Source organism: Accipiter gentilis, chromosome 10, assembly GCF_929443795.1.
Source record: "Accipiter gentilis chromosome 10, bAccGen1.1, whole genome shotgun sequence".
Classification (NCBI taxonomy): Eukaryota; Metazoa; Chordata; class Aves; order Accipitriformes; family Accipitridae; genus Astur; species Astur gentilis.
In genome coordinates, this window is record NC_064889.1 from 23,254,067 (window position 1) to 23,798,269 (window position 544,203).

The window sequence follows — 544,203 nt, forward strand, 5'->3', positions numbered from 1 at the left end:
AACTGACCTCCGCATCAGCCTGCTCTGTTCCCTCATCCTGCTCTGCTTGTTGCCAGAGCCCTGGGGAATGAGGCAGCTCGTGTCTGGCAGCGACCTAGTCCCTTGGGTAAGGAAGAACCGATTAACTGATTATTCACTTCTGGAAAGAAACGTTATCTCCTCTCAGCAGCACTGAAGGGAGAAAAAAATCAAGATAGTGACTGCAAAGGAGATCAGGCCGTGGGTTATGCTCACTAATGGCTTAAACTCACCTTCTGGGGAATTCAATTATTGGTCCCCAAAACCAGAGCGATAGCTGTGAGTTTGTGAAGTTCAGCTTCTTGCCTGGCCCTGAAGCTGTGATGAGCTTTGCCTGGCTGCCCGGTCTCAGGGCAGAGCCAGAGAGCAGCTGTACTGTGCCTGCCTTTTGCAGGGAGCCCTAGCAAGGGGCCAGTCTTTATGATATTTGAAAGGTTCCTGGCTTTTCAGGTCTAGCTTCTCACCTTGCACGTTGTGCTGTTTTGGGGGTTGCACCTTCTGCAGCTTCACTCTTGTACCTTGATTCACCAGCTGAGCCCATCTGACCGATGAAGAAGCTGCACTACCTTCAAATACTCCTTTTCCCTGTAACGTACTCTGGGAAGCTGCAGACAGTACATTGCTTGTCCCAGGATTTAATCAGATTAATTAAGCTGCACTTGTATTAATTTAAATTACAAGTATCTGAGGGCTCAGCCAAATCAAGCAATTTATGGGCCATATCAATCTAATTAATACCACCAACTCTTAAAATAAAAACCTAATAAATGAGTTTATTATACAGATGTAAGATCGACTTATTAGCTTTGGGTCTCTAGTGACATGGCCGATTTGATAGAATTTTTATACCCTTGTTGGGAAAAGGTCTTCTTTTTTCCTTCCCACTTGCTGTATTTTTTAAAAGTATCTTCTACAGGGCAGGGGGAGGGAGAAACAACACAAGCTCAGTTATCAAAACACTAGCCAAGGCAAGAGGTCCCCAAAGTCTTGCTGTATACAAATTGTGTGGGTTTTATAACTGCAAGTGCTCACAGGAGAATAGTTTATCTGGCTTCTTGCAGGCAGAATCTGCCCTGGTCTGCATGCTTACTGTTAAGCAGTCTGAAAGAGTAGTTAGGCAGGGGATGGGAATGGAAAAGGAATAAGAAGAGAATTAAAAGCTTCTTAGGAGCAAATCTGCGGCAGAGCATGCCGTTTGCAGGAAGGAGCCGGGCTGGTGTAGAAGTCGCCTCTGAGCTGCTCAGCAAGGTGACTTTGTCGGGCTGAGCGATGGGTGCCATCTGCAGCCGCTGGAAAGCCAAAGTGCCCTAAAATGTGGCTTGCACAGGGACAACTTAAAGATGCAAAAGCTTCCCGTTGTCATTGTGGTGTGGGATTTCAAAATTTATTGTGGAAAGAAAAAAAGTGTTTTTCTGCAGAGAAGCCAAATGCCACGGTGAAGCTAATTGCACAGAGTACAGGAGACGCCTCTAATCCGCAGCCCAGGTGAAACGAAATGACGAGCTAAAGCACGAGGGAGATCCACATTCGCCCGTGCTGTTACCCGTCCCCCCTAGCCCACCGGCTGCTCTCCCCATCATCGTCCTTGGCAGCTCGGCTCTGTGTTGACTGGCTTTTCAGCGAGATGCTTTTGCTTCAGTCCTGGAGTTCACGCTCGATTTCCTGAGCTGTAAGATTGTTTCCCTTGCTTTGCAAATCCCCCCTTGGAGCAAACAGCCGTGCGAGAAACACACGATGGAAAAAGGAGCGGGCTCCATCTCTTTACCCTTTGCTTACAAAATAAGTTCTTCAAATGCATTTGTCTTATTGTGTTCAGGATAACAACCTTCTCCAACAAAGAAAAAGGAAGGAACTGGGAGGGCTTTCTGGGGGAGAAAATGGGGCGATTTATGGAATAATTACATAAAGACAATACCATCCTGCGTGTCTGTCACTGATTTATTATAGTTACACAGAAAATTGGCTGATTGGAACATAAAAGACAGCTGCAGGCAAACCTGAACCCCTTTGCTTTCCTGTTCACCACTACACACACACACAAGCCAATGAATTAACTCAGCAACGTTTGTAACGCTCTTGGAGAAATGACCCATCCTTGCTATTTGAAAAGAGGTGCCAGAGAAAAGGTACTGTAAGGAGCAGTTTATCCACCACGGCCACATTTACCATTCCCGCCGCAAAGCTGTGGGCTGGCTGCTTACATGGGAAACCACTGCAAACCCCACCGCCACCTTTGCTGATGTACATCAGGGTCTAGGGGTACTTTATTCCATTCCACCCAGCGTTAGTGAGATCACTCTGAAGATTTTTTTACAGCAACCCCTGCCTCCCCTCTGGCTGTTACACTTTCTATGTGTCCCCACTATTATACACCCCCTCTCTGTTCACTGCCCCCAATTATCATTTTGCATTCGTCTATATCCAGCTGCATTTTCCATTTACCAGCTCACTTGGCCAAAACATCCCAATCCTTTTTGTATCAGATCAGGTGGCTTCTACTGCTTTCCACACACCACTCTCATTTAAGTAATTTATATTTATGCTAAAAAAGAAAAGCATTTAGCAACCAAAGTCACTGTTAGCTGAAGCAGAGGGGACTCTGGTTAGGAGGGGACCAGACAGGAGGAAACCTAAACTTCCAGCTCTAAGGGGGACAGGATTTGGGCATTTTCATTCCTCTTCAGCGCTTAGGACTGTAGGTCATCCAGGGTTAGGAATTCATTCCTTCCAGAGATGTCTCATCATGGGAAAAACTTCCCCATGGTTTCTTTTTGCAACTACTGTTCAACAGCTCTGCCAGCTCTATACCACCGCTTACCAACATCTTTTTTTAGCAGCTCCCTGCTCATATCAAAACAGCCTCTCTGGTCCAACAGCGTGTCTCCAGAGGAAGCTATGAGCTCACATCTTCCATCATTCAAATCCTCAGCAACAGCTTGTAAAATCTTATTTCTTTGGTCTGTGGGCAACCCCTGGTGTATCCCATCCACACAGCCCCAGAGCAGCCTCTGTTCAAAGGATGGGGCACAGAGCGGCACGACAGTATGGAAGGCGAGGGGCTACCATGGGATTTGGGAAAGAGGGTTGATCCTTAGCTCTACCGCAGCCCACCATGGAGCCGGGTGAGTCTGAAGGTCCCCATGTCCTTTGACTTCCCGCTGGCCAGGGGCAGGTGACACAGGGTGAAGTCCCTCAGGTTTGTGCGGGTCGTGTATCACAGCAGTACCTGGAACAGGCAGGCTAAAAATAAGCTGGAAGGCAAAACAGCAACAGCGTATGGAAAAAACAAGCCGCAGGATGATTTACAGATGAGCAAACTCCCTGCGAAGCCTGGCAGGGAGGGTTATAGCTTACACTTTCTAAAACACAAACTCCTCTCCAATAATTCCTGCTCACCAGTCACTAACCTGCTGCTAATCTTGCTGTAAGCGATATTAGTTGTTGCTTCAGGCCATGGGTTGAATATCACCAGCTTCTACTAATAAAAAGAGTAGAAGAAACATTTCTTTTAGCTAAAATAGGAAAACTCATTGTTATCCTTCCCGTCAGAGGAAAGTTTCTCGTGGCCGCCGTGTGCAGAACAGCAGGCAGAACTCAGTGACCATAATTTGTAACCATATGGCAGAATTTCTTGTTTTATTTAAAAATGCATGAGCTGGAAGAGGAAAGAATTTGAGGTACAAATAGATTTTATTAAAAATAATTACATGCAGGAAGAGTGGGGATAGGATTTATCACAGCTGTGGTTCCAGGCAGCATTTCTGCGTGTGGGCAGGGTCATTATAGCAGGTCTCTTGTAAAGCTATGTCTGCTGAATGTGTGGCCAGTTATTGCAGAGAAATTTTCAAATGAAAGCCTGAGCTAATCCAGGAACAGTGTTAAAAGGTGTAAAATGGCTGAATGACATGGAAACATTTATATCTGTCCTTTGCTAAATGTTAAGGGAGAAACTCTGCGTAATACAACCAACCTCCTGCAGAAGAATCAGGTCTGGCCAGTAAAAGGATGAGAAATGAAAAATAGTTGTCTATAAAGATAAATAATAACTTTTACTTCAGTGCAGCTTCAAGCTGCATTGGAAATAGTTGGGTTTCCTTCTTGGACATCTATTAAAAAAAAAGACAAAACATATCAATTTAGTACAAAGTCATAGTCTGGCTACAAAGAAAACTAAACCTTGGTGTACATACAATGATGAAATTAGGATCATTGAAAACAATAATCATGAAAATCACATCTGAAAGCAAAAACAGCCCAAGGAACCAGTGCTCTCACAATGACACAGAACAGGTTTCCGTAGCAAATTGTCCCCCCGGGGTGTTTTGCACCCTGGTTTTTAGGGTCTGCAGTGATCTCAGGTATGTTTTCACATGCTCATGGGCATGAAGCTGCTCCAGCCGGAACAGATGAGACAACCCAAGATGGAAAGGACACGGGGCTGGGACCCTTCCAGGGCTGGAGACGATGCCCTGCTGGGACGGAAAGGCCCCGGGAATGGGTTTATAGCCCAGGACCAGCAGCGGGGCCAGTGCTGCCTTTCCCAGTCCTGACTGATGCAATACCCAGCTGGAGCCCGCGGACAGCTGCGGCACGGGAGTGGAAATTCCTCCCGACCCAGAGAGCGCACAGCGGGGAAGAGCATAATCTCCGTGATTTACAGGCTGTGGCTCTAGTTTAAAATACATTAGACTCCAACTATTTAATTACTGGGCACTACCAAATCACAGAGACAGAGGAGTCAGTCACGTCTGCTAATGCCAACATTTATCATCCTATTTATCTACTCCAGCTTCTGAGACCCGTATCGAATCACTTTCCTGTATTAGCTAATAACGTATGAGTTTATTCCTTGTACCTCTGGGCGGCCCTCAATGGATATTATAGCATTGCTGGCAGCACACATCCACCTAGGGATAGATAAACTGGTTTAGAGCATATAAAGAATTTTAATCATCAACCAAAACTCAGATCCAAATCAAAGCCTTTTTCTCTGCTCTCTCCTGCCCCCAGATACTAATTCTCACCGGAGAGTAAATGCAAACAGTGCTCAGGCTCACTGTCCAACTGAAAGGCTGTAAGCCTCCTGATATTTCTGAGAAATCATTAAATACCTACATTTTACAGTTGTAGAAGGGCATAGAAAAATTAAGTGGCTGGTCTGAGAGCTGGGGAGCAGGACAGGGTGCTTGGGTCTAGCTCCGGGCAGCAGTTCGCATCCCTCCAGCAATGTGCCCCTGTCCTGCTCACTCGTCCAGAGAGGGAAAAAATGACCTGGTACAGGCATGGAGATAACACCGGCTCTCGCAGGACTGCTAGATACCAAATCGGCCGCTAAAGAAGTTCAGCAGGTGAAGCAAATTTTTCTGTGGAAACATATTGTGTGTGCAAGAAACGTCGAGGGGAGAGTGAGAAACTGTCAGGCAATGGGCGAAGCCGCTCCTTGTGCTCAGCCTCTTCCCAGTAAAGTCCCAACAAACCCAGCATGATCTTCCTCTGCCTGCTTTTCCCACTGAAAATGGTATGCCTTTCATTTTGCTTCCTTACGCTGCTTTCCATAAGGAAAACAAGTTTTAATTGTTCTATTTGGAAATTTTCAAGCAGGTTAGTTTTCAGAAGAAATACTGTGCATCTCCTTGGCTTTGCACATGTGTCTGTCCTCAAGCTAGGCATTAAGAAGGGGGAAAAAAAAGAGGCTTTCCCTCCTCCCAGAGATTCCCAAAAGAACACAATAAAGCAAATGTCCTTCTATTACATTGCTGGTGCCTTTTACTTCCATCACTGATGGTTATCTCATTATTGTTTATATATTACAGCCCGCCATATATATATATAATCTGGTGGTTTATTATTAACCCCTATCACCCTCTATCTAATTCTATTTGCCAAGCAGATGATCCTGCCTTTGAGACTAGTAACGCTTAGAAAACCCTAACACCCTGAGCTCTGACCGAACAGTCGTTACTGAAAAGGCAGCTCAGTAACTAACAGAGCGTTTCAGGGAAATTATCTCTGGATCTTTGCAAAGTCCTCTGGAAGAGTTCAGACATGAAGCTCTCTTAATTGATAGTGTGGCCACTTAGGGGAGCAGTATCCATAGAAACTCAGGGGCCTTGACAAGATGACAAACAGTGCTGCGAGAGCCTAATAATAGCAGAAATAATGAGGTGTGGCCAAAAAACCCCAACAACAACAAGCGAGGCACCTCGCAGTATCAAATGGGTGGGCCCAGCCTAATGAAAGCCTGGCAGATAACAGTGACGGCTGGAGGAAGGCAAAGCACAACTGGAGGATGGAAAAAAAAGAGTCGCCAAAGCCAGATGGGATTTCTGCCCCAAGGAAAAGGCTTGCAGCAGTTGGTGCTGTTGGGGACACAGCTACGAGGCTCTGCTCTCTGTACACAGCCATAAATCAGGAGCAACATCACTGGGAACATCTCAGGAGCATGGCAATGCAGGAACCTGGTCAGCTTGCGGAAGAGTCACCCCATAGAATGATAGAGTCGTAGAATGGTTTGGGTGGGAAGGGACCTTTAAAGGTCATCTAGTGCAACCCCCCTGCAACGAGCAGGGACATCCTCAACTAGATCAGGTTGCTCAGAGCCCCATCCAACCTGACCTCAAATGTTTCCAGGGATGGGGCATCTACCACCTCTCTGGACAACCTGTCCCAGTGTTTCACCACCCTCATTGTTAAAAATTTCTTCCTTATATCTAGCCTAAATCTACCCTCTTTTAGTTTAAATCCATTACCCCTTGTCCTGTTGCTACAGGCCCTGCTAAAAGGTCTGTCCCCACCTTTCTTATAAGCCCCCTTTAAGTACTGAAAGGCTGCAACAAGATCTCCCCGGAGCCTCCTCTTCTCCAGGCTAAACAACCCCAACTCTCTCAGCCATAGCATGGACTTGGGGACAGCGCTTTTGCCGACGGGGATGTCCAGCCAGACTGGGACCCAGGGAGCCCTTGGGAACCGCAGCGGGTGGTCTTAGCCCCTTTTCAGAGCCTCTCGTCTGGCTTTAATCACCTCTTGACCCAACTACGGCTCTTTCTGCTCGGTGTGGGCAGAGCAATGCCACTCGCGGCACAACTTTCCCACGCGCTGCGGCATGCGAGCCCATTGCCCACCAATTTGGGGCTATGTTGCACGCTGCTCCCTGGGCTCATTGTAGCACTGTAACTCATTGTTCGGGGAGACCTGACCTTTTTCTTAATTAGCTTAAAACTGCACAATAAAAAAAAAAAGGGGGGGGGGGGGGGAGAGAAAAAAAGAAAAAAAACCTCCGTAAAAGCCAGTTGAGAATCAAAAGAGGCAACAGCGAGAGCAAGCAATGTGTCACCACAAGTGTCCGAGTCAATGGAAACCTTGTTAGGTGGGGAACAAGGGTCTCCGCTAACAAGCTCTTATCTGTGTTTTTGTTTTCTATTGAAGGTGCATGTCATTAGGAGGAGTGTTAACAAGAGCTCTCAATAGCTTCATATGGCCAATGGCCTCTGAATATTCATGAAGGTGTGAACAGAATGTGGGAAAGCAGCGGAAGAAAAGGCAAGAAAAGCGGCAAGAGGGCTGATTGTGCCGGGAAGAAAGGACCCAGGGCTCTGTGGGAAAAAGGGATCCTGAATCCCTCAAACAAGAGCGTATTCCCCAGGCAAAACCTGTCCTTCAGGTTGTGTGGATGGTATTGATGGAGCGAAAGATGTGGGATTTTTCTGAGCAGCGCTGGCAGGGCACCAGCTTCCATCATTTTCCGTGACAGTGGCCAGGTTTGGGTTTTTTTAAACTAAAATCACAGCAGCCAGTGGAGAGAGGTCTCCCTAAACCTGGAGACCCGAGTGTGAACAATGTCAAACCCAGACATACTTTCCAGCCCTACTTCTGTCTGTACAGCAATGCAAAGCACCTTTTATCCCACATGTCCCAACAGTCCTCCCAGGGATGAGCATCAGCTCCCTGAGACCTGCTGCAGCCTCGACCGTGGACATCGCAACCTTGTGGGTGTTGCAACCTCATCATCCAGCATTACCTTCAATATTAATGCACAAAACCCAGCAACCAGGCTGGCGGGGATGTGGACCCTGAAGATGCCCATTGCTTCTTACTGGGGATGAGGCACACACCTATTTTTGGAGACGTGCTACCCTCCTTCCAGGCTTATGGGTCCCAGGAGGGATCCCAAGGGTCATTTTTTACTGGATGCCCTATACTGAAGTGGGTATGTGCTCACAGAGGATGGAGAAGACAGGAGGTCAAGGAGCATGGCCAGATGCTGCTCTGGCACCACTGTGCTCACCACGCGGAGGGGAACGGCTCATCTGCACCCACATACCTGCTGCCCAGCACCTGCCTCCCCACCCACACCTCCCGTCATCCCCACCCCTACAGAAACTCCAAATTTACCTCTGGCAAGAACTCAGCAGGGCCGCCCGGAGGGGCCAGGCAGGGAAAAGAAAGATGCCTTTCCTATAAAACATCTCTGTAGTTTTTGCAGCCGCTGCTTCTGCGCAATTACGGGGCCAGGGATTTCGGCAGGGCTGTTTTAACGTGGAGCTCTTGCTCTGCTCATTTTGGAGGAAAATTATACAGCAGAGTTGCCTCTTTGCTCTCCAATCTCGCGTGTCAGTCCCAGATAAATAGTTTTCATTCAACAAATCAATGAATAGAAACAAAGTACGGCAAAATAATGTCAAGTCATTTCACTGATAACGACAGCTGCTGGGCTGCACAGGAGAAAGGGAGAAGCAGGAGGGGGGTGCGGGGGAATAGATTAAAAAATGTAAAAAGCAGTGAATCACAGCTGGGGGGGAAATCATAAAACCACAAGCCACCGCAGCTCCCACACAAACGTACATGGTATTTACTCATCTATTTCTAACGAAATTTGAAGTAGAATAGAAAAGGAAAAGGGAGGGGAGGGACGGTGTAAGTGAATTGTCAAACAATCCTTGTTAGAAAAGCAAAAGCACTTTTTTTCTGGTGCGAAGACCTGATGCAGAACCCAAAGCAGTGAGTGCCGAGTGAGTGGGATGCTGCCCTGGCTCCAAGCCCCAGCCCCATACCACCGCCCTTCCCTCCATTTTGTCCATGGGGAAAAAGCTGGGAAAAAAACCCAGGCTGATAGGGGGTTTGCAAGCAGGGAGGAAGAAGGAGTTTTTCCTGCCCCAGGGCTGGGAGGATGGCAGGGACAAAGCAAATGGAGTTTTTGCTCAGGTGCAGATGAGGTGCTGCCAAACATTCACTTCACAACATACCCACGAGGCCGCAAACGTGGAAGAAATTTCCTCGGGCTCAACATCTACCCTGGAAATCACCTCACCCCTTCCACAGGCAACACAGTGGCATTAAGGGCCACAGGGTGACGTCTCCCATGTCTCACTCGGGGTCGGCCACAGCCCCTCAGCCGAGCCCTGCTGCTGCCAAACTGCCCCAAAATAACCCAGATTCCTTTCCCACAGGGAGATGGGGCACACACTTAAGACGATGCCCTGCAAAGCCTGCCTTTTAAATCGCAAGCCACAGCTGCTCTTCGTTTGCTGCATGAAGTCTCCCTCCCAGGCCAGCGCTTCACACCCTGCCCCAGCTGGGCACCTTCCTCAACCCTCAAGTTTCTGCAAGCTTTTGTTTGGTTTTTAAGTTATGTTTTTCAGGAAAAAGCAGCCTGAAGTTAATAAACGGCTCCTTGCAGCTCCTGGAAGGGCTTCTCATGGACACAGCAATAAAACAGCCCTTGATGAAAACATGGACACTGCTGAGCAGAGCGATGAGAGACGAGTCCAACACAAAATGCTGGTTCGAGGGGTTTTTTTGGCCTCTTTCCCTCACCAAGAATGTGTTAGGCAGCTCAGAGCCCCCACACCTCCTATCAGACCGCAAATGTGCTGACTAGCCCCAGCAGCATTTTGCATGGGGCAGGATTTGTCACTGGAGGGTTGTGGGGTTTACTTGGGGTGGGGGGGAATCATATGCCTGAGGGTCCTGCAGGACAAGAGACCCGGCATGGCACTGGGGGAATGCTGCCCACTGCCCGTCCTGCTGCAGGCACCCAGCACTGAGCCGATGTGCAGCATTGCTATCCAGCCTTTCTGAAAGCATCCCTGAGAAAAATACCTTTGCTTCAAGAAACGCAACCGTTTGAGAAAGCCACCTCCAAATATGAGAAACCTTGGGAAGATGAGAAATACCAGAAATTCTGTGACTGCCAGGAGTAGTGTTGAGCAGGGGGGAAGCACCGGGAAGATGGTGCTGGGGTTGGGATCTTACCTGGCAGCTCCACGCCGTCCTTCCCAGGAGGCTGACCCAGTGCTGCTGCGGCAAGATGGGACCTGAGCCCGGCACCTCCTGGGATGGAGCTACCCCGCAGAAGAAGACACTGAGTCTGCACATGGGAGTTCAACTGTAACCTGGGTCAAGTTGTATGAAAACGTGTCTATTTAGACAAAATTTTGGCAGGAAGACAACCTGGAAAGGCTTCCAGAGGCTCAAACTGCTCCATTTCTGCAAGTTTGACTTTCCATTTAAAGCAAGCTTTAAGTTTCAATTAAAATGCTGTCAAACACCACTGTAAAAGGGTTAATTCAAAGCACAACATCTCAACTTTTCCTCTCACCAGGATTTCGCCTGCCAGAGCAGTCCTTTGGTGTTTGCTTTTAGAGAGGAAATCCTGAAATTGGGAATTCCCTTGGAAATGCATAGCCTGGCTGGGGCCAGCCTGGCAGTGCTGCACGGGGAGTGAGTGGGGAAAGCTCACAGAGTGAACATGCGACAGCTTGCGCCTGGTCCTGGGGAGCTCGAGTTAAACGGCACCGGTTCTTCATAGGTCTGTTGGTGGGGGGAGCCTGGAGGATGCTTATCCTGAGAAAAGACTTGATGCTGCAGAGCAAAACACAGCCCTTTAATCTCAGCTATGACTTGCAATTTCATTATTAGGTGAAGGTGAAGAGAGAGTTTATTTTGCCCAGGCCATAAGTTCTTTCAGGAAAAATTTTCCCCTTACCCTGATGACAAACATTAAAAATAAACCACGACTTCAATTCTGAAAGGACTTTGCTAAATCTTCACTCCTTTCTTTCAGGTCTCAGAAACCTCCACGTGTGCAAGCACTAAGGATTAGAAACTGTGAACCTCGTGTAGGAACAGGGCTTGGGCTGGACCACACAGGGCGTGATGCTGAAAGCAGTCACCCAGGGGGAGCAGCTTTTCCAGAGCAAATAGCTTAACATCACGAACCCCAAACCAGGACTCTTTGTGCTCTTACGTAGGAGGATTCAACTTGTGCCACCCAGAGCGAGTGAAGGTGCCTTCTTGGATCACCAATTTTGAGCATCACTTCATGGACCAGATACGACAGCAGCACATCTGCAGCCGCTGGTACAGGATTTCAGGGTTGCTGCTGAGCCGTAGCCACATGAAGCTCAAGAGCAGCGTGGGGAAAGCCCCACTGTGCCCAAGGCCGGCACGGTGCAGAGCAGAGGCGAGTGCTTTCCCCGACACCTAGGGTATTTTCTAGCTCCCTCCAACAGCAAGCAACAGAAAGCACACATGCCCGTTGGCTCGCTGAATTGCAAATAAAAACCCCCTTTTAAAACGTGGAAAACATGTTTTGTTGCCACCTGAAAAGGCTGTGAAGTGCTCCAGCTCCAGAGTCTCCATGGGAACCATGTGCTTGTTCATCTCAAAGAGGCAAGCAAGCGGCTTCATGAGGTGCCACGGCTGACATCTCACCAGGGATGGGGAGCAAACCGGCGCGGAAAAGCCCAGCGGGGTGGCAGGTGCTCACAGCTGAAGGGCGACTTGTGATGCCACGGCCACTTGCTCCTGCGGTTCCTCGCCCGGCGGCCGAGGTGAGGCTGGGACCAGGTCTGAGCAGGGGCCCTGCTGCTGCCCTGCCCACAGCTGCCATCGCTGCTGGTGAATGGAGGTGCACAGGGAAGGGCAGGATCCTGCACCCCAACAGCATCGCCAGGCACTGACCCAGCCAGGGTGATGGGAACCAGATTTTCCTCTTCTAAGAAATAGGAAAAAAATTTAAAAGATCACTAGTATTTCAGAGGAAAGGATATGAAGTGAGGAAAGGGCTCTGCTGGCATCCTTGACCCCAGTGTTCACAGCAGGGCCGTTGCTGCTGTAGCCAGAGTGCGAGCATACGCCAGGACAAACCCTTCCCTGCTACACCCCCTGCACAGATGCACAGGCCCTCCCTGGCACTTTGGAGTATTTTAGGTGCCATGGGCAGGTCAAGTGGCCTGAAAACAATGCCCGTTAAAGCTAGGATGGGTCTTTCTACCTGGAGCGTGGGGACATCTCCCCATCAATATGCCAGCGTGACATCGTTGTCATGTGTGCGCTGCAGGCACGTGAAGTGGGTACGAGCACCTATCATGCCTGGCCAGACACCGCTGCCCCACACCAGCCTCATGACAGGTCCCAAAACAAAGCACGTGGGCACTGACATCATTTACACCTGTATTTAGGGGGACAAAGGCAGGACAAGCAGAACTCAGCCAGAAAAGTCTGGAATTTAATTTAAAACCTCCTGGGCTGGTACATCCAAAGGGATTTTCGCTCTTTTCCCACTGAACTCCTTTTCCAAACACCAACGAGATCCCAGCGATGCTGAACGTCTTCCTGTAGGCCTGAAAACACTGTGGGGAGGGCACTCAGATGGCTCCCTTGGTGTGGGATGGGACATGACGGTGGCTTTCATGTCCATTCCATCCCATCCCGTCCCCGACCCCACAAAATTAATTAGCATGGCACTAAGCCACACACCTTCCCCAAAGACCATGGCTGCCTTTTGGTTTAACCAGGACCTTTCCTGTGGTTTAAAAATCAAAGCATGAGGGTTTTAATGGGTGTTTGTTCCCGTGCAAGGGGCGGCTGCAGAGACAGGGAGCTGCAGAGCTCAGTAGGAGCCATTCAACGCACCTGCTGAAATACCCTGAGAGTGGTCAAGCTCACCCAGGCCCTGGCATCGGGATTCTCTCAGGAATTTAGACTTTTATATAAAGCTGGAGTCTGAGCACCATCTCTTAGCTCATCAGAAGAAAACAATCACCTTCTGTTTCAGTACCGTGTGTTGCAAAGGAGGCTGGGTGCTGCAGCTTGTGTTTCTTTTGATTGGAGCATTTCGGACTCCAGGAACACCATTTCACATCCCTTGCGAGCCTGGAGAGAAGTGATGGGGAGGGCAAGAAGGGCTGGGTCCCTGCAGCAGCTCTGCTGAGCACAGGGTTGCGCCGCTCCAAATGCCTCTATCAGCAAGGTACCCAAACCCAGAGCTCGCTGGGGCTGGTGGCAACGGGTCACATGCAGCTCTGCCCAAATACTGGGGGTGGGTTGGGCAGGGAAATACTGCTGAGAAACCATTAAAAAGCAAATTGCGTTTTCTGGGGGGACTGATGGGATTTATTACTGCCCTTCAGCTTGCTGGGATGGGAACAGGAGACAACCACCGCATTAAGGCAGGCAAAGCCATGGTGGCCAGGATCAGCTCATCCCTCCCAGCTGGATCCCCTCTCCCCCAGCTCCTTCTGCTGCTGGATCCCTCCGTGCAGATCCAGCACTGCCCTTGCAGAGCATCCAACATGGCGCTCAGCCTCCTGCGTGCTTGGCAGAATCATAATTGGAAAATAATTGCCACCCAAATGAGGGTACTCAGCCGTAGCAGGTGGCTTTAGGTGCCTCACCTTATGCAAAGCCCGCACTGGTCTCCAGAGCGTAAGAAATGGACAGCTGCATTAAGGCAGAGAGCAAGACAGCCTAACGGCTCACAGAATTGGTTCCCTCCTCTTCTGTGAACATGAGTTGATAAATCATTACTTAAAAGACGACAATTTGTTCTCCAAAGTCATTTAGAATTAGAGGGATGGCACAAAACTCGCTTGTCAGTGTGATGTGGAAAGGCAGCAAGCTGCTAAGTCGTCAAGCCCAACCTGAGGAATGTGCCCTTGCCCGCAGCGCCCGCACAGGAGCAGGAGCAGGAGCCATCCCCTCCGTGGGAGGGCTGCTTGCTCCTGAAGCTGCTCCCGGTCGGCACAGCCCGTGGGATAGACCACGCAGCTTCAGTCTTGCCACATCTCCAGCCCAGCCCAAGAGGGCTGTGCCAGTGTAGGCCAGGCTGCTCTCCGCTCTTGCAGAGCAGGAACATTTTATAAACCAGCAGGACAGCACAGATGGAAAAAGAGTTTGCAATATTAACATTTCCAGGATTAAGACCTGTTGGTGTTTCTAACTAGCATGAAGAACTGCCAGAGTTTATATTAAAAGATACTGCTGAAAGCTCACCTTGACTCCTCTGTCTCCAATGACCGTGGAAGGGGAGGGCTGCAGGGCCATTGTAGGTCTCTCTACTTATCCCACCCCACACGGCAGGACGTCGCGAGGCCTTAGGGCACCTGGAAGAGGACAGAAATGCTTTGCCATAACAAAATCCCCCAGATACAACAGCGTGTGGAAAAACCTCTCTCCCGGCTCCCTGGTGATGAAGACGCAGCTACACATTTAGCTCAAAGGCACCAGCAGGTCCCACCACCAGCTACAACCCAAAAGCCTAGGGCCAATTGCTGGTGTGACACTCGTGTCCCGGCTTGCCTTTCACAAGGGCTGCTGAAGGCTCCTGGGGAAGCTTTGCTGTGTTATGGTAGGGCCTACACAAACCCCAGAGGGAGACGCAATGCAGCATATCAACACACGGTTTGTTACCAGCACATTTCTGTGAAATTTCACATTTTTGGTGAAAACCACCAAAACAGGGGGTGCTTTCCCATGGATGAAAAGTCAGGAATGAATGAGTAAAAACGTGAATCATGACTGCCCTGAGCCCCCCACCAGCCCTTCTGGGGTACCTGCAAAGCCCAAACTGCTCACAAAGACACACATGAGACACCAAGCATGAGGCAACTGTGTGAAGAGACACCTCTTCTCTTGGCAGAGCCCATCCGCTACACACAGGTGCCTCGGTCCTTCTGCCTTAACGCCTGGGCCACCTCCTCCCCCCGTGGCGCTTGGCCCATCTTGGCCAGCGAAGCTGCAGATGTGCCATACCTGGTGCGACAGCTCCGGCTGGTGGCTGCCGAGGGCTGCTAACACCATTTACACGGAAACGTTGAAGAGGGGGAACGTAGTTATGCCAAGCAAATAGCCTGATCTTCCCGTTTGTATCAATCTACCTAACCACAAGGGACAGGAAAAATCACAGATGCTTTTGCTAAACACCCAACACATACATAAAATGCACGTGCACATTTTTCATCATTGCTGCTTTCCACAGTGCTGTGAGGGAAGAGATTTAATTACACACAAACTCTACTAAATCAAGATGAGAGACAGTTGAAAATAGGGCGGAAAAAAACCCATTTAATTCAATTTATTTAGCAGCATCTTTATTGCAACAAAGGTTTTGTAATAAAACGCAGCAAAACTAATGTCTCCACTTTACATGATTAAAAGCCATGTAGCTAGAAAGGTGGGGGAGGGAGGGAGACCAATAAACCCACTGAAGTGAAACATGCAATTTTGTTAACGCAAACAGCAGGCACTTCATGTTCTAAAATTAAACACCTGATCTTCTACTGTGCAGAACATCCAAGTAAAAACCGCATGAAGATGTCTCTTCCCCTTCCAAAGGAGTGGCCCAGTGAACCGTGAGGGGCGCACAAAAAGTCTTTACAGGGTTCTGGTACTCAAGTAAACAGGCAATTCAAGGCAGTGTCCTAATCTGGCTAATTATTTCATTTATTTATACTCTATTATTGCCTCGTCAAAAGTTAAGCGTCACACCAGCAGCAAAACAGCCTGCCTTACACACAGACACACACAGCAGAAACACAACCCACTCTTCCTGGTAGGGACTAAGGGTTGGGACCCCCAGGCTCAGAGTTTGTGAGTTCTCTGTAATTCACCACACAGGCTCTGACGTACAGTGCTCCAGGGTTAAAGCATTACTACACCATCCCGCTCAGAAAGTATTTCCATAGCCTATTCCCAAATGGCACTAGTAAGTAGGGAACGCATTTTACATTCTAATATAATAGTTGGTTTTCAAACCTTTACTTGGTGCTTTGAACTCATTATTTCATTAACAAACAAGTTAACTGAGTTTATAAAAATCAAGCAGTTCTGGGTAGATACTAATACTACTTTGTTCTGAATAAAAGGAGATAACTGAAAACAAACGGGTGGGGTAGGGTGTGCAACACCAATGCGAAGAGTGAAACCCAACAGCTTTGCACATTGCACACTCCAGAGAAATTACTGGAAGCTGCCTTAAAATGGGGAGAAAGAACATGCTTTCACCAGAAATAACCACAAAAAGAAACTGCTGGCATCAACACTCAACTTCAGTGTCTCATCGCTCAGATCCCCATATTTCACATATATTTTTAAAAATATATGAAATTAAAACATTCATCTCAAAGACACCTGTGCAAGTTGTTTCCACCATGCAATGAAGGCTCAATCCTGCTCCTGCTCAGAGCAGGTGTCCTGCTGGGCACAGAGGAGACCTCTGCTGAAGGCAGAAGATCCTCCAAAGGGACATACTAAGGTCTGGTTTGGGAGTCACAGCGGTGGTTCCTCCTCAAATGTTTTTGCTCCACAACCTCCCTTGCATATGCTCCCATCAGATCTCACTAGTTCTACTTAAAACTCACATTAAACAAGACAATTTTTTTAACACGCAGGAAGTGACAAAGCATAATCCCAAATTGCAGACAGGCTGGAAACCTCTTCTTGAGTGGCAATACCATCTCCTGGACTATAAGGTACAACCTCATCATGGAGCAGCCGACTCCAGCAGCACAGAGCAGGGCAAAGCCACCACTCCCCATGCCAGCTCTGGTCCAGTGCTGGACTAACACTTCATCACACAAGGTGCAGGACTACTGCTCCCCCCAAAAAACCTGATGCAACAGTCTTCAGCACTAACACCTTCCTACCTCTGCAGTCTCAATAGCAATGGGCTTTGCTCTTCTTCCCTTGTCACTGGGAATTTAGTCCTTGACTGGGTAGGGCTGGATCAGACCTCATATAAGGCATCTCACACCTTCACCTACAAGCAGGCATCTTTTGTAAGAACTACAAAACTCTGATGGTAAATCCTCCCAGCATTTCCACAGGATAGGAGAGCATGGGGGTCTTAAAGTGCTTAACTACTGCAAAAATAAAAAAAAAGTAGGAAAGAAATACATAATTTACATTGCAAAACAGAGTACTTACAGTACGTTGTACTTTAATAGCTTTTCGATATATATGTTTAAAACAATGGAAGGATGCATTATTAAAAAGTTTTGTCAGCACTTACAAATCACATCCTGTGCTAAATCAAAACCTAGCTTGGTTTACTTGCATAACATTTAGTTCTTCAGTTCCCAAAAAAGCACTGTTTGATGAAGGCCATTTTTGTTCTGTTTTTTAAACAAAAGGATCGATTTCATCTTAAAAATCATATACATTTACATTCAAGGGTAATCACCTCTAGAAAAGGAACAAAAACACCCCCAAAACCAAGTTAATTTAATACTGAACAAAATATAAACAACCTTGGAAAAGGTGGTACTATCCACGTGTAATTTTATACATATATGTATATATGAACAGATATAGATATATGTATATATAATACAGCATAAACACGTAAGGAACACAATGGAATTCCATAGTAACAGCTTATACTTGTCTCTACTCACTGCCGTGTTGTTCAAGTGCGTCAGCACACTTACCCATCTCTCAATACTGCCTATAGCACACTCCACAGGGATGCTGCGTTCACTTCAGTCACAATTAATTACTAAGAGAAGACATAGGAGCTGGGCTCCTTCCCTGCCACATCCTTCCCAAAATAAAACTGTAAGCCTGTTATTGACCTGCTAATGGTATCTGAACCGATCCACTTATAATCACTGTGATCTGAAAACCAGAAAACAGCCCAAACCAAACATCCCAACTTCAGAGGAGATTTGCATTTACTGCATGCCTGTTTGCTTTGGCTATCTTTCGTGTAACCCAAAAACCAGATCCTGTTCTCACCCTCACATTTTACAACCGTGTAACTGCACCAGCTCTGATAGCTCTGGTGCATACCACCAGCAGCCTAACTGAAAACCAATGCGGTTTGATACAATACAGCCAGATGGTGTTAAATTGTGGCGTTTCAGGATCAAGCTGAACAGTACAAAAGCAAGGAAAATACAAGGTTACAACATGTGGAGTACTAAGAGCGTAAACACTGAGAGTGATTCCAGATTTTTAGAAGATGAAAAGAAAATCATGTTCTGCTGCTCCCTAGCACCAAAACAGAAAGAAAAGGAAGTTCTTAGGTTTCTAAGAAAACCATTAAAACTTATAGGAGTCTCAGAGGCAAGCCCCAAGGGGAGAATTTCCTGGATTAAAGAGAATCATTTTGCTATGGATTTCAATCCTAAATGACCTGTTGCAAGTTAAAAGTGACTTCACACGCTTACAATGCTTTTTAGCCAAGTCTGCTGCTTAGTTCAAACCTCACTAGCAAAAACACAACTGGGATCACATACCCTTTAGGCTTAGCGGGGTTACCTTAAGCTCTACAGAAGGGGGCTTCTCAAATACAGCATCATAATCATGCTACACAGCGGTGCTAGAAAGGACGCAGGAATGGAGGACTGAACAGAGTACGAGCCTGGGAAATAGTCCCTCAAATAAAGCAAGAAATTCAATGAAACAGTTCACATTGCCTCACATATAGTGTTCATAAGGTCTCTCCTCACCAAGTCCTCTGTAGACCTTTCAATTAGAGTACTGAATATTAAAATCTTAACAGGATGCATATACCTATATCATGCTGATTTGACTGTAAGAAAACAGTATTGCAAAACCAGCTCAAGAATGAACATCAGGGTAAAATGTCAATGAGAAATGGGCTGCACTTCTAGGCTTGTTTTAAAATTTACAGAGTTTCAGCTCTTTGACTTAAGTTAGTTTGCATCTCAGAATAAAAGATTGTTATACCCATATCACAGCAAAATATCATTCTGCTTCCCCACTAAAATCAAATACAATCAGGATAGGATCTCAAGTTGCTGAAAGGAAAAAAAAAAAGTATGATTATGCTGGGGAGGGAAGAAATCATTGAAAAGAACCTGGTATCAACTGAACTGAATCCAAAATTTAAATTCTTTAGGAGGCAGCTTAAAAGTCTTTCTTCTTAAAAAACAATTAACATACAGACAGGTGATGTGGCTAACTTGTGACCAGCTTCTAAGGAGTGAGACACATCCCTTTCATGAAGCATAAAAGCTGTATGATAGCATTTAAAATGTAATACAACTCGTAACCACTTGGGTAAACTCTTGCTGCATAGTGAGTAAATTACCCAATATTATGTAATAAGATACCAAGGAACATACTGTAAAAATACATCAGTTATGTCATAATGCTTTTAAAAAGTGAAGATCTGGTGCTGTAGAAGTATGTTATTTTCAGTTTCAGCTCCTCCCCCAAGAGAACACCCATGGTACTGCATTATACCACAGACATTTGATTTTATTTACATCTTAAGCTTTAAAGTTATTAGGTCACCGTACTTTAATTTCCTGTATGGCACCAAATTTTAAAAAGTGTGTGTGTGTGTGTGTGTGTGTGTGTGTACATGTGGCAGGCACCAAAATGCAATGTTCCTTTCTATTTTTTCTAGTTTCCTACATCTCCTCGTTCGGTAAAGCAGCCAGTGGAGCAGAGTTCTGTAGAGGTCAGTCACATTGCCTTCAGAGCAGCAATATGAGAGCCCAGATTCTCTTGCAGGTAATACAGTAGATGGAGTTCATAGTGCTCTCCCGACTCAGGTACCCTTATACTGTGTCTCTCCTGAGGGTAGATCTAAAATATAAAATAAAGTCGTAAGTATCCACAAAAGTTGCAGGAACCAACATTTAAACTGCTCCCCAGAGCCACATTCAAAATCTTCATGGAATCTCCCTGCATTAACTCTGTACCTGAGCTAATAGACCCCATCCTCCATTGCTTGAACCCAGAGACAACCCACTGCACCCTATAATCCAGCTAGTGCTGTGCTGGAGGTGATCAGCCTGGCTGCACAGAGGCAGATCCTGTCCGGAGCCATCACGTAAATCAGCATGCTCCCAGTTCTGCAGCATGGCATGGGATACCTGGGCTACATCTGCACAGAACCAGCAGGGTTTAATTAAATGCATAACCCTGTTCCACACTGCACAAAAACTGCTGTACTGCCTCCAAATTGCAGATCTCCTTGGGAGCAGCCTTAACTGCTCTTAACTGAGCATTTGCCTGATTTTTTTTTTTGTTTACTCATAAAATCTTCCTTTTAAAAAAAAAGTTAGGCTCAACTACTACAGTTTTATCCTAAGAATTCTAAGCGGCCCAGCACAGCCATGTTACAAGTTCTAATTTTGGACTACTCAAAGACAGACACATTACCTTTACATCCTGGTTCTGGCCTTACCTGTAAGTCATATGGTTTCCCAGCTCTCACTAAAAAGCTGAGCAAAATACTAGTGTGTGCAAAGTGAACATTCTCATCCAAGAATCCATGTAGCAGCAGCAAACGGTTCGGTCTGAGAAAAGGAAAAGACAAACATTTCTAGACAGCATCCCAGAACCTGCCAGTCATTTCACAGTCCACATAAATCCGTTCAAAAACACCCAATAAAAAAAAAAATATTTGCATTGAAGACAGTGATTTCACTATTGTAAATTGTTCTGGATGGATGTATCTCTCAAACCTATTCTTTGTTCCTCTAAAAGTTCTTCCTGCATCTGCACATCATGGTCAGGCCTTTTATCTGTGTATCTTTGTTATTCTCAGAAGCATTTCCTAGCTTGGACAATACAACAGCTTAACACTTGCTCAGAATCACTGCCCATTTTCACCTCTTTGGCAAGAAAGCCCATGGTCTCAGCCGGCTCCATAGACAACTGTGTGCTGATGCAGCTTTAGGATATGCAGAAAGCATCCTGATCAACTAAATTTTGCCTAGCTTAATGTGGCTCTAAAGTGCTAATCATAATGGAAGATATGTTTGTCTTTTCTTTAGACATAAAAGGTAGTCTTTAATTACAGCCAGTATAAGAGGGATTACATGCAATGACCTGTAATTATGCAAATGTTCATCCAAGTATTAAGTTTATTAGTGCTGGGGTTTGGTCTTCTTTACAAATTATTATTTAATACTAGCATTTGCGATTCCAGAATTCAATTGCCAAGAACAGGGAGATAAAAACGTGTCCGTGGGGCTTGAACTTTCATGGTAGGAAAAGTAGAAGATAAGAGCCAGAACCAAACTTACTCAGAAGGAAACTTCTCAGCTTGCATGGCCACTGAACCTAGGTAATACCCCTGCTCATTGTGATCCGGGTGGCCCATGTAGCGCTCTGTGTAACCAGTGTCATAGAAAATCCACAGCGTGACAGGTGCTCCGGCAATTGCAACCTGCAAATTCAACAGGGCTCTCAGCATCGGGAGGGGAATGACAACACCTGCCCCCCTGATCTGGGGACGTCCGTCCCTCCCTCCCACAGCAACTATAATTGCCCAAAACACACTGCTAAGTTTACAATCCACCGCCTGCAGTGGAAAAAGAAAAGGAATTCTCACTCTCCTTCCCACAGTTCATACATATCAGCACAGTTCAGCTACGACCTACATGTGCTGAAAACAAGGCAGCTGCTGAAAACTAGGAAGGTCCTACAGACAAATCAGAAGCAACACTAAACATATCACCTGCAAGGCATACTGAGGGAAGTGGATTTTGTGCCAAATGCAGAGTACTCTGCTTCCGGGTTGCAAAATCTTTGTTCATTTGAATGTCTAACAGAAACTGGAATCGATAGCTCCCTAGGACTCAGCACACTACCTTGCATAGCTACCACCAGCTTCCAGAGAGGCTTGTGAAAAAAAGACCAATGAGGAAAAAAACCCAAAACAAACCCACCAAAACCCCCTTTGCAATGCAGGTATTTTTAAAAGCAAAAAATCTAACAATCCTTAAGGACTTGAGAAAAGTAATTATTAGGCCTCCCAGGAACATTCAGATTTGACTTAGACAAAGCAAGAGCAGCCACAAAGAACAAAACACATCCCCAGAGCAATATCCAGCTCTTACCACATCTCTCCTTTGAGACTTGCCCAACAGCAGTCTGTCCACTTATTGTAGTGGTCTAAAGTAATGAAATCACACAAACCTCTTTTCAGTACCTCTCCCCATCCCCAGGTTGCCCTCCTGGATGCTTCAGAACACACTACTATGAAGCAGCATGGGCAATTTGATCTGGGAATACATCAGTATGCAAAGAAACTATTCTCCCAGAGCAAGAAAGAGGAGAGGACGAAGAGAAGGAGGTGCCATTTTTCAGCAGGATCACTTCCCTTAGTTGGTTCACAGCACAAAGAGCTCAGCTGACACAAAGTGGGCAACAGCTGAGACTATGTAAGGTATTGTCCTGGTTTCAGCTAGGATAGAGTTAATTGTCTTCCTAGGAGCTGGTATAGTGCTACCTTTTGGGTTCAGTATGAGAAGAACGTTGATAACACACTGATGTTTTCAATTGTTGCTAAATAGTGTTTAGACTAAGTCAAGGATTTTTCAGCTTCTCATGCACAGCCAGGACACCTGACCCAAATTGGCCAGAGTGGTATTCCATACCATGTGACATGCCCAGTATATAAACTGGGGGGAGTGGGGCTGGGGGGAATCACTGGTTGGCAGGTGGTGAGCAATTGCATAGTGCATCACTTATATATTCCAATCCTTTTGTTATTATTATTGTCATATTATTATTATTATTATTAGTTTCTTCCTTTCTGTTCTATTAAACTGTTCTTATCTCAACCCATGAGTTTTACTTTTTTTCCCCCTGATTCTCTCCCCCATCCCACTTGATGCAGGTGGAGTGAGCAAGTAGCTGCATGGTTCTTAGCTGCTGGCTGCGGTTAAACCACAACAGGTACCTTCAGCATAGGTGACCTGAGATTGGTATAGCTACACCAGCACAGTTAAGTTATTGCACGCTCAACAGTGCAACAGTTTTAAACTCTGACAGTTCCAGAGGGGGAGTATCCTTCTGTGCTCAAATGAATGGGCTGAACAGTTTTTCCTCCTCATCCCAGCTCACCACAACAGGCTCTCAGATATTCCAGTAAAACTGGCCTGTCTGAACAGCCCCACGCTCCTCTTACATGCCAGGCTTCTTGGATGACAAGTGTGTTCTGCCCAAAAGCACTCTGCTTGCTTACTGCAGGAAGCCTCATGGACAACACCACACCTTCACATCAGATTGAGATTATGGCTGGCTCATTTGGAGCTGCGGGAAGCAAGCACAATGACGGTGCAGTCACACCATGATCTTTGGGGTGGTTACACTCAAATAAGACCACCACACTCTCCTGGGAAGAAAAGCTGCAAATTTGCATGGAGAGGTAGGAAAGAACAGCACTGAACTGCACAAATGCACTTTTCCGATTTGAGGTATCTCTGTTAGTATTAACTATTTGGGCCGTACTGGTATCACTGTCTCTGAAAAGCTGAATCCCATAGCTGTACCAGTACAGACTCAATGTGAATACCAGTCCCAGATACCTCTCAGAGCCTAACAGTGACAACAGGCTTACAGAGGAAAAGCATGTCATCCCCATGCTTCATACAGAAACACAAGTGGAGAGAACTGAGGAGACAACCCAAGGTCACACAACAACTTGTAACTATTCTTGCAATATCCACTGATTGCTGGTTTTAAGAGGTACTGTGGTTTGTTAGCAGGCACTAGCCTTAAAGACTGAATAGATTTTCAGACCTGTTGTCTGTGAAGTATCAAAAAAATAGCCAAAGCCAGGAAGCCCAATTAGAAATGCTGTGGAAGAACTGCTTGCTAGAAAAGCAACTTCTCTAAGTCTCCCAAACAGAAGAGTCTTGAAGAGAACAGCCAGAGCACTGTGTCCTCACCTGTCTAGAGCAAGCTCCGAAGTCTTTGTGCTGTGAACTTCCATGGGAGGTTACATGATTAAGGGAAAAATTCTGTCTGCACCGCCAGAATAAGTACTCAATGTATGAACATACCCTGAAAATATCTGACCTCTGCATTAAAGCCATAAGAGAGAGGTAGCCTCCATAGGACCAGCCATGAATGCCAACACGATCCAAATCAATGAAGTCATACTGGGATGCTAAATACTGCAGCCCTTCCACCTGGTCATCAATTTCTATTTGTCCCTGGGAGGGGAGAGAAAAAGGTAAGTTTTGTTAGTTCCAGACAAAAGTTACATTTTCAGGATTTCCAAAGGTAGCCACCTTCAGACCTTTGCTGCTTCTGTTTGTGCAGCACCCAACCACACGCCAGCACTCCACTGTGCTAGGCATGTTACAGAAAGATGACCCCTTTCCCCCATAAGACAATAAATACGTGCTAACCCACCTCTTAACTATCCTTTTCTTCATTAGTCTCCTTGCTTGGTGACAAGTAGTATTTTTCAGTATTTTCACTCTTTGCTATTACAAAAGCAAGGCTGCATTCTAGCTCTGTGCATAAAAATGCCATTCCCAATACATGGAGAGCTACACTGTAAAGCCAGCAGAGCCTGGCACAGGCCATCCCTGCCTGTACACACAGCCAAACATGCTCAAGCTCTCCAGCCTGATGCAGGAACTGCCCGAAATAGTAACCCACACTGTGAATGAAACTATCCTACTTCGTCTGAGCAGCAAAGCATTTCTGGTGGGAGTCAGAGACCACTGATGAACCACCTTGCATTATGCCTGCCAAGCTGGATTTGGTTCACAACCTCAAACCCTGACATTGTATCTTTCCACACTGAGTGTCTTTCCTCCCTCAAATCCACACTGCTAAACTATGCACAGTTCCCTTCCTAAACCTAGGCAGTATCACAGAGGCAATGCTCGGCATCTGAGCCAAATCAGTGCTTCAGCTCAGATAACACTGGGATTCAAACCCGTCTCTGGCTGAAAACAAAGATCCAGACTCAGCTCCACTTACCATTTTGTATTTAAAGGCCCCTTCAAACTTCAGCCCCCGGTGGCAGGACCCCCTGTTGTCAATGACAACAACAACATAGCCTAAAGAGGCCAATGTGTTCAAACGGAAATACTTGATTCCTTTAAACCGATTGTTCACCAGCTGTACCTGTAATAGAAGAACAGCAATGACACCACCACATACTTAACAGAATCCAGACGTCACCTCTTAATCCAATTTCAGATTTTATTTATATTTACGTTCCTTTAAATGTTTTGCACATTTTTATAATGTAAAGTTTTCAAGATCCCTACTCCCTGCTGCAGAATTCCCTCTCCCTTCTTGTGGTCTGCTATGAAATAAACTCTCTTCCTCCAGTAACAAGCCATTCTGTCTCACAGATATGAAGAGCTGAACTGAGCTCCACTGCAGCACCAATGGGCATGGAGCGAGAGGGGTGCTGCAGACTGCACAACCCAAGCCTGAGCCTGCAGCTCTGCTCTCCACTCTCTCTGTTCTTTCCCAGGAGAAAATCCTTCCCTTCACCAAGTCTCACTCCAGCTGCCTTGGACCGCAGCAGGGCACAGAAGAGTTGGGGGAACCAAAGCAGGGCTAAGAGGCTCACCTTCTATTCATCAGTGGGAGGATGACTGGGGAGCAAGCTCTTCTAAGCACACACTGGTAATGGTCAGCACTAAGAGAGCTCCCTTCACATACACATGGGGGAAGTGGAAACAAAGAACAGGAGCCTCTCAGAGGAGAGGGAGATAGAACAAGGACTATCTGTACTCCCCTTTCTCCCACTTCCAGCTCTACTGCTCCATACCTGTTCTCAGACAAGCGGCAGTCCCTCGATCCATGACCTGGAAATCATGACTGCTTACAGCACCTTCGGCCAAGCAGCTACTCACCAAACAGGCAAAACACTGTATGCTGTCCTCAGCATGGAGCAGGAACTGTTTATACAGGAGAGCAGTGGAGTGACCCAGGCTAGCCCATCCCACAACTCACCAACATACGGCACTCACCTGAGGACCTCCATAGATGAAAAGCACAGTGGGGTACTTCTTTCCAGGTTGCAGATTGTGAGGTTTGTACATCATCCCATAGAGCGTAAACCCCGTGGAGCTCTCAAAGGAGAACACTTCTGGTGGAATGTAATCAGGAAGAGGGCCTGCCACAGGAGAGAACAGAGACTGGTTTAACAGGGAATGGATGAACAATGCAGCTCTGCTCCAGCCCTGCCCCATCACCAATCTCACTGCAATCCCAAAGGAGCTCTCCCTCACTTTCCAGGGGATGTGGCTGGGACGAGGCAGAGACTGGGAATGCCCCAGCCCTAGGGGAGCTTTCTCAGGCCTATCACATTCCCAACCCTGCTCTCCTGTGAACAGTAGTAACTCTTCGACACTGACACAGCCATTACAAGTATCCCATCCCTTCCTAACACCACTTAGGACTCACTGCATTAATACACGGAAAGCATAGGACAGAGTATGCCTTAGGGAAGGAGAGATGAAACGGAACAGAAACAAAATGGAAAAATATAAGCCCAAGAGCTGTCCCAGAAAGACATGAGTAAGAAGCAGCACACAACTATTTAAGGGGTGTATGTCCCTCCCCAGAGACCCAGAAGCATTATATATGCTCATTAGCAGGCATATAGCACAGAGCAAATGACCGCACTTAAATGCCTCCCCTGATGCTAAAACTGGCTTTCTACAGCTTCTACTGGCTCTGGCAGCAGCACTTAGTAGTTTCCATTCTAAATCCTTCATGGCCAGTTTATACCCATTCACTGCTAAACTGAAAATATCACTGAGGTACGTCCAAGAACAACTCACGTAAGCACGAGTTTCAGAGACAAGTCTAGTCACCCACAACAGCAAATCTCAAGCAAGCATATTCTGGAATATCTTTCATTCTGTGATCCTGGTTGTCCTTTTCTAGTTCCTTATCCATAACATTACCTGCTGAATCTAAAATGGTAGCCCAGAATTCCTTTGTCCTATGAGCTGCACCATCTTCAGGTCCTGTCAGCCGGTAAAGTGACACACAGTGTGGGTTCTTCTGATTACTGTACTTGCTGATGAACATGTCACAATCCTAGGGAGAAAAAAACATTATCTTGGAACTCCTCAGTGTGGAGGCACAAGGAAAAGTCATCATTTTTTTTCTGCATTTAGATCTTGCAGAAGATCTTTATGGACAAAATTAAACCAGGAAGTCTGGGCTCTTTTGATAACAGCAGATAGACTCTGAGAAGCTACAGTCCTTAGCAAGACTCAGTCATTAATGCTCCAAAGCCAAAAATACACCTGCAAAACCAACAGTAGCATAAGGACCTTGTCACACATCCTCTTCTGGGTAAAGCATTCCCAGCTGAACAGGCTACTGTCTCGGATGCCTGGAACCCCACCCAATGCTGCCACAGGCTCATCTCCTCTGGTGATTGCTCTGTAGCCTAGTTCAGGCAAAAAGAGCCAGGCTCAAACAGTTTCAAACAATTCATCCTGGCTTCTTTTGCCTGAGATGAGCTGAAGAGCAACTGAACTGGGAGGTCAAATCTGGTTTCCAGGGTGGGTTTACGCACTCACTGTACAACATATAGAAGCGCACAACACAGTGTGAAATCTACTTTTGTTATATTTAAATACAGCCTTGTCTGCTGATTGATGAAGGACAAGACTGGCAATAAGCCACAGCACACTCAGCCAGCCCTGCTGGTACAGGGCCTCACAGGCAAAAAGTACCTGGCTGACACAGCAGGCATGAGAGTAACCACATTCTGTCAGCCGCTTTACTTCTCCAGGATTCTCGTAGTTAACAACATACAAGTGATGCTCTAAGGGTGAGTCTTTTGTGCCTTGAAAGTACACCAGTTTTTTGGCTTCATCAACATAGATCTGTCAAAAACAAAACAACACATTCCCTCAATACTGTTTCCTGCCAAAACAATACCCAGTTCTACCGCCTCCAAGTCTCCCCCCCATCCCACATCCATAAAGCTGAGTTATAGCCCAACAATCTGCAAGGAAAAAGCCAAATGACTGTTCTTACTGTCCACAACTCTGTCAGTTACGATTTGCACTTCACACCTTGTTGCTCAGCTCTCTCATGCAAGCCCTTTACTCTTCCCAGTCTCCACTATTGTTTGCTATGCTAAACAGAATCATAGAATGGTTTGGGTGGGAAGGGACCTTTAAAGGTCATCTACTGCAACCCCCCTGCAACGAGCAGGGACATCCTCAACTAGATCAGGTTGCTCAGAGCCCCATCCAACCTGACCTCAAATGTTTCCAGGGATGGGGCATCTACCACCTCTCTGGACAACCTGTCCCAGTGTTTCACCACCCTCATTGTTAAAAATTTCTTCCTTATATCTAGCCTAAATCTACCCTCTTTTAGTTTAAATCCATTACCCCTTGTCCTATCGCTACGGACCCTGCTGAAAAGTCTGTCCCCACCTTTCTTATAAGCCCCCTTTAAGTACTGAAAGGCTGCAATAAGGTCTCCCTGGAGCCTTCTCTTCCCCAGGCTAAACAACCCCAACTCTCTCAGCCTGTCCTCAAAGGAGAGATGCTCCATCCCTCTGATCATTTTTGTGGCCCTCCTCTGGACCTGCTCCAACAGGTCCATGTCCTTCCTGCGCTGAGCACTCCAGAGCTGGATGCAATACTCCAGGTGGGGTCTCACCAGAGCAGAGGGGCAGAATCCCCTCCCTCAACTTGCTGGCCATGCTTCTTTTGATGCAGCCCATGGTACAGTTGGCTTTCCAGGCTGCAAGTGCACATTGTTGGCTCATGCCCAGCTTTTCATCCACCAGTACCCCCAAGCCCTTCTCAGCAGGGTGGCTCTGAATCCCTTCATCCCCCAGTCTGTATTGATATCAGGGGTTGCCCTGATCCAGGTGCAGGACCTTGCACTTGGCCTTGTTGAACCTCATGAGGTTCACACGGGCCCACTTCGCAAGTTTGTCCAGGTCCCTCTGGATGGCATCCTGTCCCTCAAGCAACTCTGGCCCCCATTCTTTGTCATCTCCCCACTCTTCGGACCCTTTCCCAAATCATATATGATATAAACCACCCCAGAAGGAAATCAAGGCAGCAGTTGACTGTAAACCACTGCCATGTTAAATATTCCTCAGTTGTCCCTTCTTTTTGAGCAGGCAGCAGAACAGATTCAAACGGAGGTCAACTTGCACACTTCATTCCCTAACCCCATTTCTAATTACCATTTAGGAAGGATTTCAAGGACCTTTATGAAGTCCAAACCAGTCAAACAGTCTCCTTGAACTGCTGTTTGATTCAAATGATCAAAGGATTCATCCAGCTCAGATCTAGATGAGCAGCAGTTTGGGGAGCATTCCCTCCCTCCTTGTGCAAGCTCACAGGCTACATGGAACATAAACACTGTGTATTCTGGCTAAAAAGAGATGGGCTAGTGGATTTATGCTGATCCCTCTAACGAGTATGTCTTGATTCCAGAACAGCAGTTGGACACCATCGTGACATCTTGCTGCTCGCAGAACACGTGGAATTTCTTCACTGCTGCCTCACAGTATTCTTGCTCCCTTCTCTTCCTCTTAAGCCTTGAACTTAGTGGGGAAAATTCCTTGTTGACAAGGATCCACACAGGAACATGCAGGAAAAGAAAGCCAACTAATGTTGCCTGTGTTGCTTTCCCGCACTGACAAAATCAGAACCTCTAGTCCAGAATAGCATATCAGAGGTAGAGAAGGATAAAAGCCCACTCTAGACCAAAAAAACCCCACATGATACACATTCTCAAGCTCAATACCAGGTAGTGGCAAGGTCCACTCTTCTCAAGGAGCAGAGCCTCACTAATGCAACATGTACTGATTTGTGAGGCCCCAGAGACCATCTCCCTGTGTGCATTGCTTGCAGGATATCCATGCAGGAAGAGCAGAGACTTACATTGGATCCATGTCTGCCAAGCACTTCCCATTCTCCACTGGTAATCGCTATCTCCTCTTTGATGGGGCACTTGAAGTCACCTGCAAATAACCAACACACAAACAGAGATTTTACACTTTTACATCTTACAAAACACATGGTCACAATAATACTTCTTCCTTCCAAGCTTTTTCACTGGACTAAACCCCAGAGCAACCTGCTTTTGCAGAAGACCCATGCCTCTGCCAGCTGCCCAGAAAAATTTTAGGGCTGGTACTATTTAACATTCTGTGACATTTATGTTAAAAGATTCACAGTATTCAACCTGAGGCCTGGACAGCTTGCTTGCCTTTTTTTTTTTGGTTTGTTTTTTTTTTTTTTAAGTATTCTGTCACTTGCACAGAAATAGATGTTTTATACTGAAAAAATGGGTGTGCAAAGGAAATCTCAAGTGTAAAAATGCAGAATTTTGCAACAGGATGGGTAACAACTCTGCTTTTATAAGATGGCTTAATTCCCCTTAGAATTAGGGAGATTTAGCAAGAAAAAGAAGTTGGATGCATTCAGAGAAATCTGATCAACCCAGGATATAATACTTTGTGCAAAAAAACCCCCACCAAAACCAAGCTGCATGAAACTAGGACCTCTGGTAAAATTAGCTGTATTTTTTGTGCATGCAGAGCTCAGTAAGTGCCTTCAACACACACCAGATAAACTAAGTATCACAGCATGAAACTGTAAATTAAAGAATACATGCTGTGGAAAAACCACTCTGGGAGCTTTGCACACAGCTATATCACGCATCTGAGCAAGACCAAACTTTGACTGCAGCTCAGAATCACATGGTCCTTGAATTTTTTTGATTGAAATGACTCTTCCTGCATTTCCATTTGCAACAGCTGCCAGTAATTTTCTCCTGCTAACATCTCTGTCTATACAGCAATACCATGATTGTTTTTAAGAGCAGAGAGGAATTCTCTGAATAGTTGTCATATCATAGGTTTTGCTGCCAAGCACACATGTTCATTTTAAGAGGACTAACGTGTGGACCCACTCAGACAGGGAGGCCCTCTATGGACCTTTTTACAGTGTGTTCAAACCATGCTCTTTGTCAGCCTCTCTGCTACCAACCTGCCTGTAAAGGCTGACAAGGACTATGTTGGTTTTACTTGCAAAATCAAGTCCTGAACCAATGTGCATCTATTAGATATATTAGACCCTTTACATCAGAGGTAGCCATGTTATTACTATAATGATTAACCTCTGGCAAAGTCAACACACATACAGTCCCAACATTGACAAGGAAAAGCCAACTAAGTGCATTTCACAGTATTACAGGGAGCTTGTTTCCCATCTGATTTCTTGAAACTTTTCCCTCTAGTCCATGAGGAAGAATCAGGGTTAAAACTAAGGCATGCTGAATACAGAATAACCCCTGTACAATTTCAAGAGGAATCACTGTTCAGTGAAGTGCTTTCCTGGACAACAGCAGGAGTTTCCAATAAGACAGTAATTCCTGCCACCTAGAAGGACATTTATTTATTCACTAGTTGGCAGCAAATGCCCAATTAAAGCAAAAGAATAATTTCACTTACACGGAGCAGGGAGGCCTCCACACGACCGTTTATACTTGCTCTCCTTCAAAACTGAGGTGACTTTGTATAGGTGCCGGAATCCTGTTTTACACTCAGAGGCAAAAATGAACTCTATCTCATCTTCATGGGTTTGAGGGAAAACATAAAATATATCATGGATCTGTGGAGACAGAGCATTGGATCATTGTTATCAGCAGGACTTTGGCACTGAAGTCATACATAATAGGTTCCTCTTACTGCTCAACACAGACAAAACAGTTTACACTAGCAGGCTGCAGCACTGTCCCTTACTGGGAGAACTAGTTATGCTCATGAGTCGGGGGGTGTCTGCAGACAGTAGCCACATATGCTGCACAGCTCCAGGCTTTTTGCTAGTCTAACTGAATTCTAGCCAATGAACTAATTAAGTTTTTCTGCACCTGCTTTTCTAGCTTAGATACAGAGGTTGGTCCAGCTGTGCAGACAGCATATGAGAGCCACCCAAAGAAGCCAGAGTTCAGTGGCCTCCTCTGTCCAGTGCTGTCTAGAAGCCCAAAAATGAAGGGTTATTTAAAGAAGGATGAGCTGACATCATCTTCCCACTCATGAAGATGCCAACTCTTGCTTCAAGGGACAATCTTCTGAGGGACTCGGGAGCATTTATCTGCACAATATGAGCTGCCAGTCAAAACCCACTCCAGACAGTAAAAATAATGGAGAAAGGACAACTCACTGCACCATCCTGAAACCATGCACACTACTAATAAGGAGAAAACACAGTATCATAGAAAGCACTCGCTGCATAGGGACCATTCACTGGAAGGCTTTGTGCAAATGTTCTCTGCCAAAAGATCCAACTACCTGTCAGCAACTGATGTTCCCAGACCTTCCTGCACCCTTGCACACTTCCAATGGGATGTCATTTTAGAGACATCAATCTTTATCTGCTGAAGTGTGAACAACACTCATTTTTACAGCATTAGCCTAGCACACCGGTGTCTGGTCTCACAGCACAGGCCCTACACCACACCTCTGAGAACATTACACACGGATCTATTTCACCAGACCATATGTAGTTAAGGAGTGGTTTCAGTGACTGTTAGCAGACTCTTGGGACTTGTTCACCCAGTATCAACTACATACATCTTTGCTGGCTGAAGAATACTTCATCTGCTGGCACTGCTCTTGGTGAACAACTGGCACCAAGAAGCCAGAGGGTGTCTGGGTAACACTGTGGGCAAGGGGCTGCCCTGGAACGCCAGAGCCCTCTGCTCTGCTCCTAGCTCTGTCTGACCACTATGCAGCCTCAAGCAAAGTGGTCTGCTTTCAAATCCCAAATCTCTCTGCTCTCCACATACTGTTTTTTACAGCAGGAAGCACAGCATGTGCACAGAACTTGCACAATGGGAATATTCTCCTAGGCAGCACAGTAACACCAATGTGGCTCAAGTGCTACAAAAAGGGTCTCGAACAACAAACTGTCAGAGAAGGCTGAAATTCAAATTCTTACATTTATCCAGATGTCTGTTGTTTCTTCATAAATAATGAAAGGTGTAACAGAATCTGGTACGGCATCGACAAGTTTCTGTCTTTCCATTGCATCATCTTCTGTGGGGATGAATAATGCAGGAGGGATCAAGACTATCTGAAGTCGAGTTTGGGAGCGATCCAGTAAGATGGACCAGATGCTGTTGAGAAGACAGATATTAGAGAAAATAATATGCAACCATGAGTATTAGACAGGTCTGAAAATCTCAACTGACACTCATTAGCACTAGGCATTTTGAGGGAGTCAAGAATGTTCAATTACATATTAAGACCAAAGCCACATGTAAAATTTCACCCACATAAACAAATCTCTTCCATAACACAAGAACCTATTTCACTTCATTTCAATATTGCATAAGCACTGCGGGTTCAAAAGTTTAATTAATTCTATTCTCCCAGATTGGAATTGTGCTTTAAGGGAGAAAGAGAAGAGAAAAATCAGAGGGAATATTTAAGTAGAAAAATTTCAATTGAAATTTCAGGATACTTGTGAAAATACTGTTTTAAATCTATACCTGGCAGAGAATAATACTGGCACCTAAATGGACTGGCAGCAGACCCTGCCATACTTATGATGGCTTTGCATGTAGCTCTAACAACAATCCTGCAAAAAGCAAGACAATGTAGCAAATGTGTCCCTGCATTTCTTCCACATTTGGGGGGGGGCGCGGGGAGCAGGGATTAAAAAGGTGAAAGCCATCTTTAGATTCAAGAACTGGAGAAGTGCAATTCTGGAGAAGCTTCTGGTGAGTTAGAAACACTGTACTACATCATCTACAGGGTTAAAAATGACATGCAAATGTAAGTAGCACTTACAGCAGGTTTTCTGATCAGTAAGTCTGGTCAGGAAGGATGGTCCACTGGTTAGGGCGCTAGCCTAGGGCCTGGGGGACCTGGGCTCATTTCTCTCCTCAGCCACAGACTTCCTGTGTGACCATGGCAAGTCACTTAGCCTCTCTGGGCTTCAGTTCCCCATCTGTAAAATGGGGACAATAGCACTGCACTCTCTCTCACAGGGATGCTGAGAGGACACATACATCAAAGGCTGTGAGTGCCCAATACCAAAGCAATAGGGCCAGGTACCAGAGAAAGAGACAAGGAGAACTCTGGTTTGGTTTTGGAAAAATTGTCCTCCTTGCACAAACAAGTTCGTAGAAATGTAAAAATAAAAGCAGGCTTAAGCTTGAAGACGACAGAGACCACTACATTCTGCTTCTAACTGTATTGCCCCAAACCCTCTAAGCAGAGACAGGATTAACATACGCACTATTTTCCTTCTGGCGTCCACCCAGCTCTAGCAATGTACTCTACTCCTTCAAAGAGGATCTCGAACGGCTGAACTAGCTCTTTATCCACAACATCTGCAATCTGTTGACAAAGCAGCAATTCAGTGACACTGAGATGAACCCCCACAACCAGTTTTCATGCACGATGAGAGTGGGCACAGAAGACTTCTTCTGTGCAGCTCATGCAATTTAGATTGTTCAGCCTTTGCAACACGGGATTCAACCCTGCCTGTAGCCAGACACCAGCATAGTAGGAGAGATGCACACTAACAGCACAGGCAGGGCTGGGACTTGAGAAATCTGGATGCTGCTCACAAATCCACCACTCGTCTCAGGCCAGTCATTGAACACTCAGTTTCCCCATGTAAAGGGGAAGTGATTTGTACCGAGCTATTTTGTAAGGTGTTTTCATGGGTAGATTTTGAACATCCTGCATAACATCCAGTTATCAACGTGGTTCTGATTCATGATATGCAATTCTGCAGTCTGTCGCTGCTGGGAGTGGGAACAAGCCACAGTGGTACCCAAAGGGTTGTGACAGCTTTCCCTGCCTTTGCTGGCTGACGTCAGCATCACTATCCCAGCAGGTAGGTGACTGTTGGTGGCTGAAGTAGCTCAAGAGTAGAGAGGATCCCAATAATGTATGGCTGTTACTGTATCTGCCTAGTAAGATTAATTTCTCAACTGTCCGAAGATCTTGGAATGGGCTATGGAAATTTCTGCACCTCTTAAAAAATCCCAGGGCAAAAGCAAAGTTCATCTCCTTCCATATGTTCATGCTTTTGTAAGGTGATATATTGTCTTTGCAATCAAATTTTCCCAATATCTGCAGCCAATCAAGAGATCTGTCACATAAGGAGGTCTAACCATCCACACCTAAAATACTCTGCTCTGCAGCTGAGTTCACAAACCAGTGGTGGGGAAGGAAAGCACAGCCTTGAGAAATACTGCTGCATACACAGACACCAAGTATCTACATAGGAATGAGCCAAGTGCATTGCCTCCAGAGAAGCCATTAAGCTATCACAACCAAGAAAGTTTATTTGTACTGAACTGGAAAATTAATTTTACCAAAAAGAATCACAGAAATTATATTTGGAAAACAAGCAGAACATAGAACTTACTCTGCCTTCCGCATTGATTGTCACTTCAGATATCTTGAAAGTGACCTTTGGATTTGCTGTACCTATAAAAACAGATGTTAGCAGTCAGGCACCAATTGTTTGCTTCCAAGAGGGCAGACCTGAACTGTGGATTATTGTGGTGTTATTCATACAGAACTGGAAAAGGCAAACAGCAGAATGCTCTTTGATCAAATAGCCTACTTGCATGTGTGAGACAGCAGAACAAGGCAGGGAAAAAAAGACTGCAAACATGAGGCAAACTCAGTGAATGTAATCCTGCAAACAGATCTGATCAAGAGCCATGCTACTGTAACAGGCAGTCTTCTGTTCCACAGTCAAAGAATGCACGTACTAGTTGGAAGCAATGCTCAGGAGTGATCAGGATAGCAAAGCAAGCTTTGGTTTACTGTTTGGCTGTTATTCTTGAGGTCATGCATAAAAAGCAATCCAGTGCTAAAAAGCATCTTTGAAAATTAGAGCAACTCACTCTTAAAAACCTATTGCCATGACTAGTGCAGTTAAGATAATAAAGCTATGTATTTGTGTTGAGCACTGAAAATCTAAAGTTAACTCTTTACACAAAGCCTGCACAAAGCAGCAACTCATCCTGCTGTACAACATGCAGTGCTAAATGCTGGGACTTGCTCCACAGCGAGAAAAGAGGGACTATAAAGAATAAAGCCACTGCCAGCTGATCCACAAGAAGACACATGTGGCAAATTCCACATACTCTGAATACTGTCAATGCTGCTGTGAAGTACTCCCACTTCATCAACCTGTTTTATACACAAAACCTGATGCACTGAGGTGAAATTACTTGCCCTCGGCCACAGCGCTGGCCTATTTAAGCACTTACCTTCTCCCTGGGAAGAATTTTCTACACTACCTCAAGCTTTGCCCTCATAACAACCCACAGAAAAGGGCTATTGCCCCTGCAGCTCAGACTGGAAACTGCCCAGAGATTAAAACCTAGTTGTTTTATTTAAAGGGATTTGGGCTTTAATTGGCTCATTTTCCTAAACTGCTGAAACTTAGCACTGAACAAAGCTATGACAAAATACCCTCAGAAATCTGGGTGTACACAAGTGCTGAGAAAACACAAGGAGTGATCTCTCGCTTCCTAGGCTAACACTGAGCCTTTCTTCCTCCTTGAACCAAGTAGTAAATCAGGATCGTAAGCAGAAAACTTTTCCCAGTGGATCAGGGAATCTGCAAGATCTGAATGAATTCTGCAGTTTGGGAAGGTCAGCCAAACAGAAGATATTTCTCAAAAAAATTTAAAGATTTCAGGAGTGAGGAGAGTGAACCACTGTTCTCTGTGAGCAATGTGCCCTGCTGTAATAGCAAGGATATCTCAGAAGAACAAGGGTCAGACTGTTAAATTTGCCCCATACATCTGACACATGCCAGTGAATCAGCTCCCAGCAGGTCTGCTTAAGTCCTGCTTCCCTGCTTCCAATGGCACTCCACTTAATATGCTTCAAGCCTGCCCTCACTCTTTTACTGCTGAAGCCTCCAGATCATTTACTGTTTGAAAATATGACAACAGGGAGTTTTCCTCGTAGGCTGTAAGCATGCCGAGTTTGTTGTTCAAAGTCCAAGAGCAATCATGGAAACCAGAGTCCTTCAGAAATTGAACTACCAGGGCACTGCCAGCAGCTAAACAGAAGCCCTCCCAAAAAAGCAAAAGGCCACAAATTTGCAGCTATTTCCTCAGAGACACAGGGCTGTAATGAGAATCAACTCCTCAACAACTCAGATCTGCCAGGATCTGAGACAGCAGCTCCAAAGTAGTGACAATCAGATAGAGTTTCCACCAACTCCTGAGACACCCAGACTCGGAGCTCTTAGTAACCACATGGCTGGAGTTTCAGCACAGTCACCAGTGACTAACCTAACCTCCACAGCAGCAGTTTCCCCAAACACATTTCCACCACCTGAACACCAATTCAAAGACTATTCAACACCTCTCCAACAACCTCCTGCTCTAGGCTAGGAGAGTCACTGCTGTCAGGCACATGGAATAACATGTCTCACAGAAAAAGAGATGTAAGGTATCAGGGTCTCACGGTATCAGGGTCTCACCAGTTTTGGGGTACCGGAAGGAATCTGTTTTTCTTGTCTCCAGCATGGGCGATGTGACATGAATAATTTCCACCTCTGACTCATCATTTTCTTCATAAAGAATTCGAAGAACTTTACCCCCATTCAGTGCTGTAAATGAATTAACATTTGCTGGTCAGAACAGTTCTCATTATTGGTTATTGCAGGCATCAATATTCTCTCAGGACCACAAGCAGGTTGGAAGGATAAAGAAAAATCCAACAAAGTCTCTGATTTGTGTTTCATTTAGCAAAATACTCTGAGACTCTTAAAACTCCTACCACTGTTGTGAAAAGGAATGTCTCTTCCCCCCATAACGTGCTCACAAGGCCACTGTAACTTGCCTGCCGCTGTAGACAGTTCAAGAGGAGCTATAAGGTTCCTATCTTGCATAAAAACAAGTAACAGAAAAAAGTAACGCTGCACTGGACAGCACCGCAGAGGGGCCACTACCTGTGCCTGTCAGACACCCTGCATCCACCACACTTACTTGGCTGTGCCTTTGGGCTCCACCAGTAGCCGGTGTATCTATCAAACTCCTCCTGCAGCACAAAAGTAGCCACGCCAGCAGATTTTGGATCCTCCTCAACGTTGTCCAGTTCTAAAAAAAGACACAAAAGATTTAGTTCATGATGTACTGCAGAATGAAACCAGTTCTGCATTATCCCAAACATGGCCCAAGTTCACCCCTTGGGAACAATTACATGATAACAAATCTGACTTCTCAGCAGATTTGTGTCTTCTGCTTCCACCCTGCTCTGTTGATTTATTTAGGAAGGATCTAACCCTCTCTGACATGGCAGCTTCTTTTAGGAAAGGAAAGCCAAGCCATCCTCCCTTCTTACTTTTACCCAATTAGTCTCTCAGTTTTCTACGTACTAGTCAAAGAAAGAAAATGTTCTCTCTACCTGAGCTCAGTGAATTCGAACCACAACTTTTAAGACAATCAAAGAAAAAATAAACCGAAACAAACCCTTCTGAACAACTGAAACTGAAAATATCAACATTCAGAAAAATGAAAGCATCAGTATTTCATTCACTGTACAAACCAAAAGTAACAGACTTACATAACATCTCAACATGATGACATATCCATAGGGCTTCAATATTTTTCCTGTTACCCTGGAGGTAACTTAGCAGCGCTCCATAAATAATTATCATCTGAGAAGGAGTCATTGCTACAGTTTATTTTTAATGTACTTACATAATATTTTAATATTTAACATTTAAATAAGCTAAAGCATTATTATAAAGTGTCAAAAATATTAATTGAACTAAAATTTAAATGATCAAGTTTAAATACAAAGTATGATTTAAATACAAAACACAACCAATTTTTAAAAAGTGTTTTATCCACAATTTCCCATTTTCCTTCCTTCAGGATACCCATCTAAAACAGAGTTGGAGAGGATAAGAAGCAAGGACCTAAGTTACTGAGTATGAGGGGCCAGCAGAAGCCACAGTGTTATTCAGAAACTGTCTATATTGTTTCTAAAAGGCCCTGCAGCATTATTTCACTGACAGAAACTTTCCTCCAGCTCTATTCCACCCACAGCTCCTCCACACAAAAAAGGCAGTTCCAGTAAAAAGGAATGTGTGTTTCAGTAGTAGAGCCCTTCCATATGTATTCAACAAATAACTCATTCTGCCAGATTCCACAGTGCAGGGAAAAGAATCAGCCCACAATATCTGCACTAGAGGAAACACATAGAACATGACAAACAAGGTGGAATAAACAGTGGCCACTCCCCAGATTTCAGAAGAACCCCCAGTGCCATTGCTTAATTCAGTCTAGCAAAAAAAAGTGCAGAAGAGGTGTGGAGATTTTAATTGAGGATGCATTACCATTGTGCACAAATGTTAGCCTCCTTTCTTCTCTGGTTTCTATATTAGATATCCAGATGTCATTGCTATGGATAAATGCAATCCAATTTGGATCAGCTGGACAAAGCTTGGGATCCATACGGATATTTGGACAACTAGTCTCTACCAGAATGGGTCTTAAAGGCTGTTGCTGTTTCAAAGAAAAAAAAAAAAGCACAGTAAGCAATGGTAACACATGGACACTTATAGAAACTAACCTGGATTATCAGGTGGTCTCTAAGACCACAGTAGTGTGGACACCGACTTCAAATACACAGGTTTACAACAGAGGAATCTATCCATCTTAAACACAGAAAAATACTATGCAGGTATTTTATAGGGAAAGTTGTGCTTCTACCAAGGCTACACAGATCCCACCAGGGTTTCTTTCACCAGTGCAACTTGTCTAGAGAAGCCTGGCCCACTCTTAAAAACAGCACCCTAAAAAGGGGCTGGCAGAACATACAATCTCATCCTCCAAAAGCAACTCAGGGTACAGTAAATTCCCCTTGACAACAGGGTTAGACAGACATCAGGCATCTGTTACAATAACAAGAAATTATTTCAGCTTTGAAGTCCAGCTTCAGCACCAGCAGAGCAAAGGCTGCTTGTTCTGCAAGTTATACAGCCAAATCTTGTAACATATACAGCACTGGCTGCTGAACAGTGGCCTCTAAACCACAGCTTGGGAACCAAAGTTGTCTCTGGTGTGACTTCTGACTATGTGAAAGAACACAGAGCCTTTATGTTGCTTTTTATTGGCATTGCTACTTATGAAAAATCAACAAAATCTGGTGTCCTGCCTTGCTGCCATGGTTTCTACCATTTCTTGTAATTCTCCACCCGAGTTTCTACAACCATGGAAATGCATCCCTATGGAGGACTTCTCCACATTTCAAGGGTCATCAAGGCTACTTGCCATGCTAGTGCAGCAATAACTGATGATTGCACTCTGCTTTCACTCCAAACCAAAGGAGCTTCTAGACAGAGGAAAGTAGTACTGCAGAAAACAGGAGAGATGAGTAAACTCACAGTGAATCCGTGAGGGCCTCCATCTTTTACGTGATAAATTCCACTCCCAGCCTGAAACAGAAAGGTGCCGCTTTCTTGGTGGTAATCGTAAGAGGCAATCCCAATGGTGCCAATTCTCTTCCTCTCCCGTAGCAGTTCTTCTTCACGAGAGTACATCCCATAGTCTAGGATGGCCTAATATATGGGCAGAGAAGTACCATCAACCTCTGCTGTGCATGTCTTACTACATTGTCAGAGTATCTCTGCATGCCAAGCTTCCAGGAGCAGATGGCTGCGCAGACACCCTCCTCCTCCAGAATCCTGCTGGCGGCTAGAAGCCTGCTCCTGCTTGTGCCTCTGCCATCGGCACTTGTAGGTGCAGGCCATGATCAGATCCTACACAACTGTAAACCTGACAGCCAGTTCTCCCATACCAAGGCCAGCATTATTTCCAATATACACTTGCATAAGGAAGATCAGACTGAAGGTCTGTTATTTCTAGAACAAGCAGGAGAGTCTTTGCTAACTTTTGCAAAGACACACAGTGAGTGGTCTGGTGGGAGGAGAGCACAGAATGAGTTTTATGTCTGGCTGACAGCCTCAGGAAATAACATGGGAAAAAACACACCTAATTCCACATGGGGTTTGTCCCACCTCCTCCAACCTGCCACGGTGCATGGGGTGGGACTGGTGCAGGCTTGCTAAGTACAGAGGTGAAAAGCGGACACACGTTCCAGTGAGTGGGAAAGGGATCCTCTGCTCCAGCATGAGTCACGGAGCCACTGGTTGATCCTTAGGGGGACTCATCACTCCCCCCTGCAAGACAGGGATTATTGGAGACTACAGCTCCTTCAGCAATCCCCAGGATCTCACAGCAGAGAATTTGATGCAAATTAGTACTTGCAATCTCTGCCGGCAAAGGAGGAATCATCCAGCACATGCAGTTTTTATGACGCACAAAGGCTGTAACTCCAAACACTGGTGAGAAAGCTGTGCTTGTTTTTGAGATGGCTGCAGAGTTACCCAAGTACAAGGAGAATCTTAAAACGTTTGAGACAATGAACTCCAAATTTTAACAATGGCTTATAGGTGCAACCCTAAAGCCTGTGTACTTGCTACGCTGCCAGGAAGCACGGAAGAAATCAGGACCCACCGGAAAAAGATCCAAAAGAGGCTTCCAGGAAAGCAACAGGACAGCAGCTTTGTTTATGGTTTTGGGAATTTCAGAGTAGAAGAGCGTGTTCTCTCTGTTCTCCCCGGACATTGCTATTGTGAAAGTGAGGAGGGGAAAAAAAAAGTATATTAGCTTTCTGTTAAGAATCCAAACACTCTCAAAGGATACCAAGGAACAGTTTCACAGGCCCTTCCTACCAGAGAAAGTACTGACAGTCTCTGCACTGCAGCCTCACTCTGGGAATTCCCCGCTTCACAGAAATGCAAGTCATGGAGAAGGCAGAGAACAAGGAACTATACCCAGACTTACCCCATGCTGTCTGAAGCATATCTGTATCTTCTTGAAGGCTGGGGGCCCCCTTTATTTTGTAAGCTTTTAAGATCAAGGAGGACCTTTCTGCTGTTCTCCTGGCTGGAATACAGCATGATGCAGTTGGTGTTTCACAGATAACATGTCTTTAGGAAGATTTGAACATCCCTTTCCTGCTCCCCTCACTCAGTGCTATTCAGATTTCTGAAAGATCCTGCCCAGGCACATGGGGATCAGCCCCAAAGGAGCCAGGTGTGCCCCACGAAGACCAAGTCTGACCTACAGCTCAGGAAGTAGCACATAGGAAACCAGAGCTCATCTCAGCTGAGGTCAGCCTTAACCCACCCTCACAACATGCTTGAATTCAGCATCATTCAAGGACTATGACCCCCACCCTCTGAAAAGGGGAAAAAAGAGACAGATCAGCAGCTTTCCGACTATGTCACTGCACAGCACATGCAAAGACTCTGTGAATCACAAATCAGAGCTTAAGCAACCAGCCTGAGCAGCAAGCAATGGGGCTGGAACACAGTGCCGGCTCCTCAGCCTTTGTTCTGACCATTGCTTCTCCCCCAATCCAGTTTTTCATGGACTTATGTTGAGTTAGTGCAGCTTTTGACAAAAGCATTCCTCTACCATAAGGCCTGCTCCAAAAAGCCACAGAGAAGGTTGCTCACAGCATCATTTACAGTGCCAAATCACTTCAAACACAGCTGCAATTCAGAAACGCAGATATATCAAGTGAACACTAATTACTGAAATAATGCAGAAATGACGCACTGAGGCCAAGAACAATAAATTACATGAAGTTCTTCATTATCAAGACCAAAAATGTTGAGAAAAACATTTACTCTTTAAGCTGCCCCTGCCCTACACTGCTATTTATTCCCTCCAGAATCCCTGGAAAATCTACTCCATCAATGGCGGAAGCACAAAGAACTCTCAAAATTACATTTATACTCTCTGTTTGGAAGGAAACTTTGAAAGAAAAAAAGGTTCTACCCACTAGTTGCAATTAAGAGAAAGGAGATCAAACTGACACAGCTTTTGGAGAGGGAATATCATACATGGAGTGAGAGAAAACAGACCAAACAAACTTAACCCATCCTCCCAGCTAGGGAATATGTCCCAAAGGACGCTTCACAGTTCTTTTCCAGCTCCAGCAGGCCTAATGGGTCACCTCCAATCACACCATTTCTGTGGGAGGTTACATCACAAGTTTTAATGAGACATTACAATCATGATCATGACATTTGACCAGCCAATCTGGCCTGAAAATCATTCTGATTTAACTGCCGGAAACACCCAGCTCTCAAGAACAGTCAAACTTGAAGAGCCTCTGCAGTGATTTAGTCAAGACACAGGCTGTCGCAGCAAGCTTACCCAGATAGTAGATCCTATCGGAATGAGGTCCTTCAGGATCATTTTTCTTCACAAACATGAAGTCGTGAGGGGCTTTTGCCATCATGTACCCATGATACTTCCGTGTATCTGTGAGCAGTTTCCGAAGCTGGCTCCAGGAATGTCTCTCTACATAGAAAGGTTCCAGTTTTGGCTGCTCCTCTCTCTGGACCTGCTCCTCACGGCCCGCAGTTTCGAAGATTTCAAGGCTCGGCTGTTCAGTTTCCATGGCTGCTGCCATGTTGCATGTTTCTGGAAGAACAGAATAGCAGAGGTTCAGCATTGCCTTCCAGCAGCCCAGCAAATATTCACTTCAGAATCCCAAAACACACTACAGCAAAAGTGCTATAAGAAAACCACCAGTTCATTGGAGAAAAAAAAAACAGCAGAATGAAATAGACTAGGAAAGAGATTTCTGCTCTGGAAAACAGGCTGCCATCACTCAGCCTTTCAGAATGGGACTAAGAACTTCACAGAGCCACACAGATTTATTGTTGTTTGCCTTTGCCATCCCTCCCCCCCCCTCCCCCAACTACTAAATTCATGAATTGGATAAGTTCTTCCCTGTTAAGCTCCTACGTGCTTCTTCCTCCCTGTAAGCTGCATGAATATCACCTCACTACACTGATATTAGAACAGGGGACGATTAGGACTGTAGCAAGATCTGGAACAACCAACTGCTTAGAACAAACATTAGTAGTCAATTTGGAACCACCAGGCCACACACAATGGGCCTAGGCAACCGTGTGCCCTTATTCCCATTATTCTCCTATAATTTCTTGGGTTCATTTGCATCTCCTTTCAAACAAAGCTCAGAAGAGTCTAGCAATGATCATCACTGTTGTATCATCTCAGGGATATAATTACAAATACTGTATGGATTAAGACTCTTCCAGAAGTGTGAAGAGATACCAGAAGAAGGGGGACACAGTGAAAAAAGCATTTTCCAAACAGATTTATCTGCAGAATAAATCTTATCCTCCCAAACAGGTTGCTAATTTAGCAGATATCTCTTCCTGCACTCAGCTGTGCCTTACAAAAGATATATGAGCTGGAATTAACAGCCCAGATGTCTGGCAAGAGAAAGCCAAGTCCTTCCACTGTAAATCCCAGATCTGAGGGCAGCTCCAAAAGGATTCACGCTATAAACTCCTGCCACATAGTTCATTACTGGAGAGACCAAAGCGCAAGGATTGTCAGTTCTCAAAAGAAGAGAGTTTTACTACATATAGAATGGAAAGGCTGCAGAACTGTTCTGCACATTGCTAGGGCAGAGCTTGGTGGCCCGAGCCTGACAAAAACACTAATACAGACTAAATAAAGCATTCCCAATGAGCAGACAGGCACTAAAGGACCACCAAATCTCAGGGGATGGGCTTGGGCAGCACAGCTACCTGAGGCAAAGCTCCCTGACAGACTGGCTCTCCTGCTGCTCTACACAGCAGCTGAGATAACTCATCACAGATGAGTGAAAAAGAGACGACCTACACCTTGGAACAAACCCTCTTTAACATAAATTGCTAAAAGCAAAGCAGGACAAGTCTGGATTAAAAGTTTGGTTCCACCTTTGACAATACAAACGAAACAGACACAGGTCCTTCTTTTGTCCAAGCTATTTACAACACAAAGAGACAAAACAAGTTATTAAACAGCCCTGTAAAACTGGAAGGAGAGTTCAAGCCCATACACAGAACAGTGCTCTGCTCAGACAGCACTAGAAACCAAGAATAAGACTTCAAACCCTAATCAGAAAACTCGCATCTAATTTGCGGAATTCCAACAAAGAGAAATCTCCTTTTCCCACCTATACCCAGCTGCTAACATGTCTTAACCCGACCTACTTCTCACACTCCCCTCTCAAGAAAAGAGATAAATACCAAAGAGCAGTAGCCTTTAACGAGCAAACAAGAGTGAGAACAGCCACCGGGCAAGGTGAAGTTAGTCCAGCGTAACACGAGGATCTGCCTCCCAGGAGATCACTGCGGGATCTCTACCGCAGCCAGCTTCTGCCACGTGAAGCATTTTTTTCCACCTTCCTGCAGCCAACAAAGAGAGACCGCCCAGTCCTTCACACCAGCTCAGGGGACCCTCCAGCACTACATCACCGTAGGACGCCTCGTATCCGCAGGGTGCGACGGAGAGGCAGGTCGGGCCTGAGCGGGATGAACGGCCACCGCTCTGCCCTTGCCGCCGAGGTGGGAGGAAGCAGATAGATCCCGGGAGGGGTCCTCCGCGGCGGGGGGCAGCGGGCAGGCCTGGCCGGGGGCGAAAAGCCAGGCCGCCCCGGGGCAAGCCTCCCCCCGCCTTCTCCCCACCCCACGGGGTACCAGCAGCTCCCCCCAGGACGGAGGCCCCGCTCCCGGGAGGCCACCTCCCCCAGGCCCCACGAGGGCCCTCACCCACCCCGGTACTCACGGCTCTCCGCGGCGGCGATGCTGCCGAGCCGCCCCGCCGGGCCGCTTCCGCTTCCGCCAGGAGGAGCCGCCGGGCCGCGCTAGGCTGGGCGGCGCCCCCTACTGGATGGGAGGAAGCGGCACCAGCCCCGCCGACCACCGCGGGGCACGGGCGAGGGCGCCGCCTGCCGGCCGGGAGGACCGGGCTGCGGAGAGCCAAGGGACGGGACGCGCAACACTCCCCCCGTGCAGCAGGATACGCACGTTGCTCCGTGCAGCGGCAGCCGGGACACAGGCTTTACCCCTTGCACGGGGACCCGGGACACAGACACACACTACCTCATGCAAAGCCCCATGCACGGGGATCCTTCAGTTTCAAAAATCGGCTTTGTTTCCCCCCCAAAAGCCAGCACTTCCACACTGATGTGCTTCCTACAGCAAAAAAACCCCAAACCAACCAAAAACCCAGCTACTAATGACCAGCCCAGGGCACGCACAGGCCCCAGTGCAATGAGCCCCCAGCCAAATGTTTCTATACATTTGAATTTCCCTTCACAAAGCAAAGCCACTTTTTGTAAACCAAAGTCTTTTTTGATCCACTATAAACCAGAAAAAATATTTTTGGTGCAGGTGCCCCCTCCTAAATGTGTGTGCAAGCAGAAGCCCCAGGTCACACACAGACCCGACGGCTTTTTTTTCCTCATACCAGCTGCTCAGTGCTGCCTCCCACGTACTGCCCCGCGGCTTATTGGCCCGGGGGGTTTGCGTTCCAAAATAAAGCAGCCCGGCACCTATTTCTACAGCTCACCTGACCCTCCGCAGCAGTTTTGCAGCCCCACGGGCTGCCAGAGGTTGGAAATCCTCTGCTCAGAGGCAGACTGAGGCACAGAGCTGGTGCCTCCTACCCACGCAGAGATCTGCACAAAAAAACCTCTGGGGGAACATCAAAAAGTACCCTGAAGCTGGGAGGGAGAGGTCGCGCCAAGCTGGGATGGAGGGTAGGATGAACTTTGTCAGTGCAACATGGGAGGCCACGGGTGAGGCATCCTTGTGTGAACCACTACAGGAGCGAGGCGTGGCCTTTTTGCAAGTACCACCAAAATCAATGCTGCCCCTTTTTTAGCCTTATTGGCAGCAAGGTCTTGGGGCACAAAGTAATTCCAGTGTCAGAGTTTAAAAAGGTTGGGGTGTGTGGTTGCAGGGCAGGATACAGATGGCGCGGTATTTTCTAGATTTTTATCAGCCCCCCCGAGTCATGGCGGAGATGGCTCAAGAAGCTCTCTGTGCCCTTGCCAGAGGCTGCCCCTCTGTGAAGACGTGTGGCATGGAGGGAGGAGGACGGGGGTCAACACCACGGCACACTCCCTGCAGGTTCCAGAGGCAGCAGGGTACACTCGAGGGACTGGACGTCCCACACAGTGGAAAGCTGCCAACGGGGCCTGAAAGCCGACAGTGCCCGAAACGCGTCACAGTTCTGTTAAAATACCTGACGCGTTCTCTCACCGGGGTCACTGCCATCGCGGCCGACACCTCTGGACCCGGCACTGCGACGTGAGGGCACGGAGGAGGCCGCACATGGGACTGGATGAAACACGCAAGGCCCCCAGAGGCCGAAGGGGAGAGCGAGGGTGCACCGGACGACACCTGAGGCCAGAGAAGTTGCTCCGGGTGGCGGCGGAGCCCAGGGAGACCCGCGGAGGCGGGGAGCGCAGCTGACGCCTGCCGGCCGCGGCGGCCATTGCCGCTCCTTCCTTTCCCCGCTGCGCGCAGGCGCAGTAGGAACCGCCCACCTCCATTCCCGCGAGGGCGGTGGGCGCTGTGCGCAGGCGCGCGGGAACACCCCACCACCACCACCATCACCACCACCACCCCCACCCCCCCCCCCCCGCTGCCGCCTCGGGAGCGGCGCGGCGCGTGCCATGGCGGGTCCGAGCCTGCGGCCGCACGTGCACTGGGCGCAGCGGCACCGCGAGCTCTACCTGCGTGTGGAGCTGAGTGACGTGCAGGTACCGGAGGGGGGGCGGCTGGGGCGGCAGCGGGCAGCAGCGGGCAGCCCCGCCCCCCTACGGGTTGGGGGGGGGGGTGGTGGTGACCCACCCGCGGACCCCGGCTGCGAGACACCCACGCAGCCCCGTTCCCCACCGGCGGGTTTGCCAAGCGGGAGGGGCGCGGGAAGCTTAACGGCGGCGGGGTCTCGCCCCGGAGCGAGGGTGGGCTGTGCGCGGGGGTTTGGGGAAGCGCGGTGCTCGCTTGGGGCCAGCGAGACCCCCCGTCCCGTCCCGTCCGGTCCTGTCCCGTCCCCGCCGCTCGGCGTGGGTGCGTGAGCCGCCGCCTAACGCTTCCTCTCCTTCTGCAGCACCCGGACGTCGCCATCACCGACAACGTGCTGCATTTCAAAGGTAGGGGCTCCGTCCTTGCTGGGGGGGGGGGGGGGGCTGCGGGGGCGGGGGTGTCTCCTGCGAAGCCACCTCTGCTCCAGGCAGCTCCCGGCTGAGCCTGGCCCACCCGGGCGTGCGGGCGTCCCGGGAGGAGAGCCCGGGGTGCCGGCAGCCACCGCTCCCCATCGCCGCCCTTGGTGAGGGTGACCGAGCTGGGTGCCGGGTGCCGGGCCACGTACGGATATGTCGTGACACACACCCGCCTACAAACCGTTGTATTCTAGTAACGGTAGCAGGTTGTATCTTATCTAATCAGAAGAAAACCCCCCAACCCTCTCCCCATATTTAAATATCAGTGAGATTTCCATACGTCTTTGCTGTTGGGAACAACTCGGCAACTGAACCCCGGAGATAACTCGCACCAATTTTTCCTTTCACAAAGACCTTGTTTGCAACTGTTATCAAACCTCTGCATCAGGAACTAGTGCTCGATTTGAAAGGTAAAGCAGATCTCTTCCTAAAAGATGGTTTTGTTTCAGCCAGGCAGCTGCACGTTGCAGCACCGTGGAGCTTGTGCTGCCTGGCTCGTCCGGGTAGGGCTCAGGATATGCTGTAGCTGTTTTTATTTGGGGTTTCCCATTTATTTGGTGGCTTTCTTTAAGATGCGTTGTCTGGGAAATGCTGCCTCCCTGGTGAGCCACAGCCAGGGCCATTTGATAGGGTGTTGTTGCACATCGTGTTTTCACTTCAGGATCAGTTTACGGCTTGGAAGGGTGGAAATTAAACTCAGCATCCAGGTTGTTAGAGATCTTCTGGGGACAAGACCCACTTATATGGGAAATGAGAGATGAACTTGCCCTCCTGCTGTTGGGAGGGGACTCCCTCCATCACGTTCCTACGGACCCACCGGAGACCAGTCTCCCTGGGCGCTCGCTCGTCGGTGCGGAGGCTGGATCCCCCAAAGGCGGGGGATTTTCCGTGGGATTCGAGTTAGGCATGAGCAGCCTTTTGAGAATCTCACACGCTGCCTTCCTGCGAGCAAGGACCCTTTTGCAGCACCGTGCAGAGTTGCCATAGCTTTAGCTGCCGACTCCAGTGACCGCACCTCCGAGCAGCATTTTGGGCTGTTTGTGTCTTCCCTGTTATTGTGTGGTTTCCTCTTGCCTCCCAGCAAGGCAGGGGGAAGCACTGTAAGTAACTGCTGAATATTTCTATGTATAAAGCGTTCTTTGCAGGTGGGGTGCGTGAAACTAGCTAGGACCTTCATGCTGACCGTTAATTTTTGTCTTTTAGCTCAGGGTCATGGTGCCAAAGGGGACAACATCTACGAATTTCAGATCGAGTTCCTAGAACCGGTTGAGCCTAAAGTAGGTATTGTGACTTTTCTAACTCTTGCAAAGAGAAAGTAATTTTTTAAAAACTTGAAAGGAAAATGGCTGCACGTAAAGTTCACAATATGCTGTTTAGATTTCCCTGGTGACTCTGTAACTGCTGCAGGCTAAAAGCTGTCTGTGGCGGTCCTCTGTCCCGGTGTTCAGCCACCATCCTGCTTTAATGCAAATTGCCTCACTGGAGCTAGTGCTCGCGTGGGTCAGCTTTAATAGAAACAGGGCCTTGCATGTATCAGTTGTTTAATAGTAGTTGTCATTTTTTTAAAGGATTTAAAGCAGCAAAATAATGGGAGAATTTGGCAATGTGTTGTCTGACGCAACCTTGATTGGAGAGCAGGGAAACACTGTGCTGCAAAGTGTCAGCGTGATGTTTCCTGGCTTCTTTTGCAGCCCAACAAAAGAAAGCTGTGAGAACTCATGCTTCTGGCTTGTGCAGATTTCTTAGGTTGCCAATACAGATACGTTGTAGCTCCCAGTGCAAAAATCTTTTCTTAATTCCTGTTGTAGTCTGATAGGAGAGAGCTTGGCTGGAAGAGCAGACCCTCTGCCTTGCTCGCAGGTGGCTGCAAAGTCTGTCTTTACCTCTGAAAGCTGTTGGGGGCACAGGAAAACTCTGGGCTCTGCTCCCAGTGCAGGATTTGTGCTGCTTATTCCTGGCTGCCTGCTGGGGACAGCTGCAGTCAGACTGGGAGCCACCATTCACCTCTGCTGCTTCAGCAAGGGAGGAGACCGCCAGAGGGTGAATTTCTAGGGTCCATCAGCAGTGTGGCTCCTACCAGGTATTGAGTGGCAGACGATGAACACCTCTTGGTTCCAGGATCTGGTCACCAGTTTGTCACCTGGCCTGTAAAGTGGCAGCTGCCTGGTTGACAGTGTGGGGAGGGGTGCCCGCCACTGCCCGTGCTTGTCCTCTGTGCTGGCAGACACGGGCTCTGCTGTGAGCCAGGCCTGGAAGGCAAGCCCTTGCCTCTGCAGAGCAGCCTCCTTCCAAAAGTCTAGTCACTCTGAGTCACTGGAGGGACAAGAACAGACTCCGAGATCTGTGTAACTACAGATGGTCAGGACCAGGAAGTATTGCAGTCCAGGGTTTTTTCCTTTAGCTTTGCTGTGCACCATGAGTGCCTCTTGCTGGTGCCAGGCTGGCCACCAGTGGGAGATGGAGCTTCTGACAGGCAAGGACCAGGCGTTAGTAACTGTAAATTACAGCTGCAGCCTTCAGATGTCCTAGGAGCACCCAGAAAGCCTTGACAGAGCAGTGCTGGTGTAACGTGCTCAGTTAAGAATGCAGCTCATGGCTCTTCTGCATCAGTTTCAGCTGGTTTGAGAGGCAGTCCATGCAGAGCACCCTGGCACGGTGTGGAGGGATGCGATGGTGGTAGTAAGGGTGGGCACCCAAGGTGACATGTGAGGATGGAGAAGTTCTAGGCTGCCATTATGCAGCGTGTGGCCATGGTAGAGAGGCCTCATGGAGCGGCAGTGACCACACTGCCAGGTCCGTCAGCTCACGATTATCTCCAGATATTTCCTAAGGCTGTTAGCTCTTTGTCTCGCTGTAACAGATGTCACGTCGGGTCCTGTTTTGGACAGGGACCTGTGGCTGACGGTAGTGTTGTTTTTACCACTGGCTAGAGGAAGTGGGTGGCTCATGGAACCAAATGCGGAAGGTCTAAAGCCAAGATTATGGGTTCTGCCTAGGAAGGCTAGCGCCAGGTTCTGTGCTCGCTCTTTGTGGTGGGATGCAATGGTGCTGTGCGGTACGGGCAGGCTTTCAAGCTGCTTAGCAAGGCCTACAGCCATCACAGTTGCCATCTTCAACTGGGCTGCCTTTTGCTTCCATGCCTTGGGTGGCAGAGAAATGCTTGTGCTGCAGCAGTCCATATCATCGCTGCCTCCTTGATAAGGAGAGCTTGGGTATCAACTCAGCCTCAGAGCTTGTTTCTTAGGACTTGTGCTGATGTATGCTCCTGTGCCTGCCCTCAGCCTGTATGCAGGGTGACTCAAAGGCAGCTGAACATCACTGTGCAGAAAAAAGAGAGTAACTGGTGGGAGAGACTCACCAAGCAAGAGAAGCGCCCGCTCTTCCTAGCTCCTGACTTCGACCGCTGGTTAGATGAATCGGATGCTGAAATGGAACTGAAGGAGAAGGTCAGTCCTGTGGGCGTGTGTGGCTTGTGCTGTCAGCTACAAAGCAAGGATAGCTGTTCTCCTGTGCTGGAACTTCTGTTCTTCGTTTGCCTGGAGTTGTCTGGCATGCTGATTGTTACTGCTATTTCATACAGATCCCACGTAGAATTGGTTAAACAGTTCAAATTGTAAGCAGAAATAGGCACACTTCTGATTAGAAAGAGCAGCAGCATGAATCTGAACTGGTGGCTCTGTGCTAGCTCAGCACTGGCCAGGGTCTGCAGCCAAAGGCTTGCACCCCTTGCCTAATGCCTTTGCAGCCCTGTTTCTCGATCCATATGAGGATCATATCAATGTGCCATACGGAGCCCAGAGATGCCAGTCCTGGGCAGTGCTTGTCTGGAAAGCAGGGATTTCTAAGGCTTTCCTGAGCTGCTGGGCTGGCCCCGATGGTGCATTCCCACCATCTGGTAAGCTCGAGCAGCTTACTGCAGCAGGGAGGTGCAAGACCATCTTGGAAAAGACTTGAACAGACCACATTTCTGCAAATCTGTTTTACAACAAACGCTGCCCTGTTCCCCTCCACAGCCACTGAGCTTAGCGCGGAGGAGAAAGGGCCGCTGCAATGCCAGGAGCGAGAAAGCAGCGGTGAAGGGCAGGCAGAGAGCCTGGGCTGGATGTTCTCAGTTCCCTTCAGGTCACTGGTGGGTCATGAAATGTTTTAAGGAACAGCTCTAAGAATCAGTAATAATTGAGAATTAACACAGAAAACAGCAGGCTTTTTCAGCAAAAGCATCTAATTAATAGAATAAAATACATAGTGAAGGCAGGATAACTAGTTAACACCCTCTAGCTTTTGCTGTACCATAATTTCTGGATGATCAATGTGTTGTTTTATGCAGCTGAAAATTTAAACCCTCCCTCTAGCAACTGGCTGCTTAGCTCAGTTTTAAACCCACTAGCTTTGCAGTAGTATAGTTAACAAATCACTTGCTAATTACAGTAACAGTCTTTAAAACCTTATCCTTCATCTTAAGGAAGAAGAAAAGATTAACAAAATGAAAATAGAATCCAGAGTCCCAAAAGACCGTAAGTAACCATACCTTTTTAAGTGTGTAAGGTGGGGTTTAGAAAGCTGCTGTCACTCTTACATGCAAAACCTCAAGTCTGGTGGAGCAATTTTGACTGGCTTGGTGCATCTTGGAGGGGGACCTTTGTATTGTGAGCTATTTAGAAATTTAATACAAATGGACTGCAGTTTCCAAGGAATTTAAAAAAATCTGACTAGCAAGAACTGAATTCTAGCAGATGATGGTAAAAGCAGGCAGAACCACAGTGCACACAGCAACCCTTTCATCGCAATCAATAGCTTCCCTTTTTCTTGCAAGCTTTATTCTCATAGAAAGCCTGGTTTGCAGCTGTGCTCTTTGCGGAAGATTTACCATTCTACTCTGCTCACCTGATGTGTTTATTACTGATTTTAGCTTTCAAACACCTGAAGAAGGGATACTTAATCATGTATAATCTTGTACAGTTTTTGGGATTCTCTTGGATTTTTGTGAACATGACAGTACGACTGTTCATCTTGGGAAAAGGCAAGTAAAAAGCACTATTTTATTCACATGGGGGGGTGTGGGGTGGTGTTGGTTTTTTTAGTGTTGTTTTTAATACTTTCCGAAGAGCAAAATCTAAAGGAAGACATACTTAGGAAACAAAACTGTAAATGCATCACTGAAGCACACAACAAAACCCTCTCAAAAGCTATCACAGCATCAAGCATAGGAAAATACTGTCCTCTTGTAAATCACAACTGCATATTCTGATGAATGGTACTTGTACTCTGCCAAGATTACTTCTAAAGAAATCAGTTGGAGCAAAATGTTTTGCTCACTGCAATGTTAGTATTTCTGAAAATGAGCCGGGCAGAATATTTTGGTTTTGCAGCAAGAACAATTCATTCTATTGAGGTACAGCGCTATCGCTTTTTTGTAAAGTAATTACTGAAATAGCTCGTGATCCTTCTGTTTATGAAAAAGACCACTTGAGCAGTGTTTCTGGCCTAACTGCTGTAACTTCAAGATAAGGCCTATAAAGAAGTTACATAATTATGCATAATGGTTTTTTGAGATACAACTAGAATCCTGTTACTAAAAGCTATGCTGCTGGGCCAGCTTCCTGGACATGGAAATTCATTTGTTCTCTAAAATGGTTTCCTGTGTCTTACAGATTCCTTCTATGACACATTTCACACTGTTGCTGACATGATGTATTTCTGTCACACCCTGGCATTAATGGAGATCATGAATTCACTGATAGGACTAGTCAGATCACCGCTGATACCTGCTGTAGTGCAGGTAATATTTTAAGATTCTTCTCCTTGCTCTTCCCATGTTTAAAGTAAATCTCTATTTTACACAAGTGTTGAGACTCTCCTAAAGTAAGTGATAACAACCTCACTGGCACTGGACTAGAGAATATATTATTCAAGAGGCAGGAATCCATGTGTACCAGTCTTAGCTGTGGGAGGCTGTCTTCTTCCATCACCTAGGTAAGATACTTGAGGACAACAAAAGCAAGAAGCGGCTGATGAAAAGTACATGATTTTGATTTGGTGCCAGTGCCCTTTTTATCCTGGTTGTGGTTGTTGTGCATAAAAATGGGGATAGATGATTTAAGACTAGGTCCCTTGGATTGCACTTAAATACAGAGCAAAACACGTGCTTATAAGAAGCAGGTCACAGCTCAGCTGCAGAGTTAATTATGTGCTCAGCATATGTTTTAGACATGAAGAGTAGATAATCTGCATGTTTTTGACAGCAAGGACTTGCTTTCTTTTGATGAAGAGTGTGACTGTTCCTTAATTTGTTTTTCTTAAACAGATACTTGGAAGAAACTTTATTTTGTTTGTTATCCTCGGAAGCTTAGAGGAAATGCAGAGCAAACCTGTGGTGTTCTTTGTATTTTATTTCTGGAGTATCGTTGAGCTGTTCAGGTTTGTGGGATTTTTCTTCTAGCAGGTGTGTACAGAACAATGTGATTGTTCCCAAGAACTCTTTAAAGAAGATTTTGGTCTTTGTACCTTTTGGAAGAGTGGCACTAGTGCATTGGCCCCAGAGGGTAAAATCTCCTTTGGATGTGGACTATCACAGCCTGCCTAGGTTGCTCCATCTGCCAAAAGCTGGGACAAGGCTGGAGGCTGAAAATAATACTGCCCTGAACCTAGGGAAACCTGTTTTTTCCTTTTTTCCTTGAGGATTCTGTTTTGAATTTCCATTGTTGAGCTGCACTATGCTCTGTTTCTCTTTCAAAAGAAGTATTTTGAAAGGTTTATTAGGCAAGCCAGGCAGTTACATTCATCTGTACGGTCAGATTAAGAGCATTAGTTCTGTAAACTGCCAAGTAAGGGTGCATCCATCATGATCCACAGGAACAATTTTTTGAATTTTCTTGTGTAATTTGGGAATTATGTTGACTATACAGCGTATATATACAAGACTAATTCTAGTAGCAGCTTCCATTTTAAACAGCGTCTGTTTCTTCTCACACTGAATTGGTTTTAGGTATCCATATTACATGCTTTCATGCATCGGTATAGAATGGAAACCACTAACCTGGCTCCGTTACACTGTCTGGATCCCTCTCTACCCCTTAGGAGGCTTGGCAGAAGGTATGTCCAAAAACGGCAGTTTAATAAACAACGAAGTCAAGGTTGGGCAAATAACTCAATTTTTGGTTTGGCTGCTGGACTAAAAACAAAATAGAACAATAGATAAATAGATGTTTGCTTTGAGCTGAACCAAATGTAAGCATTTTTGTCTTGCTGAATCCAATATTTTTTTTCAATGTGATGTGAAAAGATGTCTTCCTTGTGGGCACTGGAGATGAAAGTAAAGGCAACAAAAGGTTACACGAACAGATTGACCAGGAACACACTGCAGTCCATGTGAGCAGCACAGGATGACTGCTTGCTTCCCTCTGCTTATCCAAAGCAGTGTATTTGCTTTTGTCTGCTAGACCTGACTTGGTCAGCCTGCCTTGGGTTCACACCAGCTCACAGGTCCTGACATCTTGTTAATCATTGCACAGGACCCGCAGGGGCCAGTTCTTCTCTGAAAGCAGCATAGCCTGTTCCGAGACAGGTGTGGTGCTTGCCAGATAGGGCTCTGCTCCCCTTCTGCTTGGAGAGTGACTGCTTTGTGGAAGAAGCAGTCACCCAGTCATCTTGCTGTAGCCCCTCTGGAGGTGGCGGGGGGTGGGGGTGGCTTTACAGTGACCTCTTCTGTCTTAACAGGTCTGGATTATTTTTAATTTTTGTTTGAGAAGCATATCACCACTCAGCTTCTAGCTGTAAGAAATGTGTTGTAATGATACCTGTCAGAACGTCTTTCTGTGAGCCAGTAGGTGTGGGCATTGCCTAACCCCAAGCACAGGAACGACCATGCCTCTTTCATTGCTGTGGGTACTTTTGCATGGTAAATACTGCTGGCATGGGCCCTGCAGGCTACAGTTGTGTATGAGAACAGTGTCTCACCAGGCAAGTTCACTGTGTTTAGCCTTTTGTAGCTGAACTGCTATACTGCCTCAGCTAGCTGTTTTCCATCATACTGCATGTTTAAAAAAACAGCTTTAAAATTGGTATAATTGATGAGAACTAGCAAATAGGAGGGGAATATCCTGAAAAAGTTGGCATGGGCTGGGCAATTGTATATTTAATCTGTGTTTGGTAATGATGGTGGCCTTCTGCTTTCAGCCGTCTGTATCATTCAATCCATTCCAATCTTCAGTGAAACAGGGAAATTTAGTCTGGGATTGCCAAATCCACTGAACGTCACAATCCAGTTTTCATTTTTCCTTCAAATATACCTTATAGCCTTGTTTTTAGGTAAGATATTTAATTGTATTTCTCACTATTGAAATAAAAAGGCCAGTTTCCTCTGAATAAGTATATTTTTCAAAGAAAATAAAATTCCTGCATCTTGGGGGATCATGGCAACACAGAACTGCTTGAGGTTAAGCATTATCCTTGTTGCTTGTTTATGTAAATTTCTCAGTGATGGAGGGGAACACACCTACAATTAGCACTGGTTAGCCCCTGCAAGGAGACCTTTGTAACAGGTTAGCAGCATTATCTACTGATCACTTGGGTTAAAAAAATAATTTTTACATGTATTTATAACCTCAGTATACTTAGTTTCCCCTTTTACATGGTATTTGAGCTTTGGAATGATTTAGTGGAAATCTAAACATAATTTCAAATTAAAGCAATGTTTAACTAAACTGCATTATAATGCACTAATGCAATGCAAAGCCATGTTTTTCCAGGAAGCAATACAGAAGGCTCTTCAAATACTAGTATATTTAAAGAAGAATGGTGCTTGATACATACTTGGTTTCTGGCATTATGTTTTTAAACCTAAGTTAACTTTGCAGTATGCACACTGCATGTATGGGTATCCAGTCAGTAGAATCTAACCTAGAATTTTAAACTGAACTTTCACTAGATTTTACCCTTTCACAGACATTGCTTAAAGAGTACCTTTAATCGCGTTTCACTCTGAAATGCTTGTTTGATCCTTCCCCAGCTCTGCACAGCCAGTGTGGCAACTTTCTCAAAGTGACAAACCAACCTTCTGAGCAGCCTGGTACCAAACAGCCTGTGCAGCAACTCCTACCTCACTCAGCAAGAAAAAACTTGCATTATCTTTCAATGCTATACACACCCTTAAACCATCACTTTTTTGTGTGGTGGGTGGTTTGTTTGGGTTTTGTTGGTTTTTAAAATTTGGTATAGCCATCTAGCATTAAAAAGATGCAATGAAGTTCTACCTTGAACACTTCATTCTTTTTCAGGGGTATTTGTAAACTCCCGTCATCTCTACAAGCAAAGGAAACAGCACCTCGGACCAAAGAAGAGAAAGATGAAGTAAAGGAGGACTGCAATGCTTTCTTACCTAATTTATCTCAATGACAAGATAAGCCTCTACTTCTTACGGTTTTACCCACTGTAATGTAAAGAATTTTGTAAATTTAAATGATCATGCTAGATTTCATGATTTCATAGTGAATTCAGGTAACACTCCCATATACTGTATTTTGTTCCCTTTCAATCACATATGCATGGCATTTACCATTGAACAGTAACGTTTAAACTTGTATTCTGTCAACTACCATATTAGAAAGAAATCCTATTATCTGCATATAATATGCTTACAAACAGTGGAGCAGCACTAAATAGAAACAGTGTTTATCTTTTAATTGGATATTTGCTCTTTCAATATTGCATGCAGATAGGGCTTCTGATGTTGGGATATACTACTACTTGACCCATGCTGTTCCTAGGGTGCATCTTGATGGCAGGAGGAGCACAGTCTTGAGACCACAGTGAACAGTGTTTGGGTGTTTATCAACTGTTGGGGTAAACTTGCTCAGCACATACCCCTGCCTTTTCTTCTGCAGCATCAGTATGCTGCATAATTAAAACTGGAAGTAGCTAATGCCAATTTAAATGCTACCAACTTGGTCTGTTTCTAATTCAGCCTTAACAGAATAGGAGCGCTGTGTGGATTCTAGAATTCCTGTAGGAACACATCCTTATCCAGTCACAAGGGAAGGGAAGCTGCCACTCTGTGACGTGGTCACAAACACCTTCCTGATTGCTAATGCAAGCCCTGAAACATAACAAAACCAGGAAACATAGGTACCAGCTTTCTCCTAACATGTGAACGAATGCCAGCAGAACACCATCCCACCCATGCAAAGGGAAAACGTGGAACTGTCATGGGAAACCAGGGCTCCTCTGATCATTCCTGGCAGTGCTGTAGCTCCTGTATTTATAGCCTTCAGAAAGGCAGTAAAGATTGCTTTTCTACTTAAACTTTGGGATGCAGCTGAAAATTTAGTGTATATGCTGCTTTGGCGGGTCCTTGGTGGGATGGAGTAGTGAGTCAAATCATGTATTATTTTGATAGTATGTATCAAAGCTCAGCAAGGGGGATCTCACACAGGGTTTGAAAGGACCCCTTCCTCTGTGCTTGCTTTAAACAACAGCAACAACAAAAGAGAAGCTCCTCCCACGTTCCAGGTCATCTGCTCTCTCACCTAGAAACCTTTGTTTCAGTTGACTTAATTTCAACATGGCCTTCTTCACACCTAGCCTCCCGTAGTTAATTCCAGATCCCTCTGGCCTCCTTAATCCAGTTTAGAAAATGTACAAAAAGTTTGCTCTAAACTGCACTGTGGTTATGAACAGGTTGCTTCACAACAACTGCCACTGCCCCCAGGGCAATGCAAAGCAATGCCAGCAATCCCAAACAGGCACTGAAGTTGAGATTAGCTTAGTGCCGGGTTACTATGTATCTTTTTCTACTGTAAACCAATATGAATCCTCCAGAAAATTATTTTCTATATTAAAGGTAACAAGCAGCTTACTGTTTGTGATATGGACCCAGTGAATGTTACTGTAAAGGAAAGGAAATAGTGTTATACAGAGATTTTAACAAAGAACCAGTACAAGCTCCACGCTGCATTTCACAAATTGTCTTCTGTCAACAAGAGGCACGATGCAACTTCTCTTTAGGGATATTCAAGACTCCCACTCAAAGGAGAGCGCAGCTTACTTTACTCAGGAGCGTTGAGCATTATTTACACACTATTTCACTTAGCACACACTGTACCTATGTTTGAAGTATGTCAAAGGATTGAATTAGCTGAGCAATGGAACAGCAAGGATCACTTTCATACTTTATCATTTCTCCACTGGGCATTTAAACTTCCGTTATGAAATCCATATGTATTCATACATTGTATTTCTCAGTGAAATTGTGGTACCTAGTGCAAGTTGTCATGGATCTTACACTACTGAATTTTAGTCCTTCAGAATGAATGTGTTTCTATTAATAAAGAAAGATTTACAACCAAATTTTGTTTTAGTTCAGTTGTTCTTTCCTGCAAGAAGTTGTTTAATTTATTATTTAACTCTTGTGATAAACAGCTGGGAGCCAAGCTTTCACCAGGTCAATGTTTTAGGCCACACAGGCTGGTTGCTATGAAAATGGAACAAATCCAACTGAAATTTTCATGAAGAATTACTCTTTATTAATATTACACAAATAAAAAACGTCTCACGAAATTTAAGTTACTTTCACAAGCATAAGCACTGCACTGCCAGTGATAACTCTCATTATGGTAGTACAGACTGGCTTTCAAGTTGGGCATAAAATTAGTAACACCACCCTGAAATTAGCTGTGTATCTGATCTTGCACAGTGATTCTCACGCATGTTTTCTTTGGACTAATGAAGTCAGTCTATGTAAGTATAGTAGCTGCCTTTTAGGATACTTTTACCAGTGAGTTCAGTTATGTAGTAACTGCATTTTGGGAAGGCCAAAGGCCATGAGCAGTCTGCTGCCTATAATGGCATTTTCTTTCTCTCCTCACATGTACTGAGTAACTTCCACCCATCATCCAACACCGTAATTGATTTTGGGACACCTTCCACAGTTTCCAGGTCCCACTAAAGCCACCACAAACTAGCTACGTTTATTTAGAGAGCACTGATGCAGGTAAGGGACCTTGTTTTGATACAAAGTTCTCCAAATAGTAATTAAAAACAGGCCCTAGAAAGTAAATAGGACAAGAAAATTTGATCCACTTGAGTCTTAATCTATAGAAGTTCCCAAAATGGAGACTTCACATTCTTTCAGTGCTGCTACTGGAAAAGTCTGTCTGCAGTGGAGCAATGTTATGATCATAGGCAGCATATTCAGATGCTCCAGTACTTGCCACTTTAAGCTGCTGAGCAGCATGCGTGAGCTGAAACGCTGCATCAGGATGAGCTGTGTCAGGAAGCAGGGTGCACTCCCGCTCCAGCATGTCTGCAACGCCTTTCAAGAGGTCCAAAAAGCCAAAGGCCAGAGCTGCCTTTCGTAAACGATTAAGTTCCTGCAAAGAAGGAAAACTTTTAAAGCCACTGTAAGCCTTTACATAAAAGGTGGTTTTCTTCTTTTTTTAAAGGCAAGCTTATTCACTTAGATAAGGATAGCTTGACTAATCAGTACAGCTGCTGGAAACTACCCAGCTGCTCATGAGATAAAAAATACTTCAGGGCTGAAGATAATAGTGGCACAACTAAACAGCTGGTTTTCCCTTGATCCCTTCCTATAAATCTCCACTTCTTCCTCTACCCTTTTGTGCATTCAGCCATTGTACCTGCCTGTTTAGTATGTGTCCCAGCTGGGGGTTGCCTCCAACTTAGGCTTCACTGACTACTGCCTTTAACCACAGTTAAAGATGTATATATATTGATTTTTCTTCACTATAAACTGATGAGTGCTTATGTGCATTTAGGCACGGTACTCATTCCTGAAGTCTCTGAGGGCTACAATAACAAACTGCTTCAGCACTAAGCTTACAAGAGGAACAACAATTACCTCCAGCTACAGTCTAGATTATGGATTATTACAATGTGGCCAAATGTGCCTGGAATTTTCTTTGCTTCAGTTGTAGAAAAAAACGCAGGAGACATTTTCACACTCAGAATGACATCTGTGTTCCTATTCCTCTTGTATCCCTCAGTTTATTTCTGCCTGGACAACAGCATAAATTGTGCAAAGAAGTTCACCATGGAAGTAGCAGGGATTGTGAGGGGCACCTATAAACATGACATGCCTATGCCACCCTGCCAGAGAATGTGGTGGCAGGGAAACCAGACCCCTTGTCTTACCTTAACTAGTCTGTAAAACAGACCCAGGATGTCTCTTTCTTTACAGAACCACGTATGTTTTTGCAGAGCCCTACAAGCCTGCACAGAACATACCGCAGACGCAGACAGTATGTGTTCCTCTGTCAAATGCACCACTATCACTATGGATCATACTTGGGCTGGCCTGAAATGTTACTCACTTTGTAGAAGGTTTGAGTTTTTTCAGGGAGTTTCCTTGCATTTCTCAAGATCTTCTGTACATCTGTCTGCAGAAAAGAAAAAAAAAATTAAAAATCTTGGCAACTGCTGGGGAAGCTGCAGAAAAAAATCCTCAACTACTTGTTGATAAATTATCCTGACCATTGACAAGACTGCAGCACACAAAAGCTGAAACATAAGCAGTAATTATACTAAATCCAATAAACTAAGCCAGATGCTACACTGGAGACACGGCTTTCATTAAACAAGCTATGCTTTCTGATTGCATTTTAATCATGACGTTTTAAAGAGGGAGTGTTTATAAAAACAAAAGAAAAGCAATAAAGCAATTATATTAAATGGACAAGACACACACAGACTCCACTTTGCTGGTAAGATGGCTACTGCTGATCAAAGTAAAGCATCAAGTGCAAACCCTGTATCATTACCTGGAGGCCACTTGGTTTAATCCACACAGTAACATTCTGTGCATAACTGCGCTTGTTCTTGGGTTGCAAGGGAAAAGGGCTCTTATTGTCATCTTCTCCATAAGGATTTTCTTTTGCATCTGGGAGAAAAAAGAAAATAAACAGACTTAACTAAGATTTGGCAAGGTCATTCACACAACTGAATATGCAAGAGTTATTCAAATGAACATCACCAGTACCTGAAATGGGTCCAAGCTGTGCCATCTTCCCTAGCCATGGAAGGGGCTCAGGGCCAGGTTCAAAGAGTGACATCATGAGGTTTGATTTCTTCTTGCTATCAGCTTGTGAATAGAGCATTCCGTACCACTCTGGCCTATTGAAAAGAGCAAATCCCAAAGGCTGAAATTATTCCATCCCTCTTTGCCTAGAATTTGCCTCCCTCCCACTGTGTAGAGGCTCACAATTTGCAATTTATACTGGCAGAAACATATCCACAATTAAAAATCCACAGCTTTCTCTAGCAGTGCAGAGTTCTGTACAGAATACAGATATAAATAAGTATAATATATAAATAAAACATAAATGAGCAAAGTAATAGATTTTTCAGGCAGACATCCAGCTCCATACCCCAACTGGACGACAGCCACCATGCCTTCCACTTTCAGGCTGCCATGTAATAAAACACAGAAGTTGGGGATTTTCCCAGCAATCTGATTAGCTGAATTCTCATCTTCAGTGTCATCTGTGATCCCAGGTCCTACCTCATCACCTTCTGGGGAAGAATAAAAGCAAACAAAGAGACAACATAAGGATAAATTTGAACATACTAGTTCCATTTCCATGACACCACCCTGTATTTTCTGCCATGCAAGAATTAATTAATAGTTTTGTAGAACGAACAGCTGCTAAATGAACTGTTTGGGTAAAGTGGCACTGTTATATAAATATTCCACTGCATCCTACTCACAAAACAGAGTTACCAAAAAACTGCAAATAAAACCTCAGCTTTGAAGAAAATAGAAATGAAATGGCACCAAGAATCTGGCAACAAATAGATGTCTGCTTCTGAACCAAAAGCATCCTGAATTTCAAGTCCTCCTCTCCTATGTAATTTATAGTCATTACGAGAAACTTACCATGTTTTAGCAGCTGGAATACAGCTGTGACATAACTGTTAATATCTTCTAAGGTGAAAGGCCTAGCAGGATAAGAGTGCTGATACAGAGATGAAAGCATATCTGGATCTTTCACTCTTCTTTACCAAGAGAAATCTCATTGTCTCTTTGCTCCACTCCATGACCATGACAAAAGGAAAGGGGAAGTCCTTCTTACCACAGGCTGATGCACTCAAGTAGCTGCAAGTCAGCAATAGGTTTAACCATCCTCAAAGCCTACACCAGTCATTTGTATAGACACATATATATCTGGCCCCAATGAGAAGCAATTAATGCTCAAGTACACCTGAGCAATCTAGTTGCGATTAAGATCAGATTTTTCACAACAACAAATCATTCAAAGAACCAATTAGATGCAGGCATTAAATATTCATCTTGCACCACATATTTCATGGCCCACAACTATTTTTAGCTTTAAGTTTAGCATGTTCTATTAATAATGATGCTATAAGGACACTGTTCCCTCCATTAACTTTCTAAAGAACACAGTATTCAAAAAAAGAAAGAGCTTGTGTTCAAGGTTTTAATTTTAATGTAACCACACAAACATGTCTTCAGAGACACTTGGCATTTTGATAAAGCATAAAACCTGTGCTTCTAATCTAAACCACCACAGACATTACACAGGAAGCTTAAAGCAGTTTTTGCTAAAATAAACAAAACTTGCTCACCTCTGTTAAGTGCAATGGGCAGTACCAAGTGTCTGGACAAGACAGGAGGGCTAGAAATGTCAGCTATATCTACAAACCCAACAATTTCTAGATCTGTGGGGAGACAAGAGGTTTAAGTCAGATTTGGAAATAGCTGAAATGTATTCAAAGTCAATTTAACATTACCACTTCTTACACCACTAAGTTTTCTGAAGCAGTGACTAGAGGTAGCACAACAGAGCCCCAGCCTTGACTGGGGTGTCTAGCTGTTAGTAAGATAAAAACATTCACACATAATACCATGACACTTTAAGATGAGAACATAACTTTCATCACACACATACTGCTGTCCATGAACTGTGCTGCTAGACAAATACAGAATTGTGCACATTGTTTTTTACACTGTACACAATCCATTGCCATTTTATAAATTCAAAAGAAGAGAAACCAAAGGACTAAACCAAATCTACTAACTTCAAACTGGCATCACAGAACCTGCAGGAATTCCCATCAACTCTCTGACAGGGTTAGCCCTGGTGGGACATGTTCCCAGGACTAGGAAGACTGAGTTGTGGTTCTTGAGTTTTATATGCCCACTGGAATTTTAAATACAGCTCCATCTCATACAGAGTTGTGGACATTCGCTGGTAAAAGATTGAGGCAGCCACATCCTTCATGCTCAGCCTTGTCCGATTTCCTTCTCACTTTTGGCTGCAGGAAATGTCATATTGGGTTCATGCCTCTCACTTGTGTAAAGGTTTTGGTGTGTGGCTTAGGACTAGCCTTTGACCAGCTCTACACTGACAGAGGTGTAGAGAGTACCTGCTTTGTGTACTCTTCTCTACACAAAGCATGGTGACACATGTTGTGCTCTAGCTATGGACACAGGTCCATATGTGTATGGCACAATTAGAAATTCAATGCATTTCCAACCTCTACTGCAGCTGGAACTGGGGAGCACAGACTTCTCCTTGACAGCCCAAGTAAAGGACCTGGCCCAAAGGCAATTCAATTGGTTTTTCTCATAGCTGAACAACAAGGACTTGATTAAAGCCATGGAGGAATTCAAGAGCTGAGCGCACCATACACTGTATTTTAATGCACACAGAACAAAATTTCCTTCATGCCAAATTCCCATCTTTGGAATGACAGGAGGAACTCTAAGACTGAATGCAACACAAAGCCTCCCTCATCAAGACACAGCGCGTACTCTTTTTCTTTGCTTTTGCTACTTTGGTACAGAGGCGCTCATTCCTATTTAAACAGTGTGCAGCTACAAATAACAAGTGATCAATCACACCCCAAATGAGAAATGTTTTTCCTCCTGCAGATTTAAAAAAATCCCAAACAAATCAAGGCAATCTTGGTGGCAGTAATTTACAGGTTGCAGCTCACTTCCTTGCAAAATTTTACCACTATTGTGTCCTTATTCACAAGCTGTGCACATTTTGTTGAAAAAAGGAAGTCTACAGGACAGATCCAGGAAATGAAATTGCCAGTAGAGCTAGAAACTCACAAAAAAGAAATTATCTGAAAGGACACCTGGGCATATGATCTAACCAAGTCACTCTCTTTGCACTTTCCAAACAGCATAAAGCCAGCAGGAACTCCCATCAGCTCCCTTGCAGAGTTAGCCACATTGAGGCGTCACTGAGGGTGCCAACCTTGAGCTCAAGAGCCACAGCACTTTACTGCCTGACTGGAAAGAACAACAAAATGCATGTGGCCAAGCGCACGGCTGAGGAGCTGAGAGCAATTTTGACGTTACAGTTCAAACTTAATTCTTAGAGGCAAAGCAATGAAGTTCAGCATATCCTCTCCAAGAAACATACCTAGCCATTTGCAAGTCACAGTCATGGACTATCTACAGACTACCTGCTGTTCGTGGGTGCAGTGTCCACTAACGGGAGGGCTGAGAAAGGTTTTCTTTTCACAGTTGTTTTTTAAAAATAACTTAGTATTGGTAAGAAGTGCCAGGATGACAGACAAACTATAAAGACAGAGATTTCATAAATCTCAATCTTTACTTGTGCTGCCTCACCAAATCTTCTGGACTCTACTCCTAGTGGATTCCTTGAAGAAACCTTGAGAAAGATGCTAGTTTGTCTCACCTGATAATACAGAGCCTTTCTGATAAAGGCAACTCTAATACAAAATGCAGCCCTTTCTTCAACACACCTCTCCTATCCTCCATGAAGCTTATGAGGATATTCATGGAAAGCAGCCCGTGGCTGTCTTCCACAGTCTCTGCCCCCCGAAATTGGCACCCTGAGCTTTGGAAGTGCCTCTTCCCTACTCCAGCCCTTTTACCAGGTACACACGGCTGAAAGAGGATGATGTTCTTGCCCCCTGGTGCCACATACACCAAAAAAAATTACACAGTCAGTGATCGATCCTTGCAAAGAGAAAGTGGATGAAACAGTAACTATATAGGGTAAGAGGTGGTAGTGAAAAAGTAAAAATCAAATGGATTTAAGTAAAAAAGCAACCAAAGATTCGTTACCTGTATTAATTGCTTTAGGGATGGGGTCTATTTCCTCATCTATAATGAAAGGTTCTGGTCTGGGAAATACTTGCACATCAGATGTTAAGTGGCCACACTTGAGAACAGCATGGAATGGTGTATAAGCCAGGTCTATTAGCTTTCTAGAACACGATCAGTTATTTTGGAGGAAAACATAACACATATCAAATGAAAATAGTTTGTCTAAAGCACACTAACTTAACTCCCCAAACTTTTTATTTTTTACTACAGTTAACTCAATACTTCTAGCAGTGCTAAATTACGAAACAAAGCAGCATATTATCACACTGATGGCAAACTAACAATAATTGTGGAAATTAGTATCTGCCAATCAGAAAGAGATGCTATGATTTGGGTACATAATGATTAAAATAAATATTGACCTTAACCAGTGAAGACCAGTCAAGATGAAAAATCAGTCAACAAGATCATAAACTAAAAGAAAACAAGTTTAATTAGAACATCTCATATCCTCAGATTTCTTATTATATTTGTTTTCCTTTACAGATACTAACTGGAAACCTTCACAAAGGCATATTATCTACAAGTCTACTAACCCAAACATTGACTGTACATTCTTCAGGCAAAGGGGTCCATCAATGGTGAAAATTTGCCCTTCCCCATTGTTTAAATCTATTAGCCGCTCCAGGCAGTCTAGGGAATCCGTGCTTTGAAGCTGTAAAAAAATAGAAGAGAAATGCTTTTGTTGAGTTTTCTTTTTATTCTCTTTTTATTAACCAGTACATTTTCAGAAAATATACACAACACAGCAAAAAGCATCTGATTGGATGCTATCATGATTTTTTGTTATCTCACTCCTTTCTGAATAAACCAACATTCTTGGTCTCCCAGGCAATGTACTCCTTAAGTTGCATTTATATTAGATCAGATGCAGCATTGGCCTAGTAACAAATAATCATAGAATATCTCCAGTTGGAAGGCACCCATAAGGATCAAGTTCAACTCCCAATCACGTTAGGTTCTGCTTCAAAAGCAGATTCAAGCAACCGAAAATCCCAGAAGCTCGCAGTCTTCAAGTTCACAGGAATGCCTTAACTAGCATAATATTTTATTGGTAATTAAGTCTCCAGCTCCTTCAGTATAATATAATTTTTAGGAGGGAGGGCAAATATAATTCTTTTTGATAAGTTCTTAGAGAATGCTTGTGAAATTACCTAAACTTATCAGTAATAGAAGATGTATTTTTAACATTTTCCCAGTTATTCTGATGTGTAAACAATGCTTCAATCCATCAGCTTAATCAAGAGGATCATCCTTGATAGAGACCTTGAAGCTGAAATATCTGTTGCATGCCTAAGTAGAAAATCCTTCTGTGACAGACGGAAGAATGTAGGTGTGAAGTCAAAAGCAATGCTATCAAGAAAACTTAATCTAAGGAACTTTAGTCTATATAGGCTTCTTTTTAAACATTTCTTATTCAACAGAATTCTAACTAATGTGAAGATTTTTAAAGCTGGTATTGAGATTTTCAAAGATACCGAAAGAGAAAGAAAGCAGTCTCCTTTCCTTCAAAACTAAGGGCAGCTGGTTTAAACACTGGCTTGGAGACTTTACAATTTTGCTCACTCACATTCCTACATAAAGCTATTGCTGTTTTAAGTGTCAAGCATCTTTGCAATAGAAATAATTTATTCAAGAATTTAATTGTAGATTAAGAAAAGCCCCCAAAAGCATTCAATGTAATTCATGCAGTAAAGGTAAAAATATAAACAGAGAAATAAAAATTGCATAATATTCTCCAGGGGGAAACTGACATGTTTTATAAAGATTGTTATAATAATGCAATAGTAGTAGATAATAATAGTGCAATAATAAACTTTAAAAAAGCTACTACAGTTACATTTCATCAAATAACTAACACTAAGTACCAGAATGTAAACTAAACTTTAAAACTAAGTACAAGAACATCAAAGTATGTTTTGTGCTGACCTGATCATTAGTTCAGAGAAGACCATTAATTACTGTCATGGTTTAACCCCAGCCAGCAACTAAGCACCACGCAGCCGCTCACTCACTCCCCCCCATCCAGTGGGATGGGGGAGAAAATCAGGAAAAGAAGTAAAACTTGAGGGTTGAGATAAGAACGGTTTAATAGAACAGAAAAGAAGAAACTAATAATGATAACGATAACACTAATAAAATGACAACAGTAGTAATAAAAGGATTGGAATGTACAAATGATGCGCAGGACAATTGCTCACCACCCGCCGACCGACACCCAGCTAGTCCCCGAGCAGCGATCTCCCACCCCAACTTCCCAGTTCCTATACTAGATGGGACGCCACATGGTATGGAATACACTGTTGGCCGGTTTGGGTCAGGTGCCCTGGCTGTGTCCTGGGCCAACTTCTTGTGCCCTTCCAGCTTTCTCGCTGGCTGGGCATGAGAAGCTGAAAAATCCTTGACTTTAGTCTAAACACTACTTAGCAACAACTGAAAACATCAGTGTTATCAACATTCTTCGCATGCTGAACTCAAAACATAGCACCGTACCAGCTACTAGGAAGACAGTTAACTATCCCAGCTGAAACCAGGACAATTACCCAATGCAACAAAGAAGAAGGTATGTGTTAAAGACATCACCTCTTCCAGATTTGCCATGCACATGACATACAACTTGGATGGGAACGGGAAAGGTAGTGGAAACCGGTTGCTTTCACTTCGCTGGTTGTGAGTAGCTAGTGAGTGCCGTAGGGAGCCTCTGCCGATCCCCAAGCAGCCATCAGTGACAAGAACAACCTTGAACGAAAGAGCATAGATTAGCGTTTCCAAGCCAAAACACGTTTCTATCTGCAGAGTGCAACTATCCACCAATACCTTTCGGTAGTCTTCCTAGTGGCATGTACTTCTATACTGAAAATCCCTGCTCACACAGGGATTTCCTCCACTGAGCTGGGGAAAGAATTGCGAGTAAAATTTCCAGAAACAGGTACATAAATGAGGAATTGAAGATTTAACCATTGCAATGTGAACTACGTGCATGGTAAATATACATCTTGTTGTCATTAGGCAATTGCACTAAAATTTAAATTTCATAGCCAGAAACACGCCATGCTGTGCATAAACATGGCTATTTTTAAGTGTACCCTAGAAGCACACTGACTATAAAGCCAAAAAAGCAGCCTGCTGCTGATGGACTCAAGAACTTCAGGTTTATTTTCAGATGAAAGATAAAGCCCATTTCTTCTGCAGAATCTGGAGGGCAGCCCAACTTCCACTACAAGTCACAGAACCCATACAAAAGGTAGTATTCTCTGCAAATAAATACAGCTGCAGTATGCTCCTATTTTGCAGCAGAACTATTAAAGAAAAAAATATGCATTTTTCCCATTCAGTTGCATGTCCAAAGTCACTCCTTGTGGAAACTTGCGCTAATAGGTTACGCTGAATAATGGAACTATTTATACTCAGCTGAGACCCAGTTATTTCCAGAGTAGTAAAATAGCTGGTCTTTCAACACTGCACAGCAACAGCAGGCATTATTTTTGGCTGAGGGGTAAGGAAAACCAAATCCAATTGAAACCCAATGTATAGCTGCTACATCCAGATTTGTATTCTCTCTTCATCCTCAATCTCTCTCTTTTGCAGCCTCTTCAGTTACCATCTGAACTGTTGCTCACGAGTAATGTTTTTCACTATTGCAAGATTCTGCACAGTACATTGCTCACTGCCTTTCATTGCTCCATCACCTGAAGTTCCAGTAAAATGAGCCATGACACAAATGAGAGACCAAATTGTTGACGTCTAATCTATGCTTGGTTTTTACATCTTCCTAGTTCTTTGCTTTGAATGCCTGCTTTTCCAAGGTGCCTTTTATCCTTGTTAGATTATGAAGCACTGCCTAACCAATAAACCTCTGTCCTTGTTCTCCTTAAGGAATATTGCTTGAGACATCTTCCTAGCTCACTGAGCTGCAAAATTACTGAACTTAAATACTAACCCAAAGACCAACAGGCTCTTAAGTGTGTCAGAAAACCAAGGGCTAAAAGCAGACTTTGCCTTAAGAGGCAGCAAATTGAGAAGGCTGAGAGCTGCAAGGGCTGAATGGAATGTGTGAGCAGATGCATGCCGAATGACTCATTAGGGAAAGAAGACAGATCAAAACACACTCAGCAGTAGTCCCATGCTGTTGCTTGAGACCTGGAGCTGTTACAAGCCCTAGAAACCATCAGGTACTGGAGGAGAAAGGTTACTACTGCATGTGTGACTATACCCTTTCCAAACCAACTGAGGCTCCTGGGACAGAAGACTGCATCCAGATCAAATGTCAAGCCTGCAAAATAGTACTCTTGGGCCAGATTTTATAATCCACTCCACTACAATAACACACTGGACAGAAGGCAGTCTAGGTTTTTTTTGCTGCTGAATATTTTAATAAAGACCACCTTCTGTTCATATTCCGGATATATCCAAAATACTAATTCTTTGTCTTCTTGTAGCACCAGCATGCCTGAGAGTATTCAAAGTTTTCAAATTACATTTACATTTCCATCTGCAACTTACAGGGAGTACTAAGCATATGCTAGAGCCTAAGTATAGTGAAATCAGTCATACCTGGCAAGGAATTGCTGCACCCCATTCCTGCTGGACAATATTGCAAACCCCCAGAAGCGCTGACTCTAAACAGGTTTTGTCATAATCGTCCATATTACTTAGGGCTTCCTATAAAGACAAACACCACTGTCATTGCTGGGTGAAATATCCCTAACAGGAAACATAAAAAAGTTATTCATGGTTCTGTGGTAAGTCAGTATATTTGCTTTGTATTATAACACAACTGCACTGTTACACAATGCAAAGTGCTATGTTCTTACATATGACCTGCAAAGTTAAAAAAAAAACAAACAGAAAGAAAGGTGCAAGAAATAATAAACGATATCATGAGACAACAATGACAGCTGACTTTGAAGGAACTGTAATGTTATAAACACAGCTCTTTAAGACAAAAAAAATCCTTTGCATGTCTCAAAGAAACAGTAAAGTCAAAATCTGAAGCAATGTCTAACATGAAACATTCAGCTTAGAAAATCCTCCCAGGGGTCAGAGCAACTTTAACTTCTTAGAGATTAAGAAAGTAGACCACAAGGAGCTTGTCTCACAAAAATTCTTTGGCAGAGAGAGTAAAAGAATCCAAAACCTCATATCTACATCCTGTTTCTATAATCATAAACCAACTTTTCTCCTTAAAATGAAAACTTCACACTTAGCACAGCATCCTAAGAAGGGTGCAGTTGTAAAACTAACATGCCAGAGGAGCTTGGCTGGATTCTTGGCTTTCAGAAATTCCTCAGATGAACTCTTACGGAGGCAAAAATAAATCAAAGGGAATGCACTAGCATTCATCTGCTAAAAAGCAAACATAACAGAGAATATATTTTAAAATCTGTATGTCCCACAAAGGACAAACCTAAAACATGGTGCCCTGTCACAGCAACGTGTCATTTTGCCCTGATATTACACATGATAACCAGATACATATGTACAAGTTTTAGGGGATTCAGAGACTTTCAGTGCCTTACTCCATTCATGTGAAATTTCCCTCTTGGACTTTCTCCTTTTCATTTTCTCCCAACTTCCCGTCATATCTGTGAGGCCTGAAATCATTTACTCTCATTCTCACCCTGCTTCAACTGCTACACAGTCTTAAAAGCACCTTCTCTCTACCAAATCACTTGGCTCAAAATCTTTCTAAATGGTCCTGTCTACTACATCATCTCTGAAGAGCAAATCAATAACTACAGACAAAAACATGAACATCACAGAACCACTTTAAGAGCTTCATCAGGCAGCCCTTTCCTCCATCCCCACTTCTAACTTAATTAGCCACACTCCAGTGGTTACCTGCAAAGGTATGATTTGTGAAGTAGCAAAATGTTTCAAATGCATTGATTTCACCTATCCTTAAAATAAGGATAAAACACTCAATGCAAGATGTTGTGCACAGGATGATATGAAATCACACAATTTCACCATGATTTGGAAACACGTGTGGGGTTTCGGTTTCGTTTTCGTTTCATGTTGATAGCTCACTGCTTTTGTGTTTCATGCACCCTACCTGGAGCGTGTTGTAATCTCTCGTAAAGGGCACCATCAGCTCCCAGAGCGACGAAAACACCACTAAGGCCGTGAACTCCAACTTGTAGTTGGTCGCCATGTGCTCAAACAGCATAGTCAGGCCATGGACAGCCAAGTGCTTCCGCTGGTACTCCTCAGATCCCTCCACTGACACCGGCCGTGTCATGGAGAGCGACACGTCCATCACCACCACCGTCGGCATGATGAACTGCTCCTCTCTGCTACCGTCGCCACGGAGAACAGCAATCCCCTGCGTGGAGGGGGAAGAAAAGGCCACACATGGTATCAAAGCCGCAGTTACATCTCGCCCTCTCACACGGACCCCACTGTGCGGTGGGGGAAGTGACAATTACCCTTTTGCGCCCGCCCCCGCAAACGCGAGATTTAACGCAGATCAAGTCAACAGATCTGCTCCTGAACCACACACGGCATAGCCAACCGGCTGTAAAGGCCTGGAAACGGCGAGCGCGGCCAGGGCTGAGCCTCGATGGCGGAAAGGGAGCAGCAGGGGCACTCCGAGGCCCGAGGACCCCCAGTAGGGACCCAGCCCTCCCTCCCAAGCCTTCCCCCCTCAGCGGGGGCTACCCCCGGAGCCCTCCCCCTGGGACAGCTCGGGGTGTTTCGGAAGGGAGCGAGGCGAGAGGGGGAAGGGAAATGGTGGCGCTCACCCCCAGCCCGCCGAGCCGCCATGGGTCCGTCGCAGAAACCGTCCCCCCCGGAACGCCGCGGCCGAGGCGGGAAGGGTCCGGGCCGCGCGCGCACAGCCCCGGACAGCCTTTCCCGCAGAAGGCCTCCCCGGGCCGGGGGGGGGGACGGGACGCCGCAGGGGGAAAACCGGGTTTTTCGTCATTAACAGCAGCAGAAGCGGGTGATAGTGGATACATTAGGGAAAGCAGTTCAGTTAGATGGCAGTACTGTGGAAAAGTACTGCCACGATACAAAAAAAAAGACTGCTATACACAGAGAAGGGTTTATGAAAAAGCATCCCCATCAGCTAGCGGGCCTCCTTCGCCCTGGTCTGCACATGGGGCAGTAGGGATGGGGACTTCAGTAAACTCGATTGCAAAGCTTGGCTGTACCCCTGCACAGCTGTCCGTTCAGACAGCAGTTTGCTTTAAAATCATCAAATCATAGTTTTTGTAGAATCATGGAACGGTTTGGGTTGGAACAGATCTTAAAGATCATCTGGTTCCAACCCCCCTGCCATGGGCAGGGACACCGTCCACTAGACCAGGTTGCTCAAAGCCCCATCCCACCTGGCCTTGGACACTGCCAGGGATAAATCTGCTTACTGGATTTTTATGACCATTAAATCTCTGACCAGGAACGTTGTTATTTCTTCCTTTGTGGAGGTGCACCATATCGGTGCCAGCTGGTACAAGAGTTACTGACACCATCCTCGGGTCGGTCTGCCAGCAAGGGACTGCCTGCCCACAGGGCCCTGCAGGTTCCTCCGCCTCCATCGTCGTGGTGCAGGAGCTGAGGGATTTTTCCAGAAGACAGCAAGTTTTCGACCTCCCTCTGGCACTGCAAAGTAGACTCATATTGTGGCAAAGGCCAGCAGAGCTGCTTCTCTGGCCTGTCACTGCTCCATGCAGAGGAGCAGTGTGATTTACCCTGGCTGCTTTCTTCCCCAGCTGCCGTGAGAATGATACATGTCTCACAGTTGGTGCTTTCATCTGGTAGTTTGTAATGGAGATAATTGCCTGCCCTCATACTGAGAATAACCTGTAGTAGCAGACAAAGATATTGGCTTCGGTGATAGACCCAAATCTATACAATACTATTTAATCTTCTTAGGGATTGCAGGTATTAAACGGGATTGGCCATTCCACCAGTAATATGTCCTTCACACCTGACCCTCTCTTGTATTAGAACTCCGCCAGCAGAGGCATCGTGAAAATGGGATCATTTTCATCTGCGTCTCTCTGCAACAGCATCTCCCATCTGGCTGTTAAGTATCAAAGAAGCTTCCAGCACTACATTCAACCCTTGGTACTCTTCTTCCTCTCGGACAGCATCTTTGGAAGGTAAGCTGTGGAGGTTTGTTTGATTGCTTCAGGTCTGTCATAACTGAGACAGTCCCACAAGTGAGGAGTTAATCAGGAGTTGACCTGTAAGAGAACTGCTAAACTTGCAAGACTAGAGCAACTGTTCTTTGCTGAGGCTGATGGTCAGGTATTGTGAAAGCCTGGAGAGCTCTTACAATGGATCCTAGCTTTGGATATGTTTCTGCAGGCAAAAGGTCTTTTAAGCAGCTCATTTTGGAAGGGAGAAGTAAAAAACAGCATTTAAATGGAGTGTGTGCATATATCTTCTGTTCTCTCTGTGTCATTCTTTTTACTCTTTTATCTTTGTTAGGAAGGGTTGTTTTCTAATAATGTGCAATTTGTTATACGTATTACGCAGTTCTGCCATATGCATGTTTATGGTTTTTTTTACATATAAAAAGCAAAGCTTATATCATCTATTTATCTAGGTACTCCCATGACCCTCTATTACTGTTGCCTTAGTGATCCTCCCAACTATTTAAAAGAAGATAATAATGCCTGTCTTGCAAGAAATTTAGGCTGATTACTTCACTGGGTGTTATGCAAGAGGGTAAGTGTGTGATAACTTGCATGAAGAGCTTATCTGAGAATGGCTTACAAAACTATGATTCACATCCAGCTCAAGAATAACATAATATTCGCACTTGGGGCGGGGAGGGGGGGGAATCCATGAAAAGAGATATCTAAGGTAAAACATTCAAGCAGTGCTGAAGGCTAAAACCTGTCCAGCCCCAAATCACTGTCTCCATACTGTCACAGCCACAGGCTCTGTCACTCTGGCATTTACAATTTCTCTCTCTTTCTAAATGCTGTTCAAATAATCATGCAAGATATGCTAATAATCCCCTAATAAAAGGTGTGATTACAATTCCACTTTGCCAGTTCTGATTTCTGCAGAAAGGCTTGAAAAGATGTAGTCATAGAAACAAATGGATGCTCAGTACCCTCAGTTTTACTAAGACCAAGTCTTCCTCATGCTCTCCTCAAACTGAAAGAAAAAAGCTCACCATTGCTTGGTTTGTATTCTGTGAGAACGCAAGGCTGGAGAGCCACGAAGCAGCATGGCTGGGAACTATCAAGCAGTTTTTGTTCTCCTGTTGAGGTTACTTAGGTGAATAACTGGTCTGTTAGGAGGGAGTTTTTAACAGCATGATCTTGTCCTCAGGGTGTCATCTTTTCTAGCAATTTAAAGTTGGTTCCTTGACAGAAGCCATATCCTCTCCTCCTGCAGAACACTGACCCAATTGTTAATATTACAGAACAACAACTGGACTCAAGTGAAGACACAAGCCTTAATAGCTCCTGGATGTGGCCATTAGGTGGAATCAGAATTCAGCTCAGATTGGACTATCATGGCCAACTCCTCTCTATTAAGACAAACCTTTTATTATTAATCAGCATAGCCTACTGTCATAAAAAAAAAGACTGAAACCTGAATCTAGATCTGCCTTTACTCATTTAAGTCCATTTCTTTTTTTTTGAAAAATAGAAAAAGCAGTCAGTGATGTTACCCAAATGGTGGAAAGTTGCAGTACTTTATTTTTTACACTAGATTTTCTTTTGCAGGCTTCTACACTTTGTGTCATGCAGTTTCACTCCTGATGCTTAAGATCAGCTAGAAACTCCAATGGTGAACATAAGTGCAAATTGCTGATCAAGGGAAGTCTTCAGTGGCTTCTGGACACAGCTCTGACTTTGGAACCTTTAGGAAATGCATTTACCACGGAGAAGGCGGCTACAACAGAACCGAATCTTTTTCTTGCTTGCCATAGTGTTGGTTCTCTCTCTTTATCAGCTCCAGTTCAGCCCCTCTGCCCTTCCAGCACCACACACAGCACCCCAACCCATGGACACTATCAAAGTGACCTCCAGGGACCGCTCCAGCAATAAGACTGCCGTAACAGGCAATGTCACAGCAGCACCCAAAATAAGGCACTGTGTATATGTGGATCCTGAGCCAACTGTGCCCATCACTACATCGGTGAATACAACACCACAGCAAGAAAATGTCAGTGAAAGCTACCCAGACGAAAAGCCACCATATGAGTCCAAAGGAGAATATCCTCAGGACCTATTCAGTGTGGAAGAACGCAGGCAAGGGTGGGTTGTACTTCACATCTTTGGCATGGTATATGTATTTGTGGCCTTGGCCATAGTGTGTGATGAGTATTTTGTCCCTGCTTTGGGAGTGATCACAGAGAAGTTGCAGATCTCTGAAGATGTGGCTGGAGCCACCTTCATGGCAGCAGGTGGATCAGCACCAGAACTCTTCACCTCCCTCATAGGTGTCTTCATCTCACACAGCAATGTGGGCATCGGTACCATTGTGGGCTCAGCAGTGTTTAATATCCTCTTTGTCATTGGCACCTGTGCCCTCTTCTCAAGGGAGATACTCTACCTGACATGGTGGCCCTTATTTAGAGACATCTCATTCTACATTGTAGACTTACTGATGCTCATCCTGTTTTTCCTAGACAGTGTCATTGATTGGTGGGAAAGCCTCCTTTTACTGACTGCCTATGCCACATACGTATTCACAATGAAACAGAACGTGTACCTAGAACAATGGGTGAAGCAGGAGCTGAACAAGAAGCTAAATGCTGTGCAGACAGCATCAGCAGAGCATACACGGAAGGTTGGTGTCCTTATTGTTCAGAGAGCAAGTTGGAAATAATTCATTCTAGTGTAAACCACAGAGGAAAACGGCATCTTCTTCTCAAAGTGCACAGTCAAACAAAACCTCAGAATACAGGTTATAAAATATGGGAAATGCAATCTTGATAGTAGAGAGTCTAAGAAATTAGAGAACACCACAAAAAGGGAGTTCTACCCTTCCAATTACTAAAGATACCAGCTGCAGTTGCTTACCTACTTTCAAAGACATGCATGGGATTTTGCTTATTTGGTTGTTGTAAAGGAGTTTCAATAAAGCCACAGGAAGACATTCTTAGTCTGCGAATAAGGTTGGACAACTTTGTGTTAAACAGGGGGAAAAAAGGCTTCTGTAAGAGGCACTGTCCAAGCCTCTTGCAGATGAGAGGTGTTGGAGGAAATTCTCTTTTCCCTTTCTGAAGCTAGGTGTGTTGCTAAGACACTGGTGGTATCACCTGTTACCTGATATGCAGCACAGAAAGGGATCTGGCAGCCATTGCCACGACTCTCAGTCAGCATGTGGCAACAAGATAGAAATGCCCAAATTCCATTTCCATGCACTGACCACAGCTCTGTGCGCTCAGAGATGATTCTGTATGCTGATGGTGCTCAGACAGGGAGTTTTGTGGCTGTAACTACATGCTCCAGATTTGAGACTAGGACCCTTCTTCACCCATTGTCTTTTGAAGGAGGAGTTGACTGCTTACACAAAGGCAGTATCTGAAGATGTCCCCAGAGCCAATTACCATTTCAGACTAGCAGGTCTAGCCAGGACATGGCCTCCAGGACAGTTGGGGCTTTGTCCTCCCAAATGTGCCTGCCCACTTGTTCCTTCTCTGTCCCTCCCCAACTCTCCTACTGCCTCTTTGTCCTCTTGACCTGTGCTACTGCCAACTGTCAAGCAGAAATCACTAGATTTCCAGTTGTCCTCTGGCTTTGGCATGCTTGGTTAGTCAGATGTGTGTCACTGGCACTCAAACATGCTTTGCCCCTTCTGATTTTGGCACTCCACATAATTTAAGGAAAGAAAGCAAGAGGGGTGAGGATAGTTGAGGTGGTGCAGAATCAAGAAAGTGCTTTTCTTTCCTCCTCCCAGTCTGTCTTTCAGCCAGCGCTCGTGGCTGGGAATCCTGAAAGCTCACGTGTTACATGTCAGTGGGATCCATGTGCAAGATACTGCAGCTATACACATACAACACTGTGGACATCACCAATCATCACAAATTGAATCCAACCCTTCAGGCTGAAGGAAAAAAAAAAACCAAACACACTTTAATTTTACAGAGAACTCTCACTAGTGTATAGTAGGATGACAGAGAGCTGCTGGACCTAACCGTTAGGAATAATAAATTACCTATATGGAAAGTAATACCTATCACTGGAAAAAACCACCCCTTTACACCTTCACTCTGCCTCTGCTGGAAAATAAGTAAGGATACAGATGCTTGGAAATGAAGTCTGGGGCTGTCTATATCTGCAGGAATCAGATGGTAAAGGCCATCTGAGTCCACCTCCGGGTACCTGCATCCTCACTGAGGAGCTGTAGGTAGAATCCTGTTTCTCTTGGAGGCCACATGGTTTCACAGAGAGCACATGGCTTCAGATCTTTCAGTAGCATCCGTGCGTAGTCATTTGTATTAGCTTTCTCACAGACAGTAGCCTGAAGAGCTATCATCCTGGAAAAACAGGGGAAGTGGTAGTGGTGTTTAATTATTTTTGGTTTTGCTTGCATGCAGAAAAGCAGTGGGGCAGTTGCAGATGATGGAACAAAGAAACCAACAGACGGGAGAAAGCTGCAGGTAGGTCTAAGCAACTTTACAGGGATCTGAAGTCGTTGTATTTTGAACCCCTCCCCATGTCAGGTTGTGAATAAGGTGTCAACTTCTGTGTCAGGAAACCTGGACCAAAACCTGCTTTGTGCAAAGAACCAGCCAGGCTTGGCACAATAGCCACAGCTTACTTAAGAGAACACCTGGCTGAGTTGTGTCCTCAAAGGAATTTTTATAAAAATTAAGAGACAGCTCAGGTTTCCTAAGTGGATTTGACTAGCAGAGTGCTATTCATTCTATGCTTTAAACAGGCATAGAGAAATTCAGAGCATGACTTTTCTTACCTGGTTTCATGGTCAATTTTCCTCCTGGGCTCCCAAAGCAGAGGTTGGTAAGGTCTGTCCTTGCCCGTAGCAAACACCTAAGAGCTCATTCCTCTGCTGCTGTTTAAATTGCTGACCCTTTGTCTTCCCCATGTAACCATTACACAGAGAGACCTAGCTGATGTAGTGGCTGCATACACAGATAACGTAACAGGTGTTAGCTACCTCACATGGATGCTGCTTGTTCCTCTATGCACTTAACCCACCTATTCTAACTAATATTCAGTCAAAAGCTCATTAGGACTCAGGTGCTGACTATAAGAACAGAGCACCAGAGCTATCAAGTTTAAGCCAGGACACCTGACATGACTGTAGCATTACCTTGTAACAGCATATAAATCTACACAGTTATTATCAAGTTTATGACTAAAAGTGCTGCATGCTTTGATTATTATAATTTATAATAATGTTGTATTGATGCTGAGTTCATGTGAGCCCATTGCATTTATCTAAGGACAGGTTGCCCTACTATCTCAAGACCATGTCTCTTGCTGTGAACAGTCAGTACTGACAACCACCCTGTGACCTTGAATGCAGAGGCTGTTTAAAATCCATACTGAGGCTGCTCCTTGTGTTGGGGTGATCAGACTCCATATAAATGCATCCTCAGGGCAGAGGTGAATGAATGGCGGAGATGTTTTGAGGAGGAATCTGCTATTAACTGCTGCATTGTACTTTTCCATAGCCTACATCAGCCTTACAGCGAGGCAGCAGCTCAGCCTCCCTACACAACTCTCAAATGCGCAGCACCATCTTCCAACTCATGATCCACACCCTGGACCCCCTAGCAGAAGGTGAGTGAATGCTCCATTTCTGAGGGACTTGGGTTTGCAGCCCTGAGCACAGAGCTGGGAATACAGCCTTTGCATGTCAGAGTATTGGGGATCAGCAGCTCATCCTTGAAATGCAGCTCTGAGTACCACAGATAGTGTTATGTGGGGGGAGCTCTGCAACAGTGGCTTGTACCCCTTCTGATTGCATGGCTAGCAAGGACGAACACCTCACATTTTGGCCTGCCATATCTACTTTGCCTGTGCCAAACTGGTTACTGCTGTGGTGGCAGCTGTTGCTTAAGGGGGGATGAAGGCACATGGAGCAGCTGCTGTTGCAGGCATCCCTGCAAACAGTGGCGGTCACTGCAGTCCCCCATTTTCTGTTCTCTTTCTGATAGCAGGGACAGCAAACATGAGTTGCAGGCTTACTCTGTCTCATGTCTCTGTCACACCTTCCTTCCTCTTCTTAGCTCAGACCTCACTCCAGCCTTGAAACAGCAGCATTCAGCGGTGACTATGTTTTCTAGAAAGAGCTGCTCAATCTATCAATCAGCCTCATTTATAATCGGAAAATGAACACAGGAAGAACTTGTTACCTATACACCCCCCAGCTGTGCACACAGCCCCTCACAAGGCATAAACCTGAAGAAGAGGTAAAAGAAGTTAAAACCTTGAAGAATTATCATTTTGATAGTGGTTAAAATCCCAGCTGAGGTCTAAAACACAGTATGTTTCAGTTATGATGGTTAAGCCAATCTGTACTTGATTTAGACCAACACTGAACACCTCTAAAAGTCCACCTGCAGCACTGTGGTATTACCACTGTCGTGGTAAGCTGTACCCACAGTACTTTGCAGGCAATGGGCCAAATCCCCATGGTCAAGGGCTGATCAGCTCAGGACTAAGAAGAGACACATTCTTTTAAACTGCCCAGAGTGCAGAGACGCCAGATCTCCAGACAGACCTGGGGTCTTTGTGCACAAACATTTAATGTGCTGCTTTGTATCAACTTAATACAATCAGTATGTGGAGGTTCATTTTCCAAGAAATGGTGAAGCATGTTAAAAAATACTTTTTTAGATATTCTTTCCAGCTCAGAACATGCCCTGCCCCTCCACTGCCCTACTTGTTCTAAAGAGATTATCTGTCTTCCATTCAAAGAGAGATTGAAGCTAAGCAGATCAACACCTCTCCTGTCTATCACAGAGGTTACAAAAAGGACTCTCCAGATCAAAATTGCAACTGCCCAAAGTGATCAAGGGAACAAAGGAGGCTTGATAAAGACAGCAAGACAGAGAAGTGTCTTATCTGATAGATTTTAGTGAAGGCACCCATCGTGTTACTCGCAGTAGCTTAACAAGAGCCAGACGCATCAGGGTTTGCTCTACTCCCCTTGCCTCCCATCCCCTGAAAAGGTGGTATCAACAGCACTGAAAACTTACAAGAGGACATGCTATTTATTTAGCATCAGAAAGTGCCAGACCTGAGGGACTGCTGTCCCTCAGAGACCCTTCAGCGCCATCTCATCCTTCCTGAACCTCTAAACGTCTTTGTGCAGCATCTGCCCACCCCAGGCCAGCACATGCTTGGCTTTCAGGTCCAGGCTGGTGCCCGGGTGAAACCCTGGGACCTCCGCAGTAGTTGTGGGGGCCTGAGGTTGCCGGTCCAGGCGAAGGAGAGTGCTTCAGTGCTGCCCCTGCCAGTTCAGCCCAGAATACACTGCTGGGAGGTTTCAATGCAGTTTTAAGCCACTGGCCTTGCTAAAGAAGCTGTTATTACCACGACTTGTGAATATTGAATAAACGGGACTGGAAGGTCAGTTTGGATCTTCTCTGAAAGACAACTTCCCCTCTGATCTCAGCTACGCAGTTTGAGTTACTGTCTCTGTATGCGGCCGCCACTAGATGGGAGTGTGACTATATGTACTTAAGCAAGTCTAATACAACAGGGACGATGTGAAGATGGGCTACAGTCTCTCCAAAAGGTAGTTATTTCTTAGACCCTTTACTATAATAATGCCATTGAGTTAAGGGCAAAACTTCTGCCCCACATACATGTCTGTTTCACTGAAAACTGCTAGAACAGAGACAGGTCCTTAGAAAAGATAATGATAAAGGAACTACTGATATTATAACGGCACAGCACTCAAAATCAAGGACCCCGTGTCCCAGGTCTTGTGTATCTTGTAGGAGACACTCCTTACCCTGATAAATTCATACCTAAAGAAAGGGAGTCTTGAGAAAAGGAGTAATTTATGAATAGAATGAGAAACTCAAGTGCCTTGAGGATCTTGGCCGAAAAGATGAAGTGACTTCCCCAGGATGATTCTGAAAAAGGATTTGAACCCACCAAGGCATATCAGGACTGCAAGCTCAGCCTTTGTGTTAATAGTACTGCAGCACTTTAGTACCCTCAGGACAGCTGGGCGCCTAGTTCCCACTGATCACCAACAAAGTCCTTGTCTCTGCAGTGTGTGCAGCACTGTCTGTACCAGACACATTTCTGTAATTAGGTTGTAACATAAAAGATGATCCCAAAGCAATTTATCTTTCCTCAAGGGTCCTTGTTCCTTCTTGCCAATGCCTGTAGCGTCAGCACTTAGAGGCCGTGGTAAAGAACACTCTACAAAAGAAAAAGGTTGCCAACTATTGCTCAGCAGTTCCTAACTTAACCTACTGAAATTGGGATCTCTGCAGGGTTTCCTTCTTTCTGCTGCAGTTGCATTTCATTTGGGCAGCACAGAGGCAGTTTCAGGGCAGCAAGGGTCCAAAATGTGGAAAACCTGCCAGCACTGGACCTCCAAAACCAACTTCCAGAGGCAGAGGTCTTAGAGATACAGTAGAAGTCTGAAATACAAACTTTGTTTCACTGTTCCTAGTGCAACACCCCTTGTGTGAAACAAAATTTCTCATTTGAACAGTGTTTTAAGTTCAGAATGTTTGTGGTTTTCTTTTTGTATTGGGAAGGGATCATTACTTAAGTCTCTGTCTACAGGAGACTAGGTGTTTTACTTTAGAAGTTCTAACATTGACATTGCATCCTGAATTACATTTTTAATAGAAACTTTTATTTTCAAAGTGCCTTTTTTTTTTTTTAATTTAATTGAGGAATTTCTAGCAGCTGTGGTCTTTTCCCCACTTTCTCTGAAAGTGTGTAGAAGCAGAGCGTGAGATCTCTTCAGCATCTTCCAGTTAGACACAAGAGGGAACTGTTGGGGAATTAAAGGGAGCAAGGATTTTGGAAAGACTGAGGAACCCTCTCATTTCTGAATCTCCAGTCTTACCATCAGATTATTCTTTAAACTCTAGCCATACATGGAAGAAGACAGAAGCCTGCTTTTACTTTTGAATGAAGAAAAAGGCTCCAGCAGCAAGGTTGTCAGAGCTGTCTACCTTCAGTATGCCTCAGTTAACAAGCTAATGATTTTGGAAATTAGACCAGAATAGAGCAGCAGGCAGTGTTGCAGGCTAGAGTTGAGCTAGAAGACTGAAGGCAGCTGTAGTTTCTCCTTGCTTCATTAGCATTCAATCATTTGTTTTAAGAGAATCATGATACAAAGGGACAAAAGGAATCATCAGGGTTTTATTTTTAGTTCCACTTTTAGACAGCAGAATCTCCAAATTCTCCAGGTTCATGCCAAATTTTAATGAAAAAAATCCTTCCTGCTGTTCATGTTCTAAGTTAGTCCTGCTAGATTAAATACTAGAGCCAAAGAATTAATTAAAGATAAGCGCCAAACTCAAGGCAGAAGCTCAGCTGCCACTTTAAAGCCAGCCTGAATGCTGTTAATCCCTAGGACAGGAATCTTCCTGAAGAGCATCTCGGGGCCCCTGGACACAGATAAGTCCTGTGTGACGGGCTCTCAGACCGGGGGCAGAGTTACCAGCAGCGAGTGCCCCAGGGGACTGCAGTCCCGCAGTGAGAGGGCAGCCCGATGCAGCACCGCACACCCCACAGGGCGAGCACTCTGGCCTGCTCAGCTAATCCCCAGCACTAGCACGGGCTGAGCTGACAGATATCCTTCCTCCCCATGCTGACCTGCAGATCTGGCCAGCTTACAGCCAGCTCTTCCTCCAATCTTGGTTCGTGCTGCATGAAATGTGTCAGAGGAATTAACACCTTTTTAAATGAGACTGATCTCATGAGAACTGGATAGTGGCCTGGACCTAATCTGTTTAGCCTGACAGAGAGATGCTCACAGGCTCTGCTTGGGTCAGTGCTCACAGCTTGCAGCCTAGGTGAGGGCAGGAAGCCAGGAGCTTGAATTTATATAATCTCCTTCAGGCTGAGCCTGACTGCCCTGACCCTGCTGACAGAAGCTTTTGCAACAGCTTCTAGGAAAAGCTGAACAGAAAGATGCATTGCGGGGTGGTTAGAGGAGGCTGGGAGCAAAAGGTCACCTCTTCATTGCCCTGCGCTGATGGGTATGCTTGTGCTTAGCATCAGCAGAGGGGGAACGAAACAAAGTGCTTCGCATCCCCTCTGGTAGGTTTCAATATTGACAAGGAGCATGGAAGACTCAGGTTCTTTAGTGCTAGCCATCTTTTCAAAGAAGAGCTCATAATTTCATCTCTGTCCAGCCATTCCAGTGTTCAGTGGAAATCCCAGTTGATAAAAAATGTTTCTGTCAGATGGTAACAGGAATCTCACCAGAATAGGACTCGTCCCCAGAGGCCTTAATGTTTGAGCCAGTCCCAGCTGTTGGACATATACTAGAGTCTACTGATTTTCACAAGGTTCAGCTCAGAACGGTAGATCTGCCTGCGTGGCTCATGGCCTTGGATCTGCTATTTCTGACTCAGTATCACGGTGATGAATAAAGTGGCAGGGCCCTGCCCTTGAGGCAAATGACAACAGCACATTCTGTCTGCATAGCCAACAGTACAGTAGATTAAAATCAGTGTGATAAAACTTTCAGAGGAAATTAATTTACAGCCCTGTCCACTAGCCAAGCATAGCATGGCCAATTTCTTGTGGCTACTGTCCATGTGCAAACCCTGTGACCCTCGGCTTAGTTGTTGGGTAGGCAGCTCAGCAGAGGATACAGGTTAGAGCAAAATGAGGCTTTTATTTGAGCCCATGGGTTGCTCACTTTCAGTGAGAGGAGGAGTTAAGATATTTGAGCACAATACCTAACTCTGGAGACACACACAGAGTTTTACAGTTCACTGTAAGACAATAATAAAGCAGCTCAGCTGAGCAGAGCATGGTTTACAGTGGAAGAAGTCCTCAGCAGTCCCAGAAATACAGTACTGGACACCGCACTGCTGAAGATGATCTCTTGGGTAGCCTGGGCCATGTTGAACCTGGATACCAGGAATTTAGATCAACTGCAGCAGAGGAGACACTCATGTATACTTAGAGAAATCAATCATTTTCTGGATAACTAGAACATAAAATGTTTTTATTTCTCCATACCATCAGGTCACCAGGCTGCAAGCAGCACAGTAAAGCCTCTTCAACAGCCACATGGCAGAAGGAAGGTGTCATTTTTAGCTTGCGCATCATCTAGCCTGAAAAAAATCAACAGTCCTTTGGGAACAAAATAATATTGCATTGAAACTCCTCCTCTGTTCTTTCTGCAGTTGCTTCCTATGAAGTACAGATATCCCCTCTGTTACTGACCTGGAAAAGATTGCTCTTCCCTCTGGCTTCTCTTTTAAATATGAAAGTATTGGTTACATGTCAAATTGCTGGCATAATTATCATAGTACTAAGCATTTAAATGTATTTAAATGCTTAGCTCTTATAAGAGCTATGATCAGCTAGCAGCAGCCAAAACCTAGGGCCACAGCCAGCAGGACAATTCACAAGTCAGTGTCGACTGCAATACATGCAAGAGGAAAGGGACGAGAGTGTGTGTGTGTCGGGGGGGAGGCAGGTAAAGGGAGCTTTGCATAGCTGACAGCTGCTGACAAAGGTATCCTTCTAATCCACAGCAAAATTTAAAGACAGGGTTGACATCCTGAGCAACATAGCCAAGGCCAAAGCAGAGACTCTAGCTGGACAAGGATCAAAACCAGAAGGTGAGTCCAAGAAGAGTTTGCCTTGTTTTGCACTGCAATCCCTCACCTTCCCAGCACTCAATACCCAAGGGCTGGCAAAGAAACACCATGGTCTAACACAAATTTTCTGTTATTACTGGTCACAGATAGCTTCTATAATAATGCAGCAGAAACCAATCAATATACGCTAACAGTGGGCAATAAAAGCCATCCCCACAGGAGTGTAGGAGTGGTTAGTGAGATAGCATCCAAACAGGAAGTGCTACAAGGATGTAGTGTAAATTGCCACCAGAAGGGTGGAAGAGGGGAAATCAGGCCATTACAGACAACAGTTGGGTGCTGCTATGCCTCTGATCTTTGGTAGACCCTGCAAATGAGGCGTTCATTAGAACAAAGAACCTTCATTTTAGCTTGGAAATTTGGCATGCTTGCAGAAGAGTATGAAAGATTCCTCCGGAGAGAAAAGCTGCACTGACTTTGTCTATAACAATTCTAAGGGTCTGTGCATCCTCCTTTTTAACAGGTTTTGGTTTTTCTATATCACTACTGACACACAGGCTTTCTGAGCTGATTCAGAAGCAGCAGCTAGCCTGTGCTACAACATGGGTCTGTGCTGTCAGTGATGCTGGAGATTCTGGAAAACAAGCAGACTTTTGTATGGGAGGTCCCACCTCCACAAGCACCCTGCTGCAGTACAGCAGTCACCCGAGCACTTCACAACATTGAGCCTCACCTATGTGAATGAGACCAGACTTGAGGAAAATACTGTTTAAGAAACAAGTAAATTCTTGGTGCAAGTTATCAACACCACATTGACTTCACTATGAATTTTCACCCCATGACGTGTTCCACAAACTTTGTTGGTGCATAGTTAGAGCTGTGCGCATTCCAAAAGCATTATCGCTCTGTCTCCCGCTTTGGGCTGAAGGTATCCCAGGTGAACTCTCCTATGGCGTGGTTTAAGAAATCCCAAAAGGCACTCACTGAAAACATGCATTTCTAAAAACCTCCCTTCTAGACTCGCTCCCTAGTGCAGCTGTGAGGCACTGTACTGGATCAGCTTACCCAGTTCAGGATAAGATACCCTGTAATACCCCATCCTGGTACAATTCATGGGATAACACAGTCCTACTGACTTGACAGGCTTGACTGTATGGAGGGGATCCCCTAACCTAAATTGCAGCATTCTGAAAAGGGCCCTTGCTATGACTAAGCAGAGAATCAGGCACTCCCTCTCACTTCTGCTCTGTTATCCGTATTTGTATGCTATTCTGTACAGAGTTTTCTGTGTTCCTCTTGGCTACACAGGTTAACACAGACAGGAACAGCACAGAGGACATTGCAGTTATTTCCCTGTATGTGTCAGCACTTTTCTATTTGCATTTGAATACCTACCGAATGATTAGGGATTAAAGTCTGGCAGCACCTAACAGTCATTTCTCAGAAGCCTCAAAGAACATCAGTTCCCTGGAGAACACCATGCTCTGCTAAGAAAAAAGGGGAAGCAAATCTTTACACCCTTTCTGGCTTTTAAGAATGGCTTTAATAAGATCTTCAGAATCCACACTGAAACCATGAAACACTCATCAACTGTAGATCAGATAATTAGCATTTCCCTGTTGTTATGCATGTGCCTCTTACAGCAGTTTCAGACAGAAGGTCATAGGAGCATCAAGGTATCATTCTATGCCAGGTGGGCCAGATTCTGCCCAGCTTTTACTAATCACAATCCACAGAAGACAGAAGGGACAAACAGAAAATCTAAGCAATCAGACTGCATTTAACATGAAATCTCACGCATTTTTGTAGGAAGCTCAAAACTTGCTGCTGAGCAAGGGGAAGGCTACCTGATACTAACATGACTGAAACCAGTATTCCTTCTTATCACTTTTAGCAGAAGAGGAAAAGGCAGCACCAAGCACCATTCAGGTAACTCCTGCCAGCGATTCTGAACCCAGCAAAGACAAACAGAAGGCAGATGTACCCCAAGGCGGAGAGGTATTTAAATAAGCATCATAGGCAATAAGCGCTCAGTCCAGGCCAAACTTCCCATGTACTTTCCTTCTTCCCTCTCCAGAGCTTTTGGGATAGGACCCAACCCATTTCCCATAGCTGGCAACTATAAATAGACTCTGTGTGTAGTAACGAGATATATTAAGGTGTTAGCTGAAGCCTTTTGGCTTACAAACACAAATCAGGTCCAAAATATGACACCAACTGGTACTGTAATTTGGCTGTTCTGATGAGGAAAGGTTTTCCAAGGACAGAAAATATATGTTTCATTTGTGTCAAAACCCTGTCTAACAGTTGGTTCTAGTTAATGGATATAAATTAGTTAACATAATACACAGGCACTGAGATAGAGCATGCCTGGATTTGTCCCACAATAGCAAGATGTGGGTTGTGGATGCCCTCAGCCATGTTACAAATGTGACCTCTGCCATGGCAAGGCCATGGTGAATAAACACTGTGCAGCTCGTTAGTGCGAAAACATACTGGGGTTTGGTTTTTTTTTTCTGCTCTACAGCCCTCTTCAGACAGTGATACGTCAGAAGACAGCAGCTCTGAGAGTGAGGAAGACAGTGATGATGACAGCACAGAAAATGATGAAAATGATGAGCCATTATCTCTTGAATGGCCAGAAACTAGGAAAAAACAAGCAATTTACCTTTTCCTCTTTCCCATTGTCTTTCCTCTCTGGAGCACTATGCCTGATGTTAGAAACCCAGTAAGAATCTGTCTTCCTTCTGCTACTGGATTTATTAACTGAACTATAGATTTCCTCTTGGCAAGAGCCCCCAGTTCTACTTTTCCATGTCTAGAGTCTTTGCATACTTAAAGTGCTGTTAATGCTGCAAGGAGTGGGACAGGTGCCCCACCTGCAGCATAACATAGTTCCAGAGACTTAATTTAATAAACCCCAAAAGACTAGCAACTACTGGTCATCTAATCAAGCTGACAAAAAAATACATAGAATTAAAGAGACCAGGGTCCATGTTAAAGCAATTGATTGCAGTGAAGTGTATCAGGTGAATAATTTTCACTGGGGATTGTTAACTTTCCTGAAACTTCTGCTTGTTTTTCTTTTCAAACTTGATTTTAACAGGACTCCAAAAAATTCTTTGTCTTCACATTTTTTGGATCCATCGTGTGGATTGCTGTATTCTCTTACCTCATGGTGTGGTGGGCTCACCAGGTGAGGGGTTTATTTTCTCTCTGCAAACAAGACCATTTCAGAACAAGTAGATGGAGAGAGAGGGAACAGTGTCACTGTGGCATTTTATCTGATGAATTACAGCTGCAGTCATCTATCAAAACAGTAGAAACTTTGTTTTGTTAGAACCCAAAAGGGAATTTCAATTTCATTCTTTTCAATTTGACAAAGAGTCATTCTTTTTTAAGAGCTTCCAAGGCAACTTGCACATCAGTGAAAGGAAAAGTGCCGTCAAGATTTATCTTAATGCTGCCTTTTCGTTGATGAATGCTTCTGTGCAGAACATAATTATCCCTTACCTAATTAAAATTCTAGGAAAATACAGGTTCTGATTCTGGAAGCTGCTAAATGATCGCAACTCCCATTGCCTTAATGTTCACCTGGTATTCTGGGAAATAATACTTGCATCTTGTAGAATGAGAATTTGTATTTAGTGATATATTGCACATTCACAGTATAGTTGATCATGCTGTAAATCTAAAGACTGTCATTTCCCAAAGCTCTCAGATCATACATAGCTGATGTTAAATTTGGAGAGGGAAAGGTAGAAAACATACAGAAGACATGAACTTAGGACAGAACAGTTGCATTGTAACTGCCTTGACCTTGCTTAGTCTGGGCAACACTATGATCAGATGCCCTCTACAGCATAGAACAAATCCGAGATCAACATACGCTATGAAATTTAGCTTTTTATCCTATAAAGCAGAAAAATACTACCATGTTTAAGGGGATTCAGAATATTTAACTCGAATACGGCACAAAGCCTAGAAGACTGCACAGAGTAATTAAATTCCATGTTCCAAAACTAACTGCCCTACCCAACTTCCTTTATGTGTAATTAGGTCGGTGAAACAATTGGGATATCAGAGGAAATTATGGGGTTAACCATACTGGCAGCAGGAACATCAATCCCTGACCTTATCACCAGTGTCATCGTTGCACGGAAAGGCTTAGGTGACATGGCCGTCTCCAGTTCCGTAGGCAGCAATATCTTTGATATCACTGTTGGGTGAGTATTAGTTCAATGCCAAAAGATGCATTTCTTCTGAAATACAAAGCTAGCTGGTTTTATTCCAAACACTGTCCTAATTAATTTCATTTTAGCTGTAATTAAATGAAGGCAACCAGTTACCCAGCCGGAAAAGACAGACTTTTATAACTTAGTCCACCATCTTCACCTGATTTTGAAACAACATAAAACTACTGATTTTTCCAAGACAAAAATGCAACAAATCTTTGGCTAACATCAAAGACTTACAGACAGCATACTTATCTAGTCACTCAGAGACATTCAGGTCCTACCCAATCAAGGCTCAGTATCTGTGCCTGAATCTTTCATCAATAAAGCATCAGGACTTACTTTATTATAGCATGCTGAAACACTTAATTCATAGGTATTACTTTAGAAACCCTTTTAGATTCTTGGATTGCGTTATGATAATGCAAGTATTATCCAAATGCAATTTTTGACATGAAGCTCATCAATTTTAGATTTATGCTGAGTTATACTGAATGCAATCATGCATCTTTTTTCTGTAGCAGCTTGGAAAAATTGCATAGTTATGATGCAGAAAATGAACTGCCTTAAAACATTCATTTCAATTACTTTTCTTTTACTTGCAGTTTGCCAGTTCCTTGGTTCCTTTATTCTGTCTTCAATGGACTCAGTCCAGTTGCAGTCAGTAGCAATGGTTTGTTTTGTGCAATTGTTCTCCTTTTTCTCATGCTTCTATTTGTGATTATCTCAATTGCTGTATGTAAATGGAAAATGAACAAACTACTGGGGTTCACTATGTTTGCTCTTTACTTTGTATTTTTGATCATCAGTGTCATGTTAGAAGACAAGATCATATCCTGCCCAGTATCTGTATGACATTTGGACACTTCATGATGTATGTACACATACATAAAAATTAAAAGGGGTTTAAGGTAGCAATTGTTCTACTGAAAAAAGCAACAGAATTATAACGTACTTACTGAAAATAAAATATCTTCACCATACTGGAAAAAAACCCCAAAACTCAAGTGGTATGTCAGCCTCTACTATTTTTGTTTAGGATCAGAAAAGATCAAATAATGAAGTGACCAACATCAAATAACATACATGTTTAGGCATTCATGGAAAAGCTGATAGGAGTTAGATGCATGAAGTTTTCAGTATGGCTGATCCCCTCAAGTTAATGGAGCTAATTTTCAGCACAGAATATTTTCAGAAACACACTCTTAGTAATCTGCTCAAACTCACTGAAATCAATGAGCTGTACTTCAGCGGGAACAGAATCAGACCTCTATGGCTTGCCTTTACAGAACTACTCTGCTTAAAATAATTGTGTGGACACACATTCTGCATCTCAGAAGCGAACTCCCTCAAATTGCATATAAGCAATGAGCACAGCGGTTCCTGAGGTTTGTGCTGCAGCTAGTTTGCCGTGACTTCCCTATGCAGAAGTAGTTTTCATCCTTTCAGTGAATGCCACTATAAAACATCTACAACCAGTCCTCTACACATACTTCTGAGAAAATGTGATGCACTTCAGAAAAAATGCTTTTTGCTGGCCCTCTTAAAACTGTGGGAAATGTAATACTAAGGTTTTTCAAGGAAAAAGCAAAGCAGTAAGAGTTATTTCTACATGCAGAACACAGGATTTGAGAGTCGCAGAGCAATCCTGAAAGCTATCCATATGGCTCCTTTTAAATCTGTATCTGATCTTGCAATACAATCCCTGAAATTTATGGTAAGTGCCAGCATACAAATGTCATTTCATATGGATTTACCTCTTACTGTAAGAAGAACTGGGGTTAGAATACCACATTACCACTAATAAAAACTAAAACCAGGAATCAGAAATACTGCAACAAGAGGTTGAACTGCTTGAGTTTTGTTTTCAGCCCGACACTAATCTCTGAAATTCTCAGATTGTATCCAGCACTAATTCTTGTTGTCTTTTACTTAATCACTATGAAATAATGCCACTGACATCAACTATCAACAAACCTGAAAGGTTTAATGTTAACAGTAACTCATGTGAGCAAACAATGTAGTTGAGTTGCAGACATTTCTGTCATTCTAATCCATCTAATAAAATGTTAATGAAAATAACCAGAAAGATTTTAAGCTTTTTATTGACTCACTGTAAAACTTCTTTTTTGGATGAGATGGAAAAAAACCAAAACAAACAACTTAACATTGTGAACACTGACTTGCGTATTTTAAAGGAACTACAAACCAAAGCAAACATCCAACATACTGTTTTTTGGTAAATAAAATTTAAACATTACATATTTACAAATCTACAACCATTCATTTAAAAAGTGCTGCTTGCAGACTAACAAAGTACCATTTTTAAATCCCAGTGAGATAATATCCAGACATACCCCTCTCTATTATTACTATTTGCATCTCCCATTTGTTATACCAAGATTTTTACATGCGGGAATTTTCTCTTTCTTGGGGTACAAATCATTTAACTTGCCAGTGGAAGTCTAATTCATCAGGCTGTAACTGTACCAACAGCAAACCTTCTCAAAATGGGAAACAGTTAGCAGTGTCAGAGAAACAGCACAATTTCTATTCACATTTCAGTATTTCATCTCCAATAATTACTCCAGTGGAACCATAAGTAAAGCAAAATATATATTGCACTGCAAATGTAAAACCTGCGTTTAAGGTTTTTGACATAAGCATTATTTAGTACACAAAAGGAGAAGATTCAGTTCATACAAAATTTTAAATTGAAAATATGTCTCATTTTTATTTATCCATCTTTGCAGTATTGGAAAATATACTCAAATTGCTTTTGTAAATAAAGGACAGCGAGATTTGAAAACTGTTTCAACACTGAATTGTATGATGCTTAAGAATTATCCACCTCAGGACCTACGTTTTGAACACCATGACTTAAATGAGGAAAATTTCCCGCTTAAAGCATATCACTATTCCACCTATATTTTATTATAGTATTTCTACAGTGGACTGACTTGCAACAGACTTTATAAAAATTCATTAAGTATACTGATTTCACTTGATGAACTACTACATGATATAGTAATTTAAAAGCACACCCAGTTGAACATCAGCAATGCTTCAGGAGTGCCACTCTGAGGATGCAAGAACACAGTAAGATTGTTTGACTGAAGGATGCATATACAATCCTTTTCATGGTACAGTATATACTCTTCTGATAATACTGGCAGGACTGTTGATATTTGAATGAAGTGGCAAACTTGGTTTTACAAGTCTGAAGACAGTTGAAGTACTTACAACTAAGCTGGGACTGGAATGGAGAAAGTGGGCCACATATTGCAAGTGTTGCATCTATTCCTGTGCCAGCACACACAGTTGCAGTGCTACATGTAAGTGAGAAGTGGTTAGGGACCAGGCTCAGTCACTTCTGCCAGACTCAAATAGGAAGCGTGAAGCTTACTTCATAGCTCCGTACCTCTAACACACCACGCAGCTCTGGAAAAAGCACTTGCCCTCCTTCATGGCTTGAAGGCCCTATAGAACAGTGGCTGCCCCAAGTGGTAAATGACATGGGAAACAGAACTGCAAAGAGCTAGGAACACTACCTTATACACAGCAGAAAGATGTAGGAGTTTATATACACAGCAACTATTGTATGTGACTTTAACTTGGTAAATACAGTGTACCTACTGTACAGAGCAAAGCATACATGCACACTAATAGGTACTTACAATGCACATGTTAAAAATAACCTGGTGTTTTTCAAAATAGTTCAGAAGTATGAAGGGGGTATGTACCTACCCTACAGTGATATACTGTTTGCCATATACCTTGGGTGAGAAAAGTAGTAGCTATATTTCATGCATGAGGAATACTTTACAAGCTTGGTGGTACAAAATAGAAAATCACATATTGTTAAAATAAATTAAACGTGAAAAATGTTGGTAAGTGTAGCATGACTAGCTCTACCTCAGGGTGGGGGGTTACTTTCAAAAAGGTCAGCTACATAATTAGCAGCAAATTAGAGAAGAGGTATTACCCAATGAAAGCTGTATCCAACAAGACTGCATCTTGTAACTATCATCAGCATACACCTGCAGCTCTTCAAATTTTAAATCCTTTCTCCTTAGGGCAGCATCTTCTTACTACTTTACAGAGGTCTGGGAGGAGGTTACATAGAGCTTCATAGCAGCATTAATTCTCATTTAAGCCTCTAAGAGGCTCACTCTATTTCATTTAATGAAGTATATGTGAGCTTTAAAGTTTATCTCCTTTTTGCCTAACTAAATATTGCTGTGTTATCACACTTGCAAACTAAAAGGATTTTAAAAAATACCTGCTGGTAGGCAGACCGAAATATAAAATCTAATGTAACAGCTAAATATTTAGAAGTATTACAACAGCAACAACTAAAAGAAATTAGAAATGGAAAACCATTAAGATTACTTAAAATAAGGCTATTTGTTAAAGCGTGGTTTAATTTGTTTAGGGTGCTTTATAAAATTCAATGTCTGTTTTCCCACCTCCATACAAGACTTCTGATATTTTCTCTGTAGCCTACCTTCTGGTGAGGAGTTGCTATGTGACTGAGAGCACAGAACATTTTTTTAAATCTCTAGAACATGAAAACATGAGTCAAAAGCCATGACTGCACCACAAGGATTGACAAAGTTATTTCTTCACAGGAAAAAAAAAATAAATAAAATTGCTTTGCCTGTGAAACAGAGACCAAACATTCCAACTACATTTAACTATGCACAATATGCCCCAATAAGTTACATTCCCTATATATTCCCTGTAGTAAGTTTGCTGTATGTACTTCAGTTAAAGGCTTTGGATTAGCATTATGTACATGTCATATTTAGTGTGTTTCAAACACGTCCACCAAGACTCTGAACACTGCATGTTTATGAAGAAGTTCTTGCCAGCTGTCATTTGCTTTGTATTACATCTGTAATGAGGTTACATTAACAAATGCCAACAGCTGAGATGGACTGATTCTGTAACATAATCTGTAGGACTCTTCGATATGCTTTCTCTTTACTAGGGAGTGAGGAGTGAAGGGAACAGGAAAGGAAGAGAAGGAGGTTTCTACAGAAGTGTTTTACAGAGACGTCAGTGTGTTCATAGTAGAGTTCTACAGAAGCTTAACATACCTTCCTTCTGATTGCTGTGGTATGTGTGCACGAGAGAAATCCTCTATCTAGAGTACTGTCTAGGTGAAGGTTAACATTTTCTGTTCTGCTTTAAAAACAAATCACTCTTCAAAAAGTAACTGAACAAGTTACTATAAATAGCAGTGTACTGCAAAAAAAATAAGCACTGTATTGCTTATGCAAGTCCATTTAAAATTCACTCCAGTAATTTAAAAAAATTAAAAAAATATCAACTTACTATAAACAATTTAAAATATGTATAATACAACTTTGTATGCTCTTCATAACATCATGAACATTTTATGTAAACAATAGATTTTGAAGAATTTACTTCGCTCACATTAGTTTCAGTGCATTGTTTCTGTCCACCTGTTACTTAATTTTCTTTAAGGGAACTGTAATATGTTGTCTCAAGTTAAAGACCTGATTTTGTTCAGAATCTTCCTTTCTACACACTGATTTGCAGAAAGGACAAGGGACAGGGAAATAATATTTGGCCCATTATTCACTCTGTCCATTCCACAACTGTAGATAGGCCTAATTTTTCCAAGGCCTTCTGCCACAGTACATTTGTACATACATTCTTGAACACTGAAGACTGAGATGTTCCTTGTGACTGAAGTGGTTATTTTACACAGGTATACATCATAGATATCACCTCTTTATCTAGGTATATTTAAAGATATGGTTCTCCAAAAATCTTTCTGCATTCCATCACTCCAGTACTTGGTGGTCTATCACAGTTATGAGTATTCTTCACTTGATTAGCTGTAAGACGATCGTAGGCCATTTTGTACTCTCTGTCAAAAGCATCTGCAGAAATAGAAAAACAGCTTCTATATACTGTGCTCAAAACCCTAACCCAAATACAAAGACAGCTAGTACACTTACCAGCGGAAAATGGCTGTAAAGTCCTTTTTATTCAGCACTTACCATAGAATGGCACACATCTAATCTACAGATTTTTTTTTTTCTTCTTTTTTTGGGAAGCTGAAAACCTAGTTTGCATACATTCGTCACCTATGTTTATTTGAATAATATAAAACTTACCTATATCAATGTTATCTCTTCCTAGGGCAACAAGTGAAAGAAATAGTATTTCTCTGTAAAGGCTCCTTAAATGATAAAAAGAAATGTCAATTTATATACTACAATAATATATCACAAAGCAATCTATATTAAAAATAGATTGAAGCATTTAAAGATAACTTATTTTTAAAAAGTGGCATTTTGAACATAATTCTCGACTGCCACCTCCAAAATGTTGTCATTTGACCTCTGGAGAATGCCCTGGACTCCCCACATATGGATATCACTCGTGGTAGGTCCTTAAGACATCCACTGATATGCTGGATGTTGCACCAAGTGCATGCAGAGTGGAAGCATGCACTTAAGGCACTCAACCAAATTCCACCAAATTTGGCAAACAAGTAAGGAGCTTGCTTTTCTGTATTTCTACATTATCTTGAAAAAGCAGGCAGACAAGCAAATAAACACCTTGTCAATGCTCCAGCTGTTGAAAAGACTGCTATATATTCTATTGTAAATAAGAATCAGTAAATCCAGGCAAGAAATAGAAATTTATAGGAAATAATTTTCACTAATTCCACTGCTAATAGAAAAAAACTTCCTAAATGAGACTTAACCTCTCTTCTCAGCTCCTCTTCTGCTCTCTATTGGAAACTTAAAAAAAACCAACCAAAAAATCCACCCATGCACCCTACGAACAAGTGTAGTTTTTTTTTATTTTTAAAAAAGCCATTAACATATAAATAACATTTAATAACAAAATATACACACCCCCTACTTGACTTCCCATCATTCAGAGGTAAGAAGAAAAAGAGGTGTCTGTAAAAAGGAAAGGGAGAATGTCCTGGTTTCAGCTAGGATAGAGTTAATTGTCTTCCTAGGAGCTGGTATAGTGCTATGTTTTGGGTTCAGTATGAGAAGAATGTTGATAACACACTGATGTTTTCAGCTGTTGCCAAGTAATTAAATGTTTAGACTAAGTCAAGGATTTTTCAGCTTCTCATGCCCACCCAGCAAGCAGGCTGGAGGGGCACAAGAAGTTGGGAGCAGACACAGCCAGGACACCCGACTCAACTGGCTAGAGGGGTATTCCATACCATGTGACATCATGCCCAGTATATAAACCGGGGGGAGTTGGCTGGGGGGCAGCGGGGAGTTTGGGAACTAACTGGGAACTGGTCAGCAGGTGGTGAGCAATTGCATTGTGCATCATTTGTTTTGTATATTCCAACCCTTTTATTCTTATTGTCATTTTATTACTGTTGTTATTATCATTATTAGTTTCTTCCTTTCTGTTCTACCAAACTGTTCTTATCTCAACCCATGAGTTTTATCTCCCCCCCTCGATCCTCTCCCCCATCCCACTAGTTGGGGGGGAGTGAGTGAGCAGCTGTGTGGTGCTTAGTTACTGCCTGGGGTTAAACCACGACAGAGAGAAAAAAGTGAAAAACATTTTAGAAAAAAAACCAAAAAAGGAGAAACTAAGTTTGTGGAAGTTATCACAAACCCAAGAATATTTACCAGACTGATAAATTTGAGAACGCTGCTGAAAACCAGTGCTTTTTTTCTCTAAAAAAAACCACTATGAAAATATAATTCATATTACAATAGCCTTATTGTTGTCCAACTTTGCTCCAGTTAGGCATGTTCATATTCTTACCGCTGTCTTTTAATATGTGGCCATTTGTTCAATCTCTCCAATATTTGACTCATTGGTCCGTAGACATCATTCATCTTAATGCTTTTCACCATACTTCTCAAGAGCTCCTGATTAAAAGAGTCATCATCTTTTTGTAATAAATGGACCATTGGGTACTTCTGGGCTGGAAAACATTAGAAATGCTGTAAGAATAAATATATTCTTTGTACAGCAAGTAGAGAGTAGTTAAAAAAAGGTAGGAAGCTATACAAACTGTGAAAACATTGACAAATATGTAGTGAACAAAGAACAATAAACATCAAATCAAAATAATATCGATGTAAGAAACACAAAAAACACATAGGAGAAAACTCAACAGCTGTAATGGGTCATGAGCTATATTCAGGCATATGATCCAACACTGGCAACAAAATTCTTAGTAAGCACATTCTAAAAATAAGAAAACAAGCTAAGTAGATGAACTATCAATATAAGTTCAGTGTATCACTGAAACTTATTCCCTCTTATTCCTCCCTTCCCAATTAAGAAAAAGCCACTGGAGATACTGGTCAATGATTTGAAACAGATATGCTGGAAAACTAAACTTGTTCAAGCAGTTTACCGCTAAACATACAACCACCCTCCCTCCCTCCCAAAACAAGTTACACAAACTTAGAATAGCAACACCAAACTGAACACTCACTCTCAAACAAAAGAGTGCGATTTTGACCTGCAAAACAAAAAGTAGTATGATCAAAAATCAGTTATGTATCTTGTGTGAACTATCCACAAAGCCATCTTTTTTCAAAACACATTCTTCAGTTGCTCAAAATGAAAACTGTTCTTTAAAACACCACCAAAAAACCACAAGAAACAAAGCTTACTCTGAGCATTCCACAAAATATACAGAGGCTGCCTTGGATCCTGATGCAATTTCATATTGTCCCATAGCATCTGAATAAGAACATATTTACTGTCCTCTGACATACAGTTTCGCGGAATCTGAACAGGAGAATGCATACATAAAGATATTTTATTAAAGTCATGACAGAGGACTTCTGTATTTAAAACATATCTTCACATCTATAAGCCTCATGGTAAAAAGCTTTAATCTTAGAACTGCTGCAAAACCAGAGAAAACTAAATCTGAACAGTATGTTGGTGACGTAGCAAATGAGTATTTTATGTATCTTCCCACAGTTTGAAAATCAGAACTTCCTCTTCCTTCTACTGCTTAACTAGTCGAACTGCAGTAAAACCAACTAGAAACTTATCTTCGTTATAACTGAGAATCATAAATTACAATGTGACTAGTATGAGCTAAACACTTACCCCACACAAGTACTGCTGAGCCCAAGAACTGGAGTTACGCATACTTTCCTTCAGTTGACACATTCTTTACTAATTCAGGACTGAGGCCAGAATATTGTAAGACACATTTCTATGAGTTACTGAATTATCTAATGATTTCCTATATGGGAAAACAAGCACTTCTCATATGACAGTATTTCCTAACTGATTCCATACCTTGGAGTTTTTATTACAGTGCTCAGAAGAAAGTATTAATCCTGGTAAGTTGCTGGGCAAGTCCAAGCGTCTGAAATACCACACCAAATTCCAGAACACAATAGGATGATGATCTACAAAGTCTGCCACTGTTATTGCATGATCCCCTTCATTTTCAAGTAAGCTTTCAAGCTCTTTCCATACCACTAGAGGACTGAGATAAGGAACTGTTATAGGATCAGGACTAGGTAAGCGCCATTCTAGGCCCAAGGAATCCTATGGTAAAAAAGAAAAAATGCCATTAGTCAGAACGTAACTATCTTTACAAAGTCTTATGAATGCTTTTGTTCTGTATGAGACCCACCAACATCTAAAAGCTACAAACTAATATTAGTTTAAATAATAAAACCTAGTATTTCTCATAATTCGGTATGGTTAATTCTATTCCCCTAATTAATGCTGTTTTTTCTCTAATCTATTGCACACTTTAAAAAAATTACATTTAAGGTAGAAAAACTACACACTGTTGGTCCTTGCAAAGTAGCAGGCAGGCTACCAGTAGGAATGATATGGCTGATCTTCTGGTTTTCCTTCTCATCTTCTTCCAGTGGACCAAAAGTACTGATACTCCTTGCTACAGGGTGACTTGTACATTCTGACCCAGAGGTATTTTGCCGTCTTCCTGAGGGGATCTGGATACTTCTGGCACACATATTGTCATGCTGCTTTGATTTGCTGGAGGGGGGGTGAGGGGAGGGGAAAAAAAAGGTTAAGAATCTCAGCTTTTTGTTTTCCTCCGAGTGCTCAAATATATTCACAGAGAGAAATAAACTGGAAATAATTGACCTGACACCTCAAATTTTACCTTGTTAGCCACCACACTCATTTATGTTACACTGCAAGTTTTATTTCCCCTTGCACTGATAATGAACACAAACATCCTAGAAAGAGTTCATAAAATTTGCAGAATTACAGATGCTTACTTGAATTTTTATATTAGGGATGAAATAGTAAACACCATGCTGAAAAAGCATGATATGGCCAACTTGGAGATATAGGAGAAGCACCAAGGAGATTCTCTCTCAAATTGATTTCTCCTCTTCAGAGAGTATCTTATTAAATTTATTTCTGTTGGTAAGGAATACATGCATATCCACAGAGAACCTGAGCAATTTCCATGCAGAGAATGCAGGTTTACCTGTTTGAATTTATATCTTCTTGAACAGACATTAGAGATGTAGCAAGGCCAACAGTAGCTGCAGTGTTACAGGACTTCCCACTCTGATTTGAAAAAAGTGATGGGAACTGCATGTTTTCTGTAGAAGGGCTGGACTTCAGAAAATAACTGCAGGGAAAGCAAAAGCTTAGTATTATCTAAAAATAAAATAAATAAAAGCAAACAAAAACCACTTCACAATTATGAGCATTCAAAATTGAGGAAAATTCAAATAACGTTATTACCGTCCAGGTCGCCGAAGATCTCTGATTTCTATGCTTAAAAAAGGCAGAAATAAATTGCCACAAAATGGACACGTGGTGTTGAGATTTGAATCATCTGCTGTCCACCCTGCCATGATTTCTTCATCATGAACCAAACAGTCACAAGTTCGACATCGTGAACAGCTTGAGATGAGGACCTGCATACAGCAGATAATAAAACTTCACTGTAACACATTCTCAAAACCACTACTCTTTTAGAAAGCAGTTAAAACTATAGCCAAAATCTTTGCCCTTAGAAGAATACTACTCACCACTTGCACACAAGTTCAGTCACATATCTGCTCCCAGGCTTTAGGTTGGAACATTTGGGTATAAACTTACATATTTCAGAACTATTAAATCTTAAATCCAAACTGCATTAACAGACAGCTGAGACGATAAATGGCTGGAATGAGCATTGTCTGAAAAATTCATTAAATGCAGGCCTTTGTTCTATTGTAGCAAGTAGACTGGGATCTGGAACTATGCTCGTGAAATAAATATACTTTAGCTAAGTGGGTTACATGATCCTTTTATGGCTTCCCACAGTGAAACCAGCCAGTTATTCAATAATATTTTTATTGACAATAACATCATTTGTAAGCTGTTTGCAAACATAACCATATAGGAATATTTATGCACCTATATAAATTATTCTTAGAATTTAAACACTCTTCTGTAGTAACTGCCAGTATAATAGAAATGAGGGGGAAAAAAAGATGAAAATGACCAGTCACTAATCCAAACCCACTGAAACAAAAAAAAAAAAAAAAAAAAAAAAAGAAAAAAGAGCCACCCAAACGCAGCGTAATACTGAAAAGCAAAATGATCTTACTAGAAGCTACAACAAGAAACTGCTAGTCATATATTCTGTATTTTTAAACGTATAGTGCTATTTAAAGACTTGATATTTTCACTTTAAGGAAAATTAGCTGCACAGTTCAGACACCTGAATTCAATGGCATCCAATTCTCAAACTTTTGAAAACTGCAGCTTTAAAGACCAAAAGATGTGACTACAATAAAGACATTTATAGAGCAGGATTTGAAAGGAAACCTACTCTGTCACAGAAATATTTATCTGTTTTTCACTGGATTAGTTTTAAGCTGTGAACTTTAACAAAGATTCGGACAGCATTTATATTTAAAGACATATGCTTTTAGCGTATCAATTAAAATCAATAAATCATCTTGTACCTCCATAGCGTAGTTCTGAAACACACTGGTACTACTTGTACTGCAAGAAGATACCAACTCTGATTTGTCAGGTAAAGGGAACTTTGAGAGAGAACCTGTTAACAGAAGAAACCCAAAGTATTAGTTATCAAAATATGCATTTTTAGTAAATTATTTTTCTGGTCAAACAACACTACAGTTATAAAATATGTGACAGAAGATGCAACAAATCAGATATACTCAACATAAAGAAACATGAAGCTGGACTGTGAGTCTGCCATCTGCCAAGCACCAACAATGGCAAAAATAAAATCTACCAACATAGAATTTCCGTATGTTCAGCTTTCTTCTTTTACAACAGTTGGTAGTTTGTTCGACGGGTGCACTCCACCCCCCCTTAACCAAACTAGCAGTCGTTTGGTACAGGCTCCAAAGGAGGTAAAGGCCTGAGCCGTAGCTGGGCCAAGAACTCCTCTAGGAAACCCACAAAGGAGCAGAGCAACACAGTGAGAACAAAGAAAGTTGTGGGTACAAGGAGTCTCGTGCATACCTCTGCCGTTGTGTGCAATTTGACTACGAGCCGACCACTTTATCCCATAAATATGACAGCCTAAGCGAGCCTTCTTTGAGCTCTCCCTGCTAGGCAGTGTGGCTGCATGGCAGTGATCTCCCCTTGAGCTGGAACACCTCTCAAGGTTGCTCCTTGAAGCAACGAGATCCTTTACCAATGACAGATCGCTGGATGAGTCCAATTTGAGTTCTCCCTCAATGGCAACTAGACTGCACTCCAGGCAACTCTCACTGAAGCAGGGATGCCTCTCAATTTTAAGAAGTATTAGTCGTTTAGCTTAAATAAGTAAGTTTTAAAATAGAATTAATCACTTAGAGTTATAATGTTGTGTGATTTAGTATGCTGTTTGCTTAGGCTTTACTTACTTCGCATGAGCAGCTAGATTTGCTGAATTTGTACTGAACATGTACCTACTTAGTCAAAACAGGGGCCTCCAAAGCCAGCGTATATCAGAAAATAAGGAGGTTTCAAGGCTACAACCATCAACAGCAGCTGCAACTCGACAAGATAACAGCCTGTCTGGAGACAGTGAAGGAATCCAATAAGGGGTCAGAAGATCTCAGACCAGAATCACTATTGGACCAAAGGGCGCATGGAAGGCGCGTGAAGAGAGTGTGAAGAGCGCGTGAGGGGCGGGTGAATAGTCTGTAAGGGTATAATTGCCCAGGGATTTCTTTGTTCGGGTCGGTCCCTCCCCAGAGGCACCCAGCTTGAGCGGATCCTGCTGCTGTACCACTCCATTAAACTCTTTATATGATTCAATGCCTGAGACTCTGTTTCGGGAAATCCAGAGTTCGAACTTTGAAGCAAACTAGCACTGGATGCCTGGACAGAAGGTAAGTGATTAACAGCATGCTAAACTTTGAATTCCTAACTAAGAGATCTAAAGGATTGATTGTGCACATATAATTCCATTAGCCATAAACCGTTGACCAAGTCTGGGACTAAGTCTGGATCCAGCCGCACCTAGACTCCTCTCCGAGAAGGAGTTTAGAAAGCAAGGGGGTCCACTCTGAACCTCGTGACTCAACGGGAGGGTCTCCCTTACTTTTTTGCATCTCCTGTCTCCGTGTAAATCATTCTAAATCAACTCCAACTTGATTTTCTTTTGTATGTCTCTTCTATACAGTAAGTAATAGAGTGAACCTTGCCATCAAACTCTGGTAAGTGGCACTTTTACAAATTCCTGTTAAAATCACTTTTGCCAATACCTTTGATGGTGATTTTAAATGATCTAAAAACACTCCTAAATCAGGATCCCTGACAAATTGGCATAGTCAGCAGTATGGCAAGTAGTGTTACTAATTATTTACAGAGGCATGGAATAAATCCGGCTCCCAGATTCTCAGAAGAATGGGCTCGTGATAATTGGCATGATTGGAAAGCTGTGGAAGAACAGCTAAAGGTGGCCGGGGGCCATATAAAGGATGGAAAAGGAAAAGAAATTATTTGTAAGATGTTAGGTACCTGCCTAGGAGCCGCTTGTCAGGACAGGAAAAACCTAAACAGAGAAAAACAAGATCTGAGAGGGGAAATCAGAGACAGAAAGGCAGCTGAGTTATTACTGTCCTTGAAAATTGAGCGGCTGCAGAAACAGTTACAGGAACAAAAGGAAAAAAAACAAAAATTGAAAGAAAAGGTTCAGATGATGCTTATGCAGAGTCCTCATCCCCCTGACATTTTACAGATTAGGAAGTTAATTGCATCCACTGCAAAACAGGATGGAAATATATGGGGTGACCATGATCATAGCAAACAAGGGAAGAACGATTCTGTGTTTCCCTCAAATCCCTCTGAATATGAAACCAGACCCATCATTAACATAAAACAGTCTCAAGAATCTCGGAGCGGTGTTCCGCGATGTACTGTGCGAGCTACTGCCTGGGATCCGTTACAACTGGCAAATATACGAGAAAAATTCAGCAGAAAGCCAGGTGAAACTGAAACTGAGTATTTGTGGCGAGTCTGCATAACTGGTGGTGACCAAATAAAACTGAGTGGAAATGAAGCAAATGGCTTTTGGGGTCCCAGAGTTTTCTTAAACTTAGGACCCAACCCAGCAAATGGATCCCACTCTATCACCAGCCGAGTAGCTTATTGGGCTGGAGGAACAGATGCTACGGAGCGAGGTGAACCCTCCATAATCCCCATAAGATCTCTTAACGAGCTCTCTACAGCCATTACAAAAGCTGCCTGCATACAAGCCATGCATAAAAGAGAATCCAATGATATCCCAATAACTGCCACAATTGATTATGTAATGTTAAAACCACTACTTAGAGGAGCCCCAGCAGTTCTTAAACCCTACTTAATTGCAAAACGGAATAAAATTAAAAGAGACACAGAATGCAAGAAGGGATTAGGTAACCATGACCCCTGCATCCAACTCCCTACCTGGGCAGAATTAATGTACAGCATTATAAACCGTGCCCGTGAAATGGGGTGGGATGATCTGTTAGCTGGAAAATCAGACCCAAGACCCCGAACAGGAGATCAAGTGAGACCAATAAAACAAACACCCTCCCAGGGAACAGGAACTAGACCAAGGGACAATATGCCTAAAGATCCAAAAGCAGAGCCTCGGGACTGGAGACATGAACTGTGGAAGAAAGCATTGGCACTAGGCATTCCCACACCTCTGATTCAGAGGCAGCCTGCTGGCATTATCCTGAGTCTGATTGAAGCATTCCAGAAACAAGGTAACGGTGAAAGGAAGGAGCATATTACAACTTCTCCAGTGCCAGTCCCTAGAAAGGGAGACAACACCTTAAGGAGGGATTGCAGGTCACGAGGCCAAAAAATGAGCAATGCCAGGACAGCGACTGGGCCTGCCTGTCCAGCAAGTGGAATCTTATCAATGGATAAATAGCAATGGCCCATATATTCTGATTCCAGTTGGTCCTCGATGACAATTGGTGAAATTGCTAATAGATATGGGAACACAAATTTCAATATTAACACAACAGGATGCTGAGAAGCTGCGTGTGCAACCTGGACAGCAAATAGTTAAAATTTCCAGAATGAACAGAGCAAGTGTTGTGTGCTCAACCGTGAAAATTAATTTATGGCTCCCAGGCAAGAAGTGCGTGCGGTCTATTCGCTTTGCAGTTAAAGATCACAATGAAAATATCTTGTGTTTCGACGTTTTGAATGGCTGAACCTGGTGACTGCCAGATGGCAGCGTGTGGTCCTTCAGTTCAAATGGCAACCCTAAACCTGATAAAAATCGGGAGGCTGTAGTGCTTGTACTCTGTGCAGCCCCTGCACTCCCCGATTCAAAGATTACCAATGTACCACACTAACTGGCAGGGCAACCCGTCATGGTGAATTTACCACAAATTAGAACTGTACCTATGACTAACTAAACCTTGTGGCCTGCTTGCCTGGGAAGCTACAGATAACAGTAGTGCAAAACAGAGTTAGCGCATGGTAGATTTTTCCTTCTTTCTAACGGGGTAACCTGTCCGGAAAACCCCACCGAGACCAGCCTATTTACCATTTTGTCTTGCAGCCTCCTCCAAGATGAAAGTAAGATACATCACCCTACTGCTGTTGAAGATTTCAGTAACATGTACTTATGGAGAACATAATTGGTGGGAAACTCTTCTTGGATGGTCACCAACAGCAACGGGAACTTTGAATTTAATGCTTCAACCAGTTGTGATTTTGTTAGCTCTAACAATATTATGCTTATTAATTATAATCATTTTATATGTAAGGGTTTGGTACATAACTAAGCGAATACTCCCTGTTCATCATAAGGAATACCCCAATGATTTAATTAATAGTAATATTTAATACTAAAAGCCATTAGATTACTGTGGAGCAGCAAGTGTGCCCACATAGTATATAAATAACATTAATTTCGCAGTTAAACCAAACAGTTTATCTAATAATTGGACTCTTACCACTGATCTGCAAAACGCCACATATTTATGACATAGAGGCAAGAGGTAACCGTACTACCACTCTATGAGTTGATAAGTGGATTGACTGTAGTCATGGGGTGGAGTGTGACGGGTGCACTCCACCCCCCCTTAACCAAACTAGCAGTCGTTTGGTACAGGCTCCAAAGGAGGTAAAGGCCTGAGCCGTAGCTGGGCCAAGAACTCCTCTAGGAAACCCACAAAGGAGCAGAGCAACACAGTGAGAACAAAGAAAGTTGTGGGTACAAGGAGTCTCGTGCATACCTCTGCCGTTGTGTGCAATTTGACTACGAGCCGACCACTTTATCCCATAAATATGACAGCCTAAGCGAGCCTTCTTTGAGCTCTCCCTGCTAGGCAGTGTGGCTGCATGGCAGTGATCTCCCCTTGAGCTGGAACACCTCTCAAGGTTGCTCCTTGAAGCAACGAGATCCTTTACCAATGACAGATCGCTGGATGAGTCCAATTTGAGTTCTCCCTCAATGGCAACTAGACTGCACTCCAGGCAACTCTCACTGAAGCAGGGATGCCTCTCAATTTTAAGAAGTATTAGTCGTTTAGCTTAAATAAGTAAGTTTTAAAATAGAATTAATCACTTAGAGTTATAATGTTGTGTGATTTAGTATGCTGTTTGCTTAGGCTTTACTTACTTCGCATGAGCAGCTAGATTTGCTGAATTTGTACTGAACATGTACCTACTTAGTCAAAACAGGGGCCTCCAAAGCCAGCGTATATCAGAAAATAAGGAGGTTTCAAGGCTACAACCATCAACAGCAGCTGCAACTCGACAAGATAACAGCCTGTCTGGAGACAGTGAAGGAATCCAATAAGGGGTCAGAAGATCTCAGACCAGAATCACTATTGGACCAAAGGGCGCATGGAAGGCGCGTGAAGAGAGTGTGAAGAGCGCGTGAGGGGCGGGTGAATAGTCTGTAAGGGTATAATTGCCCAGGGATTTCTTTGTTCGGGTCGGTCCCTCCCCAGAGGCACCCAGCTTGAGCGGATCCTGCTGCTGTACCACTCCATTAAACTCTTTATATGATTCAATGCCTGAGACTCTGTTTCGGGAAATCCAGAGTTCGAACTTTGAAGCAAACTAGCACTGGATGCCTGGACAGAAGGTAAGTGATTAACGGCATGCTAAACTTTGAATTCCTAACTAAGAGATCTAAAGGATTGATTGTGCACATATAATTCCATTAGCCATAAACCGTTGACCAAGTCTGGGACTAAGTCTGGATCCAGCCGCACCTAGACTCCTCTCCGAGAAGGAGTTTAGAAAGCAAGGGGGTCCACTCTGAACCTCGTGACTCAACGGGAGGGTCTCCCTTACTTTTTTGCATCTCCTGTCTCCGTGTAAATCATTCTAAATCAACTCCAACTTGATTTTCTTTTGTATGTCTCTTCTATACAGTAAGTAATAGAGTGAACCTTGCCATCAAACTCTGGTAAGCGGCACTTTTACAAATTCCTGTTAAAATCACTTTTGCCAATACCTTTGATGGTGATTTTAAATGATCTAAAACACTCCTAAATCAGGATCCCTGACAGGTTGGAAACAAATTTTAAGGATTAAGTAATTCATACCCACACTTTCTGACTGTGCAAAAACTGGGGAAGGATAAGAGGTGCTGCTTGTGACTGCAGATGTCCCTGACCCTTCTCTTTGCCACACTAAACAAGCCAGGCTCCCCGAGCCTCAGGGTGGCCCAATCCCCTGGCCATGATGGCAGTCTCCACTGCCCCTCTCCAGTTCCTCCACATCCCACAAACTGGGAAGCCAAAGCTGGGCATGCTCTTCTAGGTGCTAAGTGGAGGGATCTAAGTAGACAGATCTTCCTTTCAACCTGGTTCTGCTTAGGACAGTATGTACTCTCCATAAGGACAGTAGCACAGAGATTGATGACAGTCACTACCAACTATCCAGCGCAGATTAGGGGGGAAAAAAAAAAAGTCTGTCTCAATCATCTTCAACACTGGCTTATAGAAAATTATAACAATTTTCCAAAAAAGATTTCTACTATATTTAGAAAACAAAATCAGACTAAAAGTTACCATTTGAAAGTTTTTGTAGATGTTTTCTGGAGATTTGTAGCTTACACAAATAAGATGATTACATGAATACTGAAGGACCCAAAGGGCTCTTATTTGCATAGCTGTAACATCCAGAAATTTATTCGGGACAGGATGTTACTGTGCAAGTTATTCCACAAGAAGGAACACCGAAAACAAGGTTCTACAATAAAAATATCCGTAGGTATGGACATATCTGTATGAGTAATAGTTTTCAGGTAGGAAAAGAAAAATTTACTTCTTCCACAAAAAGGACTAATGACTAGGCTGATCCCAAACTGAGAATTATGAAAGAACAACTTCTAAAACTGGAAGATTTTTGTTCAGATTGATGAATGCAATGCAAAAGCTGTCTCTTACCACACTGGTCAAATTGTTTTGATGAGCCATCATGGGAAGCTGTGCTTTCTAGGCTTGTCCTGCTGAGGCCAATACCCTTAATTTCTGATGTGGTATTCTCCTGAGGAGAAGCACTTTCAAAATCATTGCAGACATCTTCATCAGTTAGAGAAGTAGATTCTGAGTCCAGAGCTCCAAGAGATGAAACACTTGCTCGATCTGAATTTTGATCCTGAGAGAAGAAAAAGAATTCTACTGGGAAAACGAAAAGGAAAGCAAAAATATTTCTGAAAATAAGAGGTAGCCTTCTTTGTCTCAAACTCAAGGCATGAACTTCCCTCCTTGGAAAAATCATTTAGCTCAGTGCTGTATTCAGAACTGATGTAAAACAAGGCAAGTTTCACTCAAGGTTAAGTAGCTACATGAGAATTCTTTTGAAAAGATTCTTCTAATAAAAATATCTACATGAAAACTTAAACATTTTAATCCTATAAATTTTTTCAAACATTGCTATAAAAGTTAGCAGCAGCCATAGGAATACGTTAGAATAGGCACAGCATCATTAACACTTTAATTAGTCTCAGATTGGTTTTAAGCATGTTAGGACAATACAACAACAGCAAACCGCATCTATTTTCATTCCCAAGGACTGGGAACAAAATGAGTTTTGGTTTGAGTTGGTAGCAGCAAAACTTTCTAACCAAATGACCTCAGTTCAAAATTGGCCTTAAATCACTTTGGTAATCAATACAAGCAGATTTCCCTTTTTTCATAAAAGCAGTAAAGAATTAAAAACATTTTTTATTTAAGTATTTTTTCCTTAGGTAAATAAGGGAAGGCAGAGCAGTCTTCTCTGCCCTGTCAACACACTGCAGTATACTTATATTTTCCCATTAAATACACTCTGAATCCATGCTATACCAAAATTTTGTCTGATTCAGGACAATAAAATTAGGATCCTGGCAATCCAAACATGATTAAAACAACTTAATGCACATAGTCTACCATGATGCATGTCATTCAAATGGGGGGGATTCATCACATAGGAGTAAGCGATTAAACTTTTACAAAGCTTTTTCCTTAATTTATAGTAACTTAGGGGTTTGGGTGTGGGGGAGTAATAATAAAAGTTTACCTTTGAGGATGCAGCATACATTGTAAATTTTGAGTACCACTTGCTAGCTTTCTCTGCAACCCCTTTTCCAGCAGAAAACATGCTGCTTTTTAGAACATCAAACTTAGGTGTTAACAGCATATCCAAGTTGAATGACGGTGAAGACACAAGTGTTAATGCACTATTTGCATCCTGTGGCTGTTCCTTTGCTGGACTGTTTGGGGAATAAGCTGGGGAAGACCACAGCCTGTCTCTTGGCCTTTCTTCATTTTTTGCGTGATAACTCTTGGATTTGGTAAGACTGGATGGCCTTGGGGAATTTGGGGGAAGGCTGGACCTCCTACAAGGTTGGATTACTGTTGGGCTCTTTTTATTAGCATTTCTGTCATCATAGGGTTTTTGCAACTCAATGCTTGGGGCACGACTTGACAAAGGGCTGCTCATATTGTTCATGTACATGACTATTTCTTCAGCTAAATCTCGTCTTGCGGATGGAGTAGAAACACTTCTATCATCCTCCTCATCATCATCCTCTTTCTGCTGTTCTGTCTCAGCAACGAGCAGAGACAGTGGATCAAATCCAGTTTCAACATCTGTCTTTTCAACTGGCTTTACTGGAAAGCTGCTCTTTCTTTGCAGCCTTCTAGATTTTTCACTGGAGGATTTCACTGCTGTAGATGTTTCAGGTTCTGCATCCAAGTCTTCCAGGTCAAAGATAACAGGAGATTCTGTTTTATCTGTAAAACTGCAATCAAAAGCTGCATCTTCATCACTAGATTCTTTCTCCAGGCTTTCTCTCTTAGAATCTAAAGAGGAAGTTCTGATATTAAGAGTTTTTGGCCTTATGCTTTTCTGTAATGCACTAGACAGGATTTTGGCATCAGCTCCTAGTTTTTCAACAATTTCTCCAGGGTTTGCTTCCTGATTGATTCTATTTATCATGAGTCCCACCAAGCCATCTCCACTCAGGTTACGGCTCCTGCGTTCCCATGGTATCTCCCTTAAGTCAGGTTCTACTGCGCTTTTATGTCTCTTCCTTAAGGATTTACTTTTTATAACTTCTGCTTCACTGGCATCCTCAAAAGATGATGTAAAGAGCAATCCTACAGAACTCTCTGAAAAACAGATGAAACAAGGTGCTTTATTTCTTGCTGTGCAAGAAAACTAAACAAAATTACAAAAGAATGCTAATTTGTCTCATCTTTCAAACAATTTACAACACACAGTTGGAATTCACTATGTTAATTGTGCCAGTGGTTCAAAAGTTGAGTTGACCATGCTCATGACTTTTAGGAAGGGTCAGACAATAAAACATTGAAGAAGGAGTCAAATCATATAACTCAAGAGTACTTTGAGAGACACCATCAGGATGGATTTGGTTTCCTCTTTTAAAGACCTACTCCATTTTTAAGAGGTTTGAAAGCTAGGGACAGCAAAGGTATCTAGGAAATGGTGAAAAAAGGCAACACTTTTGAACCTGATGAATTAGAAACAGAGCCAACAAAAGAAGTTATTGACAGAGAAATCTGTATTGTTTTGCCAGAGCATAAAGATGCAGTCTTTAAAGTATGATATTACAGTATTTTAAGCACAGCTGACAGTATTATAATAACCAGATTTGACATTACTAAAGACTTGTGAAAATGCCTGAAATTTTCTTTTAGTTGTACTGCATAGAAACCTCTTGTCCATCCTGAAGGAATTTATTAGTTTCTGGAAGTTATAAGAAAATCAAGACCTGGAATTTTGTAAGCAGGTGTTAACTGTAGCAAAAGAAAAAAAAGCAAACAAGAAAAACCAATCTGGAAATGCAGAATATTCAGACACATCTCCCTGACACAGCATATGCAGACTCTAGCCTAAACTCAGTCCCACAAAGTTGTTGCCACAAATTTCATTGGCCACTGCCACTACACCAATAAAATACTGTAAGTTTTATGGACAACAGAACTCAGGCACACGGCTTAAAGCTCTTGTTAGAAATAGAATATACATAGACAAAACCGCACAAGAATCAAAATCCATTTTCTCTTCTCAACTCACCCGTGCTAGCTTCTGCTACGGTATTGTCAACTGTACCATTGAGCCGCACTATGCTAGAAGCTGCTTTGGCATTACTTGAGTTCTGATAATTTAGTTTAGGTAGGCAGTCACCACTCCCTTTTGCACTTTCCACTTCAGACACTGTATGTAGAAAAGGACAGACAGTTCTTTAGAATCAAAGCAACTTAATTTAAATCTCGTTTCCATTACCTATTAGTTGTTTTATGCAGGATTAAGTGACGGAATGTTGTACACATCCCATGATGCATAGGCTGATATCTACTTGGGTAGATGTTTTCCAAGATGGAACAACTGAACTATGAATATTTAATTCCCAGCATTACTTTTATAACTGGAAGTTCTATAAGCTTCTGTACACAGAGTCCAAGTAACAAGTACTTGCATACCAAAATTTGTGGTGCTGTGGAGACTAATACCACCCTTGTTCACTTGCAAAGGATATACATAAGATTATTTTCTCCTGCCTTTGAAAGAGCTCAGGGCCAATTAACCTATATTCATACAGATCTCATTACCCCTAAGACCATGACTACACAAGAGAAGTGAAGCAAATGTTGCAGTATTTATATTCACTTCTTTTAGGTATGAAGGACAAGTTCTGTTGTCAGGTGGCTATCCAAACCAGACAACTACTTCTTTAAAGGAATTCAAGGAACTTAATATTCTCAAGTTGTCTTCAAAAGTACAAAACATTTTCAGCACATAATATTACTATACAGAGCCACAAACTTGTCTTAATTACGGCTAAAAATAATACAAGCTTTCTGCAGAATTCAGATTTCCTGCATCCTCAAAAGTTTCATTAAACCTAAATAACCTGCCTGCCATCTTACATGTATGTTCTTATGATGGGCAATGCACAAATTTTCAAGAAACTGAAGAAAAAAATACTAACGCTAGAAGGAAGACTGTGGTGAAAAGAAAACACTGAAGTAACTTTTCTGGTTCCATATTTTCTCATACTTTTACACCGCTTCTACTTAACAAGGGGACAGTTAACACAAATAGTAGGGGAAAGCACACTGAAAAATTTAAATAATTATAGTAAGAGAACATTTACTATGAAGAGTATTTTCAATGAATATATATGGGAATCTATAGTACTTATACATTTTTACTACACAATCTGATCTGCTATATGCTTGCATAAAGTCTATGCTGCTCAACTGCAGTTAAGGGAATCATGAGCAGCAGATGTAAAACCTGAAGGAAAAAAAAAAGGTCCACAGCAAATCCAAAGCCCTTCTTATTTCTGATACATATCCTAGATCTCTCTCAAAGACCTGCAAAAATTCAGCTGTTCTCCTCTTATGGGATGTATAAAGAAAACAGACTGGTAAAAAAGGCTTTCCTGTAGATTACGCCTATAAAACAATTTAATTTTTTTAAAAGACAAAACATTAAGCTGTAATTACCATTAAGCCTTTATATTATCATTATCGCTTATTTGAAACAGAGGAGGGAAAAAAGAGCTGTAATATTAAAAGTTAAACCATTAGACATCCAGAAAATTACATTTAGAGAAAAGAACTTAAGGCATGGGCATAAACTGGCATTATCACATACACTCACTGTAAAACAAACAAACAAACCACAACCAAAACAAAAAAAACCCACAACCACCAACCAAAAAACTCCCCATATCTGCCCCACTTAGCTTTTGCTGAAATCCCTATTTACCCACAGTGAACTAGCTATCTGTATTCACAAGATACATACGAGAACTGGAGTCACTCTCTCTCTTGTCCTCTTTTTGTTCTTGTATATCTTGAAGAAAAGTTTTCCCTTGCCTGGCTTCTTCTTTGAATGATGTGTTATTGCCAAAGTCTGAAAGTCCCCCTATCATAACAGGGCAATGACAGAATAAAGACAATTATGGTATTTAATAGCGTGACATTGTTGAACAGAATAAATTAAATAACCACAACAATTCAAAGGCCTCTTATCAAGTACATTCCAATTAACAGTGAACATTTTGCCACCAAAAAAGTGAGAAACATGACTGGCTTACTTTGACAGTATAAACATTGAAGCAATGCTCTACAGGGTGAAATTCAAGGAGTAATATGCAACATTTCTTTTAAAGTACTGTACTAAAGCACTGCTTGTCTGTGAATCTGTTGCCTGCTTTATTTGATCAAAATGTCACATCTTTTCAAGAACTCTAAAAGGCATCTAAACATGGTTTCATTTGAGTGTAGTATGTTCCTCCACAAGTCTGTTTGCAAAATAAGAATAAAATAAAAATAACCAACACAACCCAATCCCCCCCCAGCAAACATTCAAGCCACTATCCAGTCATTCTTAAGACATAACACTGCCCCAAGTGTAATTAATATAGTCTGATTGATTGATTTCAAGAACAAAATTTACTTAACACTAACATGGTTGTTCCTCCTCCAGGCTGTTATAAAGCATCAGCACCAAAATAAAGCAAATTAAAGCAGATAATAAAGCTTCTGTTCATTATAAATACTAAGTGATCACTTCAAGTCACATGCATTCCATGTCCTTTGCCCAGGTCAACCTGAAGTCTCCAGCAGTCCCATAGCATCTTTAGGGGGTTTGCTCTCATGCAGTTTAGGAGATAACAGTAAGCACCTGTCCAGGGTCAAGAGGGTACAACATGGCTGAAAGTCAGCTTCTTTCCCTCTTTTCCCTAAAGATGCTGCACTGAATCTCCACAGAGAGGGTAAAAACCTTGTTGCTATTGTAAAGATAACAAAATATTCTGGAATTTATGGAAAAATTTGGGGAGTGCCTGAAGAGTCAGCATGCATTTTAGCTATTTGCTTTCAGGCAAAGAAATCTCAAAAAATCAGATAATGTCCCAAGCAAATACCATTAGTTACATAAATGACAGTTACTTAGTAAAGGACTAATTACACTTCCTTAGTTTACATGGTCTGAGTTGCAACCAACGTTGCTAAGCTCTTATATACTGCTTTGCACAGATGGGCTTCAAAAAAGTGGTTTATCAGGAAGGTCAGCTACTTGAAGAACAGGCAGAAATAAAGCAGACTTGCTCAAGGTAATCCAGAAGGCTAGTAATAGAGCCAGAAGTAGGACTGTAGTCTCCTGAGTCTAGGAAAAATACTCTAGCCATAAGGTCATCATATCTATTCTGTTTGTCAGGGCAAAGATTTATTTGTACGTATTTGGAATCATAGAATAGCCCTGGTTGGAAGGGACCTGGAAAGATGGTTTGGATGGTCTTCATACATTTATACATACGTATTGTGAAGGTCTTCCAAGGTCAACTACAACTAAACTAACTATATTGCTGGTACTTTAAAATGTACTATCTTGCCTTACTAGTAGTAAGTTATAATTACTGTGGATAGCAGCACCTATGAAAAATATAAACTACAGGTAATCACCAGCACGGTAATATAGCCATTTGAACACATCATGTAAATCTTTACTGGAAAGAAAACCAAAATTTACAGCCTCAAATATTGTACTTATCTTCTACACAAAAATAAATACAGTCATTTCAGTTGGTATGCAGAACTGGCAAACAGTACTACAAGCTCAAGGACTAGTTCTAGTTGCTTCTTAATTAACGTCAAAAAGGGGGAAACCAAAAAAAAGGCAAGGCTGGACAGAAGTTTCTGCCAGTTATGAGACTGGCTATTGTATGAACTAGGATAATTATTGTATCGCTTTCAGGTTCATATCTTGTCTCCATGAAGAGCTGATACAATAAATAAAGAGCAGACTATTTTGGATTCACAGACAAATGAAAAAGCTGTTTTTAAAAAATTATGCAAGAACTTTTTTTTTCCGCTCTAAAATGGTTTTATCACCAAATTCACAACAGAAAGCTTTTTCAAATACTTTTCTTATCAGCATGAAAATAAAAAAAGAAAAGGATGTGAATACTCTACCAGGAATGGCTGTATGTGAGGTGCTTGCTGGTAGCTTTTTCAATGCTTTTTTAAACTGTGCTATTCCTAAAACAACATTTCGTATTTTCATCCATAGGAAATAGCCACCTCGATTGCTTGAAGGCCAGGTACTTTCCAAAACAGCCTATTTTGGAAATATCAGAGTCAAGTAAAGTCATCTTAAGGAACAGTCAGGTATGAAATCATTAACTTAAATTTCAAATTGGGTTACATTGGCAGTTATAAAGTAGACTTCCAAACCTACAAAAACAAAGACAACACAATTATTCTGTCTTGTATTTTTTTCAGTTACTAGAAATGACAGAATTAGATCTGAACTGCTCCCTTATTTTGCTTGCTTCTATTTGCATGGATAAAAATGCCTCTTTTTTCTTCCTCTTTCAAAAATACATACCTTATTGTAGTAGCCATAAGTAATGGCATTAGGGTCAACACCAGCTTTCTGCATTTCAAAAAGCACTCTCACTGCTAGCACAGGCTGACCATACTGTCCACACAGTTGCATGAGTACTCGGTAGCATACCTGAAAATACACACAAGTTAGCATTGTGCTTCTATAGTCAAACACGTACTCCATTCAATAAAACTCATGGGCTATTTCTGGAATTCTGGGGTTGACTTATTTTACCTCATCAGGTGGATCTATTTTTTTGGTATGCATTTTTTGTAGCACATCATACGCAGTTCTCAGAGCCCTGACTTTTGAATGGCACACTTTCACATACGCAGGAAGGCAGATAAACCAAAGACCGTAGCAGTGACGTAACAAACACCTGGACCACATCTGTGGTATGGATGAGTACTTCTTAGCAATTTTATGCGCAGATTTAATTTCCTGCAAAGAATCATAAAGATTATTTGTGTATATTTACACACACATTACACAAACCTAAATATTAAAAACTGAACATGTGTCATTATACCTACAGAAACTGCAACGTTAATATGAACAACATACTCAAAGTGGGAAATAAAATGAAAGCAGAATGAGTAATACCAAAAACAGTTGCTGTGTGATATTCCCCTCCTAAAAACTTGCATTTATTTAAATTTATGTCTATTACTTTTGGTCTACATTTTTTGTAAGAAACATTTGAAAGTTAGAGTCCCTCTTAAAGCCCTGGGCACTGAAAAGCAATCTAAAAGTGGTTGTGGAAGCCCAACAGTCTATGTTCATGGAGAATAGTGTGAAGAATGTGGAAGGTACAGGGACAGCACAGCAAATGGCAATCTGTACAGCAGCCCTGTATGATACGGTATAGGCAAGAAGCACAGTTAAACATCCAAAGAACAATTAGCGTGGCTACCCTATAGTTACTGTATCAGTGAAGAACCAGTAGTTAGGCTGCAGCCACTGCCAGTCAGTCTTTACAGTCAAACTCAAGATGTAGACAGCAAGCTGTCACTTTGCAAAGCGCCTCACACTACAAGAATACCTGCAAGTACCTGTTTAGTTCTTCTGAACATTGGTGATGGGCTGTTGGGACTACTGGCTTTTGAGGACAATTTATTATTTGGTGCTGTGAGAAATCCTTCAGGTCGCTCAAACAAATCTAGTTTTAATACTGGAAATCCATTATAGCTGTAAAAGAAATGCATCACTTAACTCCTGTAGGGCAGTCCCAAAGTAAACACGTCACATAATAGCAAATGAGATCAATTACAGAGTTGCACTAGAAGCTACACAGGAAACAGAAAACACAAAAGTAAACTTTAAAGACATCATTGACAAAGTGGTTTACTAATCCATCTGCATGATTTCATAAGACTGCACAGTCTCTTAACCTGTTATTTCAGTGTAAGCAGCTTAAATTGATAAATACATTTGCTTTCATAGCATTTTCTTTCTTTAATGTGTCAAATGCATTAGTATTGATTCTAGTCGATAAAAAAAAATAAAATCTGTGTGGCTTAGTCCCTAGTGAGCACCACAACAGAGGTGTATAAAAATCAATATGAACAACATCAAACTATCTAAAAGATTAAATTAGATTTAAAAATGCTTCTCAGAATTGATGAAGAAACCAATAGACAAACTCATTTGACATAATTACTAAATTAGTAACACCAGTTTTCAGTGATTCTTTGAAATGTACTCTCCCTTTCCAAAGAGCACCTGCAGCTTGTATCATTATCAGTAGTAGCAGCAGGCCAACAGACTGGATCCATTAATTTCAATTTTAACCTCAAAAAGTGTTAACAGCTAGCACAACATAATGTGAACACATAGCCACCTTTATGAATTATTATTGCTTCTGTGTACGTACACACACACAAAATCATTAAAACTTCAGAAGAGCCAGTACACTAGCCATTTTACATACACATTTTAACTTGAGCATCATTAAGGGACAGGAAAAAACCTGTGCTTCATGGCTATCACAAGAACCTAGAAACTAAACTCCACAAGGGCAGTTGTTAGGATTTTTGCTAGCATCCTACTGTATCCTTAGGCTACCTGTATTGTAGAGGGTGCTCTTCACCATTTGGCAGATGAGGGATCTCAGGTGGTGTTATGAAAACTGTATGCTCACTCTTGTATGACTCATCCAGCTCTATAAGTCGTGTTTCCCCAGTTCTGTCCATATCTACCTGGAGAAGTTATATTAAAAGAAAAAGTAGTTACTAGTGTTACCGTATTTTCTGCTGTTACGGCTATATGGTCAAGCAGGACAAAAATCTGTATCAGCATCAAAGGACTGCATCTTAAAAGTAAGGATGCCTTGCAAAGTTATAATGAGAATAGTAATTATTCTATTCAACGATAGTGTTGCATCGTTTTTGTAAACTTTACTGCAATACAACAATTGATGTTCAATGATATACTCCGAATTGACTGTTTTCAGCTAAATATTATAAGTAGTTTTACAAAGATGTTAATCTTTCTGAATATAACCATTTCTGGAACTGTGTGTCCAACTGCAGCAGTAACTTCAAATTTATTTTTAAATATGAAAATAGGAGCTATTTTTTCCCCCCCTCTATTTTAACCACTGTCCTGGTTTCAGCTGGGATAGAGTTAATTTTCTTTTGAAAGAATAGATAGTGCTGTATCTTGGATTCAGTATGAGAAGAATGTTGATAACACACTGATGTTTTCAGTTGTTGCCAAGTAATGAAATGTTTAGACTAAGTCAAGGATTTTTCAGCTTCTCATGCCCACCCAGCAAGCAGGCTAGAGGGGCACAAGAAGTTGGGAACAGACACAGCCAGGACACCTGACCCAAACTAGCCAGAAGGGTATTCCATACCATGTGACATCATGCCCAGTATATAAACTGGGGGGAGTTGGCTGGAATGGATCATTGCTCGGGAACTAACTTGGCATCGGTCAGTGAGTGGTGAGCAATTGCATTGTGCATCACTTGTTTTGTATATTCCAATCCTTTTATTCTTATTGTTATTATCATTATTAGTTTCTTCCTTTATGTTCTATTAAAATGTTCTTATCTCAACCCATGAATTTTACCTTTTTTCCCCAATTCTCTTCCCCATCCCACAAGGTGGGGGGGAGTGAGTGAGTGGCTGCGTGGTTCTTGGTTGGTGGCTAGGGTTAAACTATGACAATCACTGCAAACAATAAAAAACTTTATCCAATTGTCTGATGGATACAGAATCTATGAACAATGCTATCTAGCAATTTCAGTCACTTACATAGTCATTAAGGTCATGCTAGTTTGCAGAGACTGCAGAAATACACACACGTTCAAAGAGATAATGGAATGAAAATGTGTGACCTTACTAAAATTAAAGGGGGATAGAAGTTACTGTTTTCTTAGAAAAACAGTTATCTGAAAGGTGAAGGGTAGCTTCATGATTTTTTTTCTCTTTCAGATAACTTAACAGTTGTATGTGTGAAAATACAGCAATCCTGTCCTCTCATAGCTAAGAGACAGAAATTCAGTTCATGGATAACAAAGGCAACATGTAATAATACTATCATTAAACATAAATTATGGCTGCACTTGTTTTGTTTTGAGCTTTGTAACTGGCAATTTGAGCACAAATCTTTGCTTTGCTAGCCTTGCTGTTGCAGAGAGGAAGAGAAATTTACACTTCCCAACTTAATGCCCCTGCTTTAAAGACAGCAGCAGAGACGTACTTCAAGGCTCCAGGCAAATTTCAAAGCATCAAACGGCAGGATCAAGTGGGAGAAAACTGTCCAACAATTTTACTGAAAGAATTTAATTCCATTGCTTGAGATAAAAAATAAAGAACCAAAGCAAAATTCAGCCACCCCAGACAAGATATTGGGAAACTATGAATTGTCTCCGTTTGAGAAAAAGGGCAGACAAGCCTTTAACTTACAAGCTTCCTACTGCTACTCTTCGCATTACAGAAACCCCTAGGAACAGAGCAAATATAACATGTATTACATTCCATCTGAGAGCCTTTACTTGATATTTGTACTGATATTTGTACTACTTTGTCTCTGATCTTCCATCACCAATTGTGTCTCCTCCAATACCTCAGAAGCACTGCCTTTGCTTGTGGCATGAGACACATCTCCATCTCAAAGAGCTGGCTCTATCAAAAATTATTTACTTTGTAGCACACTGAATGTGCTTTTTATTCACATATTGATGGCCCCAGTGTTTAACTCAAATACAGTCACAGTTTACATTTATATCCATTATTTAAATGGTTTAAGTGGCAACCAAATTACCACCAAATGGTACGTTATTTCAAAGAAACGAATAAGCAACCTGTGGAACCCAAGGATGCATGTTCTTCACGCTTTAAGAGTTTAGCAACAGAATTAATGTACAAAAAGAAGCATATTCCACAGTTCTGTCCCTCCAGTGAGGTAGAAATGTATCAAGTAGTTTCTGTAGAATTCTTGAATATTTAAAATTTGATAAACATACAAAGAGGTGTTCTTAATTACACATTTTACTGCACGAGACAGATGGAAGTATTAGCAAATCGAACCAGCCAAGTAGGAAGAACATATGGATCCTGAAGAGTAGAAATAAACCAAACCTTACTTGGCAATTTAAATACTTCTGAAGATGTAAAAACCCCACAGTTACCAGTTTCACCAGTGAAATACAATAAAGCCAGTAGCTTAAAGTACAAGTGTTTTCTGTAAAGTTTATTCTCATGGCACTGTCATGAGCATTTTTTTTTATAGTGGAAAGAAGCTGCCCACAACATCAACTAGCAAAATAACTGGCATTAGAACAGATGAGTCTCTGCTTCGGCTGTCTGAGTGGCTACTTAACCTTTTAGAAAAGGTGAAAGCTCTAACAGCTCCACAGATTATGTGTAGTCTCACAGTAGCATCACCAACCTGAGCATTACTTTTTCAGAATTGCTTGAATTCCCAGGCAAGATAACTTTAGCTAGGGTATCAACTTCAGTGCCCTCATAAACCATTTTATAAAATGAAATGTACAGACAGAATTTGACACTTACATAGTCATCGCATTCTGAATAAAAATCCTATTTAACATTAGTCAGAGAACTAACCTGCAACACAATAGAAACTAAGTACTGCTCAATAGTGTTTAGTCACTGGGGTATGTAAATTCCTGTCTACAAGACCTCCCATTTTTAAACACTAACTGGCATACAACAAAGCAAGTGCTACATGTTGAAGGCTTTTTAAAGGAACTATAGGATAATCAAGTGAACATTACAGAAATGTTTGTAATTAAATCATTTTACAACCCACAAATAGCTGCAACTCATGCTGTAGAACTGTGAAGCACACTTTTGAGAACTATTAGTAATAAAATATTGAGACTAGCAAAAGCTATAAAGAGCATCAAATACCATTAGACCATGCTTTTGTATTTCTCTCAAACTTAACTGCTTTCGGATTTGTTTTCAAAACAACTCCTTCTAGCTCTTCTGCACTTTTATAGCAGAAATAGCCATTAATAGAAACTATAAATAGCAGTTTTCATAGTCTTCAGTATTAATCCCTGTGGAACTAACAGCAGGTGACCCACTTTACAGGAAATCCTAGACAACTGTGTATTACTTCAACATAAGTGTCCCAGAATAGTGTTACAGGTAGCCAGTAAGATGGCAAGTAGGTGTGGAATTTCTTATAATATTCACAAAAATTTCTTTCATGTTACAATAGAAGTGAACAGGGATATAAGATTGTGGGTTTCAGTTCTTCTGAAAACAAAAACTAATGCAAAACAAATTTCGAGCAGCCTCAAAACACTTTTGTAGACCCTCTTTGGAAATATAATGAGTTTTCAGAAGCTAATATACCTGTACTTTTTTAGAAAATTAGTTCATCACAGTGCTCAACACTATACTAATATGACCTTTCTTATAAATATCTTGGGATTTTTAAAAATCTGAGTGATACTTCGACAGAAGACTAAAAAAGAAATCCACTTTGAACTGGGAAATCCATCCTTCTATGAGCTCCAGTCCAGAAGTAGTCCTAAATTTATTTCAAGAAAAACACCAATTGTGATCATGTTGCATTTTTACACTCCTTGTCCCATAATCCTTAATAATTGCCTTTCTTTCTCATTACCAACCAAGAATAGCATAGCAACAGATAGCAAGGTATTCCTTTACTGCAACACAAACATGACAGTAGAGTAACAGAACCTACAAAAAAATGTCAACTTATGCAAAGCTTGTATGTGACACACCATAAGTCTTGCTTACTTTAAGAAACCCAAACATTTCATATTTATCAATATTTGATAACAAGGTCATTAGAAAATATTCTTATCCAAGAGAAGAGTATCAATACAAGCACTATATTTAAAATATTTACATCAGCAAGCTGGTTTTGAATTGGGGGAAGCGAGTGAGAGCAGTATGAATGAAAGGAGAATTGGTAAAGACTTGTTTTAATTATTTGCTCTTAGTACAAGCCTTCTAAAAGTTCTCCAAGAGTAACTAAAGCATTACTATTAGAAAGAACTGGCCAGCATATTGTTTAAAAAAAGGTCAAGGAACCCTCTATTTGTAATGATTAAAAAATAGCGAGACTGCCTTCTATCTTCTGGTGTGCTGCTCATCAACCCCATTCCTAAATGCTTGTAGTTTTATCCAAGGAATGTAATTCTCTGATAAAGAAGCTCAAAGTTACTACTTCACAGTCAGAATATTACACTTCTTACTATGGGCCATTATTTCAGAAGTTTACCTATATGTAAAAGTTAGCACTTCTAATTTGTTCTCATGATATTGTATTTACACTTTCAAGAATTTGAAGCAGAAAATGAAACAGAGCCCAACAAAAACAGAAAATGGAAAAGCTCCAGTGACTAGAAAAAAAGGAAGTAAAAGAAAATACAAATAAACTTGCACTTCAAGTATATTCTTGTACTGTATTGGATAATGTAAGCAAAAGCAGAAATTAAACCATATGCATATTAAGACATACTTACTTTATCTACACAGTCATCAAAAAATGCAAGGCTTGCATCCTTATCACTGACAAAAGAACACTCTTCAATGAAACGAATAAACATTTGAGTTTTGGTCATCAGTGTGTAGAACTTCTGATGTGAACGATCTCGACTTTTGAGGAAACCTATAAAGTGAAATCAGAAGCATATAAGAATGCCTAAAGCAAAAAAGCCCTCACCAAAAGTCAGCACACATTCTACTAATGAGCAATAACCTTTCTGTAATCTTTGCCACTAACTACGCAATTTTTTCTGCACTTACATTTCTACCATCATTCACAACACTAACAGTGCAAATGTTTTTATTCTTTAAATAAGAAAGAATCTAAAATAATACATTAATATGCATAAGACAAGTTTATGACTCTTCACCTTGTAGTTCAAACAGAGAACTTGCATCTGTGGCTGTTTCAGAGGGTGCCTCTGTTATTGGCCTGAGATAAGACCTGTAACCTTTTAGTATTGAGGCCATGAAACACAGGAATGCTTCCTGGATCTCCAAATCTAACAGATGCAATTTCTTCCCAGAATTAAAATCGTAGTCATTCATTGCTAATTCCATTAATGCATCTTCTCTTGGTCTCTGTTGCACTGTGAATAAACACAACATTATAATGTTTCACATAATTTCTCTTTTCCAATATTGGTAAAAAATAAATTCTCTTTATCCTACTAGATTCACTGATTACTGAGGTCCATTAAGTTTGGAACAGATTAAAATATATGCAATTAAATTCAATGATGACATGTGACAATGGATTCAGCTTGACCTTATACAACTTATGTATCTCTGGATAATAACAAAAGCAAGACACATTTACCTTTTCAACACATTAGTTACTACAGCAGTATGGACAGAGCTTAAAAAACCCTCATAGAAAGCTGTTTATAAAAACATGTGAAAATTTATACAAGAGCTGATTAAAGCAGCATATTTTATGGACAAACACATAAATGGGATGGGTGTGTTACTCTTTTTTCCCTTTTTTTTTACAGTGCCTTTCATTTCAAAGTGTTCCCCAAAAGTGGACTATACATATTAAGTACCTATATACACAGAAAAACACCACTCAGATGCTAAGTGGAGCCACCAAAACACAGCACAATGCAAAACACTGATACAGAGAGAAAGCAGGCATTTTTTAAAAAAATCTAGCAAAATCCTTATTCTTAAAGTAGATACTTGAATCAACATTTTAAAGCCATAAGAACTCTAGTTAAGACTTCACTGCCACACACACACAAAGAATGGTAACATTCTAATAACGTCTCAAAAAATTGAAAGGATGGTTTCATTACTGTCTTTCCACGTAATTTAATTATATCCAACCTTACACCGATATAATGTTAAATTCTTACTATGGAGTACCACTCTACTTTATAAAGCATAGAGAACAAAAGGTTTAGAAATTTTTCTAAAGAAATCCTTACAGGAAAATATATCAGAATTTTGAAGCAACAGACAATTTTTATCACACATCAGCTATACACATTTTTTTGTGCAGCACACACCACTAAACTTCTGTTTCTGTACATTCTAATTGGGGGACAATTAAATTCTAGCAACCTCAATAGCCAAGAAGGTATAAACAGCCTTTAACAAAAAAGTGCCCTAAATCCAGGTGACAATTACAATAATCTCATGCAATATACTTTCTAGGTATGTATTTCTCAAACATGCAGTGTTGATCAATCCCATCCTTTTCATACTCTGATTTAAGTCTTAACCACTTGCTGACTCTGCCACAGCAACCTGATTTTACAGTTGCATTATTGCTCCTCAGGGCTCCATCCAATGCCTATGGAAATCATCTTCTAAGCAGACAAGTATTGTCAGAATGCTGATGGACTTCACAAAGCCTGTTAGCTATGATGCCCAAGCACATCAGCTGGCCTTGACTACATTTATATTTCCAAACGTTTTGTTTTAAAGAATTTCACTAACATCATCCTGATCCATTTTTCTGCTTTCTCACACCAAGGTTCAACACACCTTGCTCTGCAATATTTGATCATTCTATGAACAACCAATTTTATCTTACAAATGTCCAGTAATTGTGCTATACATTTAAAACCACAATGTTTAAAAAAAAAAATTTGTTATTTCCATCTTAAAATTTTAGGTAAAGTACTATCAGCTTGAGTGTCAGAGTTATCTCAATCGTCAAGACATCAGCAGACTTGAGCAGGCTTTGAAGTTTATTAGGTCCTGGCCTACTCTTTGCTTTACTATTCCCTTCTCATAAAAGCTCTGCCTTTTTTTTTTTTTTTTTTTTTTTCTAGAAGGATAACATCAATACAAAGGGATATCTATTGAGCATCACCATATATATATGGAAGTCTCCTCTACCCCAAAAGCCCCTACATGGATTCTAATCTCTGGACTTAAAGCACAGATTTTCCCATTCTGTATGAAAACATTATGTTTAGTGTAAAGGGTGACTTAAGAACATACTTCATGAGCTATATTTATCTGTTAATGTGGCACACTATATCCAATGTAAATCTTACTATGTACTTTCCGACTCACATTCTGCCAGCTGGTGATATAAATTACTTAAAGTGTTCATCAGATTTTTACACGGTTTCTTTGGTAAGATCTTCCACGCAATAGCTTTCTTATCTCCAGTTCTGGAAGGAAAAAAAAACCACCAAAAACATATGAGTATACACTGGAATACGTGTGTATATAGGACTGTATTCAGAGGATTTTTCTATCCCACCAGAGAAATGGGAGAACATATACAATTTGCTCCAGTAAAACAGGACTGAAAGGACTGAAAAACAACCAACAAAGTCAAACTTGATTCACTATATGGAGATTTCATCACAGCCATCCAACCAATGCCCCATATTTCAGGATGATGACTATGCAGCCACACTCTTTAACACTGAAATCAATCCACTTAGGAACTCATGGAAGATTTATTAATAGTACTAAGCACCTGCACATTGCACAAGCAACCACCACACGTGCTATGTCCTGAGCTGTAACTACTTAAACTAGGATGGAGATAACAACTAGAATGCTTGTAGTAACCTGAAATCAATTTGGCAACTGCTTTCTGTTTAGTGCATATAGATTTGGACTTAACTATATCATTATCATGATGAAAAAAAAATAAATCACAACATTCTTTGTCAACAGAGGGCACCAGCAAGCCTCAAGACACTATCAGTTACAAAGTTGCAAAAATAGTAAGCATTTGTTTGACACATTTTTCCATAGATGAAATGGAATGAATCTGTTCTAAGAAAATGCAGAGAAAATCAGCTGAAAGTAGAATGAAAAGAGATAACCAGAAATAAATTATTTTCTATTAGTGACTATGTAGCTAATTAGACAAATACCAGAAGAAATGCACAAGTTCCTCTTAACCAAAAAGTAACAAAACCAAAGTTATCACAGCCTAGTTTGAACTAGTTCCCAAAACCTTCAGAGCAATATTGCTATACAAACTCGGTATCAGCATAAAATCCTTAATAAAATTTTCTATTTACAAATACTTAATATAGGCAACCTTCTCTAAATCCACATACAACTACTGAAGCAATAATAAACAGACCAATAAGAAAATTTAGGAAGAAAAAAGTTTTTAGTTAGGCATAGTAAGAAAGACTGCTACCAACAGGAGGATGATATAGAAGAACACTGACCAAAGACTTTGAGAAATCATACTAAGAATATACTGAGTATATTAAACATTATACTGAAATAAAAATTTAATTATGAAATACAAGTTTAATTAATTTTTCTGTTTTAGAACCTTGAATTAGAAGCCTTACCCTCTTCTATTTTTGTAATCACATAATCACAAGGAAATAAATAATTCTTTGTTTTGAATATCATAACAATATGGACTGTTTCCCAATGTTTTTAACAGTGCACAGCTGTCCCTTACTAGTATTTTAGATACAGGTGATTAGTATTACAGAAAAACATAGTAGTCTACACAGTTCCGAAGGAAAAATATTATAATACTGTTATTTCAGTTTGTTAATCATGGCATGATTTTAAGTCTTCATTAAGACTCTCACCCATGACAGTTCACATCTCTAATTCTCAACATGGAGTTCCTATACTTCATATTGATATGGAATATGATTTAATTTTTATAATTTTCAAGCAGATGCTCATATGAAGATGCTAGAATTTCTTAAGCACTAAGAAAGCTGATCATGAAAACAAAAAATGACTATTTTCCTCCAGGGACAATGAAGTGAGACACAATACGGTTAATCCAGGACACGTGCCAACGTGTGCAATAAGATTTTAATGTAATAGAATAAAAGGCAATAATGTTCCATGAGGACTGTACCTCCAATCTGCCGTGTTGAACAGGAGATATCATTTCTAGCATGCTCATTTCAAGAACAACAGAATTTTACAAAGAGCGGGCAGTGGTGTTTTAAACCTCTGAAAAGCTTTGCCAAAAATCTAGTTTTTGCCTTTGAAAACAGGAAGCAAAAAAATTAACACAGAAGAAAAACTGTTAATAAATACTTACTGAGAAATTGTATTGGTATCTAGGTCAACACAGCTAACATCTGGTGGAGGGTCATAGAGATCAAAGTATCTTGAATCAATTCCCACTATGAATGGGCATGGTGCACTTAACACATCTGCCAGTGCCAATGGACAGAGAGGAATATATGGGCAAGGCCAGTGGAAGGGAAATATCATCTTTGAAAATATGCAGAGACAAAAACATAGGTTAAACGTGTATAATAATATAGTCTATGCAAGTATAAACCACACTTCACTAACTTGCCACTTCAAAATTATTTAACATGGCAGATAATTATTACTGAAAATCTAGATGCAGATTATTACATAAAAAAATGCACTAATTTCTCTGAAATTCAATTTGTTTAATTTGTAGAAAAAAGCTCTTCAGTATAATAGACTGTATATAGCAGAGGTAGCAAAACAATGTTCAGTGTAGACAGGCAGGAAAATAACATGCATTTAAAATTCTGCAAGAGAGAATACAGTGCTACTTGGGCAAATCAGGAATTCTTATTTAGTGCATTGTGACGACCAAACAACATGCTTATTTACAATATTTACACACAAACAACCAATATCAGTTACCCTCTCTTCTGTCTTCATGCGATATCATTAGCAATGTGGATTTTTCACTCTAATGATCTTTATTTTTATTCTTATTTTTCAGTAACCTTTAAGCCTAACAGCACTACTACTAATTTTAGATTTTATGTAAAAAACATTTTTTTCCACTTACAGGTGTTTGATTAAAAAAAACATTACTTACAGAGACTAATGCCTCTGTCACACTAGTAAGGACAGAAGGTCGCAATGAATGGATGAGAATTTTATGTTCCGTCACAGCAAATACAAGTAGAGTTACTGCATTTTCAGGTCCTAAATTCTGAAGTAGTGTAGAGAACTTGCCTCCGCTGTTACAGAATATAAACACACTTGTGAGTTACAAGGGACCATAACAAAAAAGAAATGTTCAATAACTAAACAGAAAACAAGGCATTACAGTAGGATTTTGTAAACTTAAATCTGCAAATCTTTCTTCTGAAGAAGACTGCAAGGCAGACCACTTGGTACACTTCATTGTTCAGTGCAGAATGGTTACTTCCTAATAGTAACCATGATTACTTGAGACTCTTCAATCAGCCTAGACTATTTTCAGGATATGTGCATGATGATTTTTCTTTTTGAGAAGCAATTTACAGGGAGACAACATACATTTCTTTAATCATTCTCCTGCACAGAGACATGAAAGTTAAGACAGTCACAGAACTCCTTTAATTACCCTGCAATACAAAAGCTGCACTATCTTGGGAGCCCAGGTATCAACTCCTAGAAAGGGGATCTAACAATCTATATTCTGCCTCAAGAACCACTAAAATTATTTGAAAACACACAGATATTGTTCATTAAGTATGTATCTTTGTCAGGGTGCAGATATAATTACATAAATAAACTTCAGATACACTAGCTACAAAAGGTACCAGGCATGGTAAGTTAATTTGCACAATTACAACTCGAAGTACCATATCTTTTCTGCAACAGAGTCAGAATACATTTCACAATTCAACAGAAGATACTGCTACTTGCCTCAGTGGAAGGGGTGATGACACAGGTTGGCTAAGAATCAGGTTATCATGTGGAGATAGCTGGAAAAAGATTTCCAAATAAATTTTTTTTATTCTGAACTTCGGAAATATCTATTAGAAATTACACAACTATAACAAAGAACACCTAAAACCAAAATTTAAACTAAGCTGAACCTTATATAGCCCAGTTGTATAGCACTATAAGAAGTGGCATGCAATGCTATGCATCAATATCTTTTAGTAAAAAACAGGCAAAGCATGCTTTTCCTTTCTTAGTCAGAATTGAATACGTTGCATATTCATAAAGAGGAATTTAAACTAGCTAATACTAAAAAAATTGAATATATTAACTGCTGAAAAATGAAGCCTTCTGTATTTTAAGGGAAGCGAGGACCCATAGTTCATACACAGTTTTCAGGGGCTGGGAGGGATTCTTTTCGGATTTGGGGGGAAAGAGACAGATGAAATGCATGAAGGGGACAGATGGCAGGTTGCAATGTAAAGTAATATTTTCTTCAGAAGACATGAGAATTAGGCTTTTAGCTGGTAGAAATGGCACAGCTCAGCTTTGATAGAATCTTTAAAATTTGCATTAGTTGAAGATCCAAGACAAGGATCTTATTAATTCACATTTCTCTCTTCCAGTGATATGACATCAAGAGAAATCATTCATACAGTCAGCATGAATAGGAGTATTTAAATGAGTACAAAAATACAGATACACAATCAATTTATCAAAGCTCAGCTGACATTTTCAGACACAGTAAACCTAAGGTAACAAGATACCAGTTAGCTTAATCCTCCCTGCCCTGCTAAGTGGTCATGCATTTTTTTATCTGTTGTATAAAAGCACACATACAAGTAGCAGTAGTAATTCAGTAAGTCACAGTAACTTGTACAACTAAACTCCAAGTGCAGACAATTTTTAGTAACATTTCATTTTTGCGTATGTTTCACCTTAGACCCCACTGCAGATGACCAGACAATAGAAGTCAGAAGATCAGATGAATTAGTAATACAAATGCTGAAGCACTAAGTCACCAAACACTGTGCCTGGACAGACACACAAAACATAGAATGTTAACAAGAGTCTATGCAATACTGCTTCCTTGTGTATTTCACATAACAGAGCTTTTGAAGGCTGATGCTACATTTAGCTTCAATGACAAATGAGGATGGCCAAACCACTCTATATGCTAGATTTGTCTTCAAGTAAGTCACCTTGTGAAAACAACCACCATTAGCTTGTTCAGTGAAAGAATTCAGAGACCTCATTTTTTCAGCCTGAGGTAACCTTCATAAACTACCCTCAGAAAGGAAGCATCAGCCTAATGTCCTATGACTTTTGTGTTTCAGCAAAAGCAGATAAACAAAATCAAGCATTCAAAGTGCATGTCTCCCTTAGGCTGAAGGGGCACTTACTGCCCTCATTCTTCAGAGGGAGAAACATATTATTCGATATGCTCCTGAAGCCTGCAGCTTGTGAATACATCATTAGAACAGGAACATCTGTGTAACAAGGGGATGTAGAACATGGAGAACGGAGTCTAGCAGATTTCAGATCAGAAGCAACATGTCAACAATGGCAGCTGGAAACTGGCAATCAGGAACATTCCTGAATGTTTTACTAATAGCTATAATTTCTTTGAAACTTAAGTCAGACAGATGCCATGTTCTCTCTCACTTGTAACAGACACCAAGAAGGATCTAAGAACAGGTTACACATTCAGACCGGCATACATGCAGTTATTAAAACATATCAGGTCTCATTTTCAGAAAGCGTATAGGCACTTGTGAGACATTCTACAGCAACACATATTCAGAAGGATTTGCTATACTGATTATTTAGCAAAAGACAACCACATGTTAAATTAACAAGCTTCAGAGAGAAATTACTATTTCTTCAATGAAATGGAATCCTAAAAGCTTGCAATTTTCAAGAATACAAGCACTTCCCACACTATTTTTGGGAAAACATCTTAGATACAATCACCTATGATTTTATTCAGTGCAGTATCAAACATAACTCAAAAGTCCCTGAAAGCAGCTAGAAAGCAAGCTGGTACTTGCAGACCTCAACTACCACCGCCTACTTTAAAAGCAGGGTGTTCTCCATCTGTACTATCAGCTACTAAAGTTGTACTAACTTGATGCATAGAGCATTTTGAAAATAAGGTATAACAGACATAATTTCACATCACTTACATCTAGGTCCTCAGACTTTGTTTGGGATATATGCCTATATATACTTTGACAGAGTTCCCTAAAAATTCAGACTAAAAAAAGTAAATGTTTTTCTCTAAACTCACTTCTAGTTCTCTGTAAATTTGTGTTTAGTGTTTCCTAGCACAAATATTTTATTGACTGTGAATACAAAAAAACCTGCCAAGATGTAGAAAATACTGGGTTGTGAATTGAATTTTAAAATCATAATAGAAGTGAGAAGTTTCAGATACAGTTTCAGTATAACTGTTCTCCAACCCCTTTTCAGTAACAGTAATAAATGTCACTTCTTTAGACTATCCAAATACACTAAGGAGGATCTTTAATATTCAATACATTCTATAAAGACATAAGCCAAGATTGTATTTACTCTAAAAGACTTCACTAGCATATGGGCTATCACATTAAGACTGAAAACTGCACAGGGCTCGCCATATTTTATTTCATAAAAACAGTAACAGAGTAACATCATTTTGTAACAATTTGTTCAAAACCACAGGATTGGTAGAATAACTGCAACTGGAATAGAGCTGTCTTTTATCAGCAATAAAATTTAACATGTCTCTACCCATTTTGCCTCTTCAGTGGAAAAAAAAAAAAAAGGAAGATTAAATAACACTTCACTTAAGAAGTCTTTGAGATAGGATTTCCTCTCTCCTACCAACAGTGACATGGCTGAAATTTCAAATAACAGGTTACCTAATTCTGGCAATTATACCATTTCACTCACAGTAAAATATGCTACATCTTGCAGGTAGGACAGAATACGGGTCATATTTGATAAAGTGTGTCTCTGTTGAATGTGCATGGCTCTTGCAGTTTTCAGTAAGAGCTATCCATTATGTAGAGGACAGCACGAAACCCTTTGGGAAAACACGTAATCACCAATATACGCTTCACATCTGGTTTTAATTTTATTTATTTTACACTCAGCCTTCATACAGTAGCAAGAAGAAAACAGTTCAAAAGCTATTGCAAGTCAAGCCAGATGCCAACTTTGAGTAGTTTTTCATCAATTTCCATATACTCTGGAAAAAAAAATAATTAAGTTCTAAGCTCACTAAACAGTTTCTTGTAATATCCCATTCAAATCCTCACCTAAACTGGACACAGAACAGTGAGAGATCTGTAAAAATTAAGTGTATGAATTTAGGAAAAAATCCTGAACAAAAAAAATCTGAACATAAAAATTACATTTTCCATTTACTAACCTGTTCAACAGCTGTTTTGTCTTCACTTAAAACATAGCTATTAAGAAGAAATTTACACTTACCTGTACTAGAATTCTTGGCCTCTGAGGGGATGGAAAAGGAACTTTATGCATGAAATGGGAAATGTGTCTAGAGGAGAAGAAAAATACTGATTTAGTAGAAATTATAAGCTTTAACTGCCTTACCTCAAGACAAAATTATTGCCAGTAAGAGAAATTATTATATAAAAATGGCACATACTTATTCAGAAGACAGAGAGCAAAAAACCCAGCACCCAAGCCCTACAGGGATATTCTGACCTTTGAAACCTTTTTTTCTACTAATGGCAGGCCAGAATATCTTTCAGACTACAAGCTTAGTTTGTGAGATTGAAGAATTACATGGAGGTTTGGGGTTTTTTTTTAAATATTTGTAAAGTAGAAATATTGATGTTTGAGTATCAGAATACCATTTTACAATCATGCTTCTGAGACTGGCTTGAAATAGCACTATACCTCAGAGACTAGCACTGGTTATTAGCAAAAAAATATTCACAGCTGAGTGTCAAGGAGAGTCATTAAGTTCATCCATTTTCTTCACATCCATTTTCTTCACTTCCAAATACAAAATGTTATGTAAGATTTCTGATGAAAAAAGTGTTAAAGTTTTTTCCATATACTACAAATACAGAAAAATGTTTTTAAAATTTGATTAAGTTCTCAGTTTTATGAATTGATTAAACTTAGAAAAGTTCTAAAAGTGTAGGAGATCTACACAATACACACTTTCACATTAAAAGAAGCTACATGCAATCAGTAGAAACTCAGGAAGAAACAGGTAATCATGAACTGCATGCTACAGCACATACTTTACTATGATTTGTGCAACTCTCACCATTATTATGACGCAGACAACCAACCAAATTTTGAAGAAATTCAAACCCACAAATAAGCACTGATTTATAATAGAAGACTCATTTTACATGTTTCTGATTCAAAACTATATACTTCATACATATATTTCAATGTAGCTGCATATTACACCATTAGATGTATGCAAAAAAACCCAAACAAAACATTTTTTACTGTATTTTTAATTTGTGTACTTGTGCTATGCTTAACTTCTGGTTGTGGTTCTATAATCACATAACTGGCATTAATCAGAAGCAGTCTTGTGCCTCCTCTTTGCCACTCCTCAATTGACCTCCCTTGCGTGCAGCCCCATGGTAAATGAGAACAGGAAAGGAATCAGGCTGACAACAGATTTTGGGGGGGTTTTGCCTTTATTACCAGTGTATGAAGATGGTGGCAGAAATATGGAACATACAGCAAACATCAAGGGAAAGGCCTTGCAGAAGCAGGGCTGACTGAAAATGTTCAAATACGCATGTATGGCACAGACAACCTTAATCATTAAAACAGCTGAAGAAACTAGGCTAATACTATATTAACTTCATGCAAGACAGTGTAGCTATATTTAAATTATCCACAGTAAATTGACCAGTTTACAAATCAGAGAAATCAGAATAAGCAAATAAATCTGTAAAATCAAAATTAATAAAACATTTATCATATTTACCTCTCATTTTATTCATTCCCAAAACTCAAAACCCAAAAATAGTTCTCAGCTTAAAAAAAAAAATAAAAAATCTCTTCATTATTGGAAGTTCACACTATCAGAATTTTAAAGCAAATATAGTAGATACAAAGTAGAATAAAGAGGTGGATAAACAATCACAAAAAATGTTTAATCTACAAACTCAAAGTCTCATAAAAGTTAATACTGAAGTTTAATCAGAAAAAAGACTGGTGTGTAATAAAATAAAAAAGCAAATACTGTATTTGAAATCTGATGCATTAAAAAGTTACGTTAGCCTAGAAATGTTAAGCGGTGTTACATATCAATTACAGATATCAACCACTTCTTGGATGTGAGGATTTCCTCTGCATTTTAAAATGTGAAATCCTTTATATAAGAAAGAAATTAAGTTTATTTATCATGGAGGAGGATTTCTAGTGCAAAAAATTCGATCTGCTTTATTATCTCTCATCACACAACAAATAAGCATTTGAAAAATGCAAAACTACATATTTCATTCTTCTAACTTAATGTACGCAACATTAAGAAAGGATTTATAATCTTGCACCTCCTAAAGGGTGCAAAGCTAATTAAAAAAGGCTTTCACAGATATCCTTATGGGCACTTAAGTCACAAATAAAAATCTAGGCTTTTTCAGGAAGCAGGTAAAAATACACTTAATCAATGGAGAGAAGTGCTTAATCTAGTGTAACCATTATATTTAATGTTTGATGACTAGAGTCAAAAGGATATTATAGGAAACTTGTAAGTAAAAAATGAGCTCTCATCAACTGAAATTACTGTTACGGATTTTTGAAATTACTTACTTCTCAATGGGTAGGACATGTGGGCCAGAAATGGAGTAACGATACAGAAAGGTAAGAAACTTCTTGAAAGCATCAAAGAAAGGCCAGTGAGAGAGCAGACAGATGCATTTATTTGTTTGAACTGTTCTGCATGTGTCTGACTTTCCCTCAACAGCAGCTGCTAATCCCAGTTGAGATTTTTGTTTCTCTGTGAGATTCTCTTCAGGATACAGTTCATAAAACTGAATAGCAGCACCATATACCTGCAAACAACATAGTTGATTTGAAGTCAATAAATCTACCTCGATCTTCAAAGAAAACTAACAAACCCCAAACATGCAAGGAAAGTCAAGACTATGTTACATTAATGTATTGCCTACTGAAGCAATCTATTTTGGAATATTCTTATGGCTGTGAAAATCCAGATTGTCTACTATTTATTTAAAACACTTAATGTCATATGAGAAAGAGTAATTTATGAAATTATTTAAGTGAGAGAAAAAATAATGATTACACAGAGTACAACTACAGTCAACTGCTCCTACAATTGCCTTTAAAGCTATTTTAGGAATCCTTTATACGCAACTCAAAGCGGTATTCCTCTGACATCCAATTTACTTTTGAGAACAAGTATATACATGCAAGGTTGTTTCCACGCTTGCAATAAAAATAATATACTTGCATGTATACGCAGTCAGAATTTTTATAGCTCTGTAGTTTCAAAGGCTAACACGATTGGAAAGCAAAGGAGTACAGGTTTATATGATCAACAGTCCAGCAGCGAAATAAATGCAAGTCACCCTTTAAAGTAGTCTTTGAATTAAGCCCAAATGAATAGATTTAAGTTTGTCTACGAAACTATGCATCATCATGATCCTGAACAGTTAAACAACCAACTTTTTTAACTTAAACTATTAACAATGATTTTTTTTACATTTTCAAAATACCTTTTCTGCAGAAGCTCCAGTTAGTACAAACGTAGAAAAAACTGGGAGAGGGTATTTACTGTTAGATGGCCAACATTCAATTGTTGCACCCATGGGTAGACAAAAAAGAGGCACAGATTCTGGTAATGGGAATGATTCATAGTCTTCTTCAGGATATCTGCATATTAAACCTATAAAGGCAATTTGTAAAGAGGCAGTTATACAAGGAATAGCAGAAACATATTTCTAATAGCTCATTCCATAAAAAAATGCCCAGAAAAATCGTCTATGAGCATACACTAACTTCAGAAGATCAGTAAAGGAAAGTTGTAAATTATCAGGCATAGTGAATAGCTGGAAAGCAGCAGCACGCTTCCAAGGCCTGAGGAGAAATCACCTGACTAAAACATAGGACTGAAGTCCTACTATTCTAGGAACTATTCACAACTAATTTATCTTTTTCTGTTTGCACGTTGAGTGCATCTCGGCTATTATAATAGTTCGCATTCATCACTAGTACAAGTAAAGATTTAAAATTTAGTTAAAAAGAAATGGTAACCTGAATAACTGAGAAATAAGACTGAGGTTTTCAATTATGAAACCAATTAATTCTTGCCAACAAAAGTTTCCTGAAAAATCTGATATTAGATAGATTATTTTTTTAATATCCATAGAATCAAACCAATTAATTATGCTGATCCACCTCAGCTGAGGATTCAGCTAATGTGATATCACACTAATGTGTTTAGACTTAAACATAGCTGTAAAACATGAAGTTCTGAAGCAGAGGCTCTTAACATACAGGTCTTCAGTTACATCATACAGCTGTAGCAATCTATCCTTTCTTATTGCCAACCCAGGGGACTCCAAACTGAGAACGAATATTGTGTGAAGGGATTTAGGATTTCTCTGCATTAGAGAACACAATCATTACACATTCTTTTCTAATATACAGTGAAATATTAATAAGCAATAAAAACTAGTAATCAAGAAGGGCAGTGGGTTTTTTGCCCTCAAGAAGTAAGATTTTGTGCAAGCTATTACCAGATGTGGGGCCTTTTAAAATTTTTGTTTATTTACAAATTTATTGTCCAACTTTTAGTTAGTCCTAAACTACTGTTGCTTACAGAGAGCATCATCTCAAAGGGAATTAAAAAAGTGAATTAAAGCTTAAGTCTGAATCATGCTCATGACTTGCACTCCAATGAAATCAGGTTTTTTAAAAAAAACAAAACCACAAACCACAAACACGTTTCATCAGAGCCATAGCAAATCTTATACTGTCTTATAAATAAAACAAAACATAAAGATGACACACAATCCGAAAATACTTAAAAGAGCTCAATGCCACTGATGTTCAGGGCAGTGTGGAAGTCTGCAGTATTCTTCAAAGTTTTTCTTAAAGAAAGTAATCGTGAAAATGCATCAAATAATTTTTGCAGTATTTTCTTCTGCATTTATATATATATACACACACATCCTTAAGAGACAGCTATCAGCAGCAAAAACAGAGGTTGGAGACACACAGGTTTGTAGAAACCTATCAAAACCCAACTGAGCTTCCAATTAAAAGCAAATTTTAAAACAAAGTGGTCATGTTATATAATTCTAAGGCTTATTTTAGGACGTTATTTTAAAAGAATTTTTCAGGGAAAGATTCCTTTTTGGATAATGCCAAGACAGTGCCTTTGTCAAATAATTCTTTGACAAAAAATGTATTACATTACAAATAAGCCTGTACAACTTGAATTAAAGATAAAAAAAGCTAAATAGTAGTTACATACCAGCTTTATATGATATGGTGTTGGTTTTTGCCACAGACTTTTTATAACATAAATATACTGCTGAGCCCCACTGTAAAACAAAAGAAATTATTGGATTACATGATGAAGTATAACAAAGACGTAACAGAAAAAAAGTGGAGGAAAACCTCCTCATCCTTGTTTACAAAGAACCATAATCTACATGCAAAAGTACAAAGCATTAAGATATAGGAATTTTGGTCCTGCTACACTATCCTTTCTGACAATGGCCACAAACATATAACTGAAAGTACTGTGTTAGCCCTGAGCTAACCAATCCATGGCAGGCATCAGCCTGACCTCTAAAACAGAGCTGGTTTATAGACTGAAGCATGACATCCATAAATTCTTCTCCAAAACATTTGTTACCACAACTACAGAATTTTAAGTACGATTATCATCCATGTAAATATTCAAACCTTTCTCCACTTTGTTAAACTTATGGCTTAAAGGTATATATAGACAGATATATATATATATACATACAAGCACACATTTATGAATATACACACACAGAGTGCAATATTTCTGTTATTAACTACATTTGTGTGTTACTTTAATACTTAACAATTTTCTTTTGTGCCTGCATTTTTATTTTAATCATGCTAATCTTTAAGCCCATTCCCTTATTCTACCTGTGATTTCATAGTCTGCAGCATAACGTCATAGTTTTTGCAGCTTCTAAACAACAACATCCTTTCTGGCATTGTTAATGTTTTTAAATATTTTTGAAGTTCTCCATTTCTGGACATGAGAATAAAGAACATGGAAAGCCACAGAATGGAAAAGACCAGCAACCTTTAAGGGCACACAAAGCTTTTATTAATGGGAGAAAGATAATAATAATTTCCACAAGACAGCACTCCCATAACCCAGTCAATACAGAGACTGGTAGAACTGAAAAATCCATTTGTTAATGTCTACAGGCATTTATTTAAAAACAAATACAGATCAATTTCCATGATCTTTTTGCATGATACTACTCGCATACGTGGCCAGCATCCTCACCAGCATGCTGACTTTTGAGAACCCTGCAAGAGCCTGCATATAAGGCTGCAGACTCAACTAGGAGACACCTAAATATTAAGTTCTGCAAAACAAAGTGCTGTGACACCTGTGTATTTTAGCAGGTCTAGCTTTGGAGCCATGTTAAGCATTTAAACAGGCTTACAGTCAACAGCATCCAACACCATTCACATGCAACTTTCTTCAGAGAAAAAGTCTGTGAAACTACTGAGAATGATGTTTATAAAATAGCATTGTAAATAATGGGAGAGTTTAAAAACAAAACAGAAGCCAGCTGTTACATACAGAATTCCCTTCACAATAGTAAGATCAGTGTCAGAAACAGCCACATCTGTAAAACCTCCAGTTATACACATGGTGACACAACAGGTTCTTAAGGATTAATTCAAAGCTGCTGAAGTCAGCATTTCCAAGTCAGCACTAAAAAGACTTTTTGCTCCAAGACTTCCAAAAAGACATTGTTGCAAGCAGGAACAAAGAAATACAATCTTCCAACTCTTCAAGATTTGATATATCTTTGGAGACTGCTTATCAAAATTTTTCACCAGCTACTCTGAGAACTGTTACAAATACTCCACAAACATTACATCATTGAATATCAAGTATTCAAAATCCAGATTTTGAATCTTACCATACTATTATTAAGATTCTTGTCAACCTTGCAGAACGTATGTGGAGGGGTTTCTCCTTTACTTGGTATGATTATACATATATCCGTAACAGCCAACGTGTTTTGCGTCATGTTTTCGGATGCTCTTCGGTAAGTGATGTACACTCTTTGTGATGAGGCACTGCCACTAATATTAGCAGGCCGACCATATGGAGTAGTTTGAATTATTTCACAACCTTGCTTTACTCTTTCTTTCCCATCATATAAAACCCTAGTTAAAATGGGATGAACAAAAGTCAGAAGGCACATTTATTTTTTAAACACTTTCAATACTAATACTATACTAAGAATTGTAACTGAATAGTATTAATTTAACACCAGCTCTTGTCTCATCTCTGATCAAAACATTTTTACTGACAAGTTCACATCACATTACATCAAATTGCATTCTAATAGAAAAGCTTTGTGATGAAACCATACTAGTTTTCCTCATGTATAATTGCTTTTAAGTGTTTTCTTTACTGCAAAAGTGTTATTTTCAATTCTATTGAAGATTCATTGCCTGATCCTAAGAACGTCGTACAACTCACCTCTTTTCAATCTGTATTAAATAGGTTAAGCATCTTATCTCAACCCAAATATATACACTGAAAATTATAAATGGCTTTGAAAACTCCAAAACGTGAAGGATTACAGTTGTCATTAAAATCCACTCAGCATGCATTTTTCCTACCATACCAGGTTACAGTATGTTCAAGTCAACAAATATCTTCCTGTTTAGAGTTTTGTTTTATATTTTAAAAAGTATGGTATTTCAATAAACCTGCTTTATTTGCTCATCAGTCAAATAAAACTGCCGAAATCACCTACCAGAACAGAAACAACACTCACCCCAGATCAGTAAGCGGGGGCTTATCCCTTCCTCTGCGATAACAAAGGTATATTTGTGGTCCTACAAGACTGCCATTATTGAGATCTGCAGACAGTCCTGAGGGAGTAACATCTATGCATTTATATCCCTGGGGAACTTCCTCCCCCAGAGATTTATTAAGTACTGTTACATCTGTAATAGGTTCTTTTGGTTTAGCGATTTTATGGCAAGCATCATTGAAGTGGATTTCTTCCTCTAGTGGTTTGGAAATATCTGTTAATCCTGCGACAACAAAGTAGTCAGCAACACGAGCCCCTTTGTCTTCCATCTTCCATTACAAGACGTTATAACTGGTAAGAAAGAAATACATATCAGTATTTTTAAAGGCAATTATAAGATACCAGAAATAATAAAGTTATGTTTATTTTTAAAAACAGAAAATTTGCAATAATATAAGTGAAAACACAATAAAAGAATACAAAAGAAATAGAGAGATCCATCATCAGACCATGTAATATTTTTCAATTGTAATCACAATCTTTCCAATTTGGAATTCTGAGCCACAATCATGCAAGTTAATTGTTAACGCTTGGAATGGAAAACCAAGTAGCCTCTTTTTGCTAACTTACACACTAGGGTAGCTGAACCAACAGGTACAGTAACAGCAAAATACTGTGTAAAGTTTTAGAAATAGTTCACTACTTAAAGCTCATGGCTGAGCCAAAAAGTAGTTCTCATGTATTTTGCATACATCCTATTACTGCAGTCTGTTCACCATGACAATGAATCTTCTAAGGCATGATCTGCAGTTAATTTGCTTCCTGAATATTAAACATACATGCAAAGGCTGTCTTGATTATTCTAAAGATACAACTATAATATTTGCAGCCATCTCACCCTATAAGATTTTACATCAGATACCAAGGCCAGATCTTCTTCGAGTATTTTTGCAGGCTAAAAGTTGATACCCTTTTATTTTATAATGTTTTGGGGCTCAGATCCTTGATATACAACCCATCCACTGCCAGCAATATACCAGCTTTTACACAAAGCATTTAAACTGAATCAACTTCAACAGACTACAGACCACTGTGAAACAAACACATTCAAGACCACATGAAGATTTTCGTAATGAAAAGGAATACAGTCCTGCTGTTCCAGCCAAATTTTGTCGGGAAGTTACATTCTTTCTTCCTGGAACGTATTGATAAAAAAATTCTTTACATATGAATTCTTTCTGTATAGTGTTTTTTTTTTGCAGTTTGCTACCAATTCTGTAAGTTAAATTCAGCACAGGACAAAGTAACATCTGTAGGATGAAAAGATAGCCTTGCAAACAATGCAGGGCACTACCTATCAGGAGATTCAGTTTCCTCTTCGTCAGAGACTCTTGAATACCTTTGCAAGTCACTTAAACCCCATGTCTTATTTCATAGCTTGATTTTGCAAATAAAGAAAATACTTTCCGCTCTGTCATGGAATACGCATGAGAAATACGCTAAAAATGTTTATCTAAGTCACCCATATGTGCTGGAACCTTGCTAAGTAGCTTCAGGAAGTTTACTGTCATCAAGTTCCAGACTTTTTAAACCAAACAAGCTGTTTAAAACTCCCTTTTTTGTTTAGGTGTAAAATTTTATTGCAACAGAAACCGTTACAACACATTTCAAGAGCTTGCTAACATTCAGAAACTCAACACACAATTTAAAACAGTTTAAGTGATTGGTACAAGACTTCAGTTTTCATGCCACCTTTATTCCGGTTGCTTTATCTCCCTTTATTTTTTGCTCTAGGTAGCAAGTATTAAGCCTTATCAAACTTCATACCATCCTGATTCTTGGATTTTACCAACAAATCTTCATTAAAACAAGCAAAATAAATTTGGACATTTCTCACTGGTAATTAGGGAAATTATGTCCTAAATGGATACTGTGCATTTAATCAAATTGTTTCAAGCTGACCTCAGATTTCCAGCACCAACTCCTGCTCAGGAAGGAAGAATGTCAGCCTGTGCCTGACCACCATTATGAACCTCATCCACCAGTGCAAGAAACATAATTCCATCTTCCTGCTCTTATTTTGTAGGTTGTTTGTATTTTGCTGGAGTAACTGACTTGACTAGCTTCTAAAGTCACAAGGAAATGAATAACAGTTTTTATTTTAAGGTTACTTACATTATTCAAGAAAACACCAAGAAAACTCCCTAAACTATCCAACCTCTGTTTCTTTCTATATGGTTAATAAGCAATATGGGACACTTTATAACACATGATTACTGGGAAACAATCATCAACATACAGCAGGGTAACAGTTTGTAAATAACCGCTCAGCCTGTTTTCTGAGGGAAGAGAGAATGCAGTTAGAAAACTAAGCTTAATTTAACCTAAATTCAGTTATTTCAAAAACATCTGGAACATGTTACTCAACCAGCAGTATATGAGAGTAATATCTACAAACTCAAACTTTTCCTTGAATGATATATCCAAAGACACACAAATTCAACCACTGCATATGCTGCCTATTATTTCACTGTACATCTGGCTTCAGCTAATCCAGAATAGGCTAGCAACAAATGCATGGAGAGATAAAGAAGTTTCATAAAGCATCTTTAAACTCTAACATAAGACCAAACACTAACATCTTTTAGGTAACACAACTGAAGTTCTAAATATTTTGTAACATTAACAATTCTCTGTAAACTTAACTATAGTACACTACATTTTAACTATCATGAAAACTTTCTATCTTTATCAACCAGCACTCACTCTAAATCAATGGATAAGCTGTTAAAGTTTTTTTTAAAGCTACAATACACTGGGCAAGCATTTGCTCTTAAGTTAAAAAATAAATAAATACATACATCAGAGCATAAGCAGTTGCTTTTAAAAAGTATCATCTGAAAATGCATCAAGATGTATAGAAAGAAAAAAATTAATACTTCATAATATAGATCAGAAAAGAGCTATGGTCAAAGACTGCTCAGAAGGTAGAAGGGGATATATATGAACCACAAAATGTTCCTCAGAAACTGCTGAGGAAGAACGGACTGGCTAAGTAAAAGCTACCAACCAAGCAATTTAAACTCAACACTTACCCCATCATAAGCTCTGGTGAAAAAGTTTTCCATTAAAAGACTTGAGAGGAGAGAAGGTAAACTGAAAGCTGGCTAAGTCTTGCACTGTTGTGTATGAAAAATGTCCTATAACCACAGGGACAGTACAAAGCAGCAGAAACACTACAAAACTGAACTTTGCCTTAAAGATTCTGAGTTAGAAAAGTATTAAGTTTTGTTTTGTTCCTTTTCTCATTAGCATTATTGCACAAAACTACACCAATTTCTGGAGTGCTTCACAACACCTTTTAAGTTGAAAGGAAAACAATATTTTAGTAATCAAAAATTATACAAACTATAACTTAAAATTGCAAGTAAGCCTTATAACTTCAGTGTATTAGCAGCACGCTATTGCAGTTTAGTTAGGCAAGACACATTACAAATAAACAGAAAGATATATATACATTATACTGAAGAATCATACCTATCTCACAATTTAAGCCTCACTATTAATTATTTCATATTAAGTTTATATCAAAAGTCTTAAATTCAAACATTCATTTATCCCCAAAGGTACTTTCAAGAAAAACTGGGACAAGCTCTCCTCATTTAGACCCAGTTAAAATTAGAATCCCCTGCATAAAAACACCTGCTATCACACAAATTTGCTTCCTAAGGTTATATAGCAAGTAATATACAAGTCAGCAAGACTTTCATATTTTAATGCAGCTTTTACAGAAGGGAGAGAAAAAAAAGGCCTAGCTCATGATGCATGATCCCTTCAGATCTTTGCCTTCTGGTACAAAGGTTTACAGCTAAAACTGGGATAAAATGCAGAAGATATCAAAACAATTCAGTGGTATTTTATTCAAGCTGACTTAGACTTTACTCAAATTTTCAACATCTCTTTACTGTGAGAGGAGATTTATGCAAACTTTCTGTTAACAGACCCCAGAAAGAAGGTATATAATGTGAGCTAATCCAGTGACAAACAATCATTCTGTGAAAAGCAGTTTCACATAAACAGATGAATCTGAATAATTTCTGTAGAAACTCTTACCATGAAGGTATTCCAAAGCATGTTATAATTATACACATCACACAGTACTGCAAGTCAACTTCCAGGGAAAAACAAAACAAAACAAAAACAAAAAACAAACCACAACAGAAACAAAGTCACACTGACACAAGAGTGTTGCTTGAAGCAGCAGGTCCCAGGTAAAATTCAGCAACATTAATAATGCCACACTGAGAAGCAGCTACTATTGCCTCTCTACACTTCAGTCATCTGGGGACAAAAGGCTACACTTTGAAAAACAATGCCATGGGATCACAAACATAACCTCTTACAGAAGTCCCTAGAAACAAGTGCAATATATGGTCTTTGAGTCATCTCATAACAATCATTTTTAATGGACTGCATATAATTAATACCACTATAAATTAAACACCATAAACATCAGTAAGAAACAAAACACCCTTGCAAATAGCAAGCTGACTTGTAAGAACACATTAAAAACACACACAGACTTTGCAGATCATGACTATATAAATGTGGGACAAAAGAGGGCTTTTTGCCATTTCTAAAAATATGGGAACAGGGGAAACATAATTCTGCCACAGATCTACAAACTATTAGCTTAATTACTTTGCTGAAAGACAAAGGGTAAACTCAGTTTCATTGTTTATTAAATTAGTTTTTTAATATAATTGTATTTCTTCATAAACATTTAGGAAATACTTATTATTAGTTTTCACTGTCTAACTGTCACCGCTGTTGTAATTCATAAGTGCTAGCATTTTAGCAATTGTGCAGAAGAGATTAATCTGAAAAATTAACTTTGTGATCTAACACTATAGAACTATTGCTGCTGCGAAGTGCAAAACAATTTGCTATTAGAAGAAAGGTGATCAGGAGGTTGACAGGCGTTCCATGTAGCTGACCCTTTTGTGATAGAATATCGGTGACACTTAGACCCAACTCTGAATTAAAAAAGTGGAGCATATACACTAGCTTTTTCTATTTGCTATAAACTATCCACAACTCTCATATAGAAAGCAAATAAAAATTGAAAGGCATGATTTTATACCAGCTCACATATTTTCAGATAAAACAACTAAATCAGTGTCCAAGCTTTTTTAACAGATCACATTTTTTATTCAAATACTGTAAGAGGGAAGTATGCATCAGCTTCTTCCCCATCACATGACCAGAACTAATGTGCATGTGCTGTATATTCCATCTGTGCAGCAGCAACAGGCATGATGCTTCCCGAATTAGAGTTTACTATAGATGCACTACACCATTTCCAAGGAAAAAAAATAATGATATAACTCATACAACCTGCTCCTACCCACAGACTTTTGTAGAGGTAACTTGTAGGTGGGCTGCAGACCAGAAGAACTGCTCTAGCAGTGCCAGCTTCTTTCAAGGAGCCAGCTTTCCCAGATAGCAAAAAGGGTTTACTTGTACACTTGCATGTACAAGAGATATGTGACCTGGGAAAGATAGCATTAAGGACCATCTGACTTCATTAGAACAGTTTAGCCAGCCCATCTCTGGCAGACACAACTGCCTTGCAATCTTTTGATCTTCCTTGTCTTCATTCCCATTCCTTCCTGCATTTTCCTTTGGGAATATTAAATTGCTTATTAATTTCAGCTCCTTAAGTCCATTAGCTGTCTAAAGCAGGTGACATTTTACTTTGCTAGCCTGACTCCAAAGAGACATTCTGTTTGTAAATAAGGAACAAATGTCTCCTAGTGTAGGTTGGAAACCAGTGCAGCGCTCAGCAACACACCTTTTTTAAAACAGTTCAAAGCTTTATTAAAAATGGTGATTTTTTTTAAAGCATTGATCATATAATCACATTCCAAGAACTTCCTTCCTTTGAAGATGCATGAAAAGTAGATGAATAGACAAGACAAATCAGTGACCAATTTTTTTAAATTGTCAGTGAAGTTCTAACAGCCCCTAGCATTTCAGTCTCATTATGTGTACTGCTACATTACCCTGTTGAAGTATGCTGCCAACACACAGAAATGTGGCTAGTCATGCAAGAGCGAGATGAAGTTAACTGGATCAGTCAGTCCTGCTATGGCCACTCAGAACCATTTCTCAGCCGTGACACTGCACAAATCACATGAGAGCTCAACGGCCTAAAGAACATGTGAATAACTGCAGTTACCCAGGGAAAAACCTTCACCCCATCCCTGTTGCCTGGCAAAAGTGAGAGACAAGCCTTTTTTCCCCAGTATTTTCTTCATAGCAAGCAAACAGTCCTCGGAACAAAGCAGAAGGACCTCAAATATCACAGGAATTCTCTAAAGTCAGACAGAACACAAGCCTTTTGAAAACTCTTTCAATGTGTTCCCTACCTTTTCATCAGGGCATTGCTTCTACACTTTGCCTCTGTTGCTGTTAGCCAGGCTTTAACATAGACTTCTTGTTAAAGTTTCATTCCCTATAGAGACAATAAAAACAAAAATTAAACAATGTACATATTTGTTGAAACTTACTGCACACTCCACTGCACCAGCCACATTAAATGAACATTGTGAATTGTTGTAGGACTGGCTAAGACAAGGTTACGTCACAACTGTTAAAAAAGTGTATAAAACCAGATTTTAAACTTAAGAAACAAAATATCAAGTTTTATGTTGCATTGATATAAGAATGTAAACAACATAATACATTTAATGCTTTAAAGAAACAAAATCAAAGAATGGTTGAGCCAGCCACTTAAGATTATTTCAACTCTTCCAGTATTTTCTGATAATAAATACCTTCCACCTATTCATAGAAGGTGTTAGCCAGCTATGAAAGTGGCTTTTTAGCTCAATAACTTTTCAAAGTCCACTTTAAAACATTTTTCCTCTTTGCAAGATTCTGATAAAGCAGATCCTTCTCACTCCGCAATCAGCAATACACAGGTACTCTTCCATCTAGCCACCTTACTCCAATTCCCAATACCTGCAGTTGCAGTCTTCTTGCCATTTACTGTCACAGTTCACTGTTTTTCTTCAGATATGGTATACTTAGCTTGTAAATACTAGTATGACCACTTTTAAACATTGGTATGACCATAGGCAGCTTGAGCTTGTGTTTTACACTGAGGCATGTGCAAGCTAGGCAGCCTGTGCTACAGTTAAGCATTTTGAAGCAACAGCTTTCCACCATGTTTTTACCTCCCTGGAGACACTCTCAGACTTCAATCTCCCAGAATGACTCATTATCATCAGCAAGGCTGTAGTCAAAAATAAACTTTGCCTAAATGAGGCTTCTATTTGCCAAAACTTGGAGAACACTCTTAGAATATTACTGTGAGAAGACTTTAGAAAAAAAAGTGTAACACAAGCAAGGCTGGGAAGAAACACATCTTAGGAGGGTTTATGCAAACCATGCAAGATTTGCTTTCATTCCTGAAGTGGAAAAATTGGAGGAAAAAATTCTACACTAGATTATCAGAGTTATATTTTTTGGGACCACAAAGTTCAAGGTTCTGTTCATAACTGTGAACAGTTATTTCAGATCATGCAGAAGCAATCAGCACTGTTGGTTCATTACTCCTATAGCAAGGAATGAAGAGGTGACAGCCTAGAGAGCAAACCTGGCCCCTGGTGAAAGTCTTTCTAATCCATACAGCACTATGGACTAGTACCAGTTAAAGTCAGTCAATCTCTACTAACTGACTTTAAACATTTTTACACCAGACTACAAAGCAAGAGAGCTTGCAGCAGTAGCACTGCACTTTTTTGTTTATGACCTGAGCTGTAAAATAAAGTTTCCAGGAGCATCAGAAATTATAATTTCAGGGATTTACCTGCAGACCTCAAGCACAGCCGCAAAAAGTCTAAGAAATAAGCAGCATTAACACATGAATAATTTCCCCATGGACCCATCAAAAAACATCTTTCCTAGTCAACTATCTGGAAAGCCAATGAGAAGAGTTGAAGGAAAGAAAAAGAAAAATATACTTTTAAGCATCACAAGGAACACAGCCAGAACCACTGCCAGTGTACTTGCAGCTCTATTTCATAGTACTTGCAGCTTGTAGAATGTATTTACAAATAATTTGTTGTCCTCCATCTATCAAGTAAAAGATCTACTTGTTCAAGAAACAAGGTGCAAAGGACCTACATTATTACCCCAATACAACTGGGACTTCTCATAGAATTTTTATTTTTAATTAGGACATTGCTCATACTTCCTTTTCTTCTCATTTCCTATTACTACAGTTAAACAAATGACAGCAACAGAGAAAATTAATAACAAATAGAGTTAAAGTAATCAACTGCATTACTTTTTAGACACTATTGCACACATCTGCACTCAATAATGTTAGACAATGCAGTATTAACAAGGAGCCACTAGACTCCACTAAGGTCCCTTTGGTGCTGCATCAATAGTAGTACTAGTGCTAAGAAACATATTGGCATATAGAAAAACAAAACAAGAAAAACCCCAGCATTGTTCTGGCCCTGCATCACTGGGCTGGAATCCCTATCAAGCATTTTGCAGGCCCATTCACACTCATCTGTACCAACTCATGGTTAACATACTCTGATCCAAACAGCTGAGGAGATAATCAAGAGAGCTCAGAAAACCTGGCAACAAAGGATCTCTAAAGAGGTGCCTGGAAACAGCAAAGCACTGGATAAGAGCACAGGGACAGAAGACAAGACCATGAGTTTGGGAGCAGAAAATAGGAATGCAGGCCAAGAACTGAGGGACAAGCAGATTTGTTCAGCAATGACTAGGAAGAAAGAAAAATTAGGCTTAAATTCAGAGGCTAATCTAGATTCAGTGGGATTGCTACAGTCAGTGAGCAAGAACTAGCCATCTAGAGTATCAAAGCTTAGAGGAGGAAGCAGAATAACTGGCAGAGAGAAGGCAAGAAGGAACAGACTTCACTCCGAGAGAGAGATCAGGTGTTTTCTACATCTTCTATGCTTTCCACCGTCAGTCACCAAGTCTTCTATTTGTTTGTTCTTCATTGTCCTTTTCTGTCTCAATAAAATCAAAGCATTTACTGAGAGGGTCTAACAAGGCACAGGCTGTTTATGCATTCATTACAGTTGTGCCACAGCAAAATCCCACAATATTCAACCCTGTCTACAAAAATTCAAGAAAGTGATGTTCAAGTATCCCACAAGATTCATGACAGAGACAAATCTTAACAAGGCCAGTTTTAAAACTTACACTTTTCTTTCTAGATTACAGTATTTATGGCCAAAAAGCACAACCAAATAATGGAAACAATTTCTGAAGTACAACTGTGTTTGTAGGGAGGGGATGCAGACAACAACTTACAGCAAATAAGGGGGAGGGAAGCCAAGGTAAGCATTATAAAATGTAAATATTACTTCATCCAAAACACAGTTCAGGAGACCAACTAGTCCATGTTTTTTGTACAACTACTTATTATATAACAACTTTTTAAAAGGAGAAGTCCCCCAAACCGAATGTTCCATTTTCCTTGGCACAGTAGATAAAGGCAAATGAAAGCAGCAAATCTTCCAATACTGAGCTTCAAACCCCAAATCTGTCACTGAAAATGTCAAAGTGCATCAACCAGGAGTGACAGAAGTGGCCTGCTTCACCCAGACATGTTTGGACACACATGCCAACCTCAGGTTAGTTTTGAAGCCAGTCTCTATCCAAATTAATTTTTTTAATTCATGGTGTGGTAGAGGGAAAGACAGGTGGGAATTGTTTGTAACTTTTTTGGCTACATTTAAAAATACACTTTAACTGTAACTTAGAACATTTGACATGCTTTTTTTTCCCTCTGGCCAGCAAAAGTGTCCTGTAAGGTAAGAAAACTGGACCCAGCCATGCTGCAAGTTACAGACACTGAGTGGATGACATGCATAGACTGCAACTGCAGGGCTGTGGCTGCTGTTTGCAGGTGATCTACACCACACTGGAAAGGTTTAATGGAGAGATAACACTGACTAATACCTCCCTCATCTCGTAAATCTCCAGTTAGCAACATGTTCATCATCTACCCCACAGAAAAGTACGTGTGAATGTACTGCTACCAGTTCAGCTACAAATATATCTATCAACTAACATGTACTGCTGTGACAGTTTCCTAGCTAGGTTAGCTAGCAAGCAATATAAAGCAGCATTAGGGTATCTCCCCAATAATCACAGTAAATTAGCTGAAGTGCAACAATATGCTAAGGTAACTACTGCTTCAGGATTCCAAAGCCAGCTCAAAATAACTCTTTGTAACATAGAGCAGACATCTTAAAACCCCTTCCCCAACTTTTGGACTAAAATTATTAAATAACCACACCCTTAAAAGAAAGGCTGGAGTGTACCAAGTAAGGGAGAGTTACCTTAAGTGCTAAATATTACAAGAAAAGTACTCACAGAAGGGTTTACCTCTGGCACTCTACATAACGAAGTCTTCACTGTCCTGAATAGGAGATCAGCATACAAGATAACTACAAAGTTGTACAATTTGTTAGAACACTGCTCCTGTACCAGGATTTAACTGACAGCACTGTGCTGAGTCTGATTACTTTTGCACTTGCAGGATCTGGACAGAATCGCCTCTTTTACTGTAATTTTAATAGTCAAAATATCATGCAGACAAACTTGTTGACAGAAGCTACCGGAGCTGGACCAGATCCTGATCTTGGTTGTACACCTAAGAATAATTCCTTAAGGCCACAAGTTTCTTCTGAAGCTCAAGACAAAACCAACACTCAAGAGTCCAGCCCACAATGCCCTTCTCTTTGTTTGCATCATGCTTGCACACAGAAAAAAGTGGGAGTTTCCTCTTGGGACTTTTTCATTTGCATATATGTACATATAACTTACACAACACACTTACTGCTTGTCCACTTTTATTTCAGATGGCTAAATTGAAATAATTCAATTAATTAATACTAATGATTTTTTTCTGAGCCAAATTTTAAAAAGTCAAATTTTACAGTCAAAATTAAATAGCGAGGATATAATTGGCTAACTTACTTGTAACACCCCTCCTTACTCTTCACATCCTATTTTATACCATAGTTCCTCCTTCCCCCCCTCCCCCTTATTGCTTACTTCAATTTCACTGTATTTCAGCCTCTACAGTAACCCCGTATCTAACATATGAAAGTACAATTTGAAAAGGTAAAAATACGCCATTTAAAAGAGCAGGGCCAACACTTTCTGAAGTCTTTCGTTTCCACTTCTCTTCCACAATTTCCTCCTAGTACTGTTTCTGAGCTCTTTAGGGAACTACCAATAACTACTTCTGCATTATAGACTACTACTAAAATGACTGCTATAGATCATACCTCTCAGCATCACTGCCTCACATAGCCTTCACTGTACATTTTAATTTTGACTCTATAGTCTGTGGGGGCACTTTATAAACATATAGATATCAGCAGAGTGTTTCCAGATCAGTCATAGACCAAGCTTCCAGACCAGGCATAGACTAAGCCTGAACTGAAGGATTGGAGAAAATATCCAAGGCTTATTATGCAATATAGCAAAGAACTTCATTCACTTTAAGTAATTATTTGGTCAGTACCACTGCTAGAAATAGCTGATTTTAAATAGCTGAACAGTGGTGATGCATTCACTGTTTATACATATTCATCTCCTACCTGTTAGCTATTCTCAATTAAAGCAAGACATAACTGGCTTTAGCTTGCAGAGGATTTGCAAAGATTTGCTGCTTTCAGTATGGCATAAAATTTCTATCATGATTTGTGCTCAAAGTAACAAATGTTATTTATATACAAAATTGATATATAAGGGAATAGATGCAGGGCCTTTTCTGTGCTCTTGCCCAAGACCACCCAGTGAGGCTACAGCAGAAGGATGGGGGACAACTACAACTCAGCCCTCTAAACTACACCTTTACCCTTGCTTTTTGTGCAAGCTCAACCTAAACTTTTTTTCAAAGGTGATAAATCTTTACAGGGTTTGGTTTTGGGTAAGGATTGTGAAGGGGGGGCAGGCTGGTTTTTGGGGGTGGGGTAGGTTTGGGGTTTTTTTTTGGATAGTCAGCATAAAAAATGTTTGAAATTTCAATATACCACAGAAGCTTGATTTAAACACTGTAACAAACAAGAGAATCATACTGGAAATACAGCAAACCACATAAATTGCATCATATTTTGTTAAGGCACTTAAATAGAAATTATTTTGGTGTCTTTGTTCGGTCCTTTCCCTCTCCTTTTTAAAAGTGATAGAGTTCTTTCCAGGAAACTTCAGAACAAATATCTTAAACCCACGGCTACAGGTATATCAGAACTTGAGCTACTGGAACCCTCTGTCAGACAGCAAGATACTTGGAAGTCACCAATACCTCAAACATTATGTTTGAACAAGGTTACTAGGTTATATTAGTTGGTTGTGGGTTTTTTTAAAAAAAAAAGTCCATGTAAATTGTGCAACATTTTAGCCTCCAGATTTTTGGTCATGCCGACACCATATTTAAAAACTAAGGTCAAAGTTGAGTAAAGGACAATGGAATGAAGACTTCCTACAAGTCTTCATTTCGGGAGACATTTAAGATTGAGGAAGGTTTTGACTAAGTAGTTATTGTACTATGAACTTTCCACAACCTGCTGGTGTTTGACCACAAGTACAACTGTTTCTACAGCCACTGTTATAAAAAGCATTTCAACCTACTATGACTTGCAAAACCAACTCCAGTTGCTAGGAAGTATGATGGAAATCAAAAAGGGATGTTGAATATTTAAGTGACACTGCAAATTTCTTTTTCCAGTTTTAAAACCTCAAGATTAACAAATCCCATCGTCATTATTCAGCTTGGTTTAGATATCATCTTCCTCTTTTGAAGAGTCATAAGATAGTGTTCTCTAGCTATGACACACTACAGCAGGAATTTACCTAGAAATCAGTAAACCCTTCAATACAAAATCCTGTAGATTAGAAATTGCCAGACTGGCTTCTGAACAGTGGTGCCTACAATTCCTTTGTGAGACAGAACAGCAGTATTAGTCAGACACCTTCCTGAGACAACCTCATTCTCTTTAGAGCATCAGCTAGGTTCTACTCTCTACCTTGCTACTTCCCCTTTCGAACACATATCTTAAACAGGACCAGGTTATTGACATTGTTTCTAATGCTTGACCTAAATCAGCTAGGCTCACCTGAGCTGTATAGTATGTACCAGACTATGTCAATATTTACACTTTTACTAACTAATAATTAACTCTGGCTATGTAACTACAAAATTGCTAGTATTGCCATTAACACATACAGAAATCCTATTAAGCACGATACTGGTGTTATATCCAAGTAAAGCATACACAGAACAAGCCGTTCACCAGGAAACGCAGACCTGCAACCACACTGCTACAAAAAGTATGAAAACTCATGTGTATGAACATCCTTAATACTGGAAAAGCATTCCTAAGTAAACCTGCATTTTTAAAAAAATGGTCCTAGTGCCTTTTGGCTTACTGCTTGCAGAAACAGATCTTACGTTTTCTGCTACTTTCTAGTAAATTCACTGTTTAGAAGAGGCTATTGGCTAAAGCTTGTTCCAAAGGAGCAGAAGCTGCTCATAAACTTGAGGAAAAGTACCTCATCCAGCTGGACCCTTACTCTAGAAACATTATTTCTAGAATAAGTAAAACACGTACATCACACAAACTCTTAATGCTGTAGTGAAGCTTAATCTTTTTTGCCCTGTCTGTAAGGGCTCCATGCAATTTTCCCCTTCCCCAAAAGCTAACCACAAAAACTCTAAGGCTTTATTTTTGATAATTAAACAATTTCAATGCCAAGTCACAATTACCCCAGAAAACTTAGCTTCATTTACCAGAGATGCAGTTCCACTTTAATGTTCATTTTAAATGAGCTTACAGACTCCTCAATACTGTAAAAGCAAGACAGAGTTTCACTAATACTCCTAATGTATTAATTTTTTAAAAAGAAGAGAAAAACGAGAGACTCTTGCAAAGTAAGACTTGTATGCTAGACACACAAACCAGAAATAATCCATTTACTCCCCCTCGACCTTCCTTGGCTAGACTAACTCAATTAGTTTTCCTAAAGCACCACAGATACTTGCCAAGATTAAATATTTGTGTTTAATCATTCAGAAAGTGAAAGATTATGTACTGTAATGTAACGCTTTTTACGGAAACCTCTAGTTGAGCAACAGTTCCAGAAAAAATTGTGAAATGAAGCAAAAAGCTGTCTGGAACACCACGCTTCTACTCAGTTAATTCCAAAAAAATTAAACTTCAGAACTAAGTGCCAAGTCAAGACCTCCTTTTCAGCAAATCAACATTCTCAGAGGCAGCACATTTTTAAATGCAGCCCGTTTGAAATTACTCCAGAGTAACAACCATCACTAGGAAGTTATTCAATATTATCATCACCCGGCCAGCAACTTATGCTACATGCAGACATGGGGACGGAACAACGATAAAAACGTCAGGGCTAATTTTTATCATCGTGTCCAGTGCGTCGCATTAATCCAGGTATACAGTAACCCAGGCTGTGGGAGCCAAAGGCAAAGTCGCAATAAAGACAGGCGCGCACAAGGCTGAACACTACCCCTGCCATTCCAGCTGACGCAGCGCACGCTGCGTGGAAAAACTGCACATTTATCTGGGGAACACACACCTCGGCCGAGCAGCTCTCCAAGCCCTCCGGCACGCTCCTGACCTGCCTTTGTAACATGGCAGGTCAGCAGGCACCGCTCAGTCAAGGCTCTCCGCCCTGAGCAGCGCCTGCCTCGGCGGCCCCGCACGCCGGGCCGGGGCCGCGCTCCTCCCGGCCCGGCCATCGCCGCGGCGGGGGGGCTGGCGGGAAGCGTCGGGCCGACGGGGAAAAGGAGAAAGTTTTCCCCCCCTCCCACCGCGGCCCAGCGGAAAGTTACCGCCGCCCCTGCTCGTCTCTCAGCCCCTCGCCCGCCGGCGCCCGGCCTCCCTCGCCCCGGCCCGCTGCTGACAGCCAGGGCAGCCGCGGGCAGGCGGACGCCCCTTCCCCGCCGCCCCAGGGTCGCGATAGCGCCCGCCCCGCGGTATCTCCTCAGAGAACCACCTCCCCCCGCCCCCCACCGCGGTGACAGCTCGGCGCGCTCCCTCACCTCCGGCGGGGGCCGCGCTCCCCGGGGCAGGGGGAACGGCCGGCGGAGCCTCCTGTCCCCGGCGCCGAGGAGCGGGCGGGTGAAGGGGGGTAGGGGAGGGGAAGCGCACTCGGTCCCCGCGCCCTTATCTCATCCTAGCGGAGCCCGACTCGCCCCGGCCGCCTCCCCGCCGTGTGGGCGTCTCAGGCGGGATCCCCCCTCCCCTCCGCACCGCCTCTTCGCGCCGCCATCTTGGTTGTCACGGGGGGGTGGGGGAGGAAGGCGGGCGGGCGCCGACTCGTGATCGCGGCGGGCAGGGCGCCCGCCGGGTCCTGCTGCTCCGCGGCTGAAGGCGGTGGTCCCCTGCCGCGCCTGAGGCGGGCCCGCCGCCGCCACCGCGCTGCCTAACGTCCGCGTGCGTGCAGCCGCCCCGGCGCCCAGCTCGCCCCTGAGGTCTCCCCTCTGAGAGGGCGGGCCCGTCGACGGAGGGGTCTCGGTCCGGCGGCCCCCGACTCCCTCCTCCCCCCCCTCCCCCCTCAGAGAGCGGCGAGGCGCCGGCGGCTGTGAACCGTGAGGGAGGGGAGCGGGACGCCCTCAGTGAAACCCCCTCAGAACAGCCTAAAACACGACGCGCAGAGCGTGGGCTGGACTCTGACACCCCACCCCACACACAAACACACCGCACTACAGCGTCTCCCGCCCGCCCGGCAGTACCTTTAATTTAAAGAGAAATTAATCTCCGGCCCAAATATGCCAGTCTTTCGCTCACCTGCGGCGCCCGTCGCCAGGACCCGGAGGAGGTGCGGGCTGTCTGGAAAACAAGGGAAGAGAAAACGGGGGATTTTCTGCAGTCTTGATGTAACCCGCACCAGGTTGTTGCATCAAAGACTAGAAAAGAACCCGAGACAAAAATAATCTTTTAAGAGCGTGCGGCTGAGATTAGTGCAGCGTGTCAAGATGTTGCTGAGCACAACAAAATGGGTCCTCCTGCTTGTACCGACACACACAAATACTACTTTTCAGGCACCTTGTGTACTGCAACCCCGGCTTTCAAAATTTTATACCAATGTGCTATTTTTGAAGCGATGTTTAGGAATAGGCTCCAACCATACAATTTTGGCTTTGAATTCAAGCTTCCCTCAGTTCTGGGCGTTTGGCTCGAGGGCTTAGATGTGGCTCATTATAAAGACAGAAAATTCAGACCAAGTTCTGAATTTAGACTGTAAATGCTTACGTGTGTTCAAACCTGCTGTATTGGTTTACCTCATCCCTCTGAAAAATCTGTCCAAATAGGAGAATGTAAAAGCAAAAAGTACAAAATATGACTTTTTTTTCCCCCACATGCCTTTATTAATATGACTGTTTGTAGCAGAAATGCTGCTCCTCCTACCCCCCATGTAGGAAACAGCAGCTGACACAAGCCAGCCTCTACCCAGGCAGAAGCACCCATGTGCAAGCCTGCACATGCAGACACAGCTTTGTGCTGCCAGGTTTGATATTTGTGAGCTGAGTCTGCCTCTTTTTTTTTTTTTTTTTCTCAACAGACAGCATACTAAGGAATGTGTCAAACCCTTATCCCAGGCAGGGACTACAAGAGCAACATTGCCCATTTGTCTTATTTCTAGGTAAAATGTGTTTCTAGCCACACCCATAAAGATGTTTTCTCTCTCAGTAAGATACAGTGTAGTAAGTGAAAGATCAAGAACCCAGAACCTCAGTATTTTTTTGCAGCAAGCTGGTCTGCCTTCTGTAGTCAGTCCTTAAATTATTTAGGCTGCTGGTAGAAATTTTTCTAAACCCTTTGACAGTTTCTGGTATATTTTAATTCTGGAAATGTTTTTCAAATAAATAGCAATAATGAAGTCCATCTTCTGGCTTGTGTTAGTAATTTTGATATGCAAACTACTCTGTGCTCTCTGCCCTTGCTCGTTTTTCATGCAGGCATAATTTTTAGGCTTCAGCATTAACAGCCAAGATTAATGGGTCTGTTCCTACTTCTAAGAGTATTGTTTCAGCTGCATGTATACTGAGGCAAAATCACTACATTGATGTATGAATAGTTTTAAGTTCATAACCATTAAAATATTCTTGACCATTTCTAATGGAAACTAGTTTTACAGAAACATATTTCTTAAACATTCTGTAGCAGTTTTCATACTTTTCAGCTCATGTCATAAGTAAAACTTTGTGTCGACGTCTTTGATTTGCTGCTAATTTATAGCTCAACCTGTTTATTTCTCTCCACCATTTCTGTCCTTCAAGGATTTACCTGCATTTAATTACATATTGTGTCAATGTCAACAAATTGCGATCAGAGACTTGGATCTCACTGTGCAAGGCCCCATACAAACACCAAATGCAGTGCCCAATCTTACCATCACAGCTAACACAGTGCTTACCCCTGTCCTGTCTTTCTTGTTCTTACATCTCCCTCTCCTTCCCACCCTATTCCATCAAGCCTCTTCTGCTTTCTCTCCGTGACCTACCTGCTGCTCACTCTCTCTCTTGGCTGCGGCACGCTTTCTTCCCCACCAGCACATTTAATTGCAATGTTCCATTTCATTATTAGCTTGTCACCACCTTTATCCAGTCACCTTTCCTAACTTATATCTAGCAGCAAAGCTTTCCTGCATAGCTTGTCATCAATTTTCCACATTAAGGCTTGTCTAAAGCCCCATGCAAAAGGGTCTATGAAAAATAACGACTATAGTGCTGTGTTTATTTCTGAATAAAGAGTAGCATCAGTGAATAGTGTTACTGTACAGGCAGAGACAGATTTACTGTGTGCCCAGCTCCTGCAGGCTCATTGCACAGAAACGTGTCTATGTGTCAGTCAAACAAAGCCTTTCCCTTCATGGGGACTTCAGGGATCTCTAGGCAGTGGTCTCTGCACACATATGGAGACTGACCCCAAAATCATTAAGTCAACAGCAGTCTTCCTATTAATTCCAGTTAGTGTTGGATCAGATTCTTGTTGCGCATAGCAAGTTAATTAAACAAGTTAACTGCGGGTACTGCAGGTGGGCAGGCATCAAGCATGCTTAATGTGGTATTCTGCTGCCTCTCAAGTGCAGGGTGGAGCACTGTCAGCCAGATTTAGCCTCCGCAGGAGTGCAGCCAGGGAGACACACAGGGTTTCTATGGACTGGCAAGCACAGAACCATTTTTTTCCATATTGCAACCCCAAATTTCTAGCTTGTGGCACTGCAGTAATTTTCAAAGTACGGTTTAGCTTATTTTAAGTGCAATTGACACATGGCTAAACTCAAGCAAGGCAGAGGACAAGTGGCAGATGGTTAGTGACAGAGCCAGGAATGGAATGGAGAACTTCCCTGTCCCAGGACATGGTTTTAACAGACTTTGTCCCAGGATTGTAAGATGTGACTACTTATAATTCATAAGGCTTCAGCAGTGCTTAAAAAAAAAAAAAAAGAAAAGAAAAGAAGAAAAGAAAAAGCTATTACTATACACAGTAGTTAGTAGTTCCTGGCAGAGACTGGCTTCCATAGGCAAAACTATTTCAGTTTCTTAAGTATGCAATTTGGGGCTTGATCTGCTCACTTTCTTAGCAATTTTATTCCTTTTGAACTCTCTTGGCTGTGCTATGTGTACTGCTCATTTATGTCTAGGGGGGTAGAATGAGGCTCCAAAAGAACCCAGCAGAACACCTTTCAAAGAGACATGACATATCTGTAACCTTGGTAAAAATAACTATAAAGATAATGATAATGGATAATTATAAACCATGTAACTGGCAAAACAACGCTCTGCATTTCAGAGGATGAATTGCCTTACCCTGTCCAGTAACCCACTTTACAGTGCAGTAATGGATCTACATCCAGGAGGTTATGCAATGAAATGGAGTCTTTGGCAAGCTGGAATCACACTGAAAATGAAGCAACATCTTCATGGGGGTTTTCATATATGCATCTTTGAAAATCTGGAACTTATCCCTTTTGACATAAAGAGACCGTCCCTGCTTGGAATGCTTAAATTCTAGGACAAATTATGAAATGATGAAGTATTTCAATATTATGATGCAGCAGTACAACAGTGCAGTTACCCTTCCTTTTACTGCTTCAAGTATAGTATTTCTGAAAAGCTTTTTGCACTCCAGGGAAAGTACTGATTATAAATTATAAAAGAGGCAATAGAATATCATGCATGTAGGAAAAAAAAAAAAAAAAAAGAGGTTTCAGACACTTCTCTAGATGAAGAACTTACTGAAGCAGCTAAAAATATGGGGAAATGAAGCGAACACAGGGCCTGATCCAAAGACCAGTGAACTCAGCAGAAGCACTGCAGGGGGGTTCATTAGGTGTCAGAGTCATGTATGTCATGAATTACAATTCACAAAATGCAAATAAAGAATGTTATTGTATATATAGTAAGGATAAAGTCTAATTGCAGTGTCTAGGCATTCCGCTTGGATAAAATGAGCAGATTTTTCTCCAGCAGGTAGGCTTTCTCAGCAAGGATTTATTGCCAATATTTATGTGAGAGTTTGTAGTCCCAAAAGCACAGAAATGCTGGGAAACAAAAAGGAAAGGAAATGTATGCGAAGAGGAGACCCAAATGTTTCCAAGTAATTTCTATAAATAAAAATCCGATGCAAACACATTATCATTTCACTTTTCAGTGCTGATTTGCTTCCTCAGGATTGCAGAGTGTGCATCTGAGAATTTAGACTGTGCATCATAAAGTTTCCCTCAGCAAATGCTAAAACTATTCACAAGGCATTGTAGCATTGGAGCAACTATCAAATGTCGAATGATAACAGACCCACTGGACGGCCATTAGTATTAATCGGTGAGAAAACAGTGAACATCATTGTGCTTTGCTGTGTTACTGCAGGTAGGGGTATCAAGCAAGTGATGCCATTCCTCTTCTCCTGCTGTTAGTAGGCAAATAAGTATGTACAGCTGGAGCATATTTCTAGGATGGCTCTTCCCATAGACACTGGAAGCTCCGAAACAAATATTTGCAGCAAATTTTTTGAGAACAGGACAGCAGAAGGGTTGCTTGAAGATGGTACAAGTCCTAATGCACGTATCAAAACCAACCTGTTGTCTGTTCCAGCACTAACTCGCTTTAAGTATTGCTCTCGTCAGTAAAGCAAGATAAAAAAAGCTTCTCTTTGTGGAGTAATATCAGGAAGGAAATTATGCATGCAGATTCACCAGCAAAAATAACAGTCTTGGGCTGTAAATGTACACACTGATGCTGCTGTTTTGTTGCTATTTTCAGCAGTCCCTGTACCCTCAGGGGTGAGAGTAAGGACTTAATTGCTGTTGCTGCTGTTCATGCATCAGCCTTAAAGGTTCAGTTTGGACTTGTGCTCTTTGGCCCATCTGGAGGTGATTTCTGCAAATGGTAGTCTTTTCTCTGAATCAGTCCAATTCATCATCCAGAGTCACACCACGTGACACTGTGATGCTGTGGGCATCTTCTCCCACATCAGATATAAACCTACTTTCCTTTACTAGAGATCTCGGTTCCTTATTATTTGCACTTTTATTTATCTCCAAATCATGCCTAGGCCAAGTAATTGCATTCCACATATCTAGATGTTCCCCACAGTTTTGTCTGGCTAAGATACTTACTTCAGGCTCTGAACTCTTGTGTAGTGCTGCAGTTTAAAGTTTTTGTATTTTGTTCTAGAGATCACTTATATTGTGATGTGTTAAGTGAAGTATATCTATCCGTTAACCACTTCTCTGGAGTACTATTAGTCTTAATTAATGTCTGTAGAACACTACTGAGATTCTCAAGAGAAGCAGCTATAGGAGTGCAAAGGATTATAATTAATTTAAAACTATCTAATTTTTGAGTAAATGGCTAACAACACTTAAGCTGAGATTCTCCAAGTAAAGGTAATTTATTTGATTCTTTAACAAAAACATTATGAAGTCTGGGTTTCCATTTACTACTACCACTGTATGATGCATTTTGATTTTTATTGTCCTTCCATATGCTTTGATACATGCAGGCACATAACATAGCTTGATTTAGTTCAGGAAACACTGTCCAAAATACGCAAGTCAGGTTAAAATAAAACAAACCACCAAAATAAGTAAATTCATAAACTCAAAGGCAATCCACATCACCATTTGCCTTTAATATATTAAGTATTTGAACCATAAAGCCTGTAATTAATATTATAGAATAATTTCCGTATTTATTTATAAGGCATCTCATTTACATAAATAGTCATTATCTGGAAATAAAACCAGATCATTAAAATTCAGAAAACTGACAGGCCAGGTTGAGATCAGTCAAGATGTACCAAAGAGATTTGCTAGACTCCCTGTTTGAAACTGTTCTCAGAGAAAAATCTCTGCTCCCGAACAAGCTTAAACAGGACACTGCTTTAGAAATACAAGCAGTGCTTCATCCACATGACATCACTGAACAGAACAGTTATTTTGTACGGTGAGAAAACATTGGGTCACTCTTCTCACTAACTGTCATGGAGGGTTTCCAAGAAAATGCATCTGACACATCTGCACTGAAAATCTGACCCAGATTATAGCTGATGTTCTCATAACACAGCCTTTCTGCTTTTCTGAAACTCTACAGCATTTCAAAATACTTCTTTCTTTCAAAATACTTTCAATACTTACGGTACTTTCAATACTTCCAAAATGTTTCATCTAGTCAGAAAACACATTATGCAGAAAAGAAAAAGAAAAAAATGGCACTTCCATGTTTCTGTTTGCAAGCTAGATTCATCACTCTCAACTATTAGCTAGAGAATCACAGGTATTTAAAAATAGGTCCTGGTTGACTAAAAGAATGCATCTCAGGCCCTGCTGTCAGTGCTTTTGGCATTCAAGATCCAGAGCATTAATTACTAGAATTTTTTCTAGGTAAAAATAAACCCACCAGTTTTTAAAAAGCTACAGCTACAGAATATTCAAACCCATATTGCAATTACCCTGTTAAGTCACACCCGTGTCTATCCTTTTTCAGCATAAGATAATTCTTTGAAGTGTAAGCCCACCAGAGTAAGGCAATACACCACAGTCTACCCTGTTCAGATGATTTTCTTACTAATTCCTAGAGAATTGAGGTTGGCTCAAGTACTGAGTCATGAGGATTTCATCTCAGTACAGATATTTTTAGTATCTGTTATTTTATCTTGGGTACTTTTAAAATCTGTGTCACTGCCCAACTCCTCTCTTAATTATCTGAAATTCTTTTCTTCTGCAACTGCTTTGGAATGTTCCCTTATATTATTACAAATACTGGCCTTATTATATTGGGTCCTAATTATACTCATCTATTGACTGGGTTAGGTAAGAGTGTACTTGTTCAAAATGTGAGCAACTGCTGAGAAGCAGAGGCAAAACAAAGCAACAACATTAAATCTCACTGGTGAGTCACCCTGAATATAGGTCAGATCAAACTTCTGCCTTTTTCTGAGCTCTCTGAGGATTTGGTCCAGCTTACCTGAAGGAGCCCCTAACCTCAACAGACCCCTCATACAGTCAGAACTCAAACTTAGGTTTGTACTCCTTTGCCATAATGGCACTGCCACTTCAACACAGAAATTCAGAGGAGATGAGCACTTTCTTAGCAACTGCTCCACAACCTGGAGCTGACAAAGGAGATGAGAGTGAACACACACCAAGGCACCTTGAGAGTAAATACAAAACCTATTTGTTTAACCCAAGCTGCCCCAAATAATACTGTGGATCCACGCAATCTCATCTACTTAAGTCTCAAAATCAATGTGCTAATGGCAGAAGAGGGAGAGTGACAGATCTGATCTGATTCATACCTGGGGGAGGCCCTCTGCTGCAATGGTAAGGAGCTCTATATAATGAGGTGGGCAGGAAGAACTGTGGATTAATTAAACTGCTTGATCACCTCCTTGAAAAAAGTATGACCAAATCTTGATGCAATGGAAATAATTCACATAACCAAGTTTGAATTTGACTCATAACGACAGTACAAAACTATCTTAATATACGGCAATATATTTTTTTAAAATCACAGTCTGACTCTTAATACAAAAAAGAATACCTCCAGTTTAAATAATGAGATTGGAGGAAATGTCCTTGGCAAGTCAATTTGTTCCATGCTGCTGGTGGTTCCTGTTAGTGACAAGGATTTTTTTCAAGAAGGAAACAATGGAAAACAGATGCAAAAGCATTTACCAGAAGGCCAGGCAATGGCAGCTTTTCCAAAATGTCAAGTGTGCAGAGTAGAGTCAATTTAAAAGAGAATTAATTATTTAAACTGAATTAATTTGACTACAATGAAGCCCTGTTAAGCCATCTCATCTATCCTGCTTCCTACTGTGCTACCCCTTACAGTCTAAGTCTAAATACTGACCTCTATTTTCAATACTTCAACCAAAAAATCCCTAAGCCAATCATAGTATCAATATGTTGCTTTTTAAATATATTTACTGCATCCCTTCCAGGAACTCACCTAAAGAATTGTGCTCACCTCCTCCACATTCCCAATTCATACGAATTTAATCCCCGGGTCCCCTTTTCTCCCCTTTTCCTCTTCCAGCTTCACACTTCTTGTGGTGTTTTCCCAGGTGTTTCAGGCAATTTCCATCACTGAATTAATCAGATCCATCTTTTGCCTGCAAATCTGTCCTTTGCATAAAGTCTCTCATATCTTCAACAATTTTTCTCTTTTGCTTCATGTGTTGCCTTGTTGTTGCTTGCCTTTGGGGAAAGGAAGATGACCGAATTTTAGGTCTACGGCTTTCATATGGAAGCTCACTTTCTCAAAAGAATATCCATACCCACTTCCTCTGGAACTATTTGTCCCAAAGTGCTTCCTTTCCTTCGAGGATGTCGGTCTTAGTGTTGTAATACAACAAATTGTCGCCCGTGAAAGGACTACTGAAGGAACCACTGTGCCCACTATTTGCATTTTCCAGGTCAACACAGGTTTGCAATACTATCAACATTTTAAAAGTGGCAGTAATGGTTACCTAGTGCTCTTTTGCCTTGATAGCGTTATATGCAATGTGGCAAACACCAGCAGAGCCCCTGTTGCTCTGAAACCTTTTGTTTCCTACAGGAATATCTATAACCATGTCTACCAGTGAAAGGCCAAAGCTGTCACTTCTCGTTTCCAGTTTCAACATGGGCAGAGGAACATTCCAAAACCATCCTTTTCTGTTAGTGTTAAAAACTTAAAGCAAAAACATCTGTGCTAGAATTTAGGTGAATTCCTTTATTTCTTCTATTTCATGGAGGAAAAAGAACTCCTGTCTATTAAGCAATAAACTTAATTGCCCTGGGTCTTGCCTGTACTGGGAATGTATATCAATTTTAATGCATCAGTGTAAAAATCAGTCTCATTAAACTAGCTCAAAGCCCTAAAATATATTGAGTGCTGTTTTAACACTTGCATATAGTCACTCATATTAAAGTTATAATTTACAGGAGCTCATAATGAATATAAAGAGGAATTAAAACAGCTGAGGTGCAACAAAAAATGTTTAGTGTAACTGATTTTTAAATTGACAGTTAAGAACTCTCTTATGTAGCATATTCAAGGCCTTGGAGGAATACAGTTGGTTGGGATATACCACTCCTTATTTCACGGTGTACTAGAAACAACATGTAAAATGTGAACACACTGAGGCCAAACTAACATCTTCACTCTGCCCCATTATACAAAGGGATGTGAACTGAAGTCAGTGATGAATTCCACCACAAAAATGTAACGCAGCAGATGGTAATTCACTTTTTATTTTTTTAACCCAAAGCCTGCAACTAACATCAAGCACGGCCTGTAACTGTTGTTCAGTTGCTGTAACATAAATGCATTGCATGGACTCCACTCTGACAACAGCCCCAATTGAAAGGGCAGGTCAAACTGGAAAGGATCCTATGGAAGGTCCAATGAGCAACAATTCATTAATGCTATTTAAATTAATCTTTATAGACTTGCAGTAATGTAGTACTTCTTAAATTACTTTGTATGCTGTCATTTTCTTGTCACGCAAGGGGAATGACTAATGTACATATGGAAAAATTAGAGGGAGTTCTTAGAAACCATAATATTTTGCTTGATCGTTCATAACCAAATACGTAAAGAACTATTCACTGTATTGCTATTGCGCAGTTTGTATTAGATCTCCATAGTTACACTTGGCATAACAAGTACAAAAACGAAGTGTCTTTGCAGGGCTGATAAGCAGACAGGAAGCAAGTGAACATCTGCTACAGCTTTAGATGGTTTTGCCTTCAGCGACCGCTGAAAAACTTCAGGCTTTGCATTCCACATACTGCTTGCTTGGCCTTTGACACTAGCAGCTGTTGAACAGGAGATGTAAAATGTTATACCTACAGAAAAGGAGGTGAACTATTTTCTAAAGGAGTACTGGGATATTTAATGGTATTTTTTTCTTTCTGTTTTCTGATCACTAGAAATGTTGGATAGCAGACACTGCAGATGGAGTTATCTCCTGAAGGTCAACCACTTCCTATTTTACAATTATTTTTTTCTAATGTTCTGTTTTCCTTTCCAAAATTGCTTTGTTTTGTTTTATTTTGTTTTGTTCTGTTTTAAACACCAAAACAATTGCACCATATACTGAATAGTAATTATAATCATCATAATCACTGTAAGGAAACCATGTGCTTCCCTGAATCAGGGCTGGGGCTTCCAGTCCAGGCAATCTGTCTTCTTGTAGCATAACAGCATTTCTATAGCATGGGCAGCCAAGGAACAGAGTTATACAAAGTAGATATCAAACAGTTTGGAATGAACTATTTCTTTGTTTAAAGAAAGAGCTGTTGAACATTTAAAAAATGAGCTCAGCCATACAGTGCAGATTCTTTGCTTGTGCATGTGGAAAAAATCTCTGCTCCAGATAGTTCAGCAGTTCTCCACCTACACAGTATTTTTATTTGCATGGAAACCTACTATCAGAGAAGAACAGACAGCAGCATATTTCTTAGAGAATTGAGGCCTATGTACTGTAAATGCACCTTTATGTACTTCCTCTGAGGTTGTAAGTTTGCCTAGGAAATTACAACAGTTGTGATGAAATCGGATTTACCCCTATATGGTAGATCCTTTGGGTCTGACACAATGAAATTAAAATGGGTTTCAGAGTAACAATGAGAAAGATGAAGACACTACTCCAGAGTTATGTAAACGTAACTGAGAAGAGAATTTTGCCCAGAAATTCTATGTTCAGTGCTTTGGAGTCATATGCAGTTTTTTATATGTTCTATTCTTAAACTGCAGATGGATGCTGTTTTGCCAGAATATAAATGAAATACAACGATGACTTCAAACATTTGCAGGAGCCATGCTGACACTCAAAATAAAGAAACATCAAGTAACTTTCCTAGTGAGATCATAAAAGCAGAGACGTGGTGATCAAAGCGAGAAAATGCAACACTCTTACTCCATCCCTAATATAAGATGCTTTCTCTTTCTAGGACCAGGAGTTTACCTGGCACAGAGATATTCCAATAGTCTACAAATACAGTGGATGTGGTGGATACTTTGCCAGTATTTTGTTAGTTAAATATGGAAATATCCACAAAGATAGTAGATTTTAACCCTTGAGACTGGCAAATGACTAACTCAGGTTATTATTGTTTAATAATAGTAGTAGTAATAATGATAATAGTGATGGCAGTAACATATTCATTTTGGTAGAGCCCTACCGTAATCCTGAATACTCTCCACAAACACAGAACAGCAGATTGCATTTGCTCTGAAGACTGTACTCTCAAACAGGTAAGAAAAAACAAGATTAAAAATACTGAATGAATTTGCACTAGTGGCAAATATCTTCATAAATCTGTGATTTTGGAGGGGCTTGTATTAAGCCAAAAGATGTAGCTGGGCATGAAAATAGGCTATATAAAGCAGGAATGGCTGCATTATTTGCACAATCATAATGCTATTATCTTCTTGATTTCACAGGGAACTGAATTTTTTAAACTGTATTCATATTAGAATAATTAAATATCTGTCTTGAACAGTGTGCACATTGCATCTAACCAGCTTGGAAACAGGCCAAAACTTGAAGCAATTTTTAGGAGAATTGCAGAATCAATACATCAATTCCCATTAATTCAGTGTCAGAGGAAACAAATGTGTACCTGTCTGAAGCATGTGTGTTCCCTGCAGAGATGTACTAAAATAGGCATCTTCTGTCTGCCTGCCTTCCCTGTGCCCTCCAAACATCAGAAACCAGGGTCAGAATGGGGGAAACCTGGTCTTGCTCCAAAATCTAATGAAGCCAGTTTTAGTAACCCAGTATCCTGGCCAAGTTATACACAAACTGTTGGCCAAATCCAAGCCATCCCAAACTCTACCCCATCCACTGCACCAAGTTCCTTGTTGCTCCCCTGATGCTCCAGTCCCTCCAAAATACATCTCCACTCCAGGGCTGAGAACATCTACACAAGCTGAGATGGACCTCCTTTCAGTCTGTCTAAGCCATAAGCTGTAATTCTGCACAGTAGTGAGACAGTATCAATGACTAATCGGATTCAAGAGTGCACTTTAAACCAGCCAGAATTCTTGATCAATCCAAGCTCCATAAAATGTGGTGTGCTCCAAATATTTTGCGCATTTTGCTCACTGCACAGCTGGCTAGTGAGAAAAATTTTGTCCCAGAAGGTTTGCTCAAGCACACAAAATGCATTTTTAGCATCCCAAAGGTGTGTGTACTCACAGAGCTGAGAGCACAACCTGTCTGACAGCAGCTTTCCAGAGAAAGTAGCAGGCAAGAGGCAATGGGTGATGAGATTAGCCCTCACGGAAGGAGACTGCTGCTTGGAATACCAACACATCTTTTCAGTCTCTCTCATTGTGACTGTTTGTGCTCTTATCATATTTTCAGTTTGCTTCTTCAGCTACAGGACCAGATGGCTCCCATGCATAATGCACTGAATCATGGCAAGGCTTGAGGTATTTGTTATGTATAACAGCAAACACATGCGCTGGACCAGGTTAAACTCTTTCACAGTTAGCATATGGTGCATACTGCATATGGATGGTGCTACAGCAGGTATCTATATATACATACAGTCGGAAGATTGGAGTATCTTTTCTTCTTGCAGGTTGTCAGGAAAATGACTGTCATACCTTCAACACAAATAGCAAGAAATAGCGGCAGTGCAGTAACACATGGCACAGGACAGATGCTAGGCAATTCTCGTGATGGGCAATGCCTGATGGCAAGGCATCCTGGTGGGCCAAGGACAGGAGGCTCTTGCTCCCCCTCTGATTTCCCCTTGCACCTTGTGATTAAACTGGTGCTGACACCTTGCCCAGTGCCTGTTTGCACAGTCGATAGCCATGGGCAGTACTTCTGGCCATGAAGCACCTACCGAAAAAGGAGATAACTTCATTGTTTGAGAGCATCTTTGCCTCTGCCATTTTTTAAACAGAAAACAGACCGGATTTTCTCCTCACTTGCCTCATGTAGATCTGGGGTAAATTCAAGACGTGGCACCCCTGTGAAACTAGAGTGAATGGGAGGGGCGTTTGCAAATGCAACAGTCGCTGCTTGGTGGAGGGTAAGACTATAAGGTTTATACAGAATGTGATTTGTGCTTCAGTGACAAGACCATAAATATCATCCTGTATCAGTCCCTCGCTGATATATTGCAAATACCTATTTCTGAGCACTTAAAGACACTGGAATAATGAAAGATGCTTTTTAGATACCTAGGAGATTACTGTTTCAGAGAATTCGAGACTGCCATGCTGGGACTCAGTGCAAGTAACAGATCCCAAGGCCGTTCAGGGATGTCCCAAATAGCACAACTTGGTATGGTATGTGTGCTCTGGGTCGCACAATGAAGGAGCAGCCAAGCAGCTGGCTGTTTTTCAATGGCCGCACTCCACCCCAAGTATTTTTGGGGACGAGAAAATTATCCTTCGGCTATTTTTTAGCCTGCTTTTCTTAGTATGTATTTGACATGGCCTCTGTGTTCAGAGTGACACGACACCTCATGAGCGGGTGCTGTGCTGGCCTTTGCAGACAGGCGCGAGCGCTGGCAAGCAGCGGGATGGCCGTCAGGGTCTGGAACAGTGACCAGGAATGTCAAAATCGCAGCCCATTCGGAGCGGCTCTGATAAAGGTTAATGCATGTTGCCACCACCTTTGAGGTCAGCACTGGGCTCACTTTAGCAGTCCTATAAATAGATGCCCAAGGTTGACCGAGAAGACGGTTTGGCTCTGGTGGATCTTGTTTAGCATTCCCTAGAGAGGAAGCCAGATTCTTTTCCTTTTTCTCTTCCAGCCTCTAACCTTGAGTCAGTCTCTGTGGGAAACATTAGTGGCATTTGCTGAAAGAGCTGCCGCTGTGAGCCAGATGTCTTGCTGGGTTAAACCATACGTACATGTTTCTTCAACCTGCAAACCCAGACCTAATCCCACTAAAGACTCAAATTAATTCCTCACTGGCAAAACTAGGGAAAAAACCCAAACAAGCCTTGAGCCTAATTGCTTGAAAACAGTAGGACACCTAGTGGATTTATAGGGAATATCTCTGGGATTATGAGCAACATTCAGTCATTTTCTTGGCAAAACCAACTATGAATATATTTATAGCAAAATCATGGAAATATCAGGGTTTCTATTTAATGAATTAATCTTGTTATAGCTCTTACAGCCTCCAGTTTGTCTGAAGAAGTTATTGCACCCTATAAAAACTCAGTGAGTATTGTCTGAATGACTTGAAAAAAATATTATGGGGAACTGGGTGGTTCCCAAGGTCTGGGAATAGGAGGAAGGGTATTCTGCCAGATCAAAGCCATCCCAGTTGTTCCATCTGACAGCTCTCTAATGATCTTAATGAGCAAAGTTTTATAGTCTCAGCCTGGCTCCCTGGATAATTGTACAGCTTTACAACAAGCATTGCCATGCTAAGCACAGCCAGCCAGCTCCATTGGTTGTTTCAGCAGTGAATGAAATGGCCACAGAAATCAAACTGCCTTCTTCATTTCCCAGGGCTGATCTTTTGAATCCAAATTAGAAGATGATGGGACGTGTGATAATGCTTGCACTGCTGTTGTTGATATTGTATTTGTCTGGTAGCGACACCAACACCAAGCAGATTTTGACTAGATAGGAAATAAAACTCTGTGGCAGGGTGTAGTAAGAGGGAGAAGATTTTGAGCCATGTTTCGGAAATTATATCTTGGCCAGCAATTATCCTGGAGCTGCCAGTATTATCTTACTAATATGTCTCTGGAGGCAGCAGACACAGACAAGGAGATGTGTGTTGAGTCCAAAATGGATGCAGGAAACTGATGACTTCATTTTGACAGTCATCACAAGAAACACCATGTCATCGAGTCTGTTGCATTTGATTTCTGTTCCCAAAGCGTACTGAAAACTTTCCTTCCTTTCTGCTTACCATAATACTGTCCTAGTGAAAAAAATGTCTCCAGAATATGGTTAATTCTAGAGCTGCTCCCTTCCCACTCTTTCTTCAGTGCTGCAGAGAGCCCTACAGAACAGTAGAACCAGGATGAGGTTTGATTTTGGATAGGTCCCTGTTCAGATCCAGGTCCTTTTTTATTCCAACTCCAGGGTTAGGAAAGAGAAGGCTGATATAGAAAATAATTTTGATTTGGTCCATTTCTTCTTATATATATTCTTTTTTTTCCTAGAGCTGTAGAACTAGAAAAAGAATATAGCATATGCTGGAATTCAAGTGAGGTATCTACAGAAAAATTCCTATCGACTCCATGCATTTTCATTACTCCTACCTCTGGCATAGAATTACCTGAAAAATAGAACTCCTTGTACATCATAGACTCTTTATTTTGGTTCAGGGTTCTAAAAAGAGAGGGTTTGGGGTTGGTTTTTTTTTTTTTTGATGGATGGATATTATAGTTGCATGTCAAACTGGGGGTAGTAAGTGCTAAGAGTATGCTTTTCTCTAATTTAGCAGCTGGATTGGAAAGCTTGAACTATCTCTGCATAATTGCAATGATTCATGGATTGTTAGAAAATTGCAAAGTATTGATTGGATTTCCCCCTTAGGAAATATTTCTCTTCTGACAAAACAGAGTAGGTTCTGGGGCTTCGCTTTTGTCCTTCCTGCCTTCTGCCCCAGGGAAGTCAGTGGCTCCTTTCATCTGGGAAATGGGAATTTGGGTCAACCGCCATTCAAGGACAATTTTGAATTATTGCGATTTCCAATTCCAAATCTTTCCCTGAGCTTTGCAAAGTGATGGGCCTTGCAAACTGTGAACAGGGATTTCAGAGCCAGAAAAGTTGGGACCAGCAGCAAATACTGGCCATCCCTGTTTCACATTCTTCTATTTCCATGTCAAATACCACTGGTGTGTTCTGCAGAGAGACCTTGACCTTGTTGTGGGAATGCTACAGCCATCAAAGATGGTGGCAAATTTCCCCCTTTATTAGGCCAGGATTTCTCTCGGGGTTTCAGGAGTTGGTGGCAGGAGGGAAGTGGGAGAATAAAGTGAGAATCAAGTGTGGGGAGAGCCTGATGCACAGTGCCTGGGGCTGAGCAGCTCGGAGCTGATGACCTGACACACATCTGCACGTTAATGGTGCTGCCGAGGCAAAAGCTGGGGCCTTTTTGGCAGCTGCTGTATGAATTTCCAGAACAGAACCATAAATACGCAGTTATGAGTGTGACCTCTGCTTCTTTTCTTCGCTAAATTGAACATCCAAGGGCCAGCTGAGTATCGTTCCTTGTCTCTGCTCCAGTTGCTTGGAACATGCTGCCTCCACAAATGGTTGTGCCTAAGTACAAACTGAAGAATTACGAGAGTGCACTAATTCAAGGTTTGCAATGAATTTAGTGTTCCCGCAAGGATGACACTAATGGCAATTAATGCAGCAGAAATGCCAGTGCTGAATGACTGTTCTCACATTAAAAGCTGTCAGTCGAAAAGCGCACAGTTCTCTGTTATTTCAGGCCTGACCTCTGCTTTTTGGCCATGTTTCATACGCACGGGAAGTGTCCCAGGCCATCCTGTAACTACAGCAACATGCTCCGGGAGGGGACACAAAGAAAGAGCAGAGCAGCAAAAACCAGTCTGCGCTGACAGTTATGTTTCCTGAGGGTTTGTATATTCTCATCTGGGGCTTGCTTGAACAGGAACAAAATTAACCCAGGTCTGAACAGAATATAAGACTTTAATTTCTGCAGCTCCCTGCTAGTCCAATGCTATCCTCATGCCCTGCTGTCTGTTGATTCTTGTTTAGATGCAAAGTTCTTTCTGCTGTTTCAGATTTTTTCACCATGAAGAACCTGATTATAAATCATCAAATGCATTTAAACAGGCTTAGCTAGAAATAACCTCTGCTGCTGCTCATATACATGGCAATATGCAGAAATTTTCATGTTACAGTGCATGATTGGTAAAAATGCCTCTGCTTTGTAATGTCTTGAGCTCAACAAGTGATAGTGGTATAGCAATGTAGGGACCGTGATTTTTAGCTGAACCAGAAAAGACGATGTCCTCACTTTGTTCCCTAAAGTCTTGCGCAGAATAAGCCAGTTCCAGATGAAGAACATCTGCAATTTGGTGTAAGAGGAAGTAGTGCTTATGCATATGAAAAATGTAAATAAAGGGTGTTTCCAGGCTCACAAACAAAATGCAAAACACAAAAAGGAGAACAGCTCTTACAGAAGAATAACTAAAAATACTTCATTTGTGTTATTTTTATATTTTTAGAACTAATACCAATTCTGGAGGATGAAACCAGGCCTGAGAAACATCAAGTGAAAATTAATAGCTTTTTAACAACAAAGTTCAACGGAGAACTGCAAATAGGATGCGAGATGGAAACCTTAACTACAGAGTTATAAATATACCCCAGCCTCTACACATACAGGTATCTGTTACCAATTTTAAAGCACTACTCAGTGCAGTAGGATTGAGAAGGGTGAAAGGCGCAGGATGAGCATTTTCAGATGCCAGATTTTGGGTGTTCTGGGTTCATCTGGAGATTAAAAGGGTGAATCCAAAGACGACACAGACTTCTACAGACCTTGCCACTACACTACGGGAGTGCCTGCTGCTCCTGCAAGGTTCTGGCCTTACAACACCCTTCCGGAACTTGCGTATGAAATGAATCCCACAGAACATGTGGAAAACAGGGTCCTGGGGATGCAAAGCCCCAGACGCTCGGCGGGTTTTGTGCACCTGCAAGAAGCTGGAGGTGTACCATCTGCCAGGGCATGCCGGAGGCTGGTGGCAGGACGTGGAGTGAGCCCAGACACCGATGCTCCGACCTCACCCATGTGTCTGTGGAGAGCCCAGCGCCGTACTCCTCTGGTGTGACACGCTGTGGCCACACGTCGCGTGTCTTTGTTATTAGCACTTTGTTTTCCCCGCCCAGAAACTCCAAAGCAGCGTGAACTATTTATTTTTAAACGCAGAGGATCACGTTATGGTTTGTTATCATCCCAGCAGACAGTAACCGATGCACAGCATTGCTGCTGATGCCCGGGGGTTACTTTCCATGCGCAGCAACTGACTGCAGGGATGGCGAACATACTGCTGCTGCTAATGGCAAGCTGGTGGAAAAAAAAGCAGTTTTAAGGGCTTTGGTTTAATCATCTGGACACAAGCGCTATTTTTATCCTCTTCTATTTAGGTCTTGAGCCTGCGCCAAGGGAAGCTGATGACAAAGCTGGGGTCTCCCACAGCACAGGGGCAGATGAGGGGGCTTGCTTCTCCGGAGGGGAGAAGCAGGGTAGGCAGTGGCATGGCGGTGGGGAAGGGGCCCCCCGCTCACGGGCCCTTTGCACCTCATGAGGCAAAGGAGCTCGTTGGCACCTCCGAAGCCTCCACCACGAAGTCCGCCGGCTTCACACGCCCCTCTCAGCCCAGCTCTGTGAGACCTGGGGCGCTTCCTGCCGACCCACCCCAAGCTCCACCGTGGCTGCGGGCAGCTCTGGGGTGGAAGCCATCACCTGCCCGTGTAGGCAGGAGAAGGACACCCACACCCGTGGCTGGGGATAGGGCCGGTGGCCGCCAGCCAAGAGCAGGAGCGAGGTGTGGCTGTTACACCTCCGTGTGTGAAGGAGCCCGGGGAGCGCGGCGTGTGTCTGGCCATAATTGGGGCAGAGAAGGCCGGAAAAAAAGAAAAGAGGTAAGAAAAAGCTTCAGGTTCCACCGAGATTTGAACTCGGATCGCTGGATTCAGAGTCCAGAGTGCTAACCATTACACCATGGAACCGCTCTGCCATATTCTCTCCCGGCCGGCACTAGTCCCTTCTCCGGCGCCCCCCGCGCTGCCGCCGCACCCCATCCCCGCGGCTGTGGTTGTGACCGTGACCGTAACCGTGATCGTAGGTGAACGACAGGGGCGTGTCCGCGCAGGCTCTGCGGACCGCCCGTCCCGCTCCGCTCCGCCCTCGGCGCCGTCCCTTTAAGGTCGAGGTGGGCGGAGTGGCTGCTCTGTCCCGGAAGCAATTTAGCGCAGTCCCTGCGCTGCCCCGGAAGCGCCTGGCCGTGGGCGGACGGAGGGCGGAAGCGCTGCGGCGGCTGAAGGGAGGGGTCCGGCTCCCGCTCCCAGTCCTCGGTCTCGGCGCACCCCACCATGGGCACCCGCGATGACGAGTACGACTATCTCTTCAAAGGTAACGGCGGCGCCGCCTCGTCCCCAGGGCAGCCGCAGGGGTCACCTTCCGGAGGGGGTCCCGGCCTTGGCGGGGGGGCGGCGAGAGCGGCCTCCTCGCGACGCGACCCCGCGGCGGAGCGGGGAGCCGGGAGCCGCTCGCCGCCCCGGGGAGGGTGCCCGGTCCCACAGGCGGGTGCCGGTTGCCGCTCCCCTACGGCGGCCGAGGGGGCGGGCGGAGGACCCCCCGGCCAGCCCCGCGTGGGCCTCGCCCGGTGCGAGGCGGGGGGAGCTGCGCTTCCGCGGGCATCGCCAAGGCCGGCTGGGGTCTTTCTGGAGGCTGATCGCCGGGGATGTGCTGGGCGTCGGTGCCCGCCCCGGAGCGCCCTCAGCCCGGAATGTCAGATTCGGGCAGGTTTCCTTCGCGGTGGTCCGGCGCGTCTGCCTCTCGTCCGGGGGTCCCGCTCCGTCAGCGGGCTGAGGCGAGGGCTGGCCTGCTGGGAAGGCGAGCAAAGGTCGTGAGTGAGGATGCCCAGGGTCGATGAGGACTGCTTCCTTTTCCAGCTGTTAAATAAGACTGTAAAGTAAATGAGTTGGATGCTCTGCGTTGGTAGATGATGCAGCTAATTTAATAACGTGCTGTTACTTGCTGCCTTCTGTGTTCTGAGCCCTTCGCCAGGGTGAACGTAACCGCTGTTTCACACCCAGTGGTCTCTCCCGGCACCCAGCAGAGAAGGGCGGGAATAGCTGGTCTTCCAGGAGAGCTGCCCCTCCGGTCAGCCCTACAGCAGCAAGTTGGGTTAAAATGTTGCAGGTTTTTAGTTAACTACTCAGCTTTCGCTCCCTGCAGAGCAAAATAAGGGCCTGCTGTAAAGGCTCATAAAGCATGCTGTGAAACGTGTACAGAAGTGCTGATGTTTTGAAGTTGACTGTCCAATTTTTTAAATCCTACTGCAAAAGCAAGCAAAGTGTTGTAAAAAGTAGTTGTTTATTGTGATATAGTATTGTAAATTTGAATTTAGGATTTGGAGCATTGCTTGTTATGCTGTAACGGTGAGAGACCCAGTGTTTGTCATCATGAAACTTAGGTAAAGGAAAATGTCAGTGGCTTTTTTCTGTATCCTTAAGCTCCTGTAATAACTTTGAGGAATTATGTTTTTTCTTTTGTTGTCTCTTTTATCTGAGTGCCATGTGGGGAGTGGCATTACTTCTAACTATAAATCAGTCATCTGTACTGCTATTAAAATCAAATCGGGAAGTGCCCAGAAGGGGCCCTCTTCTCGGCTTGCAGCATTGGCAACGGCCTTGCTGGCCACTAGTTTAATCGCATCAAGCAATCTTACTGTAGGTACTTATGTGTACAAGTTATCAAAACCATTGCATTACTTGTTCATGTAATTCTGTCAGTGTGCTTGTAATTAATGTTTTGGCTGTGAAGGCCTGGGAATATCAGTGACACAGAGTTTGTTGGGAGAGGTCCTATCTTATTAGACCTGCTTCCTTATGTAATTGGGAAATAATAAAATTGGGATCCAGTTATATAGAAAAGTTCAAAGCTATTTGAATTGTTTGCCCCTCCTAAAGCTTTTTCTGTGTAGACTAGTGTATAGAAGCTGTTGAGAGTGCAGGGAATGCTATAAAAATGGCGTTGAAGGTGAGCGATTCAGGCTTTGCAAAGCTAAAGCAGACCGCAGGAAGTTGATGCGATGTCACGTAACTGGGATTAATGTGGCAGCTGAAATAACATAACAAATGCAGACTAATACAAATTGTGGAAACTTTTGTAACTTCCCAAAGGTGATGGTGGTTCCAAACAAGCTGTCACTGCTCTGGAATGATCTTGAAATTATTGCAAGTAGGTCTCTGAAATGAATGTCTCCTTACCAGGCACTGGCCAAAAAGGCAAGAGGTAGGTAAAAACTCTTGGAAAAGGAAATGAGAACTCGGGGGGGGGGGACACGGGACGGGACATTAAGCCAATGTTTGAATCCGAGACATGAGCATCTTGGGGTTTGAGGGGAAATGTAGGCAGGATGGCCATACCCATTTTGATAGGAATACTGTAGAATTTAAAAGATGGGGAAGGGCATCAAAATAATCAGAGACACCTAATGGATTTGTATCCCTTATACCAAAGTGATGTACAACTTTATCAAAATTAAAACAGCGAGTGATGAGGGCAAATAGGGAAAGTAGTGTTTGTCCTAATTTCTCTGGATATCTGTAATGCTTTTTTTATTGAGCAGCAGGCAAAAACAAATGGATGTAAAGTCCCACAGATGTATATGCAAATTTTGGAGTGGTGCATTGCTGTAAATACTATAACTGGGTTTGAAAGACTGCACAAATTTATAGAGGAAGAAAAATGTCTGTTGGGGCATTTCAGTGTGATGGTTGCAATGGCAAGTCTAAAGGTATTGCTTGTTTGGAGATGCAAGGGCTTGCTGGGGCAAAGATTGGCCTGTTTGTTCTGTTACACATAAAGTTTCTCAGACATCGGTTCCTGACAGTCAGACTGGGTGTTGGTCTGTAAGGACACTTAATCCAGTAGGACAGTTCTGGGTTTATGAACTTGAAGGGACATGGTAGGTTGGTGGGACTGAGTTCAGAGTTTGTCTTGGTTTAAAATAATTGGGTGATACCCTCTAGTCTAGCTGTCTTTTCCTACTCTTCAATTAAACTGCCATGCCTCTGTTTGTGTGAGACCTCTGGGTTTTGTCCTCTCAGCCACTGACAGCAGCTTTATGTAAAAATCTGGCTGACTCTGCTGGTGGGTGTAAGCTGAGCCCACCTGTGCTGCTGTACAATAAAATCACAGTACCTGTTACAAAATACCCCTCTCCTGATGCTGTTGCAACACTTCAGCATATGCTAAAGCCTAAGCCTAGCTTGTAAAGAGACAATTCCTGGTAAATTCATCTTGTCCAGCTACACATGCCTTTGTATTCTTCCATACTTTTTGGGTTTAGCTGAGAGCAGTGCCTCCTGTTCCCAGCACTGCAGTTGTGGAAATGCAAGATCTAAGAAGTTCAGTTTGTAGAAATCTTGCTCTAATTTTAATGGGAGGCAAATATAATGGTGATATAAGGATATTACTTCATTACTTAATAAATTAAGCCTGGCTTAAATGTAGGAACTTTTTACTTTTTTGATTAAAGTGATGTACTTGCAGTAGATGAGTAGTTATCAAAGTAATCCTCGCTTGTAGATGTCTTCTGTATTTTCTATGGACAGAGCTCAAGAGGATTATGTCTCCACTTTGACCATCTGGAACTCTGGATTTGGGGTCAGACTTCTCATTTCTGAACGTGGACCTGACTTGTGGTGACATTCAGCTCATCGTTAGGAAAAATTCTAGTTTCAAGCTGTCTGCTTGCTACTTTGCATCACATTCATGTCTCCAACTTTTTTCCCCTTTGATATTGAAGAAATGCTCTGAATCTGAACAAATGTTTTGGTTTGGGTTTTAGAAAGCACATTTTTTTCTTGTGTGTTTTGTTTACAGAAATTTGTAGGGAAAAGTATTTGCATGACACTTGTTGGTTTTTGTAACGGTAGCAAGCCCTTTGCCTTCACTGCATTAGATGTGGAGGCACTTTTGTGCTATAATAAACTTGCTGGCTTAGCCATTTTACTACAGAGGTGTTTGGAGGCCCAGTTCTGAGTTACGTACAATATGTACAGGTAATGAACGACCCCTGCCCCAAAGTTCCTTTGAGATGCCAGTTCCCTTTGTGACAGGAAATGGGTGAATAAAATAGGGAGGCACAGGTGAGGAGGAAGATTAATATAAGATATGATCACTTCACGTTTATCACCAGCTACCTACAAGGTATAGAATCAGGTCATCTTGCTCACATTTCCTTTAAACTCCAGCTGAAGTGGGCAGGAAGAGGTGTTCATCAGCAGGTTCTTCTGGAGATCACGAAGATATGTCCGGGCTCTTTATTGATATGTTTCTTAATAGCAGAGCTTAATGCAGAGACAAGTGGGTTTAGACATTGTAATTCCCTAGCACTGGTGTACTTTTTTAAAATTGTGTAATATGTGACTTGTGTAATAACTTTTACCATAGACCATACAAGCTAGTGATGCTGGACTTTCCATTTTCAACCTGATTAGGTTGTCAGTAGCATATTTCATGAGATAATTACAGTATTTTCTGAAAATTCAACTAATTTAGAGGTTTAACAGAAACAAAAATTGGGTGAGCTGGAATGTTGTTGAAAAATTAATAATCCTTTCTTGATGGAGTTCTCTAAATTGCTTTTCATGCAACTTGGGAGATTAAATTCTTACTTTGGTCTTCTACAGAAATAAAACTGGACTTAAAGAATGAAATTTATACAGTAACAGGGACTTCATTCTTTTTTCTCTTTTGTTTTCTTTTTTTTTTCCTCTCCACCAGATGCTTGTCTTAAAATCTCTGAGGTGGTAAATGCTGTAGGTAATCAAGTGCATTGATCTGAAGCACATAGTTGCAAGTATTGAACTACCACATCACTAAACCAGTAAAAATGACCTGCCTAGTAGTAGTCACTTGAGGCAGGGTGATTGCTTTCATGACTTTCAGGATGTGCCAATACAAATCTCCCTTGATTGTGAAGCTTTCGAAGGTGCTGCTCCTGTAAGGGAAGTGCTGGTCCAGAGAAAGTTATTGATGGAGGTTTTCAAGAATAGGTCTTGTGGCTGATGTTGCTTAAATGTTTCCTCTAGACCTTCCTCCTTCCAGTGCTGACGTAGTAAAGGAATTTGCTGATGATGCAAGTTGGGTAGTACAGGAGAAAGTCAGAGTACAGTGCTGGAAGGGCTGCGTGCTGATGAGGACTGCAGTCCTCCAGATGAGGGGGGATGCTGGATGTAAGGTTTTATGCCTGGGGACTTATAGGAGTTTGGTAAAGTAGAAGTCTGCCAACCTAAAGCTAGAACAGTTAGGTATGATCACGGGCAGACTGAGCCATCAAGGTGATATGGTCAGGGAAAGGTAATTGCAGTTCCAGGTATGCCTAGTAGAGATGGAAATGTTAAAGTCTCCCTGTATCTCAGTTCTTCTCACTGTGTGGAAAAGAAATTGAAAAACTTGTAGGGAAGATGTTTGGGAAGATGTACAGTCTGTTTATAAGGAAACATTTGATAAGTTGGCTTAGGCTGGTAGAACAAAGCCAAGAGAAGATGTGTTTGCTTTCTGTAAATAGCCCAGCATAAACACTACTGGGAGCAGAAACTAATAAGCTAATGGACAATGCTGGCACATGAACACCACCATCAGCTGACAGCTAATTTCTTCTGAAAATTAGAAGGCAATTTCTAACCATTAGGAATGAGTTTCTGGAAGAAAAGCCCAATAAAAATGTGTGTGCAGGAACAATTAGCTTTAACATGGAACTAGATAATGTCATTTCCTTCCCAGAAACTGTTTGCCTGGGATAGCTGGAATGGGACTAGCCATCCAGGGTCACTCCTACTGTATTTCTATGCCAAGAATATAATACATGGGAACACTGCGTAGCATAAAATATCAAAGTGAAGTGGTTTGATAAGGAAAGCAAAATTAAAAATACAATCCAAGTGGCTGTTAAAGCTGTTTCAGTTCATAATTGTATTCAAAGAGTGATACTTGCTCAGACTGGCAGAAATGCAGAAAGTGTGAGGAGTCTTAGGCGCCGGCTGACATTCCAAGCTGTTCTTGTGTCTGTGTTCAAGAGGAGCTGCAATGGCCCAATTAGGTAGAGGAACTAGCTGACTTCAAGGAGGAAGGTCTAATATTTTCCCCTTTTAATTGGAACGTGTTAATCTGGTGCTGGAAACCATTCAGAACATAAGCAGCATGGGATTCAGACAAGGTACAGGAAAAAAACCTGGCAGAGGAATTAAAATTATCTGTCTGTTGTTAAATAACTTAAAGCTGTGCTTTGAAATATGAACTGAACAACAAAAATATGTTTGATGGGAATACTTAACAGGTATATGATCCATCCTGTTGGGAAAAGGAAATTATGTATGTAGATTGCTTTTCTTGTTTAAAGAAGTTTTTGGCTGCTGCCAAAGTTAATGCTGGCTGACAGCAGGACTGAGGTGTGTGAAGGGAGTTGACAACTTTTGCCTCCTAGGAACTTGTTTGTAACACATCCCAGTGAATACAAATATGAAGTAATCTAAAACTGTGGCCTAAACCTGCCGAAATAGTGTTGAAGAACTTACTCGCCAATGAAAGAAGAAAGCTATGGCACTTTGCCAGGTGGTGATGATGCAATTAGGTGCCCTGTCCCCTGCACTAAGTTTATTAAGGTTTAGTGTCTTCTGTGCCAGCAAAGCTGTTCAGCTGTGTCAGGGCAGCTGACACTGAATGGTGCTGACCTGTCACGTAGGAAAGCAGAATCCTATTTGCATTCAGCATATGTGCTCGCTGCCTACCTGCACTTGTGATCTTCGTAAACAGAAGTGGTTAACAGAGCCACCCTGTGCTTTATGCAACTTCTGTAGCTTGGCTGGCTGTGTGCTGAGTCAGCTGGCAGAGGAGGCTGGAAATATGTTAATTTTGATGAAGTATTCTCCACAAGGCCATGTTTGAAGCTAGCATTTGCTGCAATTTTCATTTTATGGAGGGTGTTTAAAAGGTGCTGCTCTGTCCCTACGCTCAGAGAAAATCCCATTTGTCAGAATTGTTTTGCATTATTTAAATAGAAGATGGTGTTCAGAGGGCTGCTGTGTGGTGCAGCAGCAGATGGGAGTATTTGCACTGCTAGACCAAGACTCAGTGGGGGGTTTCTAATGTGATTGAAGTGTTTGGTGCACTCATTCCTCTGTTGTACCACACAGAATCTTTAATACTGTGTTACATTATCTTAACTGTTAAATGATGTATGTTGTCTATGAGCAAGTAGTTCTGTTTTTTTCAAAACAAGCATAGCCACAACTTTTTCTTTTGTCACCTGAGTGTACTCTTTTGCTTGGACTGGCCTCGATTCACTGCCAAACTTAAGTTATCAGCTTTTCTTCTCAAGGATCTTACTCTTCTTTTTCTTCCATTTCCTTCTGTTACCTGTTCAGTACCTTATCTTCCTTATGCCCATAAGTTCATCCCAAGAGGCTCCTGTTGGTGTGACTCAGGGCTGTGAATGTGTTTCACCCAGTGGCCTGCACCTTGGTAGTGAGTTCTAAGTTACACTTAAACTTGCACCTTTCAACTCAGCATTACAGGATATTGCAGCGAATCCTCGTGACGTTTTTCTTCCTGTAGGAACTGGACTTTAAACCTTCTGTCAATCTCTTGTCAAGCATAGCTGAATCCTTCCAATTAGTTCGCTTGGCACTGGTACTGTGACAAGTCAAGCTGAGCTGGGGAAGGGGGAGTGGATGGTGGTTCTAATTCTGAGGTGCAGTAATACCCTGGCAGTGTTTTAGAGCAGTTTCACGCTCTGGCCTAAAGTGGCCAGGAGTTACAGCAGCAGTGAGGGACTGTTGAAGAGCAGAGTGCTGTGGCTCAGCTAACATTTTAAACTGTCCATCAGGGTTAGGTGGTTCTTTTTTCCATTCACAAATTTTTCTGCCCCAGTGGGGAGCCTCTCTTCTGCAAAGGTATGAAGAGTGTAAAACGCAGGAAGAGTCTGCTGCTGGCCCTGTGTTCTGGACTTCTTTGGCAAAAGAGATTTCAGTTGTGTGGTGGGGGGTTTTTGTGGGTTTTTTTTGTTTTGTTTTTTTTAGTTCTAGTGTTAGAAGGATGTGAAATCCAAACTGTCCCCAACTTTTGCGGTGATGGTCATGTATATTCCTCCTGGAGGAGGAATGTTCTTCCATGTTGGGCAAAGGAGACTGACATGTAACAAGTAAAAGTCAAGTCTAAGGTCTGTTCAAAATGCTGGTGAATGTGGCAGCTCTGGGGTGGTGGTTTTGCCATTCATTCCTTCATGCTTCATTCTGGAAAAGAAATGTTTGTTGCAGGTGATTGTCAATGCATTATCTACATCTGGAATCTGATTCTTATGTCATTTTTGTCTTGTAGTTGTACTTATTGGGGACTCTGGAGTAGGCAAGAGTAACCTTCTGTCTCGATTCACTCGCAATGAGTTTAACTTGGAAAGCAAAAGCACCATTGGAGTGGAGTTTGCAACAAGAAGCATTCAAGTTGATGGGAAGACAATAAAGGCTCAGATATGGGACACAGCAGGGCAGGAGCGATACCGAGCTATAACATCAGCGTAAGTGATAGCTTGTATGGCTGAAGAGAAGCTTTTGCTAAGGAGAGTAATTTTGGACCCTTCTGATTCCTCAGAAACTGCAACCAGGGGGTGTTTGTATCTTATTGTGTAATATCCACAACCTGTGGTGCAAGGAAGCTTAAATATTATTCAGCCCAGAAACTTGATATAGATTTACTTCTCATTGCTCTCATGATAAGTAACTGGAGGCATTTCAAGCCTAGAATCCAAGAGCTTTGAGAGACTCATTTAAATGCAAGTAATCGATAAAGTAATATCGGTGTTCATGGAGGTTTTATCACTGATAACCTAAGACCAGAAACCGTCCTGTAGCAGCAAGGAAAGACTACTCACTTTGTGTGCTTATTTAATTGGAAAAAACCAGCATAGCAAAAGCTGGATTTAAGTAAAGCTGGAGGTAATTTTGGGGTGGGAGAACACAGCCTGTTTCTTTTTGAATGCATTTACTGTGCCTCTCTCTGGCCTGAAAGGAGACCAGCTGTGGCCTTTTGTAAAGGCAATAGATCAGGTTGACATTTTTCTGATCCAGTGAGTCATTCTAAAGTCTATCACTATGGGCTGTGCCCATACTGCACCCACAGTGATGGGTGGGGAAGGCTTTTCAGGAGTGGATCAGAGGTTGAAGGTGACAGTAGCTCCCCACAGATTCCAGAGTTTCATTTTTTTGAGATGCAGGGTTCTCCCCACAAACATGGGGTTTGGCTTAGCCCCTAGACTCTTGAGCTGTCCTGGCTGCTCTGGTGGTCCTGTGGCATAACCCTAGTCTGGATGCTCTACTTCACTGTTTCAAGTACCATGTAGCCTGCTTCTGGATATATTTTTGTATAGCTGTCTTAGCAATAGCTATTTCCCATTATTACACAGTAACTTGTCACTTTTAATTGTGATGTTTCTTGCTGGTTCTCTAATGTGTCTCTTCACCCACAGGTACTATCGCGGAGCTGTAGGGGCATTATTGGTGTATGACATTGCTAAGCACCTTACTTATGAGAATGTAGAGCGATGGTTGAAAGAGCTGAGAGACCATGCTGACAGCAATATTGTAATCATGCTTGTGGGAAACAAGAGTGACTTGCGCCACCTGAGAGCAGTCCCTACAGATGAGGCCAGAGCTTTTGCAGGTTGGTGAACTCAAAATAATTTCCTAATGCTAACTGTGTGGGGATCTGCCTACCTGGTCTTAGATGCATGAGTGTGCTGGTAGAAGGAAAAAGAGTGATGCTGGTGATACTCTTCAATGTCACATACTGGTGTTTGCCTCTTTTTAATTCAGTCAAAAAGGAAGCCTTGTAGAACATGTATGCTGGTGTAGTTTCAAGAATCAGCCAGAGGGACTTGCAGATTTTAAACCAGATTTATTCTCCTGCAGAAGCAACAATGCATAGGCAAAAATTGTGCCTATGGCTTTGGGTTTGCATTTCTTGTGTGGTGGTAGCTTTGCACCTGTATATTGCCTTCTTTGTACCAACTGATCTGGAGCCCTACACAGATGCCCATGGCTGAACAGACTTTCATTAAACTGGCTTTCTGACTCTTGTTACATAATTAAGATCTGTGTAAGATAATTCTAGTTTCTGTAAATCTTGCCTTGTTTTAGGCCAAATTTCTTTAATCCAGGAGTGTACCTGGGTTTCTTACATAAAGGCTTGCTGTTAGCTGCATTTGCAGAATTTATGGCCAGTGAGGATCCCTGCTTGCAGGTGGAGGACTATCATTCCCCCTGTTAAATTAGGTGCTCTGACATACTAGCAGGTGGGAGGTGAAGAAACTTGATGAGGTTAAAGAAAATCCAGGAAGCTTCCTCACACAATTCTTTAAAGTGCAGCAACTTTTCACTTTCAGTGATGAAGGAGGATGTGCCTCAAAGTAACACAGCACTGGACTGATCCCTGTGCTTGGAGTTGAGTGTAAATTCTAATGCTGGTGTGGAGTGGTGTTGCTTTCAGATCACGTAAGGGAGAAAGCCTCCCAACTTTTCATACTTGATACCTGTGCACCTTGTCAGGAACACTACAAATATAATCTGGTACAGCAGTTCTTCCAGATAGAAAACAGATATGTGATGTACCCCTCTAATTATAGTATTTCTGTCCACACAGAAAAGAATGGTTTGTCATTTATCGAGACATCTGCTTTAGACTCCACAAATGTGGAAGCAGCTTTCCAGACTATTCTGACAGGTGAGTCATCTAGTGCTTTGTCTTTCAAGGGGGAAGGGCAGAAGGCTGCTCAGATATGATGCAAATAGGCATTTCTTTGCCTATAAAGTGTTTAAAACTTTGCTATTTGTAATCATTCTTTACAGCCGTAGGATTTGGAGTCCGGTTTCGAAGTGTCACAGTTGAAAGGCCAGCTTTGAACTCAGGAATGAATCCTTCTTCACTTTGATCTGCCCCAGGTTTCTAGTCAGCCTAGTTTGTTTCAGTTTCCCATTTGTATATGGTATAAGGAGTGCCCACAGGAGAGAATTGTCTCATGCAAGCATCAACTTAAAACAGTTTATCAGAGAAGTCAATCTCGTTTGTTTCCATCTTTAATGGTGACCATAGTTGCCAAGGGAAAAGGGATTTACGGGTAGAGATTCTTGCTTTGAACAATACTACTACTGGTAGTCTGAGACATGGTGCCTCCTGAGCTGTGGGGTGGTCACTGTCACTGCATTTAATAGTCCAGGATGGACTTTTGGCCTCTGTAACATATGAAGGCAGTGAGTGCTGTGTTTTTTATGCTCTGTGGATAAAGTACTTCCTTCTTGTTTAAACCCTTTTTTAGATAGGCAAAACTTGTTAAGACTCTGAGACTTTCAACTCCAGCTATGTGGGGGACCTTAACTTAATCATGGCTTATAATAAATAGGGTAGGAATTCACAAATCGGTGTGGAAATCACTAGCTGTCATGGGACTTCTGTATTTCTGTGTACCCCGTCAGCTGTAGCCAGGGCATAGTGGGACACCAGTGCTGTGTGTGGTTTTTGAGCTTTTGCCATTCCCAGCTTTGGCAGATGCCTCTCTAAATCTCTAGTCTGGGCCCTCAAAACATCTGAGGGACTCCTCTGTTTTGGTATGTCTCTGTTCTAGGTGCACCAGGCAGTCTCTCTGTTTTGTCCGAGTGGATCCAACGTATTTCCCAGTTACAAATTTAAATTCCCTCCTTCCCAGTGTAGCATGTGCCAGGCTACGTGATACGCTTGGTATGAGCAGTGGCCATGTTTCTAAACTATGTGTCTCTGTTAATCAGATCTCATTGCTGTGACGTTGGCACCTAATTAGTTTTGAATTTTTTTTCCTCTTTGCCAGCCAATTTAGACATTCTTTTAAAAACACACCAAAAAGGACTTGTTAACCATACTGGGACACGCAGGTGAGGAGGCAGCTAGGAAGTTATTTACTGTAATAAAAGTATAAATTCTGTATTATTTCTTGAGTTGTTTGAGATGCTTTATGAACATCCTAGCAGTGGAGGGAGTTGTTAGGCTGCTGGATTATTAGCTGCCTGTGTCCATCTGTTTCCTGCCTTATCCTTAGTTGCAAGAGGTCTCCGATAGGTTCTGGTTCTATTGTGTTTTTTACAGTGTGTTCCTAAGCAGTAGTGCTCCTGTCCATATACTAGTGAAAAAGTAAGTGTGTCCATCTTAGATGAATAAACAGTGCACAGGGATGCTTGTCATCTTGCTGCTTCATACAATGCTGGAACTAGAACTTAAGTTCATTTCCTCTTTAGCTGAACCATGTGGTTCCCTTTTAACTTCAGTGTAGTCATTTGGTTGTAATTCAACATTGCACAAATTAAAAAAAAAAAAGAGAAGTTATGTTAGCTTATACCTTTACTCCCTACATGACTAACTGCTAATGCCATCAGAGGGTGGATGGCTAAGGAGTGGCTGAATGCAGTGGTATCTGGGATGCCTGCTGGATTTCCTATTTTCTTCATCTACTTAAAGGCAGTCCTGCCAAAAATGCTTGTGAATTTGGGCATAGATTTTTCAGGAGGAAGACAGGTTTTTTTATTGCTTACTTGTAACTGCTAAAACCTGAAACTTCTTCCTTTATGCATGTGTCCTTGGTAGCCCCTCTCCTCTGAGGAGCACCTAGACTGAACTTTGAGGTCAGATTTTGGCCACATGTGCTGTGTGTAATATGGAACAAACAGCCTTGCTGCTTGCTCTTTCAGTTTTCAGAGAGGATCGGGGCTCTTGGATGAAGGTTAGTTAATTAACTTTCGTACTCGTTTGGCACCAGCAGTAATAAAACAGAACTGGAAATATATCAGACATTATTTATCCCCACCCAAGGTGGCTGTCAGGCTGTCATAGCCAATATAAACTGGTCACCTAATTGCCCCCATATCCTGTTGGACCATTCTGTTCTCTAACAGCGCCAGCTGAAGAGGTGGAAAGTTTCCTGCATGCCCTGGGCTGCTTCCTTACTTCCACAGAGCTATGTGACGCTCAGATGATATACTGCTGTTGCCATGGGGAAGCAGTTCACCTCTTGGGCATAGGCTAGGCTGTTTCTTTATCTCTCCTCACATGCTTCCAACAGTACCTTTTATTCCAGAAGTATTTTGGATTCTAATTTGTGGAGGTTTAATTTTTTTTTTCTGGTTTAATTTTTCTGTAAGGGAGAGCAGTCTGTAATGGGATAACAAATGATTAAAACTTGCCCTCGGTGGACTCTGACAGATTGTTGAGGCTGTTGCTTTTCCACAAATGTCAATGTTCCCTGTATGTTGCTCTGACAGTGTTTTGGATAAAGAGCTCTTGGGTATGCAGACAGGATCCTTGTTCAGGAGGGCTTGGTTCAACTGTGCTGGAAGAAACACTTCTGCTGATTAGTGGCCATGTGGCTCGCTCCAGACAGGAGCTCCTGTTTCAGGGAGATAAAGATGAAGTAAATAATGCATTAGCAGCAGGTTGGCTCCATCTCAGCTGTGACTGGCATGCTAAGGACAAATGTTCTGCCAATAAACTTCTCGATAACACTTCACAGCTGGCTTTTTCTGTTAATGATTTGCTTTGAAGGAAGGAGGGGAGCAGTCATCTGAGGAATGTTGTTTTCAGAGTGACCCTGCAGAATCATGGATAGTCTGTATTTGGCAAGGCTGCCTCCAAGCATAGTGCCTGCGGGTGGAATGCTCACTGTCCTTTGAAGAAGGAAGTAGGTAAAGCCAAGAGGCTTTGCCACAGGCTGTGAGTGGAGGTGGCTGACAGAAGAAGGGGCAGAGCATGCTGCTGTACCAGCTCTGCTAGTATTTGCAGTGCTGGGAACTGCACCGCAGAGACATCCTGGGCTGCTCCCGATGCCTTTCATACAGCTGTTTAGATCTCTCCTGAACAGGGTGTTGTGACTAAGGTCTGCAGCAAAACTCCTTTCTTCTTCAGCCCTACTGAAGCTGGTCTGGTTTGGACAGTGTCAGAAACTTGTAAGAGTACTTCCCTTGGAGGTGTAACAGTGACCCTAGTAAGCTTATCCACACCTAGATTCTCATATTAATCCACTTTGAATAGATGGCTTTGGGCATGGGAAATGGGAATCCATTATAGTTAGCACAGCCTAAGTGATCTGCTGTTGTTACAGGTGGAAGAAGGGGGAGAAAGCTGTTCTTTCCTCTCCCTTTATTATAGAGGACTTTTAGATAGGGGTATATCTTGCATCCTGTCCTGCTGTGGGTTCCAGATGAGGTTTTGGGGAATTTTTCCTTCTGTGGCTTAGTAATGGTCACCATCCAAATTCTTCTGTTGCATGATGTCTAGACTTCAAGGGCTGATTGTTGTGCACACAAAGCTGCTTTGTATCATCTGGCAAATAGGAGAGACTGGTATTATAATCCTAGCCACTCTGAGCATTCACAGCAGGATAAAGCATCCTTAAAGTAAACAGGAGTCTGCCTCCATTCCCTGCCTGGCTTTGTGCTGTCTGTGTTTCTGTACCGCATTCTGCTGCGGTTTCATCTCCAAGAAATCCCATCTCCAAGGAAACAACATCACCAAGCATTAACATCAAAAAATCTAGGGATTTCCTCTTTTCTTAGCTCTGTACACCTGAAAATGAATGAAATGCTAGTGCAGGCTGAGCAGACAAGGACTGGACAAGCTCCTCCTAAGCAGCAGTGTCACTTTTTCACAGCCCTCTTACAGTGCAAGGCCTGTCTCATGCAGTTACCAATTATGCAGCGATGCATTCTGCTGAACGTGCTCTTAATAAGGTCTCATTCAGTTACTGTATACAGTGTATAAAGTGTAGTTTCTTCATTAAAAAGCGCATGTCTTCATTAGCCTGGCATTTCTCCGTGCAGACTGGTTTCAGTGTAGGCTTTGCTGCTGGGCATTTTGCCCCAGTGAGAGCAGGTTTAAGCTGTTCCTACCTCCCCTTTCACACCAGCACAGCTGTGTGTGGTGAAAGAGTGTGCAGCTGATCCAGGGCAAAGGCAGATTTTAGCCATTCAGGCTTTCATGTAGGGCAGTACACTGTGGCTGCACAAAGGTTTGCACTGCAGACGAGGGAGAAGCAGCAGTGAGCAACAAACTTGAGCCTGCTGCAAGTTGATTCAAGCAGCACAGCTGCTAAGTGTCCTTGTGTGACTGCTGGGGAGGCTGTGGAAATGGGGATCATGGAAGTATGTTCTCAAGAGTCAGAAGGCATAGACCCTTTACCAACAGAGAAATCAGTGATGTCAAGATTGGGTTTAAGGCTTAAGAGCTGTTTACTGAAGATCTTTGCTGGAAGATGATGGTGTTATACAGAGAGCACCCTGTTGTGAGCCCTCATGTACAGGGCTGGAGGAAGTGTGTGACAGCTTGTGTTAGGGACTAGTATGAACTTGTTCAGGAAGTTATCTGGAAAACTGAGAACTGCTGCTGCTGGAGGTGCTACTGGAGAGTTTCCAGTAAGGAAGGTGGCAAGAGCTTTCCCCTGTTGAATGGGAACAGGCAGCATTCCGCACTTGGAGGTAAACTGGCTGTCTACCCTGAGCTGGGGCAGGGTAGTAGAGTGGAAAAGTTGTCCTGAAGAATGCAGAGCTCTTCCAGGTGTGCTCCTCCCACCTCAGCACACAGGCACTCTGCTGAACATCACTGAGTGGCCTGCCACAGGGCGACACTGATTTTTATCGGCTAATTCCCATGTGGGGTTGCAGGTGGCTTTCAAGATCTGATTTCATGGGATTCACTGAACTTCTGAAGTTGTTTATATGTAAGACTGTTGGAAAGAAGGATGAACTCGTGAAAGGGTGAAATCAGAAAAATCCTTTTACGTGTGCAGCTTGTTTGGTTGCCTGAGCGACTTGATCTGTAACTGAATGTGTATGTAAAATCCATTTTTTATGAACAGTTTATCTAGTCTGAGCTGTCAGTTTGGAGGCACAACAGGCAGATTCTTTGAAAGCACCACTTGCAAAGGTTAATGTTACTTGTACAGTCCATAGATATAGCACAGTATCTATGTGAGAGATTTTTATTTTGCCAGCAGTCCCATGGATGCGTGCAGCCCTGCTCTTACTCTTCCTGGGGAGCACTTGTCCTCTGTGTTGGCAGCTTAAATCAGTGCAGGCTTGTTGCGTCAAGGGCAAGGTTTTCAAGCCTTGGTTGTCAGGGGCCCTTTTTAGCTCCTCAGTGCCATCTCTTCCCGTTGTCGTAAAAGCAGGCACTTAGCTGTGTGATCAGCCCCTGGCTGCAAAGAGGACCCCTCTGCACAAGGTTGCTCAATTTCCAGTACTGAAATGATGTCAGGATGTGCACTAAGCAACAGCTCATTAAAATTCTGAACAAAAGCTACTCGCTAATGACAAATTTCTGGTGGAAAAGACGTTTCTTGGTTTGAGGTCCGGCAAGGTGTGTGTTTGGACAGTCGTCATCCAGCTGATAAGAGACTTAAGACCTCCAAAAGAACTTGGACCTTTGCTTTGTTTTGCCAGAGTTGTTTACCAGCTTTGCTCTTCCCTGCTTTGCTCTGCAGGAGGAGTGAAGTGCAGGCACCCTCGTCTTCTGCAGCCTGGGCTTATCTGAAACCTTATGGCAGGGCAGTAAGCTGGAGCATACAAATTGGATGTGGGCATTGGCTCCCTTCTCTTGGGGGCTCTGCTGCTTGGCAGTGCTGGTGCGTTTGTTGCCAGCACGCTTTTCTGGTGTGCAGAGTAGAAGATGTGATGTTGTCATTTCAGGGTTGGCTTTTTGACTCTGAAAGACTTTCAAACTTTGTTAAAACTGAGGTTTAACAAGCCTTTTTTGTTTGGTTGGGGTTTTTTTTGTTTTAACTTTAATGGGTTTTAAATGCAAATTTGCAAGCAAGTTCCCCATGTTCTATTTTTGGTATCCTTTATTTCCTTTCTGGGTGTGAAGTGCTACACATACCGTACTTTTTCTTCTGTGCAGCTGAAGTAAGTGCTTTTGTGGCTACTCTATGAGTTTATGTACAGCACATGCCATTGGTCACTTACAAATCCCAGAGAAAGAAATTTTGAGTGGTGGTTCTTAATACTGCTTTTGTCTGTGGATACGTCAGCGAACATGTGACTATTGTCCTTGGAGCCTTAAGAACCATCAGAAGGAATTCATGGGGCACATAGTTTCTGATTCCTAGCAAAAAAATTTGTGAATTCTCCCCATTTACTAACTCTTCTCTCAAGGGAAGTAAAACAGTTGTTAAAAAAAACTAATTTCTTTTGCAAAAATGTATTTTATTTTCTGACTATAGAAAGCATCACAATTGAACTGCTTGTGAAAGCTTCTGTGCATTACCTGTATAGTCCCAAAACTATGGTAAATCTTCTTCTTTTATGCCTGATTTCCCCCAGATTTAATTTTTTGATGGTGTTTTGCTGGTGTACACGTAATGACTAGCTCTTTCTCATCTTCCAGAGATCTATCGTATTGTTTCCCAGAAGCAAATGTCTGACAGACGTGAAAACGATATGTCTCCAAGCAACAATGTGGTTCCCATTCATGTCCCTCCAACCACTGAAAACAAACCAAAGATGCAGTGCTGCCAGAATATATAGAATTGTTCATTCTTTCCTAAAAGGCTGTGTATATTCCCCAGGTCCAAGATTTAAATATATTTGTAATTCTCGTGGTTACTTTCTTCCGTTTAGTTACTGCTTATTCCTTCTGAATTTCTCCATGTCTTAAACACTTTGATTTCAGTGTTTATAAATCTATTGCTTCTATGTGGCTGCAGTATTTTCCCTGGTTCAGTAAATTGTTTGGAACTGAACTGATCTCTTTCCAACATGATGCCCGCTAGTCAGAGCACAAACACCTTTAGTGAGCACTTGAAGATGTTATTCTGCTCCTTGCAAAACAATTACTGTCAGGTTAACTAGGAAAATATCTCTGGGCAGGATAATCTTTCCTTGTCTTAAGATGTTGTATACTGCATCTAAAGCTTGATGAAATGCCCGTTGCTCTGAAGTGCAATTTTAATGTAAGTTAAATGTTTTTGGCTACATCTTCAGATTGTCAAGTTGAGGATTTTTTTAATAGAATATTATGGGGGAGAAAAGAGAATTTCTTGTGAACAAGCAGCAGGGTTCTTGCTACCTGTGAATGAGCTTTTGTGGTTTGGCACCTGCTGCAGAGGAGGTTAAGTGAGGCAGAGCTGCTGGGAGGCTGGCCGGGGAGACGCTGGTGGGACTCCATTTGAGGTGCCTCTTGTGAAGAAAGCAAAAGCGCAAGCTGTGTGACTGATGAAGGGTGACTCAAACAGTGGAACTTGCAGCATGTTTTTGTGCTGCCCAAGACTTGGCCTCCACAGTGCTGGTGGTATCAGGATTTGAGGATGCCTTTTTTTCTTTCATGGTGCACAGACTTGAAGAGTGTTGTCACATATTACATATCACATTTATTAATACATGCCACATATATTAATATAGTCAAATCCTTGAGTTGATGAATCAATAACTTCCACAACCTGGTTTTAGTTTTCAGTTCTGTTTCATCCGGCATTTTAAAATTATTCCAGTGGTTTGGTGTATGTTCTTTAACAAAAACATCTGGAGTAGTTTCCTTACTGGATGTGTTTCTTCTGTGGTCTGTCGCTCCGTACAAATCATCTGTTCGATTAGCTTGTTCAGGGATACATGAACTGTGCCTTCTGCCACTGCACTCACTGCGTATCACTCAGTACGTGCTATTCCCAAACAACGTGTCATTAAGATTTGGGGGCTATAGGCACTGAATTTCTACAATATTTAAAAGAACTGTTTGTTGTATAAATGCCTACAGTTATTTATACAATTATAGGGAAGTAATTGATTGTAGGGGATGTTTCTCAAACTCTGATATGACCCACTTGGAACATCCAAATCTGGGTAGGCACTACCAGCTGCGTTTCGTACCCAACCTTTCTGTCTTGCGGTGCTCATGATGTGTAAGGCACACGGAAGGCATTGCTGTAGTCGGTCACTTGTTTGTTTTTTTAATCCATTTCTCCTCCTAGTATTAGTTCTGAAGATGCTGTTTTGATCTGTTTGTAAATTACTTTGTATTTTATGCATGTACTGTACCTTGATTCATTATTTTTTTAGATTGATTTAAAATATATTCATCTATGATTCTAATAAAGAATTACAGGGGACGACTCAGTATGGTGTTGGGTGCACTTTTTGGGAGAACTGGGATTTGACCTGGTGGTTTTTACTTGAAGCTAGTAAGGCTCTTGGAACAGCCTCTAAGAAGATGCTAAGTGGAAGTAGCCCCAGAAAAGGAACTGAAAGGGTTGTGTAATGCAGTTGCCTTCTTCGCTCAGACCAGGTCTGCAGCTTTTTGGGGCTGCTGCAGTTCATAGTGACAGTTTGGCAGCTTCAGGAAGCTTTTACGCTCTGAAAAGCCTGTGGGTTTGCTATAGTCAAACCTCTGAATAGCTTTTACAAACCCGTTTGTTTTGTCCCCGCATTGCCACCAGTAAGAAAATCCTGTGGGACAGCAAACTACTGCCTTCTACTGCAAATGGTTTAAGCTTTTTGATCCCACGTTGGTGTCCTGCTGAAGAAGTGCACCAGCGAGCGTTGTGCATGGTGTCCCTGGCAGCCTCTTGGCTGCCTGCTGCAGGCAGCAGTTGCCCACAGAGCACCTGGGGCAGCACTGGTGGCTCTGGGGGCAAAGGCAATTTAGGGCCTTTTAGCATCGCAGGAGAGTCTGAGGATGAGGTGTAAGACTGGGCCCTTACTTACTGTGGGAGCTGTTCTCACAGCACTTTCTCTGGCCAGACTGGAGCCTATTTTGGAATTAACCAAGTTACTGCAGCAGCCAAGTTCCAAATTTGTCAACTGGAAACGCAGGATGAGTTTCACTTCACTTCCTTTTCTGATTCATGTAAGCAGGCAGCTTGACTCAGCTGTCACGTCAGGTTTGGAGTTTGCATGGTTTTATGCAAGACACTTCCTTCTGCAGCAAATGCCACTGCAACGAAGCCCGCGGGAGCACAAATTGCTGTCTGAGGCTGAGGCTGCCCCTGTCCCACGCAGAGTATGCATGTGTGCACGTGCTTCTTTCACCTTCTAACAGTGCTGTGTTTAAGTCCTGGGCAGCTGTGAAATGGCTGCGGGTGCTGTTAGACGAAGTAAGAACTCTAAATTATTTTTTTTTTTTTACTGTCAAACCTTTAAAACTGATAATCATAAAACAGGTCTTAGACAGGAATGCTGTGCAAAATCTGATTTTGTACTTATGAACTGCTGCAACATGGAACATGAAATTCTCATGCAATAGTTTGTATAGCCTTCATAGCTATTGACTTCTAAAGCAAAATCAGATGATGTATGTACAGAGATGTAACTTCCTACCTATTAAAGCCTTTGTCTCGTGGTCTGTGGTTTCGTACTGCTTTTTCCTGACTAAGCACTGCAGTGCTGTGGCAGTGGATCTGGCTGGCCTGGGGCTGAGTGACACTCCTGGGACAAAAAGGTACTTCACAAAGTGCTTTGGGAGAGACAGTGCAAGACTTTATTCTGTCTGAACACTGACCCAACTGGGTATTGTTCCCGTTCAGCTGCTGATTAATCATTCTCTTCTGTAATTGGCATTACTTCTGTACTGAAGTGTCTCTTCTCTACTAACAGAAGACGACTGATTATAACAGATACTGCTTTTGGGCCCTCAAATGAGCTTTTGGAGTTTCTGGGAACTCTGTATAATGCTGCAAAATTGGCTTTTGCCAAAAGCTTTTGCTATCATTTACATATTTGAAAGTCCCAACCTTAACACTTAGGAAGCTGTTCAGCGAGCATCAGTGGTTCTTGTGTTTGATGGGAGTTGAGGTTCTGACTCTTAAGCAGGAAGGACATGGAATTGTTCTGATTTAAAGACATTTTTATTAAGCTAGAATTACTTATTCTATCAGTTCAAACCTGATGGATTTCCAGCCTTAAATAGCTTATTGAGTGTGGCTTGTCAAATAAGAAGATTACATGCTGGGCTTTAGTTAACAAGATTTTTAGAAATACGAAGCACAGATACTGAAAAAGCTTCAACATGTAGCAGTCCGCTGCATTGCCTGGGAGTCGTTAATCCTGAAGGTGTTTCTGCTGCAAATCTGTGCTCGTGATTTATTGGTTAGGCTCCCTAGGAGTGCTGTCAGACCTGCTGAGACGGCTGTTGTGTGTCCTGCCTCCTCGCTGCTGGGCGCAGTAGGGTAACTGCGCTGGCCTGTATCCTCCAGTGTGTCCACCTGAAGGCACAAGAACCCGCTGGCAGCACAGAGCACTGTCGCGACATGCACTGAAGTGTATCACATGAAAATCAGAGAGAGACTTGGTGTTGGTTTTCGCCCCAGATTGCTCTTTGTAGGTGTGTGGGAGCTTCTCCGGCGGGGTTTGTGCATCGCTAGGGTCTCTTGCTCAGACCCGCTAAGGTTAAACTGCTGAAGAATTGTGAGAAAGATATGTACAGAGCCAGTTACGTTTTGTTTTAAAGGTAGGCCTTACTTGAAATGAACTCCAAATTACAGTCTGAATTACAGCATTGTGTTTTCTGAGAAATCCTGCAACTTCTGGCTTGTAAGCCTGATGCCTGTGGGGTTTTTTGTTGAGGGGGACAGCCCGTTCATGACCAGCCCCATCACCTGGAGAGCTTGGTCCTGAACACAGGCTGGAAGGTTTAATCTGCAAATGAGTTCGTTTGAGAAATACACATTGAGAGAAATTAAATTTATTTTGTACAAGGTAGGATACCTTTGCACAGTGAACAAATATATTACAAATCTGTCTTGCCTTAAAAAAGTATTGCCATTTTGATGCCTATTTCTTAAGCTAATGCTAATATACAAGAAGGTACTTTTTTTGTTGGTTTTGTTTGTTTGTTTTTTCCTGTTAAGCTCTATGCACGTCATTGCATTTGGTTTGAAAATCCAGCTTTGAAAAAAACAACACCAAACTGAGCACATCTCTGCTCTCTGGAGTCTCATCGCAAACTTTACAGTGATACACAAACATTGGTCAGGCCGGCAGCTGGGACTGCTTGTGCTAGGTGTTAAGGTAGGTCTTTAACAAGACTATTCCATATCAAACTGCCTTTCTCTTGATATTTTTGAGGTAAGTCTTTCTATTCGTGTACATAAAATATATTCCTACTGGCCCTACAAAATAATTGCCTACTTACATCTCAAATAAGGCTTTCCTGGAAAATAAAATTACTATTGCTGATCAGTCATTGCCCCCATGCACACATGCAGCATTCATGTAACTACTTAGGCATTATCCTGCAACACAAAAATCTGCTGCTCTGGAAGCCTGGGGGATCTCTGGGCTCAGCTTGGCTGTCTTGCTGCTAAACTCTTGCTTTGCACAGGGGCGTTCAGAGCCAACCTGACCACCCAGCGAGGTCCTGGGTCCTCCAGCAGTGCGGTGCCGGGGCTCCCCACGCCCTGACGCGAGCGTGTTGCGGCAGGGTGGCCAGGGGTGCTGTGCAGGCTGCCGGCGGCTTGGTACTGCTGTGCCAGGGGCTTCGATCCCCGAGGCAAGGGCTGAGCCCCTCCGTGGGGACACGGGCTGGGCCCCACCAGGGTGCTCCAAGTGATCCGATGCCTGGTGTGACTCGGAGCCAGGATCAAGCTGCTGCCTCTGAGCTGGAAGGCTCCTCTTACCAGTCCCCTAGACCAGCAGGTTACACGAGTGATCATGCTTTGAGCAACTGCTTGGTGCTGGTTTCATTTTCTTCTACTTCCGTCAGACTGGCGAATGTGCAACAGAATTTTTTTTTTTATATTTAAGAGGCAATCAACTTGCTACTTCCATGTTTGCCTAATAAAATTACATACTTAGAATCAGTACTATTTCATGCTCAAAATCTACAAGGAACTGCTTAACGGCAAATATTCTACTTTCTAGGTCAATAAAGATTACAAAAAAAAAAAAGCATGGTGGCTTAGTCCAAAACTATACCATGAGCCAACCCCTTGATAATTACTTCACAAACAGCTGCTGAAAAAGAAAACCCAGTTTCAGCTCAATTTAATGACATTTCAGGTAGAATCATCAACGGATAAAGTTGCACTACATGGTAATGCATATCAAATTAAAGGGTGTCATAAATGGCATGCTGTTAAGTGAATCATGATGAGATGGTTTGTAGAGATGGTCTAGAGAAGCTGACGTGTCTTAGCTTTAGGAAAGGAAACCAAACCAGGTTTAGTCTGTGCAAACCTGCAGCATCCCAGGGAAGAAAATGAAGGTGCATCGGTTTACACTGCCTGACAAATCTGTAGATTTATCTAATAAAATAGAAGGTGTATAAGGAAAATTAAAGCCTATCTGTGCCAGTCAAAGTACCGTACAGCTTGTTAAAAGTGTGGTAAGCTGGGTGTGAGACTCATTGTTGAAACTGAAGTCATTAGCAAAGATCAGTGGACATTTGCCGAGACATGTTACGTTTTAAAAACCGCACAGAATGTCTCTGTGTTAATATTCCTCTACTCAAATACCCTGGTACTGAATATAAAGATGAACATCTCAGTGCTAATTACCAAGCATGATCTGCACAGGTTGCACATGGTGATGGCAGTAAATGAGGTTTCCAGACAGTGAAATGACAAGTTTCCCTGCTTTCGTTCAGAAAAATGTCTATTTCCATGACAAAGATGGTGAAATACATTCCAGTGTATTCCTAGTCACCTTGTTCCTAACAGTAAAAGGTTTCTTGATGCAGTTGGTAGACATGTACATCTGTAAGTCCTTCTACTTAGCATGTTTTTGTGTTTTATTTTACAGCAAAGCCAGGGTTAGAATACATGCCACGGAGAGTTTTTGCCTGGAGCATGTAGACACCTTCCTGGGGTGACGTACTCCAGTCACACGTGGAGGAGGTTCTCGTTAGTTCCTGTTACCCATATAAAAATGTCTTTATAAATAACATCATGCAGCAGCAGTTGGCCCAAGCTGATGTTGTGTTACGTTATGTCCTTGCATAAGACAGTCTGAAGTCCTGTCAGCATCCTGCAGCACAGAAAAGGATTGTCTTCTCTTTTGCTTCCTCAAAGTCTGTGTTTGCAGCACAGTGCACCAGTGAAGTTCATCCCTTTAAGACTGCTTGTCCCAAGATGGCCCATGCGTCGGGCTGTGCCTTACGGGGAGGAGGTCATAGTGACTAGGAATGTGACTGTTCCTAGGCAGGTCGTATGGATTTTGGAGGTAACTGGCACTCCGACCACGGGCGTCTTGGACCACGCTGACAGTGGGCTCTGGGGAAGCAAGGAAAACGGGTTACAGTAACTAGCAGTGCTCCCCAAACTAGTTAGTCTACTCATGTGTTTTGTCACAAGCACAGAACATCAGTTTCTCAAACCATCTTTTCCCCTTGCAGCTTTACTGGTAGCACATGAGGGAGCACATGGGGCAGACCAAGACCCAAGGGCAGGCAGTTCCAAAAGCCCTGAAGATAATGTCTTCAAAAGACCAACATGTCTGTGCTTTCAAAATCTTGCAGCTGGACTTTGCAGCAGTTTAAAACAAGAGCATAAAGAGGGGACTGCAGCCTTCCTCCACTGGGGCTGTAGGAGCAATTTGGTGCTGTACCATGCTCACATCCACCACCATTGCACAGGCCCCCGCCCAGGACTCAGGTCCCCAAATTGAACATGCTAATGCACAGGCCTTCTCCCCCAGCCTCCCTGCACCGTGCCAAGTCCATGCTACTTGTGTCAGGAAAGGGGAAAAAAACCCCAATCAGCATCTACAATAGATGCACCAACTGTTGGAAAAGACCTTCTGCCACCTGCCCTGCTTACCAACTTCATAGATGTTTTTATTGGCTGTCGATGAAGGTGGCATTTCTGAATATGGGGACTCCCTGTGACCAGGCGATTTCATTTCCACGTAGCTGCTCTCGGAGTGTTTGCATGTTAAAATGGGGGGGTCTTTAATGGTGGCATATGGGTTTTCGCTGCTGTTCAGAGAACAAGTGCTGGAGCTGCACACAGATTCTTTCATATAATCTGCAAAACAAGAGCGCAGTGGGAGTGTTAGAGTTGTTAGCTTGCTTAAGTTAGTTGCAGCTGAACCTCTGCAGGAAGGGTGGGGGGACCGGGGGCAGGGGGTAAGGAAGATCCTTGAAGCATCCAGCACAGACACCCAACGCTTGTGCTCTGGGTGTGTCCAGACCATTGCATCCACAACTCACTAGCAGGAAAGAAATAAAAACCTGCTCAATACTGAAGGTTTTGCTGTAAAAGGTTCGAGTTGTCATTTACTGCAATATTTAATTTGAGGTGGTAGTCCTTTCCCTCCCTCCCCCTAATTCCCAAGGAGCTACATTTTAGTCCCGCTCCTCCTGCCCCACCGATCCGCAGACTCCTGCACGTGGCCGTGGTGAGTCGGCTCTGCAAGCAGGACCTTCTGCTGGTACTTGGCCTGCTGGGCCAGCTACAGGGTTACTGTCCCAGGGGCTTTAGTCAACATCAAATGCCATGTGTTTGAATGCAAAACATTTCCAGTAGGCTTTAGAACTGCAGCAGTGCAGCATATGTGCCTATGTCCTCCAAGCACTCCTGTTTCTGGGGCTATCCAGCACCAGGAGAAACCTACTTCTTCATATTCCCTCTGCCATTAAGACCGTGAGGAGGCTGCTTCTGCTAGTGGGGAACACTTGGGTTTCCGCAGGGGGGACAAGCCTCTACTGGAGCCTTGCTTTGCTTTGCTTCCCCACCCCACCCCATTGCTGTAGACATCTACTGCTCCTCTCCCCTAGGCTGGAGAAAACAGGAGATGGTGACGGAGGAGGTGCTACATGGGGAGAACAAGCTTGGCATGAGAGTTGTAACCACCGGTCTCCCCTGTCGGTGACCCTGGCTGGGGTATGCCAGCCTGCTGCAAGGTACAGTGCCAGTCTTGCTTTAAAAATAATAAAAAAAAAACAATAGAGAATAAATAGGTCTTAACATTGACATTCAAGAACGTGCCATTGCTGCTGTGTGCATCCTGCTGGGCAGTGCCATTAATTTAGAATTAGAGCGATGCAATGAAAGATGAGGCATTTTCTTGTGCTGGGTTACAGTACAAAGGCAGATCCTGGTATATATGAAATACTCCCGGTGAAATAGCGGGACTTGCAAAATAGCTGCAATCCCAGCTGCCCCCGCTATCTAGTATGGGAGACAAAAAGAGAAATTCAGGTTAAGAAATAGACAGACAACAAGATATCGCTTCTCCTTTACAAACTTCGTCTCTGTGCCTATCCGCCCCGTCCTGCTAACTCACTTGTGAGGTTTGCTTCACTCTGTGGTGCAATGCTCCCTCCATCAGCTCTGGGGTTGTGTCTGTGTGTGTGTGTGTCCATCAGCCCCCGCGCCCAGTGTCCTTCATCTTGGCTCAGCTGGGGGATAGCACTGAGCAGGCATCAGGCTGCAAGCTATTGCATTTCTGTCCTCCAATTTCAGTGGTATGAGAAAATCATTAGAGTCCTCAGCTCTGAGGGTTCGTGAAACCAGCCTGATAGGAAGCTCTGCTGCAAAGCAACCAGCTGGACCATGCTGGGACCATCAGGGACATGAGGCCTGGCAGAGGCCCTGGCACCAGTGCAATGTTTAATTAGTAATAAAGTTAAGAAAGTCCTCATCTGACTTCAGCCTGGGTGAGATTAACAATGCCTTTGCTTCAAAGTGAAACGCATCTGTTCTGGTACATCACAGGAGCCAGGAACCAAAGCAACACAAATATTACCCAGCTGTTGGCATCAGGGTTTGGCCCTCCAGCTTTACCAACCCCATCCCAGTACAGGCAAGTCAGTGAAAAGCTGTCCCATCCTGTCCTTCTAATGACTGATGGAGCGACCCTGCAAGTCCAATGGCTTCCACACATAAGAGAGCTCTCTGTTAATAGCTTTTGCTACGTATATGGCTTAAATTAAGGTGCCACACAGCCTAGGATCCATTAGTGTTTAAAGGTGAGGAGACAATAGATAAAGACTAACAAATCCCGTAATAAAAATCTTTAGGCTAAAAATATCTGTGCTATACAGACTGGGCCCCATTCTTCAGTCACTGGGAAGGTTGTACATAGGTGAACTGTCTCATGCGGGCAAGGAACTGAAAGCTCCCAGCGCTGCCCAAGCTGACGCCAGTGCAGGAGCACTCACTGCTCCAGGGACAGAGCTCCGATGAGGGGCAGAGACTCAGCCCTGAGGCTTTTAGTTCATTCTTAGCAAAAAAAACCCCTCAGCTTCACCTGCCAGCAAGTTACAGCTTCTGGTGCCTACTAGGAATATGCAGTGCTCGTCAGGAGAGCCTGGGCAGCCCTTAATAAGCCAGCTCTAAATTCTGGGGCAAGAGGACAGGAAGACTGTCACAAATTTGCTTCTGAGCAGATGCTTACGGGGGTGAAAGGCAGGAGTTCAGAAAAGTGGGCAGCGTGAATAGGTCCATGTGGCTTTCAGACCCTGCGAGGACAAGAGGGCAAAGCGAGCTCCATGTGGGAGCGTGGGGTTGCCGGCACCCCAAGAGTCCACTACAAAGCACTCCCTGTCAGCACCATGGCTGGGAGGGAACAAATCAAAACAGAGCTGGGGTTTGATTCATAAAATGTAGATTATAAAAGACTGCTGGCTACTACAGGGAAAATCAGGGGGAAGCGTGAGAAGTCCTGCTCCTGCTGTGCTGTAGCACGCAGGTAAATAGCTGTGTGGGTCAGCGCTGGTTTGTTTATGGAAGTGGGCACATCAGAGCTGGCATAGGCAAAAATCCCAGCACATCATATATTTTATTAAGTCCAGCTCAGCTACTTTTATCTTCCTAAGCTAAAATTCACCTGTACTGCTGCTAGAGCTGACACTGCCTCCCAGGCAGGTGTCCCTCAGGCTGTAGCCACAGCACCGGCCCTTCCCTTCCCAGGGAAGACCAGCGAAATACCACTTGGGCTGCCCAGACTCATTTGGCCTCCCCCAGGAATTGCCTCTTCCCAGAAGATATTGAGAAACAGCACGCCTAAGAGCCAATTCCCGCTGACGCAAATGGGAACTCTGTGTCTAGCTAGGGATTAGACCCTTCGCTCTAGATACAATATAATTTATGGAGCACCAGCGTATGTTTGGTAACGTGCTATACACCAGGGAGTCATTAGCCCACAAGACACATTATGCGCAAGATCGCAGAGAGTTAACTCTAAAGGATGTGGAAGTGTCTCAGTTACTTTTTTACTAAGGTAATTTGGGGATAATTAAAAAGTCTGGCATCAATTGTCAAATTTCATTTCATGAATTAATTTACTCCAGAACAAATGTATTTAGAAATTCTCAGCCCATTCACCCTGTGGGCCATGTGTGAGCTCTGGCGGTGCTGCCTTGTCATCCTCCCATGTACCCACAGGGTCGAGCTCTCATGGAAGCGCAAAGCTCAGCCCGACCTGTGGCATTGCCACCAGCAGTGCTGGCACTCGCTGTAAGCAAGTGTAAGCTGATCAGCTGGACGCACTAGAGAAATATGGGGAATATGCTCTAATTTCGAAGTCCCCGTCTTCTGTGTTGCCTGGATACCAATCACCAGACCTTTGAAGGAGGTTTTATTTTTGTTACCAGGGTCTGGAAATGTACTTGTCCCTCCCACAGACCGGGTTCCTCTCTTTTGCCCTGAATATCCTCTGGCATACTAATGACAAGCCTCAGTACCTACTGCCACGTTTGAAGTGCTAAGGAAATATGATGTACACAGGTAAAACATGCTCTCCTACTATTTAATCACGTTTATGGATGTCATTCAGTGTAGCGTGCCTTTCTGGCTGCTTTCATTATCCTGGCTAACCTTTGCTGCTGCTAGGACAGTAACATAGCAATAGCTTCTTGCTGCTTTTCAGAGGGTCACACAGTTGTGGGGACACATTCCTGTAGAACAAACAAATGAACCACACTGAACCAAGCCCCCAGTTCCTGAGGTAAATGCATTAGTGTTTCTAACTCCTTGGATTTTGCTGGCTATCGTGCAAAGCACAGGGGTTCTTTCCTTAAAATGTTAGTGCCTGAGGTCACATTATTCCACCAGTGCAACAGCATTCATTTAAAAAAAAAAAAACCCACCCTAAAAAATAGAGAAGGACTCAGCTGCAAGGAGAAGCTTGGAAATACTATCACTGAACACCATGCACAGGAAAGAAACTGCTCTGAAAACCTTGTGACTGTTCAACCACTGTCACCACATGCCGCGGGGCTCAGAGCCGGCATCGCGGCATCCATCCCCTCGCTGCCCCGAAGGGTTCCTGCTGCTTTCCAGCGCAAGGAGCTGTCAGACACTGCGACGTGAGCTGGGCTTGTCTGTGGGTGACCCTGGCAAACACAAACTGGCCATGCCTGACCCCCCGGCCTCCACTAGCAGCACAGCCACTGCGTTTCTAGTGGCAGTTTGCAAAAGGGACATCCCTCTCCTGGCTGCCCTGCTCTGTGGACAGCCTCCAGCCAGGCCAGCACGGAGCCTGGGCTGTGGAGCTGGGGGCTCTGGTCTCCTCAGAGGAGAAATGGGGGAAGCAGGTGACTGACCAGGTCCACCACAGCATGAACTCAGCCTCAAGCCACAGGACCCCCATGCCCCTTTCTGGCAGTGTATCCCATGCAATGCTCTGAGCTGGGGTCCGGAGCACCAAAGCGGATTTTCAGCTGCAGGGCAGGCTTTCTGCAGTTAGACCTAGCAGACACTGATGGGAAAAGACATCATCTTTAAAGTGCGTAAAAGTACATAAAAGCAAAGCACCTGCCTGCCAAGCCTTTTTGCTGACAGAATCCAAATTTTGGGACTGGGAGTTTCTTTTATCTGAATGACCCAGCTTAGCAGATGCTTTCTCTCCATCTTTTGGATGAATTTGGCTAGTCAGGGCCAACACAAGACCTGGCAGGGTGAGGAGTGCTGCGCACTGAGCATCGGGCACGTCACTCAGCTCCTAGTAGGAGACTCATCTGGGACTGGAGTGCCCATACTGCTGCCAGAGCCCCAGGGCTGCCTGAACCCAGAAACTGACCTTCAGACTGGACTGTCAGAAAACTTTAGCCATCCAAAGGCAGATGCTTCTGAGAAATCTCTGCTGCAAACTACCTGCAGGTTAGCTACCCAAAATCCCTGGGAAGTCAGGTGTGTTCCTGTGTCGCCGGCACTCTGCCCTTGCCAGTGCCAGCCATGCCTGTCCGCAGCAGCTGAGCAGCCACAAAGAACACGGCCTTTTCTGACGTGGCTTCTAGGTCTGATTTTTCAACTCATAAGGAGATAAACATGTAAAGAAGATGGCTCACATCCTATATAATAAACAAAATATGTAGCAGCAAAAAATACATTTCACAATTCGCTGTTACTGTAGTTCTTTTTCTCTCATTCACACTGGTACCCCGCTCTCTGTGTGACTGTGTCTATGGATAGGAATTCCTACTGTATGTATGTTTAAAGCAGTTTGTAAACACAGTAATTTAGTTTAAACTGATCTTGAAATGAATAGTTCTATGTAAAGAGAACAACTAGCTAGGCTATAGTAAGATTTTTTTTTTCTGAAAAAGAGAATCATTGAGGTAGCTGAAACCAGTGGATTGAGACAAATATACATACATAATCCTTTTAATATTTTAAATTTAGCTTTATTGAGAAAGACTTGGTGACAGATTATTGGTTTCCTTTGGTGATTCTGTGTGGTAAGGTGATGTTTTTGTAAATATTATATCACTTTATTTTGTAAACAGCAGCTATGAAATGATTAGCATTCTCTAGGCCTGGCTATAAGCTGGTCATTGCTTTTCGTGTGGACTAGCTTTCAATATTCCTTGTTAGTTCAGATAAAGGTCTTGCTCTGTAACACCTCAGCCATAGCAGACCAGTGGGTGTCTTGAAACCAGCTCTGTGTGAAGGTACCATTTTCCCCATTACTCAGCCAATACCAGCTCAAGGACATTATGGAAAGAGGCTGTGCAGTGTTTAACTCCTCGGCTGATGGAGGGACATTCCCAGCTGGTGTGTACAGACACAACACCCTCAAATTCTGATCAAGGATCTCAGCCTGAAACCTGCCTATTCCGAATGAGTCAGAGTCCTCGCTCCAGCTTCTGGACCGCAAGTTCAGCGTGCCAAACCCCAGCCCCGTCAGTCGGGAGCTTGTGGGGACCACTGTGCCAAGTGGTCTCGTAGTCCATACATAACTGGAATATTTTGAATGTAAACCTGGAGGACAACTGAAATCTAAAATCATTGGGCCTTGTGCTCATGACTCATCTATGATCCCTTTTTAGAACTGCCCTGGAGTCAATGCCCATTAATTGCTTCATGCCAGCGTGACTGGTTAATGTACTGAGTGAGGTCTTTTCTCAAGCTCTGCTATAAATCTCTCTCAGCAAAGGCCATATAGCAGGGTCAGCTTGTTTTCTAGTGGCTTTGTTTAAGCTCAGGATGGCTAAGAGCCTTACAGAGCCACAACTTAGCAGGCAAATGCACCAGTCTGTCATCAGCAACTGCCGCCAGAAAGCCCTTGTAGGATGGCTAATAAGTCCTAAAAGAGCTTCCCCTGGCCAGACAGCTCCACCTGCACCTCCTGTCCCTGCAGCAAAGCCCTGCCTTTTTGTCTTAAGCTGCTTTGCCGAGGCAGGAGCCTACGGCCTTGTAAAGACTTGCATCCATAATTCATGGGCCCCAGTCATCTGGCTCGGAGTCAAGAGTGCTGCCAGCTGGGCCACGCAGGCATATTTTGTAGGTAATTGCTCTGTCCCTTTCTGTCTCTGCATGGCCACTCTCCCGGGTGCTCAGGTGTCCTATCTCACCTCTTCTACGACACCCTCCTCAAACTCTTTGCCAGGGTGACTGCAGGCACTGGATACCATACCTTTGAAGCTTTTTTCCATTATGTATGTGTTCTGACGTCTATCCATCCCACAAGCACCTGCATAAAAATGATATATAATGGAAAACAAATAAATATTTATGTAAATTGGATTGCTTTGACTACTGAGCAGCATATATTCTTTCCTCTAAATTGTACATCAAGGCCCCCATTTAGGGAGGCTCTTAAGCACATCCTCAGCTGTAAGCATGCACTCAGCTTCAGTGGGGATTCTGTGCACACCTAAAATTATGCATATGCTTAAGAGCTGCCCTGGAAGGGAGGGCTTTCCTGAAGCAGGGTACTGCTCATTACCAAGAACAGCTACCCGTCAGGAGAACAGAAAAAAAAAATAATCTGCCGACACGTTCATTACTGAAACACTGGACTGGATCAGTAAAAGAAGCCTAAAACATATCCTTTCAAATTTGAGTCTTCAGGTTATGTTACATTACTCTGTGACTAATTTTAGGCTTTGTTTCATTCGTGGATAGTATGTTTTTTAATTCACAGTCTTAGATGCTAAGGTGTGTACAATCTTTCTAGATTACCTAATGTGACTTTGCTTATAAATTCAATACAGTTCAATAACTGATGTGACAATTGTCCCTAAGTGACTACAGTGGTCTGAAAATGCAGCAACTGAGAGCAGAGAGGTGATAGCAAAGAATTCTGCCTTATGCAACTCCATAAGAACTTGCTGTTCCTTACAGAAGCAGAGATAGAAGGGGATGGGAAGCTTTTCCATCTTCACTACTGCACATTATCCTAGATATCAATCAAATGGAAAATCTAATGTAAGCCTTTAAATCTTTTTAACTATAGAGTCTGATATTTCTTATTGACTAGCAAAATCAACACAAATTTGGTTACTGAGATAGAAATGTTTTTGTGGCTTATGGGATTCCCAATCAAGTAACTAAGTTAAGCTGGTAAAAGAGCCCTGCAAACAGCATGTCCCAGAGGTCTCCCAGCTATTTGTCCTTGCATGTCTCCCTGCTCTCTACAGAAAAAGCTGCCACCACCACTGGCAATGCCGTACCAGTCCCTTTATCACCACAGCTTTGTTTTTTTGGTAAATAAGGAAAATCACTAAATTAGACAATAAATGTGTTACTGGCACATCAAAGACAACCCCCTTTGATTCTCAGTGCCCATCCCAGAGCACAGGAGAAGGGCTGGTGGTACACCACAGGCTCTCTATGATGGGGCTCTTTCCATTCTGGCCAAAAGTGACACCCCCAAACCACCTGAGCACTTCCTGCTTTGTTTTCCACCACTCGTCCTGAGCCAATTCCCAGACTCACCCCCTGAAAGAAGATGCAGGGGGCAAGGCTGACTGGGCAGTTTGGGCATAGTGGGGAAGCTCTTTCACATAATGGTATTAGCGGTGTGCTTTTTTTCTCTTCTGTATTGTGCTAGGGCAGAGTCCTGATGGAAGAGGCTGGACCCCTTGGCTCACATCCACAGGGCTGGTGCTCTCTTTCCCAGTAGCTGTGCTCCCAAAGGCCATCCCTGGTGATCACAGGTCCTCGTGCCAGGGCTGAGCATGCTTCCAGGGGCAGGAATGCCCAAGCAGTATTTGGGCCAGCTTCATAGGCAAACATGCAGGGTGCCTCGGGTAAGAAGCAGTCACACCACACAGAGCAAGGCTGGCATGTAAGAAGCTGGTGAGCACCCAGCCAGGCTTACAGGGTGAAAGGGCCGGTACCCATGAAGAGAGAGCAGTGGCAGGGAAGTGAAGCAGACCCAGGCTGACCCATGGGGAGGTGCATTGGACACAGCATTGCTCATGTGGTGCAACAGCAACACTGGAAGAGCCTTGGGCTTCAGAAGATGGGGATGAGTAACTTTGCTCAGGACTATGACCTGGTCCTTCCCAGTATCTTTAAAATATCACCAGCCATGTCAGAGTTAGAGACAAAGCAAGCAGCAAAAAACACAAGAGTGATCCTGTAGGACAGTGGCCTCATAACTGCTGGGGACTAATGAGACGATGGTTAGAATAAGGACCATTATTCAAGTGACTTATCGAAACACAGGTTACCCAGGGAATGGTTTGCTGTGCTCACTGCGCAGTCCGTCCTCGTACAAGAATGTTGCATCTGTTCTGAGCATCCTCATCAGATCTTTACAGAAGTGTTCCCATTGCAACTGTAAAGACCTGAACAAAGGCTGGAGCCTTGGGGCTACAGCAATATCAGCCAGCACTTTTGGTGGCTCAGAGGGGAAGGACTCTACCTTCTGAGCATATTTCCTCAGCTCGGCTCCACGTGAGCTCCTGCCAGTCCTACTGGAAATGTCAGGCACATCTGGAAGGGCTTCTGCGGCAGCAGAGATCACTGTGCTTGCTCTGAGTAAGCCCAAACTTGCTGTGAGACCCCCCCCGGAGGGCAGGCTGCTGTATTAATGCAGGGCTTGTCTGGGTGAACCTGACTTCTGGTTCTGAGTCAGGTAACAGGCAGTCCTTGCCCACACTAAGCTGCAAAATAGCACATTGCCACGCCTGACCTCAGTTCTCTCTCACTCCAGTGTAGCTGTAGAAAACTCAGAAACCTTCTTATAGGAGGATGGCTAAGAATACACCGGGTGGGATACACCAGGAAAGATACAGGTAGGGTTGGTGCTGCCTTGGGAGGGCTACATGACGCCTCAAAGCCCTTCCCAACCTACTCCCTGTAATTCTGCCTTTAGTCTTTTATGTCTGTTATAATTCTGTGGGGTTTATGACCCATTTTTGTGTATTCATTGCAGTCCTGAGAAGGTGAATGAATGATGGATGGATGCATTATTTTTTAAACTGCAAAAGTAGTGAATGTGGAAAAGCCCTAAACAGGCCAGGAATCTAGCACTTCAGGAAAGTCTAGGTTTAAGTTTGAAGATAAATTGTCTGCTGGGGTGAAATCAGAGTCTCAGCTGGAAATATTTTTCCTCACCTCTTGGCTTTAAGGGAAATGCAAAGTCAGCTCTGAGTCAAACTTTGTGGCTTTGGTCCTCTGGAATAAAAGCAGCTTTGAGTCACTCAAGATGTGCTGCAAATCACACTTTAGTCTCTGCCTTGAGGACTGCTGTTAAAAAAACATTACAGATAAAACCATTTTTGTCTGCAGCCCGCTGTGCCCTGCACTCAAGCTAATGAGCATAACAACCTTTTCTGATCTCAGTAGGTGGTTTAGGACTTTTGACCTGCTTTGGAATAGGAGCTGGAAGCTGGACTCTGCAATTGCTTAATGAAGACTGGACTAGAGCAAGAGAGATTAGTCACAGGGCAAACAAGTCTGGTTCTGCAACAAGAGACAGCGAATAGAAAATGCAAAGACAACCCATTCCTTGAACCTAGTAGGACTAGGCTGTGTTGAACAGGTACTGACACACAGCAAGTGACAAAGCCGCCTCTTCCTGGCACCACAGAGTCCCCAAACTCTGATGTCAAGAACATGTCCATGAGGATTACTTGTGCAAATGTGCTCATTACTAGACTCCAACTCCATTTAACAGATATGGTTATCTCTCTGACAAAGCCTGGTATTTGAAGCTCACAAGCAAACGTGCCAGCAGTAAAACCACAGGCTTTGTTCTGCTCCTTGTATTTCCCAGTTGGAAAAAGCACAAATCTGGCAACCTAAGTCCTGCAAAACAGGCAAAATACCTGTAGTCTAGTAAGATCCACTGTATGTGTATGTACAGTAGATATACATAGGTTTACTTCTCTATATATAGTATATATGCATAGACTTGCATACACATATGTAAGATTCATGTTTTTCTACACAATGTCTTCCTGTTAGGCTCAAAGAGAGCCCCATTGATATCAGAGGGAACACACACATTGACTTAGATATAGGAGTTAAAATTGGGTCCTCTGTTAAGACTAAATAGTTTTTCTTAGCATCACGTATAGCTAACAGCCTCTGGCCCCCCCGACCCACACTCTTCCCAGGAAGCTGGTGCTGGGTCAGGCTGATTCACTCTCACGCTTCCTTGCCATGTTTGTTCTATCATCTCCTTGATCTGTGCTGCTGTGGCACTGTGTAGGACATGCATCTGAAATAAGGACCATGGTGGACTCTGAAATGGGCTGTTCCTTTGGCCCTGAGCCCTCTCGGTATGAACAGCCCTTTCTCTGCTCCCTCAGAGACCATCTTTCTTTCTTTCTGTTTCCAAATAAAATGTCTGAGAAATGACTCCTGACTCAGCAAAGGCCAATGATGCAAACTGTGAGCAATGAAAAGGTGTTTTCTAAAGCTGTAAAACTGCAGCCTGCGAGAGTGAGGAGAGCAAAGAGGGGCTAATTAAAGCACTCACATGCCCATTACCTGTGGGGTTGCCTTTATGAGATACACAAGCAAATAGAAAGTACATGGTATTTCCAGAAAGCCTTCTGTTGATCCTCTTTTAGACACAGATATAGAGATACATTGCTTGGAAGTGAGGAGCTGTGGTGCCAAGCTCACAGAAAAGGGCATGATACCATCAATCAGCTGAGCAGTAGTGCTCTGCTTCTGCTAGGAACAGTCTCCTGGCTTTTCTTGAGCTGCCAGCCGCTGCTCCTGCATAAGGCAGCACCTTCTCCTTGGGAGTAGCTGCTTCTCCTGCTCTCCCTGCGCTGTGAGATCAAAGTGGGGGTCTAAGCCTGGATCCAGTGTGGTATCGAGAAGCAAGGTTTTCCCCATCGGAAGAGTCCCTGAATCCTTATATTCACTCTGAGTACAGCCATGACCCTGAAAAGTGATGGTATGCTACAGTTGAAAATACAAAAGGTGTCAGCCGGGGACAGGCCTGGACAGCATCCAACTTTGAGCACAGTATTTGATCAGAAATGTGTTTCATAGGTCAAAAAAAAAAAAAAGGGGGGGGGGAATTAAGAAAACTCCTCATGGTTGCAGGTTTTAGAAGATTAGTGTCCGAGTTAATTTTCACATGGATATTCTTACAATTTCCTTTCCCCCAACTATAATTTGTATTTATGACACTTGCAATTTCTAACAAGCCTACAGACATTTTTGTGAGCCTGATGCTCTTTCTCATCTGGTTGGTCCAAAGAGCCTATCCTTTGGGACCACTGCCTCAGCTTGAGGAGTCACTGGCTGAAGAAAAAGGGAGGTGACCAGAAGCGTTGAGGGGTTTCCATCCATTCCAAACTTCTCTTCAATTTCCCTTTAAGTCTTCTTCCCTGCCTCTAGCTCACTTACACATCTGCTCTCTATAACATTTCACAACAGAGGAGTTGTCCACTGCTATTTTAACTATTTTTAATTGAATCCAGCCATGCACAATGCTTGGCTGCTATTGCAACCCATGAGCTGGACCATCTGTGTCATAAAAACCAAGGCTCATAGTGGGATGAGAAGGTGGTACACCTCTTTAACTCTTTGGTACTTCCATGCATGATGCAGCTTAAAGGTCAAGATCCCCTATGAGACCTTATTAGGCTTCACTTATATTTTATGTTTACAATTCAAAATGGAAGTTTTTAACTTTCTTCTGAAATTTGCACAGGTAAATGGAATCTGCAGCTTTTCTTGCATAAAAGTAATACCATGAAAACATTTTACAGTTTCATGTAAAAATGGCCTTGATCTGAGCAAGAATTCAACATTTTAAAAGTTAGCATAAGCAAGCATTAGTCTTCATACTGAAAGGGAAGAAGAAAATATCTCATATTTATTAATTAGTGTGAAAAAGACATCTTGAAAGAAACAAAAAAAAAAAAAAAAAAAAGGAAAAAAGTATCTGGGATGCAAAATGCCTTGGAAAAAATTGTGACTGTTTTGCTGGAGATGACTTAGCTAAAGTATTTATCACTTCTACATCATTCTTACTGCAAAGAGATTTAGAATTGCTTCTGCTAGTAAAATAAAATGAATGAATGCAGGACAAATGTGGCACACAGGGCGTTCAGGGCACCACAAGATAAAACCAAATAAAGCTAGTAAGCAAAGCAGTTAAATGGTAAAAGTAACTTGATTTGAGGAGCATTTGGAAATCCTCACTTCCCCCAACTCTCCATGTTAAGTACAGATAAGCACAACAGCGGTTCTGCAGCTTATTATACAGAAGAAAACATTAATGGTTGATAATGATGGAAAAGGTTTTGCATTGAAGCTTGACAAGTTTGTGATTTTCCTGATGCAGGGAAGACTTGATCTTTGGAGGAGGGCATGGTTTGTGACCAAAAGAGCAGTGACAAGATGTGATGCCTGGTGGTGCCCTATGTTAATTCCTTTGCCACGTGAGCTGTGAGATAGTTGACCTTAAAAATCCCATAATACCACTTAATACTGCACTTTACCCCATACTGCAAATTTTCAGTGAGATATTAGTAATCCCAGTAAAGGAAAGAGCAAATGCTTTCTGCCACTGACAAGCTAAACTCCAAGTGCTCAGATAGGAAAACAAATAGCATACAAAGCACTAAATCTGGATAGGCTTTGAGATAAGACCTGCTAAAAACCCTGTTAAAACTGAAGCCAGGGAGAATAAACTCGGAAAGAGCGATTAAACTTCACTCTTGGCTTGTTTGCACTGGCTGGTTGTTCAAAATTGCCTGAAAAATGTCCACTGAATGATTAACTGGGAGATAACAGGGTGTATTGCAGGCTCCAGCTCCTGCCAGAGGCTCCAGAGTTTTATCAAGATGCCAGTATTTAGTGCTAAACTTTATTCAGCATGAAAAAAAAAAAAATCCTAAATTTGAATTTTTAATGTTCTAAGTTAGTCCTTAGAAAACATTTCTAGAGTAGATGATAGTGATTCAACCGAGCAACCTAGGAAGGGAGACTATAATGAATATTGACTCTGCTTTTCCAATCTGTGGTTTGTGGTAAAGGCACAATTTTCAATTCTCCATCTTTCACTACTGGCAATTCTGATTGTGAAATAAAGACACCACCAATATTCTTCATTATTGTTAATGCCTTTATGAAAGGCTGATTTGGATTTGGAATTGCTCTAAAGTCTACTAAAGTGATTAAACTGTTTAAAACTTACTGACCTAGTTCATTCAGATAGCTGTAGGGTCTCCAGTCTGCAGTTTCTCTGTCAAGGATTTTGTTACTGAGCTGTTCAAAAAGTATGATAATGGGTTAATGCTGAAATAAACAGACAGTTCCCACCCAAGACTTCAGCCCAATGATGTCACAAATAAAAATGGGAGATGACTATTACCTTGGCCTCACCATTTCAGTTCTTTATCTGTATGAATTTGACAGTTCACTAGCATTAGGGAAAATCACAAAGGAAAGTCACTTCACCAAGCAATGAACACAAGCATGCTGGAAAATACAAGAATTCCTTCAGTAACCAGTAATCACGACTCGAATGCCTGTGTACATGAAGTGACATGCCAGCAGTTTCAAACTGCTGAAGATGGATGGATCAAAACCACCTACATAAGCATGCAGACAGGAGCCGTTTGGGACAAAGGGGATTTGCTAATACATCTGTGTATTTAGTTAAAAGAGATGTAATGGCTACAAGATTTCTCTCAATTCAAGGAAAATAACATTGGCAATAATGAAGCATAAAGCCCTGGGCAGATGTGCCAGCACAAGCGGAGAGGAGTCCAGGGCTGCCATCCAGACACTACTGTTGGAAAAACACCTCTTGCAGTGTGGCAGCTGGGACCCCCGTGTGCCCAGGGTGCTGCTGGCTCCTGTGCCAGCGCGGCTGGAGAGGGGTGGCCGGGCAGAGCCTGCGCCGCCGGAGTGGTACCACCTGCAGAAGTTTGCTATTGTATTAAGCACGTGTCAATATGCTCTTGATTTTTTCTGCCATTTGTAGGATGGCAGAAAATGTAGCTCTCATTTGAGCTAGGTAATGCGCAACAACGTCAAGAGGCAAGCACAGCTTCTGCCTGAGGGATGGGGACTTTGGGGACCTGGAGTGAGCTCGCTGGAGCGTCTCTTTATGATGGTCAGTGGAAGGAGGGGGGCCGCCATTTTGGGGGTGCATAGCTCCACTAGGCTGGGGCACCACAGCAAAAGTGGCTCTACAAAGCATATGGTGACCAGTTGAGTCCTGGCAAGGAGGGTCTATGAATCACTGTAGTTGCTAAAGCTGCTGAGTTTTCCACATTTTTTCCTTGAAAGCTACACCTGCTGAAAGTACAGCTGGTCCTGTGGAAGTGTCAGTTCAAGAGCAAATCCCAACCCTGTTTCTGAAAAATTAAAGTTATGAAGCCATTGTTGCTGTCCTGTGTCTGCTTCCAAACTGGAAAGCCTTCTGCCTCTGTTTCAGAGGGTTCAGCTCTGCTATGTTACGGTATTTACAAGAAAATGCGTAACAATAAAGGAGGTTAAAATCGAAATAAAGTATTCAAAATTACCACAACGTTTCATTTTTCCTGATTTCTCATTAATTTTTCCTTAGCTTTCATAACGGGTTTTAAGACCTGGAACAAAAAACCCCGCTGATATGTTGAAGGCTATTGCCCCGCTGGCACACAGCACCTACAGCCAGAACCCAAAGGTATTTTCACCTACCTTCAAAGTCCTATTTAACAGCACTCAGTGCCACAGCCACCCCACTTCAGGGTGCAGCAGCCCCACATTGTCCCTGTGTCTGCAGAGCACCCACTGTCCCCGGACACTGAGGGCGGCTTTGCAGGAAGCCCAGAGTCCCCCAACACTCCTGGGAACACCTGGAAGTGCACGTGCCACCGGAGGGAAGGGGGACGTGGGCCTGTCCCCTCAGGACGTGTAGTCCCACGCGTCCCCAGAGTGTGGGGTCACAAATACCTTTATGTTGTGCTACCAGCCCAGGAACCCAGCGAAGGGTGAGGTGCACTGTGCAGGGTGCTGTGCAAAGAGACACAATGGCCCAAACCCTGTTCTGGAGAGATTTCCTTAAAGGAAACACAGCCAGATGGGGAGGGATAAAAGGGCTGTCCCATGTAGCAGTCAGGGACACCGCTCCGTGCCATGTAACACGGACACAGTCTCAGGGGCAGGGCAGTCACTGAGCAAAGTGGTTTAGCCAGTTGAGTCTGCTGCAAGGAGCACACCACGACCTGCAAGGAACAACCATGTCATGGGAGGTGGAGAAATACAGCATGAAGCAGAAATGCTGGACCAAGAGAGGGGAGGAGGGCATGAGGCTGGGCAGTCATGCAGCTCCTCTGCCCCTTGGTTTAGGTAGTGACCACACCGGGGAGGGCTTAGGGTCAGGAAATCTCCTCTGGCAAAAGTTTCTCTATAAATAGGGCAATGGGGACCAGCAGGATCCTCCCAGCCAGGCAGATGTTCTTCTGCAAGCTTCCCCAAAGCTCGGTCACTGAAGACAAAGCTGCAGAGCTCTGCAGCCTCTCCCTTATCTCTAGGGAAAGCATCTGCAAATACTCCTCTCTACCAGGAGCACCACATTTAGGACAACTACACTATATATTACAAACTGCACACTGACATTTAGAAGCTTTTATCTGATCGCAGAAACTAGGTTTCATTTGGGTGAAGATTTGTAACAACCAGAGGCAAAACCTTGCCCTCATTGACTGAATCCTGCTGATTGAATTCCATTGATTCAGGATGCAGAAAATGGTCTGATGAGTTTTTACACCAAATGTAATCTGCCCTGGCTTAATCAGACACAGGGGAAACCACAGTGTGAGCACTGCACAGAGACACAGGAGACAGCACAGATAGAAAAGGCTGTGCGCGCGCGCACACACACATGCACACACAAAATGTTGGGTCTCTCTACAAGCAACTGCCCAGTATTTTAGAGCTGTTCAGCTGAACCTTTAACACAAAGAGGTTTCATCATTTGCAAAGCATGTAATTGTGCTCCAGATGGGCTGAACTCCAGCCTGCAAGAAGGATTCAGGACACACAATAGCACAAATACACCGACCATACACACACACAGACATGTGCGTATATATATACATACGTATATAAATATATATATATGAAGGTATACAGACAGGTACACACACAGACGAAGATAGCTTAATGCCAGCACACTGAAAGGAGCCCATTTCAAATCCATCTTAAAGCCAGGCTCTGGCTGAAAGAGACCCTGCTGCTGAGCCACCAGCACTGACCTTGAAAGAATCATTAATTCAGGGCGGTTCTGTGCCCTGCGCTGTGGGGGAAGTGAAGCCAGATGATCACAATGGTCCCTTGTGGCCCTACAGTCCATGAATCTCACATCAGACAGCACCAGCAGCGCAGTGGTAGCTATATCTAGTGCCTCGTCCTGTTACTTCTCATTTTCTGTCTCTATATATTCCCACTAAGGTAACATGTGTCATCAGCTCATTAGGCACCTTTGCACCAGCCACTCTCCTCAAGGATATGCCCAGAGCAGAGAGAAAGTTGATAAAGCTTGTTGTCTGCAATATTTCTAGAGCAATCATTGCCCAAGAGCAGTGGCTGTGAGTGCACATCCTTGCTCCTGGCATGGGCTGTGCATCTGGCATCTCCCAGTTGACAACACAGGAGTCATTTCTTTATCATTCAGCAGTTCCTTGTACTCCCCCAAAACTGGGAACATAAACACTGACAGCAGATCCACAGTATGGACAGATGGGGCAGTCAGAGCAAACAACCAACAGCAAGGCAATGAAAAGCAGACCGGTTTGTAATGTAGTCACAGAGGAAGAAAGCCGGCTCCTGGCCCTATGCTCAGCCTGTGTAAATCAGCGCAGCCCCACTAACAGCACTGTCAGCTTTCATCAGCGGAGCCCACGGCTTTTTTCTTCATTTCAAAACTTGCAGAAATAACATGAATGCTGATTTTCAATCCAGCTGCACCAATTAAATCACATTTATTAAAGTCTTGGGGTTTCTATTAAAAGCTGTGTTTTTACAGGATTTATAAATCAGCTCACAAACCCAAAATTTGGCATGAAGAGCTATGGGCTAAAATTGATTTTTTTTAATGAAATGATTTGGGGACATTGCTAAGTTTTTCAGAATGCAGTAATTACAAAGAAATGTGATTATAGCTGTCTCTTTGTGCCACTATCATTTCTTAACACACTATAATTTGTTAACTTTTTTTTTTTTTAAGATAGAAAATACTTCAATTTTTAGTGTGAAGCAAAATTGCTTTTCTGGAGTAAAAAAATACTTCATAGTAAATTTATCCACTAAAAATCCTAGCTTGTAATTTAAACAATTTGCTTAAAACTACCCCATATCTGGCAACTTTTCCTTTAAGATCAATGAGATACTAGCATGAGTAAAGCAAAGTCACTATCTGCTCATCTGAAATAGCTGAACAGATCACCATGACAAGCTGATGACCAACATGCCATTTGTCAATGCTCAGATTTTTAAATAAGTCTATGGTGATTAGGCAAAGAAGTGCTGGCAGGAACTTCATCATACCTTTATCCTCCAGGAGACCAACCGTTAAGAGTTTTGCCATTAACTTCCCTGACTAATGACTTCAGGTTTCCATGGTCCAAGCCCGTGTTTCTCAGTTTTAGATGGCCATCCTGCAGCGATTCTGTATTTGCAGTCCTCCTTTTTCTTGGGTGAGTTTTAGTCAAAGGTACTTTAATGATGCTTTCTGTGGTTGAATTCCTTTTTATTAGCTGGGTGACATCCAGTCAGACCATTTCCAGTGACCTCTGTTTTGCAGTTTCTAATTTTATGTGAAGTCTTTGGTAGAATTTAGAACTTCCTTTAATAGATGTGAATCTGCTGGCTTTAAAAATTCAGGACATCTAATAGCAATTTATTTTTATGATGTCTGTAGAAACCAGAAACACCTGGACTCTATCTGCGACGCTGTTCTCCTTTGGTAGGGAGCGAGGGTAGAATTAAGAGTTCTGGAAAAGTGCAAGGTGGGAATCCTCCGTTTGCTTGTGACACACCAGTGCAGCAGCCTCATGCTTTATACAGAGTATTCTTCACAAACTTTTGCAGCTTTTTGTGAAAGTGAGCTATATTCCTACATTCATGCACAATTCAAAACCTCAAAATACAGAGCTGATATTGAAGCACTAAGAGTGGTTCTGTGAATGGTGCCACTGAACGCCCTCTGAGCAAAATGGGTCCTCAGCATCTGAAAATCTGGTCTTTAACTCAAGCAATGAGAGCTCTGATGTAAGACATGGGTATGGAGAAAAGTGTGTATCTCTGTTTATCTGCTTTGGAAAATTTTGGTGCGGTAGTTCTGCGGCACAATTTCACTTGAGTTAATGTATGATACTCCTTGGTAACTTGCAGCATTGTTGTTATTTCCTGCTGTACATGTCATAAGAATAAAGGCCAAACCTACTTGTAGGAGCTAATAAGCAAAGGTCGAATTTTGGCTTGCCTTAAACTGACAGTAAAATATCTATTGATTTCAATGGGGCCAGCATTTCACCCAAGCTGACTTTATAAGTTCGCTCACATGGGAAGAGCTTTTACTTGTAGCAAGGTGCTGGTAGATAAAAACTTGCACGGAGATGCAGGAAGCTCTGCCTCCTCCTTAACCCCAGAGATGCAGAGCCATTCTCCTGCACCTTGCACAGAGACAAAGCTCAGCCCTACAAACTCCTGCTGGCAGCTGGAGCAGGCTTTAGGGACACAGGACTGGAAGGGCTTTGATCACCGAGTCCCGCATCCAGCCACCTTTTACTGCAAACGCTCAGGCACATAATCACTTAGATAGCTGATCAAGCTCCATTTTAACAGTAATCAGATTTCTTTGTCCCATTAGTCTTACTGGGAAGCTATTCCAAAATCTCACTGATCTGATGTTAGAAATCTAATTTCCAGCTTCGATGCATTCATGGCCAGTTCATCCTCATTTGTTCTTGTGCCAGCTCTGTCATCTAACTTAAATAGCTCTTCTCCCTCCTAGTGTTTACCTCGTCATATTTATAGATGGCAATCATAGTCCCTCTCAGCATTCATTTTGCTAGATAGAAGAAGCCAAGCCTTCTTTTGGTCTCTTCTCACATGCCCCCCCTTATCCTCCCACTTGCTTTTGCCTGCATGTGTTCCAGTCTGAGCACTCCACTAGCACAACTAACCAGTCCTGTATACGCCAGGAGGATTGAAATGCCTCCACTTGTACTTGCCATAGAATCATAGAATCGTTTAGGTTGGAAAAGACCTTTAAGATCATCGAGTCAAAGTGTTAACCTAGCACTGCCAAGTCCACCACTAAACCATGTCCCTAAGTGCTACATCCACACATTTTTTAAATACCCCCAGGGATTCGTGACTCGACCACTTCCCTGGGCAGCCTGATCCAATGCTTGACAACCCTTTCGGTGAAGAAATTTTTCCTAATACCCAATCTAAACCTCCCCTGGTGCAACTTGAGGCCATTTCCTCTTGTCCCATTGCTTGTTACTTGGGAGAAGAGACTGACCCCCACCTGGCTACAACCTCCTTTCGGGTAGAGAGCAATAAGGTCTCCCCTCAGCCTTCTTTTCTCCAGGCTAAACAACCCCAGTTCCCTCAGCTACTCCTTGTAGCACTTGCTCTCTAGACCCTTCACCAGCTTCACTGCTCTTCTCTGGACACGCTCCAGCACCTCAGTGTCCGTCTTGTAGTGAGGGGCCCAAAACTGAACACAGCACTCGAGGTGCGGCCTCACCAGTGCCGAGTACAGGGGGACGATCCCTTCCCTGCTCCTGCTGGCCACACGGTCTCTGATACAGGCCAGGATGCCGTTGGCCTTCTTGGCCACCTGGGCACACTGCTGGCTCGTATTCAGCTGGCTGTTCACCAACACCCCCAAGTCCTCTTCCACCAGGCAGCTTTCCACCGCTCTTCCCCAAGCCTGTAGTGTTGCGTGGGGTTGTCGTGACCCAAGTGCAGGACCCGGCACGGAGCCTTGTTGAACCTCATACAAATGGCCTCAGCCCATCGATCCAGCCTGTCCTGATCACTCTGTAGAGCCTTCCTACCCTCAAGCAGATCAACACTCCTGCCCAACTTGGTGTCGTCTGCAAACTTACTGAGGGTGCAGTCGATCCCCTTGTCCAGATCATTGATAAAGATATTAAACAGAACTGGCCCCAACACGGAGCCCTGGGGCACACCACTTGTGACCGGCCGCCAACTGGAGTTAACTCCATTCACCACAACTCAGCAACTTCTAAGCTTCTACCTTCAGGACGTGGAGGGTCCTGAGCAGTGGCCAAATGTCTGTCTGGCAAAGGGGAAACAAGGAGCTGAGATACCTTCCTCCTGGACCTAGAAGAGAGGCGGGAAGTCTTGGCACTGCTCCCTTCCTATGAAGACAGACCTGCCTCGCAAACTGCAGTCGTCAGTGCAACGCTGGACCTTTTAGCTTCTGCTGTCAGCCACCTTCGTCCACCTTGTTTCCCTAGTGTAGTACCCACTGTGTACACTGTGAACAGCAGGGTCAGTAAATGCAGCCAACAGTGCAGGACAGCTGTGTTTGGTGCTCTGCAGCCAGGCTGACCCTTGCTGAGCTGCACAGGGCTGGGAGAGGAAAGCACAAACAGGAGGAAGGAAAATAGAAATAGTGTGTGTACAGTTGGGTGAGAAAAGACAATAGGAAAATGGATATGAGAAAAACCAGAGGAGATAACGGAGTGGAGCAGACACCAAGGGAAGAGGAGAGAAAAGGCAAAATAATACACAGAAAGAGAGAGGAGGACAAGAAAGGCAGGGGGAGCACATGAGAGAGAAAGCCTTCTCAAACTGGAGCAGGGCTGCATCTCCCCGTCGCCCTGTCCTTTGTACCTTTGCCCAAAGTGTCTCTCTGAAAGAAGTGATAGAGGAATGGCTCCAGTCCATTGCCTCAAGGTATGATCTCCTTTGAGCACAGTGGGGACAATACATCCAGAGCTTTGGCTCAGCAGTTCAGAGATTCCTTTGCCATTTTTTTTTTCTGCATCTGTGCTGGTTCCTTTGTGACCCCAGCTGGCTCTATAAAGAAACGAATCCTCCAAGTACAACTTGTGCACATCTCCCTGCAGAAAGTGGGAATGGCACCAGACAAACTGATTTGGAAATGAAACTCGTTAAGGCAGCCATTAGGGGCTTTATATGCTCTTTTGTCTTACTTGGCTGGAGAACTGCATAGACAGAAGCAGCGTATTTTTGGCCATCCTCAGCTATTCAGCACTGCAAAGCATTCTCATGAATAAGTAAGATGGTGGGAGATCTAAAGGAAATATCAGGCCATATATTTTGATAAGTGCCCTGAAAATACCAGATCCATTGTTTTTTCCTTTTTGAATATCAGGACAATCTGCTGACCAACTACTGATAGCCAGTACTACAGCAGTGTGAGCACCTTCCAGGCTAGTCCAAATGCATCACTTGGGTTTTAAACGTTTTCGGCAGCTAAATATTTGAATAGCTCTGTGACAAGATGGCACTGCAGGCTGGGAAACCAGGGTAGGTGTTTGCTTTGACCTCTTCTGAATTCATTTAAATGACTGCAACAGGATTAGTGGTCTAGACCCACACTCATGGTGTTGATCCTAAATCTGACATTATGAGCATTTGCATTTTCAGTTTGGGGAGCAAAAATGCATGATGCAAGGGGACCATCTACCTCAGAAAACATATTTACACATCTGTCCAAACTTTCCTCTGAGAAATCTCTGGAGCCAGCCTTTTTATTACATTTTAATGAGATTTTCTTTTAATAACCAAGAAATGACTTAGAGGAGCACACATAGAAATATTTTTGTGTACCCTGTCTTGTACAACACTGTCTTTTTTGCATTAATCTGTTCTCATGGCTTTCCAGTTAGCAGAGTTTCGTTTGGATTAAGGTGACACAGCCTGCAAGTACCATCATTTTTAAAGCTGACAACCTTGATGAAATCAATTGCATTTCCTTCTTCCTCTGCTCCCTACCCTTTGCCCCACCTTGGCTTATTAAGGCTCTAAAGGAAGAGCTGTCTTATGATTTACCATATCTGAATCTATTGCTGAAGTGGTGAATTGAGTATTAGTGTTGCTCATGAATAGACCTAGGGAATCAATAGCAACAAGTGATAAGTAAGGTACTCCTGGATGTTCGAGCAATACAGTCTGAATAGCTCTGCTGGAGAGCCATAAGTAACAGCAGAGGTCTCAGAATGCTGGTGGACAAGAACAGGGCTCAGAAGCACCCTAGATACTGTCTTGCATCTCTCCTCTTGTCTGTGTCAGCAGGATATCTGTGTGTCTACTGATCTGGGAAACAATGATATAGCAAAGTTAGATTACTGACTTAATGCTTCATTGATTTACTTTTGTTATATTAATGGATAATTACAATTATCTAGTTATTTATCTTTTCTGAGAAGCAAATATACCTTATAGTTGCTAAGACACCAAGCCTTATTGACCCAGACAGGCATGTGCTGAAATTCCAGTTCCCATGCATAGAGATTATGAAGATATACACAGGGGAAAGCAGACCTTTTTGTGTCTGTTAGTGCTACGATGTCAGGAACTGCTACACTGGAATTTTAAATAATGCTGGCAGACAACAGGATCCAACAGGCATTGCTTTGGTTGATTTCCTTGAACTGATAAGAACATTGCCACAGTGGGGTGGGGTAATATCTACCTTACTGGAGCTGTTTCCATCCAGATTACTGGTAAAGAAGCGTGAAGTCACACCACATGAGAGAGTGTGGTAGCTTGGATTGGAAAAACAATGTACACTGCCGCTACCTTGAGATATATCTGGGAAGAAAACAAGTCATCACAAAATACTTTGGAAGCCATAACAATTCTTAAGAAACCGAAAGCATGCTAGAGATGATCTAGTTTAGAAAACTTTGTTAGAGTACTGGGTGTTATAAAACATTTGCAGATTAAATCTATCCTGTATTATCATGGTGTGAAGCTCTTGACTATTAGCATTAAATATAAGACAAGAACACAAAATGTTTAATTAATACAGTGTTATCTTTTTGAAGATCTTAAAAAAGTAATTCCTGACAGTCCAGCTGCTTTGCAGGTGAGGGAAGAAATGCAAAACGCAGGAAACGTGTGGTCTGCAACAGTTTCTTCCTTAGTTTAAACACATGTAAGAGCTACTGATGAGAATAACTCTTGTAGTTATGAAAAAAATTAATTAAAACATTTTTGTTGCAAAAAATATAGTTAATGTTAGAAATCAAGGTGCTATAACCGTACCAAGGAGTCCAAAACATTTTACATAGCTTTTTGTGCAACGACTTAGTAAAAAACCAAAGCACTTAGTAAAAAAAGAAAGCTGCAGCACTGAAAGGCAAACTTGGGCAGTTACATTGTTATGCTTAGAGACATCTTAACTATTTCCTCACTTTAACTTATGAACACATTTAGCAATCAAAGTAATTTACCAAGAAAGGCATCATATTTGTACTGGCATTTCTAATGAAAACATCAAACCCAACCTGGATCCAGCTTAATAACAAATTGATAGATATTTCAAAGTACGATCAGAAGAAAGGATGAAAAATTTAAACAGAAGGAGCATCATTTAAACAGCCAAGCCCTGTAAGAAGTAAATGAATGGGTTTTAATAAACCATGGGCTTGAATTTGAGGCAGAAAGGTTAGTTATAGGAAACACCTTCACAACGAAGTGCCGGGGTGGCTGCTTGTCCCCATCACCAGAGATCTTTAATGAAGGTTGGCAGCAGATGGGTGAGGAAGGACAGGGACCTGACTGGCACTGTCTGCAGGAGGGGGGTACCCAGTCACCACTGGCTGTCTCCTCTTGCCCTCTGTGTTTGCATTCCTGTGAACATGAACTTTGCTTTGCTGACATCTTGTGGAGATCTAGATTTAGCATAATTTACTGCAAAATATCCTGTTTCAAATAAGTGGGTTTATCTGCAGGGTGTCTATTACATAAGTGCTGTGGCACACAGCTGAGAGAGGAAACTGCACATGCACATACATATCTGACTGAGCACTTATTTTCTGCTGAAACATGCAGAGCAATTTTTGAGGTCAATTCTATTTTGTAGTAATTGCAGAGCCTTTTATTTCTATCTATTTTCTGAGGTTGTTGCTAACAAAGTATCTCAGATCAGGACGTGATTCCAGAACTAACTTCTTTCAGCTAGCCACTGCTCAGCACAGCAGCCAGGCTGCCAGGACTTTGCCACGTGCCCTAACTATAACTCTGTGATATTTGCAATAGAATTAATAAGAAACAGATATCTCTTGGGGTCTGCCCATCAGTGTATGCCCATCACAAACACAGCTGCTTACATATAGCCTTGAACCTGCTAATGAGGGATTGGCGGCTCACCGGGGAGCCGAGCTCATCCACCCTTCTTACAACCTGTGGTCCCAGTTAAATACAGACACTTGAATCCACGTCCTTCTGCTTTTTAGGTGAGTGCTGATGGCTGAGTTACACCAGCTCTCAGCTCTCCCTTCTCCCTTCCCTTATCTGTTGTGCCCTCACTCAGCTGCAGGCAAGAAGGACCAGCTCGAAGGAAAAGAGGCACGGTCCGCTGCTTTTGCTGCAAGATAAGAGGGCACATACCAACAGTTACCGTGAGCCAGCTGACACATTACAAGTTCACACCCAGCTTATCTGGCTGCAGCTTGTTTCATGCACCTGAAATGAGCTGAAACAGAAGCCTACCAGACTCCCCTGCTACTTAGCACACTGCTGAATTAATGAACCTGAGCTCGTATACAAGTCTGCATCACCAAAAATCTTTTCTTCCTTCATTGCATGCAGCACCATATACTCGGAATTACTCCTTCTACCCAGTTCCATTTGGTCGATACTTAAGTATCCACCCAGGCTGATTTACCTTGATAGCACAGTCCATTTTCTACACATTTATTCATGAAGCTCTTATAACTGCTGGCTGGAAATACATCAAATTCAAATCTAATGCTATCCCAGTTAAAAAAAAACAAAACCAAAACAAAAAAAAACCCAACGCACAAACTCCCCTCTCTTCTCAAAGATGAGAATTTTATTCTGCTCTGAACAGTAAGCAAAGACTTAAATGCTTAAAAGAAAGGGAATGATTTAAATTAAAACAAAACAAAAAAACCCCAAAGGTTATGTTAATGTTAACATGGGGAGATCAGTCCTGTGAAGGGATTCATGATGGCAGACTCTTGCTGTGAGGCCCTCAAGCCTGAGGCTGTGCTCCAGTGGAAGACCCCTGAGGTCTGGATGAAGGCCAGAATGCTCTGTCACTTGAAAGACTGAGCTTCTGCTCCAAGCCAGCACTGTGGGGTGACACAAAGAGCATTCGTCCCCATCCTGCAGCGGCAGCAGGACAGCGTAGTGTGGAAACTGGGCACAAGGCCAACAGTGAAAAAAGGGAGTAAGCAAGCACTCTGCAGTAAATACAAACCCAGCTATCTCAAGATCAAAATGGAAATGTTTTTCTTCTTTTTGTGTGGATCTTCTCCGCCCATACGGAGTGTCACGGGGGTGGCTGAAGACTCCAAGCAGGAGGGTTCACTCTGCCACCTCCTACTACACATCATCTGTAAATCATTTCTGTAAATGTCTTGTCTAGAGCTGCATGCTCTATTTGTATCGAGCTTTGCTTAGGTTTTGGCTCTCAGCATAAGTTTCATCCATATCAGAAAGTTTGTTAAGACCTTGACAAGACCTCAAACATCAATTCAGCCCATAAACAAGTCTTTGTGAAAGTCCTGAAAAGAAATCTCTGTTGTTCTCCAGCACTACTGCATAGTTTTCCCTTCTGTCCCCATCTCCTTGAACTAAACAACCTGCACTTTAACATCAGTTGTTGGATGCCATGTACCATTCTCATGCTGGGGAGCACCATTTTGATTTCAGGCTTATTTGGGAAAGTCTGCTCTCGGATCCATGTGCTGTGGTTAAGCTCTCCCAGCATGGGTGGTTTTCTTTCCCACTGGCTGCTGGGCAGAGTGTGTGTTTTGCTGCCACATCCTTCATCCACAAATGCAAAAGAGTCTAAGGGCTGCCCAGGGGGTTCCCTTTCCTTATAATCTCTCTCACACATGTGCACGGATTATCAGCATCAGAAGAGTTGAACACATAAAGACCAAAAACATCCTCCAGAAATAAATTAATGTGCTGGAAGAAATTCCTGCCTCCAGGAGCTAGGGATCTGCATACGTGGCTCTATTCAGAAACACCACCACCACTACCCTAACAAGAGCAAACAAGCAAAATAACAACAGTGGCGATTCGAGTTAGCCATAATGTTAACCACCCATATAGGGCTGGATAGTGCAGTCATTGTTCAGGTGGAATTCTTGCCGAAGTCCATGGGTTTACATGGGATTAAATTCATTGGACAAGTACGTCTACATAGTATTCTGCCCTTAATCCACATACAAAACTCCAGGCGAAGGTTGAAATCCCTGTTACCTCTCTGTAATACTGCTACTGTTCTTCAGCGTCCTCTGCAATACACAAATGCACACATGCACTTATATACACACAGGTTGTTCTTGCCATCCAGCCATGCTATGAGTCTCTATTTCTTATCTGTGATCTTATCTTAGTATCCATCTCCCCATTTTCTGCTGGGGAAGATGCATGTCAGCACCTTTTGCTGTCTTTCTGCTCGATGGAAGTGGAAGGCTGAAAACAGCATTGATAAGGCCAAAGCTGGGAAGGTTACTGATGGGTAGAAAGTTTCAGTGGGACCATGTACTGGAGGACAGGCAGAATTTGGCAGGGAGCTTTCAGAAGCCTTTGTCTAGAATTTGTAAATGCTCTTCTAAAACAAAGACCAAAACTTGAAACAATGCTGATACCTGCAGACAATTTATACTGAGATGAAGATGAAGCAGTGTGATTTCTAACTCGTTAGTCTTTCTCTGCAAGCTCAGATAGCAGAGTTTTTCAAGTGGGAGGCGGGAAGAAAACTGTTCGTGTGACCTCCAGAAAGAGACAACAGACCCCACTCAGATGCACCTTCCTGAGTGATAAAATTTATATTGCTACAAGGACTGCGCAAAGAAAGAAAGAAGAAAGAAGAAAGAAAGAAGAAAGAAAAGGCCCAGCCTCTGCACTCCCATCACTGACTGAGCTTAACAGGAAGGAAACATTATCCAATTTCTTTCTAGAGAAGCCCATACAACACCACTGACGTGGTGCTGTTTGGCATTGCAAGGACCTGGTACTTCAGGTTTTTTACAAACTGAGCTGGCACAGAGCAGCAATGCCACAAGGGCAAGAATTAAATTTACTGTCATTGCCCAAGGACCAGAAGAGATCCAGGTTCAATTCAGATGATTCCCTCAGATATTTATGATGTATCCAGGAATTCAGCCATCCCCCAAATACTTTTTTTCCTCAAGTACTTAAGTATCATGTGGCATCAGGAGCTCTGGGATAGGTGGCTACACCTGAAAGGAATGTGAAGAACGTTGTTGTATAGGGAGATGCAATGCCTACAAAGACATAACCTGCAAAGACAGTCCAGCACTACCAACGTCTTCAGACTTTTTCTCTGTGGCTGAGGAGGAAAGTCATCTGTCTATGTTAACTTTGAAGGATGAAAGTATCCTTTCTCAGCGTTAGCCTTTTTTCAGACTTCTTGCAGAGTATCAGACTGGGATACCATCAGGTTAATTGGGAAGTCTCCATTCATGGTAAAATATGGAGAAAAAACAACTGACGGATTTTTGTTCCCTTGTCTGAAAGGAGAAGCTCAATTACTCCAGTCAGGAATTCCCAACCTCAGCAATATTCCTCTCCTTATTTTGAGGTTTGTAAGTTGTGCCTTTTAAGCATGCTGGGTTACACATACATTAACTAAAAAAGCACAGAAATAAATGAGGTGAAGCAGGCTTTGTAAATAAATGGATTAAGTGCCAATATGAAAGAAATGGATCACTGAAAAGTTCATAACATTTTTCCATGCCAGTGGCTTTGATCTGCTCTCTCGGAACTCGGAGCCTCGCTGCTGCTAAGATGTGCCACAGTTGTCTTTTGCATGTTCATGGTCTGGCTCTTCAAATGATGTTGAAATGACAAATTTCAGGCCAAATTATGCTGGCAACTAGCCAAGGATCAGATGAGCCCTCTCTGGCAACACTTTCATACATTTCTTACCCAAATGGGCAGCTTAAGCAAGAGCCTGCAAAGCTAAAAGTCAAAAATAAGAGGGAATGGGAGGAGGTCCAAGGATGATTATTTTCCCCAGCTTGTAGTTATCAGGAGGAATGCTCTAGTATAGGCCCGAGTGGTTTAAATATGAGTTTAGTCAATGGTGTTCAGCAGACAGCCCCTGATGTGTAATATGCCGTCACAGGAAACCATGTCCCTGATATGAGGACTGAAGTCATGGTGCCATGAGAGAAACTCCTTGATGAAGTCCCAGCTGTAGCCAGGCAGTAATACCGTTGGCTTGGTGGGAGAGGATCCTTCCAGGTGCATCCTGGGCAGGGAAGTCCAGAAGGAAGCTTCCAGCCATGCCACCCCGAGACAACACAGAAGCCAAGTCAGAGTCAGAAACAAGTGGCTGAGCCTCGTGCATTTAGACTAGAAAGCAGAAAGAAAAAGGCAATGCAGGACTGGGAAAGCAGAACTGCTATGCCAACCTCTGCCTGTTTCAGGAGCTTGTATTTACTTGGACTTTCAGCCATTTAAAGGGAAGTGAAGAAGTGAAGTGCAGTCACAGGGCAGCAAACCTCGAGGAGATTCCCACTAGAGACAGATTGGAGGAAACAAGAAGGAAGTAAAGCCATGTCCTGTCTGGCATCCTATCTGATATTGGCCATAGAGGAATGAAGAAGAATGACGGCATTAAAAAGGAGATCACACCCTCCAAAGTTTAGCCAGTCTGTCAAGAAAAGATGTCATCCATAGCAGTAGCAGAAGATAGAAAGAAGCAAGAAATGTGATTTTTTTTTTTTTTTTTAATCTTAAAGAGCCTTCCTCTTCCTCTTCCTCTCTCCTGCTTTTATCAGCTCCTGTGAAGAAAATTCACACCAGCTGTCTTAGATGACGAGGACTGGTCTGCACACAGAAGGAAGTGACAACGAATAGGACACCTCAAATCACAAACTGCAACATAGACAAAAATAAAACCTTATGATTGACCCGGTCAATCCCATTCCTCAAGCGAAAGAAAGTTGTCTTCTGAAGGTTTCACAAAGGGAAAACTTCTCTGCACTGCAATAGGAATGTAGCCGATTTAAAAAAATGGAGTTGATGTATTCCATGCAGCATATTTCTTGCCTAGGTATATCCTGTATTGTGTTAAGTAAACTTTCATATATAAAGCAGCTTAAATCAGTTTTAAGTTATATTTGCTTTCCTGTCCCTGTTAAGTATTAAAAGATCATGGTATTCAGGGGAAGAACAGAAGTGTCATTATTTTTGAGGCTCAATAACGCATGTTATACATCACAGAAGCTCATATTTCCCCAACATACAGGAATATGAGTCTATATTTGATTAACATAAAAAGACCCTTACCAGAAAGTGAGTAATCTGTATTAGTCATCCTCATGGCTGGAGTATAAGATACACTTGGCATGTCATGGCCCTTCTCCTTCTGTTTCCGTCGATACCACACAAACAGTGCCAGCAAGACCATAATAATTAGAAGGAGAATAATAATTCCAATGATTGCTCCCACTGAGTGCCTCTCTGATCCAAGAGCAGGGCTAATTTTAGTATAGGGGTTTAATTCTTCCATCATAAGAGCCGCTGTTAAAAGTAATTCATAACACACTGTAAATTGAATCGTGCATTTCATTTTTGAAATACTATTTTTTTTAAAGCAAGTACATCATTGGAGGGGGAGAGAGAAAAAGAGAGAGAGAGAGAAAGAGAGAGATATTTTACAGGTAGAATTTCACTGTACCTTGATCACATCGGATTCCTTTGAAGCCTGGACTGCAGTAGCAAGTACCTGTGACATGGTCACATGTAGCATTATTCATGCATTCACATAGTTGTTTGCAACCATAACCAAACGTTCCTGGTGAGCACTCTAGGAAGCCAAAGAAAAAGATTGGAAAGAATTCTGCTTTTTTTCAGGAATGGGTGAAATGCTTGCCGTGGATAATTCAGTAGAAAAGTCTCCCTGGTTTCAGTATCTCTAGGATAACATTCTAGTGTTAGATTATTATTATTATTATTATTATTATTATTATTTTAAAGCAGGAGATAAATGTATTTCATGTACAATTTGGGGTATTATTAAGCTGTAACTTTCTGGAAAAGTCATACAAGACTTCAAAAGGATGAAACCAATAATATGTACAGAGACTTTAGAAGGCTTGATATATATTACAAGGGAACAGAATTTAACAGGGCAAGAGCTCAGAAGCTGTAGACAGCATCTTGAAAGAGCATAGCATTCTCCACCAACACTGCATATTTTTTTTTTCATGAGGGTAGTTGCAAAGAAAAGTTTTAATGTACCTTTATATGAACACAATAGACTTCTACCAAACAAATCCCGCACGCTTTCATACTTATCCCTACTAGTGTTAGAAGATGAATATAACATTGTAGGTGGAATTACAGAATTGAACATCTGAATGGTTTGATTAGCTCTGCTTCTGTACTAGGATTCCTAATATGGGAGGAATTTATCCTGCCCTTGTATTTCTATCAAAGACAAAATGATTGAATGTCCAGCTGAGAAATTTATTCATACAATTACCATGATGGGCTATTACAATAAATCTGTAGGCAGCTTGCTATACTTCTTAAGGCACTATTCAATAATAAATTGAAAGAAACAACTTCTGTCACATCCTACTTATTTCTGTGGAGAAGACACATTATTGAATGCATGCACACTTGCTATGATTCTTTAGAATACATATTGTTTGTTTTAAGATGTGATTTCTTGTGTGTTACTGCAAATGTTTTGCATAGCATGATGATACCTTCCCAATGTCAGCCTCTAAGCAACTTTTAGTAGCCAAAATTTAACATGAAGTAATGAACAGTAGCCAGTATCTATATATGATTTGCAGTGTGTATTAAATTTGTATCTCTTTCTTTCATCTGCAGGTTCCCAAACCCGGAAAAATAAAATTATTACAATTAATGCTCATTCTGCTATTAACCTGTAGCCTATTTAAAATTAATAAGGCCTAAATTTTTGGCCTCCACCACAGAAACGATGTCTGCATTTAGGCATTTCATCTGCAATGCAGCGTGACTGCCCATTCAGCAGGATTTTGAGAAGGAAGGAGTTTTAATGAAGAGATACATTTAGATTTAGTAGTAGAAAAACAAATAAATACATTTGTAGTTTGGATAGAAAAGAAAGCCTGAGGCTTTGTACAGAGGTCAAATTATAAATGTAGCTTCTTGTATAAAGTCTGCTATGATGCAGTTCTGCTATGGAACTTTTTAGCTTCCTATTTTTTTTATGGCTGCAGTAAGGGTCTACACAAATTCACAGTAAGTTGGCCACTTACAGAGTTACAGTGGTGCCATATGTAATCCCCACGAGCATGCAAATTTGGTCCCGAGATACATGCTTTGCTGAATGCAAGTATGTGCAAAAAGAAAAGATGTTCATGAATTTAATTACATGTACAAATACTTTCATAAAGATCCATGTAGTAAGCTACAGTTAAGAAGCTTTCACTTGCAAATCTAGCAGGAATGTTACTGTATTACCTTACTGCCAAAAAAAGGGAATGAAACCCTGTGGAATTAATGCCTTGGTAAGGTGAGACGGATTTCACCCTGCATTTAGAATCCAAGTAAGTGTGTGAGAATTTTCTTTTGATTTACTATACTGGACAAACAACTAATTACTCAACTACAGCACATACTGTTTCCACCACACTAATTCTTTGTTCTGAAAAGAAGCCATTCGGCGCAACATGCTAAATATGCCAGCAAGACTTCGACAACAATTACAGTAAGATATGCCAGTACCCTTGCAAGGTAATTGAAGTTCATTGTTAAATACTTGTTCACTACTCAAGTTAAACACAGATCTTTTAAAAAATGGCAAGCAACCAGAAAAAGGAGAAAAACCTTGATCTGTTTTCATTGTAAGGATGAATCTTTATTTGGCCCACATCTATAGCGTAACAACTTATGCAAGAAAGCCCCAATGCTCCTTGGAAGGCAGAGAGCAAAAAAAGGGCTTCTTTCTTTTAACCCTCCTGTCTTCTTTCATGCCCAGGGAAACCTGATGCTGCTGTTCTCAACAATGTTAGCAAGGCATGAGGCGGCTTGTTTTTTTCTATTAATTAGGTACAAGATGGTCAGGAAGGCTACATCGAGTCAGCACTGAGTGCAGTGACTTGCTTTTATGTCACCTAACTTTAGACTGGGAATTGAAAGGCGTAATTACAGAGAATTCACTACATTTCTTTATGCTTAAACAGACTGTCCAGCTTTTCAGAGATGCCGCCTTCTCCCTATGGATTATATAAGGTGCCTAGGGTTACTCTCTTGCTGACATCAACACCTCATTTAAGAGCCTATTTCTGCAAAGAATTCTGGAATACACTCGCCCCTGGAGAAACAGAAAAACGGAAGTCATGTTGCTACTTACTTTGCTCACATTGTTTGCCTGTAAATCCAGTCCTGCACGTGCACTGGCCAGTGATGTGGTCACAGTCCGCTCCGTTCTGACACTGACAAACATTGGCACAGTTTTTTCCATAAAAAGCAGCTGGGCAACCTTTCAGGAATCAGAATAAGGAAAGATTAAGAAATAAGCTGAAACACAAACTCAGATGCATTATCAGCACAAAATAGGTAGGCTTATAAATCTATGGCTTTTCAGCCTCTGTATCTTTAATAACATTTATTTGATCATCTAAATGTAGAGCTACTACGACAGCCAATTTTCTTGGAGTTTCTCATATCTTACAGAATTGCCTCTTAAGTGTTTCAGAAGAACAAAAACTTGACCCATCTATACAAACCACATTTTCAAGAAGTAAAAGAAGATGGCTAAACAGAAACTCTCTAAAAGGCCAGAGATCAATCCTTTACTTGCAAGTGAAAGAGCCTTCTTAAAAGGCTCACCAGAATTTGATCTCCTCCTTTGTACAGTGCTGACAATTTGGCACTAGTAGGGTGAGAAATCTCAAATATTTTCCTAAATCAGAACACATACACTGGGGCTTTAACAAGCAGGGACATAGACTGTGCAAATTCTGACGACGAATCAATAATCTAAATGATCGGTCCCTCCTTTATCGAGTGCCAAAGGCATAAAACCTTGAAAAGCTTCAGGCCTCTTTTCTTCGGGGTGATGTGAAGTTATCACAAGTAAGAAGCCGGTGGTTTAACAGGGAAGACTGCAATACTTGGGAGAGACACGAGGTAGCAGCACATACTTTGACAGATTCCCTGGCACAACAGTGTCTCTGAAAGGCTTACGCTGTGTACAGTAGAGCCCCGTCCAACCATGAGTACATCTACATTCTCCATCGTAAGGGCTGCACATTGCTCCGTTGTGGCAGTTGCATGAATGAAAGCAATCAGGACCCCAGAAACCAGTGGGACAAGCTACGAAAATAAAAAAGATTTGTCAGCTGACAAAAAAAGCAATGATACTGCGTTACTGCTGCAGAGGAACAACAATAAAGGGAGAACCTCTGAGACACCAGCAAAGGCAGAACTTCGCATTGCAGAGCTTGGCATCGCTGCGGAGACTCCCTGACAATGACTGGTCCTTCCAAGCCCACGATTGCTTTGCAAACCCAGGTGCCAGCCTGCAACCTCATCCACGCTGTCAATCCCTGGCACAAGGGATCTCTTCCCCGTGTAGATCAGGTGGCAGGATCAGGTCTTGGCTGTGTATGTGCACTGAGAACAACTGAAACAGCGACCCTCAACACTATATTAGTCTAAGTGCTCTAGCCACTCTCCCTGCCTTACTCGTATTATCTCTGAAGACAATTTAGACAGGGCTTTACGATATGGAGGTAATTTAATTTTCTTTTTGATATTCTGGAATTCTTGCATAATAAAGCACAGCTATTCATGGTTTACTTTTGCTATGCAATCAACTACTAAAATTACCACATTCGTTTGAAGCATAGACTGCTACTCAAATTACGTAAAATGTAAAGAAAACTTCTTACAGTATGAATTCCCATCCACAAAATCAGATTGCTTTTGTTGATGGGGCTAATATTAAATTAAAATCTCCAGGTCTATTACATATTTCAACAAGTACAATATTAATACATTTTCAAAAGTTATTTTAAGCCTCCCTCCAAAAATGAATGCAGTAAGTTACAGTTAAGTGCCAGACTAAAAGAACCAAAATGATGATAACCCTTCAATATAACAACTATATTTTTGCTTTAAAAAGCACTTCCCATTGCTTCCTATTAAAGACATGAATTAATAAGGCATGGTTCCCAGGAAACCTGAAAGTACAGAAACTGTGCCTATTTCCATGTCTGCCATTGGCTCCAATTCTGATGATAAATGCAAGTTTCTGGCATATGACAGACATCTCTAAAGCCAGAATGAATAGCAGAAAAAACCTGCCATGACGTAAATCAAACAAAAGGTCACTGAACTCACACAATGTAAAGCTGAACAGGATTTGGCCTAAAGGATTTGTGCTATGAGCAACCAGAAATACTTCTACAATGCCTTTGCGAGCCAGAGCTGCAGGGTCTGTTAGTGTCTCCAGACCTGGCTCTGGAGTTGGGGCTAAAATTAACTCCTTTGCAGCTACATCTCTTGGTCATTCCAGGTCAACTGGTATAGAGGGAGGTCTGACCGAAATAGCTCAGTACCGGACTCAGGTATGTGAGGCCAGGTGCCAACAGGAGCCTGGTGTGAGGCCAGGTTCACCTTGGGAGATTTACACTTTCTTTACAAGAAGGTAACTGAGGAAACAGTCAGGTTCCCACTTCGCTCATCCAAAATACAAAGTAGCTATTGCCAGGTCCTTCTGCTTGCTAAACTGGAAATTGTTGCTGCTAAACTGGCCTGCCTCTGTAGGAAAAAACATCTTTTTTCAAGGTTAACAGAAACTAGCAGTAATTTCCCAATTACACGGCTAAATATAATGAGGAATCTGTAGAGCCTTCTGTCTTTTTTTTTTCTTTTTTTTTTTTTTCTATTTTTGAGTGACAGCAATATTCTGCCTGTGGAAGACACACAATAAAAGCAAAATTACAGCCGTCTGTTTTTATCCGATTCCTACTTTATCACTTGAAGTTTAATATATTTTACTCTGGAATGCTGTCTAATATGCTAGTTGTATCCTGAATATGAAGTAACATTTCTGAATGATAGGATATTGCTTCCCTCTGTGATCTATCTTCAATTAAGGGATGCTCTTAGGAAATGACACTTTGGGATCAGCAAATGCCAATCTTCTACCTGGGCAATTTTCAAGAAGAAATCCTCCATCCCTCCAAGCCCACATTGACTTTTACAATTAAATTACATTTAATAGAAATATTTCAGCTGCCTAATTTCTCAATTCTGGAGGCTTGGTACATGAAAACATTTACTGGTTAATAATTTCTAATGTAATAGCTGAAAGAAAATGATTTCAAAAAATAAATAAAAGGGAATCCAGCTAGAAATTAAAAGGGAGCATGGAGCTTTCTTTTCTGATGTGATGCTTGTGACCTCCCTTTCCTGTAATAGAAACTAGTAACGGCTTCTGCAAATTCCAAATGCAGAAACTAATTCAAGCCAAAACTAACTTTGATTAATTAAAAGAAATAAGCTATAAAGAGACTAAGGCACTAGCTGCTGTAATACTACAAGGATTTCCCCAGAATCTGTCTTTAACTTTCAGAAAACACTAAACAGGAAAATATGTTATGTTAAGGCAGAGGTGGAAAAATAACACTTTGCTTACTCTGAGAGCAGTCCGTCCCTATCCAGCCTGGAAAACACTGACATGATCCATCAATAGGATTGCACGTCCCGTTCTCGGTGCACTGACAGACCTCAGCACAGTTCTTCCCATATTTTCCACTGGGACAGACTGCGAAAATATAAGGCAGTTTACTGAAGGCTTTTCATGATGAATATGAGGAAGTCATAGGACTTAACATTTAGCAATTAGAGATAAAAGTAATTACAACGTTTTTCTTTGCTGAAGCCAAACAGGCAAAATCCCTCTGGAAAGAAGGAAAAGGCAGAAAGTGTTCAAGTCCGTTTTGTTTGCTTACATCCCAGGCATAAAGACAACAGGAAAAAGTTGTCTCGAGATCCATTTTTCTGCGGGAAAATGAATCTGATATAGTTAGAAGATTACAATTACTGAAGGGCATTACGGAAGGCTGAAAACAGGAGAGACAAAACAGAGAAAAGGGGTTACTGGGAGAGGAAGAGAACAGTAAAGCTGAGGAGAATTCAGAGTAGTAGCAAACACAAATAAGTGGCTGGAAGGGATTGATCTGGGGACTTGGCCAAGGGGGTCCCTTGGTGCAAACCCTGAAATAGGGTTCTGTGCTGGCTCAGAGGCTTACAACCTCAACAATAAGAATAACAAAAGTAGGGAAGGAACATTTTAGGCTAAATATCAGCCTAGTGAAGAAGTCTCAGAAGACGGAGAGCAACAGGGACTCTTCCTTTCAGGCCTGTCACTAGAACCTAACAACTCCCTTGTACTGCACAACTGATAATGACAGTAATAATGGATCAAAAGCTGCAAACCTTACCACCTGGTATGATGGCCTGACATACTAGCCATGGGTATTGTACTGGGAGGCCAGTGCCCATGAAATGGCTGATGGCAGATAAGCTTGCAGGAAGAGGCTGAAAGAGCCGTAGTCCTTTCCTCTGCTATCCCACTAGCACCACAAAATGCATCATGCACCATGCGGCGCTGCAATATTGGGCACGCTAGAGTACCTACCTCATCGCTGTCCCGATTCCTTCTGGATCAAATAATGGTGAGAGGGGAAGGTGCCTTTACTACGAAATACACTAGGCTTTGCTGAAGATCAACTTTCAGTAATGTTGGTGGGAGGCAGGCCCCCAACATCTCACAGATTCCAATCATGCAAGTGGAGAGTAAACCAGGAGCAAGACTGCCACTTCCCTAAGTATTTTTACCGTATAACTTGGCAGAAGACTACTCCCACAAATTAAGCACGTATCCAATTGGTGAAATGTCATGCTTGTCTTTTGGCACCCATTCACCTATTCCTCTCCAGTACCCCTTGCTGGAGTAAGTGTTCAATTAGGTTGCAAATGTGGTTTCCAAGGATTATATATAAGTTTGACTGAGAGCTGTTAAACAGATGTGCTGCATCCTAGAAAAATCAGCATCTATTCTTGTTTGTCCACCTAGCCTGTTCCTGAAGTTTGAAGAAAAGAAACTCTGAATTCTTTTCAGACTTATAACAGCCTAAGCACAGTGACATAAAACTAATAGACACGTAGATCTTCAACCTCCCACAAAATTATTGGTAATCTTTAACGTTAAAGTTGATGGAAAGCTCTGCTCAGTAATGAATGAAATGTTTAATTTCTGTGCTCTTATTGGCTGTGTTCCCTGACAAAAACAGATGTATTTTCAAAACAAGATAAAACATACAGTCCATCTTTGCAAAGAATGTAACAAATGGAACTGGACTTGTATGCTGGTAAATAATAGTGATGTCAAAGAAGTGATTAAGGCACTTTCCTGAATTATGCAACTGTTTTACCTCTTCAACCACTCTCACTTTCTCATATGTAGTCTCTGTAGGTGACCTCAATCTATCCTGACTATGAATCAGCCACAGATTGAAATCCTGAGCTGTGATTCATTTGCTTTTATACAATATGCCATTCTCTACTCTTACTATGGCAGAAATCTAAGAATGTGCATACTATTGTTTTCTGCATGCATTTCTATATACTATGGACTTATCTGTAGGAGTGGATAAAGTTGGTTTTGGCTTTCAAATTATGTGTTAAACAGAACAGTTCTGTAACTGAAAAGAGATAAAACTAAACACAATATACAGACACAATGAAAAGAACAATACACAGACACAAAGAGAGAGAGAAAGAAAGAAAAGCCCTCATATCACAGAAAGAGCAAAAACTAAAATGATCTGTCAGTCTAGGTTCTCATACATGCTACACCATTATTCAGTTCCAATGCTCTGTATAGAGCAGTTCAATGCAATATTTTTATTGCATCTTTAAGATGGAGACAGATAACATCACTTAAATGAAGGCTGGATTTTTTTATATGTACAAAAAAATTGTTCTCAAAAGACTTACTTAAAATAGGAGCTGATTTGCACTGCAACATGGAATACTAATGAATCAGGAAGAGATTTGTGATCCAAACACCAATGCTGACAAAGGCAACAGGCCATACTTTATAAAAGAAATGCTTTGGTTCCACACAGTGAGAGCTAGCAGAGGGGTTCCTACCGTGTGAGCACCTCCTGTCTCAGTGAAATAGTATGATGCTCTCCAGAATGTCAACATGAAAGGATTACAAAAGCCATCCTGCCAAAATGGTTGCTCTCATTAATTTAAGTAATCTAGTTGTGGATTGGCACTGTGACTCTCTTGTAAAGGTGTGAGATCCAAATACAAGCACTTTTTCAAATGTCTCAAACATTTTTAAACAAAGCTGTAAAGTACGGACTAATACCACTTTCTTCAGGAGCAACCTGATTGTACAATGCAGATAGTGATGTTAATTAGCTACAAAATCTCTGAAGTGGGACTCCAAAAGTCCCTGTGGAATGTCAGGTGTGTTCTAGCAGTGATAACAAGTTATTATCAATCCATCTTGCTACATGATTGTGAAAGATATTCATAAAACAGCTACTTAGTTGTTCGCTGCTCAGAATCCTCAGCACAACCATGTCAACCTATGCCATTTCAGAGGTTACACAGCTCCTCGCATGCATGTGCTGCTGATGGAAGAATGTTTCCACTGCCAGAAAAGAGATGGCACAAGGAGATGAAAATTCAAAAGTGAAATCTTCATTTCACATTTTTTCTAATGGAAAACATTAATTAGCATTTTTCTTTCTACAAAATAAAGTTACATGCTAACTCATTATGACAAACTGCAACACAAATTGATTTTAATTAGGACATGAATATTTTAAAATTAATTTGCTGGATAGATCAACATTTCAAAGTAAAACCAGAAGTGCTGAACATCTGAGCAAAAATAAAATAGTTTTCTTAAGAGGATAATTAGCCCTGCTTACGCTTTGAAATCTGGCTAACTTTTCACATAAAATGGACAAATTCACTGAAATATGTTAATTTTAATAAATTAATTGGTATAATGTTTAGTTGACTATACAGCACAGGAAAAAGAAAACATGGTTATACTTAATCTATGTTTAATGATTTTGCGTAAGTGCTGCCTGCAATTTCTAACTTACTGAAAAGCAGGTCATTAAAAAGCGTCAGTTCAATTTTTACAGGGATGGTGACTTCACAAGGGCAGTAGCCATTACAAATAATCTCCTTCAAATCTTTATGGAGAAAATACCCACAGTACTATGCAATAACTGAGACTCCGCAGAATACTGTAATGAATTTGCAGGCATTTTTAGGACAAAACTGAAAATGAAACCTATGGTTAAAAGTGGACTAACTTTCAAAGGTACAGAAAGGTGACGGACATTAGGGGGAGTTGAAGATACTCTTCACCTGTGAAAATTAACTCTCCGTCCCTCATTGCAAATTTTTCTGTCTCCTGCACTTGTGTTTGGGTGTGCATGATTTTAGCTATTCCCAGTCAGGTCCTAGACAGTGTAAATAAGGTTCCATGCATTATATTAACTGGGTGTTTGGGCTTGTGTACCTGAGCTGGCCTTTACCTTTACTAGTATCTACACCTGCTATTGAAAAAGAGTGCATGAAGGTGCCATCGACATTTAGGATATGACAGGTTTAGCAGAAAGGAAAATTAAACCATTGGATGCCTGATATATTTACAGCAGGTGTCTCATTCCATATTCATTTCAATACAGAGCAGCAGACCTGTTTTATTTATGAAAGCAGGAGCACATCATATTTACAAAAGGGTGACTAAGTACCTATTTGCATTTTCCCTCTGAAGTAAAGACTTTCTTGTGATCTAAACTGCTGAAACAACGAAAAAAGGCAGGAACCTTGTGATCGGTCTTGCCGCAAAGTCACAGACACAGAAACCTAGGAAAGGAGGTGGCATTTGGAGGTTTTGGGCTCAGTACCTTGGTTGCAGAGAGCGCCAAAGAATCCAGGCAAGCAATCGCAGTGTCCTGACACGTGGTGACAAGGCCCGCTGCTGTGCACACACTGAGGGCATGGCTGACTGCAGTGGTGTCCATAAAAGCCAGGGGGACAAACTGAAAACCAAACAAAGTAGTTGTCACAGGATTTCAGAAGATTTCTCATTGCTGAGGGCTTGAGAATTCTCTCTCTGTCTTAATCCCAAACCAATGGGATTAATGTATAAAACCACAATTTTGTGAAGAGCTGAAATTATGAAGTCTGTTGGACTATTCCATGTCTAATAAAGTGCAAGCTCCGAGTAAAACTGCTCCTGTGGTTCAAACGTTCACACCATCCTACCTCATGTAAGTCCTTGGCTATTTAATAATACAGCAGAGCTCTCTCAGCAGCCTCTCTCTCTCTCGACACTAATTTGAGTCTCTCCAGCCCGCTCCAGCTAAACTCTTTTACGAAACATGGGAGTTTAAGATGTGCAAGACCTCATAGACCACTAGCATATAGGGTTAATAACACGTATTCCGGAGTTTTAAAGATAGGTAGGAAGAGAAACACTTACACGCATGTACAGACAACAGAAACTCAGAACGCCATTTCCTTTGGAAATTAAGCTAAGAAATCAGAGATGGTGTATTAGGAAACTCAATATTTTACTTCTAAACAACTATGTCAAAAGCTTATTTCTAAACATATTAGGTGCAGTACCTGTGTTCAATTGGGACAGTCAATTTAGACATGCCATTGCAGGAGCAGCGTCCATCAGTGATGAACAGAATCTAAAAATGGTAATTACGGTAACAGCATATAAAATCACCTGATTTGCATCAGTAATCACACTGGATAGCTGAGTAAATTTTTCATGAACTGTGTGCTTAATTTGCTTAAAACCTGGATTGAAATTATTATAGAATTTTTACATAAGGTATAGTGCCACGATTATAGCTCAGTATCTCTTATAAAAGCATATTGTTGCTTCTAAGCACATGTAGAATGAAAAACCATCCACTGTCCAAACATTCACTGCGATAGATAAGCACAAAGAAATGTTAAATTGCAGTAAGTATCTGTAAAAATGACTTTATATGTTTTTATTTTTACTCCTGTGATTCGCTGTTATATAGTTCTGGCTCAGTAGTTACTATATCTTGTCCGTTCTATTTTTTCACTGAATGAGAATTTTTCTCTTGGTCTATATGTTCACAGAGGGTGTCAGGTTCTTACACTACTGTAGATTTCTGGCTGGAGCTTAGCTGACAGGTTTGTTGATGATGCACTAGCTATAAAACAACCTGGATCATTCCTGGAGACATTTCTGCAGGCCTAAGAGCAGTAAACTATCCCGGTGTCTCATGTAATCCTGATTACACAGATAGAACAAACTGGCTGAGTATCATCTACCGTACTGCCTTTACAGGCTAAATTCTGCTTCTAAATGAATTTCCAAGAGAAAAATGGGAATGATGCTGAGAGCAAACTTAGCAAGTTAAAGCTATCTTCACCTACAGAGTTGTCCTCTTCACAAGGTAGACTTGAGCCTGAGTCCCACAGAAGAGGTGGAAGCAAGCTGAATTCCCTGGCCGTATATTCACAGAGAGGCACTTCAGTGACACGGCAATAGCAGAAGCGTCCACGGGACCCCTCTGCTGTCACCCCAGTGGGGAGGAAAATTTCTCCCCATTAGGTCCTTAGCAAATGACCCCAGGGAGAAGCCTGATTACTGAAGTTGCAAACTGGGGACATGGTTTGCCTCTTGTAGCCTACGTGCCATCAGCTGATAAAACTAAGCTGGTTTTTTTCATCTCAGAAAGGTCAGAAACTATTAACTTCTGGAAGTTTCGTACTCTTAGGGTTTCAAATTCGTAAAACAATTTCTTCCCCAATTCCCTGAAGCTCTGAGCACCACATTTTAGCCTTGGAGAGAGGTTTTACAGCGATATAGATATGCTGAAGCACCTGGAAATTGGGGTTTATAATGGAAATGCTTATAGGCCATTAACTACAGCAGTGCTAGAGGTCATAGTTATAATGGCTTTAAATAAAAACTGTCAGCTACAAATTATTTTTAGAGATGAGTGTGTTCTAGTGTCAAGTGTAACTGGTGAAATCAAAGGGGATATATGAACTGGGCATGCAGAATGTCTTACAGGAAGAACAAGAGCTGCTGCAGAAAAGACGGACAACTCCATTGCTTGTTTACACAGGAAGATGGTTGTGTGTAGTGGATCAGTGAACAAGGGTCCCTAAGGGGCAAATGCAGCTTCCCCGATAAAGCAAATGAGAGGGTTTTTATCTCCTCAGCACATTTTAATATGTAGCAGCAAAGCATCACACAGGAGCTATTTCAGGCTGCTCTGTTTCTTTTTCTGGCATATAAGAAAACATTGTCTTGTTATTTTGATAGCCAACACTCATCCACTTGTCATTATATGACAGGTCGTATCTGACTCTGTTTAATAGGTATCCTATAGTTCACCATGACTTAACTGTAAATCTGTTTTTGCCCAGATCCTGCCAAGTTTGGTATGTAAAGATGTTCCTCCTCCTTTCAGGTCACCTGTGACCTCCAGGTGCTGTGGAAGGCCAGAAGAAGAAAGACAAGGCATGACTCAATGCAGCAGAGTCTTGATTTCTTGATCAAGAAGCATTTTTTAGGCTAGCATTTGTCCTTAGGAAGCCGTGGGCTAAAGCAGCTCAGAAACCTGTCTCTCTGCCTGTCTGGTTTCATAAATGAGCATTTCTGCCTGCTTTGCTTCTGCCACCACATCTATGGAAAATCTTACTTCTCTGGCACAAGGGTCCTCTGTATCCTGGCGCACAGTCACAGGTGCCATCCTCCGGGGAGCAGGATCCCCCGTTCTCACAGTTACAAGAGATGGAGCAGTTTGGTCCCCAGCGTCCCTGGGTGCATATATTGTCACAGTGGATGCCTAAAGACGTAAAGGCACATGTTAGGTTTCACACAGCTTACTCAGCTCATTGATCAAAGAAATGTTTGTCTGGACTGATACCTCACAGTACATCACAGAGCAAACAAGGGAGCCTGGAAAGGAAATAGCTATCCTTTCATCCACTTAATAAAGTGAAAATTTAAGAAAATGCCAAAGAGGTGGATTCTGTAGGTGTTACTGGGCTCCTGCTCAGTCCTTAGCACCATTAAAGAAACCCCACATGTCATCTGAGAGATGAAGGTCAGGAATTACTTTAAAGTCACAAAATATCTCAAATAACCGGTCTGGGAATATGCAGCTGATTGAAGCCTGATTACTTAACTGTTGTGAACTGGAAGACCAAAAAAAGAAAAATCAGGGTTCTGCAAAAACAAGTCCAGTATTTGGATTCTTGAACATATGTAAATTCAGTTCCATGTTGTGTATTGTTCACTTCTTGTCTTAAAGCACTGTGCTCTGGGTTATTATGCATGTACCCCACATCCACCCAGAGCTCTCTGAGTTCGGTGTTAACGAACTGAGTTCTGATCTAGCAAGCAACCATATGTAGGCACAGGCTGATCATTTGCATGTTAAATGGAGACCGAGACCTGCCAATCCAGCTCCCAGTGTTTCCCAGGGTTGTTGTTTGATATTTATTATTATGAAGAGCAAAGCTTGGAAACACTGAAAGAAGCACACAGCCAGAAAGCTTAACATGAGGCTTCTGGCATTGTTTCAACTGGTGACTTCTAAATACAACCTTGTGCCGTGGCTTGTCACATATAAATGTAATCTAGGGATTTGATCCTGCACACTATTACTTGTCCTTACTCCACTGGGATAAGACAGTAGTAATACCTGCAATTAGCAGAGCTATTTGCATGATCAAGGGCCCCTTGGATTGAAAAAGGGTTTGCAGGATCATGAACTGAGAGACATTGAGCACTGCCAGCTGCAGGGAGTGGCATTAGCAGTAGCACACTGTAGGTACTGCTAACAACAGAAAAAATGAATCACAGACTGCCTTGAAAATTTTCCTAACAACATTACCACACCAGGTGCCTTACAACTGCGCCACCAAGCTTCGATGGTATACCCATGCCCTAGCTAGACCTTCAACATGAAGATGTTCTTTATCATCCATGCACATGTCCCTACTGCATAATGGGATAAATGCAGACAAGGGCTCTGAGAGCCCCAGCCTCAGCCAGAGGTTGGATTAGTGCATCGCTAAGGAGAAATACAATCCCAAGTAATTTCCTCCACCTCTGATAACTTCATCTGGATGCTACAGGTAATGGACTGTATTTGTGAAGCTGTGATCTGTACAGTCACCAAACTTTGAGGATTATTAAATCAGCTAAAAGTCATTATAAACACACTTACAGTGCAGTTTCAAGTCATAAATCTCTGAAGTTAATACAGTAAGAAATACTGCAGAGCCAAAATTTCCCTTTTCTGAAGATTAATCACACAATTATAGTGTCCCTTCCTAGAAAATCTTAACCAAGTCTGGCAAAAGTACAGTTTGAAATGGGGTTTCTAGTAATACATGATCATAGCTTTATTTATAAAGAGGCATGGTCCATGCTGTGGACCTTAATAAAAAACATATTAAAACACAGTAAAAACATAATACAAGCTCAACCCCTTAATATCTAAGTAAATAAATCTGAAAAAAGGGAATGCAAAAAGAGGCAAGAAACATTTGTATTAGTAAAGTCAAGAAAAACAATTATTTCAATTCAGTCTTCCCTACTCCCTTTGAAATCTAATATATCCTTGGATTACTTAAACAGTAAATGCTTTGTGTGTGCATTTATCTAATACATCTACAGTACCCTGTAATTAAAAAGTCGTAAAATAAATCACAAATAAATGCATTTCATATTTATACATACATATATATGATCATTTATAGTTTTGGGAATCTCAGCGTGAGCTCCTAGAAATGAAATTCAGACACAAATGTAGAAAAATGCGTATTTTTTCCTCCTGACTGCAGCATTAAAAATACAATTCTCTCATTGTGAATGGGCTATTTATAAATGGAGACAATTAAACAGCATTGGTTTTTGTCTCTTTTGGCAAAGTTTGGGGAAGAATGACATTGACTCCTTTCTCTTGAAAGGTATCTGAATTAGAATGCCATGGCTGTTCTTTGCAGCAGCAAAGTCCTTCCTTTAGTAATGAATAATGAGGGATGTCTTCCCGCTCCTAACGAAGGCAATGAGTCATTGTGAAGCCGATTGTTGTAACGAAATGTAAAGGGAGGAAAAGGAAACCTTCTAGAAGACACTGATACCCATTACAGCAGTTATTTATTTATAAATTTTCAGAAGACAACCGAGAAGGTGTGGCAATCAATTTTTATTACTTTGTATTACTCTAAGTTAATTCTCATGGAAGACTTCATTTTTGGAGGCTCCTACACACATTGAATTGCAAATGTAAATGAGAAGTTAAAATTGCATCTGGACATGCATGTCTTATGGAATTGTGCTAAAAAAAGCACCTTAATTTTACAATTCCCTAACTTGACAGCTTATGAAGGGGGAGTCCATCCCCCCAGCTACTTTACAATCAGAGTCAGTGAAGCAGCAAGCTTCTTTAATGTAAAACTTCAATATTTACTTAGGAACTTGCTGATGAACATTTCTGATAAGCAATTAGTTTTCAATTTCCAGAAATATAAAAAATGCTGAAGTTGACACATCTCTGTATTATCTTACGTTACAACCACAGATTCCTAATTCATGAACAAATTCCTTGTTTCACAAGCATGATGTAGAAATCAGAACGACAACTATCAGAAGAAGTCCTTGAAGCTGCAGGAAGCCGTTCTATACATACACTCTATTGCCTAGATACCAGGAAATTATCTTACTGCCTGAGGCTGTGGTTCACAATTGCAGATACTAGTATAAAATTACACTTCCAAGACCTTCTTAAACAATGTTCTGGGGGTGAATTGTAAATGAAATTCACATAACTTACATAAAATTATAGTTATCCACTGTATGTGGGCAAAGGACATTTGCACTCTCATGGAGTAAGCCAGAGCCAAGGTAAGAGCAGAGTCCGCTGTGGCTTTTAATTCAGCCTGTGAAACAGCAGCCACAAAACCTCCATGTCCAGGCATGGATTCGGGGTACTGGATTACTGCAAACACTGTCTGCTCTCCAGTAGGATCTCCACTGCCATCCTTTGGACTGCTCTGTACATGGAATTTAGCTGACAGTCCCAGGAGTGGCTTCGTTCCCCCTTCCCCACACCGCCTTCCTTTGCACACACAGTGGGTAGGAAAAACAGTACTAAGCCCCTGAATTGCTGCTGTGTATGCTGTGAAAAACACAATCTGGAATGAACTTAGCCCACCAGAGCAGTTATGACTGCACTTTTAAGGGACAACTATGTGCGAGAGCTGTTCCAAGCTCTTTCTCCATAAGGGCCCTTCCCGGATAGTTTACTACCAAGTGGCAAAACAGCTGCTGTCTGGGACATTGGGAGTATCTGGTGTATCTCAAGCACAGACTTCCCAAGGGTGAAGCAGTCGGGTCGTGCAGGGATCGTCCAACTCAGACCTGAAGATGGTATCTTGATAAAGGAAAGCTGCAGGGATAGAGGCAGAGGAGGAACTGTGTCTTGTGGCAAGAGCAGTGGCTGACGGAAACTCATCAAGTCATGTATGTGGTATGGTAATAGTATAAATCACATATTGTAGTCCAGTTCTGCTGCATAGTGGCTAGAGAAGTGTGTGTCTGGTGACTTGATATGATATAAGCTTGTGTCTGGTTTACATGTAGCAGTGTAAATTTTTACCAGATTAAGTTGGTTCTTTGCATTAAAATTCACAAATCGGGCTGTGGTGGATTCAGATAACATCCACACAACCATCAAGAAAAGGAGCAAGAAAAAGAAAAAGGAAAAAAAAACAAACCAAGCCATACAACTGGGAGGTAAGGCATCTATTGAAGAGCTACTTCATATACTGCTTCCATTAATAACCTTCAACGGCTTCAATGAAAGTTTGTCAAAGTAATGCAGATTTAGTACTGCCTGTAACTATATCACACTGAAGGACTTTGGAGGGTGAAATTCCTGAAAGCCAGACACAAGTAGAATTCCCTTTTTTCCCTCTCCAGCTTATTTGTGCAATTGCACTCGTGCTTGGGGATTACGTCTCTAGCTCTTACTAAAGCCTGCCATTGTTTCTCTGCCTTGTCTCTAGATAGTTGGAAACTAATACTCCAAACACAATAGAAGAGCAAAAATGGACAGAATAAACGAGAACCAGTGGCCTATTTTTGACCACTGCTATCCCCTTGACAGTAGCCTCTGCAGCAGGGCCTGCATGCTGCCCAGCATCTAATTACTTTTCAGGGACATAGGAATTTGATAAATTGTAGGATGTAGCTCCCTTCCCCCCATGTACTTTAATTTTATATCTACAAGTGTACAACTGTAATTATTTCTCTGAATAAGATCTTCAGCCTTTTTTTTTTTTTCAATAGTCACAATCTAAAGACAGATGCAACATCAATTAGCAATGACAGGAATGATTTCAGCAGACGTTTGGATCCAACACAAACATTGTGCTCTCCTCCACCTGTCTTTCAACATGACATGAAGTCATAATAATCTCTTATTTCTGGCATTTGAATAGCTTTGGAAAGAACTGCTTTTTATGCATAAATAGGCATTGGATTTATGCAGGCAATACAGCGGAGGCCTGAAGTTTGGTGAGTCACGCTTGGCTTTGATCTAGAATGCCTGGTAGCTTTTGCCTCTTGCTCTACTAACTCTTAATGGTGGTTTGTCTACCTGTTGACACAGTACATAGTGGCAAAACCACAACAGTAGCAATACTGCTTCAATGGTAGAAGATAGCCTAATGATTATAGCTGCAAGGCTATTTTAGAAAAGTAATTGCAGAAAGTGGGCCAGCAAGCACTCGACCATACTGACAAGAGGTATGGGAACGTATCACTGAATGTGATCTCTAGAATGGACCGCTCCTTCATGTGATACCATCTCTCTGGTCTCCATCACGCAGGACCATCCCATCTGCAGTGATCCCTTCGGCAGCTCTAGCTCATGTCCCACCAAGCCGTCAGCCCTGGCAGGGTTCCTAGGCATGTGGCTGTCGTGCCAGGGTCAGAGCTAGAGCCCACTGACGTCACCTGGAAGTCTTGCCTTGGCCTTCCAATTCATACATTTATTTCCGATAATTATTTCTATAATCATACGTTCACGTTTTCTTTAACCTTATTCTCTTCTCTTTTCCCAGTACTCTTATTGCTGTTCCACTTCTGTTTTCCCTATAAATTCTATTTAAATCAGCTTTGTATTTGAGATTAGATCAGTGTGCTTTCCGGAGTAGTGAATATTTTGTTGCCCCAGTCTATAAAAGGTAAAAGAAAATTCAATAAGAACATAAGGAAGAACTGTCCGATTAGCTCTGGATCAGCTGTTCAGAAGGTGTTAAGACAGCATATGAACAAGAGTTCATAAAGAATATTTGATGCTTTTCTATCACCTTTTGCATCTTCATATTTATTCCTACCTGAGGCAAACCCTGAGTATTTGACTCAGATCCAGTCAGAAACACCACAGCACAATTCATGACAGCTCAGCATTTAAGGATGCTGAAGAACGAGAAAATCCGCTTGGGGAGGGCAGCAGATAGAAGAAAACATAAAGGGATCTCTCATAAAATTAAATGGAATCATTAAGAATTGATGGCTGCTCATCCAGTCTGCAAATAAGCTATTTTTGTTTTTATATAGTGAAACTATTCAACAGAGATAACAGCAGCCACATTCACATTATCTATGAACTTTTGTGGTGTTCTCAAAATGCTTTTCTAACTGTGAATTATTTTTCAAATTGATGCAGTGGCGCCCACCCTTACCTTGTTAAGCATTGTTCACTGGTGGGCTTCAGAGGGGCTACTCCTGTGTGTAACAGCCTATCAGTCTAAATGAAAGCTCTATGACCTGGTCCTAAATAATGACGAATAAGCCTTTCCCTGCAGCCAGTGAAAAATTCTAAATTGTCTCTTCTCTCATCATTGCATGGGCAATTTATGCACCCATTAATGTAAGTGTTTTTCTGAAAGTAATATACTTACAGCCTAATGCACCTCTGTGGAGCACTAATCGTACCCCTATTTTTAATTATCTAGAGAAAACTACAGATATGAATCATTCAACTCAGGGAATTTATTCAATAAAAGCTTTTGAGGCAAGAGACCTACCTCACAAGAAATTGAGTAAGTCAAAACGTTTGCTAAAATTAAGGATCATCTGGTTCCCTTTGCTACAGGATATTCTCCAGGGTGCACTATTGCAGGAAGAAAAGTTGCCACCAGCAGAAAGGGCAGATCTTGAAGAAAACAGTACTAAAAGGAGTCAAGTCCTATGCAGTCCTCCTTCACCTTTAGGATGCTTCCTTCCTACTATTTCTCAAACTCTGGACATGGTTTCAGGCCAGGAGGGAAGAGAAGTGGGGGAAAGATCCAAGTAGACCATCAGCAGGTAAGGGAGGAACTTTTAAGTGGGAAAAAATGTATTGCTTTCCTGACTTTTAAACGTTCAAGCCCCCAAGCTAAGCCATGAGCTAAGAACGCAGCTTAGCAAGAGCTGTTGTACAACGGGATATGTGCAAGCCTTTCATGTTTAATAACACTGACTGAAATTCAACCTTTTCTCCTTTGTGTAGAATGGGAAGGAAGATGTTTACAACATTTGTCACTGCAAACACTTTCACCAATAACATATATATACAACATTTTAGCTTGCTGGCTGTTTATTGAATGATCTTTCCTTTTTTCTTCTTTCACACACAGCCTGCCAGCATCCAGTATTTAGTCTGCTGAAATGTTCACAAATAATTTTTCACCGCTTCTCACCCACATTTATTTATAGGTGAACGTATTGTACACACAGCCAAGCTTATATATAGGATGCCTCCATATTAAAATGGAAAATGGTCGAATATCTGTAGTATCGAGTTTCATTTTTTTAGAACCCATTAAATTAGCGTAATCCAGGATGCCATCCAAGCTATATCTTTTCACATAAATTTAAAGGCTGTCCTTTAATAAGTGAAAATAAACCCCCAAATAAACACAAAGATAAATGAACTCATATCTCTTCTGTGTTTATAAGACTAATACTGCAATCATTTGCATGCATGCTTAAGTTTAGCAGTAGGCTTGCTGCAGATTCTAATTATAGTCTAAGGGTCTGATCCAACTCCCACAGAATGAGTGGCAAAAATCCAATCGATTTCATGAAAGGTGAAATATATACTAAATCTGGCACAGGACAAACACAACTAAACCTCACTTAGATGAGAATCTGGAGCCCCCTAGATATCTGCCAAGGAATGCACAGACATAATTAATGTCAGGACATCAATGAAGTCTTTGATATAACTTCATAATTCATATTTTTTAAAATTAGCCCTGTATCAGCAGGAACCATACTTAAAGGTTCCTGTCAAAGAGAGAATTTTTAAGCACAGTCTGACATTAAAATCTTATCAACTCACTTGAAATTAAGTCAATGAAAAATTAAAGCTAATTTCTAATAAGCTTATGTTACATTCATAGACTAAAGGGCACTTGTCGAATCCAGAGAGTAAGCATACCTTTTCATATGGAAAAGACTTTCACATTTGAAAGGCAGAGGCCAGAAGAGAGGCTAAAATGCACCATTTTAGACTGACTCTAAAAATGTCTAGTTTTTCTGTCTGTTTAAAGCTAATGTAAGGATACAGAATAATCACATAAATAAATTATTAATTTAAAAATCTGTGATAAGACTGCCAAAAGTGATAAGTGCAAAATACGGTTTAGGTAATGGGGTTAGACATCTAGAAAATGCATGTTTAATAGGAACTTACTATTGCTCCATTCTGATATTTTAAGCTTTGTATTAGAAACCACGAAAGTACAAAACGGTCTGATTTAAAAAAAAAAAAAAGCCAATCCACAACATTATGAATTCTAAAATACTGTGGATCTCTTCAGCTAAAAACCTGTAGGTGCATAAAACAGCTCCTCGATTTTTTCTGGTTTTAAAGATGTGTGGAAAAGCCAGCTACCAGTTATATGAGTATGTTCTTGCAGTTGATCTATTAATGACAATAGAATTTTTTTGGCTTCAACCCAGTACAGGTGAGGATAGGATCGGGCCCTAAGATTATACTGCTTATGCAGATGGATACTGCTGCAATGGAAGAAAAGTCACATTAATACAAATAAAATGCATTTTATGGGAAGCTAAATGGAAAGTGTTTTTTTTTTCTTTCTTGAAAGATATATCACCTTTTTGCAAAGAATTCAAACAAAGTAAAGTTAAAAATACCTTAGTGCTTACCGTCAAAGTGGTCACTGTTTCTTTAAAATTCAAAAAGGCCTTCCCTTGAGTAACAGGCTTATCAGTTTTACTGAATTAATGTGTCCACAGGAGGGAAGAAACATGTTTCTGTGTTTGAGTGACAGTGCAGATGTCACTCGCAGCCTGCAAATTCTCACAAACGCGAAGTCTCATTCCTCAAAGCTCACCTTATCTCTGACCAGCCGACGTTTCCTGACCCCATTAACTTGCTTATACAATCACACGTGGAAATCCCTACAAGTCGAGAGTACCACAACTACTGTACAATATTTCTGGGCATGATAAGAGACAATTAGGGTTTATGTTGCTGGCAACGTATGAAAGTTATTGAGGTTGTAAAGGACAGTGAAATATATATTTTGACTTCCTGTATGTAACAGCAAAGAGGGAGGCTGCTCTTATGAGACATGAATGAAGCCTGAAGGAGAAAAGTACCAACGCAATAAGAAGATGTTTCTTCCTTACCAGCATATATCGTTTTCATAACTGTATTTGCCACCCTGATTAATTAAGGAAAATCTATGAGGGGTTCTTTTATAATTAACTATGGGATGCACACTTGTATATTTTCCATTTTACATCTACAGTAACATCCTATTTTCCCCACACATTTTGGGCATGTTAAAATCTACTGATTAAACTTCAGCTTCAGATATTCAGAAAAGCTACTGAGTAAACTAGTTCAGTGGATAATTGAGATAGCATCGCGACTGCAGCGTTCTATAAAAACCAGAGCACAATACAAAAGAAAAGAAAGACAGAATCAAGATTCAGATGAGACAGCATTTCAGATTAAAGGAATTCAGATAAACAGGATTTTAATTGACCTTAACATTTACAGGAATGGAATATGTCCCCCTGCAGATCACTTCCTATTTAATCCCACTGTAGCATCTGAAAGGTTAACAAAATACACACTGCCACAATTAACTTGAAGCACATTGACTCGTTACAGGGACAAAATGAGCTTGCTGTGAATATCAGCCAGGCCTGTGGCTTTCCTTTCTGTAATCTGTTTGTGAGCGGGATGCCCGACTGTGAAAACGGACAGATTCGGGTCTTGGAGACAGGATGAGCAATGGCTGCGTCTGGCTTCCCAGAGAGTCCAGCTAACCTGACTCAGGTCAAGCACAAAGGGCGCACCTCCAGAAATTAGAGGACAGGCCAGCAGCTATGACCAAGTTAATTATTGAGGGTTGTACCGAGTGAACCAGCTAAAGGCTATGTGGTCATAACCAGTCAGTATCTGTAAGGAAGCCATTTCTGGTACAAAACGTGCTGCCAGCAGCCACCCTGAGGAGAGAGGACCAAGCTGATGGGGTTTGCAGTTCAGCTTGCAAAACCCATATGGCTTAGCTGGAGCTGTAATTTCCAGAGCCACGCAACATTACACCAAACAGAGGAACGTCGCCTCCCCATGTTCTCCCTAGCTTCTGACCCACCCAGCAAGGCTACCAGGGCAGCCAGTCCTTTTCTGTCCAGTTTCAGGTTATTTATGAAGAGTTGCCTAACTGAAATTTATGACCTTATCACTGTCTGTCGCAGAGCACCCCGGAGAGGAGGTTGCATCTGGGCAAGATGAGACTGCTACCTGCTTCTCTAGGACCTGTTTGCTCATAAAGGACTTCCAGAAAACGCTCCACCACGCAGCTTTTCTGCACTTCTGTTCTCCCTGCGGATTCAGTGTGCGCGAGATCCCTAATTAACCAAATGCAATCAGCACCAAAGCACTCCATTTTCAAGCATTTTCATTTTAACCTGAATGTACACAAAATAACACCTCTTCCACAAATGACTAGTATGTTGGGAGCTTTAAGGTATCTGTGAGCACACATACACTCAGGCACAGAGCTGCAAGCACAGAACTGATACATATCTAAAATGCATGGCAGAACTGGAGTAAGAGAGACCCTTATTAATCTTTAGAAAAGTCTAATCAGTCTAATCAGTCAAGACTTGATCCTGCTGGGGGCTACACATTTCCTTTTTAACCTAGCAATAGATATGAACATGTCTTCTTTTGATTTCAAGGGTACTATTTATATTTGTGAGGTTATGCGTATGCTGTACTGGTGCAAGCTGGAGAACTCCATTCAGCACAAGGCTGAGCCCTTACTGTTATTGCATCTGACATTTCCTTCGTGTGGAGGAAAGTTCACCTCTGCATTGTGACAGCAGGTCACAGATCCGATTTTGGCCCACATTTGAACAAGTTTCACTTTGCTCATATCACATGAGAGCCTTTTGCCAGTATGGCTTTGGTCTCTCATATACCAATGTTATGCTTGCCATGCTATCTACAAAGCCATCTGTGATACAACGTGCCTGTGTACCTGGTTGGGTAATTTTCAGCAATAACGACAGGGCGCAATCGTCTTTAGATCTGATCTAACTTCTGCCTTTGACTGCACACGTGCAATTCCCCACTGAACTTAATGGAAACTGTATATGCACGTCTCTAAGCAGCTTGTTGCCAGTGTGCTTATTTATGCATACAGCTGGTTTGTACAGCTTTGTGATCTCCTGGTTGATATGTGGGAATCTCTTCATCATCTTCCCATCTGCCAAGTACACTCAGCTCCTTAAAATTACCTTCCCCCAGCTGGTACACACGGAAGGCCATTGTCCTGAATAATAGTCCTGATGGGTGGCAGTCATAACATAATAAAAGGATGTTAGGCTGCTATTAACTTACATTGTATGCTACTCTTTACATGCCTTTTTTCTTCTTTTCCCAGTCTTCCTCCATGCTCCTACCATCTATCAGTCTCTGAAGGTTTGTAGCAGTAACATCTTGAAAACCACTTTAAAGAAAATGGGTTCAATCTTCCCCTTGATCTTTACATAAAACACTGACATCAAGAGGGAGTCCCACATGTGGGATGAACATACAGAATATGCTGTTTCAGATGAAGTTTTGTGGCTATTAGGATCAGAAAGCCATGTGAATTCTCTGTCTGGTATGAGTGGGCAGGAAAACCTTCAGATGTTCCACGATCCTGAACTTTTCTGATCTTTTCAGGCCATGCGTAATTAGTACCAAATTCAGAAAGTAAAAATTTAGGCCTGAATTATTTATCACGTCATATTTATTAAATGCACTGCAATACACATCATGGCCCAGTTCACAACAACTACAGATAAGATTAATCTTTCACCAATGCCATACTCCTTAATATGAAAATATAATTATCTAGCTGAAGAGTTTCTTAAATTACATACTTTCAAACTAGTATAAGCAGAATTTATCCTTGTGTCTGGTGATAAGCCAAGTGGAAAAAAATACGGGAAGCAGAATCAACAAAACATATGTTGGCTCTGTCTATCAACATTTCCAGTGCACACCTTACATGGCCCTGTCAACATCTCAACTGCAACCTGGTCTTGAATACTAATGTAATATTTTCCTTCCTGAAATGTGCTCTTGAAGAAGGGAGTTCCAGAACTGCAGCGGTACATTGAAGGATAAAGTGCTTAGTTGGCACTAAGTCCCGTGTAAGTTAATACACATTTATCTTGCCCAATACGGAAATTAAAAAAGGAGGATATCACAGCCATTATTCTTACCTTTACTTGGACTAATTTGTATCTGCATTTGATGTACATTTACAGATGTGCATGGGAGTAAGTATAAAGTATTTGTTGCAAATGCCTTTGAGGAAAAGCCACACTTTTAGTCTGCATTGTCTGCAAAGTACATTTTCTGCAGTTTCCTTTGGAATGCTATATTCAGAAAGATGTGTAATAAACTTTTAGAGTAAGTGTCTATAAATATATCTCTTTAATTTACTGTACTTTTAAAAACCATTTTCTCCCTTGAAGAAATTCACAATGACTACAGGAAAGCCTACCAACTGTTTCTCTGATGATCATCAATAATGCACAGTGGAGTTTTAAAGCCTGATAGATGGATATATTGACGGTCAAGAGGCTGAAAGAAAGATGAATGCAGTCCAATGAGCAAAGAATGCAAGCTGGAGGAGGGGATATTAGCAAGCTTGTAAAATGGATTTTCTTGTGGGAAAAATGCCCTTTTCAGGGAGGCATGCCCAGTATCTTTGAAAAGTAGCTTTGTTGTTAGCAGCATGTAGAACTTCTTATTTTTGCATTTTATTTAATTCTTACAAGATCTTTTCCATTGTATGCTCTAGGTATAATTTCATTGCTTTTGCTTCACGCTTCTAGGAGCTGAGCTGCTGTGGCGATGTTCTTTCCATCAGGAATAGAAGGCATGCATTGGTTTAAGGCACAAATGAAGGGGTAAGGTGACAGTATCCAAAAAGTTGGCTGCCTGATCAGCCTGCCTTTCTCCATACATTCTTCCAACTTGTACTTGTTTGAAAAACAATTAAATTTTCCAAATGAATTGCTGTTAATATAAATGCATTTTGATTGTCAGTGCCACTGGTGGTTCTGCCATTATGGGTCAAGAATATAAGTTTATTTCCCTCCAGGGCCTTTACAGAGACCTGAGGGAGATTAACCAGTATTTTAGGCAGCTAAGTGTGAAATACTGGTTGGGTCAATAACTTGCCCCCCGCTGCTGTTACGTTTGCTGTCAAAAGCTGGCAAAGAGACATATCAGTGTGGAGTCAAGTGAAGGTCTGATTGTACTGAGATCTCCAGCCTGGACTCTCTGACTTCACTGAGTATTCCTCTCTGCCTCTGTGTAATCACAAGAACTCTTTGTCAAACCAGCATTAATCTGCTCTCTGTAACTATCCTTCTGTGTGGCAAGAAGCATGGGAAAATGGGAAAAGCGTAACTTTTTGTGACAAAACTGGGTTTTGTATGATGGAGCAGCTGTAATGACTCTTGGCATTCAGAAAACACCCATCTGCATCCCCAGGTATGATGGTCCCAGGATTCACCATACCACCTCCGTGGAAAGGGTTATTCAAGGAGAAAAACTCTGCAGGATTTCCAGATGATCTGCATCCCTCCTGAGGATTCTCTTTACAGAAGGCTAACATCTGGCTCCAGATTTGGAGCCATCTTCAACTAATCTGAATACAAATTTAATGAATGCCAATTACTGTCACCATCATGAGTGATTTAAATATGGGTAAGTTCAGCTGATCTTGTCTCAATCTGTTATTTAAAACTTTGCAGTCACAAGTCCAGTGCTATAACTGATGCAACAGCAAAGCAAAACAACCCACCAACCCCTCCCACCAACCCCCAAAACAACAAAAGCCCCAAGGTTTACAAAGGTAATTGCTAATTTTACCTGTCCAGCCTGCAAGACAGCAGCAGTAACCAGTGACAGGATCACACCCATCTGCGTGGCTACAGTCACAACGCTCACTGCAATTAAGACCATATGTTCCATCCTTCCAAAAATATAAATAAAAGTCTCTCAGTAATCAGTTTTTTGTTCTAAAACATGCAAAATCATCTATCATGTCCCTCTTAATGCTGAGTCGCATTTTGTAGGAAGACAGAAACAACTCAGTGCCTAACATTTCTCTATAGAACCAAATGAGGAATCACTTTAAAAAATGATGTTCAAGAAAATGCAGATAACAAGGCAATAGCTCTGATAAAATATAATGCAAAGAATAATACATCTACTTGACTGCTAGAACGCCAGTCTGTTATTTACACATGATTTCCTTCAGATATCCACAGACAAAATGAGATACTGACCTACCGTACATTTAGAAGAGCTATGTGGACTACGGTTTTAAAGGGGATGCAAGACCATCCCAGTTGTACTTACAGGACATGGCTGGTCACAGTACTCCCCTTGCCATCCAGGTGAGCAGAGGCAAAAGCCATCAGCCGGCCTGCAGGCTGCTCCGTTTGTGCAATAACATGTCTGGTTACAGTTAAGACCCCAGCTCCCACTTGAGCATGGAATAGAGCAATCCACTCCCTGCCACCCTAAAGAAACATATGAGAGAAATAGCATTTGGGATGTTTTCAGGAAAAAACCAAGGTAAAGACAGCAAGAAAGGCAGCTTGCAAACTGCAGCTCTTTGATTCTAGGACCAGTTTCCTCCTGATCTTGGTGTAAATCAAAACTATCTTGGGGTCAAAGACTGACCCTTTAATTATGACCTCCCAACTTCATTTACCAGCAGCTAAACATACAGAAAGGCAATACAGGTATTACTGTGTTGGCCGTTTACCAGATTAAGGTGCCTGATGCCTCTGGGAATTTGCTTGGGCAGCAAGAGAGAGTGCAGTCCTGTCTGGCAGGCTGGAGACCTGCTGATCAGCGAGAATGCAAGAAACTTGCCATTCGATGCTGCCTGTTTCTTACCTCATATTTTTTTTGAGAATGCTCTTTAATATAAAGAAGCTATTACACCTAAAAAGGGACCAAGGCCATCATTTCTAACCATTAAGGCTCAAATCTTAACTACCAGCTGCACAATGGCTTTCATTACACTGCAGCTGTATGTAATGGAGTTGAGCAGTAACTCATGGTTTATACACCCTCATTAAATGGGGTTCTACAGTGTTCCATTAATTCATGTTTGAAATGCCAGATTTTATCGTTATTTGCCTCACTTCTGTTTTAGGGCTTATGTATGCCATACAGGCATAGCTCACGTTGGTATTCTGGGGGAAGGCACTGCTGCACGGGGAACGTAAGAGACACTGCTATGGAGCACTACAAGATTTCTCAAGTGATTACTGGATACATGGGTTATGCTTACTACCAAGCACAGAAGGGAATTACGGACCTATGTGTGGGAAGAAAAGAGGTTAGTCTTGCAGAGACACTCCTGAGCAGGCAAGACTTCTTTCTTCCCTAGATAAAAGACAGCCATAGCCTGCAACCTCGTGCCAGCGCAGGAGACAGAGGATAGATAGCTGCACATGGCTGGGGTGTCACAGTGCCAGGGTACAGGGAGGATGGGGAGCTGGGGACGGCAGCAAGGGCAGACAGCCAGGGCCCACCCCACAGTCCCCAAGCACAGGGTTGGCAGCCAGGATCGGATCGAAGCCCAGAGCACCAGGAAAGCCTAGGAGAATGAGACCAGTCTAAGGTCAAGACAGGCAGGCAGTCTGCAGCTCAGGGTCAGTTCTAGTAAGGATAAGCATGGCTGGGCACTGCCCAGTGAAATGGGCTAAAGAAAAGACAGGCAGGAGGCTGCCTCTGCTCCCTTGCCCAGTTGTGTCACTCTATGCATGGAGAGGACAACAGGGGCTTTTGAGTCCTGGAGAAATGGGGCAGCAAAGTGATAGAGAAAAAAACCCCCAACAGCCTGGGGATTGCTTTGCATTTCCTCTGGAGAGGAGCTGTGGCTCTGCCAACACACTTAGTTCTGTGACCTGTTCTTGCAACAGAGCAGTTAAGTCTGGCCCCTGTTCAGGGCAGAGACAAAACATACAGTCAGGCCCCTGTTGAGTTTTGATACTTGGGCAGACTGTTGAATTACTGACAGGCACAAGAAAATAGTGGAGTTACTGACTGCACAGCTGTGCCACTTTAAAAGGGGAGACGCACTGATGCCAAATTGCAGACAATTGTTAAATCTGAATTTTGTTTACCTTCTTTGCAATAGCACAGACCATCCACAGGGGAACATGCACCATCATTTTTGCAATTACAAACCGATGAACAATTGGTTCCGTAGGTTCCTGCCATGCACGTAATGGTGCAGTCATCTCCCTGCAAACCAAAAAAAAGTCACAGTCAGCTAAAGAAATCTGAATTGCAGGAAATTCCCATCTCTGCACAGGGAGGCTTTCTCCTTCAAAACAGTGAACGGAGTGTTATGAGTTGATTGCTGAGTCTTCAGCACTTGAGCAGTCACCACCGCTTCCCATGTTTATGATGCAATTAAGGGCTTTGATTGACTTGGAGGAAAGGGACAAGTTTCTGGCATTCGTTCAGCAGGAGGTGGGGAAGTTACAAAAGCAAACCTCCTAGAACAGATGTTAGATCATTAAGCAAAACATCACTTACCAAACACTAATCACAAAATATACAGTCTGAAACTGTGCAATGATTGCTCTGCAGTTCTTGGAAAACATATTCTAAGAATAGGGTTGTTAAAAAGCTAAAGGGTCTTGTACATGCTCGTCTTCCACAGACTGGCAGAGAGGAAAACTACGTGGCAGGTGCATTAGACCTTTTTGATGCGTAGCTGGTACCTGCATTTGTTTTCAATTAGTTTGCATGAGATTGTGACTTTAGGAAGAACGCTGAACAAGGAGTGATGTGTATGTCAGAGAGAGGAGGCACACAGAGCAGAACACAGAAACAGACGGTCTCTGTCCTATTTCTGCTTTAGGTGTGGGGGAAGTGAGGGAAAGGAGAGTAAATACTTAGATGTTACAGAAATATAGCTTATTTCAACAGTAAATTACAGTACGCTGTATGCACTGATTAGCTTGTGTGGCTGAAAGGAGAGACACAGTTCTTACTAATGTTGTCCATCTGATACAACAAGAGAGTTAAAATGTGAGCACAATTCCTTTAAACCTACTTAGCGAGTCCCATGGTCGAGTCTACATATGTTAGCATATAGAAGATATTTTTTCTCCTTTTCCTTCTTTGTGTAGTCCTGACTTTCACATCATGAATTAGCTCCTAAATTTACTTCTTCAGTAAGTCAAACTTCAATAATTTAGTTCTGTCAGAGAAAGCTATCCTACTCCAAAGTTAAATAGTAACCACACTGCACAGTGTGACCTATACCATAGCTCAGGGGAAAAGATACTGGTCAAAATGTGCTTTTGCAGGCAAGAGGCTTCACTGTGTGATAGGAGGATCTATTTATCAGGAGATAAATGCACAAAATGTCAGCTTCCCTATGCTATGGCAAGTACCTCCAGGAGCCTGTACATCACAGCATCAGACACTGAGACAGTAAAAGGAAATATGAACAGATTTCTGAGCACCATAAACCCCCATATGCTTGCTGTAGCAGTTCTGCCTAGCACCAGTATGACTCATCCTATTTTATACTAAAAACTTTGTTTTAGAGGCAAGTAAAAGAAACGGTTAAAAGATGTACCTCTCCGAAGTAAATCCTATAAGTCTCTGATTTTTGAGCGAAAGCAGTGTTTGTAAAAGATGCTATCTTTGACCTTGGTGGAGTAAAACAAGTTCCCCTCAAAAGGCCTGGCAGTAAAAGGTGCTGTTTTGACAGCCAGAAAATCCAAAGCATGCTGCCCCTCATTACCCTGCCAGCATGCCTACAGAATGAGCTACAGAAACCCAGAGCTGAGCAGGATGGCAGAGGGGCATTCAGTCTCCACGCCTAATCAATCCTCTGCCTTTCTCCTGTGTGTGACAATTAGACAGCCAATTAGTGCCACTTAGAAAGCTGTATCTTGTGTGAATGAAACTCCCAACTCATTTCATGTACAATGCAGAACCACTGGTACTGCTAATAATTTCTACAACAACTGACCTTATCTGGATTTGAACTAGTGATCTAGAAGCGAAAGAAAATTCCTTTGAAAAGGAAAGGAAAGTAGAACAGAGTCATGCGGAGCTAAAATATCCCCTTGGGAACCAGATTAACTAAAACAGCATCTGGGCCATGGGTGGAAGCAGAAGGTGGATTTCCAGCTCCTCGGCTGACTCTCTGTGACCACAGATCAGCTGGTGTTATGCGGTGAGCTCTCCCTGGCCATGTCCACAATAGGCTGGTGCGGATTCACCGTTTTTCTGTAGACTTACTCTAGGTGGAGGGCAGTCGGACACAGACACTTTGGATATCCCAAAGAAAAGGTACTGTATACAAGCTAAACGTCAGGCTGTTTCATCTTTATTCAACAAGCCTTTGAGTTTTGGCATTTACTTTAATGTACTATACTTTATGGACTAACAGAGGTTGGTCATTCTGGCTGTCCACCTTATATGCACTTACTTTGCAAACAAACCTTAACTGAAAAAATAACTGGCTTAATGAGATTTCTACCCCCAGGTTTGACAAGCAAGACCTTCAGAGCTCTCTGAGTGACAACTGCCAAATACACTTAACTTCTTAATTACATAAGAGGAAAATGCACTTGAACTATAGCACTGGCTCTAAGATTTTATTAATTATAAATGCACACCCCGTTATTAACATTTTGAACTTGATTTGGGAGAATGACCTATGAAATTAAATGCATTCAGGTACTGTTAAAGATATGTAAATTCCACCTCCCTCTCACCACCTGCCCAAGTGAATAATGCCACAGTATACGTCTATCCAGTTGTTAATGAGTTATATATTCTGTTAAACTGGTTTCAAATGTTGTGTATTGGATCTTCACTCTTGCAATATGGTACTTTATATTTCTATCCTATTTAGCAAAATTAATCAACAGCTGTGCTCCTTATGTTGATTATTCTTTTTTCTATTAAGAGCAGGAGGTTAATGAGAGTAGTGAAATGCCTGGATGTGGTATACGTGATAGGAAGGAGTAGTTAATTCAATCAAACGTATACCCCCGAAAATGTTAAAGCTATATTAAGAAATCTAGCTATAAATAACCTGGTATTTTACATCTCTATTTTCCAAGGCAGAATGATCCATATGGACATCACAAAATTTCAAAAGTGCTTCATTTTATTCATCATTTTCACTTAAATGGCCCAGTTTATCAAAATATACCCCTGAAATCTATCCAGTGTATTATTTCCTAATTTCTGGGGTCAAACCTGACTCTGACATAATCAATGGAAAAACTCTTTTTACGGGATGTGGGATCAGGGCGAGCTCCGCCAGCTGCCCCGCTCAGTGTGTGAAGCAGCCCTCTGCTTTGCATCTCACCTTCCCAGGCCCCAATCTGCAAGATGGCACCTCAGTACAACCTAGGACAGGGTGTCCCACATCTCCACACAGCTGCTCAGAAGCTGAGTGAGCCTTTTTTTGTCTGAAATCCAAATCTGATGGGGTTATTCCAACATACCAAAGATATAGGTAGGGGCATCTGTGATCCCTGGGACACTAAAAAGTCAGCTTTAAATCAAAATGAATGGTGACAATAATGTAACTAACACCACCTATATGACCTCCTATACCTTTAAGAACTTCAGAAATACTAACTAATTGTTGCTGAAACTAAATGACAGACTTTTCTAGCACCACCAGAGGTTTGGGCATACAGTTCTTATTACAGTTAATTCTCCCCTACGTATGGAGGGTTAGGTCCAAGGAACCCAAACTCCATTAATAACTCAGGCTGCCAGCTCACATCCATCAGCATCAAATATTAATAGACTCACGAGGGCCAGAGCATACATCTTTCCGGATGGCAGTCAATAATATGTCTTGTTTCTGTTCAGGGAGAGGGGAAGATTTTCTTCCACAAAAATTATTATTGTACAATATTAGAGCTTAAAGACACACTGCTGCCTTAGGTTTTGCCTGTGTTAACAAGCCCTGGATGCTTCAGAAAGTGGTTTCCCTGGATTAATGTTGACCTAACAGATTAGATTTCTTGTTTCTGTTAAAATTACACTCCTGCTGTAAACGATGACCAATTCCCTTTAAAATTCTTTTCTGGTGTTCAATACAAAGATTTGTATTTATTCCTGTACATTTTGGATCAGGCCTTTAAATTCATGAAATGCATTTTCAAAGGAAATAAAGGGTATCCCAGACCATAAGGGGAGTTAATAACCCAGCAATGGTCAACAACACCCAGCAAAGTCTGTACCCATACCTGGTCTGTCTCAAAGTTTGACCATTTAAAGACATGAAATTAAGAATTTCAGAAGTACCTACCATCTACAGGAATGACTATGCCTCAGAGGGCTAAAGCCTGGTTCCACTGAATTCAGTGGCAAAACAGAAAAATCAATTTTTCAAGGCCTCTGCAATGCAGAAGACTAACAGGGCTGTTATTGAACTTGGCCTCAAGTTTGCATGATAAAGACCTATGTGACAGGTTTGTTTGAGTGTTCTTAAGGTTTAATCTGTCAAGGTGCTGAAAATCCTCAACTCCTGTGCAGATTATTAAGGGGGACTGACAACACTGAAAGGCAACATATTTGAACCTTTGCTAATCTGTAATGTGACTCCAACTAATCTGAGATTTTTAACACGCTATCTGATTTCCTCCCTCTCCCCCTCCTCGCCTTTTTTATGCCAGATGAATTAGAGGTGCAACATCTGTCACCAGCAACAGGGAAGCCCAATGCTGGGTTCTGAGCTCACAGTGCAGGCATTAAATAGAAAGGTAGCCATGGTGCAGTGCCATATGTATGTAATGATAAACAAATCAGAAAGACAAAATGCAGGTGCTGTTTGTACCTGATGTCTGTGTGTCCAGATAAGCTGATTGGTATGGATTTAGTACATAAAAGTATATATTTATATGTACACACATGACATGGCACACCAGTGTGCTGGTACACAGTGTCTGTGCACTGATGCAGATCACAGATACAGTTCTGTATATTTACTTATTTAATTGTGACATTTACAATTAACCCAAAGTGGTTCTCCACAAACATTCCCTCAAGGTAAACATATGGTATCCAGCAACACAAACTGTCAGAACAAACTAATTTCCCTAATGGTGTTCCAGTGGAAATTAATGTGCTCTTCATAAGCGTATCTGCAGCAGTAGGAAACTTTGTTCTTCTACTGGTCTTCTCCTCCACCCTAGATTCAAACAATTTATTCATGACCTTACTATACAGCATCTTTAGTTTTCCAGACATAATGATGTCCTCTGGCAGAGTTCCTTTCCCCTCTGGGTGTTACTAATTACTCCCTGCAGATGCTATTATTGGTGCTAATGATAAAATGCAGAAAAAAGGTTGGGGAAGGATCTTGTGCCCTGTACAAGCCAAGCATTCAGTTTGCAGGTAATCACTGTTACTAAGAACTGACAAATATTCCTCTACCCACTTTGTAACATGATACGATATAGCTGTGCTAGAGTCTGATATACATCTCAAACGGCACAATGAAACCACTGTTGGCCTTATTTGGTCTCCTTTTCCCTTTGCCCTTTTCATGGGAGAAGATGGCGTAAGGTGGAAAGGATGGGAAAGAGCTTTCTTATATCTAAAAAGTGACTTTACAGCTCATGACTCATCCAAAACCACAACCATTGGCAGTCCTGAATGCTGAAGTCTTTCATTAAATCATAAAGCACTTCCACCAGCCATCTGCAAACCTTTTCCCAATCTGCACCTCAGCGGTATCACAGTTCTCTGAGCATACTGTAAAACTTGGACATGCCATAAGGACTAAGCACAGCTACCTTTGAGAGTGGGAAGATCTTACTGCTTTGCTTCCTATAATCTTACAAGGATTTACAAACATTTACAAATGGATGTTAGCATTTTATTTCACCTCTGAATTTGTGCTAATATGCTAATTCATACAGTAAATTTCACAGTAAATGCCAAGTGCAAAATTAGTCAGCCTGATAATAATAATTCTTAAATTTGGTGTTTGATCAAAAGTATTCAGCAAAACATGCACACAAATAAATGGAAACTTTATTTGTTATAAAGAGAGTAGTAAGTAAAATTATTATAAATAAGGTTAATTTTAAGTACTTAGAGTACTTTATTAAATACTATTTAATTTCATTTTACTGGTTATAGCCAAAGCCTTTGTTATGCAAAAGCAAAGGTGGGAGCACTGACTGCGAGGGGAGTAAAAGTTACCACAAAGTAGCTGTGGTTTGTTATTTTCCAAATTGTTTGTACAAAATCTAGCTGAACTTTGTGTATTCCTATTTTATAAACCCAAATATATTTGCTGCGGCCTGCTACAGGCTGCTACTGTTGTAACACGTGTTACTCCCTCAGCAAGGCCACAGAAGAACCTGGGCCCAATTCTCATTTCTGGCCCATTGGGTCCCTAGAGCCTCTCACTCCCCATCCGGGTTTTTCTGTTTCCCATCACACAGCCTCACAATTCTTCCGAGATACATTAACGGTATATTTGGGTTATTTTTATTTCAAACCCAGGAGTACTCAGCCTATGGTCCCAGGGTTGTATGGGTTTCAGAGCAACAGTTATCCATCCATCTTCCCAGAAGGGACCTTCCCTATCACACTGACCAGGCACCTTGGGAAGAAGCCTTTGGCCACAGCTTAGGAAAGCCTTTGATTAGGATTTGGCTACCTGGAGAATAATTTGCACCTATCAAGATTAGAGAACTTGTGCAGCCTTTCAGTCTGGACACCATGTATGCATATGTAGAGCTGGAATTAATTGCACAGAGCTCATGGTTTCCAGCAAAATAATTCCCAGCTGTGAGCGATTTACCGTGCAGGATGCAAGGATCTGTGCATCTAAGGAGTCAGGCACTGCACGTTGGCTCAGGGTCCTTTCCAGCTGGGAATCCAGGGCAAAGGCCCTGAGGTCTCGTGTCTGAATACGTCCCTGTCCCACCACTCATGGGAAAGAGGTAACGGAGGTGAGCTGCACTGACTGCGCTGGTGGCAGCAGAGCTGCCCTGGGTGCCCTCGTTCCAGGCACAGAGATGTTTTTTTCCACTTGCGTGCACCGCATGATCCGCATACAGTAAATCCACACAGGCAAACGAACAGAAACCGTGTGTGCAAGACAGGTCTCATCTTTTGAAGTGGAGGGTGTACAGAATCCCACCACTCTCCCGTCCTCCAGCATCTTAGCTCCAACATGCTTCGTGCATCCAAAAGGAACAATGCTCTGGCATGATAAAACTGATGATGAAGTGGAGCAGATACACTGTAAGAATAAAGGCAGCAAATTCTAGCTCTGTGAGGGTTTTTTGACTCCACGAAATCAAGTTAAAACAAGTACAAATAAAACTTTCGTTTAAAAAATTGGATTTTGCATACTAAAACTCAGCAAACCTGAGTTGGATTCCTGTCAGTGAGCACTATAATCCCGTTCACCACCAGGGAACAGTTTTCTGGTTTGCACTAAAAATATGCCCAATATCAGTCAGTTATCTGCAATTAAAAAAATCCATTCCTACTGCTTAAGCCACCTAAATATGGGCATTAAAAAAAAGAAAGAGGATTCAATAAAGAGAGCAGGCAAGAGATAGCACCCTCCCCCCCAGCTTCCTGTAAATCAGCGTAGCACTGTTGCTCAAAAAAAAATCTAGACTAACTTTACAACGCTCGAATATCTGCCTGGTTTAGTATTTAGGTCTTAACTGCAGAGCACTTTAGTGTCAGCGAGGCAATGAATACAGCATCATATAATTAAATGTATTCACAAGGAAAGTAGTGTGGAGAGTAAAAAAAGATGATCATCAACCTCTGAACAAGATTTTTTAATACAGTCAGCACTTTTCACCTAATAAAATATCACAAAACACATTTATCCAGGAGGGACCTCTCCAAAAATAGGAGATTGGATTTAGACTGGGTAAAACAACTCCTACATCATTTCCTTGGGACATTTCATCTGGTGAGACGGCACATCATACCTGAGAGGACAGCCTCCCACAGGCAGCCTGTAATGGAGTACAAGCAACATAGCCATGCACAGTTCAAAAAACATGATGGAGGTCAGGGTTCAGCTAAATTGGATGGGTGTGCAGAGCTCGGCCAGCCGCAGCAGTTGGCTACATATGGGCAAGATACGTAAACAAGCTTCTAATTCTGCTCACAGTGGAGCTGGTGAGATTGTTTATGGAGTAGATATTTCAGGTGGAAATGAAAAGGTCTATAATACATGGGTTTAGAGTTAGTTAATGGGAAGATATATTATCAAGGCAGGTCAATCATGTCTATATCAGGAGGATTACTAATATACATTATGGGGCCAGCTGGATAACCAAGTCCTCTGTTTAGTTAAAGCAATTTAAATCTGGAATAGTGCCACTTCAGATTTATTCAGGTGAGGCAGGGAGTAGGCTCTCTGAATATTTTAAACTTAACTCTGGGGAAGCTATAAAGAGTCAAACATCTGTGGGGCTTATTGCTCTTACTATCATCAACTTTGATCAGCTGCTATTCTAAAATGCTCCAAAAACCATGGCCATATCACAATTAAATGTTCCAAAAGGTAAAATGGCTCAGGCATAACGTGCATTATTTCAAGTTAGTGGAAAGTATTTACATGCCTGAGAAATATATACTTGTTACATGTGCTCTTCATGATGTACTCAACAGCCTACTTGTGTCCAAACTGTGGGACAGAAGCTAGCTAAGTACGTCCAAATATTAAACCGCAGTCCTTGAATACAACGGGTAAAGAAAAAAAAAGCTGTTTTCTTCTGCTTTTTTAAATGGAGGTGTCTGAATTGGAGTTATCACTATGGCAAAGGAAAGATTTTAACACAGTATGTGCAGTTCCATCATTTTCTTTCCCAGATTTGGGCAGAATAGATCAGTGGCTAACAGAAACCTAAGCCATTTGGAAATACGGAGAAGCATGTCAGTGCAGTGTAAGAAATCAGAGCTGGCTATGACAATTCTGCCCCAGCTATTTTATAGGAGTATCTTTGTCTGGAGATGGTTTCTGTCCACATAGCCTGAGTGGCACAGTCCAAGATCTCCCTTATAGAACAATTGTGGCCTCCTGACTTTTTTGCAATAGTAAATTTGGGCTCTGGCTGACAAGTCTGAACAGTTCTACAAAAAGGACATTGCAAAAACGGGAAATAAAAGGTATCATTTATACTTTCAGACTCTATGACATCCTCTGGCAAGAAGATCCACAGTTTAATTATAAATACAAAGGAGAAAAATTATCTTTATTTGTTTGCTTCAAATTCACTGCCTGATTTTTAATTGGGAAACTTCTTATACTGTGATAAATAGCAAACATGTATTCCTTCTTCCCCTTCCTCCATGGTGTAAGAGACCTCTCACATATCTACCCTCGGTGACCCCTTTTCTAAGCAAAATCATCCCACTCTCTTATTCTCATTTTATGGGAGCCATTTCACAATTTAATTACGCATTCTGTGAAAAGCACTATCTTTGTCTTTAAACCTGCTGTGCAATCATTTAATTGGTTGCCCCTTGTTCCTGTGTTATTAGAAATAGTAAATAATCATTCCTTGTTCATGTTCTATGCACCATCCACAGTTCCATAGATCTCTATCATATCCCTCCTCAGCCATCTGTTTTCTGAGTTCTAGCTTATCGAGTCACTCTTTGTATAGAAGCTATTCCATATAAAAGATGATCTTTGTCACCATTCACAACTTCCATTGTATCCTTTGTAAGCAGGAATCAGTCAAACTGTATGCAGTAATTTCAGATTTAGATATATTATGGATTTATACAATACCACAAAAATGGTTTTTCCATCCTGTTTTGTTCTCTTCCTGATCATTCTAACTATTCTATCTGGTGCTCTGGGTTCGTTTGTTTTTTCACTGGTGCTGAGGACTCATTTGAGTTTTTCAGAAAACTATCCACTGTGATTGCCTGATCTCTTTCCCTGAATGGTATGAATTAAATTAGAACTCCCCTTTTGTGTATTTACTTAACGTTATTTTCCCATCGTCTATTACTCTGCATTTTTGAACACTAAATTTCAACCTACCCAGTTACATGAAACCTTTCGTCAAATTCATTTCTAGCTTTATATTTGACAATCCCAGTATTTTTGCATTATTTGCAAACTTTCTTTTAGAATTCTTCTACAGCTGTACTATACAATTAAGGATAACGTCCAAGCATAGTCTCAAATTTAAACTTCCCTACCATGCACACTGTCTGCATTCACCAGTGTGGTCACTAGCTGAGACCTACATCTTTCTGTAGCAGAAGCTGCCAAACAAGTTCAGTACCTCAGTCCATGCCTGAACTCTTGTTCACACAGACTGGATGGACTGAGTCCAGGAGGAGTTAAATGTGCTGTACACAGCAGGTATCCTCAGCTGGTCTCTTGCTAAGAGCACTGAAGCCACAGAAGCAGCAATGTGGATGGAAAATTTGCAGGTATGGGGCTGATGATGCTAACACCTGCGGCTGACCTTGGTTCTGAGCTGCATGAGCACATGTGAAAGGATCAAAGCAAAAAAAAAGAAAGCATCTAAAAAAGAAAAGATATTCTATGGGATGAAATGAATAACATTCACTGTCAACTTTGAGCTAATGGGGTTTGCGATGTACCTTCTGAAAAGCTGGTAAATAACCTGGCAGTTGTACACAGGCAGATAAACAGAGACCCCCTTCAGACTTTCACAGATTTTCCCCAAACCAAAAACCTAAAGCAAGAGAGTCCAAGATCTGGTAAAATTTCCGTTGCTCTTTGTCATAAGAAAACACACCAGGATTTTCCATTTATACAGTCTGATTGTAAAGGATAAAGTCTTCTCCTTTGACAGTATTGTTAGACTGAAAATAAAATGAAAAACTAACCTGTGACTTAAATCCTATACTTAGGTGGTTTTAATGAAGCCAGTTTGCAATTTGAACTACCAGGAGAGTCAGCTACCAACACTTTTATGCATAGATCCACAGATAGTGTGGATAAAGCTATATACATTTAGAAGCTTAATAGATGAAGAGAGACGCTGCTATTGGCAAGCAGTTTATTCCTCTGCAAAATTCAGATCAAATAACTCAGTCTGAAAAGAATATTGAGCTCCACTGATTCTGAATGAGGCTACAGGAATGGAAATGCAATTTGACATAGCCACATTGCCAATTAAGGATAAAAATACAGGAAATATGTCAACTAGCAACAAAGGCAGAGGCATTCAGGCTTTCTATGTGAAGTTGGTTCCTTTGGACCCACTTATGAAAACTTTGGAGTTATTCAGGTAAATAAAACTGCAGCAGAGCCCAGAAGTAAAAGTAAATATAAGAAGAAAGAGGAGGAGACCTGGGACTTGCCCACAGTTCTTACCAAATTACAGACACTGTGTGTGAGTGAATAAGTTCTCATTAGTAGAGGCAGTCGCTGAGACAAACTTCACTCCTGTATATCTGGGACAATCCTACCGAAGCTAGCAGCTGTGTTCAGGTAAACTTGGGCTGATAAAGTAGAATTTGAGCTGTCACAGACAATTTCTGGAGCTTGTACACTGATAAGAGAATGAGCAAACAAAATGAAATAGAAGTGGTTCATGAAAGGGTCTGAAAAATTCCATTGAATTCAAAGAAAGGGATGCAGTTTCGACAACTGAGGGAGACCCACTGTGTCTTGTGCATCCAGTGACCATGTTAAATACTCTGGTTCGCCTGCTCAAAAGCATACAACAAATGCCCTGAGGCGAGAGGAGACCCTTCATTATGGCTCATTCAGCCAGGTGCTGACATGAACACTGTCAGGGTTTAGGAAAACACAGGCTCCTAAACGCTGTGGCTGCTGGTGCTCCAGCAGAAATGTCTAATTGGTCAATAGGCGCTCCAGGGGGAGAACACCAACAAGCCTAACAGGCAGCAAGCACCTGGTTCACTGATATAAAAATCAATAGGGGAGTGGCTTAGTCTGAAAGCCTGGGAATACGCAGGTGGCCTCCCCATAATGATCTTCCCTGTTGGGATCTGAATGTAGGATATCTTCTGTAATAAAGCAGAGCCAGAAGAATCCATTTGTGAGTTGATATTGGAATACTGGTTTTAGCCCACCTCCAGTGTCTTTGCATTGAGGTGATGTTCATTGTTTCCTAGTCTACCTGCAGCAGCGCCAGCTCAGAAGTGGATCGGCTTTTCAGGAAGGCACCTGCCATTTAAGAAAGATGCAGTACAATCTCAGTGCCTTGCAATGCTTACGAAGGGTGCTGTTCCAAAAGCGCTGAGTACCTGTGCTGTTTGTCCCCAGAAATAGTCCTACAGGGACTTTGAAGTGGATCACACAGCCACGCCACCAAGCTTGACCTGAAGCAATGGTTTGTGACGGTAAAATGGTAAAATGGCTCAGTCTGCCAGCAAATTTGCCAGTCACTGCTGATAGAAATGGGGTTTGTGATGCACATACTGATCCACGGGGAGCTGGACTGAGACCAAAGTCATTTCATGCAGGCCACTGCACAGCCAAGAGAAGATAATTTTCAATCTGTACTGACCTGGCCTGGACGAAACCTAGTAGCCTTGGGATGCAAAACTTTATAGTCTGTTATTAGTCCCAATGGCCTACAAAAAAATAAAAGTACAGCCATTTTATGGGCATAAATATGTACTTTTTTTACGCATAGAGAAGTGGGTAAGAAAATTCAGAGGTCATCAATGAAAAGTGGTATCAAGATGCAATGCAGAGGTAGTTTTCTTCTGGTCTATGAATATGCAAAAATCCTGATAGGTACAAATGATCCCTGATCAGCTCTGTTTATGTGAGGAAGGTACCAAAACACTGGGCATGAGATGTTTTGGTTTATGTTAATAAGCTCAGACCTTCCAACATGTAGCCCAGCTGACAGAAAAACTTCTGTACAACTAGAAATAGACAGTTTAATTACAAGAACAATTTTCGAGCTCACTCTTAACTAGGCTGTGTGGAACAGTGTGGTTTTTGTTGCCTGCTTGAGATCCACTTGTTGTTCCACATCCACTTGTGAAGTGATCTGTAAGCTTAAAAAAAATTATCAGAAGAATTTTCTGACTTATCTCCATCTAGAAGACACCAAGAAAATGCAAGTTCGAAGGACAGTGCATTCCTCAGAGACCAGAACCAGGAAAGGGGGATCTAGGATGCATCCACAGTTAGTATAGAGGACCTGATTGTATTATTGTGACTGATTGTCTCACAATTACTAGCATTTTCATCTTTATCCACTTTTCCACATCAATATAATTCTTAACTTTTCCCATCATGGTTTCCCAGGGCACAGTTACATCTTCCATCTTTCAAAAGTTATTTTAGTTGAATTTCCCATATCCCTGTCTTTTACTTTACCCCCAGACCTAAAACTCACATTGATATCTGTTATCAAAGAGACTGCATTTCCTTCTTGCTGACTTTGACAAAATTAACTTCTCAAAACTGTGCAGAACACTTTGAAACTGGCAGGTCTTTTTGCTGTTTCTTCAGCTGCATCTGACTACTCTCTTTGTATTCAAGCAGGGATTTTACCTCTTGCACTCCTTGTGAATTTGGGGTCCCTGAGCCCATCTGAATGTCCTTTGCTAGCTAAAGTGTCACAGGAGTCCTGACAGAGAGACAGTGTTACTGCAGTGGTGGGGTAGGAAAGGCTGGCAGACTAAGGATAGAAATCTGTGGAAAACAAGGCTCTTTTAGCTCCACTACTTTTAGGACAACTTGTTTTACTTTTATTACTAATTAATAATTCACTCACTGCCAGGTACAGCCTACGCCTGAACTCACTTTCACAGTATGGATGCCTTTTTGCATACCCATTGCCACTACTGCTAGCCATACACAATGGGTTTGAGACATTGGATTATGAATACAAATAGGAAACCAATGAGAAGAAAATGCATCTTCCTTGTGCATCTAGGTAATTCAGGAAATGAGACGGGGGAAGGTATTGCTGTTGCCTGTAATACTCCAGTTAATTGGGCAACTGCTGTGCCAGAAAACCTTTTCCCCACCTACAGCAAGTAAAATTTATACTGGTGGTTGGTAACAAGAACATCTTGATAAAATGGTTGAATTTATTTTATACCTATAAATGAAAAGAGCTCTTAACAAAGGGGGGTAACTGATATGCTTGGTAAATCAAGGATAAAAGGACACAGGCTCTATTGAAGATTTTTTCCCCTCGTCTTTTCTTTATAAACCTTTTGATGAGGTGCCCTGTTGCTCTGAGATGAGCTTCCACTGAAGTACTTTTGGAATTATCTCAAAGAGAAACAGATCATTTAAATGAGTTAAAGCCCCCAAAACAGATCCACTATCTCCAACCTCAGGTTCATTTTTTGTATTAAGAATTTTGTGACATTTATAAAGTAACTTTACTACTGAACCAGGGGCTTATAAGACAAAGAAGTCTCATTCATTTTTTCCCGCTTCCTTCTGAAGTGGTGAAGGATGATACTTTTAGAATAAAGATGAAAGCAAATATGTAGAAGAGAGGGAATATTCCGATAAATTTGTATTTATCAACCTTGAGTGTTTAGAAAACACCTACAGGCAATGATTCTTCAAATTCCTCCAGACCTACCTGGGATTTCGGTCCTTCAGGGAAAATTCAATTGAAGATAAGATAAGGTGCTCCTTTCTATTTACTTTTTTTTCTCTTTTAGACAACAGAGAGAATTTTAAAGGTGTAGGACAGGAGAGCAGGATTCAATTTTTTTTTAAATATAGAGAGAAAGATTGTTTCTTCTCTCCTGTATGTTTTCTTCAGGGGAAAAGAGATATTGTATGCACCAGAAGGAAGTCAGTCGTGGCTGGAATACTCAACAGACACTAGACCTGTAAGTTCCTTATGACCTCTATAGATAACACAAAATTATGGTCCTCCCCATTTCTATGGAAGGGTAAACTGGTCACTTTACTTATTAAGGAGGCATGGGGCAGACTAAGACTGGCCTGAGACTGTGTGGGCAGGGTGTTTGAACTGACTGAGAGCTTATCTGTTACAAAGTTTGTTATACATTTGCTGTGCATTTGAATATGTTTATAATACTATAATATACATTTATTTTTACCAAATGCTCAAGCTACTCTTTATTGTGTGTTACAGGGGCTGACTTTTACTCCCATGTGCAGGCATGTACATGTAAACCTTGGAAGCAATTTGCACGTCTGTGGTACAGAAAGCATTATGTTGAGAAACTCTGGCATGCTGGACAAAATTATGGAATTCTAGACCCAGATTCAGCCTGTGTTTCAGTCCTTAAGCGCACAGGTTCCCACTAAGCTCAGCTGGAGACATATATACATGAGCACTTATATAAGGATATATTTGAAAGGCATTATTTTATCATGTTTTTAAAATGCAATTTGGATGCAACGTCAACAGAAGATGCAAATGGCTATAGATGCACAGTACTGGGATATATCTTGGAAGTCTTAGGGAATCCAAGTGACATTCCAAAAGCTGAAAAATCTTCTAGTAAGAGGTCATCACTGCTGTAGTTTCCATACTTTCCTGTGCTGTGAGTGGCTTGTATGGGATCTACCAATATAGTCAAGGAATAGAAAAATGTCAAAATGGATTCTTTCATTTTGGTGATGAAGTGCTAGCTTTGCTTGGCAGCATGCAAGGTTCAATAAAAGCAGACAGGTCTTCAAAAAATTGCAGCATAAATAGATGAACTCTTTAAAGTAATATAAGTTCTGTCATCCAGATGTGAAATATAGACCTAAGTGCCCGTCGAAGTAAAAGCTGACCGCACATTCCATAGATAAGTGTTAAAGTTTTCTCAATGTCTTGGGCTGAGAAATGTTTTAACTACATATCTCCTTGCCACAATAGACAGAATGAAAGCATTTGAAGTTAAATCCATTTTTCAAAGGAAGAAAACAAAGCATCCATAAAGAAACAAAGCCATATCACAGGATGAGGTCTCTAGATAGCTACTGTCTTCAGGAAAGTTGCAATTAGCTGTGCAATGGAGAAAGTGAACTTAGTTGTATTTCAATAGCATTTACAATTATTTCAGTAGCTAGAATGCTGATAGGTATGTGCAGGGGGTTGTTTTCAAGATTTCCTTGTGAGACAGAAGGTCAGGATTCCTGTGGTCTCCTGTCATATTTAATTCATATCCTCTGGCCTTCTTCACCACATTTATTGAATTACAGGAATAAAGTTCAATGAACCAAAAACAAGAGAAGAGAGGACAGGGCAAATCCTGATTTCTTTTACGTCCCTACCGTACAACTGACTTCAGCGGGCCTGTAAGAGAGCATCTTACAGAGAGCATCTTAAAGCAGAATTTGGAAGGAGGGGGAGGTACAAATCAGTACAACCCCTCTCACCACCCCCATAATTGCATCCAAGTAATTTATTGCAAGGAACGACTATTTGCATGTGGGAGTGAGGATCCAATTTCTACCAGTCAAGAATCTCCCTGTATACTTTTTAAGGCTAATCTTTGTGTACTCCCTGTGTGTGTTTATCAGATTCCTTCTTGCCACAAATGAGATGGCAGTAGAATGGCTTTTCAAAACCATTCTTCAGAAAAGCATTCCTGGCAATTACATTGTATGTGTCCTAAGAGGTAATCCTCAAATATGTTAAAAATACCAGTTTCAGGGAAGTGCCTATTGGCATGCTTATAATGATGATTCCCTGCAATTACCTTAATTAAACCGATACAACCTTCATTCTCCCTTCACAAGTGAGATGCAATAAGCACAGGTTTTCCAACAGGCCTGCAGTGTGGACTTTACTACTGGAGTAGCTCTAGACATGCTCTGTGATATTGGGGAAGAAGATTTTGTTGTGTCTCCTCCACTCCTATTACCCTATTTTTATTGTCCTGTATGCTGCCTTCAGGAACTGGGCTGTTTTGGGTATAATTGTGGATCACTCAGATTTCTCAGCTACCTCTTCAGTCAAATTTACACATAGTGTCTGCACTGTGGTTTAGACACTCATACAGTTAAAATAGTGCAATCCCCTAGTGTGAGCTGTCATATCAGAACCTCACACAAATAACCTCTACTGGTACCCAATAACATCTTTATAACAGTGTAGTTTGTTTTCAGAGCTAGGTATGCGCAAATCTGGTTGTTGAGTCTGACCCAAAATATTAATCAAAAAAGAGAAGACATAAAATGTTTTCAAATTCTATCCAAAACTGCAAGCTCACCAATATTTAGCTTTGGCATTTGAATTTTTGGAAATGTCACAGCTAATAAATAATGTATTATTTTCTGAGCTACAATGTAAATTTTTATTTTAAAATTTGAATCCGCTTAACTTCCAAAAATTAAGTGCTCTGCTCACGTACATGTCAACCTATGGGATGGCTGCCTTTCCACTTAATACATTTAATAAAGGTGACCAGATGCTTTGTGTTTTTAATGGCTTGTTCTGCATCCCAACAAAATGTCCCTGTTTTGGCTGCGATTGCAGATGATTCATTCTGAAACCCAGCCCAGCTGCCCTGACACAGCCGAGGCAGGGCATAGTTAAAAAACAAGCCATCTGTGCAAAAGAAGTGTGCTGGAGGAGTGCTTTGTCAGGAAAAGACTGTCATTTCTTGGCCCCTATGCTTTCTAGGCATCCATAACCCAAAAGTCCCATGGGTCCAACCTCTCTGCCTTTGCAGTTAAATTTTGCAGTTATATACCATGTCCCAAGATTTTCTCTTCCTTCCCCCTTACTTAGAAACCCTTCAGCCTGCTCTGCTATATAAGATCGTGTGTAGATCAAATGTTTCTGTAAAATGTAAGATCTTGCTCCCACTTTCATTCTTTCCAATCACATGGCAAAACTCCTGACCCTGTAGCTGCATCAGCGAAGCCTCATGCTAGAAAAAGCAAGAGGGATTCATTTATGGCTTTTCTGAATAATTAGCTCTGCCCAGTTCTGTACTAGCACCACTCTATTGTCAGTGCTGCCAAAAGAGACATCCTGCATTCATGAACAGTCACGCCGCTTGCTTGCAGGCTAGCCGAATTCAAGGGCAAAATTCTACCCGCAGGCAAAGCTCCCCATTGCCTCAGCAAGAGGCAGGCATGCATATTTGAAGGCAAAGTCTGGTCTTGAATGTGTCACTGAAATAAGCTACTTCAAGCCTTGAGAGGGTTCTGGCCCCACAGCATCTTTCACATGACCTGCAGGCTGCATCGAGAAGCAGTGCTGACACCTTCTCCCTGCCCAGAGGATGGAGCATACAGCAAGAGCAGCTCAGCAGGACACCGCCATTCCAGGGTAGGAAGTAAAGGTTCCTGTCAAGTTTTCTTTACAGCCTATGTTCTCTAGCACTTGAAAGAACCATTGCAACTCAAGTCATCTGGCATGCATACGAATGACAAATATGCTTCAGAGGCAATAAATTAGCAATTTCAAGGCTTTACTTCCCCTCATGGACTAATTGTCAGAGATTATAGTATATTATAAGAGAGCAATGATACTAATGCCTAAATATGCTTCAGTGATTATAGAGCTATCCTCAATAACCAAGCTGTTTAAATGTCAATGCAAGAAAGCTCTTTATTATGAGATTAAATATTATTTTGAAGCAATGCAATAGGAACTTCCCAGGCTTCATGCCTGCAATAATACTGTCTTGGAGCAATATATATTGGACAAACTATGCTTTTTTTAAAAATGTGTACAGTAAAGGGTCCCAAAGTATTTTCGTGCTGCAAACTTGAACCGCATTCCTTATAAGAAAGAGGATCTCGGTATCTTTTCCCTTTGCATTTGTTACTAACATGCTGCTGCCTTCGTTCTTTCCTCCGCTTTATATTAATACTTGTGTATCACTACTGTATAGAGGAGATAAAAGTCTTGTTTTCTGTTAGTGTGAGTGAGTGGAGAATCAAACCTCAAAGCCTTTTTCTTCTTTTTTCACATCTCTAAGTACTAGTGTCTTGCACAGATGCTTTTGACAGTCCTACCCCTCACACCTAAATAAATCTGTTTATACCTGTCATTGAGAGAACCCCTGGAAATTAGACAGAAGCCCCAACTTTCAGGTGCAGCTGTTGACATGCAGCAGAGAACACAAATGTCCTTAAGCCGTAACTCCAGTTCCACAGCTCGGGAGATGACAGTTGGTGATCACGAGCTCAGGTGTGGATTTAAAAGGGAGGGAGGCTAAAAAGTCTTCAGCATCCCACTAATCTCATATAAGACTCACACACTATGGATCTTGTCACACAGCTGTGCAGCCTTTCCCTATAGATGACAGCAATGTATGTCCCTGCAGAATTCCACTACGTTTTTTTCTAGAAAACCCTAAACACTGCCGTGGGTGCTGATGGTAGGACATGGCTCCCCTGCTGTCCAGATCCAACGTGCCATTCCCCTCCCATTGTTTCTAAAGCTACCTGGTATGATGTCCACCATGTTTCAAAAATGCAAGTCAAAAGAGCTATAACGTGGTCAAAGATCGCATCTCATGTTCCCTAGTATTTGAAGATGTTTATTCATCTCACTTTGAAGCTGTAACTTAAAACAATAGAGGGTAAAACTCATCTAGGAGGCTGCATATTTTAGTTGGCTGCTAAATGTTAGGGCAAGTTCTAAAAATATTGGGAATGTCTTTGAATCTGAAGCTTGATTTCTATTAAACTTACTAATTATTACTAATAATTACTATAATAGTATAGGAAACATATAGACAAGCCTGTGGGGACAGATCATGTAAAATAAAGACACAAATTACAGAAAGACAACTGCTGATGAAGTTGTGGTGGAATTTTCTCTTGAAAATAATTTTTTTTCTTTAGGAAGTATTATTTCTTAAACATAGCCTGCAGATCTCTTCCATGGTGCGCTCCTGAAGTAAAGAGGTGCTTCATATATGGATGACCAGGGAATTTACTAGCAAGACTTCTATTATGCCCAGCTGTAGCAGGACTGGACACCTGGATCCATGTCCTAATACTTTCTTCTGCAACCTGACAATTGTTAATTCTGAATTTTTGTTGTTTCATCTTGGCTGATTTCTTCAGCCATTTTATATCTCATCTATAAAACGTAACACTTGTTTACCTCAGAATGTCTGAAGTTCTTTCTGATGCTCAGGTAAAAGACACCTGCCATATATGCTCAGAAAAGACATAAATTGCTCTATCATTTGTAACATTCTAAAAGATCTTCATCTATTAATATCACAGTATGACTGACAAGGAACATGCTGAAAGGCCATAAGAATTCTTTTTCTGCTCTTCCAGGCAGACAATAATCTGACATCTTTTTTGTGATGTCTTGACTTAGAATATACGATGGGAAACCGTGTCTTTATGCTTGTAACAGTAATAAACTTACAATACTGATGTTAAGTAAATAACCATAAGTAATAAGTTGACACTGATCAAAGGACAATTATGTGGACTTAAATAGAATGGGGAAAAATTACCTGCATTTGGGCACTTTTATGCAAATATTATTTGAAATCAGACTAAAATGCTCTTTAATTTTTTGCAAGCACCTTATGAAATGCCCCATTATTCCCAGCTGTCACTTACCATATATCCTGGTGCACACATACACTTTCCTGTGATGCTGTCACATTCTGCACCATTCTGGCAAGGGCAGGTCAGCTGGCAGCCTTCGCCGTAGTATCCAGGGGGACAGGTTTCATTGCAGTACAGTCCAGCCCAGCCAGCTTTGCAGCTACATTCTCCAGACAATGGGTGGCAACTAATGAAGACAGGCAGACATTAATGAGATGTGCACATGAAAGAAAAATACAGTCTGTATCCACCCATAGAACGCTTTACATGCAATGCCAGCAAGAGTCACACTAAGAACAGAACAAACGTGAACACTTATAAGGATGGTGAACATAAGCAGCCATATAACTTAGGAAGTGAATAGGGAATATAGTGCCAAATACCAGCCCAGCACGCCACTTCTAAACATCTGGGAACTGCCACACCACTGGTAATTCTACACCTTTAAAGTTCATGCTTCTCCATTCTCAAATCAATGTGACTTGGATTACTGACATTAACCATAACATGATTAATCCATACTGCTGTATGACACACATGTGCCATACTATTTAGTATAATACAGTCAAAGGTGTTCAGGGTTAGGAGAAATTCCAATGGATGGAGGAATGCAACCAAGAGCGTTGTGAAGATAAACCTGAGTCCTGTGGCACAATATTCTATTCTATTCTATTCTATTCTATTCTATTCTATTCTATTCTATTCTAATTTGTGTATTAAAAGTGAATGCCACCTCAGCAGAACTTTTCAGTAGGGAGAGGTAGAAAGGAAAGTGCTTTGGAAGGGAAAAAATCTCCTTGGAAAAAGTTTTGCAGGGAATATTCAGCCATAGTGAATAGAACTGATCACTACCTGAAGCCTTGGGATTTCTGCTGGGGCAGGAGTCAACAGAAGCCCTGGGACTAAATCTCAGCTGTGCCGGGAAACAAGTCAAGTTCCTTTATGCTGAATAATGAGCACTGCTGCCCAACATTAATCCTCTGGTTTTCATTTCTATTCAGACAATTCCACACTCTTGTGAGAGCACGCAGAGAGAAAAGTAAAAAGGAGAATCAAGCCCATAAGACCAGACAATGCCTGGTCCTTCTGCATCTGGTAGGTGGAAGACTTACCCCTTTGTTCCTCCTGCTATGAAACATTTTATCTTTATTCACCATTTTCTCTTCTACAAACAGAAAGAGCATCTCCCAGGTTTTCTTAGGGCACTAACTTCCCACAGCAGGAGAGCCACGCTGAGGCTGTGGCTGAGGGCTAGGAAAGGAGGGGAAGGCTGGAGATGTGGTAAGTCCTGGTTTGAAGAGATGGAGGTTTCTGGGGGATGGGAAGGGAGAGCACAGGGGGATGTCTAGTTTGAGGAGATGAGGTGATCAAAAGAGAGAGCAGGGGATGGAGAGGGAATCTGATCTTTGGAAAAGGACCCCATGTTGTCTGAGGCCAGCTGGGAATATAGAGCTCAGTGTGCTCTGGGAGCCTCTGAGAAAATGAGAAATAATATTGCTACAAATCAGAGTTTCTTTATTATTCTCAGAACAAGAAAGAATGGAGTTCTGCAAGGTGGCACCTCTCTGTGGACTTGTCTGCTGGATTTTTGCCTCATAGAAACTATTTATTTTCCTTTACGATTATTTATTGCTACAGTGTAATATTGCAGACACGACTGAATGGGTTTCTTTACACCTATAAAATTAATATCGTATATGTTAATTTTCAAGGTAACCTCATAAAATGTAATTTCCAAGTATGTTTCTGGCAATTACTGGTAGGAGAGGTTAGTCATATACTGTTGTGACTAAGAAATGATCAAATTTTGTGTGTGTCATATGTTTCATCATAAATAGTGTTTTACTGACTAATTAAAACAATTAATCAGCTTAACAAAGTACCATCCATGAAATTCTTCTGACAAAGCAGTCCCTGAAATTATGGTTGTTCACAAAGCACCTCTTAACATTCAGATGAAAATAATAAAAGCTCGTTTTTTCCCCCTCTGTGTCTATTAATCATTACCTAATAGGAGAAGAAAGCTAAACATTAAAGAAATATTTTAAAGTGGATTTTTTGTTTCTCCATTTTCACTGCTACTGCACGTATCATATGGTTCCATGAGAACTGCAGCTGTTGACTAAATTAAATCTTTCAAAGGTAATAAATGATCATGGCAGTTTGAATCAGTCTATGACAATTCAATTGAAAATACTATACTCAGTAAGAATTTCTACACCAAGGTTGGCTCCTTCATCAAAATGAAAAGCTTTTTTGCATGGAATGCAAGCTATATATTGAGGACTAAATATCATCCTAACATGCACTAAAATAAGAAGCAAAAACCAAACAGGCTTTGCAGAAGACTCTGCAGGAGACAGAGCGCTTGGACTCCACAACAAGGTCGAGTAGAAGGTTGAGACCATATTCTGCCCTCCCAAAGCCTTGTCCACTCTTTCATGAGGCTATGAGCCAGGAAAAGTCCAATGCAGATGTTTGGGTCCCTGCACCCATATAATCTTCCTGTTGAAGCAAGAACACTTTTGTTATCAGCCTAAGCATATCAGAGTTTTGTTTTTCTCCTAGGCCAAGCACTTGTAGTCTCTCAGTGCTTTGAAATACCTATCTTTTGCTGCCTTACAGAATGCTAGCATTGTAGGATTAGGAAAAATCCTCCACATTAGATTCCAGAGTTATGGTACCCATAACAATAGTTCTGGGTAGGTAGCAACAGTTGGTGAATAGACCATACAGCAGGGGAAGGGAAACTTCTTGACAGCAGTAGAATAAATCTTTCCAAAGCTTTTGGCAAAAGCCAAACGTTAACACACCCCATAGCGTTATGATAGCATAACAAGCAAAAGGACTTCAAACCTACATAGCTAGGTCTGAAATGAGGTTGCAGGCTGTGTCTGGCCAGGGGAGACAGGAGACTTGTCTGAGATACAGAGAATACAAGGCCTTGAATCAAAATCATTTGTTTATCGATTAAGGTGCCCTGATGCAGTGTTAGCTTGAAGATGGTTGAGCTTTAGATGCTTAAACAAAATTCAGAAGACAGCTGTTCTCTTCCCAGTCCTGCTAGTGAATCTTGGCCATGCAAGTTCCTCTTTCTGCCTTCATTTTTCCCACTTGTAAAATGATGCCTTTCTTCCTTTGGAAACCCCTTTAAGATCTGTAGCTGATATCACTAAATAGTACTAAGTTTTTATTATTAGTTGTTCTATTCTGTTATGTATGAACCAGTCATTAGAGTCATCAGAGTTACATACTAAATATATTGCAGCTCATGATGTAGAAATAGTATAGATATGCATGTATGTGTGAGTTAAGAACGTTTCTCTCATATTGGCATTCTGTAAAATTCCATTCTGTTCAGACTATGTACCTAGAAATATAACAATAGTTAGGAAATTCATCTATCGTCCATCCAACCATCTATGCATCCAGACTGCCCAGTGAACTAAATGCTACCTGCATTGAAGTTGAGAAGTTTGAGGCACTTAATGGCAAAGGTGTTAGGGCAAAGAATAGGAAATACAGCTAGCAGTGTCAATTATTTGTATAATTCCTCCTTTCCTGTTCTCAATGTACCTTTCAAGGTCATGAGTCCATATAACATTTTGCCAGCACAGGTTACAGCATATGTAAGGCACTTCTCCATGCCAGTAATAAACTGAAATTAAGAAACACAAACAATTCCACTACAGAAGGATCACTGAATGGATGGGTAAGAGAATGTGAGGCCTCCAAAAAGATCCCAGAAGGCAAACCCACTAATATCTGCTTTCTAACCACTTGTTGTGAGCAGGAAGGGAACCTTACGCTCTTGAAAGAGTTTGGCAGTGTTATACATTAGTATTTTGCATTGAAACTTAACAACTTATATTTCTTCAAATCTCCTGCATAACAGGAAGGAATAGTATAGAAAACTTAGAGTGAATGCAAGCAGACAAGCGTTCCTCTAGCTCTAGGCCAAGTAGAGGTGGAAACTGGGAGCTGTCCACAGTGCACAACATGGCATGAGAAGGAAATTGTTCCACGGCTCTTGCTGCAGTTTGGAAGCTACTGTACGGTCCCTGGCTTTTGAGCCACTTTTACAGCAATAAAAGATTTATTTTTTAAAATTTACTGGCTGAACTGAAAAACAGAAAGTCATTTTTGACCTTTAAATTGTTTAAGCATCTGATTTTGAGGAAAACTGAGGAAACCAGGTAACTTTTTTGAGGCAAACTGGGAAAAGAAATGTTTTAGACAGCACAGCTGTACCAAATTCTGAATTTGTTCTCCACACAACTTTCAGCCAAAACAACTTCTTCCCAGTGAATTGCCTGACTGTTTATACACCAGTCATCTTATCTTAATTAACAACAGCCCTAATCCTTATGTAACAGTATTTTCTGTCTTTTGGCATCCATACTACATTCAGTCTCCCTTACTAAAATGTCCTCTTGCTTTTAAAGAAGTAGCCACAATGGGACTGTACGGCCACTACTTCAGTCCAGCAAGTCTTCAAAGACAGCCTCATTCAAGCACATTATTGACTTAGGTCAAGGCAAAACTTCATGCAAGGTCCATGGGGTTTGGTCCTTCTGAACTTTTCAGTGTTGAGGCAATAATCAGAGTCTCTGGAGATCTATCTATTTCATTTGACTTTGTCACAGTAGGAAAGTGTCAAGGCTTAACAGGTCACTGTGTCTTCCTTCTGTTCTCACGTCTCTGACCTGGGAAAGACATTACTAAAGGCATATGGCGCCACACACTGGCTCCACACCAGTGTTCAAGAAGGGTGGGTGGCTGAGCCTATTCCAGCTATTCATTCCCCTCTCTGCTTTTCCAAAGAGCAAGCCAGGATTATGCTTGTCTGACTATTGTAGACTGTCTCAACATGGGCTTTTTGCATAAGGGACTATTTTACAGCTGTATCCTTTCCTGTGGAAGGACAGTCCAAGTCACCAATGCATTCTAAATTACCTAATTCTGGGGTTGTTCAAAAGTCCTGTACAAAGTGCCTTTCAGCGTGCTTTGATGCAGAAATTATTGGATGATGTTCTTCAGCCATTACTATGCAGGAGGTTAGACTAGATGATCATTCTGGTCTCTTCAGACATTAAAATAGATAGATCTATGAAAATAGAAAAGCTGATTGTGTATTTCTTAATGTTCCTCCCCAACCTGCTCCTCAAAGCTCCCAGAACTTTCTGTTCCAGCCAGCTCTCCAATAACTAGATCAAATGAGTCAAAACCACCGACAGAAATAAGCAAGCTTCCTTCACCTTCTTTCAAGTGTTTATATAATTACCCTACACACTCAGGTATTGCAACAAGTAGCCAAGAGTTTAAACTGCTTCTGGGGAAAATAGATGGCTGTCAGTAAATGAATCACTTTGGAAGACCACAGTTCCAGTAATGATAAAAATTCAGGGGAGGAATGGGAGGACGTAGCTGGGAAGAGAAGTGCACTGTATGGGACTGGTTAAACAATCAGTAAAAAGATTTGTTCAGAATATGGAATGCCTTTGGAGAAGGTCATTTTCCATCAACTCTGACACTCCTCAGCTCAGAAACTGACAGCACTCCGAGGAGCTCATTGAAAAGTGGAAAGCTGAAATACCATGGATGAATGAAAGAACATTTACAGATCTACAGCTTGCTGATATCTCTTTGTTCCATAACAGCAGTGATAAGATGTGGGAGAAAGGGAGATTTTATCAATGGAGAGACTAGACTCATTTATTAAGGAAGTGGAGATACCATCTTAGCAGAGGATGCTGCAAGTGAAGCTGACGGAGCAGTGATGGGAGGGAAGGCACAAAATGTATCCATCAGACAGCAACCAGGCACAGGTCAGGTACACAGTGGGTAACAACAACCACATGCCCAGGAAAAGCTGTGAGAGGATGATCGCATCCTCTTTCTGAGCTCTCTCAAACTTGAGACCTCATCTTTCTTCAGAGCTGGATGGTGGTAGTCTGTTCTTTCAGGAAAGATCTTCTGACAAACCCCCAGAGCACCTCCCAGGTACTCCTTTGAGTAACCCAGGATGAACTCTTGCACCCTCAAACTCACAGTCGTCCCCCACTTAAAAGACTCTTAATGAACCGAGCACTTAGCTGAGAAACAGCAGCCAAGCTTGGCCTTGCCCGTGGCTTGCAGTCCTTCCACTCTATTTACACCTTTACGGGAAAATGGGCACACAAACAGGTTTCTGCAGGCTAGGAGAGGGGGTGAAGACACACTGTGTCAGCTACTGTCCAAGAGCATATGCTCACCCTCCAGCACACGTGAAGAACAGCTTTCACTGAGGAGCAGTTTACCTTGTATTTACCGCATGTTTAAGCCGTGTACGCTGGCAGGTACTGCAGAGTAGTATGACATGCAGGAATTTATACCTTAGCTCACTCTGCAGTAATTCTTGAGACGTCCCCTATCCTCAGTACAACACAACATTAACCTTTTGTGTATAATGCTCAGCTCATGCCTTAGGGATGTTATTTTTCGCAATGATCTTATGATACACAAAATAATCAGAAGTGATAGAAGCCTTTTGTACAGAGCTGCCTTTGAGGTGTCGAACACTTTGGATCCTCGCTGTCAAACCCAATAGAGCTAGAACTATCTTTCTGTAGAGGACTCATATCATCAGAATTACAAGGCTTTTAAATAATCCATTGTGAGCTCTGACTTTCAGTTAAGCAAAGCTTCACCACTCACAGCTGAACTTGAATTCACAAGAAAGATCACCTGTTTATTTCCAAGACTGAGACAAATAGAGTCTATCTCATCTCAAGCACACAAACAGATTTGCCTGAAGTGTTTGCGTGTGTGTGTGTGCGCGCGCGCGTGTGTGCACGCACACAAATTAGGTGGTGTTGCTTGCATGCATAATTGAGGAGAGTGTTTATATTTTAGCAGGCTGCAAGATTGCAAGCTAGGTTTGTCATCATCAGCAAGACAGTCAGGTCCCTACCTGTCTGGTTTAAAATTGAAGAATGTCCGTATCAAGGGCATATTTGCTTGGGCATCAATTATCCCCACCTCCCTCTGAAGCCTACACAATCCTGAATTGGCTATGAATGCTTAACAGTAATGGACAGAAAAAGGAGGAAACCAAGTGGGAGCTGAGGGGCTCAGCATCTTGCAGACATGGTAAGGAAATGTGGGCACTCTAGTCCATCAAAATAGCTGAGGCCAGGGTGTTTTCTCTGTCCAGGCTCCCTTTACTGTATGTGAGGGAGTGAGGAACATCCAAATAGCAATTCTTGCAGTCAGTAAACAAGGCAAGGAGTTGCAAAAGGTAACAAATAGGATAATAGGGAAGAGTCTTTAATTCTTCCTTTTTTCAGGGTTCAGAAAATTTATTCAAGCCTGCAATGGGAAAGTAAATTCAACCTATCCCATGGTAGCTGCTCAAGTCTGTTTGTGGCTCTAACTCTTAGTAATGAGAACCTCAAGAATCAGATCCTAAAAAAAAGCAAAAGGGAATAAACCATCGAAACCTGACCTTTTAAGTGAGGCTTATTCCATTTTAGGTATACTTTCCTGATGTTTATTTTCCTGAATATTTCACACATACACATACAGAATGAAGAGCAAAAATAGGCACACAAGAGAAGAGATGTCTATTTTGACAATGTCGACTCTGTAACAGTTCCATAGACTGACTTGGGGATATTGATTTCAGTCTATTTATACATCTGCCTCAAGTGTTTTCAACAAGGTAATTTGCCACGAGACATAAACTGAAGCAAATTAGGTTTCATTTTGAAAGTCCCCTTGCTGTCTATAGATTTAACAAGAAAACCCATGTCATAAAAAGAGCCAAAATGATGGATTTGAGTAAATATACCTTTATTTTTTAAACTTCAGTGCGTTATTATACATACATATGGGCATCATATGATAGTTCTTATACCTAAAAGACTGCAGTTACAGGATAAGGCCATATGTCAGATTGTTTCAGATTTTAGAGAAACTAGTTAAGTAGTTAACAGATACATGCTTAGTAGCTCGCTGGACTGAGGCTTATGGTTCCAAACCTGAGGTCATTTAAATCAAAGGTTGCAATCCAGAGGAACTGTCTGTGTTCTTAATTAAAACTACAGAGAAAAAGGCAGTAGGTGTAGTTAATCGAATTTTTTCCCAATGCTTTTATTTGACCAGTCCCCGCACTAGTATATAATATGATGTACATACCTGAGAGTGTTGGTAATATTGCAAGGACACCTCTTGTTGCATTTGAGGCCATAAAACCCTTCTGGACACATTCTTTCTTGGCAATAAATCCCTTTAAATCCAGGGTCACACATACACGCTCCATTTACATGATAACACTTTGCACCATTTTGGCAGTCACATCTTTGTGTGCACTGAAAGCCATATGTCCCAATAGGACACTCTTCCTGACACCTGTAATGAAATATGTGAGACAGGATCCAATCAAATACTATAGTCTAGTCTGCTTATGACTTTTACATGGAAATATTTTTGTTAATGAAATAAGTTTAAAATTATTGCTCATTTATTTATGTAATATACAGTGAACTGATGATATCACTGAGTGATGTGGTATCTTGGGCATGTAAATTGCTGTTGACTGAAAGTGCATTAATCTCTGTCCAATTATATCCTGCAAAATTTGCATTAGTTAGTATTACCTTAGTTAACAAAGTGCATTCTTGTTTCCTGGACCTTGACAATTCCATTCATCAACCATAAGAAACTGATATAGAGTAAGATACTTTATAGAAAAACCCTCATCTGTTTGCTTTCTCTTTATTACAGAAGGATTGAGCACCTTCTTTAAAAGCATATGGTCCTCTTAGTGATAATGAGGATTGAAAGGTCTATTAAACAATATTGAGTAAAGTGTTCGCTAGCAACATATAGTTTTTACTTTGCCTCTATGCTGTCATTGCACCAGCTTTATACCAACTAGGAGAAAATATACTCCTTTGCCTTTTGTGTGTGTGTTCACAGTAACTAAAGCTCGAATTTGCTTTTCATCTCTTACTCCAGGGATGCTCAGTAGTATAAAATCTCAAGACAAATCACTTTCACGCTCCTTAGTGTAGTATCTTCTCCAAAATTGCCAACGTTTTTAATATTTGCTACACATAAAAAGGGAACCGGCAAACACTGTACACAGATTGTTCTAAATTGCACCTTCCATGCACTGTTTAAAATATTTCCCTACTGGATACATTATGAAATCTGCCAAAAAGTCTGTTTCATTGTCCTACACAACCAGTTTAAGTATTCATAATATTTCCTACTTTGAAAAGCTCAACGAAGGTCCTAAAGAAAGCAACTGATTCTGTGCTTGACATAACTTAGTGGTTTCAAAATTCTGCAGTGAGTCAGTACTACAGTTTACATGATCCACCGTGAAATATAGATATGCCTTTTCAGTTAATAAAAAAAAGAAAAAGAAGTCCAGAAAAACCCAATTCCCTTATCGCATGGATGCCAGATATTGGAAATTGCCTATCAGCATTAATTTAATCCTGAGCATTGATTAAAGCGTATACTGTAAACTCAGTGGATAGAGGCAATTGTTAAATGTCTTTCTGCAGGTCATTTCACAGCTGGCAGGTGAGAGTTAATATAATGATCAGTAATAAAAGATTAATGTGTGATGCAAGCCAGGCAAAACTGCAATGAACACAGCCAGTATATAAGAAGAGCATTACTTTTGCAGCTTCAGATTATCATGTTTTACTAAAAATAAATGAACAAAGCAAAATGCCTAGCTAGTGATTTAACTGGAGCAAGCATCAATACAGTTGCTAGTTACACAATCCAAGTTCAGGAGTTCATACGAGACCCGAAGAGAGAGGAGCCTGTGACAAACAGGAAGGGAAAAAGCCCAGAGAATCACCAGCGGTACTGGCTGCTAGCCCTGCTGCTCTCAGAGTAGTTCAGCTGCAAAGGAAACAACCAGCAAAGGATGGGTAACATTAGGACAGAAACACTTAAAGCAAATGAAATGCAATGAAGAACATATTAAGATGCCTTATGTCTCCATTGCTGTATACAGCCCTACTAGTTAGCAGGAGAGCACTGTACTCAACGAGATGAATACTTAGTCAATAGTGCACTATATCATTTTATATTTATAGAAGATGAAGCATTACCTAGCAGGGAGAAAAGCATCTGGAAATGAAATATTGACGACCTAATCCATTTACATAATTAGCCTTTTTCTACTAACAATTTAATCAACTTATTTATTTGGAGATCAAGCAGCTACTGCTAATGAATTTTATACAAAGAATACTAATAATGACTCCTCTGGAACATAAGAATAATCACAGCAGGAATTAGCTTTCTACTTAAACATCTTTCCTTTGCAACATATCAATCTAATGTGTCCATAGCACCATTAACAACCAGATACATTGTTCAATTAAATTACAAAATGAGCTGCTAAGCCCTAGTTATGTTTCTTGTTTAATTTACATTGCTTTCTGCCTATCTGGGGAGATTCGTATTATAATATCCACTGAACTTTAATATGTACTATAATTATTTGGGTTGGGATAGGATAATATGGCTGTCACCTGTAGAATTAATGGAAGCAATTTCACAAAATATTAAACATAAGACAGCCTGCTTAACAGATGAACTTAGTACATACACCTACATCTTTTCCAGATAATTTTTTTCATGGAACAATGCTGTAAAGTTTTTTAGGCTTTTCTGTTTGTTGTTTTGCAACAGTGATCACATTTATGTAGCACAGACAAATATTAAAAGCCATCCAAAATACACAAACCTGAAGATTGCCATTCGGTCGATAAAAGATACAGGTACAAACACAACAACAAGAGAATAAGCCTGCTCATATTGTTATAACCAATGTGGTATTTTTTTTGTTAAGATTCTATCTTTAGGTTTAATAGCAATATGGAAAACAAAGCTAAAACAGTATGTTCACTTTTCCTGGCAGTCACTGAATTCTTAGACAGCCCCATCCTCAGCTTCTAACTGTGCTTCTGCTATTATTCCTTTCCAGTTCGCAAAACATACATTTACATGACATATCCAGTCATTTTAGCAGAGCACAAAGCTTCCTGGAGTTGTTAATATTGCTTGCCAATTTCCTAGATATTTAGTGCAGTGCCACTTCCTGGAAAACAGGTAGGGAACAAAGTGTGGCAATTACACTTACATAGACCTTTATGACCATTTCATCTCCACAGCTATTTATCTAACTCTATGTTATTATCTTCTGCACAAGATGATGAACTGTAGTATTATATAGTAGTTACTGACAATTAAAAAATATTATAGTAGATAAAGTGTGTTTATGTTTTTATTCTTGTTATACACAATATCTGTTATTATTAAGAATATTTTTTCGGTGCCTTGTAAAATTTTAAGAAAACATTATTTTGTGCAACAGCATTATCCTGCTATATTTGCAATTATACTGTAATGCTGCAGCCGTTGCATGAATCCAGAAAGTAAAATAGAGTTTAAGCTAAAATGGTGCTGACTAATCTGTCCCATTGCCCATGCTGTATGAACACATAACTAAGGAAAGCAATTTAGACTTTTTAAAGACCTTGTGCCTGCTCCTGCCATCACTGAAATCAAGGGGCAATCTACCATTAGCTAACTGTAGTTAACAGCAAGGTAAGGGTATGCGTACCTGTTCAGAACAAACCATTACAGACAACGTGCTGTCCTAGCCCAAGTGAGAGGCAGAACTCCAACTGAACATAATGGGTCTAAGGCTTCACTTCCCTTACTGAAGGCTGATTAGAGGGTGATAGATAAACATGTTTTAACCTTCTGAGAACCCCTTTGAAAGGTGGGAATTTCTAGGCTAATACAGTTTTTCCCTGCTGCTAGAAAAGCTTTCCAAACTGCACATTTACCTAACTTTCTCCTGTTCTCATCCATCCTTCCACATGCCTGCATTTCTGCTCTTCTGCCTCTCCCTTCAGTGTCTATCTGTTTATTCCCTGCTCCAGGAGGGGGCAAGTGAGCCATTCCTAAGGGTTTTGCTTGATTGCAGGTCCACAATGAGACCTTCCCTCGGCTTCTTTTCATAGAATCATAGAACGGTTTGGGTTGGAAGGAACCTTTAATGGTCATCTAGTTCCAACCCCCCTGCCATGGGCAGGGACACCTTCCACTAGATCAGGTTGCTCAAAGTCCCCTCCAATCTGGCCTTGAATGTTTCCAGGGATGGGGCATCCACAACCTTTCTGGGCAACCTGTTCCAGCACCTTACCACCCTCACAGTGAAGAATTCTTTCCTAAATATCCGATCTAAATCTACCCTCTTTCCATTTAAAAATGTTACCCCTCATCTTATCACTACACTCCCTGTTAAAGAGTCCCTCCCCAGCTTTCCTGTAGGCCCCCTTTAAGTGTTGGCAGGCTGCTATAAGATCTCCCCAGAGCCTTCTCTTCTCCAGGCTAAACAGCCCCAATTCTCTCAGCCTGTCCTCACAGGGGAGGTGCTCCAGCCCATTGACCATCTTCATGGCCCTCCCATGGACCTGCTTGAGCAGGTCCATGTCTTTCTTACGTTGGGGGCCCCAGAGCTGAACGCAGTACTGCAGGTGGGGTCTCACCAGAGCAGAGTAGGGGGGCAGAATCACCTCCCCTGACCTGCTGGTCATGCTTCTTTTGATGCAGCCCAGAATGCGATTGGCTTTCTGGGCTGCAAGCGCACACTGCTGGCTCATATTCAGTTTTTCATTCACTAACACCTCCAAGTCCTTCTCCACAGGGCTGCTCTCAATAATTTTACACCTCTTCCAACTGATCATGCCTTATTTTCTCCCTCCCTGCTTCTGTCTTCTCAAGCAACATCTCTCTTCGGAGTCGAAATCTCTCTCACTTTTCTCCAAGCACAGATCTGAAAAGCCCACGCTCCCTTTGCTCAAGGACAAATTCTTGTGAGCTCCTGTCAGGTCTGCCCTGTAGTGCCCAGTTTCTCCCTGAGCTGCCTTCTCCAGCCTCTCTCTAAGGGCCATCAGCAGCAAAACTCTCCGCTTTTGACAGCAGGCAGAACTAGGTCTTCTGCTTTGTACTTGCCATCTCCTTTCCTCATCCCCAACAGTCCTTTCTCTACTCTTATTGCTGGAGTGTGTAAGTGTTGCCATTCAGCAGCTCCATTACCGCTCTTTCCCTGTGCCACATGCCTGTATCAGAGCCAGCTCTTCTGCTGCATGTCCTCCCTTGCGGCTGGGGCCTATATTGGAAGTTGAGCAAAGAAGCTGGCTCAGCTACAGTCTGCCGGCCGCGAGCTCCCAACAGCTCTGAGACCGTTGATTCACCTACAGTCAGAAATCAGTGTAAGTCTGCAACAACCAAATGAAGAGATCTAGTGACAGAGGGCCTCTGTCAGCCTTCCTCAGCATGGCCAGCACCGGGGACAGCTTGGGATTGAAGTGTGGTCACCAGTGTAAGTGTCCAGGCTGCACAGTTGCTTCCTTCAGTGAAATTGTCCCCAAAAGGAGAGAAAGAGAAAGCTTCGGTTAGCAACAGTAATTATATGGTACCCTATGATTGAAATCACTGTCTCCAGATGGAGGATGGGGGAAGAGAGACACACTGATGCCTTCTCCACTAAATTAATTTGAAATAATTAGTATTTCCACCATATTCAATCAGATGCAAATCCTGACATAATCTCCAGGGCCCCCTCAGTTGCCACTGTTGATACAATGGAAACAAGGAACTTCCACATTTAATGGCAAAGAGCATAGCCTTCTGAACCCCAGTACAGCGTTGATGGTTGGCCTGTTTGCATGCTATAAAGACCTGCTGATGATACAATGAAGCAAGAAATGAGAAATTCCAGTGAGCTTTCCTGCCTAAAAGTATAATTGTAGCATATGTCTGTATACTGATACTAGCTTGTTCGAGCTAATAAAAAAAGGGAAGCTATAGGAGAAAGGGCTTTAGCATAGCATACACTAGTGAGCTGTGCCCACAGTCTCTGGACACCCTGGTGACACAGTCGAACCCCTAGTAAAAACTGCATATGAAAGCTTTTTTAACTGCAGCTTCCCCACCATGTTGGCCATGCTGGCAGGATTAGCTGGAGGGCTAAGCCAACATGTGTTACAATCCCACCTTGACTTTGCTGTGTAGTCGTTTTGTTGAATCCATGACACCTTTGTAAAACAATATTATCATCTTCTTTGATCGATTTATGGGTGAAGGCCCTCATTTATAAATTTTGAGGATTTATCACCCTTTGTTGGTGTCTGAGATGGATCGGTGCTGCAGCAGCACAGAGGGGCTGAAGGAAACATTAAACTTCTGCATTGCTTACTCTTGAGGATATTAATTTGTGTAAATATAGTTCATTTACATATCTTGTAAACATGTAATGCTCTCTATTAAATTTATCACTGTAAATATCTAAATTAAATTTAATCCATTAAATTTTAAAAGTTGTATTAAAAAATCTCTGTAAATGGAGAGCATTGCCAATAAAAAGTAATAACATTGCCACATTTATAATGCTTGAACTGCTTCAGAAGGATGAACCTAATTGGAGCAACAGAAACATAACACCATTTTTCAGAGAGTAAGATTGCCCTAGAAGGGATATAAATATTGCCAATCCATGGCTAAAACTGAAGGCTTTGGGGTTTTGATTTTTACCTGTCTCCTATATAGCCAGCTGTACAGATGCATTTTCCTGTCACGGGATCACAGTGTCCTCCATTGTGGCATGGACAGTCCTGGCTGCAGTTAATTCCAAATGTTCCAGGAGGACATGGCTGTGCACACACCAGCCCCTAGTAAGGTTGCAGAAAGAGCAATATTTCAGTCAACATTCATAATGCAATAAATTTCTATATGCAGCTTGGATTTTTATTGTCCTTCTTGCTAAAACTAGATCTAAGTGTAGTGGCAATATTTTTTCTGTTTAAGATGGGCTAAAGATAGTCTCAGAGTTCTCCTACCAGAATAAATGTCTGTCTAACCTATCTCCAGAAGGGATTTTTCTCACCACGGTACAGTCACTGATAATTCTCTTCTTTGTATCTCCCCTGTAAACTGCAGCTGGGGTGGCAGGATATTCACTGCCCCCTGAATAGATGCAGGAAGGCTTGGGAGATATTAAAGGCAACCAGAGAAGACTACAAAGCTGTATATGTGCTGCTGGGTTTTTTTTGTGAAATAAAGTCTGAAAAGTTGTTAGACCTACGCTGGGCAAGCGTCACAAAGTGAACGTTTGGGAAAAGAAGGATTGTTGGAACGGCTGCACTGGGAGGATGAAGTTCTGCTAGTTGTGATATTCTATGATGTTCTCCCCTGTTCAGACAGCCCCACTTCATCCAGTCACAAAGAAGACCAAATGCAACTGCTGGAGAAGTCCTCTACTACTCTTCAGAACCTACCTACCTTCATTCCCTTTACTCTCATCCAGCCTCCACACTCATCTCTTCAAGCAGCACAGAATGACATCTGCCAGTGCTTTGCCTAAGCCACGGAGGAGGCAGGATGGGAACAACAGACTGGGATGGTTGCAGAAAGCCACGAGTGATGACATAGAAGCAATCTGACTCTCTAGATCAGCAGTGCGGCAGCCTTTTGGCCAGAAGAAGTGATTTTGCAGTGGAATATCTGCCTAATCCCTGAACACTGGCTGGATGCATCATCCAACACCCTCCCAGCTCCCTATCCCCAACCTTAGAGCCATATCTCAGGCCCTGACTTGCCTCAACAACACATCTTGGTGGCTACCTCCTTTCTCCGTTTTATGCTGCCAGCCCTCTGCTCTCCTGCCTCTTTATTCCAGTCTACCCAAATCCTTGTTGCAGACTCCTTTTTAGTCCTCTTCTTCATCTGGACCCAAATCCCCATCTTTGAGTTGTTTCCTCGTTCCCCTCCCTGCTTAACCACCCCTGAAAGTGAAGAAAAGACAGACTCTCATTCTTGGTTGTGCACTCTCACACTGCTCATAAGGAAAAGCAATTGCTGGGCAAACCTTGTTCCAGCTTTTCAGCCCCAAGGCAGAGAATGGTTACCATGGGTTGTGTCTTCGGAGAATTTATCTGCCAAACTCAGGTGGGTTTCCCCCAAGTATCACATCATGTCCCCTGCTACGTATCAAGGCCTTACAAGGATTTCCCTAGACTTTCTTAGAAGTTGTATGCATGTTTTTTTACGTGAGCAAACAGAAATTCTGAGGCTGGCATCCGGCTCAGTAACTTCAGCCAAAACAAGTCTGGCAGTGCTGTGATCTGAAGATGGGGTCCTATAATGGAAAATGTTTGGCAACTGTAGCAAGTGGTGCTGCTGCCAGTGCCCTGCACAGTGCACAGTCTTTGGTAGAAACAGGTTTTTTCCATCCCTATTATTATTTTCTTTTAATCTCTCAGAAGTCTTATTTCTCTAACCAAGCCCCAGGGGCTCTGAGTTTTGAACAAGGCACATATTAGACACAACTTATACAAAACATAAAACAGGAACATAACGGCTGCTTTCACTCCTTGGGGTCCTCACTCAACAGTTTGGGAAGTTTAGCAATATCAACAGCCCCAAAGTGGAGAGGCTGCTCTTCAATGTAATTATAAAACAGACACTTCAAGCCTTTCCCAAACAGTGATAGGTGATTCCTTGCCTGTAAAATAGACAGGTTGGCCTCAGTTCAAGAACTTTCAGATTACAGTGTTTAAAAAATGGTGTCTCTGGACTTGAGTAATACACAACACTACATATCTGAAAACGTAAGTATCCATTTATCTTGATAATAAATACTTTCTCTCTTCACATCTCAAAAGGAACAGGATTTCTATCAACAAATGATGAGAAAGCAATACTCTGTGATGCATCCCCCCGGAGCCAAGAGAATCTTTAGGCATACTTTTTGCATTAATATGTACTAAGGGAATCCAAAACATCCTTCTCTGGAGTATCAAATGTCAGACCAACGTTTCCTGCTGCTTATATATCTGATCAGTAAAGTTCACCCCATCAGCACGTTTTTTAAGGCCCTGATCTCATCAGCTTCTGCTTTGGACATTGTGTGATAGATTATTACCATTTTGTAGTATAGAAAAGATTTTTTCTGCTCCATTTTCTCTCACACCCCATGTTTAAAATCTACAACATAAAGAAAAATAGACAAAAATACAAATTATAGTTGCTTCATAAAGCCCAGAGGCAATGAGAAGAAAGTGATTAGCAGAATGCGTTGTATTAACATGGCATCATGATGCAGAGCCTTGAGAGTGGGATCTGGGACCAAAAAGGGTGTGCTGCCAGGGACAAATGTTCTGTCATGTGAGGAAAGATTGCTGCTTCCCTGAGCATGGAGATCTAGTCCTCCAAAAGTGTTTCTGAGAAGCATTGTAAATGCTAAATTTAACTTCTCTCCCTACTTCCTGAGAGTGCTTGGAGAATTTAATACTGCAAATGAGAAAGATGTATAGAATTAAACCTGTAAATTGTTAATCAGGCCCTAAAGCAGCCACCCGCTAACTCCCACAGCCACAAAGACACAGAAGTGGAAAAAGCCCAAGATCGTAGTATGCTGGAAGCCACATTTTGTTGACTAGTTCAACAGTGTATGCTGTTAGCCATCATCCTTTTGGTGAAAAACCCATGGGACAGTAAAATCTCAGAGGACACAGTTTGTATAACTTGTGCTTCTGGAAGAGTCTGCACTGGGTGGGAGGAAGCAGGAGGAAAGAAATATTACAAGTAATAAGAGAGCCAGACTTTGAAGATGGCAGATCCAAGGAAGAAACTAAGAACCCAAGAACCCTAGAATTTCCTCCTATTCAACTTATTGCCTCCCCTTGCATATCCCACAGGCAACCAAGCCCCTAAGGGAGCTGAGCTGCTGTTAATAAGCCTACCTTAGGAAAGGATGAAAGTCTCAGCTCATCCAGCAGCAATAAAATCCAAGTGGATTTGCACTTGTATAAATCCAGGGAGAATTCTCTCCTTCCAACATGATGGTATATTCAATACATACGTGCAGTCTCAAGCCTCAAAATCAGCAAGTAAAATTCCTGATGTCAAAGAAAGACTATCCATGGTGTGAAATAAAATGAATGCTGTCTAGCAATCCCATCTTGCTTGCTCGTTTACAACCCACTCATGTCTCACTTCCCAAACCATTCCAAACACTAAGAGTTAAAAATATAGCATGAAAAAATACTTTTTCTCTGTGTACTGAATTACCAGCTTTTCATTAAAACCCTGGAGAGACCCTTTATACTTAAAATCTCAACATTTACAAGCTGAGTGCTTTTACTTATAATTTCAGTTTCTTTCCCCAGAATACTTGATCTCTTTCTTCAATTTTCAGTTATGCTTGTTTCAAACATCAGTTTTTAACTCTAGGGTTTCTCTGGGGACAGAGCAGCCAACAACACAGTTTTCAGGAAAGTCTCTCTGGGCCACTAAAAATGCAGAGAAGAAACTCCAAGCTGTAGGGAACAGGGCAGAAGTGGGCCAGAATACATGACCACAGATGCTGTGCAGCCCCAGCACTGTGGTTCTTCTTTAGGGTCTATGCTGCATGCTAAAAGACCTCTAAAAACTTCCTGCTCTATTCTGATATTCTTATATCTCTTTAGTGATTTCTTAACTTTGCAAAAAAAGAGAAAAATCCTGATAAAATACAGGTAAGGTAAAGTACAGCAAAACAGCTCAGATCCTTAGAAATATTGGCAGATATTGGGAGATGAAAAAATACCCTAAAAGTAATATTTTTATATTAATCATTTTATCAATGACTTCTTAAGAGTAGTGCCAAAATGGACTGATAGGCCCTCAAAAAAATATTTAAATTGCTTCCTTTATGCTTTAGCTCCGGTACTCTTTAGGAAAGAACATTTTCTTTGCCTCCACTGAATGCCAGTCGAGGGTAAGGTGCCACATTCTTACTAAGTTTCTGAAAAGTTTTGCTTGCTTTGTCATTTGAAATGGAATAACATCATCACCACCTTTACCATGAATGGCCAAGTTAGAGAGACTCTAACTCTCCAGTTAGAGAGAGATTTTTCCGTACACAGCTTCCACCAAAAATTACGGCAGCAATGTTCTTCTCCCATGTTGCTGCCTGATATCCACCAGAATCTCATGGTTGGTACTTTTTAACTAAAAGCAGCTGTGTGAACAAATGGAGGCAGCATTTGCTGCACTAATCTAAAGGAACATAAACATGTCTCTCAGCGTGTAAAGGTTTCAACAGGTATAAGGTCCACATCAGAAGACATAGTTGTATGATGATCTTCAGAGTCTTCCACATATTAAAATGAAAAGTCACAGTACTTGTATGCATTAAAATCCAGCAAGATTGCCAAGACACTAATTGTCAGATACAGGAAAAATGCCAGGAAATTTAGTACAGCTAAATGATATGTATGCCTGTGAGACTTGGCAAACCCCAAGAGAGTTAATTATTACATTATTGATAAAGTCGAGGACTTTTAAAATGTTTGGCCTTGCATTCTTGACACAAAGGATTAAGGGTTAGGGCAACTTGCTCTCTCCGTGCAACCCCCGATGCAAGGAAATCTATTACAATCAATGGGAATTATGCCTGAGTAAGGACAGGACACTGAACTGGTCTCTGTGTCCTACGTATAGTCCTGCTTTAACGACTGCCTGAGCCACTGAATTCCCCCTGGCTTCTCCCTTTCCCTCTCTCCTGAAGGGGAAACAGAACAGTGCTTTGAATAATGTTGAGCTGAGCTTTGAGCCTTCTGTCCAGTGTGAGGGCAGTGTCTAAGGGTGCAGGGAATATTCCAAGGAACTGTAATTCAGAGACAATTTTTTTGTCTCTTCTCCCACACAGAAGTGTAAAGAGTAGTCACTGCTTGGTTTACTGTTGTTTGTTTAACTCTATGATGGTAGCTACTAGTTATAGACTGATGGTCTGCCTGTGTAAGTGCTGTGCACACATAACAAAGGTGGTCCCAGTTTCAGAATTGCTAGAGCCTCGTGACAAGAAATAGCAGATATGCATCACAAGCACACAGGGAAGGGATGTGCTGAGACAGTGAACAATTAACTTTCCATTCCAACCTCCAAATGAGGGATGAGTATGAACAAACTACACACCATCCATCCAGGTGGACAGGAGCACTCTCCAGTGATGTGGTGGCAGACTCCCCCATTCTGGCAAGGGCAGCGCAATTCACACTGAGCTCCATGACTGCCTGGGGGACAGCGCTCTTCACAACTTTGTGGAGACAGAAAAAAAAAACAACCAACAATAAAGAGATCATTTAAAAGAACTTACAGGAAACAATAAATAAGGAAAATCCACAACACAGGCCATCATGGGAGTCCGTATGCAAATGATGAAACCTCCGTAAGCCACAACTGGCATTACCAATTAGCCAAGATTTCTTTTCTTTTGCTGGGGTTATTTATGTGCCATGGATCCAGTCCTGCAAGGCTGATGCATGTATGTAATCTTTATGCCTGTACCAATTTCCACCCATCTCAACAGGACAACTCATATCCATTAAAATAGCCCAGGAAAGAAAGAGTTGCAGGATGAAGCCCTCAATGTGAATTATGTAACATGGCAATAAAAGCAGCTGCAAACAGAATAAAAGGATGGGATTAAAATGCTTGAAATTTCTCCAGTCACTACTTAATGTTAACATTTGCGGTGTTATCATGGACGAGCAAGAAGTCAGCATCCTTTAAAGGCTATTTAAGATCATTGGGTCTCTCTGAGTATTCATGGGGGGCCAAAGTAAGGTTAGTCCCTGCAAGAACCAGTGTCTCCTACATTTGCACATTGGTGCTTTTCAGCATTGCTTCTTTCTCTAATCCCAGATTCTGAAATCAGAGTAGGTTCTTCCCCTAACTGACTATCCTTTGATGAGGGTGTTTACACAACATATTGGGTGTTGGCCCTGCAAGTACTTACTGCTGAGAACTGACATACTAATGTTAATGGGACCACTCCTAATAGTAAGCAGACTTTAGCAGTGAGTGCTTCCAGGACTGAGGTCACAAGTCTATGAGGAAATCAGGTACTAAATAAAATATTCAAATGGCATATCACTTATTTCTGAGGGTTAATATTGTCTTTATTTTTTACCTTCCCCTTCATGCAGGTCAACAGATAGTATTAGACTGCAAAAGTATTAAGTCATCTGTAATAGATCTCCAACCAAATTCAGTGACTAAATTCTCTTTTCCCCTTAAATAATTTTGAAAAACATAATTACTTCTGAAACTACTGAAAGATCTCTAATGAGAACTGATGTTACACTGTGGGCAATTTAAACAAGGAACTATTGCTTGCTGTCCTAAAATTAATATGCAGATTTTGTGAATCCTACTGGTAAACTTTCAGTGTGGTGGATGGGGATTTAGCTACATGATTCTCGTTAAAGTTAATAGGAGTCACACTGCTAAATCCCTGCTCACTATGCTTAAAATTTACCCCCTAGATAGTAAGCTGATACAGTTAACAGTAATGCTTCCTCAGTTAGATTGAAAGTCAAATAAATTGGGGATGGTAAGTCCCATTTGATACTGCACTGGACTGCTAATGAGTAGAATGTCCAATTCCTTATAAAAACTCATCTGTAATTTGGATTGTATTCACATACTGAAGTTAGGGACAGGTACAGTTGTCGTACAAGCTGGAAAATATAATGGATTTTTAAGTTCATTTTAGCACTAAATCTCATTTTATTATGCAGACAGGTATAATAGCAGCAAAAAAAAGAGATTTCCTTTATTTAGGCTGTCTGAAATTCTGTTACGTCATTTCTACAAAGGAAAGCGTGTAATAAATATATAGATGGTGTAAATTTTGCCAATTACTCATTGCATTAAAAGCGGTCAAAGCAAGGCTGTTAAATGATGCAGAGTAAAATACACCTATCATTGAACTTACAATACCCCCGTGTATCCGGGAGCACAGTGACATTCTCCCGTTTTATGGTCGCAGGTAGCTCCGTTGTGACATTGGCATTTAAACTGGCAGCCCTTGCCGTAGCTCCCAGGGTCACAGAGCTCTTCACAGCGCCATCCTCGGTACCCATCTGCGCAGACGCAGGCACCCGTGATGGGGTTGCAGAGAGCTTCATTCTGACACTGGCAGCGGTTGCTGCAGTGGGGTCCCCAGTGATCGCTATCGCAACCTGGAAAACATACAGTCATTTACCAAGATGATTAGGAAAGTGCATTGTAAGCATCTCATCCCAGCCTCTTATGCTTAGGTTGGCAAGCAGGCAGAGGCCTTGTTAATACCAGGAACTTTCTAAAGGGCCCTCAGACTTTCTAAAACTACTCCCCTGATCCAGCAACGTATTTCAGCATGCAAGGAGATGACAGCGCTGGTATTATACCTAAATTTGAGGACTTGTTTAACACCATTATTGGATCAGGACCTAAATCTTTTAATATCCTGTTTCTTAGCGCTCTTAGATAGCTGGAAGGAATGAATTTATAGTGGAATTAGATGCAGAGGATCACATCCTGACTGCAGTGTAGTTAATGGCATGTAGTATTGCCAAGCAAATCCTGTAGATTTAATAATGTCATCAAATATTGTTTCTTTGCACTGTTCCCATAAGATAATAAATACGATAATTTAAAGACGGCTTTCTCCTTTGGTGTTGCTTTTTTTCCTTAGGGTTTTTTTTTGCTGGAGTAAAGAGATGGTAGGGAAGAAAATAACACAGGAGATGGGATTTCATGAGGTCGCTTAAACCAGGCTTAGGGACAAAGGTATGGAGTGTGTGTGTCAGGTAATTTCTGTGCTAGTAACAGTATGTACTACCATTACAGAAGGGCCCCAAACCCTATGGCCATTGATGCAGATGGGAGGTTCCCTACAGAATGCGTGAAAGCACAGAGAGAACCCTTCACATGACAATCCTGCCTGATCCCTTCTCCTTGTTTGTGGACCATATGCAGGATGAGAGAGGGAAGTCAGCATTACAGAAACAGCTTGATCCTGATGTGCTATAGAAACAGCAATGAGAACCCGCAAAACACCCATTTAAGGTGTGTGCATATTAAACAGACAGCTCAAAGCAAACACCCAGAGGTTAAGGTTTCCTCAGTAAATGGTTAGCAGAAAACCGAGGATTTCTTCAGTAGTCCTACCCTCCGCTTAGCGGCCTTTCAATATAGCTATGTCAAGATGAAGAAAATAACCGTTCTATTCAGAATAGAGTTGCTGGCAAAATCCCTGGTAAAGATGCAGTTACAGATCATTTTCCAGGTACAGCTGGTTGTGCTCAGACAGCTGGCTTCAATTATTCCAACAACTCCTCTGCTAGTGTAAAAATCTACTACCATGCAAGAAACAAGTGTGTAATCCCAGCAACATAGGTGTCTTCACAAACTCTTCTATCTGCAAACATGTAAACTAACCCCCAGGCGACACTCGCTGCTTCTCAGGCCTGGATCTCTGTTTCCAGACTTAGCAAGGTAAATGTAAAGCCTACTTAAGCCTCAATCTCTTGTCCTAGAAATTTCACAGCCCTCTCCTTCTATGGTACATGGCTATAAACCCACACTAGATGACTAGATATCTCAGTTAATTTTGGCAATCTTTTTGTCCTTTTCATCAGTCAGTCTGAGGATACTTAGCAGAAAAAGAAGGGAAAGAGACTTTACCCAACTAGCATTGCTGATTACCAATTCACAAACTTGTGTTTCTTGAGCAACAGTGTTAAAGGCCAAAATAAACCCATGAGAAGACAATTCCAGCGTCTCCAGAAGGATCTTCAGGGTCTTACAGGATGCACATGCAGAGAGATGGTTTCATGTTCCGCAGAAAGCAGAGTATGCAATGTACCCCTGTGCATAATCCTGCTCATGCCTCACACAAGATACTTTATTGCTTTGCCTCATTTTTCCCACAGCTGTAAACAGGGATGATAGTTCCTCACTAACACCACCGGGAGCCAAGCAAACAAAATCTTACTCTTTATAAGTCTTAAATTATTACTGAGAATCTGTGGAAAGAGATGATCTATCTTTATTTCACATAGACACTTACTAAGACTCTGTAAGCCTTCTGGGGCAGGGAGCAAATCTGCTGGAGCTGATAGAGTTTCCCAGCAATTTCTGTTCCAGAAATGCTGATTTGTTTTCCACAGAACTTGAACATCAAGGGATGCAGTTCTGCACCTCCACAAAGAGTACAAATCTGAACTATGCAAGCATGGCCGATAGCCCTTTGCATGGGGAACTGGAATGTGGGAATCCAACTTAACTCTGCCTGCTTCAGGGACCTAATTCCTACCTTACCACACTTCACATTAAAGCCCTCACTTCCAGACTGTGGGTTGCTCTGGGCTGATATAATTCCAGCTGCAATTAATTTGCTTAATATGAATAAATAACACTCATTAGAAGACGTGTCTTATATCCTCGGTCTTCCATGTCTCAGGTGAGTGCTCCAATCATCAGATTTGTGTGCTCAGTTTGTGTTTTTCACTTTGAAAGAAAGTGAAGGAGAAAGCAAACCTTTTATAGGAAGGAAAAGCCATTTCCCATGGTCAGCTCAAACATCTTGTTTCACATTTATAGTGTCTGCCCCAAACACAACTCCTTTTATGTAAATCAATCTTATTTGAACACTTATATACTATTTATATTTCCTCAAATATAAATTTCATTCCACAATCTAGCCAAAGGCAAGAGCAAAATGCTGAAGTAAAGAGCAGAAATTCCTCTAATTGGTTGTAAAATCATAAAAACCCAAAGCTGGATAATAAAAGAAGCCTGCAGTGACCAGAAAACCAGCTGGCAGTTAGACAGATTTTTCCAAAGGCTTCTAAGTACAAAGCATCAGTGAGCACACATTTCAACATTCAGTATGTTTAGGCCAAAGTAGCTAGCCAAAATGTTTTAATTATCTATGAAATAAAACAGCTTGGCATACTAGATAGCTACCAAGAATGTGAATTTCATGGGGATTTATTAGGGAGAGGACATAAAAATGAGGATTAAAGTACATCTGAATGCTCATGGAAGACACAGAAAAAAACCTGAATTACAAAAAGATGGGACTTCTACCATGTCTCATTTACAATGCCTGATACAGCCTTTGCACTTGTTAGGCTTCTTTTTATCCTCCTAAAACTACCAGCAGGTTTTGACTACATTTCTCTAAATGGTTTGAAACCGGAGTCATAGTATGTGTCTATACCCAAGGTGAACACAGTATGTACGTATGACCAAGGTGAACATCCTGTTGTCTCTCTAGTGACAGGATCATATATATACAATGACAAGTTGGCCTCTTCTCGATTTAAGTCTTTACGTCGGATGGTAAAGATTTTCTGCTTTTAGCTATCAGTTCAAGCCCTATATATGTCACAATGAGCAGAGCCATTTCATGCACTATCAATTCATCCACTGCTGATTAATTGCAAAGGGAATTGAGTGAAATTCATTGGCAATGTGCTAGTGTAAAATTTGTGATAATGAAATATCGTCCTCACCTGATTTTACACTGCAGTAATCTCACAGGAAAATAAGATCTTTGTTGCTCAAAGTTTATCAATTCCTGTTGGTTTTCTTTACCCCTTTCCTTTAAGTCACATATTGCAGTGACAGACTGTGGAATTGCAAGTAAATTCTTTACCAGTGTGATTTCATCAGGACATTATGTGATATTTATATTGTGACTACTCATAGATCTGCACTGTGGCAACTTCTATGCCTTTACAAAGGTAGGCAGATACAGAGCTGATAAGCTAAGTCCAAGTACTTATTCATGCAAGTAATTCCACTGAGCTCAGTAGGACCACTCGTGTGTGAGACTATATAGTGCATAACTAGCAATGGGATTGGGGTCTAGTAGTTCCTCCTAGAAAATTAAAAAACAGAAGAAACCAAAGACTCCAGCAACCAAGACATATATTTTCTATATACATCAGTGTGGCAAATTCTAGCTGGTATGTGATAGCGATTCCAGTTTCTGAGATACAGGGCAAAGCAGCCTCGGAGCCACGGAAGCCTGCTGCACTTCAGGATTGTTAGCACCACTTCTCCTGTGGGCACAGAGAGGCCATTTTAAAATACAACTCCAAGCCCAGCACAGTCTAATCCTGCTCTTGTTGATAGCCTCTATGTGTTACCATAATAGAGATAAATAATAATAGCAACAACATGTGAACAGAAAGCTGATTAAAGCTTACACAAGAGCTACACTGTAAATGCATATGCCATTAAAAATGTCAAAATGATACAGAGACTTTAACTATACCATCAATAAGAAAAGCAACCTGAGAGTGGTGATGTCAGGGAGGTACAAATGCTCCCTTTAGACTGCATGTGTGGATGTCAATACCATGAGAGATGAGTCTGAAATAGCTAGCTCCCTCTTGGGAGATGCTACATTAAAGGGAGCTGCCATATTTCAGGTCATGTGCTAACATTCCCTGGCAAACGTGCTAACTTACTCACTTTTTCTCCTTCGAAAATATGACTAGAGATTAATCGCCACCAATAAAAATGAATATAACTCTGTAAAGGATGATGCTGGGTGCCTAAGCATAATTACAGTTGTCTGCATACGGTAGTATGACAGGTGAAAGATTCATCCCTCCATGGAAAGCTTGCTCGACACGGCAGAAGTGTTTTCTTCCTCTCTGCATCCCTACCCCCACCCTGAAGCCTCAGTGGCTTGTTGAAGTGAGGGCTAATTACAGCAGGCTCTGCATATCCGCCGCTATAGTCCTGCATGATGACATCCTGCTACCAATTTTGCCTTAAATACACAACAAGGACACATTGGAAGTGCTGCTTCACTCCCAAATGGCTGTTTTCCCCTCTAGGAATGATTAGTGAATTGCTCTGCTCTGGGTCAACAGAGCTACCCAGTATTTAGTGCAGCAGCACACGTTGGACAACGATGAAGCAAACGCACAAGTTTGAAAATTTAGCAGATAAATAAAAGGACTCCCAAGGAAGGGACGACATTTATCAAGCAACTTAACCTAACAAGAGAGAGTCAAAAGTGTTCTTCTAGTGCTTTTCCATCACTGCAAAGATGCACTATTAATATGAAAACAGCATCTTCTATCACAGCAGCACCAGAATCTGTGGTCATAAGGTCTATGTTTATTTTGTTCTCATTAGCATAAGCCTGCATGTATCTCCTTTTATAGCTAGTGACCAGTCTTGTATTCTAGGTGTGCAAAGTCAGTGGGACATTCATAAAAATTCTGCAAAAGGCACAGCTGAAAAAAATCAAGTGGTTGCTTTTCTTTGCCTAAGGACTGAGAACCATATTTGGCTGATGGTGATCTTCAAATGCTTTAAAAGAACTTTCTGCAAATTTGTTAAAGCAAGAATGTAGCTCATAGTCAATAATCAATATTCTGGAATATTTCCAAATTCAGTTTGAAATGTTTAAATGAGATGCTAGCCTTTAAAAAATGGAACCAGGAAATAAAATTAACTCACTAAATCTAGGAGGACATAGTTTAAAATAGACTTTTTTAGAATTTATTTTGAAATTAGGGCTAGATTTTCCCCTTAATATAACTGTACTGCTGTAGAATGATTATATGAATACCAATTAAGGTAAAATGCAGCCCAAACTCTGAGTGGTTTTTTTTTCTGTCTAATTCAGTTTTGGAATCTGACTGGGTTTTAAATGGTTGGCCCAGCTAATGCAAAGCAGGCAAAGAAAGCAGCAAAAGCTGCAACGTATGCCTGGATGTAGTGAATAAAAAATTAGAATAATCAATTAACTTTTTATTCCCTGCACTTGCTCAATAGGAAAATGATAGTCCCTGTATTGAGCTGATGTCTACTCACTGTACAAATATGATTCATTTTGGCACAGTTCAACGCCTTTGGAAACATAAGCCAAGCCTGCAATAGGTTTGAAACAAGGTCCATGAAGAGGGAATCCCCTTACAATGACAGTTCACACCAGTTTGTGTTTGGCTCTGAGCAGCGCTAAGTCCCTCACGTGCTGGCACTGCAGGTAATACCAATACACTTCAAAGGGCATGAGCCAGTATATTGAAAAATCACTCGCTGACCTGCTTGATTCTAAACCAAAAAACCTGTTTGTCTTATAAGACTGTCTACCCTTGGAATTTCTAACACATGTTTATGGATGACAGCTGTCCTCAAAACAACCCAGACTTTCAGAAATTCCCTTCAAAAATATTCTTACAAATACTTAGAGAACAACATTCTAATTCTGTGTTTTCAGAATGAGGAAACCTCATCCATACAACAGACACACTAGTGGGTACGGGCAGATTAGGCCACACTGCTCAAACTGCAGCTGATTTTCTTCTTCATAACCATATCAAGATACTGATAATCTACCATGTGACAACATGGCTTGCTCAGGTCTTCCAACTGTGAGAGATCCTATCTGTCAAGCAACAGATAGGTTGGATTTCTGTAAATAAATACTTTCTTGGGGGGCAATGAAGTTAACAATAGGTTTTAATAAATAATCCCGCTCCAAATATAATTTAGATTATCTGAACTGTGTCACAGGCAGGTAGTTGGTAGCATTGTTCATTTTCCACTGTAAGATGCTTTGTCCAGTCCCTGACAACTTCTCTGCTTATGTAGAGTTCACCTTCTCCAGTTTCAGCTTCAGGCTCACTCAGTCTATTGGTTTGAGGAATAGAGGAAAGGGAATTTTAGCTTAAATCAGTAAGCTAAACCAGTAGGTTTTGCTTGTTAAAGTACATTTTTATATCCCTTTCACTGACAAGCTGGGACACCTTCCACGTACAGAGCAATAGCTTGAAATCTGGCAGAGCACTGTCCCACACCCAGGGGTGTGCTCATGTGTCCTCAGTGAACATCCACCTGTACCTGATCAAACTACACAAAATGCAATTTGCAGACACTCCGTGCCACCTCTGGATAATTCATTACCTACATTCCTCAATGTTTTCATCTGTATTAAAAGCAATCTGGAATTAAAGGCTTCAGGGGCTTAGCAGGACTTCTCTTACAATTGTTCCTAGTAGCAGCCATGGGCCACTGGCTGTTTAATTTCCATGTAGTAAGTGGTCCAGGGAGAGGGTGACAGCCTTCTACCCTTAGTCTGTTACCCACATGTCAGAGGTTTGTTCTGGTCCATGCTGATGAACTGTCTGTATATCAGCTTGATGACATTCTTGAAGGGATTTTTCATATTCTCCATTTGCTTTTTAAGGTAAAACAAACAAACCAGGGAACATCACACATAAATAAAACATTGGACTTATGAAGTTGATGTCACAAAAATAAGAAAAAATGTCAGATTAAAGGTTGGAAGTGTAGCAGTAATTCAGTACTTGAGCCTATGAATTACGGTATTTTCTTTAATTATGTGAGCACAGGCTACCGTTTACATGCCCCGGCATTCTCTGTCTTCTGAGCTTGTAGCTTTGCAGCCTTAAGGTTCCTAAACGTGGGTTTCTGTGCAACGGTGTATGCACTAGCATTTTTATCTCCAATGCCAGACTTTCAGTCACAGCATACACAACTATAATGAAGAAAATGCCTGTCTCAATGTTTATCTCTCTAAGACTGCCCAGAGAATATATTTTGCATTTGTAAATATGCATTTGTAAAACTATCCACCCAAGTGGCAAAAACCTGAGGTTAATTTGAGGCTGGCAGAACTTGCAGTCAATCTCATTTTCCAAGTTTATAGATCAGTCTTCATCAGATAGAAAGGAAAAGATGGTAAGGGAACATCAGCTGATTCTTCCCAAAATGGATAGATTATTACCGACAGGAGGAAATGAATCTAATTTTGTGTTTGTTTTTATTTTTTTCTTAGAGACAGGAGAACAGCTTTTCACCCTTCAAGAAAGATTGTACTGATTCTCCCCAAAGTTCACTGTCTGAATCAGATAAGAAACATGTGGCTGATTTAGGTCATGATTTAATCTCAGATGATGATCTCATTAGTCATTGACTCTCCAACATGCGGTACCTAATTCAATCACAGCACTTTAGAGACCCTGCAGTTTATTTAGTATCCTCTGAGGAAACATTTTCTTTGCAAAGTAATCCTTGTTTAAAGAACATTCCTACAGTATTCTGTAGAATGCTTAGACCAGTTACCTAGTTCTACATTTTTATTTTACATAAATGAAACCAAAATCACTCTAAGTCAAAGAAAAGTTGAGTATTTGGATGTCAGCCTCATCAAATCCCATAATGAACTCAATATATTTTGGAAGCAGCAAAATGGGAGAAAAAACTTCTACTCCTGACAGATATCAAAGTGTTGTGTTTTCACAATTTCCATCATGAGCTATTTTGACAGAGGCTTGAAAAGAAGTGAAAATTAGAACACACAAAAAATCTGAGAATATTTCCTATTTCTTTTTGTAGAAATTACTGCTCAGTTTAATGAGCCTTTAACTCTACTGACACTCTAGATGTTACAAGGAGTTTAAAATCATGAAACGCTTCATAAGGGAGCGACAACATTCTATACAACACTGGCGGCTTGTCTTCTCATTACAATTTTTTTAGAGAAGATGCTGCATTCTTTAAAATGTTTTTTTAGTGTCATATTAATGGGAGGCAAAGTCTGTTCTTTAATTAGAATTTTACTGTGGTGAATTAAAAAATACATGGGCAGAGTATCAAGAGTCTAATAAAACTAAATGAAGATACTATCTTTCCTCTGTATGAAGCCCAGCAGTCTTTGCTCTGGCAAAACTTCCATCAATACTTCATTATTATTGTCTAGGACAGGATTGTAATAATAAGATCTGCAAGTAACTTACTTCCAAATTCTGTCTTCCAACTGGGTAAAACATTCTCTCTCTCTCAACATCTATAATGGACTTTAGATGTTTTCATTGGCTGTATAATGAAATTTTCCTATAATGCCTCTGCACAGAAGTACTCAGTTTTGCCTGCAAGAAGGGGTAGAAACATATTTGCGTATGCCTAAAACACTGCAGGACAGGTATAGAGGATGAGATCAAGCATCCTTCAACAAACAAGTATTGAAGAGGTCACCAGAGGGGCTCACGAGTGGTGGCAGCAGCATTGCTCTAAGGAGATTCAAAGAAAACTACACAGAAGTAGAGAGAGGTCTTTGTCACTGGAGATCAGGAGCTGTTGACACAACATCTGTGCCTGGTGTGAAACAGTTCAAAAGCTTATAAAAAGCTACGTGCAAGTATCTATGTACAGCCACTTGCTATTCTAAATAGCGTATGGTCTTTTGCTGAGTGCTTAGCAAGGCAGAGTTATGGGAGCAGAAGCAACCCTCTTCCACTTCTCAGTTCATTAATGCTGGTTGACTTTGATACAGTTTAGAGCAGATGCACAGGGCCAGTCCAGCAACTGCAGTAGGCTAGCCATGCTGGATGCCCTTCAGTCGCATCCTCATCAAGCTCCCTGCAACTGAGCAGGAGAACATAGACCATCACCTGAGGAACCTACCATGCTGAAAGTAACCCGACCCGGCCACTGAAGTCACCTTTCCGCCTTCTGTGACTGCCGAGTGGTGTTAACTGCATAGGATCGAGTGGGATCAACCCTGTTTGGCAAAGCTCTCAGGGAGATATGCTCAGCTCTTTATTTTTCACAGCACATAAACTGAGCATCAGAAGGTCACCCTGCTGATGTTTTGCCAGATATGCAATATACCTTTATTTGCAGTTAAAGCAGTGCTTAAAGAAGAAAAGCTTCTTGTCACTAAAACAGCAAGCGTTAGAGAGCATGTTCCTCCTCATTCTCATTCACACGCAGGGTTGTATGTGTCTCTTCACCTTTGACTGCACAGGTCAGCATGCAAATTGACATGAGAAAAAGACTGGCCGATCAGTGGATAAAATGGTACTGTCAAGATAAGCACATGAAAGAAATGCAACAGCTAGCTAGCCAGCTTCAAATTATACCATAAAGATTCACCTTCAAGGGGACACATAAGCACATCCTTCATGCATAAGGTAACACACAGTACTAACTCATCAGTCATTTTTAAGGTGGTCAATAAGCAATTTATTTTATTGCATTGATATTGCAACCCAAAGTAAACACTGTGGATTGTGGGACTTACTTTTATTTCCAACAGTGGAGCTGTAGAGTAAAAAGAACCGCTTCTTCCCCTTTGCCACAGTCCCACCCTAATGTCTACTACCTGTGCGCTGTTTTTCAGCCAAATGATATCAGCTTAAAGGATGTTCTGCTCCAGTAACTGAATCCAGGAAAAATCTTACCTTCTCTAGTGTAAATTCTGTTACCGAAGACTTTGGGAGAGAATTAGAGCAGCAGAAGGCCTGGTGGCCTTTGAAATGGGGTTGTCTTTTATATCTAAAACAGTTCAAAGGCTTACAAAAAGCTATGTGCAGGTATCCGCACAAGCTACTTGCTGTTCTCTTTTCTTCTAGGCATACTTGAATCTTCACATGGCTCTTTAATGTTACCTGATGTCTTCAAGATATCTTAAATACACTGCTGTCTTTCTCTTATAAACCATTAATAGTGAAGTCCCTTTCAGGCACATAAAAAGAAACAGTTCTTTAAAAAAGTTTTTCCCCGTGTAACCCAGTAATAACTAGAATGTTCACCACCAAAACCACACTGCGAGACTCAGCACAGTCTCTGCAAAACCTTTCTTATATTTACCAACAGAAAATAGCAAGTCCGAAGCTATTGGGAAAAAAAAGTAAAAGTACTGAAATACTAGAATACTATGCCCTTTTTTCACATCACTCAGGCACTGAGATATGGGATGCTCTGTTAATAAAGGGATAATCAGAGAGGTAGGCAAATACCACGTAGCTTAAATACCAGAAGCCAAACCAGGGATGGCTCTAAGTGGGTCGTGAATGGCAGAGGAAACACACCCCAGCACCGAGAGAGTTTTATGCAGTAAAATCCCAGTGTCCCTAAAGCAGCTCCTTAGACTGCAACACTGCTGCAGCTCTTCTGCACCACTTCTTTAGGATGCTAATGCTGATTGAGCAAAGCAGCTGCAGATCTCATAACCTGATCCAGCAGTTTATACTCACAACACACAGCCAGCAAAAATATGCACAAGCCCTAAGTGCTGAGCAGAAAATAAAGGAGACCCCACTGCTTGCCTCCTTCTGGCTTCCTCTACTCATTGGTAGGGCTTTGGTTTCATTCTGGAGAGCTAGGCAGGAAGATAAAGTCATGAATTATTGAGATTGGATCTCTAAACCTTGATATATTATTTTGACTTCCAAACATGTTCAAATGTTGTTCACAGAAGCATAAATTAATGCCAATTTCTAAACCAGAAGTTGCTCTAAACTGGGAAACGAAACTTTTTGTTATGATGTTAAAAACAGACAATTCTTAAACTGTTTTACATTCTGAAAAACAGGATGATTGAAACTGTTCATCCTCACAATCAGTTATGGGTTTGCTGAACTGAAATGTTTTGACACTATCACAACCATATGGAAGCCCGTGCTTTCAGAACAGTTTCACCCATTGTGGATCACTGCATTAAGCAATCAAATGTCAGTCAGTCAGAAAACAGTAAATCATCACTCCACATGTTTTTTTCGTCATTGTTTACAAACAATGTTAGTGCCTCCAGCATTATCAGTGGGTCAGCTCCAAAGAAACCAGGAAAATTTACCCAGCAGCTCAGGTTCCCGGCTCTGCTGTGTCAGTTGTTGGAGGTTCAGTCTCACTTTCAGCAGTCCGAGAAACTGCCTATGTGAAACAGCTTTCTCTCTGGATTAATTTAATTTCTCTCTTTTTTAGTGACAACTGTCACTGAAAAGTAAAAAGCAAAACAGACATACGTGACTTCCTGGCTGGATGGCAGCAGGGAAGCGAACAGGATTTTGCTGGAAGAGAACACAGCATCTGTGCATTAAGGTTTTTAAATGCCAGATTCCCTATGAGGTTCAGATCTCTACATTTCCCTAGTGGCAGCAGAGCTATATTTTAAAAAGCGACAGGGAAAAAGAGGGGTTTCAGATGAGACCATCATCAAAATTGTCCACTGGCCATGCTGTACAGTGCCCATCGCAAGCATCTCAGACTCCATCCAGTGCCCCTTACAGTCAGGGAATTTCTTTCTATTAACTATAATGGTCTTGGATAGGGGCTGGCCATCATGGGTTAAGTTAGCCATCTGGAAAATGACACTGGTGCCACAACTTTTATGTTTCCTTTGCTAAGCAAGGTTCTCTGCTTACTGCTGAATATCTGAGCAAACACTGCATGCACACACCAAATATTAAATAATCGATGAGAAGAAAATGACGTGACCCCAAAGTAGACCATTTTCCTTGCTGATAAACAGGAACCACCCAGGGAAATGTTGAATACCGCCTGATGCTTGTGTAGATGGTGACTGTGTAGTAGATGGTGATTTAGGAATGCTGCTGACACACATACACAAATCTGATGACACAGGAAATTAGCATCCGTTCATCTCCCCCCCCCCCCCTTCAGAAGAATTTACTAAATATAGCTCACCCTTTAAATATTTAAGGATATCTGCAGAATGTTGTTGTTTTTGAAAGGGTTCTTTCCTGACTGGATTTTCTTCATCAGGCTTAGTAATCAAGTTGTTTTATTTGGAATGGATAATTATTAGTTGAATAATTAATTATTCAGAGTACATTACTAAATAAAAATCAAAGTATGCTGGTATAATAAAAAAAAGACAATCTGCAACAATTTGGATTCTAAATTGTGCAATAAGATCAAAATGTGTAGGGTTTTTTCACATTTAATAGAATTGTCTCCATCATCAAAGTCCCATACAAACACTGACTACTTTTCATGGTCCATTTCTGAGCTAGAAAATGTATTTTAGCACCATTTCACAGAAGGGAAGCTGAGACAGTAAAATCACATTAAACCTCAAAGCTACCCAGAAAGTAAGTGGTGGCACTGAGATAGAACAACTCCAAGTTCTAAAGTCTAAGTTTATGCTATAAATACTTTATAGTATTTTTCTTCACTACATTTATAATTCTGTGCCAAATTAAACATATGAAAAATTGCTCTTTTACCTATACAGAGATTAATTTGTAAAGTATTTTTCTGTCTCTCATCAATAACAGTGTTTAAAAAGGTAAACTTGGTACAAACAACACCACTGGTATGCAGACTGAAGTGGCACATAGCTTGGTGCGGGACTTGAACGTCCTGGGGAAGGTACCCAGCCAACAACGCCCGCTACCTTCCGATCAACGTTGTTTCAGCCCGTTCTAGCTCGGCAAATGACACGAAGTGACACAGCGCTCCGCAGCGTGACTGCGGCGTGCGCAGCCCTACTGAACCGGCTGTAATTCCGCTCCGTCAGGCAAGGAGAGCAGTGAAGCTTCAGCAATGTTGTCTTTAACACGGGCTAGGCAAGAATCACCTACCCACCCGTGTTGACAACTTCAGCGGTAAAAGCCCTTGCTACCTTTGGCTTCACTACTACCAGTAATTGAAAAGGCTGGGTAGAAATAACAGGGCTGTCTGCTTCAATCACCCATCTGACTGCAAAGTGGATGCAACCTTAATAAATGCTTATTCAGCATAATGAGATTCTAATTAAAGATGGCTAAAACAGTAATCACTTCTTCATTTTCTCTAACTGCCATCCCCCGAGCTTCCAGAGTCAAAACAAGACAGAGGCTGGATGCACAGAGAAAAGGGGCACTTCTTGATCCAAGGCTTTCCCAGCTGTGTGAAGCCTACTGGCTTGCACCAGAAAACCACAGAAGAGAAAGTGAAGAAAATCTTAAAGTCTTTCATTTACACAAATGATATATAGCAATTCAATAAAAAAGCTCCACTTTATATGATTCTCTCTCCTGGTTTTACAGGTCCCAGATCTACCGTTCTCTTTAAGGGAAGGCAGGATTCTCCAGCCACCGTTTGTTTCTCTGTATTTTCTTCCATCACCATTATCGCTGACATTGTTTTTTACAGATCTGTGTTATCTCCTCACTCACTTGGGCTCTAACAAAACCAAACCCAAGATAAGTGAAACAATATGTGCTGCAAGATTTTCCACAGACTGCACTGGGACCTGGTATGTTTTGTTTCCCCGTTGATTGCCAGGGTCGCAGAACTGGAATTTTTGCAAGGCAAGGGATTCAAAAGGCAATAAAACTATGCATATAGAGACTGCTGGAGCATCTTCAAATATTTGTTAATTAAAATTGTTAAATGTAAAAAGAATTAAGTTCATATTGTATCAGAAGGACTTGTCCTTACAGAGACCTCATAGCTAGCAAAATTTAAATGCTTTATTGTTCTGTAACTTGCATATATGTTGACTCCTCTATGTGGCACATCCTTAATTTCTGTCAAACTAAGAGAATTCTAACATTTTCTGTCAGGGAGCTGGTGTAAATCCTGAAGAAAGCTTAAAGCAACCTCTACTGTTGACTCATTTCACTCATTCCTAGGCAGATCTGAAAGAAGGAAGACTTGAAAGCAACATTACGAGCCCAAGAATTATCCTCGGCTCTTGAAAGGCACACAGAAAATTAAACTGGGGGATCAGTATTAAGATAGTGGAAATTATTGGGTGTGTGCACTTAAAAGATTAAGAAGGTGACTTCCCACTGAGACTTGAGAACACAGGTGCACATAATTTTAAAGATCTGCATTTTTAACCTTTTAAATTTGCTAGCAAAGCAAGGAAGTTGTTCAGAAACTGCAATAAACATAGCAATTCAATCAGCTTCTTCCAGACTGTATCTCACAACTTTCCAATTTTTTAACCCAACAGGTCAGTCGATCATGGAAAGACTCGCTGGCAGCTAGCAATACAGCAGCTAAACAGAGTTGAAAGCAACACAGGAACACTTTTTTAGTACCTGCATAACAAAATCCTTTAATTCACTGCAGTGGTGGCTCTGGCCACTAATGTTCATGGTCATTGTTGAAACCAATATCCTTTTCTCCGCTCTTCCTCCTAGGAATTGCAAGAGGACTTGCATAGAAGAGCTAAAGTCAACTTTTTAATAGCAGTCTGGAAAACGATTCAATTTTTAAAAGTCTGGTATAATTTTCTGTAATTTTTTTAAATACAGGGCTCTACAATCAACAATTAATGGGTGATAACTATTTTTTTAAAGTTTCTAAAGCATGTCAGAGATGAACACAGATTTCAAGGTGTTACTTTTGTCTGCTCCAGTCAAGAGACTTCAGGCTAACTCTTAGACCTATGGACTCTCAAAACAATTATAACCTCATAATGCAAATACTCTGAATTTCATTAAAAATCAAAACACCACTTGACTGCCAAGTAACAAGCAGCACATTTTTCACATAAGCTAACAAATTCCATCTTCTAAGCTTCTGAAAAAATAGTAATTGTAGCTCATCATAGCTACACCTAGAAAGATAACCTTGCAATTGATTTCTGTCTGCCCTCCAATTACAGGCGAACCGCTGTGATGACTGTTTACATCTCACTTACGGCAACAGGATCCCAGTTGTGGAGTAGGGCTACCATGCTGACAGCTGTTCTATACACATAACAAATATTACAACAAAGACTTATAAAGCAGGTACACTAATTAAAATCCTGATCCACAGCCCACTGAAATGAAAGGAAAGACACCACTTGTTTTCCAAATGTAGCCTTATAACCCAATTTATCTTCAGATTTGTTCTGGCAACAGACTGTCTAGCTGCCACGCACAAAATATTGCCAGGTTGAATCTTAGTAAAAAAGATTTGAAACTGTCAATCCAAGTCCTTGTTTTCTCAAGTCTCAATTATCGTAACATTTTCCTTGCGGGAGATCTTTATTACGTCCCATTTGGAGCGCAGTTCACCCCAAGCGTAGCTGCCAGCATTCCTCCTCGCAGGTTCTGACTGCTTGAGTACATCCACCCTATTTTACACTATTTACACTAGCGCTGTAAAATTCTTTGTCGAGGCCAAGGTTTTACAGCTTAATTTTAAGGCACTCAACAGTTGTTCTCAAACATATCTGAAAGATCCTCCATGCTATTTGTATGTTCTCAATTGTCAGTGAGGTCAAAACTGGCAGATTGCTCAGTCCGTCTGAGATACAACTGTTAAGTCTTTGGTATTAGGGCTTTTAACAACTCTGCTTTTCCTGATTCTTGTGCAAACCACTCAATCTGTCTTGGCATTTAAACTAAAGACATTTTTATTTGCTATTACTTTTGACTGGTCTTGGAAGTATACTTCAATGAAACACTGTTATTGTAAAACACCTTAAAAAACAGGTTTAGGTCTAGAAAAACTAATATGAAGTCAATCATATTAATCTTTTTCACTAGCACATCTGGCAACAGTACTCTGATAATTAGCAATGATCTAAACAATACAGCAGTTAAATCTACAGACCAGTTAATTTTAACGTCAAAACCAAGGAACGCTTAGTACTGTTTTCCTATCAGCATTTCACCACCCATTAAAGAAGAAAATACTTCCCGTTTTACAAAGGACCTTAGCTAAATTTAATTTACAGCAATCATAATCAAATAGCTGAGGGCTTTTTTCCCCCCTAAATATTTTAAGTTAGGCATAGTGGAGCAGTTAAGATTTTTATTAGGTTTTGATCTTGCATTTTGTGAAGATCAGAGGAATTATTTTTTACTGAGATGGATTTCCCAGGTTATCAGCTACTTACTGAACTCTAGCATAGGGAAAGGCATTCTTGAGAAAAATAAGGAGATTAAAAATATAATAATAAAGGTGCCAGAGCTTACACAAATAATGTCCATCACAATTCACAGTGGGCTAATGAAAAGCCATTGTGCAACACTTGGAAAATATGCTGTGACACTAGGAACTACTGGAGAGCCTGATGGCAGAAAACAATAGCAAAGCTTTTCTCAGGGGAATCCTTGCACACTCTGTTCTTAAATCTCACTGGTGTGTACAAATTTTTGAGAAAAGCTCAAAGCCATTCATCTTGTACAGCTGGTCCTAAAAGTCTGCCATTCAAAAGTCAGCATCTATAAAAAGCAAAAATAAATGCCTGACATATCCCAGGTTTACCTTTATACGCATAGGCTGGCTAAGGACTATTTACAGGGTAATTGCCTTAGATCACTTTATTACACATTTGTCTACCTGTAAGGTTTTCCACATACAAGATTTTCTCTTATAAGTGAACAACTCTTTTTAGCAATCAAATCGTCACGAGTTTGATATAATTGGGAAACTAGTTTACCACCAATGATTAGTAAAAATACATTATATTATACAGCACCAACAGTTACCAGTCACACATTTACCCTCACCAGTCATCCTTTTTGCCCTCAGATCTTTCACAGGTGTGAAAGCTCAGAGTAAATATTTGGCTGTAGGTTGAGCAAATCACAGGAATATGTAGACCCAAAGTATTCCCGCACTTTGATGTTGCTCTACTGAATGTGTGCAAGCAGAACAGGAGGAAGAAAACATGGATGTAAAGTACTGGACAGAGACAAGAAAATCGCTAAGACTGGGAGGTAAGAAGGAGAAAATGTATGTAGGGAAAGAACAAAGAGGGAAATAGGTTAAAAGAAAGAAAATAAAAACTGCATAAAATCCAGAAATAACGGAGAGAAAAATAAACAGCTGAAAGGAAAGAAGATGTACATTCCTGCTGTCCTTGCAAAGAGCGTTACCAAGGTCTCCCTGCTTTAGTGTCCCACATAACATGTCCCTGAAAATAATGAAGGTCACCAGCATATTATAGGAAGTAGCCAGCAATGAGTAGCCCATTACAACCACCACCGAAATGATCAATTTGTTTATCCTTGTTAACTGAAAACAGAAAACAATGTGATAAGGGGATCGGCTACATCTTGCTCCCCAAGGCTTTCATTCCCCAGCCGCTTCCTCTCCCCAGTGACACGCACAGGCCTCTTGCTTTTCACTCCTGGATAGGCAGGAAATAATGACTAACTGTAATAAATCAAGTAACTGCTTCTTGCACGTACAACCTCTAATGTCCGATTTCCTGGGAGCTGCATTAGCACTGTTTTATAAGTCAATTTTTAAAACTCAGGACAGCATTACAAAACTGACAAATGCCACTCGGTCACGTCCATGTTGTCACAATTATTGAGGCCTCTGGAGAGAGTGTCAAAGAAATAAAGCAAATTTCTCTTTTGCTTAATTTGTGTCAATTGATTTCCTATTTTTAATTAATAATTCTAATTATGATGCAGCAAATTTACCCAACAGACACAACTAGTTTAATCAGCATGTATTGATTGTAACAGTAGAATTATCCCAATGTTCCTGACACCATTGATTTTCTGTTGTGCAACTATAAGAAAACAGAAGCTGGACTGACTCTGCTGTCAGCTCACTGTGCTGATGATCCCTATGAATTGGTGCTCCTGACCTTACAAATAAAAACACAGACATTATCTACTACTTCAGCACTTCAGAGAAGGAATCTGGTGATTAAGTTATGACACAAATAAGGGGGGTTAGTCGTAGCAACAGCAGCAGGAAAATAAAGCTGGCAGACACTGATTTGAAGAAAAAAGCGAATGGTAAGATAGCAGTTAGAAAAGTCTTTGTAAAACCGAGCTAAATAATTTGCTTTGGATTTCTAATTTTTCCTCATTTTGGACAGCCCCAGCACAAGCTTAAATATCTGTGGCAAGCACTTCACTACATTTTTGAGCCTGAGTCTAGCATTTTCCCCTATTTTTTTTTTTCAATAGCTCATCTATGAAAGTGCTTATATGGGCAGCAGGGTGAATAGGCCATTAACACCTGCTCACATATAGCCAATGCTCACTCTAATGTCACTGTATGACTCTCCCCAACAACATCCCGTTGCTGGCTTCAGAAGTAGTGTGCTACGGGTGAGAAAGAAAAGAAAATTTACAGAGAAGGCGTAGTGTGGCCCAAGCTACTGTTTAGCCCTTTTGCTGGAGTAATTGAGAATTCCTGCAATTCTCTGCTCATCAAGCTCCAAATTCTGCAGAAATTATGCAAAAGGCCACCTGTAGTGGCACAGAGAATTTTTAACCATTTGCCATTTGAATGCTCCGACTTTGAAAGTGTACAAAGGCTTTGCAGGAAATCTGCTCTCCAGTGTGCCTCGCACACCTCCCCAGGGACCTCTGCTTCACTGAAAAATGTCAGAATACAAAGGTGTGGCACATAAAATGTCTGCAATGGAATGAGTGGTCCTAGTTTATGGTGTGGCGCAACTAACAGTTCTCGGCGATGATCGCCTCACTTAACAACCTACTTGTAGTAAAGAAATCAAAAGCAGTGGAATCCAGAGGAAAACAGCAACTTCTCGCCAGCAGCGCAGAATATGCATGTATAATGACACAGACTGTAACTGAGATGGGTTTGAACTAAACCTCTGCAACCAAGCTGTTCCCAGGTTTGTATGCAAATATGCAATGAGATCTGAAGGCTGGGCCAGATACCATTACAGAATGGAAAAGAAAAAACAATGTGGATGCTACTGCCTGAATGCAATGGAAAGGCAGAGATATGTCACAGCGTTCACTGTAGGGAACACAGGTCAGAGTATTCTTTTACCTGAAGTGTAGGGAGGAATAGCCTGAGATTGGAACCAGCTTTTGCAGAGAAGCGTGAAAGGGAAAGTACAATTTTTAATCTGCTTGTTTCATTGCAGAGCTAATCATAGTCTAGTGGAAGATAACTTACCAAGTTTCCCCTTATTTGGTTTTTCACAATAGTTGACAATGCAAGCAGATTTAGCAGAAAAGCTGCTGTGGTAGAGGTAAAATCACAAGTAATAGAAAAAAATGCAATTTTTCCTATAGCTGTTAATTCATATTAAACATTTTCTGTTTCTGCTTACTCAAACTATAATGTGTCAGTAATAAACATGATTATACTAGTTAGCTTTTTGGCTAAAATATTTGGAACAGTAAAACTGATAGATAATTACAGTAACAGTTATTTGTTTCCTGCCAAACCTGCAGTAAGGCATGCCTGCCTGCAGAGTTATGTCTTTTTAAGCACAAAAAGATAAGCAGTACACATCATACACTTTGAATAATGAGAAAGATTTCCTATGGCCAGCATTTCAGAAGTGGAAACAGACTGTGGTTTGATACAAACCATATCTATTTATGTAAAATGGGATTTTAATTGGAGCTACTTATCCCCGTGATATAAATGAGGCAATGAAAAATGATTGATGCACTCTGGTAATTATTGTTATACCACCTTGCAAACTACAACAAAAAAATCTTTCATGTACATAATGGTTGTTTAAATTTTAATAAGATACAGAACTGCACTTCAGTAGGCAAAATATTAATGCTACATTTTGGGCAATATTTATATTTAAATACAAACAATATTTAACTGAAAAATCAGAATACATGAGGAATGCTGGGTGGATTTATTTAAGTGATAAATCTATTTTGGAAACATACAAAAGAAAGTAAAAAATGCATTAGCAAGTTATTTTTCGCAGTGGGAAAGTACAAGCATGACACAGCATAAACTCATTGTCTCCCCAAGTATAAAAAGTGGCAGTAAGTATGATGGCATAGATATATACGGTCTCATAGTAGTCACTGTTGCTGCTTCTTTATTTCTACCTAACAGCAAAGGTTAAGAGTGCAAAAACAGTTTCTGTTCATTATTATACAGAATGAATAGCAATATAAATTCTTAATAATTGTTATACCTATGGGGGAAGTAAAGCAATTCTGCTCATTTAAATGAAATGGAAGTTGGGCACTAAAGCCATCCTTTTCTTCTTCTCCAGCTATGGAACAATGCCCCACCAGAATGTAAAAACGCATTGGTTCGCTCCATCACAGCTATATCAGACTTTCTGGAAAACTGAACAGGCAATAAGGCTCAAAGAGGCTATTACAGAGTACAAGACTCAAACAGTATAGAGACACCAAATGCAATAGTCCTACTATAGATAAGTCTTCTAAAGATAGAAAAAACTGTCGAAAAGACTCTGTCTATATGATCACCTAATGCTTCATTTGTCAGGAAAGAAATGTCTAGGCTACCTTGAAAAAAAATGCCAAGAAGTTACTTGTAACAGAGGAGTGTATTGAATAAAAGACCAAAGCAATCAAGACCTTCTGTGGTTATAATCTCATTTGTGCATTGACAGTATTTCAGTCAATAGACTGTCATACACTAGCTAAGAGTAGTATTGTAAAAATGTTTGGAGCATCATATAAAATTTCATAGCTGATGCCTTACAAGGTCACAGAGTGGAATCATTATTCTTAATACGGTGATTGATCAAGCCATAAATCCAGCAAAATCAAATTTTACTTTGGTGTCTCCTATAAAGAAAAATGAAAAAAAAAAAAAAAAAAAAAAAAATTTCAGTTCATATATATCATCATTTCTAGCAACCAGACCATATTGCATCAGGAAAATCAGTGGCCTACTCTGCATATAAAGCATGATCTCGCTTTTATTGAAATCAATTGCAAGTTCTCACTCTCTCTTAGGGAAGCAGGGAATAATGAAGGGGAACAGTCAGGTTTGGAAGGGGGTAGTTCATAATTCTCCGCAATTCTGGATGCAGATTACCACATCCTGAATGTTACTACTGGACCAAGCAAATGCAAACGCAGAGAAAGAAACTTGGGTTATTCTCACCCATTTTACCAGCTGCAGTTCAATTTATGCAGTGAGAGCTTTTCAACATATATCCTTAATATACATCTTCATGGAAGTAAGGTCAACACAGTATATGGGATGGGTCAGACTGTCTATCAGGGATGTCAGTCCCAAAGATTTCTTTTGTTTTCTTTTGAGCCTCTCAGTGAACCTGAATCAAGTATGAGAAACTGAATGAAACCCTCAAATCATGTCATTTGGTTTCAGCTTGTATTATGAAACAACTGCACTGTGGCATAAAGGAGATAACAGTGCTGTTGACTAGGGAACAGAAGTAGTTGGTCTTAAACCACGACAGGACCTCATTGCACAGCACATTTTTGTATCGTGTTGCAGGCTTCAGAATATAATTGAACTGTTTGGCTTTTGAGTCCCTTTCCATTGTAAATGCAATATTAATGAACCATATTGAGCTTCCCCAAACAATAACAGGGATACAAATTAAAAAAATCCCTAACTGTCCTAATTCTAGATGGACCTTCCCAACCCAGCTTTATTTAGCCACCAAAAAAAAAAGAGGAAAAATACCCAAAGTAGAAGACATTAACAAATTGCGAAACATGGATCAAAGGCATTTTGCTTAAATCCCTGATTTGATCAGTTGAAAATATGTCCCTCTTATATACCAGTAATCACCTGGATACAGGGTTTAGCAACTAACTCTAATTATAGAGATGTTGAGCAGTGACTTTTTTAAGGTGAGAGTTAAGCTGAGAAGAGCTTCTTGACTAGAAGCCAGTGTGCTCAATCAATTAAATCATAAGAGGAGAAGAAGAATCAGACCAAGGGGGGAATGCGTATGTGAGGCTGATCATTAGCACAACTGAACTGTCACCTCAGTGCAGGCTGGAATGTGGCCATAGAAGTAGACTGATGGATGAATTTCGCTCAGCAGAAGCAGCCCACAGTGAATTGCTGATAAGATCCCAAGATAAATCTTACAAAATTACAAAGTGGAACTGCAGCCTCTGCAGCCTTGCTGTAGCTCACGAGCTAAGCAGGTCCTCCTGTCTTACCTAGCTTTCCTGGTCTGAAGGAGGTTCTTCCCATGTTCCTGGGATGTTTGTACAGTGTTAGTGAGGTGTTATACAGCAGCTCATGAAAACTAGAAGTGGAGTGAGCTTAACAAGCCTGGAAAGATTTGGATGAGTTTGTCTGACTCAAAGATGCTGATTTCCCCTGTAACTACTGGGTTTTTTAGATGACAGCTTAATGTCTGCCAGTTAGAGGAAGGAGACACTGACAAACCACTGCAATCCAAAGCAAAAGGCAATGGTGGGTTGTAAGGGATGCAAAGATTAAGCTGTCTGGTGGGTTGGTTTCTGGGTTCATAGAAGTTGTGGTAACTATTGACCTGCAGAGTATATATAAAGAGAAGATGGATATCAGACAGCTCCCTGATAAGGGTTTCTTTATGGTGTTTAGCTATTTCAGTCCTCAGTATACAGGGGCATTTTGGTTTAGGCTCCCTCAGTAGAACCAAAGACATAGAACTACCGATCTTCTTCACACATAGAGCCAAACCCTGAACAGAGAGTGGAAGATGCATAGTGAATTCAATAGGTGCCCACAAAGTCCTAAGAAAGAGGAGGTCTGGACTGCTGTCATGATCCTCTGGCTTGCAAGCTACAGTGATGTGACTCTGGAATCAAAAATCAGTGTATAAGTCATGAGAAGATACGTGAACTTCTGTCATTCCTCACTTACGAAGTTTGTGCTGCCAGAGATGCGAGGCTGATTCCTGACTAACTATTACACAACCAAGGGAATGGTTTTACAAATTATTATAAAAATCATTATTTACCTCCAGTGGGAGCTCAAAGACTCACAGACTGTACTATTCTGAAAAGGCACGAGCTGTGAGACTGTCTCTTTTTGTCATTTTACTGCAAACAGGTGTTTTTGGAATAGGACATCTAAATAGAGAGATTTTTTCCACAAAACTGCGTCCTAGATAAGATTTACACTGGGTGATTTCTGTCTGGCATGGACAAAGCTCCCACATCCCCCTTAATAGTACACTGCACTCTAATTAAGACTGTGGGTTGTGAGCTGGCTTTTTATAGCGTGTAACATCCATAAACCAAAGTCATTTATACAGCTGCCCACTAAACCTCACACCCCTTTAAAGGCATGGCGAGATCTTCCCCAAACCATTGTAATATTTCTGTTCCAAGAGTTTTTAGTATCGGTGATAGATGGCCAACCTGAGAGCAGGAGGAAGAGCAGCTCTAACTTATCCATGAAACTTGAGCTAGCACAAGGAGAAAAAGTATAACAGAGTCCTCATAGTTCTGTGTCTCCCTTGAGAATGACAGTCTCTGTTCCTTAGCGTCCTTAAGCTACAAGGAAAGAGAATGGTTTATGGCATGCAGATGCACAGGGCTGCAAAGCCCGGTGTAAACCTCGCTAAATAAAATAAAATCTTTCTACTGACCTAAGCTGGCTCCCTGTTAAAACCAAAACACTGAACTGAATTCAGATGCACGGAAATGAGGTGCCAATTTTTTTCTGAAAATCATGTTGGACTCCCTGCTGCAGTTCTGGGGTCTTAGAGCATGTGTGTCCTCTCATGCTGCCCTCTCGCCTCTGAGAGATACCTCATCAGCAGAAAAGTTATCACATTTGTTCTTCATCACTTCTTTGCTTAGAAATTTTCCTCTGCTGCAGCAGATGAGAAACTTGGCAGCGGGGAGGCAGCAGGTGTGCTGAGTGCTGCTCTCATCATCCCTCGCACTGACTACTCTGCCTCATTAGTTATAACTATACCGGTAAACCAACCAGGGTATGGGGCCAATATTAGCATGTGACTGCCCAGAGTACTCGACCAATATTACACTGTTAGGCCAGCATGAAATAGTGTTTCTTCAAACCATGCCTAGGTGCCATGCAGGGGTTAGCAGAGCCCAGGGACTAATCCCAGTGGGCAGGCTGGATGCAGCCAGTTTATTTGAGAGAATGCTAGACTTGAGCTGTATGGACATGACCAAGGCTGTGCCAGTTAACCTCTGGGTCAGAAAATCACCAGGCCCAAGGACATACCTACCGTTCCCTGGGATCCCTTTGTTTGGCAAACCCTGTCATCTCCTGCCTGATACCCAGATCTTTCAGTTCTCAGAGCCGAGGTTGCCTACAAAAGGAAGCACAACCCCTTGCAGATAATATGGAGAAAAAATTCATCCTCTCTCTAGAAATGTTAAAATAATTTGTCAGATGGTTTAGATCACTCTGTATGAATGCTGTGTCCTCACCAATAGCCACCACTTTGCCAGTTTTTCTGTCATTCGCAAATTTTATCTGCTGTGATTTTATATTTACTTCTAGATCATTAATGTAAATATTGATAGGAGTGAGTCTAACACCAGAAGCCCAACAAAAATACATTTGATGGTTATTCCACATCGTCAGCTGCTTTTTGAGATCTGTCATTTAGCTTGTATTCAGTTTTTTAATGTATGTTATTGATAACTGTATAGTGCTAAGTGCTAATTTTTTAATTAGAATATCCTTCAGAACTGATTCAAACATGTAACAAAGAATTATTATATTTGCACAGCTACCCTAATTAAACTAGCAACTAAATCTGTGATCTCATCAAAGATTGAAATCAGGTTTGTGTAAAATGACCAATTTCTTGTGAAAAACTAAACCTCATTTTAATTCCTATCTTTTAATTTTTCATTGACTGAATCCAATTAGTACCACAATTTATTGTTTTTCCTCCTGGAGTTAACAACGTCTTGTCCAAAATCTGCTCAGGCTTGTGAAAACATGCAAGTTTTTGATTGTTTTTTATTAAAGACATTTTCTAAAATTAGAGGACACTTGGGAAAAAGACTGAGAACTTGCAATAGAGGCATCCAGAACAGTGACTTAGTTGCTGGGCTGGAGTATCAAAAAAGCCCAGAGGGAAGAAGGAATATCTGAGTCATCCTCAAAACTCTCTCTTTTCCAGGTCTCAAGCACAAATCAAAGAGCAATAGGGAATTGTTCACATGCTGCTTCAGCACAGGCAGAGATTGATTTCAGGCTGCACAATGTTACACAGGCCTCTTGCTCTGCAGCAGGGTTTGTCAGGAGGGATAGGGAGACACCTCTGCTCTAAGGGCAGGGCAGAGAATTAATAGCATAGGTTACCGACGTGTGCATTAGGAGCAAAGTAGCTACTGCTTTTTTCTCCAGCTCGCTCTCACTCTTACCCTGTTTTCATAAAGGAATATGATTAAGATATAGCTTGTTTAGATCCCTTTTTAATACCTCCCGATCAAAAGTGGAAGCTTAAATAGCGTGTAAGAAATGACTTTGATATTAAAGAGGGAGAAAGAAGAACAAATAGTTTAATTTCCTTCTTGTCTTTCTTGGCTTAGGATTTTGAAGCAGATGTTCACAGGCAACACAAAAACCCCATCTCCCGTCCAAGTCTGAGCACATATCGCATGGTTCAGAGAGAAGATGTATAGTGAGGACTACAACAGCATGCTTCCTGCTTGTGGTGTCACAAGAATGCCACAGGCAATGACCTATGTAAATTGCCTGAACATGGGACCAAAAAAAAAGAGAGAATAAATCTTTAAAAAGGAACAAAATACTTGAAATCACCTATACTCATAAAATGTGTAAGCATGCTATTTCAAGCATATCCATAGATCCAAAAAATAGGAAAAACACAGATTGAGTATTATGGTAAGATTTTAATTACTATCTTAAGAGACAAAGAAGCAAGCAATGTTAAAAGAAAGGGGCTGATTTCTGGATCTTAAACTGATGAGACCACAGGGTAGCACGTGCAAAGCCTCTGATTACTCATAAATAGGGGAAACAGATTCTTCATATCGCCCACATTCTAAAGGGCTGGAATGTCAGGTTTTCAAGAGGACTTTGATTCTTTTTGGTCTGCATATGTATTGAGGAATGAGAGAGCCCTAAACTGTGGAAACCAAAGCCAGACACAAGGGAAAAACCCCATCAGCAAGGAATCAAACAGGACGATGTGTGATGTTTCACACATTCCCTTTAATGCATAACCTGAGAGAAATGATCCGTTGTAGGAAATACCACCAACCTTCCATCTCCCGCAGGAAAAGGCACACCGCTTGCTATCAGAACCTCCCTGTCCTCGCAGACAGATTCCAAAGCAGGCAGTGAGTTAACCTGCTTGGGAAGAGCCAACCACCTCACCTCGCTATTGCCCAGGAAGAGAACTGGCACAAACGCAGGCATAGGCTAAGAGCTTTCAAAGAGTAATCCCGCCCCGTTCCCTTCAACCATGGAATCATCACAGATGGACATTATCACTGATCCTAGTATTTTCTATGGGTTTATGATTTTTAAAATGCTTTTTATAAATTTAATCTGCAATTCTTTTACAAGTACCTCAGGAAGACCCCCAGAAACACTTGCCAACTGTTCATGATGAAGATGGAAGGAGAAGACGAAGCAGACTATGAATATTAACAAGTAAAAAGAGTTAAGGTTTGGATAAAAATCTGGGATGCTTGATCCCACAGCAAGACAGCTCTTGAACTCCTACCATTTAAAAGCCTGTCCATGTAAGCATGGCTATGGATCCAGACCATACAGGCATAAGTTACAAATGTACATATACACATCCTAATGGATTTCATGGAGACATCCGCCAGTTATCTCTCCGGCTATATTTCTGTGGAAGTCAAAATGTGTCATGGGGACTTTTGTATCTCATAGGGTCCAAGCACACCTCGTGCATCTATGTCCTTAGACCTCAGAGAGGTCTAGTCACAGCAACTGCATTCACCATCATATCCTATTACAGGCTAAATACCTCTTCCATGCTTGCTTCTAAACATGTTCAGGTTTCATATAGGCAATGAAAACATTTTTAAATGTCCCTCTGTGCTTAGACTTGCATCAGTAGAACAGTATTTGCTGTGCATTAACTGAGCATAAGCTGAGTGCAAAATCTGGCCCTTCATACAATGGGATATTTTTGGCATTGGGCCCAGATAAGAACAAAAAACCCAACTGTCTGAATTTAATCAGTTGGTGTTAGTTGGCAGTGCAAGAAGTCTTTATGCAGGTATTTATTTGTCCCAGCAATAACAAGAATATTGGAATTTATATCCAGGAGATAAGAGAGCACCTTGTCACTCAAGCACAGCTAACAAGGGAATCACTGTTTGGTACAGACATGTAAATGCCAAATGCTTAGTCTGGTTATTATTGTAAATTCCATTTTTACAACCTCTTATTTTTAAAATGGGCTCTTAATTGATTTTTAATTATATTTTTCAATGACATTTATCTACACATGCTTTGTAAATATACCCACACATATGACAAAATATATTAAAGGGGAAAATACCGATACATTAGGGGTACTATCTTCACAGACTGCACTAAGAAGATACTCTAGTGCTCTTATTAGATGTTTTGCATAAGGAAGCAAGATCCAATTCATTCTGGGTATAAGCGGGTGCAGTGCTACCACAGGCAGCTGATGCCAGCTGATTTGGTCCTCGGAGTGTTAACGATACACATCACCATCACCAGCCCGTCAGTACAGAGGTGCACTGCTCCTTCCTGACAGTCATTCAAAATGGAATAGGAAGGCACATAAAACAGTCATGGCAGGGTCACTAGCTCAACTGGCCACAGGACGATTCAAACCAACTTCTAATCCACCTCAACACAAAGCAGCTGGGGAGTCAATGGTTGCTGAAAATAACGTACTATAACATTTTTCACTTATACCGTGTGTGTTATTTATTACAAGGGGCAAAATACAATGCCAAAGTATTATTTAACCTAAAACATAAGCAACACAGAGATTCTTTAACAAATGAGTCACAGCTATCTAACTTGTAGATCAAGACAGCAGACCAAACCTTAGGAAAGGTAAGCTGAGAGATATGCCCAAGGAAATGTAAATGGTGTTACTTGGCTTTTGCCTAAATAAGGAGTGAGAAAAAAAAAAAGTGATAACTTCCAATTCTGGGCCCTGAGTGATTACCCAAGTTGAAATTTGGCCAGGACATACCAACCAAGTGCTGGTTTAATGTAAAGTTCCACAAGGTCTTTAGTGATCAGAATAGGTCAGGACATCTCTTTTACCTCAGGGACACCATGTTAGAGAAAAGCAGAAGGCAATGCATCTCATGTCTCCAGTGTGGTGTTTTGGAGGTGTCAAACAGCACAGCCTGAGCATCGGACAGGACTGCAGCACACAGTGCAGCATTAAAAGACATGGCACTATAAATTGCATCCATCCAGTTGCCTAAAACACAGGTTGGGATGGGTTCAAAAAGTTAACCCAGTTAACAAATGACAGAATCTTGGGAAGTCTGAAGCACTGTATGAAACTACTCAATTCCCTTGCGTTTCTGGCTCAGCATCCCTCAGGTTTGGGGTCCAAAGGATTATGTGCCATTCAAGAGAGAAACCATGCACAGGGAAAGGCTGGAACCAGCACCCTCAGATCCCACCACCCAAGGCACCCTAAATCAGCCATCAGATTTGCTGGAAACCACTCACTGTTGTAGTTGCTGTTCCCACTAGTCTCTCCCGGCGCGGTGCTGTGCTCCCCCGGCCCTTCAGAGGTGGCCCTTCCTGACACGGAACGGGGAGAAAAAGAGAGGAGACGAAACAAAGAAAGGGAAGGAGGGGACATGGGAGGGTAAAAGATGGGAAAGGGTGCATCTGTAACCGAACTCTTCCAACAGCTTCGTTACACATACACACTGGGCACACTTAGGGCCTGTCAATGACAGCTTTGTCTTGGCCCTAACTGGCTCCAGGTCAGGCGTGAAGAAGCTGTTTCACACAGAATCAGGTTCACACAAGGGTTCCAGGGCAGGCAGGCACCCAGGGTGGTTTTGCAGCCTTTCCTTAACCTGCAGTCACAGGCAGCTGGAAATTTCAACAAACCTTCACTACAAAAATTATTTTCCTCTTTTGTTTTCCATTGAAAATGCCTCTTTTTATTGAAAAAATTATAATTTCTGACTGCAAAACTAAATTATGTTTTTTTAAAAGAAGTCAATATTTTTCTGCCAAAAGTGCTCCCCCCCCCCCCCCCCAATTAGATTCCCCATAGAAAGAATGTTATGGCAATTCTTGTAAATGAGTGCTATTGACATATTTTATGGAAAATCAAAATTATAACTTGAAAAAATACCAATTCCTGTGCATTTTTGAAAACACTGTATGATCTTATTGAAGTCAGCAGGATAACAACAAGTAAGTGAAGGCCTGCACATTTTTCACTTGAACTTGTATTTGCTGACAATTCACACATACCTTTTACATGGCCAGGATGTCATATTGTTATTAGCAAGACTGTAATTTCATTAACGGTTACAGAAGCAGTGGAAGACACTGGAAAAACAGAATTTAGCATTTATCCAATTCCCAAGCTTAACAATTATGGCAGAGGCACAGTGCTTTTGTTGTGAAAGGACCTGATTTCTTTATGTTGTGGAACTCATAAAAACCACAGGACTGGGGAATGACTATATTGATCTTGGATAAGATTCACTTCTGTGCAGAGATCCAGCACAAGCCAGTATATCACATAAATTTTGTTTAAGCCCCGTACTGGGGAATAAAGTGGCACGCAAATCACGCATTATTGTTACAATAATGGTTTGTTCCTAAATATTGTTACTCCTGAGTAAACTACAAAATTCTTTCAGAGATTATCAAAATAATCCCCATTCTGCAGATAGGGACACCGAGACAATGAAAGATGTGACTTGCCAAAGGTCACCCAGCAGGGAAGCAGAAGAGCTGGGATACATCCAGATGCCAGAGTAGACATCTATCTTCTATCCATTGCCCTTATATGCAGTACAAACATACAGTCAATGACAGCTTCTCCCCACAAAATGTCTTATCTAAAATGCCTCTTGTAAAGTCTGCTTGCACAATGGGAGTGAAACCCGATTTAATTAGGGTTTGTATATGTTCTGCATAGATGACTAAAGCTCTTTTTATTTTTTTTCCTATGGATATGTATTTTACATGCTCTTTTTTTCTTTCAGCAGCAGCTTTTGCTTACCCATACTTCCTCCTATGGCATCTGAGGAAAAGGAATGTAACTGGCATCCCCTTCCACCCTTTAATGAAACTAGGGTTCAGATTACCATCATAATGTGAAGACTGGTAAAACATCTTTGTTGACGGTTTTAAAACTTCCAGAATACAGAAATTAAGCAAAAATGAATTGGAAATCTCAGAGACAGATTTCAGCAGACAGCATTGCACTCTCAATTCATTAACTAACTGAAAAAATGCAGCTGCTACATTTCATGTGTCACAAACCCATAAGAACAATGAAAGTGTTTGTTAACAGACTTTTTTGGGGAAAAAGCTAAACCAAGTTGCAGTGCATGCTGCATTTCTGTGTCTCAGCAAAAGCTGGCTGTAGAGTAGAGTAAGCTGTGGATATATTTTAGGGAACTACAAGTATAGTTTCAGATCAATCCATTCCTGAACTTGTGCTGATGCTCAAAACAGTAATGGGAAAACAATCCCACTAAGATTTCTTGCAGCAAGGATAAAAATCCTTCCTTCATCACAAGCTGTCCCTCTTGTTTTCTGGGGAAGTGAATACATTGTTGCACTGGGGTTCCAACAATTCTTTGTTGCTTTTTTTTAAGTAAACATATATGCACCTGTACATATGAATGGTTACATTTTTATTTTGCCATAAAGTGCCCAAGTGGCCATTTAAGCATATAATTCCTCACCTAATTGCATAACCATGAATATTCATGTTCAAATTGTAATAACAAGTGCACATTCATTGTGCATGTACAGTCTTTGTTTTACTATTCTTAACTGCCAAAACACAAAAGGTTTCAAAATATAAGTGAACTGTTGGATTCTGTTTTGCCTGCTCAAAGGCTGAACAATAGCTACTAGCCCAAGGAAATGTGCAATTCAGCTTTGTGCTATGAACAGTTAAAGCAAGCTAACGCAGATCCCAACCTTGCTTTCCCAATCCTTGCACATTCAGAGTCCCACTGGTTCCCATTTTATTGCGCACATGACCACAAGACAAATTTAACAACAAACCTTTGAAAGGATTTTGGAATTCAGGTTGGCTAACAGCAGGTAACAGTGAGAAATCCACTTCTCTTCAGACAGATGAAGTGATAGAAATGCAAGGTAGACCGAAAAGAAGCAATTTGTCAAGACCAGTAAAAGAGAGCTGAAGCTTGTGTTTTCATTTCTGATACCTAAACTGGCAAAGCACTTCAGAAGCTGACATTTATTGATCATGTAGCCTCAAAACAATACTGGTGAAGTTCAGAGTCCATACAGGCAAAAGACACACATTAAATACAACAGGAAAGTTCCTAAAATTGCTTTTGATAGCAGAAAAAAAAAAAAAAAATCCATTTACAGACTTGGCATGTGTATGGAAAGCATATAGCCACTTTTACCAGCAAGAAAGTGTTCAGATTTTGCTATTACATGGCTTTTTCTTTCATGTTAGGTCACCATTTTGAGATGCAGAGTGGATGTTGTGCCTGTTAATGTCACTGGCCTCAATCATGCAATCCTTAATCAAGCAGAAATCCCTGCAGCTTTGCCCATATAAGAATTACAGACTTAGTTATAGGTCTTCTGGTGCAGATTTGACCCCTGCTGCCTCCCTGCTGCAATAAAACTCCTAAACCCTTTTGGATCATTACTTCTACAACTTGCCAGAGGGCATGGGAGTGCAGCATTTATGGGGTTGCTTTCTGTTTTTAACCAAGAGTTGAGGCTTCATACAGTGACTGTACTGGCCAACGTACAGCAAGAGAAAAAATCTAAACCACATACAGGGCTGGTAGGGATTACTTGTCCCAGACTAAATCACTCCCTCCACCAAGTCTGCCCCCATGCGAAACAACAATTTACTAGTCCTTGTTCAGCCACTGCCAGTATGTCCTTTTTTAGAACATAGAAATAGGTTTCCTTAATGGTGTAAAAAGGTTACTAGGATTGTTTATTCTAAGCTCTGAAATATGTATTAAATTCTCAATTTGCTTATATGTCTTTTAATTGTGTCAACATTGGTGTTCTGTCTTTGTAGTGGTAATTGGAAATTGATGCAAAATCAGGACTAGAAAACATTAAGCATTGCAGTGACTGGAGCTGTTTTTCACGGCATTTATCACCTCACTGCTTGCTTTTCAGAATTAAATTTCCGACACAATTCTCTTTTTAACATATAATATTAGGTGAAAATATTAAACATGTTCACTGGCAGACGATGCCTATTTATCAGAGACAAGCACAATAAAAGCCATACCCTGCTAAATTCTGAGCCTGCAATTCACTAAATTACATAATTCAGCAATAGAGGGGAAAGGATGTACATCTGGGAGATTTGTGCAGAAAGAATCTTAAAACCCTTTGACATAGCCTGAATGTGAATGCATAGAAGAGCAATGCAAAGAAAACCATGTTGTGTGCTTCGGTGACAAACAGAACGATGGTGGTGTCCCTCACAATTCACGAAGGAGGCAGTAGACAGGGCACAGTGAGAGAGGAGAGGAGGGTGCAAATACTTCTGTTCTGAAACACAAATAATGTGAGCTGTCCAGACAGACATAGACAGACAATCTCATTGAAATGAGATTATGTGTAGGCAAACACATGCATAGATGAGATTATGTGTAGGTGGACAAGGGAAGGAGACCAAAACTGATTTCAAGAAGGGAACAGCCGTCATTGTCAAGAATAGGCAATAGGAAAAGGAGAGTGAGGGTGATATAGCATTTTTGAGGGCACTTGGCCAAGAGAGAAGTAATATGCCAGAGTCAAAAGTCTGCGATTGCACTGGAGAAAAGGAGGTCCAGACAGCACCTGGAACCATGGATTGTGAGCCAGAGGGCAACTTGCACATTCATTTGCAAAAAGAGGTCCAGACATTAACAGAGATTAAAAGTCTTTTCAAAAGAGAAAGAGAAGGAAGAGGAGTGATCCAGGCAAAAGCAAAAGTAGGTCCCGAATGGCACCAATGGCTTCTGATTCACCAGATGCCTCAAAGGGGAAGTGTGTAAGTAGGAAGATAATATCTATCCATCTTTCCACACATACGTATACTTTCATAACCATAGATAACTAAAGATGGACAGCCATGAGTACAACAAACACAGATCTATATGCACACAGGCACGTACATGTATATATAAAGAAACATAAATATACAGGTTATAAAAAAGTATATTACATATATATGTATAAAATATGTAAAACATACAGATGAAATATAAAATATGTGTGCACCTTATTAATATACAATGAATGTATACTGTTTAGTCAGAACTGAAATATTCAGGTGTACATACGTGCGCTCAGATATAAGAGATTTACCTGGATAAAATTCAAAACTTCTTGAAGTCTATACGAGTATTCCTACAATGTTAGTGGCCTGATTCTATACAAGTGCCATGATTTAGACTGAACCTAAAACCCCCATGAAATCAACAATAAAATTTTTCTGGGTTCTCATGATCCAGTGAAAAGAGGAAGCAAATGTTTAAAATTGTACCAGGAGACATTAATGACAAACTAATCTAATCTATCATCCCATAGTCATTTGGCCTCAATCCTAAAGTAAAAACTGGTGAAGTGTGTTCTTAGGTGCAACCAAAGGCCACTTTCAGGATGGGGCTTGAGCGTCCAAGTGGTCTGTGGAAGCTGCTGCATATCAAAGCCAACTCAAGACAGCTGAAATTATTCTCCATTGAAATCCATACGAACATTTCGATAATGACAAATGCCGTACATCATCAGAGTTCTTTATTCAAGTTGCACTTCATGCTTTATTTACCACATTTTAATAGACAATAATAACGGAATAATAAATGGGGAAAAACATGGGTTTTGTTGTCTTTGTTCAAATTTCTCAGTGTGAGAGAGCAACATGTGTCTAATTTTTCATATATCCTTGAACAGCCTGAAATGACAGATTGCCCATAATCTGTTATAAAATCTCAGTGCCAGAACATGACAATAGATAGCACCATGGAGTGTCTTGGTTATCTCAAAGGGAATAATTTAACGCTAACCAATAGCAAAAGGGTGACCCAGTTCGGAGAGGCCTGGAGAGAGATACATTGCTGGTGGCTCCAACCATGTGTGGCTACATGCAGGCACAGTTAAAAGGCAGATTAATAGGCAGTCAGGAGTGAGGAAAAAAGCCAAGGAGCCCTACTGTGGAACACACGGCATTTATCCTATTTTGTAAAGCACTTTATGAATTAACCTCGGCTGGTCTTTTTTAAATAGCGAGCATCCAAAGATTCACACCAGTGTTTCTGCAGCCTGATCTGTATTCCAAAACAGTACTGCTCACATAAATCTCAGTGTTGTTTTTTACTAGAGAGTGAAAGGGAAAAAGGAGAAGCTGCCGTTAAATCAATAGGCTGCATTGCACACCACAGTATATGAAAGTAATAGAGCTGTGCTTATCATTTGTGCTGCCACCAACTAATTGCCGTAACTTGCACTTCATTATCCTCTGTAGTATGGTTACAATAATGGAAAATGACAAATAAGAACTGTTACCGTTCTACTGGCCAGCCTTTACTCACAGGATGAGTTCTCATTCAAATGCATCTATCTGGATGAATAAGATTTACCAGATTACACGTTGACTTAAAAGGTTTAATAAAAGCAGTGATGGAGAGCTGCCTTAGGAAATTTCACAGGCACACTTTTGGGATCTAGCACAAAAAAGTCTTTACTGCTGCTTTTGTACCCACCATGGAATCCCTTAGCTCTCCCTGCATTTAAGTCAGCAATGCTGGCAGACAGAAAACCTGATTCCTATAAAACACTTAACATGTCTTATGTCTTCCCTGAATCAGGTCTTCCAGTCACTCACACACCAGAAAGGTGGTCTGATTCTTTTGATGTTAAATTAGGTACCGTAACTAATAAAACTGCCTACATTGATTATCAAGCAGAAACAGGCAAAGAATATTATGGATAGGAGAAAAGACTTTGGGCTCTGGCAAGAAAGGATAAAAGTATCTGATCGTTAATGTGTGTCCTAGTTAAAGGAAATCCTTTGTTGCAGCAAAAAAGAGGAACTGTAGAAAATCTGAATGAAACATCCAATACCCACATTATGGCCACCTGGTCTCTGGTGGTGTTCAGAAGGGGAAGAGGAGCTTCCCAGTCCTCTTCTGTTGCCTCTAAATTCTCTGCAAGAGATCACTTTTCCCCATAGGATGTAAAGGATGTGCACAGTATCAGAAGGAAGGTGCAAATGGGGAAGCCATCATTAACGAAGTCTTTATTTATGCTAATGATCCTCAAAAATGTCACTGTTCCTATGCAAAGACATACGGACTTTATAAGACACTGCAATGAAAACTCAGAAGTTTCACTGATCAGATGAATGTACTTATAAATTACATTTTTTTAATCCCATGGTAGCCTCACATATAAGCGTCTCAAAAGTCAGCATTTACCCTAGGCACACACGACATTCACAAATATCACTAGTACTTGCCTACAACAAAAGATGTAATTGCATTAAGGCATGCGTATGCATAACTAAAGACATCCATAGGTGAAGATGCATAAAAAAAACATAACAAAGAAAAATGTTGCTGAACCATTTCTTTTCCAAAGCTTTCCAAACCAAATTTGAGGTAACTAATTGCCCAATATGTACTGTTAAGACATGCATTCCATAATAATGGCTGGGAGGTAGTTTCCATTCTTACCCCATGCTGAGCTCTCCTTTAAACTTCTGCATTTTTCTAACTCCTCCTGGAGATTTTGTTTGTTTCTTTCTTTGTTTTAGGGACATAGGATGCTCTTTTTGTTTTCTGCTTGGTTACAAACTAGTTATGATCAAGAATCTCTCTTAGAAAACAGTACTACATAAGTGTCCATAATTATGTGTAAACTAGCTCTACATATTTAAGGACCACAACAGTACATAAAAATAAATCCAAACATGACCATGAATCAATATCCTATATTATTTCAAATGCTCTGCTAGTTAATGATGTTTTGAATTGTTTTATGATTATAACCTCTTTGATAGTTAAATCAATCAAATAATCATTGCTGTAGTTCATCAAATATACGTCTCTAGAAAGACGGTACTTCCCTTGAATACTACTAAGGAAAACCAGCATTTCTGTATTACATACATGATTAGTTAGTCTTAATATTCCAGAAATGTGGTGAAAAAGTGCCTTGGAGGTAATAGTTAAATATTTTTGCATAAGTTTACACAGTTGTTATTTTTCTTAGAAAGAAAAAGACATAAATTATACTGCACACTGCTATGTAGTCAATGGCATGTACTGGCTGCAATACGTTACTAACACTGCTTCATACAAGGCGTTTACATATACTTCTAGAAATTCATCCAGCATTTTTTTCTTTACAACTATACTGTATCACACTGATTTTGCTTTTTAATTTTATTAAGCCAGTCTTTCAGAAGCTTTTCTACATCTATGTGGATACCAGCTTTTCTGTGAACAGCATTAAAAGGAACTACTTGTCTTAGCACTGCATTGATATAATCATGGTAAATTGCTTTAAAATATCACTTGTAACTGTAATATTAGCACAATAAAATGTTTTAAATTTGCCTACTGTGTCTCAGAAATTGCCCTGACGTTGAATTACTTCTCATAGAACATTAACAATTATTCTAATAATTGTCAGGAGTAGTGATGGACATTTTGTTCTCCTAAAAGAAGGGAGATCACAGCTCCAGGGACACAGTCAGTTTATTACATTTCATAACTCTTGGCTTTCAGGTAGGTGATGTGGAAGACTTACACCTATATGTCAATTAGAAGTTTATTGTACTAATAGCTTGTAGGATTAGAGCATCTGCAAGCTGCAATTTTATGCAAAACTCAAAATCAAGGCTTCTCATGCAGTGATTCCCATTACTGCATAATAAAGATGAATGTAACCCAGTGTTGCTCAGAAAGACCGTTAACTAAATGAAGAAAGCAGTTCAGTGAATGTGGAATCTGTACAGAAGCCAAATCAAACTCCCTCTTATAACTCAGAGATGCAACATTTGGACAGCTGCCCAAGGAAGGAAAGAGAAAAAAAAACAAGTCTGCATGCATTTTTATTTCTCACTGACTACAAGCCTATGGTTATAAAATCTAACTAAATTCTTCATTTCTTTATATGCACTGTTCCAGACTCTTTAACCCATGTGTTCTTTATTATAGAAATGTAATCGATATGCAGGTGATGTTAAATGCATTATGATAACTTTGCAGTTAGGGATATAACATATTCCCACTAAATTTCAGTATGATGTGGTCCAAAGTGAAAACAAGATAAAAAGAATTCAGAAGATGAGAACTCAGTGGGGTTTCATAATCCTCAGCATGTGTACAGTTGAGAGGCAGAAATCCAAATGACCTGGACAAATCTGCATAAAGTTTTTTAGAAAACATAAATGAATTCCTGAAGTAATCACTCCATCAACACATGGGATTGTATCTCCACCTCTCCCACTCTTCACTTCTGCTTGCAGAAGAAGACTTGCATAATAAGTCGAAACTGCATTTGCGATATACTATTTTTTGAGCCTTTAGGATGAACACTGTTCAACCTGACTACCTGGTGGATATATCTAATACTGTATCAAAAATGTGTATGCTGTACCTGATTTGAAGAAGAGAAAAAAGGAATGATAGCCTCTAAACATTAGTTTGTTACACAACTTTCAAAATATAAAGGGCTGAACACTAAGGTAACCTCTGCACTGCACAGTCAAAGCAGAGAATTTGGCATTCGTGATGTGTTCCAAATTTGGCCCATCACTCTGAGGAAGGTTACTGAAGAATATTGGCATGGGATGGTTAAGAAGCTAACTTGGAAAGGAATTTACACTTGGTAACCAAAAGTGAAATTCTGGTCAAACTGAAACAATGATACATACATGACATGAGACACCAAATCCTCCGAAGAAAGAGGCCGTGGTTATTCACAACTGAAAGTGACTTCAAAAGCTGTTCCTGGACTACGTGGAAGCCCATGACTGGAGAGAATCGTCTGGCACATACCGCTGAAGTACTGCTCTCTATGATGGACTATACCGTCAGGGTCCTAGGTGCACTGACGGGCCTCGATGGCCCTGCCAAACCTCCCCTGGGACCGCCACTCACGGTCCCTGCCCAGAGGCTCCATTTCAGCTCAGCCCTGGGCCTTCAGTCCCTGCCAAGTTATGCTGTACACGTGTTTGTCTCCAGCTCTGTCCCAGCCAAGCCTCTGCCTGGCCATGAACCCTGTTGATCCCCTGCCCATGGACCGATATCCTGGCCTGACTCTGGACCTGCCTCATCACCACAGACCTGCTTGACAGTCGCTGTACCGTGCCTGAGTATCTTGAGCAGGTCTCCTAAAACAGACTTTCAAAGAGTCACTCAAGAGGAGCAAGCAAAGAAATGTACAAAGCGACAACATGCCACTTATATAAATATGTCTGTATGAGATTTAATACGTTTTGATCAATCACCTTCTGTAAACTCAGAAATGGAAGTCTGAGATATAAGTATTGGTCAGCCACAGAAAAATCCCGTGCTTTACATAGTAGAGATCAAAAAGGTGACAAAACAAGGCCTAATCAAATGTGGCATGGATAAAAGTGCCAATGTTTAAAGCTAATAAATTTATTACAGAGAACTCTTTCATCAGTAGGGGCAACACCACTCACTGGTTTGGAAGACATACAGTTACTTGCAGATTTGCCAGTATATTGATAGACAGAGAAGGCATTAACTGTAAACTCTTAAAAGTCAAGGCATGTTGTAAGCAGCGTATCAGAAAAGAAAAACTAAGAAATCAGAAAGAAAGCATCCAAGTAGTTCTTTAGAACCCTGTCACTAAACTAGAGATGTATTTCATATATTCTAATAATTGCCCAGTGTAATAATTCTGTAATTTAAACTGTTGATAATACTTTTCACTTAGAACAGGGTTAAACTTGTCTATTTATGAAATAATGTTTTTTAAATGATAGGTCATTTGTTCATGATAATTAGTATGTGACATCACTCATGCTAAAGTTAAACATACGGTCAAGTGTAATACTACACTATTTATTGCTACATTATGTTATATAATCCAAGTGGAAAACATACCAAAAGTCAAGAAGCTGAAGCCTGCACTTAGTTATGTTAATTTTCTCAAGTACGATGGTATTTCATTGCACCTCTTAATAGCCAAATCTTTTCTGCATCTCAACTGCTGCTTGGCAGTCTGGATAAGAAAGATGTGGGTGATCCATTCCTGTAGCTGAGATCACACCCTGCCTGCAAGTGCCTCACCAGATGGTCAGCATATTGCATTTTCCCCTTGGTAACATCCTTTTTTCTCCCTGCATCTGGAACTCAAGTAGGAAAATCCTTATGTTGTTTCCTATAGTGCTGAAGGTAGGGACGTATCCTCAGCTATTGCACAGTGCAGCTATCCATGTCTATACAGTATTGTGCTTTAAGTTGAGATATATCTGAATTTCGGATTCTGATTTCACCCTCTTGCAGTCTGTTGATTCACCAGTCAGGTAACTACTGTCACTTTGATCAAGAATTTCTGCAGAACAATTGCTTATTTGATCTCAGGTGCTTGAAGTGTTACTTATTCTATTCCAATGCTGCTTTGAAATGGGCTTTTAACATTCATGACTTCCATCCTAAGATGCCTCTATTAGTTGATCAAAAGGTTTTCTTGACCCCATTTAAAACTTCTGGAGCTCTTCCTGCCTATTGTCCCCTAATTAGAGTCACAGTCCCACTGAAGTCCTGAGCTGACACTGTTTTCAAGAGAGGCTTGTGTCTGAACAGAAAACACTGAGTCATACAGCAGGTTATTGGTAGCTTTACAGTGAGTCCTGTGAAGTACCAGCGCTCCACACGAGGTCACAAGTATGAGCTGATGAGATTGTATTCACTTTATTGTTTCCCTGCTCTGAGCGCCAAAGAATGTAATAGCTTTTTAAAAATCCTGTGTTTGCATTAACTGATAATGTGTTCTGGATGGAATGACTTTTTTATTGTAACATTTTAGCAACAGCTTCAGAGCTTTGAAAAGCCATCATTTTAATATGCACAGTGTTCACCTCCTCAAACAGCTGATACTTCTAAACACTTTTCAAAAGAGTTAAAAATGTTCCTGGTTGTATTTTAGGAGTTCATTTCCAAGTATTTCCAATTTCTTTAGAAAACAACATCCTGCAATCTCCAATCATTCTGGAGACTACACTATGAAGATAGCTTGGCAAATAGTGAATTCAAATGTGCTGCCTAAAAAGTGACTGTGGTGCTGGATGCCAGGTCCCCACCAAAACCACTCTATCACTCCCCTCAACTGGACAGGGGAGAGAAAATATAATGAAAGGCTCGTGGGTCGAGACAAGGACGGGGAGACATCTCTCACCAATTACCATCACGGGCAAAACAGACTCGACTTGAGGAAATTAGTTTAATTTATTACCAATCAAATCAGAGTAGGATAATGAGAAATAAAACCAAATCTTAAGAAACACCTTTCCCCCATACCTCCCTTCTTCACGGACTTAACTCCACTCCTGAATTTCTCTACCTCCTCCCTGCCAGCAGTGCAGGGGGATGGGGAATAGGGGTTACGATCAGTTCATCACACCTTATCTCTGCCCCTTCATCCTCTTCAGGGGGAGGACTCCTCACTCTTCCCCTGCTCCAGCATGGGGTCCCTTCCATGGCAGACAGGTTTCCGTGAACTTCTCCAGCATGAGTCCTTCCCACAGGCTGCAGTTCTTCACAAACTGCTCCAGCGTGGGTCCCTTCCACAGCGTGCAGTCCTTCAGGAGCACACTGCTCCAGCGTGGGTCCCCCACGGGGTCACAAGTCCTGCCAGAAAACCTTCTCCAATGTGGGCTCCTCTCCACAGATCCGCAGGTCCTGCCAGGAGCCTGCTCCAGCGCAGGGTTCCCACGGGGTCACAGCCTCCTTCGGGAACCCACCTGCTCCGGCGTGGGGTCCTCCACTGGCTGCAGGTGGAGATCTGCTCCACCGTGGAGCTCCCTGGGCTGCAGGGGGACAGCCTGCCTCGCCAGGGTCTTCACCATGGACTGCAGGGGAATCTTCGCTCCGGCGCCTGGAGCATCTCCTCCTCCTCCTTCTTCACTGACCTTGGTGTCTGCAGGGTTGTTTCCCTTACATGTTCTCACCCCTCTCTCTGGCTGCCCAGCAACTGTTTGTCCCAGCAACTTTTTTTTTCCTTCTTAAATATGTTACCACTGAGGTGCTACCACTGTCGCTGATGGCCTTGGCCTTGGCCAGCGGCCGGTCCGTCTTAGAGCCGACTGGTGTTGGCTCTGTTGGACACAGGGGAAGCTTCTGGCAGCTTCTCACAGAAGCCACCCCTGTAACCCCCCCCCCGCTACTGAAACCCTGCCACACAAACCCAACACAGTGACTGTCACTTTTTAAACTGGCCACAGCAGTCAAAGGGAAGATCCACATAAGCCAGGGAAACAGAAATTGCTTAGTTGCTTCATTTCTATAATAAAAATTGGTTGCAGAAGAAAAACTTCACAAGCTCTTCATATCAGGAACCTAAATCTTATTTTCAGAAGTGATAGAAAGCTTAAAAGCCAAAGTATCACTGGCTTTAAGTGTCTAAAATGTTCATGCTGCAACTCACTAGATATATATCTATGCTGGTCTAAATTAGGTAGTTCTGGTATTGCTGGCAGTATGCACGGGGCATCAACAAACACAACATTGGCTGCCAGGCCACTCAAGGAGCAACTTGCAGAAAGCTTCTTACTGTTTCATCTGCCTTACTAACAACATCTTAATGTAGTAGGTCAATTCTGGTTTGTTTATGTGTACTTGTACTGTGATCATGTGTAGAGATAGACAGACTCTACATCAATTTTCAAAGTGCAGTTTAAGACTTTTGAGAATTTCACCCCCAGTTATCCTTTGATAATGTCTCCAGGTGAGGTAAAATTCCTCTTCCACTTTTACAAATTTGTAGTACTTTTTTTTCTCTCCAGACCAATTTTGTTTTGTCTATAAACTATTAACTTCAAGGAGTTACTCCAGAGTTACACTAATGTGTGATCAGGATATAAACCAGAGGGAATTGCCTGCGTGTGTTCTCATCTATACCATTCTACCATTCTCTCTTCCCCCCTCCCTTTTTTTTTTCCCACTCTCTCCTAGTTATCCATACCAGGTATCTTCCAAATCCCTTTACTGGGTTTAGCATTTAACAAAGAAGCAATGAACCCACAGAATTCTCCCTTCATTACTAGAGTATCATAATAGCAACTTGCTTTACTCATAAATAGTATTTCATCATAGTATCAAACTTGTTCCTGGGCAGGAGTATAGTGTCTGTATTTTTATTTATAGGTAATAAATAATCATTTGCAATGAATTATTTTTAACTCTGGTTTTAACAATGTCAATACCAGCACCTCTTACTATGTAACTAGCACACATACACACTCTGGGAAACAGAAGGAATGCAAATCCATACCATAAATTAAAAAAATAAAATCCTACTCCATCCACCCCAGTGGTGGCCTGCCCACTAATCCACCTGCCCACTACAGAACAAAAGTTTTGAATTTAGAGCTGCTGGTATTTCTGAGGTCATCCCACAAAACTACCTTTGCCTACCAGCCAGGCTACAGAATTCTCTACCTCCCTCTCTTCAAAACTACACCTAGCAGAAAAATTGACCTTTGAACAGCTACAGGGTTTCTATATGCATGGAAAATTAGAACTGTGAACTTCCTGCATTGCGGGAAGAGAAACTCTTGGATTATCAATGGCCTAAACAACAGATCAGCTCAGAGACTTAGTAAACTCCTAGCTAAAAGACCTTACTATCATGATATTTCGCATATTCAAAAGCACAACAATATCTGGAGAGCTTGGTTTGCTTTAAGACATTTAAGATTCCTCTGATCTCTATTCAGAAGGACCGCCAGCATACCTAAATAAAATTTACATTTACATGTGCCAGGATATGGAAAAGTGTCTCAAGAATACGCATTGAAACTCTGCAAAACTTATGTGAAATATTTTTTCTGTAAAACTATCTATCTAAAATAGACAACTTGGCAGCATAGGGTGAAGGGTTTATTTGCATGCACTTCGGATGACCCACTTAATTCATAGCTGGCTTTTCTACATCACTTATAAATTCACCTCAGAACCACATCACGTAAAACCTCTGATCATCTACCTTGTCTTGTAGGGCAGCTAAAGCCTCTTAAGGAACAATGACCAGGGTGCCATATTCCACTATCATTCCATAAATGAATTCCCACTGAAGTCAATGGGATATGGGATCTCACATTAAAAAAAAAAAAAAAAATCAAATGTTGGATGTATCCCCAGGCAGTATGTCTTCTTCAACCATAGGTTACATTTTTGGTGATGGACATGAGTTCTCATTACTGTTGACAATTTCTACATACCTAATTAATTCCCTGACCTCCCTATTAAAACTTCATGCGGAGTCTAGCCACAGTCCAGAGATGGCATTTTTTCTGGAAAAAATTCAACCTATTTGATATGTGTTCCTATCGGTTTTTAATAAACCAGGAACTAATCTTGACATCTGAGTCAAGAGGCATTTCATCTAAGAACAGGACAAAGGTGACAAGATTTGATGGAAAGTAGTGTTTTTTCTTATACGGTACATGGAGAGCTTGGATGCTAAGACAGCATCACTATATAAAAGCAAAGCAAAACTTGCTTTGTACTAATCTATAAACTAAACTAAACTAAACAGAAATCTTGAAGGATAAATGAACATGTAAGACACAGTGATACAATTCTCTATTATTGATGATGATTTAGGCTGTGAATAAAGCCAGAAAGCCTACCGTCTAGGTCCCTAGGATCCTTTGCTCCCAAATCAGAGTGCTGTGCATGGGGATGCTCAGGCATCACACACACAATTGATAGGCTTTTCAAAAGTTGCTCATAATGGCAGCACTTATTCCAGCCAGACACTTACCCATATGCTTAAATTTAAAAGTGTTTAAAACCATTTCTATTCAGCAAAGCATGCGATTAATTTTAAGCAGATGCTTAAAAGCTTTGTTGAACTACGTTTAAATAAGTAGACATTGTGAGCAAGGCGAACAGACATAAAAGCGACCACAGAGCCGGAGCCAGCCAAAGCTAAGCAGAGTCGGGTCTCAGGGGCGTGCAGGAATGGGATGCCAGCCTAATGCAGACCGTCCCCAACAACAACACAGACTCAGTTTTCACACAAATGGCACAATGGTAATGAAATGTTACAACCTGTTAGTTTAATGTTCTGACTTAATATGACCAGCTGCTTTTCAGGCAGCAGTTCTGTACTGTGAACAGTATCACCGTGTCAGGTCCGAAGGAGTAATAAACATGCTTGAAAGAGGATTCAAAATGCAAGCTTTGCTCCTGTTGGTGTGAATCTTCCCCTCACCTTCGCCTGCCCCCTTGTCCCACTTCTCTCTTCTCTGCTTGTTCATTAATGGTTCATCTCTGATTTCAGAGAAGTACGTTAGCTGAAATGGGTTTAAACCATAACTCAGGGTTTATAGGGCTTTCCCCATGAATCCGAGGAAGACCCCTTTTGATGTTCAGTTATGCTTCAAAGCATGTTTGTGATAATTTTTTTGGCAACATTCCTTCAGGAAAGTCCAGGCGACACCAGGGCTGAGCCAGGGCCTGGCAGACTCCTGGTGAACAACCCCAGGAGGTTGGTTAGTTGGTCTGTCAGTCTGTCCTAGGGACGCTATCAGGGCCGGGGGCAGACTGGATGCTCTAATATAAAAAGTTGCTGCAGTGTGTAAGAGGCTCTGTCTTTTGCACTTCCCTGCAGAGAACAAAAAAGAGTGGCATAAAAGCTTTCACTCAGTGGCTGAAGTCTTCATTGTTGCAAAAATAAAGTAGTTGGATGGGAGCTGGAGCCATTTAGCAATTAACTGACATTTTAAAAAACAATTCTTTTGCAACATGCAGGCAACTCTTTTTATTATCTAGTTAATGGTAGCACTTACTGAAGCTAATTTTATGTGTAATAAAACTTCATTACTATCCTTTTTTCTGAGAGAAGGGGTGCAGAGGACAATTGGAATAAGAAACACATGGTTTCTTATACTTTATCAGCCATATATGTGTATATGATGTATCACAGGTATCCAAAACATTCTCCTTTCTTTTTTCCCCCTCTTTCTTTCTTTTTCTGGCTGTGTAACTGCTGTACTCTTTCATGTCAGAGGTCGCCTACCAAATTCTACTCTTCTTTTTTTTTCTAATCACAAATCAATGATGAGGACAACAGAAGGTTAGATTCTTTTTAAAAATAGCACTGATATTGCTGTTTGTTTATTCAAGGTCTGCTGAGTCTCTCTTGGGCAGAGACTCCTAAGCAGCATGATCCAAATCAGCAAAACTGGGTGCTTGCTGACCCCCCTGATGCACTGCAGCTGAGGAAAGATGGATTAACTGTCTGCCCAAGCTGCTCTGCTCCAGCCTTTGGATTTTTGCTGGGTACTCTCAGAGTAGCAGTTCGTGTTAAGATGCAAGCAAAATGAAGGGTGAGCAGGGAGCACTGTCACAGTGAAAGGTGACAAGATGACATGGCTTTTAACTCTTTTTCAATCAACAGACTTTTTCAGCTAGCCCATCTCAATTCAAGTGGATCTGGTTTTCTCTCAGTCATTGTTATTATTTTGATAATTGTTATATTGGAGACAAGAAAGTGGACAGATTGATATTTCATATGGTATAGATTTAAAAGCATAGGACTGAGATTTTATAAAGAAGTCACAGACTTGCAGAGTACACATACTATTTTCTAACACAAAGAAAGGAGAGAGCAACAAACCTGAACTGGCTCTCCCTAATAATCTTTGAAGGAAGCATGGGGACTTCCTCAGTGGGAAAATTTCAGTCTGTATCAGATCACTGCATAATTTAGGTGCTTTTCATGGCTATTCTGCCAGCCTCACCTCATAGTAAACAACGATATTTTCTACAGGTGAAGAGCTACAGGCAAATAGCTATAGGTTTATGCTTTAAAAAGTTGTCCAGTGACACTGCTGAGGCTACATCACTTGACACCCACTGAGGATCTGCTTGTATCACTTCTCTGTAGGCTCAAGTAAAAGTAGCTGGACTGCGTGGAAAAGGCACTTACTAAAATACAAACACTTCTGTCACAAAGAAAGATCATCTGGAAAGTGCTGGCAAAGTAAATTTTTTCTTTCCTTTTCTTATTTGTTCTAGCAGGACAAGCCAAACTCAGCTGTCACTTGCAATGCTGCAAACAAAACAAGCTGGTGTAAATTGACAAAACTCCATCTGGGGTTGAAAGTGCTAATTTACAGCAAGTGAGGATCTGACCCACTGGCTAATTTTACTGGAATTGCTAAGCTATAACCCAAAGAAGGATTTTTCTCTGTATCTTTCATTTCTGTTTAAGTTGAAGCAATTTTATGAATATGTTTAACAATGAGCACCCCCGGGACAGCTTGGTAAACCAAGCAAGAGAGAGAAGAAAGAAATTATAGATCTGTTTTCAGACATTACAGTGTATGCTCAATACAGTGATCATGTCTTTATGCATACCATATTCTCACTGTGCCAGGGGAATAGACACCTACATTACTCCAAAAGCCAAAGGCACTGAATGGAGGAGCAGTGATTTAAAAAGACTTGTGATTTGGACCCCATTGTTTTCCATTCTTTGTAATTACTTTAACTTTCAACATTAGCTTTTCCTGTGAGCAATTCAGTAAGCAAATCTAGTTCCCCTTTTCCTAGGAGAGATTGTGTCTAGGTCTGACTTTAGAAAAAAATGCTATGTGATGGGGTATTTCAGATGTGTGTTCTTCATCTGAAAACAGCTTTATTCATTATTTCAGCTACAGGTATAGTCTGTATCTATTTCCATCTAACTTTCCACAGACAGGTATATTTAGTCTACCATATATGTGGTAGTGATATCCTTTAAAAATATAGGAGGGAACTCAAGAATCCCAGCTTTTCACTGTGATATACAGAACTTTCTCCCAATCATGGGATAGCTTAAGATATAAAATCTTATGTAGAAACCTTTGGAAAGCAATTGCAAACTATTTTAGGCAGGCATCATTACTATCTCAGCGATCTGCACTGGTGGATTCATGACAACTTCGGTATCTGTAGTAATTCTAGTAAAACGATACTGCACGTCTCTGGAATATCTTTGGGAGACACACTTTTTCTGAAAAGCATGTGGCACATAAAGGCTGTGGGGCAGAACAGCATCGAAGTGTGAAAGCACTCAGCTGGGGCAGCCAGAGGATTGGGTTTCATGCCAAACTCACCCTGTTGTAGTCTTTTAGACCATGTAGTAGGACTGGATGTTCCTTCATGCTAATTCGGTGCAGTCTTACAGCATTTGCTTTGCTTTAATCACATGCATATGCATATGTAAACTTGGCCTAGGATGTGCTAAATGCTTTTCTAAATATGGATGAACTTCTGAATTGGAGCCTTATCACAGTCATATTCCCACCTTTGTGAAATGTAAGAAGCAGTGGGAGGTGGTTTTTGCTTTGCAGTATCATAAAAAATACAATGTTAAAACTGGCTTAGTGCCTATTGTATGGGAAATGATTTGAGAGCCTAGCTTTTAAAGAGAAGTGGCTGACCTACTGTGAAACATGAATAATGTCCCACATTTCATGCCTTCATCTGCCCATCAGAAGGCCTTCTCTGAGGTTTAAGTGTTGTTTTTATATTTCTTCACTATTTTCAGATGAAAGGTGTTAATGTCCCAAACATCATTATTCACCGAAATTCATTGCATAGTTGGAATATCTAAGAGCCTGATGTTATCAGAGGCACACTGAGAACTGTATTACTTTACAAAGTAAAGTAACTGTATTACACTTTACAAAGAATCTCAACATTTATATAGCTGAAAGAATGATTTAAAAAATACATTTTTAATTAGACTTTTTAATCAAAGTGGTAGATTGCAGTGGCTACACCAAACCTAAATGAGTGACTCAGATCCTAGTGAGGATGTTCTTTAAACAGATGAGCAAAGTTTCAAGGCTGAAAAATGTCCTTACGATTATAAATGCCTTCTATAAGTACAAACTAGAAAGGAAACCTTCTTAGGAATGAGAAATTAAAGTATATTCTTTGCATAAAACGGTGCTGATTTTTTTCCCTCCTCTTCAGTCCTCTGTTTTTGCCGGACATTTACAGCCCCTTTAGTAAGTGTGTTTATGAATTTGCCCTTGACTGTTTTGGATTTCTGACTCTCGAAGGGGTCAATAAATGTTTTTTTCTGTATAAGTTTTCCAGTGAGGCAGAGAAAAGAATCTTACTCAATGATCACTAGAGAGATGCACATAGTATGGCAGAGTTGCTGCTGACACTGATGCATTTGTGCTATATAAGGTCTATTTGTCCTTTCAGTTTCGCTTCTAGCTATGAAAATTGTAGAAGGTTGAAGGTTTTGTTCACTCTCGGTGATTCCATGCAATTTTACATCACTACAGACTGTGCATTATTGGTTTATGAATTCAGGCCTTAAAACCTCATGACAAGACTTGATTGTGGAAGTACAAGCTCTTGTCATCCTAAATATCTACAGGTGTAAGCACATGTTTAAGTCTACAGACTGGCTTTGTGACAGATGGAGCAGCACAAGCAGCAACATAAGCAAACCAATGTTCACCCTCTCCAGTTCTGACCCAGTTCAGTGCCCTTGGAAGCCAACAGAAACCCTGCAGTAAGCTGGTATAGAGACAGATACAGAAAAAGTCCCCCCAGAATAATGAACTCCACTATTGCAAAAAATGTGGTCCATGTGGCACTACCTATTAGTGTATTTCCTATCAGCTAGTACATACTTCATGACAGATAAGAGAATCAGCTGTTCTACCAGTAGTACACATGGAGACCAGACCCCACACCACCTCACACACGTAAGTTTCCACTGATTTCCAGCACTGGACTGGTTCCTTCATCTGCCCTTCTTCTTCTTCCTGATTCTTTCATTTTCTTTATTCTTTCCTCTGCGTTATCAAGCATTTGTTTGCATACACCAAGAAGAAATTATTGAGCTGTTACTCTGGAATTCCAAGGCTAAAGAACACGAACTCTATTGTACAGTCAATCTTCCTGGTTTATGCAGCTGCTGTGATGATTAAGTAGTTAATGTTATGAAATACTTGGAGCATGAAGGTATATAGCTATATAAATGCAAGTATCCATTAATTATTATTATATAATGTTCCATTAGCTGGCTCGCCCTCTGCTTGACCAAAACTCTAGTATGTACTTCCAAACATGCAGCAAAATTCATTAGATAAAACCAAATTTTCTATTTCATATCTTTGCTAAATCTATTCAAATCTTATCTATGTTGGGAAACTGCATAGAACAGTTTTGCAACTGGACCACTGTTTAATAGTGTCTTCCAAATGCTGACTTTAAAAGCTCTGTCTTCCTGATCCAGATATTTCAACATTTATGACCCTAGCAGTCTCTTTCAAAAATTGTAATTCTTAGAATATTAAAGATTTCTATACTATGCGAATGGAGAGAAGGTGAGCTGGTGCTAGGTGTCTGCTGCTTGATAATAATTATCACAGTAATTAAGTTTTGCCATAGCTGTTAAAATAAGAATCCAGTTTTGACATTTATAAGAGTGGCATTATGAAAAGCTGAACTCAGAATTATCTCTTTATCATACGACTAAAACAATTACAGATGTTCTATTGATGTATGCTGTGGTCCTCTTCTCAGCACAATAATTATCTTTTAATGAGCCCACATTAATGTAAATTGGATTCATCAGGAAATAAATTTCACAATGAATGTGAGGCACTCTACAGGTAACCTTTCATGAAAGCAAAGCAAATACTAATCTTGATCATTTGTGGACTACAGAGTTCCTTTCAGACTTGAGGTAAGTAAAAAAATCCAGGTGGATCACATTGTTTCCTTGCATTCTAGGCAACTTGAAAGTTTCATGGAAATAAATTGAATTTGTCACTTTTGTAAAATTTACCTTTGTAAAGGATGGATAATAATGCACATTTTACCTTGGTTCCTACTTCCATCATGCTTTTATTCACCTCAAAGCGTCATTGGTGCCATGGTACTAATAATGGTAGTTGCAGTGCCAAAAGCTGCTATTCTTGGGTTATTCCAGCTACAGTGTTCTAGGAATACCTGCTGCCTTGCTGTATCTGCTCCACTCTGTCCCAGCTCTGCCATGTTCTTAAATGTCTTGAGTTCTCTAAAAATCAAGCTTCACTTAATAATAAATATCTTGCCTCATATCCACAAAAACTGGAAAAGGACAAATTCTAAAAAATCTTATGAATATATAAAAATATTATATTATGGCTATACCACAAGTAATTCTGGTGCTCACAGTCACTTGACAATATTAAACAAGCCAGGATTAACAAGACCTCATAGAGAAAATCCAAATGTAGGCCCCTGCCTAATGACATTCTTCAATCTGTGTCTTCTGTTTTAATTTCAGTGAAATTAGAAGATCATCAGTTTGCAAACCAGTCAGTTTCAAAGCATTTAAAACTCAGTTTTGAATGGTGTCCTGTTGCTCTTAGAACAACTGATATGGCCAACTTGTAAATATCAAAACTAGCTGTTAGAAACAAAAACACATTTTTGTGTTCCTACAGTTGATTCATGATTAAAACAGTGAGCTGGACAACAAGGAACGTGCACTGATGGTATCGTTCAAGTCTGGCTTTTGGTTCAACAGCTGCCTAATGTTGACAGCCAAATATATAATATGTCAATTTTGGAAGAGGCTGGATAGTTTTTGCTATAAGTCTTCTATCTAAGACCATAACGAGTAACTAAACACATGTATAGACAAGAAGGTGTGTCTACTGTGATTCACTGGGATGGAACATGATTCTACCCAATTTTCCAAAACCCTTCTATATTCTTTACCCTAAAAAAAAAAAAGCTACTGAAGGAAAAGACACAGTTAAAGATAAAGCTGGATTTGTAACAGAATATGGGAGAAAAGCAACTCCCTAAGGATTCGGCTTGGGGTAGATGAGCGTTTGCTCAAATTGAGAAATGCTGAGTGTCCTGATTGTTCCCACAGTCACTAATAAAGGAAAGGGTAAGTAAGATGGGGGGCAGCTTGTCAGAGGAAGTTCATCTTATCGTTAGTTATGTTCTCCTATGTCATTGGGCTAAACACGATACACGCAGAGCTAAAAAGCAGCCTCTGCCATAGAGATGACTATCTAAGGAGCCGAGGTTGTGATGCAGAGGTGTGAAGGCAACCTGCCCTAATGTATACAAGTTAGTTCCCAAGATCCAAACATCAACAGCCCCGTTGTACCTAATACTTATCCAGAGTCCTGTGTGGGTTCGTGCAGCTTATACTAAAACTACGTCAACCAAGAAGTTTTGAGAGGACATGTACATACACACTGCTGTCACACCAATGGGCTGTAATGCAGACATACTTCTTGTCTAAGTCAGGAGGCAACAGATGGCTAAAAACAAAGAGAACAAAAGGGAACAAGGAGATGATCCCAGTCGGTGACAGGCTTACCAGTATACTAGATACATAACTGTCATCAAGCTTTTGTGGGCCTTATCTCTGTGCCAGAAGCAAACAAAAGGTCTGTGTATTACTTCAGGTCTATTTTGAGGACTGAAATGTGATTTCATAGGTACACAGGCCCATTTCCACCTTCCGCAGAGAATGATTTTCTCCCACGTTAGAATATTTAAAATAACATTCATTCAATTATGGTGACTACATTGGCTACTTTTCCCCCTGAATAAAATGGCCCACTGAAATTCATCAGGATATATATATTGAAATGCATGCAAATTGTGTACATACATTTACACTCTCACAGATATGGCAGAAGTCTCCATTAAAAAAACATTCACTTTCTTACTGCAGCATTTGTCTGTAGATTCTAAATGTCAATATTATCCCCAGTGAGAAGAGAAAGGAGGCTGAAAGGTTGGTAGTTTTAGAAAGCTAATTGCCATCCGTAAATTGGAGTTATGAACACGCCATGCCTTTTGCAGCAGCGAGGCACAGGAACACTGCAATTTTAGGTCTAGTTGCACAACCCAGAATTTACAGAGGCATGCTTTGTATTACTATGATCATCACAGGAAATGAATTCATGTTAATGAGAAGGTACATCAGTAGATTAAAGGAATATTCTTTACAATTTATTAATAATAGACCCTTTGAAATAAAATGGAGAAAAATGCCTGTGTAAAACTCACTTCTACAGATCATTCCGTGTTTTCATCAAGGACTTGGTCAATAACATATGAGTGCACAGCACTAAAAGACAAGCTTTAAGTGATTTTTTTTTTTTAAAGATGTCACAAATAAGAAGTAACACTCTATGTGAAGCAGCAGTGATCACCAATTTGACTCCATATGGCATTTTTGTTGCACATCAAAAATGGATGTTAGTCAGAAACTCCCTCCTCCATCTCCAATGCTAGGAAAAACTGAACACTGAATTTTCTTTGGCACTAAGGCAATATAGTGGATGGAGCAGTTCAAACATTACGCATTAGATTTTCACTGAATGTCACCTGTGTGTCTGTGGATAAAACAAAGCCACAGAAATACACTAGTTTTTATGCAAAATGAGTTTGCCATTCCCTTTAAATATGGCCCTTTATCAAAACAATTTCACAAGGATATTTAATTGGAATTAATCTTGCATCTTTGATACTTTCTAATATGTCACTCTTGCTTTTTAAGTTTGGCTTTTTGAGTAGACTGCCAATAAATAAGTGATTTTTTTCCACCAGCAGGTTACCTCTTGAAGACAGTTTTCTGTGGATGAAGGGAGAAGGGATGTGTTGACAGTCACAGATACCAAGACCATATGCTGCCTAATCTCATCTTGAGCACATACTCTGAACCTCATGAAATCTATGTGATATTTAAATGTATCTACACTACACAACTCCAGACCCATCGGATCTCTTGCTCCATGTTCTTGCTCCACACATATATCCACTTTGCTAAGTGTCCTACAATATTAGATCCTGTGGGGTAGGTATTTATGACAGTTTGCCTAGTGGTTTCAGTGGATTTGTTGAGGTTTTCCTAACTCTGCCTGAGATCAGAGTTTTGATTTCTCTTCTGCAACATTATACAAGACAATTCTAACAAGTTCTACCTTGTCTTACCAAAGTCATTGGGCATTTAGACAAGAATCTGAGCTGAAAAGATGCTGAACTGAAAGCAGTACTAATGCAAGATCTCTTTGTTTTCTTCTTGAAGTAAGATTTATATTGTCACTGTGCATCTGTGCATGCCTGCCCGCCTGCCTCCCCACCCTCACTAGGAACTTGTTTTAACCCACAGGCCAATTTCAACAGCCTTTGGCAGACTGGTAGAATATCCAAAAATACTGCAGTTCTCAGGCTGCAGATAAACAATGAGACAAAAAAGGATGATTTTGTTACTGCCCTAAGGAAAAGAACACTGTTTTTAAGCATCAAAGGATGCATACGGGACTAATCAGTTGGAGGCAAAGGTTTTAAATTTTGTCTCCTGATAATACAATGCCTCTCGCAACAAAGTGCCAAACTGCACTTTGGGGCTGCAAAACACTACTGTAAATGTCAATATCAACATGTGTCTCCCTGTCTACAGACTAGGAATAGCAGAGGTGTTTAATAAAACAGCCCTTCTATAATTACAGAGGGATCACTACTACAAGTGCAGCCCAGACACCAAATCTGTCTTGCCTCTACTGAGATTACAAGTGTGACAAGTGTGATTTGGAGGAACACGCCATGATGTTACAATTTCATGCTCAGTTTGCCATGCTTACAATCAGGCAACAGGAAAAAAAGCCTTCAACTGGTAAATGGAGTAAATTTGCTATGGAAATCACTGAGAGAAGATAAATATAGAGTCCTACAGTGTCATTTTTACAGTCAATTTTCTCTCTGTATCTGAAGTTTATATCAAAAGAAGGGAAATTACATAAATATTTCATCTGGACTGTAGTAGTAGTAGTAAATTAGGTGCTCTAGAGATGATTTATATAATGTAGATAGGCTGTCAGTGGCAAATATGAGAATTACAGTAACATTGAAACAGATTCCTCTCTAATTCACGTACAGTAGTAAGTGAGAGCTTATGCAACTTTCAAGTAAACATTTTTTACAGATATTTAAATCAGTTTCAGCTGAGCAGTGTGTTGAAGCGATATAGTATTTCTTTCCCCCATACGCTTTCTTTTGAGGAAACCTGGGGTGCTTTAGTATTAAATCTTACGTGAAGTTTTTTTATCTCCATCATTTGAGTGAGGATACTGAAGTACAATGTAGTAAACAAACCACCACTGGTCTCACACCATGTCCACGATCAGAACTGGCCACTGGAGCAGAGAGAGGTTTCTCCCAGCCACGAGGCAGTCATTTGCTCCAACTACCAGAGACGTTCCCTCGCAAAGCAAGGTACTGTGTGTACACGCCTCAAGTTTCAGATCTTGTCCACCAAACACGCAGCAGAGGAGAGATCAGGCACTCAGTTCATCTGTCACCAAAGAAAAGTCAGGTTTGCTTTCTTGTTGGGATTCCAAATTAGAAGCAGAAGTAAAAGGTGGATTTTTCTCTTTGGCTTACTCCCAAATTATAGCTCTGTTGGAACAATGGGAATGAAAAACTCTTTGAAGATCCTTACCAGATACGTTCCGTTTGGTGAACACGCCAGCAGATGCAAACGTATTAAAGCCAATGCCTCCTGTCCCTGCAAAGGGACATTTGTGGAGTAGGCTATGAAGAGGGAAGGGAGCAGCTGAAGTCCACCTACATGTGATCTCAGTGGGAGTTAAACTCTTGCTTATGCACTGTGAACCAGGGCCCCAGAGCTGCCCACCCATCCAGTTCCTCAATGCAGTCTGCAGGTAGAAACACAGCCGGCCTTTCCCAGGGATGCACTGACCTGGGGCACTGTGGGGCCATGCTGATGAGTGTTTTCCTGGATACTCTTTCTTACAGCTGTTAACTCACTAGTGAAAATCAAATCAGCTGCTAAGCTACATAGTGTCCCTTCAGCGGGCAGCACTGCAATGTATTCAATCACTATTCTGCAGGAAAAGTAAGGCGTTCTGTTACCTGCAGCCACAGAAGTAGCAGCCTGTGACTCACTAAGTCATGTTCTTTTACATTCTTAAATAACATCTAAAACATCTTTCCCCTATTAGCTGATACTGCAGTAGTGGCAGATGCACAATAAATAATACATTATACAACTGTACTTCAAACGCCTGCATAGTGCAAGTGCAGTATCTTTCTTAGATTCAGTTTATTTAATGCTTTCCATAAAAAGGATGTGTGATATTTATTTTTCAACTGAGTGCTTTGACTCTGTGTTGTTCCAGTTTTCAGTCTACTGTTTGGTGACCTGGCTGCTCCAGTGAGTGCAAAGGCCATTTGAGAAATAAAATGGATAGAAATACAGTTAGTAATCGGCACAGCTTACCGAAAATGAGCATGCTGCACAGGGCCAAGCCCCAAGGAAAGGAAAAAAATCATGACATTTCTAGGATGGCCACTGGGAGCTGTGTGGCAAACCTCTGAATAATGAGATGAGAAGGTAAAATGAATGTGGTTTGGGTGGCCTGAGGGGTTAAAAAAACATAAACCCCTGTCTGAGAGGGGAAACTTCCACAGGACTTAACTGTGCATTCGTGTTCTAAAGGAGTTCTCACAAAACTCCTGTTTCTATTCAGTTTTGTCTTCTACTCAGATCTTTTCTAGAGTAACATTCCAGGACCGTGCCATACGCCAGAGGGAAGGATAGAAGGCAAAATCCCAAAGCCTCAAAAATGAGCTGCAGGGAGGAGGCATAGGCCAGCTCAAAGTAAACTACTAAAAAACGGACATACCAGGGTCATCAAAACACTGTTCACGTCTATGACTGAGAGAGCTGGCAAAGAATTACCCTTCCTTGAGCAGCGAACTGAGTTAGATGGGTTGAATCCCTCACTAGGGGCTGCACTTCACATTACAAACTAGCCCACGAAGTAAAATTATCCAGTGACAGGACATTTAACTCATAAGCAAATAACTTGGGCTACAACCACCCAATGCATGACTCTAATTTTAGAACCATGTCATGCCTTGAGCAAGACATGCAATTGTTATTGCCATCAGGTGCACATCAGTGCAGTAATTGTTTCTTCAACATCAGTCCCAAGGTGCAATATGTAACCAAAGTTGGAATGCGGCCCTTGCACTGCCTGCTGTGAAAGAACATTTCTAAACAACAGGCTGCAATTATAGATGAATAACAATTTCAAATTAACAGCCAACTGACTTTACAAATCTCATCCCTACAAGACCGTCACATATTCAAAAGCTCTTGGAGGTGTTTATATAGATATACACACACATATATACAAAAATTGATTCCAATACTTAAACAAGTTAATCAGTTCACAGCTTTAATGCACAGTAAATTTTCTTTACTGTATCAACTGTACACTGCAATGGAGATTAAATTAAGAACGTTGTAGCAAGGCATAGACCTCAGTTTATAATAGATTTATAAGTACTGTATGGACATGTTTGTCTTTTCTTTTATTTCCTCATAAGCGATGCCATTATGGCTGCCATAATTCTTCTTTACTTGACTTCTAGGCTGCTGGCAATAGCATAAAAATAGATTTTGAGAATTTATGTCATACATGCATCATAAGAAGGCAACAAAAGAGCACAGGTAAGGCTTATTTAGGTTTAGAGCCACTGTTCTTCATATTCATTTTCATGCTAACCCTGTTCCCCCAAACAGAAGAGTTAATCGCCTCACTTTCCAACAGGCTGAGGACCTGCAGTTCCCACCAAGCCGAACAGGAACTGCACTGTAACTGTCTATCTAACTTTGGGCTTAGTTTTGATACAGAAATTGGAAGAAGCACAAATAAATTCCTACAGGAATACTGTTGTATTCCCAGTGTATTCACTTCCAAACCTGAGGAGCTCGTTTCTAATTCAAAACGTACTGCATGTGATGAGACATCTCCTTTCATCTTCACATAGAGAAGTTCATCTAACAGCACCTAAAGAAACCAACACTGATGCTGGCAGAGGATCAACTAATACATTGCTAAAGTCATTGGAACTGCACCAGTGTGGGATCTGGACACCAGAGTTGAAAGAACATTGTTTCAAGTGCCATTTCACAACATTAATATCACAGGACACTGTTCTACTTGTGAAGAAGTCTTGCAAGGATAGAATTTAATTATTACCTCTTTTCAAGGGTGTCTATTTTCAAAGGCAATGTCTGTTTTCAGCCTGGAAGGTGCAAAAATGTTTGCTCACAACATGCTAGTGAGTACTGCTGGCAACTTTTATCAGTGGTACAGGTAGGCCCTCTGTAGAGGTCTACAGAACTATGGTCAATTGTGCCAGGTACTGACAGTGCAAAACTTGAACCATGATTCTACCCACTTTTCCTTTCACGTGCTGAGTGTGTGTTGAGTGACAAAGCAGAAAATATTCATTACCTTCATGTTCTGGGATGTTTGCTTTAAGAGGTCTTTCCTTCCACCTATTATAAATGTTCATAAATCCAGAGTGAAATATTCAATAAAAAAGGGAAGATTTGCAGTTATAGAGAAGAGCTCAAATAAAGTTCATGGTTTCTAAGTAATGCAGCTTTCAATTACCATACCCTTTTTAAACTGTGAAAGATGTAATGTTAATCAAACATGTAATTTGCAAGTGTTTTTCTTTAGTAAATGTCATGTACAAGTAGATATTTAGGATGTAATGCAAAAAGTAATTGCAGTTGGATAACTTTCCATGGTAATATTTATTTACATTACAGCAGACGCGAGTATTCCTGAAAAATGAAAGAAATATTGTGCATAAAATCCTAACCCCACTGAAGTCAATTCCAAAACTCCCATTGCCTTCCAGGACTAGAATGCCACCCTTTATTTAATTCAATATGTTGACTAATCCCTTTCCTCCTTACGAAATAAGAGTTAAAAAGGCAGTTAGCATAATGGAGCTCTATGGATAAAATTTTCAGACTCTCTCCAAGGCAAAAAATACCAACTGTTAATGATGAAAAGTGGCTGAAAACCATTAGACTGGTAGTCACACATGAACTCTGAAGGCAGAGATTCCATTCCAGCAGAATTTCCAGGCTCCAGTTTAGTGACTATAGGTGTATCATGCCACCTTTCAGGGTCCCAGGACCCTTACAAACTCCCAGGATAAGGTTTTCATGGGAGTTTATTCCTCTTCTGTTCAGACACCTACATCGGGATTAGAGCACCCAGAAACTTCTGTCGGGTCACTCCAGCCCAGATATCTAAATCATTGTCACAAGTCAGTCCTGATCTTGCTGGGGTATCCCCCCCACTGCTACTTGGTATAAATAATAATGAATTGTTTTATAAGGCTAATAGCCAAATTCACTTTTACAATAAAATACATTTCTACTTTTAATAAAAGAGTGGTCTTTACATATACCAGCTAGAAACTAAATGCTTTGTCTAACATGCAGGGGTCAACAGAGAGTATTTTAAGCTGAAATGCTGACTGACAGTGATGCCTATCAAGAGAGTTGGGGAACTGTCAACAAGGTGAGGAACTGGATGCACCAAGTACGAAAAGAATCTTTACATTCATGAGAAGAGGTTTCAGAATGGGACATCCTGCACTGTGAACTGCAGACTCTCAAGCTGCCTATAGAGGTCAACTCTGTGGCTTAGTTAATAGTTAAATAGTAACTGCAAAATCCTAAATAGTGGCTTTCATCAGAAAATAAATGTTCATTCAGATTTTTTTTGCCAATGGCACATTTTGAACTTCTGCAACATCCTCTTAGGAAGACTAAAAGCTCTGTTCTGCTTTCTGCAGTTACATACACATAGTCCTCAGCATCACCACCTTTGCCCTTCCCATATATTTTCCTAGAAGACATGTGCAGTTTACTAGCTACAGAGCAGTCAGTAAACAAAAGCATCCAAGATGGACAATTGAATCCTGCACGTGGGGGCCAAGGTTCACTTGAGTGCCAGGCCCACATACTGAGGAACAAGGGTTCCTCTTCTGGCATACAGTGCATATGGTAGAATGATGTAAGTCGCACCTTGACCTTGTATCTCAAATTGTATTCAGCAAGGAGGAGTCAGTTCTGATACTGCACGCATAATGTGGCTGGCTTCCTAGTACATATTACATGGTTCACGCTGATATTTTCATATAAATAAAATGAACATCATTTTTTTTCTTAACTTACCAGAAGCTACAGAATTCATGGCAAGGCAACATTTACAGTGAACACATCAGCCAGCAATTTGCTTCCACTTGTTTATGTTTACAAAGCATTTTCCAGTGTTCCCTTTGCCTGGAAAATTGGTTATTTTATCAAAGACAGCTATCAGCTTCCTTTAGTACTAACTACCTTAGATAAATCTATGTTATATTTTATCCCATTTTTCATTACTTTTAGGCATTTGATTCTCTTATTTCCTTCAAAGTGTATTCTCTGATGCTTATATTCTTGAGATTAGAAAAACAAGGCTCTAGCTAGGTGCGTTATTTTTCCATCCTTTTAAATGTAGCAACTATGTTTGATTTTCTTCAAGTACACGATACTGTGACCAATCAATGAACTGCTACAATGGAAGAAGACTCTGCAGAGAGAGGCAAAGGCTATGTGTCCTTGAGGCTCAGGGATGAATGAGTGACTGACCGACCACAGCGGTTACAAACGAAGCTGAACTTCTCTCAATAAAAAGGGAATCGGAGGGTAGCCTTTGTTCTAGATCAACCAGTTGTATCAGCTGAGCGGATCAACCAACCACCTGTGTAACTGCTTTTCCCCGAGTTAATCAAAAGAATGCAAATATATGTCTTCCCGAGTTAGCTAGACCAGCATGGGGAATGTATACCTGGCTCAACACAACATGGAATATAAAAAAAATGAACAATGAAGAAGATAACTTTGAAGAGAGCAATGGGCTTGCGCTGGTTGCAACCCACAAACTCCTTCCCAGCAACTGGGGATGCAAGGCGTCACAATGGTGAACACACTTATAGAAACCAGTAATGAAATTCATGTTTGTATTGTGATTCAACTGTACACTGTAACTGCCACACCCTGCTAAGTGTAAATTACAGTACAAGTACAAATTAAGTGCATTGCTGTATCACTCTGCTAAATCAAAATGCCGTGTAACTTCAAATAAGTAAACTTTGTATTAGGCATTAAACCACACACATGTGCAATATCTGCAAGAACTTGGTTGGCATATATCAGACTCTGACAAGTACCCCTTTCACCTTAGCAAGGTTTATTAACAAATCCTCACTATCAGGTCAGATTTCATATGCCATTGTTTCAGAACACAGCTGGCAGATTATGTGGCTTCTTTTACGTGGGCATACCAACCTCTTTCAATTTTGCTCCTACCTCAGTTGTGGTTATTTCTTTCTTCATTACTCATCTTCTTTTTGACCCCACATTCATCATTCCTGCAGAAAACTGGAGAAATGATCTGTCTAGTTTTGGTGACACCAGTGTCTGACTCCATTTCCACTAAAGCAGGAATCTCCCATCCTTTTCTTTTCTCTTTTTACCCACACAGCTGCTATGTTTTTTTAATAGCCCGTGCTAGGCATAACTCATTTTGACTTTTGGCAAGTCTCACTTTATCCCTAACATATTTTCACTTCTAAGACACAGTTTTGTCTGCTGTTCAGTTCCTTTTTCTACTCTATACAAATCTTTACTTATTTCTACTATCTTCTCCCTTGATAACTAATACGAAATTGGCTCTAGGGTCTCCAGCTACAAGTTTCTGCCTCTTAAGCTTAAGCTGCTGATTCCTGACAGTTTTCTTAGAACCCAGACTTAGGGGCATCTATCATATGAAATTTCCTGAGTGTTCCAGGCCAAAAGACATTCCAAATGAATTTCCTTAGTTTTGAATGTTTGTTTTATAGATATGTGGATATTTTTTTTCTTTTTAGTTCCCTTGGATTTAAATGAACCAAACAGTCAATATTCAGCCTGACATTATTTTCTATGACTGGGTCATTTATTCTATCTTCATTATCTACCAATACTACATCTGAAATAGTACTTTCCTGGTTCAGTAATCTGTTGGCAGGAATATCTGGTATTTCAGTTACACTTGTTCTCCAAAATATATCAGAGAAATTAAAGTCTGGAAATGATACAAGTCCTAGACGTACTTTTCTCTGTAGTAACATTTGACAGGCCTCTACATATAGCCAAGTGCTAAACCTGCAAAACAGACTTCTAGCACTACACCACTCAAAGCTTTTAGCAGCCTTTCCCGCAGTGATTGTGACCTAAACAGATGTTGATGTATCTTTATTATCTTTTATTTCTCTTAAGCTGATCATAACCCTACAGCATAATGCTACCCTGTCAGCTTAACTGTCTTTTATATATAAACCATAATAAAGTGGCTCTGTGCATTTTATAATCATATAATTACAGAATTTTGTACAAGTCTATGCTTTCACAGGTAATGTCTCTTTGCACACTGCATGTGATGAAACCTTTAAAACTACCAACTGAGTAAGAACTGAAGGAGCCCGACCTTCCTAAGTGTTTAGGACTTCCAACAACAGCTCTGCACAGAGGGAGTTTCTTATAAACAGAAGGAAGTGATCAGATCCATGGATACAGCTAAATCACACCAGGTTTTCCAGACTGGGAAATTTAACTCTGAATTCTTCAACACAGAAAAAGTTAATTTATTTATGGGGTCCTTCCAGCTCTCCTTTTCCTCTCCAAAAACCCCATCAGGTGCAGAGAGGGTCTGGCTGTATCTGACTGGTTGATGACAGTTTGCCTAAAGACCCCATGCTTATTTTGCATATTATATGACCAGACTCAGATCAGTCACACCATCAGTGTGAAGGCAGCTCCACTGTGCCTGGGGAGGGAGGCATCATTTCATTCACCTGACAGGTGTATGGCCACTCCCTTGCAGCAAGAGTTTGCAGCACGCACCTGGTTGAGGGTCTTACCTGGCACTGACTTAGCAGAATCAATCTAAAAGGTTTTTAACTTTGATCAACCGAGGAAAATATCCACAAGAATGTTTTGATCAAATTATATCAAATTTCTATGATTGCATAGTGAAACAGTTTATAAACATGGCAGGAAAGAATATTCGCTTTTTCTGAATATAAGTAAAACATTTCCATTAAGTCTACAGGAGATTTGCATGCACATGAAATACAAGATCAATCTACTACGGAGTTTGACATAGAAGGACTTCATGTTTATGCTTTGGCTGATGTTTAGCATGCTGCAGTGCAGCAAATAGAAAAGTGTAGTTGAGCTGTCATGTAAGATAATTGATTTTGACAAGACTACAAGTTAATTCGTCACTATTTTGCAACTTACTTGGAAATTCTTTGCAGCAATGTCCCAGAGGACAGCGTGTAATCGCTTGTAAACTGAAATTAGGTCCAGAGTTAAATATCATTAAATCTCAGGTACAGCCAGAGCTCAGCATGTGACTACTAATGTGTTACCTTCCTTTTTACATCAAGGACACAACTGTAGCAAAGGTTATGAAGATTATTGCTCAAGTTGCAAATTGCTTATAACTAGACAATTAAGTTGAGATAAATTTTCAAGCAGCCCACAAATGGGTGTAAGAGAAAAGCCACTGAACGGACACCTGGAAATCATTAATGTACCCATGCACTCACATTTTCTTGCATTTCTCTTGCACACACTCACACATGAAAACTCTAAGTGAAATAAAGAGGATTATGAAAGCTCATCTTTGTACTAATATAACCAAATTAAATCACCACTCACATTACCCATTCCAATGTTTTATTATAATAGAGTATGAAGGATTGGTAGATATTTTAAAACTGTATTGCGAAGACCATATTGTTTGACAGTTTTATTTGAGACTGTAAAATATTAATTGCTGAACAAAAGAACGCATTAAAAAATTATGTTGGATACAAATAATTCAACTCCCTGCAACTAGAAAGAATATTTGCATATTCACCTTCTCTCAAACCACAGCTAATGATCTCACTTGGGCTAGGTTTTGGGGGTCTTGATAGTAATTTCTACCAGAGTGAATGCACAACTGCAGTTAGCATTTGATTTACATATTGAAGTGAAGGTAGTGGGCACAGTCAAAACGTCACAGACAGCTTTGTAACTGCAATTTAAGTAGTGCTGCTCAACAATTCTAGACATTTCAGCCCGACACCACTGCCTGTTTAGGAGCTTTTGGGCTGGTAGGAAAGGTATCATATCAACAAATGCTGCTGCTATTATACAGGCTGCTTTCTGGGACTCCCCACCTACATAAAGAACGTGCTGGTTGCTCTCCGTCTTGGAGTGATGCAACCCCTCACTCAGCTGAAGAAACAGTCAGAGCTGCTTGAGAGTGGTTGTGATTTATGAAGTATTTGTGACCTGAAACGGCATCAGGGAGCAGGCCCTCCACACCCTTCAGTGCTATACAAAGTAGGCTGCTGTACGGGTTTCAGCTGGGATAGAGTTAATTGTCTTCCTAGGAGCTGGTATAGTGCTATGTTTTGAGTTCAGTATGAGAAGAATGTTGATAACACACTCATGTTTTCAGTTGTTGCCCAGTAATGTTTAGACTAAGTCAAGGATTTTTCAGCTTCTCATGCCCAGCCAGCAAGAAGGCTGGAGGGGCACAAGAAGTTGGCACAGGACACAGCCAGGGCAGCTGACCCAAACTGGCCAAAGGGGTATTCCATACCACGGGACTAGTATATAAACTGGGGGGAGTGGGGCTGGGGAGGATTGCCACTTGGGGACTAACTGGGTGTTGGTCGGCGAGTGGTAAGCAATTGCATTGTGCATCACTTGTATATTCCAATGCTTTTATTATTATTATTGTCATTTTATTATTGTTATTATCATTATTAGTTTCTTCCTTTCTGTTCTGTTAAACTGTTCTTATCTCAACCCATGAGTTTTACTTTTTTTTCCCAATTGTCTCCCCCATCCCGCCAGGGTGGGGGGAAGTGAGTGAGCAGCTGCTGTGCTGGCTGGGGTTAAACCACGACAGTTGCAGAAGCTACAGGCTCTTCTTCCCCAAGGCATGAGTGGACTCTACACGTGGCAAACAAAGAGACCTGTCCATGCACATTTTGATCTCTGACATGCAGTGTAAACTGCTTCGCCAGGAACTAAATTGAGACTCTTCACCAAAATCCATCTTGTTTTCAAATAGACAGTACATTACAGTCAGAAGAACTCCTTAATTTCACTAATTACTTTTTAATGATCATATGCAAACAAAAGACACTAGGTAGGTGCCATGTGCCAGGAGATTCAGTGCAGTATATGGTCAGAGTCAGAAAACTAATCATCCCCACCTGTTCTCAAAACCTGCCAGCATCTGAGATTGGTTTGGGTTCAATTTCTAAAGAAATGGAGACTCTGTTCATTCTAATTAGGCTTTTGGAGCAGGGACACCTGTACCAAAAAGCTATCTGAAAGTAGGCTCAGATGGTGACTATGATGCTTTTCAGCAACAATCACTGATTTTGCAGAAAGTCCTGTGCCCATTACTAGAACTAAAGTGAATAAAAATACTCTTGTGTTTTATAGACTCTTATTTCCTAAATCTTAGAAAATGCCTCATAAACCTTTATATATCTCTTTACCCCCCCCCCCCTTCTTCTCCTCCCCCCACTTAAAGTTCAAATATGGAAATACATTGCTCAAGTCCCATGAGGTGTCAGCCTGGCATCCTTTGCAAACGTTGAATTCATGTAACACAATTTACATTAAGTAAGTGCTTCTGATTGCCCGTCTCTGTTTTCCACTATTATCTGAGAGGGAGACCACAACATGACACCAGTGGCACACTTGGCAGTTTCCACTTAAAGAGTGACTCAGGTAAGAAAAGAACCACAATGAATAGTTGTTATTTGGATGCATAGGCTGAGAAGGCAGACTGTCATTTTGAAATACATTAAAGGAATCTTTCTGTGATATAAAATGGTATTGTAGACTCTTAGCCAGGCTACCTAAGCAGCACCAAAGCAATCTAGAGAAGACAGGGAATAACAGAGAACTCAAGGTACTAAAATGCTGCCACTGCTCTGCTTGAGAGCCATTTCGTTGCTCTGTTGCAACATCTTACCGTGGGTAAAACAGTAGGCAGCTCCTTGAAACCCACTTTACTCCCTGCCTGGTGGATAACGTAATCAGGAAGGCAGCTCACCATGCAGAGCTGTGAGCTCAGGATGCCACTACAAAAAGAAGCGTGTGGCCTCTGGCTGCCCGTAAGGCAGACTGGTGGTGAGAACAAGGGTATCTGACCCTCTTCCCATCCAGGAGTTAGGTGGTATTAAGGGCAATAAGGGAGGGAAGTAAAGAAAAAGAATGGATAAAAGCAGAATGCAAGAGAAAAATGAGGTGGAAGGGAGACGACAGGAGACAGAAAGAACCACGGGGACAAAACGCAGTCAGAGCCTGGGTCCAGCACAAAGGACCATCTCTTAACTTCAGCCTGCTGTGGTAGTAGCATCTCATGACCAGGGTATTTTAAGAACTAGTGATGCCAGCCATGCCTCAATATAAATCCCAGTTCCCTTTCTAGTAAGGAAAAAACTTAGCCTGCTTTCTGGCCTGTATTTATGTGAGAGACAAAGAAGTTTCAGTAATGTGACATTGTTCAGTGTGAGTTAGTTTCTTTAATGAGATACAGGACTGCTCTCAACTACTGAAACAAAGGAACTGATTCATGTTTAATGTGTCCAGAGAATCACTGTGTTGAAAGCCTGACATAAAAGGGTGGATGAGCCAGGAGAAACCAGAAAGCCTTATTTGACGTGCCATTCTGTATTTACCATTAACTGTCAGATGTCCCTTTGTTAACAGGGAGCTGCATGTAAAGTATTCTGGTAAGAGAGACTTTGGACCTTGAAAAGTCTGGCAGCACAATCACCCAGGTGCTACACAAGTTGTCCCTTATGCAGAACATGAAACAGTCCTGACTACATGGAAGATCAATTTCTGGGATCATATGGGTGACATTCAATGGGAACACTGCAAGCAGATGAAGGACAGGAAGGAAGCCTTTTGCTTCATGGTTTTGAAATATAGTTTCATTAACTATAGGTTAGGCCAAGGCTAGTTTTGCATTGATGTTTACATATTTAGATGAAAGTGAAATAACTAACTCAAACCTGTTTCTTTCTCTTAAAAACAAAAAATAACCCAAGTGTACTTTCTCTGTACTATACATTTTTTTTCTGGAGTTTAAAAGCTTTCACACATTTACAGAGCTCTAGTAGCCAGCCACAGCTGACCTGCTGTGGAGGTTTTTGTTCTTTAAATCTTATCAAAACAGCAAATATCTGCAATTCATTTCAGAACTGTGCTCTGCATTAGGAAGTTAATGTACTGATTAATTTACCTAATTACAGTAAAACAAATAATCCTGCAACTGAGGCCAGTCTGTTCACTTACTTAAAATGCAATTACACACAGCCACTGCACAGATAGAATCAGCTGCTAGGTATCTGAGGACTGAGCCACGATAAAATTTTAAACATTTCTTCTGGTCATGTCTCTGTTTTTCAAGTCTGTCTCTTCTGAAATACCAGAGACTAGTTTGACATTTAATTTCCATTTCTGTATTGAAACCAGGAAAATATGTGGCTCTAGAGGAAGACACTGAGAGAGAAGTAAACACAAGCTAATCAGTCATGGAGTTGCTGGATGATAATGAACATGTTTCCTATGCAGTGTACAGGGAAAGTAAAGTTCAGTTTCAGTGCAGAGAGCTCACACCAGATCAATTAACTAGTGAAATCTCATTTAGGATGGATAGGAGCTGGATCTGAGCCCCATTTTGAGATCTTCAATGAAATGTAAGTAGTAGAGGAACCTCATAATTCTCCTCACAGAGGACTGAGCAGCACTGTAAATGCTCAGTGTTCAGACTTCCATTGACAAAGTTATTTTTTCACAAAGGTGTCATACTCTAAATAGAAAACTTCAAAACGTGTGTCCTTCCTGAATCCCACTGTAATGGAAGTATAAGAAGAAATTCTCAATGATAAAGAAAAACAGGATTTTTAACCTAATTTACTATAATTTTAACTTGTCTTTCTTGAATGTTATGAAACTCTCCGTTTCATATACAAGGTGCATGACTCAGGTACTTGCGCTGATCATTGATTACTTTATTAAAAAAAGTATTCAATTTCAGTAAGAAATGTGGAAATTCTGTGTTGTGCAACAAGCACAGGAAGCATCATGGAAAATGGTACTGACAAAGTCAGAACATCTCTTGATCAAGACTGGTACCCTGGCTCTGACATAGAGCTTTGTAATTTCTACTTTACTTAAACATGCTATACTGCTACTCCTACTTTTTAATGTGTGAAAGACCTACAGAAAAGGTAGAATTTGGACTTTTATCTGCAACAGAGCACTGTGTGGCAGCCTCCAATTGCAAATCAGGAGCAAAGTCATCGTCTATCTTAATTTGAGAAACTAGCTGTTTAAAAGACGACTAGAAGGAAAGTCTTCTCAAAAGGCTTGTTATTGGATTAGAAACAATTCATTTTTATGACTTTTCTAAGAAAAAGTAATTAATATTAAAAATCAGTAATTTTTCTCCTCTACTCTTCAACTTGAGAAAAACATTTTAAGTTGGGAAACAGTTTGGCTAGTCCAAAATTCCTGTTTCCACTGACAGCCCTGTTTACTCCTGAATAAGTTTGATAAAAATATAAGCATCCAGTGTAACAAAATTTCTGATAGTATTACCCGAATACTAGGCTGGTTTATGTACCAAGAGAGAATCAATGATCTTGGTATCACTGGCAGTAATATAACAAAACAATTAAGGAGTTTTCTTGTGAAAAATTTAAAAGGAAGGAAGAACTGTTCCATAAGCTGATACCAAGAGAAGACAAAATTTTCTTTACTGTCCATTTTTTAAAAAGTATTTAAAATAATTTCTGTTTCAGTATTTTAAAGCCTGCAGGACTTGCATAGGGAATCTAGCAGGGCACAGAATAATTTGGAAAAATTTTTAATTCTTAGTGAAAACACAGAGAGAACTAAAATGTTATTTAGAATGAATTAACTGAAAGAAATCTTTAGTACTGAATTCTAAAATTTATCCTCAAAAATTACTAGGGCAAAACCAAAAATGATACAATAATAGAATAACAGTTACATGTGTAATGCCATACAGAAAAGTCAGCACATTTAAATGTTCATGAATCAGATATTTAATAAAAATGTCCTAAGTAGCTGCAGAACCAATTCAAAACTAAACGCAGAAGATACTTGGATCCCTCCATCTTCTTGAAAATGTCTCCACTGTGAAGGAAACTATGGAAATTTGAAAAGTGTAAATCTCTCTAATTTGACCTGATGGTTCTCATCTTGACTCTGCCTGCTTATTTCATCTTAACTGAGCAAAAGGGAAAACAAAATAGCCATTAGAAAACACAGGATTAAAAGAAACCATATAACTTCAAGGGGAAGTAACTTCCTCATTTGGCAGTGCACTGGCTGCATAGTCACATTACTGGGATTTCAAAAATGCAGATGAAATAGCATTTGCAAAGTTCCTGAGAATCAGAATTGAGATTTGAATTTTAGTTTACATCATGAAGCCTGTTTTCCTACAGATAGGTCTGTGTTCTGTTTCCATGCTCTCCCATTATCACAATACCAGTCCAATCCAATCCATCAAATCACCTATAATTTCACACATCTTTGCAATACCTGTACTTCCTCCTCTCCGTGTCTCTCCCTTGTCACACCTGCTCAGTATTAATAGACTCTTCCTATGCCATCTAACCCCCAAAGGGCAAAAGACAACAAAAGACTATTCCTGTTTGAATTCCATGTGCTGCTTGGCTGGCCTGGATGTGCATGCTGAATGGTAATCCGACAAATGAAACAGAAGAAATAATTCTGAGTTTGATCTGTAAACTTTCCCTTCACTGTGGAAGAAATGTGTGTCTCCCTGCTCTATCCAAACAATACGTTTCACAAAACTTGTAGGAAATTGATAACTTTGAACTCTCTACCAACCTGTTGGTTTGGGTGAATTGGTCAGTGCAGGAGACATGATAGGTACACATGAAGATTACCCATCTCCTTCTGTAATCAGACTAGAAGACATTTCTGACAAGAATAGTTGTACCCACTATAAAGAAACAACTCAGAAATGTTAAATACTGAGTTTAAACATCTGACAATGGCTGAGTTTCTGTTGCCATTTATATGAATCCAGAATAATTCCACTTGTGTAGTTCTGTATTAATAAAACTGTGATCAAAATGTGATCCAATGCTCTCCCAAGATGCAACATGTCCTTTACAACAACAAAGCAAATGAAGCAAAAGAGAATGAAAAGTGAATTAAAAAAACATTGATCTTGCAGATAGAAAACAAAGTTGGGATAAATATTAGCGCTGATGATTTCCTTTCCATTATCCACAATGTGTTTTCCTCACAAAGAAGAAGTGGTTTAATACCATCTATCACTCATATAATGGATGAAGCGTGAAAGATGCCTTCAAGCAAGTTAGCAGCTTGGCTGTGCCTCAATTTGTCATAGTCATACACAAAGAAAAAATGCACCTCCTAATACATTCAAACATGTTGCATCGTGGAAGAACAACCCAACATCTGGACATCTATAATACAGACTGCAACATCATGACTGCATGTCAAAGTAATTAATTAACATCATTTCTTTCTGCCAGATAGAACATACACATTCACTACAGAACACACAACATTTGATCTTACTAATTTAATGAGAACATCTATTTCTTCTGTAGCCGTTTTCATCTAGGAACTCTAGTATCCCACACAAAGGAGGTTAGGTTCACCATTTTATAAAACAGTAAATGAAATACAAAGAGGGAAAGGGATACATCCAGAATGACGCAGCAGTCCAGAAACAGAATTGGGAACAGAGACTAAATTCTTGAATATGAGTAAGGAATTCTAGTATTGTTGAATTTACTAGTACCCAAAATCCATCCTGTCAAGAGAATTTCCATGGCATTTCAGGATTTCAGAACGAGAATAACCATATAATTCTTTGGATAGGCTCACCATAAAAAAGTTCTACTCTCTCTAATATGCAGAAGATTCCCATGGGCTTTCAGAATACTCTGACCTGCTGCTTATATATTCTATGTTTTCTATCATATCTAGCAATTCAGTAAGCTGCTTGCTCTGATTCAGAGATCACTAAAGTTACAGGAATAAAATAATTCATAGAGTCATAAAACTGTAGAATAGTTGAGGTGGAAAGAGCCCCTGGAGATCACCTAGTCCAAACTCCCTGCTCAAAGCAGGGTAAGCTAGAATAGGTTGCCAAAGACTATGTCCAGTTGAGTGTTGAATATCTCCAAGGACAGACTCCATGATCTCTCTGAGCAATTTATTCAAGTATTTAATCACCCTTACAGTAAAAGGGAGTTTTTTAATGCTTAAATGGAACTTTCATATTTCAATGATCTCAGTAAGGTGTGAAACTAAGGTCTCTGAAGCGGCCTGGAACCCAGCTGCTGAGGATGAAAGATGGTGAGACTGTCTTACTGATCTCACAGAGTGGTGGTCCCTAAGAAACTCAGAACTGGGCTGCCGCCATCAGATTCTATGAATTGGCTAAATAACAATACCCTCTTCCCTATACACTTCTGAATAAGCTCTGAAAGAAGTAATTCTTCACCTGATGTTGCAAACAAATTCATTAGGCTCTGTCCTGAAACTTATATTCATATCCTCACCAACTCTGGAAGGAGGAGTCACCACCCTCTACCAGTATCCCCAAACTGGAATCTGAGGAATTCCAGTAGCTAGAATTTATCCTAGAAGATGGAAATAATATTTGCAGAAATGCATGTATTTTCTTACTGCTATTCCAATTGAACTAGATGCTATGTAATTGGGAAGCACTAATAGACAGGCTAAAGTAGACGACGAAGCAAGGTTATTCTGGATTCTCAAGAATTCATCAAGCTTACAGTCACATCTCCCTACCTCCCACCCCAGCAGCAAACCTTGCAATCTCTACAGAAAAATGGACCTTGCAAGCAAATCCTCACGTCTTTCTGCTAACCTGCCTCCTTCTGCAGTTTTTTTCTAGGCTTTGATATTTATTTAGGAAACTATCACTGCAATCTAAGTATAAGTGAGATAGGGTATCAGACTTTGGTCCTTGGCTAAACACTCTCCTGCAATCAATTTTCATGATTTACTAATATTGCTACATAATTAAAACACTGCAACTCTGTGCCATGGGTTCATGAAGCTGAGATTTAAGCAGACAGTATGAAGGATAAGAAACTCTTGATGCTATTACTACCACAAATGTCCGTTGTTTCATGTTTTAGCTGTTTCTGTTAAAATTTGAATTTTGCAGGCTAATTTCACCCAATCTACCCTGCATTTGATGCATATATTTTTAAGCATTCTGGAAAGGTTTATATAGCCTAGCAGTCTCTGGCCTTTACATGAATAGGCACTGTATGACAGGCAGAAAAGCTATTGAAAATGACGAAATGCAGACACTTTTTTGTTGAATGCCCACCCTGCAAGATCAAAGAATGAGTGTTTTATCTCTTTTCTTTCTTTCAAAGATCTTCCTGATTTAAAATACTCTTAGTAATAATACAGACATCATTTCTATCTGGCATTTACTGTTGTTCCTAATGGGGCTTAAACCCTTGCACAGCACACACCAAAGCTATGAAAGTGGTTAAAACTTACTATGCTGTGGATGGGAACCTTTCTCACACGCGTTCCTTTTTTCAACTTTCTTCAGTGAAGTCCCTATAGTTCTCAAAGCATAAGTCTATGTGTAGCAGTAGGGATGTTTTCATTTTACTCCACAACCAAGAAACTCAACATGCATCGTTATTATCTGATTCTACTCATCTTTTAGGTCACTGATCATATTTCATGAATTCTTGTCATTACAAAGAGAGTGACACCCATATCTGTGACACTTGGGTCTCTTCCCAGCTTTCCTGACAAATGGCCGTCTTGAACAAGATTCAGGTCTTTTGAACTCTCATTTTCACTCCCAAACTTTCAGATATTCTGCTGGGTTAACACAGGCACATTTAATAAATAAAATCTTGCCGTTTCTCTGCACTGAATCAAGTCTTTTTGAGCTGTAAAGAAATGACTGGAGGATGTGCTTGTTATAGACCACACTTTCAAGACAATCAAATGGTATAAGGAAGGGTTAAGACTGAAGGTGTAAAGTATTTTCATGAGTATAGCAATACAAGTGAACTTTTGACTGTAGAAATCTTCCCTAATGTGCAAAATTTCTGGTATTTCACCTAACAGTTCTGTCAGTAACAAAATAAAAACTGGCTATTGAAAATTGTAGTTCCTTTGCTTACACTACCCTTCCAGGCCAAGAAGGCATTTTTGGCAGTTGAATGCAGTATAACTTCCAGCATCCCACTTCAATACATTGTGTTTAAACATTAAACAGTGTTTATTGAAGCTATAGTGCCGATGACTACTATAGAATAGATGTTTACATCCCTTCATAAACACTTAAATGGGTTTCTTTGCCGGCACCAAAAACCAGACAAACGCCACTTTAACCAGAGCACTTTATCTCTAAATCCTTCTTCTGTCAAGTTATCACCACTGTTTTGCACGCATTAGGTGCTTTTCTCACTTTATTAAATTGTTTGCATGATATAAAGACATTCTTTTGACATATCTGCTTTTCCCATTTGAGGCAATTCCTGGCATGTTGAAGTTTGCCTTCCCTTTATCATTGCCATTCCTTTTGTTCTCTCAAATTCATCGTAATCTTCACCCTCACTGCCCTGGCTGTGGCGTCTCCCACCACCATTCTATCCCCACTCCTGCCCCTTCACTTTCTTATTTTGACAAAATCTATAATTTCTACTTGGTAGAATCAGCCAGTAACGGCCTGCTCACAAGTCTCAAATTCTTGATGCCTCACATGCAGCATAGTGCTCATTTTGCAAAACATCTGAATTCAGCTGTTTATTGTCTCAAGTCCAGTTATCTGCCCACTGAGCGCCTTTCCTATCCCCAGCTGCTTCTTTCTGCCATCTCACCTTGCTTATTTTTCCATTCCCCCCCCCCCCCCCCAATTCCTTCTCTGTCATGTCTCAATCTTTATTTTGCACTGCTTTTCATTCCATGCTTCCCTGCATATCACCTTCCCCCTGCTTTTCTTGGATTTGGCCCCTGTTCATAACTATATGTTTGTAATCGGTGGTTATGCTACAACCACCTCCTCTGGAGTGTCAGGTATGATGCTAGCACACCATCTGCTCATTTATTTCCTTTGGTCACAACGCATTTCCTCATTTTGTATGCCCTTCCTTACAGATAACTATGGGCCCTCTACATTCCCTGCCAAAGCTAGATTAGCAGTGAGAGCAAAACGCTCACCTGCGAGCAGTGGTGTGAAGACTCTGTTCTGCCAAACCCTGGATTTACAGTCAGATATGCATTTGTTAAGTCCGCTGCTATTTCTTTACTTCTCTCCACATCACTGAGGCAGACAAGCTGTCAACAAACATTCTTTTCATTGGGGACGCAGGATATCTGCTCCTGTGGCAAACTTTTTTTCAGTGTTTTATAAGGACTACAAATAAGTATCAGGGTATCATGTGAGGTTTCTAGGAGGGATTTTCATGAGTGTAATTCAGAAGAACAGGATTTCTCAGAGAAACTTCTGAAAATACTTTACTTCAAAAGTACACTATCATACATACAGTAGTACAAACGCTGGATAAAATAAAGAAGAAAACTCCCTGAAACCTTCCCATTTTACACATAGTGTTTTAAGGTCATCACGACGTACTCTTGGCACTGGGAAGCTACTAGAAATGCAAGTGATTGTAAGGCTATTGTAAAAAGAAATGGCAAAGAAAAACTTTATCTAAGTTTTACCTGTACAATGGCACATTTATCTCTAGCTTTCACTCTAAAAGAGTTCTCTTATTCATACACAAATATTTTATTGAAACAGAAATAACTTTTAAAACAATAAATAACAGAATGATTCAATATACTGTCACATACCCATTAGGCAATGGAGTAAATCAGCATTATCATTCTCTCATTTTAAACTGCCATGTTGCATCACTTCTGCGTACTCTTCTGCAGATCTGAGCATCACATCTCTAAAGTTAGTAAAGCTGCCTCCAGGCTATATTTTAAATGCAACCCACCCAAGACACCAAGGCCAGCTGCACATTATAGCTTCACTCATCTTTAGCAAAGATACTAATTGATGGCTGAGCTCTTACCAACACCACTGCAGTGTGCCATCCTTTTTCAGCTCTGATACGGGCCCAGTTAATCCACATAATGAATATACTCAACTCCCACAGAAATCAAAAAGAACTAAGGACTCCCCACCTTGTGGAAGCTTATCTAAGATCACACAAAATCAGGGTGAAGTCTGAGGAAAAATTTTAGCATGTAACACTTTCCTTTAGCAAAGGCACTGCCTACATTAAACACCGGGTCAGTGAGCAGGCGTAAGTAGGGAGAGGACACCACTGATAAGGACTTCATTTTCAGAATGCTGTTCAGTACAGCAGCCAAAGTATAGGTAAAATACACCCCGCTGCTATTTTTTGAAATAAAGTATTTTAGTATCTTTGTATGTAGATGCTGGAATTTATAGCTAAACAAAGAAACAGTCACTAACAGGGAAAGCTGCCTATCTACATGCTTTCTCCCTGCAACCTTTTCTCCCATGCGTGGGCATGCTCACTGATGCGGTTTGAATGTATTTACTGACTCTGCCGCAGCTCTCAGGTATCAGTACACAAGAAGGCTTGTATCTAATGCTAGGTGATGAATGACTGCTATTTTCTAGCAAATTTTACCTGCTGGGGGCCTGAGGTAAATTTCAAGTCTTATTTCTGAATGAAACCTTTCATTTCTCTTTTTGACTTCAACCTTTAAAGACCACCCATAAAACAGTATTGTAACTAGGAAGAACAGCATCTTTTGAAAAATCCTGGGAGCACTGAATGGGGCAGTAGGGCCTTTCCCAGTCGTAGCACATGTCTCTGGAGACAGTTACTCATAACCCAGAAAAAGTCAGGAGGCCTGAGGCTTCTCCAGGTTCAGGTGCCTGAAATAGCTCCCATGGGATTTTCTCATACCTTAGTGTTGGACAGTGAGCTGAGCTCTGCCCTCTCAAGCATTCCTTGAAATACCTCACCATACCTAACACAGAGACAAGCGGTTTAGAAGCTTTCCCAAGGACCACTATACTTTTTTTTTCTGTTGGTTAGCAAGCAAAAACCCTGGGAACACTTTGAGTGGGTGTCCACTTCTGAGATTTTTGCCTACACTTTGAGAGAGGGAATTCTGCTCTTTTCTCCAAGTGACAGGTCCTTAGTGACCAGGCCATAAAATTATACCAATGGTACTTTTAAATTGATCTAAAGTCTGTTCATTTGTGTAGTGCACATTTACAGCCACATTATTGTAAGATGCTCCAGCAATGAAATTCAGCATTAGCAATTCAGTTCATTAAAAAGGATATTTTAGTAGGTTCTTTCTTTTATAGCTATTACTCTGTCTAAAGTGAGAAAAACCTCAGTCAAATTAATAAAACTAACAACTCGTCACACATACACTGCCTTTCTATGAAGTGTCCTCTGCTCTCACCAGTTCAGCAGCCAAGGAAAGATGTATGTGAGCCAAATTCCCCCTTGCATAACCACACAAATGCACAGGAATGCATTTAGCCCATTCAGTACTAGTAACCATGGTTTCATTTACTGAAAATTATCCTTAAAGTGTGAAGTTTTAGTCAACCATCAAGCCATTCCCAGAGAAGAAAACAGCTACATTATAAAGTTCACTTCCAGATGTGGCAGGAGTGCTCAAAGTTCAGTGGGGCTCTGCTTTGGGAGGGCAGGCTACTCTGTACACTCAGTTACAAACACCTCATGATTCTCTTGCTTTGGTACAGAACTTCCATGTGTAAGCCTGCTTGCTCCCAAAGGTTCACACCCATCTCTGAAATCTAAATGTCTTTTCACACTCCCTTTTGAAGCATCTGTCCCTGACATACTGCCCTAACAATAGGCAGTAAGTAAGTTTTTATACAACAAGGTTTGCCTGCAGCTTCCCTTATTGGTTTACAGCATGAATTCAGTGTTGGATTCAGAGAGCCATTACAATGATTTTCCAGAGAGACGCAGCATATACAATTGCCTAATGATTTGGTTATATGGAACACAGAATTTCCACACTGCTCATATACAGCTCACCAGGGGCTGGAGAGTGGGTAAATGCGAGGTGATATGCCCAGGTACCCATTAGGTCTTAAATCTGTCCTCTCACCTCCTGTTTGTCAGCTATGATGTGCCTTAAAGCAACGTATATGCATAAATATATCAACATTATAATCATACAATTGTTGGTTATTAATTATATAACATACAGACTTTTCAGTGTATCATTTATCTAGATTAGGAAAGACTCCTTTTTGTATGTCTTTTATTCCAGCTAAGCACTCGAGGACCAGATCAATACAGGCATGTCTGTTGACCACTGCAGCTGACCACATAAACCCTAGCAGCCCCAGTCTATATCCACCGACTCACTTTCTTTACAGTAGTAGAGAGAGAAAGTCTGTGTACATAGAAAAACTACACCAAGAGAAAGAGAAAGACTCCAAAATGATGTTGCTACCTCAGGCCAATTTAGAAGACAAACCCTTAGCATGCAGCAGCCCCATCAGCTACTACTCTGGGTACAGATGGGAAGCATGGTTTTAACAGATCACCTGAATTTTATATGAATATTCACTCCAATACATAACTCGTTATGGGCTTACCTCTTACACCAAAGCAGCCAAACATGGAAGGAACTGGATGTTTCAACAAGAGGTGATTGTGGTAATACTGTAATGATTACATATAATTGTGCAGACTTATTCTGGTAACATTTTACATTTTTAAAAAATCTTTATTAGACAACTGAATGCCTGTTACACTACATACTCAAATTATTTTCTTATCACATCTGTATCCTCTGATACTCACCTGTGTGGTAGGTCAAATCATCATCTCTGTCTAGAACTAAGGATCTGTTCAGATGACTGACTTGTATATCATGGTCTGCTCTGCAGGAGAGCTGGCATTATGCTTGAACCTCTCTTTCTTGATGCTGGTGAAGCTGACAGTGGTTTTAGTTCATTGAAAGAAGTACCTGCCATTGCGCAGCCTGGTTGATACCTAGTAACTCTTGGTCCTTAAATGAGATCCTCATCATGCTGATTTCCCCCCTCATCTCTTAAGTTCCCATTCAGATAATGACTTAAGTATTACTCTAACTTAAATAACATGGGTTGTTCATTATTGACTTTAAAAGGACTATTCATATGCATGAAGTACATTGCTAGATCAAGCCTTAAGAGCAACAGCATGCACTGGAAGACAGAACTCCAGGGACTGGAGCAGAGTCAGGTCAGCTCAACTGACTCTTCAAAATCATTCAAAAGACGTTGTCTCAAAGGAGGGCTAGGACTGCTGGAGGGAAACGATCTGTCCCTAACTTGGCTTTAGACATGACCAGCTGCTTTAAGGAAGGAAGTCCTTTCCCACACTCTGACAGAGAACATGAAGATGAAGGTGAAAGGTAAAAGGACACAGGGTGCTGAATTTCTATTTTTTCATTCACTTTAGTACAAGAGGTAGGGCAACTGTCAACTGATCTATTCATCACAGTAAGTTGCATGGAAGAAGTATAGAAAGAAGTTTCTTCCCAAAGTAAATGCTGGATCTACTCTTCCTTTTCCAGAATCAGCTGTTGCCCTTTGCTCAGCCCAGGTTCCTGTGGGAAAAGCCAAGGCTGATATGACTCTCATACCTTTCCACAAGCTTTCAGAACCTCCAAAGCAGTTAACTCATGGAAGCTTAGAGAATACTATTATATCTCTAAGAGAGTGAGGAGAAACTGCCACAAAACAATTGAGTAGATATTAACAGCTTCAGCAAGTGATATTCCCGCCAAATGAAAAATGATGGATTAGCCCAGTTTAATGCAGCCAAATTATCTGTGTAAAAATATATACAGGACATGCTTCTGTGCTACTAACTGCACTGAACAGCAGCTTGTGTTTACATTTTTATTCCCTGGTTACAGGCTGTCCTGCGTAGGCTGGGCCCATGAAGATACGCTGCTACAGAGACTACTTAACACATGCAACCCGGGTACACAAGCCCAAGTGCGTGGGCCCAACATCCAGCAGAGGCAAAAATTAAACACAAGCTGTTTACCTGATTACACCAGTTCAGCAGCGGCTGGATGGAGTTGAATATTTTTTAACTTTAAGGAAGACCAAATTGTTAGAACTGAAAGAGACAGAAATCAATTCCACTCTGTAATTGCTACAGAAAGATGCTTGTATGAGCCTCACTGGAGCTTGTTTTTATACATTTGCATCTCTTAGCACGATGTAGTTGTCACTGAGTCTGCAAATCACATCAAAATTAAGCTGCGATTTGAGCTTGGCTTAAATGAAAAGTATATTAAATCTTTAAAGTCCACATCCTATGGATATGAAATTCTGTTTCAGCTAAAGCAATAAGTGAGCCTGGATCCCAGCTGAAGTCTCACAACTTTCAACAGATCTTTAGAAACTGCATCTAAACTCAACAACTGGAGTGAAAAATGAAATACATGGGCTTTGGTGGAAACAGAAACTCTGTACCTGGTTCCGTCACCTCATTTAGCACTTAGATACAACAGTCACTGTGATACAAACCCAGACAGATAGACAAATTCCCATGCAAGAAACATGGACAGATGTCCGGCCCTGAATCTAAGTAGTGACCGACTAAATTTGAACAGCTGAGGTCTTGCACCTTTGCACCTCTTTGGTGGACCTTGGTGGTTTCCCAGTCAATCCTATCCTAAAAACCTGAGGACAAAAAATTAATGATTCCGGCAGATCAGTCCCTGACATTAGGCTGAATTTTGTTTGAGCCCGTATTCACAAACCAGAAATCTTTCCTTTGAACTTTATTTCTTGTTCAGAAATAGTTCAAAGCATTTTGAGAACATGGAAGCCAAAATCAAGCCTGAAAAACACCACAGACTCACTTTAAAATACTCTATTTTTCTCCTGAGATTTCTACTGTTGCTTTCCATAGCTTGTCAAGCAACCCCCCTCCAGATTTAGCAAAGTATCTGCAGTTCTCATTCATCACAAGTCTCAGAACTGAAGCACTCCAGCTGCTCTAGCGCTATACCCTTAAATGTGATCTTGCTGTGATGTTATACTTGCCTGTTGTTATGACCTTGGCTATTTTTGACAAAGAGATAAAGATGAAATAGGTTCTTGCTCTTAATGACAGTTTGTACAAAATATCCTTTCCAAAGAAAACTATGTTATCCATATGTGTACATTACTGATCAGCCTATGCCAGACAGCAATATTATAATCTCTCTCCCCCGGGTGACATAGCAGGAAGAAAGATGGTTTGGCATTGCTATGCCAACATCTCTTTAATTACACTTCAGGCAAGTACTACATTTTCTCCTGAAACTAATAGCAAAGCAAACATTTTGAAAACCACTTTATTTTTTTCATTACAAACTCTGTGTTTGTTTACTTTGAAATTTCAAACTTGCACACACAATTTTGGAAGGTTCTTGCTTTTAATTCAGGGCTCTTGCTCTGAACTTCCTTTTTCCTACGTGTTGTCCACAGTTTTGTGAATCCCCTACTAACCAGAAAGATTTATGTGATCTTCCTGGCAATGAAAAATGCTCATGAGAGTCAAAATGGTCTTCAATGATATTGCCTGGTGAGTTTTAACATTTCAAAAGAAAGACCACCTTATTCCTTACAGGCCTGATGAATTCAATGAGAGGCTTGTTTAGATTTCACTGGGGTCTTTTTAGCTGTTTCTTCAAAACTGACTCAGCAACCTCCTTAAACACCTGTTTAATTTAAAGCACATGAAGAGTCCTACTCATGTGTCAAGTTAAGGATAAGCTTAAGTGCTTTGCTGGATTGGGGCCTAACGGCTTGCAAATACAGATGGCTATTATCAAGACCCAGAAGAGGCCAGGTAACCACCAACAGTCAATTATATTCCTACCAGAACTTCGAGCCAGTATATCATACTGTTTGAAGTTAATTGCTTTGAAATAATTGGACAGGTGAGCAGGTAAGTTCACACAGAGCATTTGCAATTTTCCTTTGTATTTAAAAAAACAACAGTGCAGATTGCATGGACAAAATGGGCATGATTTTAACAAAACAAGTTAAAAGGGAAGGGAAAAGGTATGGGGTTTTTTTAAAGACTTTTCCTTTTAATTTTTAGCATCATTAAAACCTTGAAAACATTTATTCAAGAGCTTCTTTAGTTAATACCTCATTACTTCTCTTTTTATTGTTATGGTAATCAAGGCTTAATATATTGCAGCTTTATAGCATGAAATCAAGGCTAGGCCTGTGGGCATCGACAGATGTACAACAGCATGCAGTAAAACACAGGTATAGAGGCATGCAGAGCTGAATATGGCACAGTGTTTTTTTATAATTGTTTAGCAATTCATCTCAAGTTATTTTAACCTTGACAACAGATGAACTCTAACATGTACCATGATCAGTCACTGGAAAGCTGCACTGAATAGCAAGGTTTGTGATTGTTGTCTTACAGGCTGAGTTTTAGGAAAGCATGAAACAAAGTCTGAGAAAGACAATTAAATTGTTTGGATGACTACAGGCTGTAGCTGTAACTATTCAAAACATTTCACTGAGTATATTCTAGCCAAGGGAGAATTGTAACACTGGGAAACTGCATTTAACACCAAAACCTTACCTCCCCATCTGTGCTCAGTGTCAGAATTCATACCCTCTCCTGGCATGGGCAGTCTTTGCAGCGCACCAAAAAAGAACATTTGGATCGGACTTCTGGTTATGAAGTGACACTTGGAACTTGTGCTGGAGCTCTGCTTATGGTTGAATTTCACCCATCAAACCAAATGAAAGTTATATATAACTTTTAGAAAGTTACAACGGTCTTGTCTGCAGGGTGTTGAAATACTGTCTCAAAAAGAGTGACTGTCTCTAGATCTTTTCCAATAAATGACAACAGGTGACACCCAGTGTCAGGTAGGCTCCACTTCTCAATATTGTTTTCAGGAGAGATAATTCAGGAAACAATTACAGCTCCCGGGACATTTTTCTAAACGTAAAGGGAGTGTTTTGGCTAGCAATCCCTTTCACAGTAAAATAGTTTCAAACAGCCAACATTAAAAGCAGTATACCTGTGACTTAATAAAATCACTGATACTGGGGACCACACAGGAAAATTCTACGGTCCCCCAGAGAGTGGGGTGGCACACACACAGCCAACAGGTTCAGTTTATCCAGAGCACAGGCCTATAGGGCCAGCCATTCAGAAACATCCAGCAACACTATTTGTCATTGCAAACATGTAAACTTCATAGTAGCTACCCAATATTAATGAAGCAACAGGAAGAAAGTAGGCACAGGTAATGTATTAGTCCAGTAGAAGTGAAAAATGTTTTCCGCATTATTACTGGATAACAGTAAGACATGACCTAATATGTGGATCATCAATGTATCTGAGAAATCCAGTTAACCTCAGTTAGGCAAAGGCTCCCGGCTTCTGTCTTCTCTCTTGGAAATACTTAGAGTAACAGTGTACTATATGCAGCTGGTACCTGTTCCATATCTTTTAATTTAAACAAAGTCCCCTAACAATAAAGAGGCCAGTCATCCAAAGTGTCAAGATGTGTCAAGTGTCAAGAATAGTGTCAAGAATAAAGGTGAGCAGCATCCTCAGCTGGAGTAAAAGCTAACTTCTGTGAGGCCATTCCCACTTACAAGTATTACACTGGACAGTGCTTCTCAGATCAGACCCTAGGACAAGAATGCATGTTGCCCGGCTTATAACAAATGGAATGAAAGACAATGGGCACTATAGTCCAGCGAACACACTAATTATATTAATAAAATGAAAGCTTAAATTTTGAAGCTAATCCTGGGCTATCATTTATAAAAGTTAACAGGGCATATTTAATTTAGGAATTGGCTAACGCTTCTCTTTTCACCGCTGAAACCTCATAAATGAAATATACTGGATTGCTGCCCAGTGCGGAAATAAAAGTTATGAATAATGTTTCTATCTCAATCATTGTCAGTGCTTTAATATTCCTAATTACTTTAAAAAGCTAAATATTCAATATAGGAAAAACCTTCTTTTTCTTTTTATCTTCACTTGCAAGATTAGTGCAATTTAATAAGAGTCACTGAGTAGTTTTAGTCCACGAGACCCATATGTACTTTGATATCTTATCCTTTCATCTTCATTTTTACAGAGAATGGAGTGCTTGTTACTCTGTGTATGCATGTGTGTATAAATATATACATCTATATGTGTATGTCCATGTTGTCACAGTTGGGTTTTTTGAATTATTAACTTCTCTAAGCGCACATGCACTGTATAAATACTCACTGGCTGTTAGGTTAAACATACCTATTACTAAAATTAACCAGAATGAGTTCCTGAGATTCTATACAATATTTTACAACTGAAGGTACTATTTTTCTTTTTTAAGATTATTGTTACAGAAATATATTTGGTATGTTACACTGCCCAATTTTTGCCTTGTCTATGTGTCAGGTAATCCCAAAAGGTTGCTTCAAACCCCAAAGCATGGTGTTTCTTTCTGTCCTTCCTCTCTGTTCTCTCCCTATTGCCTTTTCTCCTGTAACTGAGGAGGCTGCAGACAAAACACCAGTAACTTGACCAGAGAAGAGTCTGCCCCATTGACTTCAGCCTCTGGAGGTGTTTATCCCCAGTCACATTTAACTCCTATTATCTTCTAATGCCTCCCTTTATAGATCCCTTTGCTGTTATCTTTTTGCCTGGTAATGATGCCTCTTCTTTAAGATTCCAATCAATTTGTTAGAAAGGGAGGAAGTAAAAGCAAAATGAAACATTCACTCAGTAAATGACTCACAGCATCTTTCTCGATGCAGCTTTTATTTACTTGCCTGATGCACAAATAGACTTCATTTAACAAGCTTATTTCCGTTATGTCAATAACGTATTGGGCCTGTGTTACATAACATCTCTGATGTTTGTAGTGGAAAGAACACTAGCTGTTTCATTTCAGCATGAGCTGATCACATAGACTTGAACTTATCATCACCAATTAAGAGAGTTTGACACACACAGCATCCCCAGCCGAAAGAACTGAAAGCCTCAACTGTGAATTAATTTCCTAGCAAAAGGTGCAGAACTCCCACCTCTACCATTTCCCTAACTTTTGCAGTATGGATAATTTAAGCTGTGGATTTCAAGTCAGAAGGTAGAATTTGGGCTGCATGAAAAGTCAATGGCAAAACTCCCACTGGCTTCAACAGGACAAGGACTCTGTCTAGAGAGAGTGCTTTCCAAACAACCCCAACTACTCCACAAAGTATTTAATGAAGAATGTGTTGTATTAAAGGTTTAAGAGAAAAAAATTCACAATAGACCTATATTATCTATATTGGTATCCTAATAACAGGACCGAAAGCATTAAGAGCAGCCTCTACTGCATTTAACATTTCTTTGTAAAAACAAGCAAACAAACGTGAAAGTCATTATCACAGGAAAGCATATTGTCACATATTAATTGTTGCAAAATAACCAATGGACAACCTTCATTTTTCCACTTAAAGCATCAAAGTTCTAAGGCCACTGCTTTATTTAAGGCCTTTTTTTTTAATAGCAACATATATCTTTATCACATTTTTGTAATCATCACTCACCACTAGAGCAATCAGTTCCTCCCCACCCTGGTTCACAATGACAAGTGTCAGGAGAAACACATCTTCCATGCACACACTCCTCTGTGCAGAGTGCTGTTAAGAAGAAACAATACACAGCATTGTAAACATATTAAGTGGCTGGTAAACATACAGTAAACTATGCCTTAGAGAGCAATATTTTGTTTAAAGATATTAAACAAAGCAAACACACAAAAAAAGAATTACTTGCAAGATTTAATTAATACTAAGTGACCAAAATAAAATATAGGTCTCTTGACAGCGATAAACTAATTTGTTACTTCAGCTCTTTGTAATGAAAAACCCCTAACACCAGAAATTACTTTGGTTAGCAGTTTTGCTTCATAATAAAATTTTTACTAAACTGACATTACTATTATATTACAGAATACCAGCTTCTTCTACTGCACTCAAGTTGCTTCTGTTCATAAGATAAAATGGAGCTTGGTTTTGAAAGTATATTAACATCCAAAATAGATTTGTAAAAAATGGCTCAAGGAGAAGAAATGATTTTACTACATGATATAGTAGCTATAAGTGCAACCTTGTCTTTTCAAGGTCATCAAGTTTTCCATACCTACAGTGTGCCATATCTTATTTGTCCACTGTTGGATTATTTAAAGTTCAATATCCTCAAGGTTCAAACTATGAAAAACTGGTTGGTTTTACCATCTCACTTGCCAGTTGACTAGAGATATACATGGGAGAATCTCCTTTTCTTCTCCCTGAGTAGGAACAGCTCATGGTTTCAAGACTTTTCTTCTCCTGTGCTGCTTTGATGTCTGACTTACTTTCCAATGTATGCCGATATACTCACCACATACAAAGAAACTTGAACAATACTGAATAACTATTTTAAAGACTGAACTTTACTGCTTACTACCTTATTTCCATTTTACCACTTAGGACATTGCCAAAAACTCAGTGTGTCAGTGATTCAAATTGGATGGTTAAGCTGGAACATATACTTTCCATCTAGACTAACATGTATGAGTTACTAACGAATATGATGTATTGGCAATGAGATCACTATATTAAAATATATATACATATATATAAAAGATACATCATATATATATGATATATATCACATTTAACCTATGTTTGTATATCCTGTGTTTTTATAACAGATGGGAAATGTGGGTATTATGCTTACTTAACCAAGAACTGGCTGAAGCTGGACTACAAAAGACGTATTCCAAGACAAAGATTAATTCATTCCTGTCTAAAACAAGGCCAGCAAAGCTGATTTGGGAAGTAGCTTTGTGTTGCACTGGACCTGCATATGAAACACCCTTTCAGTTCCCAGGTACCTCATGGGCCAAATGTTTTCCACCAACCTCTTGTACATTTGAACAATTCCTGCTGTATCTGACATTCTGTTTGGATGACCAGATTGGAACACATCTTGAATCTGCACTCAAGCTGGCAACAGAGTTGATGGAAACATTTTGCTGTCTATTCTGTGTTTGGGTCATTGCAGACCAAACTCACTAAGCTATTCACAATGTATTTAAATCCAACTTCAAATCACAAATGGACTTTGAATAATCCTATGGGACAAATCTTCCTGCTCTTTATCCATCAAATCACATGTGACCAGTGATTAGAATGTTGCCTTGTTATAACAACTGCAAAATCTTTCTAGATTAGTAATTTCCTTTCTAGGTTCGAAGCATGTCAAAAGCGCGATTTATTCTTATTTCATATCTTGTGTTTAGACAGTATTGCAGGGGGCATGAAATATTAATAGCTAATTCTCTAGTCGCTAATTGTCCTAATCTTTTGTGCATTTATTTTACTTGAGTTAGGGTTTCTGAAGACAGTGAGGCATCCTAGTCTACATCTGTAAGATGAAATTCAAGACAGGGTATTAGAAAAACTGGATTTTCCAATAAAGAATACACGCCTTCATGCAATCATTTAAAAAAGGCTGGTTATCTATGACAAGAAGTCTACATACAGAACAGCCACAAACTTATAATTTGTTATTAAAAGTAGAGAGCACTAAAAGATAGATATACAATATGGTGGGATAGGGACACTTTGAAAATTCTGCCCCATGTAGCTTTATCAAAGAATACAATTCTCATTGATGTAACTCTTATACATTAATTTTACAAGAGGTATAGAAATTGAAACTGAGATTTTTCTGTTTCCTGTATGGACATTTCAATAATAAATCATTCTTACATGTAAAACGTGCAACTTCTTTATCCTTTTACCTTGGTCATGTTCTCAGGCCAAGGCATAATTTGTGAGCAAGAAGGTTGATGGTGGACTATTTCTCTTCCAAATAACAGAAGTCCTACTCATGAATGGTCTAAATTTAGTTGATTTAGCCACACAAACATGTCACACCTTAACAATGTTAACATAAATATGAAATAATAATGACTAATTAAGCTAATAAAGTTTACTTAATCACTTGTCTATGGCCAAAAGTGCTGACTTTTGTAGTAGTGCTCCAGTCCCTTGGGTAGAGACTCAAGATAGTATTCCTCATTCTAAAGCAATCAGTGATATGCAAAATACAAAAAAGTACTATAGAGAACTGCATCTTTGTTTTTAGGTGTTTTGAAGTCCTGCATAGCTGAAGATGAGCAATTAAAGAAGCAAGTAAGGTAAAGACACTCCTTGGAACTGTGGGTTCTCTCATCTCTGGTTTAGTAACTTGCTAAACAAGCAGCTACGAGCTCACTAGCATACAGTCATTTAGAGCTGTGAAATTACACAGGAGTAATCCCATATGTGGGGGGTCACAAAAATCCCCCCCCTTTTTAAAAGGGGAAGCTTTGATATAAGCCATTTTATTCAAAGAGGGAAATAGTCAGACTCCTGCACTGTCTGATTTGAATCAGGCCTATAAAGGTCCATATAAAGGTCATATTAGGGTACAACTCTAAAGTTTTACCATAGCAAATAAAATTCTGAATTTCCCCTATAAAAGGGAAGTCTTGCCTTGCTCTAATCTTTAGAGTTTAAATTAATTTTTCATTCTATTAACATTCAACATAATAGGATACAATGGTCCCCAAGGCATTCTTCATAATATACTTTGTACAGTGGTTTGCAAATGATCTTACTAGTTAATGGAACTATAAAAATTACTTGCACATAAAGGTCAAGAAAAATAAAGATAAGTATATACTTTCTGACACTGTCCTGTTCAACACTCAGCTAAAGGCCCCTCGAGTAAAGAAAACTTGTACTAATGCAAGGAATATAATTCCTCCCAGTGTAATAGCCCAAGCAGTTCAACCTTTGGAATTCCAGACTTTTTATGTCTGCATTTTCCCTTGACCAATTCTCTTGAATAATCCAGCACCTCATTGATCAGTTTATTATTAGCATTCTTGGCATGAGTTTAAGATCAATTTGTAGTTTCATTCAGCCTGGTAATAAAATGACCTACATCAAAACCCTGCCAAAATGCCATCTTTGTAGCAATGCGTTTAGCATGAGTTATTTGGCCATATGCAGGGTTACACAGCAACTGCTCCTTATCATGGAATAAAGTCAACAAAAGGGTTCCGTAACTATTCATTTGATGCTTATCACTTACTTTATAATTAAAAACAGTGCTTTTTTTAACATATAAGGTCAGTCCTCAGGGCAATAGATCTAAAGATTAAACTCTTTTCACACCTGAAATGACTGCATAGATTTCTCTAACACTAGCACTTATTTTTTCATTGTTGTCTTGAATTTGAATTTAGATATATTAAATGGGTTGTCTGTGTCTTCTGTCTACAATGGTATGAAATAGCCTGGACGTTGTTATTGACGAGTACACTGCTAAGTGGAGCAGACTCCTGCCTGGACAATGCTTTCATTGCAGAGTTACTTCAACTGAGTGGCACCACAGTTATTTTTTCCCAGACAAAAGCAGCCACAGGCCATGAATGAGGAGCTACTCTGCCTTCCTTGTTGCTGCATTCCTCTGTATGGATCCAAACTATGACTTTGCAGGGTTTAACACTGCTGTACCACACTGTTTATATACAGTTATACCCTGCTGATCACTACATTATCAACCCGTTCACTTCTTATACTCCATTAAGCAACATAACTAACACCTGCCACAATTACTTTCTTAGCCTCTTTCCTAGAGGTAGATATGCATTTAGAGAAGAGTTTCATTCTAGGGACATAAGTATGGAGTGATTTAGCTTGGGAAAGTTTTGTTAGCTTGTCCAAAACCATAACTTGTGTACTTATTTCACAAAAGGAAGAGTCAAAAAAGGTGTCTTGTGCTTGTGATGGAATATGGTAACATTTGCAGTGGTCCTTTGAACCTGGAGGAGTGCACAGCCACTGACCCAGCAAGTTCCATCTCCCTCCCACTTCAGCTGGTGGGACTTTGCTGTGCCAGATAAGCAACATACCTTCAAAACAGAGACCAGTATAATCACAAAGTCTAGAAGAACCCAGCACAGAAAGCAGAAAACAGGCTTCATTGACTGTGCTTATTCATAGCAGCGTGTGCTGCTGAAGAGATGTGCTGGAGTGTTCTGTACAAGCTAGGGTTTCCTGGGCTCTGTGGACTTTCTGCCCAGGGATTGTAGCACAGCCAGGAGGCGATGGAAAGCATAAATAAATGTAGATACACTATAAAAATGGAAAATATTGCTAAATGAAGATACAGACGCTACTATATGAGAGCACAATGAGAAATTCAGACACTCTCCTAGAACAACACAGAACAAACTGGTCTATCGTGACTGCACACGTAGCAAAAGGACATTGACCCATGACTGCAAGTTCTTCAAAATACTTTTCTTTCCTCTGCCCTAGCTTAGGCAGTCTCTGCCAGTTTTTCTTCACTATACACTGATCTCACCCAAACTCTGACCAATGATGTCGTATATTTGCTGTGAACCAAAGGTAGACCTGCATTTTTTCTATTATGTTGCTGGTATTTTAACTTCAGGTCATCTAACCAGTTTGCCCCATGCTTAATAGTTGTTGGACTACACAAAGAAGAAATTTAATGGAAAAAGTGTTGCCTTCCTTCACTATTTAATATGTGTCCCTGGAACAACTTGGGCCATTTTAGCACATTCCTCCAGTCCCTCATGCAACTTTAAGGGGAAAGAATAATTTTGTCAGGTGAAATAGCAGTTATCTCATGGCCAGTGGTTTCAGATAATGCAGAGAGGTCAAAGAAGATGGAAAAAGATGAAAAAGATGTTTGCCCCTAATCCATTAGGAATCTATTCACTCAGGGCCACTCTGGTGTTTCCATCTTAATGTACTGGCCTGAATCCAGGTTGTGCTGAGTCTACGATATTAGCTTCATTAGATAAGCCTGTAGTCAGCTTTTGGCTAGATTCTCTTAGAATGTACTCAGAAAGGGAGGTTTGATAGTAGAAGAAAGATGACTACAGCTAATGCATGTAGGTAGGTTTTCCTCATTCTTAGATTATTGCTTATTTGTGGAACGGAAGATTCCCTCTCTAAATCACTGACTTTCCGTCACGAATCATGCCAGTTAGATGGTTTCCTGGATAATTGTTTCAGTGACGTGGGATAATAGTTCTTTGCATTGCTTAATGTCTTTTTCTGTGGCCATCACTCAGGATACATCCATTAATTTATCACCTTGGATAGCACTTTAATGCAGGGTTTAGCAACTTTAATAGATGAAGATATGAAGAGATGTCAAAGCCTGCTCAGGCTTTGAGGAATTTATTGTTTCAGTGTATGGCAACCCTTTTCATTTCCCTCTTGGTATCCAATGAAAGTACTAATAAAAAAATACAAAAACAAGGAGATCAATGTGAGCAAAGGAAAGATGAGACTGATGCAGATCATATAACAGCAACGGGTCGCAAGATCAACTCCTTTTCCTGTAGGTGCAATTCCATCACATTTTTTTTGGCAGATTTAGAATCAAGACTATGCATCTATGCAATCAGAGCAGAATCAATGGTCTTTCTTGTCGTCTGGGACACGGGGAGTCTCTGACCATTGCCTTATTGATCCGTTCAAGATAGCAGCTAGGTTGTGTTATCCTCAGTCTTGACACCATGCCAAAGCTTAGGGAGTAGGCTATGCCAGAGAGGACTTGTGAATGTCTGAAGTAAAAGAATTGAGGAGATGATACATTTTGAGGATTTTTGTCTCCTCCCAGGAGCAGAATCTGACATATGTCACTGTCATCATTGACAAAATATCAGTAAATCCCTATATGAATCTGCTAGGAGGTGAAAATTTGTTAATAAGCATAAAATCTAAGATAGTTTCAGTTCAGATTTCTATTACGAGATAAATGGCAATCTGAGGCTCTGATGACTAATGAGAAGGTAAACACAGGACCTGCCACACTGTTGTCATGGTGTCCCAGGCAAATGACATGGGCTAGTTTACAGGTCCTGGAATAATTCCAGCCAGACCTCGGTGTTTCAGACTCTCAGGTTCCTCAAAGCAGGAATGCTCACAGTTTACTGATTACTGGAGGACCCGGCACTGATGAGAATCTAGCTTGGTTCATGATGCAATCTATTGACTGCTGTAGGCCTTACTCTAGGGAGTGGTTAGGGATATAAACTGTGCCAGGGGAAGGTCAAGGTAGAGAAGAGACTCCCATTTTTTCTACGTGCCCTGAGAAAAGCAAGACTGGTGGAGCACTTTTTAGAACTGCAGTCTGGTTGGTTCTGAGGAACAGCTGAGCTGGAGCAGCACATCCCTGACAAGGGAATGGCATCGTATCAGTGACCATAAAACAGTATCAGTGACAGTAATAGAGGAGAAGGTTAGAGCCCTGCAAAAGGAGAGGTCGATAGGAGTCACACATTTAACAGACTCCTTGTGTCATTTTGATGCCCCATTGGCTTCATCTGCTCTGGTAGAGAGAGAGAATGGGAGACAGTACTTACCACTTAATAATGTCTGAATGAGAGCTGAAAAGCAGCCTCCTTGTAGCAGCAAATGTCAGAAGAGCAGACCTGGGGTCATCAAGCTGAACCACTTTGTATCTTTGTCTGTGTGAATAACGGAAGAGCTTTGCAGTACTTCAAAGCACAAAAAGGGAATGGTGGGAAGGCATTGCAAAACTCTGAGCACTGAAGTGCATCTTCCCTGCAAAGTGGACAGGTTATGAGGTTGAGTAAAAGCAACACTAATCTGTTAGTCTGTAGATAAAGTCACAACCAAGCTCTGGCAAGAGGAATGTGCGCAAAGGCATGAGGGAGTTAAGTTTAAGAACTAAGCACATTCTGCAATGAAGACAAAGCATCTGTCTAATGCCCGAGTTCAACAGATTCATGACTAAGGTCACATATAAAGGCAAGACCTCAGACCAAGGTCAGAGATGACAGTCCACACAGGTATGTCTCTTGCTCACCCCTGCTGCTCCATAGGGATCGTGAGATACAAGCACCTGGGCTTGCTCTGTGGGGCGAAGAGAGAAATTCCACCCTCAGCTGAAATCCTGACTACTTTAAGGCAAGTCACACTCCCAAATCACTTACCATTTCTAAGGCTCAGTCTTTCCCACTGCTATCATGGAAAGTGAATCTGAGCCCATAAAGAACTCTTTGGAGATCAGCTAAATATTGATAATTGTTGATTGTTTAAGGCTTGCAACTGATTTTATGCATTTTCTGCCATTGCTTCAACAAGAAATAATCATTACATTCTACCACATTGAGAGGAAAAACTTATGCTGAGATCAATTCTGCTGATCAATGTTCTAATACAATATTATTCTGTGGGATAATTTCAGCATTTAACTTTTTCTGTAAACGATTTCCCATTGCCTCACTGCAGGGTTCAAAACAATCATTATCACTAGTTCAAACTGTTAATGAGGTTAAGAGAGATCCTGAATCAGCAGAGCAGAATCTATGACCCAGGAAAGCTTTTCCCCTCCTGTGCCCTCTGTCTACTCCTTCCATTTTGGTAAATTGACCAACTCTTTCCAGCAATTTGTAGAAAATACATTTTCACTAGTTAATTTTCTACTTGATTCATCCAACTAGCAAACTTAATTTGTCTGCAAATTGTGCTTTATATTGCACCCTTAGAAAGAGCATTACTATCTTTTTCTAAGTAATGTAGAAATATTAACATCTACTCTTATGCATTGTCTTTCATTCTCTCTGTATACGATCTAGCAGACCTCATTCCACTAAAACTAAATGCAGTCAAATAGTACTTGCCATCAGGAAGCTCCAGGTTTTTTGAGGACAGAAGAGGGAAGAAGCAATTCTCCTGTGTCAAAACCGGTGGAAGTATTCCCCAGTCATTCTGTTGTTAACCTTAGGGGAATTTTTTTGCTGCCTCAGGAAGTGAAATTCTTGACTGGCTGGGGAATAGAGGAGAAGCTTGTACTTAACTAAGATCCCTGGTCCTTTCAGCTTTCCTGCCAACATACGGAGAAGCAGCCAAACCTACCAGAAGAAGAGCAAGCATAACCTTGTCTACCAAACTATCAGTGATGGCAGGTAGTATCAAACTACACTCAACAGACTGCTAAAGGAATGACTGTTCTCCACTCACAGGTATGGGTATCTTTGTCTGCAGTCTGGGCTCTCCTAGGAGTTGTGTTGGAATGGAAAGTTCAATGCCAGTTGCAAAGTACCAAGTTAGAAATTAGCTAAAAAGTGGTGAGTCGGAAATAAACATTTCCATCATAAAAACACTGGAGGAACATACAGTGCCCTACAGCTGAGGAAGGTGGTAACTAAATTACAGATGAACAAGTAAGTACTTGTATCACACATGGCAGAACTGTATGAAATTCATCAGTTATGGGACGGCATTTCTAGCCAAGTGAGCTTCACTATAGAAATTTCGCTAGTATATTGCTACTGCCTTGCTTCGTACCACAGCTGCCTCTGCTTTCTTACTATGATTTTATCACTCAAATAGACCAAGAATTTACAGGTTCCAACACTGGCTGAGTAGCTGTTTGATTTAAGCAGTAATAGAGGAAGCATATAGGATAATGTCAAAGGAAATGAGCTATTATAAAAAAAAACTTTTATAACAAGGGCAAGATTCTCAGAGGTGCTACAGCAGACAGGGCGAGAGACAAGAGCAGGACGTTGGCCTAAATAGTCTATTAAAATAACCAAGCCATCTTGCCTTGTTCTCTGGAAATCACCTCAAAATTACAGCACTTGCATATTTTGCTGCATGTTACCCACTCAGGGCATTAAGTGAATTTCTCTGTGTACAAATTCCATCATATTACTGTTCCTGTGAAATATTTATTTTTGGATCTGGTAGCATTGCTACATGTCCGTAGTTCTCTGATTACTGACTTGCCCTGAGTTGTGGGTTTCATGCCAAGAAAATTCTATTTTCTGTCAGTAAATGACAGCTCTGCTGCTGATTGATTTTCATAGGCAGAGAGTATGTGCTGTGTGTATAAGTGAGGATGGGTGCATCAAAAATGTTGTTCCTAAAAGATCAAAAGTAGATAGATGAAGACATCTGGACTGCATGATACTTCTGGCTATCTTTGCTGAACAATTCAACACCTAATAAAACTAAATTACACCGATTCTCCTAGATACATTTTAGTCCTGTATCACATTGAATAAACTATTGATTTTTCAAACAAAATCTTTCTTCATTCTTATTCCAAATTTCATCAAGCCAATCTAACAAAAATCCTTTCTTTGTTTCTCACCAAGATAGGATGAATATAGACAAATTTCTAAAGGCAAACCTGTCATTGAGGCCAGCCTATTAGATGGCATGGGCCCTAGAGGGCCAACGCATTTCAGGTTTCATTTAAGATCAAGCCACACAATGCAAATGAAGGCCACCCTGATGCAATGAAGGATAGAAGTATAGTCTGTTTGAAGATCATGTTAATGTATAAGCTACACTAACATTACTGGGGATGGAATATTTAAATGCAGACACTTTTAACTTCTCTCACATTTCAAAAGGAACCACAGCAATGTGTTTCAGAACAACTTACTGAAAAGAACTGCAAAAAAGACCCCAGGAAACACATTATTGTACAATTATGGGGGCTGGTTCTCATCTCAAGCCACTAGTTTAAACTTTCTGTAACCAACTCTAGATTGCAGGACATCAACTGATTGGACATCAAGTCAAATTTCTTAGTAATCTCTAAGTGTAGAAACTTTCAACTAATGAGACATGGTAAAATGTACTTCCCAATTCCTTTGATTCACACTGTTGCCTGAAAACAGAAGATGGGAGCTGGAAATAAAAACTTTTACCTACATTATCAGAAGCTATTGAAGATGTCTACCCTTTACTATAAGGTGAATGTTACGTTGCATCTGCACAAACAAAACTATTACACAGTATTTGGTGAAAAAAGAGATCATTTCGGATGCTTTTAATAATGCTTCTAAAAGGAATTCTATTTAAACTGTAGGTTTTCCTAAAACATGACTCCTGTGAATGCAGATGTAGTGATACCAGATCCTAATATATGTACCAGTGACTTGTTTCAGCAGAGCTTGTATATGCACTACGCTGCTCTAACTGAAAGCCTCCTTTTGTAAGCTGCTATACTGAATACCAGGTTTAAATTCTTTACAAGTATGCTTATAACGTGTTTCTCACACAGTTTCCTATTTTCAATCAGAAAAAAATCTCTTTATTTGACTCAATTTACACACTTAAGTTGTAAGCTTTTTCAAGTAAGGCTATCTTTTAGTGGTTTTGTACATGGAATTCTGGGCATTACAGTAATAAAAGTAAATCACAGTATTCAGAAAGGAAAAATCTTGATAAAAAGAAGGGAAGCTTTGGGATTAAATAGATTGAAAATATCTCTTGACTTACTGCATCAGAGAAAGTGAGGTTTGCAAAAATGAATGCCTATGTTAGAAATATTGAGCTTAAGATAAATTATTCAAAAATGTTTTGTGATCAAATCTGCAATGAACTGACGTTTCATGAAAAATTTCCCTGGGGAGCCTTAAAAAAACCTTTAATAAAGTGAAAAGCATGTGCAACAATACACAAATATGAAGTGGGATGCTATAATCCTGTAAGAGAATGAAAAAGAGAACGTCTGTGTAAAACAGTCAAAGAATATCTGGTTCTAGAGGAAGCATCCGTGGCTGGTTATAAAAGCTCTGTCTCTGATTAGCCTTTTTGATATCTGATTAATACTCGTACACTGTACTAGAGTATGAAGTGTTAACAGATGCTTTTCAAGCTATCAGCCAACATCATCATCTTCTTTCACTGAGAACAATTAGGGAACTAAAAATGAACACTGATTTGCCGACTGACTCTATTTCAGACCTAAAATTGCCATCTATGTGCACTTTGGGCAACTTTAGTTCACTCCTACCACCCATTTTTCCCCTATCACACTCTTTTTTTTTTTTTTTTTTTTCCCCATGAAGAATTCATGCAGTTCTGCTTCACTATCACCCACTTCAGTGAAGTAACTCATGCAAATGTCTGAGGAAGGTGCTTTGCTATATAAAGCTACAGAAAGAATTAGTACATCCATATGAAAGCAAAACTTAATCTGCAGATCAGTTGTTAATTCAACAGCAACAGCTGACATTTATTATTGTTGAGATGTTAACACTACTTAGAAATGGTGTATACCCACAGTTCTCAGCCAAGTTGATGGAAACTGTAGCATTCAACACCTTTGAAAGCCAGGCTCCTGATGCAAAAATATGGTTTCAATAGGAAGAAGTTACTTCTTTTCTGAAGTCCCACAGTGATCTTCTGCACAATTTGGCATCTTAATATTTTTACACTTTGGTCTAAATGATTTACGCTTCAGAGTTGTAAGCACTTTTTATTTTAACTTATGTGATCGCTTTCTACAAATTTCGAAGACTTGTTTTGTAACAGACTACTATCTGTTTGGATTAAGCTACAGAGTAGCTGGCCTACTTTTACAGGCTACCACATATTCATCAGAAATAGATGCAGTTTCAAAAGCAATTGGAAATCCAGGGAATAATATATGTTTATCCTACCATGAGACATGGAATATGTGCCACACAAGACAAAGTTAATTGGGAACAAAGGGAACTACCTCTTTAAATTCCCACCCAGTAAACCCACTCCCAGGTATTACCCAGCATTTGAGAAACCAACATAAATAAACACAACTAGTTTGGTATGGTATTTCATATGGCAGGTTCATGCGGTATTCCTAGTGTGAACGTCATTGGTATTTTTAAGAGGGACTGCTAAAAGGATGTAATAATTACAGGCACATGTTCCAAAAGTTCACAGACAAGTAATGTAAATTATGCACAGGAAGATGCTGAAAGCAGTATATTTAAGCCTAACATGCAGCTTTTGGGCCAAATTCAATCTGCCAAGTGCTTCCAGCCAGTCTCATTCCTGTGATAGAGGAGATGGGGAATAGCTGAACTGTAAGTAAGTGCGCCCAGGTAGCCAAATGCCTCCTCTTGCCTGCACAGGTTGACATATTTAGGGCATCCGCGGCTGTTGCTATAAATGGCTGAGAGACCAGAGGGTAGCAGGAGCGAGGCCACAAACCCTCAGCCAGCCCAGACAACTGCCAACACTGGCTCGTCCTTTCCAAGGTTCTGAAGTGAGTGAAAAATATTTGAAAAGAGTGGTTCACACCAGCTTTCAAAGTAGTCCCCTGTCACTACTGAAACTAAGAGGCGGAAAGAGCCAAAAAAAAAAAACCATAAGGAGATTTCATGAGGATCATATTGATGAGTATGTTTTATTAACTACAGTATGGCTGTATGTACTGGGTCTGGCTGGGATAGAGTTAATTTTCTTCATAGCAGCTTGGATGGTGCTGTGTTTTAGATTTGTGACCAAAACAATGCTGATAACGCTAGCATTTTAGTCATTGCTGAACGGTGTTTGCACAGCATCAAGGCACTCTCTGTTCCTCATGCTGCTGCCCCCCACAGTGAATAGTTTGGGAGTGTGCAAGAAGATGGGAGGGGACACAACCAGGCAGATGACTCAAACTAACCAAAAAGATATTACATGCATTATAACGTCATGCTCAGCAATAAATAGGGAGAGGAGGGGCTTTCAGGAAACTAGCCATCTTTTGCTCAGTAACTGGCTGGTATCAATCTACCCATGGGAGGTGGTGAGTGATTGCCTTTGCATCACTTGTTTTATTTTGCTTCTCTCTTGCACTTCTCTTTTGCTTATTAAACATGTTTTTTTATCTCAATCCACAAGTTTTCTTTCTTTTACTTATCCTTTCCCCCTCCCCTGTCCCACTAGGGGAAGTGAGTGAGAGCAGCTGTATAGGTCAGTGAGCGAACAGGTACTGGGGTAAACCCACAATACTGTGCTATGCTATTATTATATTGTAGTTTCAATCTTACAAGATGCCTAGAAATGAGGAAGAGGGGTGGCAGGTGCTTACACCTGGCATAAGTTGCAGCAGATCTTTTTTCCAGTCAGCAAGGAATCTGCCTTAGAATGGTCCCCCACATGTGACTGATGGCTTCCCAAACATCTAGAATTAATGTGTGACAAAGACTCTGGAACTGGTCAGGGGAAGGTCACAGCCAGAGGAAACTACAACAGAGAAGAAGTGGAAAAAGATGTTATCTCAGATTTTGTATGTACATCAGAAGCTCTTTTTAAAGGGCATCTAGATTTAGGTACCTTCTTTTCCTCTTTCTCTCTCTCTTCCTCCTTTTCTACTAGGCTTTAAAACTTCTTCAGAGCACAAGGGAAATAAATCTATTAAATGGGAGAAGGATGCAAAGGAGTGGTCAAGAAAACAACTTCCATTTTAAACATGTGTTTCATTTCACGCATCCATCTTCTTTCTGACCCTACTGATTTCAGTAAGTTAACCCAGCTCACCACACATCTGGACTACTAATGAACTTCAAACTCTTTTGAAGGGGAAATTCTTCCGGAGTTCTGTGCCTTCATAATTCGATAAATGGCAAATGTCCTGTATGTATACATCCTCAGAAACAGTTTACTCATATATGGGATGGACAGGATCTTGTTTTTATAAGCCTATGCAAGTGAATGGATACCAGCAACATAGGAAGGATTGAGCCATAAAGCTGTTGTGGATTAGCGCTGGTGCCCTCCACGCCATTCTAGATCAGTGCAAACTAGCATTAACAACACTGAAGTGTATTAAAGCAGGAGAAGAGAAAGGGGATTTTGAAAGGCAATTGAGACATTAAAGAAGATGTGGAAGTGAGGATGAAGTAACTGAAGATGTCCATTCAAACATGGTGGATCTATGCTGATTTATAGCAGCTGAGAACCAACCTGTCTTTGCTAAAAGTGGGCAAATTAATGGACTAAACTTTGCATGGCTCTTTCTTTGAATTCAACAATGAACTCACATCTATGATTCTTGTGCTTTTTTTCTGATCCTGCTGAAGCTTCCAGGCATCCAGGCCATTAGCATGAATACTACAAGTAGCTCTGGATCCAGTGTCTCCTTCTGTGTCTACATTCCCATTATTCTTCTATACCGATCCAATTGTGATTGCCTAAAGCAGCCAGAAAAGCTTTTTTACTGCTACACTACCAACAGTCTAAATCTTTTTCTAACTATAATGCCTGCATAATTTTTCCTCTGATATTTATTAAGCCCCTTGAGACATTTTATAGCTTCAGCATACCCCCCTTTCTGACTTCACGCTATTTTCATTCCTTTGTATGAACATTTTTTTTTCTCCTCCTTCTACTGCATTTCTTCCAGAAGTCCTTCCCCTACTTCGTTACTGCTCCCCACCAGCATCTTTGCAAATCCATCAGCATCCAGAAGATGACTGCAAATATAAAATGATGGATGGGAGATGAGAATTGATTTTTTTCACCTTCCCATCAAAGAGGTCTCTCCATTATCTTCAGGCTAAATAGTAGCCCAGTGTCTTCATCTATGCCACAAAATGAACTGACCTACTTATAAGGCTGGTCTCCCTCTTCCTGTCCACATACACCTGCCTCCCAAGATACTGAGAATGAATAAGCAAAGGCCTCTACTGTTTGCAAAGCTGTGGCCTGCTCCACTGTGTTCTGTAAAATGGTGTATTAGACATTGGTATATATGGCTATACTCTGCAGTACGGTAGCAGAAGTTGAATGCAGGTAACCAGTTCTGTTGCATGCTCCTTCTGTTGCTTTCCTATCAACCCACCTCCTCATTCAATAGAAAACAGGGATTCCTCTCAGTCACCACACAGTGGTAGGTAAGAATGTTGCTACCACTATGACTATGACTACAACTACTACTCTTAGAAGCAGAATTTCTTAATTCCTGTGTAAGTTTCCCCTCAGATGGGAACACGGGACCCAAATTATTTTCCCCATATTCTTCACTGGAAAAAGATGTATGGAGTCATCTCAAATGCATATAAAAGGGGAAATTTCAAAGCATGTCCTACTGTCATTTCAATTCTATAATTAATAACACTATATGCAGAATGGCCTTCCACACCATTTTCTCGCACTCATACATTCCAAATCAGAAAAAGAATGTCCCCTGATACAAAGTATCTATGTACTGCTATATCATTTCCCATAATTTATGTTGCATTATTGATGTACAGAATGCCATACTTGAATAATGTAACAGTAAGGCTCTTACAGAAAGCACTAGCACCAGCTTTAACGTGTGTCTATAAAGACAAGAAAAATATATTTCCTAAGTCCATCAGTTTTCAAACAGTATATTTTCAAGTTACAGGAATGCTCACCATGAGGAATTTAAAACTGAGGTGAGAAAAGAGGGGGACAACATTTCTTCTAAAATGTTAATGAGATCTTGCCTTATAAAGTGAAAATAATCAACAAATCTGACATATGAACAAACATTATGAATATTCAGGAAGTTTATGCCGCTGATTCAACATTTTCTAAGAGTGCACAACTTTTGCACTGATCACATAAGCTATTATTTCTCTTTGCATCATAAGTACGCTCTACTGTGATGTCGGTGTGTTGTTGTAACATATGCATTGAATTGCAAGTATTGTAATTCATCCAGATGGCAGGAAGCTTTGGAATTGTTACTCCTATGGTACAGATGTTTAACAATCTAGCCATATGGCTCCAATAAGGCAGTCTTTTGAAAGATTACAAAAACTGCACTAGCCATGCAGCCTTGTAAATTTGAGTACAGTCCTGAGGTATGGGTGTTCATATTGCTACAATATAAAAGTATACATGGTACTATGAAGTTGGCATGTCTACTGGAATTACAGAATTTATGAAACATTATTTAAAATCCTGAAAAAGAATCAGGTCCCAAATTTGCATAATTTCATCAGGTCAGCTATTACAAAACATTCCTCATTTGTTTCTGAAATTCATTAAAGGTGTCAGACATAGGCTACCTGAAAAGATGGGTAAACAGCTACATGCAAATATCATAATGTCCCTAACCTCTGGCCTCAGTGAACTACCACTCTAGGTGACAAATTGAGATTCAACCAGTGAGACCAAGAATTTCTTTATAAAAAGATTTATCAAAGTCAAGGAGCCCTGATGATGGTTGTGGCAATTGTAATGTGGAAAGCTGAATGTTGAGAAACAGTCTGAGATCAATAATATCTTGGCCAAGAAGGGAAAGAACCATGAAATGGTCAATCTGTAACTCTACTGAATTTTGGCAGGTTTGAATGACAGATAAATGGCAGCAAATAAGATTGTTAAATCACTAATCCTGTCATTATTACATCCTGTCACACTGCATAGATTTATACATTAGAAAAAGAGTGTAAGGTATGAAAGTGAAAAATAAAACTGTTAAAAGCTAAAATATCTCAGTCTATGAAGAAAGGCGAATTCCCAACTTTGCGTTTCATGGTTGTTTTTTTCTGCCAAAAGGTCAGATATAAGTAGATGCTGCTTGCAGTCCCATCTTCCTTTTCTCTCATGCTTGGGTCTCTGACCCTTTGTCACCTAGAAGAAACGTCTCTTTTACATAAATCTGTTGTGTAAGAATAAGATTAAAATGGACAGACTGAACAAAGCATTAGTCTCTCAGACAAAAATGTATCCATTTAGCACACAGGGGATCTTTCCACCTGACATATTCTTAAAGGGAAGTATTCAATTACCATCTACTCAAAGGGTAAAAATCATGAAAGAGTCATGTAATATTCCTTTTCTTTTTCTTTCTTTGAGCAGCAAAGTATTCAGAGATGCTTTATGTACCACAGATACTAATCTAGGCAATATAATTTTAAAACATCCTTACGAAAACCTTGAAGGGCAGTTGAACCCTGTGGTTGTTCAAAAAAGACTTTTCTGCAGTTTATGCATTTGCTTTGCCAAAAGCTTACCTTAGCATACAAAGTACAGTAAATCATATTTACTCAGATTTACTACCCAGACTATGCTGTTTGTTTTCAGGGACAGCTCAGTGAAAAGCTATGTCATGTGTAAGAACATTCAGAGATGGTGAATCATTTTGCAAAACTACCAGAATGGTAGCAACCATTTCTAAGACATCAATGGAAAAAAAAATGCAGATGTGCATTTGCAGCACTTTTCAGGTCGTATCTTTTGAATACCATTACAACCCCAAAATATTCCAAGCCCTTTATAGGCACAAAGACAATTTCATACCCCAAAACTGTTTAGCCTAAGTACTAATGGGCTGGCCAGATGTAGAACTTACCAGTCAACAATTTAAATTATTTGACCTTGTGCCTGAATCCCACATTTTATGGGGCAGTAGCATATAAAGATCTGAAAACGGCAAAGACGACACCAGAGAAAGAGTGGCAGAGCAAGAAGCTCTGGGTCAACCTGATTATTTAGAGCTGAGGGTAGATTTTATTAGACCTAATCCATTTAGTAAGTCCCAACAGGAGGACAAAGATAAAAACATATATCTGACATTCCTTTTAAAAATAGTAAATGAGAAGGGAAAAGATCAAAACAGTAGCTGAAAGCCTTCACTCCTGCTTTAAAAACCAAGAAACAGTCATTAATAGAGATTTAAACTCAGCCTTCTCTAGTCTAAACATGTCACTGTTAATTACAAAGCTATTTAACTTTTGCAAGAAATAAAGACTGCTATTAATGAAAGAAGAACCAATTAGCCTTTAATCTACACACTGTTTTTTAATCAAACTTTCTTTTGATCATCAGACTCACTGCGGGATGTATTCTCTCCTCCCCGTGTTGTAGTGGCTTCCATGATTGCTAATGGAATAGATTTTGAAGGGCTGGCTGAGTGGGGAGAACCTTCTCTGCAGGGCTGGAGCTTCCTTCCCTTCATGTCAGTGGGGCTTAGCGGAAGCACACTCGTTTCCGAACCATGGCACCCTACGACAGCATAGGCAAGTGGAATGATTTTGATGGTGTCTCCTGACCTCTCTCTTGTAGCAGCTGCCATTAAAGGAGCAGGCACTGAACATGTCTAGAGGAATGTGGGACAGGAGTACTAGACTACCTTGTTAGGAAACAGCAGAAAATACCAGTTTAAAGAAAAGAAAGAAATGGGAAAGGGGAGGTAAGGAAAGAGGCAAAAGAAGGGACATGCCTCCAGGAATGAAAATGGAATTCACTGCTGACTGCAAAGAATGATGAATGGGAGAATTTGCTTGTTGGCACAGGAATATATTGTGGAAAACCAAAGCAAAACAGAACTAATGGGACCAGGGCTTGATGTGTTAGAAACAAAAGGGATACCATGAAAAGGATCATATTAGCTAAACATTGTTGTGCCTTCAAACTGTTGGTTGCATGGTCAGAGAGTTTCAATGAGGTTTTTTTGTCTGGCTTTTTTTCTGTTTGGGTTTTTTGGGTGTGTTGTTTTGTTTGGTTGGGGTTTTTTTTGCTATGTGGCTACTTGTGGTATCAAAACAATAAAACCAAGTATCCAGAATCAATCATGTCTGAGAACTTCTTCCTTTACATCATTTCTCTCTCAGCTGCACTTGCTGCTCAGATCTCCCAGGAAGGAGGATACATTAAAAATGTCCCCGAGGCATGTGCTTTGCATTTATGACCATGCAGATAATGAAATATAAGAACCTGGCTCTTACATTCTCCCTGTTGTTTACATGTGTGAGTATTATCTGCACTGTGTCAAACATGAAAAACCTGGTCTGATGGGATACCTGCTGCCTGTTCTGCATTAGCAAAACTTGGGTGTATGCTGTATGCTGTTCTTTCTCCGTAATATAAAGACAGCAGCAGAACTCTTGAGTATTAATAGTAACAAAAAAGCACTTTAAAATAAATGTTAATATTCCTCAAAGAATCAGAAAGTCTGCAGAGATGTCCTGTTGTTGCACCCAATATGGCAATTAAAAAATAAAAAATTAAAATATCAATAGATTGCAGAGAGAAAAGTGAAAATAAATATGTTCTGTGCCAGACAGGATTTTGAGTCACAAAATTCAAGTTGGTAATAAAAGTATGTGGAACAACTGCTAAAATGATATTGACACTTAGGAAATCTAAAGATAAGAACAAACTTAATATAGGAAGGATTTTAGCAAAGACAATAGGTTACATGAAATGTTTTTCAGGACTTGAGTAACAGAACTTCGCACTTCAAGAGGTCAAATTATTACTCTCTCCGTAAAACAAGGCTAATTCTAATGCCTTATCTCAAAGGGCTGGTAATTTTTCACAGTCCAAAGCCCCTTTAAAGTAACCGTTTGGCAAAAAGGTAATTTAAAATGAGATTAGGGTCCATTCATGTTTTTAAGGTGCTCATATATTACAATATAAGTACCATATAGGTACTCAGATAAAACCACCAATAGAACTAGATAGAAATAGCTTTAAAGCACTGTGTCAAGATATTTAAAGTTAGCTGGATACTTGTATCATGTTCACATTTAAATTATTCTATGGCATTCTAAACTTGTCAATAAAATTTGGATTCTGATGCTGATCAAAACCTTCTTGTATTTTTCTTGCGTCATAATCCCATTCTAACAAGATGTAGACAAGAGATTCCCAGCTCCACTCTCCTTTTGAGCAAAGTATAGCAAATGTGTTCTGTCTCAGAATACTTAGAAAGCTGCAATACTGAAACACATGACGTTAACATACAGGACATTTTTAATTAACAATGCTTTTAGGTGTTGCTGAAAGGTCCATTTTGCTTTTTGTCCCCCTCAGACTGATCTAACACACTCCAGAGCTTTTTATTTTTATTTATTTATACAGTGCAATTAGGACAAAGTTCTTCTGGCATTAGCGAAGCTTTAAACAGAGCAAAATTATTGACAGGAACCATGTGAAACACAGTGAGATTTTAACTGTTCTTACCTGAAGTAAGAACTTTCAAAGTTAAGAGGCAGAAACTTTACGCTGCTCCTTAAACTATGTAATAGTTTATTCCTAAGAGTGTTCTCAGTTCCCCCAATTCTTTAACATTAGGTCATACTTGCATAAATTACTCCCCAAAGTAAGGTGTGATTCAAGAAAGCACTCAGGAACTTGATTCACTACTTCCCCAATGATTTCAGCAAAATTTTACTTATGCATTTCTATACGCATTTACTATAAGCATTTGAAGCACATACCTGAAATGACTTGAAACGTTCTGTGACTGTAATTCTGACTGAAATCAGTGGGACCCAAAGGTTCTGAGCAGCTCTGAAAATCAGCCTGTCGTATTACTACTGCAATACATCTTTAATTTGTCTACAGCTCCTCCAAAAATTACTTTTAACTGTCATATCTGAATCAAAGCTCTGTACATACGTATACAGTAGTCTCCACTTTCATAATATCCAGGGCAGCACTGAGATCTTCGCCGATACATAGTTCTCAGTCCTCTTCGATACGCTGTTTTATAACTTATTCTAAATTGCAAGACAGAAAGCCATTTGACAATATTGAAAATCCATGTGTACTGTTGGAATTATATTTGTGTTAAATTATAGTAAGGATAGCATTCAATAATTATTTTAAAATGCATGAAAGCTTTTGATATTAAAAGCCACAATAAAAAAAAAAATCAATACTTGTTTTGAAACTTGAAATATAACTTGTATTATAAACACAGTACTCATGACAGTCAATCACCGTAGCCCTTCCTGGGACTGCTATCTTAAAACATTTCCCCAATCCTAAAGCAAGGGCAAGGAGCTTCTTCAAGAATAAATGATTCATTTCTGCATATCAGCAAGGTCAGCTATCATCAATGGAATTAACAGAATCTTCTACGGAGACCACTGTGTCAGCGTGCTACACAAATTACCACAATGGAAACTGCTCTCAATACACAAAATGTGAAGTTAACCCCAAGTGATTTCTTTCTACTTGCTAACCCTTCCAATGCCTTGCAAAATGACATTAAAGTCCCAGTTCAGTATTTAAAGCATGTTTTCCCCACCACAATATGTAGTCCACAAAAATTCAGAGGCGTTAAGCATTCTGTAGCTTTTCTAGACTTATTCATAGCATTAGCAATGTTACCACATTAGAAAAGGAATATTTAACAGAGAATATTTAACAGCAAACACTTCAAAAGAGCTTTGTTCATGTTAGTTTATTTGAAATTACCTAAATTGAACAAATCTATTGTCCCTCATGTTAGATAAATTGCTCAAATTTACTCTGCTGCATTTCAATCTATACAACAGTCCGGAAAGCTCTGCATCTCTGTTCAATTCCATACATTGTAACATAAGCAAAACCCCACAGACAGACTGGGATGGTGCTGAACAACCTCTTGCTACTGAATGCATGAAAGTTAAGGTACAAATTAGCTTGCTAAAACTCCCTTGAAAGATTGCGAATATTAGTGGATGTTTATTAGGATACTTCTCTCCTTGGAATCCGAACGACTATAACAGTGATATCTTGCAGCCTGCGAAAAATTAACTCTTTGGTATCAGCTTTCATTCAGTGCTAGAAATGAACCCATCCTCATTCTACCTGGTTTTCAGTACAGATTTGGGTGCAGTATTTCAAATATGCACCCATTTCTACTCATCGCTATCCCTCAAGTGCCTGATTCTTCACAATTTAGGAGCTGCAGGGACTTCCTACCATAAACCTGGACATGCACTGATCACTCGGAAAAGATAGTTGCTTATGTTTGGTCATGTAATAAACACTTCCAATCACATGGCTGGGAGAATGGCAAGGAAGCATGCTCCTGAATGGCCCCATAAGAGACTGACTACCAGCGATCTCACTCAAATTTCATGCAAAAATCTCTCTACTTCAATCAATGCCCTAGAATGCCAAACACCCTGGCTATTGTACTAAAATACATCTTTCCATACATGTTTATATTACAGTACCACAAAAGTCTGGATAAATAAAAGGTATGTGAGGAGATAAAAAGGCAAAATAAAACTAAAATTTCTGGGGATTAGCTCTTACCTATGTCTAGTGCACTTGAACCAGTTCAGTATGTCAGTACATCTTGTATAATAGATCTGATCAAAAGGATGAGCATAAGATTCCTGTATTGTCACAGCATAGCTAGGAATAGACAAAGAAAGAGAGTGAAAGGCTGTTTGTTGCAACACAAAAATCTTCAGTTCCCTGTATATGCTATTCATCTAGCTCCAGTATGAAAAATAATTAAATCAATAATCTTAGAAACTTTGGGCATTACCAAAAACCAGAAAAGGGTTTTCTTCAACCACAGCTCTTCCTGAAAATTTTGGAAAAGTTTCAAACTTGGGCTCCATAACTAAAATAGGCATAGAGATTTCAGTCTGAGTAATAAACCATTCCCTTCTGGAAAAGAAACAAATGTTACTAAAATTCATGGTTTTTAAAATGTCTCAGTTGCCTTCCTGCCTAGGACTGTTAATTTTTGCTTGTATTCTGCAATGCTAATAAGAGCTCATATTAACTTAGCACTGCTGCATTTTACCAGCATCATGGGATGCTCACACTTCATTTTATGATGAAGCAGCATCATTACTTTATATATTGGATGCACCAATCAAATAGGAACATTTGTAAAAGTTGAAGAGTGTTTATTTTTCTGCTGCACAAATTTAATCCTTTTAATTTGTAGCAGAAATAACCTCAGAACTATCTGAAAATTGTAACATGAGGTAACTGGTATCTAGATTTGGAAGACTTTGATGTACGGTTAGAATGGGATTACCTCCCTTCGTACAAATGGATGGATATAAACAGAAACCGAGCAAATTGATTAGAAATCACAGAGCTCCAATGATACTAAGAATTCAGCAATCTCCCTCCCAAAACACTACTTATTCATGCAACAGGTACTATATTAATTACTATGATTACATTGAAGGTGTCTGGGCCTTTCACATTATACAGGAACGCAAATCTCATTGACTTGTTAGTGTCAGTCATTTTAGAACATTGTACTGCCCTATAGTAAGTATGTGCACTGCTTAAGAGACTCATAATCTCAGGTTCTGATCTGGAAACAAGCTCTACTTTATCAGATCTACAATAGCTTTGGAGAATGATACCAAAATCATTCTTGGCAGGGTCAAGACCGAGGAATTAGATCCTCCAAGTCATTCATTATATCGATTGTCTTAATCCTCAAAGTGATTTCCTTCTCATCAGTGGGACTGCTGATGTGATTAAGCCTTGTGAGACTGCACCCATAAGGTAATACCAAAATATTTGCTTGGAGAGTGTGATTGGCTTGAAATCGAAGACTGGACTATTACTGCCCTGCTTATTGTGCCCGTCCTAGACAAGCCAAGATTTTACTAGATGTTGCTTTTGCCCTCTACCAGTTTGCTGGATTTGACAAGTAATGTTTTTACTTCCACTAATGCCAAAATGTAAAATATTTACATTGCTCATTATTAATGTAAAACAGTAACACTCACAAATCTTGATTACTATTTTATGATCCCGTTTGTTATCCAGCAATTGCCCTAACAATCTTTTCCCTTTGATTTATTAACATCTAAGTAACAAAGTCATCTTGGTCAGTACAACAAATCAATTTTGGTATTTAATTTTTGTTTCTCCTTGATTGGGTCTCTAGGTTGCTGACTTTCTTCAGACAAAATCAATATTTTATTCCTGTGCTCTGAATGCACTTCACCTCATAACACAGACTGCAAAATCCTATTCCTGTATAGTTTTTGCTTTGCAGTTACGTTACCTACAAACAGTTAATTCTCTAATTAAGGCCCCTAAAATCAAAACGTAGTGCCATTAAAGTATGATTCCATTTTTGCTCTTGTTAAGGGATTTATTTTGTTAAAGGGTACAGTAATTCATATTTGTGTGGAACTAAACCACAGAACAGAACTGGAAATTTCAAAAGTTAAACTTAAGAGTACAGGAACTTTAGCCTCTGCAAACAGACCCTGCATGAATGTGAACCCTATCAAAGCTAGTGGGTTTCTATGTACTCAGAACTGTCCTGCACAGATCCACTTTTAGGACTAGGACACTGTAACAATAGAGAGAACAAGAATTACCAAGGCCTTTAATACTCAGTGCTTTCATGCAGATACTCTTTGATGCTGACACGGATTTAGCAGATACAGACACAAAGTTCAGGACATACAGAATAAGCATGCATGTTGCAGCAGGAAGGGCTTAAAACTTAGTCGAAATCTTTAATAGTCTTGCTTGACAACAACCAGCAAAAAACCAAGACTGAACAAGACCAGTATTTCTCTAGGTCTCACTATGATAAATGAAATTACATCTCTGCAGTCCTCTAGCTGAAACTATGGAGGAGCTTTCCAAAGTACTGCTGAGCAGACAGCTAACAGAGGGGTATGTGGTCTATAGCTCCAGCTTTAGAACCAGTTCTCTGGGATGATCCAATTCCTCAAAGTCACTCAGAAGTACTATTTCTGTCATGCAAATCCATGTTCTTTTGTGAGGCAGGGTGGTATTTAGCAAATGATGGCTCTTATTTTGCCTTTTAAATGTAAAAATCTGAAACAGCTATTTAAAAAATATTGGCATGTTATACATTACCTTTCCCAATGACTACAGACATTTGGATCATCTGGGTTTAGGGACAGAGCAGTTTTGAGCAGAAAAGACAGAATAAGCCCTTTTAGAATCCACTTGAATAGCATATGCGCCATCATTGCTGTATCTAGGTAAAGAAAAGAAAGTATAGCCATTAAAGACAATTTTGAAGAAAACATCCTTCTAGGCCTTTTCATCCTTGCTTTTGTGCAAATCCAAATACTCTGGAGTTATTTACTAACTGAAATACTTGAAAAAGCAATCAACTAAAGAGTAAAATTTTTAAAAAGTGCAAATGCATTCTAAAAGGAATTCATGTGTTTAAACCTACTAAAACCAATTAATTTGATGATTAAGCTACCCAATTGATTGATAGCCCCTATGATTCTTCCAAAGAACATTTCTGATACTGATCATTTCTATGACTGTCTGTCTGTACCAAGAAAATAAATAACTGAGGTATTAAAACAATCTATTCTTCCATCAGCCTATAGGCAAATGGAAGAATACCCAAATACCCCCTTTGATTTATTTAAATGGGTTTTACATGTAGGCTAGATCTAGAGACATATGCTTATTACATGACTGAAGGAAAATCAATTCACTTTTCAACTCTTAGGTGAGGAATCACTTGGAATGACAGAGGTCAAGGTATTGGGTCACATTATGCAGAACACTAAACACAAAATAAAAATATTTGCATTGAAGTTCGAAATAGATTGTATAAAATTCATTAGGTGTGGTCTCTTCATCATCTTACAGTTCATCTATTAAATGTACTGACTTATACCTACTCATTGCTCACCTGGGGCTTTGAAATCAAAGTCATGGTTTCTAGTGGTTTGCCTAAAGGTCCCCAATGACATCAGACAAAATTACAAAATATATGGGAAATACAAAGGTGCTTTTAAATGTAACTACTTCAGAGGTGTTAATCTGTTAAACATTAAGTCAGTAAAAATATTTTTAAGTAACCATTTCAGGCATTTACATTGTCACATAATCCACCATTCAAATCAAAAGTCCCATAAATTATTCCTGGCAACAAGATTGCCCTAAAAATAGATCGAATCTTCATATGTTCATCTAAAAAACACATGGCTCATTGCCTTACGGTCCAGAACAGCAAAAGGGATGTTAAGGGGTTTGCTGTGCATGGCACTGATATACAGCCCAAGATAAAGAAGTCATCACAAAGCAGAATGAACAGCACAGAGATAGCCAGGAAAGTTGATCTGAAATTACCTCCTGATTCAAAGCCTTCTTAGCTAGTTCAAGGACACCCATTGCCTTTAGTGGATTCGAAGTCAAGATCCCAATGGAGTAATAGGTCATCTTTTAAATTATTCCCAGAGCTCTGCTAAACCCAAAGATAGGTCTTAAGCCATGTAAGTCATATTAATGTTAATTAACATGCTTTAATGTTAATGTTCCTCATGAAATGGATTTAAGTCTATGAGTGACCATTCTCTACCTGCAGACTGTTTCAAAGTCCCATGGCAACAATGCAAAAGTTTACTCTGGAAATCAAGAGGGCTGACAAGACAAGGCCATGAGAGATAGTTCTGTTTATTGAAAAGGCATTTGCTACACTTGTCCTAGACACTACTTTTCTCCATGGAGGAAAAGTGGCTTGAACAGCTGACCTGCAAGTGCTCATGGGACAAAAGTTCAACAAACCTAATGTTCAAAAACTCAGAGTTTGTTTGAGAGAAGTATTAACTTTCTTTTAACATAACATGTACTAATAGATGTCAACTACCCAAGTATGAGACTCAACAAAAAGACAGACAGCCCTTTAACAAAAATATCTTCAAAAGATGCCTTTAACATATTACACTAGCTACCATTTGAATAATACCAAAGTACAGAGGACAAGTTTTTCTGAGCACTGTATAGGTTGCAACCTACCCCCTTTCTTCATTCTCTACTTCTTTGATACATGGCAAGACTGAACAAACAGGACTAAAGGAAAGCCTGTTTCTAATCGTCAGAAATGTTCAAAGCAAGAGCAAGGCAAAAACTGCTTAAGGAAATACAATTCTTAAGAGAGGGGGGTTTTAAATCAAAACCTAGTTCTGTGCTCATGTCCTAGTTTCAGCTGAGATAGAGTTAACTGTCTTCCTAGTACAGTGCTGGTACAGTGTCATATTTTGAGTTCAGTATGCGAAGAATGTTGGTAACACTGATGTTTTCAGTTGTTGCTCAGTAGTGTTTAGACTAAAGTCAAGGATTTTTTAGCTTCTCATGCCCAGCCAACGAGAAAGCTGGAAGTTGGCACAGGACACAGCCAGGGCACCTGACCCAAACTGGCCGACGGGGTATTCCATACCATGGGACGTCCCATCTAGTATAGGAACTGGGAAGTGGGGGTGGGGAAATCACCACTCAGGGACTGGCTGGATGTCAGTCGGCGGGTGGTGAGCAATTGCCCTGCGCATTATTTGTACATTCCAATCCTTTTATTATTGCTGTTGTCCTTTTATTAGTGTTATCATTATCACTATTAGTTTCTTCTTTTCTGTTCTATTAAACCGTTCTTATCTCAACCCACGAGTTTTACTTCTTTTTCCCGGTTTTCTCCTCCCATCCCATTGGGGGTGGGGGGTGGGGGGAAGTGAGTGAGCGGCTGCGTGGTGCTTTAGTTGCTGGCTGGGGCTAAACCACGACAGCTCAGTTTGTTAACTTCTTGAGAACATCAACAGCCTCGGTTTATCCCCAAATTAGAAGCAGAAATACAGCCTGACTTCTACTTAAAGAGAGTGAGCTTTTTCGCATTTAACTAAAGCAGCTCTATATTTGAATTCTGTCGTACTCAGAGATCTCCATTTGTTCTTAAGAAAACAATGTATCAGTTTAGTTTTTAAACCAAACAAACACCAAAGAATTATTTATAAGCAATGTATTTGAAAGAGGTTCAAAATTGTTTTCTAAACCTTTAATGCTAATACTATTTTATTATGTTTATAAATTAACTGCTTTGTGCAATTAATTTTCTAACTTTGTAAGTCAGATCCTATATCAGAAACATCCAACTCTCCAAATACAGCAGAACCTCATTCATCTCAAGTGTCTCTTTTCTAACTGAAATTAAATATTTCACTTTGATCACTGTTAATAAAAAAGACCTCATACCAAAATGGAATGGTTGCTATTACAAGATTCAGAATAAAACTCTAAAAATAGGAGCACATATATTAAAAACCAACATCAAAAAAGAATCCAGTAATAACATCTAATACAGGGGGGGGGTTCAGCTTTTATTGCTCGCCATAATATATACTACATTCCTGCATTTTATTTAATGTTTGGAACATATTCTCCAAGGAGGCAGCATCAGCCTTTCAGGGGTACAATGCCTTTAACTTCGCTAAAGATGTAGCCAAACTACATAAACATTTCCAGTGTCTGCCACTGCTACTCTCCGAAGGATAGGCAGCCTTTCGAGCTCAACAAGAAAATAAATGACATATAAGTCCTCTGTGTGAAGGACTCTAACTTTTTGAGTCTCCAGGCCTGGTTTTTCTTTTCAGGAATGAAAGAAATCAACTTAGGTACAATTTGGCAAGAAAGAGGGTCTTTCACTCCAAAATACAATCTGGTGATTTTTCACAAGTGTCTCACTCCGTTAATTATAAGTGATTAGGTTACGTATCTGTTACTCATTAAGCCATTTTCACATACCTTGCTCCTTTTTTAATAAATTTCAGTATTTCACCTACAGTAGTAATACAGGTCACTTGTTCCATCACAAAAGAAAGGAAACACATTTTCACTGTTAAGGCCCAAATCTTAGCTCTAGAAAACCCAGCAGGTGGCAAGTCATTGATTTATTTGTGGATTTGTGGATTCACTTTACAAAAATCTTTGTTGAGGAAACTATGCTGGGGTTTGCAAAGAGACCGGAAGATGCAGATGAACCTTTAAATTGGATGAAGTACATCAGAGTGTGGACAGAAGCAGGTCTGTTACTCAATTTTGCAGTTAGTACAACACAAGCTGAGGATGACAGTACCTCACAATCTGGGAATCTACATGAAGAGAAAATAAGACCCCAAAGAATCCTTGCTGGGTGAAGGAAGTATCCTCTAAAACCTTCTCTAGGTGTTGAGAACCTGGTTTTGATAATATTCTTGTGAAAGAGGACTACTTTAAAGTATAAATTACTACTTTTAAAGTATATACTTTAAAGTGTCTGGGAATAAAAAGAAAAACAAAACCAAAACCCCAGATTAAATTTCTCCTCTGCTTCCTTGGCTGACAGACTAGAAAATTCAACTAAAAATGACCATTAGAGAATTTCCTGTTCAGGGGCAGAAGTAGTGAAACATTTCATTTTGACATTTCTGTCATAAAATATTTCATAACATGACTTTGACATGAAATTCAAACAGAATTTCCAGTCCATGACAAAGTGCTAAATTGAATGCTTCTCTCTCAATTTGGGATTAAATGATTTCTAAGCCAGGCAAAAACACCCTAATTTGGTGTCGAGCTGTAATTAGGCAAAACGCTTACAGAAGCGACTTTCACTAGCATGCAGTATTCTTAAATACTTATATACTTTGGAAGGTCATTCCTTTAGATGTCTAAATGTATATGCAGTTGATAAACCTAGCCTGAATTTTTCCCACAAACTTCCAAGCAATGCAAAGAGACATGTTAAAAAGTCTTACCTCAAAGTGCTAAAAATTCCTAGTGGATCCTGTTTTTACAGACTATCAGCACATGAAGACACACAGCACATTAACAGGACAGCAGAAGAAAACTCTTTGGAAGTTGCTTGGCCCTGTGAGCAATCAACTAGAAAAACAGAAAACATATTGGGTCAAAGAAAGTGTGTTTGGGGGAGTGGAAACAAATTAAGACAGAAATGAGATAAACCATTCTAAACAATTACATACCATAAGATAATTGTGCTGTATCAGACCAAAGACCCCTATCCTGCTTTCAGCCAGTAACAAGTGTCTAGGAAAGAGTGTAAGAAGATGGCTGATAGTAGCACCTCCCTTTTAAACTCTTCCAGCTTCCAGCAATTTGCAACTTTGTGACATCCTCAGCCACCAGTGGTATCCTTGTGTTTAATAACTTTTGATGGATTCTATTCCAATAATCTAATCATTTTTTATCCATTAAAATGTAAATTTCAACCCCCTCAATTTAAATTTTAGTGTCAACATCCTGTGATGGTCTCACCTTAGCCACGTACTGTATGAAATACTTCATTTTTCTATCTGCCTCCACAATTTCATTTGATGCCTCCTTGCTCCTCTGTTAGAAATCAATCATTGACTCTCAGACTTTGTTTCCTATCATTTCCTATCATATAAACAACATTTTGTTTACATATAGACCGTTTCTTCTGTAACAACCTAATAAGAAAGTTCAGTTTCTTCCAGAAAGTTTGACGAAAGACCTTGCAAAAGCCTTCTGGAAATCTAACTGGATCTTCCTGATCCACATGTTTACTTCAAAGAGCTTTAACAATTTATGAAGCCTTTACAAAGCCATGTTGATTCTTCATAAATGTATCATTTTCATCAAGAAGTTCCCTAATTCTGTTCTTAATTATAGTTCCTACCAAATAGGAAAATCTAGGTGCATCAAAATTAAAATGTATTCTAGTATTTGTGTGTGAGTGACTGAGGAAAATGCAAGAGAATAGTTAAGCCAGAAAACAAAAAGTTGGATTTCACTGAAGAAGCATTAAAGTGACTGAGTGTTTGCTGATTACACTATTTTAGTCTCTAAGTAGTAGCAAGCTTCCAACAAGCTGCCCTCTGTGGCATTCCTCCTTCTCATCCCATCTGAAATTTTCATGATAGTTTAGGCAAGGGATCATTTAAACACACACTTCATTTGGCTCTACATCAGATTTTGTTAGAAACAAGCTGTTATGAAAGCTAAATGAGGCCAAGAGTTTCAAAACTGATCAGGATTTTTTGGACGCCTCCATTTATGATTAATAACTTGAGATACCGTGAAAGGGCTGAATAATATGCAGAGCTCAGAATGCGTGCTAAGAACAGGTTGTTTTAATCTGGGCAGTCAAGAATTAAGCCACTCAAACTCGCTAGTCACCTCTAAAAATTGTTGCCACGACCAACAGAAATATTGCCAATGACAGGTTGTGGTTTTGTTTTGGTTTTAATGAAAATTTAAAGCTGTTTTAAACAGATAAACACTTCAGGAAGGATTAGGTACTGAATACAAAAGCACTGACAATGTGATTCTTATCAACTGAGCACAGAGAAATTCAAGTGATAGAAGAACTAGCAAAAACGCCAGACTATGCACCGGGTTGCTGCATTCCCTCTACTGACATCTTGCACGATTAATGCGGGAAGACATTAGACAAGAAGCTGCCTCTATTAACAAAAGACGATATTTCAGTTAACAGGGTCTATTTAAGCCTCTAGGAGTCACTGTACTGAGGGCAAAATATTACCCCTTACATGCAGGGCAAAACAACTGGTCTATAATTTGTGCTACAAAACCCTTGCTGACAGTCATATATTCAGTTTTCCATTTTCTCTTTAAGCACTGCTCTCTTTAGGGTTTGTGTGCATCTCTGCCTGTGATTTCAAGAAGGCAGTTCAATAGCTGGAAATACTTGGAGTAGATACAGAAGTCACTACTATTCACAAATGTCCCTGATACCATTTCCAGACATAAGTTTCCTGTCACCTCGAGGTGACATAGACAAGGGGAGAAACAGAGCTGACCAGGACAGCACAACCGCTTTTGACTTTCAGCACGTTTCCTTCGCAGTATCCTGTGAAGGCTCACAGGCTCATAGCACAGGACCAGTTTGTACAGTTCAGTTCCTTGAAGAGGCCAATCCCAGCAGTGGCACAAGCTATGAACAGACCAACAAGATGTACAAAACTAAAATCTTATGTTACACTTCAGTTCATACAATGGAGACAAGTTTGTTCCAACTTTGTCCTTCTAGCCAAAAGGAGAATACCAATAAATCTAAGCAAGAACCTTAACTATACTACACTCTCTATGAAAGATAACCATGCTCCCCTGCTGCTCCACCGAAGTTCATGGCTGGAGTGAATGTTAGGAGTGAAAAAATTAAACAATTCTATGGTATTTTCAGTTATTAACATGACTTGGGAAATAAAAGAATAAAAGCAGAATTCAGAGATTTTCACAGTTTTGGGGTAAGTCATCAGGGAAAAGTATGAAGAGCTACATCCTAAGTCCTGTTTGCTTAGTCTTAGCAGCAGCCACCTCTGCTACACCATTCAGTGAAGCAGGTGCTGTTCAGTAAAAATAAAGGAACTAATTCAATTTCCCAAGATGTAATTTTAGAGGCTTTCTTTGAATGACTGGATAAATGCACCGGGGCCCTAACTGCTAGAGTGCCCTCATGACTCTCCCTTATATTCTTTGAACCACAGTTGTTCAGTTTTCCAAAACTGGGCTGGGGGCTCATTTTAATGGGAACCAAATGTCCAAATCTCTTAAGTTGCTTTAAATTTCTAAGCTCTAAAATATATCAGTGTGAGTTGCAATTGCCACAGTGCACATTGTTACAGTTCCATGGATATCTTATGAAGTCTGAAGATCTGCTTCAGTGCTAAACACTCTTATAAGCTGACTACCACTGGAGTCATTGGGAGCTGGGCTACAGCAAAGCAGAAATAAATAATGAAGTAAGCTCTTCTTAGTCTATCAAATGTTATTTTTGGAAGCTCACGATTGTTCCTTCAGTGCTCTCAGAGGAAAAGTGGGTCAAAATACCACAGAGTCGTGCCACTAGGCAAGCAATCTAGGCAATTAGTTTAGTTATGCCTAACGAAATAGGTTTATCAAGAAAAAGACTGATGTATGTGTCTAGGATTCAGAGGACCTGAGTTTAAATCATACTGTCAAAAGACTTAAGGTGTGACACTGGGTTAGCAAGTGGCTAGACTGAGGTAGCTCAAATTCCACCCAAGTTCTGCATCTAGTATTTTCTGTAGGCTAGCTCTGAGCCTTCAGAGGCACTCAACCACCACACAACACTGGCCTTTGAAACGTCAGGTGAAATTTAGGACATACAAGTTCTCAAAGTCTCAGAATCTTCCACAGACAACAGGGGAAGAGGACTGATCAACCTGCCAGGTGCTTTAAGAATAAGCATATTACAAACTGGAAAGCGATTAGATACTGAAGCAACAATGTATAAACACATTTGGCATTACCCATCCACTTTATGAGATCAACATCAGCACACAAAGAAATGCAGACACTTTTTTTATCAATAATTACACAAAAGCAATATCCATGCATGCTTGTGCAAAGCACAAGTACCAGTCCAAAAAGATATTATTCATTACAATAATAAATTTCTTTTTCTTAAGTAATTGCATATTTAATCAATAGTCCAGCAGAAATATAATGAAAATATTACATTAACAACACCTGAAAACATTGCTGAAACAGTGCCCAAATACCAATAATTGCTGCCTCCCTTTCAGAAAGGTCAGCTTGGAAAAAAATTATCTGTTATTTTCTGCCCATAATTTTGTACTTGTACTCAACCACCAGTGTAAAATTGGAAGCCAGCCCTTTGAACATTTGGCCCTTTAAGTTATTAATCCAAACTCAAGTCCATGGAAACATTAGTGTTTCTTGTAATGCCTAAGCCCTGACCTGATCTTCCAAGCCCTGCCAGTTAGGACAGGGAGATGGCTGACATTCCACCAGCACTTTCTGCCAAAAGCAAGTTCATGTTGGCAGTCTTCAAAGGCAAAATCCTGGTACCCTGCAGTATGTTCAACAGAAGACAACCTCCTGCAAGCTAAGAAACCCTCCCAGGGCAGTCATCTCTAAACTCTCTCAGTTAAAACATGGTAAACAAGGAAAGTCAGAGAGCGCCACTTTATCCATTTGCCTGCTCAACCCTCCTACCCTGACCTCACCATCTGACCGTTGCTGTAAGCGGATGGCAGAGGAATACTGATCCCAGTCTTCTTGCATAGTGGAATTTTAAAGCTGCTGAAACTGTGTGGGGAGTCACATTCTCTACTGATTTAACAGTGTATTTATGTTCACTATCCCATGCATATTTCAGATATTTCTTCACATACATTACTTCAGAAGATAAAGTAAGCTGACACACGTCAAAAACCTGATCTTCTAAGAACTCAAGTTAGCTTGCTTACATACAGCCACCCACCTAATCCATGTTCAAGATGTCAAACAATTACAACATATGCTTCCTTAGACACTTAGAGCAACAAAGACCTTGTATCCCCAGAACACCCAAGATAAATAAAGCAACCTAAGTGTTACAGGCATGCCCAGATGAGGAATAATATGTTTCTAAGTATTTAGCTAAAAAAGCCCAACCATTTTTTCCAACAGAATTTTTTTACAGCATTTAAAGAGTGCCCGTGAAGTTGATCTGAAAATGGGAGTAACAAGCAATGAAATACAAGGATGTTTAATATACATGCAGTGAAATAAATTAACTATGATTCTGTGAAAGTGCTGTGAAAGTCAGAAAAAAGCACCGTTTGAAAATGTAGAATATCCTTTACGGTTATATTTTTAAAAATTACTTCTATTTGTCAAGAACAATTGGCCCCTTCTTTTTGTCTTCATTTATCTCAGAGGAAAATAAAATGAAACAAACAGCAAAAAAGTCCCAAGTACAGTGAACAGCTGAGCCAGGGACAAATTAAGTAACACAGATTGATGGCTGTTGATCTACAGCAGTACTATCACATCCCAATGCTACATCTCATATTTCATTTAAAGACCCATCTCTTCTTTTCCAGAAACAGTGCAGTATTTATGGGGGAAGGCTGATTTGCAAGCCTTGGAGCTGCACTGAGAATCCAGATTCAGTTTTTCCAATTTGGCTTTAAAGTTGGTGAATGCCTTGAACTTTCAAGGTAGTAATCCAAATAAAATGAAACCGAACACTGGAGTAAAATGAACACTGAAACTAAACATGTATTTTCAAAAAATGCTGCAGGCAGGGCAAAGCTTTTTATCTTCAGTTTCTTCCTAAGACAGTAAGGAAATAATGTTTGCTTCCTCTGCATCTATACCTTTACTAACCCCACTGGTCCAATAGCACATATCTTCATCATTCTCCTCTGGGTTTTCCCAGTGCTTTATCCTCCCTGGCATTCTCTATTACAACAACACTCATATGTTCTCTTTCAGTGTTCATTTTCCCCTTCAGCCTCTTGAAATCTTAATCTAAAATTTTTTAACTTTATAGCTCTTAAAAATGTTGACTGGCCCATACAGAATATAACTTTTTCTGTGAATATCTGCTAAATATAAGATAAATGTTAAATCAATTTTTAGATTTCTAATGGCTTAAGAATTAGAGTGGCCACTTAAAAACTGCCAATTTTACTTGAAATATGAGAGGTTTCCTCAGAAGCTGCAATAATCCTTTGTGCTTTCCTGTGCTTCTTACAGGGCATATCTGGAACACTATCAATACTGGAGGGATGGTATTTGGTTCAATCATGTCAAAGCTAAAAGGCTGAAGTTAGGAGCCCACGTAATTTATCTGATTTTCAGAGCATGCACAAACCTCTATCTATCTGAGAATCAGGCCAGTTACTTAGGTGCCTAGAAATGGCTATACACTCTTAGGTTTAGGCATCCAACATGGAAAATAAGCTGAACAGATCTGCCCTTCTCTAGGACGGAAAGCTGATGCCATGGAGAAGCTCGTGGTGTGTGAACAAGGACTTTCCAATTACGGCTGGTCACTGCTCTGAGGGGACATGCTGCAGAATTTTTGCTTCATAACTATCCACCAGCTGGTCACACATTGGGCCAGTAAGAAGGCACCTACTCAAAGCGCGTAAAGGTAGTCTCCCAAAACACCTCTAAAGGAAGCTCAAGATGCATACCAAAATGTGAGGTCAGGTTTAAGTCCTAGCAAAAGCCTGACTCCATGTCAAGGCAAGACTCAGATACACACCAAATCCCTTTCCATGCCTTTATTTCCCTGTGAACCAGAAAGGAGGAAGGCTGGGCCTAAAGGGCTGGCTGCAGCGCTCAGGAATACAGGTCACTTCAAGAAGCAAAATGTCTCTGCAATCTAGACTTAAACTTGCATCTCTTGACACCCACTACTGACTGTAGACCTTCAAGCTATATGACCAAAGACAGGCACCATGAATAGTCTTCATTCAGCTACAGAGCAGTACCCAACTGCACCTTCACTAAGATGAGCCTCAACTGGTTGAGACAGGCAATGGCAGCATCTGCAAATGCTCTTTCATAACATCCAACCCTTACACTTCTGTGCCTGTTTTCCCCTCTGTGCAGAGCAGAGAGAAGAAGAGACTGTGGGCAAAATTCCCAGCAGATCCAAACAGTCTCCCAGAATATCCTCACCTTTCCAGGAACCATCACAGACGCTGTTAGAGCAGTAACTGGAGAGATAAATGAGAACATGACCCTGGCCTTATTTAATTTTACATCACTATGCAAAGCTCTTGACTCTGCTGTCTCCATGACCTACTTTATCTATTGTTTATTTCTTTTTTTTTTTTCCAGGAAATTGTTCATTAAGGATGAAAGCACCTGGCTTACAGTAACAGGGCACTGTGCAAAATATCTGTCACAAAGCCCAGAGAGGAACATTCATAAATACATCAGAAAGAGCAACCCCACAAAGAACTGAGAGGCTGCAGGGGAGTATCTTAGGTAGAATGAAGGTAAAGAAGATGTAAGGGCTGAAGTCTCTACTGGTGTAAATGTCTGAACTCCACTGAGTTCACAGTGCCAATTTGTATCCGGAGAGAATTTGGATCTAGCAGCTCAGTCATCAGATACAGATGGTACTACAGCTACTCAGGTTAGAGCTAGTATTTTCTTTCTGGCAGAAGAACAGCGGCTAGAAAAATCACTATGGACAAAACCACATCTGAATAAGTGGCGCATGTGACTACCTTGGCTTCCTCTTCCCCCTCCTCCTAAATTTGGCACTGAAAACTTATTTAACTACTTCGAGAAAAAAAGGTTAATGAAAACTATAAAAGAGAGTTTATGGGGTAATTTTAGGGCTTAACTTCCATCATTTTACAGATGTACTAATTATGTTTTTTTCCACAAGTTAAGACAAGTACAGTTTTCTCTCTGTATTCTTCCCTCATCAACATCATATATATACCATCTGCTAAGCCTTCTTACTGAGCCCTCTCCATAGCTTACTCTCAGATCCACAGCACTCAGATGGTTGAGGAGAACACTTCCCTATCAGTGCTTTACTAACCCCTCTGCAGAGGCATAAAAATTGGAGCTTCGAGGTTGCTTATACATTTTTCACTTAGTGTAACGTAAGCTTAACGCAGCTTACTCTGTGTTGAGATTATCTGAGCAAGTATCACTTACATGTATCCTGCTAACCAAAAACCAAATACAACAAAAGTCCTCTCCAGTAAATGGTCACACAAGGTAATGGCTGGCAGTAAACAAGCGAGTTCCCCCTTTTCCTCTCCTCTCCTATCAAATACAATCTTCAGCACAGTAAAGAAAGCGTAAGCTTTGAGACTCTTGTAATGGTTAGCACCAAACTTGTGGAAAACTTTCATTTATAAGCAGGAGCTAATCTTGGTCTCCCTTCCAGAACACAGCATTAATGAAGGTCTTCTAAGCTCCCCACAGACTGTTGACCTCCTTCCATCTGCCCCAGTTCTTTAGGTACATGCTTGTAAGTCCTGTTTCCCTCCTCAGCCATTTTTTCTGATCTTCTCATCTTCTTCTAAGTCTTGTCACCTTATACAGTGTTGTCCAAATTCCCTTCTAACTAACCCCATTTAAAATTGTATCAGGACTTCTTCCCAAGATCAACAGCCACTTTCCACTGCCCCTTCACAAAACTCACTTCAGGCAATTGTTTCTCTATTTGTTTAAACTGCAACTTAACTAAGTCCATCTCCAAGGGAACCTGCGCAGTCTCTAGGCTCTTAGCTAACAGTTTTAGCATCTACTGGGACTCCAGGTATGCTATGTGTTGCAGGGTAAAGGGTCAAGATCTTATAATTTGGTGATCCATCCTTTACCACAGAAGAAACAAGTTTTCTCTGTGCATGAAAACGTTTAAACTTTAAGTTTAGGAACAGTGGAAGCAAGATTGGTGATTGTAAACTCTGTTCTTGCCACTCATTAGAATCTTAAGAGTCTGCACGTGACTGTTCTATCTTAACCACCTTTTCCTCTTCCTCCTGTCTTTCATCACACACAGCATTGCTTCCTTTCATGGCTTTCCATTCCTTTCTTCAAATATGGAGAAGCTAAACTATAGCTTATCTTTTCCTGAACCGACACTTTACATGATTTACTACTGTTATACCTGTGACATACGAAGTTGAATATATTTAACAGATATGTATGAGCCAAATCCCTGGGATAGAGTAATCACTGTCCAATTAAACAATAGGTAGCCACAAGGATAAATAAATACAGCACAAAAATATATTACTAAATCATTGATTACTGTTTTATATCCTTGTGGTGGGTTGACCCTGGCTGGATGCCAGGTACCCACCAAAGCTGTTCTATCACTCCCTCTCCTCAGCTGGACAGGGGAGAGAAAAATATAACAAAGAGCTTGTGGGTCGAGATAAGGACAGGAGAGATCACTTACCAGTTACCATCACGGGCAAAACAGACTCAGCTTGGGGAAAATTAACTCAATTTATTACAAATCAACCAGAGTAGGGTAATGAGAAATAAACCCAAATCTCAAAACACCTTCCCTCCACCCCTCCCTTCTTCCTGGGCACAACTTCACTCCTGGATCCTCTACCTACCCCCCCAGCAGCACAGGGGGACAGGGAATGGGATTTACGGTCAGTTCATCACACGTTATTTTCTGCCACTTCATCCTCCTCAGGGGGAGGACTCATCACACTCTTTCCCTGCTCTGGTGTGGGGTCCCTCCCATGGGAGACAGTTCTCCACAACCTTCTCCAGTGTGGGTTCTTCTCATGGGCTGCAGTTCTTCACAAACTGCTCCAGCGTGGGTCTCTTCCACAGCGTGCAGTCCTTCAGGAGCACACTGCTCCAGCGTGAGTCCCCCACGGGGTCACAAGTCCTGCCAGAAAACCTGCTCCGTGGGCTCCTCTCTCCACAGATCCGCAGGTCCTGCCAGGAGCCTGCTCCAGCGCAGGGTTCCCACAGGGTCACAGCCTCCTTCGGGCACACACCTGCTCCAGCGTGGGGTCCTCCATGGGCTGCAGGTGGAGATCTGCTGCACCGCGGACCTCCCTGGACTGCAGGGGGACAGCCTGCCTCACCAGGGTCTTCACCGCGGGCTGCAGGGGAATCTTCGCTCCGGCGCCTGGAGCATCTCCTCCTCCTCCTTCTTCACTGACCTTGGTGTCCGCAGGGTTGTTTCTCTTACATGTTCTCACTCCTCACTCCGGCAGCTGTTTCTCCCTGTCCCAACTTTTTTTTTCTTCCTTAAAAATGTTATCACAGAGGCGTTACCACTATCGCTGATGGGCTCGGCCTTGGCTGGCAGCAGGTCCATCTTAGACCCGGCTGGTATGGGCTCTGTCGGACACAGGGGAAGCTTCCAGCAGCTTCTTACAGAAGCCACCCCTGTAACCCCGCCTCAAACCTTGCCACAAAAAGCCAATACAATCCTGGACTATTCAAATAACTCCTGAATTGCTCTTTTCACCGATTCTTGAGGACTGTGTTGATAAAATACACCTTGCAATACACTTTGGATTTTCTACCAAGCCGACAAGAAGATACAGCGCGTACTGGCTTTCTTCCACATAAAGATGGAACACAGAGCTTGAATTTCCCTATAACACCCATACTTCCAGGCTTGTGATTGCTACCCTGTTCTGAATCCCTCTAGGAGAGTGGGTTGCAAATCAAAACTGTACATGTGTCTAGACTTTTGGTCTCATATTCTGCACCTTGGAAATTATTTAGCTTTTTCTATCTTAAGGCATTCTTACTTCACTACTTGTTTCAAAAAGAGTCTCTCTAATATGAACTAGAAAGAGAAAACTAGTCTTGCAACCCAAGAGCAGGAACGAAGAGTTTAGCTCTCAGGTGTTACAGTGATGAGAGTGCTAAAGAAACAAGTAGAATAGAATAAAGCAGTATTGTGTACCATGCACACTTGTCAACCAAGTGCCATGTGCACACTCCGAGCTGTCCTTGCCTCAGTCTTACCCCTTGTAAAATGGAACAAGTTCTTCTTCCCAACATCCCATTTCTGACTGTCATTCATAGAAGAAAAGCATATGCAAATGCACAGTGTAATGGTTAACTGGATTTTAGTTATTTTTCATAACTTATGCTGTCCAGTCTCATCTACTGAGGAATAAAACCCCCTCATCCTATGCCAATGTAGACAACAGATACAAATGAACTATGGGGATATGATGTGTTTTGCTTGTTTGTTTATTTGTTTAAACTTGGAGCCCACCCACCAGCCCAGTCATTCTTTTTTCAGACTGTTTCAATTCTTTGATTTGCTAACTAGCAAGTCAAACATCAGGTGGGACTAGTAATGAGTAGGTGGGAACCAGAGCAGTCAGAAGCTCTTAGAGTGTTATTTCAAGAGCTTGAAAATCTGAAAATTGGAAGTTGATTTTAAAAAAAATAGAGTAAACAATTCTCATGTTTTCAGACACTTTTTTTTTTTTTTTTTAAATACTGATTCTGACAGACTATTTATCTGTCTTTAAGTTCCTCCTGAGAACAATTTGGTCAAAATATCCCCTTTCAGAACTTATAACATCTCAGTGAAAACAGGCACAAAAAGGCCAGCTAGAAATAGGGATATCAGTTTAGCTCTAAAGGATGTTCACACTTTGCAATTTAAACAAAATATTTACTAGTAATGTATCACCTTATTATCATGAATTGAGAGTAAATTGAAATTTCGTGCAACTGAATAGGCTAATTACAGACACATACTTTAAAAACTAGGCTTTTCATGTTCTTAAGTATAAGCAATTAAGGGTAAGAGTAACATTTCATAATTATGTCATTGATCTAAATTCCTTTTTCATTTTTCTATGAAAGCACTATACTTACATAAGACACATCTGAGGTTGTTCCTGTTTCTCAGATCCGCATTTGTTCTAATCAAATATTCACCTCGTGACATGGTGGGGGTTTTTTACAGTTTGCCTTCACATGAAATTAAAATTTTGAAAGTCTGAATGTAACATTAACTTTGAAGAAAGTACTAAAAACTCATTTTAAAAAAAAGTCATAGGGAGCTATGGGAAATTCTGTATTAGGCTGGCCTACTAATTAAATCAACTATGCTATATTACTTCCACTGTTCAAAAGTATCCTCCTACAGATCTAAAATCTTTTCAGAATTATTAAAATCACGAGTAAAGAATCCCAAATCTCTTTCCTCTTTCATGTGGAGCCACACAGAATGCACTTTTTCAGATTTCAAAGTCCATTAAAACATCACCTTTGAAAACAGATGCACAATCAGGCCCAGAAGTGATTTATGCAAGCAAGATGCTCAGAACTGCCAGGAACTACTCATGTTCAAAGTACCCCCAGCAGGCTGAGCTAGGTCCAGTTTGTATCACATATAATTAGGATTCTTCAGACCATAAAATCAATAATATAATTAGTAAATGGTATGTTATTTCTCAGAATCTTGCTACAACTTATCTGTCTTTGATCAAGCAGAGCTGACTGCTAACGACATGTAATGTTAATTAATGAAAATACATGTGATAAAAAGTTCTTTGGAGAATTATCTAATTATGTACTATAAAAAATGAAGTATGTAATAGCTGTAATTTATGTTTATATCAATGACGATTGTTTACGATACTCTAAGACATTAGGATTACAAGTCATCTTTAGCCACACTTTCTCCTGCCTTACAGAAATTCTTTTTTGAGCTGGTGTGTGTATAACAGATGACCCAGTTAATTAATGAGTTATGTCTCATTTATAATACCAAAGTCTGCAGGTAAATTCTTCCTCAGCTGTGGGACAGAACCAACAGAATAGTTTATGAAATTCACTTATCTTTTGACAATGGATGACTGACAGCAAACCATCACAACTGAAGTTACTGACAAAATAAATAAACGGAACCTGGGGAGATTAAGCAGGGATTTCAAAAGAATGACTACAGTTCTTAAAGAAGAACGATTACAGAAGGCCAAAGTATTTCATAACCTCACAGGAATGCAACATTTTGCTACCAATCACTTTGACTGTTCGAGACCCCAGCTATTGAGGAACATTTATATTTAAAAATATTCTGATTTGATGTAACATGTCTAAGTAACTTTTCATGATTGTCAGTCACATGGAGAAAGGCAAAAGGAAATTTTTCATTATTATAAAATGCCGTGGGATTCACCAGAAACATTGTATCAGGTTTAATATGTCTGTTTCTAAACTAGAAAGGAAGGATAGAATAAATGCATCATATTAATACCATAGGGCAGCTTCTATAGTTAATATGTCACATCAATTAGCTCCTATTTCCCAAGACATTTTGGCTTTGATAATATATATCCTAATGCTCTTGCCTAATATTAGCTATAGATAGTAAATGAACCTCTGGGTTTGGTGAGACTATTCTAATACCAGAATCTGAGTATGCACCACACTTGCAATAACTTTTTCCAGTACGGATGTGTAAAAAAGGAATACTCCTGATATTATCTCACTTGTCTCTCTAATAAACATACCAAGTAGCATAATAATATTCAGAAATTTTAAATATTCTTACAGCAGCTCTATTAATTCCACCTACGACATGCCCCAATGTTCAGTTGCACACAATTGTCAGTATGAGTAGGGAACACCAAACTTACAAGTAAGCTAAGGTTTTCAACTATCTAAATTCCTAGCCAAAATAAGAGACATATAGAGGAAAAAAAAAGTAACAACCTTGCTGCATCTCCAGCAGTTTAGTTTAGTTTGAAAGGCAAAGTGTGAAATTGCTGAGAGCAGGATGTTGGCTAAATAGGTGCCACTTGTACTTGCCCCAGATGTGATGGAGCTGGCATGTTGTTCAATACAAAGTGATTAATGATTGCTTGCAATCAGCCCTAGAAATCAATTGGCATTGAGTGACATAATGATTCTATGACATCATATAGCCTCACATCTGATGCTTGTTCTTGGACACATTTCTCCTCATGCTGCCATTTTTGGCACTGTGAGTGGGCTCAGAAAAATTATGGGCTTTATGATGTTCATGAATAAACAAGTTTTCACATGAGAGAGTTTTCTATTCCTTTCTGCCAAATTTTATTTTCTGTTCATGCATGACCCCTCCCATCACCAGTCCGGCATGTCAAATTCAACTACACAAGCAGTGCACAGGAGAAGTTATGTATTTAAGGTTGGTCCTTTATTTCAATTAATAATTATGATAGACTATAGGAAAATCATATGAGTGAGAAAAGGAAAGAAGGTGCTACTGCTAGTAGAACCCCAAGTGTTGTAAGCCATGTAAATCTCTTTCTCAATTTCAGCTGTACCACTGCTGCATCAGCGGACCGTTATTTTGTTACTATTTTTGGCACTATTGATAACAAGTTTTTCCAAAGCAACTGTTCTAAAGCAATTAATGTTCTTAAGTGACTCCCAATGCCCACTTCCAAATGCATTTTAGGATGCTGTACATTAAAAAAAAAAAAAAAAAAAAAAAAAAAAAAAAAAGTGACCACAGAAACTGAGGAATAAAGTGTGGCTTCTTTAATCTCTGTTCGCATGTGATAGGTTTCTCCCTGCCTTAATTACCATAGTGGCCTGCTTTACATTTGTTCAAGTTTAATTTAAAATTTTTTTAATAAGGGGGACAGCAGCAATACATAACATTCTAAATGAAGTCTCACCACTCTATTGTACAAGGGTTCTGATATTTTTCTATCTCTGCACAAAAATACCTTACTGGATCAGTCCTAGAACAGCACTGCATTTCATATTGGCAGCTCACAGACATCTTAAAACCCACGACTATAACTAGATCTCTGTTCTCTGTCACATCCAAATGATGAACCTCTACCTTATGGCAAAAATTCATGTTGTTAGTCCCTGACTGTACATCTTTGCATCTGTTTTATTAAATTTCTTGCTGCTACTCCAGTCCACAAGGTCATCCAGTTCTTCCTGTATTACAATCCAGTCCACCTTGGTACTGAGAAGCTCATCAGCCTCCTAGATCAAATATGGAGTACCATTCTATCAAGCAAGGGACAGTCAAGAATTCTGATACTTCGTAGCTTTCCCAGATGAAAATCCCATAACATAATAACCTTAGTAAAAGGTTAAAAAAAGGTTAAAAAAAAAAGGAGCAAACCCTTAGTATAGTCTACAGGGTTGCATATAGTCATTTACTGTATAACTTGAATTACAATAGACCAAATCTGAAAGAAGGGTTCCAGACCCAAGTATTCAAGTTACCACGTTCTTGTTAATCACAGCAAGTTGCCTTTTATCACCAAAACTTTACATCTAGAAAATGGAAATAGAATCTCTGGGTTCTGCATTCATATTAATTATAGGCTAAAGACTATGCATTTCTTCATGAAGAATTAGCTAGATGCTTGTAATTGAATACATAAAAGTGAAAGTAAGCTTGCTAAATCTGCTCCTGTATTTTATTATTTGCAGTTTGCTTCAGCATAAGTGGTACTAGTATAAATAACAGAGGATAACTCCTGCATGATAAATAGTCTGTGTAAATTTTTACAGAAAAAGTTCTCTGGCCCAGTTTCTAATGTGTTCTTTCAGTACGTGCCTACATGCACAGCACGGAACATCAGCGACCACAAACACAAGCAGTACAGTACAGGCTATCATGTTCTAGGAAACAAGGCATCAGTTGATGCATTTGAAGTAAATGATAGCCTAAGACTTAGTAAAAGATAGAACAACGTAACTGTCAGAGCAATTTTCCACATCAGTAGTTTAACACCTGAACTATTGTTTATTTTTGCAACTGAACTATTCCCATTTTCTGTCTGTTCTACTCTGAATCAACATCCGTTCTCAGATGTGTCATAAACAACGTTTGCCTGAAAGAGCCAAACATACCACCACCGAGGTGGAGGCTTAATGAGGAAACAGTAGTTCCTTAAAAAAAAAAGGTTGGTTCATTTTCTGTAAACATCTGGTCTGTAAATAACTGTAGGCTTCACAGACAGTATAACATCAGACTGCCTCTGACTTAACATCATAAAGATTGAGTTATTAATTTTAATTTAATGCTCCCATAATTTTCAGCTTTGAATATGAATATAATCTTATAGTCTGTTACCAGCTATCTCAGGAATGTAGCAGAAATTACAACTTTCTTATGTCTTCTATTTTTCACAGGAACAACCAGCTAAGCATCTTTACTTCAGGCATTTTTAAAGGTTTTTCATAGTTCAACAGCAGTGCACAAAGAAAGTTTGATTTCGAAATGATGAAACAGACAACTTATTTAACATACTAATTTTCCAGGTTCAAAACAGTTTGATTATTTCCATGGTCTAAGCGAAATCAAAAACAAATTGTGAGGTGTAAAAGAATAATTTATTTCCAATGTTTAATCCTTCAAAAAGCCACAGGGAAAGAGACTCAGGATGTAGAAATCATTAATGGAAGAGCGATTGCTGAGTTCTATTCCTAGAAACAAAGAAATAAGGCTACAGCTGAGTCACAGAAACAGGTAAGTTCTGGCTGACCTACCGTGCGGACTGTTGCTCACACTGCAACTCTGAAAAGGCTCTTTCAGAATCTAATCAAACTACTGTTGTGGGGAAGGTAAAGTTCGACTATAATTTCCTGGAAAATACTCCTTAAATGGTTCCAGTCACACTTTTCTACCCGATGTCTTTCTCCAAGCTATTTTGATTCGTAACTGTTTTCATTTTCATGAGGCTGTCCTTAAAGAACCAAGTAAACATGTTGTTCACACCACCAACTCTTCAGTGCCCGCTGTGGACAGACACACAGACAGAAAAGCAGGCAGTGAGCAGCTGACACCTAACTAAAAAGCCTGGGCACGTAGTGAAGATTCACATACCACAAGGAGCGCACACAAGAGGGTGAAATCCCAGCCTCTAGCAAAACTATTAGTGGACACAAGGCAAAGAAAGCACCAACTGCTAATCCAACCTGTAAGAAAAAAAATATTCTTACAGGGGCCTAAAGCTTCCCACAGCTGTGCTGGTTGGAACCCAGTATCTAGCTATCCTCATTACTGATACGGAAAACATGCTTACTCCATGACCTTGCAGCATGTGGATTGTAGCACAGAATCTTAAGGACACTTCGTGTCTATAAATTTGTTTGTAAAATATTATGCAGAAGAAATATAGCTCTAATACTGGTAATATTAACTTGTTTTCTTTTACCTTACTAATAAGGAATCCTGTAGAGTATTGAAGATAGAAAATCCACGTGTATGAACTACTTCTCTTTCTGATGTGGGTGGTAAGCCAAAAAGTTATTAGGCACCAGGCCAGCAGGAGGAAACAGGGACAAATAAATGAATGAGAGTAGAGGTAATTGTGGCACTTATTTGGATTAGATGCAGATCACCAATGAACTCTTTCGCTACTTGTTTCCTCCTAAGGGAAATCTCCCTTTACCAGCTTTAATTTAATCATGGGAAAAATATGTCAAGTATTGATTATAACTAGAAACTCAAGTCTTCTACAAGCATGTACACATTAACACTATCACTCAGACATGACCTGGAAGAAATCCTCTGTTTGCCTTTCTTCATCTTGATTCCTACTTCTTCTAACACATTGTCTTATACAGAACAGCACGTTCAAACTTGTAAACATCAGTTTTGGTGATGAAAAAGTCCAGGAAGGAATTTGTTAAAACCATTAAATTTATGTTGCTTGTGATGCTAAGCATAACTAAAAGACACGTCTTCCAACTATGAAAGCAGAATACAATAAAGCCTCTGAGGAAATACTATATATCAACACTGATTTCAATTTATTGCAGTTTGAAACAATATGCCGGTCAAGTCTAAAAGTAGGCAGAAATCCTTGTGAAAATCCTAAAATGGTGCTCTTTGCTCATGACCCTTGAGAGAGAGAAAAGAAACAAGTGACACACATCTACACATTGCCTTAGACTGCAAAGCAGGAACAGGAAATTAATGGATGAAGATTTCTAAAAATTACTCTCTGTCACTTCCTCCATACCTGCTCACCCCAGGCCACACTCTCTGCCCTTTAGTCTTTTGTCTGTTCCAGAACACATCGATGTCACATTTTGAAACTCATCAGTATTAGAGAAAGGCAATATGTAGTTTCACTTTGCTGAGAAAGTTCTCAAGCTTTCAAAAATTTCCCATTTTACTTTGAAATTAATTCAGACCTTTTAGAGGAGAAGTAATAGTGAATGCCTTTGCCACATGTACGTTATAATAGTTTATATTATATAATAGCCCCTAAACTCATATAGAGGGCAGAAGTTCAAAACCCTGACCTGAATCAAGAATAGGCCTTTGAAACTTGAGTCAGTTCCCTTCCAAATGTTGGCAATCTGAGATGAACAGCCTTTCTCCTTCTGACCAGAAATTCACCCTTGTCAAAAACAGTACACGTGCTCTGATAAAAAGATAGCTTCATGTATTGACATCTTCTGATTAAGAAAACATTACCAATTACCAGTACTCATTCCTCATTATGATCAGCCATCTTTCATCTCTGATTGCATCCCTACTCAGGCCTTTGCTGTTTTCAATGTGACACACTCAGCTGTGTATACTCCCATACAAACCCACAGAGCAGAATTCATTCACCCTTCTGCATGAGTTGCCTGATATGTCTCTGAAAAAGTAGTTAATTCATTGTCCCTTGCTTTCTGCCTATCAGCTTCTCACTGATCAGTGGATAAACCTCATACAACTATAGACTTTCTCTTGTAAAACCATTCTGTCTACAACCATTATTTTCAAATATACAAACATTTTCATTTTCATGATGCTGTTGCATTTTGCAGGTCGTATCACATGACCTTTTTTTTCTTTATCTGTATCCCTATATACCTGCAAGTCACAAGACTTACACCAAACTCAAAGAAAAACCAACCATGTTTCCAGAACCTTGTTCTGTTGAACAAGATAACAACATGCGATACTCCTTGCTTCACTGAAGACATTTCAACAGCTTAACAGTTCTAGTTAGACTAAATCTATCTTGACACAGTCTGCTTTTATACACGGGTTTTACTTGATTGGGAAAAAGCAAGGATTAACAGAGTTATGCCTAAACCTGTAGTTGCAAAATGTGATATCTACACACAGCAGGAGATGCCTGCCAAGCCTCACCAACAACAAAAACGGTAGTAAGAGAGTCAGTTTCAGCTAATGCTGAAATACAGACAGAAAAGTTCATGAACCCACAGATTACAGCTGAAGGGTCCCTCTCTAATGATTTCAGTTCTTCCATAATGTACAATCTGCACATCTCCCATTTTGACCACACTGCTATAAGCAGACTGTGCAAACACAGTCTGGAAGCACCTCCTAGCTGGGGCTTATTGTCACAGAAGCTGGACTAGAATCTCTCCAACTACTTCTGCATGTTTCTCTCTCTCTTTATTTAGACTGAAGATCAGGTAATTGGGCATCTTTGCAAAATAATGCTCCTATGTGGTGGTCTGGGTAGACACAAATTTTACGATGCAGTTCATAAATCTAAGAAGTCTTTGTATCTTTTTCTTGTCTTCTGGGCCAAAACCACTACTGTACTGTACAATTTGCTGTCACATTTCCTCCTCATTACAGTATTCTACTGCATGGGATTTACACTTCTGCTTGCTCCCATTATGCCCAGCAACACTGTTTCTGTCCAGAGCTATTCGGAGCTTCTGATTACCATATTCTACTCTTTCTCCAAATCAAAATGTAATCTGCATAGTCCTAAGACGCTCTTTATTATCCGTTTGTTGTATTTTCTTATCAAACACTTTGGATATCAAAACCAGCCCCAAAACATTGCCCCAAAGATAAAAAATAACGAACAGCCATAGTCATATATTCTAATTTTACACAGACATACACTTGCTGGAAATCTCCTGGAGTAACAAACATCTTTCCTCCAGCCACTCCACTCACCTATAAGAGGAAGAACTAAAGAAAGTTCCTGAATATTCTGCCCATGGTTCTTGTGTGAGTTGCTAGGTAATGACATTGTTAGAGTTTAATGTTACAGCTTCACTACTCCTCTAGCACCTGTCCAGCCAACACCTGACAGAAGAAGATAAATATATTTATAATACACAGCAAAGTGAATAACAAAGAGTTTATATAGTTGTCTCTGGCAAAACTGACAAGTCGTAGCTGGCAGCTTTAATCAGCTCCCAGCTGAGCCTGGGAAATTGGAGGGAACAGAGTGCTGACCTTTCTGATGAATTTCTGAAGGAAGGTTAAAGTTTTGTTTACTTTTTTAATGGGAAGAGGTATCAAGTTCTAAGACCTCTGGGTAAAAGGAAGATTCCTGCATTAGAGCATTCTACACCATATTTAACAAAGTAATTATTAGTTTATCTAAAACTGATTTTTTTAAATAAAGGGCTATGGCCTAATGTTACATAGATGAAAATGCCTATAAGGTTTAATGCCACAAATGACTGCCAGATGCTGAAAATGTATTAGATATGATTTTCAGGTCTTGAATGTGAAAAATGCAGTAGAATATAGTTTAAATATAATTTTTACAGGTCAGTTGTTCTTAAAACCACCGATTTTTTTTATTTTTTTTTTGCAACAAGTATTCAGCTCCTACCTGTTTTGTATGGAAACAGTGTGATTTTTCATGTGCATTTGCTTAACTAGTACCAAGAATACAAACACAGGCAATGACTAATGATTTGATCAGATATTTCAAAGTAAGTTATAATTTATTGTTTTGCAGTATGTATAAAATCTCTGACATTGGTTTTAAAAACTACTGAACATCTACTCTCTTAAAATTAAGCTCCTTGGAATAGTGTCTGAAGATTGAGAGATCCAGCAGCACTTTTCCAAACATTTCACCTTATGGTTTATACCCCGCTGCAGCCACCACCCAAACTGACACCACAGGGGACTTTGTTTTTCTAAAAAGCCAAAACTGTTTTCTGATTAATAGTATCATATCACAAAAGTATCTGCTCATACTGCTAGCTCAAGTGTCTACTCCATATGAATGGCTGATACAGAGACCTCACAAGAATTTAGGAAGGTTGGTGACTTGTAAATCAAGACCAATGAGAGTTTTGCAGTAAACAAACTGCAAACCTTTTGCTTTTTTATAATCTAATTTACTGATCACTTTCTGTCCACTAACTTTTAAAAAAATGAACCCATAGCTTTAAATCACCACCACACATATACTCACACACCTCCAAAGTTGTTTGCTGAACTAGTTGCTATATAAATCACTGTACAATTTTTCAAACAACACTGAAGGAACTTAAGTATCGATTTTTGCCACAACAGTATATAGGATGCACCTGAATGTCCATCAAAAACACTTGCACCAGTAAAGTAGTTCCATGTTCTAGTTTGTTTTTTATTTTCCTCACAGTTCTACTTCAACAACTTCTACTTGCTATCAGTGACAGACATTGAATTTGGTTATAGGTCTGGGCCTTCCAACTTACGCTCATTGTTCATATAGCATTATATGAACATTATATACATGTATATATATATAATGTATATACATACACATGAGCATGATATAACCAGTTCCTTCTTATTGACATCCGTGGAATTGTTCAACTGGACTACTTATTTACAGGGAAGATGACAAAGAACCTCACTGACGTAGGAGTGTTTCCACAATTGTCATAATGGAAAGGCACTGACTATAAGTGGCGTCTTTTCTGTTCTGACCTATTTGGTTAAGAAATGTTTCAGAGACATATGCTTTAACAGTAAGGAAAAATTGTTTACACTTCCCTTGTGAATAAGGCTGTGCTCTATTGTTACAGTGAAGGGATATGAGGATCAGGAGGTAACAGTACACGTAACTAAAGCACAATTCCTCCTGGTCTCAGAGAAAGGTTCTGTTTCCTCAGCAGGAGAAAACACCAAGTGAATTATATCCTTCGTGTAAGCATGAGACAACCCACATGCTGCTCAAAAGTTTTTATAAATTGTGATGGATGATAATTCTGTAGCTGCTTCCGTCCACTCCTGCATGCTAGTACAAGGACCAGTTCAAGAAATTAAAGGGGAATATAAAAGCTGCATTAACAAAAAATAGATGTGCGTACTACTACAAAATTAATATGTTGCCATTGCAGATCTGTATCCTCATTTAGCTGAGTTACACTCATGAAAATATAGAAACAATGTTATTAATATCATTGTGGGACATCAATCAAAACCATTCCCACTACTTCAAGTATAATAAAAATCAACAAGTTGGTTTTACACCAATAAATCTCCTAGAGTGTGGGTCAGAAATAATTTACATATAAATATAAATCATATAATATATATAATCAATATATAAATAATTAAGAATTTGCTTATGGGTGAAAGAATTCACATTCTGATATAAAAATTCAGGAGAATCAGAGCTTTTCTTAAGCTGATAAAACTCAGCATATTGTCACTATCATTGCTGTTTCAGAGTACTGTGAAATTGAAAATATTACAGGAATACAAGAAGATTAAAAAATGTTACATTTAGTCAAAACAGTGGTCCAAGTAGTACAGATTCCTTACTATTTACATGTTAGAGTCATGCAAGAGATCCTTGACTACCAAAGAGTGGGATATTTTTTATCATTTATATGAATGCGTGATTTTTCTTTTGAATTATGCCAGATGCTTGACCTCTGAGATAGTCTTAGAATCATAGAATAGTTTGGGTTGGAAGGGACTTTTAAAGGTCACCTAGTGCAACCTCCCTGCAATGAGCAGGGACATCTTCAACTAGACCTGGTTGCTCAGAGCCCCATCCAACCTGACCTCGAATGTTTCCAGGGATGGGGCACCTCCCACCCCTGGGCAGGCTGTCCCAGTGTTTCAACACCCTCATTGTAAAAAACTTCTTCCTTATATCCAGTCTAAATCTACTCTCTTTTAGTTTAAAATCATTACCCCTTGTCCTATCACTACAGGCCCTGCTAAAAAGTCTGTCCCCACTTTTCTTACAAGCCCCCTTTAAGTACCGAAAGGCTGCAAAAAGGTCTCCTTGGAGCCTTCTCTTCTGCAGGCTGAACAACCCCAACTCTCAGCCTGTCCTTAAAGATGTGCCACCCCTCTGATCATTTTTGTGGCCCTCCTCTGGACCTGATCCAACAGGTCCACGTCCTTCCTGTGCTGTGGACCCCAGAGCTGAACGCAGTACTGCAGGTGGGGTCTCACCAGAGCAGAGTGGAGGGGCAGAATCCCCTCCCTTGACCTCCTGGCCATGCTTCTTTTGATGCAGCCCAGGATACAGTTGGCTTTCTAGGCTGCAAGCGCACATTGTCGGTTCATGTCCAGCTTCAGCTTTTCATCCACCAGTACGCCCAAGTCCTTCTCAGCAGGGTGGCTCTGAATCCCTTCATCCCCCAGTCTGTATTGATACCAGGGGTTGCCCTGACCCAGGTGCAGGACCTTGCACCTTTGTGCAAGTGCTGTTTCACATCTTTCCTTTTCATTCTTGTCCAAGTTAAATTTCATTGGAGTTATGAGACAAACTGATCTGAATGTTTGAGCCTCATACTCCAGACTGCTCATCATTTATTATATAAATTTATTATCCATTTCTATTCTAAGGTAAATAATTTCTAGCTCTTCAACATAGTCTAAAAAGAGAGTTTTGCTACATTTCAAAGCATTCCCATCACATCTGTAAAACTCATTCAGCTACTATAGCAGCAACATGTCAAAACTACCTTTGAAAAACAAATTTAAATTCTTTTTTAAATAAACTGTGTTGTTCAAAATTAATTCAAATGCAAAGGACTCTGTGATTTTAACTGGACTTTTTAAAGTGTTCGATCTGCTCCTAAATCAGAGCATCTCATGATATCCTTCTTAGTTGCCTAAGGATGTGAGCAGATTTCTTAGGTTGTTTCAAAGCTTCAGTAGAATGACACTGATTCAGTTAAGCTAAGGATCTGAATCCAAGTGACTTACACTGCAAGAAATAGACTTGGAAAAGCTCTACTGCTATAGTCACAGAACAATCTCATAGTTTAATATATTATTTTCACCAGCTTCAGACTAGAATAACCTCACTGACTAGATGAGAGGTCCTTCTTGGTTAGTGAAATCAGAATCAGCTTCCTGAACCTGAATGTATGATGTATAGGTCACCTCGTTTTTTGCATGGAGAGCATATTATATATATCACTCTAGAGGCAGAATCAGGGAACAAAAGCAGTAAAATATTTCCTCAGGGTAAAATATAGCTCCCAGGAGTCATAAAGCCTGAAGCAAAAGGTTATTTTACCCAAGACATATGCTGTATGTTTTATTATTCTTGGGGGGGGGGGGACACAGTGGTGTTTTTCTAATATGCTGGTATTCCAATACCTGAGACTTCGTCCTACCTGCCCTCTTCAGACCTTGGAAGCAAAATGTCCTTAATGACACTGATGGGCAGAAAGAGAAGTGAAACAGAGAAGTCAAGACACCAGTGCGGAACCATTTCATGTTTAGTGAAGCACAGAGAAGAATGATAGATGTAGATAATTACCTGCAATTTGTATCTGAGTCAATCTTTTAGACAAAACACCACATAAGGTTTTAAAAGTCCAAGGTGAGACTCCAGGTGGTAGCAATGAACGGTAGGCAGACCAGTCAGTAGCCTAGACCTTCGGGGAGTGGAACAGACAAGTGCTGGTCGGTGTATCAGGGTTATCTGTGTCAATGTAAGATGGGGATGACTGTCTTTTAGTACACGCTCTAGCCTTCCTCAAGACAGCTAACAAAAGCCTCTTTCTGCTTGATGATCACAAACAGCAAGGAAGAGGAAGAATCACACAGGACTAAATCAAGAAAAAATTAAAAAAAGATGAGGAAAGAGAATACTGAAATGGAATACTAGTGGAAACTTTTTGATAAGAAGATCTACGAAATGTATAGAATGTTATATAAAATAAGCAGCACAGTCACGAAGACAGAACACTAGAAAACTCAGCAGAGAAGCAGCCCACACTGTCCATAAAAAGTCTAATAGGATAATGTTTCCCTACTATCTAAAACTTGTGTTTGGAAGAACACTCAGAATCCCAGCTGAGCTGATTATCCACAGCACCAGCTACTGCATAGGTATGCATGAACACAGACTAATATCTATTACTTTTCTGTAATAAAATTAAAAAAAATAAAATAAAAAATAGTCCATTGAAATATTGCTACATTCTCTTATTGTGTCTAAACCTAATGAATTTTGACATTTGCATCTGTGTTCCCATACTTTGCAGCAGATACTGCTTATAGGAAATATGCTGAATATGCTGAATATTTTGGAAGAAAAGTCTGAGGAATAGAGTTGGATGGATAGGCAAGCCTGACTCGTTACAGCTGGCTACTCAGCCAGGAGCACAGGATTTATGGCACCCGTGACAGAACACATTCAAACAGTCCTGTTGATTTCAAGCTTCAGGAGGCTAAGAGGGAAAACATTTACGGGCACAATTCAGTGCTCATGTACATATACTCACCATGCGCTATAGCTATAACAGATCCCAAGGCATAGTGTGGTGCATTTGACTCATCAAAAGTAAAGAGGAAGAATCCAAACATTATAATAGCGTTTTCCCCTCTGGGGAACTTTACAAGGAAATCAGTTAGGGCAGAGGAGAAAATAACAGCCCAAATATTTCAACCTTGGAAGTGTCCTATTAATGTATTTCCAACTTCTCTTTGTATGGAATGACTTGCATACAAATCCAACAGAACTAGACTTAGCTGCTTCTGAACATGCATACAGAGGTTTGGTTTTTTTCCTCTTTCTGAACAAAAGTAATGAAAAGGACTAAATTTTGAGGGTTTTCTTTTTTTCTTTTTTAAATAGAGCTTTATGCACTGCCACCTAGGGAGCTTCTAATAGAGTCACTAAGATCCTCAAATGCAGAAATTACAATCTAGGTGGCAACAGGAAAACAAGAGCTTGAACGCTGAGACAGGAAATCATACAGGTTCACAGAAGTAGAAGAGTGGAAGAATTTGATACAACACTTAAAAGAGAGCTGACTTAGGGTATAGCCCAGGTGAGAAGGCTTATCCACAATGAATTGTGTTCATATCTTTTCTTCTCTTACACACTAACACGCCTCATTCCTGGGATGCTGTATGTGACAAACGATACCCATGCCATAGGGGAAGATGCTGAAGTAAGAGAAGATTCTGAACTGAGAGGCTCAGATCTTGTTTTCAGCCAGATCACAATCAATAGACTTATTCCTGCTTCATTATTATTTATATGGTGTAATGCACAAGACCGAGGGAGGGATGGAGAACTCCCGTGCTATGCAGTAGGCACGAGCACACTCACAAGCACAGAAAATTCTTCTTTGTCCAATTAATATCAGCATGCCTTACTTCAAATGACTAACTCTGTGTTTACACTTACATAACAGAGATAAATGTCTATCTGCATCAGTGATTTTAACAAGATCACTCTGTTCTCCTTTGTCCAGTCCCAAGGAATGCAAATTTTTGTCAAGGGAGAGGAAAAAAAGAAGAAAAAAGCAAGACCAGGTTGCACACCTTAGATGTTTCTTCACCTTGTTACATCCTCTTTCAACAGCCATGAGCAAGTGAGGGCAACTCAATGCCACAGAAGCAAGAACACTGGTCTACTATATGTGTTATTGTGAATACAAAGTACTAAAAGCAAGGACATCTTCAGCTCTCAGTGAGAGCACTTTTTTTGTTGAAATATCATTCCTCACTGTTTGGAATGAAACCCATTATTACCAATTAACCTGCTGTGAACCCAAATCACTGGCTGAATTGAGCATAATTATTCATCCATAGTAATAGCTAAAGTAAATTCTGGCAATCTCGGCTAACATTGACTTCTCCTTTGGGAAAATTCTCAAAGATGCCATGTCCTTGGTTACGTTTTTAAAACCTTTTGTTGTGTTAAGCTGCAACTGAAAATGTATCATTATGACTCATTTCTTCTTGTTTTGTAATGTTTTCTTTTTTCTTGCACAAACATCTATAACTAACTCTATTATCAGCTGAAAAATTACCTTCACATGTTCAGAAACATTTTTCTTAAACAAAGTTTTAGCATCGGTAGCCCATGTAGGCTGTCTAAAAATAAATTTTTAAATTAGTTGTTACTTTTCATAGCTTTTTAACCACAGAGTCTGATGAACCACAGCCCTGTGAGCAAATGCAGGCATAAATCTTGGTTTGAATTTATTTCAGGTTGTCAAATGTAATTTACTAAGAGAACGTCTGCCAAAAAAGAATCCAGAGGCAAACCTAAGTTGTCATCTTAAATTAAGTGTGGCTCCTTTTTGTTAATCTTTCTACATAAAAGGTTGTAAAGTAGTGCATTAAAGATGCAGCAGTCCTCTTTCCTAATAATAAGGCAGAGGTGGAAAAACAGAATAAAGACAGAATGTTTCTGTAGCTGAGGGAACATGTGCTCAAGATGATTAAGTAAATGCTCACTTGCTCTCTGAAAACTGCAGTCTTCTGTTTATTCTTAGGCCACATGCAATGTGGGAAATAAACAACCTGAACACTGAAGAGGAAGAATAGCAAAACATCTGCATAAACTTAGCATTAGTTTTTTGCAAAGGAGAGTTACTCAGAAGGGCAAGTAATACCTACTGTGACAGCCCAGCTGGCTGCTAGATATATCATGTCCCCTCCATACTAACTGGAACTATGGAACTAATTCCATTAATGACAGGCTAGATTCTGGCTCTCACTGTAGAACCGTTTTACTTTCATAGTCAAGAAACTCTGAATTATTAAACCATGTCAAAACCTTTGAATCTTTGCACTCGTACCCCTCCTCTCCTCACAGTAAGGTTGTTCTTGCCTTCAGGGCCCAAATCAAGCAGTTACTGCTCCTCCCCCCCCCCCCCCCCCCCCCCCATGGGTTACTATCTCCTCCACATCATCTGTGTCCCAGTTGTTCACCTTAACCATTGGCACCTCTTCATATTTTCTCCATACCCTTCCCCTGTGTAAAACTGTCAAACTGATCCACAAAGTTGGTACCTCTCAGATCCTTCAGAAAGTCTTCTACCACAGCTCCTTTACAATTTTAAGACCAAGGCAACCTGTAGCAGCAAAGAAAATCTCCAGGCCTAAACCTGGAGCAAGAAGCACCATGGCACTTACACGCAACTGACACAACCAATATTTGAAAAGTAAGAAACAAGCAGCATGTGCATGAAAACACAAGTGTTTCAGCCATAGGTTTATTTGTCATTGTAGGGCAGAGCTGTAGCATTGCTAAGAGTTTGTGTCAGCTATTTGGGGATTTTTAAAGCAGGACCAGCTTGGCTTGTCACCAACTGATCTCTTTGTGTGTTCCAAGGCCTAAACATTTGTGTGGAGTAAGGTAATGCTTGGGAACTGATTGTGTACTTTAACAATCAAAATTGGCCACTCCACAAAATTCACACGAATGTACCTTAAAACTTCAGGTGAGTAAAATCTTCTGGATGTGGCTGATCACCACCTGAGCTATACAGGTATTTTGCCTCTCTGGTTTACTGTTTTGTTTTCTAACACTCATCTTTCTTCTGCATTTATACAATAGTGAGCATTCTACATGGCAACACCAATAGAAATATTAATACATATGAACTGAAAAACCACAATCAGTTTGACAGCCCTGCTGGCTAATACATTACCATGCCCCATTGCATTTAGACAATAAAAACTTAAATGGAAATAATTATACTCTAAACTAGGTGACTAAATATTATTTAATGTAATGTTCCTACGATAATGCCACTTTGGTACAGATGAGGATTTGTGACTTTTTGTTAGCCCATCAATTTAACATACTGTTTTTCACAAAATAAGTGGAAGAAAAAGAAGCTTGCTGGATTAACGTGTACCATATTTTCCTCTAGGCCTATATTTTGCACCTTAGTACATTTCACTATTTCCTGCAAAAGTGAGACCTCCATTTAAACACAACACCTCCCACCTAAACACAAAAACTCCCCCCAAAACCCTCCCTGCCCTCAAAACTAACCCAAAGGGCTCATTTTCAAATGTAGAATTTAGGGACTGCATGCAAAAACAGAGCACGGATGACCTGCAGCAATGCCATAATTGGCCAGCAAATTGGGTATGTGCATGGTTAGTTAAAACTTAATTAATCTGCAAGCAGGTATACCTAATTTGTGCATACTGCACAGGTAAATTTGTATACAATTGGGCTAGGAAGCTCCCTTATCAGCTCCTGTAGCACGCCTTTCTCTGTGCCCAGTTTTCAGACTTGAAACTGGTCTAGGAATTCCTGGGGGCTGAAGACACTTCTAATAGGCTGGTGAAAGGCAATTAAGAAAAAACAAGCCTTCCATCATTTGACTTGTATTTGCTATATGGAGGTCCATACCTAAACTTGAAAATGTCCAGGAGTCACAAACTGAGTTCAGTAATGCCCATTTTTAAAGCTTCTACCTACAAAGCCCAACTTTTTAGCTGAAATTCATGAAATGTGTTTTTGGGCCCACAGGTCACTCTTTTGGCCTTTAATATGATTGTCAGCATACTCCTTTGCTGATCAAGCATCTCATTTCTCTGAGTAGGAGCTAGGGCCTCTGTTTTTGAAGACAGGATCTTTCTATATCCTTTCTATGGACACAATTTTCACCAACAATACTATCAGTCACTTGGGAAAAATGAGTGTCCTACAAGACTCTTCCTATGTCCAGCGGTCTAAATGCTAGGGCTAAGCAAGTTAGAGGCACAGGCACTCTGGTTTTAGTCAGATTTATATGCACCTCTGTTATACCCTTGGCACTTTGCATAGATTAAAAGACAATATTCTACACAACCAATTAAGATCGTATCATATTAATTGAACTGCCATTATAACATTACCACAAGCCATCTAAGTAATCACTATATGATAACTCCTTATAAACCAGTTCATTGACCTTCCAGATGCCTGCAGAAAAGGTAGGTTTGGCAGTATGCCTTGAAAGCTCAGAATCTGATAAATAATTCCTAAAACAAGGGACCTTTTCCACCTAAATGAAGCCTCCAACTTATTTGTATATGTTATATGAGGGGAAAACAGGCAGGCTTTTTTCTTTCTGAAAATATTTTTGAAGGTTTAAGTAATATTTAGACATTGCAGAGAAGAAAAAAGAAAAATATGAGGCTGCTACACTTTGTATATACATAATTATACATCATCTGAGATCAAGAGGAAGACTGTTTTTGTAGGCCAAAGATCCAGGCTCTTATTTAGGATGGGAAAAAATCAGGTACAAGCCACAGATCTGAATCAGGATTTTGACTCTTGATACTTTCCATTTGAACTGAGTGCTTCAGTCACTGGGTTAGTCCACAGTATTTTTTTCTCATGTTTTAACCTTGTGTTCCAGGAAACAGCATTTTCCTGGTTTGCCATTCAATTCCCAATCAGGTGTAATGAGCTGAAGACTTACCAACATGATGTTAAACCTCCCCTCTTTTCTTCCCTTCACATCCTCCAGTTGTAACGCACTTTGGGGCAAATGGATGTATTTGTTCCAAGCTACTTCTGTCTGTTTGTCGCAGACACCCTGAATGAAAGGGGCCTGTTTATATGCTTTGAAAAATGATAGATGTTATCATGGGACTACAAGCTATCCACCATAAAAGCAGAGGAGCCTTTTGAGAACAGGTTAGAGTACAGACACTGGGGAGGAAGTGCTGGGAAGGAAGAGATTTCCTCTACCCAGTAAAAACAGTAGGACAATAGCATCAGCCAGACATCCCACCCTCATTTTGATGTAATGTGAAGTTCTCTCTTGTAAGAAGACACTTAGGAAAGCATATCCTGGTAGACAGAGCACTGTTTACCCTCTACTTATCACAGAGCCTTACGGTTTAAGCCCAACAGTTTCAGGAGCATTTTGGCATGTATTGACAGCTACTGCAGAGTATCATGCCATGTTGCAAGGTAGATTACAGGTGTAGCACAGCTTAGTAAGCAGACAGCTATTTTCTGCTGCTTCCAAAGAGTTATGCACATTTCCAGCATCCTGTGGTGATCACTACTTGAATTTAATGGTAAAACCAAACACTAGGGATAATTGTGAAAAGCCCAGCATACAAAAGAGATGTTCTTTGAGAGCATATATAAGCAACAGGTACCTTGATTCTGTGGAATATTCCCCACGGGGTCATATCAGAACTATACCAGGTGAAATATTTTATTTAATGTACCGATTAGTATACAGTCTTTTAATTTTTGGCATCACTAAATAATATTTAAAATACAGGATGGTTTCAAACATACCCCAGCTGATGGCTTGAAGGTTTCTAAAAGCTGTTTACAGTTGTCTTACAACATACTGAGTTCCTGGGAAGATTCATGGAACTGAGACAATCTGAGTACTTAACACTTTCCAACACCGTGAACCTGCAAATTTTCTGTCAAAATCCATTGCAGCAAATATGTCAGCAGCTTCCTCCAGTTTTACCTTAACCACACATACTAAATGAACAATCTTTTTCCTTTCCCATGCTGAACCACCAATGTTACTAATTCTAATATACAAAGTTAATGTCCAGCTAAAAGTCTTCAAGAAACATACCATCTGACTGGCACCATAACCAAGTATCTTTTGTGTGTCATTGAGTGATAAGTAAAATGACCACTGCAGTTGTCTCCATCCCAGCTTGTTTGTTGGCATCTGGCTTTTATATTATTCATAGAAGGGCGATTATCTGAATTTTCACTTATGCAGTACAAAATCTTAAGCTCTAGTCAAAAGCTGTTTAATTTACAATCTCAAGCCTGAGCCATTGATTTCAGGTCAAGTACTCCTGCTGAATAAGCCCCTCTATTACAAAAGTGACATACAGGAGACTTCACCAGTAGCAGATGGATAACACTAAGATCTATAAGGTCACAGTAGTAATGCTATACGGTGATGCAAATCTCACGTTTCTCTGACATAACATAGATCAGGCTACTAGATAACCTGTTTCTTCCCACCTCCTCCTAACATAATAGTTTCTGCCTCCATCTCTCCTCTTGCCTTCTGTTATTTCCCATTTTCCTTTTCCTAGACCTGGCTCTGCTGTTCTGCTGCCTACCTTGCACAGTCAGCCTGTTTAACTCATTAACCTCACAGAACACTAGACACATTTTTGTTTTCCTGGCACATAGTATTTTCTCAGTGCTCTGTCATCTGTGTCATCTACCTGCATGCAAAGGCTCCTGTACACCAATCCTGCAATGCAGAAGGACTTCACATTCATCTCCACATGAAAGCAGTGGAAATCATGGCAGAGTGAGGCAGGCCTTGCACTTGTAGCTTGTCGAGCAGTGTTGACACAGGAAGTATTAATAACTAACTTAATGAAACACAGTTCTCAAAGAGTGTATACATTACAGAGAACTGAACTAAAGATTAGTTATTTCCTTTTCTTAATAAAATAATTCCTAATTTTCTGAATAATTTGTGGTCAAACTCTACCCATAGCTATAAACATACCAGCTGCACTGCCCACAGCAAGACATGCACCTCTGTGTGCCTCTTGAATACAGGCTTCAATGTGAAACAAGTTCTATTAACACTCCAAGTTAATAAACTTGAAAAATACTTTCTTTTTTTTTGCTTAATATGTACACATGGTAAGTCCAGTAGCACTGAGTAGAACACAACTATCATTCATCTCAGCAGTTCAGCCTGTCATATATATGCCATGACAGAGGAGCTCAGGAGGTTTTTACAAGCAGTGAGAAAACCTCAAGACTGAAAGAAAACCACAGACTTCACAAGGTTGACCATGTTTTTCCTTGAAAAAATATAAATATTTTTTCTGGAATAATTGTCTCCCAACCCACACCATTGATATGACACAAGCTTGATATGACAAGAAAAAGTTCAACATGTAGCTGAAACAGAAAGACCACTAGTACGTTATGAGAACTGTAAGAAAATTTAAGCTGGGTAGTCCCTAGAAGACAATGTAAATCCTATAGTATACGTTACAGGTAACAGCTAAATTCCAGCAAGGTCTGTACTTCATTTTGTGCAGCTTCCCCTTTTACATAATGCATGCTGTCAGCAATCATCCTCTGTTTAATATGCATAGCAATTCTTCTTCTGTGTTACTTACTCAATAATTTGTCCCTTTCTACCAAAGAAAAGGAATGTGAAGTCCTAATCTTGCTCTGGGTAGTGCAGGCAGGGAGGTGGGAAGCCATGTAAATGTGTCCTCTGGTGAAGAAACCCAGGCAAGCGGAACACCCACAGAGAGAATGAGGTACACTGAAGATCATAATGGTCTGCACTAGCTGCCAGTAGGACAGGAGTACATTTGCAAGGGAATGAGCCACATCTAAAGCTAGTCATCACCATCATCAAAGTTATGATGCATTCATTACTCTTTACTTGCCTAAAATTCTGTATATGTGACCACAATTTTCTTCAGCTCCTCAACATCTCAATACAACACCTACCTTTGGAGAGACAGGAACCGATGCAGGAAATTTTCGTGTTTATTTGTAGCTGCAAAAAACATTGTAAATACTGCCTGACTGCAAACATGAGCTGTGATTCAATTAGATACTAAAATACATGCAAAAGTACAAGCTCTTTAGTAGACCAAATGAACCCATTTTAAGTCAGGCATGTAGCATGAGAGCTATGCTGAATCCAGCCCAAGAGCAGAAATTTTATTTCAGTTCTGAAGGTCGTGGCCATTTCAGTGATATGCTGTATTTCCTGCTTTGCTTTCACAGCTGATACTCTGGCTTATTTTTGTTAAAATAAAAGCTATGGTACTTGGAGACTTGAAGACGGGAGTTTTAATTTCAAAAGCCAAGATGCCACAGAAAAAAAACATGGATTTTCCAGTTTGAATAATCTTTCCTTTAGGAGGAAGAGATTTAACATAAAAAATACCAACCAACTCTTCTATCTGAACATAGCCGATATTAGTAAACATTATTGCACCAGTAAGCTAATACTTGCAAAGATAATGCATAAAAAGTTTCAAAGCTTTACCTCAGGAAGCAAGAGATAACTGCTGCACAGAAAAAACAGCTATTGAGCTTGATACTTTTCTTGCTAAGAGCCACCACGATGGAGTTTTACCCTTCCCCTTCTTAATTTTTTTACTCCCATAAATCAAAAAAGTCTTACATTTAAAAAATTGGCAAGCAATCAGTCAGAGCAGACTAATTGCTCTTCCTATTTAAAAAGAACCTAATTTTAAATGGCTAAAGTGTTGTGGTTTAAAGTAGCTATTGTACATGTGCATTATTTAATTTCCTAAGGATTTTTATTACATGTCCATGACACAGTCTAATTATCTGATAATGCTTTTTCCCATGTATATGAGAACGACATTGCTACAGCATGTACTGCAATTGTAGTCAAAGAGCCTGCAAAGTGTGAAACCAAAGGACTCAAGGTCTGTCTACTCTGCTAAATAACATATCAGGAAGCCCTACTGCAAAATCTTTTCATTCCAAAGGGATACAAAAGATAATCTGTCAAACATCATTGTCCAACTTATGCATTTTTCATACTCTTTCAAAGACACAGAGAAAAAGTGAGAGAAAGCGTGTGCACAGTATTTCATTAAACATTTCCCTTCTTCTTGAATGAAAAATGTAGACACTGCTTTCTTAAACTGGTCAGCATAAAGAATGCTAACAGTGCTAGCTGGCAGTCTCCTACCCTCTGCTTCCATCTGTTTCTAATACTTAAAATGCCTTTTCTCTAAGCCTAACTCCACATCACTAGAGGGATGTTCCGACAAGTTGTTCACGTCTAGTGGCTGGCTGTGTAACTTGTAACAACCACCAGGACACAGGGCACACCAACTTTCTTACCCAAAATCCTGAAGTAGTTTTCAGAAGCTGAAGAATAAGCCTCACAAGAAGTAGGAGAAATACAGAATATAAAAACAGAGCCTCTTCTCCGGAAAGTACCAAATAGATTTGACCCACAATATGCCATAGGAGTTTGCTGTTTTCCTCTGTGCTGCTATTCCACAGTGAATCAAGATAATGGTTGGAAATCACCACAGTGAAGACCCATGCTAGGGAGAGGTTCCCAGTGGGACTCTCATTCCTCACAATGCACTGAGAAGAGTCTATTCTCCATACTACAGGAGAGATGGTCCCAATTGGGAACAAACAGAAGGGTGTATACATATATACCACCCCCTGATTCAATTTCCATTACCTAGAAGAAGTCAAAGTCTATCAATATCAAATGAGAAATATATGTCAGACTGGAAATAAGAAACAGATAAAGGCCCAGGAATCTGCTCATTCAACAAGTCACTGGAGCTAGTAGGTGAAAGAGCTTGGATCTCAGCTACAGTAAAAGCAATGGGGAACCCTGCAAAATGAATGATAAATATAGGCCTCAGGAAAAAAAGAACTTCTGTACATTTTTCTTGGTTTTGATTGCGTTTAGGAAAAACTCCAGTGAACTCAAATCTTGGCAATGACTTTGACTAACTTCAAATTAATTTAGACTAAATATACTAGATAACAGTAGTGGAAGGCTTCCCTGTTAAAGCAACAGTAATTGCTACAGTAATAGGTACGCATCTGGGCAGGTTTCAGTGGAGAATAGCTATCAAATAATAAGAGTCCAGTCTCACCTCAAACTGCATTTAGCTTGCCTTGTGTTAAATCATTAGCATCCTGTGTGTACACTGAAAGACTCAACACTGAAAATATGATCTACTTGCTTTAGACTAGAAACCAAGCCACAAATGAACATACCACTGTTGGCCTAAGCATTACAGAGACTGCTTCACTGAGTTTGTGTGGGTTCAAATCAAACAAAATACTGCACAGCATATGGAATATAACCTGGGGGAGGGAAAGCTGGAGAGACAGCAAACTAATTTGTAAAGTCTTATCTGTGTTTGATGCATACAAGTAACTCCCATTAATGTGAAATGAAGTAATATCACACCAAAAAGAGACTACACTCCAAAAGTGGCTAGCTGCTGCCCACTACAACCCACTCCTCTGCAGTCTGCTGTACATTCTGCAGTAGCACAACCTTCTGCTAGCGGCTTCTGCTGAATTTAACTAGTTAAGCTTGTGCCAAAGACGGGCTTCAGGGTGAGCTTGGCATCGTTACTAGGTGAGAAATACACACAAATACTCAGACACATTTCAGGCTTAGTTCTTGGGCTTCTTGGCCTTAACTTCCAGCTCAGAGAAACTTTGAATCCAGCACACAAATCAACAAATCATATCCCCAGTCCAGCAGTTGAAGGCCATTTGTCACATGCTTGGATTCTATACCTACCTTCTCCCAACAACCAGCACAAGGAGGTGTCCTAACACCGCTTTGCTCTCTGCAGCTGTCAGTGTGCAGCAATGAGACTACAGCCATATATTGCAGGTATCTGGATGGTATTACAACCTCTTGAAGAAGATGCATACATGTGAGTAAACATACTCAAACCCTCTTCTCTGGTTCAATAATATTGGTTAAACAATACTTGCAAAGTTAAGGTCCAAACCTTCCAGACACTGAACCTTAGAGAAATTCTTGTTCCCTGAGGAGATAAAGAAGCTCAGTACTTTACCAGAGCAGGATGGAAAACACAGAAAGGAAAAGGAACATGAACTGTGCATCATTTGTATGTATTATCTTTCTGTTTTCTTGTACTCTGTGTGCTTGGCATGGACATGTGCCCTGTCTGGCAGAGAAAAGGCTATAGAGTGAAAATGTGAGAGCAATAAAACATTGCAGCACTTTAGGGAAAACTGCAAGCAATTTCCATTCTATTGATCTTCTCTGGACATCAATGACACACTGAGTTTATTTGGAAAACTAGATTTTAGAGCACGTTGCATGAAGATGCTCTAGTTAAGCTTGTTTGACTAAGTGACTAAAATTTAATTACATTTATTATTACACTCTAACATATAGCAAGGAAATACACATTCACACTAAATAAGCATATAAATTGTCATACTTTGTAACTATAGCATGTAGATATAAAACTTTCTGGGATAAAAAGGTGCATTCTTTTTCAGTGGTTTATAAGATTAAAACTTCATTGTAAACTATTATCAAAACTATAGCATTACAAAATTAAATTTTAGCTAAGTTAGAATTCCCTTAATTGTAAAACCTCCAGGATCTGAGCACTTAACTCATGCAGCAGCTTCAAATGCTGTACAACACTTCCCCCAAAATTTCCCCCAAAGAAACAAAGAGAAAAAATGGTACTTAAAAAAAATCATTATGTAAAAATAGATTTTAACACTATCTGTCTGTAAAATGAAACTCCTGACAATAGTAAAATCCAGATATTAATTTGCTTCTTTTCGTAACATACATTGCTGCTTAAGTAATTTTTGCTGATAACAAAGATGCTAAGGAACTTTCATGCAAGTTATTCTGAACAAAGACAATTCTTACCTAGCTCCTTCACTTGCTTATAAGGCAACACTGGCAGACATACTGGGTGTATCAGCAATATTTGACAAAAGTGTCTGGGCTCCCTTGAGTGGAGAAATGTTATTATGGCACAGGAGAAAATCATTATCTGATCCATAAATGATTATCCGGTGGTGGGATTTTGTCACTCTGTTCACCACTGTTTGCAAATCTGTGTTTTAAATAGTCCTGAAAAAAGCCATTCTGCCCTTCAAAGTATGAACCAGGAACCTGAATCAGCCTTTCTTGTACACACACATCTTTGTTACATACCTTCGAAGTGTCAGGACTGTTCTGCTGCATCAAGGATTACAACACTGGCTCCTCAGCCCTGTAAAACTTGCTTTCCAAAACACTATTGGACTATCAGTAAACGCCGACTCATTAACTTTCATTGTAAGACTTTGTTCCTACACTGCTGTAAAGAGGTTATCTGACATTCTAGTTTTCAATCATACATTTTTAATAGTTTTTAGGAGAGCTCCTCTCTTCTGAAATCTGCTCAAAATATTTCTTTGATTCTTCAGACTCCTGAGTATTAAGAATTATTTTTTTTTTTTATTTTTTATTTATTTTTTTTTGGTGAACTTCTTGGTTACTCTTTTGGCCATTACAGGGAGATCCATATAAAGTACAGCAGCAGCTTCCTATTCCAGTTCTGCCCAAGATTATACTGACAATCCAAAATAGCATTCACATACTTTTGAAAAGATGAGCATGGTCCTTTTCTTTCTTCTCTGGCACAAACATGTGCATATCAGTTCTGCTCTTCTGCTATTATAATGCTCAGACAACACATTTGTAATCAGGTACACAGGTAGGTGATGATTCCCAGGTATACCAAAAACCTTGTTTAGGGACCATGTTGAATTCAAACTCTCCATGTCCTGATCTCTCAGAGTATGGCAGAGTTTAGATAAGAATACATTCAAGATGATGTGTGAACCAAGGTCCGAATCTTTCAATAAGTATTGTTCAAGATGAGTGAGCTATTTAAATCGATCACTTTACAGAAAAAAAGACTTAATGCTGTGTTATCATAAATCTATATTTCCATGGCAGAGACACTGTAATTTATTAATAATGTTGTTTAGCTTCTATAGGTTTAAGGTGCAACATTGCCTCCTTTCAAATCTATGCAGAGAGACATCTTTTCTACCTCAAGGAATATGCCATGTAATTCAGAGAAGTATTGTACAGGAAAAAGCAGAATACTAAGCAGCAAACTGTGAAAGAAGTGTATTTTACTGAAAAAAGGATCAAAATAAATGGCCAGGAGGTACTTGACATGACAAGTAACAGGCATTTACTTCAAGCAAGTGGAGTGATTTTTGTATAATGTTATTTGAACATTAAATTGGTTGCCAAAACAAAATCTTACTGATTAGGAGGTTCCTTTAAAAAAAAGACTCTTTTTAGCCATTTTTTATTATCCATTGCTGACGACAGTCTAGCATATGCTTTAAGTTAACTGTAGAAGAATATTCAAATACCTAATATAGCATGATGTGGAAAGACTCATCACCGGAGTCTCCACAGTGGGAATGACACATTCTAGAAAAATGATTTCACATTGTGAAAAAACAAAGAGGCAGAATTTCACTCAGCACAGGCTGCTTTTGCAATTTCCTCAACTGCAAATCGCTGTCTAATTGCTGGAATACAGGTAGACAAACAGAACGAGCAAGAGTCTGTATCTGCTTGACTGCAAAGCTAACCTACCTAAAACCACCAGCTAAGCTGTCCAACTTTCTGTAGAGTTAATACTAAGTTAACACTCAAGAGTATTAATTCATCCAGTTCTGCTCAATGAAGATAGTGTCTTAAGAGACAAGAGAAGTAATACACTCAACTATTCTAACTACATCTAGAAAATCTCTCCAAGGCCTGAAATAAGTGGAAAACCTTAGTCAGCTAATTGAAGCTCCACTGACAACCTTATTCTTAAGCTGTTTATCCAAACTGCGCCTCAACAAATGCCAGATTCAAGACCATTATTTTTGAAAGTTCAGAAGGATGTGGCCCATTGTGGAGAGTGAGAATCATTTACAGCTGATTGCTATGAAGAAGGGATAAGAGTACCACAAGAAAAAAAACTTACATCTCCTGGGATATCACATAGCACATGCTCTCAGTTGCAACCCCGCAAAAGAGAATAAAGCTGTGGTCATCATTAACCCACGCAACCGTATGCTCTTTGCTCAATGTAAACCTGGGAGAAAAAAAAACACAAACCAAAAAAGAACATAACTTTTTTTCTGTAAAAAAATTAATTTTATTTCCCACTAAAATGTCACAATCTGAAATTAATCTTTCCTTAATTTATTCTGTTCTCTCATCTGAGGTCTTTATCAAAGCATCAGCATGCTTGAATGGCCTGCACAGCATGAGCTCCATTGACAGTTTATTAGGAATTAGGTCTCTGACTGTATACTACTCAACCATCCTGAGTGTGGAAAACACATACCTTTGCTCAGGAAATTTATCATTCTAATCATGTTGCCTGCTTTCTTTTCATTGCCTTTACTGACCAGCAAAATGAGCTACCATATTTTAAACCTAAATTATTCAAAATCTAGCTGTATTGCTACTTGCTAATCTTCTAAATAAAAATATTAATTAGATGCCTAATGAAAAATCATTGAATAGACTTTCACATGGGATTTGAAAAAAATTACTTATAATAATGTCAGATTTCACTATTTTCTTTTTATTGCTCTTTGGTCGATTTTCTTTCCTGTTTCCTTCATAGCTTCTTTCATTCCTCTTAGACTTCCAGTGGGACAGATGGGAGAACTCTAGCCAGCAACTTAATCAGCATAGGACCCACAGTACCCAGTTTAGCTCAGAGCAGTAGGAAATCCTACTGCAGTTTTTTCTGCAGTCTTAGGGAAAAAAAAAATCCCAAAACTAAAGCCTAGTCTTTCACATGTTTTCACACTGTCTACTTGCATCAGCAGAATTCACTGCTGAATAACTTACAAAGTGTAACTTTTTCTTAGCAAGTTTGGCTAACTGCCATTAGACAAAACAGTCACATGTACATGAGAACTAACAGTAAATTGCTGAGAAGACAGTTGAGGATTAATGATTGAGAAGACATTAGACTAATAATGCCCATTTCAAGATTTAATCAAAAAGTAACTTTTTTTATAATGTGGTATTGGACTGGAAAGCCCTCTCCATAGCTAGCACCATCCCACGTTTCCAATGCTTAGAGGTGAAAAATACTGGACATTAGGGATTTTATCGAAAACCCATTGAAATCAATGAAAATTTGCCCACTGATTCCAACTGACTAGTAGACAAGCCTTTAAGACAGTTTTTATACATAAGGGAAAGCAATATGCAAAAGGCAACACACTACCTGTACATTAGGGCTGATCCCCTCAACACATGGAGGGCACATGCATGTCTTTCTGCCTAAGACATTCCAGACAAAAATAAGGCAGCTGTTCTCTCCAGTGGTCAGTGCTAAACCAGAAATTTCATATTCCCTCCATGTATAGGAAAAGGTCATAGAATTGTAGAGGAAATAAGACCCCATTGGCTTATTGATTTTGCAGGACAAGATGCAGACAGAAGCTGCAGTAAATCTGCATTTCAGCCACTGCAGAGATGTGCTCCAGGTAATCCTTCATGCAGCCAGAGTCCAAAGTTAGGCCATGAATTTGCAATCTCTCTTCCATGAGATCTGTGCAGCAGTTCACATGCTGATTCTACTACAAGCCTAAAACCAAAGCATATCCAAAACAAAGATTGGCTCCAAACCCTAAACTTGGCAATTTAGCTTTTCATACTGTATTCCTAGACACAAGCTGTTTGCTGTCTCCAAAAATTTTTCTTGGTCCTTTAATAGTAGCCACACATGCATGCTATATCATCCTACTCAAAACAAGCTTATGGTAGTATTAGCAAAAGAGCTGGATCTCAAGAACCAAAGAAGACAGATTTTGTCTTCAGGAGGAAGAGAAAGAAGCTTGCCCCAAGATAATTCCCCATGCAGAAGTAAACCACAGAGATAATCTTTTTGCTGCTCAGACAATCTATTTTAAGATATTGGCATTTGATTTAAATAAAACAAAAGCTGTTTGGGATTCATTGTTCTGTCTGCTGAGTAATGAATAGCAACATGATAATTACATCAAAATTGATTGGTTTAAAAATGTCTACTTTAATTAATTTTTTATAATACTTAAAGAACAGTTTCAGATAAGTCTAATGCACCAAGGATTAAATGTCTTTCACTTGCAATGCCTTGAGGATGGACACACCCATTTGCAAAGAACATTCCCCATGTTAGCCAATGCAGAACATGTTTGTGAAGGATTCTTCCCTTCAGGCACTGATGTTGTTTCATGTGCCATGTGTGCTCAGCATTACAACTTTACATTAAATTCTATTATTAAAATACATGCATATTAAAAAAATTCCTCCAAACCAATTTTTTTACAGAGTTTTAGACTCATAATGTTGGAAACTCTTGAAAGAACCCCCAAATAGTTACAGTTCTTTGTCTCCAGACAAGTTTAAAAGGAAAATAGAAGTACAGTTCAATAGGAGTAATGCAAAGATCAGACAACCCATCAGAAAGCAGTACTTCATTTTCTGCCACCTTGCATTAACAAGGCAGTAGTTTGCCACAATCCATACTAGCAAATTACAGGAAACTGGAAGGGGATTTACAATCTCAGTCATGCTCACTGGCGTATTTGGGGCATAAGGGAGGGGTACTTTCTCCCATTCTTCAAGAATATCCAGTGGATCTGCACACAGGGGAGTCACAAGCAACTATCAACAAAGTACACATTTCCCTGAGAAGGTGGCAGAACAAATAATCCTGGAAACCACCTCCAAACATACAAAGGACAAGAAGGTGATTGGGAGTAGTCAGCACGGGTTTATGAAGGGGAAATCATGCTTAATCAACCTGACAGCATTCTGTGATGAGATGACTGGCTTCCTGGATGAGAGGAGAACAGTGGCTGTTGTTTATCCCAACTTTAGTGAGGCTTTTGACACTGTCTCTCTCAGCATCCCAGCATGAAGTCTCCATCCTTACAAATACTCAAAACCCAACTAGACAAGCTCCTGAGCAACCTGCTCTAGATAAGCAACCCTGGGAGGGGGTTGAACTAGGTGATCTCATGAGGACCCTTCCAACCTCAACTATTCTATGATTTTATAACATCCATCATGAATGGCTTATTTACATCCAGTCAGAAGGACAGATGAGATGACCTTTTTATGTCCTTTCCATCTTTACTGGCTATATCAATATCTGTATACAAAGCAGCGTCCACAAAGAATATCACAAATCTTTTTTCCATTCCTTCCTTTTTGCCTAGACAAGGACCTATGATGTGTTCTAGGCATTAAATAGTTAAGAGAAGCAATATTAGTAATTAAGGCTGCTACCCTAGATATACTGTTAAGTTTGTGCCCAAACTAAATCACTTTATGATCCCCTCAGAGATATCCTTCTGTAGTCTCTTTCCATTACCCTTAGCTAGCAGGGCTGATTTGTGGACTAATGTGTCTAGTACATTTTCCAGGCTTACAGTTAGTTACTTTACTTCCAGTTGTGTGTGAAGTTCTCGCCAATTCTCTGAGCAGGAGTTAGAACTACCTGGCTATTACAGTGGATCATGGCCCTCACGTGAAGACTGCTGATTTTTGTATTTTTCGAGTCACTCCAAACCATAATTTAACATTTAGAAAGTGCTAAACACTTATAAATTATGGCAATTTTTCCTGTACAAGCCATATTAAAAAGTGAGTTGCCAAGCAAAAGATCCCAGCTGAGGAAATCCTTAGAACTCTTGCTACTTAGGCCACATAGAAACAGGAGCAACATAAGAGCAAAGCTGTGATCCTTCACTAGCCAGAGAGATGTCACAGCTTATAGCTGCAAGGAGAAAACTCCATACTCAAAAACTGAGCTTGTGCCTGTGAATCAAGTGCAGCTGACCTTGGCATGTAGACATATCAACATTTGACTCACACTTTCATGCTCATATTAGCATGTTAGATTAAAGTAGGATTAGGAATTAAAAAAAAAAAAAAAGGCAGCTTTGAGTTAACAAGAATTTCAACAATATTTTACTTGGTAACTAAAAAAAAAACCAGAAATTAAAAATCTGCATATTTAGAGATTATATGAAATTTAAAAGGAAAATCAGATGTTTAAAACCAGTCTGGCAGTAGAAGCTGGTTGATCCAAATATCAGGATGGCTGGTTTGATCTAAAAACTGGAGAGAAAGATCATTCCCATGTTTCATCTTTCCAGGTAGATGGAACTTATATAAATAAAACAATGTCTTATTTGCCAAGTTTCTTATTTAAGATTTTCAGATAGGCCTGTATTTTATTTTTCTTTTTAAACAAAGCAAAGCAGCACACTTTTTTAAAAATAAAACCTTTTTAATTTTTTTTAACATCTTTTGTATTACTTTCAGAAGTCTCCAAGTGATTTAGGTGAGTACTACCTACATTAGAAAGTATCACAGGCATTTAGGGAAGTGTTAATACTGGCATTTTTTCAAGCCTCTAGATCAAAACTTAGAAGCCTGAAAAATAGGAAGTGTTCTCCTTTGCAACAAGCCATGAAGACAATATGTGAAAGAGAAAAGATTTTTTTACAATGCTTTCAATATGTCCTCTTGCAAGAGAAATACTTATTTGCAAATTTTCTGTTTCAAGGAAACATATATTGCAACAGCTCAATCTGATAGCACAAAACTTCATTATGCAATAACATAAATTAGTTTAATTTTTTTATTTCCCGACCCTTCGTTTCTTTGCTTTTTATTGTCTGAATATACTTTATATTTAACTTTCTCCTTTGTTATCTTTTTTAAATAAGGAAAGGGAAAAGATGAGAGATCTCTGAAATGTCAGCTCATAATCTTCTCTTCTTATTTTTTTCTGCCCAATGGGAAAACCTGGCTAGGGATTTTACTGCTTATCCAGACTGTGGGAAGGACAGCTCTTCTATGAGGTGGGGTTTTAGACACATGCATTAGCTAGAGAGAGAAAGATTTTCAAAAACAGCAAATAATTGAAGCATGTTGATTTCTTAATTTTCAGATACTTTGCCAAATAATTTAGGCCACAAGAATAAGTTATAATTTTTGCATTAGTATTTACACGCTCCAGCTGTGACTTGATCGCATTGAGCTAGGCTCTTCATAAACAAATACTTAATTCTAGATCTGAGTCATCAGGCCATCCATCCCAATTGCTGACATCGTAAGATTTCATTTACAGAGTATAAATATGCCCTTTTACTCAAATATAGTGGCTGAAAAATATCAGGCTAGTGTTTTAACTACAGATACAAGGAAAAAAAAGAGTATTAATCAGAATCCTCAGAATATTTGATAACTTTTCAGATTCTTAAAATAAAATTTGGTAACCTCTACTCAGTTTGGAAAGCTTAACTGTGCAACCCACTGTGAGGGCAAGAGTTTTCTTTTTAAAGAAAGTCAGTTTACATTTCATCAACTGAACACAAGCTTTATTTCTTTTTTTGTTTAAAAGCAGGAAAGCGTAATGCCACAAAGACCAAAAGCCCTCTGTTGGTATATAAAAAACTGCTGTGCTATTGAGTAAAAGCTTGGCCTGAGTTGGAGTCCATTAATAGCTATCTGTACTAGAAAGACATTCATGTATTTTTGTTTGTTTCTGTCCTCCAATTCCTACCCTCCTAAAGAGAGCCAAAGGCTAAATTGTGCTGCTTCTAATAAAGATTAAATAGCAAGCAATTCAACTTCTGGCACTACACTTTCAAATACGAAAGGGGTTATGTCATGCAAAAAGAAAAGGGTTTTCTTTGGAATTGTGCATTATTCTTCTTTCATGACATAATGAAAGGGAAGGGTTGCTTTTTAAAGCTCTGCAACATGATCAAACTTTGCTACAGTCACACCGTTTGAAAGAAGCCCAGTACATCACCAAAGCTATGTAGATACATAAAATGATAACGAAAAAATAACCATTAATTGCTCATATAGCCCATGTACGTTACATCCATGTATACAAATAAGTGCACAGATCTGCATGGTACTGGGGGGGGGAAAAGTCACTTTCACACACTGCTTGTTTACTACGTAGAGTTACTCAGTGAATAGTAAGAAGAATTTGAGGCATAGCAAGTCAGCAAATAAATCACAATTGGCAGGTTTTTTATTTCAGTCACACCATGGTAAATTCAAATAATTCTAATGAAGTCAACTGTGCCAGACTGATCCAGCATTAAGCAGAGTAGGACAATTGTAGTGTTAATTTAGCAAACTGAAAAGATACATTGAGATATTTTTGCAGATATGCTGATATATAACTTGCATCCTTCATTAATAGTTTCTATTCAAGGTATTTAATTAGCATCATGATAAAACTAACCACACTGCACACAGTGCAACAAACAATCTAAATTGACTTTACAGGCTGAACAGTTACACCCCTCTGACAGCTATGTGGCCGCTTGCGATTCTAATGGCTAGTCTAGCAATTAACGTTCTCTCATTAATCACTACTAATTAGCTTCATTGATCCTTAACACTGGGATTTCCACATTAAAGCATGCTGCTAGAAGCATCACATTTATTATGATGCAATATTCAGAGGAAATGAAATAAAAGAAGTGCTGTGTCAGGGGACAAAAATACCATTTAGACTAGGATGTTAAGTCACACCTAAAACTATGCATTGATCTTACCTTTCTGTTTTTTAACTAAGTCTGCTCTCTTATAAAGGAAACAGTGACTATTTGTTATGTGGACATGAGTATGAGAAAAAAAACCACACAAAGTTTAATGAATGGACTGCAAAGTTGCTTTGCAGATACACTACTCTTGCATAAACTCTATGACTTCAAATATGCTGCGTGAAATCCCCACATTTCCTGAAGCTGTTATTGCTATCTATTGACATTGCAAGTCATACTGGGTAGGGCTCAGTGCATTGCTCTGCGAGACACAACAGTAATAAGCAACACCACCACCAGCACGGTCATTGCCCTGACTGCAATAGTCCTAGCTGTACTGCAATAAAGACAAGTATTTGACTCCTGATAATACAGTGAAACTACTCACTTATGCACGGTTGGCTACCAACCTAGCTAGTGAAATGCGGCAGTTAGTTGGAAGGACCATGCTGAAGGTAAGTAACATTTTTAAGTAAGGATTTAAAAGATGTTTGCATCTGTCAAATCTGTAGGAATGGGGAGGGGGGGAATAAAGATTTTGTACAGTTTCTCAAACAGGTGTCTGAACTTTAAATCATAAAATGCATATGAGAAGATAATGTAAGAATTACAATACTAATCAGGCATGAAGACTGATTCTCTGAAGACAGTATAGACAGTCAAGAAAGAGCAAAATATCAAAAGGAATTAAAGTTACACTGTATTGTTAAACAAACTTGTACAGTTAGATCAATATAGCATTGACAACATATTTCTATGCCAGGAATGTATAATAAAAGCACATGCTTTCATTGCAGCTGGATGTTCTCAATAAAATATAAGCTATCATAGTGCAAAGAACTGAAGGAAAAAATATCATGCCTATTTCTTAAAACAATATTTTAACAAACTAATGACCTGAACTGATGCTAGGTGATCCAAGTGGTCCTACTTGTCACTTGACACTAATTTACTGTATGAACTTGAGTAAATCATATACCCCACACAAGTCTCAGGCTTTCCTCCACTTACAAATTTGAAAACTTCTCTTAGAGAGTTTTCTTTTTATTATGAGATTGAGAAGGAAGCACAGTATGCCAGGGTGCAAATGAGGACATTTTACAGTATAATAAATCATCAATGAATGCAAAAATAAATTGGGTGAGAATAAGTTCTGTATCTGGCAAACTTTTTGATCTTTTTCTGCAGCCTAGTTACAGATGGTTTGAAGGTGACACCATAAAGCACATAAAAGAACATACTTTCTCCGAAACTTCAGCTTAAAACACTAGCTGAAAAAGTAGCAAATTCATGGTGTACAGGAGTCACTGAAGTTCTTCCAAATCTTCCATGAAGGCTCTTCTTAGCTTTCTAAACAGGGAATAAATAAAAAGGATGTACTGCATACAGCGCAATTCAGTGATGGTGTAGCAGCCAGAAAAGTCCAGTAAGAATTCTATGAAAGAAAACATATGAAGATTTTCAAGATCAAAAGTTGTTCATTGGCGAAGTAAATGCCCAGTATTGTCTCTCAACTTCCTGTCTCATGCCTTTGGATGACACAATTAACAAGGCTTCCTTTGTATTGTAAGTTCTGCTTGATTGTACATTAATGCACTAGATAGTACTGAATCATCTGTGCTTGTCTGCCAGTAGTGCTCTGGATTTATAGCTATACAGTGCAAAGATAGAAGTGACGTGTATGGGCAAAGTTGAAAAGAAGAAAGACAAGGTCATCCACAAACAGCAGTCCTGAAAAAAGGGAATAAGTAATATTTTAAAGACAACTAATTATTGGAAAGATATTCATAAACATATTGCAGAGTTTCCATTATATTCTGATCATTAAAGCTGTTATCAGGCAGGGAATAGAAAAGGTTTGGTCTATTACCACTTAGCTCAGTATTTGGTGCAAAATTTCAGTATTAATTTCTTTAGTGTCCAAGAACTATCTCATTCATATCCTGCCCCCTTTCTCAGCAGATACTCCAGCATTCACTGCTAGAGAGGCCTGGGGAGTTTATACCTCAAGGCTGGGTGTATGCAGCAGTGTAGTGGAGCTCTCCACGGTTCTCTTCCACAGTACAAGGCACGAAGCAGGGAACATGTTGAAATAAGAGGAATGTGAAGTCATAAATTAATGTCCTTTCAACATAAAGAGTTAGAGAGATTTTGCAGAAAGCTGATTGTTATCATATTGTGCTCAAGCAAACCAAGGATAGATTAGATCCCAAGTATCTGGTTTTTGGATACTGTGTGTGAAACAAAGCATAAACAAACTTTGCCTAGCAGCTTGATGATGCTGTTGCCATCATTCAGTTAAGATTGAGATATTGTGATTTTAAAGCTACATCTTTTGCAAATCTTCTCTGTGGCCTTGGGATTTCTATATTCATTTCAGATGGTTCTGCTTGCAAAGATGTCTCTAAAGTTAGACGCTGTATATATCAGAGTTCAGTTCAGGAGTTCACTTAACTTACAACACTCTTTTCCCATTGAAATCAATGGGACATACAGGTATAATTAAAAATAAACACATATTTAAGTGCTTTCCTGTGGACCTACAAATTGCAAAGTATTGCCAAAAATCCACCCCAGGAGAGTCCCCTTGTTCAGGGTTCACACTCCTGTTGTAGCCACTCAGACTGGACCCACCTCAGAATCTGTATGGAGTAATCTGGGAGTGACTCAGTATTCCCCATTATGGAATGGAGAATAAGACTGAGAACATCTGCTGATGAAGATAAAACAAAAAAAATTCACCAACTCACATTCCTCTCTGTTTTTTTTCTCAGTTACACTTCTTCCCCTGAGCTGCTGCCTCAGTGCAAGTTTTGCCCCAATGTAAATGAAGATCCACTACACCCATTTCTTCTATCCTTGTTTCAAGATAAGAAAACCTCATGGGACATCCTATCTGAAATCTCATCCCAATCTCAGAGATTTTTATTGTATCCAGCCTGCTATACCATATCTGCATTGCTTTGGCTATTCTTTTGTTCTCATCAAAGGCATTTCGAGGTGGCTTCTACTGTAAAAAGAAATAGAACAATGGTGTATCTTCGACAGACTGTAAATCAGCAGAGGGTAGGATGAGCAACGCCTGCTAGCAAGAGAGGTGGACAAAACAGGAGCTTTTGCCAGTTCTACAGAATGTGGTACGTTTGCCCCAGGACAAAAAGATGCTTCGAAACAACATAGTGCAATCTTTGTTGTGCAGTGAACTGATGAACAAAGAGCTGATATTGAATGACATTCCATCAAGAGCAGGAGAAGCAAAGAACTGACTTAACCGGGCAGTGCCTACTTGGCCTTCTTAATAAGTACCAAACATCTTACAGTGATTACCATCAGAGCAGGCATCTTTCTCTAATTCAGAATAATGTAAGCCCATCAGCTGAATATGAAATATTTCAGATAGTGTTATTCTGACCTATGTCTTTACAATACTGGCTGTCACATTCCTCATGTAACTGTTTAAGGACTCCCTCTGCAAAACCTTACAGGGTGTGGTGTTCAAGGGACACTGACAGAGAATGCTTTAGATATTAACATAATGCAATTAGCAACTCCAAAGAAGCAGCTTTTGGTAACAAAATGAACATTTTCAACATCACAGCACAGCTCTGTGATATGAATTTCAGAAATATTCTCACTTTGATCTGAAATGATTTAACAAAGTTGTCATGGGTAAATTTATCTTTGTAACAATACTCTGCTGCCTGAGAAAAGCACACTACAAAGGTCATCAATTCCTGACACAGATGTTAAAAGGGTCTTCAAAACCTAGCATATTCCTACTGTACCCCAGCACTAACCATTTAAATTACTGGTTTTGCACATGATTTCACAAGGTTCACAATCCAAGTCTGTATCTGATACGCATATTCCAGTATAACTTTGTGTATATAGAACGTTATGATTTCCAAATGCTAGAAACAAAGTTAAAAAAGTAAAATAAATTAAAAAACCACTGGACCAAACTTTGTCTCCTTCAATCTGTTTAGATAAAGAGTTTTTTACCTGCTTCTCATCAGAAGTAGTAACTACACCTACATCTTTATCATGTACAATTTGCAACAAGAATTAACAATTTGATATCTAACTTGCCCCCACCAAGCAGACAGTAATAGCACACAATATCTACTAAGCATTGGGTTTGTAACTCATTGCAGATCAAATCAATCATAGCACCTGGAATTGGTGTTATCAACATTTTCTGCAGTAGAATTTAGTTCTACTGAGGCAAATGGTCATGAAGCATTTAAAGTAAAATAAAGAAAAATTTTTACATCACTGGAATAAATAGAAATATTTTATAAAGTAGAAAACAATTTGTTCATATTATTATTGTTAAGAGTTTCACTGCAAAAACATGACAATTTTAAAATACAGATCACTTGCTACAGAACCAAGTGGAATAACTGAAAAAAAACCCACCTGATTGATAGTCATACCATATTAGAAAAATAAATCCTCTTCCTTACCAGAAGTGGAATTCTATTAGTTATTTGCATTTGTTCACCTCAAAAGGGGAACGATATTAAGAATGTTTGGGGTAAATCACAAATATTGCAGAAAATTTAGACAAAGCCTATCAATAAATATACACTAGTTTCGTGCTTCATGAATAAATGGTGCCACATAACACAGGAACAGCATGGAAAAATGGTGAGAGAGGTACGTGAAATCACATAATTCATGACATGTTTAAATGTGTTCTGATTCCAGTTAGATCTAAAGAGTTTTACCACCAATTATATTGGCCCAGCTCTGATATATTCAATTGGTAGAGGCTCAGAGCAAATGAGCATGTGATTTACAAGTGAAATAGAAAATAAGGTGAAAATATATTTGCATAAACTGATTTGTATCTATAAGTGATGTTAGTTATTTTCTTTGTTGTTTAAAAAAAAAAAAAAAAAAAAATCATACTCAACTAGCATCTCTAAAGAGCAAACATAACAAACATCTTGTACCTGGAAGGTATTATTGCCATTCACAATCTCATGTCTAAGTCACAAACTGATTTCATTTCTATGCTAGAACAACACTGCTAGCAAGGAAGGAGGTCACTGGGACTTTTAAAATGATTAGAGAATATTGATTTCACTAGTTCAGAGTAGAAAGCTCCACAGTTTATGAGAAATATATGAATATAAAAAAAGACCTTAACTTTGATTTACATTTTCTTCTTATTGGAATGGTGATAAAGATGGGTTTGTATTGTGATAGATGTTGCATATTACATACTAATTTCAATACTTAGAAAAAAGTCTTCCATGATGATCACTCATTGTCAATCCCATATGGTTTGCTGACAGAACATTAACTACAGCTAGGTGTAATATGTTTGCACCACAGTGAACCTGAACACAGTCAAATAAAAGCATATAAACTGCAAGACACATTAACAGATGGATATCTGTTTTAATTACATATCTTGCCAGTGAAATAAAGATTCATTACAAAAGTGACTGTTCAGGTTTCTCAACAAATTTTACACCAGCAATATTATTGTTTACATTAAATTAATAGTTCTAGTTTAAATGGCACGGTAGGTTAATGACATTAAAACATACTCTTTTAACGTCCATTCATGGAACTAAAAATAATTAAATAAAACTTAAATTCATTAAAAGCCAACATGTAGATTTCTATGACACATTTTCCCATTAGTCCACAAAATATAATGGAAATTATAAGGTTTGCAACCATATACAAAGAGGTGACAAAATGAAGAAGCATTACTGTAGAATACTTACAGGAGAAATTCCAGTAAAAATTAGCATGAGCTGACCCTATATAGTTTGCAAGCAATTCACTACTATTGCCTGAGCATTTCATTAAGGCAACTAACATGCCTAGTCTAAAAATGGTTATTGGTACAGTACAAATATTGGTGAAAACTAGCCAGCCTTTTATTTATTTGGGGTTTTTCCAAATAAACAAAATGGTCAGTATGAGGAATACATATGAACACAGTTTTGACCGGAATGAGCTGCTGCAATTATCCCCTCTAGTGATTCCTTTTATTGTGTGATCACAACCAGCTCAAGTAATTGATTTATAGCTTTCTCTGCAACTATGATTAGCTTTCCTGTGATATTCTTCAATAATTTTTTCTGCCTATGCTCAAGACATGTTCTCCTCAAATAACAAGTATCTGTTGGAGGGACAACACAGCAAGGCATAAGCAATCCAGGAGGTTCCTGGAAAGCGTTGATGATGATAACTTCTTTCTCCAAGTGATAGAGGAGCCAAGGAGGAAAAGGGCTGTGTTGGATGTTGTTCTTACCAACAAGGGGGGGCTGGTGGGGAATGTGAAGTTCAAGGGCAGCCTTGGCTGCAGTGATCATGAAATGGTGGAGTTCAAGATACTTAGGGCAGCGAGGAGGGCGCACAGCAAGCTCACTACCCTTGACTTCAGGAGAGCGGACTTTGGCCTCTTCAGGGATCTGCTTGGTAGAGTACCATGGGATAAGGCCCTGAAGGGAAGAGGGGCCCAAGAAAGCTTGTCAATATTCAAGGATCAGCTCCTCCAAGCTCAGAGAGCAATGCACCCCAACAAAGAAGTAGTCAGGCAAAAATGGCAGGAGGCTTGCATGGATGAACAATGAGCTCCTGGACAAACTCAAACACAAAAAGGAAGCCTACAGAGGGTGGAAGCAAGGACAGGCAGCCTGGGAGGAATACAGAGAAATTGTCCAAGCAGCCAAGGATCAGGTCAGGAAAGCTAAAGCCCTGATAGAATTAATCTGGCCAGGGACATCAAGGGCAACAAGAAAAGCTACTATAGGTACATCGGTGATAAAAGGAAGACTAGGGAAAATGTGGGCCCTCTCTGGAAGGAAACGGGAGACCTGGTTACCTGGGACATGAAGAAGGCTGAGGTACTCAGTGGCTTTTTTGCCTCAGTCTTCACCAGCAAGTGCACCAGCCACACCACCCAACTTGCAGAAGGCAGAGACAGGAACTGGGAAAATGAAGAGCTGCTCACTGTAGGACAAGATCAAGTTTGAGACCATCTAAGGAACCCAGAGAGGTTGTGGATCATAGAATCATGGAACGGTTTGGGTTAGAAGGGAGCTTAAAGATCACCTAGTTCCATGGGCAGGGACACCTTCCACTAGACCAGGTTGCTCAAAGCCCTATCCAACCTGGCCTTGAACACTTCCACTGTACCCAAGAGAAGGATATTAGTGGATGAAAAACTGAGTGTGAGCCAGCAACGTGCACTCACAGCCCAGAAAGCCAATTGCATTCTGGGCTGCATCAAAAGAAGCATGACCAGTAGGTCGGGGGAGGTGATTCTGCCCCTCTACTCCACTCTGGTGAGACCCCAGACTCTGGAGTACTGTGTTCAGCTCTGGGCCCCCAACATAAGAAGGACATGGACCTGTGGGACCAGGTCCAGAGAAGGGCCGTGAAGATGATCAGGGGGCTGGAGCACCTCCCCTATGAGGACAGGCTGAGAGAGTTGGGGTTATTTAGCCTGGAGAAGAGAAGGCTCCAGGGAGACCTTATAGCAGCCTGCCAATACTTAAAGGGGGCCTACTGGAAAGATGGGGAGGGACTCTTTAACAGGGAGTGTAGTGATAGGACGAAGGGTAAGAGTTTTAAACTGAAAGAGGGTGATCTTTAAGGTCCCTTCCAAGCCAAACCATTCTATGATTCTATGATGATAATTCTACGAAATGGCCTGACCCTCATCTGTAATACACACAAGGCCTTGGCATAGAATATACATCCTATTCCCATAATTAGTAAGCAATATGAAGTAGAAAATCTATCAATAAATACAAACATTCTACATCAGGCAGCCTAACCACATCTAAAACCAATGTCATTTTTGTTTTCTAGATTATTATGCCCTCCATAAAGCTTCTCATATTTATTAACAATATATAGGTTCTATAGTCTTTTCATTCCCTTTTCCTATCTCCTATTTTATTGTCCTTTTTCTACATCTTCTAAAAATGGTTTGGTACTTACAAATTCTATTGTAAATTCTCATGTGGTAATTATAAATTTATTTAGATAGGTACTTTTAGGTATTGATGTAGTTTGGGGTTTTTTATTCTCGTATGTGCTTAGAAAAAGACATAAATTTACATTAATCCTACAACTCCCATTAACTTTTTTATAAACTGAATACTGACCCAAAGATCTAAAAGAAGCTGCTGATATTCCAATTGCTGTCATGTGTGCTGTACCACCTGATAAACCTACCTAAATATATACCTATTATGAACACTTTTGTCAGCAATATGGAAGAAAATTAGCCTTTCTTTAACCATATGAAAGAAATACATATGGAACCAAAACCCCTGAAAATAAAATGTATTGAATATTCAATTTTTTATATATACACACACACACAAACCTTCTTTTATATATATGTGTGTGTGTATCTATCTCCTGTTTTCTCCCTAAACTCCCATGCTCACAGACCTGAGAACAGTCCTTCTAATTACATGAAGAATTATACAAGAGTGTAATTTTCCTAAAGATTTCTCTCACATAATGGAGGATTTCAATATGAAATAGTTCTTAATGATGACCGGGACAGCATCACTTAAATTATGCCAAGGTTTCAGACGATGGTTCAGAGATAATTCACTGTAAATTATCCCTACAAAGTATGTTCTCATTTTCAAACGAGGATATAAATGATGTAAATCTTATGTGCTCATTGTGCTGGTTTTGGCTGGGATAGAGTTAATTTTCTTCACAATAGCTAGTATGGGGCTAGGTTTTGGATTTGTGCTAAAAACAGTGTTGATAATAGAGAGATGTTTTAGTTACTGCTGAGCAGTGCTTACAGAGAGCCAAGGCCTTTTCTGCTTCTCACCGTACCTCACCAGCGAGTAGGCTGAGGGTGCACAAGAAGCTGGGAGGGGACACAGCCGGGACAGCTGACCTCAACTGACCAAAGGGATATTCCAGACCATATGACATCATGCTTAGCATATAAAGCTGGGGGTAGAAGAAGGAAGGGGTGATGTTCAGAGTTATGGCATTTGTCTTCCCAAGTAACCATTACGTGTGCTGGAGCCCTGCTTTTCTGGACATGACTGAACACCTGCCTGCCGACAGGGAAGTAGTGAATGAATTCCTCGTTTTGCTTTGCTTGTGCACATGGCTTTTGCTTTACCTATTAAGCTGTCTTTATCTCAACCCACGAGTTTTCTCTCTTCTATTCTTCTGATTCTCTTCCCCATTCCACCAGGAGGGAAGGAGCAAGAGGCTGCGTGGTGCTTAGTCGCCAGCTGGGGTTAAACCACAACACTCATCTTGTCACTCAGTTCTACATTTATATCCAAATAACCAGCTGTTTCCTAAAACCATAAGGGTCAACGCAGCCGGCAAGTACACACATATGGTTTGACTAATGTATTTTAAATGACTTGAAAATATGCTTTTCCATGTTCTGAAAACACATACATACGTGTACACCTGCTACACGGATGTATTTTTTAATATTCAAGCTGAGGCTTTGACAGCACCAACTGGTATATTTTCTTCTTGATGTACTGATGCATTAAAAGGAATTATGCATGTAAACTTGGCCACAGCAAGAAGAGACCTTATGTCTTATACTGGGCTGAATTTGATTGTTCAGGTAAAGTTTGTAATAAAATGAAAGCGGTGTCAGGGAAAAAAAAAAATATAACTCCAAAGAAGAGCAAGATCTTCAGTAGTGAAATGTTTCCACCTGAAATCTTACACCAAAAGCAATTTGAATGGTCAATAAACCACAGTTCTAACTAGTTCATAAATAAGGCAGATGTATTAATGCCTGCCTTTGTTTCCTTCACCCTAGTACTGGCTTACAGGCATTTCAATCATTCAAGCGAAAGAACAAGGGTACTTGCATTGAGGGGGACTCTATTTCATCTCATCATTTAAACTGCTACACAGTAAAAGGAGCCTGACATTCACATAATACAAACCAAATTAAAACACTGGTCCCACAACACTACTGAAATGCTGCTGAGAGTGGGTTCAAACAGCAAGGTGAAATTTGAGAAGAAAGTCATATCCAAGTTGAGAAAGGAAGAGAGAAGGAATAGACTAACAAAGAGACTGACAGGTAAAAAGTGTGGAAACAAGGTACGTACAAAATTATGTGTACCACCACTTAGTTACAAGACCTGCTGTCAGATATACAGAGCAGGACTTGCTTAAAGCTGGAGTCATATTATTAGAAAATGACTGGAAGGTAAGCTTCTTTCTTCGCAAAAATGGTAAAACACATTTAACATCTTCATTTCAATGAAGCCTTCCTTACTTTTTGTCCTAAATGCTCACTTCCTGTGCATCACTGAAGAAGTCAGTGAAGCAATAAAATCATCAAAGTAGAGCAGGACAAAATCTAACTTATATGGAACATTGTAACGCCTGGGGGTGGTGCAGGGTGTGTGGGACACAAGGTGCCACAGCGCTGGAAGGAAGAGTACCTGGAGACACAAACAGTATAGGAATACATACAACTTCGTTTGATAAACTTCCAGTAATAGACTGGGAATTCATATAAGAAGGAGAGTAAAATACAAACTAAAATACAAACTTAAAATGCTTTGCAAGCTTCTGTAAGTGAATTAAGAGAGGTACTCTCAGAGTTTCAGATTAAAATTAGCTTATTTTCTAAGACAAAACATGGCCCTTGTATGAGGCACAATATTTCCTCCAGACACAGGACATTCAGGGGAAGATATTTCTGGCTATTTCTAAGTTAGAGTTTATTCAGTTGAACACAGATTTTGCATTTAATTTGAAGCTGACTGGAAAATGTTATCGGGTTATCTCCTAACCAGATTGAGACAGCAGCAAAATCAAATCATGGGATGAGTTTCATGCTCTCTTACAGTAGTGGTTTAAATTTGCTAAAGTTAATGGTGTCTCTGTTGAATTACATCAGCTTTTTAGCTCTAAAAGAACATACTAGTATGAACTAAAATATTACCAACTTCTTATCAGCAATCTGCTTTTCAGTGGCTGCAAGGCCAGAAAGGAAGACTATTGTTTCAGACACAGTCCAGTAAACTAAGCAGATTCATACACTCTCAAGAAGTCACAGCTCAAAGTAGTCAAAAGGCCTGAAATCACACTAGATTCCTTGATAGTCCTGGATGTAGTAAACAAAACACGCTCACCAGAAATGACTGTTTTTCTCTCCAAATGTTCTGAAATCTGTGATTATTCTTCTTAAACACTGATCACAGTCCTGTAAATCATATACATTCTATTTTCTGGCCTATTGCTCCGATTAACGCTGAGCTAAAAGATCCCTCTAAAGCTTATTGTATCTGCCCATTTATACATGGAGTGGACTGAGAGGAGCAAATGTCTTGGTACACCACTGAGTACCAGTTGGTTTGGGATGGAATTCCAAATGCCAGTTTTCATGTTACAAGCCCTCAACAGTCCCAGCGGCAAATCTCTGAAACTACCTCTTCTGACTCAGTCAGTGCCATAAATCACAGAAAATTAAGGGCTGGGAATCAGAAAATCTCTACATTTAGAATTCCACTTTTTGGAGTTCCAGCCAGTTATAAGCTTGACGAACAAAATCTTTGCATCTATGCTTTCCATTATTGCCAAGCACAGGTTTTCCCTGGTATTTATCCTTGTGCTAACTGCCTTCACAGGATTCCACAATGAATCAAGTAGGGTACTGCAGGGATTTGACACATATGGATATGTGTACCCCAATCTTAGCACTACACTAGTCTTGCCAAAAATAGAATGCCCCTGGCAATGCAATTTTTTAAAAAGTAAATTTGGAAGGAATAACAAATGGTAATTAATTGCCTCAAATAAATGGCTCTGGACTGAGTACAAACCAGTTAGATTACATAACAAATAAAAACATCTTCCTAGGTGGTAACCCAATTCATAAAGTTGGGCAGAAAAAAAATTGATAAACAAGTTCTTTGCTGTCCTGCATTCTTCTTCCTTATTAATTGTATGTCACTCAGCCTAAGGCTTTAGCTGATTTATACATGCAGGTAGACAAAAGCCAGCTGAAGAATACCCAACTTTCCCTCCCCTTTGCTGCAAGCCAGAGGGGAGCAACGTTGGAACCAATTGCCTTGTCCTTTTCAAAGAGACACAGAGATGCTCTTTCCCTTTGCTTATACTTCACAATGAAAAAGGTTGTAGCAGTGAACTGACGAAAAGCCTAACTCCTACCCACTAAGTAACTGATTGTTGTTGCAGGTATTTGAAAAGCTAATGAACAAAAGAGGCAGTAGGGATTGGGTTTTGTGCAAATAAGATGGAAAGTGAAAAAGTTCTACTGTCCACCTCCATAGGCATGTTGTTCGCAAGATCACTTAAACATAAAGTGTCACATAATTCATGTACAGTTTGGCCTTCCTTACCAGCTTCCCTGGGGTCTTACTGATCTCTAATCTCCAAAGTACTGTGACACTCTAACCTGACCATATGAATACCACATGCCATTAAACTCTGTCAAGCAAATGCTGTACCCAATCTAAAGACTCCCCGTGGTACTGCTATAGGGTGTCCCACAGATACATCCTCCCTTTCCTGCGTACCAGTTCTCTGACCCTGCATTAGCTTCAATGCAAGCATCTGCTAGCCAAACAGGTTAGGTGTTCTCATCTGCAGAAGAGAACACCTGAGAGCTCCTGACCTCTTTTCCTGCTATTTTCACCCATGCTATCCCAGTAAAATCACTGAGTTTACTCAAACTTACGTAGAACAGAATTTGGCTGATTCATTTTCTTTTCTATTGAACATGTTTTGTTTGATCATAACAAATCAACACAGTGTGATGTAAACTAGCTGATCTTAATCACAAGTGTACTAAATACCCATTTGACATCTGCATACATTGTTAGGCTCCTGCCTGCTCTGCATGCACAATTTAATTAGATGAGTAATAAATGTGTCAAATTTATCAGTGGTATAAAACATTTGACTGCGGTGAATTTACATCCTTGATTTGTATTGTTCACAGATGGCTTATTATGGCTAACAGTATTTACCTATTTATCCTAAAAAAAAAAAAAAAAAAAAAATCTTGTTTCATTTACATTGATTTGTCCAATTTTCCAGGAGGGAAATACAATTAACCACAAATAAAAAGAAAAATTTCAAAGTTGACTGATGAGATGCTGTTTTAAGACACTCAGTTCAATTATGCTAAAAGCATTCTCTCTTTGTTGCAACAGCACTTCCAAAATAAAGCCTGAATTGCAACAGTAGTAATGTGAAAACTCAACCATAAGTTTGAGGAAGGATTTTCCACATATCATAATTTCATCTATTGAGCAGTGATTGCATATTATACATAGCCAACATAAATTACTTGTTAGAATGGTTTCCTTGGTGGAATAATTAAAAATATTAATAAATTCTTAATAAATAAATAAATTTTCTCAAAAGTAGGGGTTTCTCTTTTAAAAAATCAGAATTGAAAAAGTTGAGTCTTAGATACTGAAGTGATTGTGAAAGTCATGCTAGTAACAAGGGAACACACAAAGGCAAACTCCAGTTTAAAAAGGCTGGTCTGCAGGACTACACACTGTATCAAAGCTAGTCTTCTGTTCCGACTCTGCTACTAGAGCAGCCTCTCTTTCTCTGCACCAACTCTAGAAAGAGCCCAGGAAGACTAAACTAGGAGAATACTCACAAAAGTACTGTTGTGGGCTTGCCACTGCTATGTGCTACAGCTGAAGACCGAGAACTGGACTAGAAAAATTCTTGATCTGACCCGACACAGCCATTGCTATGTTGTTACATACTGGTATAGAGTTTCTTAGTGGGAGATAGTCTCACTGAATTACTTCTTTCCTACCTCCCCGAGGTGTCAAGCTATATGCTAACATGTTTGAAAATCTGTGCTTCGGTTCCTAAAACGTTAATCCAGAACTCACTAACTGAACAATTCCTTTGAATTCAGTTGGGCTGGAATTAGGCCCAACAAACTTCTCTACTTTCCAGAATCATAATAGAGAACAGAATTGACTGGCACCAAAGTTTATTACACAGCCACTGGACACAAATGCATTCAGTATAATCAGGTTGCTACTTCTCATATTTTAATTATAGGAAAAGCATTGTAAAAGTCAGACTTCCATTAAAAACAGGCAGTTTAACAAGACCTAATAATAAAATTTTTATCAATAGGAATATTCAGAATTAACTTTCTGTGTACAAATTAGATTTTAAATAGCAGGTTCATTTCTCTGGTGATCTAATTTAGGGTTTTGGTATCAAACAATGTTTCAAACACATAAAAAACCTCCTATGGTAAATTTTTATCCCTAATGTTTTCCAGCTGGTCTCTAATAACTGTTCCTAATTGTACTTGTTAAAAAGTGGATTTATGAATCTCAATTACACTGGTTTTACTTATCCTACAGCAATTTTCAGTACCAACCAAGACTATTTCAAGATAGAAAAAAGTTTTATGTGGATGACAGAATAATTATGAAAATAAAAAAGAAAATGCCTTTTATACAACTTAATTCTCAGTAATTCTACTTCAATAATCCAAAACAGAAAATACAACATGTAATAACCATTTTGGGAACTTTGTTCATTCCAAAGTTACAAGGTACTTTTATTATTAGGGTATTCAGCTTCACTTGTGTGCCCTACTGTGAACATAAAGATTTACATCATTCTCAGTGAATCTATTTTAATCTTCTTTGCAAACTTAATATCCTGATTCAGCAAAGTATTAAGATACAAGCTTAGTCTAAACACACACTGAAGACCCCAGTCAATGTAAATTTTCCTGAAATTCATGCAGGGCAGCTTCAGCAAAGTTGTTAAGTGTATGCTTATCTTTAAAGTTTAATGTGACTAAATCTTCAGCAGGCACCCAGGTAGCCATTTAACTAACTATTTTGCTGAGCAATGTCCTGTGTTGTGAAAGAAAAGTTGCAATACATCCTTGCAAAACAATGGCTTCCCTCCCATGACTAATATCAGTTCTCACTTGGCCTCAGTATAAATATACGCTATACAAAATTTTCTGTCATCTTACTGTGAAATGTATTCTTAAAGAGACCCTTTAAGTCACCTCAGTTGCAGGACTTATGAGAGGGCTTTGCAGTTAGGATGCAAATATTAAACAGTATCAGCCACATCTTCACATAAGTGTTACCCATCACCCACAGAAACTTAAGCAAAATTAGTAAACATGACTATGTGCCTGCCATGCCATTTTTACAGGAAAGCAAAGCTTCCACAGTTTAATAGGAGAAGAATATTATAAGTGACATAAACTGTTTTAGACTAAAATATATGCCATATATGTGAAGACACTTCTGCTACAAACACATTTTTTATTAGTCTCCTACAACTTTCCCAGATGGCCAGGTAGTGGCTATTCCTTGGCGGTCACCATATGCTCTACAATTAGTGAGTCATGCCTCTGATTAGCATTCGGATCTCTGACAAATTCCCATGAAACCAGAGCTGGAGACCAAGATCCTTAGGCATCAAAGAGGGAAAAAGAGGCTCTTCCATGGCAAATTCTGAAAGTCAAAGTCATTATACCTAATGTAATAGCCATGAACATTCTCCCTGAACACCACTTCTAGCCAAGACAATGGACCAGGCTGTCTTATTTCTGCAAGTTTCTGTTCATTGCTAGCGTGTACATAGACACAAGAATGCTATTTTTACAACATTACAACACTGTCTGTTGTTGCAGCCAAACACTTTGGCTTGAAAATTTGACTTCAGATATGTGTTAAGTAATGCACAATAAATTCTCATCCAAAAGAAAAAAAGAAAAAGAAATGCTAGAGTGCATGCAAAGCTGTGCTCTGGGCACAGAATAGTTAACACATGCCTGCTGTCCACTCGACATTTTCCTTAAAAGCTGCTGTGAAAAAATCAGATTTCTCCCCAGAAGTATTATGATTGAAAGTAGCAACTTGAAAACAGCAATGTTTTTATGGGCTCCTGTGAAGAGGATTCTCCAGTGCTCAGTAGGGCGAATCCAACCTTCTCAAAAATACTGATCCCATTATTCAGTTTTGGTAATTAAAATGTTTTCTAAATGATGGTTCCCCAGCAGGAGGAAATTGATTAATTTTAATGCATTATTGTATTTTAGCATGCAACAACTTTTTCTTTTTTTTGTTTTTTCCTCCTCTTGTTTCCACCATTTGCAGATGAATTACTTAGATGTGAAGATTTGTCTACTGTATTTGACATGAAGCTTTAGGGAGTAAGTGGAGAAACCCAAGGAGTGCCTCATCATTTGCAAGTTCAATTTCCTTCTATTTGGATATTGATTAGCAGAGCACATATTGTGAGAAAGTGGCTTGACTAAGGGAACATAGATCTAAATGTGACTTTAACAGAATTTACATATTTAGAAATGCATTTAGGGGTTTCATTATATGCTGCTTTTTAAAACAAGTTGTTTGGTTTGGTTTTTTGGGTTTTGTTTGGTTTTTTTAAAAATTAGATCACAGAATCTTATTTAATTTAAATATATTTGAATAACACTATGAGTACCATTGACAAACGTAGTGCCTCTTACTTAGGCCCAAACTCTGAGTCCTTTAAAATACACCAATTGACTTCAGTTTGTTTTGGGTTAGGCCATTAATTACTCACCTAAGTGTTACAAAAGTTGAAGAAGCAGACACCTGGCTAGCTAACTTCAAACACTGGTTCAAAAATAGATCCTGTCCCATCTGAAGAAGAGATGCATGTATCTTACAATTCTATTACAGCAAGCAATACTTTAAATAATTAACATTATTTTGTGTTTGTGTTCATCTTTTGCAGTACTGTGAGTAAAATAAATGCTGCCACACATGACTTAACATTAAGTAGTTTCTTGAAACAGTGTTTCTCCTGTTCCGAACAATTTTTTCCTTTTTACAAAGGCTTCTGCTTGATTAGAAATTAGAAGGAAAGTCCAATATGATTTTATCAGACAAGAAAAGTTTGCTTAGATATCCAGTTCTATTTTCAAGCAGACTTCAGATAGATGAGAAAACTGATACACAATCAGGTGTTCTGGAATGAAACTATTATCAACCAATTGCACAAAATATAGCAACAAACTGGAACAAAACTAATTGGCTTTGGACTTAGTAGCAACTGACAGCAGTCACCTCCATAAAATTAAGAGAAATGAGCAGGGTAGACTAGTCTATAGCTAATATAAGACTAATTCGCCTAGGGATGCATACAGTACTCAAAAGAACTTTGCCCAGGATCTTGGAGCACTCTACAAATATGTTAAGATTAAAAAAATATCAGGAGCATTAGTATTCCCAGAAAATAAAAGGCACTGATACTGGAGGCAGTCTTTAACAAAGCCAAGAACAGTCTTCACCTTTCCTGATTCTGTAACACATCTCTCTTTCTGGCAGTAGATTTATCCAATAAACAACAGTAACCATAACATTTATTACTTAATAACAAATTACTAAAGTGCTCAAACATCTCAAGCTGAATGAAGGCCTATATATTATGTAAAGACATCCAAAGGAACTGTTTGTCCTAAAAAACTTACTGTCCTACACATCTCTGATGGAAGTCTCATCTTCAAAAGAACAGCAAGACTGAAGTGCAGTTGAATATCCCAACTGCTAGCACTTTCCATCACTGTGGACTTAGTTTGAGTTCAGGTTTGAAAACTCAGCTCTGATAGAGGCTGAAAACAATAAAAAGTGATGTCCTTCATACAGCAAATTTATGAATATATGTTACAATACACTAGTGAGCAACACAGAGACTACATTATATTTTTGGCATACACTGTATAGATTTAAGTCTTGTATACCATTAAAAAAAAAAAAAAAGAATATTACAGTATGAAGGAGAATTGCATGAAGACCACCATATCCTATTTCCAAACAGCCTAGTATCTGATGCCTTTGAATAATTAGTTTTAGCTAGATGAGAAGAATCCTTTGTCCATTATGAATTCCTACATAATGAATAACAAGCTATTATGCTAATGCAAGAAAATACTTATTTGTATCAAAGTGGGGTTTTTTTGTAGACAGGCAACATGCAACACAAGACTTCTTTTAATTCATACACAGATGTCCAAGATGTTAGCTGGAAAGAAAGAAAGAGTCTGACTAGCATCTGGGGTTTCAGTATGAAATGCAAACACTCAAGCACTGCTTGCTCTTCGAGTGGATCAGATGGTCTAAATGGGGATCATATCTGCTCATAAGAAGATCTTGCTCACTGTGGCTTAAGAATTTACCTGAAGTGACATAAGTTTTTAAGACTGCATTCTTCACACTGCTAACCAGAATCATTTATGAGAGCAGATGTACTAACCCTCACATACAAGGAGTCAAACTTATAATTTACAACATAGCCTCCTAACAGTGATATTTTTATGCATACTGATTTATACAATTTCTTCTCCAGAACTCTAATGCAAGAGCTAAGACTTTATATTACTTTTTATTTTTCCCATGCGATGTAATAAACAAGTGGTATGCAAGCACCCCAGCATATGGAAAAGAGCCACTTTTAAATGAAAAAGTAACCTTTTTGTAAAGTGAGTCAATATTCCTAAATGGGTTCACTGAAGTAAATCCAGTGCTAACAAATGTATAATGCTCCCTGTTGGCAATGGCAAAACAAAACAAAAAAACAAACCCACCCAACCCAAAAAAAGCCCCAAAACAATCCAGAAGCATTAACAAGAACTCTAGTAATGTCTTCTAGTGAATTGAGCATCCATGAAAGCATACTGGGCAGGTTTGTTCACTTTTCAGTGACAACTGTTAACTATTTAATTCATCCCAATTTCACACAATCACCCAATGGTTGAGGTTGGAAAGGACCTCTGGAGGTTGTCTAGTCCAATCCCCCTACTCAACCAGGGCCACCTTGAGCCAGTTGCCCAGGACAGTGTCCGGGCTCCAAGGATGGAGACTCCACATCCTTGGAGTTTTTTTAAGATTATATCCTTGTTTTGTACAATTACATTCCTAGCTTTCTGAAACATGTAAGTGCCTAAAGATACATCCACATACCCAAATATTGTCCTTTCAGAGTTTTATGTCCTCCCTTTGTACTACTTCCTCTTCCAGAATTAAGTTGAATAGCTTTTGCTCCCTCTACTTATTCTCTTTGGTGCTGTCACCAGTAAACTCTCAAACTCCCATTATTCCAAACACCAGTGAGATGTCTGTTGACTACCAGATCCTAAAAAAAAAAAAAAAAAAAAAAAAAAAAAAAAAAAACCACCAAACTGGAAAGCCGCAACTGAAAGGCGGCTGAGGATTGCACTGCTGAAGCCAGACACAGAGAAACTTGGAGAATACCAGGCAGGTCATAGCAGTACACAGTGGAGCAGGAGCACACAGGCAGCAGGGTCTGTTAAGTTTACAACGATGGCCAAACTGAGGCCATGTTTCATCACAAAGTGGAAAAGTAGCACTGAGAGATCAGTCCTTCCTCCTTCTGGATGCTGCTTCAAGTACATTACAGCTGGACAGAACAATCAGATCTTAACAATATTTATGTATCCCTTCAGGTACTGTGCTATATTACTAAAATTTACACCACAACAGCACTTTTGCAAGCTCAGAATACATATTTGCCTTCACCTTCAGTAGTCTGCACATTGGTAGGTTGTGTATGAAAGTCAGAGCCTATTTCATTCTAAAGTACCTGTGCAAATATGTTTCTTTTACAGAAGTCAACAGAACTACAAGTCTATATTCTGCTTCCAGTGCACATTATTTTAAGTAGGTCTCATCTTTTTTGAATGCCTGCATACAGAAGAAACCACCTAAACTTAGCTCTCTACTACAGAGAACACAGACCCTAAAATTGTCCTCTGCCTAATGTTCTATCAAGCTGCCCTTCAAGTGGAAAACTTAATCCTTAAACAAAGCCTAAAAGAATGCTAGGGAGGATAAGACAAAAGAAAGACCTGCAGGAAAATAAGAGAGCAGGGAAATAGCATCTGCTAAAAAAAATTAAAGAGGATGCCTGAATTATCTAGAAACCATCAGCGTTAAATGCTGGATGTTAATCAGTGCAGCAGCATCCTGCTAACTATTTCTCCTTGTTTCTCTTTCTCGTTCTGTCAAGCAAAAGGATTTTGCACACCATACACAGATCTGATTCCTCACTTTACCATTCTCATTTAACTCAGTAATTTCTGGGTGAACCTTTTATCTGTTGCTGAATTTTATTTAGTTGTCTCTTTGTCCCCTCTTGTTTATTTTCCTAATTGTGTTTCTTTTTCTTGCTCTTTTCCATACAGAAGTGACTTTCCATATCGTTCCTACCCACACACCTCTGCCTGCCAAGCTATTTTCCATTGCTTTTCTTGTTTAACATTGTTTGCCCCTTATTCAGAGTTCCCACATTTTTTGCATTTTACAGATCAGAGCAAGTGGAACAAGCTCAGTTTCCAGGCTCCTCTCGCATCATCCACAAACAATCCTATGGAACATATCTTGAGAAATAAATTTCAGTTACATCTTTATTAGCCAAAGTGGTACAATATAAATAAATTTTAAAAAAATATTAAGAAAAATAAAACTTCACAATTCCTGTGGGATTGGAATGGGCATAGCAGCTGCCTCAATTGTTAAGAGCACACACTGCATTCATTCGTTTGTTAACTGATACTTTGCTATCTTCTGACCACAAACAGCAGATGGTATTTTGTCATTCGACAGACCTCAGTTTACATAAATCACAACTTCTGTCCTGAAGAGTTTACAATCCAGTGTTAGGTAACATCTCCTGCAACAGGCAGTACTATGCAAATGAGTCTCCTTCCATTTGTAGCATACAAATCTTTCTGTATATTTGACCATCATTATTTACTATAAATGAATATTTTGTAAATATAATTTACCACTGTTGTAATTTCTGTGACTTATTCCCAGTAGCCCTCACTGCAGAGACTGCATCTAATCAGTCCTCAATTCCTATGTAAATACATCCTATAGGCTACTGATGACTTTCCTTTCAAACACGTAATACACAATTAATGACAGCTATAATGGCACCAAAGACTCCAAACCAAAAGAACTTCTCACTGTAATTTACACTTACCACCACTAAAGATGACTGATTTGTTGGAGCACTTACTTTTCAAGTTTTTTGCAGTCTTCTGGAAAAGTGATTATCAGTAGTTCTAGTCAGTGACTGCTGTTACTGTCATTCTCTCCTCAAAACAAAATTCTACATAACTAAGTACAATGATATGTCCTGTTTTAACATTACCTGGTCATAGTTAGGGCTACATCTAAAAATCCTCATTCAGGGAAAGCTTACAGTAAAACAGCAAAAAAACCTTGCCCTGTACTCCATATAAGATACATGCACAGCTCTGTCCTGCTTTAACACTACAGCTGTCAAAACACATCATGTATAAACTAAAGCTCAGTTTAGATAAACGATAATTTTGAAATTTGTTCATTCATTCATTTACAATAAAGTTTTCGGCCTTTTTACCTTTCTTTACAAGTAAAATGGAAACTAGGCATTATTATGAAAGGGTGGGATTCACTTCACCAGATTTGAGTAATACAAAAGTTAGATGCCTGGCCTAGTCTGGTCTGCTAGTCCATCTTGAGGACTAGTAGACTACCAAGGACTACCTTGACTTCCTTGGAGGAAGGGGGCAGGCATCATATCCAGAAGGCAATTCATCCTAAAGGTGATACCATCTGCAAAAACAAGCCTCCAAATGTCTAATCCCTTTGCAAAGAAACACTGGTATAAAACACTTCTTTCCCTAGCATTCAGTGCATGACTAGTCACATGGTGTTTTGTAGAAGGCAATGCATAATAACACTGAGAAGTAAATTTTCTGATGCTTGAATTGTATCTATAAAATAACTGATTGGCCCTGTTTGGTTGATAAAATGCCTACCTGAAATATGCAGAAAAAAGGAAATTAGAAGAGGAGAAGGGATGAAGAAGATGGCTACACTGGACATTTTTACTAAGTTTGAAAAATGGTAGGTGTTATAACTTTAATGGTTTTGATTCGCCTTATCCATTTTAACACACAGAAGTTAATACGATTTCAAATTAATCAGCCAGTACTTCTTTAAAGTGATATTTACAGCTTTTACATTTAAATGGAGGCAAACAAAACTATAATTTATGCTATAATAATGGCATATAAAGTATCATTGTTTTAATTCTTTAATAGAATTAAGCTAGCTGTGGCAAGTAGATAAAACCCCTTTGAATAGTGAAACATTGCCATAGTTTGTCTTGTCAAGGCTCCTGTTTCTAAGAATATTTATGATTTTACTGTTCCTTGAGAACCATAAATGACACAGCATGTCAATTAGAGTTTCAATCTCAGTCTGGATATTTCCATCCAGAACTAGAGCATAATTCAGTCTCCATCCCCAGATAACCCCAGCCTTTCTCCTTATACTGCTAACAAAGGGCTTAATACTGGACTTCCTCCTGAGAAACAAATTCTATACCTTGTGCTAACCCCCATGACTTCGCCAAGACTGCATGGAATGAAAATGAATGCAGCAGTTCATTGTGAATTAAGAAAGCACGAATCAGACCCCAGCATACAAAGTGCAATGGCAGTTTTCTGGAGTGACTGCCTGTCAAGTAGGTACTAGACTACGATGCACAACTCATTTGACAAACTGAGTGTCAGTGAAGTCACCTACCAGTGTCCTACGCTGCTACCAAAAGCATGTTGGCTGCTAAATGACTTTACATTCTTTTTTCTTTTTCTACTGAGCTTATTTTAGAAAGGTTGTATATCAATCTGGAAAGTGCTGTGAACATGATGTTATCATAATGGTACCATATGCCAGTCGACTACTTACAAATCATCCATGCTTCCCTCACTTCGTAGATTTTAAAAGCATGATAAAGAACTTGATTCTCCTCATGCTTACACTGGCTTTATATCAGTATACTTCCATGCTTTACACTGGTAAAAAAAAAAAAAAAGGGAGAAATATTTGTACCAAACCCTCTAAAAACTTTTAAAGGCTCTAAAATGGCTTTGTCAAATGACAGTTTTTACTACTCAAGTAGTTGTCTCAAAACCAGCTATGTTAAAGATTCAAACTCTATGAGAAAGTAGAATATGCTCCCAAAACACCTTATCTAGCTGTACAGTCAGGTTACATCCTTTAACTAAAGAGCTTCGGTGCTTTTAATTTACCTTCCTGTTTTGGCCCCTTAAGCAGGCAACTGTGAATTCCAATACTCCACCTCATAGTTTCTCTACAGCTTTTTCCTACCTTCTTTGCTCCAGAGAAAGCAGATTTTCATGTGTTTACAACACTCCATAAACCCTGCAAAAAATCATGTACCGTAAGACCTGTGATAAAAAATTGGATGTTAGCAAAAGTCTAGATCTTAACAAGGAATCCAAGAAAAAAGGTTAAGGAAAACTTCAGCTGCATATCTGGACTTAAGAGAACCTGGACCCATTTCCACTCATAACTACCAGTTAAATTAAAAAAAAAAAAAAAAAAAAAAAAAAGAAAGAAGAAAAAAAAAGGATCTGATCACAAATTTCACACTTGGCTAACCTTTATGCTGTCATATTCTGGCAGTTCACTGGTGCCTTTTTAACCCTTTAAAATATTTTTCAGAGTGACTATTAGTGCTCATGTTTTGGGTTGAAAAACCTAGAAAACGAAGTATATGAAGTTAGAGCACAGAACTATTTTCACTTAGCTATTTTGTCTTACTCCTCTTCCAGGCAAAGCATATCTCTAGCAGTGAATCTGATTTCAGCCTCATGCCTATTCATTCATTAGCCTTTATAGTCAGGCTGTTAATAGAAGAAATTCTCAGTGCCAGTTCTTATTACAAAGGAAGAAGTTAGGCCTACCAGTTCTGGTCTTGTTTACAATCTGGTGCAAGTTGGATGTGCTCTTCTTTCCTGCTGCATTTCTGTGAGTGGGCTAAGTGGTGACCTTCATCATGTATCTCTCTCCCTCTCTCAGAAAGAAGCTTTCATACAAATTTCAATACTTTCCCTTTAGAGAACCAGACAGACAGGAGAAACAGCCTGAAGGGCTTAGCACTACTGTTCATATACAAGTGTTTGTAAACACACTTATCTTAGAGAATTCTGGACTTGTCTTTGGACATCCTGACTGAATACCTTAGATCCTCTGGACTGTAGCCCACTGTTTTACAGCTACTGAGTCTGATCGTCACAAGGGCCTGGAATATTTTCTCTTCATGAATTTGGTACATAATCATTAATTCCTAAGGTAAGGATCACATTTTGTAAACTCAAACATAATTCCTCCTCTCTATATGCATACACCAATTGTACATCACTCACAGGAATCACACAGAAGTATCACGTGACTGAATTCATCTGGCAATCTTTAAAACTGATTCTATCTGGGATTTGTCTCCTTTGAGAGTAGCTCTTTTAATTTTCTACAAGCTTTTTCATCTCTCTCTCTTTAACATACGGAACTTCCTCACTGAGGTTTCAATCAGTTTTGTGCAAAGAAAAGTACCAATAGCTACTGCAGTACGGTCAGCCTGCACAGTACAGAACAATGAGGTTGAATTTTTTTCATCTTTTCCATTAACATCTGAAGAACCCTTTCTAGGAGTAACTCATTTATTCACAATGGTAATTGTAACTATTTCCTTGATCCCAGGTTTTACATATTAGTCATTTTTAGTAATATGTGAGACAGCCAGGGAAGGACTTGGTTGCCTAAACAGGGATGCCAAGTGCTATTTCAGACACCTGAGGAAAACCAAGATATCTGCATCTGGCACCAGATAACGACGTATGTCTCACAGGACACCTGAATGCTGGTGGAGCAGCAGCTAGAGACCAGGTGGGATACCCTGGAGAACTTAAGATGACTGTGAGACCTGAATCCTACCTACAACTATAGTGTGGTCTAAAGTCCATCACCATCAGTGGAGAAATTCCCAGTGACTTCGGCTTTGACTCGGAACTAGACTCTGACTCTTGCCATGTCACAGTTTCCTTTGCACAGATATGCAAGGAGAGAGGGGCCATGTAAGTAACCCTGTGCCTCCCAGCACTTCCCTGCAAGATGCAACCAGAATTGACAAATTTGCATAAAATTACAATAAGAACAAAGTTTGTAGATAGGTAATTCAAACCCAAAGTGGTACAGATGGATAGTTTGTGGGAACCCACCACACACTCTGTATCCACCTGGAAGTACACCAAGGCCAACGGCAAGCATACACGTTGCAATAATTAAAATGTTAAAACTAGTGCAGGAACCATACTTGCACACTCCCCAATTCTTGCAGTCCCCATGTTTCAGGAAAAAGAGCTTATAGCTTTTATATAAAGTAACTGTGAACTGTATAAGGTCTCCACTTAAATTCCCACCCCAGAGATTTGCACAGCAGTACTGCAAAAAGTAGTAATTATATAGTAGCTTTTTAGCATGCCATGGTATGCAGCACTTCTCTTTTTAAGCTGAACTACCAAAGTAGTATCATAAATGTTATATTTAAATAGTAGCTCAAACCACATGGTTTGAAAACAATAACCAAGCACATGCTTTGTAGGAGCACAAATTTAGAAATTATTTTACAGACAAGGATAAAAGGTTTGCAAGAATTGTGATCACACTACAGAGAAATAGTTTATACAGGCTGTGCTTGAAGGTACTTTCACAGTTCCAATATAATTAACTGTTTTCAGAGATTTATAGTTTTGCTGTATGCATTTGCTTAAATATTAATTCTGCTGCCTAGCATTTAAAGCACGATGGATTATTCAAAGTAAAAATGGCTGAAAGCCCCATTCATAGTAAATATGCTTACAGACATGCAGCTTCTTAAAAGAGAACACTGGCTTCTATTTGATACTTCTTCCTATTAATGTATTTTTAATTGTAAAAACAAGAGACCAAATTAGCCCTTTTTCAATAAGTAAAAACCAGGAGCAAAATAATGCATTCCTAATATTGTATATTTTACCTCAGTCAATTATTATTTTTTTTTAACTAAAATTACAAAATTTTATAAAGTAGATGACTGGGTGATTAGAAAGAAAGACAACATTTAAATTTTATTTTGAAAAACATACAGTCACCACATGACCATTTTCAATGTTTCATATGCTGAAACACTGAACACTTTCACCATAAAACTTTCACAATTCTGTAATAAATTTACTCAGATAGTAAGAAGCAGAAAGAAAACTAAGTTCAACAGTTTGAACATTGAAGAAGCCTCCAGAGGTTGTTACTGACAAATACAACCTCATGCACTTGCATTGAAACTAATTTTGCAAACATACATCATTATCCTTAAACACATGTGCTTATTAGTATTTATTGTCCTAATGCAAAGACAATTCAGGTGCCTCACACTAACTTTAATAGACTACAGACCAGGTCCCATGAATGCAAACTTGTTCATAAGCTTTTACAAGACCAGATCCTCAGTCTGTAAAAGATCACAAAAAATCAAATCCTATTATGAGACTGTTTAGTTGGTTTACTCACCTTTATTTAGCACTACCATAAGCAAGGCAATACATGTAAAAGAATCCATTCATCAGCTATTACTCTGGGAAGGAAAACTTGTGGGATTTAATAACAAAGTAGACACGTAAGGAAGGTCCAAACAAAGAGAGGGACAGAAAAGCTCTGGCTGCACTCTAAGAGAAGTCTTAACAGAATGGGCAGGATTTGGACTGAGACCTGGATATCCCAGCAGAAATCTCCACAGAATTTATTAGCTCTATAATGTGAAATTAAGAGACATAACACCCAATCACCTGACTTGAGATATCTTTTATCAAAATACAGGACTGAGCATGACTGGGGGTCTCCCCCACTTGACAGGATATGGAAGGTAGACAGTCTGCTACATTCTAGTTCATTCATAATTCATGTTACTTATGTTCTAAATCAGGAGGTCATAAAGATACAAACTGTAGACTTCCTTTTAGTTAACTCTGGACTTTTTTGCTCGTGGGGGCGTGGGGTGGGGCGGGGCGCTGACCCCAGCCTTCATAGCATTTAGTGATCACCGCGGCTATTTAAATCTCCAACCCCTGTGATACTCTTGAGAGATGGCTGCCTTGGTTTCACGAAATATTGATCTGCCCACCTCTCTGGGCCAAACAGATGCCCAGTGCTTGCAGGTTAATATTAATAAACACAGGCATCAGAACTGTGTGCTGTCACCTGAGGATCTCAGCTGAGCTTTGAATTTGGGAGCTGATATCCCGACACTCCCAAACTTCTCTCTCTTTGTTAAGAACCATCTGGCAGGGTGGCCAGAGTCCTCCCTAGGCAAAAGAAGGGAATGTTTGGCAGCAGCGAGTAGCACCAGCGGGAGTGAGATTCCACCAGCTAGCTCCCCAGCCTCAGGAAAGAGGCGTCACTTACACATTGCATCCTGCAACTTCTCCCTCGTGCCTCTCCCTGCTCCAAAGACCCTCTTCATCACGAGCCCTGTTAAGTACAGACAAGGGAAGCCGCTACGACCCGAGCAGCGATTCCACTCGCCCGCGCAGAGCAGCAGCCCGAGGACGGGGACACGCGGGGACCAAATCTGCCTCCTGCAACCAGAAGAAAGTTCGTGCCGACACAACACCCCACTAAACCGTGCGGGTGGGGGGGGGGGGGGGGGCGGCTTCCGAGGGAAGCGCTGTTAGGGGAGAGTCCTAATAAAGCCGTAAGATCTCACCCACGCACATATCTCCTCGATCAGCACTTCCAAAATCACCGACGAGAACCCAAAGAAAGATCGAGGGGAGGGACAGAAACGGGAGGCTGGAGAGAGACTGCCTCCCCCCGGCTCGTCCTGGATGCCTGGGCAGTTCCAGGAGGAGCAGGGAAGGGGGCTTCCTCCCTTGCAGCCAGTGGGTGCAAAGGGTGCTCCTTGCCCCGCAGCAGCGGCACCAGGAACAAGCGGGGCGTGGGGGAGCCGCAGCTGCACACACAGGGGCTCCGGCGCCGCGTCCCCCGCAGTGCTCAGTCCCCGTCCCGACTCGCACCTACCTCGGCGGGACCCGGGGCCGGATCCGTGGGGCTGCGGCGGCGGCGGCGGTTGCGCGACGCGGCGAGAGGCGGCGGCGAGGGGCGGCGAGCGGCAGCCCGGGCTGCAACGGCCGAGCCGGGGCCGCTCGCACGCGTGTACCGCGCTGGTGCCGCTGCCCAGGACGGGAAGGCGATGCTGCTGCGGGGGACTCCGGGCGCCTCTTTGGCTCTGTTAGGAAAGTTACCGCGGCCACACGACCCACCTTAAGCCCGCCTCCCCGCAGGACCCGAGGGAGGGGGAAGGAGGAGGAGGGAGGAGACGGGGGTGGGGGCTCGGAGCCGTTCATTTCCCAGCGCGGAACCAAGTCACAGCAGCATCTCTCGGGCTGTCGCTCCGGGATGCAGGGCTGGGCGCGCCAGTGCAGCCCCGGCTCCCGCAACGCCGGGCTGGGGCCGCGCTCCGCTCCGCTCCGCTCCGCTCCCCTCCCCCTGGATTCTTGCATTTACACGCCGTACCACGGGGCCAGCTTCAGAGCGCAGAAACTTTCCCGTTTCCTGCGGCGCTGACGCTGATTTTTGGCTTATTCGTTTGGTGATGGCTGGTTTGGCATCTCGTTATTTATTTAACCATTTGTTGTTTGGGGGAAGGGGGATCAAGTCCTGAAGCCTTGGGGTTTGTGTATGTGGTTTGGGGTTTTTTTTCTCCGCCCGATTCAATTAAAATACCATAAATAGACTAAGAGGACAAAGAATCAGACCGACACCCCGGCATCCCAAGGCTGCCGCCCGAACAGTGCATATGGGAATGAGGAAGCAAACTCTATAGCTGAGGCAGAAACACTTGGCGGCTCAGCAGAGGGTAGGAGATAGGGGAAAAAAACCACAAACCAACAACCAAGGCTCCCTGCCTCCTGCAGCTGAAAGAATGGGATCTCCAGAGCAGAGACCTATCAAACTCCACGGATGTGTTTAGCGGGAGATCATGCAAACTTCTGGACCCATTTCAAGGTGCCTCAGTTTGCAACTACACGCACGCACGCCGTTGTATGGGCATGCAGACATGGGCAAACACATGCAGCTCTGACTGTCTAAAGCAGTCCCTGGATGGAGCGAAGCTGGCTAGAGCTGATATCAGGCAAGACTGAGGGGATGCTAACAGACAGAGAAAAGCGCGATGGAAAATTTACCTCTTCTCTAGCATCCTCTACCGTCCAGAGCATCTGCCCTTGTATTGTCAAATCGACTGCACCACGGCTGCTTTTTAGGGTGGCTCAGTGCCACTGGATGCTCAGAAAGGTATCAGACAGGGAATGAATTGCACCCCGTGGTTGTCATTTTCTTCCGGAAAGGTGTACCAGAAGTTACAAATGTATAATGACAAAAATCATTAGACCAAAATGCCTATAACAGGTGATTTGAACAGCTGCACTAACTTAGCTCTTAGCCAGCAATCTCACACTTGCACAGTCTTTTCAAGATGAAATGCTCTATGTGTGTTATGTACTATTACTGATTATTTTCTAATTAGAATAATAATGCTGGCTGAGTTCCTGCTTTTTTATCATCTCAGTATGTAAGAAACATAAGACCAAGTCCCTTTTTGATAATGCATGAAAATGGCTAATAGAACTTTTTTGTCATTGTAGCCACATGATGAATCCCCACATTGTACAATATTTTATATACATATGAGGCTGCCAAAATCCTTTGTCCTGCACTGTGTGTTTCTTGGTAACATGCCAGTACATGACTGCAGGTGATGGCAGTTTCAAAATAGATGGTTTGGGCCAGAACTGGTGCACTGTTTCTGTAAGGCACTCCCTGCAATATCCCACCCTCCCCCAAAACTTCTCCACTCCCACCACTGCTTTTGTGCCTCCAGGTTTCCAGCCTTGCCCTTGCTGCATTGTCCTGATTTGCAGCCTTCCCAAGATCTTGCACCAGCCACCTAAACCAGGAGAACGAGGCAGTGGAGAACACATGTGCTGGAATGACTGCTAGCTTCCCCACCTCTTTTTTGCAAACCCAGCTCTCTGCTCTCTCCCTAGCTCCAGAAGGCTATTTTTCTTCATTAGCTATGGTTAAGGCAACCTAACCAGGATCTGCAGCACTATTGGTGCCTGAGGTGTATTCATACCCATCTTTCCCAACCTGTTTTTAATTATTTTTACAAACATCCTGATAATGAATATCAATAATATATTAGCAATCGTGTTTATTTATTAAATTATTTTCAATATTTAATAAAATTTAATGGATCAAATTTGAACTAGATTTATTGAATAAATAGAGGTAATTAGGTTTTGTTGTTTGTACAAGAATATTAAAACCACCAGTTGCTCTATACTGATGGCATTGTTTATGACTCAGTTTTGTCACCAGTTTCCTGCTGGGGAACTATTTAGCCTCCCTGATTTTTCTTTTTAAAAGGTAAGATGCTGGCTGAAATGCATGGAGACAAAACCAGCCTGCTTAAAATAAATTAGGCCAGCTTGCTGCTACAATTTTTTTTATATGTTTTTTTGTCTTTCAGAGTTCTCTTTAAAACTTTCCAGAGAAGTGTTCTGTCAAACTACAACTGCCCTGGACATCAAAAAACCCCAAAATATTGCACTGCTGTATGACTATTTACAGATGTTTAAGACAAAGCATTCAGCCCTTCTTTCTCATGTAAAACCCCATCCAGCTCAGTAATTTCACTTGGAAAGTACAATTCTGGTATTTTCTGCAATATGGTTGTCTACTTGAAGGGCAGTAGGTATTAATAAATGTCAATGAATCTGGCTATGGATGTGTTTTACATTTGAGGGTGACTACTATAACAGTTATTACTGGTCTCTATTTAAATGCAACCCTCCTCTAAAGACATTCAGTATAAACAGCATTAGATTGCATCACACTGATTCTAGTTCAGTGGTTCTGTTTTAAAATGCACAGTTAACAAATAAAGATATAAAAAGATGGTTTGGCTTTTTTCTTATTATTGTTGACTCAATGAGTCTAGCCTAGAGTTATAACTCTGTAAACTCAAGCTGAATCTTCAAGCTTAGCTAGATTCTTTCATAAATCAGAATGAGTTGTTGAAATTCTGAAGGAAAAAATAACTCTCAGTTATGGGCTCACCTCAGTTTGGTGAAATTCTATCTTTGGTTATCCCTATGCAACCTGAGCATTAACATGAAACTGAGAAAAGAATTTGGAAAAAAAAAAAAAAAAAAAAAGGCAAGAGTGCATTACAAGAGTGACTCTGCAACAGAAAACTGCTTAATAATTCTGCTGATAAAGTATGAACCGGAGAAGAATTCATTTTCCTCTCCCAGAGTTCAGCTGGGATGACAGCAGTTTAAAGAAGTGCAGCTCTTTCATAAAGGTAAGCAGCTATGTCCTTCAGTACAGACAGACAATGGAAGTTTGAAAACACTGAAGTCACTGGGAGCTTTGCCATTGACTTTTGTGGGAGGCAGAATTTTACCCTGGGAGAAGATCTGCCGAGTAAGAAACAGCCACTTGTATATGCTTTCTCTTCAGAGTTAAATCACCTTTCAAGAGCATTTTTACTGCTTTTATTTGCTTGCTTCTATATGTCCAAATCAAAACCAGTTCCTATCCGCTTTTTCATTTTCCATATGTTCTTTTTTTCTTAAAGGAGGCATTGGGCCTCAGAAAATAATGGCATACTGAATCATGTTATTGTTTGTAAAAGCACCGGTTTTCAACACTCTAAAACTATTACACATTTAATATTAGAGCTCAAGAAATTAAATATGCATCATTTGTGTCTGAATGAACAAATTATTATGAAAATAATGCTTGAAAAAGAAAAACAAAGCTTTTCAGACATAACATGAATTTTAACTTGTTTTTTATAAAACCAATCAGGGTTTTAGCTTATGCATCATTCTGTTCCCAGCAATAATATGCTGTCTGTGCAATCAGTGATGATAAATGGTACATAATTGTAAACTTGATATTGGTTTTCAATATTGAATTCATCATTCTGTCCTCTTAACACATATTAAATACTTTAAAGAATTTATATATTTGTTTGATTTATCTGTGATTTTTTTCCAATATGTAAAATTTATTAGTTTTCTAGTTTTTGAGAAACTAAGAGTAGACAACATCATTAATAATACTGAATAATAGTGTTGGCCTCATTTATGCATGACTCCCTTCTACCAATACAAAGCGTCCAAATCAAATACAAACATATTAGTTGTAGGCAGTGTAGAAAATACAGAGCCAGTTCTGCATGTGTTTTGTTTGACTTCCCTGATCTATCCAAATAATGATTGCAAGAATTTACTCTCATTTAGAAAGGCAACTCCTGCATTCATAGGACTTGCATTTTTCTTTATTCTATGTCAGAATTGTTGACTAAGCTACCAAGTTTGGAGAAGTACAATACCTCAGTCCAAAGGGTGAAAAAGCTTAGATATCCTTCAGAATCCGGGTTCACTCCAGAGACAACATTAATTTACCTTTTTCCACATATCATGGATCCATTCTCCCAAATACAAAGGTTCACTGAAATTGTCCCAGTACTCTTAATGAACAGGTAATGAAAAAAAATCAGAAAACATTAATCCTGGATAACACTAGCAAAAGTATACAGAAGCTACTCATCTAATTCAAATAAAAACTAAGCATATAGGGCCTGATTCAATTGCGTCAATTGTTTTTTCCATTAATACAGCTTTTAAGTCTGTTCCCCATATGCAATATAAAGGGCACTCAAAATGAGTTAAGAACCAGCCAGTGACTAGGGGGGTTGTGTAAATCTTATCCTATGAGGTCAAATTCTGCTCTTGATCATGCGTGTATGACCATCATTCTTAGTAACTGCTATTCTTCTTAATCAAGGCATCTGCACTGGACTAGGACATGAAGTTATTTTTTGCTTAGTATGATGTAAATTTAAAAATAAAAATGGTATTTGGTAAGGCTGAAGAAAATAATTATGCAATGATGCAAATGGAAGAAATAGCATTCACTCAACTGAACTGTAGCCAATTACTTCAGGGAGAAATTTGATCTACTAACAAAAATAGAAAGAGAAAGTCAATTGTACACAGCTATTACTCCTTTTATTACACAGGAAAACTGGATAAAAGACCAGTCTTTCACAAAATTTACAAGTGGAATTCCCTGCTGCAGGATAGCTGTGACAGCTTTGTTGTATAAAAAGATCAACTATTTTGATGAATCAGAATAGCCTAAGCAGTTAAAATAGCTTGGGTATATTACAGTCTCCAAGTTTCATAGCATAAATGGTTTGCTATCCAGAGCACAGAAAAGCAGTTTCAGCATGTAAATCTACATGAAACATATCAGGATCTCCAAGTACATGCTGGCAACAAGAATGACATTCTGCCTGTGTTTGAAGCACGCGATACTGGTAAGTATTGGAGAAGGATATCAAAAAAGATTGACAATCACTCTACAACACCTAAATTCTTATTAATGTCAATGAGAGTTACGCATATGAACCGAGAAGTGAGGAGGCCCCTCACAATGAAAAAAAATACGAAAAGCAGCATGCATAATGCATAATAGCAATGACATATAGGTCAACAGCAACTATTGTCTTTCTAGTGAAAATTCCTATGTGGATAGCCTCAAAGACTAGATGTTTTTCTGTCAAGAAAATGCATACTGCAACTGAAGCAAGAAACCAATTGCTTCCAACCACATCTTCACTTTCTGTATTTGAGAGTTAAAGGACAATTTATCTGTCAGGTTTCTGCATGTCTACAGGACATTTCTTTTATTACTGGCTGAGGTAGAATCAAGGGTATGGGAGGAGTTTAACCGACTCCTAACTTCACACCACCACACAGGTATCTATCTACAGGTTGAACATTATCAGCTGTATTTGTAATTGAGTTAAAAAACTGCATAGACTATTACCAATCTCTTTAGTTTGTCCAATCATTCAGAGAGCCATTATTTAAAGACTACACATCTACATTTCTTTAAACTGAGTTTGGAATAAATTGGAAACCTGCTGGCACTAATGTGAAGTAGTAATACTGCAAGAGGTCTTCTATGAAGATATGTAGTGCTATCAAGCACCAGAATTTCTCCTTCACTGACACCCAAAGGCTGGAACAGCCATGAGCAAGCACAGACTGAAAAAGGGGCATAGAATCAGCAGCTAAAGAAGGATGCTGATTCACGTCATCTGCCTACACAATACACTGAGGTCCCCTAAAGTTCTGCTCCTTCACACAGAAACCCAAAAGAAAGCTCTCCCTTAAGAATTCCCCTCTGGAGAAAGCTGACCAGAATTCCAAGTGATAGCAAACCAGATAATAAAGTAAAAATAAGGACTGAAGCACACAGAAATCCATGTGGTTGGCATCTTGAAACAAGTCCATATGATATCTTCATTTAAACCTTACTTACAAGTACTTTTAAATATGCTGGGGCAAATTTATCATCAAGCTTAGCTGGTTTTCTTCAAACAGCTGTCTCCAGATAGACATAATATTAAGGACAGAACTTAAATCTGTATGAAATGTACTATTACAGCAATTGGTGTTATTTGGACACACATTATTGCTCTGCTATGTTTCCATCAGAAGAAATTTTGAGCTCACTGGTCTTGTATTCAGTGAGGAATGGGGTCTGTTACAGAAAGAAAAGGCAAGCTGAAAGAAGCTGTGAATTTATCTTTATGACAGATTTCTGCACAAATTTTTACCCTGAAGTTTTAGGAACTAGTTGAATGTGAACACCAAACATAAACATTCTTTTAACTGTACCCTTTTTCTATGACCATATTTATCATCTTTAGCCATTATAATTTATTTGCATAAAAGTAGCACCCAGAGTTCTTAATCAAGACTAGGACTTCATCTGATTCCCATATATTCACAGTAATATACAATCTCAAAAAGAAAAAAAAAATGCAAGCAAGAGTGAAGGCAAAATAGAAGAAAAGCAACTGTCTACAGTTGCAATGACAAAGCAGGAAATAAAACCTGGGAGTCCTGATTCCTAGTCCAAAACTCTGCCAGCTGGACTTGTGTATCTCAATGCTGTGGTCTACTATCTTCATCTTCAGTTGGCTCAGCATGGGACTTTTGGAAAGAGGATAATTTGAATTTTTATCTGCTCTGGGATTTTTTGTTACTGCTTTTATTCATCATTGCAGAGATGAGCAGCCTAGAAAGCTAGTCCATTCTGCGTAAGACCTTATCCCGTTAGAGACAGATCTAAAGATATACCTTTAGATTGATTGTAATGACTATTGCACTGGACCACAGGTTATTTTATGCCTCACTTTCCTACCTGGAAAAATGGAAATAGTATTCCATGTGCTGATTAATATTAACTTCTGTACAGAATCTAGGTCTGTACTGCATATGCTACAGATATGAAAATTACAATGGACGGTTTCAAATTTTGGATTTTCAAGGAATTATGTTCATTGACATTTTAAATGTAAAAAGAAAACAAGCAAATCCTAACAGAAATTCCCACAAGTTTTATTTCAGTTTTCAAAGAAAATCTAAGGAAACTTGGCTGCAAATATTTCTTTTCATTTTCATACAGCTCAATAGGCATTCATAGAATTTAAAAAGTCAGGATCTGCCAGAAGTTTATTCACAAAATGACAGCATGCCACAGTGCATTTATTTCTCTGTTTTGCCACTTTACAAGAGAAAAAAATATATTTCTAAGATATTTTTGGTAACGTATGACTAAGTAGCAAAATTAAAACTAGGAAATTAATAACTACATGGCATTTCAATCCCATCAACTCTAATCAACATAAATCCATTCTAATTAAAACCTGCAAATCCTAAGGATACTAAACAGATAGCCCTCTATTACAGGGAGATGGCAACAACAGGCACACTACATACAAATGAAGAGTACGAAAATCTCTGAAAGAGGCAAAGATGAAGCAGTACTACAAGTATTCCTGTATTTTTAGAATACTATTAGCCGCCAGTAATCTCTAGTTGGTGAAAACAAACATAAATTTTGTCCTTTAAAACTTAAAAAGTACTGTTACAAGCTAAATGAAGGATCTGAAGGAAGTGTACAACTTCACAGACTGAAAAAGGTTACTAAGTTTATCACAATCATTATGTTCTGATCAGCACAATGAATAACAAACATCAGTTTAAATGAGAATAATAGAAATTATGTTATTGCACCAGAGCCTTTGTTTCAAAGTCAAAATATCTTAAGTCTTGACTCTGTCCTCAGGACTTGATCAAAAGCCCATGAACACTAACAAGAATCTTTGCGTTGACTCCCTTGGGCCTTGCATATGCCCTTTATACAGAAGTGGAAAGATACTGTCCACCAGCTTCACACATCTTAATTCAGGAAGCTCCTCATCTCTCCTATATTCCATTCAATCTTGCACTTACAACTGGCATCAGCATTTAAGTACACATGGACATCAAATCTACCTGGTTCTGGTAAACTTTTCATGTTATACCAAGATCGATATCTGTGCTGCCAGGTAAAGAAAGAGATCTGAACTGAGGTTGGATGTATATTATTTGTACACATCTACAGCAGCTAATACTGATACTTTGGGGTTTAAGGGGAGAACCCATCTTCTCCCAGCTCTAAATAAGCTCTTTAAAAAGAGGCCTCTTCTGTCAATTGGCGGGTTTTATCCACAACCAGCAGAGATTAAACAAATGCATTTGCTTGGCAGGCAGTGGTTGTCACCCTGCCAATTAGCTCAACAGGAAGCAAACAACCTGCTGACCTTCCTGGGCAAGCAGTCTCTGAGGCAAGCAAATGAGATTCTAGCAAGGGCTGTAGCTCAGACAGTTGTTATTATCATATATCGTCACAAACTTATTCTACCATTGCCCTGGAACTACAGCAACAGTACAGAACCACAGAAGTATAAAGCTGGAGGAAACTAAAGCCATCATTACGTCTAGTGGTTTCCAAACTGTAATTTATGAAATCACAGTGAGTGTTGTCTTTATTATGTTTCCAACAACCCCTGACACTAAGGAGGTCTGGTGGTCTGTAAAGAAGTCCTGAGAGCTGACAATGGTTTGCTAGACTAGAAAGCCTGGGAATCACCGATTTGATTACTGCGGCAAGGAGCAAGTTACACCTAGACTACTCCTAACAGATATTTATTTACCTTGTTCTTACAAATTTCCAGTGAATGATATTCCGCAATCTCTTTTATGCAAACTGTGCCAGAATTTAAAACAATTATGTTGTTCAAGAGTATTTAATACTAGTTGTAGTTTCCTTTTCAAAACTGCAAATTGTGGTTTATTATTTTTTTCTTTTTAATGTTTTAATGAAGTAGAAGAAAAATGGTACATCACATATACAAATGCTTGGACTGCATTGTATTTAGAAAAGTATGAAAATAAAATCAATTATTCTTCTTCATCCTAGCCTATTGTGATGTCCACTGGTACTAGTTTAGTAAAATAACTACTCCCTCTATGGTTTCAATGTGAAACAACAGTTATAGGTAGCCTTCACTTTAACATGGCATGCTCTGGAAGCAGTATGTGGAACAGCAAGAGGACTTTGGTGAATAATGAGAAAGGCAGCTTTAGTAAGGTTCCTCAGCTATGAACACACATTCTCTTCAGGTGAAACTTTCGTCTAAGTCTCCCCTGCATGCCATACCATTGGATCAAATAAACAGGAGAAGCTGAAAAGTAGCCTGAGATAAAAATGTGTTGGGACACAGAAAGATGCTTTAATAGATAAAAAGCTAGTCTCTTTTAGAAAGGATTTTTCCACTTTGTATTCCTATTGTCTGAAATCAGGCCTGAATAGAAGAAGCTAACTTGATAAAATATAGGCAAAAAAAAATCATATAAGAAAGTAATGGAAATGCTGTTACGCACTTTTGTGATTATAAATAGTTTCGGAAATGAAACTGTCAAGCCCAGCATCTGAAATGCTGTAGAAATAAAGTAATTTTAATGGCCAGCTTGCTGCAACCACATAAACATTCTCTAGTTCCTTTCACAGCCTAGAATCTTGTAATTTTTTTATTTTTTTTTAATCTGACATATGGGGAGACATTAGTTGGAGACTCAAGGAGACAGAATCTAACAGAGAAGCAGAAATGTATCAAGGGAAGATAAGGAACAGAAATCATCAACGGCAGATATTAAATTCCAAAAATGAAACTGAAGGGACGGGACATACCAGAAGAAAAAAAAAAGAAGGGGTGGTGAGATAAGCTGGAAAATAACATGCTGAACTCAATTTTAGAAAAAATATTAGATTGAAATAATCCAAGATTGTCCCTCCATCTTCTTATATGCTTCTAACGGTATAGGCTATCACACCTGAAAGAGTATTCATGTCACCTGACTCTAAATACAGAACTGTTCTGCCACAGAATTGGGTCTGCTCTTTCGCCTTCAGTTTGCACCAGCAGAAAAACTTTCTCTTACCTGCAGCTGCACTTGCTAGTCCAACATGTGGGACACCTCCTCACACTGGTGCTTTGCACTTCCTCAGTAGCACGCACAACTGGAATCGTGGAATCAGGACTAGAGAAAGAGTGGAAAAAACATCTAAAACAAGCATCAGTATGAAAAATATAAAAAATCAGGCACAGTCTCTCACTATATTAAATGAGTATCTTGGTATTTGATGGCAATTCTCATGTCCTTCATATCCTCAGAAAGTTCCACTTCCTATCAGCTGCCACATGAAGTAGCTCCATTTCTAGAGCTAAACACAAAGTTTTCTGAACAGGATGTGTTGAAGTGCTGTCTTATTACTGATCTATATTTATAAATATCTTAGGCAACCTATAGCAGCCTCTTTACACCAGGAGAGCACAAGCTCAAATAATTCTGTTTAGACCATGCATAGCAGCAGCCACTTTCTTCCCTGTGACCTGTAAAGTGAGGACAGGCAACATATTTGGCAATCTCTTTACATTGTCAGTTCTACAGATCTGGATTGAACTCTGGGTGGGAATAAGATCACTATAGAGTGGGCAGTGCTGTACCTGAAAGACTATTCATGTCACCCATTTCTAAGCGCAACAGTCTTTCTCCTTCTTCACTAGAAAGAAGCTAGGTCAGCTACCTCCTTAACTTTAGATATTTACCTGAAGTGCTGAAGTGATGTATCTGACAATATCCATAGTGGATTTTCCCTTTGGAGGTCATGGGGACAGCCAGAGGTGACAGACTGCCTGACTGTACAACCCATACCAGTTTCCCAAGGTAAACCCTGTATCCTGGTCCAGACTATTTAACAGAAGAGTAAACTACTGGTCCATGGTTTAATTTCTTCCTCTGACAATATTTTTTGTATCTTGTTTTTTCATAACTTTTTATTAGCCCATTAGACTATTTCCTCATTATAATGGCAGCTCAGTCTCTTTCAGAAACTTATAAAACATTATGCTACCTGCCTAATATCTTCATAAACCAGAATGAAATCTACTATTTACAATCAAGGGTGATGAACCAAGAGAATGGATCTTTGGCTCAAATCCTGGCTGAGCTACTCAGTTGGCATGTGACCCCAGGCAAATAATTTGATCTTCTTTGCTTTAGTTCAAGCAGTTATAAATTTGGCTAAGAAGCAAGACCTTTCTGAAAACCACTAGCCTTTGGCCTCAGCCTGCATAAGTAAATGCATCTCCAAAACCTCAGGCTGAATGATGCAGCAAATTCTTTTTTCAGTTATCTACCCCTAGAAACCATGCAGTTGCTCACATAACCTCAGCTCTCCAACATAATAGAGAATTATGACATAAATGTTGCACTATTTAACTATAGTACAAAGCTTATAGCCCATATTTTAATACTTTTTCTTCATTCAGAAATTACAGTAAGCAAAGAGTACTACTGTAGGCTCACATGCAAAGGCTATTGCAACTTGCTTTATTAAAAAAAAAAAAAAGCAACTACTTATGTTATTCTTTACCATGGGGCTTTAGATCAATTTTCTTTCTATATTTATATTGATCTGTAATGAAAATAATTCCTAACTGCCATCGAGGAGAACAAAAACCAAAAAACATCTTTTCTCAACTTCATTTTAAGTCCACCCCTCCAGAAAGTTCTAGGAGGTAGCTTAATGTATAATAATAGACTAACTAGGACTGTTTAGTTTTGAGAAGAGAAAGCTCAAGGGGGATTTTATCAGTGTGTATATAGTCCCATCAGAGGAAGTAAAGAAGACAGACCCAGACACTTCCCAGTGGTGCCCAGTGACAGGATGAAAAGCAATGGGCAGAAACTGGAAAACAGGGAATTCCACTTAAAACTAAGAAAAAAATGGTTTATTGTGAGAGTGGTCAGGCATGAAGAGGTTTCCAAGACAGGCTGTGGAGTCTCCATCCTTGGAAATATTCAAAGCCCAACTGGACATGATCCTAGTCAACCTGCTCAATGAGGAGGGAGTAGAGACCTCCTGAGGTCCCTCCTACTCTGAACTATTCTGTGATTCAACATGTGGAGAGCCAGGCAACACAGGGAAGACAACACTGGGATGCATTAAGCTGCAGAATCTGACACCTTAGCCACAGTTATTACCCCATCACATTGCTAACTATGATTCAAATGTGATCAGGGGAGATGCCATACCATTTTGTTAAGTATTAACAAGTAGCACTTTAGCAGTTGTATCAGATGCTTGGAACTTAGAGGACAGTTACTGACTGTCTTACTTTTACTTCAATTAGACCTTGTGGATTAAAGCAGTGGAGAGAAAAGAACCTTAAATACGTAGCCTGCTCACATGAAAGCAAGCAAAGAAAAAAGGTGCAACTCAGCATGCAGGAGCTCAGTGTAAGTAGAAAATAAACAGCAGTTACGCTTTTTGCTCTCACAGTTGATGATCCGGATTCTTCCCATCACTAAGTAAGTATTTTTTCTACAGAGGCATAACTGGAGACCCTGAGGCTAGTATGAGCAAGGCCATTGGAAGTAATGTCTCACCTTTTAGCAAGGGATGATGACCTGAGTTTCTTTGACTCCACCACATTTAAATGCAGTAGTTACTATCACAGGAAATAAGATTTTAACTAATTTGAAAAAGGAGCAGCCACATGGTGAACACACTCTCACCTAGCATCACTCTAACAGAACCATCTTAGCAATATCAAGAACAAATTTTGCATAATGACTGCAATATGAAGTCATAACAAAACTATCTAACATTTGTGATGAAAGCCTTAAGGACAATGAAAAAGGCACCCATTAATAAGACAGTGACAGAGTATACCCAGTAGAGTTGGGCAAATACTGCCATCCATTTCCCTTGGATATTCGTTAGAGTTTTTTAAATGGATTTCTTTTGACTGTTCACATCCCTTTTGTGCTCACTTTCCATGAATAGCAAAAGAGCTTTAATAAGGGGTATAATCATGAAAAACACATTTTAAGCTTGAACATTTGCCAAATGAAAACCTCAAATTGCACAATCAATGGTTAGCAGTACATATGTTGTTTTATGACTTTTACAATAAATTTAAAATATTCACTGTTGGTCAGTTTTCCCACACTTACAGTAAGAAAACACAAATAATATCATTACATACAGAACTGGGCAGCATAGGTTAAAGTATTACTATGTACAATTAGGTATATGTTAATTATTTGCCAGCTAAGACTTAGTTCTCGAAAATAATTACGAAAAAAGAATGTATTTTGAAATTTTGCATTTTTTACTTTGTAAACAATTAAAAAAAAACTTAGAGTAAACTGTTATTTACTCAGCCCTGCTAGGCAATATGATTTGCCAGAGGATGGAGCAGTTACGGGTATAAAATCTTTACTCATAGCCTTTTAGTGAGAAAAGTATAAAGCACCTAAGATGCACAGCTGCAGACCAGAAATACAGTACGATATATTTTCCTTTAGTTTCAATATACATCTCTGAGCTCTCAAGGAAAACCTTTTGTATCTCATTTGTAGAGCAAATCACAACAAGAGAGTTCCCCACAGGTCAAACCCATTTAATTTCTTATGACAAGAGCCTAAGAGGAAGTTAATCAGTTTCACCCAAAACCTTCTCCTTGTGATTTTGAAAGCAGGGGTAAAAAAAGTCACCTTTCAATTCTGTTTTCCATTTACTGTGGCATATAAATAAATCTTAGAGCATTATATTGTGCAGCATTGACCCCAAACTTGAGCTGGATATACTATAGGGAGCAATCCCAATTTGGTAGTGGGTGGAAAAGATGACCTGTTAGGTCTTTCCATCTCTAACGGCAATTATCCTTTGAACCATACAGGAGCTCGTCCAGAGGCCGAGGCACCACAGAGCATCATTTCAATGTAAAGGCTCCAACCAAATCAAACACATTTTGATGACAAAAAGATTGATATGGTGAACTCCTCCTTTGATCTATCTAAATTTTTTTAATAATTTCTAGTATAATGAATATAAACATATTTTATGAAAACAGAAATACTGGAATCCACCAAATTATTATCTACAAGTAACCTAAATCTCCTTAATCAGCTAAAGCTTGTTAGTATAAAGGCTCTTTTCCTTTAAATATTTGAGATCTCTCATCAGTAAATATAGTAAAAACCTTGGAATAAACAAAGTAAATGTACAGAAAATAAGCGAAACAAAACAGTATACAACTTTGCAGTTCGGTGATTTAGTAAACTTTTGAACTGCATCCAAGGAGGAAAAGTGTGGTGGGAAGAAAATCAAATGCATACTACAGTAAAAATCAGGTATTGTGATAAATAAATTGCTTTTATGCTTCCAATAATTGTAAACATCATGTAGTTTCACATTCCTGACATGCTTGAAGATAACTGCAAGACTTTTTTTTTTTTGTATTACAGAAGAGCACCCGTTTCTAGTTTATTTGAGAAGCAATTTGTCTAGTTATGTTATAAGCAACTGAAAGCAGTTTGTTCACAGAAGCTTAAAGGTTGAATTTTAGCCTATTAGACACGCTAATGGAAACGAAAGTTACCATTTCAACCCAAAATCAATTAAATACTGCCCCCTAGTGGTCATAACCGGTATTGCAAACTTAAAAGTAGCAAACCGGTTTATGACTAACTGAAATTCGGGGAGAAAAATTAGAAGCCTAACGATGCACGAATACAAAATCATTTTCTCTTCACTAAAATAAAAAGAACATTAGAAAGTTCTTTGTAATACCATATAAAATAATTTTAAAGGATAAATGGGATAATTCAAGTAATTGTAGGCCTGTCAAAGTGCAATCCCAAGCAAAATAGCAGAAATTTTAGTTAATATGGTATTCAACAGAATTAATTAAAGGAGGGTGATGTAAGTAATGCCAGTTGACACAGAATTACACAAAATAGACCTTGTTAAAATAACTTCATATCTTTATTTGATAAGACTATAGTTTTGTTGAGTAAAAGCAATATTGCCACTATAATAAGAATTCTGCTAGGAATTTAAAGCTTTTTGAAAACTAGCTGGTTTTCAGCATATACACAGCTTTCTTGGAAGATGCAAATCAGCATGGCATGTATTAAATTGACTAAGGAAAGTTTAAGTAATAGATCTTATAATTAAATGTTATTTTCAGATTTCCTACTAGGGTCATTGTGGAGATTTCTTTTGCATATTTTTGTGACTGGAACACCAGACAGAGGAGGGACCACTGACCCAGATCACTTCATAAACTGGGTCCCAGAAAATAACGTATATAGATATAAATTAAGTTAAAGTTTAAACTTCAAGCAACAAAAGCTTACATAGCAGGGATCCTGTCCAGGAAGTACTGACTCTTAAGAATATTTGAAAACAGTGATAGATGAATAACTGAACCTGAGCCCTCAGTACAATGCTAATTTGAAAAAGAAAAAAAAAAAGTCTAATTCTAACATTCATATGCAGTAGAACAAAAAGTAGGAAGATTTTTATATAGTTTCTGTTTCACGCCATGGTGCAGTTTTCAATTCTAGTACACACAATGCAATGAGGATTTTAAGCAATGGCATTTTCTTCAGAAATAAAACACAAAAAGATTAAAGGGTTGCAAAACATGAAAAATGAAGAGTTCAGCCTGTTTAAGTTATCAAAGAAAAAGCAAAAGAGGTCATTAGATGACAGCATAAAAGCAGAAGATGAAAAGAAATTTGAAGGGAGAGAGCTTTCCAGTTTCACAAATACATCATGAGGCAAAAATCAAGTTAGCAAATTCAGACTACTAATGAAGTCAATTTTTTTCCAACAATAAACATAATTAACCTTGGTACAACTCCTTTAAGCAGAAAGAGATTTCCAACAGGGAATATTGCTGATAAACAGAATAATATACAAGCATGTGCTACATCACTTAAACTGAGCTTCATTGACAAGCTGACCATTCTGACCTAATGGAATAAAATTCCCAGACCGTCAGCAATGACATCACCATGTATTTTGTCACTCCTGCTGACAAATGCAGGGAGTTTTTACATGCTTTCTCACAAATGAAGGCAAAGAATTCTACTTCAGAAATGCAGCTACATGTAACAGAACCATAGAAACTGATCTTGATTTTACATTCTTTCATTCAGAAAATACAGGCAGCTTCTCTGATCAGCACTCCTCTTTGGCATAGTCGGACGGAGACTAAATCTCTAGAAGACACTAAGTATTGGCATCCAGAGTGCAACCGGGCAAGAACTGTGCATTATACTTTTTTATGAGTGCAAGGAGTGGCATATTAATCCTGAGACCATTCTAGATGTGGGTACTATTTTTACAATATTTGGCTTTTACTGAGCCAGCAATCCAGGAGAAGGAATCTCCAGGAGAAAAGAGCATTTATTCAGTTTTGTATGAGTTAGAAGCAGATGCTGCATTGCCAGTTGCTTCAAAATTACTTTAAGAATGGAAGAACCAACTTCAAAGATACACTATAAGATAATCAAATCTTGCACCTTATACCTCAGTGATGGAGGTCTCACCAAAAAAAAGGGAGGGCCTTTTTCAAATTGAAAGACACAATTTCTATTGATTCCATGACTGTGCAAATCCCAGACTTTAATACTCTGTCTCGTTTGTGTTACTCCACCTTTTTTTCTTCAAACAGCCTGCATTAGACCTCATAGCTTACATAACCCCATCGTTAGGCTGTCTGCTGCAGAGTTGTTTATAAACACAGTAGCCGACCAGACTATAATTTGCTATATACATTTGTATTTATTTTTCTGTCACTGTCTGAAACTTGGCTAATGAAGCCCAATTTAGCTATGCAGCCCACCTCACAACAATAGGGAGGGAGGACGATATAGTAACAGGCTTTACAAATCCAAGGAAGAAGTCCCTTTGCGAGAAGAAAACCCAGTAGTTGCTTTGCTAGCGCGTAAGTGAGGTGTATCAAAAGATGTATCTGTGTGGTGCCAACTGACAAATACTGGTAAGCAGGTGAACATTAAATGGTCAACAATATATCACGCCTATATTTGAATACCCGCTTTTGCCTTGTGCACGTTCCATTTCCACATATAGATACCTAATAATAACCTACATAATAAAGTTTTACTTCTGCATTCAAAATGAGTCTCTAAGGTGATACTGTTTTCAGGCATTTGTCAGATGAGTCAGGCTTCAAGCTTGGGAAACTTGAGCCAAAAGCTGGTATTCTCCAATGACCTGAAACATTTCTTTGCCAAAATATTGAGCAACTTCTATCAAAAGGTACTACACTGAAATGCTGTACTGCGTCTCCTGACATGTTTTTCCAAGCAGGGAGACCTCCTGAGAGGCTCACATTTCCTAGCATAGGCAAGAACAAACATGTAATTGAACTTCAAAGAGACTTCTCTCGCTCATTTAAAATAAAAGCTTCTCCAGCACTCACTGGTGTTATCCAAGGGAGCACTGTATGAAATAAGGAATACTCTATGAAAAGAATATTTGTACTGCTTGCTTTCTGTTCTACCATGTTTTGTTTCTCCAGCACTTGATGAAAACTGCATGAAGAAATGTATCTCATCATTCTGCAGCTGCACCACACTCCACCTTCATTCCTCAACATTTAATGAGATCTTCTGATACTAATACTTAGAACATTTTTGCAGCTTTTATTTTAAAACAGTTAAAGATGCTCTTGTTATCCTGTTAGTTGTAGCTCTGCCAGCACAAACTTCTTGCCACATATAAAGACAATTGCCAGAGGAGCATGAAAATTTGTCTCTGATACACTGGGACAAACTCAATTGTTCGATAAAAGTGTAATCAGTTCTTTGCCTTTAGTGACTCATATGAGGTTGGTCTCCAATAGGAAGGAAGGGAGGGGGGAAACTGTGAGAATTTAAAAAAATTTCTGACTAGGGTATTAGAAATAAGCATGCAGCTACTCAACAGTATCAGCAATGCATGAACTTAGCCCAAAGGTCTTACATTTTTCTCTGTGAAACAGTGAACAAATGAGAGCAGTGATCTCAGTCACTTTTATTTAATTAACCTTCATTTTATTGCGGTCATTGAATGATACTGAGTAAGCACACTGGTCTGTGTTCTTCACTGTGTCAGGAACCAGCATCTGCTACATTTCAAACCGAATTAAATGCGTTTTCTCCCAAATGTTGTGTTTTTCTTCCCCTTTCTATTGCCCCTGGTTATTTCATCTTTGTTCCTACCAAACAAAAGCTCCATCACTCTGGTCTCCATTTCCCCTTTCCTCTCACATTCTGCTTACATAATATGTCTAAAATCATCCTGACTACCAAAACCAAGTCTACACTTCGGTTGTCTCTCACTAAGTTATAACACCTCCTCCTTCTCATATGTTTGAGAACTTGGCTTCTGCAAATCAGTTTCTTACAGACGGTACTTCCATTTACTGGCACCAACTGGTTACTTAGAAGTATTAGTCATTGGAGATACACATATCATAAAACATGTGAAAAATAAGAAGTAGAATAAACAGGAACATACAGTGACATACTGCCTTGGCTCTTTCTCAGTCTTTTTTCCTCATAAGGACAAATACTAGATAGATTGCACCATGTTTTTATGTTCAAGTGAGGTTATGATGTAGGCAATTAATTGAGAAAGTATGAATGCTTTTCTAATAGTCAAAATAATCATCCCCAAAATGCCATACTTACAGCATAACAGCCTTATTTACAGAGCACTGATTCAGACCCAGAAACAATGAATTGCACTTATGACTTTCCACTGCTTTTCTGTTTGATCTTGAGCTATGCTTAATCTTTGAGTGCCTTTATCTTCCCCTCTGTAAATGTGAAGAACAATATTGGTGCCTACTGTAAAATCACTTGACATTGCTTAGGGCTTGCCTGCACTCCTCACACCCTACCCCTGTTCCCCACCTCAGCTCCCTGAGTGCTGGCAGGTTATTACACAAAACCAGACAATCTGAGGAACGGACCTGGGATTTCTCCTGGAAGATGCCATGAAAGACCATGGATGTTGATACATATGCATTTATGTGGGACTACAGCTTAGGGACAGCAAGACAGCCTCATTCTGTTCTTGTTCTTCCCTGGACCCTCTTCAGTCCTACAGTGCCTCAAACACCAAAAAACCCCACATCACTGCCCTTGTAATACGAAACCTAAAAACAAAGAGAAAGAACCTGGCATGTATCTTCACCATGACCACCCCATCCTCATGCCACTGCAGCCTAACCAATTTTAACAGGTTCTTCTCATTTGCCTTTCATGGACACCCCAGCCACTTTTTCAGCATTTCCTCCACCGTCCCCCAAATCTCCCAGTTTTCGCTCACGGAAAGGGCATCTGTCCTCCCTGCTCAACCAGCCACACAAGCTAGGCCTCAGCACCTGCCAATGGCCGATCTCCCCCTCAACACCGGCCCCTCAGATGTCTCCTCTCAGCTGCGGCCCCGCTTACCTCAGCTCGCTCCCGCCTGCCCCTCACAGCCGCCCCCCGGCTTCCCTCAGCGCGCTCCCGCCTGCCCCTCACAGCCGCCCCGCCGGTTCCCTCAGCTCGCTCCCGCCTGCCCCTCACAGCCGCCCCACCGGTTCCCTCAGCTCGCTCCCGCCTGCCCCTCACAGCCACCCCCCCGGTTCCCTCAGCTCGCTCCCGCCTGTCCCTCACAGCCGCCCCTCAGGTGCCGCCCCGGTTCCCTCAGCTCGCTCCCTCCGAGCCACCTCGGCTCCCTCGCCTCGCCCCAGCAACGCCCCCCACCGCCCCGCCACCGAGGCCCTGCCTTGCACGGTTGCACCGCCCCCGCACCATGCGCAAGCGCCCTGAGAGCCGCGGGGCCGCAGCTTCCCGCCATGCCAATGCTCCGCACGGAGAAAGTGCTGTTGCTGCGGAGCCAGCAGGGCCGCTCGGTGCGCGTCGTGCGGGAGCACTACCTCCGCCCCGACGTGCCGTGCCGCTGCGCCCTGTGCCGGGCCGCCTGTCCTCGCGGTGAGGGGGCTGACGGCGGGAGGCTGGGGGTCGGGGCTCCTGGGAGAAGAGGCAGGAGCATCCGGACTGCCAGACCCGGGATCGCCCGGGGGCCGAGCTGGAGCGGCGGGCAGCTTGGCCCCGGGGGTCGTTGTGCCTCGGCTCACGTAGGCCACAGCTGGGTGCGGAGGGTGATCCCTGGGCCGAGGTGATTCCTACGGCCTTGGCCGGCGGGGAGGCCGGACGGGAACCGGCGGGACCTGGTGCGGGGTGCGGAGAGCAGCGCAGGGGGGCAGCGAGCGGGACAAGCGGTGAATAAAAGAGGAATAATGAGGGGAGAGAGCCGGGGAGGAGGCGGGGACCGGTGGTGTGGTGTGCGGGAGCCGGTGGGGCGTGAGGGGGCCGGAGCCGTGTGGGCCGCTGAAGGCTCGTCCCAGACCTCTCCTCGACCGTCCCGAGCCGGCTACGGACGGCGCTGAGCAACAGCGTGTGAAGTCGTGGAAAAACCAGGCGGTGCCACATCAAGGATATAGCATAAGTACTCCTTAAAAGTAAAATCTTTCAGGTACAAACGAGGTGTTAAGAAAAGAGAAAAAGGAATTGAGAAGTTGGTTGTTACAGGATTTAACTGCGAACAGTTTACAGACAGTGATGAAAGGCTAAAGGATAATGCAAGTTTCACACTTTCCTTTTTTTAAAAGATCCTTTAAAAATGCATCCATTTCTGCAGGGTGGTGGTTTATAGCATGAATTAAATTTTGTACGTACCTGTTAAGTATTAATGGGGCCAAGCCATTATCTTGAAGTGATTGTAATTCTGCATCAGCAGTTATTTCTGTTAAGTAATTAAATGTAATTGCCTGTGTTATATCTGGCCATTTCGGAAACAGTAAGACTGCCAGCCTCTCTGATATCTAGATTTGTTGTTGTTTTTACATGCTCTGGTGCTGTTATGTGCATCATAGATCATCATGTGACCTTTGGTTGATATTTCAGGGTTTTTTTGTTGTTGTTAAATAGCACAATTTATTTGGTGCAGGAGAATGACTGGCAAATAACTAACATAATATCCAGCCTATTTAATTCAACCACATTATTTGCTTACCTAAAATAAAAGGTTGAGAATGTTAAGGTTGGTGGTTTTTTTTCCTTCTGAACTCTATTTCATGTAGATGTTGTCACTTTTGGTTTAGGTGCCTGTTGCTATTCAGGACAGAAGGTAGTGTAGTATATTACTGCTATCTAGGATGTCAGGACTAGTGATAGTTGCTGCTCTCTAATGTATTGCATTTAGTTATGAATTCCTTAAGGATAAGTGTCATGGTTTAACCCCAGCCAGCAGCTAAGCACCATGCAGCCACTCGCTCACTCCCCTCCCCCAGTGGGATGGGGGAGAGAATCAGAAAATAGTAAAACTCATGAGCTGAGATACGGACAGTTTAATAGGACAGAAAATAAGAAAATAATAATGATAATGATGGTGATAATAATAATAAACAATAATAAATAAAATTACTACTAATAATAAAAGAATTGGAATATACAAACAAGTGATGCATAATTCAGTTGCTTACCACTCGCCAACCGATGCCCAGTTAGTTCCCAAGCAGCAGTCTGCTCCCCCCTGGCCAACTCCCCCCAGTTTATATACTGGGCATTATGTCACATGGTCTGGAATACCCCTCTAGCCAGTTTGGGTCAGCTATCCTGGCTGTGTCCGCTCCCAACTTCTTGTGCCCCTCCAGCCTTCTTGCTGGCTGGGCATGAGAAGCTGAAAAATCCTTTACTTAGTATAAACACTACTTCGCAACAACTGAAAACATCAGTGTATTATCAACATTCTTCTCATACTGAATCTAAAACATAACACCATATCAACTACTAGAAAGCTGAAACTAGGACAATAAGTTACAGGCACATACCAGAAAAAAAGTCTTATCTCTCTTGCCATGCCTAACTTCCCCTCTTCTGGACTTAAATGTAAATTGTGCTGTAGATGAGTATCAGAATATGTCCCTTTGTAATTATTCTAGGTAACTCAGTGGTGAGGTGAACATTTGTTTTCATTCCTGACTCTACACAGTGTGCTGAGCAAACTTATTTCATGCACTGTGAGAGACTGCCTGCATAAATCACATCTACAGATACTTGTAATGGTATGCTGTGCCTACTCAGAAGTTATTCTGATCTAGATGTATAGGTTACGCAAGGATAGCTTAATATGGGCAGATTACATAAATCTTCAAGTGACATTTCACTTTTAATGCTCTTCTGAATTATTAATAAATATTAGCTTTCTTGTGTGCATTCTGCCATCATCCATTATATGCTTTCAGTGTGAGATGTAGCCATGTTACTGTATGCAGAATTATGCCTACTGGATTCACACTTCTAGTGATCACAGTTAATAGACAGATTGTCCTGTGTCAATTTCTAAGAAGTACATGAAAATAACCTGACTTGTCAAGATCTATATACTTTTATTATATATAATTTGCCTGCACTGTGGTAAGTTCAGCAGTTCAATGTTGATGATATCATAAAGGATAAATAGGCATTGAGAGAAAATATAGCAGAGATCCCCCCGCGCTAGCCCCGTGCAGAAGTTTATTGGGTAATCTTTGAAATATCTAAAGCAGTTAAACTTATTAATTTTGAGGTACATTTTAAGATGTCATCTGTGATGTGTTGGTTGTGGTATTTTGATGGCGTATTCCTAAGGGGTGGAGTCTCTTTTGAGAAAATTAGCAATGACAGTTAATAGTTTAGATTCAAGAACATCTCTTTGCAGTAGCATTGCTTTTCTCCACGTGTACCCTTATCTGTATTTTTTAAGGAAAAGATATAGAAAAAGAGCCTGCTGCAAATGGGTAGTGTTGAACAGAGACATCTGTGGAAGCAGTGTAACAGAAGTACCCTTTGAAAATTCCATGAAAATATATTCTGTGGCAGATGTATAGTCTCTCTTTCATATGGAAATAGAGAAAAAAGGACTGTTACCTGCACTCTTAAAGTTATATCCTTTTCATAATGAAAGTGGATCTTTTTCACTCATTTGGATAGAATTTGCACTAAATTTTGGCATCAGTGGATGCGAAAGGGTTTTGTCACAAATTTTAGAGATCGTACCATAGTAGTCATAATTTTGTTCATTCAGAAAAAGAGATGTGTATACCTTTGGGCATACACAACTCTAATTTTCTGACATCTGAAAGTATTTTTAAGAAATCAGTATTGCAACTGCAAGTTTAAACCTTTAAACTCTGAATTATATTTTAGATGGCAAATTGTTATCGGATGATGTTACACATTATGTTGTCCCTGACTGCAAGGTTGTTCAAGATTACCTTGAGATTCTCGAGCTTCCGGAGCTGAAAGGTATTATTTTCATGCAAACAGCATGTCAAGCTGTGCAACATCAAAAAGGACGCAGGTACTTATCCTATAGTAACGTACTTTTAATTTAGATTGAAATAAAGATACTAACTTTGTATATTCAAGCACTGTAACCCACGGTCAGCAAATAGTACTGTGCTTGATTTGTTTTTCGGTCTTTCTCAAGTGTCTTAGTGTAATTTTACAGAGGGGAAAGAACTGTGATCCTTTGTGATCCATGGACACCAAATGCACAACAGAAATGTCAGTTTTCACTCGATAGGAGCGATATTAAACCCGTAGCATTATTAACTAATCAGATGGCTTGTGACAGGAATTAAGGAGACTTTGCAGTCATGACATATCATATGTGACAACTAGATTATGGGCATGTTTTTGGTTTGCTGTATTAAAGACTGAGCACTTGTCTTTGGGTAGCAGTTAATACTATTATATGGTACTTACCTTACCAGAGGTTAACTTATGTATTGCCATAGCATATAAGAGAGCAATTTGCTATCAAGGTCTTCCTATATTTCTAAAGCACAAATGCCTTTAAAGAAACAGCTCTTGTCCCAGAAGTGACAAAATAAGTTCCTGAACACTTACGACGTTTTGTGGGGCTCACTGGCAAACAAATATGTTTAAAAATCAGAAGCATTCATAATGGATATTAGAAAAGCTTGCTTACAGATGATGGTTTAGGTTTTATCATCAATGGTGTAATTAATGAACGCATTTCTTTGTGCATGACAGTACTTTTCCTTGAGTTTTCAGCTGTATTTTCATCTGGAGTTAAAATAGCATTATCAAAAGAAAGCACAAGAATGTATTTATCTTTTTCATATTCCAGACAATACAACCATTTACGAAATCTAGTAAAGGATGCCCGTCATGACTGTATTGTGTTTGCTAATGAATTCCACCAGCATTCTTACTTGCCAAGAGAGAAGGGAGAATCCATGGAGAAATGGCAGACCAGGTTTGTTTCAACTTACATAGTGCTATGCTGGACAACATCATGACACTGTATTTAGGAATACTAGCATGCATTGGATACGTAAGAGTTCATACGCTTGCTCTGCTTAGCTCTGGAACAGTTCACAATAAGTGAAAGTCTAGATTGTGCTTTTGTGATTAAGAAAGTGTCAACACTGTTTTCCTAGGAAAATAGACGAAAATGTACTTAATTAAATGTAATAATGCTAAAAAAAAGCTGGATTATTTGAAAGTTACACAGCCATTTTAAAGAATGCTTTAGCATAATAAATCGTTCATGCACTCCTTATAGGACTGTTAGATGTAGTGTTTGATAACCTGCAAACACCATAGCATTGGAGTCTTGGCAGTTCCAACTTGCTTTTAATAAACTTTCACTCAGAGGAACAATACGTTATGTTGCAGCTAGGGCACAGGTGGATGTATTGGAGAGGAAACATTTTATTTTCCTCTGTTCTCCTGGTGCTTATGTATGGCACATAAACATTGTTGCAGGTACAAAGTTTATGTAGCTTGGTGTATATATCTCAAAAGTATGAGTGTTAAACCAAAATCTCTTTTATACAAAGCCTGCTAATGTCTTGTGAGTAGCAAATGAGATATGCCAGAAATCTTATTTCAAACTTTGCTTTTCTAGGAGTATTTACAATGCAGCAGTCTGGTATTACAATCACTGCTTGGGTCAGATGCCAGTTGTTATGGTAACAGAAGATGAAGATGCAATCAGGCAGTATGGAAATGAAACAGAAGGAGTGTTTGTGATTTCCTTCAAGGTAATAGGCCAGAAAAATAGAAGAAGGTTTCCTTTATGCAGCATCAAAATGATGAAGCAAGTACATTAAAGCCCAATGTATAGTGCAAATCATTTCAGAGTTTACATTGAAGAAAACTATGATGCTAGCTCATGTCTTCATTTATCAAAGAAAGCAAAGATATCAGTCATGGGAATGTCATAAAAAATGGCGGCAGTGACAAACCAGAGAACTGAAAAGAAACACAGCAGCTCTAAAGACAGAGGTCATCTTTCCTGTGAGCCCTATTCATTGTTTTCCTTGTTTTTAAAGATTTTGGCATTGACAAACAATAATTAGTTACCTCAGCCAGCTGTCTAAATCTGTCATACAAGCAGTCCATAAACAGCTGTAGCCTAAATATCCATCAGCATTATTCTGCCAGTTTACTTTAGACTTGACTACTTAGGATACAGCGATGCATGAGAAAATAATTCATTCTTCATTTAGTTGTTCATCTCTGATACTGCTTGTATTCAGCGGGATATGTGGATGGGAGGTTTATTTTAGCTGTGAAAGGATGTTGAGTAAAACCAGGACCAAACAGATTTACCTTGAAGCTATATAAAAATTATGATGCTTGATTTTTTTAATTGCTATGAGGCAGTGGAAGGTGGTCCAAATGTAGCATACAAAATCATATCAAAAGTGTAAAAATAATAGTGGGTCACCAATTTGATTCTGCTATGGCACTGTACAAGAACTATGTAGCCTGGATGGGGTATATTGGTAAAAGTTTGTGAATCTCTAGTCTAGGATGCTGTCTTAACAGTCATGCCTCCTTTGTTGTATTTAGCAAATGAGTTAGGTTGAATCTGGAACAAATCTGTGGTGTTTAGAGCAGACACGTCATTACCACTTGGAAGTGCTGTTTGAGTATAGCATATGAGACAGCTCTTGGCCATTATGGGCTTTCCAAATGCATTATTAAAAGAATAGAGACCTCTAAATACTTTCATGTTTGTTTATATATGTGCATACAGAATTACTTGGATAACTTTTGGCCTGACTTAAAGGCTGCCCATGAACTCTTTGACTCTATACTTCAAGCTCAGCGTGAGCGGGAGAGTGAAAGCCAAGAAAACAATGGAAAAGAATATCCTGAGCACTTACCTGTGGAAATATTGGAGGCTGGGATCAAATCTGGAAGATATATACAGGTAATTTGCTATATAGAGAGCATACACAGAACAATACAGTCTTGTACTTGGTTCCTTTAGTTGCCTGAATTCAACTGATTAGGTAAAGAAATACTGCTGTAGTGGGAAGAGGGGAAGAAAACAAAAAAGTAAGAGGGTGGAAGGGATTAAGATTCTTAAAATATTTCCCCTACTTCATCTTGTGAACACACAGGGTTTTTTTCTTTTGGAGAAGTTGAAATAAGAATTTGTTGTTGAGAATCTTAAATTTGCTGTGGATTTTTCTTCAGGTTGATATGTGATACACCTGTAAATTGAGAAACTAGGTGTGATATGAAGCAGCTAGATCTCATTCGTAAATACAAGTAATGCTGCATAAGGGCAGCATTTCTTCATTTGCACAGAGATCTCTCAGTTAGTGAAATTAATTTACAATTTTATGGCTGTTCTGGGCCTTAATATGGATTGTTGGTGGACAAGTGTCCTCTTAAAATAATTTAAAGATTTAGAGGTAGTAATTTGTTCCTTTCTTGACAATTTCAGTAGGGAGGTGAGAACAGAATATGAACAGAAAGACTGAGGGTTTTCTTTCTTGTAGGAATAACTCCACTTTCTGTGTTAAGGCAGGCAGCAAAAATAATCTTGCACTGCCTGTGCTTTGAATAAAAGGACCTTTATCATCTTGCAATTAAATTGAACATTTAAAAGAACTTACAATTCTTTTCCAGAAGTGGGTACTTAAAGTTCTTCACTGTACATTCTCCCCCTACAGAGAGAACAGTTGTGTTCAAAATAACCTACATATCAATAAAAAATACTAATTTATGTAAAAATAATTGCAAAACAAAAAATTTTATACTTTAAAGTTGGCTATTTAGAGGTGTGACTGTTTCATTCTATTTATCGGTTTGTTATTTTCTTTTAGGGTATACTGCATGTCAATAAGCATAGAGCGCAACTGGAAGCTCTTGTTCGACTTCAGGGATTTGGCAGCAAAGAAACAGGTGAAAAGACAATGAGAGGATTTACTCAATGCCTTTGTGACACTGCGTGTTTTGCATGAAGCCATGTAGCCATATGTACATAGCTGTTCAGTTATTAAACAAGATGAAAGCTAAGATACTCCAATGCTTGGGTTATTTCATGGGCCAGAAAGGAAGCTGAAGATTAACCCAGAGGGTGGTCCTCATGAGAAAGCAATACCCTTTATGTCCTCCTTTCTCTTTCTTAGTAACTTTGGCTATGTTTTGGACTCTTATCCTACTAACAGGTTTCCCTAGACCTTTTCTGAAGTTGAATGCTGATGCAAATTGGTATCTCTGTGCTTTGCTCTAATTTCAAATAACCACTCATTTGACTGAAATAAACATTTGCATATATGTTGGCAGGATTAGGAAGCTGGTCATTGTGAACATAATAGGAAAAATGCCTTTTGGATCAGATTGGAACACCAGTATTGTCTTTCTGGTATGAGTTAGTAATAAATACATTTGAAGGAACAGCCTGTTACACTTGCACAGATATATTGTCCCAGCTTTCACTAATAAGAACTTTCAAATGTTCCTGTGATAGACCCTGCAGTCAAACCAGTGTTCAATATACTAATTATTTTTTAAAAACTTGTTTTATTCTGGACCCTGCCCAGAATCTGGTGGCAGTGGTTTCCACAGTTTAACTGTGTTGTGTGTTTCTAAAGCTGCTGCTTAAGAACAATGAACTCATCCTAGCCTATGCTGCTTTTTATCCAAGAGTTCATTTACATAATGGCTTCATATCTCCTTTAAAAAAAAAAAAAGAGGAAAAGTTTTAATTTTCTTGCAATATTAATTACTTGCCAGTACTCCTTTTGGAAGAGATCATATTGCAAATGTCATTTTCTGTTATTTCAGCAGAATGCTGCCAAGAGTAGAGGGATTTGAATTTTTTAGCAGTTTACAGTTCTGTTTCTTTTTATTTTAAATTTAGAACTTCAAAGTGACATCCTTATTTATGGGGCCAGAGCTCGAAATCGTGCAATCCATGGTGATGTTGTAGCTGTTGAGTTACTACCTTTGCAGGAATGGAAAGGAAAGACTGTTGCCCTTTGTGAAAATGAGACTGAGGATAAAGCACCTGCAGACACCACTAGTGACCCTATGCCCACAGGTAAAGTAGATAGTGTGATACAATGTTTTGTCAAGATTACCTCACTTCCTTGGTCCAGGCTGTGTTGTACTCTTCATTATATAGTCCCTTCCCTCAATTTCTGTTATTGTCACGTTTTTTGCACCATAGTAAATTTGAAGTGATCATCCCAAATTAAAGCATTCTAACATATCCCAACAAGAAGGCTGCTAGATTCTTTCTATATGTGAAACACCTTTGGTGTTTTTTTTCTTTAATTCCATTCTCAGATATAGCTGAATTGTTGTAGTTATCTTCCTGAAATACTGAGTTTGGAATACTTTGCTACCTGAATACATGCTGTCATTCTGCACAGCTTTAGAAGAGACGAACTGCCATTCTAATACAGACCAATTTACCAGAGTGTGCACTCAAGTCCTCCACTATCAGTGTTGATGATACAGAAAGATAATAGCATCCTTTTAATTCCCTGATGACAAATAATGTTAAAGATGAAAAATTTTTTGTTACGTGAAGAAGTAACATTATAATGTGACATGCCTGGGTACCATGGGAACTTAGAGTCTTATTTGAAAATATTACTCTGCAGATATAGCTACATCTTAAAAGTTTGCTGAGGTCAGAGTTAAAAGTTTTAGGTGGTTAATTCTCTTCCTGCAAGAAAATGCTGTTTGATTTTGATCTTTGTGATTAATAATTTTCTGTATTTTTTACTAGAATTGGCCACATTTCAGTAGTAGTGGGAATCTCTCTGAATAATTTATGTACTGTATCAATTGAAATCTATACAAGGAGTTAGTCTCCACATAAATAAAAGCTCATTAAAATCTGGCTGTGCCAGTGATAACTTATAACAAACTTGTATTGTTGTCTGCATACCATATATTGTTAGCAATTGTAATACAGATTTGTGGACACATTAGTTCATATTACAAAGCAATGAACCTTCTATACCTCCCACATATTTGCTTCATGTTCCTGTTTAACTCTTTAATGTACAGCCAACAATGTTCCCTATTAAAAGGTAAAGTTGTTGGAATCATTCAAAAGAACTGGAGGGATTATGTGGTCACTTTCCCCTCTAAAGAAGAGAGCCAGTCCCAGGGCAGAAATGCTCAGAAAATCCTTGTTATACCTTTGGACTACCGAATTCCCAAAATCCGGATCAGTACCCAGCAAGCTGAAGCATTACAGGTAATTTGACAAAAGTGTTTCTCCGTTCTGTGTTCCTACAAAATCATGCGGGTGTTATATGCTCTAATGACGTTTTCCTTGGCAAAAACATGGCTAAAACTATTAATAAATAGTTAAGTCTGTGAGAGTAGTTCAATTTCTGCCTTGAAGGAATGTGTTCAGTTCCTGTCAAAACCACATCAGCTTCAGGTAATAAAGCTTGTTTGAGTCTGGGCCACAGTCCGGGTATCCTGAGCATTTATATACTAGTTGCTTTGGTTTTTTAGATAAATTAAAGGTCATATTAGGGGTTTAAATTGTAATACCCCTTGCGGCTTTATTGGATCTATGACTGCATATAACTTTGATGAAAGTAGTAAGGAGAGCTTATCATCAAATAACGAATTGTGATGATTAGCCTGCCGTTGCTGTAGAAAGAACAAACATGGTTTTGTTTGTTCCTAGCCGTTTTTACCTTGTAATGTTAAGCGCTTCTTCACAGCCAAGAAGTAAATTCCAGTTGTTTCTTTTCTGGCATAAGGATATTTGTGTACATCTTGGTTTTGCTTTTATTTTTTATACTTTAAGATAGAGATTCTCCATATTAATGACCCCAAGTGGGTCTTTGATAAGGAAATAAATGTAATTCTCAGTATTCTTTTGTATGCTTCTCATTGTGGGTTTCTTTTTCCTTTATATAAAGTTTTCAGAGTTGCCAGTCCCTTTGGATAGCATTGTTTGCCCCTGAAGGAGTATTTATATTGATTGCTTGTCAGGAGCAGATTGCTGTTCTAACAGAATTGTCTTGCTGCAGGATTATAGAATTGTCGTGCGTATTGATTCTTGGGAGTCAACTTCTGTGTATCCAAATGGACATTTCGTGAGAGTTCTAGGAAGAATTGGAGATCTTGAGGGGGAAATTGCAGCTATTCTGGTGGAGAACAGCATTTGTGTTGCCCCTTTCTCAGAGATCCAGGTTAGTCTTTGTGATTAGATACATTCTTTTCTGTTGATTTCTAGGATCTTGTTTCTCAAAGAGGGGGATGCTTTTACAGCTGAATGTCTCAGTTGCCAACAGGTTTTTGAGAGCTGAAAACTATTTATAGATTATTTTTCTGGAATTACTTTTGGATCAGTGGTTCTACAGATACTATGAATTTTCAAGTCAAGCGTGATTTTAAGATAATCTGTTTGCTGTGAGGAGATGACTACAAACTCTTAATTCTAATTTGAGGTAGACCTTTAAGATGTTACTGTCTTTAATATGTGTTTATGGTACTGATCCTAAAGGCCTGGTCCTACTGAAGTCATTGTCTTAAATCCTTTTGTCTTCAACCAGGAGAGGAACAAGCTCTCATAGATAACTATTTTGATTATACATACAATTAATTGGAAGAAAAACAATGTAAAAACCCAATATGCAGTGGTTATGTTTGTGCGAGCTTTAATATCACCACAATAATATCAGTTGTTTATAATAATGCATAGCACTCTTTTCAATTCTGTTTCATACTTCCTATAAGGTAAATGTAATAGACTGACTTGGAAAATGCAAGGAAAGAAAAATTTGTGTTGGATGAAAAAAGTACACAAAACAATTAATGGTGTAGGAAAGGAAAAGCTAATTAAATCTTATTGTTGGCTTCTTTTTGTACAAAAGATATAAATGTATGTTCATCAATAATGTTTTTGTACAGATGAGTGAAATGCCTGTGAGTTCTTCAAAGAATCCTTGGAAAGTGAATCCAGAGGAGGAAAAAAACCGTCTTGACTTGAGAGACACACACGTGATATTCAGCATTGACCCACAAGGCTGTGAGGATGTGGATGATGCGCTCTCGGTTAGAACTCTGCCTAATGGGAATCTAGAGTTAGGTGTCCACATTGCAGATGTAACTCATTTTGTGGCAGCAAATTCTTATACTGATGTTGAGGCCAGAGCAAGGTAAATTATTTTCTAAAAATTAGAAAATTTATGGAGCTTAGGAATTTGTGATACTACCCTAAGGAAACATTGAGAAATATTGGAAGGAAGGAAACATTCTTTCTTCTTTTGTGTCATGGAAACAGCTTATTAAAACTAATATATAACTAATGTTATTCTGCTTTTATTTGGTTAAAATAGGCCTGCTGGGAAGAAAACTGCTTTCTGACCTACTGCTTCACCTTTTTACTATGAAATTGCTCTTTTCCCCAAATTTATGATTTAAGTTTATCTTTCCCTAATCACTACTGTTTGCTTTATAGTCTACTTTAACATTTGTGATTTGAAGTATGTACAAACAACTTGTTTGCATTCCAAGGGAGATGGTTCTTCACACAGAACACAGAACAGCCACAGAGTGGAATTAAGTCTTACATAAATTTAATTCCAGAGGTATTTGGCAGGCTTATGTTTTAATATTCGATTTTGTGTTTTAATATGCCAACTACTCCATTCTTTTTTTTGTATAATTGCCACTGTTTTGAACTTACACTGCTGAATCACTTCATGAAATGTGTTCTTTGTAGATGCAAAGAAATGTAAACTGTATAGCCATTAAATGACCTCTTCTTAGTTAAGCAGATTTTGTACAGCCCTAGTTCTGGCCTTAATGGCAGTGGAAGATATGGAGGAAGGCAAAATCAGGCTTGTACTATACAAATGGTTATTTAAATAGTTTACTTTGGTATTGCACATGTGTGTGTTCTGTAAGAATAACCTTTTAAAATCATGCTATGTGTCTTGTTCTGCTGAAGCTATGCTTACACCACAAACTGCTTGGGAGACACACCAGTGAGTCTTTGTGAGAATAATAAATGTATTTTATTCCTCAGGGCAACAACTTACTATTTAGCAGATCGTCGTTACGACATGCTGCCCTCCGTCTTGAGTGCTGACATATGCTCTCTTCTTAGTGGAGTCGATAGGTAAGATTCTGAGGAAAGAGATTTTTACAAGTAATTTAATTATCACTACCAGTCTCTGTGTTTATCAGTTGGTTGGATGTTTTTGCATTGTTACTAGATCCTCAACTGAAAGAATAGTGTACAATAAAAAATACCTTTCAAGTCTACCATAGGTAGGGTGAATGCTTTGTAATACTTTACCCTGCTAAAATATATATGGGCGCTGAAGCATTTTGTTTGAGCAGGACAATCCAGCTGAACATACATGTAATCCATGCAAGATTCAAACCATAACATGAAACAACTGAGAAGATTGAGGTTGGTCTTTTTCTTTAAATGAGAAAAATGTATTCCTGAAATCATTAGTTGTTGGCATACTACCCCATTAGAAGAGGTCTTGTAATACTTAATCTTTCATCATTGTTGAATCTTTTCTTGGATGAAATTGACTACTCACAGAATAGTTCTGATGCAAAAGCAAGGTTTCCTACCTGTATTAGCCCTGTGGAGGTTTCCAGAGAGCACCATGAATGATTTTTCATGTAGACTTTTTTTCACTAAGTGTTAAATGTCCAACTCTGTAATTCCATGATCAGTTTTATAGGGCTTCTCAGTACTGCTGCTAAGAAAGGGAGAGTGAGGGCGATTCTTCCCCAACTCTGCCCCAGTCACAGATTCCCAGTGCTGCTTTTAGGCTGGCCTTAGCAGTCATGTCACCATATGATAAACTGATTTGGCTGGGGAAAAAAAAAATTAACTTCATTATTTTTTTCACACAGATTCTGAACACATTGTGGGTGCTCAACAATGTTATGTTACCTATTCCATAGTAACTGCTTATGCACTTGCTCTTTGAATTGTTGCTGTAAGCGAAGTGGTAGGGAGTCACAAAAGCTGAAATACAGTATTGTACAATGACCATCTTGTCCTCCAGTAATGTTTACCCATACCTTTAACAACTTGATTTGTATTTAAACAGCAACCTAAAGGTGAAAGCATCTTTGTTCTTCACTTGTTTTTTCACATGGGTTTCGATCTGGAGTGCATGCACCCATGTGAATGATTATGTTTTTTACTATTGTCCTATTCCTCAAACATTTTATTACAATTACAGGGTTAGTTGCCTCACTGGCATGAGGATATGCAGGGTGCAGATATGTTCATTGTGGATGCATCTGACTAATAGAATAAATATTAATTAAAATAACGGTTGCAGTGTAGCTGTGCTTTAAAATAGATGTGCCCTTGTATCTTAGGGGTCCTTTGCCTCAACAGGTGGATTGAAAATACTGCTGACATAGTTGGTCCTTATTTATTAAGTTGTGATACACGAGACTGAAAGGCAAGTGCATTAATTAGTGGCATTGCTGACCACTGGTTTGTTTTGTGAAGAAAAAGATGTTTCCTGTAAAAATAACAGAATGAAACTTGTAAATTTTTAACAGTTGGATGTGCTTGAAATGACAGTTTAAGTCAACCAGAACTATTTACAGAATTGTGATCTTATCTTTAAGGTATGCTGTAAGTGTCTTGTGGGAATTAGAAAAAGAATCATACGAAATGCTGAGAGTCTGCTACAACAAAACCATCATTCGATCTGCATACAAGCTCGTTTATGAAGCAGCACAGGGATTATTAGATGGAGACACAAGTGTCATTGGTGATATCCTGGAACTGAAAAACTTGGATGAAAGAACTAGACAGAAGAAGTTAGCTGAACTGGTTTGGGCAATATCAAAACTCACTGATATAGCACGACACCTTAGAGCTAAGCGATACAGCTGTGGTGCTTTGGAACTAGAAGGGGTAGAAATCCAAGTGCAACTGGATGATAAACGCGAAATCTATAGTCTCATCCCCAAGCAGCCGCTGGAGGTGCAGGACACTGTAGCAGAATGTATGATTCTTGCCAACCACTGGGTGGCAAAGAAGATTTCTGAACATTTTCCTCATCAAGCTTTGTTGCGTCAACACCCTCCACCACGACAGGAATTTTTTGCTAGACTTCGAGAATGTGCCAGTGCCAAAGGTTTCTCAATAGACACACGGTATCTTTTATTACTTATCTTAAGCACTTTAATTAAAGTTAAGCCATTAACTATTTGGCTACGTTATTGTCCCAAAGCATTACAGTTCTCAGTATCAATGTTAACAGACGCTGCATAGCAGTTCTTAAAACATTTACCATAACCTTGCTGTGAGCGGGAGGTGATGTTCTAAACAAAGAGAGGCTGCCTGCATTCTGCTGGCTGTGCTGAAAGTGGCAGTATCTGAATAATTTTAGACATAACCAAAAATAATTTGTTCAGTCAGTGTGTAGCGGTTGAGCTCTGCAATGGCCTTGTTGGCACCGTATTTCTTGTAATAGTTGTGTAAGAGAGTACTTGTTTAAATCTAATTCTGTGCAATATAGTCATTTAAAATGACTCAAAATGATTCCGAATTACTTTGTCACGATACTGTTCTTCTTTGTCAAGAAGGCTGTGAGCTTCATCATATTGGGGGGCATAATTTCTGGACATCATAGTGTGTGACAGGCATCAGTAGTCCCTCCTTTTACTTGGATGTCACCTTGTCCCATTTGGCTCTCCTGTACAGAACAGGCTTTGGACCAGCTCACCGTCTGTTTTGCACAGTATAGACTGGGGTTTTTCTCCAGTCCTTCTTGGTTCTCCAGGTTGCAGAAGACAGGCCTGTTAGTGAAAACTTTTTTTTCCTAAACATTTTTCTAGAGCAGAGCTGTTAGTAAACTGTGTTGAAAGTTTTAAGATTGTTCTGCTTGTCATTCACATTTTTATATTAATAACTATTAATCAATTTTTGTGTGCTTTTGTATGCTATTTTTTAACTATAAACTATTGTGATCAGGGATAGCATAATTATCTTCAGAATTACCACTTTTTTGACAGGTCTAACAAAACATTGGCTGAGTCTCTGGATAAAGCAAATGACCCATTGGATCCAATTGTAAATAAACTGTTGCGATCTATGGCTACTCAAGCAATGTCTAATGCATTGTACTTCTCAACTGGCTCTTGTCCCAAGGAAGAGTTTCATCATTATGGTATCTTTTCACTTTATTTTTTATGCTGTTCTTGTTACTACTTCTGAACTGTTGGGTGGGAGGCAGTTGATTGCTTTGATTGCTTACCAATTCCTTCTGTATTTGTAGGACTTGCCTTAGAAAAGTACACTCATTTCACTTCTCCAATTAGAAGATACGCTGATATTGTTGTCCACAGACTCTTGACGGCAGCAACGCTGAATGAAACTAAAAGAGATGTTAAGGATTATGTATTCAGCAATAAGGATCTTCAGGAATTGTGCAGACATATTAATAGCAGAAAACAGGTAAGACAGTCATTGTGTGTGTCTCCTTATGTTTCTATGCTGCCCTGTGGAAGGGGATACCAGTCCTGACTGCGGCTTTTGGGTACTATGACAACATAATATCACTTGGTTTTATTTATAATGCTTTTGGTTTTTTTTACTTAAATACCAGTTTTCTTCTAAGAGTGGTAGTAAAATTGACTTCATACTTTATCTGTACTACATGTAGAATTTCCTTTTAGGTGTAATTTCTCTAGGGGACGGGTAAGGGAGTTAATAATGGGAAAAAGAAACCATGGAAATCAAAGCCAAACAAGGTTGTTTAAATATTTTGGTTTTGTCTTCTCTTTTTGTGGGGTGTGCTTGCAGGCAGCACATCGTGCTCAGAAACAGTCTACTAAACTCTTCCGGTGCATGTACTTCAAAGACACAACCACAGAAACAGAGGAGCGCTGCATAGCAGATGGTGTTATTTACTCAATTCGAACAAATGGTGTGCTTGTTTTTGTACCAAGGTCAGTTGATGAGAGCTTGGACTGAGCTTAGAAATAAGACCTAAGTGTTACTAGAATGCTGTGAGGACACCTCTGGTCTTTGAGAAAGTGTTTATAGCATAGCCTGGTGTTGACCAATGACTACATTTTAGGTTTTTGTTGTAAATCACAGCAGTGCTTTTCTATGCATTCACTCTGAAAAGGAGTTCCTGTGAGGAAACAGTAAGACTCTGCTGTACAGTATGTTTTTATTTCAAAACATTAAAAGGACGTTTTTTTGCCTGAGCAGCTGCTAGGGGAGAACAATTACTGGAATATTTCCCCCCCTCTTTTTAAAAACAATTGAGAGTGATTTTGCAAATCACAAAGCCATGCATTCCTCAGCACTCCTGTCCTTCACTACCACCTGTAGTTTATGCAGGCTAGGAGCACCTTTTGAGCAGCTACTCCTCGTAGGCAGCAGGGAAACGTAGGAGGGGTTACATGGTGCTGTTTGTGGCAGTTAGGCTCTTCCAAGTGCCTGTATCTCAGCTCAGCTCTGATTAACGCTAGTAGAAAGCAACTGTTTGCATGAAGCTAACACTACATTTCAATTTCTGAGCTTTTAAATCTGTATTTTAAAGTATACTAAATGTGCTCTGCTAATGTTGTAAATAGACTAGTGAACGATGTAAGAAGGCATTAGTCCGCATAGAACTGGAGACCACTGTCTTTCGTAAGACTCAGCCCGCTCTTCAAGCTGTGGGGGAGAGAACTACCTTTCCTCTTCCTGGACATTTTGGATTAGTTAATGATCTATGTGTTTGTGCATTATTGGTAGTAACACTGTCTACCTGGCTAGCTAACAGGTATGAGAAATGCAGGCATAAGAACTCTTCTTAAAAAAAAAAAAACAAACCAAAAAACATGCTACAGCAATGTTAGGTAAAGCAAACCATTACATGAATACCCTGGATGTCATGATACAGCCAGCGCCTGCTTAAGCCTGGCCCCAGACTGAGCTTGGATATAAACCAGCTTGATATAGGTCTGTTGTTTCCAGCATTCCAGATGGCGTGGCTTGGAGGCTGAAGAGCCAGAACCTACCAAAGCAAGGCCTCCTTCCAGAGAACGCAGTGCAAGTACACTGCTGGTCTTTATGTAACTTTTTTTTTAATGGAGAACTGTTTCCTCCCCATGCTGTCTGGAATAACCTGTAATGCTGCTCTCCTTCCATCATCCAGCCATACCAGGCTCCACCCAACACCTAAGACAGTGGATCACTGAGTGTGATTTACTTCTGCTTCGCTGCTTTCAAAACACTTCAGTCACTGTCTTCACGCTGTTTTCAGGTATTGTAGGGGTTTCTTCAACAATGCCCATCAGCGTCCCTTAAGCAGGATTATGAGGCTACAGTGTTTGCCCCTTTACATTGCTTTTCTGTAATCCTAGCTAGCCTTCTCTTCATTTCAAAATTAAAAGAACTGCTAAGGGTGAAAATTGTTAGAACAGTTTCTGCTTTTTTTGTAGATACGGAATCAAAGGTCCTGCATACATGAAAAACAAAGAAGGCTTAGTCATCTCTTGTCAAGGTGATTGGAGGTGTGAGTGGAAGCCTGGATCACTTCATCGCTTTCAAAACAAAATTACTTCCACTCCAACTACTGGAGAATCAGTTACATTAAGCCTTTTTGATCATATTACAGTGAGTATTTAATCTGAAGGAAGTAAAAGGAAATAGCACCATCAGAAATAATAATTTTTGTATTGCTTTTAAGGTGAAAATACACGTGCAGACTTCACGCTGCCATGCCGATACAATCAAGCTTGAAATCATCAGGAACGCACCATACCAGACTTCAGACACAGAGGTTTCCCAGAATTTTCATGTGGTGAAACCTGATGTAGCAGAAGAAGTCAGTCAGTCTGCAGAAGCAGTCCAGCATGCCCAAGAAAAAGCAGGAGTTGAAGTAATTGATGAAGACTATCAGGAGTACTGCCAGACCAAGGGAGCAAGCTTATACCAGCTGCTGGAGGAGATTAAGGATTTGGCACTACTAGATGTTTCAGCTGACATTAGAACTTGAACTACAACCTAGCACTATCTGCTTCTTGATGTTCTGCTCCTATTCACTTTGTATGATTTTTCTTTTTTAAAAAAGCAGTCTATTTTAAATATTCAAGAGTCCTTTTAAGAAACTAAATGTCTATTTTAAATAAAAATTATTTTTATCTGGTTATGAACATGTATGAGTTTTTACAAGATTTTATACATGATAAGTCTCATATTCCAGACTAAAGACGGTATGGTGAATTCTTTTAACTACCATTCAAAAAGTAACTTTCCCATGTCATCCATAAATTAAGTTCTTAAAACCCAAGTATTTCCTACAGCTGTTGGCTATCTTCCACTAAAGTTTAGTGAGTTTAGCTCATAGCTGCAAGGATATAAAAAGCAAACTCCTTCACACTAATCTAGGATACAGAATTCTGTTTCTTCAAATCCCCCAGCTGCACATCTGGCATAAAATAACACCTGTTGACGTGAACTTATTTCATCTGCTCTAAGTGCTGCTCTTGTCTTAATTCAGTTTCTAGAAATACAGTTTCTGTTACAAACAACAGTCTCCCGTGTGCTATGGGAGAGGGCAGGCTTAGGGCTTTACCATTATGGCAATTCTTGATCATGCTGCAAAAGGGAAAAGCTGTTGTGGAAGAAGGAGAAACAAGACTGTAAGAAGAGAATGAAACAGAGCCTTGAGACAGAGAACAGACTCAGCCAAAGGAAGGTAACTGATTTCGTCAGAGCCAAAGCATGTTCTCCTAAGGGGATGTACTTGTCTGTTAAGAGATGTCCGACTAGCACAAGGAATGGGGAAGGTTGGAGGGCCTGTAGCTGTAACAGCCTCATACAAGCATTTCAGGTTTGACTTCTGAAATTTAATAGCTTCTGTTTTATAAGAAAAAGCTTACAAGAACTTTATAAGCAAGTTTAAAAAAAAATCCAGGACACCAGTTCAGACATAGCACCATCTGCTATTGTATATATCTTCTATTAAAAAAACCCAACACAACGTTAATAGACATTTCACCTGTCAATATCCCAGTTAATTCCATTTGACATCAATTGTAAACTAAATTCAAAGTAGGTCAAAAAAAATCATTAACGTTTCCTAAAGAATGTTGGAGGAGGTGGAAAAGATGTCTCAAATGCAGATGAAGAACTTTGTTCAGTTTTCTGGTGTACAGAGTTGCTCATCTGCAGTTTCAAGAGAAGAGTTCTGTACCACTATACCCACGTCATGGGGAAGACTTCTGCAAAGCTTCTAGAGTCAGAGTGCAAAACGCCAGCAACATCTCAATAGAATGGTAGTACTGAAAACCGTGGGGTCTTTCGGTCAAGGAAGTTATTCAAAGTATAAGGAAGGGTTACTGCTCCTCACTGGCACATTCCAATTCTGCATCTCCATCTTCAACTTCTGTAACAGCAACCTCAGTTGTGGTAATTTGAGTGTCTTCAATAAGGTCAGTGGGATCCTGAGTAACTGGAGTATTAAATTCCTCTTCCAAGTAATTAGTGGAGAGCTCTGTTGAAAAAAAAAAAAGAAAACCAAAAAAAACCAACCCACAATTTCCTACCATGAGAAAACACTGTTGCTGTGTTTAACCGTGGTTTCTATCACCAGAATCACAGTCTGCAGGAAAGCCAACTCCAGAGATGACTGGAAAGTTGAGTTTCATTTCATCCAAGCCAAAGCTATCACAACTTTTCATGACAAGTAGGGAGAGTAGTTCTGACTTAGCTTTGGAGGAGTCTAAAGGAACACGGTTTAAAATTGAGAGTTACACATTTTGCTACTTACTAGAAAAGCAATCACTAACATTTCCTTTAAACTGACTCAGCAGCTCAGTTGTATAAGCTTCTCAGCCTACCGACCTTAACATTAACACTTAAGTTACAGAGTTAATTACCGTTGTGTTGCAGCTGGCTGTTACGCTGCATCTTTGCTTGCCTACGTTCCAAGGCCAGCTGCCTGTTCTTCTTGATTCGCTGCTGTTGCTCTTCTGTGAGAGTTGTACCAGACAGAGAATTGAGGAGTTCTGCATTTCCAGAGCCAGAACGTATATCTTCAGTGGCTGTATCCAGTCCATTGCTTTCCCCTCCACCATCTGGTTAAAGATGAGGGGGTTGGGAGGGGGAAGAGAGACAGAAATCAACACTTTCAACCCAGAGAGATCTACTGCTAAGTATCTGTCATTTTAAAAGCATTTCTATGACACCTGAAGATCATTCTGTAATTCAGTTTTAATGGGCAATTTTCTGCCTAGGTCCACATAGCTGATACTCAGAGTATACAACAAATGCTTATCGGAGATCCCAAATGCACAACAATAATAAATGCCTGAATTTAGAGAAGCATACCTCTGTCTACTATGTTAGCAATCATGAGCTGTGCTTGAAGGTTAAAAACAGACAGTAAATTCAGGCAATCCTTACTGAACAGCCAAATCATTTTCTTCCCACCCCTACCAATATGACACCATCCTTTGGTAAATGGCAGGACTAGTTATGGGAATCAGACAGAGGTTCAAATATAGACATTGAATAGTCAGTTTTGAATTCAGTGTGCTACTGTTATGGAATATTTACTCATCTGCCAACTTTAAAACATGCAAAATGGACGTAGTCTAACTCCGTTAGACAAACTTCATCCCCCAACAGAGAAGCAAAGCACTCTTTCAAGAGTGCCTAAGGCCAAGTATGCTTGTGCCTCTGCACCACTTTAAGCCTGTAAATAGAGAAGTTAGCCAACAACAAGGTTTTGGTTTTTTAATGCAATACTCTAGCTTGAGTTTTTATCTCAAGTTTTTCAACTGAAGACTGACCAGTTGTAACAGTACACTCGCCAACATGGTTCAAGAACAGATCAGCACCACCTTTAAATACAAATGTATGGAACCATCGCACAGAAAAATCTGATAACTCTACAGACACTGTCGGCAGGAACCATTTGCTTTACTGTTTGTGGCTGCTTATGGTTGCATTCCATTTCTAGCAAATGCAGCCAACAGTGAAGACAGCCACACATCACTAACTGCCCAAAGGTTATCCCCACAGGTGAGGCAAGGTTTTACCACTGGTTAACTCATCCACCAGAACACCTTTCCCAAGCACTGGCTTGGGGGGAGGCTGAGGTTCATGTGAAGACACACCGGACAACGGGTAGGTAATTGTTTCAAGAGACCCACAGTGAAAGCATGAACACCTGCGAAGGACCTTAGGAACAACTATGAAATCCTCTCATTTCTGCTAATAAAGTTTCCTTCAAACTATGAGATGAACTCTACTCCCTCTTTTTATTAAAAAAAAAAAGTTCATTTCCAGTCTATCTAAAAACATCATCTGATTAGAAGAGACTCTTGAATTATCTACTTGTTAAGTGACTGGATTTTGATATTGGAAGAAGAAATACTCAATAGTAGCTATATGCCAAGACTGACAGACATAATAGTGCCTACAAGCATTAATAAATACTTTCCCTATAAAGGACCCCAGACCCTGACTGCACTGTAACAGCTTGTAGTATAAACACTATAATGAGTCTCCGATTTCTGCATTAATAAGATCCAACAGCTCTTCAGACTGCACCTCATAAGAGTACAATACAAACCAGTATGTTCACTTAGTAATTGCAGTTTTGTGGGTTTTTTTTAAGAATATTTCTAACAATGCTGGTAATAATACCCATTAATAATACCATGCACTTTTTAAAATTTTATATACATATATATATATATATATATATGTAGCATTTTAGTCCCAGTACCGGTTCTGTTTTGTAATTGTAAGTCTCACAGAAGCTTGGTTTTAAAATAGAGGACCACTCAACAATTTCTTCTACATTTGAAAAACATACCATGATCATTAATTTCTGGTCAGTAGGAGGGGAAGTAAAGTAATTTTAAGCATTGAACTACTGAACAAACAGCATAATGAGCACACCTTCATTACTTGCGAAGTCTTCATGTAAAATAGGAAGATCAAGTCTAATCCGCTTTAGGCAGGTCTGCAAGTGAGAGGTTAAAATACTGATATTTCATCTGTAACAAAATCTTTTGTACAACACTGCTATGCTTTTAATACTACTCTCAATTTCTCTTTACACTTTATTACTCTGAAATAAATACTCCTTTCACTACTGTTTGACCAACAACTTGTAATGCTGTGGATCATTTTGCTAGTCCTTTGTCCATCACCTAGCCAGATGAAGCAGCATTCTTCATAAGTCTTCTTTGCAGGTTGAAACGTTAAAAAATAACCCCCCTAAAATCAACCAGTGCCAGCACTCTTAAGCAAATTACTTTGGTTAAAGATGGGCTGAAATCAAAGCCAATTCTCTGAAGTAGTAATTCAAATAAAGAAAGGTTAAATGTAACCTTAAATACTGGAAAGAGCTATTTTTAAAAAGAGATAAATTAATTTAAATAACATTATAATCTTTAGCAGTATCCACAAATTAAGTCTTATTTTGTTGCATAATTGGTCTCCTAAACCTACCTCTTGGACTATTCAGTACTGCATAAAGAGAAACTGACAGGAACAACACATACCTGAACTTCCTTTTTGTTTCCCAAACACTCTACTCTGTCAATAAAATCCTCAAACTGCAATTTTGGAAATAGTCTATGAGCCCAGTGTTCCATATGTCGTATGAGTGTCTTCAGGTCCTCTGCCTAGGACATAAACCAAGACATCCAGCTAGTAAAAGCTGACTGAGTAGACTGCAGAGGGAAAAAGGACAGTAACATTTCTGAAAACATTAAGCATCTGCAGCTTGAAAGTCTCTTGAAAATTTAAGTAATATGAATGTGTGGGTAACCTTTCCTCCCACAATCAAGTCTGTAAGCGCAATTTCAAGCTATGAGAAGAATAGCCATCCGAGTTCAGGAAGAGCATTTGCATATACTGTAAAACATCCAACAGGCTTCTGTGAAGTTGCCCTGAAGCCACCTAGGTCTGAATGCAGACTGAAAAAAAAAAAAAGCCAAAGGGGCACAGCTGGCTTTTATTTTGATGTTTAGAACACACAGAAAACTTTACATCTAAAGAATCTTATCTAGTGAAGATTTTTTCTCAGATCAGTAGTACTGCCTAGTTTCTTTATGGCCCCAATTGTAAATAGGAAATATATACCGTGAATGTTCTCTGTAAACCAGAGACGCACAGGTGTCTTTGCAAATGTGCCAATAGTCTAATGATAGTTAAAGAAAAATAAGCTTTGTACGTTTAAGTGTATCCAAAACAATGAGACAGTTTGGGGTAGAGGTGTCACAACTGCCAGAATATTTTCACTAACAGAGGAAACTGATCATGAAATGAGATGGTGAAGGCATTCCAGACGCAGTAGGCAGTCTTACCAGCCTGCTCCAATTTCTAAAACCTCTTTCTATGGACAATACAAAAAGAGTCACAGACATGATATTGTAGTTTTGGAGTAGAGGAAAATAGTTTTAAATTCAAAACAGGGATTTTGTTAAAACATTCATGTTTGTTTTTTTAAATTTATGACTACAAACCCCTTCAGGCTACGTTCAAATACTGCTAGAAAGCTGGCTAACCAGAGCGCAGTATCAATTCTCCCCATATCAGGTAGGCAGCAATCTATCAAATCTAGATTAACCTCCCAGGAAACAAAACAAAAGCTCACTATGTCTTACCTCATGCCCTTTACCCTTGAACTTTACATTATCAAACATGTGTCTTAGTGCCGGAAGTCCTCTTTCTGAAACTAACCTGGTAATAGGAAATGGGTGAAATTATTTGAAACCCATACTTTTCTTCTTCCAATTAATAAAAACAACTCCCTCCCCACTCCCACCCCCCAAAAAAGAAACACCAGCACACAAACAAAAAACCCTCACATTCCTTTAAATAGCCTAAAGCTACAGAGCTCTATTTGCAAGATGTACAGACTTAAAAGTCATTAAGAAAACGCACAAAATAAGATAAAGACTGCTGCAAGTCCCAAGACTTTTTTTTTTTTAATTATTTTTAATTCATCATACACGTATTGCTAGTCCAAAGAGCTTTTGGCTTTTGATCACATGGAAAGAAAATTGAATAGTCAGTTCTAGTATCTATATTGGCCAAGTAAAACTAGTTAGATGCGTGACCAGAGCATCCACTTGTGGTATCAATGACTAACTTCATCAGTGTATTTAAAATGGAAGAAACTGAAAACTCAGATTCTTTCCATTGCTTATAAGGAACTTACACCAGCTTTAGCGATAACAGAAAAGAAAATATTAAAATCCTTTATACAGAGTTTATCTAGTTTGTACAAAAGTCAGGTGTAAGGGTACTTTAGGTACTGCCTTACAGTCACCATTGTATTGAGGTTTTATTTTGAAGCAGACTTTAATTAAAGAAAGAAATGTACGGTACTATGAAGCAAAATAAAGAAGATCTAGCTGGAAGAGTCCTATGTATAAATAATAAATAACTCTTAACAAAATATTAGTTATGTACTAAGTTCCAAGGAGACTTCAAGAAAGTTAAACTAATAATACCATTATACAGGTAAGGCAAGGAATAGAAAGGTTGCAATACTGCATGCAAGAGGCACTTTCAGCTCCAAAACTCTTAATCTTTAACTTGGCTATGACCAAGCAGGGATCACAGTAACCTTAATCACTCTCCCACAGCCATATACCAAATTCATCACAAAAAGAAATATTCTGTAAAAAGTTACCTCTGGGCATCTAGTTTAGGCATTGGTCTTTTAACTGCTTTCCGTGTAGCTACAGCAGAATCCTTTGTTTGTGACTGCTGGTTTCCATCTGGTTCCAGTAAAGAAAATAACATATTTCAAGCATATAATGCAATTGACATGAACTCGAATTACGTCATGTAAATTTTAACTTTCTACTCTATCAAAAAGGCAGCATCACAACTATTCCATTGCAGGTATAGTACTCCAAACAAATGTCTGCATATTTTACCTTGCTCTTCCCACAAGAGAGATTGGAAATAAATCCGTCTCTTCAAAATATACTGAGGAACCAACTTTTTTAGCAAAGTAGGCTCCTTGAAAGGGAAATTTCCTAATTTTAGAACTTTTATATTGTATTTCTGATGAGAAACGTATGGAGAGTAGATGATGTTCTAAGAGTTAAGAAACCCAAATTATCAATAAACGTAATTTGATAGGTGTGTCCCAAAATTTCCACTTATACATCTGAAAGACAGACCTAAACCACCAGCGCTGCCTTCAAAAAATAGAGAAAGAGGCAATGTGTGACCACAATCAACGCGTCTTTCAAGAACTAAATTCCATATACTTTTTGATTAGGGCCAGTATATATTATTTGACTGCAACAGACAAGGCACCACTGCCCATCTCATCTCAGAGCTAGCAATCAGTTATCATACTGATTTCTTGGTTTACTTTTTGTTACTTTCAACACCAGGAATTCAGAAGTTCTCCTTTTCATGTAGCAAGGAATTAAATCTACTGAAAATCCTATTTTCTAGTGAACAGACAGAGCAGGGATCAATGAAAACATATGTTTAACACTACAGGCAAATGAGTAGAAGTAAATAATAGTTAAAATAAAATTTTTATACTTTCTATTGGCTTGTTCAGTACACAGTAAGATTTTTTCAAATGCAAATAATTAAGTTTTACTGTCCTGAAGTGTCTTGGACTTTTCCTAGGTCACATACTCTACAAAAATCTCCCTGGAATACTACATTCAACACTCTTACCACTTCTGAAATCCAGGTCATAAAGGGTAACTATAGATCACCGCTGTATAATTATCTTCACCAACATTTTGTCAGAAGAGCTTGAATTTTATAAAGATTCATTTGTGTGCATATTTTCACAGACTCTAAATAAACTTTTCCCACAGGCTTGGAAGCATAGAATCGATAACAATTTAAATTTACAAACTGCTTTCTTAACTACACAAGACTATTTTTATGCTAAACTCAAGATAGTGAAGTACCACACCAGTAATACCGATTTCACAGCATTTCATTGTCTATACTGCAAAATTGGATCTTTAGGGGTCACAGGTGTTCACCTCCATTAGCTTGAGCCCATTCAACATCATCTCTTCCTGGAGAGGCAGGAGGTGGAAGAGGTGGGAACATTTCATCTTCTGTATTCTCATAATCAGGAAGATCAAACAAGTTGTTCTCTAAAGGATCTATCATGGCCACAGATAAGTTTTTTTCCCTCCTGCAGGAAATAACAAAAGCATTTAAAGAGAAGCAGAGAGAAGAAAAGGCTGCCACAGAAGCAGATAAACATCAGTTATATACAGCATGTCTACAGCTTTTCCAGAAAAAAAGATTTGCCAAGCAGAAAAATTAGCGTTGTACAAATTAAGTAGCAGATACTACACAGAGAGATGACACAATCCAGCATCACCAGGCCCAGTAAAAAAAAGGGCTTGTCATGTTTCAACTCATCAGTTACCTGGGAGTGGCAGGCACGGGTCACAGGAATAAAACAAAATAAATGGATTTCTAACCAAAGCACTTAGAAAGCCAGCTGTTTGCCACTCACGTCCTTGATCATCAAAGACTACGGGGAGGTGGGGTAAGAATTCCTCTCTCTGATTTACAGCTTACGCACTTAGAAACGCAGTCTGGAGGAGGATTCCCCTTTTCTGGCTCTTCAAATTAATCTCATTCCAGAGCACATCAGCTCAACCGGGTTTAGGATGACCCGCTCTCACCACGGCTGCGTTCCTAAGGCTTCAGGAACCGCTCCGCTCTTTTTTAATGGAAAGTTGTTTCTCAGACGGCTTTAGTAACGAGAGAAGACCCCGAGCAGCTCCGTCTACACCGACCTTCGGAGGTGAGCTCCCTACCTGCGGGCTGCGAAACTCTCACGGAGGCTGAGGGAGTCGAAAGAGGACAGCGAAGGAGCTCGCCAGGATCTCCAGGGCCAGACCTCCACAGCTACAACCTGCCAGGCGCCACGTAGGCCCCGCTCCCCTCACACCGCCAGAGCTGCCCCGGAGGCGTGCTGGCACCGAGGGGGGAAGCTCTCCCCCTCCCGCCGGCCGGAAGCGGGGCGAAGAGGGCTTCTCGCCCTCCTTCTCGGGGGAAGACAGGTCCGCGCCGCCTCCCGCGCACACCTGAGGGAGGGAACGGCGCTCCGAGCCTCCCGCGCACACCTGAGGGAGGGAACGGCGCTCCGAGCCCCCCGCGCCGCCTCCGCTTCCTGCCCCGGCGAGCGGCGGGGACGGGCGGGCCGCGCGCCGGGGAAGCGCCGCGAGAACCCCAGGTCTCGCGAGCTCCGGGGCGGGTCGGCTAAGGAGAGCGGTCAGCAGGCGGCGGTTACGTGCCAGGGCGCATGCGCGGCAGACCGGCGGAGCCGCTTTTGGCGCCAAAACCCACTGGGCGGGGCTGCGCGGCGCTCTTGGGGCCTTTGCCAGAGGTGGAGCGGGCGGTTCCTTCGCCGCCCTTCGGGTGAGCCTCAGTGTCGCCTCCTCAGGCAAAAAGTTGCTGGGGATGAGAGTTTTATTCGAAGTATTTAAGGTCGCTAGGCCTCACGGTGAATCGGCCCCAGGAATGGGATTCAAAATAGTGTATGTTGAGCCCTTTCTTACTTTCCTGCCTCTGAGGAAGGGACGTGCAGGACAGGTAGCGATCCCAAGCTTTTCTCCATCCAGATGCCAGCTAGAGCCTTCTGGTAATTTAAAACTAAACAGTTTGCAGTTGTCCAGGCTGTAATAAATACACCAAGCCCTCTGAGATTTGGCAGCTGTGTGCATAAAGTGCCATTTAAGGACTCGGACTGCAGGCTGCAGAAACACTAGGAGAGAGGCTCCAGGCTGCAGTCTCCAGTGCTGTTGTATCTGAAAAATTCTGTTTTCCTATGTCTACAGGTCAGTCCATAGAAGTGTGTCTGACTTAAATTACAGGCTCTTCATTTAAGCCAAATGAGAGAAATTAATGTCAAATACTAATAATTAAAGAAATTGGCTTTCCCTTATTTCCCTATAAATTCGAATTTTACATACCATGTTTCTGGTAATGTAATATATTCCTTCTAATATGACGAAATCAATTGCAGTTACTTTCCAGTTAAAAAAAAAACATAAATGTACTATCCTTTAGTCAAAATTATTTTAACAGTTGATGTTTAAAATGTGTATTCCCAAATGCAGCATCATCTTTTGTAGTCAAGAATACATTAAATACAGGGAGAACACATTAATGGATTTGTTAGCACTGAATCCATTTATCTCTTTAGATATGGCCAGTTTCTTCAATTGACTGAGGCACATTAAGTATGAAAATAACCACAAAGATATAATTATAGATCAAGTGCTGTTCATTTCCAGCTCAAAACACGGTAAAGATTTGTGTCATATAAAATTACTGAAAATCAAATGTCTGTATGATGACCTCTTTGCATTGAAAATAACAGTCACTCTTTATGTTAAAAAACCTTTACAAACAGATGAATTGGGTTTGGGGTATAGCTTAGATATCTGGTTCATAACTATTAGTGTGATGGATCATTTCATGTAAATGTTTTCCTTAATACTTAATGTGGGGCTTTTTTTGTATGTGAAGTAATTGGATTTTAAATACTTAGCTAATGTCAACTGAACTTATTAGAGACTCAAGATTTCAAAAGTCCCTTAAGTCCCTGCAGATTTTCTGCAAAATCAACTGGTAAGTGAAAAGAAATAGCATAGTAGGGTTCTCTGAGAGCAAAGGCAGGGAGAAGGTAGGATTAATTTATGTAAAACACGTCTCTATATACACAGGTCAACCGGTCTGCATAAGCAGAGCTCTGTCCTGTAGTAACTGTTTTGTCTTTGCCAGAACAGGTAGATAACAGATATGAAAAAAGTGCTGGAAAGGTATAAAAAATACTATACAAAGGTTAAAGCAGAAGATCACTTACAATCTCTGCAGAGGAGTACAGTGTTATAAAACCTACTACATTTATGCAACTTTGATTAATCAATATTTTTGAAGAGCGCTTAATTAGAGACTGGACTTGATGACCTAGGTGGTTCTTTCCAGTCCTATGTTCCTAATTAAATGAAAAGCATATGCTGGCAGGCATTGATTATTGTTTTTTCCTCAGGAAATGAATAACCAGCCACATGCTGATAAAATAATAAGTCAGGAAAAAAAACCACCATAGCTTGCCTCTATTCTAGAAGAGACTTCTGGTTTCTAGTTTAAGTGAAATGGAAATATTACATGTTTGTTTCTGTATTGAATAGTGTCATTTCACTAGAAAAACTGGAGGAAATTAGCACCTTATATTTCAGTCTCGTTTTCTGTTTTATGTTACACATAATATATGGCAAAGGAAACCTGTAAAATGGATAATTGGCTGCTTCTACATTTGAAGGGTTTTGCTCCTATGGGAGTAGTACTTGTTCTGCAGAAACCCTCTAAGCATTATGTTGGCAAAGCTGTTCATGCAATAAACCCTAGGCAAAACTGGTACCTTTATAGCTGTGTTAGTGGGAGACCACGTCGTATGGACTGAGCAAACTTAAGCTATTTGTGATTTATTCCTTGCTGATCTAATCTAAGTTTTAAGTTATACAGTCATCTTAAACATTAATTTCTAAGCTTTTAGTATATTACTAAACATTTAAGATTGTGTTCTGATCCACAGTGTCCTTTTCAATCCCCGCTTCTTGAGGAAAACAAGATGTGCAAGACCCATTGTGATGTCTGGCTGTTTGAAAGTCAGTCTGTCTGTCAGCCCCTTCGAATAATTTTTGATCCTGTTGGCCAATGTCAATCAAATTTGAATCAGACTTCTTAAATTCTATTGCTTATGGGACTAATTATTTCCTTAAATTGCTTTGTTAATCACTAAATAGATTAAGAAGTATTACATCTTACAAATAAAAGTTTGCGTGCATATGTTTTGGCAGTAAAATATGCAGCTTTATGTGGCAATCAAGTTTTAAAAGTTGGGTTAATTTAGTGATACAATTAATTTGTATGGTAATCATGTTTTCCTTTTCATGCAAGAAACGAGACAAAATTCAGGTTTCCATGAGGAAAAAAAGTGGTAATGAAGACAAGCTTCTTTGTTCCATTTCTGTTTACAGAAACATACTTTAGTCCTATTTTTCCAGGGAGGACTGGAATCAATAAATCAGAAAGTGTCCCTGCTCAGAAGTCTTTCATAGAAATTACACTACCTTCTATTTTTTCTTCCATCTTTTCCTCTGTGATCCACCTTCAGAAACACCTGTTCGTAAAGCAAAATGCAGTTCCTTCCACAGAGAATAATCAAATTCCCAAAACATGTGTTTTGTTTTGGCTGGGGAAACATGCTTAATTTTTAGTTGCAAATGCACAGAAGTTAAACCTATTTGTTTTACAGAAGTTCAATCTACAACAATCTTGAAACATTTTAAATGTGGTATATAATCATATAAAAGAAAACTGGTCATTCAGTACGCCTATATATATCAGTGTGACAACCATTATAAAAAATCAATAACAACAAAACAAATAAGGTGTCTTTTGAGGCTTCAAGCAAAGCCGAGAGGTCACCCAGCTCTTGGGTCCCTCTACGGTTCCAGGGCTATGATAATGCCTGAGGAACTCGGCAGTGACAGCTGCAGTTACACAGAAATTGTTTCCTGTGGCGGCATCAATCCATACGCCCCTGACTTTATTTCTATAGTCAGTCAATTCAAAATATCTTTGATTTTGTGCTATAGGTCAAAGGGACTTCAAAAGAGATGAGTGAATTCAGTAATTTTTCAGATTCCACAGTGCTATGTTTGCAGTGCAAGTATAAAGTGCTCCAGAGGAGGGAGCTATCTCTTAATAGCTGGAATTGGACAGAGGGAGCGTGTCTTTGAACGGCAAAGCTGTGAAAATAATAAACTTTTCTATTTTAGAAATGGATAAGATGTTAGGAATGATACAGCATTTTTGCATAATATATGGGGAAGTTCGTTCACGATCTCAGTTTCTATAAAAGCATTAATGACTACTTTGATTAAAAATACTATTTTACTTTTGCAAACCACAAAAAAATTAGATCCACACTTCTTTATTGCCGTTTCAAAAATTCTGCATACCAAACCTCTGTTTTCAGTAGATATGTCCAGTCATTCAGCTGTTTGTGTAGGCTTTTTTTCTGATGGAGAAAAACAATGTTACAAGGAGAAAAATAATTCAAACTCTATATGAAAATTCACAATTCACAACTAAAATTCTTCTTTGTTCAGTCCAAATATTTAAAAGAAAATAAAAACTTCTTGCAATAATCTTCTCAGAGAAAAAGAGGCCATACTTTGCGACATTGTAGAATAACTATAGTTGCATAACTCATGTGGGCAATTACGGCATAGTGCAACTGCAATTATACGGGGCATATATAGCAATTGTGCATTCAGTACCTGTCTAATATTCACATGTTCTCTGCAAAGGAGTTCAGTGTTTCAGACAAAGGAGTCCTTGTGTTTCCGCATGCACAGTTGTGTAAAGAGAAGAACAACCTCAGCTGCAACTCAATGTCTTCTTCGGAAGAAAAAATCTGATTTTAGCATAGAAAGACTTGATACTTCGTGAGTTACTGTAAATGCTAGTCACTGAATTGTACTATAGCATCTTAATCCTGTGGCAAAAAAAAAAAGAAAGGAAAATAATTAAAAATTCTCAAATAACTATATAAATCTTGATTTCTTGTATTTTGATTTATGGCTGAGTCAACTCATTGGAGTATAAAACCTGTCCACAGTTGTAAAGGAGCTACTAATTTGAGTGATGTTTTCATAGGTCTTCACTGTATATGAAAAAGACCATATCGCTTCAAAAGTTAGGGAATCTCAGCAAAAAAATGTGTTTTATGGAATGAGTGATAAAGAGCATGTGACTGAGAACTGCTTCACAAGATGGAGGTCACTCCTTTGCACTGAAAGCGTATGTGCAGTGTTTGTTACAGGCACTGAATGCAGCAGGAGCTTGTGAACAGTTCCCACTCCTTGCCTACAGACACGAGCACAGTTCTGAAGCTGCCACTGGAGCAGCTGCCTAGCAAGGAAGAAAGGCATTTCTAGGCATTGATCTTTTTTTTGCTCTCAGGCAAAAGACATAAAGCACAGAAATATAATACCAGTTATAGAGGTCAGTGCTGGAGCTGCCAAAGAAACTGATTTTTCACTCTTCTACCCAGTACCAAGCCATTAACCACCACCTTAGCACCAAGTCATTTGCTACTACTTCAGTTTTTGGCTCACATGTGTCTGTGAGAGATTTCATTTACTACTTCAGCGAATTTATGGGTAGCTGTAGAGTCTTTTCTTCCAGGTGTGTCACATTTGTTGACAGATAAAGCACTGTACAGTACAAAAACTTACAGTAGCAATGGAAAGAATTTATTGGCTGTGTCAAAAAGCAGAAGAAATCTGCAAGCCCTTCTTAATGCATAACTTCTCAGGGTACAGGCCTTAAAAGAGTTTTCATCTTACTTCTGCCGGATTCCAACAAAGAGAATTTAATCTTCTAAAGCAGCACAAACTTTACCAAAATTCTTCACAGGTCTCAGAAGTGGAGGCAGGATTGTAATGTCGGTCTGTTCAGAAAAGTCAAATACATGTAACTCCTTTTATCTCCTGAATCTTACCATATGGTTAGCATAGGAATGTCATAATTTTAATCACGTGCACACATGTACTATCCAGATAGGCTTCGTTGATCAAAATAGGGCCACTGGTGGTACTCTAATATTCCACACCCCTCCCCCCCCCCCCCCCCCCCCCCCCGAAGATCTACAACAAAGTAACAGGAATCTTTACATTTAAATTCTACTTCTTGGAAAGAGAACTGTCATGGAGGAACAGCTGCTACTGACTGAAGAAAAAGCATATATATTACTCTTAAAGCACTTTTGCCTACCCCAGAAGAGACCACCCTTGGACTGGAGCAAGGCCATTCAGTTGCACTTAGCGAAGGGTGACGCGCACTGCTGGCCCCGGTTCGTGTCAGACTGTACGTGTTTCGGGCCCCGCTCCAGCTGAGCTGTTGCTGGACATGGTCGTCCTACCCGTTTGCCACCGCTTCCCCAGTGGGATCCCTCTGCTCCCACTGCTCTTTAGTGGCGTGGTCCATGCATCCTCGAGTATTCTGGGGCAGACTTACTTTCTAAAAAATCAGTACTTTATAGATGTGTGGAAGCAAGTTGATGTTAAAGCAAGGCAGTGTTCCATTTAAATCCCAGTGTGGAAGCTTTTTTCAGCAGTAAGGTGGCTTTGGTTCCCTGAAATTTTAACCTCATATTTACGTTGGTGTTTTTCTCCCCAGAACTATCTGTATGAAAGAGACACTGTTCTTTCCGTGGCATGGGGTCACAGCCTTGCTCTCTAATAGTGCAGGACTTGCATGTTCAGGACTTCTATGTCTAACCTTAAAACTGTTAAAGCAGCAGTGGGTTCGTAAGGTACAATCCCCATATACAACATTTATTTTTAAATTTATTTTATAAATCATACTTCCTCAGCCGTGCGTTCTTGCTTTTGTATGCCAAAATATGATAGAGAGCTCCTGAGAAATAAAATTTTCTTGGTTATGTTTTTAGGTTCGCTAAAGCAATGTAATTACGAAAACCTAAAGAGCCCCGAAGTCCCAGTGATGTCAGAACTTCATAGAAATGCACACACATAAAACCATCATCACATTAACATGTGCAGTTTATGTGACCAAATCTGGCCGTTCCTAGTAGCTACAGCAGTGCTTTAACAAAAGCAGCTCGGGCATTTCATTTCCATACTCATTTTACTATTTATAATTCACAGTTTTGTAACCTGTAATCCTCACTTGCCATTTTTAATTCAGGCATTTACTTAGGGAAAAATTTAGCAGCCGTTAGTACCCCAGCTGAGGCTTACGTTTTAATTAGAAATACAGTACTTTCCACATCGGGGTACATTAATGATTGCGCACGAGGGAGATAAACGAACTGCTCCGTAGAACATCGTTGCAACAACGAGCTCGCTTCTTGGAAGCGGCTGTGGTCACTAATCGCGATGAGAAATCTCAAAACCAACCAAAAAACTTTAGGGTAAAGTCATAAGCCGTATGACCCGGAGAGAGGCGGCCGCGGGC

At 40.4% G+C, this 544,203-nt stretch overlaps 9 protein-coding genes and 2 non-coding genes across 46 annotated transcripts; 4 read left to right on the plus strand and 7 right to left on the minus strand.

The window, feature by feature from the left end:
• Positions 1–17,506: 17,506 nt before the first annotated feature.
• Positions 17,507–47,416, minus strand: DPP8 (dipeptidyl peptidase 8). Of its 9 annotated transcripts, none has more exons than XM_049812289.1 (20): positions 47,190–47,416; positions 43,276–43,545; positions 41,563–41,675; positions 40,431–40,604; positions 39,381–39,549; positions 38,026–38,136; positions 37,518–37,646; positions 35,433–35,494; positions 34,290–34,390; positions 32,985–33,162; positions 31,496–31,655; positions 29,922–30,001; positions 27,738–27,890; positions 26,955–27,090; positions 26,013–26,158; positions 25,006–25,152; positions 24,072–24,224; positions 21,306–21,448; positions 20,462–20,573; positions 17,507–19,857 (listed from the first exon to the last, which is right to left on the minus strand). In XM_049812289.1, the coding sequence occupies exons 2-20, from the start codon at positions 43,532–43,534 to the stop codon at positions 19,735–19,737; spliced, it is 2,649 nt and encodes an 882-aa protein (XP_049668246.1). In that variant the 5' UTR covers positions 43,535–43,545; positions 47,190–47,416; the 3' UTR covers positions 17,507–19,734. The 9 variants fall into 9 exon arrangements, with proteins under 9 accessions (XP_049668246.1, XP_049668239.1, XP_049668241.1 ...); XM_049812282.1 differs by having other exon boundaries at positions 47,173–47,261; XM_049812284.1 differs by lacking the exon at positions 47,190–47,416 and adding an exon at positions 45,697–45,758.
• A 169-nt stretch (positions 47,417–47,585) lies between these two features.
• HACD3 (3-hydroxyacyl-CoA dehydratase 3) lies at positions 47,586–59,497 on the plus strand. Its single transcript, XM_049813236.1, has 11 exons — positions 47,586–47,692; positions 48,043–48,085; positions 49,358–49,431; positions 51,436–51,600; positions 52,617–52,668; positions 53,064–53,174; positions 53,806–53,933; positions 54,459–54,571; positions 55,140–55,246; positions 56,330–56,461; positions 57,430–59,497. The coding sequence occupies exons 1-11, from the start codon at positions 47,606–47,608 to the stop codon at positions 57,504–57,506; spliced, it is 1,089 nt and encodes a 362-aa protein (XP_049669193.1). The 5' UTR covers positions 47,586–47,605; the 3' UTR covers positions 57,507–59,497.
• A 153-nt stretch (positions 59,498–59,650) lies between these two features.
• Positions 59,651–73,114, minus strand: INTS14 (integrator complex subunit 14). 3 transcript variants are annotated; one of them, XM_049813232.1, is made up of 12 exons: positions 73,019–73,114; positions 72,331–72,600; positions 70,830–70,937; positions 68,859–69,014; positions 66,812–66,930; positions 66,234–66,376; positions 63,752–63,844; positions 62,533–62,677; positions 62,145–62,278; positions 61,927–62,045; positions 61,480–61,545; positions 59,651–60,519 (listed from the first exon to the last, which is right to left on the minus strand). In XM_049813232.1, the coding sequence occupies exons 2-12, from the start codon at positions 72,550–72,552 to the stop codon at positions 60,268–60,270; spliced, it is 1,557 nt and encodes a 518-aa protein (XP_049669189.1). In that variant the 5' UTR covers positions 72,553–72,600; positions 73,019–73,114; the 3' UTR covers positions 59,651–60,267. The 3 variants fall into 3 exon arrangements, with proteins under 3 accessions (XP_049669189.1, XP_049669191.1, XP_049669190.1); XM_049813234.1 differs by lacking the exon at positions 73,019–73,114 and adding an exon at positions 72,704–72,893; XM_049813233.1 differs by lacking the exon at positions 70,830–70,937.
• A 1,094-nt stretch (positions 73,115–74,208) lies between these two features.
• On the plus strand, positions 74,209–92,205 carry SLC24A1 (solute carrier family 24 member 1). Of its 4 annotated transcripts, none has more exons than XM_049813229.1 (11): positions 74,209–74,380; positions 74,830–74,951; positions 75,968–77,036; positions 78,790–78,852; positions 79,891–79,999; positions 85,918–86,004; positions 87,881–87,981; positions 88,511–88,711; positions 89,090–89,179; positions 90,043–90,209; positions 90,824–92,205. In XM_049813229.1, the coding sequence occupies exons 3-11, from the start codon at positions 76,113–76,115 to the stop codon at positions 91,071–91,073; spliced, it is 1,992 nt and encodes a 663-aa protein (XP_049669186.1). In that variant the 5' UTR covers positions 74,209–74,380; positions 74,830–74,951; positions 75,968–76,112; the 3' UTR covers positions 91,074–92,205. The 4 variants fall into 4 exon arrangements, with proteins under 4 accessions (XP_049669186.1, XP_049669188.1, XP_049669185.1 ...); XM_049813231.1 differs by lacking the exon at positions 74,830–74,951 and having other exon boundaries at positions 75,968–76,501; positions 76,880–77,036; XM_049813228.1 differs by lacking the exon at positions 74,830–74,951.
• A 100-nt stretch (positions 92,206–92,305) lies between these two features.
• Positions 92,306–164,237, minus strand: DENND4A (DENN domain containing 4A). Of its 11 annotated transcripts, XM_049813219.1 has the most exons (36): positions 155,804–156,035; positions 147,096–147,181; positions 143,760–146,876; positions 142,627–142,790; positions 140,686–141,015; positions 139,816–140,065; positions 138,141–138,210; positions 136,378–136,547; positions 135,452–135,693; positions 133,130–133,196; positions 129,635–129,693; positions 128,817–128,961; positions 128,049–128,224; positions 126,071–126,171; positions 123,913–124,131; positions 123,520–123,665; positions 118,605–118,738; positions 117,593–117,728; positions 116,775–116,981; positions 116,541–116,669; positions 116,126–116,270; positions 113,955–114,074; positions 112,215–112,355; positions 110,193–111,286; positions 109,079–109,289; positions 102,170–102,264; positions 100,956–101,131; positions 100,693–100,839; positions 99,995–100,229; positions 99,516–99,770; positions 98,873–98,990; positions 98,692–98,718; positions 98,010–98,172; positions 97,121–97,168; positions 96,371–96,435; positions 92,306–96,133 (listed from the first exon to the last, which is right to left on the minus strand). In XM_049813219.1, the coding sequence occupies exons 5-36, from the start codon at positions 140,991–140,993 to the stop codon at positions 95,997–95,999; spliced, it is 5,736 nt and encodes a 1,911-aa protein (XP_049669176.1). In that variant the 5' UTR covers positions 140,994–141,015; positions 142,627–142,790; positions 143,760–146,876; positions 147,096–147,181; positions 155,804–156,035; the 3' UTR covers positions 92,306–95,996. The 11 variants fall into 11 exon arrangements, 9 of the variants coding, with proteins under 9 accessions (XP_049669176.1, XP_049669177.1, XP_049669178.1 ...); XM_049813220.1 differs by lacking the exons at positions 142,627–142,790; positions 143,760–146,876; positions 155,804–156,035 and adding exons at positions 156,552–156,670; positions 164,222–164,237; XM_049813221.1 differs by lacking the exons at positions 142,627–142,790; positions 143,760–146,876 and having other exon boundaries at positions 100,019–100,229.
• A 10,656-nt stretch (positions 164,238–174,893) lies between these two features.
• TRNAQ-CUG (transfer RNA glutamine (anticodon CUG)) lies at positions 174,894–174,965 on the minus strand. Its single transcript has one exon. It is a non-coding gene; the product is annotated as a tRNA-Gln (tRNA).
• Positions 174,966–175,229: 264 nt separating this feature from the next.
• Positions 175,230–213,820, plus strand: RAB11A (RAB11A, member RAS oncogene family). 8 transcript variants are annotated; one of them, XR_007507397.1, is made up of 7 exons: positions 175,230–175,368; positions 183,349–183,544; positions 184,493–184,686; positions 185,665–185,745; positions 200,740–200,865; positions 203,560–203,692; positions 209,352–213,820. XR_007507397.1 is itself a non-coding variant. In XM_049811561.1 (6 exons), the coding sequence occupies exons 2-6, from the start codon at positions 177,219–177,221 to the stop codon at positions 192,558–192,560; spliced, it is 648 nt and encodes a 215-aa protein (XP_049667518.1). In that variant the 5' UTR covers positions 175,247–175,368; positions 177,144–177,218; the 3' UTR covers positions 192,561–194,144. The 8 variants fall into 8 exon arrangements, 6 of the variants coding, with proteins under 6 accessions (XP_049667522.1, XP_049667517.1, XP_049667518.1 ...); XR_007507398.1 differs by lacking the exons at positions 203,560–203,692; positions 209,352–213,820 and adding an exon at positions 196,874–197,033 and having other exon boundaries at positions 200,740–200,820; XM_049811561.1 differs by lacking the exons at positions 200,740–200,865; positions 203,560–203,692; positions 209,352–213,820 and adding exons at positions 177,144–177,255; positions 192,421–194,144 and having other exon boundaries at positions 175,247–175,368.
• On the minus strand, positions 198,769–416,048 carry MEGF11 (multiple EGF like domains 11). Of its 4 annotated transcripts, XM_049811556.1 has the most exons (25): positions 415,958–416,048; positions 411,285–411,408; positions 408,717–408,818; positions 407,085–407,185; positions 386,430–386,522; positions 301,893–302,139; positions 300,089–300,209; positions 294,665–294,801; positions 288,224–288,436; positions 280,058–280,232; positions 259,680–259,800; positions 257,896–258,059; positions 257,404–257,506; positions 243,616–243,762; positions 240,817–240,951; positions 236,502–236,630; positions 234,044–234,172; positions 233,208–233,336; positions 230,535–230,663; positions 230,144–230,377; positions 223,311–223,429; positions 213,814–213,880; positions 206,823–206,879; positions 199,781–199,987; positions 198,769–199,234 (listed from the first exon to the last, which is right to left on the minus strand). In XM_049811556.1, the coding sequence occupies exons 2-25, from the start codon at positions 411,398–411,400 to the stop codon at positions 199,074–199,076; spliced, it is 3,336 nt and encodes a 1,111-aa protein (XP_049667513.1). In that variant the 5' UTR covers positions 411,401–411,408; positions 415,958–416,048; the 3' UTR covers positions 198,769–199,073. The 4 variants fall into 4 exon arrangements, with proteins under 4 accessions (XP_049667513.1, XP_049667514.1, XP_049667515.1 ...); XM_049811557.1 differs by lacking the exons at positions 213,814–213,880; positions 223,311–223,429; XM_049811558.1 differs by lacking the exons at positions 206,823–206,879; positions 213,814–213,880; positions 223,311–223,429.
• A 93,602-nt stretch (positions 416,049–509,650) lies between these two features.
• Positions 509,651–528,163, plus strand: DIS3L (DIS3 like exosome 3'-5' exoribonuclease). Its single transcript, XM_049812274.1, has 17 exons — positions 509,651–509,804; positions 513,063–513,216; positions 514,012–514,140; positions 514,795–514,930; positions 515,932–516,108; positions 517,013–517,091; positions 518,053–518,232; positions 519,236–519,405; positions 520,199–520,360; positions 521,082–521,329; positions 522,202–522,294; positions 523,788–524,321; positions 525,183–525,337; positions 525,446–525,624; positions 525,973–526,118; positions 527,607–527,781; positions 527,855–528,163. Exons 1-17 carry the CDS (start codon positions 509,669–509,671, stop codon positions 528,161–528,163), a joined length of 3,162 nt encoding a protein of 1,053 aa, XP_049668231.1. The 5' UTR covers positions 509,651–509,668.
• TIPIN (TIMELESS interacting protein) lies at positions 527,833–537,361 on the minus strand. 3 transcript variants are annotated; one of them, XM_049812276.1, is made up of 8 exons: positions 536,961–537,361; positions 536,166–536,323; positions 534,830–534,917; positions 533,796–533,871; positions 532,689–532,811; positions 532,081–532,144; positions 530,049–530,246; positions 527,833–529,663 (listed from the first exon to the last, which is right to left on the minus strand). In XM_049812276.1, exons 2-8 carry the CDS (start codon positions 536,296–536,298, stop codon positions 529,506–529,508), a joined length of 840 nt encoding a protein of 279 aa, XP_049668233.1. In that variant the 5' UTR covers positions 536,299–536,323; positions 536,961–537,361; the 3' UTR covers positions 527,833–529,505. The 3 variants fall into 3 exon arrangements, with proteins under 3 accessions (XP_049668233.1, XP_049668232.1, XP_049668234.1); XM_049812275.1 differs by having other exon boundaries at positions 536,719–537,361; XM_049812277.1 differs by lacking the exon at positions 536,961–537,361 and adding an exon at positions 536,654–536,672.
• LOC126044166 (small Cajal body-specific RNA 14) lies at positions 531,026–531,162 on the minus strand. Its single transcript, XR_007507601.1, has one exon. It is a non-coding gene; the product is annotated as a small Cajal body-specific RNA 14 (non-coding RNA).
• Positions 537,362–544,203: the final 6,842 nt, after the last annotated feature.

What these genes read in the sequence shown, in the direction of transcription:
- DPP8 (XM_049812289.1), bottom strand. Translation starts at nt 43,534, where the DNA reads ATGGCAGCAGCCATGGAAACTGAACAGCCGAGCCTTGAAATCTTCGAA. An exon ending in CGATAGGATCTACTATCTGG is followed by an intron (nt 41,676 to 43,275) that starts GTAAGCTTGCTG and finishes CTTTCACAATAG; the next exon opens with CAATGTCCGGGGAGAACAGA. An exon ending in TCATCTATGGAGGTCCTCAG is followed by an intron (nt 25,153 to 26,012) that starts GTGAGTGCCGTA and finishes CTTCTATTACAG; the next exon opens with GTACAGCTGGTGAACAATCG.
- HACD3 (XM_049813236.1), top strand. Translation starts at nt 47,606, where the DNA reads ATGGCGGGTCCGAGCCTGCGGCCGCACGTGCACTGGGCGCAGCGGCAC. An exon ending in TGGAGCTGAGTGACGTGCAG is followed by an intron (nt 47,693 to 48,042) that starts GTACCGGAGGGG and finishes CTCCTTCTGCAG; the next exon opens with CACCCGGACGTCGCCATCAC. An exon ending in TGATACCTGCTGTAGTGCAG is followed by an intron (nt 53,934 to 54,458) that starts GTAATATTTTAA and finishes TTTCTTAAACAG; the next exon opens with ATACTTGGAAGAAACTTTAT.
- INTS14 (XM_049813232.1), bottom strand. Translation starts at nt 72,552, where the DNA reads ATGCCGACGGTGGTGGTGATGGACGTGTCGCTCTCCATGACACGGCCG. An exon ending in GAGATTACAACACGCTCCAG is followed by an intron (nt 70,938 to 72,330) that starts GTAGGGTGCATG and finishes TTGTCTTTATAG; the next exon opens with GAAGCCCTAAGTAATATGGA. An exon ending in GCCCATTGCACTTAACAGAG is followed by an intron (nt 62,678 to 63,751) that starts GTGAGCAAGTTT and finishes ATTCTTCCCCAG; the next exon opens with AAGGTGATGAGGTAGGACCT.
- SLC24A1 (XM_049813229.1), top strand. Translation starts at nt 76,113, where the DNA reads ATGCATTTACCACGGAGAAGGCGGCTACAACAGAACCGAATCTTTTTC. An exon ending in CAGACGGGAGAAAGCTGCAG is followed by an intron (nt 78,853 to 79,890) that starts GTAGGTCTAAGC and finishes ACTTTTCCATAG; the next exon opens with CCTACATCAGCCTTACAGCG. An exon ending in TGGTGTGGTGGGCTCACCAG is followed by an intron (nt 89,180 to 90,042) that starts GTGAGGGGTTTA and finishes ATGTGTAATTAG; the next exon opens with GTCGGTGAAACAATTGGGAT.
- DENND4A (XM_049813220.1), bottom strand. Translation starts at nt 140,993, where the DNA reads ATGGAAGACAAAGGGGCTCGTGTTGCTGACTACTTTGTTGTCGCAGGA. An exon ending in CTTATGGCTACTACAATAAG is followed by an intron (nt 116,271 to 116,540) that starts GTATGTATTTTT and finishes TTTCCAAAATAG; the next exon opens with GCTGTTTTGGAAAGTACCTG. An exon ending in GATCTTCGGCGACCTGGACG is followed by an intron (nt 100,840 to 100,955) that starts GTAATAACGTTA and finishes CTTTCCCTGCAG; the next exon opens with TTATTTTCTGAAGTCCAGCC.
- RAB11A (XM_049811560.1), top strand. Translation starts at nt 175,329, where the DNA reads ATGGGCACCCGCGATGACGAGTACGACTATCTCTTCAAAG. An exon ending in GTACGACTATCTCTTCAAAG is followed by an intron (nt 175,369 to 183,348) that starts GTAACGGCGGCG and finishes TTTGTCTTGTAG; the next exon opens with TTGTACTTATTGGGGACTCT. An exon ending in TACCGAGCTATAACATCAGC is followed by an intron (nt 183,545 to 184,492) that starts GTAAGTGATAGC and finishes CTTCACCCACAG; the next exon opens with GTACTATCGCGGAGCTGTAG.
- MEGF11 (XM_049811556.1), bottom strand. Translation starts at nt 411,400, where the DNA reads ATGATGGCGCATATGCTATTCAAGTGGATTCTAAAAGGGCTTATTCTG. An exon ending in AAGTGGAGACTACTGTATAC is followed by an intron (nt 386,523 to 407,084) that starts GTATGTACAGAG and finishes TCTTCTTAACAG; the next exon opens with CACTCTGCACAGAGGAGTGT. An exon ending in CCTGTCCACCTGGATGGATG is followed by an intron (nt 294,802 to 300,088) that starts GTGTGTAGTTTG and finishes CAACCTTACTAG; the next exon opens with GGGCTGGTGTGTGCACAGCC.
- DIS3L (XM_049812274.1), top strand. Translation starts at nt 509,669, where the DNA reads ATGCCAATGCTCCGCACGGAGAAAGTGCTGTTGCTGCGGAGCCAGCAG. An exon ending in CCGGGCCGCCTGTCCTCGCG is followed by an intron (nt 509,805 to 513,062) that starts GTGAGGGGGCTG and finishes ATTATATTTTAG; the next exon opens with ATGGCAAATTGTTATCGGAT. An exon ending in ATGGAGAAATGGCAGACCAG is followed by an intron (nt 514,141 to 514,794) that starts GTTTGTTTCAAC and finishes TTGCTTTTCTAG; the next exon opens with GAGTATTTACAATGCAGCAG.
- TIPIN (XM_049812276.1), bottom strand. Translation starts at nt 536,298, where the DNA reads ATGATAGATCCTTTAGAGAACAACTTGTTTGATCTTCCTGATTATGAG. An exon ending in CCTAAACTAGATGCCCAGAG is followed by an intron (nt 533,872 to 534,829) that starts GTAACTTTTTAC and finishes TCCTATTACCAG; the next exon opens with GTTAGTTTCAGAAAGAGGAC. An exon ending in TCAAGGGTAAAGGGCATGAG is followed by an intron (nt 532,812 to 533,795) that starts GTAAGACATAGT and finishes TTTATGTCCTAG; the next exon opens with GCAGAGGACCTGAAGACACT.